This window comes from Plectropomus leopardus, chromosome 24 (genome assembly GCF_026936395.1).
Source record: "Plectropomus leopardus strain MGB_pleo_1.0 chromosome 24, ASM2693639v1, whole genome shotgun sequence".
NCBI classification, from domain to species: Eukaryota; Metazoa; Chordata; class Actinopteri; order Perciformes; family Serranidae; genus Plectropomus; species Plectropomus leopardus.
The window spans coordinates 9,658,459-10,180,000 of record NC_142199.1 but is presented as its reverse complement, the minus strand read 5'-3'; the positions used below and the strand labels follow the sequence as shown (position 1 = coordinate 10,180,000).

General features: G+C 38.5%; 25 protein-coding genes, 1 long non-coding RNA gene and 2 other non-coding genes across 53 annotated transcripts in view; 20 read left to right on the top strand and 8 right to left on the bottom strand.

The window, feature by feature from the left end:
* LOC121962797 (putative ribonuclease ZC3H12C) overlaps window positions 1-20,223 on the top strand; it is a 22,755-nt gene extending 2,532 nt beyond the window's left edge. Inside the window, exons 1-6 of one of the 2 annotated variants that reach the window (XM_088074619.1) lie at window positions 2,227-2,661; window positions 8,667-9,547; window positions 10,766-10,905; window positions 10,987-11,221; window positions 13,998-14,104; window positions 14,769-20,223. In XM_088074619.1, coding sequence (XP_087930745.1) covers window positions 8,736-9,547; window positions 10,766-10,905; window positions 10,987-11,221; window positions 13,998-14,104; window positions 14,769-16,360 — 2,886 coding nt within the window. In that variant the 5' untranslated portion in view covers window positions 2,227-2,661; window positions 8,667-8,735 and the 3' untranslated portion in view covers window positions 16,361-20,223. Of the gene's footprint in view, window positions 1-2,226; window positions 2,662-8,666; window positions 9,548-10,765; window positions 10,906-10,986; window positions 11,222-13,997; window positions 14,105-14,768 lie in introns of those variants that run through there. The other variant, XM_042513099.2, reaches the window with a different exon arrangement.
* Window positions 20,224-37,108: 16,885 nt separating this feature from the next.
* Window positions 37,109-48,781, top strand: LOC121962919 (sodium/potassium-transporting ATPase subunit beta-233-like). The gene is made up of 6 exons (XM_042513242.2): window positions 37,109-37,334; window positions 43,405-43,533; window positions 44,754-44,909; window positions 45,385-45,569; window positions 46,463-46,546; window positions 47,190-48,781. The coding sequence occupies exons 1-6, from the start codon at window positions 37,244-37,246 to the stop codon at window positions 47,448-47,450; spliced, it is 906 nt and encodes a 301-aa protein (XP_042369176.1). The 5' UTR covers window positions 37,109-37,243; the 3' UTR covers window positions 47,451-48,781.
* Window positions 48,782-55,451: 6,670 nt separating this feature from the next.
* LOC121962647 (radixin-like) lies at window positions 55,452-92,638 on the top strand. Its single transcript, XM_088074191.1, has 15 exons — window positions 55,452-55,670; window positions 59,271-59,357; window positions 71,572-71,655; window positions 73,057-73,152; window positions 74,649-74,771; window positions 74,896-75,047; window positions 76,161-76,244; window positions 76,597-76,743; window positions 79,324-79,420; window positions 79,533-79,696; window positions 82,919-83,049; window positions 84,175-84,335; window positions 84,545-84,637; window positions 85,492-85,728; window positions 88,374-92,638. Exons 2-15 carry the CDS (start codon window positions 59,346-59,348, stop codon window positions 88,536-88,538), a joined length of 1,746 nt encoding a protein of 581 aa, XP_087930317.1. The 5' UTR covers window positions 55,452-55,670; window positions 59,271-59,345; the 3' UTR covers window positions 88,539-92,638.
* Window positions 92,639-94,410: 1,772 nt separating this feature from the next.
* ddrgk1 (DDRGK domain containing 1) lies at window positions 94,411-99,144 on the top strand. The gene is made up of 8 exons (XM_042513209.2): window positions 94,411-94,623; window positions 95,707-95,856; window positions 96,461-96,579; window positions 97,117-97,218; window positions 97,305-97,427; window positions 97,522-97,560; window positions 97,942-98,047; window positions 98,608-99,144. Exons 1-8 carry the CDS (start codon window positions 94,536-94,538, stop codon window positions 98,766-98,768), a joined length of 888 nt encoding a protein of 295 aa, XP_042369143.2. The 5' UTR covers window positions 94,411-94,535; the 3' UTR covers window positions 98,769-99,144.
* Window positions 99,145-99,610: 466 nt separating this feature from the next.
* cars2 (cysteinyl-tRNA synthetase 2, mitochondrial) lies at window positions 99,611-107,576 on the bottom strand. Its single transcript, XM_042512841.2, has 15 exons — window positions 107,189-107,576; window positions 107,051-107,101; window positions 105,930-106,047; window positions 105,599-105,670; window positions 104,964-105,069; window positions 104,787-104,867; window positions 104,455-104,584; window positions 103,332-103,465; window positions 103,137-103,204; window positions 102,961-103,027; window positions 102,307-102,445; window positions 101,640-101,763; window positions 101,234-101,332; window positions 100,259-100,462; window positions 99,611-100,138 (listed from the first exon to the last, which is right to left on the bottom strand). The coding sequence occupies exons 1-15, from the start codon at window positions 107,407-107,409 to the stop codon at window positions 100,052-100,054; spliced, it is 1,701 nt and encodes a 566-aa protein (XP_042368775.2). The 5' UTR covers window positions 107,410-107,576; the 3' UTR covers window positions 99,611-100,051.
* A 799-nt stretch (window positions 107,577-108,375) lies between these two features.
* Window positions 108,376-117,409, top strand: atg3 (autophagy related 3). The gene is made up of 12 exons (XM_042513240.2): window positions 108,376-108,583; window positions 109,242-109,283; window positions 110,005-110,054; window positions 111,907-111,977; window positions 112,414-112,521; window positions 112,972-113,024; window positions 113,456-113,540; window positions 113,922-113,956; window positions 114,055-114,207; window positions 114,379-114,506; window positions 114,957-115,025; window positions 115,495-117,409. The coding sequence occupies exons 1-12, from the start codon at window positions 108,512-108,514 to the stop codon at window positions 115,574-115,576; spliced, it is 948 nt and encodes a 315-aa protein (XP_042369174.1). The 5' UTR covers window positions 108,376-108,511; the 3' UTR covers window positions 115,577-117,409.
* A 2,941-nt stretch (window positions 117,410-120,350) lies between these two features.
* slc19a2 (solute carrier family 19 member 2) lies at window positions 120,351-132,732 on the top strand. The gene is made up of 6 exons (XM_042513344.2): window positions 120,351-120,543; window positions 122,594-123,154; window positions 124,046-124,292; window positions 125,400-125,592; window positions 128,021-128,162; window positions 128,502-132,732. Exons 1-6 carry the CDS (start codon window positions 120,421-120,423, stop codon window positions 128,658-128,660), a joined length of 1,425 nt encoding a protein of 474 aa, XP_042369278.2. The 5' UTR covers window positions 120,351-120,420; the 3' UTR covers window positions 128,661-132,732.
* A 320-nt stretch (window positions 132,733-133,052) lies between these two features.
* On the bottom strand, window positions 133,053-136,234 carry arl6ip6 (ARF like GTPase 6 interacting protein 6). Its single transcript, XM_042513343.2, has 4 exons — window positions 135,818-136,234; window positions 134,637-134,690; window positions 133,953-134,085; window positions 133,053-133,793 (listed from the first exon to the last, which is right to left on the bottom strand). Exons 1-4 carry the CDS (start codon window positions 136,056-136,058, stop codon window positions 133,700-133,702), a joined length of 522 nt encoding a protein of 173 aa, XP_042369277.2. The 5' UTR covers window positions 136,059-136,234; the 3' UTR covers window positions 133,053-133,699.
* Window positions 136,235-136,599: 365 nt separating this feature from the next.
* On the top strand, window positions 136,600-157,482 carry arhgap1 (Rho GTPase activating protein 1). Its single transcript, XM_042513286.2, has 13 exons — window positions 136,600-136,745; window positions 142,410-142,646; window positions 144,774-144,872; window positions 145,712-145,799; window positions 146,619-146,750; window positions 148,029-148,115; window positions 148,210-148,308; window positions 149,087-149,194; window positions 149,474-149,550; window positions 149,735-149,812; window positions 150,292-150,420; window positions 151,982-152,085; window positions 152,174-157,482. The coding sequence occupies exons 2-13, from the start codon at window positions 142,523-142,525 to the stop codon at window positions 152,339-152,341; spliced, it is 1,293 nt and encodes a 430-aa protein (XP_042369220.1). The 5' UTR covers window positions 136,600-136,745; window positions 142,410-142,522; the 3' UTR covers window positions 152,342-157,482.
* Window positions 157,483-158,343: 861 nt separating this feature from the next.
* Window positions 158,344-170,594, top strand: LOC121962824 (RCC1 and BTB domain-containing protein 1). Of its 3 annotated transcripts, none has more exons than XM_042513132.2 (14): window positions 158,344-158,621; window positions 158,713-158,742; window positions 161,206-161,491; window positions 162,040-162,190; window positions 162,492-162,658; window positions 163,554-163,712; window positions 164,537-164,644; window positions 164,719-164,861; window positions 165,597-165,660; window positions 166,131-166,257; window positions 166,358-166,484; window positions 167,237-167,388; window positions 167,493-167,623; window positions 168,271-170,594. In XM_042513132.2, the coding sequence occupies exons 2-14, from the start codon at window positions 158,726-158,728 to the stop codon at window positions 168,409-168,411; spliced, it is 1,773 nt and encodes a 590-aa protein (XP_042369066.2). In that variant the 5' UTR covers window positions 158,344-158,621; window positions 158,713-158,725; the 3' UTR covers window positions 168,412-170,594. The 3 variants fall into 3 exon arrangements, 2 of the variants coding, with proteins under 2 accessions (XP_042369066.2, XP_042369067.1); XR_015775858.1 differs by lacking the exon at window positions 158,344-158,621 and having other exon boundaries at window positions 168,271-168,487; window positions 169,867-170,594; XM_042513133.2 differs by lacking the exon at window positions 158,713-158,742 and having other exon boundaries at window positions 158,352-158,621.
* Window positions 170,595-170,912: 318 nt separating this feature from the next.
* Window positions 170,913-181,788, top strand: cdadc1 (cytidine and dCMP deaminase domain containing 1). 2 transcript variants are annotated; one of them, XM_088074416.1, is made up of 12 exons: window positions 170,913-171,062; window positions 173,005-173,124; window positions 174,145-174,245; window positions 175,090-175,267; window positions 176,142-176,445; window positions 176,915-177,124; window positions 177,204-177,328; window positions 177,676-177,725; window positions 178,296-178,465; window positions 178,541-178,730; window positions 179,371-179,419; window positions 179,498-181,788. In XM_088074416.1, the coding sequence occupies exons 2-12, from the start codon at window positions 173,025-173,027 to the stop codon at window positions 179,596-179,598; spliced, it is 1,578 nt and encodes a 525-aa protein (XP_087930542.1). In that variant the 5' UTR covers window positions 170,913-171,062; window positions 173,005-173,024; the 3' UTR covers window positions 179,599-181,788. The 2 variants fall into 2 exon arrangements, with proteins under 2 accessions (XP_087930542.1, XP_042368981.2); XM_042513047.2 differs by lacking the exon at window positions 170,913-171,062 and having other exon boundaries at window positions 172,879-173,124.
* Window positions 181,789-182,395: 607 nt separating this feature from the next.
* ccdc14 (coiled-coil domain containing 14) lies at window positions 182,396-190,003 on the top strand. Of its 2 annotated transcripts, XM_042512957.2 has the most exons (13): window positions 182,396-182,644; window positions 183,833-183,891; window positions 184,017-184,092; window positions 184,437-184,509; window positions 184,777-184,878; window positions 185,109-185,480; window positions 185,572-185,704; window positions 186,200-186,285; window positions 186,550-186,693; window positions 187,123-187,225; window positions 187,432-187,959; window positions 189,622-189,699; window positions 189,864-190,003. In XM_042512957.2, exons 1-12 carry the CDS (start codon window positions 182,621-182,623, stop codon window positions 189,677-189,679), a joined length of 1,758 nt encoding a protein of 585 aa, XP_042368891.2. In that variant the 5' UTR covers window positions 182,396-182,620; the 3' UTR covers window positions 189,680-189,699; window positions 189,864-190,003. The 2 variants fall into 2 exon arrangements, with proteins under 2 accessions (XP_042368891.2, XP_042368892.2); XM_042512958.2 differs by lacking the exons at window positions 189,622-189,699; window positions 189,864-190,003 and having other exon boundaries at window positions 187,432-188,117.
* ankrd10a (ankyrin repeat domain 10a) lies at window positions 188,467-197,792 on the bottom strand. Its single transcript, XM_042512959.2, has 6 exons — window positions 197,595-197,792; window positions 195,695-195,847; window positions 195,209-195,300; window positions 190,668-190,888; window positions 190,346-190,414; window positions 188,467-190,245 (listed from the first exon to the last, which is right to left on the bottom strand). The coding sequence occupies exons 1-6, from the start codon at window positions 197,790-197,792 to the stop codon at window positions 189,878-189,880; spliced, it is 1,101 nt and encodes a 366-aa protein (XP_042368893.1). The 3' UTR covers window positions 188,467-189,877.
* On the top strand, window positions 197,746-205,728 carry hsf2bp (heat shock transcription factor 2 binding protein). Of its 4 annotated transcripts, XM_088074419.1 has the most exons (11): window positions 197,889-198,007; window positions 198,872-198,979; window positions 199,915-200,032; window positions 200,523-200,658; window positions 201,048-201,151; window positions 201,977-202,126; window positions 202,605-202,749; window positions 203,020-203,137; window positions 203,603-203,706; window positions 204,284-204,483; window positions 205,412-205,728. In XM_088074419.1, the coding sequence occupies exons 3-11, from the start codon at window positions 199,964-199,966 to the stop codon at window positions 205,445-205,447; spliced, it is 1,062 nt and encodes a 353-aa protein (XP_087930545.1). In that variant the 5' UTR covers window positions 197,889-198,007; window positions 198,872-198,979; window positions 199,915-199,963; the 3' UTR covers window positions 205,448-205,728. The 4 variants fall into 4 exon arrangements, with proteins under 4 accessions (XP_087930543.1, XP_087930546.1, XP_087930544.1 ...); XM_088074418.1 differs by lacking the exon at window positions 198,872-198,979 and having other exon boundaries at window positions 197,871-198,007; XM_088074420.1 differs by lacking the exons at window positions 198,872-198,979; window positions 199,915-200,032 and having other exon boundaries at window positions 197,870-198,007.
* An 816-nt stretch (window positions 205,729-206,544) lies between these two features.
* cryaa (crystallin, alpha A) lies at window positions 206,545-210,148 on the bottom strand. Its single transcript, XM_042513370.2, has 3 exons — window positions 209,794-210,148; window positions 209,269-209,391; window positions 206,545-207,334 (listed from the first exon to the last, which is right to left on the bottom strand). Exons 1-3 carry the CDS (start codon window positions 209,989-209,991, stop codon window positions 207,125-207,127), a joined length of 531 nt encoding a protein of 176 aa, XP_042369304.1. The 5' UTR covers window positions 209,992-210,148; the 3' UTR covers window positions 206,545-207,124.
* Window positions 210,149-213,908: 3,760 nt separating this feature from the next.
* Window positions 213,909-224,463, top strand: ddx4 (DEAD (Asp-Glu-Ala-Asp) box polypeptide 4). 4 transcript variants are annotated; one of them, XM_088074268.1, is made up of 22 exons: window positions 213,909-214,040; window positions 215,370-215,399; window positions 216,325-216,373; window positions 216,598-216,645; window positions 216,725-216,781; window positions 217,402-217,464; window positions 217,617-217,661; window positions 217,756-217,782; window positions 218,416-218,472; window positions 218,611-218,646; window positions 218,727-218,762; window positions 218,872-218,916; window positions 219,023-219,165; window positions 220,255-220,407; window positions 221,192-221,346; window positions 221,470-221,599; window positions 222,312-222,478; window positions 222,557-222,702; window positions 222,875-222,974; window positions 223,051-223,321; window positions 223,787-223,897; window positions 224,043-224,463. In XM_088074268.1, the coding sequence occupies exons 2-22, from the start codon at window positions 215,379-215,381 to the stop codon at window positions 224,103-224,105; spliced, it is 1,923 nt and encodes a 640-aa protein (XP_087930394.1). In that variant the 5' UTR covers window positions 213,909-214,040; window positions 215,370-215,378; the 3' UTR covers window positions 224,106-224,463. The 4 variants fall into 4 exon arrangements, with proteins under 4 accessions (XP_087930394.1, XP_042368859.2, XP_042368860.2 ...); XM_042512925.2 differs by having other exon boundaries at window positions 213,911-214,040; window positions 224,028-224,461; XM_042512926.2 differs by having other exon boundaries at window positions 213,920-214,045; window positions 224,028-224,462.
* A 1,456-nt stretch (window positions 224,464-225,919) lies between these two features.
* On the top strand, window positions 225,920-243,335 carry LOC121962628 (ubiquitin-protein ligase E3A). Its single transcript, XM_042512846.2, has 11 exons — window positions 225,920-226,261; window positions 226,924-226,968; window positions 229,449-229,753; window positions 229,912-231,164; window positions 231,253-231,397; window positions 234,173-234,378; window positions 234,597-234,761; window positions 235,203-235,358; window positions 235,455-235,528; window positions 235,698-235,841; window positions 237,677-243,335. The coding sequence occupies exons 1-11, from the start codon at window positions 226,185-226,187 to the stop codon at window positions 237,795-237,797; spliced, it is 2,691 nt and encodes an 896-aa protein (XP_042368780.2). The 5' UTR covers window positions 225,920-226,184; the 3' UTR covers window positions 237,798-243,335.
* A 1,969-nt stretch (window positions 243,336-245,304) lies between these two features.
* LOC121965560 (cyclic nucleotide-gated channel alpha-3-like) lies at window positions 245,305-253,234 on the bottom strand. 2 transcript variants are annotated; one of them, XM_088074448.1, is made up of 9 exons: window positions 253,134-253,234; window positions 251,977-252,089; window positions 250,866-250,919; window positions 250,334-250,420; window positions 249,161-249,217; window positions 248,015-248,176; window positions 247,757-247,858; window positions 247,568-247,674; window positions 245,305-247,471 (listed from the first exon to the last, which is right to left on the bottom strand). In XM_088074448.1, exons 3-9 carry the CDS (start codon window positions 250,913-250,915, stop codon window positions 246,117-246,119), a joined length of 1,920 nt encoding a protein of 639 aa, XP_087930574.1. In that variant the 5' UTR covers window positions 250,916-250,919; window positions 251,977-252,089; window positions 253,134-253,234; the 3' UTR covers window positions 245,305-246,116. The 2 variants fall into 2 exon arrangements, with proteins under 2 accessions (XP_087930574.1, XP_087930573.1); XM_088074447.1 differs by lacking the exon at window positions 253,134-253,234 and having other exon boundaries at window positions 251,977-252,227.
* A 7,847-nt stretch (window positions 253,235-261,081) lies between these two features.
* LOC121962863 (guanine nucleotide exchange factor DBS-like) lies at window positions 261,082-323,487 on the top strand. Of its 9 annotated transcripts, none has more exons than XM_088074443.1 (32): window positions 261,082-261,338; window positions 288,401-288,481; window positions 290,804-290,918; window positions 293,306-293,396; window positions 303,794-303,907; window positions 304,763-304,879; window positions 305,187-305,336; window positions 305,761-305,885; window positions 305,990-306,104; window positions 306,189-306,308; window positions 307,393-307,584; window positions 308,256-308,447; window positions 308,530-308,683; window positions 308,951-309,003; window positions 309,198-309,277; window positions 309,666-309,732; window positions 309,833-309,948; window positions 310,056-310,125; window positions 310,224-310,316; window positions 311,176-311,268; window positions 311,352-311,477; window positions 311,568-311,789; window positions 311,878-311,970; window positions 312,803-312,881; window positions 312,971-313,043; window positions 313,328-313,428; window positions 313,662-313,754; window positions 314,340-314,414; window positions 317,009-317,118; window positions 317,578-317,690; window positions 318,280-318,383; window positions 319,064-323,487. In XM_088074443.1, the coding sequence occupies exons 1-32, from the start codon at window positions 261,272-261,274 to the stop codon at window positions 319,141-319,143; spliced, it is 3,474 nt and encodes a 1,157-aa protein (XP_087930569.1). In that variant the 5' UTR covers window positions 261,082-261,271; the 3' UTR covers window positions 319,144-323,487. The 9 variants fall into 9 exon arrangements, with proteins under 9 accessions (XP_087930569.1, XP_087930566.1, XP_042369115.2 ...); XM_088074440.1 differs by lacking the exon at window positions 261,082-261,338 and adding an exon at window positions 263,146-263,377; XM_088074441.1 differs by lacking the exon at window positions 261,082-261,338 and adding an exon at window positions 264,600-264,779.
* A 2,124-nt stretch (window positions 323,488-325,611) lies between these two features.
* Window positions 325,612-339,362, top strand: cab39l (calcium binding protein 39 like). Its single transcript, XM_042512949.2, has 9 exons — window positions 325,612-325,845; window positions 331,890-332,016; window positions 332,481-332,645; window positions 332,772-332,890; window positions 332,995-333,163; window positions 333,958-334,017; window positions 334,794-334,859; window positions 335,553-335,696; window positions 335,833-339,362. Exons 2-9 carry the CDS (start codon window positions 331,915-331,917, stop codon window positions 336,010-336,012), a joined length of 1,005 nt encoding a protein of 334 aa, XP_042368883.1. The 5' UTR covers window positions 325,612-325,845; window positions 331,890-331,914; the 3' UTR covers window positions 336,013-339,362.
* An 861-nt stretch (window positions 339,363-340,223) lies between these two features.
* Window positions 340,224-344,308, top strand: nufip1 (nuclear FMR1 interacting protein 1). Of its 2 annotated transcripts, none has more exons than XM_088074545.1 (10): window positions 340,224-340,608; window positions 341,092-341,177; window positions 341,314-341,415; window positions 341,508-341,570; window positions 341,659-341,735; window positions 341,867-341,959; window positions 342,064-342,242; window positions 342,445-342,579; window positions 343,267-343,535; window positions 343,621-344,308. In XM_088074545.1, exons 1-10 carry the CDS (start codon window positions 340,377-340,379, stop codon window positions 344,083-344,085), a joined length of 1,701 nt encoding a protein of 566 aa, XP_087930671.1. In that variant the 5' UTR covers window positions 340,224-340,376; the 3' UTR covers window positions 344,086-344,308. The 2 variants fall into 2 exon arrangements, with proteins under 2 accessions (XP_087930671.1, XP_042368971.2); XM_042513037.2 differs by having other exon boundaries at window positions 340,225-340,608; window positions 341,311-341,415.
* LOC148185491 (uncharacterized) lies at window positions 342,292-343,722 on the bottom strand. Its single transcript, XR_015775883.1, has 3 exons — window positions 343,588-343,722; window positions 342,701-342,801; window positions 342,292-342,602 (listed from the first exon to the last, which is right to left on the bottom strand). It is a non-coding gene; the product is annotated as an uncharacterized LOC148185491 (long non-coding RNA).
* Window positions 344,309-344,352: 44 nt separating the features above from the next.
* Window positions 344,353-395,426, top strand: LOC121962749 (cilia- and flagella-associated protein 47-like). Of its 3 annotated transcripts, none has more exons than XM_088074544.1 (67): window positions 344,353-345,387; window positions 346,483-346,640; window positions 346,792-346,907; window positions 347,043-347,181; window positions 347,485-347,569; window positions 347,707-347,847; window positions 347,978-348,147; window positions 348,511-348,617; window positions 349,713-349,942; window positions 350,033-350,240; window positions 350,803-351,034; window positions 351,372-351,524; window positions 351,627-351,813; window positions 351,912-351,999; window positions 352,205-352,421; window positions 352,510-352,754; window positions 352,871-353,001; window positions 354,804-354,926; window positions 355,156-355,287; window positions 355,406-355,483; window positions 357,575-357,722; window positions 357,997-358,076; window positions 359,658-359,856; window positions 360,300-360,385; window positions 360,641-360,857; window positions 362,277-362,502; window positions 363,599-363,716; window positions 363,888-364,006; window positions 364,186-364,286; window positions 364,884-365,006; window positions 365,146-365,371; window positions 365,497-365,568; window positions 366,077-366,214; window positions 366,566-366,647; window positions 366,828-366,923; window positions 367,355-367,541; window positions 367,784-367,881; window positions 368,413-368,529; window positions 369,458-369,592; window positions 370,098-370,210; window positions 371,510-371,660; window positions 371,743-371,831; window positions 371,957-372,043; window positions 372,539-372,603; window positions 372,743-372,879; window positions 374,168-374,273; window positions 374,668-374,873; window positions 375,071-375,212; window positions 375,746-375,873; window positions 376,398-376,463; window positions 376,763-376,906; window positions 378,769-378,942; window positions 379,666-379,777; window positions 380,252-380,305; window positions 380,464-380,561; window positions 381,173-381,348; window positions 381,828-381,935; window positions 383,300-383,411; window positions 383,868-383,972; window positions 384,361-384,517; window positions 384,643-384,726; window positions 386,121-386,253; window positions 387,712-387,896; window positions 389,383-389,557; window positions 393,273-393,434; window positions 393,601-393,766; window positions 394,302-395,426. In XM_088074544.1, exons 1-67 carry the CDS (start codon window positions 345,241-345,243, stop codon window positions 394,491-394,493), a joined length of 9,282 nt encoding a protein of 3,093 aa, XP_087930670.1. In that variant the 5' UTR covers window positions 344,353-345,240; the 3' UTR covers window positions 394,494-395,426. The 3 variants fall into 3 exon arrangements, with proteins under 3 accessions (XP_087930670.1, XP_087930669.1, XP_042368970.2); XM_088074543.1 differs by having other exon boundaries at window positions 344,354-345,387; window positions 374,671-374,897; XM_042513036.2 differs by having other exon boundaries at window positions 344,354-345,387; window positions 374,668-374,897.
* On the bottom strand, window positions 348,367-348,438 carry trnad-guc (transfer RNA aspartic acid (anticodon GUC)). Its single transcript has one exon. It is a non-coding gene; the product is annotated as a tRNA-Asp (tRNA).
* trnag-gcc (transfer RNA glycine (anticodon GCC)) lies at window positions 378,214-378,284 on the bottom strand. Its single transcript has one exon. It is a non-coding gene; the product is annotated as a tRNA-Gly (tRNA).
* Window positions 395,427-411,128: 15,702 nt separating the features above from the next.
* Window positions 411,129-418,078, top strand: LOC148185490 (chondrolectin-like). Its single transcript, XM_088074907.1, has 6 exons — window positions 411,129-411,135; window positions 411,316-411,472; window positions 412,855-412,997; window positions 413,232-413,451; window positions 414,974-415,149; window positions 415,936-418,078. The coding sequence occupies exons 1-6, from the start codon at window positions 411,129-411,131 to the stop codon at window positions 416,004-416,006; spliced, it is 774 nt and encodes a 257-aa protein (XP_087931033.1). The 3' UTR covers window positions 416,007-418,078.
* Window positions 418,079-420,632: 2,554 nt separating this feature from the next.
* Window positions 420,633-448,536, top strand: LOC121963004 (transmembrane protein 47-like). 2 transcript variants are annotated; one of them, XM_088074414.1, is made up of 5 exons: window positions 420,633-420,770; window positions 420,850-421,085; window positions 438,089-438,127; window positions 438,297-438,437; window positions 441,665-448,536. In XM_088074414.1, the coding sequence occupies exons 2-5, from the start codon at window positions 420,857-420,859 to the stop codon at window positions 441,841-441,843; spliced, it is 588 nt and encodes a 195-aa protein (XP_087930540.1). In that variant the 5' UTR covers window positions 420,633-420,770; window positions 420,850-420,856; the 3' UTR covers window positions 441,844-448,536. The 2 variants fall into 2 exon arrangements, with proteins under 2 accessions (XP_087930540.1, XP_087930541.1); XM_088074415.1 differs by lacking the exon at window positions 438,089-438,127.
* A 4,230-nt stretch (window positions 448,537-452,766) lies between these two features.
* dmd (dystrophin) overlaps window positions 452,767-521,542 on the top strand; it is a 324,760-nt gene continuing 255,984 nt past the window's right edge. The window contains exons 1-4 of one of the 2 annotated variants that reach the window (XM_088074779.1): window positions 452,767-452,878; window positions 453,160-453,231; window positions 454,020-454,402; window positions 458,147-458,241. In XM_088074779.1, coding sequence (XP_087930905.1) covers window positions 458,160-458,241 — 82 coding nt within the window. In that variant the 5' untranslated portion in view covers window positions 452,767-452,878; window positions 453,160-453,231; window positions 454,020-454,402; window positions 458,147-458,159. The remainder of the gene's footprint in view (window positions 452,879-453,159; window positions 453,232-454,019; window positions 454,403-458,146; window positions 458,242-521,542) is intronic. The other variant, XM_042513262.2, reaches the window with a different exon arrangement.

Sequence of the window (521,542 nt, the reverse complement as noted above, 5' to 3'; positions counted from 1 at the left end):
GTGTGTGTGTGTGTGAGAGCGTGCAGTTGGTCCGCTGTTGTATCTCCGCTCTTTGCCCTTATCTCTCTGGGCGAACTGTCTCTGAACACATTCTTATTTAATCAGGCAGTTGCTTTCCTGTTGAGCCACTAAGCTCAAATGTTTTTTTTATTTTGCAATTGGACCAAGGACGCACACTGAAACACGCTGACTCCACCGACTGCTTTTTGTTGCTTTAGATTAAATACTAACGTCACACTGCCAAGATAAATTCTGCTTGATATTTGACCTTAACTCACTAAATTGATATATCTGTTGGCAGACACATTGCAGTCCGCTCTTATTTCAAACTTAGATGCCAAATCATACTGTAACCATTTAGATCAGTCACAGCAGCCCCGTACTTGTTGTAAGGGTTTCATACACTTCAAGACTTTTAGGACATTTCTTGGATTTCAAAACATTTCTCGGAGTTTAGTATGTTTTAGGATTTTAGGACATTATTGACTAGTTGGGGGGATCCTTCACTGGCTCTGTTTTAATGGTGTTTTGTGCACTCTGGGACCTTATCTATACTAAAAGTACAAAAACAATTCCCTGTGTGAAAGGGGGGGCAACTGACACCTTGGGCAGCTTGATTATGCATGATTATTTGACGGTTATTTTTATATTTATATGTGAGTACAGTGAGGGAAATGGCATAGTATCGTGTTATTTTTAGTGGGGATCATGTATCGATACACAAACATTAATTATAGATTTTTTTATTAAATGAATTAGGGCTGAGAGATATTAGGAAAATTGAATATCATGTTATTTTTTAAACAAATAACTTGATATTGATATTGCAACAATGTTTTAGGGTTGACTGTTTGTGCTTTCCCAAAATATTTACACAATGGGATTTTTTAATCGATAATCAGTAATACAAATATAATGACTGCCTGGTTAAGTGATAAATTCAGGAGATGACATCACTTTACTGTAATTCAGACTTTAAAACCAGGAAAAGATAACACTTATGATATCCAAAATATCTAGTCTATCATCATACAGATAAAACATTAATATATTGTCCAGCCCAAATATAAATGATTCACACTGAAAATGGAAAAAAAAGAAGTTTAGCCCACTAAACATAAGATCAATAGCTTTTATCAGTCCACTAGTTACATTTTGTAGGAAACATTTAATATCACAATTATGTATCATAACTCAAATATTGTGATGATTTCATATTGTGTGGCTTCTGGCGATTCCCACTTTTAATAGACATTCAGATGATCTTTTTTGTTAAAAAAAAACCTCTGTCTTGGATCCAGATTCCTTTGTTTTGACAAAGAAAAGGTCTTTGATTTATTCAGATAATTTTGTTATAGTTTTTACAAATTTCTTGCTAATTTTTGGGGTAATTTATTTTTGTATCTTGTCTTGTGCTGCTTTCAGATGCTTTTCACAATTATTTAAACCTCTGAACCCTAAGCAAATTGGTGAAATTTCTTTAAAAAACGTTAAGGTCATCAGGTAATTTTCTTATAGTTTTTAATAAGTTCTTGTTAGTTTTGGGGTCATTTCTTTTTTCATTGCTCAGTGCTGTCTTCCTGTGTTTTAAAAAGGAATCAAGAAAATGTTCCCAGGTTTCAAAGGGTCAGTATGTTTGTTTGCATCAATGACACTGCTGCAAATAAACATATTGTTTTATTACTTGTGGTTTCATTTTAATGACTTTGTGTTGAAATCATTCAAATTATGCACACGGGCTCTATAATCACACAAAAGACAGAAAAACAAAGATTGTGCTTCCGAGTCATCCGCCCGAAGTGTGCTGCAACAATGAGGAGCAGGTCCCCTCCTCATACTCATCAGGACATAAAACTTTTTGATGTCCCTCGCCCCCCACACTTGTCCTTTTTCCCTTTCAGCGCGGCCACACTCTCCTCTTTCCTCTTGCACTCTCTTAAAGACCAGGCCAGTCTTTCAGCCAGCCTTGGTCTTTTCTTTCTGCTTTGAACCCCCCTCCACAGAGCACCCCCAGCCCAAAACAAAGAGCGGAGAGTGACTGTGGTGCTCTGCAGCCAGGTGTTCTCCATTGCTGCCCCGGGCTGTAATAGCCCCAGCCCTCACCCTGCAGCTGCCCTCCCCAGCCTCCCATTGTGTGGCTCTATTGTTGAGCCGCCCACCCCTCGTTGATTCATCGGCCACACAGGGGAAGCCCTTTCAGACTGAGGACAGGAGTGTGTGTGTGCGCTGGTGCACTTTGAGTACGCGTGCCTTGGGGAAACTGGCTGTTGCAGGCATTCGCCCACAGCCACTCCCCTCCTCCTCCTCCTCCTCTTCCTCCTCCTCCTCCTTGTCTCTGCGCCTCATTGTATGGCCGCCGTGCTGCGATTGGTGGAGAAGCAGCCACTCTAAACGAGGGGATGGCAGACATTGTTGCTCCATCTGTTCTGCCACTCATTGTCCAACTTGCCTGGAAAAAAAACACAGCTCTGGAGGAGCAGTGAGGACAGAGGTGGCTGGAGTTGGATGCTGTGTTGTTCTTGCGTGCAGAGTCGAGCATCGGCAGTGGATGAAGCTGCTGTGGAAACTTTAGGACTTTGACTTTCACTTGCACCTGGTTTTCAAGGATTTAAATGTGTGGAAATGAGCTGATCTCTGTCTTCATTGTTTGTTGAAGGCCTGGTGAGTGTGAAATCTTGAGCTTCCCCTTTTGTGGTTGTTGTGATTTCTGTCTTAAAGAAGCAACTGTGACTTTTACTGCCCATGTCCAGAGGGCCACTGAGATGATGCAAAAGGCCAGAGCTGCACTGTGCTACCTGCTGCAGCATCACGAATCACTTTCATGCTGACCAGTGGTGGACCAAGTATTCAGTTCATTTACTCAGGTAAAAGTACTAGTAAAAGTACCTGATGCAAAAAAGACGAAAAACCCACAAATTAAATTGTAAATTATTGGAAAAAAATAGGGAAAAAACACAAAAAAAACTCTAAATGCTTGTCTTAAAAAAAAAAAAATCAAAAATAATAATAAAAGGGGAAAAAAACACCCCAAATGTGAAAATTCTTAAAAGGAAAAAAGACCCAAAAAGTCAAATTAAAAAAAAGAAAAAAGCTGTACTTGTATAAACTGTTTGGTAAATTATTTATAACAAAACATCATATTTTATAAACTCACTTAATGTAGTGAAGTAAAAAGTACAGTATTTCCCTCTGAAATGTAGTGGAGTATAAAATGGCATGAAAAGAAAGTAAAGCGCAAGTACCACAAATTCATAGTACAATACTTAGGTAAATGTACTTAGTTACATTCCAACGCTGATGCTGACCTGTCTAAATGCTTAAACTGACATGACCATAAGTGCTGGTTCTTTTGCTTAAGTAAAGTTCCCACTGATGGATTCAGAATAAACGGCAGAAGGTGCAGTCTGATGATGGTTCTGGATTTGCAGACAAGAGATGTTGATAATACTGGCACATCATTTATGGTCAGATAACGGCTTTAAAAAAAAAGTTTCTGCTGATATGGCATAATATGTTAATTCCACTACAGGAGAGACTTGACGTTCTTTGCAGTAGGTGGATAAACATGGGAATATATCAGTATTGGTGTCTGTAATTGGCCAAAATGAGTCTGAAAATATCAGCATATTGGATATCAGCAAGAATGCGATATCATGCATTTCTAGTGCAGACAAAAGATGAAGTCCTGATCTGATACTTGTATTTACCTGGATAATACAGCTGCAAAATGCACAGTTCATGTACTATAAAGTCATTGAAATAAGTTCAGTGTGTATGCAGTTATATAGCTCTGATGATTATGATGATTATGATTGTTGTTAGTTAATGAGACCAATAAGTGATATTTAAAACCAATATGCACTTATAATGAAAATAAAAACCCTTCTGTCAATATTTAGAATTTGGATTAAAACACTTACAAAGTAGAAGTCCCTCCCTTGCTGTGACTTTCTTTTTAATTAATTAATTTTATAATATAATGCCATACAGATAATCATTAAAATGCCAAATATAACAACCTGTAATGTCTCTTTAGAAACTGATCTCATATCCACTTAGTGCAAAGAAAGTACAGAACACCATAAATGAGTCACATAAACACAATTTCACTTCACTGTAGTTTTATAGGTAATCTTTAATATTCCCAGTTAAAAAATGTGTTGATCTGGCCCGATATTGTTCCTTTCAATCTGATCAGGACATCCTCAGTGAGAGCCACAGACCTTAAGTTCAACCACTGAATTACAGGGCCTGAGCCCTCACCCCGAGCTGGCCCAACCCCCCGAAACTTTGTATCATCCTGTCGCTGTGGTGCTTAAATCTCAAACAGTGTGATCTGTGTTGATGTGAAGCTCGATGGGGGGGATGGGCCGGTGTTGTGGAGTATTTTGGGGGGCGGCAACAGAAAGCAAGCTTCTTCTTATCTGGGTCATATGAGGCCGGAGGAAGCTAAAAGTGCGTTGGCTGAATATGTTTGCTTCAGAAAGTGTGTGTGCAGCTTGTGTGTGTGTGTGTGTGTGTGTGTGTGTGTGTGTGTGTGTGTGTGTAGCTTTCACATCTGACCATGTGTCCTCAGAGTGTGTGTGTGTGTGTGTGTGTGTGTGTGTGTGTGTGTGTGCAGCTTTTATGTGTGTGTGTTTTAGTCCTGCTGCGTCTTTATTTTCGCTCTATTGGCTGCGTGGAGACAGGGGTGTGTGTGGGGAGACACCAGTTGCGAGTCAGTAGACATCTGTTGCCCTGCTGCTGGCAGGGAAAGCCTAGCGCGCCATCTAGATACACACACACACACACACACACACACACACACACACACAGTATTCCCGGCTGATTATTCAGCCTGGGACAGCCTCTTTTTTTAACAATAACTTTTGCACAGTATCAGGCATGCAGCGATTATACCGCCAGACAGCCCCCTCCCAGACCCCCCTCCTTCACCCTGAACCCTTTACCCTCTCCCTCACCCGCTGCACACACAGTTTTTACACAAAGCTCCCACATACAAAGCTCTGTAAGGACTGTGTTACATATTCATTACTGCCTCCATCAAAGCCGGCGGGACTGCTGTGTGTGGGAGCCGGCCCGCTGATGTTTGAAAGATGCACCCACTCAGCCTGGAGGTCTGGAGATGGTGTGATGAGGTGGCCGCTGTGCCGTTGGTCCGTTAACACTGAGCCTGATTCTGGAATTCCACAATACAACTGAAAGCATAATTGTGTGGAGCTCGGACCACACGAGAAGACAGGGCAGGACAATATAGAGATAAATATCAGGATATTTTGACCAAATATTTCAATGTACATATTGCAGTGATAATGTAGAGTTGACAATTGATGCTTTCACATTCACACAATATTTACACAATAAAAAGTTTGCTAAATTATCATTAGTGACTAAGCGGGTAAAGGCAAATAATAGACCAGCTGAAACAGCCTGGAAAGTTCGGAAAATTACTTAACTTTACTGTAATGCGGCATTTTATATATTCACTACTGGAAAAGTAACATTTTGGGGTTTTTGTGTATTTGTTCATCCTGAAAGTTTCTTCATGTTGTCCTTGGGTTCTGTCTCTCCCTTCATGTTTACTCACTAGAAATGTCAAATCATTTTTAAGCACATTTAGCTTAAGGAAGGGCCTAAAAATTTAAACTGATGTATTTGTTATTTATTGATTTTTGAAGAAAACATGCATGTTTGTTTAGAAAATGTTGGCAATTTTTTTTTAAATGGCGATTTTTATTGAAACTGAAAGATAATGGGCAATTTATTTGTGATTTTTATAGAAAAATATTTTGATTTTTTTTTAAAGTGGTGTTTGAAGGCATGTTTTCTTTGAAAAGTTGTGGGTTTTTTGTCTTTAAAAAAAGAAGCTAATTTTCCTTCGTAAATAGGTATGAATCACATCATGGCCAGTAATCTGTTAAATGACTGACTTAATATGGTCAGTATCCGTATGATATCCAGCTTATACTATGTCCCAGTTCAAGTAAAATGTGTTTGCAATTGCAAAATGTGGACGAACTTTTAAGTAATTTAGTTGCACTTTTCTGTCACAAACCAGTTTGGATGCCTATGGTTTTTTTTTTGCATTATTGATCAGAGTCATTTGTGTCTATATGGCGTCTGAGGATGGTGATCTGTAGAGAAAATGGAAAGACAGTTTGGATGTGTCATTATCCACAGCAGTATGAGTCACTTTGTGAGGTAGATGTGTGTGTCTGTGTATTCATGTGTGTATGGTCACCATCAACGCCCCCAGACTGGGTGATGCCAAGGTCCCAGTCCTAATCACTCCTGCAGGGCTATTGTTGTCTTGGGTGGCGGGGATGGTTGCCAATGAGGCACACTTAAGCCCCCCACCCTCCCCCACACCAGATCTTTTTGTAACGTGTGTGTGTGTGTGTGTGTGTGTGTGTGTGTGTGTAAGGCGGGTCCCCGCAGCCTCTGTCTTGGCATTTGGAGGGGAGAATGCTTTCAACAGCTGTAGCTTAGCAACAGTAGCTCAGCTGCGTTGCTAGGCAGCCCTTTTTCATAAAATGCGCACTCACTCCACCCTGCCCCCCCACCCACCGCTCTTTAAGTCACTTCCCCTCCATCATCTGGTTTGTCCAGATAACAGGGGTTTGGGTTGATTTGGTGCCGACATCGAACTTCACATTTACATTTCTGGAATTTGCTCGTTTTTTTCCCTTCTGGAAAAACTGTAACACTTTGAAACCTGGGTAATTTGGCTTGATATCTTCAAAAACATGGAAGGACGGCAATGAGCAACTTGACTACAAAATGACCCCAAAATTACCACAAAAAAAGCTGTAAGAAAATTAGGTGAAAGTAGGAAAGAAAAAAAGAAAAGAAAATAACAAAAACAATAACTGAAAATAAAATAATATTTTTTTCTAATTTTGAACAGGTAGTTATAAATACAGATTTCTTGTTATTTATGTCTAGTTATTAGATAAATTTCTTTTGATCATTCTCTCTTTTTTAAAACAAATTTTCAGCTTTTTAAAGATACTTTTTGGGCCTTTTTTAAACTGAAGGTGTTCATGCCTTTCCTGTTTTATGAGCTGTCTGATGGAAAGGTTAAGTGATATAAAATACCCTCAACATTGTGTACTTTTAAACTAATGTAGATTTTTTGAAATTGGACTTTTTTTGGTGGCTAAAATATACTTTGTTGCTGGACCCTGTCTACAGCAGTACATTGCTTAGCTTCATGTATGACTGTTTTTTCCAAATTGGGGGCATCCTGACTGACATTCACTGTTTCTAATACACCAACTATAGACAAGCACCTCATGCAACCCCACTTCAAAAAATCCAAACTGTGCCTTTAACTCCTCTCAGCAAGCACAGGCACTGTAGTTTTGTTTCTAGAGAACAACATATAACTTTCCCCCGTGCTTCCTGTAATTTGTGTGCAGCCAAACCTCTGACACCATTCAGATTAGCCTCAGCAGATCCCATGTCCTCGGTGCTTGAATGCATAAATGCTGATTGGCTCTGTGGCCTCGCAGCCTCTCAGTGCCGTAATGAGTGACTCCACCACCCCAGTGGGCAGAAGCATATGGGCGTTAATTACCAGGTAGAATGAGAGGGGGAAGGGGCCATCGCTAACGGTTCGCTGTCTCTTTTTTCCAAAAACAGATCACCCTCTCCCCCCCTTAAATTAATGTGCTGTGGTGTGGCCCTGTAAAAACACACTGGGGCCAGACTGGAAAAAAACGCGCGAGTCCATTAATTAGGGTGAGAGGCCCCATCTGCCCTTTGTGTCAGCCAGTCTGGGCCTCAGCTGAGTCCCCAACTGCCCGACGCTCAGAGGCAGTGTAAATAACAGATCAGAGTCTTGGTGTAATGATAGCAAAGGCAGAAACTTTCCTGTAAAAATAAAGTCAGGGTTTCCTAAAATGATAGCCAGTGTTGACTTTCAATTATATTGTAACAATACAGCCTGAATGCAAATTCTCACTTAGCTCAGAATAGAGTGTCTTTATTGATATTGCATATTTGCTGCAGACCTCCATCAAACAGTCTATTATATTCTGTACATGCACACTCACAGCCGCACACTCACACACACACCATCCTTACAGATAAATTAGAAGTAGACTGGTTACATCTGTAGACAGACTTCACAGTCATGTTTTCATCCAAATATTAGTTCAGTATCTCTCTGCACTGCGTGGCCTGTGTACCCTGTGGGCATTGTTGTTTCAAAGTGTCATCCCAGCATGTTTGACAACAGATTTTTATTTGGTTAACAACGCTGTGATTGAAAATAAAGTCAGATATTAGGACGATATGTTACTTTCCTGGATTGACATTTGTTTTCTTTTGCTGCCTTCAAACACCTTTTCAAAAGTATTTGAAACCTTTGAAACATGAGCAAAGCTTTTTGTCAGAATCCTGGAGAAAATACGCAATCAGCATGAAATGTCCCGCAAAGTGCAAAAAAAATAAACCAAAACAGGAAAATGTGTTTTTAAAAAAATGTTTCAAAAAAGAAATATTTTTAGCAATCTATATTTATAATCATGTGTTTAAAATCAGGCTACAGGAAAAAAAATCTTGAATTTTAAAATTTTTCGGACTATCCCTTTAAAGTGATGTCAGTCAGGACACAGGAATTTCCATGAATCTCACACTCACTCCGTCCTCTGTTTCTTTAGGCACCAATGAGTCGAGATTTGTGAGAGGGCAGCAGTCAGCCGCGTGTGCTGGATGTCTGTGACAGATCCATGGGCCAGAAGGACCATGTGGAGGCAGGAGCAGGCCACATCCTCGACCTGGTGCTGGATTTGGAGTATCTCCACGTAGCAGGGGCTGACCGGCAGGCTGGCTGCGCTGACGGGCCCCCTGCTATGGAGGAGCAGGGGAAGCGCTCCGGCACCAGCAGCACCGCCAGTTCTCCTCCACCGGCTGCACTGGAGGAAAATGCCGGGTCTGATGCAGAGTGTGAGCTGGCGGTTTCTTCCAGCGCCACCCTCGCTGTCGTCCCCGACCCGGATGGAGGAGAGGGAGGGTTAACTCACAGTAAAAACACCCACCAGCCGCTTTGTCGGACCCAGTGTGTGGACTTAGGCACTGAGGGTCCCCCCGAGCTCCCGTCTGAACTCTCATTAGAGCTTGAACTCGATACTCCTGCGCAGTCCTCACCCAGCTCGCCGTGTAAACACCCACCTGAGCCTCCGTCCGAACCCTCCTCGTCGGAGCCCGAGGCCGGTGGGAAGGAGTACCAGGCCAAACTGGAGTTTGCCCTGAAGCTGGGCTACTCTGAGGAGACGGTGCGACTGGTGCTATCCAAGCTAGGCCCCGACACTCTCATCAATGACATACTGGGAGAGCTGGTCAAACTGGGCACCAAGTCAGACAGCGAGCAGCCGCCTGGATCATTAGCCTCTACCTCATCTTCTTCATCCTCCTCTTCCTCTTGCGGCTGTTCTGATTTGCTTGATAGCCAGCGGTCGGACTCGCCCTGTCCCTCAGACTCTCTGTGTGACCAGGACAACCTGCGGCCAATCGTGGTGGACGGCAGTAATGTGGCCATGAGGTGAGCAGTCAGTGGGCGACTTTCCATTAAAGATTTGTGCAAAACTTAAAATGTTGATAAAACACAATTGCGAGATGATGATGCTTCCATTGAGTGATGTTATGCAACTTCTCCAAAGTGACCAGAGCTGCTGGTCGTTTCTCCTCCTGTTATGAGCATTATCATCACTTATGCACTGCCATGAGGCATATTCATGGCACTATAGTGTCCAGTGTTTGCATACTCAAATTTTTCACTGAAAATAGTATCAAATTCACATACTATTGATATCTTACCAATTATAGTTGTGACATTAAAACTTTACAGAAGTCCTGACAAATTGTTTAAAGGCACAGCTTCTCAATATTTTGTGCATTTCTCCTTGAATTGAGCTTGTTGATCATAGACTGTATAAAAACCTCACATCTGGGACCTCACATCTTCACCTCCCCCTGCTGTTCAAAAATGAAGCCAAATTAAAGCTGCAAGTGGGATTTAAAGTGGTCCAAAGAGAACTGAATGCTTTCACCTTTTTGAATTGACAAGAAGCAAAACTCTTGATGTTCTTTAAAAATATTCATGGTGGTCATCACTATATACTGATGCTCTGCTGACTTTTATGAATCTACTTTCAGAAATATCTGATTTGGCTTATTACCTGTGAAAACATGTTTTATATGAATACATTCGTAAAGATTTTTTTTGGTATAAGATCTGTTATGCATCCCATGTATATTAATTCAAACACAAATTTGCTATTATATGAAATATGTCAAACATTATTGTGGAATATGCAAAGATTCAAACCACCTGCAAGATGCCAGAAGCAGGATTTGAGCTCTTAACCTTTGAAACAGAAGACAACCACTTTACCACGCAACAATAAACAAATCAGCTGATTATATTAGGTCATAGTAGGTTTTGACAGGATGAATTATGAACTGATTTAATTCATATTTTATACCTGAGCTGAATATATTGGATATTGGAAGTTTTTTTCACTAGAAATTGGCAGTTTTTGTTTTGAAATTATAAAGTAACACAGGACATGGCATGTCAACTTTTAAACCCCAAGAGTTCACAACAGATGGACAAAAACAGGAGATCTAGCAGGTGCAGGATCAACCCAACACACCAGCTCCAAGGCCAGGACGCAGACTCAGAAGAAGTTCACAGAAAAAATTTAAAACTTAACATATTAATTTGCTTTGACCTTCTCCTCTTAAATATGTCCTGTAGCCATGGCAACAAGGAAGTGTTTTCGTGTCAGGGCATCCAGCTGGCTGTGGATTGGTTCGTAGAGCGTGGCCATCACGACATCACAGTGTTTGTGCCTGCGTGGAGGAAAGAGCAGTCCCGCCCTGACGCCCCTATAACAGGTAAGTGCAAGAGGCTGATTGACACAGACACGCATTTTATAGCATTTTTCTCACCCTTACCATAACCCTGTTCTCACACAGATCAGGAGATTTTGCGTCGCCTTGAGAAGGAAAAGATCTTGGTCTTCACTCCTTCGCGGCGTGTCCAAGGTCGGCGCGTAGTTTGCTATGATGACCGTTTCATCGTCAAGCTGGCCTATGAGTCAGATGGCATCATCGTCTCCAATGATAACTACAGAGACCTGGCGAATGAGAAGCCTGAGTGGAAAAAGTTCATCGATGAGCGTCTGCTCATGTATTCCTTCGTCAATGACAAGTAAGTAGAGGAAGATTAATGAGGGACATATTTTGTCAAAATAATAGATCATGATGACTTTGTGTCAAAAGAATTGAGACATTTATAATTTATGTCTCTAATTTTGAACCCACATCTGTTTCCCAGCTATCACATCTGACATTTGGCTTAACAAATGCCACAGCTGCTGACATTTTCACTCGCTTTATTCAGGAGAGTTGCAGCGTATTTTCTCTTTTTACCTTTGCCCTGAAAATGAGAGATGTAGAATAAAGAACCAACTTAAAAGGTCCAGTATGTACAATTTATGGGGATATAATGGCAGAAATTGAATATAATATCATATGAGAACACAGTAATATGAACATCAATCCCATCCCATGAAACAACTGCAGTGGGGATGTGCTTGAAGTGTGAGGAAGCAGAATAGTTAAACACAATCTAGATGTTTGAACTAATGAGCTGGAGAAACTTGAGGTGACTTTAGATGGAAAAAAAGGGCGAAATTAACTCATATTATGGTATGTTGAGAAAAGAAATTGTGGAGCTGTGGATGAATGGTCAATTCATATTACTTTCACACTGCAGGTCAGGTTTGAGTCCCTTGTAAGGAAAATACATTTTTTCGACGACCTGCTCCTGATAGCAAGCTCCAGGAAGCTGGCTACCTCTCGTACACAGATTCTAGTCAGCCATCTTCAAAGTTTAGGGGTTTGTAGTGAACTGGGAAAAGAGCCCCTTGTCTCCCTCTCAGAACAGGGTCTAGAGTTGAATTCAGTGTCTATGCAGGCTCGCCTGACTCGAGAGAGATGAGTTAAAATCATCACAGCTACTCAGGCGATGTTGGAGGGACGCACAACCAACACACAGCGAATTATGGTTCTACTTGTTCTACATTGTTATTCTGGCTGAACCCCCTAAACCTTTCTGCGGGTGTTCCTATTACAGCAGGTGCTGGACAGGGTGAGAAAGGTAAAGGCACCAGTAATCCTGGTGGCCCCAAGCTGGCCAACACAAGCATGATTTGCGGACCTGAAGTATCTTGTGTTAGGGACACCATGGCTGTTGCCACTGCGCCCCGACCTGTTGACACAAGCAAGGGGAGAAATCTTCCATCAAGCTCCTCAAAAATGGAAGCTAGTTCCCTGAAGGGGCCAATCACAGCCTGTCACAACCATGTACAAGACTTGGTTGGGTGGAAAGGGCTATCGCTTTATTCAGTGGATGGTGTCTGAGACAGCAAAAGGCATTAGTACACACTCGAGTTCTCATTCGTAAAACCAGGGTTGTGGCACAACCCAAACATTTTGATCATTAAATTGACTGTACTGTATACCACATCCTACTTAAGGTTAAAGGTGTTCGTCTGTCACAGATATTGAAATATAAATATAGTATCATATAATCGTGTAATATAATAGTATAGCGTGTCATTAAAAAGAATTTCAAAAAGTCATAGTATTGCATACCATTTAAAGTAAAAAATAGTAAACGGTATTTATTAAAAAGGTAATTCAAAGTAGAATATGTCATGAAAAAAATCATAAAACAGTTTTTTTATAGGAGGATAGTATAGAATGCCATAATATTTTTAAGTCATAGGAAGATCTCCGTAAAAAGTCAAAGTCGTAGTATGTTGAAAAGACTGTTAAGTCATAGTATGGTATGTTCTGTTATTATATAGTACAATCCTCAGTTATAATAAAGCATGTTAAAAAAACTTACATTTTGTGGTATGTAACTGTTTAAAAAAGTCAGTATAGTATGTGTAAAGATTGTTAAAGTCATAGTATAGCATGCTGAAAAAGTCAAAGTGTTAATGAGAAAAACCTTTAAAAATGTCATATTATAGTTCACTGAAAAAACTTAAAAAGTCATGGCACAGTTAGACGAAAACACTGTAAAAAATAAGTCCTCGTATAGCATGATGTGGGGGGGGCATAACATGTCATTCACTAGAATCACAGCCTTGACGTTTTCGACATACTAGATTGTGGTGCTTTCTGCCATTTTTTCAACATGCTAAATTATGACATTTCTGGCCTTTTTCTCGACATTGTATACTATAACATGTCTCTACAAGATATATGTTGTTTTCAGGAATTTTTTTGCATATCAAAATTTGATGTTTTTTGAGAAACTATACTATGATGTTTTGGCCATTTTTTTCAACATGCTATTCTATGAATCGTTTCTACAAGCTACAATATGTTATTTTCAGCCAATTTTTTGACCTGTCAAAATTTGTCAAAACTTTAATGTGCGTCATCCTGCCATAATCTTTTTTAAGGCGCAATATGAGGAGAGGCCATGTGATTAGCTGGCATACAATTTGGTGAGAAAAATCAAGGTCATGGGTGCACCATTTCAGAATCTTTATCTCTTCAAACAAACCATTCTTATGAAAAATATTTAGCCATGTTTTGCGAGCTAAGTTAAATTCCGTTTAATTTTTTGCTATTTCTAAATTTTTTTCCTCAAACATCCCTGAATTTAAATAGCAGTGGATATATGCTCTTCAATTTCTTTCCATCTAGCCTGACAGTCACTATTACAGCAACAAACCAAAATCGTCTATTGGGCCAGTATATAATAGTCCTCCGAGCAGAGGAGTGCAAGTCTCCCCTTGTTCTTCACAAGTCTGAAACCTTATCTTTTTCCCCCCCTTGTCAAAAAAGTCATAGTGGCTTTTCTTTTGTTTTTTAACCCTTGCCAAATGCACCTCGATATTTGTTTATCCCATTCATTGAATAGTTATCTGTCCTTTCTAACTATCCTCCCTTCCTCTGTCTCTCAGATTTATGCCCCCAGATGATCCTCTAGGTCGTCATGGTCCCAGCTTGGACAACTTCCTGAGGAAAAGACCTGTCATGCCTGAGCAGAAAAAACAGCCTTGCCCATACGGTGAGACCACAGATGTGCACAGAATCCACCAAAACAAAAGATTTTGTTGTTTTCTTTCCAGAGTTGTTTGGGGTGTGTTTTTCTTCCCCTTTTCTAGTAATTTTGAGCTTGTTGGGTTCCTCTTTAGAAAAAAAAGTGTTTGTTTTAAAATAATTTTTAGGGGTTTTAGGGTGTTCGTTTTTTTAATAATTTTTTTTTTAAAAAAGTGTGTGTGTGGTGTGTGTGTGTGTGTGTGTGTGTGGTGTATGTGGTGTGTTGATAGTGATCTTCAGAAGGGGTCAACAGACTGGCGAATTATCTGCATTTTAGTTTAATGATCGCTGATAAAAATAATTAATTAAAAAGCGCAAAGAAAGTGTCACTGTTGGAGTAAACCTCAGGGAACTTTTTTTTTTAATTCATGTTTTATTTAAATGTTCACTTGACTTCATCAAAAAAGTTGTGGGGAACTTGCTGGGAGTTTGTTATATTCCAAATTCCAAAAATTGATAAAGACTTTCATATTTATGTCCTTTCTAAATATTGGGTATTGGTCTCATTAACTACTAACAATCGGTATCTGCCCTTAAAAAAAGACTGTGCAGGTCACATATTGACGTATGTGTCATAATGTCTGTCTGGATTTTCTGTATATTGGCTGTAATTAAACTTTTTTTTTGTCCAGGAAAGAAGTGCACTTATGGCCACAAGTGTAAATACTACCACCCAGAAAGAGGTGCTCAGCCTCAGCGTGCTGTGGCTGACGAGCTGCGTGCCAGTGCCAAAACCTGTGTCACCACAAAGAATCAGGGGGACACTGGGCTGGTGAAGAGCCACAGTGTTCCAGCTGGCAGCATTGAGGCGAAAAAAGGCGCCCCGAAAAGACAGTCTGACCCCAGCATCCGAGCTCTGTCGTACAGCGATGCTGAGGAGAAGCTGCTGGCAAAAGGGAGGGCGGAAAGCCAGAAAAGCAGCATGTGTGGCAGCAGCAGTAGCAGTGTGAGTATAAGCATGTCCTCGGCCCCAGGAGGCCCTCCATCCAGTTTTAACCTTTCCCAGGACCAGCAGTCCAGAGCAGCAACACCCCATAGTCTCCTAGCCCCCAGCCATGACCTCTACCCTCACTCTGAGTCTCCAGATTTGAGCTACTACTCAGTAACACGTGCCTACTCTGGCCTGAGCCTCTCCTCCAGACGGAGCCCAGACTGTCGCTTCCCCAATGACACAGACCTGCGGCTCGGCTCAGTGGGCTCAGCAGGATCAGAATGCGGCAGCGAAAGCAGCGTAAGTTGTGGTAGCAGCTGCGACTCGTACAGTGAGCGGCAATGTCCTGGATGCCCACCAGACACCCTACTGGAAGACAGCGTCCATTTTGCCAATCCCCACAGCCGGCTGTATCCCCATCATGCCGCATCAAACCATGACCTATGTGGCCTTCATCCTGCGGATTACACAAATATCCAGCACAGCCACGCGTCTAATACCGGAGTACACAGCTACCACTTGAGCGTGGCCCGCGGGCAGAGCTGTGCTCACAATCAGCCTCCACCAGAGGCGCCCCCAAAGCGCCCTCTCTACCCCCTGCCCCCTCACCTCCAGCATCATCCGCTGGCTGCACGCTCCAGCTGCCCAGGCGACTACCACTCCCTGACACAGTCCAACCCTCACCCCCCTGGCTCCCCTCTTGGCCGTTGCCTGGCCCCCACACGAGGAGAAAGTGTGTCAGACTCACATCTGTATGAACACCTCTCCACATCGCACCATCACCACCGCACAAAAGCTTTGCCCAGCTGGGACTCATACTACAGGCAGCCTCCGTTGCCGCCCTCCAGGTATGAGCCGTCGGCCTGCCAGAGCCTGCCAGACACACGCCAGTCATCCTGGCACACCCCTCCTTGGGCACAGGACGGCTACGCCCAGCACCACTCCTCCCACCCAGCTCTCCACCCATCCCCAACACATTACTTAAACCACCCTCCACCTCCTGCCCACTCTCCTCACCCGCCTCATCCATCAAGTACTCCTCTCACGCCGTACCCGCCTCACAGCGCTCACCTGACTGTGCCCTCCCACGCTCCTTCCTCCTACATGCAGCAGCACCCAGAATCCCCTGCGCAGAGCCGCTACGGGGACATGAGGGAGAAAGTGTACGTTAACCTGTGTAACATCTTCCCTTCGGAGCTGGTGAGCCGGGTGATGGCCAGGAGCCCTCACATCACAGACCCCCAGCAGCTGGCAGCCGCCATACTCGCAGAGAAAGCCCAAACTGGATACTAAAAGGACAATTTAGTCTCCCATCAGAAAACAATAGCAGTTATGTAGTCTGAGTAAAAATAGGAAAACACCAACGGTGGGTGGTTTGCATCAGCAAACTGGAATTTGCCTTTGCAACACTTGAAGCATGTTGGGTTTGTATTGTGGAATATGAAATACTGGAATGCTTTTGGATTGTCTGCAGGAAGAGCTTTGTCTTTTCTTATGGCATTAATGAGACAATGCATACGTTTCAAGGAAATAAATTGCTGAAGATAATTCAAATGAAGCTCTGGTCACCGCGCAGCGACGACTATATCAATTTAGTTGAGGGAGAGCAAGTCATTTGGCAAAATCTATGACTGACACAGAGTGTAACTTGTGGAGATTGTTCCAGAACTGCCCAGTTAGTCCTTTTTATTTATTTAGTAGCTTATTATGTGTCTTTTACATGCAGGGCTTGTTATGTATCAAATTAGGAAGGCACTTTTTGGTTTTACAGCCAAATCCAGTGAGCTGGTATCATATACAGACTGATACAAAGGATTATTTAAGCATTTTCATCACATTTTGGCCAGATTGTACACTGTACATACTGTCAGAGCTGAGTCAGTGTTATAAAATATTCTTTTCCTTCATGTATAAAGCACTACATGGATGGGATTTACTACTTTACCTTTTAAGACGTGGATCGACATCAGTTTTCTTGTCCTGCATTCATACGCCGCTCACGAGCATGTTCACTCCGAAAACCAAAGAAAATTGGTTTGATTTCTTTCAAAAACGCAGGAAAAAACATAATGAACAGCTTTGCAAGATATGTCCCATAAATTGAAGGGAAAAAAAAGGAAAAAACCCAACCCTATATATATTAAAATAAATAAGTAAAAGGTGTCAAGACATGATCTGAAAACTACCTGGATGGGATTATTAGATATAAATTAAAAAAGTTTCAATTATTATTATTTTTATATTTAATTATTAATATTGCACTATATATTTAAAGATATGTTACAGAAAATAGATACAAACATTGATTTTTTTTTTGTTTGTCACTTGTTTTTTGGGGTTTTTTTTTGCTTGTTTTTGTTTTTTTACTATTACATTCATTATTTTCATTTTCTTTTTGGCCATATCTTATAATGCTGCTGTATGTCCTCTTACCATGTTTTTGGAAGAGGACTTTTTTTGATTGTTTGTTTATCGCTGTCTTTTTTTTAATTTTTATTTTTTTACTTCCCTTTTTTTCTTATTATTTTCAGGTAATTCTCTTGTAACTTTTTCTAATTTCTTGCAAATTTTTGTGTCATAACTTTAGGTTACTCATCACCCTCTTCCTATATTTTTGGAAGAAATCAAGCCAATTTGCTCAGGTTTCAAAAGGTTAACTTTAAAGAAAATTGAGAGGTCAAATTTTTTTTAATCTGGTTCTCAGTCTTCAGCCTGATAGTTTCTCACTATTTGACAGCGGTCTGTGTATTATATTAATCTCTTTGTGTGTCGTGCAGCCATTTGTGGGGCTTTTTCCATGTTGGTAAAAATGGATGTCTGAAAGACAGTCGTCTTATTTGAGATGATGTCAGTATTTTGGTCAGAGTTGTAGCTGTAGAGATGGGTGACCCTGTCGTGTGTACCTTAGTTTTAGTAAGGGACATCTCTCTCTTTCTCTCTCTATCTCTCTCTCTATCTCTCTGGCCCTTTATTTTGGGTCAACTCTGGTATCTGCTACAGACAGACAACATCAGTGAATCCAAAATGTATGTATTGTAAATATATTTAACAGACTCCCTTGCTGTGCTTTTGGCGAACAGCGAACCTGTTGTCTGTAGCAGATCCCAGCTGAATCCATGCTAGACAGAGAAAAACCTTGTTTGATACAAATTGTATCATTAACTAAGTCGCTGATGTTATATACAGTACATGGACTTGTTGATCCGTATCTATCAAACACTCTTGACGTATTGCTATATGATGAAATGCATTGACAACAGTTATGTTCCAATCGAGATGTTCCAACTTTTAATCTTGTGGAAATTGCTTTGAGACAATTATTTCCGATATGTTATGAAACAAGAGGAGTTGTCTGCCTACTATGTTTAGGCAGAACAGCTTCTTTATCTGCGCTTTTGGGTTTAAAGCTGGCTTATTTTTTTATACAGGAGCTCCGATTAAATTATGTTAGAAATATGCTTCGGTTGGCTGGATAAATGCCCATTTGAAAACAGAAATGAATTAGCCTGGGTTTGTTTTTTTCCCAGGGTGAGGTTGGGGTCAATTCATTTTAAGCATTTTTTTCTTTTTAGCCTTTTTCGTAAATCAGAAAGTGGATTTCCTTAAAAGTAACACAAGACTTTATGCTTGAAATAATAGAGAATTGATGTGTTATCATTAACTAATCTATTGTTTCTATTAAATCATGAATTGCATGGACAGACCCCAACCATTTTTAATTAGTGAAGTTTGATATTTGAGTCAGTCTATTATCCTTTGGCGGCCATTCTGAATGTAATACAAGAAAGAAAAAAAGAAAGAAAATTAACCAATGTTTGCCCTTATCCGTCATAAAACCAGAAATTATTAATTTAGTACAAAATTCCTGTGACCAAACAACTAGTAACAGAATGTTAAATGAGCTATATATATATATATATGTAGTGTATTGCATGCAATCAAGGCCCAAAAGTTGAATTCGGACATGCACTTTGTGTTGCGTTTAGCTGGACATATATTCTGAATGCAGCTTTAGCATTTTTGCCTCTACAACTTAATAAATGGGGAAAGTTTGATATTTTAATGACAACAAAAGTTTCATCTTCCAGAACAGAAGAGGCTACCTGAGCACTTACTCAGCTTTCACATTTGACCTTTTCAGAATATGACCTGCCCATGGTATATTGCACGCTGTCATGGTCCAAAAATTAAAATCCAGGCATACATTGCCCCTTTTTAAGGCTGTACATATTCTGGATGCAGCATAAACCTTTCGTGACTGGCGTAGCAGTACTCGGACAAAATGTAAGTTCAAAATGGCCGCCAAGGAATTCAAACCTACAGAGTGAGCTCGTCATACAGTTCATCACAAGCCAGCTACTTAAAGCCCACTGGTTTCTTTCCTGTCCAACGTGTCACATTGTACAAATACTGACTAATTGTACAACAACACGTGCTGTTGATGAGAGAGAACCTTTGTGTGTATTGAAGAAGCGCCTTCTCTCCGGCCTCCTGGCACTGTGTGTCAGCGTGGCACCTGAGCGTGGGCCCAAAGTAATGCCTCTTCATGGCATTGTGCTTATGACACATCCAATACTCTGAACTATGTTCAGCTAACTGTTATGCATGTTTTGATTTTGTTTTAGTTTCTGCATGTTTCCTCGCGTTTAATTTGTGTACATAGCCGCGTTTCTGTCCTGGAGGCTTTGTCTTGCCGTTACTGTGACATGACTGTTGAAATGCTTCTAGGCTTACCTATACACAAAACTGGCTTGTTTTACTGCTCGTCAGTGTTTTATTTCATATATTAGGAAGTATTTCAATAAAACACCTCTCTTTGACATTCAATATGGAGTCAAAGAGGAATGATATTTCTTTTCAGTAATGCTTGACATTTACTCCAAAGGACCAGGAGGCATGTTTTGGAATGCATCCCACTTTTTTCCAACACTGTTTGTTTTGGAAGTGCACTCGGCCATAGATAGTGATAATGGAAACCATAATGATTGATGGAGTTCCATGCTGTAGATACAATGCTATACAGGCCTCTAATTCAAAGGAAATCCTCTGTTTTACATTATATTTACATTTTGCCAGTAGAATAACAGTGTAACTAATTGATTATCGTGACACTCAACTGTACCTGTGGTTGTTCATTAAAGAATACTGCTATAAAACGTGATGTCTCTTGGCATTGTGGTTTTAAGTGACTGTTTCTGATATCTCACTTTACTGAAATTACAGGCCAGCCTCAGCATGGATGGGGGTCAAACTCACCGTCTTTGTGTGCAATGTAATTAACACCCAAAAATAACTAAAATGAACTATATTTTTGCAATGTTATGAACTATTTCATGGCATACTATACTATGATATATGATATTTTGAAGACACTACATGGCATTTTTAATTACTTATCAAGCCATACTATACTATGATGTGTTTAATGGCATTTTAAGCCATACTATACTGTAACATTTTTAATGAATTTGTATGATTTATGAAGGCATATTATACTGCAACATTTTGTGATATAGTATGATTTTTTTCCAACATATTATATTATGACTTTTTTTAATGAAATATTTTATGGCATACTATATTACATACCTTTTTTAGAACATAGTATACAATGACTTTTTTTTATTTGCAACATCAGTATACTATGGAATTTTAATGACTTTTTTTTAAAGCACTCTTAAGAAAATGTTTTCAATGCAATGGAAAATATATGCAAAATGTACAGGACCTTAAACTGACAAAGTTCTGAGTAACATTTTTACTCCACATCAGCAAAAAAATGCCCACTCTGCTTATCTCGGAGCAAGCAGCACAGTTTGTCCTGCTTTCAGGTAGCATGCAGTGCAGTTGACAGACGCTGGATGGCAGACACACTGCCTCTGCAGGCTGCAGCACAACTGCTGACTCACTACATGTACTGTATGAGCATGCGAACAGCTTGTGTCACACTCACACACACACACACACACACGCACACACAAATCATCCATCAAGTCAGAGTGAAGGTCACACTGACAGTGCTGCACTGCTGTAATGAACGACACCATAGATTGTATTGAAGGTATCATTCACTACTCCATTGTGATTACACAACATGAAAATACTGAATCTTATGTAGTAATGCAAAAATGCACATATCACAAAAGTGCAGCCAAAAAAGCAAATATCACCATTGTTGCGGGGTCAGCTGAACACAGGACTGTACAACATTCAAAAACTGAAGTCATGAAAGTACTTGCTCTGCAGTAAATCACCCCCTGTGACTTGTGTACTTTTCCATGTGTCGTTATTAGGTCATTAATAGTGATGCATCAATCTGTGAGTGGGATTTTTACTGTAGCTGCTCAAGGTGGAGCTATTTTAACTACTTCATACACATTTAGACGGTTCAGTCCAGTTCTGGTTTTCTCTAATTTTCACATTTTGAAAAATAGAGTAAAGCCAGAAAAGCATCCAACATAATCAAATCATCATGTTCATATTTAAAAGTTTGGTTTCAGCTTTTCATTTTTTTCACATAAAATCTTAATTAGAAAAGTAATTAAAGCTGCCAAATGCAACATTTCCCTCTGAAATTTATTGAGGTAAAAATTTAAAGTGGCATTAATTAAAAATACTTCACTGACGTTCCTCAAAATTGTACTCAAGTATCATACTTGGGGATATGTATTAACCCTTTGGTGGTCAAAGGTCAAGGTCACTGTGACCTTGCATCAGTCTAATTCTCTTGAATGCTTTATCTCAAGAGGGCCTTCAGGGAATATCCTCAAATTTGGCACAGACATTCAGTTGGACTCAAGAATGAGCTGATTAAAATTTGAAGGTCAAAGGTCACTGTGGCCTCACAAAACATGTTTTTGGCCATAACTCAAAGATTCATTAACAAATTTTGACGAAATTTTACACAAATGTCGAATGGGATAAAGTGATGAAATGATGACATTTTATATGCAAAAGGTCAAAGGTCAACCTCACTGTGACATCACAATGTTCTACCAAAACACTTTTGACTGGTGCACAAAGGCATGCAACTGCGAGGCGGTAATTCTAGTTTTTTTGTTTTCTCATCTGTATCTCACTCTGTCATTATGAAAGTGCAACACTGAGTCACTCGACCCTTTTACTGGCAGTGCCCTCAATACAAAACCATGGAGTCACCTGTGTTCATTACAGTTTCGTGAAAATGATTAATGTGATGTTTGAGTGAAAAGAGACAAATGGTGCTGCTTTGTTTGACTAAAATGGTCCCTTGGCAGCCTGTGTGACCAAAAGAAATCATAAAAGTGCGAGAGTGCGATGAGTTCATCATGATTCGTGACGTCTGAATGTGGGCTCGTAAGCAGTGAACTCATTCTGCTCTCGTGCAGCAGGAGCCCAAAGAATGTCCCAGTCAGCAGTTTTTTAGAGAACAGCAGTAAGAAGAGGAGAGGAGAGAGCAAATGAAAGTGAGGACGAGCTAATCGTTTAATCCCCTCTCCCACAGAAGGATGTGAGGCTCCGTTGGGTGTGACGGTACTTTTCCGTCACCAGTGACATCTGGAGGACGCAGCTAGCCTCCTTCTCGAGCTCCCACTGCAATCTGATACTGTCTCTCTGTCTGTGTGTGTTCTGTCCTGTATGTGGAAATGTTTTGTTGCTACTAATAACAATGCTCATGCTGGTGAAAAGACCAGTGTGTGTGTGTGTGTGTGTGTGTGTGTGTGTGTGTGTGTGTGGTAGGATCTTTAATCCAGTGATTACAATGATGTGCAGTGTGCCTGAAACGTGTGATGAGAAACTGTGGAGAGATGTCAAAAAGATGGATGTCACTCATCTTCTCTTCTTCTGTTTTGTCCCAAAAGCAAATCTCAGCTCAGTGCTGTGTTTTACTAAGAGTTATAAATGGGTCTCAGCTTTACAGATAAGGATGATTATTATTATAATTCCCCCGTCAGAAGCTATTTCATGGTATGCAAAGAATTTATCCAGGCCAGAGACAGTCTAAAGTTGAAGGTGAGCATCTGAAGGACACTCCACTTGCCGCAGTCCTCATTTCCTGGTTCACCGCTCAGGTGATCTACGGAGGGGGCGGAGATTACTGCAGCTCCTCTAGAGGGATGGCCTTGCAGATGAAAACTGCAATATGAAGTAGAGAAGTAGTTGTGGAGAACGTGACGGATGTCCCCTTGTTTCTGTGTCAAACCTCCAGAGGTCAGTGTGGCCTCGGTCCCACGTGGAGGCTGCAGAGCCGGGATCAGCTCAGCCAGTCAGCAGACTGTGCAGGTGTAGTTGTTGTGGATGCAGTCATGCAGATAGAGAGAGGAAGTAGTAGTAAGGAGGGGGCTGGACAGCGAGGCAGGAAGAGGAAGACAGGAAGAGCTGCAATGTGCAGGGACAAGGTGACTCCTCTGCTGGACAGGTCTGCCCAAGTTTTGCCCAAAGAATATGCAATAGTTTTTGGTGCTGAACCGAAGGTAGAGCTGCAGCCTCTGAAAGGTTCAGCGGTTGAGAATTCAACCATCAACACTTCTGATCAATTTGCATTTACTGGAGAAGTTGATGTCACCAAGAATAAATGGCCAAATAAACAAATTTGGAACTGCTGTACATACAAGCTGTAACTGTTTCTGGATTCTGTTGGGTGTGTTTTTTGCATAAGTGGCCCCCAGGCAATGTTTTTTTCCCCTAGTATAATAATTTTAAGTTAGGGGGTTTCTTCTTCTTCTTCTTCTTCTTCTTCTTCTTCTTCTTCTTCTTCTTCTTCTTCTTCTTCTTCTTTTAATGCATCTTCTGCCATTTTTTATTATGAAGTTTTGGGTGTTTTTCTATTTTATTTTATGTTTTTATAATTTTTTCTTTTCAGATATTTTTTCTTCTTTTTTAATATTTTGATTTTCTTTTTTGGAGGGGGGGTTCTCTCTTTTTAGTTTTTTTTTTTAACTTTAAATACTTGGAGTACATTTTGCCTGATTATACTTACTTACTTTTACTTAAATAACATTATCAAAGCAGGACTTTAATATGTAACAGAGTATCTTCATAGGTTGATGTTAGTACTTCTACTAAAGTAAAGGATCTGAATACTTCATCCACTATTGATTATGGAGAACTATAGCAACCAGTATTTTTGGAGATTTCAGGCATTACACAATCTGTGTCCTGTGAGTCCTCAAACTTTGGAGTACACATACATGACGACTGATCTGTCCACATGCTGCCATTTTTTGCAGGGGACAGGTGAGAGCAGACAGGTGAAGGGCAGGCCAGAGGGAGATTGTCCTCCTCTAAAGACAGACTTTGTTGACACTATGTTTGACTGACTTATGATCCGTAACGATGACTTTGTTGTCGTCACAATAGGAGCTGATTACGCCCACTTTGCCACAACTCTTCTGCTGGTTAGACACATAAACCTCTGATACGCTTCATCATCGTCATCACGGTTGATGTAAAAGTTATTTCAGACATGACGACTTAAGTTCTGCTGCTTTTTAAAATAATCAATTCAAAATGTTTTTCATTGTAATAAACAACAAAGGATTGTATGCAAACGTGTACAGGATTCATTTTTACTGCTCTCTGATTTACAGCATAATATTCCCTTATCAGTCGACCAAAGTCTGTTAATGGTTGTGTTTTATATGACTGCAGGTTGTATCCGCTGTGACAGGGTGTGTAGGGTTACTTTCACCTTGTGCTTCAAGGGCATCATGGCTTCTGTTGGAACCACAGTGTTTCCTTTGTGTCTAATGTTCGGCCAAACACTCTGTTCTACCTTTCAGCAGGTGTTAATATGAGGACGCACTGCTGCTCCACGCCACCGTACGTCTGACATGGGTTCACTCTGAGAGAAAACTCAAAGCAATGTCATGAAGTCAAGGTTAGGACTCCACAACTTTCCCATCCCAAGTATAACCAATGAGATTATTTTTTCACTCAATTCCTTTAGACTATGGGATACCCAACTTGTCTGCTTGAGGGCCACTTTTGCAAAATGACAGGACAGTTGCAGCAGCCTCATACATATTTCTATGATTTTAGGATGTTTATAGGACTTAAGGATGTTTATAGGATTTAAGAATGTTAATAACATTTTAGGATGTTTCTAGAATTTCACAATATTTCAAGGATTTTAGGATATTTCTTGGTTTAGGATATTAGGGGCTTATCTAGGACCTCTGTCGATGGTGCAAGAGATCCTCCACCAGCACCTTTTGTTACAAACAAGCTCTATTTTTATGCTGTTTTATGCACTCTGGCTCTTTATGTATATGGGGCACCTGGCATCCTAACTTCATTCTAACAGCAGAAAATTGACCAGTTTTCCTTCATTTCCTTCATGAACAGATGTCCAATTAAAGCAAAATGGCACTTTTAATAATCTGCATAGAATATTCTCCGTAAAGTGAAATAAAAGGCAGTTAACATTGTACCTGTTCCATATGACATGTAAATATTGATCATTTTCTTAAGGAGGCATAAATTGACGCTGTCAGCTGCTCAGTACTACACTAATTTTAAAGATTGTTGTTTCCATTAGTGGCTTAGACACAAAAACATGGAAATATTAGGGTCCACGTTAAAAGATATTGAACTTATCCTTTGAGTGCAACTAATTATCCAACAAAATATCTTATCTCAAAATGTGCTTGGAGAGAAAAGCATTGAAAGGTAGAGAGAGTCTCAGAGCAGAGAAAGAGCTCAAACAACACTACTGTATGACGAATATTTTTGACATGCTGCATGAAAACAGTCATATCCAGCTGTTGTTGGTCAACAAATAGCTCTGATGCTCCCTAAAACCACAATCATCTGACTCTGGGTAAGACTGCAAACAAGCTCATTTTCCAACATGCTGAATATTCCCTCAACACAGAGAGTTTCCTCTTTTAAACACCAGGCATTTACCTCCAAAAGACAAGTTCCATAACATCTATAGAGTACCTGTTTCATGTTAAACTGCCCCTAGTTCAGACAGCTGGAGTCTAATTCTGTTATCTATGTGGCTCAAATATTAACCATCACATGAATTATTGGAAGAAATGAGTAGTAAACTTTGTACTGAGGTAAGCAGCGGCTAAATATGAGTGAGATGTGATTAATTTGTAACCAGCACAGTTTCGCAAGAGCATATATTTCAAAACAGCATCAGGAGGGAGGCCAGTCAGTGTGTGTGATCTGCATCCAACAGGTTTCGAGTACGCTGACAACTCAGACAAGAGGGAACAACAATGAAAGTTTAATAGGGGGTGTTTGTTTCACAATGGACACCAGCAGGTGGTTATATATACCTCCAGCTTTAGACTGTAAAGGTACAAGAAGCAGTTGACAGGTGACTTTTCAATGAAAGCTGAACTGTATAAGAAAGAAAAAACTTTGCCCCAGTTGAATGTTTTGTGGTTTATTGAAGTTTTAGCTATGTAATTAAGTACATCAACTCAAGTACTTAACTATGAATTTGAGGTAGCTGTACTTTACTTAAGTGTTTAATTTTTATGTCACTTCATACTTTTACCCCATTACATTTTAGATGGAAATATTGTACTTCTTACTTCACTATATTTATCTGACAGCTTTAGTTACTTTATGAATTAAGATTAAAAAAAAAACAGATAAGAGCTCATAAAACATAATGGTTTGCTATAAATTAAATTAAATACTTTTAATCAGGTACAGCTGCAACAATAAATCAGTAGATTAAAGAAATTAATTATAAAAATCAAAATAAAGCTTTTTCTGCATTGGGTACTTTACTTATGATGCTTTAAGTGTTTTCTTGATTATGCCTGCTTACTCAGTAACATTTATAATGCAGGACTTTTACTTGTAACCTTGTATTTTCACAAGGTTTGGTACTTTTACTTAAGTAAAGGCTCTGAATAATTTGTTTCCCACTGAGTTTTAGTCAAACTACACTTTACTCCACTTTACAATTTCCCAATTATTCCTCCACATCCCATTTACTTCCAGGTTTGTGTATTGATGGCAGTGAAGGACCTGATGAAATGTCAGCAGCCCGATCAGGTTCCCACCTTCACTCTGTCGTGACATCACAGCCTGCCTTCAGGGGATTGGGTAACAAAGTCCGCCAAAGAAAAACATTCACCTGACTGAGTGTATCAGCAGCAGAGCGACACAAATACAGGCAAATCAGTAATCCAGGAAGATCAAACATAATATGTGACTTACCCTACATGAGTCCAATTCAAAAATGATCACACTTGTGTACTTTGCTGTAAGCATCAATGTTTTTCTCTCTTTTTTGGTTGCCCCTCTGCATTTGTCATTTCCCCACAGGGTGATTTATGATAACCTTTTATTTAACATTCTCATCAGATCAAATGTTGACTTTTAACATTGTCTTCTGACTTTGACATTCAAAACTGTCCTATATGATTTAAGACACCCTCAATACTCTGCTCTTGGACACTGATTGGGTTTGTTTTACGTCTTGTTTGGCAGTCGTTGACAGATGATATCCAAGTTGCAGTTTGAACACACAGAAAGCTACACATTTGGACTTTAACCCTTAATTATCATTGTTGTTTTCATTGCTCACTAAAATCCCTGTTTTTTTTTCCTCTTCATTCTCCTCATTCATGAGTTGTTAGGTTGCAGTGGTTGTGAGTTGGGTTGAACAGCTTAAATGCAACCACAGATTCTTTTCACAACTCTTACACATTAACCAGTGCCTTTGAGAGAGGACATTTAAACTTTCCATAATGATCCTCTGTCAATTATTGACCTCTGGGGCATTATGGTGTGGCCTTGGGATGTGACTCACAGGAGGACTTCAGACATTCTATATGGCAACGTTAAAGAGAAGCACAGAGGGGCTTTACCATCGACTCTGCTCCCGTGTCTATCTTTAACGAGTTGTAGCGGGGAAAATATTACTACTGTTTCAGTACTGCGCTCAGGTGCGTCCTTTGCCCTCAGACTGAACTCACAGAGCACACAAAGAAAGAAAGCACTTGTCACTGACAGACTTTCAGACTGACAGACATCAGCAATGTAATGAAGAACATAATAAAAACATTTACTCAAGTACTGTATTTAAATACAAGTATTAAGGTAATTGTGCTTTATTTGTGTATTTCCTCTTCATGCCACTCTATACTTTTACCCCACTACATTTCAGAGGGAATTTTTTTGTTTTTTTGTTTTTTTGCCCACTCCATTAATCTGAACGCTTAAGTTACCGTACAAATTATGATTTTTGCATCAGAACATAACGAGTTTTCAAATTATGATGTTTTGTAATCAATTAAATTGTTTGTACAAAGGCAGCTGCAACAATAAGTTGATTAATCAATTCATAGATAATTAATTACCAACTGTTTTGATAAAACATTTAAGGTTTTTTATTTCATTTTTTAAAAATAATTTTCAGGTGGGGTGGTGGTGGGGGATAGCTTTATATTTCTGTCTTCTTTTTTTAATAATTAAGTTTTGGGGTAGAGTTTTTTTTAATAATTGTGAGGCTTTTGCGTTGTTATTTTTTTCTAATCAGTTTTTTTGTGTTTTCCAACTAAAAAATAAAAACCAATTTGGATATTTTTTAAAGTTATTTTTCTGTTTTATTTCTAATAGATCTAAGGTTTGGGTGTTTTGTTTGTTTATTTTAAAGATTTTTATGCATTGGGGATCTGAATACTGTGTCCACCACTGCAAAATTTGGATTTTTCTGTGAAACCTTTAAAATCCACCTGTTCATGCACACGCACGCATGTGCTCACACACACACACACACACACACACACACACACACACAAAGACCAACAGGAAGTTAAATTCCTGACTTAACTATTAGAGGACAAAGCACTCAAAGGAGGACACACATAAGGACTGTTTCTCCAATGAATAATATGATTTGGGTGTGACTGGTCTGGTCCAGTCTCAGCCAGCTGGTGTTAACAGTCTGCAGATAACATCATTTAGTGTGTGATATGTAAAGATTCCAGCCGTTCTAATAAAGATTTTTTTAAACATGTTGACCAACATTGGCAAACGATGACGTCAATTGTGTGTCAACCAAGAGAGACGTAACTTTAAATAAACAGCTTTACCTTCGTTTTACAAAGTTCAATCACCTCCAGTTCCCTCAGTGGGCTCTGCAGCAGGGACATGCTTTGCCTGGGGGCCACTTTTGCAAAATGACAGGAGGCCAGTGGCCAGATAAACAAACAAATTTATATTATTTTTCAGATAAGATGAAAAAACATACAAATTTAGTTGAAGCAGCACTGCATTGGTCACAAATTTGCTCCTATTGCCAGCCACCAACGTGTAATTGACCGACATTCAGAGTCAGAAAAATGTCTAATGCCAATGAATGCTGCAGATGAAGTTGATATTTTCTTGTTTTTAAGTTGTGTTGTTAAGTAAACAAAATACAACATCTTAATGTCTAATGCTAGCGTCATCTTCATGTAGAATAGAATCATAAGGTATGGAGAACAAAACCCAACATCTGCAAAATGTTTTAATGTTAACATCCACACAACGTGATTTAACTATTGCCAACCCAAACCAAAATTTAACATTTGTCCAATGTTCTGACGTGCATGTGGCCCACATTACTCTGCTTTGACTTATGCTTTAGTTTAAACTTAACCAATCCAAACAATGAATGCAAAGAGAACTAGCCGAACACAGGGAGAGTGGGCAAGTTATTCCTACGCTACCCCAGTGTACACAAGGGACTGAGGACTTTGGGGTCTTAGTCCAGACTTCTGCCAACTCGTGCAGGGGATTCTCCCCTTGCACTTTTTTAAAAAAATATACAAACTCTATTTTGGTGTGTTTTATGCACTCAGTACAAAAAAGCCAAATAATTTAACTTGGGGTTCCTATGATTATTTTTTCAAATTTTTATTGAGCATCAACAGCATAAAATGTGCATTAACAAGAAAAATGATAGATGTGTAATAACATTATTTTCAGTTCCATCATTTGAAGTCCAGATTGACGATAAAAGCAAATCAAAAATAATGTCAAGGTGTCGTGTATCTCACTCTTTCGAGCTCATGTTGGCTGAAAACAAACCACAGCTCCAACAGATTTAAACTCCTGCTAGAAAATCATGCACCAATATCCTGAAACACAATGTAATATGGCATTCCTTTATGTGTTTCACCCACAAACAGCTGCATTGTACACTGTGCCATCAGAGTGTACAGTATGGTCAAGGTCAGCTTTGTCTGTGAATACAGGCGGAAATGATGTCTGGAAGCCTGAAATATGATCCTATTGTATTCTGTCTATATTCTAAGCTGTGGCTATTTGACAATAAAATTTAAGATATAATTTATAGCTACAGGATTTTGTTAGCAGTCAGCAAAAGCTTGAATTTCACAGTATCAAATTTTCACTGAGAGTGCTGTTGTTCAATGCTAACAAAATCACCACAGTGCCCAAAATTCACACAGGTGCAGTTACAGTGTAATGAAGTGAAAATGGACAGAGCAGCTCTGAGTCACGCCCCTCTATTGAAACCCATAGGGTCCTATGTTCCCAAGGTGGTGGACAAAGTACACAACTCTCTTAACTGAGTCAAAGCATACACTCCTGGTTAAATATTACTCCAGTACAGGTAAAAGATGCTGAGTCAATTTATCATTTGAGTACTGGAGTACTTTTAAAAAATACTTAAGTATTCAAAAATCTTAATGCATTGTTGTATATTGCAGTGGCGGAATGTAACTAAGCACATCTACTCATGTACTTAACTTCAGCATCTAGTTGAGGTACTTTTACTTTACTTGAGTGTCACTTATGTCACTTTACACTTTTACTCCAATACATTGCAGAGGAAAATATTGTTCTTTTTTAATTCACTTCATTTATCTGAAGGCTTGGAGGCGGACACGTTAGGCCTCATCAGGCAGCTGGCTGACATGGGAGGCTCGTTAATTTGATTAAACTTACCTGGGCCGTCCCCGCTGTAAAAGCTGGCCCAGAAATTAACTCGTCCTCTCCTTTCTTCCAGCAGACATCCACCCTGCATTGTTGCGTTTTGGTTTTGTGTTTTCAACACCTCCACAGAGCACCTGACACACATCCATGCTTGGCTTTTTATTCCTGATCTAATCACTCCATTGTTCATTTAAGTTGCTCTTAGTTAAATAAATTATGACTGTTTTTACTAAATCCCCTTTGTGGACCCCCTCCTTGTCACATTTACTGAGCCAGTTTATGACAGATTTTTGCATTATAAAAACATAGGAAAGGTTTATTAAATATGATGTTTCATTATAAATCAAATTACCAAAGTTTATATAAGTACAGCTGCAGCAATTGTTGATTAATCAGACGATTTACAGAAAATTAATTGCCTATTATTTTGATAAACATTTAAGTTCTTTTTTGTCTCTTAAATAATTTTGAGTTCTGGGGGCTGTTGTTTTTAATTTGCATATAATTTTGAGGGTTTATTTAAGTTTTCTCACTTGTTTTTTAATAATTGCGGTGTTTTATTCCTTTTTTTAAATTGTGAAGTTCTGGGTGTTTTTATTACTTTTTTAATAATTTTGGCTTTTTTTTTTTTTTTTTTAAAGATTTTGTTGTTGTTGGTGTTTCTATTGGGTACTTTTAAAAAGTACATTTTCCTGATTGTACTTAGTTACATTTACATAAGTAACATTTTCAGTGCAGGACTTTTACTTTTAACAGAGTATTTTCACAAGGCGGTATTTGAACTTTAAATCAAGTAAAGGATCTGAATATTTTGTCCACCACTGACCATGAGCATATGTGTCTCTTGATTAGAACTAATATTCTAAGATATTGGAGAAGGTTGTGTTTGCAGTTCAAATTGCAGAAGACTTAGAATAATTACATTAAAGTAATGTAGAGACATCCTTGTCACTAACATAGTACATAATGAACTCACAGAAGCGACAATTGGCGTAAGCTCTTTCATTCTTTTGTAAAACTGGGAGGACGCCAACAGGAAATACAACATTATCATCCACAGCTCTTTGGTTAATTAGTAATTAACCTTTTTGACCTTGCCAGACACAGCAGTGGGTCAGTTTTAAAGCAACTTGTGTCAAGTTTCAAACACACCTATTTTACATTCTAGTGGATGTGGCAGTGCTTCAAACATGTTGGGCTGTAAATTTAGGAAATTAATGCACAAAGTGATGCACAAGAATTAGTAGTCGTGCAAATGGTGCTGGCCTTTTTAATTAACATTTTCCAGAATATTTTTTCATTGTAGCCACATGAGATGTACTACATGGGCCAAAACATGCAAAAACACCAGCATGGTCCATTAAAGTCAACTCATAGCCAAAGAGTGTCCAGTTGGGGAAGAAGACATCATTTCTATCACTCAGGTGAGACTGGTTAGTGTTGCATTTGGTTGCATTTATGCAGACTGGAGCATATCACCTGTGCAGGCCTCAAAAAGGAAGACTTTCACCTTGAGTCCTCCTCCCCCACACACCCTCATACAGTACACATGTTTATTGTGTACACAAGCTGACAAAAAGCAGCCTAGTCTGGGCGTGGTTGCTGTCAGACACCAGGCTATATCATTAGAGAAACGGCAGACTTTATCTCACTGGCTGCTCCACAAACCCTGCTTGTGTGATTGCATCCTGATGCCTACCTTCACGTGAGCTCTGGCATATAAACAAAGGAAATGAGCATTGTAGTCGTGCAAATTACGACCAATTTTGGATCAAGACAAGTATACAGTAGCAGCGGGGGGTTCTCAGCAATTATTAGAGCTTGTCTTGTCATGTTCAGAGCAGGAGATAAGTGGGATTCACCACTATAACTAGAACTGCAGAAAGTTTAAACATTCACATGAAATCACTTTAAACCAGTGTCATCTATTTTAATTAATCTATTCTAATGTCTTTAATTCATTTTTGATTCTATCTTGATGGTGTTTAATTCTCTTATTATTATTTTCATGTTTACTGCTTAAACTCTTAGAATTTATATTTACTTTTAATGGTATGGATTCTTATTGTTATTTTTGATTTTTAATTGTTTCTATCTCTATTTCTCATTCTCGTCTGTCTTCCGTGTGATAGGCTTTTGCCTCAGATCTTTTGTTTAATTCTACCTTAAATTGTGTCTTACCTTAGTCCAGCATTGTTGTTTGGCTCTTATAGTTATACTGCCTCTGCAGAAAAGCCCATTTTGCTTCTGCTTTGCTTTGTTTGTCAAAGTGTTTTGTTATTATTATTATTATTATTGTTGCTGTTGTTGATGATGTTATTTAATGTATTGATTTATTCTTTTTTTTTTTTTTTTCTATTTTTAGATCTAAATTACAATTTTTTTTTTTTTTTTGCCACTATTCCAGCAAGAGAAGCTGCAATGTCTCGGTAGAAAACAACCACTTTTCATACCACTACCTTGGCAATAGAATCAGTGATGTCTTGCATAAAACATATCTCTTCCTTACATGCCACTATTCCAGCAAGAACAGCAACAATGTCTCGGTAGAAAACTGACACTTTATGTGCCAATATCCTGGCAAGAAACACAGCAATAATTTTGTCAAAAACAATCAATTTTTGTGCCACTATTCCAGAAGAGATGGCAGTAATATCTAGGTTAAAAAAACCAAACAACTCTTTTGTGCCAATATTTAAGCAGAAAAAGTAGCAATGTCTCAGTCAAAAACAGCAACTTTTTATACCACTGCCTTCGTAATAAAAGCAGCAATATCTTGAAAAATAAAAAACCTCTTTATGGGCACTATTCCAGCAAGAAAAACAGTGATGTCTGGTAGAAAACAACCACTTTTCATGCTACTATCACAGCAGTGATGGTCAGTTAGGTCAGGGGAGTCTTCCCTTCATGATGGAGTTACACAGAGCTGCACCACATCAGTGATTTTACTCCTCTTGTCCTTGAGGAGACATTTAAAGGTCAGACCCCCATGTGTGTAATCCTGACCTGTCTCACCTACACACACATACAGTATTTACATCCAAACAAACGTACACAGCTCAAGGAACATAGATGGCAGCAAATTGCAGAGCGATTTCACACATGCATGCATGCATGAACACACACATTACGCACAGCTCACACAGCCAGACAAGAATGTGAAGGATGAACACGCGTCTGTATTGTCAGCATGCATGTAGATCTTGTCTTTTCTTCAAACGCTTTTGCAAATTCATTCAGATGAGGCTTTTGTTGCGTACTAGGTGACACAGTATGAATTAAAAGCCTCTCATTTGGAACTTGAAAATTGGGTCATCATGCGGCCCCTGGCACTCCTAGCAGAAATGGCCTTGGAGTCGGCTTTAGAGAGGGTCATAAGCAGGAGAAGGTAGGATATGAATACAGGTTTCAACTACTTGGCAATGCTGTGAAGCTCATTATCCCTGTGGTGACCAACAGCAGACACCTACCAAGTTAAACTGGGAACAGATAGAGGTGTGAGCCACTCACAGCTAAATGAACTCCAGGATGAAATGATTGTATTGTTTGTGCCATAATGAGAAGTTTCAGAGCAGCCGACTTCATTCACAATTGCAGGTTGGTGCACTGTAATCTGGCACTCTGCGTGTGCTAGTTGTAATTGTTGGCATGCAGTGACTCGACCCCAACAGTCATGCTGAATTACAAGTCTTTAGTTACAGCTTTCTCTTCTCAAACCGGCTTGGAGGAAGGTATTAAGGCTCAAGTCCAAGTGAATTCACGAGTTGGAGGTGTTAAAATCCCAATCAAGTCTTTCATTTTGTAGAATTCAGTCCAAAGTTATCAAATTGACTCGACTCCACTGTGACTCTTTCCAAACCAATGAGATGGATGCATGCATTGGAATATCTCCAGCTGGTGTCTTTGTACTCATCTCAGTCATGGACAAAGTATTCAGATACTTTACTTGAGTAAAGTACCAATACCACCCTATGAAAATACTATTTTATAAGTAAAAATCCTCAGTTGAAAATGTTACTCAAGTAAAAGTAATTAAGTATAATAAGGAAAATGTACTTAAAGTATTAAAAGTAAAAGAAACTAACGCAGAAAAATCTTTAAAAAAACAAAGCATGCCAAAACCTTAGAAATATTAGGAAAAAAATGGAAAAAAACCCCCCCAAAACAAAACAAAAAACAAAACGTAAAATGTTTTTGTAAAACACCCCAAAAAACAAAAAAAAAAATTAAAGAAAACTTTATTTATTACAAAACATAATATCTTTTAAATCCTTGTCATGTTTTTTATGCAAAAATCATAATTTGTAAATTAACTAAAGCTATCAGATAAATGTAGTGAAGTAAAAGTACAATATTTCCTTCTGAAATGTGGCAGACATATAAAGTGACATAAGAAGAAAATACTAAACGTACAAGTACCTCAGATTTGTACATAAGTACAGTATTTGAGTAAAGGTACTTTGTGGCTGATGGATGGTTGGATTGGGGTGCTGAAGGCTGGGAGTGAAGGGTGGCTCAGTGACGGGTGGGGGAGTAAATAATTCTGGGGCCCCAGAGCTGGATAAATATTTACTGAGTGAGAGCTGAGCATTTTTGTCAGGGCCCAACATTTTTTGCAGACAGTCTTGCCTGACACAACGATCCATGAGAGCTGTTGTATGGTCCTGGCCCCAGGTGCACTTTGAGTGATTTAGAGTTCATTATCTGCAATGTTTTAGGTATATATTCATTGCCGAGGGCATCATGGTGGCAGAAAAAGTGAGACTTTTGCATGACTTTACAAGGACCCATAAAAAAAGACTTTTTTTTGTCTTACCCCACTTGCCCAGCATTTTTAAAACATCAAATTCTAACTGAAACATAACTTCAACTACCTGGCATACAGGAATGGAAAGATGAAGCCTGGGGACAAAATGACAAAACATACATGATGGAACAAATGTGTGAACAGGGATACTCAGCTTGCTTTGCTTGGGGGCCACTTTTGCAAAATGACAGGAGTTAGGGGCCAGTTGCAGCAGCCTCATACATGTTAAGGATTTTAGAACATTTCATGGATTTTAGGACATTGCTAAGACTTCACCACATTTCTAGAACTTTAAGACATTTCTCAGATTTTAGGACATTGGGATTTTACCACATTTTTAGGACTTAAAGATGTTTCTCAGATTTTAAGACATTTCTAGGATTTCAGGATGTTTATAAGATTTTGGGACATTGCTAGGATTTTACCACATTTCAAGGGCTTTTAGACGTTTCTCTGGTTTTAGGACATTTGTAGGATTTTAGGACATTGGGGATTTTACCACATTTCTAGGACTTTAAGATGTTTCTCAGACCTCAAGACATTTCTCATAATTTAGGATGTTTCCAGGATTTCAGGACATTTCTCTGATTTTAGGACATTTCAAACTTTAAGGTAAGGAGTTTAGGATGTTTCTAGGATCTTCAGACGTTTCTCGGATTTTAGATCAGGATTTTAGGACGTTTTTAGGATTTCAGGACATTAAGTGCTTAGCCATGACCTCCGTCAGGGGGTGAAGGGGCTCCCCCACAGGCACTTATTTGATAATCTAACTCTATTTTGACATGGTTTTATGCACTCTTGTACCTTATGCATACTAAAAGTACAAAAACTATTTCCAATGTGAATCACTTTGTTTTTACTGTGAAATATAAAATGATTGGGGGGCCAGTGTGCATCCCATGGGGGGCTGTGGGCTGTTCAGTTGAGTATCACTGCCCTACAATCACTTTTGTGTATTACTGTATTTATGCATGCATGTATAGCCATATGGAGGCTATATACACGTGTGTACCTACACACAGGTGTAGAGGTATGTGACATGGACCAGTGGGCCCGTTTTTGGACCAGAGGACCAGTTTTTGTGGTGATTGATGACAGTGGAAATTCAGGGCTGACAGGGATAATACCTGAGACGATGGATAACCGGGTACCTGCACAGACTTACATTATCTGCAAAGCTGAGCCAAGATGTGTGTAGTGCTGGATGTCTGCATCTATAGGCTTTCTGTCCGTCTTCCTGACGTCACAGATACGCACAGCTCCTCCGCTCCCTAATTGGCCGCCGCCGCTCCGCCTGCTCCTAGGTAACTTGTTGAGAGTTTCGGGCGGAGTCGGAGAGAAACGGTTTATATTCGGGTGCCTTCCAGCGGACCGAGCTGGGTTCCTCTGACACGGGTCGGGTCTTGGTTACCGCACGGAGGGAGTCTGCAGACACCGACTAACGGGGCACGCACTCGGAATAATAAATCAAAATGCCTTCAAATAAAGACGATGGAGGATGGAAGAAGTTTCTGTGGGACTCGGAGAAAGGAGAGCTGCTCGGTCGTACCGGAGGCAGTTGGTGTGAGTATGGTCACAGACTGACCGGGTGTTCGTGGTGGGCGCGCGCTCCGTGCCGCCGGTTGCGCGCGCCGGTATCCTCGTGTTTCTTGCCACCTGTTTGATTTGCTGCTGCATTCAGGTGCAAAAATCAAAACTGCGCCACTGTGGCAAATATTTCTACAAAGTTTCTTTTAATTTAAATGTCCCCACTTTTTATCTGAACCCGAAAACACCTCATGTGACTTATTTATCATAAATTATTGAATATATTAATAACGGTAAAAGGAGGTCACGATATGTGTGGGTTTTGCTATTCAGAGAGCGTAGCCGCTGCGGTGCGCTCTGCGGTGCACACACAGCTAACGATTGGACCCCAGTCTTGTCCAGATTGGCTGTTTGTTGTTGGGGAAACGCCAAGTTGTATCTTTTTGGAGAGAGCCGTCAAAGGGTTAAAAATGCATCACGGTCCAAGGTGAGTCAAGGTGATAGCAAGTGGCCTGCTCGGAAACTAACAGCAGCCCATCGATCCGTGTCGGGTTCCCCTGTGATCAGATGTCACTGTAATCTAACGGAACAATACAACTGATTAACTTGGTCGACCTTTCTTCTCCTGTTTCTCCAGCAGCGCCAGTGCGCATGTCCTTGCTCCTTCTTCTCAATGTCACACAGTCCTGTCTAGACACTAACACCTGGGTAAAAATAATGCTACAGCAGTGAGATGATGTCTGCACGGCTTAGATCAGGAGCAGAGAGGCTGCTGCAGGAGCTCCAGCTGAGAGATGCATGTGTGTGTGTGTGTGTGTGTGTGTGTGTGTGTGTGTGTGTGTGTGTGTGTGTGTGTGTGTGTGAGGGGCTCAGGGGCTCATGTTTGTCCTTCTGAGGTCATCTGAAAAATGCTGATGCATTTGGGAAGAGTGCCATGCGCAGTGCTGTGCTGAAGGTTGTGATGACAGGCTGATATGGGACTACATTAGGTTACAATCACCAATTTTCTTATCTGTGCTGTGTAAATTGTCCTTATTCTGCAGCTAAGATCTGGTGCTATAGATGTGTAGGAATGTTACAGTTCCCAGAGGACACTGGCTCTGATCATATGTCCTTGCATTCCCAATTGATGTGTCATGTGTTAATTGCTTCCTGTGACCTTTTGACATTGCCTCATGCAGCAAAAGGACTGACTGTATCAATGCATAGCATGCTAACTGCAAGGTTACCCTCTGAAACCTGAGCAAATTGGCTTGATTTCTTTCAATCACATGCAAAGAAGACAACTTAAGGAGAAATGATCCAGAAATCAGCAAGAAATTAGTGAAAAATCCAAGAAAATTACCTGAAAATCAGCAGGAACAAAAGAGAAAAAGTTCTAAAAAACAAGTAAATTACCTGAAAAAACTATAATTCTATTCAGTGAAAATATTTTTAAATATGCAGCACAAAAAAAGTGTTGTCGATCTCAATTTCAAAGGGTTAACTCCAGTCGTGCTTTATTTATTGATTTGAATTGAATTGAAAATACCTTATTTCAAGCATTAAAAAAATAAATACAATACTATACACATAAAAAACAAATAAACACACATCAACTGATTTTCAATAAGTAACATTCATTTTACATTTCCTGTTTGATAAAGGAGTAGGAAGAAGCAAATGCATGTCTGGTCTTAGCCCAGTTTGCACTGCAGACAACAGATTGTAACACTCTGTTATCTGTAATTTTAAAGTATCTTCATGCTAAAAACTGATTAGCAGCCATCCAACAGTACCTCAGATAATTACTACCTTGTACTGTAAGCACAGGCTTCACAGTTAAATTCCTGTAAATCTGTAAAGACAATGGCTGCCACTGTGTGGACTGTTTTATAATGAATGCTGGCTTTGTAGTTCCCTACATCCATGGTGGAGACACGGGCTCTGTTAACATGTTGGTGTCTCACAGACAGCCCTCCATGAAACACGACTTGATGGTGAAGAAACTAGTACAAGAAGTAGAGGAAATGGACCAAGAATTAGCAAGAAATTAATATAAAGTACAAGAAAACTACCTGAAAATCAGATAAAAAAAAACAAACAACGAAAAGTACTTAAAAAATAATAATGCTGTAGCATAATTTCAAATATGTAATTATGATCATTATAGGAATAGTTTTCCCCAAGCTTAGATATTTTTCCCGAAGTTTAAAAAAATATTTTCTATATCTACTTATATATTGCAATTTGTAGGAAATTTCTGTCCAAGTTCCAAGGTTTAAATACTTTTGAAAGGCGTCTGAAAGCAGCACAAGAAATGTGATGTCACTCAGGTTTCAAAAAGTGTTGTTTTGGTGTCGTTGCAAAATCGTTAAGCCTAAAATCTCAACATGTTTAAGTGCAGAATGTTTTATTTCAAAAGTTTTTACCCTTTAAAAAGTTAGTTTTCAGCAGACGCCTCATCAGCCGCAGATATAACCTTGAGTCAGCTTTTCTCATCTGCACACTGCAGTTTTCCTCCATTTTTCTCTGCGTGACTACTCGAGCTCTGTTGAGTTGCACGGGGACTGTGAGTGGACATTGTGGTTTTCAAGTCTTGCACACAGACTGGACTGGATTCAGGTCTGGGTTCCTACTTGGTCAGTTCTGGTGTTGACTTTGCGGAAGCTGTTACTTTGTGCACTGTAAAAAGAAACAAACTGTTTTAACTCTTTGAAACCTGAATTTCAAAAAACAGGGAAGAGGGTGATGAGCAACTTAACAAGAAATGGCCTAAAAAAAGAAGCAAGAAATTAGTTGTTTTTTTAAAAAGTTACAAGAAAAATACTTTAAAATAAGGGAGAAAAAAGGAAAAAAAACTGAAATGAAGGACTGCTAAAAACATTAAAAATGTATATGGTTTCTTTTTCTTGTAGCATAAATTTCAATGTATAACCAAAAGCATTATAAAAATACACATATGATCATATCATATGATCATATCATATATTAAATTTAATTTCCTTGCAACCTTTTACATATTTTTTTCTTGCCAAGTTGCTCATGGTGTTCTTTTCAGTAGAAAACCAGTGTTATCAGGTTTCAGAGGATTAAAGGAGAGTGAAGGAAACTGATGCGGATTCAGGTTTTAAAGGGTTAACTTAAAAAAAAAGCTCCGGTCTATCTTAAAATTTTAGGTTGACTGAATTTGACAAGATGGGTTGAGTTAATTTTGTAACAATTCATCTCTCCTCTCAAATTCAGGCAACTTAAAAATTTAAGGCAGCCTAGACAAACATTTTTTTAAATTAAAAAAAAAATCTTTTTATAGTGTAGCTTTGGCTTCATGTTTGGGTTCGTCTGTATGTTTCTGCATTCTTTTGACCTTTTACCCTCACAAGCCGTCACCATGAAGGTGCAGCGTCTCCACAGCATGTTGCCGACACCAGCAGGTTTTTTGCTGTGGATGATGGGTTTCCTCTGATGTGCATGAATATATGAACAATCATAGCTTCTTGCTCAGTGGCCAGAAAGCTGCATTATTTTTATGACTCTGTGGTGGCGACAGCCGAGGCCAGAGGCATTATGTTTTTGGGTTGCTTGTACCTCCACCCAGTACAGTCTTGTGAACATTATATCTCAAGAACGCCTCAAGTGATTTTTTTCATATTTTACACAAATATTCACTTGGACTTTATGATGAGCTGATCAGATTTTGGTGGTCATAGGTTGAAGGTCCCCGTGACCTTGCCTAACTCATTTTTGTAAATGCAATATTCCAAGAAAATCATGAGGGAATTTATTCAAATTTGGTACAAACATTCACTTGGACTCAATGATGAGCTGATTTAGAATTTGGTTTTCAAAGGTCGTCACTGTGACCTCGAACCCGTTTCACTTTCGTGAGTGCAATATCTGAAGATGGTCGTGAGGGAGTTTCCTTAAATTTGGTACAAACACCCACTTGGACTCAAGAATGAACTGATTACAATTAATGATCGAAGGTCAGAGTCACAGTGACCTTATAAAACATGTTTTTGACAATGATTCAAGAACTTTGGTTGCCCTCCTTGAAACTGTGCTGATTATTTAGATCTGCTGTGTGTAAAGCGTCCAGATTTTCACAGACATGGATGTAAACTGTAAGTGCAACTTGACTGGTTTGTGGAAGCATACAATCATGTGGCGGTATATCTAATTGGTTTATCATGTTATTGTTTCATGAGACCATAAAACCCTCTACCACTGAGATGTCATGTTAGGCTTTTATTTTCGGCAGTAGCTTTCTCTTTGGCCACTTGCCGTACACCTGTAATCGTGAAACACGTAACAATCACGATATACATCCGTCCTTCTCCCGCCTCACCCATGAAACCCTGCATCTTGCTGTCTTGACTTGCTCATGCTTTTCACATTGAGAACGTTTTGAAGCTGCTTTCACACCGCCATGCGCCAACCACTCTGACAACCGCCTACCTGCACAAGCGTTCTCCCAAAATGCAAAGTGTTTTTCAAAGTGACTGCTGCTACGATCCAGGGAGAACATCACTGGGGGATGTGCGGGATAGCTTGTAACTGTAGACTCTAGCAAGACAATGTAAATCACTGAAGTCACGAAAGATTTCTGCATATTTGGACAATTTACCAGTCATCTGAATTTTGGTGGAAATATTACCACAGGCCCAGTTTTTGTCAGCTCATCTTGTCTTGTTTTTGCTTCTGCAATTTAAAGATTTTCTGCTTTTCTCTGTTTTATATCATATTGAATCATAGAGTCAGCAGATATATTGGTTGGTAGATAAAACTGGTCAATACTGGCCTATCACAGATGCTTATGGTAATTATAGTCATGAAATCCCCAGTGAAGTGTACTGTTTCAGTGCACCGATGACATTTTTTTTAACAGTAGATTTTTTTTGTTAATTTCGTGCCACCATTACATATCTTTGTTTGATAATAATTTTTGAGGGATAACTGCACATTTAGTGACCTTTAGTGACATTTAGTGATCACCCTGGAGAAACTAGAATAGACATTTTTTTTCACTATTTTCTGACACTTTATTGACCAAATGAATAGTCAGTTAATTTAGAACATAATCACCCATAATGAAAATAATCATTAGTTGCAGCCCTGGTAGGCAGTCAGGAATGTTTGACATTTGTAAAAGTCCAAGGTAGTGAATACCATTTATAGCCCGTGTCACCTCCGCAGTTGTGTAACTGTTTTTATCAGTCGTCATGTTGTTGCTCAATAGTAATGTTGGTCTTGTAAAGTTTACCTGTTGCAGAATACCTCAGTCTTAGTTACTTTACATTTTGACCGCTTACAGTGGGAAACAGTGATTCATGCAGTGCAAACTGTAGAGATAATTGTACCGGGTGGTAATGTTATGTGTGTTTTTATATTGTTGACAGAATAAGTTGTATATTTAACGATTCTTAGCTAACTAAAAAGACACCCAAAAAACAAAATTATTTAAAAAGGAAGAGAAGAAAAAAATCCTCCCTAACCCCAAATTATTGAAATATAGAAAATACTTTAAGACTATTACAAAAGAGAAAAAAAAACACCCAAAACTTAAAATCATTAAAAAGAAGACATTTTTAAAAAAATCCAAAAACTGACTACAAAAAAAGAAGAAAAACTTTTTTTTTTTAACTCAAAATGAAAATAACATCTCCCAAAACTGAAAATTGTTTTTTTTAAAAAAAGGAAAATATTATAATCTTTATTAAATTTAGGTGTGAAAATTAGCTGTTTTCCAGCAGTCCTTCTTCCTCGCTTTGCTGTTGCGGGGACGACCTGCATACAGTCTTGTTCTCTTCAACACCTGTGGTCAGCTCAGCTGCCTGTTGCACCACACTGACCTCAGGTGGCCATTATTCGCATAGCATGCACAACATCCGCATTACAGACTCTCAAGTATGACGTTAATAGAAAGCTAAGGGCTCCATATTTTTTATTTTTTTGACGTGATCTGTAAATACCCTGATATATTGTTATAACTTGATAGCGCCCATGCCTTATCCACATGTGATTTTTGTACACTACTAGATACTGACGTCAACCCTGCAGCCTAATTTCCTTAATTTTCTCACACACTTTTTGTACTGACACTTTCTTTCTTTTTTCTCCTCCGCAGTCAAAATCCTATTGTTTTATGTCATTTTCTACGGCTGCCTGGCGGGAATCTTCATTGGAACCATCCAAGCCTTGCTGCTCACCCTGAGTAACTACAAGCCCACCTGGCAGGACAGAGTCGCCCCCCCTGGTAAGAAGTTGCACTCAATTCTCAACTCAATTTTATCAGGATGCTAGCATGCAGATTTGACTCAGAGGTGAAGGTCATCTATACAGGGTTCCCACAGTCATGGGAAATTGGGAAAGTCATGGAATTCCACAATCGCATTTTCCAGGCCTGGAAGAGACATGGAATTAGTAAAAATTATTGAAAGTTTTGGGAAAATGATGGAAATTTGTTGTGTGTAATAAATTAAGTGACATTAGTGTCACATAAATCTTTTTAAGAAAAGGGGTTTTGAAGGCTGTTTTTTCTTTAAAAAACAGAAAGAAAGTTCCACATTAAACAGGACACTGTGTGTGAATCATGCAGCAAAACAACCATTCTGCAATTTTAAAAGAAAGCTGCTAATTTGCTTTTTTAACCTTGAGTCACATGAAATTTAATTCTGTCATCGGAGTCCAGTACTGACACACTGCAGGTCCAGACCATATTCAGCCTATTCAGCTTATCTTAGCACAAGGACTGGAAGCAGGAGGAAACAGTATCTGTATGATGGACGCACAGACATGACATTAATATTGATCATTTCATCTGAATCTGCAGAAGTTGGCAAAAAGCTGTATATCTCACACAGTCAGTGTTCCTGAATGTGTCGCAATAACTCCTAACATTTAAACTCATGGACTTTGTAAATAGCAATTTCCATGCCTGAAAAACAGTTTTGGAAAACTAAATCTACCCTTAAAGTTATGAAAAAGTCATTGATATCTGTTTCATGAACCTGTATAATAACACATGATGTGTCCAAAGACTGTTGGAAATGTGAAAATCCAACTGGTGATAAATGGTGTAATTTTATTTACTTTTAAAAAACAGCCAACATTTCTCTTCAAAAAAAGCCAAATAAATAAATTGCGAAAATGTTTTCTTTAAAAGAATCTCGATTTTTTTAAAAATCCAAACCCAGGGCCCGTGACTGTTAAATAAATACAAAATAAAAGTTGTATGCCCCTCCCCTAAGCCAAAATTAAAAACAGAAGTCCCTCCCCAGTACTTGAAACATTATTTGACCCCAAACATTTTTTACATCAGCACCCAACCCCACCCATAAATAATGGACAGTCATGAAAATCATGGAAAAGTTCTGGAAATGTATTGGTAAAAATGTGTATGAACTCTCAGGTGGACAGAAATCATGGCTAAAGTAGTATTACTATCGATACGAGTGCGATCTGTTGTCCCTGCAGGCCTTACACACACCCCACGATCAGACAAAGCTGAAGTGAGCTTCAATCTCAATGACGTGGAGACCTACCTGCCTTACACCAAGGCCTTGAGGGACTTCCTGGCCAAGTACGACGACGAATCCCAGAGGGACCAGATGAAATACGAGGACTGTGGAGGTGGGATTAACACCGATGTCCTATTGCCTCTTCTTACATCCCTTACAGAATAGAGCAAAAGAGATTATGAAAAAATTCAGAATTTGATACATGTCATTTAAACAGAATATTAAGTTTGGATAATCCAAATTAGGCCCTATTCCGAATTTAGCATTTTCAGATTAAGACGTGGAATATGTCGGTATTATTTAGGTTTTCGTTCTTTGGGCATATATACAGGGCAGTCAGAATATACGTCTCAGCGGGGGTTTTTGCGCAGTTTGCGACACACAGCCTCTTGCCCTGTTCCCAGTCAACTCTGTGTTTGGCATGAGCCAACTCGCCAACATTTGCAATGTTGGAGTAAAGATGCCAAAAGGAAAAGCCCATATTTGTGTGGGGAGGGAGAAACACAGTGACATACTTTTTCCAAATGTTGCCGGGATAAACTGATCTTCAGATAAGTGGACATAACTTCACTCCCTCTTCCCTCCAGACGAGCCTGGAGAGTACAAGAACAGGGGCGACTTGGAGAGTGATGTTGGCATCAGGAAGGCTTGCCGTTTCTCCAGGAGCCTGCTGGGACCATGCTCCGGCATTGAGGACCGCGAGTTTGGTTTCAAGGAGGGCAAACCCTGCCTCATTGTAAAGCTCAACAGGATTGTCAACTTCCGTCCAAAGGTAATTTTAAAATAAGTCTGTTTGCAAATGGAGTCGTGTTTTGTTGGAGACAGAAAGTCCAAATTTCAGGCTCCCCACGGACTTGGAAAACCTGGAAAAGTCATTGAATTTCACAGTCACATTTTCCAGGCCTAAAGAAGTCATGGAATTAGTTTACATCATTCAAAGTTTTGAAAAAAATCATTCGAATGTGTTATGTGTAGTGAAGTAATAAAAAAATCACCAAATGGTGATTTTTATTGATTTTTTTAATCTTATTATTCTCTAATTTTATTTTTTTTAAAAACTTTATTTAAATACTATTTATTAGCAATTATTGTCAAATTATTGTTTGCTGCAAGAAATTAAGCACCAGACTGAATGTTTCTTTAGCACTATTAGTTCAGAAGTTCTTTAAGACTATTAGCAGTGCTGATTAGACTCGCTGTCATTAATGATGTAAGCAATTGATCTAGTTTCAAACTCGTCTAGCTCCGAGGAGAGTTACTCACTCCTACAACGTAATCTGATGCAGTGCGTGCTTCCAGTTACACCTGATATTTATCTGCCAACTCTGAGCTGATTAGAACTGGTGGTCAAAGGTCACTGTGACCTCACACAGCATGTTTTGTGGCCATAACTCAGAAATGCATAAACTTATTATGACCAAATTTCACACAAATGTTTAATCACATAAAATGATGAAGTGATTGCATTTCGTCTCCAAAATGTTAAAGGTCCACTTCACTACGACATAACGCTCTGCAAAAACACTGCTCTGGCCATTATTAACACCGTAACTCAGGAACTAAATTGGTGACACTAAACTTTAGCTTGTCTAAGCTGTAGTCTCTATGGATTTATGCTGAAGCATTTAGGTAAAGGCCTCCTCCTAACTTATCTTTTTTGTTCAGCCTCCTACCTCTAATGAGAGCATCCCCGAGGAGGCTCAACCAAAGGTGCAGCCCAATGTCATCCCTCTCTTCTGCACCAACAAGGTACTAACTTTTTTTTCTGCAGTTTATTATCTCACTATAATATATGTGATTTCCGTTTGTATCATTTTTTATTTAAAAAAAAAGAAGAATTCTACATATTTACAAATTTAATTTAACTTGTACTTTAGAGTATTTTCTCTTCATGCCACTTCATTCTTTTTATAGTACCCACTACTTGTTAGAGGGAAATACTGTACTTTTTACTTTTGTGCATTTATCTGAACGCTTTTGTTACTTTGAAAATTCAGAGTTTTGTATAAAAGCATAAAAAAATAATGGAATAGTTTAAATGAACAAGCACTTCACTATTATAATTTTGGGGGTGTTTTATTTCACAAATATTGAGCTTTTTATAGGTGTGGGTTGTTTTTTTTTATCATTTTGAATTTATTGGGTGTTTTTGTTGTTTTTAAAGGATTTTCTACATTGGCTGATTTTACTTTTAATACTTTTAGTATATTTTTCCTGATCTTTACTTACTTACTTACTGTTACTTAAGTAACATTTTCAATGCAGGACCTTTACTTGTAATACTATACTTTTACAGTGTGGTATTGGTACATTTAAGTAAAGAACCTGCATACTTCTTCCCCCACTACATGTAACAAATCTGTCCCATACATTTGTCTCTTCTTCCCTACAGAAAGAAGAGGATGCCGGAAAAATCGGGGAGATTAAGTACTATGGTATCGGCAGCGGCTTCCCCCTGCAGTATTACCCATACTACGGCAAGCTGCTGCACCCTCAATACCTGCAGCCGCTGGTGGCTCTGCAGTTCACCAACCTGACCATGAACACTGAACTGCGCGTCGAGTGCAAAGTGTACGGAGACAACATCAACTATAGCGACAAGGACCGTTACCAGGGACGCTTTGACATCAAGATCCAGGTGAACAGTTTATGACCGCCATCAGGACCATAGCACTTTCCCTGGCCGCCCCTCCCCCCTCCACCACCCTCTGTCCTTCAATAAATCCAAATGTAATGTAGGAGATAATAAATGAGGGGGGCAGGCTGTAGCGGTTAAGTCAATCACAAATAGTCTTGAATGAATAAATGAAAGAAAATCCATGATAGGGGACTGATGTGTAATCTCGTCTGCTCTCATCACTAGCTTCTACACTTCTGTCTAGCGTTAGAATGTAATTTAGAGGAAAAGTAGCAATAGGCCTAATAAAAATATTTATTCTGCCGGAAATTAGACTTTTCCACAAGCCATGGGACATCGTTCATTGATGACTGTAAAGTTTAATCCATCTCTGACGCGTAGCGAGCCGTGTTCGTCCCCTCTGCATATCGCTGCCTCATGTGGTTTCAGTAGATATTTTCGGAGTGTGTGTTAGTAGCTATATCTGGTCCTCGATGTTCCTCATTTTCTGTGAGCAAGCTTTAGCAGGTGTGTCAGACACAAGCACACAATTCTACTTAATGATTAAAATGGTACCCTCTTCTGATCTGTGTAAGGAAAAGGCTGCACTCCAGGGAACTTCTTTCCTCTTTTTATTCGTCTTTTACATCTGATCACGGGAGACTCTTTTTTACTTTCTTTCTTTTATTGCTTTGTTTAAATCACTGAAATGTGTGTCGGGGTTTTATTACTTTGGTTTCATGCCTTTTACTTTTGATTTTGCCTTGAATGTAGAGTTTTGTGTCCAGCCTGTTAGACACTTGGGCCTGCTGTACAGGCAACGGTGCTAACGCCAGTTTTTAAGATTTTATTTTTGCTGGATTCATCACAGCATTGTGGTGCAACTCTCTGAATGTTTTAGCCATTTAAACATGGTGGAAGAATTTTATATTTATGCAGTTGTACATTTTGTTTCTTTGCAGAATATTGTAATGTATAAATGCAATACCAAAGTGACGAGTTGAAGAGAGTCTTTATCAGAAGCAATGCAGTACTCGTTTTTAGGATCTCATCATGTTAAGTGCTAAAGTCAATGTCTCGCCTTGCAAACCTCCGTGGTTAACTCTTGATTTGTTTTGGCCATGAATGTAGTTAGAATGAACAGGTAACGAGCTGTTCCACAATGACCTGATTTCATGCATTAAAAAAAACACGAGTTCTTCCAGAGCTCAGTGGCTTTAGATGATTAATGATGTTGGCTTTAATATTCCATAAGATCTCATGTTGATGTAAAACACTCGACTTTAACATCAGTCAACTTTCCATCAGTTCATCCAGCTTTGTCATTTAATCAAAGATAGAAAGAAATAAAATCATAATGGACCTTTCTCCTGTGTTTTGTTTTACTGGTTATTGATTGATTGATTGACTGATATGTGTTAAAACAAGAATAAGAAAGAAGTAAATGTGTGTGTGTGTGTGTGTGTTACTTTTAATAACATTATTTCAAAAAACTCTAAATCATATTTTAAACCCCTAAAATACAAACAACTACTTTTTTTAATAAAAAAAACCCCAACTTTAACAACCCTCAAAATTACTTTTAACCACCCCAACAAAAACAGACTAGAAAAAAAGGTAGAAAAACACACCCCAAAAAACTAACTCGGGGGAAAAAAAACCCGCTTCTCTCATGCATGTATATAAATCTAGATAACCGTATGTTTCTCATGCAAAAAGTGACATGAAAAGAAAATACCCAAGTACAGATATCTCAAATTTGTTGCCTATTTAAGTATAGAACTTAAGTAAATGTACTCTTCTGACAGTGATTGGTTGTGTTTTGGTAAGATGACTAAAGATGCAACTTGGGTTGTTCATAAATCATAAAATCATATTTTATTGCAGAAATCACAGAGCCAGGACTCAGATAATTATGATAGGATGATGGGGCTTCTTTAGCTTGAAACTATCGGCAGGTGTCCATCTATCAAACCATATGAATCTCACACCTCAAAAATAGAAAAAAAGATTTTTTTTTTTTAAAGTGATCTTTTGATTGGCAAAAGGGAACCATGACAACATAAAATCCTGAACACTTGTGTCTGAGCACAGTACTGAACAATGCATCCCTTATTGCTCAATATAGTGTTTCAGAACTGTCTCCTTTTCTGTCTGTGACAGAATTTAACCCTTCATCCCTCCTCCTGTTTAACCTCACAGATGAATGATTCATTATTCTCCATACAGCTCAATACACTTTTTCAAAAGTATGTCCTCTTCTCTGTCTGTGTGACAGAATTTAACCCTTCACCCCTCATCCTGTTGACTTCCCAGATGAATGAATGAACTGTTGTTGGAGGAGGAACAGAGTAACTGGAAGATTTCTGTACCCATTCACTTGTTGAGCTCTCTGTGCAGTCAGGAGGCGGCTGCTGGATCGGGTGCAGACACATGGCTCTGTAATTACAGGAGGGAGCTGCTGTGTAGTAGCCAACAGAGGGATGTTGTTTCAGACACCAGCAGCAAACAGGTATTAAGTCACCAGGAACTATAGGGGCCAATGAGGCCAGCCAAACAGGGCGACAGCCGTCCATTCAGCAGCTGCTTAAAGGGACAGCTCACCCCAAAATTAAAAAGACATATTTTTTCTCTCACCTGTTGTGGCATTTATCAGTCTAGATAGTTTTGGTGTGAGTTGCCGAGTGTTGGCTGTAGAGATTTCTGTCATCTCTCCAATGTAATTGAACTACATGATGCTCAGCTTCAGCAAATCACTGAGGGAACTCTAAACCACAAATCGTACAGTTTAAATAATGGACTTTATACATTACAATAACAAAACAATCACATGAATGTACTGAATGCACGTGTTATCCTGTCAGGACGTGTTTGATATCAGCAGGGTCACACTCTATAATCTGATGAGATGGAGGAAAGCAGTATCTGACCTCCATCTCATTCACACACTGTCGACCATCACAAGACTATCTTTACTGATAACACTGTCATCTTCCTCACAGAGGCTGTGTGGTTGGCTCACAGTGGAGGGACCGAGCGTTACTGGAGATGTCCCTGTGTCATCTGACCTCTGTTAACTTTGTTCCTATCACACTCTGATATCACACCTATGATTAACCGCTGCCCGTGGGAACGCACTCGACCAAATCACAATCACACGTTGTTTTACTGACACATGCACTTTTCTTCTTATTTTTTTAAAATGAATTATTTTCTGATCTAATTATTTGACATTGCTTATTATTTGAATATTCTTTTCTTATAATTTAACATTTCTGTCAAATTAAAATGTCCTCAAGGAATCCATTTTAGGGCCTTTCCTTTTCATACTGTGCTTTAACAATTTTGTGTTAAAAAAATACAGAATGCCCCAAAACTTTAAATTATCAAAAAACACAAGAAGAAGTCACAATTTTTATCACATTGTGTCTTTATTTGACAGGACAGAGTGTAAACAAGAAAGAAAAATGGAATGGCATGCAGCACAGGGTCACAAGCTGGAATTGAACCTACAGCTCCTGCAGCAAGGACATGTATTTTATAAACAGGACACCTGCTTTATCCATTGAGCTACCATGGATCCAACAGTAATATGTCCATCAATTGACTGAACTGGGGAAGTGAGACCAGGTGTGTAGACTGCAGGACCAGTGAGGAAGGGGTGGAACTAATCAAACAGACAATCACAAGGACAGAGAAAAATTAACCCTTTTATTCCTGGATCAGTTGTTTTTTTCTGTGTTCAGACACCGTCCACAAATAATTTGACTGTTTGAAACCTCAGCAAATTGGTTTGATGTCTGTTAAAAATTGTGAGAAAGGCAATGATCAATTGGGCAGGAAATGTACCACAAAACTTTACTGATAATTATAATAAGTAGTTCAATTTGAATAAGTCATGTGGCACACTAACAGAAGGGACACAGTGACATCTTGTGGTAGAAAAAAATAAGTGCAGAAAATGACCTGAATCCACAGACTTTAAATTATCAAAAAACAAACAAACAAACAAACAAAAAATCAAACAAAAAAAATTGTTTTCACATTTTGTCTTTATTTGACAGGACGGATTGTAAATGAGAAAGAGAATGACATGCAGCAAGGAATAACAAGCAGCTCCTGCAGCAAGGACATTGATTTTATTGATTTTATTTATGCATGGAACACCTGCTCTATACACTGAGCTATCAGGGATCCAGACAATAAAATGTTCATCAATTGACTGAATTGAAAGGATTGATTAATTAACTAATCTTTGCAGTTGTCCTAAATCATGCAGATGAAGGCAGGTAATATAACTAGCAAAGAGGGGGAAAAAAAACATGACTGTGCAGAAATGAGGAGGGAGATGCTAATTGGGGAAATGAGAACAGGTGTGTAGACTGCAGGACCAGTGAGGGACAGGTGGAACTAATAATAACAGGTGGACCCAATACCCACTACTAGGGTAGTGGGTATTGGGTCCCACTTTTCCCTTGTTTTATTTGTTATTAATGATTAACTATTCAAACTTAGTTCTGTGGCAATTGTTTTAGAAACAGTTCACAAACCAGATGTCTTGAAAGATGAGTCACTCATGCATTTTGCTTACTTCTGTAACAAACTTTCAGCAAGTGCATTAATGCTAAATTAACTACTTCCAGAGCAGGCCAATGCAGTCTGCAAGAAATCCACAGGATGGCGCTCTAAGACCACTTTTTGTGAAACGATGCCCTGTCTGATATTCTTCACTCCCCATGTCTCCACTTCTCAGCTGCAGACAGCCATATTGAACATCTCCACCGTTAGCTGAGTCAAGTTTACGTCAAGAACAGAAAACAAGACCGGAAATACATTCTTTTAAAATCCAAAGTAAATATGAAAATTAAATGTGAATGACGGCGAGAGACGTTATTTGGAAGTGAAGAAAAAGTCTTGCACCTTTACGTGGATGATTAGGATGCAAAGTGAAACAGCTGCTTCAAAGATGTTATTTTCTTAGGGGCTGTACGTCATTTATGAGAGGGGGAGAGTGTGCTACAAAGATAATTTTTTTAGCACTGTGGAGGAACAAATGTGTTTTATTTTGTCCTTTGGAAGAGGTATGCAACTTTAAATAGCTGTATTTTGTATTTATTTTTCCCCTCTGATTAGTAATAATGATAATAATAAACTTTGTTTTTATAGCACCTTTCATATAAGAAGTGCAGCCCAAGGTGCTTTACAACAAAGAAATTAATTACATTCATCAAGTGCTTCAAATGAAAAGACACAGAAGACATAATAAACCTTGCATGCAAAAATAAGATCAGATATAAGAATAACAATAGAATGCACAGAATGCATAACATAAGATAAAATAAAACCAATTGAGGTAATATTGACAATAATACATCTAAAGATCGAGTGTATAAAATTATTTTATATAGGTGCGGCAGTAAAAGTGTACCTTTAGCAATAAAAAACCCAATACTGTCTGTCTCTGAAGGATATTGAACATTATATGAAACTACTCAATCATTTGGCAACCAAAAAGGACAGTGCATTTAACATTTATTTATCTTATTTTCTTTCTTTATTTATTTATTTAATAGGGACCACTTTTCCCTTGTTTTATTGGTTATTAATGATTAACTATTCAAACTTAGTTCTGTGGTAATTGTTTTAGAAACAGTTCACAAACCAGATGTCTTGAAAGATGAGTCACTCATGCATTTTGCTTACTTCTGTAACAAACTTTCAGCAAGTGCATTAATGCTAAATTAACTACTTCCAGAGCAGGCCAATGCAGTCTGCAGGAAATCCACAGGATGGCGCTCTAAGACCACTTTTTGTGAAACGATGCCCTGTCTGATATTCTTCACTCCCCATGTCTCCACTTCTCAGCTGCAGACAGCCATATTGAACATCTCCACCGTTAGCTGAGTCAAGTTTACGTCAAGAACAGAAAACAAGACCGGAAATACATTCTTTTAAAATCCAAAGTAAATATGAAAATTAAATGTGAATGACGGCGAGAGACGTTATTTGGAAGTGAAGAAAAAGTCTTGCACCTTTACGTGGATGATTAGGATGCAAAGTGAAACAGCTGCTTCAAAGATGTTATTTTCTTAGGGGCTGTACGTCATTTATGAGAGGGGGAGAGTGTGCTACAAAGATATTTTTTAGCACTGTGGAGGAACAAATGTGTTTTATTTTGTCCTTTGGAAGAGGTATGCAACTTTAAATAGCTGTATTTTGTATTTATTTATTCCCCTCTGATTAGTAATAATGATAATAATAAACTTTGTTTTTATAGCACCTTTCATATAAGAAGTGCAGCCCAAGGTGCTTTACAACAAAGAAATTAATTACATTCATCAAGTGCTTCAAATGAAAAGACACAGAAGACATAATAAACCTTGCATGCAAAAATAAGATCAGATATAAGAATAACAATAGAATGCACAGAATGCAAAACATAAGATAAAATAAAACCAATTGAGGTAATACTGACAATAATACATCTAAAGATCGAGTGTAGAAAATTATTTTATATAGGTGCGGCAGTAAAAGTGTACCTTTAGCAATAAAAAACCCAATACTGTCTGTCTCTGAAGGATATTGAACATTATATGAAACTACTCAATCATTTGGCAACCAAAAAGGACAGGGCATTTAACATTTATTTATCTTATTTTCTTTATTTATTTATTTATTTAATAGGGACCACTTTTCCCTTGTTTTATTGGTTATTAATGATTAACTATTCAAACTTAGTTCTGTGGTAATTGTTTTAGAAACAGTTCACAAACCAGATGTCTTGAAAGATGAGTCACTCATGCATTTTGCTTACTTCTGTAACAAACTTTCAGCAAGTGCATTAATGCTAAATTAACTACTTCCAGAGCAGGCCAATGCAGTCTGCAAGAAATCCACAGGGTGGCGCTCTAAGACCACTTTTTGTGAAACGATGCCCTGTCTGATATTCTTCACTCCCCATGTCTCCACTTCTCAGCTGCAGACAGCCATATTGAACATCTCCACCGTTAGCTGAGTCAAGTTTACGTCAAGAACAGAAAACAAGACCGGAAATACATTCTTTTAAAATCCAAAGTAAATATGAAAATTAAATGTGAATGACGGCGAGAGACGTTATTTGGAAGTGAAGAAAAAGTCTTGCACCTTTATGTGGATGATTAGGATGCAAAGTGAAACAGCTGCTTCAAAGATGTTATTTTCTTAGGGGCTGTACGTCATTTATGAGAGGGGGGGAGTGTGCTACAAAGATAATTTTTAGCACTGTGGAGGAACAAATGTGTTTTATTTTGTCCTTTGGAAGGGGTATGCAACTTTAAATAGCTGTATTTTGTATTTATTTTATCCCCTCTGATTAGTAATAATGATAATAATAAACTTTGTTTTTATAGCACCTTTCATATAAGAAGTGCAGCCCAAGGTGCTTTACAACAAAGAAATTAATTACATTCATCAAGTACTTCAAATGAAAAGACACAGAAAACATAATAAACCTTGCATGCAAAAATAAGATCAGATATAAGAATAACAATAGAATGCACAGAATGCAAAACATAAGATAAAATAAAACCAATTGAGGTAATATTGACAATAATACATCTAAAGATCGAGTGTATAAAATTATTTTATATAGGTGCGGCAGTAAAAATGTACCTTTAGCAATAAAAAACCCAATACTGTCTGTCTCTGAAGGATATTGAACATTATATGAAACTACTCACTCATTTGGCAACCAAAAAGGACAGTGCATTTAACATTTATTTATCTTATTTTCTTTCTTTCTTTATTTATTTAATAGGGACACAGCATTTAAATGATCAGTGTAAAATACAAATGCAAATATGCCGGAGTTAGTACAACTGCTAATTTACATCCTAAGGGACTACCCTTAGTGGGCAACAGTTAAAAGAAAGAGGGAGGGAAAGACAAGAAATAAAATTAAAATTAATTTAATACCCCTCTGGCTTTTTGTTATTGTTTTGTTTGTAAACTTCCTCTCATGCTTCCACTGTGATACTTTTATTTTTAAAGTTGAAACCGGAAGCCGCGGTATCTTGTTCCGGCTGGCTCGACACTAGCACCCCAAATCGCCTTATGGTTAAGACTTCAACGGTTTTTCTATGTCTGCGGGAATTTGTTTCCTCAAAAACACCAAGAGAGAAGAAACGAGAACCAGAGAGAATTTTCCATCGTTGGTATTTTGTCGTATTTGAAGATACCAGGCTTTCCCATCGTTTCAAAGACACACTTCGTCCCCCGGTGAGTTGCCTCTCCCTAAAAGATGAGCTTCTCTTCAAGTTTGATGCAAAAGCGGATATCCTCGTGTTCATATTTTTGTACGACACGATAGAAATGACGATTTTTACGAAGTTGGGCCCCTTAAAGTGCCTGCAGCTTGCCTTACGTAGTCACAATTTCCCGTGTGTTTCTTTATTTTGGTGGGAAACGTGGTGAAATGGTGATGGCCGAACATTTTAAGGCTTTAAAACTTGTAAGTTGTGTGTGTGAGCGAGGCAAACCTTGTCTCGTTAGGTAGGCTATACCCACAAACTAGCATGAAAATGTCAGCCACAGCTTCACTTCATGAGGAGTATTTTGGCTCACATTTATGTGTTAGCGAATAAAACTTTGAAAATAAGCATTTTCACGTGTCAAATGTAGCGTTAGGCTGTGTGTTTTCTTGTTTTTCTACGTCATGTCATACTGTTGTAGCCAAGGTTTTGCCTTCAGTGTAACATTTGTTCACCATTTGGTTAAATTGTGTTAAATTACAGAGTAACGGAAGCCAACTCTCGGCGGGTAAATAACGCTAGCTAATCTCTCGCGAGCTACAAGTGGGTATGTCTTCATGTGGAGTATAACCGCGACAGCTATTCAGTGGGCTTTCTTACGCAAATTTCTTAAACAAAGCCAGTTTGTGTCACACTGATATTGCGTTGGATCACAATAATGCTCTCTTAGAGTTTTATAGTCACTTACAGCCCGTGTGATGGTTATTATTTGTTTGAATGAAAGAAATTATAAGCAAACAAATTTCCTTTTTTTTGCTAGTATGAACGATTTGTTCTTATTTTGTTGATATCCGTTGGGTTTTTGGGACTCACCTTCTTATTTTTGCTCTATTTTTAGGTAGGTTTAGGTTTTTAGGTAAGAAAACATTATATGAGTGGTTGAGCACTCACAAAGATAAGAAATAAACATAAACGAATTGTTACCCAACTCAAAGTTTCACATTGGAAAATACATGAATGTCATATAATCAGATAATAATAATGATAATGTTTTACAGTTTCATAATGACGAGATTTTTAATTTTCAGGGCTTGTATCAATCCCATGTAGTTTCAGTTACTGAGTCCTTCCTTTGACCAGAATGTAACTAAGTACATTTATTTAAGTACTGTACTAATGTACAAATCTGAGAAACTTTTACTTTAACTATTTTACTATTTCAATCTTATGCCACTTTTCATTTCTACTCCACTTCACTTCAGTTTATGTGAAACGTTATGCTTTTTACTCGACTTTGTAATCCACTACTATCATACAATAACTACTGTTACTTGTTAAAAGTATACAAGTGCAGCAAAAACAAGTTAAAATGGTTTTTTTTGTAATGATGGAAGTCATTTCTGTGCTAAAAACATTTATTTTTTACTTTTAATACTTAAATACAGTACCCTGAAATTACATTTACTTTACGTTTAGGCCTACATCAGTTTCACTACTGCTAAAGTTCTCTCTGCAGCTTTTGCATTGCAGAATGTTGCTGCATGAGGCCCGCTGTTTTGTTTTTTTTTAAGTTACCAGAATGGATTTGGCTCCCTTTGATGGTCTTGTGTAGTTTCTGGACATAAAAAGTATTCTGAGCAGTAAGACAGATTACCCCTGGTATTAATTTCAAGATAAAGTAGGATTAATTCAGTTGCCAACTTGCCACTGTGGTACCAGAACTGTGTGCTACTTTAACCCTTTAAAACCTGAGCCAGTTGGCTTGATTTCCTTCAAAAAGATAGGAAGAAGGCGATGAGCTACGAAAGAAGAAATTACCAAAAAAAATGTGCAAGAAATAAATAAAAATTTTATGAAAAATTATATGAATGGTGTGCCCAGTAGCTTAGCCGGTAGAGCAGTGTATTATGAAAGCATGTAATGTAATTGCAATGACAAGTAAAGGATGTCCCCAACAGTCATCAAAACTGGTTTCTAGACCCAGTAACAGGAAACATACCATGTACAGAAACGTCCTGCTTAGCAAGACAGCCAGTGTCAAAAAATTATGTTGTTCAGTCAGGTTATGGTGTATTTATCAGGGGTATTGGAACAACACGATACAATGTAGCATCACAATATTAGATGCCAAGTATCTTTTTTTAATGATAAAAAGTGTTAACATTGTGAATACAAATTGAAGTGTTTGTAGCATACTAGAATAATAATATCAATTGCTTTTCAGTCCAGTAGATACATTTTGCTGAATTAAATATGATTGTAGTTAAATAAATGCACAGATATAATACCATCAGACCATATACTGAAGCATCCAGATCTGATTGATGTGACATGCTCACATAACAAAAACTCTTGTTTTTCCTGCATCATTTTGGTATCATATGGCAGTTCAGCCCAGGTCATTACCTGATGTGCAGGCTTGTGTTTCAACTAGAGTGTACCTAGACTGACATGTATAGCATGCAATGATGAATGAGATGCACAGTGACATAGATGCTTTTAAAAAAAGTGTAGTCCCAGTATCTTCATTTGTATCAGATAGGTCTTTTATTTTGATAAAATATAACTGATAATTTTACAGTGGTCACAAGTCAGCATAATGCCTTGACTATGTTTTAGTTTCTTTTGCCTGAGAATTGTCAACTTGTTGGTCTGTCAGTCAAATCGAACTTGGTGGAGTGGGCGGATTCAAAGGTCTGGACCCAGGCAATTAGTTTGTTCTTCCACAGTAATTATGATAAAATAGTTTTCAGCCATAAAAGCTTGCAATAGTTACCATATGTGCACTACTGCACTGTGTACAACAACACAAGTGCATGTTGAGATTCTATGCAAAACCACTTTTCTTTATGTCTTGTTGTTTGAGGTTTTGGGTTTTTAATTTTTTTTTTCATTTCTGTCCATTTTTTTGTGTTTTTTTTTCTGCTGTAACTCAGTTCAAAAATACCACTTTTCCACCAAAATGGAACAGGTTTCGCTCTGGTTCTCACACCTGATTTTGATCCGTTTAGAACATTTCAACCAAAATGAATTGGTTCAGAACCTTAAAACTTGGTTCTTTGCAGGAACCAAAAAAGATAAGGTTTTCCTTGACCTGAGTGTGCATGGTGTCATTAATAATTTGTTCGTGCTTATTTTTTGTGTAAAAACAAATAACTGAAATAACAGAACAAACATTTGCACATAATCTGTGATTTTGATACTACTGTTTGCTTCCATTGTGGAATATGTAACACCCATTGTTGATAACACATCTTTGATTACAGTGGGTCCTCGTAAAACTGGTGGAAAGGCGGGTCGGTTCACTACATGAAACTTTGGGTTTATGGGTTTATGTGTGTTATTTCCCCTCTCCTTAAACTTTATGTTTTGTTATTTTGTATATGCATTGTATTGTCCTCCCCTCTGAATTCAGGACTTGACCGATAGATCTTAAGATAAACAAATGACAACTTCGAAGAAGGAATGTGTGCTAACTTTAAGCATTAATCATTGCAATGTAATGTATTGCTTTTTGCCAAATCTTTTATTTACAGAGAGAAAACAAAAAAACACTAAACCAATAAATAATGTTGTAACTTTTCATGTTGTTTCATCCATGAATGAAAATTGCATCTTTCACTTTCAGGTCCTGTCATATTGGTGTTGTTGCCTTCCTGTAACGGATTTCAGCTGTTGGGTGTAAGGAGGAGTGGAGGCAAAGATGCCGAAACCGGTAAGAGACTGAAAGAAGTCACATTAAAGTGGGCATTCAAATGTCTGCAGCTTGGACCATGTTCTTGATAGGTCAACAGAAAGGCAGCACTAAAGGTAATCGATTCAGATTGATGTAAAAAAAAATTTAAAAAAATTAAAAAGTACTTGCAACATTAGAACACATTAAACCATAGCCCATGTAGCTCAGGATATTTGATTTTTGTTCCTGTCTAGTCTGTTTGTATAAATTGATTCTCTCCAGTTGTCACATTAGCCGGCATGCACTGCTGCCGTAAGCTACATTTGTCCATTCTGGGAAGTGGCAGGATCATCCCCATGGCTGCTCCCACTCTTCATCCTCCTCTTCCAAGTAAACAACAGCCAGAGTGTGAAATTAACTGCCCAGCCCACAGATTTGCAGCTGCAACACTGCTGCCATTGTTGCTTAAAGGGTGGGGAGAATGCCAGTCCTAGGACGTGAACAACGCCAAAACAAAACTAATTTGATGCAGTCTCTTCATGGCTGTCCCACTGCTGTTATGCTCCTTTATAATAAATGCAGGGTTAATACGTCACGAAAAAAACTGTAAAGGCCTTCTACAGTTTCTGGTTGTGATAAATGGTTGTAAACCTGAGCCTGCAGATTTGGAAGCAGACTTTTTCTTATTTAAAAATCACCAGAATAAAAAAACAAAACTTTTCTTTAAAAATCAACCCAAAAAAGAAGAAAAAACCTTGCCAAAAAATTGTCATTTTTTTAAAATTAAAAAAAAGCATTTTTTCTTTATAAATCACCAAAAATCTGAAAAAAGACATAATTTCTTTCTTTAAAACATTGCCAAAAAATGTATAGAATAAAAAAAAAATATATATATTTTTAAAAAAAAAAACATCAATGACAAAGAACTGATAAAGAGTATTGACGGCCGTTTCAAAGAATGTATGGTCATTAAAATTTGCCTCAGATAGAAAAAAGTCAGAGAAATTTAGTGGTAAAAATGTGTAGGAATCCTGTAAACAGGCTTTAGTAAAGCTCCCGCATGTGTCTGGGGATGTCGCATGTTGAGCCATTAGTTTCACTACACTAAGAGATTGTCAAAGTATGAAGTTGTCTTGGCCACTCTTAGCTATCAAACTATGACACAGCAATATTTAGTGTTTGACTTTTTACTTGACAAATTCTGATCTTCTTGATAGTTTTTCAAGCAGAGATAATATGTTTGATTTAGAACTTGATTCATGGAAAGATTTCAAGGTCAGTTTGCAAAAACTTCCCTTGTAACACAGAACAACAGGCTTCAGGAGAGAGATAGTGGGTGTTTGTGGGTGTGAAGCTGCAGAAGAGGAACAAACTAAGCACTGATGTCATCCTCCTCTTCCCCCTCTTGTCCCCTGAGTCACCAGGGCACCATCCCAAAACAGTTTGGACAGTGGAGGCCCGGCCGCTCAGCTCAGAGCGACGTCTCTGTCACAGACAATAACCAACTGAAAGAGAAAGTACAGCTTGTCGCGGAGAGGCACAGGCTTGGTAAATAGAGGAAGCAAGAACAGGGTTCATCAGACATGACCTTCTCTGGGATTGGTGCCAGACATCAAAACATTGTTTTGGATTAGACCTCTCATGTCTCAGAGTCAGCATTCAACTGTAACCTAAGAATAAAAACAATTGCAAGGTTGAGTAGCATAAGAGTTTGGCACTTGCTGTGAAGTCTGAGCACGTCTTGTTACTCCAGTTTGGAGATACAGTTAAAACAGTTTTGATTTTTTGTCCTCTGTGGTTGTGTAAGAGGCTGAATGGTTCAGGTTTTGGTAATATTACTGTTGAAGTTAGTTGTCCGAAAACGCAAATAGATTAAACTATTGACTGCGGTGAGATGAATTTTGCTGTTTTTACATCAAACTACACAATTGCAGCAAAGCTTTTAGAATTGCATGCATTACATTTCATTGTAACTAAGCAAGATTCAGGTACAATTTTTCCAAAACTTAAATGCATATTTAAAGTTAAAATAATTGCACTCAAGAGGCAGCATAGCAGCATAAGATAAGGCATCATCTGTATGTTAAAAGAGCTGTTTAACAGCTAAGGTTTACAGCAACTCATACACTATCCAAAATCTTGACAGTGGATCACAGGCTCGATTAATTAATGGATTAATCAGTAGAATACCTCATCACAAAAATAACCTAGAGCTGCATTGTGAAATCTTAAAATAATTGGTAACATGTATTGTCGTTTTTTAAGTATATATTTTCAGAATACCTCTGGCAAAAATGTCACCAGATCAGGATGATCAGAGCAGAGGAGCCACTGTCCTCTAGTTAGCTGTCACTATATTCTGGACAGCATGGGAAACTGCATATTCTATAAAAAAAATGTCTGTTTAACTAAAAAATTGCAGCATGCCTGAAACAGGGTCAATTTTGGTTATTGTAAAATTAGTCTTAAATTTTATTTCGAGTGGCATTAAAACATTAATTAAACTTGCTTTAAGCTGTAGGAACCCTGAATGTGAACATAGCGATAGCTTTAGTAGTTTTTAGGTTGTGAGCACATATATACAGATTTTTATTGTGAGACAAGCTCCTTAAAATCGATTTGAACCAGAGTCTGTGAAGGTGCTTGTGCTCTGTTGCGCATTGCTGACTGTGACATTGCTGACGTAAGGAATGTGTCTACGCTTGTGTTCCAGCAGTCTGGGATTTCCACGCTGGAGCTTTGCTGAGTTTTTCTGTCTTGAGTTTTGACAGAATGTGTCTAAACACATTGTTTTCATGATGAGTCATTGGTCATGAATTAGATTCGCTGATAGTATCAGCGTCAGTGTGGATAAAGCCTAAACGGTCTGTGTCAGGGATGAACATATTTTACAGTTTTGTGAATATACATTAATTTGCTGTTTGTCATATCCCACCACTTGTGTTTGTTGCTTTTTGTGGGCTGGGGGTCAGAGCCTAAGGTGATAGCACCCCACAGGAAGAGAGAGTCTTTGCTGGCTTCCTAGCTTGTGGCTGTTTTCCCGTTTGCTGTAGAAGGGGCCCGCTGTGTACATCGGGGGCCCAGTCTGTGTCAACATCCTGTCTCTGTGGAAGTGCAGAAGCAAGGTGAAGAGAAAGGTTTATCACCAGACCACTGAGGGACTCCCTCAGAGCAGGAACAAGTCAAATGGATGAACATTAAGATTTAGAAGTAAAGAGGTGGAGAGCGAGAAGGAGAGGTGCTGGGCAACATTAGAACTCTTTGACTGTTGTGTTTGATCCTAAACCTCATTAACAGTACAGAAGTTAGATTCAATCTTGGGGTCGACCGATATTGGTTTTCCAGGGCCAATACAAATACAGATTATTAGTAGTTAACGAGGCCAAAAAACAATATATGGAATCAATACGCATTTACAATGAAAATCTTTGTCAGTATTTAGAATTTGGAATATAACAAACTCCAACAAAAACAAAAAAAAGTTAAATAAAAACCTGAAACTTTCAACGTCAAATACAGCAAGTTCACATAAACTTTTTTTTTATCAAATCAAGTGGAAACTTAAATAGAAAAATAAAAAGATAAAATTAGCTCCCTGAGGTTTTACAAAGTAATAAGAATTCTTCCCCTGCTGACACTTTCTTTGCACTTTTTAATTAAAACAGTACGATTATAGTATTGTGGCAAACGCTGATACAGATAGTTCGCAAAATGCTTAATATCAGCCCCAATAATTGGCCGGGGCGATAAGTAAAGCACTCTTTTTTTCCTCTATATTATCCCTCTCGTGCATCTTGTAAAATCACTGGAAGCTTTTCAGATCCTGTCTACAGCACTTGACCGGACATGGATGAGTAGATTTTGTTTTGTCCTCTTGTGAAAGGGATGCTTCACACAGCATTCATCTTCCCTTCCCCCAAAAGATGAATGTTTGTGTTTGTAGGTAGCAGTGATTCCTTTTACGCTCTCACTCCTCCTTCCTCTCCTCCTCCCCTAAAAAAGCCTGTCTCACTCTGCAGGGGGGTTAATCAGAGGGACAGACAGCTGCTCAGAGCCCAGCAGGCCAGCTTAGCAATTCGATGGATTGTAGTATGTGTGTGTGCGTCTCTGAAGGCCTCTCAAAGCAAAGCTCCTCTAAACAGCTTACAGTAACTTAACAGCTGCACATTTAACAAGGGGCCCGTCTGAGTGAGAACTCGTCTTCGCAATTGAAATGGAGAGGGGGATTTAGCGACATCCTTTAAGGGCACATAGAAAGAAAAAATGTAAATGAAGCAGCCACTGGTTTTGAGACCCACTGAGGACACATCCACAAACACATGTTGTCACTTTGAGCTCTGTTTAAAAAAGTAATCTGTCCATACTAACAAGCCTGGAAATGCATATCTCATGCCCATTCTTGCATGTGCATGCAGATGTAAACAGGAAGCAGATTGTCCACTCTGATTTGTTGCTCAGTTACAGAAAATACTACAAAGATGGAGGTCAAGGCTGTGGAAAAAACAGATTGAGAGTCGTGCAAAAACGATGAGGAAACGGAAGAGCAGGTCCTCCACTAGTCAGAAGGTTGGCGGTTTGACCCTCGGCTCCTCCAGTTTTCATGTGTCCTTGGGCAAGAGACTGAATCCCAAATTTCTCCCAATGGCTGTTCCATCAGTGTGTGGGGTAATGGCTGCTCTGGTTTGACACATAGATTGTACTATAAGTCCCCCCTTTATACCGCCCCAGCATTTCTACTCACAACCGACCAAGGGCAGCATCATGCTGCTCCAGTGTGTGATTATACACTGCGTTGCGGTATCCTGGCATCAGAAGAGCCATGATAGACCTGATGTTGAACACATGAGTGTACGCCTTATGTCACACTAAATGTAGATGCTGGTGTTAAACTTCACGCCCGTCATGCCTCCTCTGATTGCATGATGCAGTGTATAATCACACACAGGAGTGCAAAGATGCTGCTGTTGTTTGATTGTGTGTAAAAGTGCAGGGGCGGTATAAAGACAGGACTTAGTTCTGGTCCTATAGTACAATCTCTGTGTAAAAGCGGCTCAAGTCGATGGTCGGCTGTGGTCAAATTTGGGCCATTTGTTAGCGTCCCTGGCCCTTGATGATGCAGTGTGTCTCAGCCCATCAGTGAATGAAATCATTCTGATTGGCTGTTCAGCTTACAAGAAGACAAACAAGGGAAAAATGTCAAAAAAACCAAGCTAAAGGTCGAAACAAAGTTGTTATATGAGGTTAGATTGTTTTTCTTTAGCAATTGAGAAGCCTTTGGCAGAAATGCTTTCTGATGGTTTGTGTTGTTGTTCACTGTCGTGCGGTAAACATACCTTGTTCTTTTAACATTAGATTGTGTTGTTAATGTGCTAACTGGCTAACTCGTGTCATATGGTCGTCCCGTTTCCCTTTCGGAATGATCAATACAGATGGCTGTCGCCTGCTGGTAATGAGATGTGTTTTCTCTTATGAAGGCGCAGAACGCACGTGCTGGTCGGTATTCAGTTTGGTGTTTTCAACTTTTTGCCGCGACACAGCGACATGAGGCAGCACAGCTGGGGGCTTTTGTCACCGCTAGTTATCTGATGACAGTTTGGTGTGTCTGTGTCTGGGACTTTAAATGGAATCTTTGAAAGATGTCGGTTTTAGGGGTGCCAAAACCCCTGATTAGTGTACCCACTAAGCGTAAATGTAGCAAGAGTTGTGTGTTTTTAAACAAAGAGCTAATTAGTGTGGATGTAGCTTGAGTTTGTAATTGGCCTTTAATCTTTGGTGGCCTCATTTGTTATCTTGCTTGTCAAGTCAGTGCTTTAGTGCAGTCTTAAACTATACTTACTGCAACTGGAGGTCTGTTTAGTGACACTGCACATGAAGGAGGGAGGGCAAATTATAGTCTTAGGTACAACATAGGAGGAGACTCAGAGTCAAACTTAAAATAGGGAGGGGAAGGTGGAAAATAATAAAATAAAGAAAACAAATCCTTAAAAACATAGAAAATGCAAAAATGTACTATTTTGGCAAAAGACTTGTCATAACCATTACTTGCCACTCGCTAACTTTTGATTTGATTTGATTTATAATGATGCATTTCAGCAGCAGTGAGAGGAAGGGAAGAAAAATATAGAAAAAAAAGGAGACTTAGTGCAGCTGTTTTTTTTTCCTGCAGATACAAGATGCTGTGAGATAGTGCTGCACTGAATAATACAACCGTGAAGAATCTTTTGTTACATCTAAATGAGCTGCAAATGTGTTTTCAGTATGCTAGCAAACATGAAAAATGTCAGAAAAGAAACTAAAATTGGTAAAAATGGAAATGCGAAAGAACTGCCATGTTTAGACATTCTGCTTATGAAATACTTTGAACATGGAAAATGACTCAGCCACGTGGACATCAGGTGTTAAGCTAATTTTAAGGTTTATCGCTTTCTTGTAGGAAGTTTTAAGGCATTTTTTCATGAGTCATGACTTACAGGCTCTTTCATATGGTGTTGTGGCATTGAACAAACACCATAATTTGCAGGTAGTGTACATTAATACCAGCAAAAATTGGGCAAATCTTATAACTTGTTAAATGTGTCTTTTTTTGGAGTTTACTGCTTGTCTAAAGCTTACCTCTAACTGATCTTACTCTCTATTTATAGACAGTAATTTGGCCCTTTTAAGAACTGTCATGTTGCCCAATCAGTGTGTCTAGTATCACCAGACAGACTGTCGTATAAGGGCAGGCTTACAAAAGTCGCTCCTTGGAGACTTCTCAGTTGTCGGACTGTGTGATTAGCTGTGTTAGTGCCTCGGCATGTTGTTGTCCGTCCCCTCCTCCCCCTCTCTCTCTGCAGGAGGGATTGGATTAACTGACCGTCTGGTCCATACAGGATTCCACCTCTCTCTGCTCTGTGGGTTGGCTGTGTTTTGGCGCACACACATGCAGCACAAAGGCTGGCTCTTTCTCAGCTGATTGCTGATGGCAGGCGGGCCCCACACAAATACAGGGGAGGGACATTCAAGGCCAGTCACTTGGAAACCCCAGTTCAGCACAACACTCCATCATGACTACTATCTGAGAAAGTCAAGAAGGCAGCATAAAGCCAACACAGTTTTTATTCACTTGTCAGTTAACCATGAACAGGTATTTTGCCAATGTGTGTTTTCAGGGACTTGTTTTGTGCACTTGCATGAATTGATTGAGATGCTGCCCTAGTTGAAAGTTTTGCCTTAAGGTGGGTTTCCATTTACCCTCAAATTGCACAAATTGAAATTGTAAATATAAAATATGTCTAATGGAAACAAGTCAGTTTTGAAAAAACTCCTATTTATTGCAAAAAAGTTTTTATGCTCGCATGAGGTGGTATTTCAGGCAATTCAAAAAAGCCATATTTAGCAAAACTGGGCTTTTATAAATCACATGATGCTATGGCTATGTGCGTGTTGGTGGGAACTGGCTCCCTCAGGCATGATGCAGCAGACGCTGCAAGAGGTGTTATTGCATCACATAACTCTTCAAAAGTTGACCAGATCATCCGGAAGTTTTGAATCCATGTTTCCTCTTGGAGCACAAGTTTGTTGTGTTTTAGTTGAATTGAACATCCATTGCCATGTTTCTTGGAATGTTATCGTGAGAGCAGAAGTTGCATAACATCACTCACTCATGTTTCATTTCGAAATATTGCTTAATTTTTGCACAAATCTGTAGTGGAAACCTACCTTTAGTTGGTTTCACTTAGTGTGATGGAATTTGTTGCAGATTTTCTCCCCACAAAAGATATCAGCACCTGGATCAACTGCAAGTCTATTTCCAAAACTTTGGTAACAAAAGTCTAGGGATTAGTTATGATGCCTTTTCAGATCTCAAATGATGGAGATTGAGATCATTTGAGAAATGAAAAGGCATCAAATGATCTCAATCTCCATCATTTGATGCCTTTTCAGATCTCAAATGACGGAGATTGAGATCATTTGATTCTCCTTGATCAGAAACTGGCATGAAGAGTACAAGAGGTGTAGCAGGTCTCCATCTTGCGCATAACATCAAGCCTTTGCTTGTCCTGTAGCAGCTGAAACTTCAGATGAATCATCAGGTTTTTTTTTTAACAGAAGAAGAGCAAAGGGCCACAATCAGTTTCAAGAAAAATGAGACTGTTTTGTATAATGTAATCATTGCCAAAGCTTAATTATTGTTATATTGTGTGTGCAGGAAATATATCGCATGTACAGAGAGGGGCGGAGCTGTTAACACTTTGCACCTCTGTTAGCTGCTTTCCTGAGAAATAGTTCCTCTTGTTCGAGAGTAGTTTCATGTTTCGTGTAAAGGCTGGCTGCAGTAGGACTATGACATAGAAAGCAGAGGCCTTGTTGCTTTAGAAGAGCTTCTGATTAACTTTTGCAAATGTAATTGTTTGCCTCTTGTTGAATGCTTTTTTACATTTGTTTCGTTTAGTTGATTGGTTATAATTGTATTCCTATTAATTCATAATCCGTTGTTTGTATTTAGGTATCTTCATTAAAGCAAAACTGACCAGAATCAAGAGGTGGTTTCAACTAAAGCCTCATTCCCACTGCGCAAAAAAATGCCAACACTTGCCAACATCTGGCTTTTAAATGCAATGGGAATGTGTACAATTGGCATTCACACCCAAGACTTTTTTTTTCGCCTCTGGCTCCAATAGGCATTGATGACGACACAACACCCAGGTGAATGCGGTAATTTCAGCTCCTTACCTGGCGAGATGCAGTGACACACCATCACTATTTACTGTCTTTCTCCACCTAAGCAGTGCCAGAACATTATTCGAAGTTAGTTTGCACTGAGTTTGAAAGAGAGGCTGAATAAGTAAGGAAAAAGAGACTATGTAAGAAAGAGAGGAAACCCCAAAAGGAGGGGTAGACTGATAATGTTTTTTCAGCACCGGCATCCATTATTAGTGCTTAATGAGACCGACAAAAGATATTTGGAACAGACATGCATTTACAATGAAAATGAAAATCTTTTTGTCAAAATTTACAATTTGAAATAAAGCAAACTCCAACACAAAACTTTGCTTAAATGCCTTTGGCAAATTTTTAATCAAAAGAATTAAAAACAGCTCCTCCCATGGCAACACTTTCTTTGCAGGTATTGCAGACTGTTGTTCCTGGTGTTGATTGTAGTGTAATTCACACACTTTTTTATTAATTAATTTTATCGGCAGAGATGGCACAGCAGAACATCAGGAGCATTGACAGTTAAACTTGACTGTTCATTCTGCTGGGTCTAAGAGTTTACTTTCACCTACAAACTGCCCCTCTTATCCATGTGATCTGATCAGCTGTGAAAAGATTGACAGATAATTATCCATACCGCTGTGACAAACTTGCATTTTAATTGTAAGTTGTCGCCTTTGCAGAGCGGGCAATTTTTTATCAAATCAGCCGGAATCAGTCGTACCCAATATAAAAACACCCTTAGAACTCAAATGTCAGTGTTATGAATGAAACTTCAAACTGTTCAGTACAGCCCTATCCATTTCTTTTTCCTTCACTGCAAATAACTGGCACATAATTACAGTATGGGTTGATTCCCAGACATGGATTAGTCTCTAGTCTTGATGTGGATGAAAAATAAAGTGCCTCTGTGTGGAATCTTTATTGAAAGACACATTGGCAGCAAGCGGAGAGGTTTGGTTTCAAAGAGCACAAAACACAGCAACTGAGTCAGTTGAAAATTGAGCCTGACTGAAGGCACAATATTATTTAGCCATTTAAGACAGCTTAATTTTTTCCCGGGAAGGTCTCCACAGTTTCCAACCGAACAAGCTTTGCCTTAAGGTTAGATTATGTCCATGTGGGATACAGTTTAGTCCCTTAAACAAATGTTATATAAATGGACAGTCAGTTGCACATTACAGTGATAGTTTGGGCTGTGCAGGAGTGTTCATGCAGGATGTCTATAGTGTGGAGAAAGTGCTGCAGCTTTACATGGGTAATTAATGAGAGGGAGACAGAGGCAGATACATTGTGGCGTGAGCTCCATGTGGCGTAGGGGAATCCAGCTCTGTGCTATATAGACACACGTTTCATGGATTATTCATTGCAGGGTTAGTGAGAGGGATGGAGGCAAGAGAGACAGTGAAGAAATATTGAGAGGAGAGAAATGCAGAGTAAGCCTTCCTGAGGTTTTGCATATAATTGTTTAAAGGAAAAGGAAGATTCTTCTCCTCAGTTTCTCATTTGTGTCCCTTTCTTCCCCTCCTTTTTTGTACAATTGGCTCATCTACAGTAACCTTGCTGTAACTTAATCTTAAAGGGAGTACACCGCAGATCATCTCTCTTGCTTCCTGTTACGCTCGATCTCCCCTGCTTTTTAAAATTCTTGCTAAACTTTTTGCTTTTGCACTGAAGCGCTTCTCTCTGTCTCTCACTGTGTGTTGTAAACCACTACTGAGCCATATGTGTGTGTGTGTGTGGGAGGACGGATGTGAGATGCCTCGGAGGTCAGGCCCATCTCTGTTCAGTGCCGTCAGCTGCTGCTAGGCCTACTGCCAGTGCCGTTTACTGGCAGCCAATGGCTGAGCTTTTTCCCCTGCTCCACCTCAAGAGGCCCTTGAGTAGTAGGCTGCCTTGAAAGGTGGAGCTTGCCCACCCTGGCAGTGTAGGATGGAATGAGGGAATAAGTTTACACAAGTCTCTAACTACCTGGGTTGAAGGAAATTGACACAGTGCGTGCATACTGAGGGAACATGCTTCATCTCTGTTCTGCAGGAATTCTGTTCTTTCCGGGAAGATTGTTTCTTGACTTTGCAGAATTTTGACAGCAGCGAAAACAACTGCGTTGTCAGTTGTGCTGTTGCATGTGGTACATGTCTTTTGCCACATCCTAAAGTATATGTCAAGTTCAACTTTTGTTACATGACAACAGGGTGATTCATGTCAGAGTTCAGCAGAGACAACAATCATTTCTATCTCAGATCTGAAAGTATAAATAGTCCTGATCAGGGTTCCTGCAGTTCTTAGAAAGTCTTTAAAGGCATTTGTTAATCTAAAAATAGGCCATAATTGGTATTTAAATGTGTTAATTCAGTCCTTCAGGAGTCTTAAAAATGATAAGACAAGACACGGGCAAAAGGATTTTATTAACCTTTTTTTTCTTCTTAAGAGACATTTTAATTTTTAAATAAGAAAATTATTTACTGTATGCTTCTCGCATTAAGATTACACTTAATTGATCTTAAACTGTATTCTGAGTGGCCTTAAAAAGTCTTAAATCTAACTTTCCTTAAGCTGTAGGACCCCTAGTCCCGATATTAGTGTTTTAAGATTTTTTGATTCATTATCATTGTTTGTTTGAAAGAAGTGATACAAACAGGAAATGTATAACATGCATCAAATGTTCTCTATTTGAATTGAACAACAGACTTTGCGATCATGTGCTGCAACCGACGTGCCAGGGTTATGGAAAACCTGGTCAAGTCATGGAATTTCACAATTTAATTTTACAGGCCTTGAAAAGTCATAGAATCAGAAAAAATACTTAAAGTTTTGAAAAGGTTATGGAATTTTGTTGTTGTTGTTGTTGTTGTTGTTGTTTTGTTTGTTTTTCCTTGAGTAATAAAATGATGACAGTAGTCTTATGTAGATAACCTTCAACATAATGTAGTATAACAGCAAATATATTTTTTTGGAGCTGTCGAACGTAGCTTTCATATGTGTAGATGACTGTGACACTTAGTTTACCATCATGTATGTGTCTTCATTTCTCCTCAAGTTCTGTCTCTCCTTCCATGTATGCCTGCTAACTGAAATTATATTTGAATACAGAAAATACAAAAAAAAGAAAAAGTTATGTTTCCTTGAAAAGTCACAGAAAGGTTTTGAAATGTTTGCCCGTGAACATGTGTATGAAGTTTCTTCTATTCTTCTTTTTTATAAGAAACTGACAAATTTTTAAAATCAGTACATTAAAGGAGGAGACGCATGACAATGACACGTTGGTGTGGCGGCTTTATATCTATAAAGCACATTGGTGACTTTTATTTCTCCTTCCAACCCAAAAGTGGTGTGGTCACAGTCATGTGGTGTTCAGAGCTTTACTCTACCCTGTTGCTAAGTGAGACACTGTTGTGTGTAGCCTTTTATTTAATTGCACCGCTGTGGGGTTTCTTCTGTTCCCATTCCTTTTCTGCAACATTCAAAAACGTGCTGTATCTAAAGTCTGAATGTAAAATCTTTGCCTATGAAATATGGCAAACAAAGTGAATTTCTTGTCGTCTTTGTTTTTGAGATCAACGTCCGTGTGACGACCATGGATGCAGAGCTGGAGTTTGCCATCCAACCGAATACCACGGGGAAACAGCTCTTTGACCAGGTGAGCATGCCTGCTGGTATGTTAGAAATTGAAACCAGGTACCTACTACCATTTTTACCTTGTTGTATGAATGCACAATTTTTTTTGTTCAGGAAATATTGGATTAAAATGGAAATTTTGGCCATGGCCACTTGGATTTTGTGTTGTCATGACACTGTAATATTCAAGTCAGATCCGATAACTTGAAAACTATTAATACAACAGAAAGCAGGATGTAAACACGGAGTCTCCGTGCTTTGAAGCAGAGTGAGCCAAGATGCAGACTCTTTGTCATTTATCAAACTTTCACAGCAGGACGTTACACGCTCTCTGTTGTTTACATTCTTACCATGTAACTTTATACCTTTGCTCAATGATCTTTGAGCCCTTCAGGTTCTTATTTTTTCTGTCTCTGTATAGAACTGAAGCTGAGTGGCGCTCCGTGTGTCCACAGACAGCAACATTGTTTATTCTTCATTTCTGGATGTCAGAAATTCGTCAGACAATCGATCAATAACTAGATCTTAATCCTGATCTGCTCTTGCAATACAGCATCACACAAAATTCTCGCTCAAGTTGAAAAAAATTTCAACTTGTGCGATTAGGGGAAAGACACACACAATTCACATCTATTTGCATCTTTGCAATGACTTCAAATGTAAACTCGCTGTGCAAAATGCTCGCATCGCATTTGGTGTGAACACACCATAAGAGGGAGTGAGAAAGCGCAGCTCATACAGGTGTATCAATACTGCGAAAGTAGGTATCGAAGCGGTTTCAAATATTCAAAATCAATGTGTATTGACAAATCAATCAATTTACAACACTGCTTGGGTTTCACCTTTGCAGTTTGCTGTCCATAAGAGAAGCAGGAAGATTTTGCCGTTTTCCCCTTATTTAGGTATTTTTAGGGAGAGAGAGAAATTGCCTGGATGTTTCCAGGCAATTTCTCTGAAGTCAGTAAAATTTGAAGTCATGCAAATTTCATTGAAGTCAGTTTAAAGGGACCATTAACCCCCAAATCAAAAAGAACCATTTTTCCTCTTAACTGTACTGCTATTTATGAATCTTGATAAATACTAGTGCTATTGATCAACGTTAATAATTGTGCTACCGGTTAGGGGAAAAAATGTCTTTTGATGTTTGGGTCAACTGTCTCTTTCAGAGTCTTCTTCAACAACATGTTCAGATTTTAAAGCATTTCTAAGAATTGAGTATATTGTCCATCTGCCACAAGACAATTTTCTTTCAGTTTTTAGGCTGGGGACCTTTGTAGCATGTCACTTCATTGTCTCCCCCCACCTATTTCCAGTCTGTCTACACTGTCCAGTATCAATAAAAGCAAAACCACCATAAACCAATTGGAAATCTGTTGCTTGTACCATCTGTAAGAAACCAGATTTCAATTTATTTTCTTGTCAGGTGGTGAAGACAGTGGGACTACGAGAGGTCTGGTTCTTTGGTCTTCAGTATGTGGACAGCAAAGGTTACATCACTTGGCTCAAACTCAATAAGAAGGTCAGTCTTCCATCAAAACACACTGTTTTCTAATTTACACACTTTTATTGTCTTCTTCCTTTGACTGTCTTTCTGCCTCCTTTTTTAAAGAAAAAATATATATTAGTGCCTTTCTCTTTAGCCTTCCTTCACACATAATCAGTTTGTGTCTTATCTTATTTGACTGGGATTTTCCCAGAAGCTCCGCTCTGGTCTGTCATGTCAGATGTGCTGTTTACCATGCTTCCTCTCTCACTCAGGCTGCCTCACCCTCCAGTTCAGACACCCCGGCTATTAAAGTGTGTCTGTGTGTTTATGAGTATACACGGCAGAAAACCCCCCCTCACACTCTACAAGTGTATGTGTGACAGAGAGGGGTGGAGGGTACAGGAAAATGTGGTGAAAAACTCCCCTTATATTCTGTGACTTTAAGCGGGGCTCCAATAGCAACTATTTTATATTTCTGACCTACAGTAACTAGATTACACAAGTGTTATGTTATGTATATGCTTATTTTTCTCACTTGAATCCAAATTATTATCTTTTTCCTAAAATGTCAGTGCTGTTTGGCTCAGAGCCCTGCAGGCAAACTTCTCCCAGCAGCCATCAAACATGATCACTAAACAAAAGTATGAAATTCGGCTCCATAATAGCTGTTAGGTTTATAGACAAAACAGCCGTCTTCTGCAAGTCATTTTTCCCCCTCCTATACAGTGGCATCCCACTGCATTTTACATTGCATAAATTAGCTTAGCCGATAGCAGACTTTTCCTCTACTCATAGCCCAGCAATTTACGTATAACTTTGTCTTGCTCACCGCTGGTTTAAGTCACTGCATCTCCTGAAAGAACAGCATGGTTGAGTTTCGGCCTGCATGCAAGTTTTTTTTTAGCCTGATATTGTTCAAACTGAGCAGCTGTGTTGCTGTTTGAAACAAATGTGTTATATTTAGGAAGATTTTTTTTTTGGCAGTGAGCTCTTTAGCAGAAATGTTTTGTAACTGTGTTTTTTTCTTTAGTGCAAAGTAAATATAATTTGTTCTCTCAGCATTAGGTTGTGCTGTTAATGTGCTAAGTGGCTAAATAGCAACTTGAATCCATCCTGTTGTTCCTCGAGTTTCTCTTTTGAAAAATGAAAACAGACTACCTCTGCCTGCTGGTATGGAGAGTTATTTCCTTTCACATAGGTGCAAAGTATATGTGCTACTTGGCCGTTGGCTTTAGTCTTTGTGGTATGTTGAAGTGCAACGTTAGCAATGCAACACCCGTCACTCAATTAGTTTGGTGTGTCTGGACTTTAACACACACGTCACACTTTTTACACAGATGTTAATTCGGTGCTGTTAATACCTCCACTGCTGACAAGACAACTCTGTCCCCCTGTTTGTGATTGTACCTTTTTATACAGAACAGAGAAACGGAATAACGGTGCAACCTGTCCCTCATTGAACAAACTGTGTAAGAGGGACTGAAGTTATGAGCTGCCAGTTGGATTATGATGTTGTCTCTATTGTCCAGGTGACCCAGCAGGATGTGAAGAAAGAGAACCCCCTGCAGTTTAAGTTCAGAGCCAAATTCTTCCCTGAGGACGTCTCAGAGGAGCTAATCCAGGAGATTACCCAGAGACTTTTCTTCCTGCAGGTAACAAGTCAAGTTATCATCCAAATGTAGTGCAAACATTGGGGGGACGTTTGGGGGAAAAGCAGTGTTGAATACATTAAATCAGTTTCATTTGTTAACTCGTCACTCCCTCCTGCTCCACCAGGTGAAGGAGGCCATCCTGAATGATGAAAACTACTGTCCTCCAGAGACAGCTGTGCTGCTGGCATCATACTCTGTCCAGGCTAAGTATGGAGACTACAACAAAGATGTCCACAAGCCTGGGTACCTTACCCATGACAGACTGCTGCCTCAAAGGTAATCATCACACAGTATGTTACATCTTAAATGGCTCTGCTGTTCAGATTCTGATTCAGACAACTTTATTCACCCCAGAGGGGCAATTCAGTGGGGCTGTACCCGACTCAGAATCACTCCAGTCAAATCAGATTCTGTAGTTCAATACGAATATTCGGGGGCTTGTTTTTTTGTTGTTTTTTTCCATATAAAGTTTTACAGCTCTGCGGGACGTTCAGTGGGACAGCATGCATTCATGTGATTTAGTAAACAAGCTAACAGAGCTAACAATATATTGCAATTCTGCAGCTTTTTTTTTTTGCTGACACTAAATATAAAACAAAAGTCAGAACCTGTGACATTTTAAGTTGCCATGTAAACTGTTAATTTTGTAATACAGTTTACATGGCAACACACCAGTTAACAAAAGCATTTAGGGCAGCTGAAGTGTTTTCATACACAGTCCAGACTGTTGAAACCTGAAATGTGCTTGTTCAGTGTTCCTCCGGATTCTTAAAACATCTTAAAAAGTATTTAATTCAAGAATCTAAAAATAAAGTCTTAATTGGTATTAAAATGACTTAAAGTAATCTTGCAAAAGTCTTAAAAACGCTCAGACATGCGAAGGAGGACTTTATGAATTGTTTTCTCTAACGTTGTGTTGTAAAATCTCAAAGAATTGTAACATCTTTTTTTTGCGGTATTTGTTAAATAATTTCAGAAATTCCACTTTTTAAACTCATCATCCGAGCAGTTGAGCTTCGCATGCACATTGAAAAACACAATTTGTGTTTCACTCCAAAAAAAGTGTTGTGTTTTTTTTTAATTTAAAAATTTGATTCCGATAATCAAACTGTTTCACTGGATTAAAAAAAAGTATTATTTATGTCATAACAAACATTTGGACAAAATTGTCTTCCTCTAAGTTAAAAAAATGTATATTAAAAAAAAGTCTTAAACTTCATTCCAAATGGCATGCAAAGCCTTTAAAATCTTAAATCTAACGTGGTTTAAGCTGCAGGAACCCTGCTGGTTCCTTGCTTGAATTTTCAATGATTTCCTTTGGAGGAAGCAATTATATGCTGTTCAACATCCCCTCAGGTGAAGTCACTGTTTTTATGTTTGTGTACACAGAGTCCTGGAGCAGCACAAGCTGACCAAAGAGCAATGGGAGGACAGGATACAGACTTGGCACGAGGAACACAGAGGAATGCTCAGGTATGTGTCACGTTTTTCCCCGAAACCCACTGACAGAGATAAAGAAAACTTTAGTCTGAGTGTACATGTTTCGGCTTGTTCCTGTGTTATGTGTGGACGTCATTGTCTGTGCAGTTACTTATTGTAGAGGGCTGAAAAATGCCAAAAGTTACCACAGTTTAGGTGTGATTGTTGACCTAAATTTATTGAATGTGTGTTTTGATTGTATTGTTTTGTGTGCATTTGCTTTAGAAAATGAAAAACAAAATGAACACAGATTACATTCTGTTCTGCTGATATTAATGTGGGCCTTTTCTGACAATAAGACATATATAATAAAATCTTCTAACTCGTGCTTTTCCTTCTCTGACAGAGAGGACTCTATGATGGAATATCTGAAAATCGCCCAGGACCTGGAGATGTACGGTGTCAACTACTTTGAGATCAAAAACAAGAAGGGGACACAGCTGTGGCTGGGTGTGGATGCCCTCGGTCTCAACATCTACGAACATGAAGACAAGTAAAGGACACACACAAACACACACTAACAGATTCAATGAGTTTATTTACAAAATACGGGATGTCTATTTTTTAAATCAATGTTTTTTAAATAAATCTTTCAGTGGTCTTAAAATAATAATATATAGAAAGTAGGATTTTAATTATATTTCTAAATTTTGCACTGTAAGATCTGCAAAAATTGGTAAACTTGACCCTTTGAAACCTGGAGCGACATCACCTTCCTTATGCTGCTTCCAGATGCCTTTTGCTAGTATTTGAGCACTTAAACCCTGAACAAATTGTTGCGATTTCTTTCAGAAATGTGGGACAAAAAGCAATGAGCAACTTGATAATAAAAAAATTTAAATCTATGGAAAAATGTCTGGAATAAAAAAAGCTAGGGAAAAAACTTTATTTCTAAAAATCATAAATGACATGTTTGAAATTTTTTACAGAAATATTATCATTTTTAAGCACTTTTTCCAAGTCTTCTTTGCCTTTGTTCGATTCTGTTTTTTCATTTTTGTTTTTGTTTTTTAATTAATTTTTTTAAACTCATTTTCAGGTATGTTTCTTGTACTCTACTGATTTCTTGCAAGTGTTTGAGTCATGTCTTCTATCATTGCTTCCCATGTTTTTGAAAGATATCAAGCATATTTACTCAGGTTTCAAAGGGTTAAAGAAATGTGACTGACTGACCATTTTTTTTCTTTAACCTTTGAAATCTGTGCAAAATAGCCTGATTTCTGTTAAAAACAACGGGAAGTTATGAGTTAAAAAAATTACCTGAAATGCAACAAAAAAGGGTGAAAAAAACATGTTAATTTTTAAATTAATCATTTTCTTGTCAACTTTTCCTGATTCCTTGCAGATTCTTCAGCATTTCTGTATTGCATTTTTTTATTTTTTAAATCAGACTAGTTAACTCTGCTAATTTCTCACAGAGGCTCGATGCCAGCATGAGATGCACAATGTACCACAAGTTTAGTGGAAACAAAGATATATTTAGAGGTGAAAACTGAGGGAGAGGTGGAGAAAGGAAGACTGTGTATGTCCATTGTAGGAGAGTCTTTCCTGTCCCCTCTTTGTGGAAGAAAGGATAGATTTAATCACAACTCTTGTCGCATTTCCTCTCACTGCTTTCCCCTTCCTGTCTGTTATCTGAGGTCATCAAAACTGCCATCCTCATTCTCTTGTCCAGGTGAGGAAGGGAAAAAATTAGGGATAGTCTCTTTGTCTGTCCTTGGACAGCAACATCCTCATTTTCTCTTCATCCATTTCTTTTCTTTTCTTTTCTTTTCTTTTCTTTTCTTTTCTTTTCTTTTCTTTTCTTTTCTTTTCTTTTCTTTTCTTTTCTTTTCTTTTCTTTTCTTTTCTTTTCTTTTCTTTTCTTTTTTAATCAGCAAACACTTCCATCATTTTATTTCTTGGCACAGAGTAATATTTTGACTTTCATCCACCTGTTTGTCTTTCCTGTCACTATTCTTAACCACTTGAGTGAAAAATCAAATTGAAGATGCAAACTGTGAGGTCTCCTGATTTGGTTTGTGGTGGTTTGTTCATCTTTGGCACCATCTGCTGGCTGAATGTTATAAAACTCAAACCAACTGTTTGACACTGTTATGCATTAAGGCTGTAAAGTGATTTTCTCCCAGCTTCTTACACTGCTGATTCCTCTTGTTATGCCTTGAAGAAGGTTTCTTTCCAAAAGCTTGCACAGTAAACATGATTTTTGTATGGATTTAAGTGTGCTGATGAGCTGTTTTTTTTTTTTTTTACTGTTTATAATGATTCAGCTTCAGCACCTCAGTCTAAGTCCAAATACTGGGTGAGGAGTTTTTTTTCCAAGTTACAACCAACAGTATAACAGCCTCTACTGAATATTACAGGGTTCCCATGGTCATGGGAAACCTGGAAAAGTACTGGAATTTGACAATATAATTTCCCAGGCCAGTAAATGGACTTAGTAAAACATTCAAACAGCAAAGTTTTGGAAAAGTTATGGAGTTTTGGTGCTTGTAATGAAGTTAGTAATCACAGTAATTTTTTTTCAATAGTTTACAGAATTGTAGTGCTGCCAAGCCAAAAAACACTGATCAGTACTAGAAAATAATGTGAAAAATTTCTTGTTAAAACTATATTTTCATGTTATGTCCTAAAAACATATCATTGTAATTTTGTTTTCTAACCTTTGTATATATCTACCCTCTACCTACTTCTACCTTCGTTTACAATGTGTTATCACATTTTAACATGAAATATTTTAAGTTATGAGATAAAGGATGTCTTGCTCTAACAAGAAAAGTTTGGCTTTATAGTGTGATAAGTTTGTATGATGTGATAACATAACAATATGACAGTAAAATGTGAAAAACATCTTTTCACGTTATTAGCTGAAACTGATTAGAGTTTTCGTTTTTGTATAGTTTTTTTTTTGACGTGACAGCAAAACACTCTTAATAATAATATTGATTAACATTTGGGGAAACATTTACTGTACAGTTCTGTTTTGAACGGTCGTTACATTTTGTTACTGATATTAGCGTGTGAGTGGGACACAAGTAGAAGTGTTTAACCACTTTTCCATTTAATTTTCCAGGTTGACACCAAAGATCGGTTTCCCCTGGAGTGAGATTCGAAATATCTCTTTTAATGACAAGAAGTTTGTCATCAAACCCATTGACAAGAAAGCGCCTGTGAGTCTTGGATTCATTAAAACTTTAAAAGAAAAAGTTTACTTTCTGCTAACGTCTCCTGCTTCATCTCAAATGATACATTTTCTCTTCTCTCTCTTTGTCAAACACGAAGGACTTTGTGTTTTATGCTCCGCGACTCCGCATCAACAAGCGTATCTTGGCGTTGTGTATGGGTAACCATGAGTTGTACATGAGGAGGAGAAAGCCCGATACCATCGAGGTGCAGCAGATGAAGGCTCAGGCCCGGGAGGAGAAGCACCACAAACAGATGGAGAGGTACTGCACAGGGATACTCACAACCATGGCGTCATTTTTTGTTTGTTCTTAAAGTCATAGAAAAGTCATCTGGAAAACAAATTCACATATTACATGTGTCTTTTGGAATGATGCACATGTCTGTCCAAAGTTTGCAGATCATATAGAAATTATTAGGTACTGAACTTAAATGTTTTGTATTTTTTCTGTTTGAAATGTTTGAAGTTATGGGTCAGGCATCTCCAAAGTCCATTCGGGGGGCTTTTTGTAGCCTCAGGCAGTAAAGATCCGTCTGTGGCTTGTCGTTTGGAGTGTCTTCTATGTGACCCACAAAAAAATATTGGGCAATCAAGCAAGTTAACTTTGCATTTTTTCTGTATCTCACTACGGCAGGACAGTCATACAGTTTGTAGACATGCACCAAGTAGGAACCCTGCAGCAGGAACTAACATGTTTTCATAAGCAGACTGGAAATGAACGGTTACCTAGCAACATGCATTTCCTGTTAGGTATCAGACAAGGTCACAACAAAGAAGCATAAAGTCAACAGCGAGGGCAGTCACTTCCAGGAGCAGGGGAAAGTTGCATACTTTTTCACACAAAGAAGAAACAGTTGCGTCTGTTTGTGTGTGATTTTATTTAATTTGAATAACACGAAAAAACAGGCGACACCCAAGTTTGGAAACATCTGATGTATAAGGCACTAGATTAGTTTTGCAGAAAGATGTAGATAGATATAAAGATTACGAAATTATTAAGTATTGAATTTTTTAAGCAATCTAGTTTTTGAGCAATATCTTGACTTGTAATATGTGCACTGGGCTAAAATAAGACTTGTTAACCCTTTGAAACTTGGACACATTGGCTTGATTTCGATCAAACTCACGGCAAGAAGGCAATGAGGAACTAAAAACTAAAAAAAAAAAAAAAGACCCAGAAATTAACAAGAAATAAGTAGAAAGTACAGTAAAATTACCTGAATTTGCAAAAACAACAACAAAAAGCAAACAAACAAAAGCAGGAAAGTTGAGAGAATGACAGGGAAATGACCTGAAAAAATGCTTAAAATGTAATTATTGTATGAAATTATTCTAAATACATAGGTATAATAATTCAAACTGTTGTTACTTTTATTTTCTAAATCTGCTTATTTCTGGCAATTTACTGGACATTTCTCGCCAAGTTGCCTTTTGCCTTTATTTCCCCATATTTTTTTGAAAGAAATCAAACCAATTTGCTCAGTGCTGAAATGTTTATACACATGTGAAAGGCATCTTAATGAAGCACAAGAAAAGTGATGTCAATCCAGGTTTCAAAGGGTTAAGACCTGATACTAAACGTCTAAAGTTAACTTTTGCTCATCACTGGCAATGAATTATTAGGAATATCGCCCAGCACTTCTTTGACGTTTGACAACACATTTATATTTTTCCAATCATCTCCACTAGAGTATTTAACCCTTTAAAAACTGGATGGACACCAGTTTTCTTGTGCTACAGTAAGATACCTTTTACAAGCTATTTATAACCCTTTGAAGAAAGTGGGAAAATGTCCAGAAAAATATATGCATATTTCTTTAAGGTTCATTTTATTTTTTCTTTTATTAATTTTTCAGGTAATTTTTTTGTTAATTTTTGGGCCATGTCTTGTTAAGCTTCTCATTGCCTTCTTTCAGGCGAAATAAGAAGAAATGTATTTTACGGCTCCTCCACTAGAGGACAGTCTTGCCTCTTTTATGCGCACCATCTGAGGCTGAAGGAGAGCTTGAGTGCCTTGCTCAGTTAAAAAAGAACTGAGCCTATGTTCAGAATTGATCCATTTTATTCCTGTGGTCAAAGACAGTTCAAAAATATCAGTAAACTTAAACAACTCTCCCCCAAATTCAATTAGTAGAATGCTAAATCTCAAATTTGTGTTGTTCCAGGGTATAAAGCCTGTAGTGGCTCCATAGACATTAGGCTTGTTTGAGCCGAACTGTGCCTCACCTGGACAGCGGATGAAAGCAGGCGGCCACAGCAGGAGGCAGAGACAAAAAGCTGCGATTAAGGATAAGGATCGGATAGTTTTCAGACTTTTTTCCAGCAGCCTTCAGTTTGTACGGGAAGTCACAGAAGTACCCACATCCTGTTAGATTTCATTCCAATTCATTAAAATCTTATCAGGTCCGTATATCACTTTGTTGACAGTCTTCAACTATTGTGGTTATGACATAATAACCTCGTAGCGTGCCTGGCACCCTCAAACTACATAAACGAAAAATATCAGCCTAATAGTCAAACACACAGCAGCTTTCAGTGCAGATCAGTCAGACATGCTACAGGCAGGGCTTCACATCTGCACACATGTTATTTAAAGAATCCTCACATCCCACTCAGGCTACTGACTACAAGTCTTTGTGCTGTTAAATTGGCCTACTTAAAATAATTAAAACTGTCTAGTGTTAATATACAATATACTCTGTATAGTTCATGAATGTATTTAGTGTCTGAGTGCAAAATGTCACCATCAGCCACAACATGTACTCTGTCAACAGAAAAAAACTTCAAATAAGACAAATAAATTCCAAATCTCAAATTCAACAAAAATAAAACAATTATATGGAGTGTCATATTGCTGAGTCAACCTCTAAACTGATGAGCTGAGAGCCAGGTGTTTCCCATCATGCCCTGGGCCGTGTAGGCAATTTTGGGAGATTATCACCATACAGCATGTATTGCACGTTGATTGCCGGTGATCAGTTCTGTGCAGGAATGGCTCGGCTTGAACAAGCCTAATGAATGCTAAAAGATGTTATAGATGACACTGAGAGCAGACGGGGGAATATTCTGAGTATATGAATACATTTTCAGTCTCATAACTGAGAACACTGCAGCAGAATAAAGCTCATTTATGTAATTAAAAAAAGGAAACAACCCTTCTGTGGGTCCATAGAGACAGTCTCACATTCACTGTCTGTGGAGCAGCTCCAGACTTTATACCCGTCTTCCTTCTCTGGATCCTGGCTTTGAGAGCGAGTGTTCATAAGTATTGGTTAACCTTTCTTTGGCCATGGAAATAACATACTGGAATTCTTGACTTAGGTATCGCTCCCCTTCAAAGGTGCTGCAGCTTTTATTCAGCTCAGGATAAGACTGCTTCATTTGCTGCATGTCTCTGTATATGTTTTTGTGATACAGTAAAACTGAAGTTTCGCCCTCCTAAAAACTTAAGTATAATGAAATATGTAATAACAAAACTTCTCAGGGCTCAGCTGGAGAATGAGAAGAAGAAGCGAGAGTATGCAGAGAAAGAGAAGGAGAGGATAGAGCGCGAGAAAGAGGAGCTCATGGAGAGGCTGAGACAGATTGAAGAGCAGACGATGAAAGCTCAGAAAGGTACCCACTTTCCTTTTTTTATCCATCCATCTGTTCACTGCCACCCTCGTCTCCCTTCCTTATGTCTGTCAATTTAAAGAATTTCTCCCGAGCTGCGAGTCAAGGCAAATCATGTCTATTCATCATGCTCGCATTATCTCCAGGCTGCCCACAGTCGTAGAAAACCTGGAAAGGTCATGGAATTTCACAATCACATTTTCCATGCCTGGAGAAGTCATGGAACTGTGTTGTGTGTCATGTATTGAATTACTTAAATGTAACATAACGTTAAAATTATTTTCTGTAGCTTAACATAGCTTTAATATGTGTCAACATGTGACAGCTTTTAGATTGTTTTTGTTTTAGTTGTTCATCATGTATGTTTCTTGATTTTCTCCCTGCATTCAGTCTCTCCCTTCATGTCTGCCCACTAGGCATGTCAAATGACTTTTAAGCACTTTGGGCTTTATTTTACCGCTGACTTCTAAAATAAACAAAACCCTATACCCTCCAAACCCTTTTAAAAATTATTGTTGAACTTAAAAAAAAAAATCTTCTTTTTTTCCCCCCTTTTTGAGTCTTGGTGATTTTTACAGGTTTAAGAAAGTGTTTGGAAGGCATGTTTCTTTGAAAAAGCTTTTCCGATTTTATTTTATTTTTAAAAAAGTTTTTTTCTTCATAATTTTTCAGTGAAGTTTTATAGAAAGTGTAAATAGATTTTTATTTGTTCTTTTTTCTTCTTCTTTTAAAAGCATGCATTTTTTAATTATTTTTTTAAAGCCAAAATTCCACCATTAACCACAAACTGTAATAACAAAAATTATTATTGGATTTTCAAATTTCTGAACAAATCATGACGAATGCTGAAATTGTGTTTGAATAAAGTATGCATCCTATATGTGTGAAAAAAACTGGGCAAGTGGGGCAAGAAAAAAATACTTTGTGTCCTTGAAAAGTCATGAAAAAGTTTTAGTTTTGTCCATGCCAATGTGTGGGGACCCTGGATCTTTCTTTCATTCCTCTGTTTGTATTTATTCTGAAAAACCTGTAGAGATCATAATAAAATATGACTTTGAAATGCATAGAAGACTAAATTAAAGAAGCCATAATAAAAATGGAACTTGCTTCATGCCTGCCCTTCCACAGAGTTGGAGGAACAGACTCGCGTGGCCATGAAGCTCGAGCAAGAGAGGACGAGAGCGAAGGAGGAAGCAGAGAGGCTGGAGAGAGAAAGGCATATGGCTGAGGAGGCCAAAGCAGAGCTGGCCAAACAGGCTGCAGACCAGCAGAAGAACCAGGAACAACTGGTGTGTGTGTGTGTGTGTGTGTGTGTGTGTGTGTGTGTGTGTGTGTGTGTGTGTGTGTGTGTGTGTGTGTGTGTGTGTGTGTGTGTGTGCGTACGTGTACGTGTACGCAATTACGTTTCTCTCAGCCGACCGTTGTTACAGGCTGGCTTACGTGAATATTTAGAAGTGTGTACAGTATGTTTTACAGCAGGGTCTCTGTTTGATTCCAGGCTGCTGAACTGGCTGAATTTACAGCCAAGATTGCTTTACTGGAAGAAGCCAAACGAAAGAAAGACGATGAGGCAATTGAATGGCAGCACAAGGTACAAGACCCATCTCCCCCAGTACTATATCAGCTAACATGAACATCACATGGTTTTGTACCAGTTATTGCAAGCCAGGCAGCCTGCTGGACCTAAGCATCTTGGATCTTTTTTTGTTTTGTTTTTCATGTATTTTAAACAGGGTCCTTAAAAGGCATTGAATTCAGTAATCTGAAATGAAGGACTTAATTGTATTAAGATGACTTAAATTAAACATTGAAACATCTTAAAAATGATAAAACATGGGAAGAAGGATTTCATGAATCTTTCTTTTCGGGTGTTACGTTGTGTAACCATAAAAGAATTAGTAACATCTATTGTTGTGAAATAATTTAATTCATCATGTCATGAAGGATGCCAAGTGGTGGAATTTCACATGCAGAGTGAGATATTTTCTGCATCTTTCTCTGCAAAGTGTACAGAATTGCAACCCCAAAAAGCAAAGAACCATGCCTTGTATTGTGTATACTCTTACACTGAGGTATGTGCCATACTGGATTTTTTGGCGATATCACATACACAATTATATAACAACTTACATTCTCTGATAACTATGCTGATATCGACAACTTTTTTCTCCACCTAAATTAAGTGATCATAAGTCTCCTCTGTCATGGAATTTACATCATATTATGCACTCTTATCATGATGACGATAGAGACAGAAAAATAAATACTTTTCTGTACTTCATTGTCTAAAATAAGAAAAATACTCCAATGTAATATAATGTATAACTTGTATGGGTGCTTTCACTCAGCCCCTGATGGCACCAGTTATTTCACTGTCACCTCCCTGGTGTGAAACCATCATGTGTCTCTGTCCTCCACTCTCCCTGTCCATGTCCCTCTCTGCAGGCTCTGTCAGCCCAGGAGGACCTGGAGAAGACCAAGGAAGAGCTTAAGACCGCAATGACTGTGGTTTCAGAACCTTCTGGTGGCCAAGCTGAGAACGAGCACGATGAGCAGGATGAGAACCACGCGGAGGCCAGTGCTGAGCTGTCCAACGAGGGCGTCAGCCAGCTCGACCTCCGCAGTGAGGAGGCACGCATCACTGAAGCGCAGAAGAATGAGAGGGTGAAGAAACAGCTGCAGGTAAGAGTCAGAGGAGAAAACCTGAAAGGTTTAATCAAAATTGTTGACATAACACAAAAATACAGTTCCCTCACCCTGGGGACTTATTTTCGTAAGGTCAGAGGAACCTTTACATCAAAGACACAATTAATTTAGAGCCTAAAAATCAAAATCGCACATAGAAATTGATACTCCCATGGAGAGAGCGGTTTAAAACTTTCCTATAGAGATATATTTGTCTTAATATTATTTGTGTGAACAGATCTGCAGGCTCTGGGTTAATGTGAAATCTGGAAGTATAAAATACCTTACACAAATTAAAAAAAATTATAAAACGTGTAACATGATACACGGGTCTTTGTTTAGACTGACGGAAAGTTTATCTTCAATCCAGAAATGTAGAACTGAGATCCACAAACGTCTTTTTGATTCCCAAATAGAAACTGGATTTGCAAACACCTCTTTGAAAGTTTTAAATGTTTGAAAAATATAAATGCTTTTTTTATTTTGTAAATTGTGTGTATTCACAGATATATTTGGGGATTTTGTTTATGTATTGGCAGATTCTTTTATATTTGCAAGATATTTTTGAATTTGGAAATGTTTTGTATTTGTTTAAGATGTTTCATATTCACAGATATTCCATTAACACAGGGATTATCAATCTTTAAAAAAAAAAATATTGAGACAAATATATCTCTGCACTTACCGTAAGAATAAAACACCTCGAGTAAAACTACCTTCCTTATAAAACCAGGTCTATTTCTTTTAACAAAAAATTCTGTTCCTCAGTTTTATTTAACCAAAAGAGATGTGCGTAAAAACAAATAACAACCAAATTATATTATTTTCTAACAGCAGTTTTGTTGCAAAGAAGAAACACCAGCCAAACGATGGCAAATCAGGGTAAGGTGAGCCATACTTCTCTGTCCATTCTCCTCCTGTCTTTAACAGGAGCACATGTTCAGGCTTAGACAGTAGCCTGGCTTTACAGCAGATCTGCTGGTAATTAATCAATCAAAGTTCATCAAATCTTGAAATATCTCTCCTATAGATCAAAGCTGGGCTACTGCATAAGCCAGAATGTGTACTGAAGCTATGGCAAGAAGAATTCAAACAGCAACCATATGGTTTCATTGACATAAAAAATTATAAAAACATATAAAAACAAAAACAGAAATTAACACAGACTGTAAGCCTGCCTTGGGCTCCCGATTAATGGAACACCTTGGCCAGATGTACGTGTCCGCTACCCCCTGCTTCAGGGTTTAAAGGAAGTCTAACTATTGCATGTCATTGGAGGTTTTCTTCGGCCAGAAGTTGCTCTGCGTAAATCCAACATATTCTCACTCCGAACTCGTCACATGGTGCTGCTCTGTCAGGACGTTACGCATCAACCTGTGATGTTTCAGGTATCCTTCAGCTCCAGGATGCTGTCACGGTGATGTCAACAAATGCACGTGGTGGGATGACGCACCATGGTTTCCATGTTTTCACAACAGCACGGACTGTCACGATGGTTGGGATTAGGCAGAAAAGTCAGTTGGCACGCAGTAAGGTGTATAAAAACAAACAGTTGTTAAAGTACAGTTGCGCTCCTTATATTGTGTCATCGTTACTGACTGACGCTGTCCTACGGCGTTTCAGGCACACGCAAGCAGTTTCTTCTGGCCGCATTGTCAAGTGACACCACTCGTGCATGGTCGCGCCCCTGCCGTCCACCAGCCTATTATAACATGGCCAAAGGTTCTGTCCAGCCGTGTTATCCTCTGATGCGTCCGGGCGTGTTGCATGTGGATGCAGGAAGTGGCTTTTGGTGTCACACCCGTACGCAGAACACAATGACAGAGTGGTGCTTTTTGACGAGTTTGGAATCAGAACGGGTTGGTTAATCAGATGTTAACTGGGGCTGACAGTTTTAACGCGTTAATCTCAATGCAATTTAGGTTCTGAACGTAACGCGTTTGTTTTTTGTTTTTTTAATGAAACGTTAATTACATGCTATTTTGTCTGTTCGACACACCCTCGCCAATCTGTCACAGTGATGGAAAATAACGACACCACTGTGCTTTTGAACGTCTCCTTTCACATCAGAAAACTCCCAGACAGCTCTCTCAACAAGTCAAAAGTAATGTGCACCTTTTGTTAAACGGAATTGAAATATCACTGAAATACTTTGAGTTTGAGCTCCCACCAAGGTGTTGAGCACACAGCTGCAGCTAATAAGACTGATGCCAGCAGGCAGCTGCATCGCCAAAGACGGCAAAGCACTGTCTTTAAGTGCAAATCTCCGCAACTGTGGATTAAACAAAATCAAAGAAGTTAACTACAGCGCTGCTAAATATCAACTAACTGCAGACCAGTCAACTCCATGGAAGACTTGGGTCTAAGTGACGTCCTCAGGTTGGCATATTGTGACCAGTCACGTCTTACCATCGCAGCTACTAAACTGGAACTCCTGAAAAGTGGAATGGTGTTTCACTAATCCTTTGAAAACTGGAGCGATGTTTTTGCTCTCCTGCATTTGTGGCCTGTTTCTTTTTTTTCACATTACTCTGCAAACTCTTTGCCCCTTCATCGCCCCTCTGCTTTACTTTCTTTGTCTTTGCGTCTTTTCCTCATCTTTTTCCTTTCTCCCTCTCATCCTTTCTTCTTTTATCTCTCAGACATTAAGCTCAGAGTTGGCCGAGGCCAGAGACGAAACCAAGAAGACACAGAACGATGTGCTACATGCCGAGAACGTGAAAGCGGGCCGAGACAAATACAAAACGCTGCGCCAGATCCGACAGGGCAACACAAAGCAGCGCATCGACGAGTTTGAGTCCATGTGAGAGCATCACCTCTTTTCCCGAACTTTCCCCTCAGCGGCTGCTCGATTTTCATGGACAACAGATGCTGCCGTCCTTATAGTCCCACCAAGGCAATCTTGAGAAATCACCTTGTCAAACTTTGCCAAAGTCCTGCCCGTCATCTCCACTCTGAAAGTTCCGGATATCTCTCTCATATAGAGCTGCCTACACGCCACTCTGAACAAAATATCATCGCACTGCAGAGGTCACCTGTATCCTTAATCGCAGGGGAAAAGAGAAACTGTAAAACCAAAATGGAAGCAATTTGATTTTTTATTTTTTGACAAATAAGGCCATAGAAAGCTATTTTATTTGTTTTTGCTTGACATCTTGTATGCAAAGGTTTAGTATGTCTTCAGTTAAAGATCTCTTTGTTTTCTCCTCTCCCTGTTTTTATGTTGTTTCCCTGCTTTTGTTTGACTCGTTTTATCGATGGTGCCCTTCTTTTTAGTTGTCTGTCCAACAAACGAATGCAGGCTTTACTCTCTATGAAAAAGGGTGGGTGTTTGGGGATAAATTAGGTCAATATTTTCACTCAGCGTCCAATCATCATATCAAAACATTGCACAATAGTTTGCACAGTCTCTGGTAGTCATTAGAGAGCAAAATTTTAAGTTGTTTCACTCTATTTAGTCAATTCACAATGGATGAGGGAAGAAATTGTTAGATTTTGACAAAGTCATTATATAACAAGGATGAAGTTGTAATTTCAAGAAAAAGATGTAATACTATGAGGAATAGTCTTGTAAATTTACACAATTTAAGTTGTAATATTAGAATATTAAAATCGTACATTTACATGAAAAAAATTGCAATAAAGTCAAAGATTAAACTGGAGAGTTTAGTAATATGGTACAATCTCTGGTCCATAATTTCTGCTTTTTATCTAATATTTTCAGCATTGTATCCTTTAATTTTGACCATTTATTCATAACTTTTTTTAATCACTTTTTATACCATCTTATCCAACTCTCCAGTCTTACTCTGTGAAATTGCGACCTAATTCTTATAATCTTATGACTTTATTCTCAGAATCTAAGGGGTTTTTTTCCATTAACATGGCCCTTATCTTCCATGGTAGAATGTTACATTCATATAAAAATACTGCAGTATTTTAATAGTTACCTTTCAGGCTGGAGATCAAGAATAGCAACAAGTAAATGACTCGTAGGGAATAGAGCCATCCAACTTGTCTGATGGCAGGTTTAGATGAACGAATGTAGCGAAGGTAACAAAGGGAAAGTGTTGTTTTACACGCATTGGTCATAGAATAGCATGTAACGAGCTTGTGCCACTGAGCTGTCGCCCTCGAGTTTAAAAGTGTTATGAACATAAGCTAATTGGTAGTTGTGTAGCTTTGTGTGCTTGTGTTTTCCAGTTGCATCCGAGTGTTTCATTCCCAGTCACCATAGATGGTTTTCTCTGCCTACCAGCTCACAGAGGAAGCCAGGCGGTTAAGTGGGCAGACAGAGAAACGGAGAGATGATGTCCACGCTGCTTGTCTGTCTGTCCAAACGTTTTGAGTGTATCTGCGTGAGTGTGTGAAAGTGAATGCAAATGTGTTAAACCTGAGACCTGACTCCTCTCTGGCTGGGGAGCTTATGAAAACATCAGTCCTGGATGCAGGACAAATCTCTACCTCAGTCATGTTAGCAGTGGTGACCGACAGTCAAATACTCGGGGCGCCCCGCCTCTCTCCCTTTCCAAAAAACAAAAAGTAAGGTCATGGTTTTACTCAGTTGCTGTTACAATCTTGGGTGGTACTCCTGGGCAGGCTGCGTGTTGTCAGTTGCTTTGTGGCTCTACATTGGGTTATTGATTTAAATAGAACATTAAAGGGATAGGTCAGATTTTTTGAAGTGCATATATCACATACAGTTTGGAGAAGCAGGCTGGAGTCCAATTCAGAGGCTAAGCAATGCACTGCTGTGGATGGGGGCCAGCAACAAAACATATTGTAGCCACCTATAAAAAGTTCCACCTAAGTGGAAAAAATTTTCAGATCCTTAAGGAGCCCCTGTCTGTAGCTCCTTAAGGATCTTTTTTCAATTTTACAAATATAAGGCCTGAAAAGTAATTAATTTGTCCAAAAATCAGTCTTGTATCTGGTTAATAATTATCTTGAAAAGGTCTTAAAAAGCATTAGATTTAGGTGTCTGAGACCTGTGGACACCCTCACTCACCAACAGTCGTGAAAAATGTGGAAAAGTCATTGAACAAGTAAAAATCTTTGAAAGTTTTAGAAAAATCATTGAAATGTGTTGTCTTTTTTCTATCCTTTTTTTGCAATTTTTTTTGAAAACTTAAGCATGTATTTTTTTTTAAGAAAACAGGTTTGGAAGGCATGTTTTCTTTAAAAAGTGTTGGTCTTTCAAATCTGTCCTACATTAAAGGCATGAAAAGCCCCCCCTCCCAAAAAAGTGTTGGTGATTTTTTTTCTTTAAAAAAAGTAATACATTGTTGAATTTTTTTCTTTAACAAATTTTGAAATGCATGTTTTCTCTACAAATCACCAAAATGACGTCATTTATCATATCTAGAATCTGTAAAGACAGAAATTATTATTATTATTATTATTATTATTATTATTGTATCGGAACAAGCTGTCTGATGGAAAGCAGTGAAAATACTCCCAATACAGCGTACACTTTAACTGATTAATTTTTTTTAGGTGGCTAAAATGTTTTGTAGCCAGCCCCCATCCACAGCAGTATAATGCACAGCTTTCATATCAGTCTCCAGACTGCCTGTCTAAACTGGGGGCTCGCAGACTGAAATCTGCTGTATGTAACACACTGATTTTGGATGACTGCCCCATGCAACCACACTTCCAACTCCAAACTATTCCTTTAAAGGTCTATGTAAATCATACTGCCCAGGTGAGATCTAGGTTGGGTTTAGTGTTTTTTCTTACGTTAGTTTCACACAGTGTTCTCGTTATGTTCCAGATGTTTTGGCTCATTCTCATTATTGTCCTGAAAAAAAAACTCAAACAATGATGAAGTTGATATGAATAATGTGTATATCAGAGTTTAGTTGTACTGTGTGGTATACAGATCATTTCTTGAAGAGGTGAGGCCGTTTTGACATTTCTGGACAGGGTCTTATTTTGGTGGTGACAGACTTAGACCTGCAGAGCCTGGACTTAAAATCTCATTTAAAATAAGTCTCTCCTGTAAAATTGTAAATTGCCTCCAATGTTTGTCGAACTTGTTGTAGAACTTTGTCTACTCTGTTTCAGTTTTACTTTGAGGAGACAGTTTGCAAATCTGCAATGGATTCATGGGACTGAGAGACTTGTGAATGCTTTATTAGTCAATGTGAAGAGACCTTGCTCTTGTGCAAATCTCTCCAGACTCAAATGGAGAGCAGGCCAATTTCTTCCCCTAAAAATCTCATAAATTCTCATCAGACAACAAACTGACTCCATCGGCTGTTAGGTGGAAAATATTAACAGGGTGCATTTTTGAAATGAGTGAGCATAAAGTTTTCCTTTTTTTTATATTAACAATATGATGAAAATGTTTATGGTATTATTTGTTACTTCTTTCGTGACAGCTGGTGTGGGTTCATATGGTTTTTTTTTTTGGTTTTTTTTAAACAGTCCAAGTTTTAAAGTTAAAGCACTTCTATGAAACAAGACACTGAAGCCTGCCTTTTGTGTTAACTTCACAGTGTCCATTGTTAGTGTTGTGTTTGCCATAGCAGGTGAAAAAATGATCCTGTGCTTCCAACTCAATTTTGTATTGTGTTAAAAGACCCTAAACCAGACGTGCGCATCGCTATACTAGACAGCTTCATTGGAGGGGAAAACTCTAGCTGATACATCCACACTATAAAACCCCACACATTCAGGCTGTAAGGCTTTAGTTAGACACCGTTTTTCTTCTCAGCAGAATGTTATCGGCCTGCCTGTCCCCTCCAGTGAAGACAGTGTCTGTGATGATGCCTGCTCTGGTACCAGCTGTCACGTTTGGTCGTTTGTTTTTTTCCTTATGTTCATGTTAGTTTTCTTTACGATAGAAGGCACGGATGGATTGCAGTCCAGTTCATTGGTTCACAAATAAAAGTTTTAAATTTTGGTCTTGGGTTTCGACCCATTTGTGTCTCTTGATGTTTCAGATGGTGCTTTGTGTTGCGTGTATTAAGGCTTTTTTTTCCTTCATTTCACTATTTTTACATTCAAAGTTCTTACTTTTGTTCCTCCTTTATTGGATGTGAACAGAACTTGATGATGAACTGCTGGATGTCTCAGAGTTTAATCAGAATAGCTCCAAAAGTAAGTCATTACCAATTTCCCTTTTGATTAATTGTAGCCTTTTTTTCTTTTAAAATTTTTAGCCAGTCTTGTGCATTTATAGTATGTTTGTGTAAGAAAAACTGCATAATATACTATGCAATTAAATGATTTATAAAAAATGTTATCAAGTGTGTCCCCCTTTAAAAAAAAAGTACAATATATATTATAGTGTGGCTTAAAAAATTAAGAAATGTCATAGTATAATATGCTATAAGAAATGTTATAGTATGGTGTGAAATATTTCATTAAAAAAAGTCATAGTGTAGTATATAGCAAAAAAAATGTCACAGTATAGTATGGCTTAAAAAGTCTTAAAAAATACTGTAGTATGGTATATTGTAAAAAAATAGTTCAGTAATGTGATATATTACGGTTTAAAATATTTCATCTAAAACTTAATAGTATAGTATAGCATAAAAACATTAAAATAGATTAGAAAAGTATAAAAGTAATAATGTCAGTATAGTATGGCTTTAGAAGAATAGTATGATGAAAAAAAATTGTATGGTAATTGTATGGCCATAAAATGTTTAAAGAACTTCATAGAATACTATGCCATGAAATATTTCATACCATACTTTGTGTTAATGAAAGGCCATAGTGTAGTATGTTGCAAAAAAAACCCTCATTGTATAGTATGTTACTAAATGTTATAGTATAGTATGCCTTAAAAAATCATTAAAACTTTTACAGTATGGCTTAAAATATCATTAAAAATGTCAGTATAGTATGGCTTAAATGCTCATTAAATATGCTATGATATAGCTTGGCTCTAAAGAATTATTAAAAATGTCATAGTTTAGTACGTCACAAAATATGTCATTGTATAGGATGTTGCAAAAAAATAAATATGCCATAAAAGTTTCATAAAGATCTTCATTGTATAGTACATTTTAAAGGGTTATAACATGATTTTTGAAGAAGTAAAATTTTTCTTCAGAGAAGATGGAAAGTCTGCATCATCACACGTAAAATATGTGCAGAATTAAAAATGCAAATATTTCAGAATAAAACAATTTCAACAGGTTAAAGCTCTGAGTATTTAGTGTGTACCTCACATGTCTTAAACTCTCTTGGGCAGACAATATGAAATTAACAATACTAATCGTCTGGTATATTTACATCAGGCTGTATTTAGGACATATCTAAAGCTCAGTATCGATTATTTGAGCTTCCCTTTTGTTATGTTGTATGGCTGATCTTTATTCCTTTTTTTGTTGAGCATTTCATACACAATTTGTGAAAGTTAAACTCACTGAAAGCTGGCCACCTCTGTACAAATTTCCAAAATCCAAAGTTTTGATTTTATTCAGTACTACTAAGCAATATATAAGTATGATTATTATAACCTTTCTTGACCTGTAAATTTAAAATTTAGGTAATGAATGACTGTATGTAATATGTGTATGATTTTTTTTTTCTGTGAACTGCTGTGGAAATAAAATATTTTTGTTCATGCTAATAAAGCTATTTGAATTTGGAACAAATTATACTCCCATACAGCAGGTGGCGGTGTTCACCTGGTGAGCACTTTTTACGATGATCTGCGATCCACAAATAAACACAGAAGAAGAAGAGAGACCGTCCTCCTCAGTCAACACTGCTGTAATGAGCTGGAGACAGAAATAAACGTGGACTATAATATATATATTTAGTGAAAGTTAATTTTAAGAGCAGCTATGGATATCGCGCTGTACCTGATAGCAGCTGCTATCCTCATTGTCCTCATTGTGTTTGCGGTGAAAGTGCGAAGCAGAACACAGGAAGGTAAGGAGCCTCGGAGCTAATGCTAACTGTTAGCATTAACCAGCTGTTGATTGTAATGTTGATGTTTTCAATACGGTGTCATATTTTTGACAGTGTAATAAATACTTAAGTAGTCAAATGAAACAAGCTTTAACTTTCTCCACTGTAGTTACTTTTTTGCCGTTTTAGGCAACGTCAGCAAACAGCTGTCAAACTGTGATAAACTACGGAGTCCGCGGTGGGCCAGATGAACCTGATTTATTAAAACTCTAACTAACACTAAAACATTTTGACACTAAAGTAATTCAATCTTGTTTGATGATAATCTGCCTCTTTGCTTATATTGCCAAGACATTCAACTGTATATTTGTTGGTTGAATTGGTTGTACAGCGAGTAAATACAAATTAAACTGCACAAATGACAATGTACCATTGCTGGGATGAAACTAAGTACATTACTCAAGTACTTTACTTAAGTATGAATTTAAGGTACTTGTCTTTAACTTGAGTATGTTCTTTTCATGTCAGTATATACTGACATACTTTTTACTTCACTTCATTCATCTGACAGCTTTAGTTACTTAACAATTTAAGATTTTTGCTTAACAAACATAAGAGTTTCTAAAACATGATGTTTTATTATAAATTAGACAACAAAAGAGTTCTTAAAATTACAGCTGCAACAGCTGTTGATTTATCAATTGGTTGATTCACAGAAAATGTATTGCTAATTATTTAGATAAACATTTAAGTCATTTTTTAAAATAATTTTGATTGTTGGGGTGTTTTTTCCTAAAATAATTTTGAGTTTGGAGTGTTTTTTCTGTCTTTCTAAAAAATAGTTTGTTTTTTTTTCGATATTTTTTCAAAAACATTTTTTAAAATAATTTTTTTTCTAGTTTTTTTTTTTTTGAAGACAACATGCTTTGCAAACTGGGTTGCACCAATTGCAGTAACTAACCTTAGATTGACAAATGCCTTTTTTATGTGACAGTAGTACTTTTTTCCTTTTTTTTATATTTGATATTTTTGCTGTCTTAGCGTTATGCAATGTGTTTTGCATAGACAGTGCGATGACATGTTGTGTTTTCGCTCCATTCTCAGCTGATGAGGAGCACCAGAGGGATGTTATCCGAGCAGCAGGGCCCCCACAGCGAGCAGCAGAGGAGCGAGGAGCCGGCATGCCTCGCAGGAGGAGGAACCTGGCCTCGGTGATGGCTAACAGGCGACCACAGAGAGAAGCTGTAGAACAAGGTAAACGCTGTCAGTTAGAGCGTTGGTTACTTTTATAATGCAGCTGTTCATGCAGCGGAATGAAAACATGTAATCACGTGAACTTTAACACGTGTGACCATACGTCCCATCTCAACATATGCAAGTCTTGTGATACATGTAATGTGTGGTGTGAACAGGGTTCCCACAGTCATAGAAAACCCCTGAAAAAGTCATGAAATTTCACATTCACAGTTTTCAGGCCTGGAAAAGTCATGGAATTAGTAAAAAAAAAATCAAAAGTTTTGGGAAAATCATTGAAATGTGTTGTGTGTAATAAATGACATTAATTTAGCATTATGGTTAATTTCTTTTCTGTAGCCGACAATGTAACATAGTTTCAATGTGTGTTGACGTGTGACAGTGTTTTGGTTGTTTTTGATTATATGTTCATCAAAAATGTCTTCATTTTTTTCCCTGTGGTCTGTCTCTCCCTTCATGTATGCCCACTAGGCATGTCAAATAATTTTTGTAAGCACTTTGGTACTTTTTGCTGCTGCTGTTTGTTTTTTTTTTTCACTAAAAAGGACCCCCAGCTTTTTTGCCTTTTTTTTTATTTCTTTTCTTTTTTCTTATTTGTTTCCAGAGGAGGAACATGTGGAGGATGAAGATGTGGAGCAGCAGAGCTTCCAGCCGCAAGCAAAAGTTGGAGCAAAGAAGCAGAGGAAGCTGGAGGAGAAACAGGCCAAGAAAGCCCAGCGAGAGGTGAGGGCTCTATACTGCACACTGATTGAATGCATTAATATTTTTTATTTCGGTTACAAACATCATGACAAACAAAGATTTTTTCACACAAATTTTGTTAGACAAAAAACAAAAAAGGAATAGGCTGAATTCAAGGCTTTTTTTTTGCCTATTCTATGTTAACTAAAGGATAACCCAGAATTAAAACAGTACCATAAAAAGAAGAAAATTACATGAATTATTTAAAAAAACAACAACTTTTAACTATAATCCTCAACTATTTTACACTGCTATCAGTCCTGAGTTATTTTACACTGGGTTTGGTGATGGCGATTTTTGTTTAAACAAAAAGTCTTACTCGTAAAAACAAAAAGATCTGTCTCTGCTTGGATCCTTTTCTATAATATCGGAGAGTTTAAAATATTGTGTTTAAAAATATTGAAGTTACCCGTTGAATATTTAGTTACAAGATCACCATAGAGGTTTTTAAACTCCCCTGTGAATTGGCCAGAGTTAAGTTTGCAGTATTGTATGTATTGTGTTGTGTCATATTTTCAGGCTGAGATGGAGGAGAGGGAGGAGAGGAAGAGGATGCAGGAGCTCAGAGAGCAGGAGAGACGCCAGGAGGACGAGAGAGAACGAAAGCTGGAACAGAAACAGGTGACACTCTGTCCGTCCAACAGCACTGTCTCTCACTATGTGTTCAAACGAGGAGATACTAGATCTCTGTGCTGGTGTTTTTTCAGGAGGAGGAGGCGCGTCGAGCCAAAGAGGAGCAAGAAAAACGGGAGGAAGAGGAATACTTACGACTCAAAGCCTCCTTCATCATAGAGGACCAGGGAGAGGAGGAGCAGCTTACAGAGGACCAGGTCTCCAATCTCCTCAGCTCATGTTGACATTTCATGTTCTCTCTCTTTTGTCTTTAATATATTTAAAACAAGTGTTTGTGTTCTTGACTTTCAGTCTCGCAACCTGCTGCAAGACTTCATCAACTACATCGAGGTGAGAGCTGACAGACTCTTCAGACTCCGGCCGGTGACAAGTATCTGTATATAGTCTATCATACAGCACTGGGTCCAGATTTCTCCTCAGTCATTATTTCAAGAGAGCTTACCACATATTCAGTTTTATTTCACAAACTGTCAATAACACATGGGCTTAAAACAGAATTAAATAAAATATATTGCAAGATTAAAGTGCAATTAGTGAAGACCAGGGGGGTTCTATGATTGGACATTTAGGGTGTAGCCTGGACCTCTGTAGGGAAAAAAAGGGTAAAAAAAAATTTGGGGGGATTTTAAAAGAAGTGGGCTTTTTTTCCCTTTTGGATCACGACCCACCAGTTTGGAACCACTGTTTTACTGTGTCTCCTCTGTCCCCCAGACCTCTAAGGTGGTTCTCCTTGAGGACTTGGCTTCTCATTTTGGGATGAGGACACAGGACGCGATTGCCAGACTGCAGGACTTGTTAGCTGACGGCTCCCTCACAGGTGAGTGTTACGTGGGCAGGTGTGTATGAAGCTGCTCAGTGACTCTTCTCTTCACTCTTTGCATCTCTGAAGTTTGAAATGAACTGTGACTGCCTTTTTCATCTGACAGGGTTCCCACAGATCCTTAAAAAGTGTTAAATTCATTCATCAGTTCATCTGAAAATAAGGCCTTAATTGTGGGTGTTTTTTTTTTCCTTTGTGTGTTTTATTGGGTTTTTGTTTTTTCAATTTTGCTGCTATTTTTTAGTGCTTAGGATTTTTACTTTTTTCTAACAATAATTTTGAGTTATTGGGGTGTTTTTTTCTACTTTTTAAAAAAATGTATTTGTTTTACAAATTTGAGTTGTGTTTTTTTCTGTTTATTTTTGATTTTTTCTGCATTTGGTACCTATATGTTTAATACTTTAGGTACTTTTTCCTGAATATAATTTTACTTCAGTAAAATTTCAATGCAGGACTTTAAATTGTAACAGAATATTCTTACAATGTGGTATTAGTACTATTATTGAAGTAAAACATCTGAATACCTCTCCCACCACTATGTTATATGTTTTGTGCAGGAGTGATCGATGACAGAGGGAAGTTTATCTCCATCACTCCAGAGGAGCTGGACTCAGTGGCTAACTTCATGAGACAGAGAGGCAGAGTGTCCATCACAGAGCTGGCTCAGGCCAGTAACTCTCTCATCAACCTGATGCCTGAAAGCCGCAGCACCGCCTGATGGACACCGTCTACTGCAGGACACCTGAATGACACCCTTCATGAGACCGCTGATGTGGAATATAATCTGTGGGATGATTGCACCCCCGGCCAGTGAAGAGCACATACTGGACTGTGATCTGCTAAGTGATGTCAGGTGATGTTATTATCTGCTGTGCTTTATCGTGACATCCTGGCTCAGTGGCCTTTATTCACCAGTAGGTGTCACACTTATACAGATTAGGACATGTGCCTGATTCACCTAAAATTTGAACATTCAGTAACTGCTGAGTATGATATTAAATTAACAAGCCTACCAACATGAAAAACTGTGCAACTAAGCATTGGAAAAAAGTAAAAATGTAAAATTTGGGGAAAGAAATACATTTTAAGATTAACATTTTTGTCAGATCTTTTTTGCGTTTGGTCTTGTTTGCTGTGACATGATGGTTATGGTGATCGTTTCCTGTAAAAATTGCCAAACATATGGAGAAAAAAAAAAAAACATGACTTCCAAAACAGTTTTCTTTAAAAATAAATTTTAAGGGAAAAAAAAAGAATTGCCTTTTTATTTCGTTTTTCTATAAAAATTGCATGAATTTGAAAGTTAAAGAAATGCCAAAATGTTAGGTTTCTATAAAATCACCAAAAAACATAAAGAAAAAGAAATTGTCAAAAAATTTTAAAGGAAAAAAAAACTTTAAAAAAAACCCCTCCACCAATCACAAGTAAAATACATACAAAATACTTCCAGTTAAAGTTGTATGCTCCTTCCCTAAAGCCAAAAATATTTGAAAAATGATTTAACATGCCTTGTGGGCATACATGAAAGGAGAGACAGACTCAGTGAGAAAATCAAGAACCTTTCATGATGAAAAAACTTTCAATTATTTTTATTAGATCCATTACTTTTCCAGGCCTCTAAAATGTGACTGTGGAATTCCATGACTTTCCAGGTTTTTCATGACTGTGGGTACCCTGTAAAGCTGAGTGGAGGAAAACACTGGTTCAGCCAACTGGCTTCTCTGAGGCCTTCCCTTAAAGACAGACACAAGGTGAAGAAACACCACTCAACCTTCATTTTACATCCCAAAAACAGTCACACAAAATGTATACCGCCACCTAAACTGGCTTCCTGATTTATGAAGCAATGAATGTGAGAGTTCATACACTGATGACAGGCACAGTAGGCATTGAAGCTGAAATCAGGATGGTTTGGTCTCTAGTTTTCATGAAGTCCTTCACATGATGAAGTTCAATTGAGTCCATGACCCAAAAATAAAGAGTCTCAGAGGCAGAGTGATCTCAGCTGGATGTCTCTTGGTCCTTCTCCTGGACACTCTCACTTCTTTTTCCCTGAGTTAGCTCCCATGTCGAAGTCGCTCCTCTGTCCTAAGAAATAAGAACAACACAACGGTCCAATTTCCCAGATATCAGTGTGCATGTTGTACATTTTCTGAAGTCAAACTGTGTAAAGTACCATTTTTTTCAATGCAAGCCAACCAAGCATACCTTTATCAGCACACCCAGGGGTGCCAGGTCATTTCTGAGGCTATCACAGGCTTTGAGGAGGGGGATTCTCTCGGGGTGAAGTCCACGTTTGTTGCTTGGACCATCCTGACGAGCAAGTGCGAATGCTCGAACGTCACTTCTGAAGCGAGTCAGCTGCTCCACGACGCCCTCCAGATTTCCAGCACTACTGATCACATCAGCCTCCTGCACAGGACGGCCCAACAGCACAGGTGAGGAAATGTGTGAGAAACAACTGTTTTGCAAGGAAGGTCCACAGACCCCATATGCAGAGCCAAACCATGTATCCTATGAAGTATTGTGCTTCAGAGCCTGATGTATCTTCTTCGTCTGTTCCATAAAGCTCCGCTGTCAACCACTTTTTACACTTGAGTAAAAGTGAGTAAATAGGATCAGGAAAATGTACTTAAAGTAATAAAAGTAAAAGTACCAAAATGCAGGAAAAGTTTGAAACAACCCCCCCCACCACACACACACACACACACACACACACAAAAATAATAAATTCTTAAAATTACAAAAACAATGAACTTAAAAAAAAAAAAATTTTTAATGAAACATGATGGAATATAAAAAATAATTTTTAAAAAATCAAGAAAAGAAGAAATACATATAAATAAAAGGGGGAAAATCACCCCCTAAAACCCTCAAAATGATTATTATTTTAGTTAATTTTCTGTTTATTAATCAACTAATTGTTGCAGCTTTACTTGTATAAACTGTTTGGTAATTGAATTTATTACAAAACATTTTTTAAACTCTTATGTTCTGATGCAGAAATCTTTGTAAAGTAATGAAAGCTATCAGACAAATTTAGTGGAGTAAAAAGCACAACATTTACCTCTGAATGGAGTAAGTATAAAGTGGCATGAAAAGAAAATACTCAAGTAAAGTACAAGAAACTCAAACTGGTACTTAAGTACAGTACTTGAGTAGTTACATTGCACTGCTGCTGACCTTACTGTGCAGCAGATCCACCCCGAACACATCCAGGGCATCTCTGATGTAGCTGACCATCGCTCCGAACACTGCAGGGCTCCGAGCCCCTCCCTCTGACTGAACAGAAACACAAACACACACACACACACACACAAACACACACCTGGACTCAGTATTTTAGCTCACTGTCAGTGCTTTAAACTGAGCATTTAAATCTTGGCTTTCAGCCTGTCGCAACTTTAATGTCAACTTTTGCATAATGACTCCATCAGCTTTCTTCTACCGACACAGGACAAGAATTGCTTTGGTTCAGCTGCTGGTGAGGCTTGTGGTAAACAACACTGATTGACGAGCAGACTGAGCAGAACTGTCTGTTGGTGTAATTCCAGGAGAGTCCAATGTTCAGTCACCCACAGTGAGTTACCTGAGAAACAGGCTGGAGTTGGCAGTTTCCATGGTAAACCAGATTCATCACAGCGTTGATGGCTCTCGGGGTGTCAAAGTCATCTGCCAGAGCTTTCATCACGCTGGATTTAGTCTCAGCCAGCCTGAAACACAAGAAAACAACTTCTCAGCTCAAACAGAACTAAAATAAGGAATAATCATTTGATGTTTAGATTATTTTTGAGCGGGAGGGTTTCCTTTAGAGAGTAACTATGAACATTTACTCAAGCACTGAACTTAAGAACAATTTTGAGGTACTTGAACTTTACTTGAGTATTTCCATCTAGTACAAAGAAACTTGAAATAAAGGCTTGTCCTCCCAACCCTGACCCCTCACACACAGAACAGAAAATATGAGATACAAATACAATAAATGCAGTCAACACACATTTTAAAGGACATCAATTCAAAACTTTTCCATGACTTTAAAATGTCTCCAAATATGTTTTTCAAATGTTTAAGATTTAAACATAATTTCAGCATCCCCAGTGATGTGGTCAAGGACCACCTGAAATTTGAAAATCCAACAACAGTCTCTGTTTTTACAATCTGGCTATGATAAGGGGTGTAACTTTGGCTATTTGGCTGTTTTTAAAGATGACATGCCTTCTAATCCTAATGAATCACGCTGTGGAGGAAGTTCGTACCTCTCCCAGAGAACAGCTTCCTGTACGGATGAACACTGCAGCTGACCCTTCATGTAGGCCTGAGCGTCATTCATGAAGGTGGAGATGATTCCCAGAGAGCTCCGAGCCTCCATCATGCTACTTTCGCTGTAGTCTATGGCTGTGGAGACACCACAACAAATCATCAATGTTCATTCAACACTGAAAACTAAACATGTCACTAAATCCGTGTCAAATACGGCACATCTAAATCCTGCTCCAGCACTGTGAGGGAAACAGAGGCTATATTACGGCAACTGGAAATTAACCTTTGACCTTTTAGATATAAAATTTCATCACCTTATCAATATGTCCTCTTAGACATTTGTGTGAAATTTTGTTATAATTAGCATATGAATTCTTTAAGAGCTCCAACTGTTGTCAAAAAACTATTTAACTAAATCTCCAAACCACTTTTTCAGTTGAAAAGCAATATATATATACATACATATATATATATATATATATATATATATATACATATATATATATATATATATATATATATACACATATATACATATATATATATATAGGTACTTAATGAATTGATTTTGCTCTTTTAATTACAAAAATACAGTATTTGTTAAAACCAATAGAGTTAAATGTGCTAATACTTAGATTTTTTTTACCTACCTGATCTGTATTTGCTCAAAAGACAAAACATCCGGAACTCATTGGCAGAGTAAGACTGCAGGAAATCCTGACCCAAGATTAAAAACAAAAATAAAATTAATATAGTTTCACAAACTGCAGAAGAAACAGGGATTTATTCTGTTACTCAAAAAGGGATGAATGATTTATCACTTTACCTTGATGGTGATGTAGTTTTTTAAAGATTTGGACATTTTCTCTGCACTGCCTTTTAGGTGTAAGTGCCCTAAAAAAAACAACAACAACCAATAAGGTGCACATCATAAAACAGAAACTCTGAGCGTGGCAATCTTAAGAGAGGAAGAGAGTTGACTTGACTTTTAGAAAACAAACTGTGTGGATTTGTTATTCACCTGAGTGGAGGAAGTAGTTTGCCCATTGTTCACACTGGTGATAGGCTTCACTCTGAGCCACCTCGTTCTCGTGGTGAGGAAAGGCCAGATCAATACCTCCAGAGTGGATATCCAGCTGACTCCCAAACACAGAGCTGAAATCACCATGGAAACAACCACACTGTAGACTGTCTGACGGACGTGCAATATCATTACACAGCAATCTTTTTAATACTTCCATCATCATTTTACAGAATTTGAAACGCTCCAGATCTCTACAGGGGCAAATTTTGTCTAACCATCAACAAAAGAAAAATATTAATTGTACAATGATATCAAATAGAAAAAATTACCTACCTTATATAAGTTAAATAAAACCCTAAATTTGAATTTGACAATTAAAATCTTTAACAGTACATCCTTGAGTCCAAGTGGATGTTTGTAGCAAATTCAAGGAAATTCCTTCAAGGTCCTCTTGAGATATCATGTTCACTTGAGTAGGATTGACGCAAACTCACTGTGACCTTAGACCACCAAAATCTAATCAGTTCATCCTTAACACCAAGTAGATGTTTATGCCAAATCTGCAACTCTTTTACACCAGTAAGACTAGTCTGAATATTAGAAAAAACATCTCTCAGCATTACACAATACGATCTAAAAGCAGCACAAACTGCAGCCTCCAAAATAAGAGCACATTTAAATCAACATTTCTACAAAAACTGAACAATAGCACCTTCATGGAGTATTTACTGCAGAGCTGCTGGATTAGACTACATGAGTTTAAACCAGCAACTGAGTTTAAGTTCCCAGTACGAGCATCCCTGACTGGATGCTCTAAAACACAGGGCTTCAAAGTTTTTGTAGTATTAACAATACAGAAAATTTACAGTTGCATAATAATTGTCCTAAAATCCTTTGATATTACCTTCATTTGTTCAGTAACCCTCAACAATTTTAAAAAAGGAAGCATTAACTCATTGTCATTTATTAACTCAACATTTCAGTCACATTGATCTTAATCAAGAATTCTTATTTCAAACCTTTTCTTTATGTACTGATGGCATGCATCCTGAGAAAGTCCCCAGAATCTCACACACAATAAAAGACATAATGAGGCAGAAGGGTTATCGTAAATCCAAACCTAGAGATGGTAGAGCATTCAATATGCCAGCCAGGTCGTCCTCTGCCCCACGGAGATTCCCAGTATGGTTCCTGAGGTTTGGACGGTTTCCAGAGAGCAAAATCCCTCGCGTCTCGTTTATTTGCGCTACCTGGAGAAGTTTAAAGTTTGTTGTCCATTAGCAAAACTCACATATTTTACTTTACTTTGTAAAGTAACTAAAGCTGTCAGATAAATGCAGTGAAGTAAAAGTATAAAGTGACATGAAAATAAAACATCTCAATTCACACTGAAGTACAGTGTTTGAGTAAATGTACTTAGGTACAGTAACTGAATCAGGCAGAAACACTCACCAGGTTCTCCCTGAGAGTCCACAGCTGCCATGAACTTGCCATAACGATCACCAATGGACCCGATGTCAAAATACACATCGCCTACAACCAAAGCATTTCACAAATGTTGACCCGTGTGTTGTGCAGATACAGCTGCTATTTAATATAAGAAATTACACTAATTCCTAAAGTTCCTACCTTCTTTTGTGGCATAAGCGTGTCCATTTTTGATGATCCCCTCAATAAACGTGACAATATGATGCACATTCTCAGTGACTCTTAAATAAACTGCAGGAGGAATCACCTAAAAGTTTACAGATAAACACACTTCTTGTTATAAAAACAACAAAGTTTCTTTCTTCTTCTTCATATAAATATCTTAAAAACGTGCAAAATATCTTGGTTTATCAAGCAAAGTTTCCTGTTATGAAATGAAAAAATCTTGTTACATTGTAACATTAAAAAAAATTATCTTGTAAAAATGTGAAAAATATGTTGTTACAAGAAAAGTTTCTCTCTGTAACATTAAAATATCTTAGAAGGTGAAAAAGTCTTGTTAAAAAGTGAAAATATCTTATAACATGATGAAAATATCTTGTTGAAACATGAAAAAAATACCTTGTTAAAACACAAACACATCTTGTTAGAATATGATGAAAATACCTTGTTAAAAAGTGAAAAATATCTTATATAATAAGATAACAAAAACCTTTTCATGTTATGTGGCTCACACAGTTTAACTAAAAAAAAAAGGAAAAAAAAAAAGATTTAACTATTTATTTCAGCCAGGAAGTGAATCACACAAACACACAAGCTTTGACCTAATAACACACCTTTAATGAAAGCATATCCCTCTTGAATTCCTCCTCATACATTCTGGCAATGACAGTCGGGGAAACATTTTCCTGTAAAACAAAGAAAACAAATATTCTCAATAAACATACTTTTCAAAAGGGTGATAAAAACAATAGAATCAATCAAAGTTATAGGTGCATAAATGCAAATGATCGGCTCTAGAGCCAGTGTTTGATTTGTTGTTCACAAAAATTCTTATTTTCAGGTGATTATACACTAATGAAAACATACTTAATACATTATATTCAATTTCTGCCAATATATGCCCCTAATTCATACACACCGGACCTGAAAGTCTTGTGATCTTACCTCCCAACTTCTTTTGATAATCTTGTCATCGATGTCAGTGATGACCATCGCGTGGATGACAGTGATTCCAAACATCCTGGACAGAATCCGCTGCAGGATATCAAACCTGACATATGAGCTGTGACGAGACAGACGCAAAACAATTTTGGCTTAGACATTAAATTTGTGGGACATTTGTTGGCAAGTTGCTAATTGCCTTTTTCCCTTGAAAGAAATCAAACCAATTTGCTCAAATGATTAAAATTGTAATTTTATCACACTTTATTCTGTGTTATTTCCAATTTTGTCAAAAAATAAACTGTTAGCATGAACTAACTAGCAAGCATGGCAAAAAGTGAAAAAGTTATTGTAAAAAAAAAAAAAGACAAAAAGTCCCACCCTAGGCAGTCCCCTTCTGATGCACAAATAGTGGTGAACAGTATTCAGATCCTTCATTTAAGTAAAAGTACTATTACCACCCCAGTGAAAATACTTACAGGTAATTACAGGTAAATGTCCTGCATTGAAAAAGTTGCTAAAATAAAAGTAAGTAAGCATAATCGGGAAAATGTACCGAAATAATTAAAAGTAACAGTACCCAATGCAGAAAAATGTTATTATTATATTTTATTATTATTATCATTAAAAACCACACACAAATACAATAACAATATAATAACCCCCCCCCCACTACAATTATTAAAAGAGGGAAAAAATAAACTGTTAAAAAACAAACCTCAAAATCATAAAAATATATATACATATATATATATATATATATATATATAATAAAATACTTACTTGTCAAAATAATAATTGGCAATTAATTTTCTGTGAATCACTTGATTGATAAATCAACACAACTGCACTAGTATTCACTGTTGGGTACTTTAAAACAAAATATATTTTATAAACTTTTCTTATGTTTTTTTATGTAAAATTAATTTATAAGGTAACTAAAGCTGTCACATTTATGTAGTGAATTAAAAAGTACTATATTTTCCTTTGAAATTCAGTGGAATATAAGTATAAAGTGGCTTGGAAAAAAAAGTACTTCAAATTCATACTGAAGCACAGTATTTGAGTAAATGTACTCAGTTACACCCCATCACTGTAAATAAAGAACAGTCCCTTATCATTACCATGCATGTCCCAAGTGGGCGTGGTCGTACACGGTGGGTCCACAGCTATACCTGCAACACATGTGCAATACTGAGTAAGGTCATAATGCATATTGTGCATATTCATCATATAATAATAATATCAATTACAATCCGTACCAGGTTGCTACTCCCTCTCTTGCCAGGATGAGAGGCTCTTTTTGTTTGGTGAGGCTGTTGAAAGTCTTTAAACCCGTGTCAAACCCGCTGGGTCTCAGCCATGTCCTCCCTGTCACACTGCTGCTGCTGCAGGCTCCAGTAGATGTGAATCTGACAGCTGACTGAGCTGCAGTCAAAATATTTGACTTCCGTAACACCGCGCACACTGAAAACCTCCACATGGTGAACGACTGTGAGGCAGCATGCGCACTGTGAGCTTAGCTTAGCTACACGACTCACATTGGACTCATAAATTAATAATTAATACAGGAAAAGTCATCATGTTAGCTACTGTAGCTACAGTTCAGCTATAATAGTTCCTTCTCTTCTTCTTCGGTGCGTTTTTGGGGGAATGCAATACTAGATTTTAGGTGCACAGCGCCACCTACTTTACCGGAGTGTTGAAAAAAACAGGATTTTTTAAAAATATGATTTTTATTACATTTTTATTACATATACATTTTTTTACTTGAACATTTTCAAAATTTACAATCAAACATAGCAACATGTAATTCATGTCTCCAGCGTAAGCATACAGGTGTTGTCAAAGGGAACAGCACTTGATAAAATAGAAATAAATAACCAGTTTATGCAAGTGCAATTGAAACATTTTTCTGATTAATAACTTAGCTGATTGACTGAACTTTATTTGCTAACTGTTTTGATTAACATTTATGTAGATCATTTTTTGTATTAAAAAAATTGGGTTCTGTTTTTTTCATTATGATTACATTTTTTAAGTACCTGGATGTATGTCTGAAAGAATTTAATTTGTATTTTGAATTGTGAAATTTTAAATTGTATTTCAATAGATGAATTAGAAACAGTATGTCAGAATATTTTTTTGAAATTCAATTTTATAATATGCTATTCAGATTCAGTTTTCAGCTATACAATATAACACAAGACGATTATTAAGATAAAAGTACAAATTATATGATGAATTTAAAATTATTTTTCTTAAACTCAATTTCAAATTATGTGATTCGAATACATTTTATTAAAATGAATTTCCAACTAAAGCAATTAAAATTTAATTTTTCCTTATTCAATTTCAAAATATGTTTTAAAAAAACAAACAAAACAAATCCTCAACTACAGAAGAAGAAGACTGTTGTCACTTCCACCACTTCTCGCGAGAGTCGGATACCGGAAGTGTCCAAACGTATCATGTGACTTGCTCTTGCTGACACTCTGCTTGAGTAGCTATGTCAAAATAATCACATTTTCACAGGACGGTTTCTTAAATAACCTCCCGTTTTTATCTCGAAGGAACTGTACAAGATGCAGAACGTGATAAACACGGTGAAAGGGACGGCTCTCGGTGTGGCTGAGTTTCTGACTCCAGTGCTGAAGGTAAACTTAACGTTACAGGAGCTAGCTTGTAAATAAGTGGTGGCTGCTACACTGTGAGATACCAAACACACCTTAACGCTGCTATCCAGTCGCTAACAGTAACATGCGACTTTATCATCTTTTTAGTATTATCTAAGGCACTGATTACATACAAGCTAATAGCTCTAATAGAATATTTAACGACGTGTAACACTGTTGTTGTCTGTCTCTCTCTCTGTATATATATTTGTTGAATTTTTCTATTATTTCTGCTATTTCATATATTCTATTTTTACATTATCATGGTGAATATAAGTATTTTTCCGAATAGTTTTATTCTGTATCATACAGTGCAATTTCCTACTGTGCAATATCTTAACACTTAATGTGCAACAGTACTTATACAGTAAATATACCACACATCATGTGTGTAGTTCAGGTATCCTGTGCAACTGTCAATTATGAGCAAACAGTATCTGTATAAGTAAAAGGTGTATATGTGCTTTATATTATGTTAATTTTATTTTTTTTAATCTAAATTGTATCCTGTGATATTTTATCCTTTTTTGCTCTTAAATTAGTTTTTTTTTGCATTTTACTGTGTTTGCACAGTTGTTGTTAAAGTGTAGCACTTGTGTTGACAGCTGCAGGTTAATGCCACATCTGTCTTTACTCGCAGGAATCAAAATTCAAAGAGACTGGAGTCATTACACCAGAAGAGGTGAGAACATAACATTCTTGTTAAGGCCCATCGTCTAAGTAGAATTATGTCATATATTGCATTTAAAAAAAGGTATAAAATTTAAGGAGTGTTTGTTATTTATTGTACTTGATAAGGGGAGACACATTACATTTATGTGAGATACCCTCAGAGCCAAAGGCATGTGTACTTAAAAAAAAAAAAAGAAATATCTAGAATCACAAGATTTATTATAGTCAGAATCTGTGAAATTTGGTTATTTATGCTGGAGGGACAATCATGTATTTTCTCTGAGACACACAGGACAGTGTCATGACATTCGTCTATCTATCTATGCACAGTGGTGTAGTGTAGCAAAGTAATAATACTCATACTTAAGTGTGAAGTGTTTTTTTTAAAATTCTTATTTCTTACAACTTTCACTTTGACTCCACGACATTTCCCCGAAGAAGTTTAGAGAAGGAACTCAAAGAGGGAAGAGTGGACCGACAGACTAATGAAGAAATGCGAGGGAAAGAAAAACTGGATTTTCTTCTTTAAATCCTTTAAGTTGTAAAAAAAAGACTTAAAGACTTTTACTTAAGTAATATTATGATAAGTCTTTTTCTGAAAAAAAAAATCTGTACTTTTACTCTTGTATAGCTTTTAGGTACTTTATTCTCTATATATGTATAAATATATATGTCACATCCCAGCCACCAAATGAAGTACAGTCCCTTAACCCTTTGTTTTTCTGTTGTAGTTTGTTGCAGCAGGAGATCACCTGGTTCATCATTGCCCCACGTGGAAATGGTGAGTTTTACAGATGTATGAATCCCTTACACTGAGATCCCCTTAAATATGTGTAAAATATGATTATGAGTTCTTGGAGGCATGATTGATGTTTCAGATTTCATGCTACTGTGTACCTCTTCTCCACTACATTTCAGAGGAAATATTGTTCTTTTTACATCTCTACATTTATCTGACACCTGTAGTTACTTTACAAATTAATATAAAAATCCTAAGAAGAGCTTATTAAACATGACGTTTTTTTTTAAATTAAATTACTCAACAGTTTCTACATGTACAACTGCAAGGATTAGATGATTAATTGATTCAGAGAGAGACAACTGCCAACTATTTTAATAATTTTGAGTATGGAGTGTATTTTTTATGATTTAGTTGTTGTTGGATGTTTTCTTTTCTTCTTTTTTTTCTAATAATTTTGAGAAGAAGACCTAAATGCTAATCAAAATAATAGGCTTAGTTTTCTGTGAATCAACTGATTAATCAACTGATTTTTGCAGCCGTACTTGTATAAACTGTTTGGTATTTTATAAGACCTTCTTATGTTTTTTATACAAAAATCTTAAATTTTGTAAAGTACCAAAAGCATTCAGAAAAAATGAAAAAAAAAAAGTATTTTATAACTCTACATTTTTGTAGATTTAGTAAAAATAGTCAGAATTGATATAGCTAAGAGCAACTTAAGTGAAGAAGGAGTGTGGAGGTCAGCAGTCAGGGATGACAGCCACGCGTGGATGTGTGTCAGTGAGCATAATCAAGCTAAGGAAGTCTCTGTGAGGGTCTACGGACAGAGGGATGTTGTATGCTGTGAAGCCCTCTGAAGCAAACTGTGATTTGTGATGATGGGCTTCATACATAAAATTAAAAACTGAAAATGACCAGCTGCCTGATGAGGTCGGCCGTGTCGGCCTCCACGACAGCGTGAGGAGCTTCACTAATCTTAATTTGAAGAGTAACTCAAGCTGACAGATAAATGTAGTGAAGTAAAAACTCGAATACTTCCCTCTGAAATCGAGAGGGGTAAAGTTTTAAAGCAGCCTGAAAATAAAATACTCAAGTAAAGTACAAGTACCCTTAAATTCATAATTAAGTACAGCACTTGAGTAAAGGTACTTAGTTACATTCCACTACTACTAATTGATTTACAAATTGTATTTTGTGGGTAAAGTATTCCTTTAATACTGTGCTCAGTAATATCTGACCTCTGGTTGGTCCTGAGCGTACTTATACTGCTCACTTCTCTGTTGGTCTTGTTGAATTTCACAGTGTAATGCAATATTCCTCTTGAAAAAACCCAAGTTGCATCACACCCTTTAATTACTGCCATGGCACATTATCAAAAACAGAGTAACAAATGAATTAAATACTTCAAAAAAATAAAATTGATGTGAATTCACTTGTGTTTTTTTTGTTAAGAGTTTAATCAAATGTGTAATTTAATTGATCAGTTGATATATACGCAATATTTTACTGTGAGCTTTAATTGTACATATCTTTATTATTATACATATATTTATTTTACTCTATTTTATTCTATGTTAAGTGCCTTTGTATACATATATTTGCATTATTTTGACCTTTTTAACAAATATTTCATTCAGCTGCTGCTCTCTCATTTGCTGCTGTATCAAAACCATTTCCCTCAAGGAATTAATGAAGTATTTCTATTCTATTCTAATTGAGGAATAAATACATTCAGTATTATTTGAAATAGGCAGTTTGTATGTGTCTTTTCAAATCCTGATTAATCTATTAATTGATTGCTAATTTTACAAACAATTAATTATTGAAAGTGCTTACGATTTGCAACCCTGTAAGGACACCTGTCCATGTCTGTGGTTTTGTCTCCATTCAGGGCCTCTGGGGAAGAAGTCAAGGTGAAGCCATATTTGCCGCAGGATAAGCAGTTCCTCCTGACACGCAATGGTAAGAAGTGTGTGGAGCCATTGTTGTCGCAGAACTGTTTGCAAATTGTGTGTGGAGTTGTGTAACTGCATCTCAGGCCGTGTGTTTGTAATGAGATTTGTGATTGTGTCAAAGAATTTCTTAATGTGTACTGAGATTTGTTAATGTGTACAGGCATCTGCAAATATGTTTTCAGAGTTTGTTTGTGCGTAATCAGATTAATAAAGGTAAATGTTTAAAAAAAAAACTCTAAATCTGTATTTAAGCAATATTTCACTTGAGGGTGTGCGTTAACATCAGCTGTGGCACAACAGTGATGTGGGTCAGGATCGAGGTGTTTGTTGGCTAAATTCGACCAGTGACATTGAGAGCTGGACTTTTTTTCATTTCCTGTGCTTTGTGTTTAAACCTCTCTGTGTGTTGTCTCGTGTCTCGTGTCTCATGTCTCGTGTCCCAGTTCCCTGTTACAAGCGCTGTAAACAGATGGAGTATTCAGACGAGCTGGAGGCCATCATAGAGGAAGATGACGGAGACGGGGGCTGGGTGGACACTTACCACAACTCAAGTAGGACACCGTCTGTCATTAACATCCGTGTCCGTGCATCCAGAGCATGGTTTCATCTGATTTATTTATGTCAGAAACTCTGTGTGTTGGACTTATATGCAGGAGGGGTGACAGCAAATTGAATATATTAACATTTCTATTTCCTCTCAAAAAAATACAGTATGAAAAGTCAAACCCAAATCACATCAGAGACCCACAGAGGACCACTTATCCACAAATACACTGAGTTATCAAACTCTGATTCATGGGATATTATAGATACACTAACTAATTTAATATGTGCTTGTCATTAATGTTAAACACTGTGCTTAAAGCAGGTCTCACTTCTAATTAATTACCATTTAGCTTTGACAGATCCTGAAACAAACTGCTTATCAGTTCCAGTTGTTATGAAATCCTGGTTCAGATTAAAATAAAGGAAGATTTTCTGACTCTGCTGTGTTTCGTCAGGTGTGTTAGGAGTCACAGACGCCGTACGAGAAATTTCACTGGACAATAACAAGGTATGTCTCATGTATTCTGATGGCTTTTGTTGGCAATTCTTGTCTTTTTTTAACAAATAGAAAAAGGACAGCAAAAATTTCATTCCAAAATATATTCTGCAAAATATTTTTTGCATTAGTGGTATTTAGATATTGCTGTTAGAGTCAGAACTGGAACCTGACAACCTTACATGTTACAGTGCTGAAGTGCAGTGGTGTCTTTACTCACACACACACACACACACACACACACACACACACACACAGAGAAAAGTTTGACTAAGTTGGCATGCACATTGATTCAACTGACAAAAAAACAGATAAAGCTGATAGAAAGACAAAAGGTACATTTGTGAAGTCTTGGGGGGTAAACGCGGTCACCGCAGATCGTTAAAAAGTCTTAAAAGGCATTGAAATCATTCATCTAAAAATAAGGCTTTGACTTCCTCTAGGACAAGAATATGAACGCCACATCTGCAGCATGTTGTGACGATGATGACGATGATGATGAAGACGGAGAAGCAGCAGATATGGAAGGTACTCATATCCCTCCAGTAATGAAGGAGGCTTTTTATTGTTATTAGAATTATGTTTTTGGGCTGTCCATCTGTCCGTCCCATTCTCGTAAACCTGATGTCTCAAGGTCAAATTTTGCACAAATGTGTACTTGGACTCATCAAGAAAAAAACCCACAAACGTCCACTTGGACTCGTCGATGGAAGTGATCAGAATTTAATGGTCAAAGGTTACGGTGACTTTGTGTCTATGTCATTCTCTTCAACATTTAATCAAGAATTAAGCTACTTATGACAAAGTTTCACACGAATGTTTCACAAATAGTATAAAATGATGATAATTCTAGTTTCTTTCAGACAGCCTGTACTTTAACTCACGTTGTCCTTCGTGCTGTCTTTGCAGAGTACGAGGAAAGCGGCCTGTTGGAAACAGATGAGGTAAACGTCTCAAAGGGTCGCAGCACGTCATTTATTTTCAACCTAATACCAATTATCATCAATCCAAGCACCACTTGACACTTCTCTGCTCTGTCTAGGCGACCTTGGACACCAGTAAAATGGTTGAAACCAAAGCCAAAGCAGAGCCGGGGAGTGAGGACGCCATCCTTCAGACTAGAACATACGACCTGTACATCACATATGATAAATACTACCAGACCCCTCGACTCTGGCTGTTTGGATATGATGAAGTATGTACCTGGGCGAAAGTCTTGGATTTTCACAACCATTTTCTTGGCCTTGAAAAGTCATGGAACTAGTAAAATTAATTGAAAGTTTTTGAGAAATCATGAAAATGTGTTGTGCTGAGAAAGACTCCAAACCAAACTCACACATACTCATCAGTCTGCTGTGTCTCGCAGGATCGGCAACCGCTGACTGTAGAGCAGATGTACGAGGACATCAGCCAGGACCACGTGAAGAAGACGGTCACCATCGAGAACCACCCTCACCTTCCTCCGCCTGCCATGTGCTCTGTCCACCCTTGCCGGTGAGAAAGACAAAACATCACCTTTCTGCATAAAGCTTAAAGCTTTAGACTTTTTTCTTCTAAAACATGGCAAATTTTATAGCAAACATAGACTTTTTTAAAATTTATTTATTTATTTATTTTTATTAAAGGCATGCTTTCTTTAAAAATTGCCCAAATGACACCATTTAACACAGCCAGAAACTGTAAAAACAGAAATTATTGTTGGATTTTCACATTTTTGACGGTCCTTGAACACACTGAAATTATGTTTCAGAAGAGTTTGAATCTTCTATGTTTGAACAAAGCTGGGCAAGTGGGGTGACGAAAAAACAAAAGCAATTTGGGGTCCTTCACAAGTCATGGAAAAGTTTGGAAATTTGGTCAATTTAAATGTGTGGGAACCCTGTAAAAATGTTGTTTTCTCACAGATACTTTGATACTTTGGCTGCTCCAACTTTTTTCTTTCAGACATGCTGAAGTGATGAAAAAGATCATTGAGACTGTGGCAGAAGGCGGAGGAGAGCTTGGAGTGCATATGTATCCTTTTAATGGTGATAATCGGTTTAACGTCTGCTTCTTTCAAATAAGCAACAATTCTGGTTGACTGTTACTAAGATGCTATGGACACATGGGAGGATATTTAAGGTTTTGTGGCCTTTTTTCAGCACTTATTAAAGGACCATTGAGCCACTGCTTTTATCTCAGGAGACTCAATATCTCATGAAATATGTATTTTAGGGCATTCTTGTTTGGAGGTGCAGAGTACGGGAAGAGAGAATGGAAACTTATGCAGTTACGCAAAACAGAGTGAGAGAGAAATGCAAATTAAAAGATGCATCGCAAAGTTACTTTTGCAAAGTTGACAAGACGGCAGCATCAGCATGCCTCTTATGGTGCGTGCCCATTACACACGACTGCACGCGACCAGAGCACCAACATTATGTCACATGTTATGTTATAGCTTCCCTTCATGTTCTTGTGTGTTCTCCTTAACTGAGACTTACAGGTATCTTTTGATTTTCCTCAAGTTTGTCCAGGCGGTCATTCCCACAATAGAATACGACTACACAAGACACTTCACCATGTAGCTTCATGAATCTGCCTCTGCTAATGCGACATCTGTCCATGGGAAAGATCCGCTCTCCTGCCTCTGTGTTGAGATTACATCTGAGGTGCGTCCAGCACAGATAGAAATGTGTTCCAACTTTTGCTGGCCTCGCTATAGCATGAAAAGGACACCTTTCATCAAAGTCATAGCTGTCTTATTTCTTATGTTGTATCATTTTATTTTACTCATGAAAAACTAGAAATGTGAAAACAACAAACTGGCTAGTATTATCGGCCAACTTCCAAGTCTTTGTTCTAAGTAAGGCTAACCATCCTGAACACAAATCTGTACTGGACACACAGAAACAGATATCCATCTTTTCATCTGACTCCAGGTACAGACGAGGCTTCAGACTGTACCTCCGATGTTTCTCTACAGGTTTTAATGTTGTGACCACAATGTGGTGAGCTCTCACAAAGTTCCCGTTAAGGAGATTGTGATGCTGTTACTAAAACTCACCCCATTCCACACTGCTCCGCTGCTTGAAACGTCTATTTTCAGATAATAAGTCGCTCCCCGGACGCGCAAATTGTCAGCTTCTTGAGTTATTAAAGATCCGACAGCTTACAGCAGAAAAGCAGGTGGCTGATGATGCTGGAGAACAGTAAGATTGAACAAAAACATTACGTTTGTGGGCCATAAAACCTGCTAGTTTCCCAGCAGAACATTTCATTTTAACAGAACAATCCACGCTATTCACTTCACTAGCCAGTGGTTTTAAAGGTGTAGTTCAGATTTCTTCAAAGTGGGGTTTTATGAGGTACTTGTCCATAGTTGATGTATTACATACAGTACGTGGTGGACTGATAGAGGTAATGTTAGACCAGCGGCTCCTGTGTTCAGTGATGTCAAATCAGTGTTTTTCTCAATGGAGTCTGGCTTTGAAGAAAGCCATAAAATGTCCTTAATAACACTTTGAAAATACTGTGTGATGGAGAGGTAAAGCGATGTAAATACTCTCAACATGCCATACATTTAAAGTAATATTAATAGTTTTAGGTGGGACTGTTTTAAGGTGGCTAATATACATTTTATTGTGGACCCAAATCACAGCAGTACATTACTTAGTTTTCATGTAAGCACTCCGACCTTGTTTCTTCAAACTGGGAGCTTACTCATGGCCATTTACAGTGTGTAAAACACTGTCTGTGTTTAAGTACCTCATACAACCCCACTTCCAAAAAATCTGAACTATCCCCTTAATTTTTCAGCTCATTGGTGTAGACCTACAACTAGCTTCCAATTAATATCAGAAAGTATTTAATATCTGGATTTAGACCTGGACAGCTATTTAATGTCTCTGTACCTGACAGCAGCATTGATAGAAACCTCTTGACTATAAACACTATAGCTTCCACTCTGCCGAAGACATGACTCAGTCCCATTATGCCAGTTTGTCTTAATACTTCATTTCTGAATGTGTTAATGGCCAGGCCTTTTCATTATCCCATGATTCTCCCTGTTGATCCGTCTGTTTATCTTTTCCTTCAACTTTGGACAACTTTCCCTCCTCTGCAGCTTGTGTCAAAAACCTTGAAGCTTTTTTATTTCAGTCTGTGTTGCTTCTACAAACGTGATGTGTCACTATCTATTGTGTCTAAGAGCTGTGTGAAAGTTGGCTCTATCTATTGTGCAGCATTTTTCACAAAGCAAAATTCACAAGCCTCTCTGTGTATTGAAAAGAAAAATTTGATGAATTTCTGCTCTCTTTTATTTTTTGCTGATTTTGTGAATTATGAACTATACTGGTCTCATTGCAGTAACATGTGTCTGACAGTACTTACAGGAATAAATAAAACACCGGCTTCAGTAATCCACGCTTGACTTTCCTTTTTTATTTGGATAAAATATTCACTCTGTAGGCCTACTACCTGTCGGTCCGGTCTTCAGATGTGACTCGGTCAGTGGTAACACTTGAACATTTTAAGTTAATGTACATAAATCAATCAATCATAAATCAATCAGTTTCCCAAATGCCATTTTGCCACACCTATATCAGAAACCACCAAAAAATGAAAATTTTCCCAGGCCAGATGTGTGTACCAAGTTTCATAGTTTTTGAGCATGTTGCAACCTCCAAAAATGCCATTCATTTGGCAGGAAAAATTATAATTCTTTGCATTCCAAGAGGGTCCTTGCAACATTTGGTGCTCGGCGCTTTCATTATAATAATATAATAAAAAATATTATTTGCTTGACTTTGCATATTCTATTTTATTTATTCATTTATTTGCTCATTTTCAAGCAATCTACATATTTTCTTCTGTTGTTGCTCATTGCCTTGACCAGTCAACTTTTTGGTCTTTTGACAAATCCTTTACCACTGAGCCAACTAATCAGACACAGTTTATATGTTGTTTTTTCCCCCCTTTTCTTTTTTGTAATATCTGACTTCTTCTTTTGTGGTGTTAGATGTAAGAAATTTAAAGAGGGTTAATGTGAATGTTGTAAGAGTGGCACCTGCATGTAATGCAAACATTTAGACATGTCTACACACTTAGAGGGAAAAGTAAATGAATTAAACCATAAATAAAGAAATCTAAATAAAGTGCACCACACAAGACTTGAACCTGACACTCTCAGATCCATGAAACCAGAAGTTAACCCACTGGGCTATTTTGACCACAGCAGAAGTGGTTTGAGTTAGATTTTGATGTGTTGGCTGTGGGTATAAGACCTGAAAATGATAAATCATTCATAAGGTCTGAACGCCAAACCTTCAGGCTTAAAAAGCTTCACTTTGCTCTTTGTACTGTTTAGCCATGTTTGAGCAGTGATTTGGACACACATCACTGCATTCATCTATAGCTGACTAAATAGAAACATCCATAAACAACTACATTTAAATGTAAGGGTTAATAATTGAATTTCTGAGCCCTGATTTGTTGGTCAAACACTTGCCACACTGATCTAACCAGCTTGACAAATTGTAAAACTGTTTATCCAGATATTAGTCTTCTTGATTTTGGGTGTGAGCCTCCCAAATAATATTACCTTCATTAGGGTTGATCTCACAACCTTTGTTATTTAAAACTTTAAATCAATCCTCTGAGTTATATATTTATACAAACTTACAACTAGTTTTGTAGAAGTTTTGAATAATATAAACAGGCAAATCTAAAATAGTTGCCACTCCTGAGATTTGAACTTCTGATCTTTGGTCTGGTGAACACAGACTTACCATACTGAGCTAAGGAGCTTGTTCAGTTTCTGAACTGTATGTCTATATATTAGTCTTCTTCAAATTAAAACGCAATAATTCATTTCCTAATGACTGAAATATGACTGAAAGTGACAGTAAAACCAGTTCTGTTCAAAACATATTGTCGCCTGGTCTTTCCACCAAATAATACCAAAGTACAGACAGTGTTATCGATAAGGACTCGGATCATTCAGGAGTCTCAATATTAATAAAAAAGCACCATCCCTACTAATTCTAAGTATCTACTTTTGTATTTTGTTGACTTACTTTTACTTAGGTTACTTAGTCATTATTTGATTTATTTTTAGTTATTTTGTTAATTCATTATTTGGGCTATCTGTAGTTTTTTGTTTATTTATTATTTGGCCTATTTTTAGTTCCTATGTTTATTGCCTATTTTGTATATATACTTAAGGTATATATTTCTAATTTAGTTAGGGATGGGTGCACCAACACCAGTGCGAAGTGAGTCTTGAACCCGACACAGGCGCCTTTGTGTCACGAAAAAGCCCCACTGCGCCACCAATGCAGATGCTGCTCAGAGGTGTTGGTTTGTGGTATTTGACTTGTTGGTTGTGAGTTTTGGACCTGAAAATGAAGCGTAACTCATAAGATTTGAACCTCCAACCGTGTGGGTCTGTGAGCAGCAGTTTACCACTCTGTATTAATTGAACCAACACACTTTGCAATGGTCTGTTTGCATGTTTGACTGGCTGATTTGGGTGTTGATTTTAGGAGAAAATGAATGTAGCTTGTGAGGTTTGAAGTGTCAAGTCTGTGTTTTTTAGATTAGAGCTCTATCACTCTGAACCAGCCAGTTAGCCACAAGTTAATAGTTAATTTTACATATTTGGCTTCTTTATTTGGGTGTTGACTTTGAATAATAAAAGTCAGAGTAACAAGTGAACTTTGAACTTTCAACCTTCTGGTCTTTTGACAAATGCTTTATCACTTTCTACAAACTTACAGCTAAGATTTGAATAAATACATACTTTTTTTTTTTTTTTTAAGTCCTAATCTGTGACAAAAATTACAAGTAAAATCTCATTATATTATGACTTCTTTTCCTGTAAAATTTTAAATAAAACCTCCTAACAAACAAACTATCTTCAAACCCCTTGTGGGATTCTCTACATTTAAAACAGGCTGCAAAGCATCAAGTGTAGACTATGGCATTTTACCTATGGCAAATTTATTCTGCAGTGCTGAGCTTGAAGTGAATTTCCAACCTCTTGCTCCATATGTGCCTGATAATTTCCATTTTGCACCCATATTGTTGCTCTGGAAAAGTAAACAAAAACATGATTTAAAGTATGAGTCATGAAAATAATGGTGGTTTTGATTTCCAGAGTTTGCATGTTTTCTTTATTTTTTAAGATATTTTAGCATTGGGTACTTTTCCCTGATTAGAGTTATTTGCTTTACATAAGTTGAATGAATACTTTTTAGATAATTTTAATTTGTTATCCTGTCCTCTGCAGTTCCACTATCAGTCCAGCAGGTGGCGGTAGTGTATCTGAGTCTGTCCATTCACCACCAGCTATCAGCATTCACACCACCAGAGAAGAAGCAGTCGGCTGTCAGTCTGAGCGGCGTGTGGAGGTCATGCTTGTGGGTCCAACATGGCTTTTCTGGACCCGACTCTCCTGCTCTGTGTGTACGGCTTCTTCTCCAGCCTCCGGCCGTCGGAGCCTTTCCTCACCGCCTACATGATGGGACCGGACAAGAACCTGACGGAGACTCAGGTGAGTTAGCTCGCGGGGCTAAAGGCTAATGCCTGAGGGACTGCTTTCAGCACCTTGCATCACATTTGTACCTGACACATAATTTACATTTCAATGCTGGTGCAATGTAACTATGTACATTTACTCAAGTACTGCATTTTAGTATGAAACTGAAGCACTTGAATTGTACTTGAGTATTTTCTTTTCATGCCTCTTTGTACTTTTACTCCATTACATTTCAGAGGGAAATATTGTACTTTTTGCTAAACTACATTGACCGGGCAGCTGTAGTTACTTTACAGATTAATATTTTTGCATAAAAAAACATAAGAAAGGGTCATAAAATATGATGTTTTGCCATAAATTAAATGACCAAAAAATGAACATAATAACAGCTGCAACCGTTGTTGATTATTCAGTCAGTTCACAGAAAATTAATTGCCAGTTATTTTGATATTTATTTTTCTGTTTTTAATATTTGACTTTTTGGTAAGGATTATTGGTGTTGTTTTAAGTTCTGTTTATAATTTTGAGGGTTTATTCATGTTTTCTTCCCATTTTCTTTTTTGATTATTTCTATATTGACATATATAAGTATATAATTTTGGATATGTTTTTTCTTTTTTCTTTAAAAATAATTTTGGGTGTTTTTGTCCCCTTCTTTTTCTAATATTTTTGAGGGGTTTTGATGTTTTTATTTATTTATTTTTAGTCATTTTCAGTTGTTATGTGTTTTATATGTGATTTAGATATACATACAGACACACATACATATATATATAATTTTGGATGTCTTTAGGTATGTTATTTTTTATTTATTTATTTTTACATGGATGTTAACTTTAATTGCAACTTTGCTGGTTTGTGGAGGAATACAACCACATGGCAGTTATTCTAGTTCCTTGTTACACCTCTACAAAAGCTGATTGTGTCAGAGCAGCAGCGCATTGAAACACATTCCTCATGCTCAATAAGTTTCCTCATTATTGGCCCCACCTCTGTCCTGCTAGCTGACACAAAGCTGATGCTGATTGGATAACATGCAGTGGGTTATACTGAGGTTTTGTGACAGTTTAAATCTATTTTACATTTGAATGAACAACTAACCCAAATTCACATTGAGATCCATATTTCTGCTCTTCCAGCAGCCACCCCTAAACTGTTAATGTGTTAAGGTTTGCTAAAATATCCAACTAGATGTGTTCGAATGGTTCAGTCTTTTCGTTTTATCAGGCTAGTAACGACCAAACCCAGACACACTTGGCCCAGACGGGATTATCCCTCAGGAAAAAATGTCAGATTCTTTTGTTGCAGCTTAATCCTGAAATAATTACCTCCGTCAAGCTATAGGCTGGCCCAAAAAATGCAATGATAAATTGTTTTTTGCCCCAAATGACGTTATCATGGCTAGACCTTAAGTCGCAAATTACCGCCATTTTTTGGCTATAGACCTTACTATGAGTCAGAGCAGGAAATGCAGGAAATGCAGGAAATTTTTGAAGATAAGACTAATGAAGTTATTGGATTTTGGTGATAAAAGGTCGATAACTGTGACCTCATGTCTCTCTCATGCTTGTAAATTCGATATTTCAAGTAGGCTTTGAGGGAATTTCTTCAAATTTGGCACAAATTTCCCCAAAGGTCACTGTGTGACCGTGCATCCGTCTCAATCTCCTGAACTCAACTCATAACTCAAGTATGAACGGGTTGAAAATGTGTGTGAAGCATCTCTGTTTCATACCTGATTCATCAACTAATTGTTGCAGCTGTGCTTGTATAACTGTAGGGTAGTTTGATTTATTACAAAATAGCATGTTTTTTAATCTTCTCTTATGTTTTTTATGCAAAAATCAATAATATTAAGGTAACTAAAGCTGTCAGATAAATGTAGTGAAGTAAAAAAGTACAATATTTCCCTCTGAAATACAGTGGAGCAAAAGTGTAAAGTGGCATACAAAGAAAATACTAAAATAAAGTACAAGTACCTCATATTCATACAGTGCTTGAGAAAATGTACTTAGTTACATTCCACTGCTGCTTATTTCTGAACATCTCCATCTCTTATCTGCAGGTTGTCAATGAAATCTATCCAGTTTGGACATATTCCTACCTGGCGTTGCTGTTCCCCGTCTTCCTGATCACTGACTACCTCTGTTATAAGCCCGTGTTGCTGCTGCAGGCCACCAGTTTAGTAGTTACGTATATAATGTTATGGAAGGCGCAGGGCATGGTGGCCATGCAGCTCCTAGAGTTTTTCTTTGGACTGGCCACGGCCTCGGAGGTGGCCTACTACGCCTACATCTACAGTGTGGTGGAGCCGGCACACTACCAGAGAGTGACGGGCTACTGCCGCAGCATCACGCTGTTTGGCTCCGCTGCTGGATCTCTGATGGGACAGCTCCTGCTCTCCTTGGCCAAAGTTCAGCTGGTCCACCTCGTCATCATCACACTGGCGTCGGCCTCGGCGGCCTTCGTTGCTCCCTGGTTTCTGCCGATGCCCAAGAGGAGCTTGTTCTTCCACAAGGGTCTAGAAGGAGCGGAGGAGAGGCCACGCACCAGCAGCACGGCCCTGCTGGAGAAGGCGGAGGATTCATCAGGCAGGTTGCCTTTGAACGGCCATGACGCCCGCACAGTGAGTGACAGTCTGCGTGTTCAGGTCACACCAAGGGCATGATGGGATTTCCTCTGTTAAAATGCAGTGGTGTAACTAAGTACATTCTTTTCAGGCCACTTTATCTTTTTAACCAACTACATTTCACAGGAAAATATTGTGCTTTTTACTTAACTACAGTTATCTGAACGCTTTAGTTACTTTACAAATGACCATTTTTAAAAATGATCTTTTGTAATAAACTGAATTACCAAACAGTCTGTACAAGTACAGCTGCAGCGATTAGTTGATTAATCAGTCGATTGACAGAAAATTATGGCTGACTGAGTCTTTTGTTTTTTCGTTGTTTTTTTTGGATAATTTAAATCAAAGTTATTTTTCTACATTTATTTTCTTCTATTTTATAAAATTCAAAATATTGATGTGGGAGTTTTTGAGTGTTTTTTCTATTAAATTTTAATGTTGGCATTTCCATTATAATGTAGAGCTTTTTCTGGGTTTTTATGTTCTCTTCTTATAATTTTAGGTTTTGCGGATGTTTTTTTTATTTTCTCTAATAATTTTGAGGTTTCTAGATGTTTCTTAAAATGTATTTATTTTTTTTAAGTCATTTATAGTTTAAATGTTTTTTTTTTCCTAATCTGAAGGTTTTGGCATTTATTGTTTGTTTTTAAAGTTTTTTCTGCATTGGATACTTTACTTAAAATACTTTAAGTATATTTTCCTGATTAAAATTACTTCCCTTAAGTAACATTTTCAATACTGGACTTTTACAGAGTACTTTCATGGGGTGGTATTAGTACCTTTACTGAAGTAAAGGATCTGAATATAATACAGGACTGTTAAAATGTGAGAAACTGTATTTGTATGAAGAGACTTTGTCATGTTTGGCCTCCTTCACTCTCCCTGCAGATATGCAGCACCCCTGAGACAAGAAAGCATAGCAGCGGTCTTGTGGAGGTGTTAAAGATTTTGTTTGATGACTTCCTGAAGTGCTACAGATGTCAGTCCCTCCTGGCCTGGTCGCTGTGGTGGGCGCTGGCCACCTGCGGCTACTTCCAGGTCATCAACTACGCTCAGGCACTGTGGGAGAACATTCGTCCATCCCAGGAATATGAAATCTACAACGGCTACGTGGAGACACTGGCCACACTGCTAGGTAAGAGCTGCCACTTTGTCAGATTTTTATTTTTGTTTTTTTAGATGTAGACTTTTTTTCCAAATATGTTAATATACCCTGTCAGATGGATTTAACTGTGGCATGAAAGTAGACTGACAAAATAATCCAAAGTCATCAGTATCATGAGTTATATTTTTCCCTCAGCAGCAGTCTGAGGTGCTTCAGTCGGGGGCTGAATGATTGATCAGTTTATGCAGTCAAAGCTGATCACATCGAATCGATTGAATGTAGGCCATATTTAACATGAGACGCATATTGTATATATTCATATTGTTATTCTTACTTATGTATATCTCTGTTGTTCATTGTAGCATTGCACACATTTATATTTTTATATTTTGAACTTACATACTAGTTTTATACATTGCATAGCATAAGGCACAGCTTTATATTTTACACTCTCAGCAGATTATCCAAATTATAATTTCAGTATTTACATATTAGTGCTAATTGTCTATCATTGTATTTCTTGGCATGTTTATTTTTACACACATACATACTTATTAGTGCTAATCATTTACTATTGCTGTATTTCTGTTTTTATGTTATATATACTTGTGATGGTTCTTATTTCTACTTGCGATAATTCTCTATGCTGGCATCAGAGCGACTGTAACAAACCACAATTTCCCCCCGAGGATCAATAAAGCATCTGATTCTGATTGTGAGAAGAGAGGCTGCTGCAGAGTGAGTGAAAGCAAACTTTTAGACTCAGCACAATAAACGCTTAAGTTTCAGTTTCACTGCGCCCGACGTCCTGCTGGTCCGCTTGTGCTAAGAGTACGCTCTGCACCCCTTGAAATAGGTGTAATAAAGAACTGAATGATGCATATATTTCAGCAGCGCTATTAATGAACAGTCCAGCTTGAAAAATAGAAAATGTATTTGTGGTGGTAGATGTGATCATGGTGGGATGCCACAAATAAATGAATGTGTGGGAAACCCTGTCATACACTATGGATTGTACAAATAGGACCCAAAGTTCCTCTCCCTGTTAATGTAAACCCTTCAGGCTTCAGACCTGCGTACAGACGTCACTGAGGTATGACGAACAGTGTTTCTAACAGTTTTTGTGCTGGTCCGCAGGAGCTCTGGCGGCTCTGCTGGTGGGTTATCTGCCTGTGTGCTGGGCTGTGTGGGGGGAGCTGGCTCTGTTTCTCCTCTCCCTCCTGATGGCTGCGTGTGTGTTTGTTATGGACACAGTGAGGAACATCTGGCTGTGTTACAGCTCATACATCCTCTTCAGAGCCATATACATGCTGCTCATCACCGTGGCTACGTAAGTACAAAGAGGCGGCTTTTTAAAAAAGTCACTCGGTGTTAATTTAGATTAATGTCTGACTGAAACTGTATCACAGCTTGTAGGAAATGTTCATTTCTCTTATTTGAAAGGCTTTTGTAGGAATGAATTGTGAATAGTTGCTCACTGAAATTTAAAGTCCACTTAGACTCAAGAATGAACTGATTTGGTGCTCAAAGGTCAACGTCACTGCAAACTCAAAAAATATGTTTCTAACCATAACTCAAGAATTCATACACTAATTATGATACAATTTCACACAAATTTCTAACAGCATAAATCAAGGAAGTGATGGCATTTTATATCCAAAAGATCAAGGGATAACTTAACCCTTTGAAACCCAGAGCAATGTCACTTCTCTTGGGCTGTTTTCTGATGCCTTTCAAAAGTAATTAAACCTTTGAACTCTGAGAAAATTAGTGCAATTTCTTTCAAAAACATGGGAAAAGGGCAATGAGTCTCTTGGTAAGAAATGTTCCACAAATTGCAAAAAAAATTGCTAAAAACAATTTTTAGAAAGCTATGGAAAAATGTCTAAGTAAAAAAGAAAAAAAAAGCTAGGGAAAAAACTATACTTATATTTATCATAATGATATTTTAAACATATGTCACAAAGTAATTACAATTTTTAAGCACTTATCTGGGTCATTTCTTTGCTTGTTTTTTTCTTTTTTCTTTTCTTTTTTGTTTTTAACTAATTTTAAGGTAATATTCTTGTAATTTTCACTTATTTCTTGCTAAATTTTGGGTCATTTCTTTTGTTGCTCATCGTCTTCTTTCCATGGTTTTGAAAGAAATCAAACCAGTTTGCTCAGGTTTTAAAGGGTTAAAGGTTTAAAGGGATTTTCTTCAAACTTGGCATAAACGTTCACTTGGACACAAGGATGAACTGATTAGATTTTGGTTGTCAAAAGTCACTGTGACCTTGCATCTGTCTTGTTCTTGTGAACGCGACATTTGGTCAGATACTGAAGAGATGACACTCTTGGGTATCATCACAGTGCAGATGGAGCCGCACTATAACTAATTTTCATTTGATTGATAGCGACAGGATGACTCAACCGTTGCTTTTATTTGTTGCAATTATGAAATAGTTATTTGTATAAATGTGAAACAGTTTCTGTCATATTACAAAAGTGATAGAAGGAATGTCAGTGCTTTGAAAGGAGGTGAGTATTTAGTATGGATCAGTGTTTGTTGTTATCAGACATATTCAGCCCCCTGTAAGTGAGACAATAATGTCTTTCTGAAGAAAATCATATTGTTTCTTCATCAATATGAACAGACGGCTTTAAAGAGAAAAGGGAAATGGAAAACTTGTGTAACTGTGGGTCAGATTGCAGCAGCTGTCGACAGTAAAGTCTAAACATTAGACTTGAGGTTTACAGTTATGAGCACGTTCTCTCTCCTGGTGTTCTGGGTGGAAAAGTGTGGGAACAATACGGATTCATCATCCCAACAAAAACCAAACATGAGCTTAAACAAGCAGCACGGCTGCCAGCTCATGAGGGATTACCGTGTTTTCATCTGCTGTTCTTTCTTACTGGATCTCAACATGCTGTTTCTTCTTTAGAGGGGGCTGTCGGTTAAGGGGGGATTTGGATGTCTCTCAAGTTTAATTACTGTCTTATTTCAGCTTTTGTATATACAGGGTTCCCACACTCATGAAAAACCTGGAAAAGTCATGGAAAGTCATTATTGTAACATCATGGGGTATTTATTTTCTGTAGCTGATGATACAATGTAGCTTTAATATGTGTCAACGTGTGACAGGTTTATGGTTATATTTTTGTATATTAATGCATCATGAAAGTTTCTTCATTTTCTCCCTGCGTTCCATCTCTCCCTAAATGTATGCTCACTAGGCATGTCAATAATGGCTGTATTTTGTATTTATTCACTGCCGATTGAGTTCTTATTATTTTTATTTTGGGTGATTTTTTGGGGGCAGTTTTTATAGAAAACTTTTTTTAAAAAATGGCTTTTTTTTAATTCCTTAAATTTTATTTAAGAGGGGAAGGCATGTTTTCTTGAAAGAAAATCCTGCTTTTTTAAAAAAAATGTTTGGAAGTTTTTATAGAAAACTTAATAAAATATGTCTTTGCTTTTTTAAGAAAACAACCTTAGAAGACATGTTTTCTTTAAAAATTGGCAAAATTGCACCACTTATCATCACCAGAAACCATGAAAACAAATTTGTGTTCTTGAACACATCAGTGGGGATGCTGAGATTATGTTTGATTCTTACATTTTTAAAAAATGTTGGGCAAGTGTGGCAAGGAAAAAAAAATATTTTGGCTCCTTGAAAAGTCATGGAAAGTTTAAATAATATAATATAAAAAATTATGGAGACACTGCTGTAAACTTTCCTCATGTCATGATGTTTTCTTGTCATCTGGCCCATTAGATATCAGATCGCAGCCAGTCTCAACATGCAGCGCTATGCCTTAGTGTTTGGAGTGAACACCTTCATTGCCTTAATGCTGCAGTCTGTCCTCACCGTGGTGGTGGTGGACACAGCTGGTCTTGGCCTCGATGTCTTCACTCAGGTGAGGAGCTACAACAATACAGGCATTTTGTTAGCATTTCACCATTCAGGAACATACTGTGTCACAGAGAGTTATTAGAATAAAATTAAAAAAAAAAAAAAAAACACACCAAAACTTTGAGGTAAAAATAGAATAAAACTACCAACCACATTTTAAAGAAGAGGGAAAAAAATCTGTTGAAATTCTAAACAAAATTGGAAAAAAAAACATCTTCCAAACTCAAAATCATTTAAAATATAGAGAAAGGTTTAAATGTTTGTCAAAATTATTGGCAATAAATTTTCTGTTCTCCTCCTGCAGTGTAGATTTGATTGATAATGTCTTGTTTCTTTCCCGTAGTTCCTCATCTATGGTGGCTACTTTGCTGTCATTTCTGGGATCTTCCTCTTTGCTGGGATTTTCAAACTGGCCTCCAGGAGGCGCTCCAAGCAGCAGGAGGAGGAGGAAGAGGAGGAGGAAGAGGAGCAGGCCGACAGCCCGGCAAAAAGGACACCATGATAGATTTTGATTAGCTTCTCACATACTAATGAGGTGAGTGAGCGCAGTGGCAGTGGCTTTGGCTACATTTATTTTAACACTATATTATGGTCACTATGTGGCTGGAGAGCAGGCTGACAGGTACGCAGCCCGACATATTGTCATCATTTTGTTATTATGACAAATATGTTAGATAAATGGGCAGGTGGTGTACATCGGGTTTATGACAGTTTGTTTGGTAAAAGCGGCTACCTGCTGCAGCTGGTAACTTCTTTTATGACTGAAACCCCTGATGAGAGCACTGAGACCAACACTACAGAAAATGTGCACTTTGAATAATCGGTGAGCGTAAAGAGCTGCACAGTGAAGTGAAAAGTCTTCATAGGGTCCCTTTGAAAACTGGACTGACACCACTTTTCTTGTGCTGCTTTCTGATGCCTTTCACAAGTATTTAAACCTTTGAACCCTGAGCAGATTGGTATGATTTCTTTCAAAAACATGGGGGAAAAGGCAATGAGCAACTTGCTAAGAACTGTTCCACAAATTACGAGAAATTATTAGATTTGGAAAATAATGTTTGAAAAAGTTAGTGAGAAAGAAAAAAGTAGGGAAAACTATATTTGTAATTGTCATAATTACACTTTTTTTGTGTTAATTATGTTATAGAACTATTACTTGTTCATTTACTTGTTTGGTTTTAGCATTTTCCGTAAAATGTTGTGATTTCTTGCTAATTTTGTGGTGGTTCGTTGCCTTCCTCTCATGTTTTTGACAGAAATCAAGTGAAATTACTCAGGTTTCAAAGGGTTAACTTAAAATATAGTCATACAAAATGTATGTAGAACAGTGAGCTTTAAAAAAAAATCTTTGCTCCATAAGATATATAATGTCAGAATTTCTTTCCTGTGCATTTCCCAGCTTACTAAAGTTAGTGCCTTCGGCTTTATGTAAAAAGGCATTAGTATGATGCCTTAATAGCACTGCTTTGTCTGTGTTACATCTGACACCAGCCAAAAAGAGATGTTTGTATTTTTATATTTATTATTTACTCTAGCTGCATAGATTATGTAGTGCACTCAGGGCTTTACTGAATAGTTGAAGCTTCGTAGCTTCGTCATAACGTTGACATTCGAATTCTCAATCAACATTCAAACGCTGCACGCTTTTGTTTTTTGTTTGTTTTATACTTGCACATGTCTTTTCTTTCTATTGAAACACAGTATTTCTGCACATTTGTAGATAAACATTTAGGTTACACTAATATAATTATCGAATTAGAGTCCAGCGATTGTTTCCGACTCGTACGTTTCAAACGTTTAAATTAACTCTAGAGCATTTTTAAGTCTAAAAGTCAAAGTTTATTGAGAAAAAGATAGATGTAATAATTTCCAAAATTATTGATATGTTTTGATTTGAAAAAATATTCTGCTTTAATCCATTTTTGTTGGTGTTTAGCCTTTTAAAAACAACAGTTTTGCTGTGATCAAAAAAAAGCTGTCTACTCTCCCGCTTGCTGCACATAAAGGGAGGTATGCAGCTGCAGGGCTGTCTAGCATCAATCTAACAGCTCCATAAATTACATTTATTTGAATAGCTGAAAAAATGTTCACAAAAAGAAGACCAAAATGTTATTTCTCCTCTAAACATGATGATATAATAGATAAAACAAGTAAAAAATATTTGACAGACATTAAAAGCTTCATCTAAAAATGTCAGTCGAAGCTTTCAACGTTAAAAAAAAAAAAAGTATTGAGGATTTTGTTTTATAATTTTAATTTGGCTTAGTAACAGGGTTTAGCACACATTCATTTATTTGTAGCAGCCCACCATGATCAAAACATCTGCTTCCATGTATTTATTTTCTACTTTTGGAGCTGGAGCGTTCATTAGGAGTGCAATTGAATATATACACTGTTCAATTACTGATTTGCACTGCACTCACAGAGCCCAGAGCGTACTCTGCGCACAGACAAAGCAGCAGAATGTTTAAAGCGAAAATTAAACGTTTGTTAATAGCAGCAGCTGCTCCTCTGATGCATCGATCTGATCAGCTGTTACCAGATCGAAGGATCAATTATCCACCCTGACTCAAAACCATGAAAAGTGCAGCTGAGGGAAAGAAGACCTCAATGACATCTTCCCTCCCATGCTGACACTTTCTTTGCATGAATTGCAGACTATCTTCCCTTATGTCGGTTGAGTGTAATACGCACACCTTTTCGTTAATTAATTTTATTGGCGATCATTAAAATAAAACGCAGATACAGGTAATCTGCAAAATGTCAAATATTGGTCCTGATATTCGGCCCCTAATTCGAAACTTCGAAACTAAGAAAAAAGAAGTATTGGTACTGATGAGTGTTGGTATCAGATTTATTAAAAATGTATCTTAAATGATTGAAAATGAAACACTGCTGTTGAAGTTTGAAATAATGAATGTTTAGCTGTTTACCTGCATCAAATGTTTGACAGAGTTAGGCTGCAGTGGAGAAACGTGTCACTCAGTGTAATGGTGGGTCTTATTGATGACATTTATGGACCACAGAAGCTTTATGGCACAGAGAAGAAGATACACAAGGCTGTAGATCAACACACAGTACTTGTTAGTGGGTACATTCATTGCTGATTTGTCTCAATGAGACAGTCATAGAAAATAAGTTATTCTTTAAGTTATTGTCTGACATCAAGCAAATGTATTTAGAAGAACTATGGAAAATATGGTCACATATAAACTGCAAATACCTGTAGGCAAAAATATGTCTTCCACACACACACTTACAATCATATACAAAGATAGCTCATGTGTTGCTTAATATAGATACAAGCTCTTCATAACAGTGTTGAATTAGTAGCTGTAGAACTTGTATAACAAATAGTTGAAATATTTGTTATGTAGTTCAGTGACAAATGGGTGCCTCATGTTCATGTTTTGCAGTTAAATATGTTTTCAAATGCCTTTTCCTATCAACAAACAAATATCTTGAATGATCATAAAACATTTTCACATGTTAGGTGATCTGCACAGATTTTATAGACTGTAAAACTGTATTAACAAAACCTCACATATATTTTTAGATATCTACCTATATGTACAACAGACATTTATCTCTGTGAAAAAGCACTTCCTCTTTGTATGATGGTTTCTGTGTATTAAAGGTCCAGTGTGTAGGATTTAGTGCCATTAAGCGGCAGAGGTTGCAGAACTGAAATTTCTTCTGCGTGCCCAGCGTGTAGAATAATGGCAGTTGATGCAAAAACAAAGTATTAAGACCCAGTGTTTGGTTTGTCTGTCTTGTTCTGGGCTGCTGTAGAAACAAAAAACGGCGATTTTTTCTTCTTCTTCTTCTTTTGAATTTATCTTTTGGCATTTTTTCATTAATGTTTTGTGTTTTGTTTCTTTACATTTTTTGTGATCATTAATTGTCATTTATTTTCCTTAAAATTTAGTTTTAAAAAAACAATGGGTTTGGAAGGCATGTTTTTGTTTTAATTCCAGTAATTTATTTCTTTTTTTAAAAAAAAATAATATAGAATTTAAGAAAACAGGTTTGAAAAGCATGTTTTCTTTAAAAATCACCAAAAATGACACCATTTACTACAGCCAGAAACTGTAGAAACAGAAATTATTGTAGGTTTTCAAATTCCTGACAGTCCTTAAACACATCATGTGGGGTGCTGAAATTATGTTTGAACTGAGTTTGAATCTTGTATGTTTAAAAAATTTTGAAATTGTGTCCATGACAATGTGTAAAAACCCATTATTATATTTAATATCTGCCAACAGATGTCCATAAGTCTTACACACTGGACCTTTAAATGTATTCTTTTGACACTGGTGGAGGCGGTCACCTCATCAAAACTTCTCGTAAATCTCACCTGTGGTTTTTTACATTCCAGATTTCTGTTAAATTCTTTGTTACGTTTTTAGAATTGATCATAAATTCAGTCCTGTGTGTGTGTGTGTGTGTGTGTATTTTTTTATTTTCCTGGAAGGTGTGTTGTGATTATACTGTGAACATGATGAATGGATTTATATTTTGACTGTTACTTTTTTTGTTTATTATGTCTTTAAATAAACATAAATAACATCTAATATCCAAAGTTTTCTTGCATTATTGTCAGGATGTTTATATTATTACTGTGAACATGGTCAAATGCTGACATTAGCTACACACAAAGTACAACCGAGGCTGATGGGAATATCATATGTGTGTCCCCTTATCTACACTGGGGCCGGATAATTGATTTGAGTGTTTTCCTTTTTTGGAAAAATTGTGAGTGTTTTGGCTGTTTGTTTGTTTGTTTTGTAATCTTTTAAATTTTTTTTGTTTGTTTGAGCTAATCTGCTTTACTTAACCATAACATTTAAATTCACATTAAACACACAGTACAGAATAAATACAATATAAACTATTATGATACCAGTATAACTTTATTTACACATAAAATGTTCCCTTTTAACATAGCAGACTAAAACAATTTAACCAAAAAATTTGGCCACATTTAATCCTTTGAATCCTGAGCAAATTTAATTGATTTCTTCCAAGAACGAGAAGAAAGCAATGAGCAGCTTAAAAAAACATGGTCCAAAAATGAGCAAAGTATTACCAAAAAAAGTTATGAGAAAATTACCCAAAATTAAGCAAGAAAAGAAGTAAAAGACAAAAACAAACAAGAAAATGTCCTTTTAAAAAACACTATTTTTTTAAGTGTATGTATAAATATATTTTTCAGTGCTTTATTAAAGGACATTTTCTTGTTTGTTTTTCTTTTCTACTTGCTTTTTTATTTTTATTTATTTATTTATTTATTTATTTATTTATTTTTTTTTTTTTTTTTTTTTTTTACAAATTTTTGTGCCACGTCTTTGTAAGCTGGTCTGCGAGGGAAGGCTCACCCTCCCGCACTTTTGAAAACCCCTGCCCTAAACACATCACGTCTAAATTTCCATTACAAACTTTTATTTTAATGTCATAGTGGTGCACTTCTCGGATGTCTTTCCCCAGCATCAGATACATGTGTGTGCACCTGAGCACTTCTCCTGAGGGTGTGTTTGAGTGTCAGGTGAGGCTCCAGACGACAGTGAGCATGGCCATGATGCCATTAAGGACAGCAACTCCATAACCAATGTGGAAACCATGGCCAGATACACCTCTAAAAGAAAAAAAAAAAACCCACACACACACACCTGTTTTTAACATGTTGAATTCTTCACTTGCTGCCTGTTTGTGAGGTTAAATCACACTGACTGGATGATATGTCTCATGTTTACTGTCAGGTAGTGTGATGTACAGGTGTAAGGTGGTGTGTTACCTGAGGTGAGCCAGTGTCAGAGGTGTTTCCAACGCCATGCCAGGCTGGTACGAGTCAAGGAAGGTGAGAGTCCACGAGAGCACACAGCAGATACATCCTGCTAACACTGACAGCACAAGGATACTCCAGAAACCTACACACACACACACACACACACTTGCATAAACTTTCGACATTTTTTTCTGGCAAAACATCGCATTTTATAAACTTCTCTTGTGTTTTTTATGCAAAAAAAAAAAATCTTTTTCAAAGTAACTAAAGCTGTCAGATAAATGAAGTAAAGTATAAAGTATAATAATGAAATGGCGTGGAGTAAAAGCACAGCATGAGAAGAAAAAATTAAAGTACAAATACCTCAAATTCATACTTAAGTACAGTACTTGAGAACATGTACTTAGCTTCATTCAAGCACTGATCGCTGCTTATACTGACTGATGTCGATACTAATAATGCAATTTTTATTATGTGAGCATTCCATACCTACATAAGAGCTTTAGTCATTGAGTGCAAAATAAACATTTTGGTTAAACCAACAACGCTGTCAGTAGAAGGACAGGACTTCAGCTGTTTCTTACCTGTCAGAGACAACATGTTTTGTCCATGCATGGAACCACATCTAAAGGTCAAACTGGACATGAAGATGACAAAAACAGATTGTGGAGGTAAACACATATTGCTACTCACCCAGCATCCTCTGCTCAGTCCCATCCTCTCCTCTCACTCTCTCTGCCCGCAGCTCTGAAACAGTCGTTATCAATCAGAATCACGACGGACAAGAATAGCAGCATGACATCTTTGGTTAATGCAAATATCAAACTGATCAGTGTTTGTCAAATCAAATCAATCAGTAAAGATGGATTTAACTACGTTAAGTGGTTTGTTTCTGATATAAGAATTGTTTTGGGGGTTAGTGTTGTTTCATTATTTAGTTTGACATTATGATCTTTACCCAGGGTCCACTTACTATCCTTCTCTGGATCTGTATTCATAAGACATGCAGTATGTTTTAAATGATACAGTAAGTGGACCTTGAGTAAACATTATTTTGTTAAACTATTCTTTTAAATGTCAAAGTGAATGTTCACTTTTTTGCACAGTGTTTAGATCCAGTTCATGAACCCTTTTAATCTGATGATTGTCTTTTTCCTGTTTTGTTCAATGTAACAGTGTTATAGGCCACAGAGACACAAAAATGTGGTCAAACTGACTTGACTCACTGTTAGTTGAGGAACACTTTCTTTGTCATTCAGGTAATAGCTAAAGGGGTCCTTTCAAATGGTATTTTACACAATAATGCCACCATTATACTTTAACTCCACTACATTTAGGAGGAAAATATTGTGCTTTTTACTTCACTACATTTAACTGACAGATTTTAATTACTTTAAAAATGAAGATTTTGCATTAAAAAATATAAGAGTTTATAAAATATGATGTTTGTTAAATAAGAATAGGAGTAAGAATAGAATTGAGTTTTGTGGTGTTTTTTTAATATTAATTTGTGTTTTTAATTTTTAATTAATTATTAATTTATTGTCTTATTATATTTGTCTTACATTATTTATCTATTTATTTTATTTGGATATTATATATAATTAGTTTTTTTTAAATGTATTTTTTATTTATACTTTTGACTTTTTGACCCCCTGCCCCCTCCTTTTATATATTTATAATATAGTATTATGTTTTTAATATATTTTTCTATTATTTTCTAATATTTTTAATTTTGGGGGATGTGTATGTTCTGCATTGGTATTTTACTTTTATTCAGAGTATTTTCACAGGGTGGTATCAATACTTTTACTTAAGTAAAGGACCTGAGTACTTGGTCCACCACTGGTGGCACGCGACTCGCACGCGCTTACCTTTGAGTATCGGGTAGATGAGGGCGCAGACACAACTGACAGCGGCCACAGCGACGGCGGAGCCCAATACCGACAGCACGACCACCGTCCACGGTTTGGGGCCGTTCCGATGGGTGCACTGCCGTCCCGCAGTCTCACCGGGCGTCACGGGATGAGCCGATGTCTGCTCCATGTCCTCTGACCGATCCGGGCGACCGAAACCTTCTCCTAAAAAGTCTCTGTCTGTGGCACTCCGCTGCATTCCGATGCACTTTTTAATATTAACTTTCCGTCCCGTAACATTTGACAACTTGTCTATTTACACATATTTCTTTAAATAGTTTAGCATAGTTTAAACTGACCGTTTTAGCGCTGCATCAGGAACTATTGGTTTCTTCTTTCGTCTCACTCCAGTCGCACAGTCGCACTTCCGCACATAATCTTGTCCCTCGGGATGTGCCGTCAGTGTAGTTTTATTTTTTCCTGTGCCACACATTAAGCTGTCCGACTTAAAGTATGAACAGTAAAAGTATATATTGCAAATCTTTAAAAAACAAAGAAAACATGACAAAATCTTAAACTTATTTAAAAATAAATAAATAAATAAAATAACAGATGTTTTAAAAAAAACACCAAAAAACTCCAAATCATTAAAAAAAAAATCACCCCAAAAGTCATAATAATAAAAATAAAAAAACACATTTTCTTAAGGATCTGAATACGTTTGTAATTGTAGTTTCACATAAAAGACCACGAGGTGGCGCGTGCATCTCATAGCGCTTTTATTGTGACAGGTACAGTGCAGCATAAACAGAAAATTATTTTGAAAATCAAAAACCGGAAGAGGTGTTGACGCAGAGCGTTGCTGTCAACAACGCAGATCAAGTCAACAGCGACTTCAGACGCCACAAAGCCCACTGGGTTATATCAAAGCTACTACACAATTACGGTATTTATTATTTCATTGTTTTGTGTATTTTATTGTGTTTTACATAAAATTAAACGATAAAGGCGGAAGCGCACTGGTCGCGTGAGCCTTTCGCGGTCGTGTGCAGTCGCACAGTATCATGAAGCTAACGTTAATTTGTGGTGGGAATGGTAACATTGATTTGTTATACTGCGGTGTTTTGGTTTAGCTAAATCTTATTTCAGTGTTTCTCTTTAGGAGTGAATTGTCACACAGAAAGGGAACCGTTTATGCCAAATGTTTGCGTCTGAATATGCATACATACCGCGAAATGAACCTCTCTAATGCAGTTTGTGTTTTAGCTTTTTCAACATTTGACAGCAATGGTGGCTAAGTTAGCCCGTTTAGCTTTTCTAAAGCATCAGCCAAGATATTCAAATGTTTTTCTTTAGCTGACTTTGTGGCTGAAAGAAAAGCAACTCGGCTACCTGACTGCTCACTTGTTGCTTTTATCAGCAGACATATCTAAAGCTAACGTCATATTGTTAGCTCCAAAACTGCCTCTTTTACAGTGCCAAACTCCATGCAGATATCTGCTGTTTTAATGTGTGCGTGCTTCCCTGTCTTTTGCACATATTTTCAGACATAATTGATTAAATGCTGTTATTCAGAAGGTACCAGCTGACATGTCGGCATACATGAAAACCTCTCCTGCTGTAACGTTACACCTCGATGCTTTCTTGTCTTATCAATTGTGTTGGAATGTAACTGAGTACATTTACGCAAGTACTGTACTAAGTATGAATTTGAGGTATTTGTACTTTACTTGAGTATCTTCTTTCCATGTCACTTCATAATTTTATTCCACTACATATCAGAGGAAAATATAGTACTTTTTAATTCATTACATCTATCTGACAGCTGTAGTTACTTTTCAGATTGAGCTTTTTGCATTAAAAACGTGGAAAGAGTTTATAAAATCTAATGTTTTGGTAGAAATGAAGGACCAGAAAGTTTTGCAAGTTTGCAAGTTTATGCAGAAAAAAGAGTTTATTAATCAATTAGCTTTTTGACTGAAAATCATTAGCTAACTATTTTGATCAACATTTATTTGAGTGATTTTTTTCATTCCTTTTTTTAAATGATGGGATTTTTCATATTTTTACATTGTGAGGTTTGTGGAGGTATTTTCTCTCTCTATTTTTTAGTAATAAGTTTTTTCTTAAAAAACAATTTTGAGTTTGGGGAGTGTTTTCTTTTTTGTTTTTTCATAAATGTGAGTTAAGTAGGTTTTTTTCTATTTCTTTTTGATAATTTTGTGTTTTGTTGTTGTTTGTCTTTGTTTCTTTCTAGATTTTTCTGTATTAGGTACTTTTACTTTTACCACTTTAAGTACATGTTCCTGATTATACTTACTTACTGTTACTTAAGTAACATTTTTAATGCAGGACTTTAACTTGTAACAGTATTTTTCACAGGGTAGTATTAGTACTTTTACTTAAGTAAAGGATCTTAATACTTCTTCCACCACTGCTTATCAATTCTCATGATATCATTTTACAGCCTGGTGGTGAAGTTAGTTTAAGTTGGATATTCTGACAGCACTCTGGTCTCAGCAGTGTCTTCTTTCAAGGGACCGTTCAGTATTTATCAGAATAGGGGTGAAGTCTATGTTGACCCTCCGTGGAGTTACAAAGTTTGAGCTTCCCTGAGTGACAGGGTTAAAATACATGGCTCTTCCTCCATTTATAACCATATAGGCCTGTTTTTTTTATTATTTATACCAAATGTATTTCGTGTTTCCCATAGAATTTGAGTGTAAAAATAGTTTTTCCTGATAATGCTTGTGTATGTTTGTATCCCCTCCTACATTTTGGGGAGCTGTCATGTTGTCCATCTTTATTTACAGTCTGTGGATTCAAATAACGCACCAAAAACACACAAGACATGACTTAACAGCAATAACATTTCACAAATAAAACAATTTTCTTTTGCTAGACATGTTTTCCCACATATACAATATGCTAATGTTATTAGCATACTCATGGACTTTTTCTCTACTTTCCTCTACTCACCTGGGATAATCATACACAAGACTTTATTGTTTCTTATCTAGGAAATAAAAGTATATAAAAGCTTGGATTCCACTACAGGAAATAGTTTTAACTTTACAAAAATAAATAGGTGGTCATCGGGAGGTTAACTGAGGACGCCTGTAAATATGTATATTTGTATGACTCTTCTCTGCCACATTACAAATGCCGTCAGATGGCAGGAAATTCACGGAAAGACATTTCCACAAACATTGGTGTGTGGACGTCACTAAAGGCACAAAAATTTGGAAGAACTTGAAGGACTCACACATACACTTTCAAAGACTCAGTTCAAGGGAAAAAAAGTGTTTTGGAGGTGTAATTGCAGTGAGTCAGATACAGCGGTGCACAAGTGTAAATGCTCACAGTGGCATATACCATTTATGCAGGTTACAGTGGCCAATCAGTGAATCTCAGTAAGAAGATGCTGGAATTAATGTCTGTCAAATATCCAAATCCAACTAACTTCACTGCGATCAATTACTCAGCTTTATGTTTGACTCTGTGTAGCTACTTAACTATAAAACAGGGCTGCTGGTTAGAAAGTGGCTTTTTTTATTGAGAAAAATGCTTTGTGTAACATGTGTTGAAGCTTTTACAGCTCCAGTCAGACATCTGTCAGTACGCTTTCATTTGTGTGTGCAGTGGGCATGAGACTACATTTGCGAATGGTGCCATCAAACTCACAAAGAAATAAATGCATAAATACAAATTGTGACCAGAAACCTTTCATAACAGTGAGCCAGTGGCTACCTAAAGGTCACAGAAGCAGGCTTAGACTGGATGGTGCCCTTGAGCAAGGCCCTCAACTGTTGACCCCAAATAGCTCTGGTGGAGGTGTTCACTGGCCAACAGTTCAGACTGTGGTTATACTGAGCAGCATCCAGATGTGAAGGCAAAAAGAGAACGCTGCTTTTTATTTACCCTAGTTAAATAAAGGATTATAAAATAAATCCCTTTCCATAAGTCCATGTGTTCCCTTGTTACTTTAAAATGATCAGTTTACAACATCAGCATGGTTACAAACAGCTGAAACTTCAGAATATGTCTGCTCTAATTGTATTTTTATTCTTTGCAATTTTTCAAAATGTATACCAATGAAATGCTAGGTCTTTTTAGGTTTGAAAATTAAATAAGTGATGAAGCTTAAATCAGTCCGGACTGTGGCCCTTTGCTGCGTGTCGTTTCCCCTTCTCTGTCCCACCTTTCCTGTCTCTCTCAAACTGTCCTTTAAATAAAGAGAAAATGCCCCCAAAAAATAATCTTTAAAAAAAAAAGCCTTGAGTTTACATTTTCAAAACAGGAAATCGGTGTCAAATGTAAGTGACATGTTAACCTACTGAAAACTCTAAGAGTAATTTAAATTTTGTGTACCTGCACACATAACATTTCAGAGTAAAAAAAACATATTTTTTATTACATAATCAGTTTTGAAAAAAACTGACCCATCAGAAAGATTTTATTATATTGTTGGTAAAAATGATGTTATAGCATCAGTCAGGATATTTAATTTCAATATTCAGGATTCCTACAGTTATGGAAAATCTGGAATTAAATATCGTGTAATTGAACTTCACAGTCCCATTGTCTGGGCCTGGAAAAGTCACGGAACTAATAAAAAATCATTGACATTTTTGGAAAAATCATGGAAATGTTTTTGTGTATAAGAAATTAAAGTGACAGGTTTGGAAGGCATTTTTTTCTTTAAAAATTTTGCCTTTTTTTCCTTCTTTTTAAAAAGATTTTTGTAGATTTATAGACAGAAGATTAATTCATGCACTGTGCTAAAAAATATTTAAAGGCTCTGCTCCCTTTTTCACCTCACACCATCCTGCCTATTGAAGCAGCAAGACATGAAGGAAGAAGAGAGCAATGATTAGTGATAACAGCTGTGCATTTCTCCTGCTGGTTTTTATCTCTGTGTTATAGGGGAACATAATAATTCTGAGGGATTTTGTCTCCAAGCCTTTTTTTCGGGGAACCACTTCCCAACCCCCTGCTCTCCTCTGCTGCTCTGCTGCACTGTGATAAGGAGGAGGGATAAAGGAGGCAGGGTGCTGCTACTGCTGGATCCTCCTGCTCATATGTACACTCAGTGATAGTGTGTGTGTATGTGTATGTGTGTGTGTGTGTGTGTGTGTGTGTGTGTGTGTGTGTGTGTGTGTGTGTGTGTGTGTGTGTGTGTGTGTGTGCGTGCGTGCACGCGCAGGGCTTTATTGTAACAGGATGCTCAAACATTGACACCTGCAGACAGGTGTTGTGGCAAGACAGGGAAGAGCGCAGTATGCTACACTGTTCTACTGCTGTAAATCCTGGAGGGAACAAACAGACTGTTTCACCGTCTGACTGATGAGCTGACTGCATGTTTTGTTGTTGACAGGGCTGTAAGTGTTAATTTGGATATCTGGAAGTGGTTTGATTGCAACCAGTAGTGGACGAAGTATTCAGATCCTTTACTTAAGTAAAAGTACTAATCCCACACTGTGAAAATACTCTGTTACAAGCAAAGGTTCTGTATTTAAAATGTTACTCAAGTAAAAGTAAATAAATAGTATCAGGAACATGTACTAAACTACTACATCATGATTATCACGATATTCATTTTTCTCATGATATTACAAATTATACTGGTATTATCATGGCTGATATATGTCACAACTCTATCTGCAAGTGTCCACATCACTCAAAATCCTTATCTCTTTGTCCCCCTGTCACTGAGAAACAGGCCAGCTGTGTTCTAATAGTTGTTTTTCACTATCGTGTGTGTGTGTGTGTGTGTGTGTGTGTGTGTGTGTTGGGGGGGGGTTGGTCAGCAGCAGTAGGCTGACTGTGTCTGTTGGTTAGTAGCGATATTTATTTAAAGCAACATGCTGTCAGCCAGCATAACATCATGTAGTAGAGGGAGAGCAGAGGTTGTGTGTGTGTGTTTGTGCGTGTGCGTGTGTGTGTGTGTGTGGAGAGAGAGAGAGAGAGGCAGAGGGAGAGAAAGCAGGGTTAATAATTGGGGGTTGGGAGATAAAAGAGGAAGTGTGAGTGTAGAAAACAGAAGAGAAAGAGGGATGCAATCATTAATTTGAAGCAGTTACATTATGCTGCTGTCGCAGCCTCGCTGAGTTTTACAGTGTGTTGCTGGATCTGCTGGAGGCAGTATTTCATTGTCCTCTCAGCAGCCCACACTGCAGAGGAGAGCTACAGCAGAGAGGGCTGTATTAACGTCCCTCACTCAGATGTTTTACTAAGCCTGCACAGCTAAAATCTGCTGTCAGCAAAGACCACAAGTACTTGTAAGAAGACATCGACATAACAAAGGTCCAACACCAGCCTGATACTGAGAGTGTAGTTTTCCTGGAGTAAGTTGAATTAATAGAATTGTTTGGAGGATAAATTTGTTGATGTTTTCACAGTAGTTTTTGAAGTAGTTTTCAATCAAATATGTTTTATGTTGTCAAAGTTGTTTCATAAATGTGTAAGACTGAGTTTGTGTTGCCTTACAACCGTATTATTTACCTGACATCTACATTTTCAGATCAAATTATTGACAGCATATTTATAATTTCAGCAGTAGTTGAAATGTCTTCAAACCCAGCTGACCTGAGGTCTCTGTCTCTTGCAGGACTCTGGCTGCTGCTCTGTGAAAGTCCCAGCTTTGTGTGTGTGGTACAGTAGAGACATCACTGTGCAGTGTGTGAGTGGGTGCGTGTCGCGCCGTCCTGCAGTGTGTGTGTGATGTCTTCAGAGCTGCTGGTAGATCTGGGTGAAGACCCTGCGACTGCACAGTTGGGACAACTGAAGCTAACAACGATAGAGGACCAGCAGTGGCCCGCTGATGAGTCAACTTTCAGCAAGTCGGGTGAGAAAAATACAAACTCTTTTACTTATCTCACTGTCACAAGACATTCCCTGAGGATAACCTTTTTTTTTTCCAAGTTTTATTTGCAGTAACAAAGCCACAGGGATGACATACAGACAGGGGGGTAAGGGTGGCTACCGGTTGATTACAAATAGAAAGTAAAAATAGGGAGATTAATTGTAGTCGTGCATGGTCAGGATTTGAATGATTTTTGTAGAAAAGCCTTTTTGTGGAGAAAATTTGGGCGAAAAATATTTTAGTCATTATTAACATTTGTGGTATTGGTAATAATGTTAATGAACAAGAGGGCAGTCAGTAATACCTACATGTATACACACACACATGCAAATAATAACAGATATTTAAAAAAGGGTTTTTTTGAGAAAAAGAAAGGGAAAAAAAGGGAAAAAAGTCAGTAAACAAAACTAGACATACAAAACCCTAGGGCTAACCTAAACCTTTGAACCAAGTCTCAACCCACAGTCCTCACTCCTATTACAAAAATGAGCATTGCCTTAAATACGTGCACTCACATATACAAAACCAAACAAAACATGCTGACTTGCTTCACACAAGTTTGGTTAAACAAAAAATATAAAACAGGATGTACTCTGTCATGCAGTCCTTGCATAATAACCACTTTGTTAACAGCTAAACACAAAATACTGTTTAACCAAACATGCAGGTGTCCCTGTTTGAATAGGTTCTGTGTAGAAGATGATTATAATAATTTTATTTACAACATCTCAACCTCATGCATGAAGTCAACTCCAGATACACCAAACGTTCTTAACCATCCAAATCTGCTCTTACCCGGGTGTGCTAATTGATGAATCCCATTTGATCAAAAGTCATTTATTAGCACAGGAAACGCCCCCTAGACACTATTAAAGGGCAGATTTTGTGCCGTGTGCAAAGACTCCAAACAAAGACTGAAGAGATTACACCAAAAAAGGCAGCATGAAGAAGAAGAACTTCTACAGCTGTAAAATCAACATACTGTTAAATAAACTTAAATCTGATTTTTCAGAGTGTCAGCACTGGTGTTACAGGACAATCAAAAACCCAGCAATGGCAAAACATTTCTCAGCAGTGTGGAAGAAATATTTAGATACTCATAAGTAAAAGTACTATACCACACTGTACTCAATGCAGAGTTTAAATAAATTTAATAAATTAAAAAGAATTAAAATGACAGAGAGGAACAGTTGCAAGTCCTCATAGATATATTTTAGAAGCTGGAACCATAAAATGCTTTTTCATGAAAAATTATGTCAACAAAGACATTTTTATGTCAAAAAACTTTGTTTCAGCTGTACTGGTATACTTTCATATGGTTTGTGTGCAAAAATCTTAATTTCTAAAGTAAATGGTAAGTTATGTAGTGGAGTAAAAGGTAAAATATTTCTATCGAAAGTTTGGTGGAATAGAAGGAGAAAGTGGGATGACATTAAATACTCAAGTAACCCAAAAGTTCCTTAGATTTGTACCTCATTACAGTACTCAAGTAAATGTATTTAGTTACATTCCACTACTGGTCAGCCGAGTAGTACGCACAGTAACTGAAATTACAGTAATTGGCCTCAATGGACCAAGTATAATATATTTTTTTAGCCCTGAAATTTAATAATCAAATTACTTTAATTACTCTAAGACATCATTAAAGTTTAATTATATGATATTTATGCATTTTCTTTAAATGCATGAACATCACAATTATGAGCACAAATATAAAACTTGTTTTCCCACTTTTGACCATGATTTGTGGCCTGTAAAAATGAGATGTTCTTTTCTTATTTTCGTAAGAGTGCTCTTAACCACTTGTAGAAGGTTCTCTTACCTAAGAGAAGAGCAAAAATAAGAAAACATCGGGGAATCCCAAAATTCAGTGGGTACCAACAAAATAAGAACAAATCATGGATACATACAAAAATAACAGAAAATTTGTCTGTATATTGTTTCTTGCATGAGGCCCATTGTCTTTGTAGAACAATTAGATTTGGAAATTTTGCTTGTAGAGCCAGGGTTCCCTGAAATAGCCTCTCCCACTTTATGACTCTACTACTTACTGTAATACTGTTACTGTAATATTTAACATTTTCTAACATAAATTTCTTCTCACTTCAGAGACAGATCTCTCACAATGCTTCGATGCCGGCTCTCCTCACCTGCCCTGGGACCATCCCTTCTATGACATCGCCAGACATCAGATCATTGAAGTGGCAGGTCAGTCCTCCAGTCACCAACCTCCGTTTGTTTTCTTTCTTTTTTCTCATCTCCACTCTGACATTAACAATTGAGTTTGTCTTTTGCTTTTATCTTTGCCAACTAACCAAAAAAAGGATGGTCATTTGCAGGATTTGGACTGTTTGTTTGTTGTTGTTTTTTTAACAGTAGGAACAGTATTCAGGGTTCCCACGGTCATGGAAAATTTGGAAAAGTCATGAAATTTCTCAATAATGTTTTCCAGGCCTGGAAAAGTCATGGAACTAGTAAAAATCTCTAAAGGTTTTGGAAAAATCATGGAAATGTGTGTCATTTGAAATTTTTCAAATTTTGGGCAATTTTTTTGGGTTGTGTTTTTTTACTCCTCATTTTTTTATTTGTTTATTTTAAACGCATGTTTTGGTGGGGTTTTTTTTTAAAACTTATTTAATTAATTTTTAAAAAGTTTTGTAAGCTTTAAAATTTAGGGCGATTTCTTTTCTTTACTTTCTTCTTAAATTTTTGAAAGGCATGTTTTATGTTTTTTTTAATGATCAAAATAACACCATTTAGCATAGCCAGAAACTGAAAAACAGAAGTTATTCTGGTATTTTCACATTTCTGACAGTCCTTAAGCACATCATGTCTAAAACTGAGTAGCGTTTGAATGTTATGTATTTGAAAACCGCTGGGCAAGTGGGGCAAGAAAAAAAAGTACTTTGGGTCCTTAAAAAGTCATGGAAAAGTTTTGAAATTGTGTGCATGTCAGTGTGTGGGAACCCTGGATATTATACCATGAAAACACTCTAATTTAATGTAAGCAATGTTGAATTCCTGTCTGCTTTTCTTTGTGCCTGTAGGTGATGATAACTTTGGCAGGAAGGTGATAGTATTTAATGCCTGCAGGATGCCTCCACAGCACCAGCTGGACCATCACAAGCTGCTGATGTAAGAACCCATGTAAACCTAACTTCGACATGTTTTTTTTTAGACTTGTAGTTTTATTTGTTAGCGTCCCGCACACATCCAGTTGTAATTTAACATAGAACTGGAATCAAATTTAGGCCACCAAATAATGTTTGTTTATGTTTGTCACAGCAACAAAATTCTTATGGCCATCTCTCATCTTTCATACATTATGACTATTATTCAGCTTTGAAAGCAATTTATTCAGCTCAGTTTCAGCTTTTCAAGGAATCTTAAAATATTCCACGTTATTCATACAGTACAGGCTTTATTCAACCTTTAAAACCGGCAGCCCAGTTTAGCTTCCGCTTTTCAACATCCAGCATTTACGCTGCAATTTCTTTGGAATTACCTTTTCTTCTTTTACTTTCTCACTTTTTCTGCAACTCTGCTTTTTCCACTAAGTCACTTCTTCATGTATCAGCTGTTTGACTGTAGAGTGACAGGATATTTGAGCAGAAGAAGAGGTCATATGCAGTAATGGTCTGTGGTTTGAATCAAACCAGGGTTTTTATGCTTAGTCCACGTCTTTACTGCTGGCTCACCAGGACACATCATTATGCCCCATTATGAAGCAACATGACATGTTTCTCAGAAGTCCTCTGAAGAAACTGTCTGAATCACTTCTGTGAAGGCAAACATGATAATGTGTTTTCTGCCATATGGCGTCTTTAACAGGCTGTAAAGTAAGATGGTTAGTGAAAGTGTGGTTCTTTTGTAAACCTGAACCAGGGTATAGAGCGCAGTTGAGATACACACTTAACCATTTAAATTACAACGAATGTCTTTTATTTTTTGCAGGTATCTTAAAGGAACCCTGGATCAGTATGTCGAAAGTGACTACACTCTGATCTATTTCCACCATGGGCTGACCAGTGAAAACAAACCTTCTCTCGGCTGGCTACGAGATGCATACAGGGAGTTTGACAGAAAGTAAGTAAATTTGCATGCTCCTGTCTGCACCCAATCATAACCAGTGAAGTTATTACTGAGTGCAGACAGAAGCCTCGGTCACCACAGTGTTTACCTTCGGTTGACTGCTTTGGTCTGGCAGAAGTGCTGCCGGAAGTGGCTCACCCACCAAACCTACTGCACCAAATTCCGTTTTCAAATGTAATACTTTTAAGTTCCTTTAAATATTTAACAGCCTACTTTTCAAAATATTTGTCAACTGCTTTTTGAAATCCACATAAACCACTCTCCACATCAGCATTAAAAAGATCCATAGAGAATATGTCACTTGGAACCTGGTTTACCTGTTTCTGCCTCTACTATTGTCTTCCTACAGAGCAGGCAAGCAAGCAAAAAATGAATTAATTATTTTAGATTAATAAATTAATACCACTGCTACCACTATCACTACTACTTCTAATAATAATAATTATTATAAATAAAAAAAGGATGTCAGAGATGTCACTGCAGGTGTGCTTGGAGACTGCAATACTCTCTATGCATTCAAGACAATGTTTTGCACTTGTTGTTTAATTAAGACACAAATAGACATGAATTCACACTGGGCAACAAGTAATGCAAATGACACGACACAAATGAAGCTAAATTTGTGCTATTTAAATATTTGTTGTGTTGAAAGTTTTCAACTTAAGCAAGAAATTTGCTCAAGTTGCAGGATACTGTTTTGCAAAAGCTTATTAGTGTTGAAATCTAGTAGCAATTCTCCTGATGTTACCATGATGAAGGACAAATATCGTGGCCGTCTGTGCACCCGGAGCTCAGCACTGACTCACTGAGCATATGGGAGGGAAGGGGAAACCTTCTAGAAGAGTTCACGTGAAATAGAGGACATCATATGCACAGTCATGTGTCCCAATATGAATGAATTATTGAAATCAGATTAATATATATATATGTGTATATATATCCCCATCATTTGCTCTGGCTTTGATGGTCTTGTCCTTTGCATCGTCCCTAAAGAAATGTTTATCATCATTACAAAATGACTTAAGAAAAAAACAGAACACGCTATTTGTTACTGACACTACAGTCTCTGTACTCATGTTTTAGATCACTACAAATGTATAGAGATTACACAGCAGCAAAATTGACCCAGAAATTAAAAGCAGACTGTCAGTGGTTTAAGTGTAAAGAAGATTTTCTTCTAAAGTAAAAGTGAAAAACACTGCATGCGGCACACTTTATCCTTATAACCTGTTTAGTACATTTTGTCAAACTGTCGTCTGTTTGTGTTTTCAGGTATAAGAAGAACATCAAGGCTCTGTACATCGTCCATCCCACCATGTTCATCAAGACTCTGCTGATCCTCTTCAAACCAATCATCAGGTACTTTTTACGCCTCTGCACCGGTGAAAGCTGAGGCCAGAGGAATAACACTAAAGTGGGATTTCCAAATCTGATTTTGTCTCTGTCTTTGCAGTTTCAAGTTTGGCAGGAAGATTAACTATGTTAGCTATCTGAGTGAGCTGGAGGATGTGGTGAAGTGTGAGCAGCTGCTCATTCCTGCACGTGTCAAAGAGTAAGAAGTGATCACTCTCCACATTCTGTTTCACAGATCCACTCTGAGATTATGCACAGTCAATCTTTGCATTTTGCCCCCCCTGCTGGCATTTTAATAGATCCTGAGAGTACAGTTTCTGGTTGGATTACAGTCACTTTTGCTATTTTTTCAGTGGTGGAATGTAACAAAGTTAATTTACTCAAATACTGTGCGTAAGTACAAATTTTAGGTACTTGTAATTTACTTAAGTGTTTTCTTTTCATGTCACTAAATACTTTTACTAACAGGAGTTTATGAAATCTGAGGTTTTATTATCAATTAATTTATGGAACAGTTTGTTCAAGTATAGCTGATATGAGTCGTTGATTATCTGATTGTCAGAACATTAGTTGACTAATGGGGTGGTTTTTTTTCAACGTTCATTTTAATTTTAACGTTTGGGGTATTTTTTCTAATTAAGAATTAATAATTTTCATTTTTTTGGATGCTTTTAAACTTTGGCTGCTTTGAGTACATTTTCCAGATTATACATACATACTTTTACTTAAGTAACATTTTCAATACAGTACTTTAATTTGCGACAGAGTATTTTCCCACTGTGGTATTATTACTTCTACTTAAGTAAAGGAACTGAATACTTAGTCCAACGCTGCTATTTTCTTTCCTGTACTCCACCCAGTAACAATTTAAACCTACACATATTTACTTTCTGTCAGGCACCATCATTACACAACTCTGTTAACTTTTTAAATCTTTAAAAATCTTGAGTATGTGATACTCTTTGTATCTGTGTCAGGTATGACAACAAGTTAAGAGCATCCCTGAAACCAAGCGCCCAGCCTCCCATGTCTCCTCCTCACAGCCCTCCACTCCCCGACCAGGTGTTTGGGGTGCCACTGGCACTGTAAGTCAGTCTCTGCTCATCTGTTTGTTGGATTCTGCTGTGGCAGATTTTACTCAGACCATTTGTTCTATATGTTAAATGCACAAAGGTTTTAGATGGTACTGTAATAACACTGGGCCAGACTTCTTATCTTAACCACGGTGTGTGTGTGTGTTTGTGTGTGTGTGTGTGTGTGTGTGTGTGTGTATGTATGTATGTGTATGTATGTATGTGTGTGTATGTGTGTGTATGTATGTGTGTGTGTGTGTGTGTGTGTGTGTGTGTGTGTGTGTGTGTCAGGCTAAGACAGCGGAGTTCAGATGGTGATCCAGTTCCTGTAGTGATGAGAGACACAATCAGCTTCCTTTTAGAGTCAGGTAACTCTTTCCTTGTGATGGTAGAAACACTAACACAATGCACTAATGAACTGTAACTGTAGATCAGTCAATGAGAACTGCATTGTTCTTCATTGTATGTGTGTGTGTGTGTGTGTGTGTGTGTGTGTGTGTGTGTGTGTGTGTGTGTGTGTGTGTGTGTCCGCGTGCATTGCGTGTGTGTCAGGTATGGAGATTGAGGGAATCTTCAGACGGTCTGCTAATGTGACTCTTGTGAAGGACGTTCAGGTCAGATACAACTCAGGTAGGAACAACAGACTGAGTCACACACGTTCTCATATTACAGCTAAAATACTTTTTTTTAAAAATATCCGAGGTGAGAAAAAGGTAATGCACTAAGAGAATCTGGATCATATTTGATCAGTGCTGCCTCGTTTAACAGGTAAACCCTTTAAACGTGGGCAAATTGGCCTGATTTCTTTCAAAAGCATGTTTTTTGACACACTATTTTTGTAATTTGGTTTTTTTTATGTGTTCTTTTCCCCAATAATTTTAAGTGCTTTTTTAATGTTTTGTTTGTTTTCTAAGATTTTTCTGCATTGGGTAGTTTTACACTAAATACTTTAAGTATATTTTTACTTGCTTATTTTTACACAATTAACATTTTCAATTCAGGACTTTTAAATATAACAGTATCTTTACTGTGTTGTATTGGCACTTTTACTTAAGTAAAGGATATGAATACTTAGTCCAACACTGTGTGTGCATTTGTGTGTTTGTTAGGTACAACAGTGGATTTCAGAGAGATGGAGGATGTCCACTTGGCTGCTGTGATTCTGAAGACATTCCTGAGGGAATTACCTGAGCCTCTGCTGACCTTCCAGCTCTACAACGACATTGTCAACTTCACCTGTACGTTCAAACAGTCACTTTTGTTTTTATTTTCACTATCAAAATTCCTAGAAATCCCATTATTCCCTAGAGGGGAATTATATGGGAACTACTACTGGCAGAGAATCATGGCCTCAGATTTGGAGGTTCACACTCAGCTGCAAACAGCCCCGGTGCATGCTGGAGGTCACGGTGTGATGAAGCTAACAGAACCACATTATCTGCAAAAAGCAAAGATGCGATTCTGAGGTCCCCAAACTGGACCCTTTCCTTCCCACAGTTGCGCCTTGAGACCCCGTCCATGAATATCACAAACAGAATCGGTTTCAAGGGATGACCCTGGAGAAAACACACCCACTGGAAACGTAGAAAAACAGGAAGGAACCAAAAAAGAAAACGGCTTTTATTTTATAGGCAGGTTCTCAAGGTAGAAAATGATTAAAAACTATTACTTCTTCGATGCATTTGAGCATCCAGCTTTCTTCGGGAAGTTAAGAAGGCTGAAGTCCAAAACAAGTGATAATTTTCAATCATGTTCTACCTGTAGAAACTGACAATATAATATAGACCCTTCACTTTTTTCCTAAAGACAAGTGGTTCCCTCCAGTTTTTCTAGATTTGTTATTCCCTTCACCAAAGAGCATCATCTTTTTTGTACTATTACTACTTTCAAGAAGCTCTTCTGGCTTTTTACCCACTGGAAATGTGTTTGACTTTACGCCAAATATGCAGACACAGCTCTCATTTTGGTCATACAGGCACCAGATAGCTCATAGCTAAGACCCCAATAAAGTGTTTTTTAAGCACCTATCCAGACTTTTAAAGTTTTCAGTGTAAAGAGGCTTAGAACATTATGATGAAGGTATATGATGTTCCTTCTCATGCCCAGTTGTATCTCAGAAGTTGTTGCAGCAATTTTTTGGGTTGACATAAGATTTTCTGCACTGTTATGGAGCCAAATGGCTTTGTTGACTTCTGTTCTCAAAACTGCTGAGAAACAGTGTTTTTGTTGATATACATATAAAAGCTATCCATCCTCTGACTGCCCAAAGTCTGTGGTTTGTGGCTGTAAAGTTTAAAGAGGCAGTGATAATCCTAGAGGTCACAATAGATCATTATGCCTCTGCGCCGGCAATTGCCATGGCCTGATACATTTTCAGGTTGGCTGCCCATCCCATTCTCATGAATAAGATATCTCAAGCCTTTTCATCAAATTTAGCACAAATGTCCACTTGGACTCAAGGGTGAAATAATTAGAATTTGGTGGGCAAAGGTCAGTGTCAGCTGCATTTATCTCATTCTTTTACATTTATCAACTCAAGAACAACTTGAGGGCTTTTCATTATATTTGGCACAAAAGTTCACTTTGACTCAGTAATGAAGTGATTAGAATTTGAACACAGTCTGAAGATGGTCTTTAGGGAATTTCATCAAATCCGGCACAAACATCCATGTGGAGTCAGAAGTAAAGCGATTAGAATTTGGTAATATTGTGCACGTCAATGCACAGATTAACTACGACATCCACATCATCTACATCCTAAAGGAGCTCTAATTCTCAGTGGTGTTTGTTGTGTTCCAGCTGTATCCAGTGATAACCAGGTGGAGCTCATGAAGACACTGGTGGAGTCGCTGCCAGAGGAAAACTATGCATCACTCCGATACCTCATCACATTCCTGGCACAGGTACAGCTTATGGACTACACTACCCACCACAACCATCCAAAAATGTTTTATCAGTTGCTCTGTTACCAGCAGTATTCTGTCTGTTTAGGTATCAGCCAACAGTGAAGTGAATAAGATGACCAACAGTAACCTGGCTGTGGTGTTTGGTCCCAACCTGCTCTGGGGGCGAGACGCTGCCATGTCACTCAGCGCCATTGGGCCGATTAACAACTTCACCAGAACCCTGCTGGACCAGCAGCATCTGGTTTTTACCTAAAGCCCTTCCAACCGTCAGTCTCTCTTCTGGTCAGAAACCCCGTTTCCCACTAAAACACTATACACTTAAAAAGATCCTGTGGACCAATCACATTTCATTTTACCTTCCAGCAGTCTTTACGTTCTGATTGGCCCTTAGCACAGTCTAAATGCTAAATCAAGAGGTGACGACTGCTTACAGCTTCTGGCCGGTATTTCCATTTTCATGTGACTCCAGGCATTTGGATGGAAATGGCCCAACATTATCCTGCAGCCAAATAACCCTCAATAAAAAACGAATAGCACAAAATCCAGCACTCATTCACGCTGGGTCACTTTGGCCAGACTTTGGAGGTCTAGGCAGTCATGCATTTTGCTGCTTAGTTGTTGTTTTTTATGGTTTTGACTAGTCCGCAGTCTGCAATCATGAAACTGAAAGATACACTCTGACTTCATTACAGCATTTCATCAAATAGTCACCAAAATCTAGCATTTCTCTTCCACACACTATATGTTGCAAAACTGTCCAGAAACAGGTAAGTGGTGACTTGCTGGAAACTACGATTGGTCAAATTTGCTAAAGAGTTGCAGTGATTAGACAAAATTGCAAAATCATGAAGAATTCACATGGATTCGTTGAATTTGCATTACTTGTGGCAACATCCTGGAGAGGCGGGCGAGTTCACGTTAAAGTGTAGTGACAAAAACAGGGAGTGTATCTTTCAGGATTAAATGATTATGTTGGTTCCCGTGTGAATGCATGCACACTCCCTGGCTGCAGTAAACGCCACCCGCAGTTCTGTCACATAGAACATTTCTGACTCCTCCACCACCTCCTTGCACCAAACCAACCCTTTCAAACTGTCAGTCCTAAGTGCATGTGTTTCTAGTATTCAGGTGTCTCAGGCCGACCTGAGCACACTCTGGCTATCATCTTTTATCTCTTTAGGGAGATTAATAGCAGTTGGACTTAGACGTCCCCAGTCTGTCTCTGTGTACCTGTGCTGTGCTGTGTTCAGTCTGCTGTTCTCTATGTAGTGCCAAAAAACAAAACCGGCCTCCAGCTTTCACAGAAAGAGCAGGGTGTTAAATCATTATGAATAATAATAACATATAGTGAAGCAATGCAGTTACCAAAAGTCCCCCTTTAGGATTATGATCCCAAACTTTAAGAGAGAAGAGATGAAGAGAATGGAGGTGTGAGTTTCCGTCTCCATGAAAGACTCAGGTTAGAAACGGTGATCTTGGTACCAAACGTAGTGGACAATCTTTAAAATGCTGTAATTATAGTAAAAAAGGAGCTGTATGATTCTACCTGTAGATCACAAAGTGTTTAAAAATAGCTGTGCATGTATGAAAGAGTGCTGGACCTGGTCTGGTTTCAGACTGAGGACTCGCTGCTCTGTAATATACTCTGTAATATCCTCATAGTGAATTGACTGATCTGTGATTCTTTATGGCTCTCTACTTTCTATATTTGACTTTAACATTGTAGTAATAATATCCTCTTGGGATTTTCACACGTTTTTCCTGCCCAACATTAGAAGAAGTAGCTGTAGTTCATGAAAAAAAAAACACTGAAATAACTGTTAAAAAACAAACATTTTTTTCAATGGTATGGGATATTAGTTGTAGTAAAAGTACACCCAACTCCAGTGAGGCTTAATATTCAGAGTGCAGCAACAGAGCTACAAATGTTCATGCTAAACTGTTTTTTTCTTTCATTTATCATTTACTTATGTTCTTTCATTTATTAATTGTGTGCACTTCCCAGGCCAAATAGTATTTCTGCACTTATCATTGTCTGTATTCTGTGGTTTGTCTTCAAGCTTTATTTTGATCTTCATTCAGTTCCCAAAGCCTTAATTTTCAGAACCATTTCTCATTTTCTACCATTTGTCTTCAAATTCAGCTTCCCTAAAGCACTGAATTTAAGTAAAATGAAAAGAAAAGATTTCTGACTGTCAGTTACTACGTCACGCGTGCTCTGATGAAGGTCTGATAGACCGAAAGCTCAAACAATAGTATGCAGAAATCTTTTTTTTATCAGGTTGGACTCATTGATGCTTCCAGCACCTTTGCCAAGATTGAGCGGGGTGGAGATGTGGTCGTCCAGCAGTTATCGATGTAAAATTAACCCCGAAAAGTCTTTGTCACTGAAAAGTCTTCAGTAACCTCAAAAAGTCTTTAATGATACTAATAAGTCTTAAATAATCCAGAAAAGCCTTTAATAACTTTGAAAAGTCTTAAATATCCCCTCAAAAATCTTTAATAATGCAATGTATCCCTAAAAGTCTGTCATAACCATGAAAAGTTTTTAATATTTATGAAAAGTCTTCATGAAAAGTCTTTAATACACCCCCCACACACACACACACACACACAATTTTAATAACCTTGAAAACACTTCAGTATCCTCAAAAGGTATTTAATAACCCCTCAGAAATATTTAATAACAAAAAGTCTTTAATATTTCTGAAAAGTCTTGTTTTATTGTCCATAAAAAGTCTTTCTTGTCTGCGAGGACTCTGCTTTTTAAAGCCTTTGTAGAATTATTCATGAATTTTCTGGAATTCTGAAGAATTGTCGGGGTTGTTAAGGACTTTTTGTGGATATTGAAAACTTTTCAGGGAATTTCAAAGACTTTTCGTGGATATTAATGACTTCAGGGATATTAATCGGGGATATTAAAGACTTTTTGGGAATGTTAAAGACTCTTTGGGGATATTAAAAACTTTTCGATAATATTAAGGACTTTTTGTTGTTTTTAAAAACTTTTCAGGGGTTTAAAGACTTTTCTGGAATTTTTAAGACTGATTGGGGTTTTAAAAACTCTTCACAGTTATTAGATACGTTTCGGGGTTATTGAAAACTTTCCAGGGTTATTTAAGACATTTTCAGGGCTATAAAAGACCTTTTCTGCAGTTTTCAGGGTGATTTCAGAGTTTTTGGGTTTAAAACAAAAATGATTATTTTGAGTTGAGCAGCTCAGTGTACTTTTGACATATAGTTGTTAACAGGTCTGATATGTTATATTGTATTTGGCTGGAGGTCACACGAACAAAACAGGGTTAGCTGTTTGACCTTTGTGACCATGATGTCTCCTTACTGTAGTTGTGCAGTTTGTGTAAAAACTCCTGGCCAAACTATACTATTGAATCAGTTGTCTTTTATTTTGTCAATGGCCAAAATACTATTAGTGGATGAATATTAGTGTTGTTACGTTGCTATGGTACTTCATATGATGTGACTGAAAAGCACCAAAAGATCGGAGATTTAGTTTGACTGAAGCTGAAAGCAAAAAAAAAAAATCTCAGATGTTTACCTGTCGTAACTCCCAGTCATGTCAATACTGTGCTTATTGACATGCCATTGGTGTCTATTTGGGTGTGTCTGTGCAGGTGTGTGTTTGTGTGTACATGCTAATTTGGACCCAGCACACTTGGATAGTCAAAATATTTCTGACTGCTGGGGTTTAAATATGTAGTAGTATAACTAGGGCTCCTGTCATTTGAGGTGTGTGTGTTTGTGTGTATGTGCATGTGTGAATGCGTGCATGTGTGCGTGTGTGTGCGTATGCTTGAGCCTTATTTGTTTCCCCAAAGTAATCATGTGATTAGCCATCAAAGTGCCAGTGTGCCCATTCTGCCATAGATTAAAAATACAGGGTGCGTTCAACAAAGCTGTAGTGTCTGTATGTTAGATAATGTTAAAAACAGCATGTTAACAGGCTGAAGGTGCCTTGAACAGAAAACACAAAGGGGGTCAAAAGAGCTCCTGTGCAAACTCTTGGCTTGTTGAGCGCAGTGTGGACTGTAATGGATGATCACAGACTTGAGAATTATAACCACATAAACATGAAATCCATAACTCCTGAAGAGGATTAAAACTTTATTTCACCCTTTGAAACCTGGATCACTTTTCTGGTTGTATTTGAACTTCTGAACGCTGAGCAAATTGGTGATATTTCTTTCAAAAACATGGGGAAAAAAGGCAAGTTGTCTAAGAAATGTCCAAGAAATTGCAAGAAATTAGTAGCTTGAAAAAATTATTTTTTTAAAAGGTAGGAAACATTTCCAGAGAGTGATATTTAAAATGGTCAAAATCTGATATTTAAAATTATTTTTATAGAATTATTATTATTTCTCAGCATTTTTTTCAGGTCATATCTATGTTCTGTGTTGTTGTTTTGTCCTTTTTTGGTTTTTGTGTGTGTGCATGTGTTTTGTTTGTTTGTTTTTTTACTTTTCTGATAAATAGTTGGATTTACTTTTTTTTGGCCAATGTTCAGGTAGTTTTCTTGTACTTTTTACAATTTCTTCCTAATTTCTGGGACATTTCTTCTTAATTTGCTCATCGCCGCTTCTTCCATGATTTTGAAATATATCAAGCCAGTCTGCCCAAGTTTTAAAGGGTTAAACTTGATCAGTTGTTAAATAAATATATATAAATAGTTCTGAAATTACATACAAAATCAGAATTTTTGAATGAGGATTAAAGTCAGATTTCTTTTTCTTTAATCCTTGATTTGAAAACTGGTCTTACAATAATATTGTTTTTTGAAGGGTTTCCTCCCTCAGTACACTATAATTTACCTTTTTTTTCTTATTGCTTTTTTAGGGGCTTTTTTTCTGAATATCTACAATATCCAGTCAACCAAATAATTATTTATAATTAACAAATATTTTCAAATTATTATCATTATTGTACAACTCGGACCAGATGTTGTTTCAAATGTACAAAAATGTTGCACAACCAAATTGACTCTATACTTTTTCTTTATTTTTACAGTAATAGTAAACAAGTACAATTTTGGTTGATTTAAGTTTATTGTATTGTTTCTCCTCGACTCTGCTGATCAGTTACAGCCCTGTCCGATTCAAGGAAACTAAAAAGTTGCAATGTTTTTAGTTTCCTTGGTCCAATCTATGGATCTTTGTACTGTAACTGTTGTCATGGTGACAGTGAACAATATTTCTTTGCTGGAGAAATAATTTAGTTTCTTGGCTGAATTATTGATACTTAGTGATCTTATTTTCTTAACTTTTTGTTTCATCAATTACTTTTGATATGTTGTGGATCTTAGTCTTATATATGTATGACTATAATGCTAATATGCTGTAATATCAATGTGTGCAAACAATAAACAAATGGTGAATGAAAGCTCAGGTTTTAGTGTTGTTAAAATATGACTGTGCATAGTTTTCCTATATTTTTATACACAGGTTTTAACCCAAACCCCCTTATCGGGGTAAATTCTTGACAAAATAGATTCTTAAATTTTATGACATCAAATAATTGTTATCGTTTATAAATCAAGTAAAATGCAGACACTCAAAATCTGTACTTAAGTACAGTACTTAAGTAAATGTACTTTAATTTACTGACCACTAGTGGTAAAAGCACTCATACCACCGTGTGAAAATACTCTTTTACAGGTGAACTGAAAATGTGACTTAAGTAAAAGTAAGAAAGTACAATCAGAAAAATGTACTCTAAGTGTAAGAAGTAAAAGTATCCAAATGCATAAATCTTAAAAAACAAACACATACACCAAAACCTTAAAATTATATATTTTTTAAAGGTGAAAGACAAAAACACCCAAAACTTGAAAATTATTTTAATAAAACACACCCATAAACTCTTTAAAAAATATATTTTTAATGACCCCAAATGCCTCAAAATAAAAGAACCTCAGCCAAAACTCTAAATTATAAAAAAAAGACAACAATAAAAAATAGAAAAAAGCATCACTCGAAAATTGTTAATGATCAAAAAGAAGAAACGATTAAAATGATTAAAAAAAAGGGGGAAAAAACACCTCCGGACATCTCAAAAATATTATTATTATTATTTTAAAAAGAACAACAACATTGAATGTTTTTCATTTGGAAATTCATTTTCTATCCATTGACAGATTAATCAACCAATCATTACAGCTGTACTTGTATAAACTGTGAAGTTTTTTGTTTTTTTTTTACAAAACATAATATTTTTACTCTTGTTATGCTCTGATGCAAATTATTTTTTTTCCTCTGAAATGTAGTGGGGTAAAAGTATAAGTGGGATGAAAATAAAACACTCAAGTAAAGTACAACTACCTCAAATTCATACTCAAGTACAGTTCTTGAGTAAATGTACATGTAAATGTACACCAGCTGTTCAACCAGTGGCCGGAGGGGGCAGCAATACGCCAATGCGTAGTCTGCTCTGCCGGAAATACTGCAGACGAAGAAGAAGAATTCAGACAGACTTCTATGAGGCAGCTTTTCTGTCAACACCGGGAAAACGATCTCAGTCCGGTAACTTTGTATCTTACTTTACATTTTGTTGACGAGGGTGTCCTTTCTGGTAGCGACATTGTAACGAATGTCTTTGTCTGTCTTTTCTCAGTTGACTTGTTGTCATGGAGCGATGCTTTAGGTAGGAAGAGCCCAGGAAAGCGCCTTATTTAGCCACTAGCTTCTTTTGTTTACCACACAGTAGCTTCAGTACCAGTTAGTTTACGACGCTGAAGTTAGCTTTCGATTCAGCAGGAGGCTTTCTTCTTTTCAGTAAAATGTTACTGTTTTGCATTTTCTCAAATAGAACAAAAGGTTTTAAAAAATTGAAACTGTGTTTTAAAAATATTCAGCCTCTCTGGAATAATCTATTTGATCTGTGTTAGAATAGAGTTGAAGACAGAGACCAGGTTTAGTGTTTTTGGTTGAAAAAAAATGCGGTGAAATCCACCCTTTTTGCGTTTTAACAAGTAAAATAAAGGTTTCACAAATCTGATATTGTCTTTTACAAACGCTTAAGCCGTTCTAGGATAATCTAGTTCAGATCTGACCTGTCAAAATGTAGTGGTTTTTGACAGAGAAATACAGTGCAGGTTGATCTACCTTTTAAGAAAGTTACCTTTTTTCCGCCTTTTCGCAAATAAAGTAAAGATTTCACACATCTGGAACAGTGTTTTAAATAATATTCAGGCTTTCTGGGACAATCTAGTCCAGATTTGACCTGTCGAGGTATAGTGGACTTTGATCTTGACTTGGTCTAATGTAGTTTTCGTACAAATAAAAAACAGCGAAACCTTTCCTTTTTGCGTTTTCACAAATAAAATAAACTTTCACATCATCTGAAACCGTGTTTTAAATAATATTCAGCCTCTGTAGGATAATCTTGTCCAGATCTGGCCTGTTTAGGTTTAGTGGATTTTTAATCTGATGTGTTGTAATGTGGTCTAGTCTTTAAATGAACAGTGGAATATTCCTTTCTTTTTTTGCTAATTCACAAATAAAAAACAGTATATTAAATAATATTTATCATCTCTATGATAATCTACTCTAGGTTTGACTTGTCTAGGTATAGTGGGTTTTTTTCTCTTTTTTTTTTTATCTGGACCAGGTCTAATGTAGACTATTATTTAAGCAGTGAATTTCTTTTTGCATTTTCACAAATAAAATAAAGGTTTCACAACTCTAAAAAACGTTTTAAATAATATTTTTGCCTCTCTGTGATAATCTAGTCCAGGTTTGACTTGTCTAGTTAGAGTGGTTTTTATTCTGGACCTGGTCTAATGTAGTCAACATGAGCAAACAAGCAGTGTAATCGTCCTCTTTTTGCTTTTTCACAAATATAATAAAGGTTTTAAAATGTGGAGGTGGGTTTCAGACAGCGTTGAGGCTTTACTTTAACTGTCTAACATGCTTTTACAACAGTAACAGATACAAAATGCAGAGGATTTGTCGATAATCAATGCAAGTTACTTTTCCTGTAAGGCTCCCCTTAACTGCTGAATCTGAAGCTGCGAATCGGAAGCGAACTTCGGCGTCGTACAGTAGCTTCAGCACCAGTTAGCTCACTGCTGTGCCTTGACAAATGGCTAAAATGATTTTTTTTTGTATAAATAGCCGAGTATGATAAGATTGAGCTACCTAAGGTAGTTTTATCTCGCTGTCAGTGCTCTGTGGTGTGTTTTGGCCAGCTTTTATAGAGTAAACGCATTGCCGAGCTCCAATCAAAAATTTAGCAATTTTAAAGTTTCCCTGCTTGTAAGCTACAAGCTAGCATATCTAATATATGACTCATTTGCTTTTCTTAATCCTTGTGAGCCACGTTAATACGTCTGGTAGCGTTTTGTTATAATTTAAACACACAACAAAACTGTAAATGTGCTCAGCACTTTCTGATACGTATACTCTACAGTTAGGTCTGTCATAGGGAAGTCTATGACCCTAAATCACTATAGGTGACATGTGAAGACATGTTATATATGCCGAATTTAAGGGTGGCTTTGGTTAAGCAAAGTAATGAGTCATGGCTGCTGAACAAGTTACCTAACATTGGCCTTGAAGCAAGAATAATTTAAACTGATAGATTTTTCTGTTGAATCTTGTCTTTTTTAAATGCAGACAGGTATAAGAAGCATAAAGCTTTGCTAGTATAGATTTCTTGTGTTGCTTTGACTGCATGTCATGATTCATTTTCATGAGCTTAAACCAGGCATTAGGGCTGCACGATATGAGAAAAAATGCAATATGCGATAACACTGAATGTCGCAATAACGATATTACCTGCACTTAATGAACAGATATTGTTATAAGTGTGATAGTGATGCCTTTTTGCTGTGTTTAGTGTATTGTTAAAATACAACAAACTGCTATTTGAAATCAGAAATGAAAGAAAAACTATTTACAGGATTATTTTATTAAAAAAATGTAACATTGAACTGACCACAAGAGCCAGCAATACAAAAATGTTTTTATCTGTGAAATAAGTCTTCTACTAGTTAATAAAGCCTCGTCTGTTAGTAGAATTTTTTTCATGTGTTATTTCTGTGAGTTGACACTTTTAAATAGAGAGTGGTTTCATGTCTCATCTCTCATCTTGTCCTCTCTGAAGTGTCAGCAGGGATGGTTCTAGTCCTTGCTCCCCACCTCCTCCAGCATCACCTCCTCACGCCCTCCCTTCTCCTCGTCAACCCCCTCCTATTCCTCCCTCCTCACCCCCGTCAGCCCTGACCGCTCCTCCTCGACAAGGAAGGCTTAGTTTTGTGGGCGCCATGGTGGACGTCAGTAAGTGGCCTCTGTTCTCTCTGCTGAGCGCTGAGGAACTGGCCACAATCCGACAGGCCTGTGTTTTTGGGACGTCCGCTAATGAAGCCATCTACATTACACATGCCAGTGAGGTGAGGAGTGTGTGAGGCATCAGTGTCTCCTGCCTCTTTGGAAAGTCTTCATCTGTCTCACATTTAAAGCTTTTAAAACAAATCAAATCTCTGCCATAAAACACTGCAGGAAACATTGTTTTTATTCTCCATTCCTGACTGGGATGTAGGCACAAAACTTATCAGTACACCACTATAACACCATGTAATCACAAGTTACACAAGTCATGTGTCACACTTCATTGTGGTACGTGCACAGTAGTGCAGTAAGTCTTAGGCCATTTTAAACTTAGTTATTTTAGCAAGGTTATACTGATCATACATATTTATTTCTCACTCGTCTCTTTCGTAAAATATCACCAGAACATACAGAAAATACAACTTTGCTAAGACAACAAATCTATGATGGCCTAAGACTTGTGCACAGCACCTGCACATTTGTATGTAGTTTGTATCACATTGCATTATCAGATTTCTCTGTCCCTTCTTTTGCCTGTTTGTTGTAAAGTTACTGGGAAAAAGAATACCTTTTGTGTGTTAAGATGTGTGTGTTTGTGTGTGTGATACAGGTATTTGGGTTTGGATTGAACAGCAGTAGCTGCCTCGGTACAGGAGACAGTCTGAGCACCATTGTGCCGAAGAAACTGGACATTTTGCGGGGGAAGAAGGTAGTGAGCCTGAGCTATGGAAGTGGGCCTCATGTCCTGTTGGCTACAGAGGGTAGGTACTAATTTATGCACACTGTAATAATCATTTAGTCTGTAAATCATCTGCTCATACCATGTTTTTCCTCTCACCTTTAACTTTCTCAAAGATAAGTGCTCCTATCAGATATAAATCAAAGGCATTGTATAATATTAAGGGTAAAACTGAATGCTGTTCTTTTAAGATAAGCAAGTAAATATGAATGACTAGTGCTTATTATACAGTTCAGCGTCCACAGTTCTTTATCTTAGAGTCTGGACTCACAAACCCTTCTGATTGAGACTTGTTGTGCAATCTTTGTGTTTGATTCTTGCAGATGGACAGTTGTATGCTTGGGGACACAATGGCTACAGTCAGCTGGGGAATGGGACGACTAACCAGGGACTGTCCCCGCTGCTGGTGAACACCAGCCCACAGAACAAGAGGGTGAAAGAAGTGGCGTGTGGCTCGCACCACTCCATGGCTCTGACTCAGGATGGAGAGGTAGTTGTTGTTTTCATAACTCTACAACATTCACCAGCATGTTGATGTCGAGCTAAAATTACTTTTCTTGTCAATGGGGTCTGGTGGCTGTGAAGAGAGCGTAGATCGGAAGCTAAAGCGAAATTAACGGCTTCCCCGTCAAAATGGCAGTCTTGCAGAAAGGTTAAGCACTAAAAACACTCTCAATATAGCGTACATTTAAACTAATATTGATGTTTTTAGGGGAGACTTTTTTAGGAGGCTAAAATACATTCTGTTGCAGTATGTTGCTTAGTTTCTGTGTTGGACTAGGTTTGGCCGTGCACACTGTCATCTACTGTATGTGACACACAGAACCTCATACAACCACACTTCAGAGAAACTAAACTATCCCTTAAAACATTTGTATGGGTTTGTGATAGATGTTGGCATTCCCATGTGAGTTTTAGTACAGCATAGTTGGCCACATAATTTAATTAAAGAAAAGCTATATTTTTTTTCATAAAGCAGGGACAGCACATTTACAGGTATTGATATGTTTGTATTTAATGTTCAGGTACAGATAGGTCACTTGAACACCTTGACGTAGCCACCTCCAGCTCTGCTAGTGTCACACTAAGCAGCTTATTTTTAACCCCAGGGCCTTAAACCTAATTAAGCCGTGTGTTTGGCAAGCTGGAAAGGCGGTTGCAAGTTAAATAATATCAGCTGTAAAGAAGGGTTTCACAGTGTTATGTATATGTTAATCATGTATGTGAAATTGTCTTGTCTCGTTGAAAGTACTTAAATCCAAAATCCATGCATGCATGTTTAAACATGACATAATAATTGTGAAACAGAGGAATTCGTCTTCCCTAAACTTTACCATTACATGTTTTTGTATCCCTGGTCCTGATCTGCCTCCCCGCCCCCCCAGGTCTTTGCATGGGGTTACAATAACTGTGGCCAGATTGGCTCAGGCTCCACAGCCAACCAGCCCTACCCCAGGAAGGTGACTGGGTGCCTGCAGAGCAAGACTGTGGTGGGAATCACATGTGGACAGACCTCCTCGATGGCTCTGATCGACAATGGAGAGGTGGAGTTGGCATGTTATCTTAAAGTCTGGGTCAAGTAAAAACAAATGTGTAATGAGTCTAACCACCCAGCCAAATTTGGAGTGTTAAAAAATAGGTTTGGAAGACATGTTTTCTTGAAAAGAATTTTGGCAGGTTTTTTTTAATTATTTTGGTGCTTTTTCAAAAGGTAGCTTTTTTATTTTATTTTTAAATTTTAATTTTTAAATTTGTTTTTCTTTTTCTCTAAAAGTTTTGGCAATTTTTTTTTTCTCTAAAACTTTTTGGTGATTTATTTTTCTTCTTAAAAGTTTGGTGATCTTTTTTTCATTTAAACATTTTGGTGACTTTTTTTTTTCTTTTTTTTTTTAAGATACATGCCTTCCAAAACTGCGGGTTTGCCAAAATTTGGAAAGGCATGTTTTCTTCAAAAATTGTCAGAATGACACCATTTATCTTAGTCAGAAACTGTAAAAACATAAATTATTGCATTTTTAAGTTTCCAAGGGCTCTTCAACACATCATGTGGGACAAACGCTCCATGCACTTTCACCGAGTCATTCAGGGAGGCTCAAGGGTAAACATCTCTCGCTCTAGGGAGGGTAAAAAAAAAACAGCAACACCCCTCCATTGATAAACAAAGAACAGTCCCTTAGGTCTAACCAAAAAGCTAACCTAAAAGCTCTGTGCTGCAAATTCACTGCACTTAGAAATAAAGCGTGTCTCACAAGCTTAACATGGCAACAAGTCACTTGCGGTCCATTCAGAATAGACTTGTTACCCGCTTGTGGGCCGTGACCCACACGTTTGGAACCACTTTGTAATTGTATTGTTTCTGTTCATCCAGGTTTATGGCTGGGGCTACAACGGTAACGGGCAGCTTGGTATAGGAAACAATGGAAACCAGCTGACACCCTGCCGCCTTGCTGCACTCCAAGGGCTGTGTATTCAACAGGTAAGACAACAAGCCAGGCCAGGGTTGGTCCTCGTCTCTCTGCGTGACTCACTCATGACTCAGGTGTTTTTCAGATCGTAGCGGGCTACAGTCACTGCCTGGCTCTGACAGATGAAGGGCTGCTGTACGCCTGGGGAGCAAACACCTACGGTCAGCTGGGAACCGGCAACAAGAGCAACCACCTCAGCCCAGTGCAGATCATGGCTGACAAAGAGAGGTAAGGGGAGAAGGAGGGTCTGATATCTTGTGTTTGGAGAATCGATGGGGACATTCTTCCCATCCTGTTAAGACTTCCGCTTCCTGAACTCATTTCCAGCCTCTGTACCTCAACTTCCTGCTGGCATGCATCCCAAATCTCTTAAATTGCATCAACATTTCCCTCACTTAAGTCTTGTCCTTGTGTCAAGTCAAGTCAGTTTTATTTATAAAGCCCATTAAGTCATTGAACTTTATCATTGAAAGTTTTGGAAGAAATCATGAAAATGTGCTGTGTGTAATGAATTAGATTACATTAATGTAACATAATGTTGAATATATTTTCTGTAGCTGACGATGCATCGTAGCTTGTGCATGTGCCTTCCAAATCCACAGACTCATGGGTTTGAAAGGCATGTTGTCTCTAAAGAAACTTGGCAATTATTTTTTTCTTTAAATCATTTTGGGATTTTTTTTCTGTAAATTTTTTGTTTATTTCTTTATAGAAAACTTTTTTAAAAATCGTTCTGCTTTTTATAGAAAATGGAAAAAAAAATGCAGGTTTTTTTTCTCTTTTCTTAAAAATTAAAAATGTATTTTTAAAGAAACCAGTGGGTTTGAAAAGCATGTTTTTTTTTCTTCTTAAAAAAAGGTGGTCGTTCTTATTTTTTGGGATGCATCTGAGGTCTAATGTAGTTGTAAGTACATTTTTAAAAATGAAAATATGCACATTTGTTAACATATTTCTTGTTAACAGGATTGTAGAGGTTGCAGCATGCCATTCAACACACACTTCAGCCGCCAAGACCCAAAGTGGGCAGGTGGGTGAACATGTAGTTCATCTTGTCTTCAGTGTCATCACTGTTTTTCTGATGTTGACCTGGGACTTTCATCAAGTCAGTGCTATTAATTTCTGATTTTTTTCTTACAAATTTTGGGTGTTTTATTTTCATATGTTTTTAAAACACATGTTTTCTTTAGAAATTGTCAAAATTACCAGGAACAAAGTGATCATAGCCAGAAACTGTAAAAGCAGAAATTATCATTGGATTTGTAATTTTACGAGGGTCCTTGAAAACATCAGTGGATGTTAATATTTTGTTTGCATAGAGTTTGAATCTCATATTTTGAAAAACTCCAGGCAAGTGGGGCAAGAGCAAAAAATATTTTGGGTCCTTGAGAAGTTAAAGAAAGTTTTAAAATGTTGTCCATGACAGTGTGTGGGAACCCTGATCTCAGTAATCCATGATATCGACACAGAATTGCCTCTGAATTATTGTTTGTCCTCAAGGTGTACATGTGGGGTCAGTGTCGAGGCCAATCCATCGTCATGCCACACCTCACGCACTTCATGAACACGGATGATGTCTTCGCATGCTTCGCCACGCCATCCGTCATGTGGAGGCTCATGTCTATGGGTGAGAGCAAATCAGAGAAGATGCTATCCTCAACCTTTTTTTGGTAAACTTTTAAATCTGTTTTTTAAATCATAATTACTGTATTCTGCTTTATTTCTAGAACATGATGACTTCCTGACTGTTGCCGAGGCTCTGAGGAAAGAGTTTGACAGTCCAGAGACGGCTGACCTTAAATTCAGCGTCGACGGCAAATGCATCCACGTTCACAAAGCTGTGCTGAAGATCAGGTGCGTCTGTCCATGTGCATGTAAAGCAAAGATATTACAAAAATGCAATAATCAGGGTTCGTACGGTCATGAAAAACCCGGAAAGGTTATGAAAATTAACAAACAAATTTTCAAGGCATGCAAAAGTCATGGAATAAGTAAAAAAAATAATTTAAAATTTGGGGAGTCATTGAATTTTTAACCCTTTGAAACCTGAGTAAACTGGGTCGATTTTTTTCAAAAATGGGAAAAAGGCAACAAGCAACTTATGAGAGGAAAAATCCCCAAAAAATGCCACTAGTTAGTAAAAAGTAAGAAAATCACTCAGCGCTCAAAACATCTGTAAGAGTCTGAACGCAGCACAAGACAATCGATGTCGTTCCAGCTTTTAAAGGATCAAAAATCATGAAAATTTTGTTTTGTGTAATGAAATTTGTAAAGTAATCCTCTGTTGATAATCTTCCATGTAATGTAACATGATGGAAATGATGTGCAGTGATATGGCGTTTTGTTCACCGTCACGTACATTTCTCCATTTGCTCCCCGTGTCCCGTCTGTCCTTGTATGTTATCATGTATGTCAGCTAACTTAAAGTAAGTCTGAATCCGATATGCTTGGAAAACACCTGTCAAGTGGGGCAATAAAAAATTGTCATGGGTCCTTGAAAAGCTATGGAAAAGTTTTGAAATGTTGTCCCTGAAAATGTGTGGGAACCCTGAGTCATGCTAAATTATTGAACGTTAACAATTGATGGTGTTTTGTTCTTTGAGTAGGTGTGAGCACTTCCGCTCCATGTTTCGCTCCCAGTGGACGGAGGATCAGCAGGATGTGATCGAGATTGGCCAGTTCTCATACCCCGTCTACAGATCCTTTCTGCAGTTTCTCTACACAGACACTGTCGACCTGCCGCCTGAGGATGCCATCGGTTAGCACACATACAGTGGTCAAATACTACGTTTTCTCAGTTGTCTAGTTTGTAATTGGATCTATTTCTCCCTTCCCCTATATGTGTTTGTGTGTTGGCTGCAGGTCTGTTGGACTTGGCCACGTCTTACTGTGAAAACCGCCTGAAACGTCTGTGTCAGCAGATCATCAAGAGAGGAATCACGGTAGAAAACGCCTTCACCCTGCTGTCTGCAGCCATACGATATGATGCAGAGGTACAGTATACTCAGCAGACTGCAACACTGTGCCACCACGTAAAGGTGTAATAGTTCATTTTATGTGTTTCCAGGTGTTTAGTGTAATTTTTCCTTGATTGCTGGTAACAGCAGTTCTCTCCGGTGTCTCTGACGATTATTTGGGGATGTGTTTGTGTAATCCTCGTCAGAGAAATGTTCAGTGCAAAGGCAGAGTTGTCTCAGTCTTGCAGGTGAAGTGTTGTGTTGTGTGTTGATGTCTATATTTAGTGTAACTGGCCACAGCAGTTTTCATTTCTTTCTTTGAAAAGCCCAGAAAAACACAAGCATGTGAAATGTTTAGAAACGTGAAGTTTTGTTTACTAATTTTGAGTTTTGGTTGGGTTTTTTTTTTTTTAATCATTTTCGTTTTTTCTTTTTTTTTTATGTTTTGTACTAGGATGTTTTTTGCCTTTAAAAAAATAATTTGGGTGTTATGGTGTTTTTAGTTTTATTAGATTTGTTTGTTTTGTTCTTTTGAACTTTTTTTTTGGGTAGGACTTGCAGGACTTTTATTTGTAACAGGGTGCTATTAGTACTTTTACTAAAGTAAAGGATCTGAATACTTCTACCACTGTAAATTACATTTTGCATATTCTTATCCTACCTCATATCATTTCTTTTTCTAGGACCTCGAAGTATTTTGTTTTCGGTTTTGTGTAAACCATCTGACTCAGGTGACTCAGACTGGAGCCTTCTGGCAGGTGGACGGGGCGATGCTCAAGGAGTTTATCAGCAGAGCAAGCCGCTGCGGAGCCTTCAAGAACTGAGCGGGACTCTTACAATTTATAAAATCTATTTGGACCAAGTGGATATGCCTGTGTGACTCTGCTGCAAAAGCTTCAGGTTGGATCACATTCCTTAGATAAAGCTTTATGTTGATTTACATAGGCTGAGGCACTTGTTGGCATATTTGCAGCACATGGACTTTTTTTTTAAGCAGCGTTATCGGTGATCTGAAGTTTGGCCAATTCCTGTGGAAGTCATTCGACAAAGTCATGGCGCCTTTTTCTGTCACACTGCGTTGTAGTCTTTACATGCTGAATGTATACTTGAATTTTTGTTTCTTATTTGAGCCAGTGCTGACAGGTTCTGACGGGTCCTCCTTTACTGCTGGAAAAGTTCATATGGGAGACCAGAAACCTGGAGGGAGTCAGAAACTAGTTTAGATGTCTGAGTCTTTGGGGGCCTGAAAGAGATTTTTATTTGGAAAGCTTTGATAACTGAGTTGCACTGGCCAGCACATAAGTACCCTTGTACTTAAACACATCTGTGAGTTAGATCTGCTTTCCATTTCTTTGTGTTCTGGCAATAGAAGCTCCTGGATGTGTTTAACCTCATTGTTCTCTTAGCTGATATTCTGCACATCAGTGATACTCAACTTACAGCCCACACACCAAAACTGGCACCTGATAGGGTGCCGGGTGCCCCCCCCCAACCATTTTTTAATTCACTATGATAATAAAGTGATCACAGTAGGGATTGTTTTTTTAGTGTTACATCAGGTGCCAGAATGCTTAAAACAGCATCAAAAAAGAGTTTTTTTTATCAAGAAAGGGACCAGTGGAGGATCCCCTGCAAGCCCCTAATGTCCTAAAACTCAAGTCCTCAAATCATAGAAATGTCTTAAAGTCCAATAAGTTTCCTGAATTCGTACAAACGTCCCAGAATCCAAGAAACTTTTTAAACTCCCAGAACCCTCCTACAATGTTAAAATCATCCTAAAATCCTAGAAATGTCCTAAAATCCTAGAAAGACTAATGGGTCTGCTGTGTCTGTCCCCTGGCCTGCTGTTATTTTACAAAAGCGTCCCCTATAGTAAAGCAAGTTGAGTATCACTGATGTCCATTTTTGAAGTTCAAAGTTATTGTGGGATTTTTTTTTTTACTCAAGTTTGTTTTCTTTTGTATGTTCATTCTTCTTGACTTAAATTCTCACTCTGTTGCACCTTAAGAAATGTTAGTTGCTAATTAAACAGTATTTGTTCAGATTATTTCAACGCTTTGGAAGGGAAGACTATAAAAAAACTAAGCTAGCGACAGTTAACATTTTAGGCACTGTTACATCTCTAGCAGCTCTTTTACCTCCCTTTGCAAGTGTAAAAGTTGCATAATGTATCTGAGGCAGGTGGTAAGACTCTTTATGTAAACTTATATATCTTATTACACTGGGACCTTCAACATACTGACCCAAGGTAACTGTCCATCTGTTTGCTAATGTTATAGGGGCAAAGAAACAAACTGGCTACGCAGCAAACTCGGTAAGACCAAAATTACTCTTTTAATATTACAGTGGGAATTTATCACACTTTCTGATGGAGAAAACGCACAAGGCACTGCAAGCTAAAGCAGTATGAACACTGTTCATGTTTTTTATACTCTGTTATCGTTGGCCTGTGATGACCAAAAACTGCCTGCAGTTCCTTGTTATTTTATTATGCATCACGGGGTGTTGTGGAGAGACAACTGTTATTGAGTAGGTCGTCTGGCAGCCGGTCAGTTTCTGTTTCCTCTGTTAGCTTTCTATTTCTTGATGCTTGATGGAACCATTTTAGTTTCTTTTTATTATCAATGCAGCTTCATTCGGGTTAGAAAACCATGACAGATTCACTGAGGTAGGTTTCTGTGGAAGATAATGTTTTATTGAACTGAGGAGAAGGTTTACAGTCTTGTTTCATAGGCAAAGCAAACTAGAAAATATAGTTTTTTGCATCCTGTATTACGACAAAAGTATAATTTTATTGTGCTTTGTTTTACTTTGGTTTGCAAAGGACAGCTTTTTAAAACTGGTAATTTGGTTTAAATTCAGTTCCTCGCACAATTTTGAGGTGATCAGCATTAAAATATTAGGAATTATATAGCTGTTTTTTCTGCTGTTACATAACTGACATGTTTTTTTATATTTAGTAATGGAATTACATGTTTATGTGAAAAAATAAATAACTCAAAAATCAGCTTTGTTTCCCTAAAATGGATATTTTGCACTAAGGTAGACATACATACTCCTCGCCATGAAATTAGACTTGAAACATTAATGTTAAAATCATGTCATGTTTCTTGTTAGAGACATTTCTTGCAAGCCTTTTTTAATTTCCCTTTTTTGGGGGCATCACTTGAATGCATCACCTGCCCTGGCATGTTAGGATCCCCTCATTAAAGGCAGGTGTGTGAAAAGAGTCAGAGGGGAAGACACTGAAGAGGATACAGTGTTCAACTGTCATGTTTTTCATCAAATCTCAGTTTTATTGTTTGATAAATATGTTTTTTTCTCCCTTATTTATTTAAACTTTGTTTTAAAAAGGCTTGTTTTATTTTAGGGTCATTTAATTTTGTTTCAATGTGATAAATCAGCTCAGCATAACAGCAACTCTCCTAACATCCTACAGTTGATCAACAGGACTCAAGATTATCAAACAAAAACGGTGAGTAACCAAATACGAAGAGTTGGTCATATCTCATCCGTAACATTGCTATTGTTCGTGTTTGTAGTCATTGTATTTATAATCAACTGTTGTTATATATATATTCAAGTTTATTTTTCTTTTCTTTTTTTTGAAATAGTTTTTAGTTTTTATGTGGGCTGTTTTTCTACAGTTTATCATTATTTCTGATTTTTTTTAATTGACAAAATGAACTTGTGAAAAACATCATGTACATGATAATAGCGTAACAGCAAGTCTTTATGAAATAAGCATGTATGAAGAATATAAATGACAAAAACTAAAACAGATAAAAAGACAAAATGAATAGATAAAAACTTAATTTGAAAAAATAGTTTATGATTTGTAGTAAATTAAATTACTCAACAGTTTATAAATGCACAACAGCAATGATTAGCTGATTAATCAATGGACTGAAAAAAAATAGCTTTGAGGGTAATTTTTATTTCTTCTTTTTTAATTAATTTTGTGTTAATTTTCATATTTTAAGGTTTTTTTGGGGGGTATTCTTTTCTGTTTTTTTCCAATTAAATTTTTATATGTTTGTTATTATTATTATTGCTGTTGTTATTTATTTTAAACAACTTTGAGGGTTTTATCTGTTTTTATAATTTAGGTTTATGTTTTTTTCTGTTTTTTCATACTTAAGAGTTTTTGGGTGTGCTTTTGGGGTTTTTTATAATTGGGGGGTGCTTTTTAAAGATTTTTTTTTGCATTGGGTACTTTTAATACTCTAAGTATATTTTTCTGGTTATACTGTCTTTTTTTATAATTTAAGTAACATTTTCTTTGACTTTTACTTTTAGCAGAGCCTTTTCACAGGGTGGTGTTTGTAGTTTTAAGGGATCTGGATGATAATCAAAGTAGTTTACAGCCATCTACTGGAAGCATTGGGCATTTAACAAATATACGCGTTATTGCGGAAGTGACCCGGAACTCTGTCAAGCAACCGATCAGAAGTAAAGTCAAGCTTCCTGCAGGTTTCATTGAATAGGAAACTCTTATACAATCACAACTTAACACCGGATAATACACTTATATATAATAATATATATGTTACAGTTCAAAACAAATAATTGTACAAGAACTGGATGGATAAAGGAATTTGGTCAATGTCATATGAGAATTTCTGTCTTATATTTAATTTAATCGGCACCTGCAACATTCTCAAAGCTATGTTGTTTGTACATTAAGTTTAAATAATAATAATAATAATAATAATAATAATAATAATAATGATAGCAATCATCAAATTTATTTGAAGAGCACTTTTCAAATGAAAGAGCAAAGCTCTGTCTAAGACAAGGAGAATAGAAACTTAAAGCAATAATAGTAAAACATATGCATATACCTACTTATACACATAAAACCGAAGTATATGTATCCATATAAGCCAATAAAATTTATTTTCCTTTGAAAATGTAGAAAATAACATAAACCCATAAATTTTACTTAGCATAAGTCTAGCAATCTAAAGTATTATGCGTTTTGATTATGTTGAGCACATTCTATAAATATTCATATAAAAAGTATATGAATAGGTAATTTTAGAAGAAACCCGTGTATATATTTTTCTTTTAATAATGTTAAAATAAACAAAAATCTATTTAATTAATTAATGTAAGTAATTATTTATATAATCAATAAGTAATTAATTGATTATTTTACTAATTTTAATTTATATAATTATTCTTTTATTATTTATTCATTAATGTATTCATTAAATAATAATTAGCGATGTTCTGTCCTTAGCGGAATTCAATACCTAATTTGGGTCTCCTTTCAGGCTTTTATTTCGAAAGCAGTAGCCGGATATAGTATTTACACATTCTACAGTTTAGCCTGATGCGGTAAACCAGGTCAGTATCAATACCGGGTGAACTCGTCTCCACTTGCTAGTTGTTGTTGTCATTCTGGGAACCAGGGCGAAATATTATCGGTTGAATGGAAGAAAACGAGTTAAGAAACCGTGCCGTTCCGGGCCAGTCCACGCCAGGTCGACATATGAGAGACAGCTGCAGTCAGAGTGACAGCAGACTACAAGGTGAGTTCCTGTTGTGATGGTTTAGCTTACATAGGCTTCCGTTATTGTATGCCATAAATCAAATGATTATCGGTAGCGGAGGAGCCGAATACAGCTTAATATGGTACTTATGTATTATATAGAAAATACTTATGGTAGCAGTATGTCAAAAATCATCATGGTTATCTCAGAAAAGTAACTGTCTTACGTGGTAATATCCTAAATTAATTTCCTACCCCCACTGGTATGGAGAGAGATTGTGTCAGTCTGGGTTCCCACTGTCATGGAATTTCACAATCACATTTTCCAGGCCTGGAAAAGTCATAGAATTAATTTTTTTTTAAAAAATTAAAAAAAAAAGAATATATATATATGTAAAGGTTGGATTTTGTTTATATTTTATGGCTGATATTTAAAGAAAACATGACTTCCAAACTTGTGGGCCCATTGGTTTTTGAAACTTAGTTTTTGGCTTTTTTTTTTGTTGTTGTTGTTTGTTTGTTTTTTCATTAGAATTTTTTTTTTTTTTGGCAATTTCTTTTTCTTTACATTTTGAGGGTTGTTTTTCTATTTTTGTGTTCTTTTCTATTTTTTTTTTCTTTTTGAATTGTATATTTTAATTTGTTTTTGAATTATTTGCGGTTTTTTCTCTTTCCTGACAACTAAAGAGTTTTTTAATAAGGTTTTTGGGGGGGTGGGGTGATAGTTTTGTTATTTTTTTTGTTGTCCTAATAATTTTAAGGTTTTGTTTGATTAAGATTTCTCTGTGTCCGGTACTCTACTTTCAGTACTCTAAGTATATTATCCTGATCATACTTACTTTAATTTCAAAAACATTCAATTAAGGTAAGTGACAGAAATAGCCTAATGCAGCTTTACATAGCACCTTTGTATTGTCTAAGAATGTGTATGGTAGCACTCAGAAAAGTTAGCGTCAGTCTACACTCACACGTCGGCCACAGTAATTACACCTTTGCACAAAGAAGGCATGTTGGCAGCAAAGCATGGATAACATGATCTTATTTTTTGACCCTCCTCCAGGTCATGGCCCCAGGCTGTCAAAGGTAAACCTGTTTACATTGTTGAGCTTGTGGATGGAGCTGTTCCCGCAGGGGCAACCTGAAGAGGATGACTGTAGTGAGGTTAGTGCACAAGAGATGTAAATCGTAAAGCATGAAATGCACAAATTTTTGGGTAAGATTTCCAGTTCATTTCCAGCAGTGGTGGAAGAAGTACGCAGATCTTTTACATGAGTAAAAGTACGAGCAGCACCCTTTAAAAACACTCTGTTAAAATTAGAAATCCTGCACTAATAATGGTACTTAAGTAAAAGTAAGTACAATTAGGAAATTGTACTTAAAGGTCGTAAAGTAAAAGTACCCAATGCAGAAAAATCTTTTAAAAAAACAACCCCAAAAAACATACTTCCAAAAACTCAAAATTATTTTAAAAATAATAATAAAAAAAAAAACATTTAACCCCCCCCCCAAATTTTAGAACGTGGAAACACACGTTACACTTCGAAAATAAAAAAAAATTAAAACACACCCAAAATTACCTAAAAATGGAAGAAAAGGCTCAAAATTATGAACAAAATCGAAAAGTAACACCCCGCCCAAAACTCAAATTATATAAAAGAAATAAAATTAAAGCTTATCATCATAATTGGCGGCTGTACTTGTATAAACTGTTTGATCATTTAATTTATAACAACCATCATATTTTATGATCCTGCTCATGTTTTTATGCAAAAATCTTAATTCATAAAGTCACTAAAGCTCACAGATAAATGTAGTTAAGTAAAATTTACAATATTGTCTATGAAGTGTAGTGAAGTAAAAGTATAAAGTAGCATGAAAAAATAGTACAAGTACATTGAATTCATAAAGTACAGTATTTGAGTAAATGTATTTAGTTCGATTCCACAACTGATCTCCAGCACTCGGGCGTTCTTGCTGCTAAGTAATAAAATCTGCTGTATTCCAGATCCGCAGGACGGGTCTGGTGGTGGTACGAGACAGTAAGGTGGTGGGACTCCACTGTTCAGGACCTGAACTCCACGCAGGACAGGCAGCCATCATCCAACACGGCGCCTCCTTGGCGGACTGTCAGCTGTACTTCTCCAGGAGACCCTGCGCCACCTGCCTCAAGATGATCATCAACGGTGAGGAGAGGCGCAGCGACTTCAGATAAATGACAGAGACATTAGATAGCGCAAAGAGGTTGAGAAGTTAAAAGGGAAACATAGTTTTGAAGCCCAGCCTTTTTTTACAGATTTAGGTTTTGGAAAGCTTCCAGACATCTGAATCAACGCCCAGATCTCCAGTTTGCTTAGCAGTTTAAAATGGTAACGTGATCTCATATTGTATGAATAAAAACAAAAGCAGTTCAGTGTGATTGTCAGGCTAAGTTAGCCCTTAATACAAATACATATTTTTACAGGAAAGCATGAGCAGTAATACAATAAAAAATCTAACCATAAAAATACTGAAAAAGCATTTGTTACCCATGATGACATGGCGGATTCCTTACTGTAAAATGACTCCATCCCTTTCCCCATTTTGAGATTTTTGGTTATGAGTTTCACATATTGATTCTTGAACAGAAAAAGATGTCAGTGCTCGATATATATATATATATATATATATATATATATATATTATAGTCAGAGATTAAAGACATGCCCAGACACTTCGCTCGGCCATGCATGAAACTGATTGCACTGAGGTGAGGTTTTTGCAAAAATGCACTTTTGCCTTTTTTGATTCTCTGTTCATCATGTAGGCATGCCATAAAAACATTTTCTCTAAGGTCTAATTTTTTAAGATTGCAGTTAATCACAGAATTTCAGTAGATATTGTAAAAAATTGTAAAAAAAAAATGCTCACATATCTGATTTTGCTTCAGCCAACATTTAACACTTTTGTGAAAAATCTTAATATTGTGTTAATTTTACTTTGTTCTACTGTCAATATTTGTCAGTGTGTAAGTTAACAACAACTGGTCACATACTGATGATGCTGCTCGCTCCTCTCTAGCTGGAGTCAGTCAGATCTCCTTCTGGCCCGGAGACCCCGAGGTCAGCATGCTGAGGTCCACCTCTGCAAACCATTCAAACTCCCAATCCCACAATCTACCTGAAGGCATCCCGGAGGAGGCTGCACTGGACGCCGTGGCAACAGAGAGGCTGAAATCCAACAGCCGTCCTCACATCTGCGTGCTGCTGCAGCCGCTGGCTCCTGGCCTGGCGCAGTTTGTTTATGAGACATCCAGAGAGTGTGACTTTATGGAGAGAGTGAGTGATGATGAACCCGGGCTGAACAAAGAGGAACTCTTTAACAGGTATCACTCTCTGCTGACTCTGTTAAACCTACAACTCTGATTCTAAACTAGATATATCACCACACATTTGTATGCCTCTGCACACCAGTGCTGCACTTCCAATTTATATCCATGTGGATCGACATCGGTTTTCTTTTGCAGCGTTCAGACGCCTTTAACAAGCATTTAAACCTCTGAGAATCCTGTTTTGATTTCTTTCAAAAACACTGAAATAAACCATAATGAACAACCTGGCAAGAAATGGCCTAAAAATTGCAAAAAAATCTGTAAATAGTGACAAAAAATGGCATCAAAATATTATCAAAGACTATTAAGCATTAAAGTTGATTTTGTTTTTTGTTATTTTTTAGTATTTATTTGGTCATTTCCACTCATTTCTCATTAATGTTTTTTTAGCTTATTTTTAGGTAATTTTCATTTAACTTTTCAATAATTTCTTGCTAATGTGTTTTGTCTTCCTGCGTTCCAGTGGGCGGATGAGACACCTGAAAGATTTCTCCAGACAGCTCTTGGTCAGGACTTCCCAGCTGCACCAGCAGATTTTGACCCACATGGGTCTGGAGAACTTCTGTGCGGACCCGTACTTTTCTATGCTGAGAAACAATATGAGGGAGCTGGTGGAGGTTCTGGCTGCAGTGGCTGCCGGGGTGCCAGAGGGGCAACACTACGGCTTCTACAGGTCAGAGACTCTCACAGTTCTTCATGCGTTTGCCATCACATCTGTTATTTGATGCTGATGTGTCGTACCTTTGACCCAGGGAACAGCGTCCAGTCTCTGAACCATCAGCAGCCAAGTCCTCACTGCCTCCACATCAAGAGGGATTGTCTCAAGAAGTGGCTCGCCATTGCATCATCCAGGCCAGGTTGCTGGCTTATAGAACAGGTCTGAGTGGTTTTACTGTAAGTCAAAGTAACAATTATCTTGATGGGCGTTCACCATACCACTGCAAAGATCCTGTTTTAAAGCCTGTCTGAACAGAAAGAGTTAAAACACTGTAAGCTGCAAAAAAATCTGTGAAAAATAAGAATAATGCCAATTAACACTTAATTATCCAACAATACAATCGAAAGAGAAGTTTTCAAGAAACTAAAGTCACCTTAAAATTCCCGCCTTTAAAGTCAACAGATGCCTCTCCTGAATGACAGGTTTAAAGTTCTCATGTTAAACAGCGTCGTTGTCATTTTTTCACCAGCTTCTAACATGGAAAACTGTTTTTTTTTTTATTCCAGAGGACCCTAAAGTGGGTGTGGGTGCTGTCATCTGGGCTAAAGGACTGTCGGTGAGCTTACCTCTCTTTCTGCCTTTGCTTAGCTTTGGCTTTTTTTCATCCCAGGTGCCAGATTACATTGTTTCTGTCTACTGTGTTGATCAGAAGTTGACACAAAGCAGCAGTTTTGGACAAAGTATTCAGATTCTTTGCTTTAGTAAAAGTAGCAGAAAACCTAAACATTTGGGGTGATATATCTTTCTTAAATTTTTGGAGGCATGTTTAAAAATCACCAAAATTACACCATTTATCAGAGTCAGAAACTTTAAAAACAGGACCAAGGATTTTAAAATTTGGACAGTCCTTGAACACATCATGTGGAATGTTGAAATTATGTTTGAACAGAGTTTGAATTTATATATTTAAAAATCACCGGGCAAGAAAAAACTTTTTTGGGGTCCTTTAGAAGTCACAGAAAAGTTTTAAAATTTTGTCCATGAAAGTGTGTGGGAATCCTGCTCAGTAAACCAGCAACAGATGGTTAAGTGACCCCTAGTGGCAGAAATTGAATACTATGCATTTATTACAAATAACATGATTATTCATGTTATTAATTGAATTTGCACTGCCATGTTGTTCCAGGCTGGCAATGATGGAACCGGGTGTCTGTGCCTGGTAGGTTGCGGGTACAATGCCTACCCAGCAGGCTCACAGTACGCAGAATACCCGCAGATGGACAACAAACAAGAGGACCGACAGAGACGCAAATACAGATACATTGTCCACGCAGAGCAGAACGCCCTCACCTTCAGGTCAGGACATTTACACAGCAGAAGATGAACAAAGATCTCTGTGTACTCGTCTTTACGCACTTCTGATGCTTTTAGGACTCGACAAATCAAACTGGAGGAGACCACCATGCTGTTTGTTACGAAATGTCCGTGTGACGAGTGTGTCCCTCTGATCAGAGGAGCTGGCATCACACACATCTACACCACCGACCAGGACAAGGACAAGGACAAGATAGACATCTCCTACCTGAGGTTTGGCAGTCTGAAGAACATCAACAAATTTATAGTGAGTACATTAGAGGCTGAGCAGACTGTAAGTATATTTACTCAAGTACTGTACTTCAGTACAAATTTGAGGTACTTGTACTTTACTCGAGTACTTTCTTTTCATGCTACTTTATGCTTTTACTCCACTACATTTCAGAGGGAAATATTGTATTTTTACTACATTTATCTGACAACTTTAGTTACTTCATAAAACACAAGAGGAGCCTAAAAGATAATTAAATTACCAAACAGTTTGTACAAGTACAGCTGCAATGATTAGGTGATTAATCAGTCTATTGACAGAAAATTGCTAACTATTGAGATTAAAATGTCAGGGTTTAAAATATATATAATATATTTATATATATATATATATATATATATATATATGTGTGTGTGTAATTTTTAGGGTGTTGTTAAAAGTGTTTTTGTTTGTTTTTGTTTTCACAGTTTGTAAAAAAAAAAAAAAATCTTTTTGATAGTTGACATTTTTGTCAGTATATTTCCTTATCACGCTTACTTTTACTTAAGTAACATTTTTAATGCAGGCCTTTTACTTTTAAGAGAGTATTTTCCGCTTGTGGTATTAATACTTGTACCTAAGCAAAGGATCTGAATACTAGACAGGAGGAGGATGTGATATTCTTCTGTCTTCACAGTGGCAGAGGAGCCCCTCAGTTTGCTCAGCATCCTCTCCTCACCACACCAGTAAGTTCCACCTCGTTATCTTAAACATCTTGTGCCTCGTATTGTCTCGTATAGTAACGGCAGCGTCTTTTGTCCCAGACGGTTATGTTGGGAAGCACAGCAGGCAGACTGAGCAGGAGAGCCACAGCACCAAGAAGCTGTGCACCAACAGATCCCACGACTCACCTTCCGTCCGCTGAACGTCAGCTGCAGGCCGATGGTAGGGCAGATAATGGACAAACCAAAAACTACAAAAAAAGGTTTTTAGCTGTCACGCCACAGATTTGATATTTCTTTGCTACATCCACACAACTACAACTGGGGGAAATCCGAAGATCAAATCTGTTGCACACATAATTTTATGCTTTTTGTTTGCTCCTTCATGAAGAACTTTGATTGGTTTTATGACTCAGGGGTCACTCTGTATGTTATGTAATCAGGACGTAGACATTTACACCCTTCCTGTGTCTCCTCGGTACGCTGTTAAACCTGCTGCTGCACGTTTATGTGCTACATCAGCCGGCAGCTGCAGTTTTCAGTTGGAGAGTGGTAAAAATTGAAATCACTACAAAGCTGAATTTGAATTACCAGAGGCTGCTTTAGATCGGTGGTGTTGGTGGTGGGTGACTGGGGGACGTGGTTTTGGCAGCAGGTTCCAAAGATGAGAAAAAGCTGAAAACCAGACAACATGCTGACCCCAAAGGTTAACCACTAAGAAGGGACGGACGGACGGACGGATGGACGACAGATGGACAGATGAACAAAGGGATGTATGGATGGATAGATGGATGGATTAAAGCAGGGAATGACAGAGGGATGGATGTGTGGATAGACGGACAGACAAATGGACACATGGAGGGATGGACAGGTGGAGGAAAGCAAGTACGGGGATGGAGGAACAGATGGATGGATGTATGATTGGATGAAAGCATAGATGAACGGTTGGGTGAATGAATGGATGGATGGATAATCAATCAGTCAAATTTTATTTATATAGCACTTTTCAACATGGATATGCAATCACAATAAAGGCATTCATATTTATATTAAATAAGCAAAAATGGAAAACAGAGTAATTAAAACCAGAAAAACATAAAATAGTAAGACGCTACATAAAAGCCAGATAGGTTTTTAGTTGACGTTTAAAAATATAAATATTTGTAGCTCCTCTCAGATCCTCTGGCAGGCTGTTCCAGCATTTTGGAGCGTAGTGGCTAAAAGCAGAATCACCAAAGATTTTGTTTTGACTCTGTGGAACAGCTACCAAAGGAGTCGGAGGATCTGAGGGGCCTATCTGGTTCATAAACTAAAAGCAAAAACAAAATCAGAAACATATATCATCCCTAGATTTCTTGCTTCTTGGCTCAGGTTTAGTCCAAGTATGTTTAGTTTGGAGGTCAGTTTCTCTCTCTGAGCCTTTGATCCAGTGACTAATGTGCAAATCAGTTAGCTTCTCCTGCAGTTGTTTGATTTTGTTATATTTGGTGCAGATAAAGTTGTCCATAAAATCACCCTCATTGATGATTAAAAACATGTCACAAAAAAACTTCACAATTTTGTATGTCTAGAAAAATCACAGAAAAAGCCATACTATAGTATCAAGATCTGTACAATTCAATTGCCGTCTTTTTCTTTTGTCTTTATGGTCTCATAACTATTTTTACATTCAGGTGACATCACTGCAGCCTAAATATTCTCATAGCTCAGGTTGTCCTAAAAAAAAAAAAGATATATATAACTTCATTGTGCATTGAGAGACTAAGGTTTTCAGTGCATTATTACACAAAAAGTCCAGGCGAACCAAAACTAGGTAAAAATGACTTAGGGTTCAGAGGGTTAGACACTGATTTTATGACATACTTTACAACTACTTATATAATTGTCTCTTCATGCTAATTGAAATGTGCCATCCCCAGTGTTTGATTGGTTGACTACAGGAAGAGCCAATCAAACACGGGGATCAGTCTATAATCTGTGTGCATCATTTAGAAGTGTTTTAACTCTGCAGAGTTAAGATTAGTTTATCAAAGAAGTGGAGAGGGAGTTTATTACTCACAGTATGGAGCGGCATTACAGTGACAAAGGTGAAGAAATTAAGTGAACTACTGATTTCCTGCTAGCTAACGTTAAATATAAGCCGGGAAATGTCACGTTAGCTACAGTGCTGTTGGTTAACTTTAGGTTATCTTTCTGCACTCTCTTTTAGAAATTTTATAATTGCCAAGTTAACTCTCCATGAAAAGTGATGAAATTAATATCAAATAAATATATTGAAGTAGAAAGTAAAATGTTCCCAATGAAATTGAGTAGTCTAGTGGAATTACCCAAGTAAAGCTACCTCAAATTGTACCTAACGAGCTATATTATCTGAATAAATATTGATAATGTTAGCCGTAGCACAATTTATATGTATCTCTATGCTAATTTGAATGTGCCATCCCCCGTGTTTAATTGGCTCATTTTCAGAAGGCGTGGTCAATTACTAAAATATAAGTGTCTCTTTATGCAAATTTTAATGTGCCACTCCCCTTGTTTGATTGGCTGACTACAGGAGGAGCCAATTAAACACGGCGGTTGGCACATATCAATTAGCATATGAGGGACATATAAATTAGTATGGATCACAACACCTTCCGAGGTTGAGCCAATCAAACACGAGAGATTGCATATTCAAATTAGCATAAATAAACACTTATATTTTATTTTTGAAGGGGTCTGATCCCGCTCACCTCCCCGTGTTTTCTGCGTCTGCCACTTTTCTGCCCTGTGACCTTTCTATAATACAATCATGGTAGCACATGGCAACTGTGATAATTATTATAGTTGGACAAATGAAGGTACCGGGGAAAGCGAAAGTGATCGATGTAAAGTAATTTAGTTTTAACACAGCGTGTAAATCTGTATATTGTAAAAATAAAATCCACAATGTTTTCCTGAGCCTGTAGCCCCGCCCACTACCGGAAGGTCGCTCTCTGATTGGTCAAATGTGCGTTTCAAACTTTTGTTTCAACCGGAAGTTTTGGAAATCAAATCGAGGAGGAAGGGGAACAAATCGACCAAATGAAGCCATGCATGGAAAAAATTAACCAAACTTAACAGCTTTGGTCTATTTATAGAATATTGAATAGTCAGTAACATATCTACTCGACTTGACAGCACTGAAAAATCAGTTTTAACCCGGCAGGCTGAATAATCGAGCTCAGTGCGGTAACTATCGCCACTATGAAAGGAGCAGCTAAGAGCAAGGTAAGACAAACTACAGACACACCTGATGTTACTGGCAGCTGGAAAAAGACACGAGGACAGACTATTTTGGACGACAGTTGCTGTCTTTGTGGATACATGAGACACTTCATAGCTTGGATGTAATTTGTCAGTGAGATAACAAACTTTATACAGTGGTGAAATGTAAATAAGTACGTTTACTCAAAAACTGCACCATGTCACTTTATACTTTTACTCCACTAAATTTCAGATGGCAATTCACTTTTCACTTCACTTCATTTTTCTGATAGCTATAGTTACTTTACAAATCAAGATTTTTGCATAAAAATATTTGAAGAAATAAAAAAGTTATGCTGTTTGTAATAAATTACACGAGTTTATACATGTAAAGCTGCAATGATTATTTGATTAATCAGTCCACTGGCAGAAAATCAATTACCAGCTTTTTTAATAAACGTATGCTTTTGGTGTCGTTTTTTTTAGAAATATTTTTGTTTTTCCTCTTTTTATAATTTTAATTATTTTCTCTTTATTATGTTTTGTTATGTTGGGTTTGGGGGGGTTGTTTTTTCTCTAAATTTTGTTGTTTTTTTTATTTTGTGGTGTTTTCATTTTTTTCTATTTTTTTTTATATTTTCATAATTTTGAGGGGGTTTTTCTTATATTTAAGGTTTTTCTGCATTGTGTACTTTTAATTTTCATACTTTAATTATATTATCTATTATTATTCTAACTTACTTTAACCCAGTTAACATTTTCAATGCAGAAGTTTCACTTAACACAGAGTATTTTCACTGTGTGCTTTTAATACTTTTACTTACGTTAAGGATCTGAATACTTTATCCAACACTGACTCCATGACATTGCTTTAAACTTGATGCTAATGATCTATTGGAGTTACTCTTCCCACTGATATTTCTAAATAATCTCTAGCGTTCCATCGTAAAAATGTTTTGTGCTTCAGCTTATATGATGATTTACCCAAGCATTAACAATTTGAAATGTGTATTTGTAAAAGGTGATCATTCCTAGTCATAGCAGTCATCACACTTTAAAAGTGTTGAAGGTTTGATGTCTGCGGTTCTTAGTAGCTCAGGTAGCTTGCATATTGATGGACATGTGGACATAATTGCCTCGCAGAAAAGATCTACGAATGTTCAGATGCTTCAGTATTACAGCTGTTTGAAATGTAGGGGGTTTTTTTGGCAGGTGGTGACATCAGGGAGGCTGACGGGAGCAGCAGGCAAAGTGCAGCCGACCAGGAGACGGTCAGCGCCCTCGCCCCATTTACTTATTACTTTTTATTGTAAACACTTCTTCTGTATACTGTATGTTCCCGTCTGCACTCCCTCATTCTCATGCTGTTCTCTGCTCCTCTCACTTGTGTTGTTAGAGTGACTCCAAATCCAGGAGCAGCAGCCCACCCTGAGCCAGCCTACTCTCTGTACTCCACTGACTCTGAAGACCAGGTAATGAAGACAGCTGACTTACAGTCAGTACTTAACGCACGAGAGGACGGTTTGAACAGGATAATGACGTGGATTAGCATGTAGGCAGTACACAAGGAAGTGACATGAATCAAAGTGTCATTTAGCAGAAAACTGAAAATTTGTCTAAAAACAACTTTATGGAAAATTTATGACTTGTGAAGCTCCATGATTTATCCAGATTTTCCACATAGCTGTCAATCATGTAAATCACTGCTTGCAGATCAAATATGAATCAAGATTCTGTCGCTGCACTGCCTGTTTCTTATCTGAAATGTTTCAGAAACATATTTTAGTGTCTCACAGCTATGCTCTGTGTTCTTCAGGTCACTTCTCTCCATAAGGGTCTGGACCGCTGCGCTGCACTGCTCAGTGACATCCTGCAGGCTGACAGGGCAGGTCAGATGAGTCTCCTCACATAATGGCCGCTTTATATCTGTTTTATATTATTATATTTCCAGGGTTCAGACTGTTGGTTGGACAAACAGACATTTATTTTCAACTCCAGTTTCAAGCCAGCTTCCATTTTTATAGTGACTGTCTGGTATGATTTATTTATGAAAAAAAAATTCTACTCTATCATACTGATGTACACGTGTGTGTGTGTGTGTGTGTGTGTGTGTGTGTGTGTGTGTGTGTGTGTGTGTGTGTGTGTGTATGTAAAAGCCTCACCAGTCCTTCCCAAAGCAGTGAAGGGTGGAGCAGCTAAATCAACACCATCTGCTCCACTGAGGAGGAAGAGTATAAAGAAACTAACTCCAAAGATAGGTAAGTGTGTGTTTGTGAGTGTGTATATGTGAGTTTTATGTGCATTTGTTTGATAATGGGCCTCGATGCAAGAAATGATATACCATCAAATCTTCTCTTATTTTTACTCATATGCAGAATTATCTCTTATTTTGTTCGTACGGGAGCACACTTAGCAAATAAGAGAAAAACCTCTCATTTTCACAAGCTACAAATTGATGCAATAACAACTCATCAATCTCGTGTTGCAGCTGCACACTCAGGAGTGAAGCTCCAATCACCTCGGAAACAACCGGCCACCCTGCGACAGGCTCGCCTCTCTCCGTCACCCCGCCAAACACTGCGGCACCTCCCCCCAAACACTCCCCCACCCCAAACTGTCGTCTCTCAACCTCAACCTACCCCTGACTCCCTCCAGCTGCCCGTCCCTCTGACTGAGTGCCAGGCTGCTCCCGACGCTCCACACACACACGGCCAGGCAGAGGAGAAGTTTGTTCCTGTCAGAGACATCAGTGTCCAAAACACTGCCGCAGACACACACTGCGGTGTCGAATCAGAGGACGTCAAAGTGGAGACAGTTCAGTATCTGCTAGGAGAACTCAAGTCTCTCATTACTGGACAAGGTAACCGCATAGAAAAAACCTTTTTTTGCAGTTTTCATTATCTTTTATATTAACCCATTGTGCGTGTGTGTGTGTGTGTGTGCGTGTGCAGGCAGTGTAGCAGAGAGGTTACTCAGTCGTTTGGAGCACACTCTGTCGTCACCACAGATGAATGTTGGTATTTCAAACATTCAGACTGAACCCGAACTATCATCACTACAGAGCCAGAACACTCAGCTCCGCAGGTAACACACACACACACACACACGCACAAACACATGCACACACACACACACACATGCACGGTACTTTACTGAACTCTCACTTCATCTGTGGGATTATGACTGAATGCCTCTGAGTCAGAATCCCACAGAGATGTAACAATACCATAGCCGATCTTTGGTTGGCCCCGGATAACCGGCCCCGGATAACCGGCCTCGGACGGTGAGCAGAGCCATTCATGACGAGGCTCGGTTGATTAAAAGTCAAACAGTTTGTGCAAAGCAACATTATATGACCATTTTTGTTGATATTCCCACAATTTTTTTAGCTGCAGCACTCTTATCTCCAAAACACATAACCTCCTGCTCACCATGGAGACCCAGAGGAGGACAGACAATACAAACATACAAAAAGCTCAAGCACATCAGTCAGAGAGTGTGTGTGTGTGTGTGTGTGCGTGCGTGCGTGCGTGCGTGCGTGCGTGCGTGCGTGCGCGCGCGCGTGTGTGTGCGTCCCAGGCGTGTGCGGACTCTGAATCAGCAGTTGAAGGAGAGGGAGAAAGCAGAGAGGCAACAGAACATGGAGACGCTCTGTAACTCACAAGGTAAACCCTTTTTCGATTGTGTGTTTATATTCTGTCGTTCACATTCAGGACTAAAGGGATGTGTGAAGTGGTGGACTGTAAGTATTTGAAAACTAAAGTATTTTTAACAGCTAATACTCTAGTACTTTAACTCAAGTAATAATTTGACTGAGGAACTTTTACTTGAATAGGAGTAATATTTAACCAGGAGAATCTATACTTTGACCCAAGTAATCGAGTTGTGTACTGTAATGGGAATAGTTTGATGTCTATCTCGCTCTCCAGTGTTGACTCTGCAGGAGGAGCTCACTACCGCTCAGTCCCGACTGCAGGAGCTCCAAGATGACCTCACAGAGCTACGGAAAGCCCTGAAGGACACACGGAGCCAGCTGACAGACAGAGAGGCGGAGAATACGCTCATCAGAGCAGGTTCGGACTCACTGACATCTGTGATCAACTGTTTGATCCCACAAGATATGATACATGTGGTGTTTTTGTGCTGATGGTATGAGCTGGCTATTGTATCATTCTGGCTCCATGGTAGCTTTAGACTAGTGTTTCTCAACGGGGGTACAGAGGACGTTGGCGTTGAGGTGTGGGCTCTTTGGGTACCCATGACTCTTTATTTTACAGACATGCCCACTTTATGCTAGTCCCACGCAGTTTTTACATTTGCTTTCTAATCAACACAATCTGGTAGGAATTGCTTTACGTTTTCATAATGGATTTAATAATTTTGTAATGTCAAATAATGGAATTGAAAATGTGATTAAAAGATGCAATTAATCATGATTAAATATGTGTGTGTGTGTGTGTGTGTGTGTGTGTGTGTGTGTGTGTGTGTGTCTCTGTGTGTAGATCTGGAGGCCACCAGAACCAGGTTGCTGGACAGTGAGCGAGAAAAGAGTGAGTTGGCCTCACTCGCCCAGCAAAGATTGGAAGAGATTGGAAAACTTAATAGGTAGGCCTGTGGGTGTGTTTCCATGTAAATGTGTGTGTGTGTGTGTGTGTGTGTGTGTGTGTGTGTGTGTGTGTGTGTGTGTGTGTGTGTGTGTGTGTGTGTGCGTGTGTGTGTGCGTGAGGGAGGTTGTTCTCTGCAGTTCTTTATCAGAATGAGAGTGCTAAAGCTTTAATAGCCCCATTTCCGTCCCTCTCCGTCTGTTTCAGGATTCTCCAGAGTCAGGATTCCTCAGGTTGTCCCACCATGATTGACAGCTCAGTGTCAGACCAACTGCCAACAAAACAGCAGCAGCAGAGACAGGATGCGGCAGAGCCCCCCACTGAGCGCATCGCCCACTTCCTCCTGTCTCTGGGTCAGCTGGAACAAACACACATCGAGCATGTGCGTGTGGCTGCAGAGAGAGAGGGACACACACCAGAGCAGGAGACCTCAGTCCAGCTGAGAGACACATTATTACCACCTGATGTCACATCTCAGCGAGGGGACAAGACGTCAGCCTGTCTCCAAAATTCTCATCTCAACCAGGTCCAGTTGCTGAGGCAGGAGACGGAGCGCAGGCGTCTCTTGAACTCCTCAGTGTCCCAGTGTGATGTGGAGTCTGTGTTGTCTGACTGGAGCATGAGGTCAGGGTCGACCTTTGACACCAGAGACGAGGAGGCGTTCAGAGACGGCCTCGCAGCTTTGGACGCCAGCATAGCCAGTCTGCAGAAGACTATTAAGCTTGATCTGGGGAGGTGAGACATACACGCCTCGCTTCACTTTTCAGTTTTGATGTTTTTATGAAATGTGTTGTATTGTAAACCCTTCACTGTATTCTGCAGTTTGCCATTTTTGATCATTTTAATAAGTGAAATAACAGATTGGAAATAAAGTTATGTTATGTTATAAGTTATGTTTAGTAACAGGCTGGTTTGTTCCCACTTTAAATCTTTAACTCAAAACTTTAAATCCTCTTTTTATGCCTCTGTGCAGGCAAACAGCCAAAGACCGAGACCTTATTCATTTTGAGCATATATATATATATTTATTTATTGAAATGTAAAAAAAACCAACCCAAAACTATGTTACTAGGCTATATTTATAGGAAAATAACTCAACCTGAGTTACTAGTCCATGATGAATATCTATCAATACAGCTTTAAAAGGATTTTTTTTAACTCAACATACTAAAATTAAAACATACTCATATTTCAACTAATAAAAAAACTGATGAAAAAAAAATCACTCATCCCACTGCAACATTTTTATGAAACTGCAAAACATTTTTTATTAGCAAAAAGAGGCAAAACCAGACCAAGTATAAAAAACAGCTGTCAGAAGCTGCAGCTGAAATAGTGTTTATAAAAACAGGCATCAGAATGCTGTTTACATGTTTACAGTAACCCCAAAGATTCCCCAACACTATAAAATTACAGTACAGCTCTGGATAAACACATTCATCTGCTCTACAAGATAAATACACGATTTCAAGTGAAAAGCAACAAAAACGCTATCAACTACAAACATTTTCCCTTTGGTATTCAAGGCCAGCAAGGAGTGTGTGTGCAGTTGTTCCTTGCCGCTGAAGGACGGCAGATCAGGCCACATCCAGAGAGGACCGACACAGACACACAAAACACCACATCATCCAACCAGACAGCCCTTAACAGTGCAAACCAGCCAGAAGGAGCAGACAGAAAGATCTATGCTGTAAATGCAGGAAAACACTGGAGGAAATGTGGGTTCTTTAGGTGGGCGACACAGTTCAGAACAGTAAAAGTTAGGCAAAAGGACAAGAAAACAGTTTCTCCATCACGGAGACATGATGGAGGCTGCTGAGTGAAGAATTCAGTCAGGCCAGAAAACCTGTTAAAAGCACCAGAGCCAGTCAGTCACAAATATCAGGTTTCCCACACTTTTTCACGCACAAAACATTCCCATGACTTTTCAAGGACCCCCATTTTTTTCTTACCCCATTTGCCTGGCATTTTTCAAACGTGTAAGATTCAAACTTAAACCTAATTTCAGCATGCCCAATAATGTGTTTGTGGACTGTCAAAAATTGGAAAATCCAACGCTCATTTCTGCGTATACATTTTCTAGCTGTGATAAATGGTGTCATATTTGGTGATATTTATAGAAAACATGCCTTCCAAACCCGTTTTCTTGAAGTGTTCGATTTCTTTTCTCCAGTTTTTGATAAAAAAAAAAAGCCAAATATATTTTTAAAAAAGAAAAAATTGCTCAAATTTTAAAAAAAGAAAACACGCTTGTCAAACCCTTCTTAAAAACAATAAATTAATTAATCTAAGCTGTGGGAACCCTGCTGATAATATTGGAATACAATATGTTAATTAGACTAGTTAAACTTTGAGTTGTTTGGGCACAGATTTCTTTCTCTTTTTGTGCTTTGCCAGGGGCCGCTGTACACTGACAGGAGGCCTGCTCCATCCACTGATGAAGACCAAGCACTAAAAAAACGATGAAAAATGCTAGTAAGTGGGCATTGAGTCAGGAATATTTAGGTTAGATGTGTCCTGTGTCTGTAGTAGTGACTCTGGTATTGGTGGCAAATGATTATTTCTAAAAATGTGAGAGCATTCTCTAATGTATGTGGAGAAAGCAGCTGTAACCTGTCTCCGGGACGCTGTCTGTGCAGGCGGACCCGTGTCTTCATGAGTGGTGGTACAGCTGGATCTTGTATCTGTGCTCAGCCTGGATGCTGCTGCTGTGGTCGAGGCTGCTGCTGTCACACAGCTCCTCCGCCGTGTCTCCGAAGCCGTGGTAGTGTCCGTAATGCAAGAAGTCCCCGCAGTCCGCTCCCATCAGCCCCCACCAGGCCGGCCGGTGGGACACACAGCTGCTGGGACTGCCCGTCAGGTGCAGGGAGCCGCACATGTCAGAGGAAGAGGGCCGAGCTGCCTGCTGATTGGCTGGAGAGGTCAGAGGTGAGGGGACAGTTTTTGGTGGCTCGGGGTCATCGTGGTCTGTGTAAGGCAGAGTGTGATGATGGCCATTGGTGACGGCTTTGGTGTCCTCATCTTTAATATAAAAAACAAGGTCTCTTCAGTTCATGCAACTTAATTATTTAATAATATTTGTTAAATCAGAAAATAATCTACATCACAATCACAGTCCCACCTGAGTTGAGCTCCACGTTCATGTTCTCCAGCTCCTCACCTTCGCTGCTCTGCATCTGCACCAGCACACCTGCAGCAGGACACGGTGACGGCAGAGAGGAGAGCGGACGTCAGCTTGTCGTGCATGTTTTAATCACATTTGTGTTCACGATTTGAACTGTGGTCCGCTGCTTAAAGTTTTGTATAGATTTAAATACTAAACAAAGTTCAGGTTTCGATCTTGAAATATAAAAAAACCAAAAACATTTTCAAAATAAAAGATTATTTTCAATTTAAATATCATTTTGATTTAAACATGCTTCGAGAAAGCCAACATGTCTTACCATCAGCTCCCCTGGCTCTCTTCATGTGTCCAGCGTCCACGGCTGTCAGCAGCCTCTTTCTGCTGAGCAGGCTCTGGCCACACGGGACACTGTCTCCGTTCACATGGAGCCCACCGAGCTGCTGCAGGTGCTTCTTGGTTTTGGAGATGAAGTAGAAACAGTCGAGGAAGCCGTGAGCGTGAGCCAGGTCCGCTGCTGTCTGTCCACTGGCGTTCCTTAAACTGAGCAAGAAGAGGGACATGTGAGACACACTCCTTCCTGTTGGACATTACAGAGTATCACCTCTGACAGGCTGACTGCGTCCTGCACTCATCACTGACTAGCTGAGCTTTAAATATGAATCTAGTCGTAAGAAGACTTTGCAGGGAGAGATAATCATGACCCATCAACAGGCGTCAGAACAGCTGACAAAACCTCTACTTTTCCAAAATGTGTCCTCAGGGTTCCTGCAGCTCAAAATAAAATAGATATGACACTTTTAAAGACTTTTTAATGCCACTTGGATTTAAGTTTAAGACCAATTTTCTAATAACCAAAATTGGAATACAATGTTATTAGCCCAAATGTTTATTGATACACAAAACATGTTTTTTTGTCCAGTGAAAAATACTGGACAATAATTTACTTAATATGCTGAAAAACAACTCTTTTTAGAGGTTATCACATGAAAGGTAATGAACATATTATATTATAATTAAAGTATACTGGGCTTACCAACAGAAGTGGGAAACATTAGTTTTCTTGGCGATTTTGTGTTTTCTCACTCTGCGTGTGAGATTCCTACACTTGGATTCCCATGATGACAAATGTAAGAAGAAGAATTTATCAAATAATGTCACAAAAAATAATTTATTTTAAGATTATACAAAGCAGCATCAGACAAGAACATACTTCCCATGTCTGAGCATTTTTAGGACATTTAAATGTTCAATTTAAGTAATTTTAATACCAATCAAGGACTTAGTTTTAGATTACTGAATTCAATGCCTTATAAGACTTTTTAAGGACCTGCAGGAACTCTGGTTTTGGTTTTGACAATCTCTCCCTGCAACACATTCATTCTGCTTAATGAAACAAGATTATTGTTCAGCTGTTAAAATTATATGTTAAAGAATGAGGCCAGATTTGTGTCAAGATTACACTAAATGTTACAATTTCAAATAAAAATAAATTGATTAAGGAAAAACGATAAAACAGGACAGCTATCCTCTGGTACAAAACATGAACAATAAAGCACTTTTGAGATGAATCTACAGTTTAAACAACACAGTCCTGTTAACTAAAATGTTAGTGGATGAATCCTGGCTCTACCTTATTCAGATAAAATGAAATGTCTCCTTATTAGGTTCTGAAATAATTCAAGTGATATATTATTTATCTTACTCAATACCAGACAACAAAGTTTTATTTGAATGAAATCTTCCAAGTTTTAATTACTTATTGAGCATCACAGGCCAACTGTTAGAGGATTTTTTTTACTGCCACTTAGAATTTAGTTTAAGACTAATTTTCAAATAACCAAAATTGAAGAATTTGATTTTACAATTTATATTTGATGTTACAAATTATTTTGAGATTTTACAATGCAATGTTAGAAAAAAAGAATTCAGAAAATACTACTCCCCATGAATGAGCACTTTTAAGACTCTTCAGAGATTAATGTAAGTCATTTAAGACCTATTGAGGCCTTATTTTTAGATTAGTGAATTCAATGCCGAAGACTTTTCAGTGTGATTCGCTCCATATAACGTGACCACCTGATCCAGCTCAGACTGTGAGATGAGGATGAAAGCAAAGAAAAGCTCGTAAGTGGACCTTTGAGTTAAGATTATTTTTTACACTCGCCAAACAAAGTATGTTTTAATGTTTAACGTTTTAATGATTAGATGGATGGTAATGAACCTATCAAAAGAGGCATTTCATTTTAATCTTTTCATGACGCTCTTTGACTTTTCACACGTCATCGTCTACTCTGCTTCTTTCCCTCCACTACGGCACAATAATCCTCCAGCTTCCTGTCATTTCTACACTATCTCATGAGGCGTGTCCAATAAGCTCACAGTTTGTTAGCACAGTAAGCATGCAGGTCAAGACATGTCTATTATCATCAGTGCTTTCTGAAACTTGAAACCAATCACTGCAGGAAATACCTCGCCAGTTTGCCAGCAGCAGAAAGTGTAGGAAGCGAACAACTGTAAGATTCTCGCTGACGCACATGTGGCAGATTCTGCAGTGCCTATTTGGATTGCTCCCTCTTTACTCAAGAAAATCGTGTTCAAATTCAATCGCTGTAAAACATCAGAACGTGCAGGGTGTTTGCAGTTTGAAAATGAAGCTCATGGTTATCCTTTCTTTACATCATAAAGCAAATGATCCAAAAAGCAAATCTAAATATTTATATCAAAATGTTAACATGTTAGGACAAATCAAACAGTTTAAAAATTAAAACGTATTAAAAGGTATGATGAGTTTCTAACCACCTTCCTCAATGAAACTACAATTCCCTGAGGCTGAAAAGCTCATGATGCCTATTAACTGACACTGATTCCATGTTTAAATCAACCACAAATTATTTGATTTCTCTTGAAGTCAGATCCAACACAGATTGTATGCCGTAACTAAATATTAAAGCTGCAATCACTGATTCTCTGGCCTCTTGGTGGCAGCAGAAAACCGTACCAACTTATATGCAAGGTTCCTACAGCTTAAGTTAAGTTAGGTTTCAGATTTTTTAAGACATTTATATACCGATACTGACGGAAGAAACACATGATCTGACAAAATTACCCAAGGATTTGGGACAATTGTGCCCAAATGTTTATAAAAGCATAAAAAAGATTACCTTTTTATTCAAGTTAAAAAGTTAAAAAGTTAAATGACCGACTTCAAATAATATTAAAAGTGGAGCACATGGAAAAACATATTATATTCCTATGAAAGAAAAACTAGTTAGTTTGTCATTTGTGTAGCTGTGGTAAATGTACAGGACTGTTGTTGGTTCGTCCATTCTGATGTGTGACATTAATGCGCGAGGCTTCTGCTAAATTACTAGATATATATATATTAAATTATTATATTATTAAATTATATTATTATTATTAAATTATTTTTGAGATTTTGCAATGCACCATAAGAAAAAAATACATTCATAATATCCTATGTCCCATGTCTTAGCATTTAAGACTTTCAAAAGATTGATTTAAGACATTTTAATGCCAATTACTGCCTTATTTTTAGATCAATTAATTCAATGCCTTTTAAGACTTTTTAAGGTTCCACGGGAACCCTGTATAAAGAGGTTGATATGGTGAAAGTTGTATATTTACACATTCAGTAGACACAGAGCAAAATTAGCATTCATCTGTAGTCTTGTTTGTATTCACCTTATGAATTTAACTCCAATATTGTGTTTTTTTTAACTCTGTTTTAGTCTCCACCTGCTTCTGTGGAAAATATCTGTCTCTTTAGCAGCTACATTTTTCACTGTTCACCAGCTAGTCAAAAGCTGTGTCCATGGTTCAGCTGTAGTCATAAAATGTTTGTTCAACCAAATCAAGTAAAATTTAAAATATTTATCAAGATCCTATTACTGCATTTTCCTATTTCTTGCCCCAAATGTTTTTAAAAACCTATTTAGGTGAACTGTTTAGCTGTTAAATGAGAAAGTTGGTGAGGAGCCACAGATCTCACATTCACTGGTATTTACTTTTACTATATTTTTAACAGCTGTACAAGGGCTCCAAATAAAAACACATACATTACACATTAATATGTCTTGTTTTCTAATTTTAAATACTTGAGAAATTACTTAACAAACCACTTTTTTAATATAAAATTGCACAAAATAATCAGACACAGAACTGATGTCAGTCTCACCCTCTCAGTTTCCATGACATAATGCATGTTAAAGATTAAGGTGAAACATTATGCGGCATACATAAATCATAAAATGCAATAAATTTCCATATTTGTCCTATAGTGGAAACAATGAAGGGTTTTGGTCAGTGTGCTATAAATAGAGACACATGAGCTTTTCTGCTTCCTGTACGACCAACATTCTCATTTTCTGTCTCTATCATAAAACATATGAGTTCATTTTACTTATGCAGCTGTTGAAGAAAATACAACACACACAAATAACATTATCACTTCACTTTAAATCAGCTGGTTTGGAAGGGAAGGGCCAATGAAAAATGAAATATCTCGCTGTGTGACTGAGATTATTAATTTCAGTATTTATTTTTGTACAAGTTCTGTCAGTGTGGTGAGACAGTTCGATGATTAAAGCTACATTTGTATAATGACCGACATACATTCCTTACTGATGACTGTAAGAGAGATTAAATTAAACCACTGTTTTCAGTTCCCTCCCAAACAGCTGATGTGACGTTAGCAAAACACTGAAAACAGAGAATACACAGGTGTACATTCAGCAGGTGTTGTCCTTCTCACAAAAACGTATTCAGTGTATCTCTAAACAGTAAATGTGAGGTGTGTAGCTGCTTCTGTGCTGCCCAGAGGTCAGACTGCAGAGTACTTACTGTGGTTTAGCACCTGCTATCAACAGGACCTGGATACACTCCAAGCTACCTGATCGAGCCGCCTTGTGGAGTGGAGCCTCACCTACAAAATCCTGAAGATACAATGTCAAACTCTGGGGGTATCCATTTAAACACAGGTAATAATGAAGTCTACTACAAAAACAATATATGTGAACACATTACGTTACATGTCACTACACCGTCACTGCCAGACGTGGAAAGTAACAAAGTACGCATTGAGCACAAGTGTAAGATTGCACTGCAACTTTGATGAAGTTTCTCAGATAACCGTACACTCTTATTTAAAATAAAGGGAACAGAATACAAGGAGAAAGAGAGAACAGGCATGCTTTTTGTGATGGTATTATATAGATGATCCAATGTTATATACGTGACTAATCCATTCACATTTATATGATGTATTCAATAACCAGGAACAATATTCCATGTGGTTTCAGTGCTGCTGGATGGTGTCGGGACACTGACCTGTCTGTTGACGTCGGCTCCAGCCTGAGTCAACCACACAACACACTGAGGATGTCCTCCAAACGCCGCGGTGTGTGTCGGCGTCTGGTTGAAGCGGCTGGTCACTGCGTTAACCTCACAACCTATCTGCACCAGGCGCACCACACACTCCAGCTGTGTGATCAGAAACACAGTAAGTTTGAGATTTTGCTTTTGCATGATTTAAAATACACCGAGATGTCATGAGAGGTGGAGTCACTGAGGGGAGAAGCATTCCCTCCCAGTGGTGTATATATATATATGTGTGTGTGTGTGTGTGTGTGTGTGCCAATATTATTAATCATCACTAAGAAGAAAAAAAGAAGAAAAAATGTGACTGTGTAATGTTAATAACAATGTATGTGTACGCGTGCGAGTAAGCGCAGTAATGGGAGTATTGAAAATATCTGTTGGTACACAAAGAAAAAAAGTCAATCATCACACAGTGGGGGCTCATGTCGATGAACTGTTGTTGAATGATACTGAAAGGAGCCTCCTGCTGTGCACTGAGCCACTTTCATTGTAAAAAATCTCCCACAGCTCATTTGAATATCCAGTGAGCCTGTATGGGGTCGAGCCCCGGGGGTGAGAGATGCTGGTGTAAAAAAAGCACGAGACGGCTTCTTCAGTGTTATGTGAACGTAACAAAACACTAATGTAACGTGAGGAATTTTTGATTTCTTTTTCTTGCTTCATCAAAGTCACAAATAATGAGAAAAATGACTTTAATGTTCAAAAAAAGTGACTTAACGCACTAACAACCAAATGCAAAGCCACGGATGCCATGAATAGGAAAATACAGAGGTCAGTTAAGTCACTGGGCAAAAAAAAGGAAAAAAAAGAGGTCGATACTTGCTGGGCGTTCCTGTCCTATGTTAATCAATAATCTACATGATCGTTCCTGTCAGGCTGAAAATGCGTCACCGCAGCTGCATTAAGACTCCACTGAACAAAAATCACTGAAAATGCATGTAGGCAACTTTACTACATTTTATGACTTATGAGGATATATATCCATATTCATATAAATATATATATAGATAGATATAGATAGATAGATAGATTCTCTTTGTGTGTGTGTGTTTCTAATTCTTTAAACTTTATTGGCATGGTGAATACATGTACATTTAATATTTTCAAAATAAACACAACAAATAAATAAATACATAAATAATACAAATATAAATAAAAACCTTCAGGTTAAAGAAAAATACCCTCCTTTTTGACTTCTAGAGATATTAAATATACTTATAACAATTACTAATTTAAAACTCATTAATTTTGAATCGGGAAAAAACGATTAGATCATTTGGCCATTTCAGTTTAATTCCCTTCCTGTAGCAAAAAAAAAGACAACATAGACTGTAAATAAAGATATCATTATTGATTAACTAATTAATCATATGTATTTATATATTATGAAAAAAAAAGTCTATGGTAAGTTTCCTGTTCTTTTCCGGAGCTGTTTTGGCGCCTGATCATTCATTGGCTGCACTGGAGCCAATGAAGATGAAGCACGCCGTTACGTTATTTATTTATTTTTTCGCCTGACACAACTTTATTGTACAGTTACAGTCAGACACAACTGAATCATGGCAGTAAACACTCATTTTAGAAAAACGGCGGGTGCCTCGGGTTGTTTCCATTGAATATCATCGTTTAAAAACGACTCGCCGCCACGTTATGGATGAAAAAATAGAATTAAAACAATTAAATTCAAGTTGCACTTAAGTTAAATTAACTAACTACTGTAGGGTATATCCTAACTATTCAGTTAGACAGGATGAATGTCTATAACATACTGAACATTACAGCTTTGCCCTAAATGAAGACTTATTTCGCTGTTAATGCGGCTAACCTAGTCCCTTGTCGTTAACAGTACCTGTCCATAGTGAGCAGCCCAGTGTAAGGGGGTCCATCCGTAGCAGGAGTCCTCAGCGGTCAGAGGAGTCCGGTCTGAGAGCTGCTGTAGCAGGGACACCAGAGCTCCCACATCTCCATCCCGGCAGGCTCTGTGGACCGGGAACCGGCTGATGAACACCTCATCGCTGGACAAGTCCGCTGCTAGTCTCTCAGACATTAGTAGGCTATGGGAGTGGAGGACAGACGCGGTTTTTGTTGATGGTCCCCGTCCCACAGAGAAGACTAAAAACGGTTCAAATCACAAAGGAAGAGTAGATAAGCTCCTCAGAGCGGCTGGAGGGTCACAAAACCCGGACTGGAGTCAGTCTGCTCTGAGAGGACGCGGAGCCACGCCAGGACCCGCTGAAGTTCGCTTCCGATTCAGCAGTTCAGGTCAGCTGTTTTTAAATTTAACTTTATTTATCTGTCGACTATTTATTTATACATTTTAGTGTGTTTCACACTTTTACTACTCCCTCTATCGTTTTATTATTTAAAATATTTTGTATTTTAATATTAAGTAGTTACTTGCACTGTTAACCTTTCATTTAACTCTTATTTACAGTTTGAGTATTTTACTTATTTATTTCTGATTATTACGATTGCAATTTTTATTTATCTGTTTATTTATTCACTTATTTTTATCTTTCTATTTATCAGTTTTTAAGGTGTGAATGTGTACGTATATGTGAGTGTATGTTTGTATGTATGATGGTGTGTGTGTGTGTGTGTGTGTGTGTGTGTGTGTGTGTGTGTGTGTGTGTTTATGTATGCATACGTGTGTGTGTGTGTGTGTGTGTGTGTGTGTGTGTGTGTGAATGTATATGTACGTTTATGTATATTTAAAAATTGGAAAAAGGGGGTAGGATTTGATAAGTATTTACTTACTCCTTACCCCTTTTCAGACATGACACTTTCTGCATTTTTACACATAGAAAAAGGTTTCACAAATCTGAAATTGTGTTTTCAATAATATTTAGCCTCTCTGAAATAATCTAGCTCAGATTTGACAAGTCTAAGTCTAGTGTTTTTTAACCAGGACCTGGTTCAGTGTGGTCGTCAAGTGAAAACCACACTGAAATCTCCCTTTGTTGCATTTTCACAATTAGAATAAATGTTTTACAAATGTGAAAGTGGGTTTCAGACAACGCTGAGGCTTTACTTAAAAACGTCTAACACGCTTTCCCCACAGTGAGCGGTGGAAAGAGTTGCGAATCGGTGGTTAAATAACGCAAATTACATTTCCCTTAACTGCAGAATTGGAACAACGAGTCGTAAACCAACTTCAGCGTCGTGCGGTCTGGCTTCAAAACCGGACACTTTATGACCTACAGGCCTGAGGAAAACTTTTATTTATACTCACGAGTAAGGGATATTATTTATATAATTATCACTGAAAATATTCTTTATGGGCTAAACAACTCTGGGCTATTTTCCTGCATAAAACTTGTGATAACTAACTGTGTTATAATGCCCCAATATTGGGTCAGGATGTACCCCAGCTGAAAACCAGCTCTCTAGCTAATTGAAAAAACTAAAATCCCAAATTTGAGCCACTAATGGATTATTCAGAAGATTTAAAGAGTGTGCTGCAGGGTAATTGTTTTAATTCTGGATATCTTTCTCCTGCAAGCTTGCAAAAATGTTTAAAAAATGTCTAATTCTAGCTAGCTAGCAATGCTAATGATTGCCAGCTAGTTAGCTAAGACGTTAGCAAGATGTTGAAACTACAATATTGTACAACTACAATATGTATACAAGCTATAAAAAGACACATTTGACTATAAAGTAACTAATCTAACAAAATTATGTTTTTGAGGCAGGGTGTTGGAGGGGGTCACCAAACCCAAGGGGTTGGACTAAGGGTCTAATTTTAGTGTTGACAATAGTGCAGTATAATAAAAAATGGCAAAAAAACTACCAAAACAACACAGACTGTCTGTATATATATATATATATATATATATATATATATAGAGAGAGAGAGAGAGAGAGAGAGAGAGAGAGAGAGAAACAGTGCATACCTGTGTTTTTTAAAATGTCAGTTTCTTGTTTTTACTTTGTTTTTATTTTTCTTAATTTTAGTTTTTTAATCACTATTTTCTATTGACAGTTTTAGTGGAATAAATCTGACGTAGCAATTTAGAATAAATGTCACAATTCACTAAAGCATGGCCACTCGATACATGTGTGTAGAGTAGATTTAGTGCCATATGTTGGTTGGGAGGGGGGATTAAGGAGGTGGGGTCTTCTTACCATCTCACCCCTTAATGCTACCAACAATATTAACACTCTCACAGGTTAAGCAGACCGAAGTCAAAGAGGACATCAGAAGCACCGCCACCAAAGATGTCAGTGTCATTAGACAAGATATCTCTGTCTCTGAGTTATGGTGCAAAAATAACAGCAAGGCAACAGGTAACTTTACTCAACACGACCAATCACTATTCCAGAAATCTGTGGTTCACCCTTTATACCATACTGCCGTCAAGGTCAAAATACTTGGATTCTTATGCATTTTCTATTCTTTTGTCTCTTCTCCAACACCTACCAGTTTAAATCCTGCCACTCAAGCAGGCCAGCCATTAGGAATTATTCTCAGGGGGTGAAAGTTTTCCAAAGTGGGCCCCTTATCCAAGTATTTAAACTACAGATGTAAATGTAATTCATCAACAGTGAAGCACAACTGCTGATGTGTTACAGCTTCACTGTTGTAAATTTAAGTATAAATTGTAGTCCAAACGATTCTTGAATTCTTTTCACTTGTGTTTGGATTCCTGAAAATTTGAAAAACCAGATGATCTGTCACGTCATGTTCACCCTGTGCTGTGTGCTGATCATTTATTTTGTAGCAGATATCTCAGCATCTTTTCAGACCCATGCATTAAGGTTTGTCTTTGTCTCTCAGGATGGTTTTGTCAGAGTGAGAAAAAGAGATTTGGAGAAGCTGACAACAGAAGTGATGCAGCTGAGGGAGTTCCTGCCCAGAGTGCTGAAGGGGGACCTGATAGAAATGCTGCATAAAGCTCAAGCAGCTCAGACAAGTACGCTTCCATTAAACCTAACCCTGAGGCAGAAAATACTTTAATATCAGGGTTCCCACAGTCATGAAAAACCTAGAAAAGTAATGGAATTTCACAATTGGGCCTTTTTCCCCCTATTTTATAGAAAACTCAAACAACTTTGGCGATTTTTTTGTAACTATTTTGAGGAAAAAAGTTTGTAATACTTGAAAATTGAAAATGAATTTTTTTGGCATTTATAATTTAATATTTTTATTTATTTATTTTAAAGAAAACAAAAAATATTGTTGGATTTTCTAATTTCTGACACATCATGTGGGATGCTGAAATCATGTTTGAATAGAGTTTCAATCTTATTTGTTTCAAAAATGTGTGTGTGTGTGTGTGTGTGTGTGTGTGTGTGTGTGTAGTGAAGGAGCAGTTTGTGCAGGAGCAGGCGCAGTTAGGACAGGAGTGTCTCCACCTTCAGTCCCGACTGGATGCAGTGCAGACTGAATGTCAGAAAGAGAGAGAGGTGAGCAACATAATATCTGTACAACAGGGTTCCTGCAGATCCTTAAAAAGTCTTAAAAGGCATTTAATTCATTACCCCAAAAATAGGGCCTAAATAGGTATTTAAATGTCAGAAATCAATCGTTGAAAAGTCTGCTCAGACATTGGAAATAGGATTGAACTGTTTGGGTGGGTTTCTCAAAACGTGGTTACACCTATTTTTCCTAAATAATTTACCAGATGCTCTGAATGTCACACAGATCAGTATAGTGGAACCAACAACAGTCATATTTTGTTTCTATTTGGGATGCACAGAGCAGAGGATCCACTGTCTGCTGGCTAATTGTTGGCTGTTTCACCAAAATTTTGCTGAAGGGCAGTACAAAGCTCAGAGTATTTTATGCAAATAATGCCATATGGAAAAGGAAGTGGGATAACACAAAATCACAAAGAAAACTAGCCAATAAACAGCATTTATTTTTCAGTTCTGTTCTTCCCTCGTCTCCGCCAAAAAACAAAACAGTCATGTTTTTTGTTATAGATAACATTTGGGCAATATTTTCCTTAACTCACAAAACTGATGTTCATGTTTTTTCTTTAATTTTGATTACAACAGCAAACTGTCTTTTTGTTCTTTATTTTAAATACGTGTCCCTTTGTATTATTCTGTGTTGTCTCTCTTATTTGGGAAGTTTGGAAAGAAAACATGGCTCTATGTTTTCTCTAAAAATTGGCATCAAAATAAATACAATGCTCTCTGTACATGGTGTTTTCTGGCTTTACCTTATCCATTATTTTGTTAAATCAAGACAGTTTGTTGTGTGTTACCAATTTTGTGTGTGTGTAGGAAAAGTTGCTGTTACGTGAGCAGCTGTGGAAGAGCGGAGCAGAGCTGCAGCAGCAGGCAGACTTCTGCTCTGGTCTGGGATCTGCAGCCTGCAGTCTGCTGTGGAGCTGCTCTGCCAGTGAGGACACGGTCACACGCTGGCTGGCTGATGTGAGTCCTTACCACAGTCTGTGTTTGTGCGTGTGTGTGTCATAACCATCTATATATATATATATATATATATATATATAGCATATATGTGCTTTTTTAAATATCAAGTTCTTGTTTGTTTTACTTTTTACTTGCTCTTATTTTTCTTAAATTTATGTATTTCAGGTATTATGTTTTAATGCTGTTTTTTTCCAGTCCATTTTCTTGGGTTTTTTTTGTTGTTGTTGCAAATTTTTAGGTAATCTTCTTGAAACTGTTGACTAATTTCTTGCTAATTTTTGGACCATATCTTGTTAAGTTGCTTGTTGTCTCATTTTCAGGTTTTTGAGAGGAATCAAGGCAGTGTGCTCTGGTTTCACAGGGTTAACAGCTGAGATAAATGTATATCTGACAGCAAAGTGTGTGTGTGTGTGTGTGTTTGTGTGTGTGTGTGTGTGTGTGTGTGTGTTTGTGTGTGTGTGTGTGTGTGTGTGTGTAGGGGAAGCTGCAGTCCTTCCTGGCTGTAGCTGCACAGACTCTGGAGAGTTTCGTCAGGTCTCTGGATGAGGAGACCAAAACTCAAACTGAGGACCACAACTCCCAGGAGCACCAGTTTGTGCTGGCTTTGGCTGGAACCATAACCAGTGAGTTCACAGCTTCTGTACTCCAACACTGGTGTATACACACACAGTTCAGATGAATATTTTGCACCACTTTTCTTTTGGTCATGTGAGAATATACTCTGCACATCAGTAGGTTTTATAGCACTGAGCTCTACTTTAAGACATTGTCGTCAGTTGTGAAATTCCTCCGGCAGGACCTGAATGCAATGTAAACTGAAAATGTGTCACAGTGACTCCAGAGCAGGTACCCTCCCCCAGTCACCTGCCTTGTCTTTATTTCCCACGTATCAGACATAGCAGCAGTAACCTGTGGCCGGAACTTCCTGTCCAGCTCGGCTCACGTCCTACTGGACACTCTGATGAAGCTTTTGGAGCTGATGAAGCCCGGTGTCTTCCCCAAACTCAAAGTGTATGTGGAGCTGTGGTAGAGTACATAGCACATTGTTGATAATGTTCTCCATCGTATAATTCCTACTTTGCCATAGAGCAAAGAACAGTTCAGCTGAAGTTAGTATGAGGTTTCAAATCAAGTGAGTGTCTCCCAGAATTACAGGCTTTTCAATACAAAATTAGGTGGCCGAAACACATTTTGTTATTGACCCCTGTCCACAGCAGTACATTGCTTCACCTCCGAGGTGGTACTCGAGCACTCACATTTGAGTGTCTCACCAGGCTTTTACTTTACTGAATGGCCTGACTGCTTTAAGTTCAAACTTCACAGCAAAAGCTCATCACAGAAACACAGCCCCTTTTTGAACTACATAGTGACCAGCCACCATTTATGTGCACATTGACGAGACATTAACATGCCTGACTCAATCTACAAGGTCAGTAGGTGTCAGTGCTGCGCTTCAGTTGTCGTGTTCTGCTGCAGGTTGATGTTGATGGCGCTGTATAACGTGAGCATCAGTGTTAAAGGACTGAAGTGCATCAGTGAGAACCCAGGACTCCTGCCTCTTATCTGGACCCTGCTGGACGGTAAGTGGACACACCTGTCTCACTCCTGTTAAAAATTGGTCATCTTGTGATTTTTTTTCGAAAACAAATAATTTTGGCAATTTTTTTTTCTTTTTTGAAGAAGAAGAAAATGGGTTTTGAAGTCATGTTTTCTTTAAAAATATAATGGTGATTTATTTTCTTTTTTTTTAAGGGGGGGCGATATTTAATTTAAGATTTTTTTGGCCTGCTTTCATCAAAAACTTAATTTTTTGGCTTTTTTTAAAATTAAGTATTGTTATTATTATTATTAACAGGTTTGGAAGTCATGTTTTCTTTAAAAATCACCAAAATTACATCATTTATCACAGCCAGAAATTGTAAAAACAGAAATTATTGTTGGATTTTTTAAATTTCCACCAGTCTGGGTGGGAACCCTGTAAACAGGATGTGCAGCCCAGAAAAAGGAACAGTGCAAAGCTGATAAGTGCAGTTGTGGCAAAAAGTGCTAATACACTTTTTTTTTACCTCAACTGACATTATTATGAATGGGAACTTCACAGACTTTGCCCCTGTCCAGGTGTCGGCCTCACCTCTACCTCTGATGTCTGTCTGACAGATGGAGACTGGGAGGTGTGTCTCCACTCTTTGCGTCTCCTGCAGTCTTTGTTGTTGGAGGAGGAGGTGTTGCTCCCGTTGGGCTCCTCTCTGCTGGATCCAGACCTCCAGGCTCGTGTCAGTCGCCTCACCTCCAGTGTGCAGCCCAGCCTGAGAGTGGCAGCTCAGCAGACCCTGGAAGACCTGCAGACCCTCCAACAGGTGACACACTCACAACTGCGTTGAGATTGGCATCTAAATACAGACATTTACAAACTAAGCTATGATGAAACACTTGTCTTGCAGGACAGGTTAGATTATCAGTTACTAAAATAGACAGAGGACAAAAAGAAGCACCAAAACCAATGAAAAACTGGTGTCTCAATTTTCAAAAATCAGCATTGATAGTGGAGTAACAACATCACATGACATGGGAGCTATTGAAAAAATATGCAGAAATTTTACTAAAAATATTAACATAAAATACAAAAAGCACTGAAATCAATTGAAAAGAGGTGTTTGTCATTCATCCGGTGTCTTAAACAATTTGCCATTGGTTTGGAGTCACTGGGTCACATGACATAGAAGCTATTGAATAAAAAAGTGACTATTGCATCAAGTAAACGATAAATTAATGATAGTATCTAAATCAGCTTCCAGCGATTTAATGTGAGGATCTGGAAGGCGATCTAATCATTCACCTACAACAATGTGTAAAACAGCGTAAAGAAGATGCCGCTACATAATGTTATATAATGTTAAAAACTTATCTTGAATGCTCCAATTAACCAAACTGAGGAAATTCATTTGTTAAAATGAGCAAAACAAAAGCATGTATTGAACCAGAACAAGGTAATTTCATCAATATGAGGGGATGAAAGGTATTTCGAGGCCATGCAATATCTTCTTGAGCGCTCAATTTAGTAAAATGTGCCCTCATTTTATTTATTTTTTCTCTAAATGTCACCTCTGTACTTACACTATCAATGGGCTATTGACAATTTGGGACTGTCTAACCGCTAATTTTGCGAGAATATCCAGATGGCCAGTCAGAGAGTGGTGGAGGGGGACTTTATCAGTTTATTGTGAATGTTTTCGACAGCAAATTATGGGAGCGATGATGAAACGAAGCGTGTCTGTGTGTTTCTAGGGTCGAGGATGTAAAACAGAGCAGCCTCTAATGTGAATTCAGTATCCTCACTCCAGTCGCCCTTCTGTGTTTATTTCGCCTGTCTGTGTTTGTCTAAAGTGAGGAGAAAATATAGAGGTGACAGGTTCTCATCAGAGTTATGAATTATGAGTTATGAACAGCTGTTTATATCCATAGTTAAATTGTTAAATAGCTTTTTTATGCGCACTGGTCACTGTTGGACCTTCAGCTTTGTTCTCATTTTATGTTAGTGTTTGTTACCAACTTAGTGTGAATACACTTTAGTACAGACAAATTAAAAAAAAAAAGTTTGTACACTTCCAGAGCACTGCTTCTTCATTTTCATACAAAGATCCTAACACAGTTTTTTAAAATTTAAACAACATTTGCGTGATATTTATGTTGTGCATCTGTAATCCATTATTTCTTTATGATCCATGTGGAGCTCTTTTTCCTCCATGCTCTTGAAAACACCAAACTAATCAATTCTGGTATATATGTTTTATAGCCATGTTTTTTGTTTTTACCAAATGAGACAATTGCCACCACTCTTCTGCCTTTAAAGTTAGATTTAGTTAATTGGTTTAATGGTTTCGGTTAGGAGATTTATGATTTGTGGTTGTCTGTCTGACCTTTTCTCATGAATGCAAAATTTCACTGAGGGAATTTTATTCAGATTTGGCACAGACATCCTCAACTTATCAATGAGTTGAATGAGAAATGAACTGATTAGATTTTGGTGGTTTTGCAATTCCATTACTTTTCCAGGTTTTCCATGACCTTGGGAACCCTGTGATTAGAATTTGGTGGTGAAAGGTCATTGTGAAAATACATCCATTTCATTCTCATGAAGGCAATATCTCAAGAAGGCATTTTGGGAGTTTCCTCAAATTTTGCCCAAAGAATGAGCTGATTAGAATCTGGAGGTCATAGTTCTTAAAATCCAGACGAAACATTTAAAGGGCATCTAGCTACAGTATTTTGGAGTGAAACAGGAGTTTGGGATATAAGGTTATTTGATGTGATCATTGAACCTCTCATCTAATAGTTGCACAGAATCCAGATCAGTTCACAAATAGCTTGATTGAATTGAAGTCTGATAAAAAAGAGTGAAGAATGAATCCACACAAGAGTTGCTTTTTGTTAATTATACAGCTTTATTGTGTGTTCCTTTAGTATGGACTTGTCAGTAATGAGCAGGTATCCATGTATAAGGCCTAGACTACAGTACAGGAAATCTTTCAGACGAGAGAGGAAGGGTTCAAAGAGTCAGCACAAGAATGGAAGCAACTAGGGCCTCAGAGAACTTCAATGATGGAAAATGGACATGTGGGACATTTACCTCCAAGCTTAACCCGAACCATGTGTATCATCAGAGGGCTCGCTCTGACACAGATCCACAACAATCAGCAGAATGAAGCGCCAGGTCATGTGAATGTCTCGTCCTTACATGAGTTTTCTCCTTCAAACTCCCGCCGCCCCTCACTTAACCATCCTCATGGGGATATTTTTGTTAAGCTCAAAACAATGATACTAATAATACTGTAAGAGTGTGCCAAGAAGAATCAACAGAGGAAGAAGTGAGGAGGAGGACACATATCCTCGAAGGGAAAGGGAGAAGAAGAAGCCAAGGGGTGGAGGGTAGAGATTCTGTGGTCGTCCATCCCAGTCGAGCCCCTCCATCACCCCTGGTCAACCCCCACCACTTGGCCTCTAGGAGGACGCAGCGGCGTTGGGCTTGTCGTCATGGGTGACGGGGATGCTGCGCTCGCTGCGGCCAGATTCACTCCCTCCGCTGACCTTTGGCCCGGTCAGAGTCAGCAGACCATCAGCAGACAGGGTGCAGGTGATTGCTGACTGGTCAACAGTGGAGGGGAGGCGGTAGCGGCGGTGGAACTCACGAGAGATGTAACCGTGGTCATCCTGGAAGACAAGGTCATCGCCACAGAGACAGGGTGAGTCCAACGAAATACTTGCTTGTTCTTATTCTCAGATTGTCAAATACTAATGCTTTGTCATCTCCTTAATGTGTGACATCGTCACCAAAGGCACCCTTTAATGTCTTTATAAGACGCACCAGGCTTTCACCTAACTCCGGTTACCATTGTATTAACATAACACTGCATAACTTACATGCTTACATCTCGTGTTAAACCAAAAGTCAGCAGTGTTTTAATGCAAAGCTACTTACATAACTATATCCCATATAAAACTAAAAATCACTGTTTTAATGTAACATCACTTACATGCCTATATCCCATGTGAAACCAGAAGTCACCATTGGCTCCATTTTTCAGCCATTGAGGTTGCCACTTTGGAGCAACAACAGCAAAACTATGTCAAAATAACCGTTTGAAACTCTCACACAACTCGTGCAGTGTAATCCAAGGCTGATTTAAACACATGCACTTAAAACATATTTAAACCTGAAATGAAGCATTCTTCATAGCCAGACTCCAAAATGTTTTAGTGAAAATGCATGTGTTTGAGCATTTGACTAGATAAATGAGACTTGAATTATACTGCATAAGGTGTGTTAGGGTTTGTAAACAGATGTTTTTTATATGTTTTTGCTATTGTAACACATAGAAAAAAAATATGTTTGCCATTTTACGAAGAGGTATGCAAGAAAAGCAAAGCTTTCGTCACAAATTAAAGCAAACACGGCATGCAGCTCATAACACATAATAAAATGCTTGAGGTGTATGTAGAAGCTTAAAACTAGTCGACTTCTAACCATGTGACTTTCACCATCTTTTCAGCTAATATACATGTATTTCAGCATTTATAATGACTGAAGTAGAGCTCACTGTGACCCTCCAGCAGATAGTTTGGTGTGAATTTTCTGACATGTATATGCACAATGTTTCAACTACAGAGCCCCCTTTATAACTTTGCAACTTTTCAGTAAATGTGTTCCAAAATACAGTACTTTTGGATCAAGGTTGCACCTTGAAAGAGGCAAAATAATGGACCCAGTCCCTTATTTGTTGTCTCTGTTGGATATTGAGGATGACCCAAGTAATAATCAGTAACGCACAGACAGGTTAGTGGAGCAGTGTGAGAGGAATTCGCTCATTATTTATCTAGAGAAGACACAAATGGTAATTTCTGGTCTTCCAGTGGGCTTGTATCGTCCACCAGTTACTGTCCATAACACACAGATTGTTCAAGTTACTTCATTTAAATATTTGGGCATCTGCTGCTCTGTCCTGGAGTGCACATATAAATTATATTTATAGTAAGGTACAACGACGCATTTATTTTCTTAGGAGACATTAGGAGCCAGCAAACAGATCTTGTTGTCGTTTTTCCAATCTATAATACAGAGCATTAAGCAGTATGGAATCAGTGCATGGTGCTGTCGTCTCTCTGTTCAGCTTACAGCCAGATTGGCTAGACTGCTGCATATCTGCTCAAATATTGAGGGTGAAGCGCTTGAGTCAAGTTTCCAAACTGTGTTTAATAAAAGAATATTGTCTTTGGCTGGTAATAATACATGGGATCCCTCTCACACGTTATTTAAAGAATCGGCTTTTGCCGTCACACAGGAGATTTGTAGTTGGGTTGAGAAATTGTTTTGTTCATCTGTCTGTCAGCCTGTTAAATCAAAATATGGCTTCTAAGTCGTCTCAGTGTACCTGAGATGAACACTGAGTGGAATAGGGAATGAGAAGTATGCTGTACTGCATCCACTTTTCATCATGTCTGTGGTGATTTTTAGCATTAATTGTATATTTGGTTAAGTGTTGTTTGTGTTTTTGTATTTATATTCATGTGAAACAGTTGATCGTCAGCCATCTTACTGACTGTTGTGAAAGGTGATAAATGTATGAGTGAGAGCACTGGAGCACTACCTGTCTTTCTCCATGCTTGCCCTGGATCTCCACGTAGTCGTCAGTGATCTTCACATTGAGCTCATCAGGAGAGAAGTGCTTGACGTCCAGGTAGACTGTGTACTTATCCCTGTCGGACCTCACCTGTGGGACACACACAAGCACAGAGATCGTATCATGACATTTTAAAGAGCCTGAACCTCTCAAAAGTTAAAATTCTTAACTTTCAGAAAAGCAGCGGCTTCACTTTAAGTTTTGTTGAGCACACTTTAGATGGAGATGAACTAAATTGAAGACTGTTGCTGGAACAAACCAAGAGAATCATCAAAAATACAAAGAAATGCAATAACTAAACCAAGATCAGGACAGTTAAAACTAGTTTGAAGGGGAAAAAACACATTTACTGCCATTTTAAATGTAATTTTACAAGGATTATGAGCTTAGATCTTATCTTAAAATTACTCAAAATTGTCTTGTTTGGAGTCAGATGAACATAGTCCTTCTTTCTTTATTTCTGCTGCCCCATAAATATCTGGATCTGGTTACCTCAGAGGTGCCGGAGTTGGAAGAATCCAAAAAGTTGCGGAACAGTGACTGTCTGTAATAGGGGCTAATGGTGGAGGTGGTGTAGGGGAAGAAGTCGTAGTCAAAAATGCCCTCTCCAAAGAACTGGTCAAAGAGTCGGGCAGGGTAGACGGAGCCCAGGGCGCGTCTGAACCAAGGGTGCTGAATGGCAATATCCATAGTGACTGGAGACAGTTTAGCTCGGCGTGGCGTGGCTCAGGGTGGCAGACGGACCTGCTCAGCTCGGAGTCCAGCAGGTGGAGGAAGGGAAGTGAGGCGAGATAAAGAGAGTGTTGATGAGAAGCAATGAGTGAAGAATGTTCCCAGAGTGCTTTGTCCCCTGCACCACGGCTGCCTCCTCTTTATATACCTGAGAGCCAGAAAGAGAGGCTTTAGCCACGATCCCTCTGGAATGGCATTATCTCATGGTGGGTTGGGCCCCGTCAGCAGAATTGAGCATGGGGGGGGCACCGCTTGGTCCAGACCCTGGTGCGACCCAGTGCCACCCACAAACCGGACACCCAGGACTGCCAAAACAAACGCTGCTGGGCTGAGAGGAGGGAGGAGGAGGGCAGCACAGAGACAATGAGGTCAGGAAGCAAACTAAAGACACAAGGGATTTTACCTGAGTGATAATGCATCAAACACATACACACACGTCTGTTCTGTCAGTCCGTCAGTGACATAATGCTGCTGTATTGTTTGGCCTGTGTGGACGGACGGAGGGCAGATTTGGACACAATGCTGCCCAGGGTCAATGGAGCAACAGCAACAGAGACATGAGAACTCATGGTGTAGGGTGCAAACATATTACCTACATGTATATGTTGAAACAATAGGGAGAAAAGCTGTTATAGAAATTGTTATTACTTCTTGCAACACTTTGACTCAATCATCTTTATATCTACATGGATCAGGACTTTTCTCTCTGTATTTCAGTCCTGTATTTCTGTATTTACTCTGTTTACACCAAACCTGGCTACAGTGGATGATATGTACTGTTACGAGCTTGTGTTACGATGGTTACGATGAACCTTGTTGAGTTACCGGTAACTCTCCTCCTGGATGTGTGAGTATGTCTAGGTCAGTGTGTGTTAGTGTGTGTGACTGTACTTTTAAGTTTTTGTGTCTTGATTAATGTGTGTTCGAGGTCCTCACAACTTAAAATAAAAAATATATATATTTTTAAAAAAAATTATTACTATTTTAACTGGCAAAAACTGAAATATTTTTGAATTTGTCCAATTAAAGGGTGTGTCCCACAGATAACATTTTTCTGTAGACTGACCAGGTCTTGTACATTTCTTCAAACCATGTTAAATTGTTATATTTCTTTACGTTTCAGTTTTTAATTTTATGATGTGACAACCCCGTTTAGGCATAAAAACACTGGTTTAGGGTGAGGAAAGCATCGTGTTTTGGCTTAACCCCTCTGTCGTTTTAGGGGTCAAAAATGACCGCCGCTATGTTTAACAGCATAAACCACACCTGAAATGATTTTTTTTTTCAACTTGAACTTTGATTATAATCTGTGCCAATACATCACCCAGCGGTTCCATCAAAGTGGGCTCAGAAATGTATGTTGTAAATGTTTGTTTGCTGCAGAGCTTATTTGCTGCAAGTTCCTGAAATCCAGTGGTTCATTTTCAGTGAACTAGTTTTGATATAAAGCCGTAATAAGCAGAACTGTGACTGTTTTTTACTTGATGTGACAAGGAATGTTAAAGTTCAGCTCCAAAACTACTTTAAAGTAGATTTAGGATGATATTACTCATTTCTAGTGTTCTGTACGGCACTACATCACAGTGCTGCACTAAGTGGCTTTTGAGAGCAATTTCTGAAGACACAAGTTTGTTTACTTTGTAATTTTGTTGAAAAAACAAATGCTGCACTAAGTGGATTTGTGTCATATAAAAAATATTTTAGTTTATTTACTTTGTTATTTTGTAATTATAAAATAAAAATCCCTCAAAGAACTGTTTGGATGCAGATATGTTTTGCTTGTATTGCATTGCAGAGCTTTTGAACTGTTGAGCACACACACTGGATTGATTTTAATGATTTTCAAGTACTCAAAGTGTGCAATGTGCAGCTGTATCATCCAGGTAAATACAAGTATTGGACTGGGACTTGGGACTTGACTCTGCAGATGTCAAACGACTTTGATCAGGGGCTAAAAAACTTGATCAGGACATCCCTAATGCAGCTCAACCTGCAACACAGATATCTACATCACATAGATGCATGAACACATGAAATTCTCATGCACAAACGGGCCAGAATATGAAGCTAACAGTGAATTCTAACGTAAAGTTAAGGGACACTTCCCATGCCTGTTGTTTCACCCCCAGTGGCTTCCCGCCACCTGCATTAGTCTAATCCCACAGGGCTTTGGCCGGCCAGCACAGAGGCTTAGCCGCTCCATGCACCCACAAGCCAAGAGCAACTGGGCCGAGCAGTCGGGGCAGGGGCCGGGGCTGGTGTAGGGGCAGTTTGGGGACGTTGTCGGGGTTTGTGGTTACGAGCTGCTGCACACCGGACTTAGATGCTGTTAGACTGGCTGCAGTTCAGCAGAGTCAGCATTCTGAGTTTTTATCAATGGGGCAGACAATGCCTGGGTGCTCTGTGTTTCCACAGCCCTGAAAAGCTGTTTTGGCTGACAACCTGGCAACCTGGCGGGGTGGACACGCTCAGATTCATTCATAGATTTTTGCTCTTTATAAAAGGCTAGAAAAGTTCAAAAGGACAAACATGTAGACATGGAAAAAGAAAGCTGGAAATCTTTAAAAACCAACACTATGTTATTTGAATATCACATATTAAAGTTAAACTTTTAAACTTGACACAAACAGTCACTTGGACTCAAGGATTAACTGATTTGATTTTGGTTGCCATTGGTAAAAGGTCAAGGTCACTGAGACCTCGTCCGTCTGACTCTTGTGAACATGATATCTCAAGAACACCTTGAGGCAATTCACTGTGAGAGAAACATCCACTTGGATTCAACAATGAGCTGATTAGATTTTGGAGGTCAAAGGTCACTATGACCTCACAAAAAAATGTTTTTGCTATAACTCAAGAATTCATACAGTAATTATGACAAAATTTCACACAAATGACTATTCAGAAAAAAATATGACATTTTATAACCAAAAGGTCAACTTTGTTATGGCATCATAATGTTCTGCAAAAACACTTGTCTGGACATTATTGTCATACGTCACCATAGCCTTATTCGTTGGGCGAATGGACTTTTTTCTCCCAATACATGCAATAAAATTGCATTTGGAGGAGACTTCCCGCACAGTTAGTATTTACATGATTTAGCAGCATTATATTGTTTACAGTCATGCAATTAAAGCCATCTGATTCAAAAATTATAAAAGGTTTGAAAGAAAAGCAGTCTTTTTTTATTATTTTCTCAGCTTCAGAGGTGCAAGAAGAAAATTCAGTGTGCTGGACACAAGATATAATACATTTATATAAAACTGACAGTGAATACGGAGGTTTACTTATTTATTTATGTGGTGTGTCTATTAAATATATGTATTTGGACTGTATATGCCATTACTCCTGCTCTTTGAGAGATCCTCTCCACAGTCGCTTCACTTTCAGGGAGGCTGACTTGTACTGCCCCCTGTTGGACTGACATAATATCACCTTCCTCACCTTGGAACAACAAAGATGAACTCTTTATAAAAATTCTAAATTATACCAAAGATGTAATTTTTCTTTCAGTGCGTGCAATAGCAGAAAAAACACAGTTTATTATTATTTATAAAGAGTACAGTTCAACAAAGAATTCAGAGAACATGTACAATGCAATAAAACACCAAAAAAGTAACAAAATAATTATAGTAATACTGTATTTCTAAGGCACTGGGTCACACTAAATACATGGCAACTGTAACCTGTTGAAGACGTGCGTTTTTAATATTGTATACACATTTCCTGTCTGTTCTGGTTATGCAAAGAGACTACTGAGAAATGCATATGTATGTGATCATTATAATGTTGCTAAAAGTTCAAGGTGGCCTGAGACGTTTGCACAGCACCGTAAAATAATATTTGGTTGTTTTTTGTTTTTCAAAGTAGTCCAGTTAGGCGGGAAAACAGCAGAACTGGCAACCTCAGCTCGCTGGTCACTGTGCACACGGTACTACCGGAAAAAACCTGACTGAGCGGAGCGACGCCACGAGGGAGACCAGCATCAATTTAAAAAGGATTTGGTAAAGTATAGCTACGTAATTCAGCTATAACAATACACCGCCACCATTTCGTAACCATTTTAAAGAGTAGAAGTGATATTTTGGGAGGAAAAAGGTATTCTACTTCAATATAAATGCGGCGTTAGCTAGTTTTAGCTAGCGCCACACCCTGCACCCTCTGCGTTGAGTTCAGTGTTTGCGCGTCACTTTCAAAAGCAAATACAAGGTCACGCTATCTTGTCAACCGTTATTCTACAAAATTATAGATTATATTTGGGGTGATTAGGTTGTGTGACTATGTTGGAGCATCATTGGGCCGCCCCGCTTTTACCCCAGTGGAGTCGGTTGGCTTAGCTAAAGTTAGCTGTAGGTAGCCTGTTTTGCACGTTACTAGCTAAAGGACGGTTAGCAGTGATGCTAGCTAATGTTAGAAGTCTTCCTTGATAAAGTTTATTGTTAAAGGTTTATCTACAACTCGGTGTGTAATATATATGGTATAAATTTCGATCGTGTTCCAGTTGGTTTGGACACAAATTATATGTATTAAGGTAGCGTTTGCATTGACATCAGTTGACGTTTTAGCTCAGGTCAGCTTTGACATTTAGCCTGTCGCGAGAAGCACGAGGCCGTTGGCTAACATCAGTTGGTGCAACAATTTAACCACGAGCGAAAATGATGTTTCTTAAAACCCATGAAACCCCGAGAAAATTGGTTCACTTTCTTTCAAAAACAGGAAAAAAACCTATAAGCAACTGAACAAGAAATGTCCTGCAAACTGCTTCAACTTGTTAAAAGGTGACCAGGAAATAATTAAAAAGAAAAGATCTAGGGGGGATTATTAAATGTCAAAAACGAGTGGAAAATGAACAGAAAATAATTTACAATTATTTTAAGTATATATTCCAAATTAATTTACAAAACAAATAAAGAAAAATATTAAATTTTTAGCACTCTCTCAAGGCCGTTTTCTTTATTTGTATGTTTTACTTTTTTTCCTGTCTCATATCATGAGGAAATTTTCTTGTAACTTTTTACCGATTTCTTGCTAATTTTGGGCCATTTTTTTGTTTAGTTGCTTGTCAGCCTCTTACAGTGTGTTTGAAAGAAATAAAGCTTATTTACTGAGGTTTCAAAGGCTTAACAGATAAACTTTTAAGAAAAAATATCACATTAGATTTTAACGTAAGTCATGCTGAACATAACATGCGTATAAATTCCAGTCCTCAGGTAGGTGTCCTGTAACTACGTTGTCCCGTTATATGTAAAGTTGGTTGTAAATCTAAAGTAACTGTAATGTAGTTGTAGCATCTGAATGTTGACTTTGATTATTTTTTTACTTTTTTTCTATAGGTAAACAAAATGGACGAGTGGGATGAAGAGGTTAGTGGCAACAAACATGAATAATCCGCTGATAGTTTCACAGAAGACATTTTTGACTTGTCACAGTAGGAAAAGTGCAGGTATGAGCAATCAGAGCAAGAGTGGCCAAGCTTTTTTAATTGTGGGTCACATGTATTAAAAAAAAAAGGCGTATATAAATAAATCCATAGTTTTCATTCAAATAAACCACTATTTCTAGAGTAGAAGAACCCATTTGCCACAGAAAATGTATTTTCTATCAAAATTATTATGTAGCATTATTTTTGTCATTACAGTAGTTTTTTGGTGTGCCAACATATTACAAAAATTATATTTTCAAAACTTTATTGAATATATTCAACACATGTACTTTCAATATTTTCATTGTACATTATGTTAAAAAAAAGTCATAAGGAAATTAGTTAAAGTACGTGATAAGTGTAAGGAAAATGAAGAAACAAAATTACCGGAAATTTTAGGGTCTGCTAAACAGGTGAAATGATGCTGAGATGTCTGAATAATCTAATATTTATAGCCAATTACAATTTTGAGTAATAAAGTTAATTATGTACTTTTCACCAACAGAGAAATTGGATATTTAAAAATGAGTTAATCCATCTTTGCTAGTGGGAAATACAAAAGTATTGCTATGTCTTCTGTATTTTCAGGTCCTCTGCCAGGTTTACTGAGGTACATGGTTTTGTAAGCTAGTAATCAAATCATCGTAGGTGAAGTAGTGACTTCCAGCGTTCAAATTAAGAAGTACATCGGCATTTTGGCCACTCCTGATCAGAGCATCAGGGGCTGAATTGCAGTTTTTAGAGTTATAAGTTATACCTGTGCATTTCTAACTATGACACATCAAAAGGCCTATTTGTCCAGCTTTGTTGTTTCTGATCTGGAGCCAGATGGCCTGCACCTGACCTAAATTAACTCATCTTTACAGGAAACTACCACTACTACTGATATACTGACCAGCCTCAACTCAAGTGAAGGTATTATTACTGTTTTACTCAAAATAATCTATGATTATTTGCCATTACACTTTAAGCTTTAAGAGTGTGTTCATTGTCTTTTTATGTGTAAAATTGGCTGTCTTGCCCAGCAGCATCTGCCTAAAACATTTCTTGTTCAGTTCAATAAAGCGAACAAGCAATTAGAATAAGTAGTTGAATATTTTAAGTAACTATGATGCATTATTGGACATAATCACCCTTAGGCACACAAGGAGACTCCTGGAAGACTGGTGCTGGAGAGTCTGGAAGGGGTAAGTGTAGAAAGGACCAACATGGACCATTAACATGCCCAAGAGTACAGTGATGAAGACTGTTTCTCTTTCTCTCCAGGTCGTGGTGGAAGAGGCAGAGGCAGACAAGGAGGATTTCAAAGCTCATTCTCCACAGGTTTCCAAGCATCTCACACATTATTTAACAATTATTAAATGCTGAAATTTGGTTTGAATTTGATATTTTTGAAAAATGCTGCAAGTGGGTTAAAGAAAAAAAAATTGTGTCCCTGAAAAGTCATGGAAAAATTTAAAATCTTGATATTGCTCCCAGCTGGTACTGCTGTGATATATCACAGTATTTGCTTTGTATTAACTCCCAAACTGTTTCTCACCGCCCTTTACTCCTCTCTTGTACTATTATGTTCAGTAACAGTTCTGCCTCATCTTCAGTCCACACAAAGAAATCTCTGGTCTTTTTGCTGTGTCCTTAGTATTTTTGGTAACCTAGCAACCAACCACATAGGGATCAATCAGCTTCCTGTTCAGTGTATGTGAATGGTGATGTGATATGAATTCCCAGCACGTTGGTATGGATGACAATGTATTGGTGTGGATGAAGCCTAATACTTAATGGTAATAAGTCAAACTCCATAACAGGAGAAGGAATCTAATTTCGGTTTACTGATGTTTTCTTTTGTAGGTCCTGATGGGAATGGAAAGCACTGAGCGGTATAACACAAACAGCTTTCAGCAGATGCTCCTTGGTGCTAATGTTCTTTCAATTTTTCTTTTCAGATGGGGACAGCTTGAACAGTACAGGAGGGGAGAGAGGTGGTTTCAGAGGCCGAGGAGGCAGAGGTGAGACACCAACGCTAATAAACAACGCAGACTGATACGTACTGTATTCTATTAGAGAAGTATTTTGTGGTCAGTTGGCAGTTTTTTCATCAAATTGTATACTTTGAATTGTATTGATGAAAGTGTATCCTAACAGCTTGTTTCTTCTACAGGGCGTGGCAGAGGATTTGGCAGGACGGATCTCAGTGAATTCAATGGTAATGCTTATATGTTTGGTGTTTGACTCGTGGAAACAGATCTTGTCTCAGTACAGCTGACGTAAAGATAAAGATTTTTCATTTTGTTTTACAGGAGACGAAAATGGAGGGTGTGAAAGTGGTAGGTGTTTTTTAGGGCTGGACCCGACCCATAATTAAATCAGTTGAACTGGATTTGGCAGTTCAATACGAATATTCAACAATTTGTTTTGTTTTCCATATGAATTTTTGAAGTCTTAGTGTGACAGCAGCATTCACTTAACATAGTGAACAAGGTAATGATGGATCGTAAATGTGCAAAAATATTTCCGACGCTAGATATCAAACAGAAGCCAGAGATTATTGTGTTAACTTGCAGTGAACTGTAAATTCACCACTTCTAAGCAGAAGAGCGGCCTCTCTGTCCCTTTGTGCCGAGTACCTCCACCTTGCTGCAGTTTCTGTAATCAAAGAGGAGCGAGAAAGTCAAGAGAACTCACTCTGCAGCTAATTTTGGAGACCCAAACGTCCCAAGAAGTGCACGGCACACAGACGAGCAAATAAACAAAAAAAAAAGAGTACTCGACTTGAAGCAATCTCAGTGACTGGGGGGTCTCTGACTGACGATTGGAATCTTTGACTTTCAAGGGGCACCCCTCGGCTTTTTTTGCCACAACTGACTGACTAAATGTGAAGTTGTAGTTTTCCACTAAGGAATACATTTTAATTAACTACATGTGAATCTTTGTATTTCAATGCTGTCTGTTGTGAACAGGGTTCAGAGGTGGAAGCCGAGGAAGAAGAGGCAGCAGAGGAGGAGATTTCAGACAAGGTATCTCTTAAACTCAGTCCTGTGTTCGTGAAGCAGGAAAGCTTTTTACTCAGACTTTCCTAAAATGCAGAGAAATGAATTGTAAATTAAGTAGCCCAGTCTTGAAGCAGATGGTTAATGCTTGGTAATGTGTTGAAGGTGGAGACCAGGGTGGCAGAGGAGGCTTTGGAGGAGGTAAATGAACAATCACCATAATCTTTTAGAAAAGTCATTATTGCATGTTGTTTAAATAGCAAGTGTCTTCATCATTGCAGGGTACCGTGGGAAAGGCGAGGAGATTTTTGACAAAGGTTGTACTCTTTTTTTTGTATTTTTTTTTTTAATGATAAACTAATTGCAGCCGTTAAGCTGGCATTTGAAACCTTTCAGTGATGTGACTGACATCTGTGTGTTATACAGGGGAAGATAAAAACGAAGAAAAGAAAGATCCAAGTAATGGTGAAAGTAAGTTAATAAAAACTGTTCAGTGTAATCATATTATCTGTAGTCTGCAGGATGATTATGCTTGTTCCAGTAGTGAACCTCACAGAGTTTGTGTTCTGACCTGCAGGACCGAGGGTCACGTATATTCCACCATCCCTGCCTGAGGATGAAGACTCAATTTTTTCCCACTATGAGTCAGGCATCAACTTTGACAAGTATGATGACATCATGGTGGACGTCAGTGGAACCAACCCACCGCATGCCATTTTGGTAAGAAGTACACTAAAAAAAATAAAGAATTCATGGATTATTTGTTAAATAGTTGCTGGTTACACTTGTCACAGATTTCCTCCTGTTTCTAAATTAAAAATAAGCAATTAAAGATGCTTTGGTATGTGATCATGAATGAGTATTTCACATTTTATAGAGCTGATTGATTGACCAATAAAATAATTCTAACTTACAATCATGATGGTAAGTTGCCTGCATGTCTATGCATGCAGTAAGGTTCCTGCGGATCCTCGTAGTCTGAAAAGGTGTTGAATTCATTAATTAAAAAATAAGGTCTTAATTGGTGTTACAGTCTTAAAAAATGTTAAGACACGTGCGATGAGATTTTATTAATTTTTTTTGTTTTGTTTTTATTGAAATTGCTGAAAATCAAACTGAAAATCATCTATGCAAATTATTTGCATCCAAGCCTTGTTTAATCCAAACAACTATGCACAGTGTAACATGTTTCACAAGGACGATTATAATTGTGGCTGGTGACATGGGGTGTGAAGGCTGAAGAATGAATATTTCGGTAAATCCGATTGTGGCAATTTTCTACATGGTCACCTCTAATGTTTCTCTCCAAATTATTCCTAACCCTTCATAATTGTTTGTTCAGTTATATCTTTTCTCCAATCTTGGTTATTGTAAAGTTGGTCTTAAATTGTGGCACAAAAAAGTCTTTAAAGTCTTTGAATCTAACTTATTTTAAGTTGTAGGAACCCTGTAAAATTCAAATAAATGTCTTTTTCACTGAGCCTGACAGCTCGCAGACAAAAATGAGAAGCAACAAGTTAACTACAGCAAAAACACAGCTGAAAATCATCAACCACAACAGAAAACAATTAGATTGTTAGTTTTTCTCCCAGGACTCTCTATCATGGCTGAAGACATTTGCATGTCATGTCTCTAAAAATAAAATCTGTAGATGTACGTTGCGTCACTGCCTTAACTGGAGAGTAACATTATAATAGAGTAACTTATGGCAACAAATGTGAACTGTCCCTTGAAGCTTGTGCATGTTTCATCTGTCGTATAAGAGATGGATAGTCTGCTCAATCAACAGTTCCAACCTTTTTCCTTCAGACTTTTGATGAGGCAGCATTGTGCGAGAGCCTGAAAAAAAACGTCCAGAAGTCTGGTTATGTGAAGCCGACCCCCGTGCAGAAGCACGGCATCCCAATCATCTCTGCTGGCAGAGATCTCATGGCTTGTGCCCAGACTGGATCTGGTAAAACGGTAAGACAAGAAAGAATAAACACTCAACCTGCAAGTTTGTTTGTGCAGTTTGATGCAGTAAAAACCACAGGTTCACATGGTCATGGAAAACCTGGAAAGACAGAGAATTTTAAAACAACCTTTTCCAGACCCAGAGAAGTCATGGAATTAGTCAAAATTATCAAAGGTTTTGGAAAAATCATGGAAATGTGTTGTGTGTAATAAACTACATAAAGTTAACATAATGGTTAATTTATTGTCTGTAGGTGATGTTGAATGTAGCTTAAATATGTCAACATGTGACAATGATTTTGTTTAGTTGTAGTAGTGTTGGATGTATTTTGTATGAATAATGCATGCATGTTTTCTACTGTCTTGAAAATAGCTGTTCTTTTTTTTTCTTTAAAATTTTGGAAGATTTTTTTCTCTTTAAATGGTTTTGCTGAGTTTATAGAAAACAACTTTTTTTAACATAGTTTTTTTTTTTTGCAGTTTTCTGTTTTCGCTTTATTTTTAAAGAGAACCACAGATTTGAAAGGCATGTTTTCTTTAAAGAAATCCAGAAATTAAAACCATTTTCACAGCCAGTGCAAAAGATAGAAATGAATGTTAGATTTTCTAATTTTTGACTGTCAGGAGCACATTATTAAGGATGCTGAGCATATGTTCAGAGTTTGAATCCTGTGTCTAAACACTAGGCAAGTAGTGCAAGAAAAAAAAAATCCTTGAGATGTCGTGGAAAAGTGTTGAAATTTTGTCCCTGAAAATGTGTGGGCATCCAGAGACGAATCTCTCCCTCTTCTAGGCTGCGTTCCTGCTCCCTATCCTGCAGCAGCTGATGGCAGATGGTGTGGCGGCCAGCAGCTTCAGTGAGTTACAGGAGCCTGAAGCCGTCATCGTGGCCCCGACCAGGGAGCTCATCAACCAGATTTTCCTGGAAGCCAGGAAGTTTGCCTTTGGGTATGTTTAAACTAAAATGTCATTTAACCCCCAAATCACCCAGTAAGATATTAAATACTTCCCATAAATTAACGGCACGCACATTTCTCCTGGCTTCTGATCTGAGTTCTCTGACTGTTGTAGGACGTGTGTGCGTCCAGTAGTGGTTTATGGTGGAGTCAGCACTGCACACCAGATTAGAGAAATCTGCAGGGGGTGCAACGTGGTGTGTGGAACACCGGGGAGACTGTTGGATATGATTGGAAGAGGAAAGGTAAATTAATTTAGGATTTTAAGTCATTTAATTAAGTAAAGTTATACTCTTCAGTTGAGGGCTAAAACTCAGGGTTACTGAGGTAATGAATAAAATTATGGAAAGTTAGAATCACATTTTCCAGGCCTGGAAAAGTCATGGAATAAGTAAAAATAATATAAAGTTTTGGAAAAGTCATTGAACGTTTAACCCTTGGAAACCTGAGTTAATTACATTGATTTCTTTCAAAAATGAGAAAAAGGCAACTCACAAGAAGAAAGATAAGAAATTACCAAAAAGTTTTCAACAAATTATTAAAAAGTACAAGAACGTTTTAAAAAAGGAAAGTTTAAAAAAAAAACTAACAAGGAAATAACCTGAAAAAAGTGCTGAAAAATAATAAATCTGTAACACAACTCTAAATATATAATTGTAACAATTATAAATATAGTTCTCAGTATTTCCCCTGGCTTTTTGAATATAATTTCCTAAAACCACTGAAGTCTTGCAGTTTGCAGGACATTTCTTGATAAGGTGCTTGTTGCCTTTTTTCCAGTTTTCAAAAGAAATCAAAAAAATACGCTTGGCGCCCAACACACGTGAAAGGCTTCTAAACGTAGCACAAGAGAATCTATGTCGACCCAGCTTTCGAAGGATTGAAAAACATTTTCAGTTTCGGAAAAGCCATGGAAAAGTTTTAGAATTATCTGTAACCGATGGTGTCTGTGCTCAGATTGGTTTGAGTAAGCTGCGGTACTTGGTGCTGGATGAGGCTGACCGGATGTTGGACATGGGTTTTGAGCCTGACATGCGTCGCCTGGTGGGCTCCCCTGGAATGCCGTCCAAAGAGAACCGTCAGACTCTGATGTTCAGCGCCACCTACCCCGAGGACATCCAGAGGTTTGCTCCCTGATCAGCCACATCTTTAACTGGAGAAGTGAGCTGAGCAGGTATGATTATGGAAGTGTGTTTTTGCAGGATGGCGGCTGACTTTCTCAAGACAGACTACTTGTTCTTGGCTGTGGGTATTGTGGGTGGAGCCTGCAGTGATGTGGAGCAGACTTTAATCCAAGTCACCAAGTTCTGCAAGAGAGATCAGCTCCTTGACATCCTCAAAACCACTGGTATGTCTTTTTTTTCTATTTTTAATCATTCATTATGAGGGACCAAGGATAGAGGGATGTTGTGTGCTGTAAAGCCCTTAGAGGCAAATTGTGATTTGAGATATTGAGCTATATAAGCAAAATTGGTTGAACTTAATTTGCAGTGTTGATTGATGACTGGTGTTGGTTGCAGGAATGGAGCGCACCATGGTGTTTGTGGAGACCAAGAGGCAGGCTGATTTCCTCGCCGCTTGCTTGTGCCAGGAGAAGGTACCGACTACCAGCATTCACGGGTAAGTGATGCCTCCAGAAAGCTGGATGTCCACTTTAGTCTGCGTGCAGATGGTCATGTGTTGTGTTGTGTGTCAGTGACCGTGAGCAGCCGGAGAGAGAGAAGGCTCTGGCAGATTTTCGCTCTGGCAAATGTCCCGTCCTGGTGGCGACCTCCGTAGCTGCCCGCGGCCTGGATATTCCAGATGTGCAGCACGTGGTGAACTTTGACCTCCCTAACAACATTGATGAATATGTTCACCGCATTGGAAGAACTGGCCGCTGTGGGAACATTGGGAGGGCGGTGTCGTTCTTTGACCCAGATAATGACGGTCAGCTGGCCCGCGCCCTCATCACAATGCTGTCCAAGGTAAGACAGCTCCTCTGTGCTTACTTTTATAAATTATTATCATTACTTATTTTAAATGCCTGACCTGTCTTGCGGCACCCCTTCCTCCCTCATAAATAAAGAACAGGTCCTGTCCCTAACCACCGAGGTAGGCTGGCACAGTGACTAGGAGCGTGCAAGCCCAGTTCAGGTCTGACTGAGCTGTATATGTGACCTGACACGACGGCGAAGCTCGATTTTCAATTGCATCAGTCCAACTTTGAAAAAAATTGTTGGGTATGATTTCAGTCAGACTAACATGTTTATATGTAGTCCAGTTTAGTCGGACTAACACAATAATTTGACTTTCTCTAACGTGAACATACTAAGTAATAAGCAGTTGTGAGTTATTTCCCCTTGGAAAACGATTCAGCAATTTACAGGTGAGGAATTATTCATCTCTAGGCACAGTCAGTGTCGTCCTTCATTGTTTCTGTGTGTTGACAGGCCCAGCAGGAAGTGCCCTCCTGGCTTGAGGAGTCTGCGTTCAGTGGCCCCGGCGGAGCCACGGGCTTCAGCGGCCCTAGGAAGACCTTTGCCTCCACAGACTCCAGGAAGGTAACTGGATTCACTTTTCTGTCTTCTACGCTCTTGTGGTTTTCTCTCTGGATTCGTTTTGATACTAGAGTGGCTGTCTGTCCTCACTCTGTGTCCCTGTCCTCTCTGTGTCCTCCCCCTGGGTCCTCAGGGAGGATCTTTCCAGGACAACGGTGTGAAGAGCCAGCCGGCTGTTCAGGCTGCAAATGATGAAGAGTTGTGGGAATAGAGAGAGGATTAGAGCCACACTCACACAGCGTTGAGTTATTTTTCTTTTCAGGTGTTCAGCTTGTTGTTGTATTATCAAAGTATTTTTGTTAGAAGGAAAAATGTTTCTCAGGGCAGAAATGGTTAAAAAATGAATAAAAAATGTCCATTGAGATGTTAAACAGGGAAGCAGGTCTTTTGTATAATGAGACAGCTTTCTCAGTCTTCACTGGCCAGCAGTTTGTGTAAACTTAATTTTGTTTTTTAAATCATAACCAACATTTAACGTGGTTAATAAGGAACAGTGTGTCTGACCTTGAGACAAAACTTCAGGATGTAATATTTCAACTGTTTTGTTTCTTACTACAATAAGGATGACAAATAAATAATTATTTGTTCAATGCAAAGCCTACATTTGTCATATTTAATAGACATAAAGCAGTCATTAGTGCATGGTAAATGTATTTCCAGAAGTATTTACATAGGTAAAAAAAAAACAGAGAAAAACATCTTTCTATTTTTGTCTGTCTGGCCCTTTTTTTTCTTTTTTGGCACTTTTTATAGAAAATTGTAAGAAATTGATTTTGTTTTTTAAATAACTTTGGCTGTGTTTATGTATATGGCATACATTTTTGGCAATGTTATGTGTTTTTGTTTAATCCTTGAATTTTCAGCTCAGCTCCTAAAGTAAGTCTAAATGCACCGTGCAAACAAAATTGTTAAATTCATTCTGGTAAGTGCAAGAAATGTGTCGTGGAACCAGTTTTTACTGCAATTTTTGATCCCACAGCCATCAGAGTATAAAACATGTATTGTTACTGGCTGTCATTCTGGGCTTTTGCCTTGGAATTTTTCCATTTTCCACCTGATGTCTTTTTTTCCATATTTGGCTTATGGAGAAAATACTATTAAATACTAATTCTACTAGTTGCACTGCCACAATCAGTGTTGCAGCTAACCATTGACATATCCCAAAAAAAACCAAAAACTTTGCATGTAGTATACTGAAAATAATTCTTTTTTTTTTGTTTTGTTCATCTAAAAACATAGTAGCATTATGAGAAAGTAATTGCTTAAAAAATAATCTAATAAGCAGAAAATCATATTAATGTATAACCTTTTTCTTGAGCTTGATTTTGAAAAGTGCTTTTTGTGTGCACAGTGGTGTCAGTGTGAGTATTTAACACTGCACAAAAATGTGTGTATAATAATGTTGTGATGTATGTAATGATGTATAATAATGTTTAAAAATCCATGTTACTGTCAGTCATTGACATATTATCCGGACTCCAATAATTGAAAAAAAAACACTAACTTTGCATGTATTGTATTGAAAATAATTATTTTTTTATCATCTAAAAACATAGTATCATTATGACAAAAACCTGGCATTTAAAGGGTTAGAATTTGCAAAATTAGTGTATATTTGATATTTATGATTGTGTTAAAAGAATAAACTCAAAGTTGAAAATCATATTAATTTTTGATCTTTTCTATAACAGTTTTTAAAGCGCCTTTTGTGCGCAGCGGTTTGAGTGTAAGTATTTAACACTGCACAAAAAATAATTTATAAAAATCAACGTTACTGCTAATCATTGACATATTTCTCAGACTGCGACATTTTTTTAAATAAAAAAACAACTTTGCATGTAGTGTATTGAAAATATTTTTTTTTCATCTAAAAACATAAGGTCACCATGACAAAAACCTGGCATTTAAAGGGTTAAAATTCTACAAATTAATTAAAATTTGATATTTAATTTATTTGTTCTTTTAATTGTTTTTATTTGTGTTAAAAAAGAGTTGATGTCACGAGTCCAGCTCCTTGCAGCATTATGATCCACTCCGGCAGCTCGTGCAGCTACACCGCAGTGAATTCTGGGCCGTGGGTTGATGGTGAAGTCAAGATGGCGGTGAACCCCAGGCAGCGGAAAGAGCCTGCTGTAGGAAGGCCGTGAATGAAGTTTTTAACACAAAATCCGTCTTCGCTGCCCGTTTAGACCCAACCCAGCGTGCTGTTGAAGTTGTACTCAACCTGCGGAGGACTTGATACATTCACAGACAGCAACAGGATAACAAACAACTGAGGATAAAGTCTCGTATGAATTCCGACGAGAAGGAGGACTGTGAGTGTGCGCCACCACAGGCCGAGACTAGCCCCGCAGAAGGACCATACAGGTGGGCACGGCGGCAGGAAAGAGTCGGGGATGCCGGGGATGCTAGGAGGAGCACTGGAAGTCATAGCTAGCTAGGTGTCGCTGGTAGCTGTGTGGGTGCAATTGCTTTGTTGTTTGTATCGGTATAATTAGGCAAAATTTATAACAAGCAATTGTTGAATAATGGGTGAAATTTGTTTCTGATTTTGAAACGTCACTTCTGCACGAATAATAGTTGAAATAAGGCCTCCGGCTAACTAGATTTTGCTATATTAGCCTGCTAAGTCAGCGTCAGGAGGTCCCTGACATTTCTGCCATTTGTGTAGACCTGTCGCCCCTTAAAAATTCTAATATATGAATTTTAAATGCTTTTTTTTTTTTTTTTTTTTTTACAATAAATAACAGCATATTCACTAACGTTATGGCTACATGTTTAGCAGAATACACTGACTGTGACCCCCTGTAAAGCTAACCTGCTTCTGCAAGGCACCGGCTGCAATATTGCTTTTTGGCTAGCATGTTATCTTCTCATCGTTCAGAAGGCACATGCATGTTGTAAATTAAAATATGTCATAATGTAATTGTCCCTCTCAAGAAACAGAGAGGCTGTAGTATTTGTTGCAATCATCATGTCAGTGCAGCGCAGCTTGACCTCTGCTGTAACGTTGTCTGTTGTTCAATTAGAGAATACGAGGAGCCTGAAATAGAAAACCCAGAAGCAAGCCGAATGTAAGTCACACTCATTTTTTACTAGTACATATGTGTGCCTGTGAGCATGTGTTCAAAACTGCACTCTTGCACCAGAAACTCAGATCACCCTTGTTTTTGTCTGTTCTCACTTCTTCTTTTCTTGACTGTTGTTGTTACAACAGTGTTACAGATCTGTCCAAGTCAACGTTAATTATCTTCATGAGTTCCTCTGCGTGCTGAAAAGAAAACTATAAAAGATTATATTATAGTATAGTTTCCTTGGAAGCTGTCAGGAAGTAAACAGAGACCAAAACTGTCACCCTAGCATCAGATTAGCAATTATAATGTCTATATGTTGGGATGCACAATAATACCAACATGTCATCTGTATTGACTGATACTGGCTTTAAAATTTGCAGTTGGCCAACGTGCTGATTTGTGCTGATATGACAAACCAATATGTATTTATTAATTGACAAAGTGAACATGTACAAAATATCAACCTTAAATTGAATATTTTTTCTTATTTTGCACAATGAATGAGTATTACATACATTGAAAAGTATTGCATTTTTTGTCTCCGTATAACGGTGGGCCATCGTGAGTATGCATGACATGATGTTAATTCCACTACAGAAGAGACTTGATGATCACTAAAATTAAGTGGACAAAAACAGTGTTTAAACAGCTATCAGCCAAATGAAATGTTATATATCAGCATATTGGATATCGGCAAAAAATCCAATATCATGCATCCCTCTCTGTGTGTATACAGTGCAATTATATGGACGTGAATAACCCGTTTATGAGGCTTATCCCAGTTATGATTATGTTTGGGATATAGTGTTTACATGAAAACAGAGAAATCAAATTATTCATGTTCCCTGAATACATCTCGATTACTTTCAGAGTACTCCAGCTAGCATGTTCACGTTTCTCATAAACAGAATATGGGGTTCACATGCTCAAACATGTAAACCAGATACTCCAAAAACCTGATCTTAAATGGGTTTTTCATGTCCATGTAGATACACTGTTTGGTGAACCAAGTGACAGAAATTTGCAAGAAAAAATGTGCTAATGTTTCCTTTTAAGTTGTCCCTGCTGCAGCAATTAACACCAAGTAGCAACATGCATTGTTTATTTTAAACAGTTTGAAGATCATTTGATTTATTCAAGATTCATTTTTCTGACAACAAATGGTCTATACCAGCAGTGAAGAAGACTAATAGATATGGTAAAAAGCTTTGGATGTAGCTATGGACTTTGAGTTGAAATTGCTTTGTCAGTCTATTTAAAAAGCCAAGAACAAAAACTTTGTCAAAAATAACATCTGTGCACTAAACAATAAAATTACTTGGGACTTTGATCAGTCTAAATTACTCAAAGCATCTCTTTGTGCATCATTCTCCAGTACAAATAAACGTTTTATATTGGTGCACATCAGACAACATGTATGCCAATACTGATATCTGTGATGGTCCAGAATTGCCAGATGAAATTAGCTGATAGTATGTCGGTCGGGCTTTAGTGATCACCATGTTTTGACTTGTAAATAATGTTCATGGAGTGTTTGCCACAGAATTCTAATTTAAGTGTCGCGGTCGCAGACAATAGGCCATCCAAAAGCCTTCCTTTTTAAAAAAAAAAAAAAAAAAATCTTGTGTGGGTATCCTTGTTTTATCATTTTGTGTCCCCTCTCTGAATTTTTACATTTTTGTGGGTCTGTGATTGCAGTGCTGGCAGAGCTCTAATTGAGGCTTTTTTTCCCTAAGCAGCAGTTTGAGTTGCAGGGTTGATAATTTATGGTCAGAGCTGATCAGATCTGATCGATAGGTGAGAGGAGCTGTAGCTGCAGAGGCAGTTAATACAAACTTTCAGGCCCAGCGCAATCAACAATTAAGTTTCACTTTCACTGCACCTGACGTTCTGCTGCTGCGTGTGTGTTCAGAGTTCACTGCGCTTTGAGAGTGAGGTGCAGTCAGTAACTGAATGGTATATACAGTATGTTTCAGTAGCCCTCCTAATAAACAGTTCAGCTCCAAAAACGTAAAATCAGCACGTGATGGCAGATATTTTTATTGTGGCAGGTCGCCGCAAATAAATGGGAAACTCATGTCAACAGTGCTGGCAAGACTCTGATTTTTCTGGAAAAGCCAGTGTATCTGACATAGTGCTTAATAAAAAGTACATACATGCAGTGCCTGAAAAGGTAAAGTGTGGATCCCTTTCGTCAGCCAGCCCAAGTCCATCATTTCGAAAATATTAAACCCAATTTTAATTGCCGTGATGATATGTTTATTAATGCACTGTGGGCTATTTTTAACATTCACATGACCCAAACTGTAGTCACACAGCTGTCTTCATTTGTCAGGTCAAATGAAAACTCTGTGATTACTAACTTGTAAACGTGTGATTTATTCTTATCTCTGCCATCCATCCCATATTGTGCTAACTGCTTTAAATGATGAAAAATTCGATTCACACAGTAACCTGCTGTTTCGTACCTTTGAATACAGGAAGCGAGCAGCTGCCAAGCATCTAATAGAGCGCTATTACCACCAGTTAACGGAGGGCTGTGGGAATGAGTCATGCTCCAACTCATGGTGTGCCTCGTCACTGGGCTTCAACCGCATGGATAACAACGCAGCAGCGGTCAAAGCCCTGGAACTCTACAAGGTCAACGCTAAGCTATGTGACCCCCACCCCTCGAAGAAAGGCACGGCCTCAGCCTACCTGGAGAGCAGCGCTCACAGCAACTCGGCCTGCAGCAACAGGAAGTTGAACCACAAAGATGTCCTCTCTGTACGAGATAATTTCAAAGGTGAGTTGATTTGTAGACATAAGGGAAAGTTTTGGGAAATTAATTTTTAAAAATTTTGTGGGAACCCTGGAATATGCCTTTAAATTGATATAGTTTGGGACTTTGAAGAGTTTATTCAGTTTTATTTTTAACCATGTAATGTTTGATTCTGTTTGTAGATGTAAATTACCTGACAGAGGAGAAGGTGTATGAGATCTTGGACATCTGTGGGGAGAAAGAAGATTACTCGCCTCTGATCAGAGTAATAGGTCGGGTGTTTTCCAGTGCTGAGGGCCTGGTGCAGAGCTTTCGGAGGTCAAAACCTCACACTAAAGAGGAGCTCAAGTCCCTCCAAGGCAAGGATGAGGACAAGGATGAGGATGAGAAAGAGGCAGCTGCCTGCTCTGCTACAGCTATGGAGGAGGACTCCCCCGCCTCCTCGTCATCATCGAGGCTCGGAGAGGGCTCCTCAGGGGAAAACGATGTCCAAAAGCTGGCCCCTGATGAGGTGTCGGTGGACATCGAAGCCGTGCGGCGGGTCTACGAGCGCTTGCTGTCCAATGAGAAGATAGAAGCAGCCTTCCTGAATGCACTGGTCTACCTCTCACCCAACGTAGAGTGCGATCTGACGTACCACAACGTGTATTCACGAGATCCAAACTACCTGAACCTGTTTGTTATAGTGATGGAAAACAGCAACCTCCACAGTCCAGAGTACCTGGAGATCGCCCTCCCACAGTTCTGCAAGGCCATGAGTAAACTCCCGCTGGCAGCTCAGGCCAAGCTTGCACGCTTATGGTCGCACTACAGCGCCGAGCAGATCCGGCGTATGGTGGAGACCTTCCAGCAGCTCATTACCTACAAGGTGATCAGTAACGAGTTCAACAGCCGCAACCTGGTCAACGACGATGACGCAGTGGTGGCGGCCACCAAGTGCTTGAAGATCGTCTACTATGCAAACGTGCTGGGCGGCGACCTCGACATGGAGCACAACGAAGAAGAGGACGAGGAGCCCATCCCGGAGTCTAGCGAGCTCACCCTGCAGGAGCTGCTGGGTGAGGAGCGGCGGAACAAGAAGGGCCCGCGGGTGGACCCGCTGGAGACGGAGTTGGGGATCCGCACCAATGATTGCCGACGGCCGCTTATCGCCTTTGAGGAGTTTGTCAATGAGCCTCTGAACGAGGTGCTGGAGATGGACAAGGACTACACTTTCTTTAAGGTTGAGACTGAAAACAAGTTCTCCTTTATGACATGCCCCTTCATCCTCAACGCCGTCACCAAGAACCTGGGCCTGTACTACGACAACCGCATCCGCATGTACAGTGAGCGGCGTATAACTGTGCTCTACAGTTTGGTGCAGGGTCAGCAGCTCAATCCCTACCTGAGGCTCAAAGTGCGGCGAGACCACATCATCGACGATGCTCTGGTCCGGGTATGTGTGCGCCAGCTCCATTCAATTTAATGACCATTTTTAAATTTGTTTCGATTGAAACTGATGTGTGTTTCCTGTGTCTCTGTAGCTGGAAATGATAGCAATGGAAAATCCTGCAGACTTGAAGAAGCAGCTCTATGTGGAGTTTGAAGGAGAACAAGGTGTAGATGAAGGAGGTGTTTCCAAAGAGTTCTTCCAGCTGGTGGTGGAGGAGATCTTCAACCCAGATATTGGTAAGAAAACACACAACTAGCATCTATGTTGCGAATCTAATAAGATGGGAGACACATTTTATGTCTCATACCCTTTTTTCCACCAAGGTTAGCATGTGGATGCCAGTTTTTTAATCACTGCTTTCCCATTGAAGGGTTCCCTCACATCCTTAAAAAGCTTTAAAATCATTAATCCAAAAACTAAGGCCCTAGTTGGTATCAAAAATTTCTTAAAAAATATTTTTCAGAAGTCTTCAAAATGCAATTACAGGTCCCTGAAAAGCCACATAAAAGTTTTGAAATTTTGTCCATGACATCGTGTGGGAACCCTGTATATAAGGCTGATGTAGCACATGCATAGCTTGTGGGCTGTAGTAATTCCTGTAAGGCATGATGCTGTTTTACTAATCAACTCCATTGTTAAGATATGTGTCAGCAGGGGAACTATTTTCAACAGATTTGGTGGCATTGTTCGGCTGGTTTAATCAAATGATCCTAGCCGCTTATTGAGGAGTGAACATGATGGCTACACCTGAAATGTCTTGTACAGTTACACTACATATGTGTACAGCTAGAGTGATTAGGTCAAATGTGGATGGGAAGTAACTCTAAATATGTAATGGAAATTTTCATAGGACTGTCATAATGTTCACCTCGAGCGTGTCCTTTCATTTTCAGTTTGAGTGGAACAAAACTGCACTGTAGGGGACTTTTTAGACACAATGTCACTTCCGCTATTTCTACAAGCTTTCTTTTCAGGGTCATATTTCATCTGAAATTAAAACGTAATTAGATAAATTAATTATTTCTCTGATTTTAGGGAGGGGGGCATTTTTATGCTTATTCAGTCACATACAGTCCAGATGAAGACAGCATCTGTGTGGAGGGAGAGAGGGTTAATATGCAACAAAGGTAACTGTCACTGTCAGACACACAGGTACTGCGTCCTTTCATCAGACGAGAAAAGTTATAACTCATTTTATTCCAAGAGACTGAAACTTAATTTTGGAAGCTCCAGCTGGTGCTTAACTGCTGCATTTTTCTTCTGATATTATTAACAAAAGGTTTTGAAAAGATCGAAAAGATATGGACAGAGCCAGTGAGGGTGCTCACTGCTGAGTTCATGCAGGGTTTTCCATTAGCACCAGGTGTTGGACAGTTAGCCAGATACTAAAACATTTCCAGCAGACTGTGTTCTTGTTATTTTAAGATACATTAATATTGTTTGTTAGATCTTCAGAGAAACAAGCTGAGCTAACATAGTGGTATCATGGCTCATAGCCCCCCTCGAACCCTCCAGTTTCAACTGAACAGCCTCAGAGAGACACTGATTTGTAATGCAAAATGGCTTTTTTCAGTGTTTTTACCCTTCTAACTGTATGGGTCTGTTTGTTTTGGAGAGGAAGAGACCTCTGCAGATTATTTTGCTCCTTGTAAAAAAAAAAAAAAAAACCTTGTTAAGGATGAACACTTAAGGAATCCAGTCTAAAAAAAAAACAAGCTGAGCTAATGTTAGTGGACTCTCAGCTAGCAGCTTTTCCTGCACTTTGCAAACATGCAGCAAAAAACAAACTCTCTCCATACTCCATTAATTCCTAATAATGCAGCATAAAGCCAGACAAGGCAAAAGTGCAGGTACTCAAACCTTTTTGGACTTCAGCTGTGCAACGGACTGTCAGGTGGTTAATCGTATGGGTGAAACATGATATGTTGGTGACTTCGATAGAAATATGAGTCAAGTAACACATCAAATACAAAAAAACAGAACAACAGAAATTGCGACCCTCGAGGAGTTTACTATCATGTCAGTGCTTGGATAAAGGCAGAAAACGTGACAGCGGCGGTGGTACATAAGGTCTCTGAATCAAGCCAGTGGGGAGTTCGTGTTTCTCTGTCTCTCGTGCTGTGTTTACTCTGTCACATCCACTCTGCCTCTATACACTGCCCCTGATGTTTATATACACACTGCATTTTGCATGCACAACGGGTTAATTTTTTAGGATGCACACAGCCGACACGCCGAACCGACGCGCAGGGGACTCTTGGCAGCCATCATGCATACGGGTAGTTAACAGCAACTGTAGCTCCGGCCTAACTCATTTAAAAAGCCATATTTGTAGCAGATTTATTCACAGTTAAAAAAAAAAGACGTAATGCTGGTCACCCAGAATTAACCCCACCTGTGTATAGTGATGTGACATTGCTAGAAGTCATGCTGGAGAAGTCTGTCTTGCCCCAAATGTGTTGAGTGCAGTAACTCTATAAAATCAAATTGGAGGACTGTGTTAGTCTTTCTATTTCATTCACAGTTCAGAGCCCTCGCTATAAAAAGTGCAAATATTTAACACTGCCTTTTGAACAGGTTCTATTCTACTGTAATTTTGACTAATATTTCACCAAGTCAGAATTTTATTGTTTGTGCTTTGCATTCCTGCTTTCTCTTTTTGTGTGTGTTTTTTTTTAAATCAAGAATGTATGACATTTTCCAGATAAGAATCGTGTTGTAGTTCTGTACCTCTGATCATGTCTGTGATATTGTAAAAGTGTCACAGTGATCATAGTTTAGTAATTCAACCGAAAGCTCTGTAGAGCGTCTCTCCTGACTGGCTGCTGACATCTCTGTCAGGCAGAGCGCTGACACTGCATGGCAGCAGAGGAAGCGCCGTCAGCGTGTGCGTCATGAGAAGTTTAGTCAAGCTCTCTAATTAACATTTCGAGGACTGCCCTGCATATATTATTTATATATATTATTATATGTATTAATTAACACCTTTGTCCTGTCGTCTCCTTCTGCAGGCATGTTCACATACGACGAGGGCACCAAACTGTTTTGGTTCAACCCGTCGTCATTCGAAAATGAGGGCCAGTACACTCTGATCGGCATCGTTCTGGGTCTGGCCATCTATAACAACTGTATCCTGGACGTCCACTTCCCCATGGTGGTCTACAGGAAGCTCATGGGCAAGAAAGGAACGTTCAGGGACTTAGCTGATGCCAACCCGGTAAGAACTAATATCAGTGTTCCCACAGTCATGGAAAACCTGGAAAAGTCATGGAATTTCACAAAAACATTTTGAAGTTAAATCATTTTTCAAGGACTTTTGCCTCTTCAGCTCGATCATTCATGTTGCTTTGGAGCAAATCCACAAACTGTTAATATTGCCAGATTTTGGTGCTAAATATGATGTGATATGTGACTTTGCTGCACTGTGTTGTAAAGGTTCTATATCAGAGTCTGAAGGAGCTGCTGGAGTACGAGGGCAGTGTGGAGGAGGACATGATGATCACTTTCCAGATCTCCCAGACAGACCTGTTTGGGAACCCGCTCATGTATGATTTAAGGGAAAATGGGGACAAGATTCCAGTCACAAATGAAAACAGAAAGGTGAGCCAAACAAAACATAAAGCATTAAAAATGTTATTAAAATTAAGGCTGTCAATTTTATTTTTTTTTTATTGCGATTAATCACTGAATTTCAATAGTTAACAGTCACAGTTTTTAATCACTTGTTGACATGTTCCCTTATTTTGCATTTCAGAACAGTTTTTGAGTATGATATTGACAAGGTAAAGCAAGTCTTAAGACTGTGTTGATTGACAGTGAAATGACGGCATGTGTTGACTGAACTGCAGTCAGATTCCTCCTTGCACCACTAGTAGGAGCTCACATACTAGCGGTGGTGTGTGGACTGTCGTTTGAGAATCCCCGCATTGGTCGATACACAAATAATGTCAAAAAAACAAGGCTAGATGCCACGAGGCTAAGTGGGAAGGCTGCAGTGCTGAAGATTTTGACATTATTGTTCCCGTTGATGTGTGTGTGCAGGAGTTTGTTGCGCAGTATGCAGAGTACATGCTGAACAAAAGTGTGGAGAAGCAGTTCAAAGCTTTCAGGAGAGGCTTCCACATGGTCACCAACGAGTCTCCGCTCAAATACCTGTTCAGACCAGAGGAGATCGAGCTCCTCATCTGTGGAAGCAGGGTGAGATTTGTTGCCAGACATTTGAATTAGTAAATCATTCAAATTTACTTAAATTTTTAACTTCTCCCCTTGATTTGTCATTGTCACATCCTGCAGAACCTGGACTTCCTAGCACTTGAAGAAACAACAGAATATGATGGAGGTTACAACAGAGATTCACGAATCATAAAGTAAGAAAGTGCTTGTGGATACTTTGTATGCACTCACAAGTTTTGAATGTGGTTTGATTGTACACCCAATGTGAAAGACGCTACTAATCTTCCAGTGGGTCTTTTCTAGTTTTACATGTTAACACTGCACTCATTCATAATGTCTGGGATGTTGTTTTTTGCATGGCAGGGAGTTTTGGGAGACATTGCACTCATTTGGTGAGGAGCAGAAGCGCCTCTTCCTGCAGTTCACCACCGGCACTGACAGAGCACCTGTGGGTGGGCTGGGCAAGCTCAAGATGATCATTGCCAAGAACGGCCCTGACACTGACAGGTGAGTCACATCTATCCTTTGTTCTTCCTCCTGCAGCCGCGCCACTGAGCTAGCTAACATTACAGCTCAGCCGAGGAGGACGCCGTTTACGCTGTCATGAGCACAAGCCTCTCGTTCATGAGTGGATGCATCTTTCTGCGCAGTGATGTGGTTGGCAGGTGTAGTTCAGAAGAAAGACAGTAGTTCCTCCACGAAACTGCTCACAACAAGGTCTGTAGATTATCTTGAATAACTGGGTCAGGATTAGTAGAAAGAGACTTGAGTTTTTCAAATGTATTTTTTGAAGTTTTGAGCTCCACGAGCCATCTAGCTCCATTATACTGGAGAAAAGGCAGACATCTGTACTGCTGGGATGGCCCTTTGGATGTGTCGCATGTGGTCAGTCTGCTTGCTACAGTATGCTTTAGGACAGTGGTTCCCAACTGGTGGGTCACGGACCAAAAGTGGGTCACAGGTCCATTCTGAATGTTTATGAAAAATACACTTTATTGTGAAGAACAGTGAATTTTCAGTACAGCTTTTATTTTGAAGTGAGATTTCCTGCTGTAAAGAGAGAGCTTCGTTTTTTTGTTTTTTTTCTATTTCATTGCCCTGTTCTTGGTATCACATGGCCTGTTTTTGTTTTGTTTTGTTTTTTCAAAAACTAGGGACTGCTTTTTACTTATCAGAGTAGGGGGTGGCTGTTTTTGGGGTTGGTTTGTTCTTTTAGTGAATGCTGCTGAGACTGCTGATGTGCTGCATTGTGTTTTAGTTGTTGCACTCACTGTAGAAAATTCCCAGGCAGGTTATTCTGTCCACTTTCTCTCCATCTTCTTTGTCATCGTCATCGTCTTCCTCTTGTTCCTCATCGTCCTGTTAATCCTCTAGCTTTGCCTTGGTCTTCTCACCCTTCAGCTCTTTTGGATCTTTTTTCTTCTCGATCTCAGTTTCTTTTCCAGGAGTTGCAGGAGTCGTTTCTGCCACACCGTTCACAGGAGCACCTGGTCTCTTCTCAACTCCATTCACGTTAGCTTTCTGAACTTCTTTTCCATTCACAGGGACACTTTAAGGTTTCTCTTATCCATTCACATCATGTTTGCCAGGGGACCAGTACACCAGCTATTGAGTCTTTCAGCAGCTGCAGACCAGATTTCACTGCGCATGTGTTGTACCCCAATGGTGTGATGCAGTTTGAGACTGTGACTTCTCCTCTTTTGACCCTCCTTTGGTGTCTGTGGTAATTAAATATGCCCATTAAACTGGAGAGGCAGACAGCCATGGTAGTGCAGCCATTTTTCTCTATTGACTATCAAATTTCAAGGGCTGCCCCTTGAAAGTCTGAGATTCGAATCATCAGTCCTTAATCAACTGAGATTACTACAAGTCGTGCAGTGGCTTTGTTTTTTGCTCATCAGTGTGCTGTGCAGTGTAATCTGGGGAAATTTTGGCCTCCAGATTTTGCTGCGGAGTGGCTTTCATGCTGCTCTTTGATAAAAGCAAAGAGAAGGAGATACTTGGCGCTGAGGGAGAGAAAGACTGCTCTTCTGCACAAAAGTGGTGAGATTACAGCTCCCAGCAAGTTCATACGCTGCAGTGTCTAGCTTTTCTTTGCTATCTTGCGTCTCTCTTATTTGAATTTAAATTAGAATTTTGATGATTCGTTGACAGCCCTAGTTCTTTTTCTGACTTTATGAATGCTGTAAAGTTCAGTTGAATTCAAACTATTTCAAATTGACTTTGATACAGTTACCTAATCACCATTTTCCACGCACGTTTCTTAAAGGCTTCCTGTTTGATGAGGGCAGACAGTGATTCAGAGGAAAGCTGACCAGCTGTGTGTTGTTTTGTCCCGGCAGGTTACCGACGTCTCACACTTGCTTTAACGTGCTGCTGCTGCCCGAATACAGCAGCAAGGAGAAGCTGAGGGAGAGACTGCTGAAAGCCATCACCTATGCCAAAGGGTTTGGCATGCTCTGAGCCCCTGCTCCAAACACACAGCGAAACGGACTCCTTCTCAGAAAGCCCATCAAACCCTGCCCTTCCTTTATCAGACACAATCGAAAGGTGACAAAAGAACAGAGTATGTTTGAGGAAAAGTCAATAATGAAAGAGGAGAGATGGTTCCGATAGAGCGCTCCAGTAGATCTTTACTGTGCCTGCATCATCCCGCATCAGTCAGTGTAAGCACAGAGACCTCCTGATCAAAGTACCCACCCCCACATCCACAGTATGTGAATGTGCAGCAGCATCCCCGTCTTTTTCTTTTCTATGTACAGAGAGGATCATTTTCCTTATTATTTATTTTAAGGTTCAAATGGGTTATTTTTCATGCCTGCCTGTTGTGATAGCTTCCCTACGTGGGGAAAGGGGAGGGTTAATATTAAAAAATGTAAATTTGGGACAATGCATTAACATTATAAACCCCATTTAACTGAACAAAGCTGTTAAAGTATAGACTCTTGTTCACAGACCGCTGACAGAGCAAATCTAGTTTTAGAGTAGTTTTATGACAAAATCTTGTATTCCCCACAGAAGAACGACCATTCCACTCAAAGCAATCGGTTATTGTTGTTTCTACCGAGTCCATTTTTGATCAAGGTAAGCATTTAGGCTGTCATTTGGTCCAAAATGGCACATTACAAAATAGCTGTTTTTTTTTGTTTTTGGGCCTCTTTTCCTTTCTCGGGGGTGGGGTGGGGGGCACCGCAGGTTAGACTAAAATCTTGTCAGAGCTGTGTAAGTGCACTTAGACATTTTCAGAATGTTTGTTTTTTGGCCACAGGTTGCCATGATTGTTTGAAGCATTTTATTTCCATGTCTTCCTGTGTTGACGATTCTAAATAAAAACAGTATTTATATATCAGTGCGGTTGGAGCTGCGATACCGTATTGTGCACGTTTCGGAGGATGTACACATGTAGACCAGTCACTGATGATGTTCTCAGATACAGACATAGAGCTCTTCTTGTGCCAACCTATACAGTCAGTTGATAGGTGCAAACCCAGTAAGCACTTTGTGTTGTCGGATTCTTGCTTAACTCTCACACTGGAGAGTCTCCGTTCATCTGGACTTGTAGAGACAAGAAGGCTGGCAAAGCTTTGGTACCTTGTGATCTTAAGTGTGATCTTTAGTCTCTGGCTGTGGTTACACCTGTCATTTTGATATAAAATGACACATGACCTGATGGGTTTAAGTGTTTGAATTCGTAATGCCATGCCAGTCCCCAGCGTGGACAGGCAGTGATCAGACACTGTGGAAGTGAGGACAGTAAATCCTGGAGCCATTGAATCTCACATAAGTCCCTATAGGTTCTTACCTTGTTGTTGGACCCACAATAGAAAATAATGTCAGTGTACATTTGCGGTGCAATCTGACTTTAAAGGGATAGTTCAGAATTTTAGAGGTGGAGTTGTATGTGGTAGACAGTATATTGCATACAGTAGATGTGAGTCTGCACGCCCCCCAGTTTGGAGAAGCAGGCTGGAGTCCGACACGAAAGCTCAGCGATGTACTGCTGTGGATGGGGGACAGCAACAAAACATATTTAAGCCACCTAAAAAAGTCCCAAAATACACTTTGTCGCTGACCCCCACCTGCAGCAGTACAGTCATAGCTTCCATGTCAGACTCCAGCCTGCTTCTCCAAACCGACTGACATTTACTGTATGTAGCACTCCATGTATGGATAAGTACCCCGAATAACCCCATTTAATAAAACCTGAACTATCCCTTTTACTGTAATCTTGTTCGCACCCAGTTGAGCAAAGACTGGCAGCAAGTAGAAACAATTAACCTGGCTTTGTAAAACCAACAAATCCACCTTCTCTATAGCTCTAACATTGTATCTTTTTGTTAAACATATGTAGCGTTGCGAGGCTAACTGTGTTCTCCTGCTTTCGGTCTTTGTTCTAAGCTGGGCTGAACATGTCCCGGACCTACGCGCCTCTGTACTGACCTGATACTGACCGTGTTCTCTGACTCTGGAGGAGACGGTACTGTGTGCTCACGTCACTGTGATCAGATTTATATTTGGATCTGTCACATTCAGTGCAAACAGGTGTAACCACTGTCTACGAGAAGGCGAACAGGAAGTGTTGTTATAGCACTTTTTCAACGTTAATTGGAATATCAACTGTGAAATCATCCTCCCACAGCACAGGCTGATCTTTTTTTTTTTGTTCAGTTGAATAGGCTGTATCTGTAAAGAACTTGTCTGCATGATGTTCTTGCACACAGACTTTATACTTTGACACTGTCAGCAGAATGCATTAAGGCAAGCAGCATCAGAACTTAAACCCATCTACAGTTTAACCAAATTATTTAAACCACTTATTTGAAAGTGAAAATAAAAAGGACATGCTTGAAATGTCACTTTGGCAGTTTGTTGCACTGTGCACATCCAGTAACTATGGTAAGTGTGGTACACATACTACCAGTGCTTTTATACACACACACACGCATAACACCAAGGGATGGGACTACACACAATTTTATTGCAGATTGCGATTAAATAAAATGAGTTGATCATGATGAATTTCCATTATTGAGATAATCATGAACACTGTGTCACAAAGAGACTGCTGGGTAACCAAAAATAAAGAACAAAGTCAGGCTTCATACACTCCAACATAAAAAAGTATCGGCATATTTCAGTATAGTATTCATATTTAAAGATATGACGCTGTTTCAAAAAGCCAAGCTTTTAAATATTATTTTGTTTGTTTTTCAATCTTGTCTGATATGAAATTAAACTCTGTTTCTTAAATAATGTGAGGTGAAGGATTCCAGTATCTTTTAGTGCCATTTTATAAGGTTTTAGGCATATTTTGATGATAATTGAGATAATATTATGAACTGCAATAATTTTAGCCAGGATAATCATGATTCAAAATTTTCATTATGTCCCATGCCTAATTTGCAAACTATGCACTGTGTTTAAGAGATTTAGATTATTTCTACCATCCCATGCACTATGAAATATGAAAATACACAATGAAAATCAAATAGCAGACCCTTGAAATTGTGGTAACACAGTCACAGTAAACTTCATTATTATTCTGAGATAGTGCGGTGTTGAATTTGGGGAAATTGTGAATTTTGAACAAATGTTGAAATGTTAGATTTATTGTCAAAATAAATGTTTTCAGAGGTAACAACTATGGCAAAACATGTAATTTTTTAATCTTCAATATATAAGTACCCTATGAACAAAATATTTAGTCCCAAAATATTATGGAGAGAGATTTTTTTGGGGACTAAATAACATGTTGAAATTATATTTTACCTGTATACAAGCAGCTTTTACAACTTTGGTTCTACAAATTTGGTTTGTTCTGAGCAGTAAAATAAATGTTTTGATCATTTTAACCTCTGAAACCATTGATTTTTCACAATAAATTTTAGTTTTAATAATCATTTCACCAACATTTTGATACAAATTCCCAATTTTCCAGCACTGGAAAGTTTGGGATCTCTAATATTATTCAAAATGAGGTCATATGGATTTGAACATTTAGCCGAAACACAGGAGCCAGTGATTGGTCCAGCAGACTTTTAAGAGGTTAAACTTCACTACCAAACAAAGACATTTAACACTGATGACACACAATTGATGTTCATTGGGATGGATTACAAACCAAGCACATTTCAAGAGCCTGCTGATATATTTTTATACAGAAATGAATGGAACGTAATGGCGACCTTGAATAGTGTGAAAAACACACCCAAAATCCCACACTTCAGCAAACATGTGAACACTGTCACCCAAAATATAAAGTATACACTCAACTTTCAAACATGGTGGTCCTTTCAAATTATTTTTGTTTTACTTCCAAATAAGTGGTTGAGATAATTTAGGTAAACTATATAAAAACTTTTTTAACAACTCATGGCTAACCACAGAATTGCCATAAGGTATGTCAACATCGTCTCATCGCCCTTATCAGTAAATGTGGCTGGCTCAGGTGTCATCACATGACGCACACGTGGATCTTAAATCACAGGATACCAAGTAGGGGTTTGAAACACCAGAGGCCCTATGATACCTCGGTCATGATCCAATGTTATTGCGATTTTAAATGTTTTGCGATAGGTATTATGATAACAAATCATGATATATATATAATTTAACTTGCCCCTAGTCTATGAACGCCAGACCAGAACCATTTGCAGCATCCAGGTCAAAGGTCATTGACCAGGAGTCAGTGGACAGCCAATGAAAAATCCTATCTATTTTCTTTGTTTAATAATTTAACCAATTTTTTGCTTAACCTTGTCATGATGGGAATTGAACCAGTGGAATCTCACATGCAGAGTGACAAACACAAAATTGCCCATAAAACCAGCTGGATATGGCAGGTATTTCCCTCTTCTGTTGGTAAACCAAATAGATACTTTTCTGATTATATAATGTGCTCATTGTCTTCCATGTCCACTCTTAAAAGGTTGCTTTTTCAACATTTGACGCAGTTAATCCAAGTTTTTTAATGGACAAAAGAAAGTAAACTTTTATGTTACAATAAACATTTTGGCAAAATAAAATTCTTTAATTTCGGTCAGTAGAAAATTGGTCTTAAACTAAGTCTTAAATCTACCTTAAGCTGTAGGAACCCTGGGTTACACCTGAGCCAGCTTCATGACAACTGAGCAAACTCCAACCACGGAAAAAGTTCCGGAAAACTAGTATTTGGACACTGAGTTTAGATTTTCACAAGACCAAGATCATTAAAAGAACAGTTTTCATATATCCAAAGCTGGCCGGGGACTACAACAGTGTGCAGATGATCATTGACGAGTTGTTGAGATCAGATGGGTGTTCTGTTGTTATTGTCTTTTTAGTTATGTTTTTTCAGATTCCTGCTGTTCTAATGATGTGTCTGCAAGAGGACTATTTTTTTTTTAATGCTGCTCAGCCTGTGAACGCGACGGTGCCCACAACATGCCACTGAACCACAGTGCTCAGACCACAGCAGTACACAACAACCCTGAGCCATCCTTTCTGTTCTTTTACGCTCTCATCGTCATGGTTTCAGCCAGACCTGGGTGAAATTATGTTGGAGAAAACTCACTCCTTGTTATTAGCCTTCATTGGAGTCACTTTGGACAGTAAAAGGAGTGCCTGGAAAAGTGGACAAACTGTGGACTGTGTTGGAGAGTTTGTGGAAATAACAGCTGCATTGTTACACGGCAGTAACCTCAATCATGTGGAACGGGAGGTTAAAACAAATGTTAAGAGTCAATTACAATTGTTTTTGAGCCCAGGTCTGGTTTCTGCTGTTTTAACATTACTCTGTACCTCCGTTTTGTAACGCTGAAGGTGCTGCTCATGTGGAGATGTAAAAGGGCTCTAGAGCCTGTTGAAGGTAAAAGGTGAAACCTGATCTTGGAAAGGGAAGCGGTTTTAATCGATTGGTTTGACTTAACAGTTACATTCTAAAGATACAAACTGATGAACGGCTACAAGTATTCAGTGTTGTGAAAACATGCTAAATAAAGATGACAGCTTTTTTCCAACTTGTATTGTCTTATAATCCTGATTTGAGTCCGTAGGTCCTTTGGTGTCATTACAATGAATCCAGTGATGGAATGTAACTAAGTACATATATTGTAAGTTTTCTATTTTTAAATAATTTGGATTTTTTCATGATGTTTTTATTCTCTCTTTTTTTAAATTTTAATTTTAATTTTGACTTTTGGGATTTTGCTAGTTTTTTCTTGAATTTGGAGTGTTGTTTTTTTATTTGAATTTTTGGGTGCTTTTTCCCACTATTTCTCCATAATATTGAGGGTTTTTTTTTTTTATGTTTTACCTTCTAGAAAGGTTTTTTTCTGCATTGAGTAGTTCATTAAGTAAGACTCCTCATCGACCACACCTGGGTAATAGCAGATTTGGAAGGTCAAGAACATTTGGTGCATCTGGAGTTGACTTTTTAGGTTTTTCTCTTGCCAGGAAAGTTAATTGAAAATAAAATAAAAAAACTTAGGAGAATATAACTGCATGAAGCCCATAGTTCCAAAAAGGTTGTCACCTGCAAGAAATAACTGAAATAAAGATTTCATTTGGGATATAAACTCTAAAACTTGCAATTATAAAGTAAACTATAACAAAACTACATATATTATAACAACCATGGATAAACTATTATATCAAATGAATATTTTTTTTATTTTCTTTGTTACATATTTCATATACAAAGACTGCAAATAAAGATATACAGTTATTTATGTATTTTGAAGTTTTGGGTATTTTCTCTATTTCTTTTCGTAATTTTAACTTTTTGGGATAATTTTGAGTACTTTGGGCGTTTTTTCTATTTTTTGAAAAAGTGTGTGTGTGTGTGTGTGTGTGTGTGTATGTGTAGAATTTCAAATTTACAAATATTGCCTCCATAGAAAATACTGTGTAGTACTTATGGTACTTCATTTTTATCATCTTTCTTGTCATCTTCCTTCTCCTCTTTCTTATCTTTCTTTGCAGTTCTTCTTTCATGTCCTGTAAAAGTCTAGAAACAGGCAGGTGAGGTCAACATTTTGATCCTTGTCATTCAGTATTTTCAGAGGACCTGAGAGTGGCGCTCTAACACAAGACATTCACACAGTTGCAGTGCTCTGAGCTGTGTGTGCATCAATCAGTGACTTACACTGAGATCACCTGTGTGAGCAGGAGGGGCTGCTGTGTGAGGAATGTGACAGCTTTTAGTGAAGTCAAATCACCTGAAAAGAGTCCTCTCTGTAGCCAGTGAAGAGAAGGGCTCATTATTTATGCTGTTTGATAAGTGTTGGTTGTTCATTTCTGATCAAAACAATAGGCAAAACAAAAACAAATGAATAGATATTAAAGTGTTTAAATGTTGTCAAAGTGGTACTGTGACAACTGACTATTGCACATTCCTTTCAGTGGGACTATTTGAGAGAGATAACAAAGTTACATCTGATTACATAATCAGGGCTATTTTTCTCCAGAGCCACAGCAGACATTATACAAGTTTACAAGTTTTTTTTTACCTGTAACAGAGTATTTTCACTGGGTGGTATAGTACTCTTTTCTAAAGTAAAGGACCTGAATACTGGCTGTGCCGCTGTTTCATAGGCTGTTATTATCAGGTTGCAGCCGAGCACTTGTTTCACTTGTTTGTGGATGTGGTGTCGTTTGTTGGTAAGTATTGCATCTATCCTCTCGTTTATTTACTATTAACTCTTTCCTCTATGTCGAACAGGAGTGTTGTTGTGAGTTGTGAGGTTGTTGCACTAAAAATGCCCGATGAAGTCCATGATCATTTTAGCAGGACAGTTAAATGGACAGCTCCTCTTCCATCAGGTGCTTGTTGTCAAGTTTAAGAAGTTTGAAAATCCATACATACTTTATAGATGTAATCGACATTTGATCCTTTCCTATATTAATAGTCCCGTAATGTTAACTTACATGTTACGTCCTAAATTGACTCACTGTTGGTCTGTTTCTGTTTCAGATGAACATAAACGCAGACTGACTTCAAATCAGTTTATTTCAAACAGTTCTTGAAAAACAGACACAGGAAACAGAACTTCTGGTAATGCTACAAATTTCACAACTGAAAATGAAAAAGGATAGTATTTTTAAATAACATTCTTATTAAAATTGGGGGGGGGCTGCGTAGGAGAAACTGCATTTTACTTAAGATCTAGGCAAAGTTACAATAGTATTATATGTAAAGTTGTGGATCGCTTTGAATAGATACCTTTGTAATTGATTATAAAAGGGAATTGCTCAGGCTGGGCATCAGTCAAATATCTTAATGACACATGCAAATATTACATAAATTTGCTCTCAGACCCCCTTTGTACATTTTTATGCCTTTTGTTACTCATTACATTCATTTAAAAAACTTAACACAATAAGCCAAATTTCTCAATTGCAGCATACAAACATTTGTAGTGGAACTTTGCTTAATCTATCAGTACAAAATAATCTAAATGATCAGACAGTGTCCGTTTAACGGATGTAAACAAGAATATGAAGTATTCTGTGCCCTTTTGTGGTACCAGACAATTTTTTGATACTCAGTCGGAACACATTTCAGTTAGTGCTTATAAAGTATTGAGTTACTTAGCCCTTTAATATCTGTGTTTATGAGGTCAACTTTCAAGGCAACCTTTCTCTTTGACCACATATGAGATAATGAATGGAGGCATCCACTGTCCAGCTGCTAGTCATATGTCATTTGGTGAAGAGTCCTATGACACCGTGGGATTACCTCAGAAGGAATGTCCTTAAGTGGAAAAGTTCCTACGACCCGCAGTAGTCGTGCCAAGCCAAGATCTACTCATCTACTCTGAGGGTTCGGACTTGGTTCGACATATTAGTGAGCCTTTGCTTGAGTTTGCGCTGAGAAGATTCAAACTGTTCTGCCAGCTTTCGAAATTTGATAGCCATGACATCCAAACTGGCTTCAATGACGTCGACTTTGTTCTCCAAGTCTTTGGCATCTATGGCAGTCATCAGCGACTCGTCTATGAGATTATCTTTCATCAGGATTGCCTTTCCCTTCTCTTCCAGCAAAGTTTTAGCATCAGGATACTCGACGAGTACCTCCATTAGATCATCTTTGGACAGGGCAAACAGATCAGAGTAGCCCACACTTCGGATGTTGGCTGTTCTTCGGTTTCCTGCCTTACTTCCCTTGATACCAAGGATGCTGATTTCTCCAAAGTATGCCCCATCACTGAGGACCACAAACTGGGTGACCCCATCATCTGCTACTACAGCCAGCTTTCCCTCTTTGATGATATACATTTCCCTGCCGATGTCCCCCTTCTTACAGATGTAGTCACCAGGACTGAAAACTTGAGGCTGAAGTTTGAGGACCAGCTCAACCAGCAAACCCGCTTCACAGTCTTGAAAGATGCGCACTTTACTTAGAGTCTCCAGATGGACATTGATGGCGATCTCAGCCTTTAGCTTGTCTGGCAGGTTCTTCAGCACCAGCTTCTCATCACAGGTTTTCTCCTCTGTCCACAGGTAGTCAAACCACTTCACTACCCTTACCTCCAGGTCTTTGGTGACCTTTCGAAATTGCATGTACTGCTTGATAGAGTCAATCTTTGCCTGGAACTCTACACGTGCAGCACCCATGTTGGAAATCATGGCACCAACATTGCCGACAATTGTGGCAAAGATCAGAACCCCAGTGAGGAAGTCAGCTACCACAAAAAAGTATTCAAAGTCTCGAACTGGGGGTGGTGTCTCTCCAATGGTGGTCAGAGTAAGAGTGGACCAGTAAAAGCAGTAGATGTACTGCCTGGCCAGGCGAGCATACTCACGATTCTTCAGGTCTGGATAAACCCAGGTGTCTGAGCCAAAGCCAAGCACCTTGGAGATGGCAAAGTAGAGGCAACCGTTCCAGTGGATAATGATGATGATGTAAAGTACTAGATTACCAATTCGGAAGATGTTGGGGAAATTTGTTCGAGTTTCTGTCCGGTCAAAGAACTCAAAGAGTCGGGCTAACCTGAAAAGACGGTTGAACCTCCACTCTGGGTTGTCAACTCCAATTTGGAGGAATATAATATCTGTAGGAAGTATTGATATGATGTCTGCCTTGAACTGGAATGTCTTCATGTACTTTTCTTTCAGCATCTTCTCGTCCTTTATAAGAAGACCTTGTTCCAGAAAACCTATTGACAGATAAGAAGACGTAGTTCCATTAGCATTTTTATATGCTCAAAGCTCCCCTTACTCTTCACATATTTAGCAAAGTTCCAGTCACTTACCTGTCCTGGCTCTCACAAAGGTGTCAATGAAGTAGAGAGTATCGGAAATGTAGTCCAAAACCATCCATGTGCTTGTATTTGCATACTGCAGTTCATTAAAACAAGCCCTGCCGGGAAGGAAACCCATATCAATCACCTATAAAGCAACAGTAAATTAAAAAGGAAACTGAAAATGACATAAATTCAGACCTGGCAACCAGGAACATTAGGTTGTAGAACACTGGGATGGATATTGTGCACAGCCAGTAATAGTACAAATCGGTGGCAGGGTCCATGATCCACACCTCCTTTCTATATGAGAAAAGGGGTATAGGGAGATATATAATATATAATACTTGTGAAGTTGTCTGAACGCAGCACAAGGAAAGTGATGTCAATTGGTAGCAGTATTGAAGAATTTCAGCCTAAAAAAAATAGCATCCAAAGGAAATATTATCTAGTACTTACGGTTCTTCCTTTTTATCATCTTTTTTATCATCCTTTTTGTCATCTTTCTTGTCGTCTTTCTTGTCATCTTTCTTCTCATCTTTCTTCTCGTCTTTTTTCTCGTCTTTTTTCTCGTCTTTCTTGTCATCCTTTTTGGGTTCCTCTTTCTTGTCATCTTTTTTCCTGTAAAAGTCCAGAAACAGGCAGGTGAGGTCAACATTTTGATCCTTGTCATTCAGTATTTTCAGAGGACCTGAGAGTGGCGCTCTAACACAAGACATTCACACAGTCGCAGCGCTCTGAGCTGTGTGTGCATCAATCAGTGACTTAAACTGAGATCACCTGTGTGAGCAGGAGGGGCTGCTGTGTGAGGAATGTGACAGCTTTTAGTGAAGTCAAATCACCTGAAAAGAGTCCTCTTTGTAGCCAGTGAAGAGAAGGGCTCATAATTTATGCTGTTTGATAAGTATGACTTGTTCATTTTTGATCAAAGTAACAGGCAAGATATAATTTAAAACAAATGAATAAATATTAAAGTGTTTAAATGTTGTCAAAGTGGTACTGTGACAACTGACTGTTGCATTTCCATACAGTAGGAAGATTTGCAAGAGAGAGATAACAAAGTTACACCTGATTGCATAATCAGGGCTATTTTCAGAGCCACAGCAGACATTATACAACTGTTGTAAATGAGCTCAAAATTAGTGGATTGCAGCTGCCCAGTAGCTCAGTTGGTCGAGCAGGCGCCTCATGTACAGAGGTTGCGTTCTTGCTGCAGTGGCTGTGGGTTCAGTTTCAGTCTTTGCTGCATGTTATTACCTCTTTCACACTTAAACTGAAAAAGCCTTTTTTCTTTAATATTTAAAAAAAAATCAGTGGATTGCTCCATTAGTTTGATTTTTGGAATTTGAATGCACTGGTTTTAAAGTTAGCTCTTAAATTAGCTTGAATCTGGCCTGAAATTACTGTTTCAGGCCGATTGATGGTACGTCTCTGAAACACACAAATATGTTTCATTTGCAAGTTTCATACATATCATATCAATATTTATAAAGTGACATAATATACGAGCTGACTGTCATGTACACAAATAGTACACTAACTCTATTTTAATGTAGTCAGGTACAGGGATTAGGAGTGTGTGAGGGGATCCATATATAATCCTACCCATCATTGTTGTTGGAGTTGTTCATGTTTTGTGCAGCCAGGGCCCCGCGACCATCACTGGAAGACAAACACATAATGTCAGGTATTTGTAACTAATGCATGCAGCAACTCAGTATCAGAGGAATGTAACAAAACACACCAAAGCGGAGAGGACACATCCTCAGTGTGTAGAGCAGGTGTCCTTTATACAGAAGCTATGTCCTCTGTGCACTTGCCACAGGTTCATATCCAGCTGTGGCCCTTTGCTGCATGTCATTCCCTCTCTTGGCTGACAGCAGCAAAGTTAGCATGAAAATACAATATACCAAATAACAGTAATCCTCTCTGTTAAATACAACCCAGGGACACTAATAGAAAAATAAATATGAGCTTTGGAGCATTAAAACTACAGCTGGTGACTTTATAGCAAACATGACAATTTCTTTTTAGAACTGTCACGATATCCTGACAGTAGTACATGAGGCACATAATCTGTGTAAAAAATCATGCTTCTCCTAAAGGCATTTGCAGAAATCATGAAAACAGCCAATCAGAGCTGAGTGTTGAGGAGCTCTTGCATTGCAGGTGAACTGTCAAACTAGGCATAACTGTTCGAATATGAATCCAGATTATGTTACTGCATTGTCTATTTCTCACCTCAAATGTTTTTAGAAACATAGTTTAGTGCCCTGTTCAGTTGTACAATGAGAAGATTCGCTCCAGATGGTGGGTGGAGCTTTATTTCAGCTTTTCAACATGGCAGCCAGGTCAAAAACTTTCTTACAGAATTACAAAATGCTTAAAGTTTATCATGGGATTTTTTCCCAAATGACACCAAAACTAAAGTTGTTAGTTTTCTGACAGTTTTCTCTTCAGCTATTTAGACACATATATAGTTTTGAATACAGTTTGGTGTCCTTCCTCTGACCTGCAGATTTGTGTCTCTGTCTCTGTCTCTGTCTCTGTCTCTGTCTCTGTCTCTGCGTCTGTTTTGGATTGTCTCCAGACTCTAGGATGCTCTGAGCTGAAAAGCTGAGTGAAGCTTCAGCTAAATCTTTATTGGTAAACACAATAACAGGCTGGGTGTGTGAGTTTTGTGTGCGAGTATGGACTGAAGATGAAGAAGCACTGAAGTCTGGGTCAAATACTTCAGCTGTGTTGTCCTCCAGGGACTGAGACATGCTTGTAGCTCACCTGGTCCTCATGTTCTCCTCTGTCCTCTGGTTGCTGGATTCTGCAGGGCCGACACTGCTTCTCCCAAAGTGCATCATGTGCGACAGCCTTGGAAAAGAGTTCAGAATGACCTCAATTATCAGCAGGTTCACGCAAAAATATGATATATTATGTTGTTTTGCTTTGTAATTTTGTAAAAATACAACTAAAACCCTTAAGGAACTGTTTGGATGCAGACATTTTTTCTTGTATTGCTTTGCAGTGCTACTAAGCTGTCAAGCATATACGCTGGATTTATTCTAATAACTTTAAAGTACTTAAAGTGTGCATCGTGCAGCTGTATTATCCAGGTAAATACAAGTATCAGATCAGGATTGGAGGCAAAAAAACTTGATGGGGACATCCCTAATATCAATGGTTTATTAAAATAAAAGGACTTGGGTGTATCATTATAATATCAGTTCTCATCACTATTTACATTATCTGCATTTAATTGAAACTTTCTCTGACGGGAAGTGTAAATAGTACAAACACAAAATCATTAATGACTCACCTGGACAGCAGTCCTGTCCCCACCACAGATGTCCGATCCTGGGTGTCCATCAGCCTGGGACAACAACAACAACAACAACAACAGGTGTTAAGCATGATATGTTGATCTGTACCCATCAGGTTTGGGTCTGTAGTTTAATTATTTTAATGGAAAAATTTCTTATTTGTCACCTAAATTACTTTTAAAAAGTTGACTTCAACATTTTTTGCACAGTTCATTTGTTGTTGGTTTTTCTAAAATTATCATTTGGTCGTTTCCTTAGAGGCACAAGTGTTTCAAAACTTATGGATTTTAAAACTCATCATGTTGGCTCTTGACAGATTACAGTGGTGGAATGTAACTAAGTACATTTACTCAAATCTACATATTTTTCGTTTCAGGCCTAACCAGTCAGAGGCAGAGTCAGAACCACTCAAATAGGTGAGTACAAGTGTCTTTTTCGGGGTATCTTTAGGGGATTTTGGGGTATCTGTTGGACTGCTGTGCCCCGCAATAAGTATGAATTTGAGGTACTTGTTCTTTACTTGGGCATTTTCTTTTCTTTTCATGCCACTTTATATTTTTACTCCACTACTTTTCAGAGGCAAATATTGTATTTTTTTTTACTTCACTACATTTATCTGACAGCTTTAGTTACTTTACAAATTAAGACTTTTGCATAAAAGTCATAAGAATAGTTGATAAAATAGGATGTTTTGTTTTAAGTTAAATTACCCAAAAGTTTATACAAGTACAAATGCGTGGAGAAGTCAATTATTCAGTCAGTCGATCTCCGCAATCTCCATAATCACATACTGCACATACAGATTGCACACAGACACTTCAGAGTGGGCCCACATTCATACCAGTCAAATGAAGGAGTCAGTATTATTCCTACTTGTTATATATACAGCAGACTGTGATGAAGTGACAGCTAACTGTTTGTATTTAGTCCCATTAGCTCATCACGTTTCTCAGCACTGTTAACTCAAATCCTCTCCCAGATTACATCAGCTAAAATTAGATTTCCTGGTGTGACTTGTTAAGCTCACAACTTCAGAGTAGTTTCTTTTCTGGTGACCACACTCGGACATTAAAAACAATCAATTTCTGCTGGTTAAATGCAGTTTACCTCAGTGTGAGTGATGATGATGAGCAGCGGAGACAGTCAGAAGTCAGTGGGAGCTCAGATTGAATCCCATGTTGCTCCTTGTTTGTTCTTTCACCTTCACATCAAACATGAGACTGGCAGGAGAGCAGAGGAGTCATATTCAGCTGTAGATCCCACTGTCAAGGAGTTAATATCTATCCTTTAATACAAGTCACAGAAGCAAACAACACCCATGCTTTACTATGGTGAAGATCTTCCTCTGCTGTGAAGAGTTCCCTCTGTTCATCCACTCTGCACCTCCTCCCAACAGAGGATGAAGGGGGAGGGAGGAGGAGGAGGAGGAGGAGGAGAGAGGAATCATTTTCTGCCCTCTGCCATTAAACTTAAGTAGGGAAGACTGGGGCTAGATGTAAAATTTGTGACATATCTGAATGTACTGTACTGTGCAAAAGTCTTAGACCGCCTTTGCTAATTTAGTTAAAATGATCAAACATATTTATTCTCTGTAGTCTATTTACTAAAATACAATCAGACTATTTAGGAAATATGTATGTAGTATTAAAAATGCAAATATTTCAGAATACAACAGCTTCAGTAGGCTAAAGTTGCAAGTATTCAGTGTGATCTTGGTTTCCACTTAGCATGTCTTGAACTCTCTTGGCCAGACAATATGAGATTTGTAATACTAATATTCTGGTGTATTTACACCAAGTTGCATTCAAGACATTTTCATTTTTATTCATTTAGTTATTTTTTCCACCAACTGGCTCAGATATGTATTGTAACTGTCTGACAACGTCATGAAAGGATTCCTACAAAGAAGAGTGAGATTCTTTTTATTTATCAAAAACAGCCCAAAAATCACCATTTGCAAATCCACCAGACTCCACTAACCCGACAGATAGACAACAGAAACTAAATAAAACTTATAAAAAATTGGATTTCACTGTTTCAACAATCTCCAACTCTGGTTTGGTTGAAGTAAACCCTTAATTCACCCATGTAGATGTGAAAATATTTTGGCTCTTTGCACACTTAAATGACTGTTTGTTCAAATGGTGCAGCCTATTTAAATTTGGTTACATTGCAGTCTTATTCGCTGTTTACAAGACCAGCTTGAAGACAGAAAAAAAAATTTATGATAGCATATTCTTCTTCTATTGAAAAACAGGACTTACTTGAGTTGGAGCCTCCATTTTATTTATATCCTTCCTAGTCTTAGTCAATCCTCTTAGTGTGTGGACAGCTAAAGTGAGACGTCAGACTCCACCTCCAGGTCTCAGAGAGGAGCTGGACAATCCCTCCAGCAGCCTAATTTCACCCCCACTGCTTCCCTCTGAGCTCAGTGTGCTGGGAAAGTGAGAGCAGGTGATCAGTTAGAAGCAGTGGTGGATGAAGTATTCAGGTCCTTAACTTAAGTAAAAGTACTAATACCACACTGTGAAAATACTCTGTTACATTAAAAGTCCTGCATTGACAATATTATGTAAACATTATCAGGAAAATGTACTTAAAATGTTAATGTAAAAGTATCTAATCCAGGGCACCCCATGGCTCAGTGGATGAGCGGGTGCCCCATGTACAGAGGTTATGTCCTCATGTGTCATTCAGGGAAAACATCAACATCTTTGTAATATATATACATCTATAAGTTAATATGATTAAGTAATTATGCTGAATTGTTTGCTTCCCTGTGGACAGTGTGTAACCTGTCTCAGTGTGTGTCGGTGAGGTTGGACAGCAGCCAAACAGCTGACTCAGATTAGCTGCTGTAAATGAGATTAGAGTTAATCTGTTGATGCTTCTTGGTGAGCAGACAGAGAGAAGAAGTGATGGATCATATTTCCCACCGATCAAAACTCAGTGATGTGGCTGGTGGAGAGGGAAATGTGTTAGTGTTCACTCAGCAAAACGCCCTTTTAATGACATTTAGAGGAGATGGAAAAACTCTGGAGCCTAATGGCAGGACTGAGCTTTGTCAGGGAGAACGTTTTGTGATGTTTTGTGGCTTCGTTCTCAAATTGTTCTCAGACCACATGAAAATGTTCATCCATCACTTGATATTTGGAAAAAGTAAACAGTACGTAAACACCCCATATGGCCAGTTGCAATGCCTTAGACACATTTGTGATGTAGCAACAGATTTCCAAACTGTTTTTAACAGAGAATCTTTAAAATCCTTCTTTGTTGTTGCCTACAGCGTGCATACATATCGTAATATCATCCACCACACTCAGTAACAGCAAAACTAACAGCACAATCTGCGTGATAACGCAACAACTTTTCTTTTCTAGCAAGAAACTTTTCTTGTTCGACAAGGTATTTTCTTGTTCTAGCAAGAAGCTTTTCTGAACAAGACGTATCTTTTTTCTCCCCTTTCCTCTTTTTGAGTTATACTTACTGTGACTTCTATTCACTCTCTTTCTGCTCGTATATGACTGTAAACACGGTGTGTGAAACTGTGTAGATAATGTGTGTGTATGTATGTATATGTATATGTATATATATATATGTGTGTGTGTGTGTGTGTATGTGTGTGTGTGTGTGTGTATGTATGTATATGTATGTATATATATATATATATATGTGTGTGTGTGTGTGTGTGTGTGTGTGTGTGTATGTATGTATGTGTAGGTGTATTTACATTTACTGTATATCAATCTGTTCTTAATCACACAATAATCACTGTTCATCTTGATCTCACACAACCACAACCACACACGTGTGCGCGCGCACACACACACACACACACACACACACACACACACACACACACACACACACTGCTTCACCTTTAATTCTATCTTATCCTGCATATCCATCAAGCTAATCCATCACTTCTTTTATCCTTTTTTGTTTAATTCTGTTTAATTTGTGTTTAACTTTCTAATTTCAATGCTCTACTGTGCCTTCACTTTTATTTTATGTCTTTGTGTCACTTCTTATAATCTCTTTTGTCTGTTTACATGTCCCTGCATTTGCCCTCACTTATTCTGTTATCAGGGCATTTCACAATGAAGGAAGTAAAAAAAAAATCTTGTTCTAATGCAACTTTTCTTGTTCAAACAGGTTTTTTTCTCAAACAAGATACTGTTTGTTTTTTTGGGGGTTTTTTTGCAGCAGTAAGCTTCATTACACCCTTCTGCTCCACCACTGCAAAGTTTTTTAAATTATAATGAAAAGTAAAAGTCAGACACGTCTCTCCTGCAGCCATCAGATCTGTTGTTTCTGGTCTCCAGGCTGCAGCGCTCATTTCACACCATTGGACGCCGCCATAGATAATCACCAGCCCCGTGTGCATTTCTAATTGCTTAGCTGCTCTGGGTTCAGCTTGTTGTCTCCAGTGTCTCCCAGGATGCACTGCTCACTGAATCACCCTGCTGTCAGGATATTATCACTGTATGATTTATTTTGAACCATGAGACCTAAACATGGCTCTAATAGCATAGTACATAACTGCCCATATGACTGCACCATCCTTTGATTTGGAAAAAAAAAAGAAAAGTGAAACACGTCTGGGTTTTAATAAAAACTGCAACCTCTGGGGAACATTTTAAGACCAGAAGGGAAGTCAGGTACTTTGGCACATCTGATAAAATGGGATAAATTAGGTTTTACATCTTTGGCCCTTAACATACTGTACAAGCAGCCGGTCAGCAAACATGTTCTTGAGTTGTTGCTACAAACATACTTTACATCAAAGAATCATTTTAAATTGATTTGAGATAACTATTATGGGCTGGGGCAAAGAGTCAAGAGTTGAATTTCTCATTTTGGTAGAAAGAGCTCTGCAGCTAAAATGATAAGGGTATAACAACAGAAATGGTTGCTTTTTATCAACTGTTTGACCTATTATCAAAATATTTTCTCAATACAGTTTACTTTTTATTAGAGATGGTTTTCAGTGAGTACTTAATGCATTCAGGTAATATAGGACAAAAAATGGTGTGCCATATTTCAGACATTTTTAGTATTTTTGTCACTTAAAAAAATATTAATTGTGATTCTGTGAGTCCGTGTCAGCAACAATAGACCAGCATTAGCCATAATTCGTACACACACAAACATGTCAGTTATAGACAACATGGCACCAAGTAAACAGGCAGCGAGAGAACAGTCAATCACAGCAGAAATTGGACAATCATTTTAATAAATAGCCACAGGTTACATTATGATTCAGTGAAGGATTGACTAAATTAATTGATTTAACCATTCAAAAAACACAAACTTGGGTTGCCTGGTGGTTCAGTGGATACAGTGGGCGCCCCATATATAAAAGCAATGTCCTTGTCACAGCATGTGGCCCTTTGCTGCATGCCATCCCCTCTCTATTCCTCCTTTCACGCTCATTTCCTTTCCTATCAAACAAAGGCAAAATGCCAAAAAAATATATAAATTATTTTACTTACTTACATACTTTCTAAATAGAAATACAGCAGAGAACCATAACAAGTTCTAGAAGAAACACTGAAGGTATCCTGCAGAGTTTTAGGTGGTTTTCTTGTCAATCTACCAAAAAGTGCCTCAAATTTTCTGATTTTGCCTAAAGGCTGGTGTGATGTGCGAACAGAATCAGCTGTCATATAAAACTAAGATCCCGACTTACTACTGGAGCAAACTGTGACATTACGGCCATCATCAATTCCCCGTGCTGCTGATGTGTTAACAAGCTGCTGACAGTCATCTCACCAATTAAAATCATTACAGCCTCAGCTGTGTCTGTCTCCCCACAGGACCGATGTGTCACGGCGGTTCCTGCGTCACATCTACTCTGAAATGGTCGAGAAATTCAACAGATGAAGCACCCTTCTTCTTAAAAACAACAGCCAGGAGCTGTGATATGGTCAGTGGTGAAATGTAGAAAAGTACATTTACTCATGTATTGTACTTAAGTACAAATTTGAGGTACTTGTACTTTATTTGAGTATTTTCTTTTCATGCCACTTTATACTTTTACTCCACTACAGTTCAGAGAGAAATACTATACTTTTTGCTTGACTACATTTATGTGACAGCTTAAGTTACTTTAAAAATCAAGATTTTTGCATAAAAACATAAGAAGGGTTTGAAAATATGCTGATTTGTAATAAATTAAATTACCTTAAAAAAAACTTTTAAGTCAGATGCAGTGGTAGAATGCAACGACTGGCTTTTGGATGTGTGTTTTTTTTCTATTTTTTGTCTAATAACTGAGTTTTTGGGATTTGTAGTATTTTCTTTTTGTAGATTTTTTTGAGCTGTATATTATTACTTTTTATACTTTAAGTACATTTTCCTGATTATACTTAACTTTACTTAAGTAACATTTTCAGTGCAGGACCTGTAATATAGATATTTTCACAGGGTGGTATTAGTACTCTCAGTGAAGTAGAGGATCAGAATACTTTGTCCATCACTGTAAATGTCGTCCTTTTTTTTTGCACTTATTTTGTTCTACCATTGGGTGTCACTGTATCCCTTCTGTTGGTGTCCTTATTAAAACTTCTCCATTTGTTGGTTCTCAACATTAGGTTTAAATATGCATGTTTTTTATTTGTCAAAGGTGTGTTTTGTGTCACATTACCCTGACACGTCAAACAGTACAATACACCCCACATTAGTGAGGAAACTATCACCTTTGCAGCAGCTCTACTCTACTTTTTTTTTTTTTTTTTAAATTCAGACTCTTAGAAGTTGAAGTTAACCTGATAACGTAATAGAAAGACAAAAGGGACTTCTGGACATAGCCTGTCCAAATAGACTAACCTGAATATCATCCTACAGGACGAGGAAAACAAGGCAGGAGAAAGAGGAAGAGGAGACTACACTGAAAGCTAATTGGCTGGGCGGAGCTGCTGGCTGACGTGCAGGTAAGGACATGCTGGCGAGCTAAAAACACACAACATTCAATAAAATATGTGCACAGTAAATCTCAGCAAACTCGTCATTGACTTTGGGTGCAGTACTAATGCCATTTCCGAAAAAGGACGTACGCAGGCAGAGCAGCAGTGTCGCTTCCATGCTTATTAACCATTAGCCTACTGAAGGTTTCTCATGAAGACGTTAGCACGCCAAACCCCATGATTAATAATGCAAATCAAGTAATGACAGAGTGAAAAAGCAAAAATATTCAACAAGCTTTGGGCATTTAAATTACTGCATCCAGGCAGACAATTCGGCATATAATTAGTTCATCTATTATGACAAAATATTGAACAAATTTGAGTACAACTCTCCCTGGAAGTGCCCTGTTTTGGTAGTCGACCAGATAAATAATATTCAGATTTTGGATCGAGGTTTGGAGGTGATGAAGGACATTGACAATATGTTTGTTTCATTAATCAAACGGGCTGCGATAAGATCACAAATTCATTTTTTTAAAAAACATGTACTGTCTTTCACTGGTACCCAGAACATCCAGGTATTTAACCCTTTGAAACCCGAGCAAAGCAATGTGAGCAAATAAAGAGTGACCCAATAACTAACACTAACATAACAAAAATGATAAAAACAAGGACATTTAAAGGAAAAGGTGCTTAAAAATATGTAATAATTCCATAGCATAATTTCAAGTGTGTAGTTTGACAACTATGAATATAGATTTCCCTTCCTTTTTTTCTTTTTTTGTTCGACAGTTGTTTCCTAGCCTTTTGACAACATTTCTCTCAATCTACTAATTTCTTGGAAAGTTTTGGAACATTTCAGAGAAATTGCACCAATTTGCTCAGGCTTCAAAAGTTTCGATACTTGTGAAAGGCGTCTGAAAGCAGCACAAGGGAAGTGATGTCGCTTCAGGTTTCAGAGGGTTTATACAGTACTATGAGCCTATCTGCTGCTGTCACATTTCAAACAGGGTGTTTTTTACTTTGGCAAATTGGTGTCACTGACAAAATTTTATTTTTAATTCGTGTCAAATAAGAACGAAATAGTTATGCATCATTCTCATTGTTGAGCCTCTAACATTCTGCACACCCATTGATCATTTTTTAAGTGCATATGTAAACTCAAATGAAAATGCTTTCTGTATTGCTAATTCAAATATTCTAATTTGGAGCTGCTTTCATGTGTTTTGTGCTTGCGAGTCTTTGCATTCAGACGTACAGTTTGTTCTGGAGCCAAACATGAAGTTGAAACTGACAGCAAGTTTCTGTGTTTTCCTCGGAAAACACCTAAGCGCTTTAAAAAACTGTTGACTCCTTTATTTCCATGTGCTCTTGATGACATCCCCGAGGCCACGTCTGTGAAGCTGGCCGTTAGAAGTGTCACATTGTGTTGCATGTGGAGCCAGCCTCAGTCTTTATTTAGCTTGGCATATCACCACGTCACAAGATCACTGTCCATATGACTCAGGGTGTGCTGCTCTATTGTCGAAGAAATGAAAGCAGCCACTGTCGGAGAAGTGGTAATTGAACAGGGACTTGGATAAATTTGCTTTGATTGTTTACCAGAAGTCATCAGATGTGTGTGTGAGAGTCTGTTTTTAAAGTCCAGATCAGATATTGATGCGCATGCCAGAAAACATCTTAAAATAGTGAACTCAGACACCATGTGGATCAGATTTCGACTTGATTTTAGCGAAATGGATTGTATGAAACTACTCAACATTTGGTTTTAAAAATCTGTTGATTGGACTTTTTACTTGGATTAATCTGCCAGCGGTGCCCTCAAATGTTTTTCAAAGGGGTGGCCAGATGGGGCCACTGAAAATCTTGGGGCAAAACAACAAAACCAAAAGTCAGAACTGAATTTCAGTAACTCTATTAGGGCCTGTGTCCACATAGCATTTTTCTTCTCTCAATTGTTTCCAATAAGGAGAGAGCAAATGTGGCCGTCCAGAGAAAAGGTGCCTTTTTTCAGGGATTTTTTTGTGCAGCCGCTCTAAACAATTTCTGACTAAAACTGGAGGAGCTGAACTGCTAAGTCAAGGGGAACACCTGATAAAATTCTGTTAACTGGTCCGGTACGGTGTTTGGCTTAATATCAAACAGGTTTAAAGCCTTATATATATTTCAACAGCACTCCTGATGAATGTGTGGGAAACCCATGTGTGGGAAATTGCATGGGTTTTGCCAAAAACTGCATGGGACCAGAAGAAAGTGTGTATGTCTGTAAAGGGGAGACTAGTGGATGCCCATAAACTTAATTTTCATCCAGGCATCTTGAAGTAAAAGGTCAAAGGACTCCTTTGAAAACAGCCATGCCACTTTGCAGCATTATTTAACCGTCTTCCCAACAAGTTAGTGTGACACGACTGGTATGAATGGCTGCCTTAGATTGAATTCACATGCAGCACATATTCTTCACATTGCGTTACTTGCGTGTAAACTGCCACTGTAGTATTTTTGGAGCATTTTGTGACTCGCAAGTATTTGCCCTGAACAGCTGTGCTAATGCTCGGCAGGCTGACGCAATCACAACATCTGCTCACATAAATAGATTTTCTATGATCTGGTGTGTTCATTAGGAGCCCTGTTGAAATATATGTACAGTTCAATGATGCATTGCACCACAGTCCGATCTGATCAAATATCCACCCTGCGAGTCCCAAACTGCTGCTGTGGGAAAAAACATGCAGAGAGCTCCACCTGCACCGCGTTCATAGCCCCGTAAAAACCTCTGAATATAGAGAGGGGACACAGAATGACAGGCACACATACATTTAAAAAGATAGAAAAGCAAAGTTTCCTCAAGTTGAGAAATATCAACAGGGGACAGGGCAGCAATTAGCCATGAATCGTTTTGCCTGGTAGAATCTGTTTAAGCTATTTTGTATATTGAATGCTAAAACTGCAGGAGGTGGTGCTCCAGAATTGTGTTATGTATGGTCACAGGCCGATAGGTTGACCTTTGTTGACCACACAGGTCCAAATGTTAAAATAAAATGCTGCACAGCTCAACTGAATGTAAAGATAAAATTAGCATCAGTAATGTTGTTAACGCCACTAAGGACAGACGTGTGTGTTTGGTACGCAGAGGCATGGATGTTGTTATGTGTTACGCAAGTGCAAAAGTACCCGCTGTGTCCTGTGTGTGTGTGTGTGTGTGTGTGTGTGTGTGTGTGTGTGTGTGTGTGTGCGTGTGTGTGTGCGCGTTCATGTGTGTGTGTCTCTTCCTTCCTCCCTCCCTCTCTGTATACTGCTGACCAAATTAAATGGACATCAGTCTCTTTCTGTTCTCATTATTCCTTCTGTTTTCTTTCACCTGAAGGACTGCTCAAGCATGGTCCTAGTTCAGTAATTTTTTTCTGTTATAGTTTAATAACATTTGGTATCTTTTAGGAGCCGAGAAGTACATGTAAGAAGGGAAGTCTGCTGAGTTTTGGTGTCCCGGGACCAGGATGGGAGAGCAGCTGTCAGTTCCAGACGACTTGGACCAAACGCCAGAGGTGCTGTCGACAGTCAGCGGTAGGATCCATCCGTTTATCACTCTAGTGCTGCCGGGAGGTTGTCTTGGTCATGTATTAATGCCACACACATAGATTAGATAATTAAAAAAAACAGCGTCCCATTCCACTAATGACTGAGTTCTACACACTGGTGGAATCTAACAAATTATATTTACTTAAGCGCTGTAGTTAAGTACAAATTTGAGGTAACTGTTCTTTACTTGAGTATTTTCTTTTCATGTCACTTTAGGCTTTTACTCCACTACATTTCAGAGGGAAATTTTATACTTTTTACTTCACTACATTTCTTTGAAAGCTTAAGTTATTTTACAAATTAAGATTTTTGCATAGAACACAAGGGTTTAATAAATATTGCGTTTTGTAATAAATTACCAAACTGTTTATGTAGGTACAGCTTCAATTAATAGTTGGTTTATCAGTTGATTGATTAAAAAAAAGTCAACTGTTTATCTCAAGAATTAGGTTTTTGTTTTGAGTGCTTGGGTGGCTATTTTTGTCCTATTTTTTAAAAAAAAATAATTTTAGTTGTTTTCTTTTTTTTCAATAATTGTAAGTTTTTGGGGGTGTTTTTTAATTTTCAATTATTTGATTTTATTTGATATTTTCTTTTTTGATAATTTAGAGTTTTTTTTAAAAAATAATTCTTTGGTGCTTTGGGGTGTTTTTATATTTCTTTTTTCTTTTCATTTTTTCTGGTGTTTTTTTATGTTTTCTAATAATTCTGAGTTGTTTTTTTTATAACAATTTTGTTTTGTTTTTGTCTTTTAAAAAAAACAACAACAACGATTTTAAGGTTTAGCTGTGTTTTGTTTATTTTTAAAGATCTTCCTGCATTGGGTACTTTTTCTTTTAATACGTTAAGTACATTTTCCTGATTTTACTTATTTCATTTCAATCTAGGACTTTTACTTGTAACAGAGTATTTTTAGAGGGTGGCAGTAGTACTTTTACTTAAGCAAAGGATCTGAATACTTTGTGCACCACTGGTTTTATAGGGGCCGTCATATGTTCATGCATGGGTCGCAAGTATGATGTGTGTTTTATTTGTTTAGATAAATACGTCAAAATGAATGAAAAGGAACAGCAAGGAATGATTTAACCCAGCCAAACTTCTTATGCCCTGTACAAATACGTTGTATTAGTATTAAATAATACAACCAGTACAAACCAGAATAAGCCATGCTAAAATCTCCAAATGGGCCACTGAATTGGGCTTTACCAACAACAAGCCAGAATAATTGGGTTTGTAGTCAGTGTGATTGATTTTGAAGCCGTTTCAGAGAAGGAGAGCAGGTTCTGATCTTTTAGACTGGGACTCTTCGACTTAATAAATCAAATTAATGCCATAAAATGAAAAGTGCATGACCATAAAGCATCTGAACACTTCTTCCACCACTGTTTATTAGTTTCTAGGATTATAATTGTCTGGTCTTGGTGTAAAATCTAATTATTCATGATAATAAAACACAGTCTTGTGCAACATTTGGCATCATGTGTTTTTATGAGAAATGTGTTTTCTCATGAGTACACAGTTGGTAGCTGTTGTTTGTAAGATGATGTGGGATAGTTCACACTTTTTTCTAACTTCTATAAAAACACATATTGTTTGACTTCAGACACCTGATTGTATATGTTTAAGGGCTTTTCAGTTGGAAGTAAAACCACAAAATAAGACGATTGTACATGTTTTTAATGTACTTTTTGTACCCTGGTAAACAGTCCAAAACACAAACACATATTTGCTCGTATAATTAGCTGTAGGGGGGTTTCTGTCATCCCTCCACCCCTCTCTTCCTGTGATAAACACAGAGCAGACATGAAGTGAGATAAACAGTCACACATTCACGGAGCAGAGAGGAGCAGAGGCCAGCAGCTTGAGCTCATAGACATAGCATGAAACCCACAGTGATGTGACGATGTCTCTTTTGGAGTTAATACAAGAGGGTGGAGAGGTGTTGAGTGGACTGCTTCACAACGTGTCTGCATCTATCAGTCTGTTGACGCGACACACACACGGCAGGAGCTGTAGACCAACAGGTCAGTGTTAGTTTGAGTGTGTGCTGACTGTAAAGGTTCGGTCGATGTTCAAAGACTGTTCTGGTGTGTTGTGTCTGTTATTTAAATCGGTGTGACAGGACGACAGGACAGGATTTCCTATCACCACGGAGACATTCCCCCCGCTGTGTTTCCCCCTCATTATTCAAACATAATAGAAGAACCTGACTATTTAGCTTCCTGCTGAAGCTACAGAACAGCGTTTCTGTGGTAGTTTGGGCGACTTGAAATATGACTGTAGGAACTAGAGATGGAAACAAACTTCAAATACTTTTTTTGCATGTACTTCTCTTTTGAGATAGTATTGACGCATGATATTTGAACTTATGTGGTTAATTGTGGTTTACAGTAATTGTAGATATTTTTAGGTGCAAATTTAGGCATATAGCCCCCAAACAATTTCCAGGTTTTGCTTCAGCATTCATGATTTCCCTCTAATCTAGGGCCAGGCATCATTCGAAAAATATAATACCAGTACCCTTAAAACCCTTATAAAGTGGCATGAAAAGAAAATACTCAAGTAAAGTACAAGTACCTAAAATTAATACTGAAGTAAATGCACATAGTTACATTTCACCACTGCTAATAAAATATATAATATATAAGATTTTTTAGAAAAATAGAAAAAAAATCCCAAAACTTTAAATTATCAAAAAAGAAGGACATTTTTAAATTATAAAAACTAGGAAAAAACACACACACCCAAAACTCAAAATTATTTTCAAAAAATGGAAAACATAAATGTTTATCAAAACAGTTGGCAATTATATTCCATCAATCGACTGATAAATCAGCTAATCATTGCAGCTGTTATTGCATAAACTGTTTGGTAATTTATTATTTTTTTTACAAAACATCATATTTTTTAAACCTTTGTTATGTACTGATTCAAGTGTGACATGAAAAAATACTCAAGTAAAGAAAAAGTGCCTCAGATTTGTACTTAAATGCAGTACTTGAGCACATGTAATTAGTTATGTTCCACCACTGTTGTTGTATTTCTTTAAGTGCAGACTCAGTAGACGAGGAGGGGCATTAGCAGTCACTCCATTCAGATTCTCCACCTTGGAGTGTAATTGTATTTCTCTGGTGTTTGACCTTTGTAACTGATTACCTGATATAGCACTTGTGAGTGGCTAATTGATAACTTACCCCGTGTCTCAATACACCGGCAGCAGAAATGTCTCCTCACTAGTTGGATGGTTAAGGGACAGATAAGACAGATAAACAGGCAGACAAACTGAAAGTCGAAGAAACTGATTAGAAAGACGAGCAGACTGGTGGACTGGTGTGTGTGTGTCCATCATGTCTGTTAAATTTTTCTGTGGCCGTCAGTCAGCAGAGAGGAAACAGAATCATAAGTGCATGCAGACTAACAGACGAGGTGAGTGTTGTCTTAATGTAGGAAATGTTATTATCCTGCCTCTGGGAAACAGGCACATTTTTGCTGGTTGCACTTTGCATGGGATTAAGTACAGAAGGTTAAACTGCATTGATTGTTAAAAATCCACGCGCTCCAGTGGCATAGCCTAATCAATATTTCTCTACCAGAATAATTTTCCCACAAGGCCAGAAACCAGACAGACAGAGGATTAATCTTAGTTTATAGACACTAGATGGGAGGTTGATTTGTGTTGAAGCTTTTCCATTCAAACACACATTAATCCTCTTTGGCTCTTTATGTGTTGTAAAGACATCTGACTTGCAGCATGTTCCTGATTTTTATGTGCCGCCACCAATCATACTGAGAACTTTAGCTGTGCCTGAGATTCAGATGTCTGATAAAAAACATGCAAACAAGCATGGGTCAAGATAACTGTTGTCACAATACTTGCAATATCAGTGTTACCAAGAATACTATCGACCATGAGTGTTTGTGTAATTGTGTTTACGCTGTTGGCAGTTGAAGGCAGGAAGTTCGAGTCACTGACAGTCAGGTCATGGCTGGACTATGAACTCTTAAATTGATGTAACTTTTATGTCCGTCATGAGCGCTGGTTTTAAAATCTAACCTTCATATTGAAGGGATTTTGCAGAATTCCTGATATATTTTCACATCCAGGTTGACACCATAGTTAAAGGAAAGGTTATTTTGAAGCGCTACATGAAATTATTTGCGAACTGTAAATATTTGCATGCGTGTGTTTGGTGGAATCTGCAGCAAGACATGCAGAATGCTAGACAAGTGATTATTTAAACAGGGGACCTAATAAGCTTTAAATTGTGTCATTTTTATTTAAACAAATTATTTTATTTTTTATTTAATTTAGCATTATTATTATTATTTCATTTTTAAAATGTATTTTATTTTATAAATTAAATTTTTTATTTTAGTTTTTAAACATGTTTTCTAAAATTTTCTGAAAGAGAATTACAAGAGTTGTTTCACCTAAGACATTTCTTTTACTTTATTGCAGTTTGTCAGTAGCCTGGAAGAGTTTACAACTTTTTTGTTGGTGTTTAGACTGCACAGATGCAGAATAATGCATTTGGTATTCATTCTATTTACATGCGCTTATATACTGTGACCATATGAGGAACTTTCAGGGATTTATTGTGGGATGATGTTTATAATGATAAATGATAATATTTATTATGTTTTGACTTGTCAGGTTACGTGTAGCTTTATTTTAGGTTTATTGTGATTTATTGTAAAAAAGAAGAAAGAAAAATTAACTCTATTGTCTGGCTGATGATGCAAATTCCTAGTATACACATCTGCATATATTCTCAGTATCTTGGTCAGATGTAGGTGTGCAGATTTCCACAGTAGCAGGGAGGGGCGCAGGAAGGAGGAGTGGTGTAATCGTTCAAGAAACTTTGACAGGTGTGTGTGTGTGTGTGTGAGAGTGTGCGTGTGTGTGCAATAGAGAGACAGACAGGGAGGGTTTGTAAATACAAATTAGATCAGGATGACGCAGGCAGCACTCTTCCCTCTACATGTGGAGATGAAGACAGTGAGGGAGGAAGAGGAGAACAGACAGAGGGACAGGATGAAGGAATGCACCGGCAGACAGGAATATGGAGGAGAGAGATTAGTGCGTATCTCACTGGAGGAGATGGAGAGCTACTACAGATGCACTCAGTGCTGTCAGCGGCTGCATAGTGAGTTTTTTGTGTGGTGCGTGAGGTGTGTCTGTGCATGTAAAGGCTCAAGTTCAGAGACGAAAGTCTAGAGTAAAAATTTTGAGGATTTTTATAAGCAATGCGCATGATCTGCAGATGCTTTTTTCATAGCTGTGGTTGTTTGCCACATGATGATCACAGGTCTCTGATCCAGTTTGGCCCCTGGTTGTGAGATGTGTTCACTCTCCCATTTCTCTAAACTCTAATGAAAAGTCCTGCATGTTTTTGCAACTGGTGCAACTGTAACATATGACCTAAAATCATTCAGAAAGTTCCTTTTACCCTTTAAATCCTGGAGCAACATCACTTATCTTGTGCTGCTCAGACCCCTTTCACAAGTATTTAAAACTCTGAACCCTTAGCAAATTGGTGTGATTTCTTTCAAAAACATAAAAAAAGGTAATGTAGCTCATTACCTTTTTTTATGTTTTTGATAACAAATGTATAGATTTAGAAAAAATATTTTGTTAAAAAGCTTGGGAAAGAATGTCTGGGGAAAGAAGAAAAAAGCAAGAGGAAAACAATATTAGAAATGTTACAGAATTATTATAATTGCAAGCACTTTTTCCTGGTCATTTCCCTGTTGTTTTTTTTTTTCAGGTAATTGTCTTGTACTTTTTTTGGTCATTTTTTCTTTCGTTGCTCATTGCCTTCTTCTCATGCTTTTCAAAGATATCGAGCCAATTTGCTAAAGTTTCACAGGGTTAAATGCTGTCATGACTGCTCTTCTCTCATGCAGAGAAAGTGTTCATCACAATCACAAAGTAGTAATTCTAGTCATATTCAAAACGAAATAAAAATGGTATTTTAACTCACGTTCACTGGCCTTAGAAGTCATGTGCTTGCAAGGTCAGCAGGTAACTACAGTACAGAAACGAAGCATGGTGAAATTGCGTTCAGCCTTCAAGGCGCTTTCACACGCTTCTCTTCTATCTCTTGAGCACACTTCATAACCGCGGGCCTCTGTGATTATCAAAGCCAAAAATTCCAAGGAAACATACTCACTTTTTGTCTGATAAATGTCTCCGGTGGCCCATCACTGGAGACCAAAGTACATGTGGGAAAAGAGCAATATAATATACTGCTACATCCTATTTACTCAAGGTGGTTCAATACAAGGTGGCATAATTATGTGACAGCCTGTGTGTGTGCGTGTGTACCAGAGTATTTGTACACCGTCGATCACACAGACTCCCAGGTGTCTATGTGCATGTGAGGACTGTGCAGTCAGTGTGTGTGTGATGACTTTAGATCTCGTTGCCTGTCTGTGATGGTTCACGTCTATTCTGGTCCATTTCCTGTGGGCTTTGGTCTGTATTTAGAGATGATTTGTGTATTTTTAGCAGGAGCTATTCTAGAAATGCTGTGTCATAGAGACAGGTGCTGCGTTTTTGATCTTGATCGTGTTTTCCTTCTTACTGTTGCTTTCCAACGCCTCATATTCCTGTTATTAGTTTGTTAAAATTTTGCTGCAAAGCCAGGATGTGAGATATTTTTTGTAGATATTTCTTTTTGATCTTAAAAGCCTTCTGTCATAACATTTCTGAAGTTTGATGGGTTTACACTCGGTTTTAACGTGCAGAATTTAATTTTATCATGCATATCATCAGTTTTCACAGACATAAATGTGAAGTGTTAGTGCAGCTTGACTGGTTTGCAGAGGCATTCAGTAATGTAGCTTCTGCTGGAATAATGCTGTTGTCATCCACTGTTTGAATCTCACACTAAAAACCAAAGTGACTGTAGCTGTTAAAGTGTAATAATTAATCAAAAAGAATATGTGCTCAAACATCGCTTTCATTTTTTAAATTTGATGATTTTATAACGGTCAGCTGTTGTGACTTCCTCTGGTGTTTCCCTAAATGATGATCCCTCATGATAGCCTTCCCCACATGTGGCAAAACTTCCTCTTTCTTGGGTGTTCTCGTGATTTTGCATTCTTACACTCTTTGTTTCTCGGACTTGTTTGCCGTCTGCCGACCTTTCAAGATAAAATCCCTGGTCATCTGATGAGTTGTTGTTGAGTGACCCTGACCTCTTCCACCCACTTAATGTTCACTGACCTCATCCTGATCAGGGATTTATTGGAGGGCCGTGAGCCGGATTTAAGCCGTCATTGTTGCACAGTAGAGACACACGTTTATCACCTGTTTTAATGCAGATCTGTGATGTCATCAGAGTAACCGAGCAGTATTGAACTTGTTTTTTTGGGTTTTATTAGAACATTAATGACTGACTGTCAGTAAGTATTGACTGGATGAGGGTGTTTCTTGTAAAACAATAACAAAAAACTCATATAAGGCATGAGTTTAAATGTGATTATTGTTTGACTGACTGTAATTTCTTATGGATATTGAGTTTCCTTCTCCAAATCAGAAAGCCAGAGTTGGTGGTAATTACCAAGCAGCATCCTCCACAGCTGAAAAAGACGCTAATGCTGAAGTGCCAGAAACTGCAGTAACTGAAATGTCCACTTGAGGCTGGCTCCAAGAGTCAATCCCCATAGACTGCCATGTTAAAATGCCCAATTTTACAGCAGAAATAAACAAGTTTACAGCCTGATACAAAAAAATAGTTAAGATTATTTGCTCCACTTGTTCACACCTTGTTTTGCCACCCTCACCCCCCCCACCTACCCTCTGCTGCTTGTCTCGGCCTGTGAGTCACTTCCCAATTGGTATCTTCCTGTTTACGCTTCAGCCGACCAATAGTGTTTGATCCTAAAGCGGAAGAAGTCAATAGTGTTTCGTCTGTGCTGACAGATGTGCAGGGGGAAAGTCTCAAATAAATAATTCAGCTGGGAGTTATTCTAGCTGTAGTCTGCACCACATCCCTCATTCAAACACACAGAGGTCTCCTTTACATCCCGTATACACACACACTGAAGTCTGCTCTGCATCCCATGCATCCCAAACACACACAGATGCAAAGCCACACGTCATTAAATATTTTTAACTCAAAGTTGATTTTAGCGGCTGTGCATGTGTCATATTTACTTATGCTTACACCTGTTTACAGTGTTGGACAAGGTATTCAGATCCTTTATTTAAGTAAAAGTACTAATACCACATGGTGAAAATACTGTGTTACATGTAAAAGTCTTGCATTGAAAATATTACTTAATTAAAGTGAGTATAATCATGAAAATACACAGAAAGTATTAAAAGTGAAAGTACCCAATGCAAAAAAATCTTAAAAAACCCCAAAACAAAACAAAAAAACATGCCAAATCGTTAAAATTATTAGAAGAAACCGAATAACGCGATCTAAAAATATTCAGTCATTTAATAAATCCCCCCAAAAATCTAAGAAATGTTAGGAAAAAAAACATCCCCACCATACCCTCAAAATTATAAAAAAAAATCCCCACCTAAAATCCTAAACTATCAAAAAAGACCCACCCCCCCACCATAAAAAAAACCAACTATAAGTTATTAAAGAAGGGAAAAAAACATATCCCTGATTTGAAAAAAAAAGCCTCTTAAAATAATTATAAAAGAATTAAAAAACACCCTCCAAATATTTGAAATAATTAAATATAGTAAAAACACCTCTAGATTTATTTATATTTTATTTAATTTATAAAAATATTTCAAAGAAATTAAGAAAAAAAACTGAAATGTTTATCAAAACAGCTGGCTATTAATTTCCTGTCAATCACTTGGTTAATCAGCTAATTGTTGCAGCTAAATTTGTATAAACTAAACTCTGATTTATTACAAAACAGCATATTTCTAAACTCTTGTCATGTAAGTTAAGTTAGTATGTAAAAAGTATGATATACCCTCTGAAACGTAGTGCAGTAAAAAGTGGCATGAAAAGAAAATACTCAATTAAAGTACAAGTAGCTCTGTTTTTCTTTCTATAACTGAGATCTGGGAACACATGTGAGTGTTCAGAGTGGAACTGTAAATCAGCCACCCATGGGTGAAACTGGTTCCCGTCAGAGCTGCTGGAGAATAAATCTGCAGAGACAGGAAATGAGCCATTATCAACCGTCTGCCTTTTCCTGTCCCACAGCCAACATGCTCTATCATCTAAATCTGACAGCAGCCAGACACACACAGAGTCCTGCATTTTGACACAGCTCTGTGACACCAGTCAGACTGACCTCTATTGTTGCGTTCAGATTTTTTAAAATCCTGTTGGCTCAAACTCTGTTCATCCCTTCATTTATTGATAATCTTATCTCAGACTAGACGCAGAGATTCATCCGTAATCTAACTCTTAATCTCACACATCCATTGTTTTTCATTTCCTCGCACCTAATCTCAGTCTGTCTGTAATTTCTACCTCCATAACCTGGTGACACTACTATTTATTTCAATCCATGTACATGACTACCACTGATGATGAGAAAATCATTTTTTTGTGTGTGTGCAGAGAAACAACCAGAATTAAACATGTCTTATTTGATCATTATTCTGATTTGCTGTAGTTAATTGTTGATGTGCACTTGATTTAATTGAGCTAGCACTTAATTATCTTTATAAGTACAACCTCTGTGCAAGTTGATAAACTCTGTTGTGTTTTGTTAAGACTGAAAAAATTAGATTAAGTAAGGGGTTTCTCTGAATGCATGTATCCATTGTGGGTGCAGATTATCCCCTTTGTGCCAGTCAGCAGGTCATAGAAGAGATCTGAAGATGAATGTGATTCTCCTTGATCTGATCAGCTTCAGCCTCCGTCTCAGCTGTCTAACTATAATAAAACCAATATTGCTGTGCAGGAAAGACAGCTATATATTGCACTGTTAATGCACAGTTCCAGACTATCAGTGTGTTACATACAACGAAGTTTTGTGGACTCAAATCTTTATATTTTCTCATAAAACAGAAAAACACCAAAAGAGGACAGGAAATGGTAGACAAGAGGTTCATAGGAAGTGCGTTCTTAAAGGGCTATTCCAGCAGTTTAGTGTCCTTTTGAAATGTGGAGGGACTCAATCAGTGTTGGACAAAGTACTCATATCCTTTACATAAGTAAAAGTAATAATACCCCACCAGGAAAATATACTTTAAGTATTCAAAGAAAAAGTATTAAAAAAACCAGCCCAAATTCAAAATTATTCGAATGTTTGTTTACCACAGAGTGTATTTTCTGCTATAAAACAAAATGTGATGTTAGCTTCTGGGTTGGCCCTCAGAAAAACATCATCCCTGGGAGACTCTGGGGATTTACTTGCCTTTGGAGCCAGCTGCAAGTGGCTATTAGAGAAATTGCAGTTTTTGGCACTCCCTTGTTGACTTCATTTTTGAGCACTGGAAGTTGCTGCATGGACCCTACACTTCCCATAATGCAATTTATTAGCCTGTGTTGCCACACCAACCTGGCAATGTGTTTTTGCTCCAGACTCCATCCTTTGAGATGAACCTGTCTGGTACATCTTTCTATATTTAAAAGGCAACACATTGTGTGTTTTCACTTTTTGTGACATGTACCAGTGAAAACAGTAAAATGAGAGATGCACTGACAAAGATTTGAGCAGGATGAAAGGATACAAATTCTTATTGTCATCATTGGCTTATATAAAGAAAACTGATGGCTTGAGGAAATTTAATGTGAGGAGATTCTGTATTCCTTGTTTATGTGAAGGAGAGCGAGTGACAGTTTAGAAATGTGTGTTTTCCTCAGCAGGGCGGCATCTTATGAATTAAGCTCCTGAGGGGTCTATTCACATTTTCACCAGTCCGACTTCTCACAGTGTCTGTGTGTGGCACACTGGGTCCCCCTGCTGTCTCCGTTAGCGTTGTGTGTGTGTGTGTGTGTGTGTGTGTGTGTGTGTGTGTGTGTGTGTGTGTGCTTGTGTGTGTTTTGTGTCCTTGAGAGTGTGAGAAAAGCAGAGAGAAAGAGGCTCTCCTCCCTCTGGCATCAACACAAGTCTATTTGAATCGTGTACAGTACACACATAAATCATGTTTACTTTATATTAGCCTAATTTGGAACTTTTATACAACTACTCTGCCAGCTTGGTGTGTTAAAATGTGTGATCAGACAGTGTTGGAAAAAGCATTTAGATCCTTGTAAGTACTGGTACCACACAGTGAAAATACTCTGTTACAAGTAAAAGTGCTGCATTTGAAATGTTATATAAGTAAAGTAAGAATTAAAGTTAAAGTATCCAATGCAGAAAAATCTTTTTTAAAAAAAACAACAAAACACAATCAAACTTTAAAATGATTACAATTAAAAAAAAAACACCCAAAAGCTCAAAATTATTAAAAACCCAGACAAAAACACTCGTAACCCCTTCAAAAAAAACCTAAAAAAATGAATAATAAAACTAATAAATAAAAAAGAAAAGAATAAGAAAATGAACAGTCAAAATTATAAAAAAAACAAAACACACAAAACACAAGATTATAAAAAAGAAACACTCAACACTCAAATATCAAAATTATAGGGAAAAAAGGTCCCTGAGACACCTCAAAATATTTTAAAACATAAATGTTTATATTATCAAAAGAGAAAAAATAAATAAGATGATTAAAAATAGTAAAAAAAAAACACCCCTCAAAACCTAAATCTTATTATTTAAAAAAAAAAATGTTTTTGTCAAAACAGTTGGCAATTAATTTTCTGCTAATTGACGGTTATCAAGTAATTGTTGCAGCTGTGCTTGTATTAACTGTTGGGCAATTTAATTTCTTACAAAGCAACATATTTTTAATACTTCAGTAGTAAAAAGTAAAAAGTACAAGTACCTCAAATTTGAAAAAGCAGAGATAGGAACGGTTCGGTAGATTGGTAATCTATTGACACACACAAAATGGTGAGGTATGCTGGTAGATTACTGAGAAAAATTTAATTTGTCTAAATCTACAGGGGTCTTTCTTCCATTTCTGCCATGATCAGGGTGGAAACTTCATACGGTAGTACTGAAAATTTATTTTTTAATTTTACTTAAACATGTCATGCATTCACGTTTTTACTAAACTAATTTTGTATCCCAGATAGGAGTTGGTTGCTATAAAGCTTTGTTAACTTGGGCATATTTAAAAATATATTGTCACTTCAACTTCATTCTGTTTGGCTCATTTTAAACGCAGGGAAAAGGTACCAAAACAATAAAATATGAACTAAATGAGAGGGGACAGACAGAGAGAGAGAGAGAGAGATACACCACAGAAATATAAACAGCATAAACAGATTAGTATCGACAAAAAGATCCTTTGGTCTCAGCTCATTTATACCATATTTCATACATCTTAATATTCAAAAGAAGAAATGTAATAACAGTTATCTAGTTTATCAACTAAATTTAATCACATGATGAATTACCTACTGTTACTGTTATGTATCAGCAGTTGTCATTTTAACTATCTCAGTCTGTAAGTTTTTTTCAGTTAGTTTTTGGGTGTAAATATTGGAAGTATTCACAACCTTTGTTCTTCTGCTGCCACATTTTTGATACTTAAAGGGGTAGATCTAATCCTTGAATTCACAGTCAGTTGATCACAAACAGTAGATGTCAGTCAGCAGGCTGGAGTCTGACATGGAAGCCAATCAATCTCCTGCTGTGGATGGAGGTCAGCAACAAAACATATTTTAGCCACCTAAAAGAAGTCCCACCTAATAAAAATCAAACTCAGTTTAGGTGTATACCGTATTGAGAGTTTTTTCATAGATAAACCTTTCCGTCAGACCTCCTGTTTCTCCTGATAACAACTTCAGTTCTCCGTCTAAGCTCCATTGAGAAAAACAGTAATTTTAGCTCTCTTATCACTGGAGCTGCTGGTCTACTGCTGGTTAGTTTGTGTTATTTTTATTATTATGTTTATGGTTAAGTACCCCATACATCAGTTTAACTCCTTCCACCTTTTTTAACACAGAAACTTAAAACATCAAAACATTCAGCTCAGTTATGGGCTTTTATTGTTATCAGTCATATGTTTTTTGCTCTCAGAAATATTCCACATATTCTCAGAAAAGATTGTTCAAATAAATGAAAAAAAAGTCAGAACTTTATTTGCACCTTTTTCCATGCATATCTACTCATGCATACTTTCAATTCGAAATTCCACTCAAACTTAAAAATACCTCACATCTTCCATACATTATGGGTATTAATGACTTACCTTTTTCTTACACATTTAAGCCAGCAACGTAGTGCAGCTTCAGCTATTCAATAAAACCTCAAATATTTCACTGTTATTATTGCATTATTCAACTTTTTAATGACATACTTACTAATTAAACCCATTGCCACTTTTCCAAGTATTCCTACTTTCGATTCTTCTGACATATTTAAGTAAGCAATTCACACCACACTTTCTACAGAATATGTCTCCTCTAGTTTGGTTTATTGTTCAGGTTTTTAGAGACTTCCACATTCTGTCACATCCAGTTTCCCTCTATCTCTCACTGAAAACAGTGTGACATGTGAAACTGGGGGTGGACCAAGTGAAACTCCGCCTCACTGGCTGGTAGAGATGGGGAGGGGGGAAGTGAGTGTGTGTGTGTGTGTGTGTATGCGTGTGTGTGTGTGCGGGCTGCACTGTGCAGTGACAGCTCAGTAAGCGGCTGAAGTCTTCGGCTGCAGCAGAATGGACTGCCTGAACTTCAACCATGACGTGCTCTGACAGAATATACGGCTTTGTGTGAATGTGTTTTAACAGTGTATATATGTGTGTGTGTGTGTGTCAGGGGGCATACATGTACCAGCAAAACAATGGCTCTAAACCGAATGTCTCAACTCTGCCACGATATCACCAGGCTGTGGCTGCAACTCAAGATGATGACAGGTAGAGTGTCTGAGTGACTGAGTATCTGTTTGCATGAGGTTTATGTATAGATACAGGAAGACTGTAAGAATTCTGCAGGTGCTTGAGAGTGTGGTGCTTTATGTGTGTGTGTGTGTGTGTGTGTGTGTGTGTGTGTGTGTGTGTGTGCGTGCGTGCGTGCGTGCGTGCGCATGTGCGTGCACCCATGCATGCAGTGCACACACTGACTTAAAAAATAGTACTCTGCAGTTCTAATAGGGTTTTGTGTGCATGTGTTTTGTGCATTTTTGCTGTTATTATGTATAGTAGCAGATTTCAGTGTTTGTTATCAAAGGTAGAGCAGGTGTTAAGTAGTTGTTGTAGAATGGCCACAGTCATGGCCACTTGACAGTCTTGATTTGGATTAAATGGAAGGTGTTTATTCACCTGATGCAGATGGTTGAGTTGTTCCCGGTCACCACGTCATCCATAACAATCATGAAATGTACAACTTGCTGGATATTGTTGTATTATACCGTTTATAGAATACTTTATTGTTTTATTATCCTGCACTTGACTCTGTATAATGGAACCTTCTATCAGAGAGAACTGAGAAGTCTTTTTTTTCAATTGTAAAATGTCCAATGCGTCATCATCTTCTTTCATCATCATCTAGGGACCATGAAATCCAAAGAAAATTGCAGTCTGGCCTCTCTTTGTTAAGACAGGGTTCCCATAGTCATGGACAACCAAGAAAAGTCATGGAATTTCACGATCAAATTTTCCAGCTCTGGAAAATTCATAGAAAGAAAAAGCATGTAAATGTTTTTTTTGTAATAAATTAAAATATTGTAACATGGAGGAGGATTTAAAAAAAAAAAAGACTATTTAATTTTTTTTTTTTTAATGTTGGCAATTGTTATAGAAAACCAAAAAAAGGAGGATTTTCTTTTTGGTGATTTTTATAGAAACATTTCTAGATTAAAGAGTAAATTTCTTTTTTCAAAGAAAACTGGTTTGGAGGTTATGCTTTCTTTCAAAAAAAGCATTCTCATTTTCTTGCCGATTTTTACAGAAAACTCAAAAATTTAGGGCAAATGTTTTTGTTTTGTTTTGTTGTTTAATTTTTCTAAAGGAACGTGCTCTTCAAAAATTGCCGAAATGGGACCATTTATCACAGCCAGAAACTGTAAAAACAGAAATTATCATAGGTTTTCTAATTTCCAAAAGTCCTTAAACACATCATGTGCGATGCTGAAATTATGTTTGAATCTTATATGTTTTGAAACATTGTCAATGATATTGTGTGGGAACTCTGTGAAGAGACAGTGTACAGGTCTAAGTGTTGGACACACTAACAAAACTCTTCAAAAACACGTGTCATAACACACACATACACACACACACACACACACACACACACACACACACACACACACACACACACACACAAAGTCATCACCACTGCATAACAAATCTCTTATAAGCATTTTATAAATGGATGTAAGTATGACTGAGCTAAATAAGTGACCTGCCTTTGTTATCCACATTGATTTTGTCTCATTTCCCAAACATGCTTTTCCTGCTGAAGGCATTACTATCCATCACACAGTTACATAAGCCAATCTAAAGTGCTCCTCGGGCCCTGGCTGTGTGTCGAGCTGTATGCTAACGTGAGGTTTGTCCATCCTCAGTACAGTACACAGCGGAGCACACTGACAGCATGTTAATCACATCGGTCCCATTAACACAGTGTGTTTCCTCCTGTCAGTTTGGAGCAGTGCTGGGACAAAACCCTTTTGAGAGTTTGAATGTCAACATCTCCTCCCCCTTATTTCCACTCTCAGTTGTGTGCGTGTGTTCATTGGTCAACTTCATCCTGTTGATTCAGTTTTTGTTTGCTCTGATGTGTGTCGATGGCAAACCTGTGAAGCACAGTGTTGATAATAATCCATACAGATCTCGTTTTGCTTTTTTTGGCCCTCTGCAGGCTTGTTCAGGTGTGTGTGCAGTGAGGTGTGTTTTGCGTTGCTGTGCAGAGAGAGTGTTTGCTCTACTGACAGATGGGCTGACGTTATCTCGTGAGCCTAAGCAGCCTGCTCACACACACACATCCACACACAGACACTTTGTGCCAAGGTATCAACCTATCCTATCTCTGCTTTTTGCCAAATCAAGATTAGAAGTTAGCAAGTCTCAGCTAAGCTCCCAAAATGCAACCTGGGATGTGGATCCTTGTGGTGTTGCTTTAAAGTGACCTGTTTGCATTGGATTTAGCAGCAGATGTTATTATGTATCTGTTAGCCAATTGACTTCAGTGCTACTTCAGTTACAAAACAAGTGAACAAAAACAAGAGAACACAATCAATAAAACTCAGTAGATAGTTAGATTAAGTGCATAGGATGGATCTGAGGAGGAATAGGATGATTGCACAACAAATCAAACATATTGATTTTCAGTGGTAGAATGTAACTCAGTACATGTACTCAAGTACTGTACCTAACTACAAATTTGAGGTACTTGTACTTTACTTGAGTATTTTCTTTCCATGTCACTTAATACTATACTTTTTCTCCATAACATTGCAGAGGAAAAATATTGTACTTTTATTTCACCACATTAATCTGACAGCTTTAGTTACTTTTCAGATAATCAGATAAAGGTTTTTGCATAAAAAACATAAGAGTTTATAAAATACAATATGAATTGTTTAATTTACCAGAGTTTATACAAGTACAGCTGCAATGAATAGTTGATTAATTGGTCAATTGACAGATAATAATTTGCCAGATATTTTAATAAACATTTTGTAATTGTTTATTTTATGTAGATTTTCTTTTTAATTTTTTTTGTCTTTCCCCCCACTTTTCTCATAATTTTGAGTTTTATGATTTTTTTAGAATTCATTTTTAGTTTTTTGATACATTGGGTACTTCTAATTTAAATACTTGAAGTACTTCTTCCTGAATATGCTAAGTTTTACTTAGGTAAGATTTTCAATGCAGGATTTTAACTTGTAAAAGAGTACTTTTACAGGGTGGTATTAGTACTTTTAATTAAGAGAAGGACCTGAAGTCTTTTGTCCATGATGACCACCACTAAAATTAACTTGAACAATAAAATTAGTGAAATGCCCCTTTAACATTGGTTTCTGCATTCTGTGCATCATGCAAACCTGCTTTTCTAGGTCACAAAAGATGAAAACAACCTTTATTATTTAGTTGAAATGAACTAAAATGGTCTATGTGAAGCAGTAGGTCAGACCCGGGGGCAGTGTGCGCAGTTCAGATCTTCTTTTCATCGTGTCCTGTATGTACGCTTTGTAGAGAAGGATCACTTTCTGTTCAGGATTGTTGACCTTTTGATTATGACCTACTCAACTTCAGCACACATACAATTTCATGGATTAAGATCAAGTTTCTGTGCTATAAGACCAGACCAGTGTTCTCTTCTGCATGAATATTAGAATTGAGGTGGTTTTGTCAAAACTTTGTCTCACAGACTTGATGTAATAAATCCTTCTACCCCCAAAACATCCCAAAGTGAATCCAGCACGCCCTCAGTGACCTTAAAAGACAATTATAGAAGATAAGTCTTGCTTCCAGTGAATGATGTCATTGTGTAAAAGAGTTGTGTCAGGTTTTTCCTACAGCTGCAAGTTTCTTTCAGGGCAAGTAAAAACACAGACCTCCTGGATTCTTTACTTATGTGCTGCTTCCTTCTTATTCTCTTTGTCATTTTCCTCTTTCTTCCCCTTCTCTGTCTTCCTTAGTTTTCATGTTTTTCTTTGTTCTGTGTAGCGTAATGACTGGTAGCTATGGCCAGAGGCAGCTAAAAAAAGCTGCTGTTCCTATCCGCTGGTTTTACTCTCAGCTGAGCTTTTACAGTTTTTTACTCTAATGGTGGGGAGAGAGGAAGGGAGGAGGACCTGGGTTTAAACCCACAAGATTGCAAGTACATGCTTTGTAGTTGGAGTGAGTTGCACCACAGATCCCTCAACAACTCGCAGTGTTTAGGAGGTACTTGATTCATGAATTTCCATGAGACCACATGCATGCACACGATGGGCACGAAAATGTTGGCAATGCATATTTCTACAAACCATGGATAAGTTACATTTGTATGTTATTACATGATGGATATGTTAAAACTTTACGTTTCAACTGTTAATGTAGTTAAGCTTAGGCACAAATCCACTTTGTAATAGTTTGGAGATGATCATGTTTTGGCTTAAAATACCCACTTTTCTTGGTGCTGTCCCAGCAGAAAAAGCAGTACTGTCTTGGTAAAAAACAACAGCTTTTCATGGTGCTGTCCTGGCAGGAAACACTGTGATATCGTGGTACAAGCAACAGCTTTTTGTGGCATCACGGAAGAAAAAGCATGCAGCGATACCTTGGAAACACTGATATCTCACAGCGATACACAGCGATATCTCACGGTGAAACACGGCGATATCTCAGTTAAAAAAACAGTGCTTTTTGTTGCACTATCCTGGCAAGAAACACAGTGATATATCGGGAAAAACAACCACTTTTAGTGGCACTATCCCAGAAGAAAAAGCAGTGATGTCTTCGGAAAAACAACAGCTTTTTGTGGTGCTATCCTGGCAGGAAACACAGCAATGTCTCAGTTAAAAAACACTGCTTTTTATGTCACTATCCTTGCAGCAAACACAGTGATATCTTTGTAAAAACGACAGCTTTTTGTGGCATTTTGTGGCAAGAAACACGGCAATCATTCAGTAAAAACGACAGCCTTTTGTAGCACTATCCTGGCAAAACTCACAACTGTGTGGTTAAAAAACAACAGCAGGAAATGCAGCAATGTCTTGTTAAAAAATGCTTTTTGTGCCACTATTCTGACACGAAAAACAGCGATGCTTTGGTAAAAAGCAACAGCTCTTCATGGCACTATCCCTGGTCAAGAACATCAATGTGTCGGGACAAAATCACAGCCTCCAAGCGTTTGCATGTCTGTGTGTGTTGTGACGGCAGCGCAGACTGCAGACAGTGGGACAGTGGGACAGTGGGACAGTGGGACAGTAGTGTGTTGTTTTGCTGAGATGATGATGCCACTGTCTATTCAGGAGATCAGGGCACAGTGCCAGTGACGGAGTCAGGCCCGATGCCATTGTTCTGGATTTGTAACCGTTGTTGGACGGAGGAAGATCACTTTTAGCTTCCTGGTGTAATACCTGGAGACATGAGCTTCTGCAATATAGATTTCAATTGTAAATACTGCAGAAAACTCAATTCACCATGATTAAAATTAGCTTTAATTTCACCAAGTCTCATTATTCTCTCCTGTTAATAAATTTCCCAAAAAAGTTCACTAAAATAAAAAAAAATAAAAATCATCTTTCAGTGACCTCTCGGTGTCCCCCGATTGCATGCTGAATCACGTGACCATCAGTAATATTATGTTTGTCTGACTGCTGTTTCTCCTGATCCACACCAATTCAACACACACACACACACACACACACACACACACACACACACACACACACACTCCACTGTTGGTCCTGTGACCCAGTTTATTTTTCGGCATGGTGTATGTGTATTACCCTTTCCTGTGTGTGTGTGTGTGTGTGTGTGTGTGTGTGTGTGTGTGTGTGTGTGTGTGTGTACGTGTGCGTGTGTGTGTCTGTTAGATACCCCACACAGCAGTGACAGATGGGACTTTGGTAAACCCTGACTATAATGCCAGATAATAGAGCTCAGATTCCCCCACACAAGTGCACGTGCGCACACGCACACATACACACACATACACAGCTGCACCGAGCGGCTTGCAAATCCTTGCTTCATGCAAATACAGGCATCACAGCTGACCATCTCTCTGCTGACATTTGATGCCAGCAACTTTTAACCCCGCTGCCACACCCTCACCACACTCACACTCTCAAACCTCATTTTTCCAACCCAGTGCCCTTCAGTCTGCATTCTGAGTCTTTCCATGTGGTGCATACCAGAGCTGCAGATGGAGGGCTGAAGGTCTCAGTGACGCCGCAGTGCTGGACGTCTGTCTTATGAATGTCTCAATCACCTACTTTTTTAATGGCATGTTATTAGGCAGGGTCGATATTGAAGCTCAGAGGACAACCTATATACTCCTATGGCCCTCACAGCTTAAAAAATGGGGATGCATGCCTCTCTTTGCATGCATAGAAATATTTTATTATTTTGTCTCTGAAACAACTGCTTGATTTTAGCTGAGAAGGTTCTGAAATTTGGTTGGAGTTTTGAAGCTACAGCATCCACAACATGTTACCTTGAAGTTTATAAATATACTGCATCTTTCAAAATTCTACAAATTTGTGAGATAACTACTTTAACTAATAATCACTGTGATCTCTATCTCTATCTATCTCTTGAATGTGATATCTAAAGAGCACCTTGAGGGAATTACTTTAGATTTCACACAAATGTCTTTGGTGGTCAAAGGTCAAGGTAACTGTGACCTTGCGCCTGTTTTAATTTTTGTCAGGGTGAAATCTCAAGAATACCTTGTGGATATTTCTTCAAATTTGGCACAAATGTCCACTTTGGTTTTGGTATGAACTCATTAGAATTTGCTAGTCATCGATCATGTACTTGTGCTTGTATTTGTACATACAAATGATGTCTAAAGATAATTTCATACACCAAGAAGTAGCACTGTATCTTGTCATCAGTAATTTCTCCATCAATTAAATTTGTGGCTCTGCAACCTCAGTTTATGCACCAAAGCTTAAGGTGACCTGATGCCTCAGACATTTATCAGTGGACTCTGATGCTGCTGCTTTGTGTGCATATGTCTGTATCTATGTGTTTGTACACCTCAGTGCCCAACCATGTCATACTTTTTTTTGTTTGCACAGTCCTCAGTCAGGGTCCTGCGTCTGAGTGCTTGTGTGTTTGAGTCAACATTAGACAGCTTCCTGCGGCTTTGAACTTTGACCAGCAGCACCAGCGCTGGCAGCCATCAACCAGCAGAGAACAGCTGGCTGCCATCTTTGAACTGACAATGTGTGTTTAGCAGTGAGAACCTGTAGGAACATGACTGCAGAACAAAGGGAGAAGAGGGGGTGTTGTGAGTGAGACAGTCACAGAAAATGCTTTGTGTAGGTGTAATGGACTGAACCTTTATGGGGCTTAATAGGACTGTTGCCCATCTTTCAGCTCAGAGGACTGGCCTAACCAAAGTGTATTTCACAAATCGAATTTTTTAACATATTATTGTAAAGGAGTGATAGTTGTAAACAAATCCAAAAACACACGTATAGTAAGTGCAGTGTCAGGGGCAAACTCCTGGTGGCTGAGCGGCTGACCTCCGCTGGCCGAATGGCTAACATCCGAAATAGTGCTCCGCTCACTTGAGTTTAAGATAAAATTAATTAATCATGCAGCACTTTTAGACTATATATTACTTATATATTTAGGCTGTATGTTATTGGGCTGAGTGGATCAAATCCTGATATTCAAACAACCCTTGGCAACATGAGTGCATTGGCTTGATTTCTCTCAAAAACATAACAAGATGGCAATGTGCAACAAAAGAAGTAATGACCCAAAAATTAGCAGGAAATTTGAAAAAATTACCAGAAAATAAACTGACATTTTGTTTTAAAAAAGTAAGAACAAAAGTAAATGACCTGGAAAAGGGGCTTAAGAATTACAATAATTTTGTGACATAATTTTAAATATGTTAATTTGACATTCCCTAGACATTTTCTCTAGCTTTTAAAAAGACTTTCTTTTGAAACTACTGATTTCTTGCAATTTGTTGGACATTTCTTACCAAGTTGCCTTTTTCCCATGTATTTGAAAGAAATAGCAAGGTTAATAGGTATAAATACTTGTGAAAGGCATCAGGCACCAAAGAAAACTTGTCCAAAAAAATTGCATGCTCCTTTTTTATGCAAGTATGTTGCATTAAATTCGACATGCACAAAATAAAATTTAAAAAAAGCTCAGAAATACCCTCACAAAGATGGTGGTTGCATTCATACCTATGAACAGAACAAGAAAGTGAAGTTGACATGCCTGTTTTAATTTCCATCAGCCCAAGGTGATGTCCTTAGATCACTTGTTTTCTTTTCAACCAGCAGTCCAAGGATCTTCGGTTACTCTCATATCTCACAAATAAAAGCATTGAATGTTCACATTTGACAATGTGAATATTGACAAATAGATAAAACGACTCATTGTTGTAGCTCTAAAACAGCAGAGATGTCAGCTTTTCTTAAAACAGTCAATCAAAATTGAAAGAAAAGAGATAAAAAAAGAAGCAGGCCACTTTTATATGATGTAGGTTTGGTGGCGTGTGTTTTATAGTACAGTGTTAGACGGCTGTTGACCCCCTACCACAGAGAAAACACATCCACAGTATCAACTAGCACCAGGCCAACACATTAAATATGTAGGCATGTGTAAAGAAACCCTGTCCTCCATTTCATCCTTTCGAGACGAGAGCACCTCTGGGCTCTTTTTTTTTCCGACTGCTTCATTCTCCTCCTTCCCCTCCTCCTCTTCACTATCTTTTCACCTCTCTAAGTCCTCTCTCACAGAATCACACAAACAGGCATTCAGTGGGAGACACTCGAGAATCAGTGTAATTTAGTCGGCTTTAACTTGTTATGGAGTTTTTCTCGTATTTATGTAATGAAACATTTGTTGTATCGTCAGTAACAACTTTGACTTTGAAGTAAATGTAACTGCTAAAGATGGAGTGACCCAGATTAAACGGAGCTGAATGGTGTTATATTTAGTTTTAATGGGCAGAGCATTGAGTTATGTATCAGTTTGCCCCTCAGCTAAGCCCCCGAAAAAAAGGATGAATGAAATAGTGAAGGGGTGTCAGGGCTTGGGGGAAGGGTACAAGGAGGCGGAGGGACATTCTTTCTAGGCCCCCCATAATCACTATTTGTGTTTAGCTGCATTGCCCCACTTCCAGTGAGAGAGAGTGTGTGTGTGTGTGTGTGTGTGTGTGTGTGTGTGTGTGTGTGTGTGTGTGTGTGTGTATGTGTGTGTGTGTGTGTGTGTGTGCTGTTTGGTGGGTAAAGGGGTTCACTTGCAGCCTTGCCGCTATAGTTTAATTTCATTCATTCGGCTGAAGACAAAGCTGGGAGCTTTCGAGTTTGAGCAGCAGCGAAAAGCAGCCTGACGCCTGAATGTCTGATCTGTGTGCACTATTTACCCCTGTAGGCATGTATGGTTCGTTTCAACTTGAAGAAAGCGTGTTAATTTTCTATAAAATCTCTTTGAATGACTTATTGGATTTTTACAATAAAAGGCATTATTTAGAAATAACCACATGATTTAAGAAACTGGATAGAGGAACAAATAATAACATGTTGAAAAGCTGACACTAAACTGCTAGCAGCGATAGGCAGATTGATTCTTTTCACAGGATCAGTGCCTTCAAGACAATACATGTAAATGTCAGAGTCAGAATACCTTTAATGTCATTGTACAGGTATATATAACGAAATAAGGTTGCACTACCTGAGCAGAGCTAAAAAAAAGAAAGGAAGAATTAAAGACTAAAATAAATAGTGAAAGGTTAAAAGCCATGTAGTTTTAAAAACACTCACAGCATTTTAAACATGCATGCTCAGTACCTACATATGCTAAGACATGAAAGACTATATGCACTAAATCGATACATAAATATAAGTGAGAAAATTGCATCAGTCATCAGTCATTCCTCTTGCGCCACAGGTACAGATACATAATGACGTCATCATCTGCGTACAACATGATGAAACGGAAGACTTAAACCTCTGCTTTCTACTGCAAAAAGTATGAATGTTCTAGCTACTATTGTTTTTTTTAGATCGATATATACAGGATTATGGAAAAAACAATCTCCTGTGGCTGTCCATGGGAAATTCTGGGGAAATTCAGCGGTAATTACAGCGAAAAACTACTTTTGCATTGCATGTAAGATAAGTTGACATGAGGTCATGGCATGATGTTTGGATTGACAGAGTTCTTACCTTTCTGCTGAGAAAAGAATGAATGCTTAAGCTGTTATGGTTTTTATTTTAAATATATTTAAACAGGATTATGCAAACAACGAGGTCCGTTTTTAAAGGGTGAATGAAGACTCAAAGGCTGGACATCATGGGAGAGTGTTGTGATAGTTACAGATACAGAGGCCTGCCACCAGGCATGACTACTGGGTCAAAGTCTTTGAGGTCAAAGACACACACACACACACACACACACACACACACACACACACACACACACACACACACACACACACACACACGCAGATACAGTAGAGTCAGTGCACATGTCTGGCTCCCCTCCAGACTTTGGGTCTTAACCCGAGCTTACTGCCAGACACACTGAACTGACAGCTGGCCTGGCAACACACTGAAACACACACCGAAACACACACCCTGACAGATGACAGCGCATTTGCTCACACACAGTCTGAACATCTGAGCATTTCTAACACAGAATCTTGACTCTTTTGGGCTTATACATTGTATTTTTAAAGAGTTATTAACATAACATAAGTACGCCCTCCCTTCCCTTCTTGTAGAGCCACTGTCATTATGGCAGAGTTGTTGTTTTGGGTAAATTACAGGCTGGTGAACTTTGCTGGAAGCTCTGTGGTCAGTTAAAATCTATTAAAGTGGACCTGCGTTAATGACACGTCAACCATCTCTCTAAACTGTGTCCTGCTCAGCTTCTTGTAACCCACAAGGATCCTTGAAATCCTTGAAAATTTTTTGAATTTGAGAAAGTAACAAACACCCTGAAAGCTTTTGAAAATAGACGAACAAGGGTGATTGAAAGTGCTTTATTTCTGTACTTTGTGCAAGAATAAAAATTGAAGGTCTTTTGATATTTTGTATTTGAAGTTAGTGATAAGGCTGTTTGATTGTTGTCTGTGAGCTTCAATCAAGCCTTCTTGTTCTCATTATAACAATTCTCAGTGTTCTCTGAATTCACGTTGATCCTTGTCTCAAACTAAGCTCTCATCCAGATCCTTCACTCCGTTGCAAGTAAAAGTCCTGCATTGAAAATGTTAAAGTAAAAGTAAGTATAATCAGGAAAATATACTAAAAGTATTAAAAGAAAAAGTACCCAATGCAAAGAAATCTTAAAAAACAAACAAAACACTCTAAACTTTAAGATTATTAGAAAAGAAATGAAAGCAAAAATTTTTAAAAAAAATAAAAATATAAAGAACACCTCAAAACTAAAAAGTATTTTTTAAAAAAAACACCCCAAAAGCTCAAAATTACTTGAAAAAAAAGGCATCTTAAAAACTTTAAATTATCTAAAAAGAAAAACAAATGTTCATCACAACAGTTGGCAATTAATTTTCTGCCAGACAACTTACTGATTATTTAGCAAATTGTTGCAGCTGTACTTAGATAAACTGTTTTGTAATTTAATTTATTATGAAACATCATCTTTTAAAATCTCAATTTGTCTAGTAACTGAAGCGTTTAAATAAATGAAATAAAAAGTAATGTCAAGTAAAGTACCTTTTAAATTTATACTTGAGTACAGAACAAGAGTAAATGTACTTAGTTACATTCCACCACTGTTCCTGAGTCACTGCTCTGTCATCTTAATGTAATCCCCAGAAATCAGGAGCCATACCCAGTGCCTTACTGGCATCATTATTACTGTGTGTGTGTGTGTGTGTGTGTGTGTGTGTGCGTGCGTGCGTGTGTGTGCGTGTGTGCCAGTCAGTGCTGTACACATCTAGTATAACAGATTCCTTCCTGACCACAGCTACATGTGTTGCATGTTTTATCGTTGTAAACAGCTGCCTCACACATGCTGTGGACTACACAGGAGACATGAGAGCTACACTTTGTGCTGTGAGTCACTGTCTAGCCAACGGTGCGCTGACACACTCTCCACAGCATTACCGAGGATCTAAGCTCTTAATCTGACGGGTGTGTTCATCATATAGATCTGCTGCAGAAAACAATAGTGTCCTCAGATCACAGCTTTTAAAGATCAATGAAATAACTGACGAACAAACATCAGAATGGGCAGTTAGACTCTGCAGCAAACTCTGCATCTGCACATTGAAGCCCAAACATCCAAGTGAAGTCACAATAAGAAAACGTATTTTTGAGATGCATTTAAAGCAAGCATGCTGTCGGTAGGCCTTTAAACCTGAGCAAATTTGCTCACTCTCTCTAAAAAAACATGGCAAGAAGGCAATGAGTAAAAGATGACCCAAAGATTAGCAAGACATTTGTAAAAAAGTGCAAGAAAATTACCTAAAATTAGTGTAAAAATAAAAACAAAGTTTAAAAAAACAAAAACAAAGAAATTGCCTGGAAAAAGTGCTTAAAAATGATAATAATTGTGCAACATAATTTAACATGTGTCATAATAATTATGAATATAATTTTTTTCCCTAGCTTTTTTTTACACCGTCTGAAGCAGTTCAAGAAAAGTAATGTCGCTCCAGGTTTCAGAGAAATCTGCCCTTAAAATTGGAAGCTAGAATCAGTCCGTAAAGCTGCCCCTGTGGGGGGATTTCTAAAATATGAACAGTTTGCTCAGTTTGCACTTAGATGGTAATGATTGCCTGTCCTTGCCAGTCCGACCATACTGCCTTGGAAACCTTTCCACACTCCCCTCACACCGCTCTCAGTGCCAGCCTTTGTCTGTACTCCCAAACACACACATGCACTTCACAGTGATGCTCCTTTCCACACACTAACATGACAGAAGCATGACAGTTTTCATTCACACATGCACACATGCTTGTACACAATTAACAGTTCTCCCTCTTGTGTTTGGCATACATGGGTCACACATGGCAAACAGGGGATGGAGGGGATTTTTTTTTTTTTTTTATGTCTCTATATTTCTCTGTCTCTTCATGTCTCTGAGGGTTTGATGAGATAACTGAAGAGAGGAGGAAATCCAAATGCTGTAAACCTCATGTTCTCCGCTCTCCTCCCTTTCTCCTCTTTAGAAGTTTCCCTTTTATTTTATTTTTTATTCTCATCTTTTCTCCTTTCTTCCCCTTTCCGGGCCTCCTCCTGCGTTTGCAGCGGTCGTCTGACCTTGTCAGCCTTAATTGCAAAGATTGACTAACTTCCAACACGTTTGCCTGCTCTACAGTGTGATAATAAGGATGTGTTTTGTATGTGGAGACATTAGCATCTAATAAATATATCTGTGTTCTCCTCAGATGACATCCTGCAAAGGGATGGTCCTCTTTGTGCAGCAGAAATTGGCTCTGAACTCCAGAAGCAGTTTGCCATCCTGCCAGGTTGGTTTGACTTCTGTTATTTCTGACCATCACACACACCGAGGACATGCTGCACTCCATGAACCATTTTTACAGTCAGCCAGTTCAAATATAACTCTGTTTTCTTGTTAAAATGTACAGTAGGAATGTTTAGTTTACAAGAGATGCTCAATTTAAGCAAATTAAGCAAATAAACTGCAGCTCCTAAGAAAGAAAAACCCAACATTTCAAACAAGCTTAACAAATCCAATTACATGAAACATTGTAATACTGTTACACTATTAGACCTGCAGTGAAGTGGTCAAGTTCAGAATGAACTTGTAACCCCAGATGGATCTTGATTTTAAATGAGCACCATGGATTAAATTAGATTGGAGGATTTGTTTATTGGTGTGAAATCACATTCATGTAAGCCAAAGAAGTATTTCATGTAAGAATAGGACAAATTGTGCTTACCTATATTTAAATATGTTAATTTATGTGTGTTGCATTATAGATATTTGTAGCATAGTCTCAGGTGTGACCTCAGTTTATCATTTTTTGTTTCTACACAGCTTCGTTTGACTATTTTTGTAGATTTGTCAAAAGCTTACAGTCCACACTTTGGTTGCTTTATTTTTGTCAAACAGCGACAACATTGTAGCTGAAATCAGAGGAAGCGTGTGCCTCTGAGAGCAGTAGATTGCTCATACAGATGTGAGAAACAGTTTAATTTCTACTCTGCAGACTTTAAAGTATCACTTGAAAAATTATTCTGGAAATGAGACAATTATCTCCATTTATATGTGTGTTAGTTTAAACTTTCTATATATTTTAGTGAGGTGTATTAGAGGTCCTGCCTTCTGTGCGATAGCTTTAAAATAAGCAGCAATCTGTGGGGCCCTATAGACCCCCATATAAAAATACCCAAATTAACAGCAGAAATAAACGCGTTTACATCCTAAGCACATTAACTCAAGTACTGTACTTAAGTAAGAATATATAGTACTTGTACTATACCTTAGTATTTTCTCTTCGTGTCACTTTATACTTTTACTCCAAAACATTTCAAATGGAAATATTATACTTTTTACTTTCCTGCATTTACCCGACAGCTTTAATTATTTTACAAGTTTGCAAGTTTTTTTGCATAAAAAAACATATGAGTTTATGAAATATGATGTTTTGTTATAAATTAAATTACAAAATGTGTTTGGTTGTGCTAAAAGACCCTCTAGGGAGCCAAATAGTCTTTTTTTTAAATCAGGAACTATGGTAGTTTTTTAAAAATGTTTTTAAGAATTTAAGTTGTTTGCTTGCTAAAACTAATATTATCACGCAAATGCACCGTGCTAACCAAGCTAGCAGCTAGCTTTAGGGTTAGTTCCACCCTCTTGTCCGAATATGGTCGCCCTTGGCTCCAAAAATCCAAGATGGCAATAGCCAAAATTTCAAAGGCTTCACCATGTGACGTCACCATGGCTACGTCCATTATTTTACAGGGAATGCTTTAGAAGCATCAACTTAATTAACCTGTTGCTGTGTAGACAGCATTGCATTGTCCATTCATGTACATTACACTTCTGATTCAGAGGCTTACTTCCCTTTAGAAATAAAAACAATTTTAATGTTGTAAATTTAAGATAGACGAGCACACACATTTTGCCCTTGATAAAGTTCTTCATTCGTCAACTTGTCTTGAAAGTAAAGATCTCATGAAAAGTTTGACATTTTATTAAACTTAACACAAAAAACATCTCACACAGAAATGTAATGCAACATAAAGAAAAAAAAAACATATGCACACTGATGCACACAGACACACACACTTAGGGCCCAGTTTGTCGTTACCATGACGATAATGCCTGCCCAGTGTCAGCATGTGAATAATTCATTATAATGAAGAACGGCTTTGCAACTTGACCCACCAACGAAAGAGAAGGCCTAGTGTGTGTGTGTGTGTGTGTGTGTGTGTGTGTGTGTGTGTGTGTGTGTGTGTGTGTGTGTGTGTGTGTGTGTGTGTGTGTGACAGAGAGAGAGAGAGAGAATAATAACAGCAACAACAACAATTAATTAGACAAGAAATGTATTAATCTCACCTTTAAAAGATAAGCAAGGCAGAATTCAGGAAGTAAAGGTAAAGTTAAAACAAGAGGACAAAAAATGCAAAATGCAAGACCCAAATTGTCAATATGAGTAAATACAAATAAAAAGACCAAAACAATAAAGATAATAAAAGTAATGTCCCTCTGCTCAAATGCATGTATTTTCCCATGTCAATAACATGCCAAGCGTCAGGTTGACATTGTCTGGTTGTCACTCTAAGCTGTTCTGTTTTTGTCTCCTGGACCTGTGCATCTCAAGGGGGCCGCGGGATGAACGGCAGCCCCATCATCGTCTTCCCAGAGTTCCCAGAATTCAGCGAGCTGGAGGAAGAGGAGGTCCAAAATGTCCTCAGTTACCTCAGCAGCATCCCCAGGTTAGCAGTGCACACACACACACACACACACACACACACACACACACCCACAGACACACACACACACAGACACAGTCGGCAGCTTCATTTGGTCTGACAACTGTAAAGGGAATCTAGCCAATTTGTGGATGTGTAATACCGTCTGTAACCAACAGATAGCAGCACAACACCAAAGGCCTGCCACAGGGACAGAGCCATAAAAGAAGACATAAAGACATAGATTTGAAATAGCAGGAAATATATATTTTGGGATATAAAATAAATTATAAAATGTATGAACTGCAGAAAGACAAGACTTCCCATTTAAAATGGACTGATTTTAATCTTCAGAATTTATAGAATATTCATAATAAAAGAGCCACAATAAACCTGATGCTTTAAGAAAGATTTCTGGTGTGACTTCAAGGTTAAATGAAACAGCATTAGTTTTGCTAATTGAATTCAAATTAAATCATACCATACACCTCTTTTCTCCTCTCTGTCCTTTCTCCTCCTTTACTCCCTCCTCCCTCTCTCTGCTCCTCCTCCCTCTCACCTCCCCTCCCTTTCTTTCACCTTTGCTTTACTGCTGAGCGCTGCACTCCCATCACACACACACTCAAGCGTACACACTTATAATTAAGGAGAGGAGAAGAAAGGAGATGTATGCATGTATATGTACACATATGTGTGTGTGTGTGTCATGGCGGCCTTTTTTTGTGGCTCATCACCTTTCATATCCCCCTCTGAGCCCCCTCCCTTTCTCCCCACTAGCTATGTGCACCCAGCTGCCAATCGGCTGCTTTCTGCGCTCTGATTGGCTGTGGGGGAACAGCAAGACGCGGGGCTTGGTTTTGATTGGCCGAGGGCGAGAGGCAGGTGGTGGAGGAGCAGAGAGAGAAGGGAGAGGAGGAGGGAGATGCTCTTTAAGGATGTGATCGGTCACCTCTTTCCATCCGCGGGCTGCAAACAGATGATTGTTGATGCAAGAATTAGACACTGACAACAACAGACTACAAAAACATTAAGGAGGACTGGATTATTGCTGGATGATAACAATGGGATTTTAAGAATTTGTGGGGTTTTTTTTGGTGTGGAATTGCAAATAGTCTCCCCAGATTTTCAGTCGGCTTCATTCATGGGGTTGGAATATTTTTTTCCGGTAGAAATGGATTGAGGATTTGATGTTGCAGCATTCACCGGGTAGTGTGTACATTTTCTCAATATGTCTGTGTGTGATGATAAAAATTGGCTAATAATTATGCCCAGATGGACCAGCTCAGCAGTTGTTGGCCCCACAGTGTGTGTATGTGTGTTGTGTCTTAATCCGTTTTGTGTTAAGGTGTAAGTAAGCGTGTGTCCAGCAGAAATCTTTGCAGGAAATACTGCATTCACACACACTCACTGCATTCACACACACATTAGCTTAATGAGGTTGCTACATATGGCACTGCCTGTGGAATGAATGGCAGGATCTTCACGTACACACACACATTAATGCAGAGCCAAGGTTGCCATGGTAATCACAAGGGTCCCTCATTATCATCACTGATGACAGATGATTACTACAGACGGTTGTTGCAAAGGTTTAACCTTTCCTCGCATTGCTTTTTTATCCCCGAAAAATATTTGTGAAGACCAACAAAGGTCACTGAGGTTCTGCCTGTCTTTTCTTATTATTATTATTATTTATTTTTCAACAACAGTTTATGTTACAGAACATACCATCATATATGTGCATAAAAAGTGCCTATTTGCACATATGTGTCAAATCAAGATTTTTGGGAATCCTTTTATTGCCAAAGACTTTCTTGAGAAGTTCATTTTTATCATTTCTATTTCAAAAGACAGCATGTTGTCTTTAACCTTTTAGCACTGCCAAAAAGTATGTCTGACAGAGGGACAGAAACCACTTCCAGGTTAGCTGCAGTATTACACTGTAAACTTACACTGCTGTAGAATACTGCAGTAAATTTAACAGTAATACCCATCTGTATGATAATACACAAAATAGCTGGCAAAAATGTATATACTAACAGCATTGCACAGTTGTTCCAAAATACAGTAAAATACCGTAAATATTGATGCTTTTTGGAGCCAAAAGAGTTAACATAAACAGTAGACTGCTGTATGATTTTATGGCATCATACAGAATAAAAGGGGCTGGAGCCTCATTTACATAGCTACACTACAAACACTGCTGACTTAGCAGCTACAAGCAAAGAAGAGAAGACCCAAAAATACTCGTAGAATTATCTCAAGTTCAAATCACATTTATACAATCTATATAGAAGGGGATCCTGGGCCTGAAAAAGGTTGAGACCCCTGCTCTAGACATCTGCTTTACAACACATTCTCATATAAAAAGGTGTTTTCCTTCACTAACAGCATATGCTTCTTTCCTGCAGCGTTGCAGCATCAGGAGTGGGTTTCATCCTGGTCATCGACAGACGACTGGACCGATGGGCCGCCGTCAGGGCTACCCTGCTCCGCATCGCAGTAAGACCCTGAGTGCTTGTGTGTCTATGTGTTTGTGAGATTGTGGATCAGTTTGTTTGTGTGCATCATGTGCTGATGATGTACCTCTGACGACTACAAATGGCTGTTTTGGACTGCGTGCATTACTCTCCTCGTGGTAATGGTTGTTTGAACACCGGTCTGTGGGTGCAGTTGCTGATGTCAGCTGTGTTTGTGTATAATTTGGTTTGTCACCACTTAGAGTAATGGTCGTTTTGGTTTTTGGTATGTGTTTTCTAACCTGTAAAAACTATGCATTAAGTGTGTTTTAGTTTAAGTTTGTTTTAGTTTTTAGTTTAAGTTTTCAGTCATTAGCCAGGGCTCATACAGTCATGAAAAAAAAACAGGAAAAGTCATTGAATTTGTATATAGCAATTTCCAGGCTATACCCTGAAAAGTCATGGAATCGTGTTTAAAAAATCAGTATAATAACACATGATATGTTCAAGAACCATGGGGAATTTGAAAATTCAGTGATAATTAGAAAGAAACTGTTTTTGCAGTTTCTGTTTTTGTTTGTGAGTTTTGAAGACAAAAAAAATAACAAAGACTTTTTCATTAAATTCTTTTTCATTTAAAAATCACCAAAAATATGCAAGGAAAAAAAACTCCCAAAATTTTCAAAAGGGAAAAAACACTGACGTTTTTTTCTTTAAGAAAAATCACCAACATTTTTTAAAGAAAATAAATGTGCCTTTTTTGTCTTTAAAAATCGCCACAAATGACCAGGCAGCAAAATAAGTACAATATACAGCCATTTAAAGGTCTTTGCCCTTTCCTAAGCCAAAATACAAAACATAAGTCCCTCCCCTGTGCTTAAAAAATTATTTGACATGCCTCCCCCTTTTTGCACCACCCACTCCCTTCTCATAAATATCGTACAGCCCCCAAGTTATACTTAAATATTCAGTTTTAATCCTGCTCTTTTTGAATAATAAATATTTAGGAAAAGCATATATCGTAATGAAGAAAAACCAATAAGGAGTATCTATGGTCATTTCAGAAAATGTATGATATTAAACATTTGCCTCAAAGTCATGGAAAAATCATGGAAATCTTTTGGTAAAAATGTGTAGAAATGTATATTAGCTGTGTATGGGAAAGACATGTACCTGCAATTAGGCCTGTGAGGACAGTTTTTTTTTCTTCCTAGATAAAACGAAGCAGGAGGGGAGTTAAAAATAGCGTGTTATGCTGGAGTGGGTGGTGGATGCTCATAACGTGTGAACAGTGTGTGTGTGTGTGTGTGTGTGTGTGTGTGTGTGTGTGTGTGTGTGTGTGTGTGTGTGTGTGTGTGTTCGATGAGATATTGTCCTGAAAGAAAATCCAAACTGTGTGAGCCATTAGTCTGGTTTTGTAATTGTGCCATTGGCCCACTAGCCTACTTCTTGGATGGTGTAAAACTTTCACTCCTCTCTGAGATGATGAAGTGAAGAGGCAGTACAAGAGTGAAAGAGAAGGGATACCGGGAAATGCTTAAAAAGGGAAAGTTGGGAATGATGAGATGAGAGGAAAGAGAACCGTGAACAGCAGAGAAGCAGAGGATTTACATCAGACAGACTTGAGAATCAAAGTTACTGATCGCTGCTCTCTGAGGCCCTTTGTTATGAAAAATGAAAAAAGTAGAGAAGGAAACTGCTCTATCTGAAAGAAATATGTGGTTAGGACGATGTTTCCAGACACTAACGCTGCCTTGACAGCTTCCTTTGTGATCTATTTTACTTTAACCCTTTGAAACATGGATCAACAGCACTTTTCTTTTGCTGCATTCACATGCCTTTCACGAGCATTTAAACCTTTCAATTGTGAGCGTATTGGTTTGACTTCCCTGGAAAACATGGAGGAAAAGGCAATCAGAGATTGTGCATGAAATGTTCTGCAAATAGCAAGAAATTGATAAAAGATGACAGGAATATAAGCTGAAAATTAGCTAAAAAAGGGAGGGAGAGATAATTAATAGAAAATTATCAAAAAAATATATTTACAATTATTAGAACTATATATTTAAATTTTAATACATACGATGTTTTTATTATTAGCTGTACTTATTATTTCATCTTAACATTTTTTAGGCCATTTCCTATAAATTACTAATTTTTACTAACTTTTTTGTTGCAAATTGTGTTTCTTAAAGTCCTAACTTTTTTGCTTATTTTTCTGTCATTTCTTGTGAGGGAGCTTGTTGCCTTATTTCCAGGTGTTTTTAAGGTGTCCACTTTGGCAGCTTCACCTCTGAATCCTGATTAACCTGCTCTGCCACCACACCCAACACATCTGTTGTTAGATGCTCATCCTGTATTACACCGTTTAGCGTGTCCAATATATGCAGATGTATGTTAATGTATGCTAATTGGACAATGATTATAATCAAACCCAATGGTCTTTCCATGATATTTCGAAGAAACCATCCCCACTGTGAGAATAAGTCATAATGAAGCTCATTGCTTCATAATGACTCCAGGAAGTCACTTTAACCTGTACACAATAACATCTGCACACTCAGACACCCCCCACCCCCCACTCAGTCATAATGGACCATTCCAGGTTTGTTATCTTATTCCAGTCCATTGGCCCAGTCTGTGTCCTTGAAGGGGACATTGGCGGACTGTGGGTTGTGCTGATAGCAGGGAACCAATCATTTTTTCTGTATTTATCGGTGTTGCTGTATATTCATGTGGATGAAAAACAAACTAAGACACATGGAAACAGTTTTTCGGGCAAAGTATAAATGTTGAGAATAAATTAATATTAATTCAGAAAACTTCACCAAACACTAACATACTTTTTTGAATTTTATTTTATGTTTTTTATCAGTTACTGTTGACTTAACAAACTACATCTAATAATCTCTTGGCCAGACTTTGTTGTTTTCTTAAACCAGGACCCTGTTTTTCCATGTTTTGTGTTTAATGAGAAAATTTCTTTCTAAATTGGTCCAGTATTGAGAGAGGGTGCTGCAGATGATAATTGCTAAACAGGTCCTGTCAGTGTGTGTGCACCAAAAATGCTTGTTTTTTTTTTGTTTTTTTGTACCACTAACAGAACCAGAACCAGGAAGCATATCTTACTCTCATCTAAAAGAAATGTAATTGTCATGTCACCTCTCACATGATATCAGAACAAGACATCTTGTTAGTAGGACTTGGACACGAAACAAACCAGAACATCTTGCGACCAATTTAAAAAAAATACTGTTCTCATTCATCGGTTAGACAAAAAATAGGGATAAATGGTCCTGGTACAAAACAAAAAAAGCAAAAACATATTAAATGTTGTTTGTTTTATTATTGTAATTTTTCTCTCATTGATAGAACTAAAACTAGGGGAAAGAATCAATAATAAAGCTAAGATATAATGAGTCCTGGACCATATCATACTCAGTCTTTAACCCTGTGATGTCGAGAGGAAGGTGGGCGTTTATCAGCATGGTAGCACAAGCTTCTCTGCAGGACTTCCTCTTCTCCTGCTGATCGCCGCTCTCTCTCTCTCTCTCTCTTCTCTTTGTCATCCATTACTTCACTTCTTTTGTCTGCTTTTGTGTTTCTGCCGTCTCTTTGCTCCTTGGAGTCGTCTTCCACATCCCTCCCACACAGCACTTTATACAGTAACATTTAAAACAACTGGGAACACAGTGTTTTTACTGTCAGCTATATTCGTCGAAATGTTTATTCTTTGATATCAGGCTATTGTGAAAAAAACTGCTATCGTAGTCTGACAGAAGTAAACAAAGAAAATCGTTGAGACTACAGTTTGTCTTTTCCATTTTGGGATATCAGGTTGGAAGGAATCTCACACTGTAAAGTAATTCAACGGATCAAGCTGGTTCAAGGCTGAAAATGTTGTTGATGATTCCTTTTGTTGACAGTACTAGTATCTTAAAGTTATTGCAGTATTAACCCTTTGAATCCAAGAGCGACATCACTTTTCTTGTGCTGCTTTCAGATAACCCCTTGGACCCTAAGCAATGTTTTGCTGTATTATTTCTTCCAAAAACACTGAAAAAAAGGCAATGAGCTACTGTGTAAGAAATGGTCCACAACTTGCAAAAATTAGTAGATTGAGAAAATTGTTTTTAAAAAGGCTAGGGAAAATGTGTCGGGGGGAAAAAGAAAAGAGCTGGGGAAAAATTACACTTCTAATAATCATAATGAAATACTGTATATTGAATTATATCACAGAATTATTTTAATTTTTAACTACTTTTCCAAAGTAATTTCCTTTGATTATTTTTTTTAAACTTGTTTTTTCCTTGATTTTATTTTTTCAGGTAATTTTCTTGTACTTTTAATTAAATTTTTGAGTCATTTCTTCTTTTCTTTTCTTGCTCTATGCCACCTCATCAGTTTGCTCGGCTTTCAGAGGTTTAATGCCAAGATGCTTCATAAAATATGTGGCACAAAGTTGACATAAGCAGAATAATATATTTTCAAAAAATGTGAAACAGCTAGAGTAATATTTGTGAATCTGAGATCCAAAAACCTTATCCCACTGTGTTAAACAGCAGATTCTGATGACAGAAGCCTCTTAAATTTAGACTTTCATCAGGCTCTAAGAAGTCTCAAAAGATCCTCGAATATAAGTCCCTTTCAAAAAGATTCACCAGTTGTTTTCGTTTTAAATCCTTTGCAGTTTTCATGTTGAGGAAGCAGAGTTGTGTATGAAGAAGAAGTCCATGTTTGAAGCAAGCAGCATTAAAACTTAACCTGCAGGCACGGAGAGCAGGTGGTGAGAACAGTGTCTCCTCCTCAGTCCCCTGCGGTAGATGTCCGTCTTGGGCAACGCCTGCTTTGTCAACCAGCCAATGACACACATTCTTACTGGAGAATGAAGGTCGTCCATCTTCCCATGAGGCGCTCTGTTCATCAATGCCGTTCAAGGTCGCCTGCTGCCATTTGCTGGTTCTCCTGCCTGATAGAAAAAAAAATATGAGCGGGCAGTATTGTCATGTAAAGCCAGAGATTAGTGTATGTGACCAGATGCTCACAGACGGCTGCGCTGGCTCGCTCTCCAGTAGATTTTAGTCTCATGTACAGTGATGGATGATGAGCTTTGACCTTTAGTTGATAATCACCATGAAATGAGCAACAACTGCTGCTCACAAAGTTACAAGTCGAGCCTAAAATAATGAATTCTTCCTGCACTGCTAAAATGAATTATATTAAAGGGTTATTTCTGTATTTTTCTATTCTGGACCCTTTTTTTACCATGTTATTATGTCCAGTGACAAATAGAAAAACAATAATTGAAATTGTTCCAGTGTTGAGTAAGCTCAAACAGGCTGCATTATAACATTAATGAGTAACTGTGCACCCTCAGTGTGAGTCCACTAAAGTGGCTATTTTCATCACTGACAGGCTCAGATTATTATTATAATAATTGTCTGACAGACATTATGGAAAGGATCCCTACAGAGAGAGACCTTTTGTTGCTGTTGTTTTTGTTAAACCTGAAACAGACTCAAATTCATGGTGGTTAAATCAGCCGAACTCCATTTAACTCTTTGAAACCTGAGCAAAGAAAGAAATGGCCCAAAGTTAAGCAAGAAATTAATAAAATGTTATATAAAAAAATACCTACAAATAACCAAAAAGGGGCGAGGGGGTATAAAACAAAATAAATTTACTTAAGAAATTATATAAATATACATTTCTTGACATTTTCCCCTAGTTTTATGATAATATCTAAAAGAATACCCCCAACCAATTTTCAAGTCATTTCTTTGTCACCTTTTGCCAAAACAAATTGTAATTTGCAGGATATTTCTGGTCAAGTTGCTTGTTATGTTTTTTTCCTCATGTTGTTGGAAGAGATCAAGCTTATTTTTTCTTAGGTGTTAGAGATTTAAATGCTTGTGAAAAGTGTCTTAACGCATCACAAGAAAACTGATGTCAATCCAGGAAAAGGGTTATAAACCGTGATTTTATCATTGTAAAACATACTACATTTAAAGTCCACAGAAGCAAAATAAAACTCACAAAACTGTCTTAGTCTGTCTGTTGACTGTTCCAACAATCACCAACTCGCCTAATAAAATGTGAAAATATGCTGGCTCTATACACGCTGAAGTGACTGTGTATTTAAATGGAGTCTGGTAGGCTTGGCGATGGCAATTTTCACGCTGTTTCCGGTTAAACAAAAAGGATCTTACTCTTAAACAAAAAGTTCTATCTCTGTAGTGATCATTTCTATAATTTTATTAGACCCTTAGAATAACAACTGTAGCCTGTCAGTGACAAAAATAAGCACCTTTAGTGGACGGACGTTGATGGTGCTCAGTTGCCTACAGGGATTTAATTGCAGCTGACCTCGCCTCTTTAATTCAATACCAGACCAATTAAAAATTGTTGTTTCCATGAGTCACTTGCACACAAAAACATGAAAAATAAGGTCTATGTTGAAAATATTGAAGTGCCTCTTTAAGCCCCTTGGATCATTTGTTTACAACGTTTACCCACTTATTTGCGCACTACAATTGAGTTACTGTTAAGGGACATTCTCATATTTTATAACCATTATCAGCCTCAATAAATGGCTTTGGACCGCATAAATCATATAGGTCCATTAGTGAGTATTGGTCCAATTTTATTACAGAGAGTTTCTGTATCCTTTCTGGATACTTTCACACAGATTTCTATTTAATCATTGACAATCTTACTGTAGGTCCACTGTCCAAATACCAGGATTTAATGAGGGTAAACAGGGTGAATCCACATGCCTTTGCAGTCAAATGATGATGGCACATCGTCATTGCTGTTGCAGCCCATCTTTGTGATTTAGACTGATAAATATACAGTCACTGAAGCATACGGGAACATTGCTGCAGGGTTCAGACACACAGCTCTGTCAAAGAAGAAGCTTGAATCTGATACATTTTTAACTAACCAGCTAAAAAGCTGGAACAGTACAGCAGCCTCTGTCAATCTCTTTGTTATAATTTGGACACTTGCCATGTCCAAAAGCGGTGATGCAGTCAGTGGGGGTCTGAGCATGTGGAGGGAGGAGATTTAATATGAGGGCTGTCCAACTCCCATGAGGACAATGTGGATGTCATTAGAGGACAAGACTGGAGTGGTTTTCCTCCCAGAAAGAATATAAATCACCCTGGTCAACAGACAATGATATTCTAATCCTAATCATTTATTTATGTGTGCTTTTTATCTGCGGGAAGTGTGCACGTGTGTGCGCATCACTTTAATGTATAAGTGTGTATCCAGGGGTAACGCATTAGCATGTGTGTGTTCATGTGTCAGGGGGACGCACCGAGCAGATTGTGTTATTATCATGTTAATGCAGAGGTACAAATTAAAGCAAGACCTCTCACGGCTTATTGAATTTAATAGGTTCTAATTACAGATGTATTGCTTGCTGTGTTTTGTATCGTGAGTTATTGGAAGGAGAATAATTTGCTCAGCTCCAGAAAATAATTTGGATAACACAATGTGTATATAATATATATTTTAGCAGGCTAAACAACAGTTGGTTTTTTTTGTTGTTTTTTTAAAAATGTTTTTGGGTTGTCATTCATCCCATTCTCGTGACCACAATATCTTATGAACACTTTGGGGGAATTTCTTCAAATTCGGCACAAACGTCCACTTCAAATGTTCAAATGTTCAGAATTTAGTGGTCAAAGATTAGAAGTCAAGGTCAGCGGCATTTCTGTGTGTCAAAAAGTCTGCAGAAGAGCAGGAGGAGAAAAATTTGGACACGGTCGTGGTTGGGGAAAACAAGACAACTTGGTGAGCTCGATTTATTGTCATCTACAAAATTCATCCCAAATTTCTGGTACTGTCGGGATTTTATCCCAGACTGTCTTTGATCGCATGATTGTGACATCCTTGAACCTCTCGCTGTGCGACGTGGGACTACCGTTTTAGAGCCATGACTAAAGATATCGCCACGTTTCTTTCATGTTGGTCATCTTTTGTATGCAACAGTCCCAAATCACACAGTGTATACCAGGCCTAAGCCTCACTTTCGTCTCATTCTCATGAATTTAATAACATTTGGAGGGAATTTTTGTCAAAGGTCAAGACATTTGATCAGTTACAGAACTGGTGACACTAATCTAAGATGTCCACCTTGAAACCGTGCTGACTGGATACAGATCTTCTGTGCCGTCTGTGTGTGTGAAGCATTCATGTTTTGGCAGATGTGGATGTAAACTGTAAGTGCAACTTGTCAGGGCGCGGGAGCAGACAATGACAACACAGTAATTTTATTAATACGTTCCTGTAGTTTTTATCTGCAGATGTGATTTGCTGAAATTAGAGCAGTAAGCGCTGTAAGGGAGCGCGTGGTGTTATTTAAAATATGCTGTCAGTTTGGGAGGAAATTGGATAAGATGTAGAACGAGCGCTGAATTTGCCAACCTGGCTCTTTCATCAGCATCACAGCAGGTGGTGTGTTCCTGTGTGTGTGTGTGTGTGTGTGTGTGTGTGTGTGTGTGTGTGTGTGTGTGTGTGAGCCAAAAATAAATGAGTGCAGCACCATCAGCTCGACATCGACTTATAAGACACGTCGATACAGACAGACATCTCTCTCCCTTCATTTGTTACACACACACACACACACACACACACACACACACACACACACTCTGCTTGTCTTGTATCATCACTCTCGCTCGCATTCCGTCATGCACTCTCCATCTCACCCCTTGCGTTTTCCAAGGAGACTGGTTTCCATGGTAACCAGCATTGCATGACTATGATGTATGTGTGCTGCGGTGTGAGTGCAGGTTTCCTTGCAGACTAAATTAAAGCTGTACAGGCTTTTTTTTTAAACGGATTCTATCAAATCTCTTGTGTTTTTAAGGGACGTTCTCTGTGATTCAGATGAATATCAGCTCTGTGGGGACGGTAATGGATGCAGGGAGTGCGTGGCACCATTTTGTTACAATATTGTTTCCTCACATATGCAGTGTTATGGTTAAGTGGTTAAAGAAAGAAAATATTCCCAGATAATCTAAAATATCTCTCCTTTTATTCCACTTTATTTAAGGTAACGCTTAAGATTTAATAAGCTTGTCAAACATCTTTCAGCTTGCCTCCAGCCCTTTGCATGTGTGTGTGTCTGTGTGTGTGTGTGCGTGAACATGTCACCCTACATCGATTTATGATGCCTAACAGGGTGGAGTAAATCACCCAGGGTTTTAGAGGCAGCCATAACCAATATAGGCTTTCAGCTGAGTAGCCTCTTGGGCTGCTGTCTGTGTGTAAAGGCAATTTTACACTTTTAACCTGTTAGTGTGGAGGTGCAGAGACTCCCAGAGCCACAGGACTAATTTACCTTGTAGTCACAGATTTCTAGACAGGCGTTGTGACAAGGGAGCAACTGTGAGGATTTGTAGGAGGATTGGTTGATAAAAAATCTCAGTAAAACCTCTTAATGGTTCAGGAGGGACAGACAGGGGAAGTGGGCTCCGTCCAGCTTCACACCTCTGCAGCAGGAGCCTCAACCTTAGTATTAAAGAAGAATTAATGCATGGAGGTGAAGAAACAGCTATATCAGTTTTTTTGTGTTTATCAAATGGGGCATCTGACTTCTTCAGGGTTAGGAGATAGAAGCATGTTTCCCATGGCCATGGAAAACCTGGAAAAGTCATGGAATTCCACAATCACATTTTCCAGGCCTTGAAAAATCATGGAACTAGTAAAAATCATTGAACATTTTTAGAAAAGTCCTAGAAATTTGTTGTGTTTAATAAATTAAATGACAGTAATGTAACAAAATGGTGAATTTATTATCTGTAGGTGACAACATAAAGGCACTCTAATATTTATCATTTTGGTTGTTTTTGTTTATTTGTTCATGACAAAAGTTTCTTCATTTTCTCCCTGCATTCTGTCTCTCTCTTCATGTTTTCCCAGGCATGTCAGATTATTTCTGAAGGACTTTTGGTTTATTGGGAGGGGCATACTTTAAATGTCTGTATTTTCTTACATTTTTGAAAGGCATATTTACTTAAAAAGAATGAAATGTTTATGAAACTGTAAAAACAGAAATTATTGTTGGATTTTCAAAGTTTCTGACAGTCCTTGAACACAACATATGGGATGCTGAAATTATGTTTGAACAGAGTTTGAATCTGAAATGTTGAAACCGCCAGGCAAGTGGGGCAAAAAATAATATATATTTTGGCTCCTTAAAAGTTATGGAATAGTTTTGAAAGTTTATCCATGACAATGTGTGGGCACCCTGTAGGAGTTTTGGTTACTCTTCTTTCAACCTCACAACAAAAACAAGGATTTAAGGCCTGAATTTCAAAACATAAATTGAAGCATGACAATTTCCACACTTGATTTCTATTAAAACTGAATGATACACATGTTAACAGATGACTAAAAACCTTTCTACCCTCTTTTTTCCTCTTTCAGGGTTCATTTCCAGGGAACTTACACTTGGTTCTGGTGTTGCGTCCCACTACTTTGCTCCAGCGGACTCTGTCAGACTTCCTGTTCAAGTACAACAAGGATGAGTTCAAAATGAAGGTATGACTTGTGCATTGTATGTGCCTGTAATTTTTTTTTTTTTTGGTTTTGTTGTCATTATTATTTTCATTTCATTCATTTAAACAATCTGCAGTGCATGGTATGAAGTGTATGGCGCAAGCATATTTAGGGCATGTCCGGCTCCGCTTTTCTTCATTAGATGCCACAAAGTAAGGTGCATGGAGCAAATGGGTTGTATTTAGTTACTTAATTAATCAAAGGTGTGTTTTAGGCTTAAAATAAATTCAGCCAATCAGTGTATCATCTCCCATTCCATTTAAAAGTCAGGCACATATCACACATCTGACGTCTTACTATCTACATGCCGGTTTTAGCAAAGTGAAGAAGTTTTCTGCTGAGAATATCACAGTAAAAGCAGTTAGGTCACTTCTGCAAACATTGTGGGACATTTGAACTGCAAAACTAAAAACTCAAGTCAGAAACTTGAGAAACAGAACAAAAGGTTTTGCCTTTGAAATAACAAAGTTACGCTGCTTGCCATTTGTGAATGTGCACAGCGTCTCTAATATGGAGTCTGACAGCAGCAATGCATTTGCGCTGCACTGTGTGCTGCTTTACACTGGGTGTAAGATGTGGCCCAATATTTTTTTTTAATTATTTGGGGTTTCCTTTTAAACAGGAATGCACGATATTGGATTTTTGGCCATATCTCATATGTTGTTATTTTCTAACTTGGATTATGTCATATCAGCACAAATGTTTATTTCAGACCACCACCAATTCTTCATACTGAAACCCTTTTCAATATTCATGACATGCAGGTAATATTGTGAATCCCTGCTTTTTTAACAAATAATGCTTCATATAATCAGTTGATGGATTGTGTTGTATCAGGTGGTGATGCTGAGTTCGGTGACTGAGCTCCATGCCTATATCGACCCAGGACAGCTGACCACAGAGCTTGGAGGCACGCAGGAATACTGCCATGACAGCTGGATCTCACACCGCACTGTATGGACACACACACACACACACACACACACACACACACACACACACACACACAGTTTCCTTTTTTGCATATGGGATGGTATACCATCACAGAAAAACTTTTTTATAAAAATACATACAGTACTATGCAAAAGTATTCTTTGTATCTTAATAAAGAGACTGAGAAATACAAAAAAATAAACATTAAAAAACAAAACTTTTGCACAGTACTATAATTTAAGAAAACGTGTGTTTACTTGCATGCAATTTTTTTGCATCATTTGACCAGTCTGACCGGTCTTGGATGACCTGAATGTCTCCCCCACAGGCAATCGAGGCATTCGCCCTCATGGTGAAGACCACGGCTCAGACCCTGCAGGCATTTGGCACGGAGCTCGCAGAGACAGAATTACCAAACGATGCAGAAGCCACCACCAACCTGCTGCATACACACACCATAAAGAAGGAAAAAATGAAGGTCAGATTTATGTATATATGAACCAACAATATGTCCCTCTGTGGTTTCCTTATCTCTCTGAGATTTTGTAAAAAGTTATCAGGAAGGTATATTAGGGGTGACGTTCTATGTTGCCTAAAGCAATGGTTCCCTACTGGTCCAGCCACTGGGTCCAGATTTCTTCTTAGTCATACTTCTAGGTCCACACAGCAGAGAAACTACCACATATTAAAACAGAATAAAATAAAGCATATTGCAAGAATAAAATGCAATTAGTTAAAACCAGGTGCGTTTCTAGGATCTGAGGACATAGGGGGCTAAGGCCGTACCTCTGTAGAAAAAAAACAATTGCCAACATTTTTCAAAGAAAACAGACACTTTTTTTTTTTAATTGGCAAAAACAACCTTTCAATCTTTTAAAGAAAATTGTTTGTTCATTTTTCAGGAGGATCTGCAGGTGGCGCTGTCTCAAGGTGGACGCCTGTTGGAGTGTATCAATGAGCCTCTTCAGACGGACCCTGAATACAGCATGACCTACGATGAAGTGGAGAACTTAGCGACTGTACAGAGGTAGAGGAGGCGATGAATGGAAAAATAAATGCATGAGGAAGTTGTCTCTGAACGCACAAATAAATTCTCTCTCCTCACTTCTCATCTCTCCTCGTCCCTCTCAGACTCCTGGGTCAGCTTGACGAAACAGAGACAGCATTCGATGATTTCTGGGAGCGTCACCGCACCAAACTAGAACAATGTTTACAGCTCCGACATTTTGAACAGCACTTCCGTGAAGTGAGTTGAATCATGGGAAATAAGGTTTTGGACACACATTTAATGCGTGCTCATAAACAACACTAACAATGTGTGTGTTCGTAGGTGCGCGCCCAGCTTGACGTGACATCAGAGAGGTTGTCAGGTTTCTCTGAGGTCAGCGTAAGCCCCGCCCACGCTGAGCATGTCCTCCGAGAGCTCGGCGGTCATGAGGAGAAGGCCTGCGTAAGACACACACACACAATTCTGATTCATGCTGTCGCTCACGTGGAAGAGAAAACACACACTCAACACTTTGACCTTTGATGCGTCCTCGAAGCCATATAGCTAATGATATAATCAATGTGATGTCCTGTTCCACCCCCCACTCACTGGGAATGAGCGTGAATAGATGTTAGAGTGAGAGGCAGAGAGAGCACCAGTGTGTAGATATGGACCATTATATAATCACACATAAGCTGATAATAGCATAATATTTAAGTTAGATCTGGTTTTAGACTCCGCTATGATGGATTACAATTAGGTTTTAGCATCTTGATCTAAATGTTCTTACACACTGGACTTTTTTATGAGGAAATTCTAAAATTAATAAAGATGCTGCACTGCGTTTTGGCACAGGGTACAAGCTTCAAATGTAAAAATTAGGGTTGCAGCGGGATGAAAATTCCCAGTAATTGTACCGTGTACATTTGCTCATCTGCAATGTTGGAAAAAAAACAAAGAAACCAAACTACCAGACAGAGAACTGCGCATCTCCTTTATTCCTTAACTGCATGTCTGACTTTTTTACACATACTTTTTTTTTTAATTGTTTCCATTAGGGCTATCAGCATAAACACATTAATTGTTAAGATCTGTACGTAATCCGTTATTTTTCGACAATGTTTTGACAAAGTGTGTCTTTGACGATGACAATTTTGGCAGCTGTTTCTGGTTAAACAAAAATAATCTTACTTTTTGACAAAAGATTTATATCTGTAGGGCTTCTTTCCATAATGTTGTCAGGCACTTTGAATAACAATCTAAGCCTTTCAGTGGCAAAAATAAGAACTTTATTTGATGTAAATTGACAGTGCCGTCTTGCCACAAGACAAAAGACACAAAAACAAAATAGGATCCAGATTAGAGGACACCGAAGCCCTCTTTATGTATTGAGCGCTCCACTTTTCTCAGAGAGAGAGAGGACAAGAGGAGGTTGTTTTATCGTCTATGATTGATTGATGACGTATCCACCGCTGTTAACTGACAAGCCAGAGTTCTCTGTGCATCAAGTGTATTAAAATCAGACTCCTTCAATGTGTTTCAATAGGACGCACTGGACCGTGCCCTGTCCCTGGCTGGTGATGGTGACAGGCTGATAGAAAATTCCCACTATGCTGAGGACTCCATCAGGCCAAAGTGCAGCGAGCTGAGAGCAGTGTGTGAGGAGATCAACTCCACTCTGAGGAGCAAGAAGAGTCTCCTGCTCAGGGCCATGGAGCTCCACCACGCTCTGGAGAAGGTACAAGTTTGGTCAGGTTGTATGTGTATCATTTAAGTAATGTGCCTAATAGACAGTGATGGAAGAAGTATTTACTTAAGTAAATGTACTGATACCACCCCTGTGAAAATACTCCGTCATAAGTAAAAGTCCTGCATTAAAAATGTTACTTAAGTAAAAGTAACAAAGTATAATCAGGAACATGGCCTTAAAGTATTAAAAGTAAATGTATCCAATGCAGAAAAATCTTTAAAAAAAAAAAAAAAAACACGCCCCACACACACACACACACACACACACAAAAGGAAAAATACCCCCCACAACCTTAAATAATTAAAAAAAAAAAAATCTCAAAACCTCAAAAATATTATAAGGAAAAAATCACCCAAATAAATGTTTTTTAAAATAATGCATGATAATAATGCATACATTTTCAGCCTTTTTCGGCTAATTGATTTATCAACTAATTGTTTCAGTTGAACTTGCATAAACTATTTGGTCATATATTTATAACAGAAAAATAATATTTTCTCTCTTCTTCAATTTTTTTATGCAAAACTCCTAATTTGTAAATGATCCAAAGCTGTAAGATAAATGTAGTGAAGTTTTATTTCCCTCTGAAATGTAGTGGAGTAAAAGCATACCATGAAAAAAAAACATTAAACACTACAAGTATCTTAAATTTCTCCCAGGCGTCACGGTGGTGTGAGGAGGGCATCTTCCTGTTAGCCAGCCAGCCGGTGGACCGCTGTCAGTCTCAGGATGGAGCTGAAGCAGCTCTGCAGGAACTGGAGCGTTACCTGGACACAGCACCGCTGCACACCCTCGCCGACCGCAGCGCCATCTGCTGCCAGTTTGAGGCGGTGCTCACTACTCAACTCAGGGTCAGTCAGAAGAAGATCTAACAGATGAAATTAGATTTACCTTTTGGTGTACTGCAATAACTCTGCGTTTGCCCCCCATCAGGACCAGGTAGAGAAGGTTTTCCAGAAGCAAAGCTCCGTACAGGAGATGTTTGAGAAGAGACGCGTCAGCCTGAAGAAACTTGCCGCTAAACAGACCAGACCGGTTCAGCCAGTAGCACCAAGACCCGAAGTGAAGTCTCCTCTCTCCTCTCCCAGTAAGCCTGGATCAGAAGATGAAATGATTTAAATGAGCTATTTGTAATTTCCAGCAACCAATTCCAACCAAATGGCTTTATTACTCAGGAGACCTTTTACAAGCACAAACATGCTACACAAAACAATAAGAAAAGGAAAAAACCCAAAAAGCATAACATGGACCCCTTTAATGAAAGAGAGCTGCACTACACTTGATCTCGAACCAGGACTCATCTCACCTGGTTGGTATAAAGGGATGAAAATGATGTGTTCTGTCTGTCCTTCAGATCAACAGAGAAAGGAAAGAAGATACTCTGCAGATAATGCCATCTGCAAAAAGGTAAATAAATGACCAATGATCCGTTGTCCGGCAATGGATTTTGTCAAATGCAAGAAACACTCAAAAAACTTTTAAGATTATGTTGAGTTTTTTTCTGATTTTTTTTAAATCATCAGTTAGTAATCATTCCTTAAAAAGGTCGAGGGATGTTCTGTCAAAGCAAATACTGTAAATGAATGTGTGTGTGTGTCCAGGTAGAGTCTCCCGTACATAATGGTGGCACCAGACATGCTTCTCTCTCAGAAGAAGAAGAAAACCTGGCAGTACTTAGACGGTAAGGGGGTCAAAGGTCATCCTCAGAGCCATAGATAAGAAAGCAGTAAGTGGACAGTGATACTATGCTCACTTTTCTTTGTAACAAATTGTATAACCAGGAGTTTAGTGCTAGTATCTGTTCTGTTTTGTTTGGGGAGTGTTTTTTTCTATTTTTTCTAAATTTTTGTTTTGTTTGAGTGTTTATTTAAAATTTTTTAAATCATTTTTTTTTCTGTTTTGTTTTTTTTGGTGCGTTGTTCCGGTGCACTCGAACAGTACAACACCTATGATTCAAACAAAATAACCAAAAGATCTTCCACCCATGTCCCTCATCTAAAATGTTAAAGAGATATTCAGCACTTGACGCTACAGAAACTGAGTTCTTATTTCATTTTTCTGTGTTTCAGCCATGTGATGAATGAACTGCTGGAGACAGAGAGAGCGTATGTGGAGGAGTTACTGTGTGTGTTGGAGGTGAGTGTTTGTCGGGTCATATTTCAGGTGCCTCTGAAAGTTAATTCAGTTTCTATATCAGCAAATCTGTTGATGCATTGCATGTCATATAAATTTCCAGGGTTATGCAGCTGAGATGGACAACCCTGCCATGGCTCACCTCATCCCCAGCACCCTGCTGAGCAAGAAGGTCGTCTTGTTCGGCAACATGTCTGAAATCTACCAGTTTCATAAGAGGTACGATTTAATAGATGTACACATTTTTTCATTTATCTCTGGTGAACAAGGTAAAAAATACTTTTTGACTTCATGCTCGAAATCTTTGTCATGTCGTTTGTCTCCAGGACATTTCTAAAGGAGCTGGAAGCATACACTGACTGCCCAGAATTAGTGGGCCGCTGCTTCTTAGAGAGGGTAAGCACTTACTTCCTGCTCTCTACTCTGGACTTTTGAAAAGCCAATAAAAACATGTTCATCTTAAAAAATTAAATCAATTCAATTTCTCTCTGTAGATGAAGGACCTGCAGATCTACGAAGCATACTGCCAGAATAAACCTCGCTCTGAGAGCTTGTGGAGACAGTGCTCCGACTGTGCCTTCTTCCAGGTTTCACTTTTCTCCATAAACTGTAGCATCTAGGCATGGGTATTGTTTTGTTTTTTTCTGCTGCCAAAACAATACTTTAAAAACGGTATGGTACATTAACAGTGCCTGAACTGATATTTTTATTCAAAACAAAGCACAAAATGACAGTCAATGACATGAAGGAATGGCTTTTTTATTACAAAGGCCATTTTGAACAGGAAATTGAATATATTACCTCATAGCAATTAAATTACACTGATATATAATTATGCATTAATACAAAACACAAGTTTTGTTCAAGGTCACTGTAACCTTGTCTGTCTCATTCTTGTCAAAGCAATATCTCAATAACACCTTGAAGGAATGACTTTAGATTATACTGTAAGTATAATTGACTGTAAGTATAATTGAGTGATGCACAGAGGCACACAACCCCTTAGCAGGAAATGTCGTGTGTGTTTTTTCCCCAGACATTTTCCCCCAGCTTTTTGAAAGTGGTTTTCTAAATCTACTAATTTCTTGCAATTTTTGGAACATTTCTCACCAAGTCTTCTTTGCATCACCAATCTGCACAGGGGTCAAAGGTTTAAATACTTGTAAAAGGTATCTAAAAGCAGCACAATAAAAATGTGATGTGGCTCCAGATTTCAAAGGGTCAACCTAACTCAATCTAATGACCATATTCCTACATAAAAGCTCTCTCTGTATCCAACTATTTATGTACTTCTTACCTCAATACTTACCTGCAATGAGTCAATAAGAAAAATGTGTCCAAAAATCCACCTTTAATTTGGTTAATTATTATCTTGAAAAGGTCTTAAAAAGCATGTAATTTAAGTGTGTGCTACTTGTAAACACCATGCTCCGTTTGATGAACCAGGAGTGCCAGAAGAAGCTGGAACATAAACTTGGTTTGGACTCCTACCTCCTTAAACCCGTCCAGAGAATCACCAAGTACCAGCTACTGCTGAAGGTGAGCTGTGTCCGAGTACTACATTAACTGTGTGTGTGATTATATCAAACTCAGTGTATTCTCCACTTTATGTGTGTTTGCAGGAGTTGTTGAAGTACAGTAAAGGCTGTGATGGCTGCGATGACCTACAGGAAGCTCTTTCCTCCATCCTGGGGATCCTGAAAGCTGTTAATGACTCCATGCACCTCATCGCCATCACAGGATACGAGGTTAGACAAATAACGCCGTTGAAGAGTGATTTAACTGGTTGACTTTTGCTCGAGTGGATCATAAAAACATGCCTGTCATCCCTTTTTCAGGGTAATCTGTCAGAGCTGGGTCGCCTGCTGATGCAAGGCTCCTTCAGTGTGTGGACGGAGCATAAAAAAGGTCACGCCAAGGTCAAGGACCTGGCTCGGTTTAAGCCCATGCAGAGGCACTTGTTCCTGCACGAGAAGGCTCTGCTGTTCTGTAAGAAGAGGGAGGAGAACGGGGAGGGCTATGAGAAAGCTCCATCTTACAGCTTCAAACACTCCCTCAGTGTAAGCTCACACTGATTTGAGTTCACAGTTGTGCAAAGTCGCCGGAGTTAAAGATCGGGGCTGACTTGTGCTTTCGTTGTTTTCTCAGATGAGCGCAGTGGGCATCACAGAGAATGCTAAAGGAGACAACAAGAAGTTTGAGATCTGGTGCAACTCCAGAGATGAAGTTTTTATAGTGCAGGTAAGATCGCTCAGCTTCACTGCTTTGACAAAAAGAAAGGAAACCCCATTACTGTTAATGCTGTATAACCCTTAAAAACCTGAGCAAATTGGTTTAATTTCTTTCAAAAACATGGGAAGAAGGCAAGGAGCAACAAAAGAAGAAATGACTGAAAAATTAATAAATAATTAGTATAAAAAAAAGTACAAGAAAATTACCTGAAAATTAGTTTTAATAAAAAGAAATGTTTTTTTTAATTGTTTAATTTAAGAAATTACCTGGAAAAACTGCTTAAAAATCTATAAGAAATCTATAACATAATTTTAAATGTCTTAAAGTATCTGATATTAATAAGTATAAAGTATAAAAAAGTAATTGCATTATATTAAATGTAATTAAGCATCAAAAGTAAATTTACAAGTAAATGCTGTTAATAAAATAAGGGTTTTGAATATTATAAAGATTTTTTTGTAACTTACACAACATTAAAATGGAGTGTACATTATACTTGAAGAAAAACTAGGTCTTCTTCACATATTAAAGAATTTAAAGAACAAAATACATTTTTTCTTTCCCTCGTATTTAATTAGTCTGTCTGTCTCCTGCTCCATTCCTCTTTTCCTTTGTTATTTTTTCGTAAGTAGCTAAAATGCTGAGGTGAAATGTAGCGGATAAAAATAAACGTTTTATTTAGGAAATGTAGTGGATTAAAAGTTGACAAATATATAAAAACTCATGTATAGTACAGATACTTCCGAAAAAATACTTAAACATTGTGACAAAGTATCATTACTTTGTTACGCCACACCACTGATTTTAAAGAAGAGATTACTTTCATCGTTGTCCTATCTAGGCTTCAACACCAGAGGTTAAAACAGCATGGGTGAACGAGATACGCAAAGTCCTGACCCAGCAGCTCAAAGCCTGCAGAGGTATCGTGAACATGCAGAGCCACACAAACTTGTTCGCATTTCTTCTTCTCTGTCTTTTTCCATAAAGTTTCTGCTTTCACCCGTTTCAGATGCCAGTCAGCAGAAGAGCTCAGACTCTGTTTCCCCGAGTCCTACCAGCAACAACATGTCCATCTCCCTCAGGTAGGCGTCTAGCCTTAAATACTGTACTTAAAACCGACAGTTTGGATTTTTTGAAGTGGGGTTGTGTGAGGTACTTATCCATAATCAGTATATTACATACAGGAAATGTCAGCTGGTGAAGCAGAAAAAAAGCTGTAAGTAATGTACTGCTGTGGATAGAGGCCAGACAAAATGTATTTTAGCCCCCTGACCAATCAGTATCAGTTTAAGAGTACGCCATATTGAGAGTATTTTCACTGCATTGCTTTTGTGATAGACAGCCCATTTCAATTTCTTTTTCCCAGTCCCTTTCGTAGCAGCAGTCAGAAAAACCAGAAGAAGCAAGAGGAGAAGAAGGCGGAGATGAGCACGATGTCTGACTCCTCTTCGTCACCCAAACACAAAGGTGAATGCTGGATGCTGCATCCTCACGTGCAGAAATACAGTTAGTTAGCCAACTATGGCTGAAAGCTGCAGCATAAACTCACTGATCTTCTTTTCTTCATCACCTTCATCTTCATGGTTCTTCTTTCTGTCTACCTCTGTATTATTTTCTTATTGGGGCTTTATTCATTTTTCCTTGATTGCAACACTCTCTTTTTTTCCCTCCTGCTTTTCATTTCAAACCATCATTTTCAGATGAACCAGTGACCAGCCCGACCACTGACAGGTCTTCAGTGGCTAAAAAGCGTTTTACTTTGCAGGGCTTCAGCAATCTCAAGAGTCCGAAAGGTAACATTAGCAGACCTAAGGAGGTTTTTAAAACAGGCATACAGTGGGTCTCACAGTGGGTCTTAATTTTCTGGTAAGAGGAAATATAAGTGCAGTCAACTCCAGATTCACCAAATGTTCTTAAACATCCAAATCTGCTCTTACACAGGTGTGATAAATGATGAATCCCACTTGATCATAAGTCACCTATTAGCAGAGGTAACGCCCCCTGAACACTATATAAGGACAGTTTGTGCAGTGTGCAAAGACTCTGGCATATAACAATGACTGGAGAGATGACACCAAAAAAACGTAAGGGTTAAAAAATTCTCAGAAAATTCTTAAAAACATGACATTTTCTAAGAATTTCCCCTTAAAGTTAAGACTAGTTACTGGTAAAGATCAAAGTTATTCACAAAGCATCTTAGCCCTTAAGAGAGCTCCTCAGGTGAAAAACTGGAGAGGAGAACTTTGACGAGGCTTAAGGGAAGCATATCAAGCAAGAGAAGCATTTAATGAAAGTGTTAAATCTCCGAGGCTGCTCTCCTTCTCATCTTTCTCTTCTTCTTCTTCCCTCTCTTCGCTGTTTTCTGCCTGTGTGGCCAGGCTCAGCCCTGAGCCCCGAGCACAGCTCCAAACGCCATTTGGTCAAGAGTGACCCCACACCGTTTGGGTTCAAAGGTATATTGTTGTCCCATAATATTGGACCCATCTAATTCTGGAGGCCATCATTCATCATCCAGTCCCTTACCACTAAAGTGTACTCCAGTCTTGTGTGTTGTCATTATGTAGATTTCACCAGTGTCTCATGAAGAATGACATATCTCAAAACGTTGTTAAACCAAATGCTGATCCATCAGTAGAAGCTGTTTTTCATACTGTCATCCTCCATTTGCCATGACAGCATTGTACATGTGTGGAGACAGAAATGTGTTGTGCTCACACAGACTATCTGCAGGTTTTAAAAAAAAGTAGTACTATAAAGTTTTTCAATATTTTTAAAACACCTAAACCCAGATAGATGTGTTTCTATCATGAAAGATTTCCTTCAGTACAATTTGAAGCCAGTTTTGATACATTTCCACCAATTAAATGTTTCCAAACGTCAGAAACATGCAGATACTCTGTCATATATGTACTTTTCCCAGAACGCTTGTCAGCACTAGTCAACAGACGGCACTTGTAGTGAATCCCAGTCCAGACAATGGTTGAGTGCACTAATGGTTTTAAACAGTTTTGATTTTCTTAAATCGTCACTAATTTTCTTTTGGCAGTTTAAATGAAATGGCATTTAAAGTCAATCACAACAACCTGAATATCATGTGAGAAACGGTTGCTTTCACATAAGATTACATATTCTGTAAAGTACCAGGGGCAAATAAGAATAACTTGAATATCATATGAAAAAGCATCTTTTTTTTTCTTTAAATATACTGACTGAGCAGCTAACTGACTGCAGGACCAGTTGGCTGTCCCACTGACTTGCTGGCTGTTTCTCCCCGTCTAGAGCCGGCTCCCCATGTCACTCTGAGCAGAGTCAGATGGATGAGTACCTCTAGTCTGTTACAGAGCAAGCGGCAAGGTACAGAGCCGCTCTGAGGATCAGCCGCTGTGGGTTTGGCTGTGGTTTGTGGTGGTCATGATTGATTTGACCTGAGGTAAAGTGTAGCTAAATATCCACTTCCTTGTCATTTAGCCTTGTATTGAGTATCATTGTCTTTTTGTCCATTTGGCATGAGATTAGTTAAGATATTTCTACTGTGTTTACTTGTAATTTAAGACTTTAAGTCTCAGTTCAAGGCTAAATGACAATGTTTTTGTAAGGTACCTGCTCTATATCAACTCAATCACTCTCTTCTCCTACTTTTGGGTGTTTTGGGTCAGTGGCGTGGCATATAATGAAAATCAGAACTTATATTTCAGTGCTGGCAGTCAGAGCAGCCTTGAAATGAATCCAGGTGATTCACATCTCTACGTTCTTTGATCTTGAAACCTCGATTTACTTTGGTTTGTGTGTTTTTACTGGGATCTGTCTGCTGTCATTGATCTTCTGTGGGATTTTGAAGGAGTTTGGTTTGACTTTTGACTGTGTGTGTGTGTGTGTGTGTGTGTGTGTGTGTGTGTGTGTGTGTGTGTGTGTGTGTGTGTGTATGTATGTATCATTTTGTCAGTCAAACATGTTTTGACAGAATAGATCTTTTGATGGTTTTGTGCTCCTGATGGGAGATTTATGTGTAACTGGAACTCTATTTCCAAGTGGCATTCAGTTGGCTCCTGGTAAAATTCACATTCACGAACATGTCACTTATTTTGTGTGATGTGTATAAAATTGACAGAAATCATCTATCTCACATATATTCCAATAACAGTGGTGGAATATAACTTCATACATTTACTCAAGTATTGTACTTAAAAATGAGTTTGAGATACTTTACTTTACTTGAATATTTTCTTTTCATGTTACATTATACTTCTACCCCTCTACATTTTAGAGGGAAATATTGTACTTTTTAACTTTCCCTTTAGTAACTTTACAAAGTAAGATTTTTTGCATAAAAAACCTAAGAAGAGTTTATAAAATATGTTTTTTTGTTATAAATTAAATTACCGTTTTATACAAGTGCAGCTGCATCCATTATTGATTATTATTATTAGTCAATTCCCAGAAAATTAATTGCCAATTATAAGTCTGTTTTTCTATTTTCTAAATGATTTTGAGTTTTGGGGGGGTGTTATTTTCAATTTTGTTTAGAATTTTAGTTTTTTTTTAATGATTTTTTAAAATAATTTGTAGTTTGGGGGGTTATATTTTTATTTTCTGTTCTCATTTTTATATTTGTTTTTCTTTTTGCCATCTGTTTTTGTTTGTTTTTTTCTTCCTATTTTTCAAATAATTTTGAGTTTTTGGGATGTGTGTGGGTTTTTTGTTTTTTTGGGGTTTTTTTTTTTTGTTTTTTTGCATTGTGTACTTTTAATACTTTGAATAAATGTTCCTGATTATACTGAATTACTTTTACATAAGTTAAGGATCATCCACCACTGTCCAATTATGAATATCCCAACTATCCACTCAGAGAAGCACAGTCACCATGTCTGCATCATTGTTACAGGTAATGGGTTGTCTAATTATTGACCCAGGGAGCATTTTAATGCCACGTGGAACTGGAAAGTGTGATACAGATTCCTCATGTCATTTCCACATCTGTCCTTTACCTCTGAATCTCCTCACCTGTCTTCCCTTCTGTCCTTTCTGCCCCACCACCGCCTACCTACAGGCTGGAACAAGGTTTCCCTCTCGGTGGACGCCTCAGAAGAGAATGATGACTACTCCAGCGGCGAGGACCCCATGAACTCTGACCCTGAGGATGAAGTAGGGAGGAAGCTGGTGAGCCTAAACTTCACGACCTTTACATAGAGTATATTGTTCCCCATCAGAATCCTTTTATGCCTCTGCGTTGGGTACAGCCGTGGCCAGAGGCATTATTTTCGGGTTGATTTTCCATTCATCCATTCGTCTATCCATCCTATTCTTATGAATGTGTTATCTCAAGAACGCTACGAGAGATTTTCTTCAAATTTGGCAAACGCTCACTTGAAACCACTGATGAGCTGATTATAATTAAGCAATCAAAGGTCAAGGTCACTGTGACCTTGCATTTGTTTCATTCTTAAGAAAACTTGAGGGAATTTCCTCAAATTTGGCAGATGTCCACTTGAACTCAAGAAAGAACAGAATAGTGTGGCATAAAACAACAAAGCTGCAATTCTATTTTTTCTTTATTTTGCTATTTGATTTTTGCCACTTTTAACTGATCATCTTTCTGACGAACCTTTGGCCTTTTAGGCTCCGGGAAGGTATACGGTGGTAGCGGACTGCGAGAAGGCAGGACCTCAAGAGCTGTCTGTGAAGAGCGGAGACATGGTCCAGCTAATCAGAGAAGGAGAGGACGGGCAGTGGTAAACTTCATGAGTTCTCCAGTCAAAAGAATTCAAATTCAATTTATTTATACCTGATTTTTTTTTATTTACAAATCATGTCAGGCCAAACCTTGTATCTCCACATATTGTTTTTTTCATAAATTAATTCTGTTGGTCACCCTCTACATCATTGGGTTTGACCATTTCTTAATCTTCATAACATGAGTTTTTTGCCAAGTGTATTCAAGAAAAAGGTAAAAGTGAGCACACACCAGCTATAAAGTTTGCAACCTGTAAGATGATAACGTTTCAGCGTGTTTTATAATTCCTGAAAAATAGCAGTTTTGGAGATGGGAGGTTTGTGCCTGACAGCAGCGACATATAAGTAAATTAGTGGGAGCTTTTAAAACAGTGTGCAGACCTTCTGTTTGATTCTTGCCTTAGTTCGATTATGTTATCCAACATCTGTATAAATTTTATTGATGTGCATACCCTCCACTTGCTTGTTGCTGAATATATAGTTAAAATTTGGACAAAAAAATACCCAAATCTTTTGATAATTATGTTAAGTAATGCCAACTTATGAAGCATTTCTGGATAAAGTCACAGTTTGTTTCATCCTCTGTAGGTTTGTGAAGAACCTTCGCAGCAGTAAGGAGGGCTGGGTGGCAGCAGCAAACCTCCTCAGCCTCATCTCAGAGTCCAAGTCATCCCAGTCGCTCAGCAGCTCAGGTATTTTTCCATTTATACTACAAGAGGCCTATTGGTACCTATTCTTCAACACTTGTCAGTGGTAGTGTGTTCCTCCACTTGAAACACTGACACATCTCAGATTTTTCAGTCGTTGATTGGTAAGGACAGAATAACTCCTAATAACTCCTGTCAAAAAGAAAACACGTTATGCCTACAATACACTAAAGACTTATAACAAACAAATGTGAGGAAATGTGTGTTCGACTCTATACAAGCACAGCTGCTGTCTGTCAGGAGAGAGCAGAGTGTACATCGGATCCAAAAAATCAGGCCTGACCCTACATGAACCTGCACAGTTTCTGTACAAGCCCATCTCGAGCCCGATCCACGGCAGCAGTTTTGGGCCTGAGCCTGTTTGAAAAAACAGAATTTTACTGTAAAATTAGGCCTATAATATATTGTATTTTATATGTAATATTTGTCAATATTGAAACATGTATTACAAACTAAAACTCCTGCCAAAGTGCCATTTAAGCATGAAAAAGTCCACAACAGTTTCCCCAAAAAATAAATTAACGCTAATTTGACGAATCTCGACACTATTCAAGCCCAGGGGAATAGTGAGAAATTACAGCCCGGCCCCAATCGGGTTCGGGCAGAAAATCTGAGCTCTAGGAGAGAATAAAGCCAACACTGTTGTTTGTGTGTTTTACCTGCAGATGGCAGCGTCTCGGGGAACCTCAGCACTTCCTCCAGCTGCAGCGAGACCTACACCAGCTTCTCCGACATCAAACCCTGACCTGCCATCACTGTCTAAGGCTCCATCCTTAACCTGAAACCATTTCCATGTGGAATTACAAAACCTGAAAGCTCACCCTGACAGGAGGACAGAGTCAAAGTGATTCATCACACTGACCATCCACGTCACAGTTTGTTGGATCCAACCAAAAATGAAAACCATCACTGTATCTGCGAATGTTTTCTGAGTATTTACAGCCACCTGTCAGTCTCACTTTTACCTTCCAAGTTATCATGTTGGTTGAATTTTCAGTATTTTCACAGTTCAATCCAGAAAATTCAGATAACATCAGGGAAAAATAGTTCCTCGACATACATGTTCTCGTCATGTGATGTATCACTCCTGTCAGGCCTTATTTAAAGATCATAGTGTCTGTACTCAGAGAAAATGTCTTCAGTCTTATATTTAATCCTTCATATGTAGCATTAATGTGGACACAGTTATAGAATATCTGCACTAAGTGTGAGCTCTCAGCAGCCCCTTCAAGTGGATAACATCACAGCATAGCGACAGATTCTTTGTGTGAAACATCGACAGGTACAGATACTATCAGACCGGTATTTCACATGATGCTTTAGTGTCAGACATTAATCGTACACTGTGAAAACTGGCAGCTGGCTGCAACAAGAAAAACGCTTTGGGTGCATCTTGGAGCATCTCTGAGCAGGTCAGATTTTCAGGCGTGTTACTGTAAGTCTCGTCACCTTTTTGTACATGGGACACATACTGGGTGAGGTGTGTTGAATCCCTTGTAGTTTCTGGCGGGCCAGTTGTTTCAAAGTAGTCTCCTCATTCAAGAATGCTGTATTCCTGTCTTGTTGATATTAGCCTCCTGTTCCCTGGTTTCACGGTTTATAGGAAACAGCGTGTGAATGTCACCAACAGCCCTACCTGGTGGTCAGATGTCATGCACGTCTCCTGCTACACGTACAAATCACTTACATAGAAAGCGGCAGCTTGAAACAACTTTTCAACCTCTTTTTTCGTTTTTTTCCCCCCCAAGAGCGATTGTCTGACTCGCCTCTGAACTGCTCTGGATTTACCTCTCAGGAAGCCCAAGAAGTTGCGTGGGCAGGCAGGTGTGACTGCATACCTGCTTGTGTTGACTAAGTGTCTTTGTGTGAGGGCATTCTTGCACACGTTTGTGCTTCAGAACAAATCCCAACAAGTCACAAAACTCCAGACTGGCCATTTGGCCACAGACAGCAGCTGGGTCAGAGTTGCACACAAGTTCTTATTTAAGGACATTGTAGCGAAATTAGTCATGCATTTAGCTGCTGGATTAATTTTCTAGTCAGGTAAAGTTAATGGGAGAGTTCAATTTTTTTGAAGTGGGTTTATATGAGATACTCTATACAGTAGATGTCAGTCAACAAGCCCCAGTTAGGAGAAGCAGACTGGAGTCCGGCATGGAAGCTAAGCAATGTACTGAAGTGGAAGGGGTTCAGCAACAAAATGTATTTTAGCCACCTAAATAGTGTCCAGCAGAAAAAAAATCAACAACAGTTTAAGTGTACGCTATATTTAGAATACTTCCATTGCTTTACTTTAATGTCAAACAGTGATTCCCAACTGAAAAAAGACACTGTTAAATTGCTCTCCCCAGTGCCAGACTCCATTGAGAAAAACAGTGATTTAACATCGCTGAATACAGGAACTGCTGGTCTGCTGCTGCCTCAAACACTTACATTGTTTTTGTTATTGTGTGAGTTTGGTGTTGAAAATGATTAGTTTAGATTCACCAAACTTATTCAGTAACACAAAACTAGCTAACTAATCAAAGCAACAGTAGACCAGCAGCTTCTGTATTCACTGAGCTAAAATTACTGTTTTTCTCTATGGAGTCTGGTGGCTGTGACAAGAACATAGATGGGAAACGTGAGCTGTTAACGGGTTCCCTAGTCGTAATGGGCTGTCTGGTGGAAAGGTAAAGCAGGGAAAATACTTTAGATATAGTCTGCATTTAAACTGATATGGATTTTTTTGCAGGGGGTGGCACATTTTTAGGTGGTTAAAATACATTTTGTGTTAACCCTTTGTAAAACAAAACATTGCTGAGCTTTCATTGTCTAACTCCAGTCTGCCTCTCCATACTGGGGATGTGCTGACTTGACTGACATCAAATATATGTAATACACTGTCTATGGATAAGCACCCCACAAAATCCCACTTCAAAAAATCTGAACTATCCCTTTAGTTAATGAGTTGTTTAGCAACCCTATGGTCAGATAAACAGGAAACAGACACTCTCAATACTCTACACATAAATCCAGTTTCAGCATCATGGCTGCTGCACTCACCTATATTTGGTTTGCACTACATCAACAAAAGCTGGCTTTGTCCCCTCCCTGTGCTCCCAGCCCCACTAAGGCATGTGACAGCAGCCACGTCTATACGAGCAGGGCTAACCAGGCCCAGACTTTTCTTGACATGTTTGCACCACCAGCCCGACAGCAATATTTGTTTACTTACCATCATGTAGCTGAGTAATTGAATAACACGGTGCAAATGAATAATGACAAAAGTCTGACTCGTGGTGTGAATTACACAGCAGGGGACGGTGAGTTAGATTAGTTGGCCCTGTAGTGCAAACCAGGATGTTGGTAAAGGTTGATAGCACATCTCTGACAACCAGCTGCTGTAACACACACACACACACACACACACACACACAAATGGACCCTGTGCTTCTCAGAACACTGAATGACACTTTTTTCTTACCTTGCTTTTCAAGGGTGAACTTGTTTTTATACCCTGTGATTTCTACTGTATCCACACTGTAAAACAATCTCTTCCTATTTCCATCTTTGATATTGAATGTGCGACTCTGTTGTTGAAAGAGAAAAAGTGCTGCATGCTATTACACTCAAACCAGCCCAACATGCTTTATTACTGAAAATCCACTTCTCCATTGTTTAACATTAGTGTGATTTTGTTAAAAGGATAGTTCAGATTTTTTAAGTGGGGTTGTATGGGGTACTTATCCATAGACAGTGTATTAAACACAGTAGATGTCAGTAAAAACACCCCCATTTTGGAGAAGCAGGCTGAAGTCCGGCACAGAAGCTAAGCAATGTTGTGTTTTTGACAGTGGTCAGCAACAAAACGCATTTTAGCCACCTAAAAGTAGTCCCACCTAAAAATTATAATTGATAATATATTAATTGTCATTGTGAGATTGGTGTTTAAATGGGTTAGTTCAGATTCACCAAAGTCACACAGTAACACAAACTACTTAACTAACTGAAGCAGCAGTAGACCAGCAGGTTCTGTGTTCAGTGAGCTAAAATTACTGTTTTTGTCAATGGATTTTGTTGCTTTGACGAGAACATAGATCATAAAACAGGCTGTCTGATGTAATGGTAAAGCAGTGAAAATACTGTCAATATAATGTACACTTAAATTGATATTGATGTTAATTTAGGTTAGACATTTTTAGGTGGCTAAAAGTACATTTTGTAGCTGACCCTCATCCACGGCAGCACATTGCTTAGCTTCTGTGTCAGACTCCAGCCCAATTCTCCAAACTCACAACTGCTGTATTATACACTCAATATGGTGAAGGACCCCATATAGTCCCACTTAGAAAAAGAATCAGAACTATTCCTTTAAATTTGCCCCCAAACTATGATTAATGCTCATGATTGTTTTCTGGAGCTCTTTTCGCTGAGAACCACTTTATTCTGTGACAACACGCGTGTCCTTCTTATGAAAGGAAAGCTTCTTCTCCAGAAAGAGGAAGGCCTTTCTGTCAAACTGTGAGCTAAACCAGAGAGTAAACTGTGGCCGGCATTATGTGTCGATCCATGTAAGTTATGTAAGACTGAGAAATGTATGTTACACTTGTACAAATGTGTCCTCTATACCTCACATTGTTTTCCTCGAGAGCATGTACATCGTGATGAGGATCATGGTGTTTGTGAGTCTCCTTGTCTCTCTGTATATCATCTCTCTTTGTCGCATGTTCTTCATACACCTCTCATGTCAAAGTATTTTTAACAGGCACTGTTGTATTTTGTGAGAAATTATTTTCTGCCCTCCTGAAAGCCGAAACGGGCGCTAAACTTTTCAGTGTTCTATCGTGATCACACAATGAAGCTTATTGAATAATTTGTACTTTTGACTCGGAGGCTGGAGAATTGAGAGAAGGGTTCTATTTTTTAGTTTTATGCAGCACATTGCAGCAACCACTGTCTTTATTTTCCTATCGTATCTGCTAAGTATGGTGTTGATATAAAGATATTATAATAATGAGACATATTTGTGTATATTTGTAAATATGTAATTCTGAATTGTATGTAAAATTAAAAGCAGCTTTAATAAAGTCTGAGATGGTTTCCTCTATGGGATTTATGTTTTTTTTTTTAATGGGGAAGTTGTGTTTATTTAAATAGTTTATTAATAGGAGTTAATTAATAAGAGAGAGGAAAATTCAAAATTACAGAAACAATGGCCGAAAAACAAACACCAACAATGAAAATTCAGCATATTCCTTTTCTGCCAGCAGCTTGGAAGGCTAACCTGCGCTGAAAGGACTCAAAACAGTGGTGAGTTAACTTTATTTCTGCTTTACAGCGAAATAATGTTTTCTTTAATTCACTGTAACACTGTAGGCTGTGTGATGTGTTACTGTGGAGCTAGTTTTAGCGTGTTTCCAATGCTAAGGCTGGTTAACATTTATTTATTGCAGAGTGGCTAAAATTATCTCTGTGAAGTTGTCAGTCTTGTCAGTTTGGGTTTATTACTGATATTTATGCATGCTCTCATAGTAAAATGTTGTCATTACTGTTCTACTTAGCTAGCCCTGTTTACCACAGTTTTTGTTATCAAACACCTGCATCGCAAAAAGCGCATGACAAAGTGTTTTTGTGCCTGTCACAGCTATAGTTGTGGTACCGTCACCGTCACGTAGTTAGATGAAAAAATACATCTGGTGGTGAAAAAACTGTTAGATCATACATCTAAATATTTCTGCTCTTTCCAAAGGCCCAACGTCACCAACGAGAGAGGCTGGCCTTTGCATTAGGTATGAAATCTTCCAGAATTTTTTAAAACGTATTCTTATCTTATTTTAACAAATTACAGTACACTTTGTAGCAAGATGCACATATTTGTAAATAATCTCACTTTTCTATTTCACATATTTTTTTATGGTAGTATAATGTACATATTTTGAATACTTTTTATTTTTTTTAAATTGAATATCCTCTTAATATTTCTTGATTTGTGCAAGTAGAAACAAGTCACTTGATTATTAAATAGTAAAGTTGCATACATTTTAAAATGATGTAAAAGCTGGTTAAAAAACAATATATTTACAGTATATCATCAGCACTCAAAGTATTTGTATGTGGATTATTTTTGTACTTATATAGTTTAAAAACATTTTTGTGTGCATCCAAAATACATTTGTGAATCTAATGCATTTGTGATTGGGTTCATTTTTAATGAATATATATGTAGATTGATTTTTTTTTTTTTTTTACATTTATATAGAACAAAACTATTTGTGCATGCATTAGAAATACATTTGTGAATTTTATTAATTTATATGCGTATTTTTATGGCATTTATATAAAACAAAAGCATTTGTTTGCATCAGAAATACATTTGTGACCCTTATTAATTTATATGTGGTTTTTTTGCATTTATATAGAACAAATAAATACATTTTGTATTATTATTATTATTAATAATGATAATAATATGCTTATATTTTATCATATTATATATATAATAATATTATTATTATATTTTTGTGTAAAGACTAATTTACATATAAATCCCCAAACGATAACTTGCCATTGTTATAAATTATGTATCCTGATCCGGAAGTGTAATTTAAACCACGTGGAATCTGACCTCCAATGGGCTTTTTCCAGTTTAGACTATCATGGTTTGGTCTGGGATGCGCTCCAATATGTACACCATCCAACCTTCAGTCTCTTTTCTCATTTAATTATTTCTCTCACGGGTCTGAATATATATTAAATTTCAAAATCGTGATTAAAGTTATACATTTGTTGGTTTAAATGTGATACATGATGATAATATGTGAGGGTAAGGTGGGAAGGAGGACTTGATGTGAGAGGATGTGAACGAGACTCTCAGCGTCTGGAAAGATACAGATGTATCAATGTCGTACGCGGGAGCCAGACTACTGCCGGAAGTGACGCGATTTGCTCAATAAAGCAAATTTGTCCGCAAACTAGCTGTTTTAATTTCAACCTTTTTTATTTATTTATTTTTTTTAACGTTTTTATCGACAGTAAAACAACACAGTCGGTGGTCATTACTAAAATTTTGCATAAATGAATAGCTGTATTACATATTTTTAAGTGTGACATAATAATATATGTATAGAATTTATTAATATTAATATTATAATAATTATTATTAAGTATTTTAATGTATATTTAAATACAGTGCTTGCGCTGTTTTTATTCTGAAATTTTATACCGGAAGTCAAACCATTTGTTGACGCCAGCTTGTCAGACGACTGGAAAGCGACCAGATGGGAATCAGCACTGGCTTCTTAACAGATTCCTCACATTTTAAATTGTATCGGACACATTTTCAGCGGACTTTGCTGCTGACAAACAGACCTGGCGTGACTGCGGAAGCCGTTTTGGGAGGCTCGGCTGCGCTGTGAACCAGGACAGAAGCGGTCAAGACATTTAAAGATCCAAACATCTTCCCACTGTACGTATCATTTCTATCCCCCTCCCTGTCGAGGAGCAATAGCTCCCAGTCATCTTAATGGAGAGATATTTCTGCCCTTGACTGTCTAAGGAACTTCAGGCGGGGTTGAAATGTGTGTTTTGTTGACAAGTGAGACCTCTGTGATGTCCTTTGTGGTACTTGTTTCTGAAACGATGCAGATAACTGTGATTAGCTTTGGAAATCGCTCAAACAAAAAGGGGAGTTTAGCCCGGAGGCGAGAGGGGTGTAGCCTTGTTAAATCACATTGTCCGGGACTGTTTATGCGGCCTTATGTGTTATTTACTGCCGTCTGCGTTACAAGCTCTTGTTCCTCTAAACAGTGCCGTTCACGGGGTTTTTAACTCCTCAGCAGCACAAATGCAGCGTGTGTTTTTTGTGTTTGTGTGTTTCCTCCTTGCTATGTTACTTTAGACGACCCGCGTCATGCTAGCAAGAATGAAAACAATGCAGCCTCCGGTCACATATTTCAGAGTAAAACCTGTCTGACGGTTATCCAGTGCTGTAACTATGAGCAGTGGAGGACAGTAACTAAGTACATTTACTCCAAAATCGTACCGTAGTAGAAATTTGACGTACTTTTACGATACTTAAGTATTTTCTCTTCATGTCACTTTATGCTTTTAACTCAATACATTTCAGAGGGAAATATTGCACTTATTTTCCCACTACTATTACGTTTGCATAAAAAACACAAGTATATGACATATGATGTTTTGTTTAAAATAAAAGTCCAAAGAGTTTATGCAAGGACAATAGATCAGATAGCTGACTGAAAATGATAAGCAAACTATTTTGATAGACATATATATATATTAGTTTTGGGGGTGTTTTCTATTATTATCATCATCATTATTATTGTTATTGTTAATATTTAAACTATCAAGCATATACACTGGATTGATTTTATTAGCTTTAACGTATTTGAAGTGTGCATTGTGCAGCTGTATTATCCAAGTAAATAAAAAAAACTTGATTGGGACATCCCTTGTCTGTATTAATATTGTGTTGTGCTTGCTCAGGGACATTTGTGGCAGTAATCAAATTATTTTGTTTTTAATTCAAAGATAAAGAGTAAAAGCATTTTTTTCACATAAATTACAATTAGTATGGACTTGATAATGTAATGTTTAGGTTGCCTGAGAGAGGACAGTTTCCTTGTGATTGTCTGCAAAGAGATCGTTCTTTGTAGTTTGAGACTGGGCCGTGGTGCCGTTCAAACAATTAGATCCTCATTTCTGTCTTTGGGAGCTGGCTCTGTAGGGCAGAGAACTTTATCAAGATAAAATAAATTTGGCACAAACCAGGTTGTTTTAGAAGCCTTGAGAGGGTTTTTAATTTGTATATCCAGATTGAAAGCCTTTAAAATGTTGCAAAGTCCAGTCTTGACTTTGATTTAAAAAGTTTTCAAAATTTATATTTTTTCTCAGTCAGAAATAAGATGTTTTATCAACTTGTATTTAATCAAAACCTCTTTGTGTTATTGAAGCAGAGGGTTAAATCTCCTCCCTGCTCCTCCTTGAATACTTTCATTCCAGTCGCGTCATGAATGGCGGCCTCTGCATTCCACGACAGCAGAGAGGAAGTGTCGTCAAATTTCTTCTTTCCTGTAAGGTGATACATTCATCACATTGTTGAATTCATTCAATACATAATTAAGTAGTTTTCCATCATTTATGAACATAATCTTTTACTAATTTGGCTTTTTTCCATTTGATTTTCACATGTTTTAATGTGATTATTGAGACCTATGCAGAGAAGTCCTTGTGCGGTTTGATGTGAAACCTGTTTTTAGCGCGAGCCATTAAATGTCCCACTTGTATTCACTACCAGAGTGGTAGACTGACATGTGGGTGTGACGGATAACTACCTTGCAACACTGGAATGACTTTGATTAGTCAAAGTGTTGCTGCAGAGTACAGCTGTACTGTTTGATTATTGATCTATAGAAGCAAAATGATTTTCATGTGTTTTCATGTGTTCAAGACAAGACAGGTTGTTATTGTATTATTCAAGGTTTGGATGTAGCAGATTTTCGTGGAACAGTCAGTAGACTGACCCTTTAAACCTGGATCGACATTAGTTTGCTTGTGCTGTGTTCACCTGCGACACCTTTCATTGGCTATTCAACACTTTGAAACTGGAGCAAGGTGATTTGTCAAAGGTGACGAGAAAACAATGTGAAAATTAGTTTTGAAATATGGAAAGATGTCCAGAAAGAAAAAAACTTAACTACTATAATTTTATATTCAAAAGTGTTATACAGGGAAAAAAGTATTTTCAGTGCTTTTTCAAGTCATTTTCTTATTTTCAGGCAATTTTCTTGTAATGTTTGTACTATTGTTTTGCTATTTTTGGGCCATGTCTTGTTAAGTTGCACACTTCCCTCTTGCAGTGTTTTTGAAAGAAACCGAGCTGATGTGCTCTGGGTTAATCAACCAGGTAATCAACATAAAATAATTAAAGGTAAAGTGAATTCAGAGATTTCTTTCAAAACACATTCTAAATGTTGGAAACTGAAAACATGTTACAAAGACCCTTTACTATATAGTACTGAATTGTGGAGTTAGACAATATTTTTTCACCATTTTCCTGTTTTAATATTTTTTGGGGGGGGTCTAAAACCGTAGCTCAATGATGCAATGGAGCTATACTCAGCATAACCCCGCCCCTGACAATTTAGCAGAATAAAAACAAGAAGTATTATTCGCATAGTCCGCGATTGGGCGTCGCCTTTGCTCCTCCAGTGGACACGCCCCCAAAGTTTCACATCAGAAAATACGGTGCATTTTTTCATGATTTTGAGACCTTCTTTTACATACTTGCCAATTTTTTTGTTCATTCAAATTTGATCAGGTATTTAATTACACATGTTTCTATGATGTGACACATGAAACACATTTTAATAATCACTTTACCTGGACTTAAACTTATTTTTCAAGTGGAAAACCAGTCATTAACCTAGTTCAGGGCTCTCAGTTGTGTAGCATTGCTTTTTTTTTCTTATGTGGCAATGAATTGAATATCTTTGGATTTTGGACAGTTGGTCAGAAAAACAAGCAATTTAAGGATGTCACCTTTGGCTTCAGGTCATCGCTGAATTTTGTTAAGTTGTACTATATTTGGTCTCTCCTAATTACAGCTAAAAAATAACATGTGGGTCAATGTGGCGCCTTTCTCTGTTAGCTTCTACTTAAACAGAGCAGCGAGCTGTGTGTGTTTGAGCCCAGTGGGCACCAGATTAATTCCATTACATAACATTTATCCAGTCTTAAGCAGGCTTCAAGTGAAAGTGAAGGCTGCACCCTCAAACTTAAGCTTTTCAGGATTCAAAGAGGTGTATAAGGTGATTAAATGAGCCCTTTAAGTATTCTTTGAATAATCAGAAATATTCAGACGGCAGAGTGAAAACACTAGACTTCTGACACAGTAGTTTACAATGTGATTGGATTAGAAAGCAGGCGTTTGTTAACTACTTCCTCATTGCCTGCTTATCCTTTGACAAATATTGACCTGGCTGAAGCTGTGGTGAGACGTAATGTGATAATAAAGTGGATTATTGCAAATGAAGGCATCATATTAAAGGGTATTTCCTGTTTTCATATTTGCCTCCTTGAGTTCAAATTGACCACATACTGACTAAAATATTTGGTGCATTTAGCAGTTTATGGACAAAGTATTTCTGCATTTCCCTGACGTTATGAGGCCTTTTGTTCCATGTGATTGTATTTGTCAAACATGAATCAGCAGTCTGCAGTCTTGACCGACGCCATTGTCTCTCGCCATAACATTAGGAAGAAGATCCGAGCTGAGGGTATTATCATTAAAACCTTTAAGTCAGTTGTTTCTGCAAAAACGAAAAGCCTGAACACTGCTAGTCGGTGTTGACAGAAGTGAAAACACTCAGCGGAGGTTTTGTCTTTGTCAGGTGAAAACCTTGTGATTCCCATTTGAGCAGTTTTTTTGTTTTTGCTGACATTGACGAACCCTCTCCGTGCCTCCTTTAGGAAGCCTGTTGTTAACATTTATTGAGCATCATGTTGTGCTTCATGTGTTTCAATGTGATATTTCTAGTGGAGCAAAATTGATGTAATAAATCAAATTGTTCATCACTTTGTTTTAGCGTTGTTAGGGGAAATCTAAAGGTCTCTCCACAGTCATAATCCCTAAAGGGATAGTTTGAAGCTTTCAAAGTGTGGTTGTATGGGATATTTATCCACAGGCATTATATCACAGTATATAACAGACAGTAGATGTCGGTGTTGGTTTGTCTCTAATGAATCTGGCTTAGAAGAGAGAAATATAACGGCTTAATTTTCTCATCAAAATCACTGTATGACATTAGGATAAAGCAGCAAATGTATTCTCAATACAGTGTACACTTGATCTGATATTGATTTTTTTAGGTGGGACATTTTTGATGCCTAAATACTTTTTGTTGCTGGTCCCCATCCACAGCAGTACATTGTTTAAAATCCAGTCTGCTTCTCCAAACTGGAGGCATGCCGACTGACATCTGCTGCGTGTAATAGACTGACTATGGAGAGATGTCTATGTTTTTGTGTGTGTTTGTTTTCTGTTCTGCGTAACATTATTTTTACTGATTAGTAAGCACAAAAAAGTGGAGGAGCAGGTTACAGCTGTACTGTAAGCAGTGGTGGACAAACCATTCAGATCCTTAAGTAAAGTGCTAATACCATCCTGTAAAAAAACACCCAAACTTCAACATAAAAAAAAAATGAGTAAAACACCACAGACTTAATATTATTTAAAAAAACAAACAAACAGAAGCCCTCAAAATTACAAACAAAATTGAAAATACATTTTAAAAAAATAGAAAAAGTAATTGGCAATTAATTTGTTGCAGCTATACCTTTATAAACTCTTTGGTGATTTAATTTATAACAAAACATCATATCTTATAAGCTCTTCTCGTGTTTTTTATGCAAAAATCTAAAGTAACTAAAGCTGTCTGATAAACGTAGTGAAGTAAATAGTGGAGAAAAAGTGTAAAGTGACATGAAAATAAAATACCCAGCGATTACATCTGTCTAACCGCGGCTGTACCCTTGTGGATACGTAGTTCTTAACATTTTTATCAAGGCTCCCTGGAAGCTGGTGAGTGAACAGTTTTACCAGAGAGCTTGTGTACAAACCAAGATGTGTATGGCAGAAATGGAGCTTGAACGATGGAGCGTAGGGAGGAATGGTAGCAGGATTTCAGAGGGAGGGTAATGCCCTTTTACATTCCCAGATGAGGATTAGCAGTCACAAGTTCTCTGCCTGTTCCTGACCCGGCCTGGATTGTGAAGGCCACTGCTGCCGCCTGGATCCTTGAAATTCTCACACTTGAGTCATGGACTTGACCAAATTCTCTTCCTGCACACATAGGAATTGCATTTTATTTTATTTATGTCTTGTATGACTGAATGATGTGCGTCCGCTGGCTTCACAAAGCATTCAAGTGCCCTTGACTTTTACGTGATTGTGTTAGAGATTTAATTTGAATTAAAGCAGCGAGCAGCATTTATCAGGGTCCAAGCAGATTGCAGATTGCATTTGAATAAATGTATTTTTTAACTAACAAGGAGGGGAACATTAGATGTGGCTTATGACCTAAAATGAAAATGTGTTATGCAGGGTTCCCACGGTCATTGAAAACATGAATTTCAGAGCCCACATCTGTAAGATCTTTATCACAAATTCATCCTGGATCCTGATAAAAAAAAGTGTGCTGATATATTGTCATATTTTCTAAAAAAAAAAAAAATATCGATGCCTTAAAAATCTGAGAATTGGTTGGGCTTTTATCTATTATTCTGTATCCCAGAAAAACTGGTGAGCTCCTAAATGTCAGTGAAATGTTATGAAGCAGTTGTGCACTTGTTCAAGCTTAGCCAAGTTTCTCTGGTTTAGGAAGAAAGCCTGTCATGCACTGACTACATAAGTGACTCCACACTGTTGTGGTTGCATCCAGCTTGTTATTAACAGCTCATTTATGTGCCCTGCATGTGTGTGTTGCCCAGGTCCCAAGGCGACTGTGTGTCCATCATGCCGTTATTTGGTAAATCCCACAAGGCTCCCGCGGACATTGTCAAGACTCTAAAGGAAAACCTAAAAATCGCGGCCACACAAGATAAGAAGACAGACAAGGTAGAAAAATACAGTGTGTTTCTCTTTGTGTGTGTGTGTGTGTGTGTGTGTGTGTGTGTGTGTGTGTGTGTGTGTGTGTGTGTAAATGCCTGGGTGTCCAGGGGCCCAAGGGTGACAGTCCTCCGTGAAATTGAACCATGGAACAGCCTGGCCCTGTCATCTCATGACACTTCACTGTCAAGACAGTTTTCACTCTCTCTTACACACACACACACACACACACACACACACACACACAAACAACATCAGACTCAAGTCACTATTAGATTTCACTCAATCTGTAATGTTTAAGTCTATATTGTGTGCAGCAGTAGATGCAGATTTTTTGGGCAATAAGTATTGCCACGCCTGCCCGGCGCCTCTCACCAGTGTCAACTCCACAGGGGAAGAGAGTCCAACCCCTCTCAATAAGACACACAGAGGCACTTGCTTACCATCTTCTTCTCTCCCTCTCTCCTTTCGAGGCGTCTGAGGAGGTGTCCAAGTGTTTGGTGTCCATGAAGGAGATTCTGTACGGTAGCAATGATAAGGAGCCTCACACCGAGACAGTGGCCCAGCTGGCCCAGGAGCTGTACAACAGCGGCCTGCTGCTGTCCCTGGTAGAAAACCTGCAGGTCATAGACTTTGAGGTAAGGAGGGGGGGAGTCATGACATCAGTCCACATGTTCTCAGTTTTTTCTGTTACTCTCATCAAAGCGCTCTACCATAAATCAGACCTAAGTGCTTGATTGTCTCATTCTGTGTTTGTGTTTTAGGGGAAGAAGGATGTGTGTCAGATCTTCAACAACATCCTGAGGAGGCAGATTGGGACGAGGTGCCCCACCGTCGAGTATTTCTGCTCCCACCAAGAGGTCCTCTTTATACTGCTGAAAGGGTAACACACACACACACACACACACACACACATACACAGTCCGTACTGTACACAGTGTAATTGCTTCAAAAGAGCTGTCGCAAACACTCTCTCTGTGTTTGAAGGTACGAGACACCCCAGGTAGCACTGAATTGTGGGATCATGCTGAGAGAGTGCATCCGCCATGAACCGCTCGCCAAGATAGTTCTTCGTTCAGATCAGTTTCACAGTTTCTTCAACTACGTGGAAATGTCCACCTTCGACATCGCCTCTGACGCCTTCGCGACCTTCAAGGTACTCTCCTTGTTTTCCTGTTGGAGCCTGTAAGATAAGACTGTCATGGAATACCAGAAACTATAGAACATTTGACTTTTGTTACATGTGCTTGTAGGACCATTTTGTTTTTTAAGTTTGAAAATAGGATTTTACTGAAGCCAAGAACAGCTGTGCTCGCTTACAGTTTCAATACTGTTATTACAAGTAAATTATTTTGTTTTCTAGCAATAACAAAGCTCATTTTCTTGTTGTCGTGGGTTCATGTATGTGGAGAGAGCAGAAGGCTGATTTCTCAAGATAGTAAGACAGTTTAGAACTAGAAACCAACTTTGGCTTTCTTGAGATCGTGGGATATATGAATGGCTGTCAAGTATTGAAGCAAAAGATGTGGACCACACTGCCACAAAATATCGTCAGACTTGATGCAAAACTCTGCGAAGCCGAGAACAAACGTACACGCAATTATATTTTTAACCTCATTATATATGTTGATGAAGTGAGTTGTCGTTTCTAATTATCCCGCAATCTTGTGAAAGCAAAAGTCATTTTTCATAATAAATTATTTCATCATCACAAGATCACGGAGTAATTAGAAATGACAGCTGAGTTGACCAACATATAATTATCCCATGATCTTCAGAAAACTTGTGTAACTTGTGATCTTTAGATAGAAAAAATCAATTTGCTCAGGTTTCAAAGGGTGAAAGAGCTTGTGAAAGGCATCTGAAGGCAGCAAAAATGCTGTTGATTAAGGTTTCAAAGGGTTAAACTCTTTATTCTGATATGATATATTTTCCCTGCTTTATTCACAGGATCTTTTGACAAGACACAAAGTGCTTGTGGCTGAATTCCTGGAACAGAAATACGATGCTGTGAGTGATTTTTAGTATTAGCCTGCTGAGAACTAGCTTGGAAAACGTTTGATGCATGTAACCGCTACCAAGCATGTTAATGCAAGTTTGCCCTGTTATTTCAAACCAGCGATGCCAGGTGGAACTTTTTTATTTTCTAAATGGCGTCACACCTCCCCTTCCGTCCCTGACCACATCCATGCAACACACACCCGCCTCCTCCATAGGTCACGCAACATCAGCTGCTGAGCACTATTTGGAAGCATAAACATAAATACTGTCCGCAGCTCTTAACTGCCTGACGAGGAAAGGAAGGAAAGGTGCTTGTGTCATGACTCAAAGGTTGTGTGATTGAATCTTACCAAGGACACGTGAATATTATGACACTTACGACATACCGTTCAATAACTGTTGATAATTATGTATGATTTTTATTGAAAGAAAAATCCACTGAAACTGAAATTTCACTCAGAAATGTGGAGGGCACAGGACGTAAGTGTGGTTGAACGCAGCAGAAAGAAAGAAAACATGATGGGTCGACAGTAAGACAGATGTCGAACAAGACGAAACACTTGACAGTAAGACAGACAACAATGACGACATACCACATTATGAGGTTTTGGCCCGTTTATTTCCGACATTGTATACAATGACGTGTCTCTACAAGCTATGTCATTTTCAGCCTCAGCACGTGAACAAATATCCAAAACACAGACAACTAGAAAAACTAGAACCCCAAAGTTTCAAATTCCATATCATAATAACTTAAATAACAGGCGTTTCTTATGTAATTGCAGGTGTTTTCCAATTATGAGAAGCTGCTGCACTCTGAGAACTACGTCACCAAGAGGCAGTCGCTAAAGGTTTGAATTTACGAGCAATATATACAATGGTGGAATGTAACTTGATATTTGTAATTTACTTGAGTATTTTATTTTTATATCACTTAATACTTTTACTTTACCACATTTAAGGAGTAAATATTGCACTTTTCAGCCTCACTACATTTATCTGATACCTTCAGTTATTTTACAAATTAAGATTTTTTTTACAAAAAAACATGAAAGTTTAGAAAATATGTTTTGTTAAAAATAAATGAGGAAAACATTTATACAAGTAAAAATGAAATAATTACTTGATTAATCAGTTGGTTTATTGACCGAAAGTTACATGTTAACTATTTTTATCTCAATAAGTTTGAGGTTTTTATTATTGTTAATTCTATTGGGTTTTAGGTTTGTTTGTTTTTTTTTAATTTTTGTTCTCTTTCTTTTTCAAAATCAATATTTGATTAGTTTTTTCGTTTTTAAATGTTTTTTTTCAGTGTCTTTTTTGTATTTTGTGTTTTTATTTAATTCAATCTTTTTTTTTTTAAAGATTTTTCTGCATTGGGTATTTTTACTTTTAACACTTGAAGTACATGTTCCGTGTTCTTCCATTACTACATATATACATTATTTGACATCTAATGTACTCTATTTACATACTCAAACATTTATTCTCTCTCATATTTATTTTTGTTTTCAGCTTGTTTTTTTATTCTGTCTCTCATTCAGCTTCTGGGTGAGCTGTTATTGGACAGACATAACTTCACGGTGATGACACACTACATCAGCAAGCCTGAGAATCTCAAGCTGATGATGAATCTGCTACGAGACAAGAGCCCCAACATCCAGTTTGAAGCCTTCCATGTCTTCAAGGTAAAAACGAAAAATGAAGCAATTATAGATTAATTCAAATAATGTTTGACTGTCCTCTCTTGAGACGCAGATTCTTTCTGCTAGTATCTGTTGTTGTATGGAAAAAAGTCTATTTTCTGCTGCCACTGCCCTCCAGGTTTTTGTAGCAAACCCCAACAAGACGCAGCCCATCGTTGACATTCTGCTCAAGAACCAGACCAAACTAATCGACTTCTTGAGCAACTTCCAGAAGGATCGCACAGATGACGAGCAGTTCAACGACGAGAAGACCTACCTAATCAAACAGATCAGGGATCTGAAGAAACCGGCCTCCTAGAGAAGCATCCCCTCCTGCCCTCTATCTTCAACTTTTTATCAATAGGAAAACATACAGTAGAAAAAAAAACACATTAACAATAATTCTGTTTCAAAGAAACTCCAAGACATCTTTTTTCTCTTGTCAGTTAGGTTTAAACTAGTGCAGAGTAGTTCTCAATCACTGATGTTTCTTTTGTAAATTTTTCTCATGTTTTTTTTTTTTCCATCTGTAGCATGTAGTGCCGCAACCTAAATTGTTGGAGGCAGCTGATTTGCTTTGTTGGGAGAACCAGTGGTTAAAAAGCTTCTGCCAAAATGGTTGTACCAAACAGACATGACCGTTATTGTAGTGCCATCACAGTCACCAGTTGCAGGTGTTTTGTTAGTGGCTGTGCACAATTTAATTTCTTAACTGTTTTAATGAAGTAGCTGCAAAATTACGAATGAGAGTTTGAGCTTTTCCTCCCCCCTTTTTTTTGGCAGGTGAACGTGTCTCATCAGAATCAGGCATTGTCAGTCATTGCTAAAATCTTTGTCAGCCAAATGGCAGCAGAAATTTTCAGTTGCCCTTTTTGTTATTGTACTGCCGTTTTTTTCCCTCTAAAACTGAAATGAAAAGCATCATCACAACAAAATATTCACAGTAATTGACATTGCCATTTCAGCAAGGTCAATGTCAGAGGTGTAAAAGGCAAAAGACTAATCTAAAAAAAAATTATATTGACATTTGTGACTTGTTTAGGACTCAAAGCTCAAAGTTTTGGACTTTGAATTTGTCAGTCTTGACTTGGGACTGGACTTTGGCCTTGTCAGTCTTGAGACTTGCCCATCTTGATTTGGGACTTGACTCTGGACTTTCTTCTCTGGATTTAGATAGATAGTTGACTTTATTAATCCCAGAAGGGAAAATAGTTTAACTAGTTTTGACAGCAGCCAAATACACTAAAATATATCAAAACATTAAAACACAATCCAAATAATTTTAGATCTGATCTGGGACTTGGTTGCAAAGACTTGAGACAAAACAGTGACTTGTTCCCACCTCTGGTAAAGGCTGAAGCAGTTGTCTGAAATTGAACAAAAGTCACTGTTTTTTAGTCACTGTTGACCAAAACTTGCCAAGAAAAAAATAGAAATTGTAGGAATATATTAAGAAATAAAAGGCCTTTGTGCTATCAGTACAGTAAGCTTCAATCATTTTTGATCACTGGTTCTCTTTGCTGGTGGCTGATAGCACTTTCTGTATGATAAAAATAATGTTTGTTTTTGTTAATCTTAAGCTGATCACTGTTTTCACACTGCTTGGGGTTAATTATATATGCCGTTTCTGGTTGTACACCTGAAGTGAGTGCCATTTTGAGTGAGAACGTTAACAGAAGGCACTTTGCTGTGAGGAGGAGAGGAGAGCAGCTGTTTGTGTTTTTGTTTCACTCCTTTTCTTTCTGGACTGTAAACAAGTGTTTTTGCTCTGATTTTGATCTGGTGTTGAATAGAAGCAGGTGAGAAAATTCAGAGGTGCCTTTTTCTTTTGGTGTGTTTTCTCCTCTTATTTTTGTATTTTCAGTATCTTTCCAGGGGGAGCTTAATTATTCTGTTAATGAAAATATGCTCTAGATAGAACATATTTGTTGTGATTAAGCAGTGAACCTCTTAACTCACTATATTTGAGTTACACTGTCAAAGAAACATTTTAAACTTTTTTGCAGCTGATTGGTTGCTATCGTGTACAGACCAGGGTCACAGTTTCACTTTGATTTTGTCACCAAAGTGTTGCTGATTGAATATGTGAACAACAATGTGTGTCTGGAGACTTGTCGCAGAGTGAGGCCAAAGTTGTAACGGGATTTGATGGTGAAATGTAACTGTGAAAAATCCAAATGTAGGTAACTCTTTGAAACTGGAGCAAATAGGCTTGATTATATAAAAGGCAAAAACATGAAAAGGCGGGAATGATTAATCAAAGAAGGAAATGACCCAAAAATTAGAAAGAAATTTGTAAAAAGTATTTGTATTTAAAAAATACAAACACAAAAAAGTGAATTAGAAACGAGAAATGAGACAGAAATTAGTAATGCAAGAAAATCTCCCTAAAAATTAGTTTTAAAAAAGGAATTATGAAAAGGAAATAACCTGGAAAAAGTGCTTCAAAGTGTATTAATTCCATAAAATAATTTTAAATGTGATAATTATATACACAGTTTTCCCTATTTTTTTGTTCATTGTTATTTAAAAATAAAGCACAGCACTTTGTTCAGAGTTTAAATATTTAAATACTTGTGAAAGGGGTCTAAAAGCAGCGAAATGATGTCACTCCAGGCTTCAGGGGTTAAAGGCCCACGAAATGTGCAAAATCATTGAAGTTCAAACACTACTTGGTTTTATATTTGACTAAAAAGAGAAGAAATTATTTCTACGTTTTCAAAAAAATAACACTGGCAATTATGTCCGTAAAATTTCTGAATTTATTTAGCCATTGATATTTAATCCTGTGAAACCTGGAGCAACATCCCTTTTCTTGTGCTGCTTACAGTTTGAACCCTGAGCAAACCGGAGCGATTTCTTTCAAAAAATATTGGGTAAAAAGGCAATGAACAACTTGTTAAGAATTGTTGCACAAATTGTATGAAATTTTTGAATTTATATAACTTAAAAAAATAGAAGAAAAAAGCTTGGGAAAATATCTTGGGGGGAAAAAAGAAAAAACTAGGGAAAACAGACAAAATAATCTTTTTTTAAAGCACTTTAATTTAATTTGGTTTTATTTTTTAATAACTTCACGTTAATTTTCTTGTATTTTTTACTAAGTCCTTGCTATTTTTTGGGTCATTTCTTCATTTGTTGCTCACTACCTCAAAGGGTTAATTCAAGTTAGGCTTTAGGGTTAGGACACCCTAAATTGTTTCAAAATAAATTTGAAGTCTAACATCTTGCTGTTACTTAAATACCACCAATCTATAGCTCAAGAAAGGCAGTAGAGGAGTACAGCTGAGTGACAGAAACTATCATAAACCTGTGAATTTCCATTCCTTTATTTCCATCTGGTGTTATGGAAAAATAGTTCTCAATGTTTTTTCTTAGTAAAAAAATAAAAACACCAACTTGTTTTGATGTTCTAAGCTGTGATATGTCATACATCAGAATATAACATGAGATGGAAAAGAAAACCAACCAGCTTTACATCACACTTGAGCCAAACTCCTCCATGTTTTTGCTTCTTTTTTGTAATCCCCAGACTAAAATAACAAGCAACTTTGGTTCCACCGCAACTCCACATTATCTTCCCAGTGTCCTCTCTGTCTGAGAGCAGCCATCTTATCTTCCACATTGATATTGTACCACATTCACGACAAATAAAAGGATGAGAATGAATGCTTTGAGTGTGCTCATTTCTCACTCATGCAAAGACAGACAGTATGCCGATTAACCCTCTGAGCCCGGCGTAGTCGCTGAAGTAAACTGCACTGTGATTGGTGTAATCCTGCTGTATCTATCGCTCTGTTATTGACAGTGCCTCCTGCGTCAGAATAAATGCCTATAATAACAATAATAATAACAATAATGAGACCAGGGTAAATCAGGAGACAGTGTAACAAGCAGCAGGGCCTCAAATGGATGTAAACTCTGTGTTGACTGCAAGCAGAGCAGGCAGGAGGATCGGGGCCCTCTCTGTGTGTCAGGAGCGTGATGTGGCCCTCTGCAGCAGCACAGAGAGGAGCTGCTGTGCAGAATGGCACAGATAATGGGACACACAAACAACTGCAAAACAAAAAACAATGGGACTCTTTTGGGAAAAGTGTTTCCATTTTTTGAACTATAATAGTTTTAAAAAACATAAAAGGAGGGTAATCTTTACAGTCAAATCATTGTATACCTATAATGTTTCTTGATAGACATGCAAAAAAGTTTAAAGCCAGAGGATTTTTTTCTAGATAAATAAATCTAAAAAGGAGTGCAAGTCATCAGTTTTAGCAGCACGGTACTTTATTCATTTTAACACAAGTATCTGTGGTGGCACAACCGAAACCATAATACCCTGCTAAATATATGGAAAAATACATAAATACAATAAATACAATAAATACAAATGCAGCAACATCCATGTTTCAACGGGCTAACGGGAAGAATTTGGAAAATATGGTTTATGGTGTTAATGTTACACAGTCTTGGACACTAGGTGGCGGTATATACATTTGAGCTGTTTGCAATCCGTCAATAAAGCAAACGAAGAATGAGGAGGAAGCGGGAGGAAGCACAGGAGGAAGTGGCGACCACGTGAGCAAACCATAGCAAAACATGCACACGTGAGAGCTGCATGGTGAGAAATACGCATATATTTCAAATAGACATTATTGTAGACGTGAAGGAAGACTTTGGGCGTGCAGTATGGGTGAACCGGGACTCTATCCTTCGCCGGACTTCGGCTGTCCCCCTCCTAACTCCATTCAGCAGCAGCAGCCCCGCTCCAGCAACTTCCATCCCAGTATGTGGAGCTGGAGCGAGACTCCCACCGAGCCCACCTGGGACTACAGCGGCCAGGCGGGGTGGCATCACGGGGCAGCGTCTGGGTCTGGATTTCCATCAGGACGTGGAAACTATGGACATAAACGTCCATACGGTGAGTAAAACCCATACAGTCCTTAAATTGCTACCTTAAAATTACTTTACATACAGTCAGAAAATCATCATCATTTATTTGTCACATAGAAATAATTTAAAACTTCATTTAATAGCCCGGATTATTATTTGCTCAAATCATTGAACTTAATAGGCTTATATTTGGGACACGCATGTATATGGGACGGGCTTTTGATTTCTTTCACACAAAACTGTTGCTCAGCAAAGCTGGGAAATACAATCAAATTGGTTATTTAATTATTTTCAACCGTGGCAAATTTGCTTTGTTCAAATATTTATTCAACATGTACTTTGAAAGAAACTGGGATCCAGGATGTGAATAATCCTGTTTCTCATGTAAACACCATATCCTAATTATGGTCAAAGCTCCTCCTGAGCCACAGGAGATATTAAAAACCTGTGGTCACAGGCTGAGTCTGCATTATGTTTACTGTCAAGTCTTTAACTTGAATCTTGTTTTCAGGTCAAAATTATGGTCGTGACTGGGGTCAAGGTGGACATCAAGGTGGAAGACACACTTATGGAGGCCCCAACAATCATGGCAAAAAGGTAACTTATCTGTTGGAGCACTATATTATAACAAAAAGGAAATTACTCTTAAACCAAAAGGTCGGCCTCTGCAGGGATCCTCTGCATATGGTTTCAGACACTTATGGTGAACCAATCTGTCTATAACCCACAGCAGAAGAATAAGAAAGAACCAGAGTTTTCCCATTTTTGTGACACCTGTGACCGGGGTTTCAAAAACCAGGAAAAGTATGATGAACATATTTCTCAACATGTCAAGGTAATCTCAAGTATATTTTTGCTTGATTTCATGTCATTTATGGAAATCAGAATTCAAAATTCACCGACCGCCTCCATCAAATCTCTTCATAGTGTTCTGTGCCTGACTGCAGCTTCATGGCTCATGAAAAAATAGTCAGCATCCACTGGAAAAATGTGAGTAAAATATCTCGTTGTGGATCTGAAAGTCATTCTCTTAGTATTTTCATTTTCGAATATTAGACTTGTTATATCCCAAATGCAGAACCATGCACCAGGAGCGAAGAGGATCAAGCTGGACACACCAGAGGAGATCGCAAAATGGAGAGAGGAGAGGCGCAGGTCAGTATTCACAAATAGATGTTTGAAACTATGGCAACCATGATTATTAATGATGTTTTTCTGTGTTGTACATACACAGATTTTTGCCTATGATGTCTATTTCCAATCAGCAAAATGTATTGTCTTTACAGAAACTATCCAACACTTAAGAATATCGACAAGAAGAAAAAAGTGATGGAGGCGCGGGAGGAGACGGGAGCCGTTCTAGAGACAGCTCAGTTTGGGTAAATGCACAGATTTCATGTGTAAATGATGTATTTTGCACTGCCCTTTTTTATTTTTTGGTTTTATTGCAAACACAGTCTTAAATATAATATTTTATTGACAGACGGATGAGAGGAAGAGGCCGAGGAGGATGGGGTCGAGGTCGGGGTAACAGAGGCTTCCATGGACGACACCATCGGGGCCCTCGTCCATCAGACAACAGTGGTACAGAGAGAGCTCCATCCCTGACCCAGACCCCCAAAGACAGGGATCCACTGGGAGCGCTGGCCAGCAGTGACCATGGTAACTGACTCATCTGACATGGACTCAGTCAAACAAGCCAAAATATCTTATGGTACCTTTTATTGTCACACCCAAATCTGTTGTTTAGGCATCGTTGACATCAAATTCAAATTGCTGTTGATGCGATATTGCCGACAACAATGATGGTACAATAACTGTAACAGTAACTGATAAATATTGCATGTGTTTGTCGTGTTTCCAGATTCGGACCGAGAGGATCTCGCTCCAGAGTCCAGGACTGGCGGTCTGGTTGTGGCTCCGAAACAGATGAGCTCGGCGCTGGGCTCCCTGCTGGCCAACTACGGCTCCATGAGCGAAAGTGATGAGGAACCAGAGTGTGAGTTAGACACCATCTTCAACCTGCAACAGAACAGATTGTGTTTTGGATATACTGTGTCTATATCAGTGGCATAATGTCAAAAAGAACGGGTTTTCACACGAAGAAAAGAGCGGTATACCATCAGCCACTTTTCAATCTTCGCACTGCTGGCTGCATTTCTGAGGCGTATTGTTGAATTTGTTTTGGTGATGTTTCATATGTGAGGTTGGTTCGTGCAGGCTGTAAGTGAAGAGGTGTTTGTTTAATTTTAACAAATCAAATTATTTATTTAAGAAGAAAAAAACTGAAATGCCTAATCCAGTCACAAATCTTGTAGTTTAATTTCTTAGATGATTAAAGCTCTAGTGTGTAGAATTTAGTATGCCAAGCGTGTTGGAGCAGAACAGTGGCTGACGCAAAACAGTGAATGACCGATACAGAGCAAGTTTTGGTGTGTGTGCTCCGAGCTGTTGTAGAAACAACATGCATCCTCTGTGGGGGAAGACAAGGTCCTTATGTAGACTTAAACAGCTTGTTTTGATGCAACAAAAAACATGATTCTCAGATTCAGGCGATTATGCAGTGCTGAAATAGTACTTACAGGGGTTATATACATTCATAGACAAAAAACGCATTGGGAAAGTAGCATGCCACAGGGAGAAAAAAAACCTAAATGTATAAATATTCTCCTTGCTTGTGTTTCAGCCACTCCTATTCAGAGAGCCAAAGACCTTGTGCAAGAAAACCAGGCTCTCCTAAGCACAATACCAACAAACTCTCAGGACAGAGGAGCATCTACAGCCTCGACCACCTCCTCACAGGTCAAAGAGGCTCAAAAAGACGCCCACCCTAACTGTGCCCTCCACACACCTAATAACAGAAGAGGACGAGGGAGAAGAGGAAGAGGAGGACGGGGTGGCAGAGGAGGACACCATGATACACCGCAGACTCGTCGTCCTACTCTACTTGAAATGGTAAGATTGTGCAAGCGTTTTTCACAGTTTTGAATTGAGAAAATGACCTTACATTTGCATTTTTATTTTCTTTCTCTGTGTTTAGTTACTGGCCCCAGATATCCGCCATGAGAGGAACGTCCTCTTGCAATGTGTGCGCTTTATTGTCCGAAACAACTTCTTTGGCCTGGAGAACCAGCAGGGGACAAAGGACAAGGTCTCACCAGCTATGTCAAATGGAGCGCATGAAGGGAGGCAGGTGAAGCCATTAGAGGAAGCCAAGCATGCGCCTTGTTCTTCCTTTCAGGTTAATGGAGAGAAAAGTTCAGCAGAAGTTATTAATCAGGAGGATTTAGAAACAAGTAAAGCAGTTGTCAATGACCAGCACTTGCGTTCATGCTCAGAACCCTCCACAGACCCTCCTGTGGACTCAGGCGCAGGGGATTTCAGCCAAAATGCAGAAGAGACAACTGTGAAAGACTGCCTCAATTTGATGGGCACAGATAAAATCAGATCTACCTCTAATATTTATGATGATGAAATATGGGAGAGCCCTGATGCTGTTATGTGAAGTAGCACATTACTAAAATCGATTGATCTTATTTTTTTCTTAAGCATAAAAGTGAGACAGAGTCTCTCTCCTTGAAATTGATATTTTTCAAGGACTTTATTATTTTTTATGTGATGTGATGTTAGTTTGACTAACAACATCCAGTTATATTTTTGTATCATGCTGTAATGAAAATCTTTTTTTTTCTTGTGAATTAAAAAAACTAATTGTATTGATCATTTAACATTTTTTTTGTTTTATTCTAAGTTTGAATTATGGATTTATGATTATGATTTACTGTTTCGTTCAACATGCAGTTAAGTGAAAAAGTGATGAGAAATGTTATTTATTTTTTTTAATATGACCCTCCTCAGAGCTACAGTATTTTTCCTTCTTCCTTTCCTTCTTCTTTTCACCATAAATAACCATATTTTGCAGGTTTTAGGCATGATAAATGGCGTGATTTCGGAGATTAAAAAAAAAAAACTCCTGTACTACAAAAATGATCTGAATTGCACCACCCTCCCTTTCACAACTAACAAACAGTAAGTTATTACTTAAATTTTTATTTTAAATAGCTATTTTTGCATCGTATTTATAGTAACATAAATATTATAAGCCGTATAAAGACAAACATTCACTTCCGATTAGGCCGGAAGATGAGATTATTAATTGATTTGATTTATCCGGGTAGCATATTTTTCCGTTACACCTCTAATGTTATACCAAAGATGTAAAAATGCTGCGACTGAGAGAAGCGGAGATAACTGAGAAATCACTTAAAAAAAAAAAAAAAAGCATAGGCCTTCCTTTATAGTCATGATTTGTATTGAAATTTATGTTGTCAAGAACATCAATTTACTTAAATAAACAAGATGTTTTGGTTGCATATGGAGGTTTTCTGTTCAGTGTCAGCAGCTGCACCGCCCATCTAGACTGCCTAGGGTTGTAAAAACGAGCGCACCTACGGGACTCTGAGCCGTCGCCTGGAAACTACCTGAGCTGACAACGGTTGTTGAGTCTAACATTTGGCTAGCAACAGTGAGTTTAACTATCGGTATGCGAGTCTGCAAGACGACAAAACTTCGCGATAATTATTTAACACGCAAGTTAACGAAATGAATAGTACATTTCGAGAGTCTTTAAGTAAGTAACTTAGTAATTATAAAGTCATTTATGATGGCTGGAAGGTGCGTTCGAGTTGACCCACCGTTAGTCGAGTTCAACGATGTCAAAGTCGGGAAGGTTTACAGAGCTACAGTCACGGCAACTAATGTGGGGAAAGCTTCGACGAAAATATTGATTGAAAAGCCCACTTTAAAGGTAAAGTAAGCTCATGACTGTTTTTAATTGATTGAGAAGCTATTTGAAATTTCAAAAATAAAAATGACGCTTCGCAACATTAGCCAATCAAGAATATGGCGTCAACTCTAGCTAAATTGTTTGCTAACTCTACTAGCTAACACCTGGTGCGAGAAATTACGAAAGCTAGGTAGCTAACTTAAATTACTGTAAATAAAGACTGTGTTGTTCTATCTATCTGTCTATCTATCTATCGTTACCTCATATTTTTAAGAAAGTTGTCAGTGTTGAAAGTCTCAGTGTGCCCTTTCAAGTATGCTAGTATATGCGTATACTATATTAGCATTCAACTTGTATGATGCATATGTTTGTCTCTTGAAATGTGTGTCTCTAAAGTGTTGTGTAGTGTTGGGGAGTAACTATTTAGACGTAACCAGTTACAGTAATTAAATTACAGAAAAAAGTAACAAGCTATATGAAATTAAAACAATAAAAATTACGCAACATTAGGTAATTAAGAATGTGGCGTCAATGCTAGCTAAACGTCTTGCTACGTTACCTAACACCTGGTGTGAATCTAGGAAAGCTAGCCAGCTGAATTAAATTACTATAGATGTGGACAGTGTTGGTTTTGTGCGATGTCCAATAATACCAATTAATTTTATCTATCAGCTTTTTAATCAACGGCTGTGTTCAAAGTTAACTGAAAATTGCTTATATATGTATATCTTTACTTCTCCTTTGAGTATATTAGTATTTTAGTAGTAAGAAACGTGTCTCTAAATGCTAACCAGTCTTGGTGAGTAACTAGTGACATGTAAACCGTAACAGTGATTAAATTATAAAGTAAAAGTAATTGTAATCAGTTATGGTTACAGAGGAAAAATATGTAATTCAACTACTAATCAAAATGTTGGTGATTACAAAGGGGCTACATATGGGAAAAAACAATCATTAAAAAGTTTATATATTGAATAAAACGTTCTTTCAGTTGCTTTACATCCTTTTGCCATGCATGAATCGATTCTGTATCGATTTTCTCCCCTGTCTCTAGTTCTTTTCTGTACATTTGATAGATGCAGTTTCTGTCTTCTTCTTCATTTCTTTTTCGTGTAGTTGTTCAAGTTATCGGCATCAAGCTCACCCAAAGTTGTGGCTCCTGGTCTGTCTGTGAGTGGTTTGCTGGAGTTTACTCCAGAGGAAGAGGAGGAGGTCAGAGATTGCCTTCTGGTTCATGTAGATGATGTAGAGACCATCAAAATCAGACTGCTGGGGTAAGCAGACTAGATCTATCATGTATATTGACATATTACAGTGTGTTAAAGATATTTAGGACCAAGCACACTGCCTGGGACATTTGTAGATGTCCATACACACACCTTTTCAAATATTGTGGTATTTTAACTTTCTTATGTGCCCCTCCAGGTTTCCCAGGGCTTGTTCCTTTTTAATTGACCCAGTGCTAGACTTTGGGTGTATTACTGCAAGCAGTCAGATTATCAGCAAACACCACCAAATAACCAATCAGGGGTCTGCACCAGGTAAATCAAGTGTGTATTTCTTGTTCACTCATATGGACATGTTTCTTTTCTGTATAACAGGATTGTATAAAGTAGCGACTATTTACTAAATTCACTCCATGGTAATACCTTTATGTGTTTGTGTGTGCAATGAAGGTTTGTTTCAGGTGCAGTATAATGGAGACCCCTCAGTCAGACTCTCACCCTGCAGTGGAGTCATAGCAGCTGGTGCCACCCAGTGGCTAAAAGTGGAACTGTGCACAGACAGGCCTAGGCAGATTGAGGAAAAGGCTCTGTAAGGAAGATTTTACAACACCAGTGAATTTGCACTGACAGCATATGTTAAACGGATTTGTCACGAAACAGTCAGTCAAATATTGTAGGATATTGGAATTTTATTGAGGCTCACAAATTTAGCTCATTATGTTTTGACATGAGGAACATATTGTAACCGAGTGTAATGCAGGTGTTATGGGTGAAAGAATGACATAATTTTATGATGGAAAATTTGCATCTAAATAGAAAACAAACCATTAAAGTATTGTTTTTGAGTGCACACTTCCATTGTACCTGAACCTTCACCCTCCCTTTGTCTCAGATTAAAAGTCCAGAATCACCCTGCTGCAGTTCTCAGTATACGGGCTAAGGTGGTGGACCAGCGCCTAGAGCTTTTTGACTTGCAGGTAATTCAGTGGTCCCAGTTGAAATCATGTAGTACTTAATGGTGAAACTTTGTCCTTATCCCTCTGACTGATGTTTATGTAAAGATGTTTGTGCTTATTTCTGTAGCTGAACCAAACATAACTGTGCTGTTTTACAGGGGGCTCCACTGTCCTGTCTGTGGTTTGGACCTGCATACTTTGGTACCTCCCGTGTGGAGAATGTAGTTCTGAGAAACAATGCACCCAAGCCATGTGACTGGGTCTGCCTGCTCCAGGACAGTGCTGCTGGGACTGAAGTGGTGAGTGATGCCATCAGGGAAAGTAGGTGTAGCTGCCAGCTGCACAGCTGCAATGCAAATAGCTATGGTCGGGGGTTGAGGGCCAGTTGTGTTGAACTGAAAATTAAACAAGACTGTGATGGCCGTGCAGGGAATAGACCTCCAGAAGAGCACAGATGCCGCTCTGCTGGAGAGAATGAAGAGGTGCAGCCCAGCCAGGACAGACGTCTCTCAGGTCCTGGATTGTGTTCCCAAACAAGGTCGACTTGGGCCGTATGACAAAACCACTGTGGCAGTGTGCTTCAGTCCCATCTGCAAGAGGTAAATTGTCTGTGAATGTCTAAAATGTGTAAAATTGCTTCTCTGATTTTTATGCCAATGAGTGCTGCATACCCAAACATTAAAATAAAAATTAAAAAATGTATTGTATGGTTAAGTGTAGTGTCCTATAGAAACAATATAATGCTAAATGTTTTAGGCAGTTAGGTGGCTAACAAGGTAAACATTTAACTACTAAAAGGAAGGGGGAGAAAAGTGCTACTCCCCGTCGGGGAATCGAACCCCGGTCTCCCGCGTGACAGGCGGGGATACTCACCACTATACTAACGAGGAGCTGGTTGTGAGGAAAGGGGTGTGGCCTCATTTTCACTTTACTACTACAGGATGACGCTGTGTCTCTTTCAGTACAAGTGAAGAGAAGAAGCGTGAACACTCAGCCAGCCGGCAAGACTACTGCCTTTTCCTGCTGTTTGAGTCAGTGGGAAGCAGATATGGCTTCACTCACCATAATGGTACACACACACACACACACACACACACACACACACACACACACACACACACACTCACTCACTCACTCACTCACTCATGTCATATTGCTTAATTCAATCCAATCCAATGAAAGTGCTCAGAAGACTGTTTTTAGCCAGCAGTATTTTTAACTAAATGAGCAGATTATTAATTTATTAATAAATGAATAATATCTATATATAATAATATATAATATCTATCTTTAAATAATTAAAGATAGATAACACTGGCTGTGGTTACATGCACACCAATATTCCCATATTATTTAATATGACAGTATTTGTAATTTAATGTGGGACATAAAAACAGCATATTCTGTTTAAATGTTCCAAATCAAGCAGTTTTCCGACTTCACACAGCCAGTCAGTCATGTTTGTCTCAACTGGGGTTTTCACTGAAGTTTGCGACACGCTGCCTCTTGTTTGCATACGAGTAGTGTCATGAGTTGTCATGGATATTTTGTACACAAACCAACTTGGCAAAAGTTACCAAAGCTACAGAGTAGATAAGCATGCAAAAGAAAATCCCACATTTCTTGTCGGATGGGGAAACATGGTACCAGTTAAACTTGAATACAACTTCACTCCCGGTTTGGAAAACGGTTGTAAATCCGTTAAAAGTACTTCCTCCGTTACATGGGGCCTCGGTGGTGCGCGGCGGGTACAAATAAGTTAGTAAAAATGTGGCTACAACTATTTACAGTGCAACTTTTCTTCTATCTTTTCGGCCCTAAAGTAAATTAAAGTAAATTAAAGACTTCTATATCAACAGGTCTTTGAATATGTCTAAATATCGCAGCACCAACCTTTTCAAAGCAAAATGACAAGCTGCTCCAGCTGTTCTACTTCATCACGTTTTGACGTGATGAAGACATGTTAGGATATATTAATCAGATTGTGCACGGATGCTTGTAAACTAGGAGTGTTTGTGGAATATTCGTTTTCATTAGACATACAGTACCAACAGTGTAGCAGGAATATTGCATTTTTTGGAATAAGGGCAAAAACTGGACATTGTACATGTAAACACACACACTGATATTTTGGCTAAAACAGTCTTCTTCTTCGTTACATTAGGTAACAGCAGTGTGGAGCTGGCAGTGACAGGCTCTGGACTCCCTGTGTCTCTGTTGATGAGTCCCTCTCAAAGATTTGATTTCCTCACCTGCGTGACAGGCCAACGTGTGGACTTGCTGTGTGTGCTGCAGAACCTCTGCCCTCAACTTCCTGTTGACTTCTGCTTCCGCAAGGTGGCACACTTCACCACCAAGCCCTCCACTGGCACAATTGCCCCTGGGCAATGTCAGGTAAGAATGGTGATTAATTCACTTTATTTGGTTTTAACCTCAAGCAGAGCGGCAAATGTGAAAACTTTTTTTCTCCTTTGAATTCCTCAGGATGTCATTTTGTCTTTTACTGCACGGCAGCAAGGCAGCTTCAATGTGCGTCAGAAACTAGATGTCTTAGGTTATGCTATTAAGAGGGGTGGCAAGACCACTGAAGATGTTACTGGACTTGAGCTTTGCAGCTTCCACACCATCACTCTACACCTGTCTGCTGTCTGCCGCAGTGAAACCACGCACCCCATGCCCAAACTAAATCCTGGTAAATATTGAAGGATGAAAAGACAAAAACCAACAATGTGTCTGTCTCTCAATACTTTGACTTTTGCACTGTCTTTGTCTCTCAGCCCCAGAATGGTTTCTGCTGCAGACAAAGCTTTAATTTCCCAAAACAGCCTACTGCTGTAATTTTTATCAAATGCTGCTCAAACACGAGGAAATAAAGAGACTATTGTCAGCAGTAGTCTCATCCACATTTGGTGCTCTTTTGTACATATATGAAAGCAGGATGGCGTGTGTGGGCCTGAGGCAGAAAAATACTGCAGCGTACGTGTTCATGGTAATCAAGGAACGTGTCGGCCTGGCTCACTGATGTGTTTTTAATAGTTTTTGCACAACAATGGAGCTCTGTGGCACAGAGTAATAAGGTATATCAGGTTTTGGTTACACACAATTCCAGTCCTTGTCAGTAGGATACATTTAATGTGGGCTTTGGGCTTTTCATGGGATTTGTTGACAATTAGAAGAATATTGAACATCATTAGACTTTTAATTAGATGATTGTGATACACATACCTGTCCTGGTCTAATTGGCTGTTTCACAGGCCTAACTCCAGCAGTGACCAACCCAACAGGATCACAGCCCCACGTTCAATCCAGTGAACTGGCTCGCTGTTGTGGGATGGCGCGGGCTGCTGTCCTCAATGCAGACAAAACGCGACTCCACCTACATCACAGGGAGAGGAGTCAGAGCAAAGATGGGGAAGAGGAGTTCTTGGCTTTTCCTAATGATCGAGCTAGAAGCATCAGGCCTGCCTCTGCACACAGACAGTACAGGTAGAGTTTAAAGCAACACTTTTTCACAGGTTCAGTGCAGATTGACAGACAATTCATCAACTGAAATGTGTTTTAACAATCAGACAACAAAGTAAAATCTCCCCAAAAGTATAAAATAGACATAATTCATTTAGAAGCACTTAATTGTAACATCACAAATGAAACAATATTTTGCTTCTATTAACAGACTGATATGTTTAAATGTTGTCTATGTGCTTTCTAAAACTTGATTTTATAAAGGCTAATTGATACATCAACAATTTTCAATTTAGTTGTTAATGATTCTAGTTAAAAGATTTTACAGCTACTGAAGGCTTCCTGTCTTTTTTGTGCTTAGGACTATCTTCACTGGTATACGCCGCTATCGCTACATGGACACCGATTATGCTTTCACAGAGGAAGAGAAGGAGCAGAGACGGCGCCATCGACAGATTTACACAGACTTCATTGAACAGCTCAGACAAACACGCCTGCAGAAGATCAAGGAGAGGTCGGCCTTCTTTTTCTGATTGTTCCATCTCAAACTTTTTTGTAACACAGTAAACATTTTGTCTGTGAATAGTGAAATTAGACCTTTGTTTTTTATTTTTAGACAGCAGGAAAAGGTTGACGATGATGTGGATATTGGGATTGTTCCTTTTCATGGTCTTGTGCCACCTAAACTCCACATCAGTGACCTGGAGAGCAGTAAGAGCTCAGATGCCAAGCCGAACTACAGCTATGCTTCCCCAGTAACCAAACGTAGTTGCCCCCAAGACGTGATATCAATCACCCGACAGGTCAGCAGTCAGGTCATTACACAAAGTGGAATCTCAGTGCAAAAATCAGGGAAAGTTTTTTTTCTCTCAGCTTTCTCTGTTGCTTGCATTCACTCTAGGTTATGAAAGCAGTTCCCTCTAGCAGCCAGGAGGTGGCAGACTGCAACCGGAGTCTGACGGCTCAGGAGCTCTACCAAGTTGTTATAGGTAAGAGATTCAATTCAGAACAGTTACTGTCTCTAATAATAACATGTGTACTATCTGTATAATAAGTAGTAGCATTGTGTTGTGTGTTTTCCTTGATAGTCATCTTATCAAATCATTTGTAAGCTGCTGAGAAATACCAAAGTGAAGAGGAATTGTTTTTAGTCATGAAAAGACTAAAAAAATTCTCACTATCTCTCCCCATTAGGTCCATTGTTCATAGACTTTGGCGTGGTGTGTGTGCAGTCAGTGTGTGTTCAGAATCTGGAGCTGATCAATCATCTGTCAGTATTCGTGTGGGTGCAGGTGGAGGTGGACTGCCCTGAGCTGCAGGGCTCGTCACCCCTCTCCCACGTCCTGCCACCCCACTCCCTCACCAGCCTACCACTGACATTTCAAAGCACCAAGCTGGGTGACTTCTGCAGGTTAGTGGAGGAGGCAGCTTGACACATTTTTAATTATTTATCAGTTATTGCACTTTAACTGCAATATAAAGATACTTATTTCCTCTAGACCTGTATCCTACACTGTGAACCAGCAACACCCTGGTCAGATACTGGTCCAGGCCCAAGTTGTCCCATTGGCTCTGGAGCTGTCCACCACAATGTTGGTGCTCCGCCCCAACCACACTCTGCTTGCCCAGTCAGGATACAGAAGCTCAGTTACCCTTCGAAACCAGCGTAACCTCGCTGCAGAATTCACATGGAAACCAGTAGTGACAGAGAGTGGCATCTTGTTCTCTATTCGACCGGCTACAGGTGCACCTCAGTTTTAGTGTCCCAGGGTTTGAGTACATGGGTCAGCATTTTCAAAGCCTTGATTTCAAGAATGTCTCTTTGCATCTAATACAACAAATCTACCCCCCCCTCCCCAGGTACAGTGGAGCCATACAAGCAGTTAGACTGTGAGGTGGTGTGGCATCCGTCCTTCTCCTCCCCTTCAGAGGGAGACTTTGACCTCTGTGTCCATGAGGGCAACACACAACGCCTGCACTGTGTGGCTAAGGTCTGACTCTAGAACAGGGAAGATTACTTTTATGAACTATATACATATTTATGTATTGGATTTAGATCATACTGCTACTGCATGCCAGCAATGTTTGCAGCAACCACTGTTACTATCTGCCTGTATTCTAAATTTAGACAAATCAAGTGATTGCAGGTCAAGATTTGGTCTTGTCTGCAGTGCTTATGCAATTGGTTGACATGTTAACTTGGAAAATGCTGGATTACATTTTCATAAAGTTGGACAAACACAAATACCTAAATGCTGTTTAAGTGTCAAAAAGGAAAATGTGAGTTTGTAAAGAAAGTAATATTTTATTTATTTTATTTTATTTTATTTTAAAGCTTGGTATATTCCTTGGTCATTTGGTGATATATTTGCTATCATAAATGTGTCAGACAGAGGTGTTGGAACAGAAAGCATGCCTGTTTGGGCAAGCCAGAGGGAGGAAGTGTGTGCATATAAAGACAGAGGGAGTGAAGTGTGGAACTAAAACTTTTCTTAGAAGTAGCTTAATCTAATTTAGAAGCTTAATTATTGCTGATTTTTATAATATACTTAAAGAGGAGAATGAAAACCAAAATTAAATCTGCCAATTCATGAGATACTTGTGCCTGTTTCTTCCCAATTAACCTGTCTTAGCATGGCGTAATAGAAGGCAGCAACAGATGGGAGATTGTCTTTTTTTTGTCAGTTTCTTCTGATATCCAGTCTCTTGGCTTATTTAGTGTTTTGTGGCTGACAGAACGTGAGGTTTTCACACTTGACATAGAATGCAAATTGAAGTGCTCTGTGATTCCTAAATTCTTAAATCATCAGACCTTGTGCTTGTTTTTTTGTTCTGTCGGGATGTTAGCAGTTGGGAAGGAGGGAAACTTGATCAATGACGTCCATTCTCATCACATTACATCTTTGCTGTCTGATAGCCAACACCGGCGGTATTAGGTTGCAGCCTAATTGTTGAAAATCATTGATTTATAGGCTCTGTTTGTTCCCAAGATGTTTTTACCAAGATGTAAACAAATTATCAGAGAGAACATTAGAGAACCGCTTTGTCTTAGCTATCTCACAAGAGTCCAAAATTTAACATCTGAGTATCAAATGTACAATCAAACCTTCTGGAATACTCAGGGAAAATGATTATTAGCTGGGATTTATGGGGACTTATAAGTACTGAGGTATCGAAACAACTATAGAAACTTTTCACTTCAGTCATGCAACATTGTTTAAAATCTAGCACAACAGCTATGATTAAGGTTAATAGCAAAATATTTTCAACAATCTAAAACATGAGTGATAAATTAAATGAAATAAATTCTCAAGTAGAAAGACCGTTTATGTAGAGTCTTTTATTAAACCAATGTTCAACAATCATATGAGGCCAGATCCATCATTGACGCAGATATCGATTTCTCGTCTGACAGCAGCCTCAGTAGACCAGAACACAAATTCAGCAGCAAGAAGTGTTGTGTTTTAAGTACCGTAAGGCTTGTGACTTTTATGCTTTTTTCAATGTAAAAAACTCCCACTCATGCTCGCTGTTCAGTCATCATCATTACTATCGCTCTCCTGACTGAGTTGTACACATGCTCCAAATACATGCACTCTGGGGGCTGTCGAAAGTCACTCTGTAAAATGCGGGAAATCAGTGACTAGAGCAGAATAAGACAAGGCAGGTTAAGGGAGAGTGGGTGAACTACAAATGTAGAATACATCACTATGGATTTAATATCACAGAACAGTGATAGATAACTCTTTCTCTCTCTCTGTCTCTCTGTCTCTCTGTCTCTATGTTGTCTCAGGTCGGGTCCACCAGTGTCCAGCTGGCAGACAAACAGGTCACATTTGGATCAGTGCCTCTAAACATTCCCTCTATCAGAACTGCAGTCTTGCACAACACTGGACATAACCATGCCTACTACCAGGTGCGCCCCACCACACGCACGCACGCACGCACGCACGCACGCACGCACACACTCACGCATGCACGCACACACACTCACACACACACACACACACACACACACACACACACACACACACACACACACACACACACTCACACACACACACACACACACACTTACTTACTTACTTACCAAACAAGAAAAATAGCCAGCCTCTCTGCTCTCTGTCTCTGTTTGTTTGTGACAGGTGCTAGATGTGTGTCCTCTGCCAGGTATGGTGGTGAGTCCATCTGAGGGCGTTGTGCCAAGTGGGGGACAGGCTGCACTCAAAATCCACTTCAACCCTGACTCTGTTATCAAGTTTGACACCAGAGTGGAGGTGAGAGAGCTAGAGAAAGAAGAGCTCTTAAGTTTCATATCAAGATGATTTGTTTGTGTGTGTGTGTGGGCAATTCAGAGAGGAACTGAGGTATACTAAGCATGCGTGTGTGTTACAGATCGCTCTGAGGAACATGAAGTCCATTGAGCTCAGAGTGGGCGGATCAGTGGAGCCTCCAAATGTAGACATCAGTATGGTGAGTTCCTAGTCTTAAATTGCCGGACTAATTCACAAATGCAAATTAGTCCTCAACTTCCCAGTTTATTTTCAGTTTCCAAGGGGCATTATCAACAGTCGTAAACCCAAATGCCTCTGGATGCAAGTGATTAGACCTAAAACCAGAGGTATCAAAGGAGAAGCCAGGTGTAGCTACGTATTGGTATTTTCAAATAAAGTTTTGCGTTTTACTGTCACTTACTTTTGTCAGAGGTGGTAATCAGGAACAAGGTTTATCTAACATCAGCAACACATTATTAGCTGTTTGATGATGCAGTCAGGAAGGCTCATGTTACTGTGTGCAAGCAGAGGTTTGTTTGTTTGATGAGCAGAGTTGAAGGTATGCGAGTACCTTCAAGCTGAGCTGCAGGCAGGGTGAGGCAAATTTACATATTCATTGATCTGTGCTTGCTAAATTAGGCAAAGGTGTAGAGTTTACATCTCAGCTATTTCAATACATGAAGGGATTTTTTTTATATTTTATTGCAATATTTCTTTCAGCATCTCACAAATATGTCATGCAATTCATTACTTCAAATCCATTGCATAATTTTATGCTTTCTATGTAAATTAAAGCTCCATACGTAGAAGCAAGCAATCAAACACAAATACATAAATAAAGAAAGGATTAAGTGCAAGAACACAAAAACTGTTATCACCCTCATCTTTTTAATTAATAATAACAAAAACAACAACAATAATAGTTCTTCATCTTTCATTTTGATGAAAAGAAGTGAGGTTTTGGGTTCTACACCCACATACATCTACCACATTATTTTTTGATGAATTTTGAATGGTTTTTTTGTCTTGTCAAAAAATAGAATATGTCTGAAAACACACCTTATCGTGAGTCCAGCATATTTTGCCTTTTGCAACAACTGATCTTTATAAAAGAGGAGTTTCTTCCATCACCTACCTGAAAAGCAAATACAGGTCAAAACTGCAGCCAGAGGCTGATATGGCCTTCTGTTTATCAGCCTCCATTCAGTTTAATATGCTGTGGAATTTTATACTACATATGTAGTTGGGGGTCTCTACTTTTAAAGCTAAGGGGTCATTGGCCTGACAAACATTGAAGATCCCTGATATAGATATGTGTATAGAGGAAAAGAGAGGGAAGGGGACTTTGTAATTACTAAAATGTAATGGATGGTTTTATTTCTAATACATAACTATTATTACCTCCCATTTACACCTCCAGTAAACTTAGTATTTGTATTAATGTCACTACAACATATTATCAGTGTTGGAGTGTAATACCATTGTGTCTCGATGTTGGGTTTTATCTTTCAAAAGTAAATAAATCAAATCAAATCACTTAAACATTCGAGATTCATATTTCACAGGAACATGCACAGTTTTATATTTTTGTTGATAGATCCTGGGGCGCTCCAGTTTGAAATGGACTCCTGAATAATACTCATGGTTTTTATAATTACTAATCTCCACAGAGGTGATAACACCATGACTCATAGACGTGGAAAGTAAAAGAATAAGGGGGAAGTGATGGTGTGAGACAGAAGAAAATTCATCAGACTTTGTGTTTGTATGCATGTGCATGTGTGTGTGTGTGTGTGTTTCTGTGGAAATGGCAGGTGTTGCACCTTTGAAAGAAATGAAGTGACGGATATTCTGCTTTTGTGCGGCTCCAGTTGTTTAAAGCAGAAAATTATTTTTTCGCTTTCATTTTTGTTTGCTGTAGCTGTGGAGGTGCTGCAACAGTGTTTCCTTGACAGGGCATGATTCTTAAGTTGCTCTCTGAAACTTCAACAGTGCAGTTTGTAGAGCTCAGTCACTCAAATTTAATAGATAACAGAAAAAAAGACATTTTTCAATCAACTTAAATTTCTCTCAAAGCACAATAAAGGACCAATTTCCCCCTTTCATTATGACATGTGTATTGTTGTTTCTGCTGAAATGCTAAAATAGACAACTGGAATAACATTTATTGATTTCATTCATCCAGATTTTCAGACAGTGCTGGTTTCAGGCTTTGTAATTAACGCATTTTTTCAGGTTTTGATATATCCACATCTTATCTACTTGTGTTAATTTCCGTCCCTCTTTCCAGTCAAATTTCCAGTTTTACGGAGTTTATGCTGGTTCTCAGCGAGCGATACAATTCGCTCTGACAAACCACTCATCAGCCACAGCCCGGGTTACCTTCGACTTGGCAGAACACACAGACTTCTCTTTACGCCTCCCTCAGCCCTCAGCGAGTACGTATTCACACACTAGTCAAGCATATTCTGTATAGTATATTATATAGTACTATGTCCTCAGAGGAAAAAAGGAAAGAAAAACATGTAGTGTTTTTGAATTACTGTCTGTGTGGGGTTTGGTGACATATAAGATTGGACAATGCAAGATGGAAGTGTTTATACAATTTAAATACACAGCACATTGTCCTGTGTTGTCTTTAGTTTTGCTCTGTGTGTACGTATTTTATGTTGTTTTATTCTAATTGATTCTTTTTTTTTTTTTTACAAACAGTGAAGGAGCCAGGTGTGAGTGTTGTGGAGGTCCAGGGCGACCAGACAGTGGACTGTTCTCTTGTCTTCCTCCCAACCCAAGTGAGATTTTGCCAAGAATCACCAAATAGATACAATATCATGATATCACTGACTGTTCTCTAAACTCTTCTTCTGAAAAGCAACAGTCCAATCATAGCTTAGGTCTATCAAGCTTTGAATTTCTTCCCATGCTGATGTAGTATGTATGAGAGGTGTTGCTGGGACAGATACTCAATATACATATAAGAACTTTTATGATTGCGTCTTTTTCTTTTAGCCATTTGCCTTAGCCAAGTCAAAAAGAAAAGTTCAAGGGTTAAAGTGTAAGGAAAATATAGTGTGTTTGTCCTAAAATGTTAGCTATGATAGTTAGCACGACCAGGTAATGGAGAGTTACTTCTAAGGCAAAGGAGCATATCATTAACTGCATTTAAAAATGACATTTTCATCTGTGCAGTGTGTCACCACTGTGCAGAACCCACAAGTTTCAAGATGCATTAGTGGCTCTGTCCTGCCCTTTTTTGGATTCGGGGAAATGAACAGTTAATATACCCTTGCTGTTTCGATAGTATTCACCCTAAAAACCTTTTTCTTTGTTTTAAAAATATGAATGAGGTAAGCAGATAAACAGGGTTATGTTACAGCAATGTTAGCTTACATTTTTTCCTTATTATACATGTGCATATTTAAGCCTAGCATTAGCTTAATTAAATTTTATATCATTAAAGACAATTTGCATTAATCAACATTTAGGTAAATTGTCCAGTGTTAGCCAGCTGTTGCAGACTCTGTCTCCACATGCATTTATAATTTTTCTATTTATAAAAGAGCAATGCCTAGAAAGCCTTTGTACAGGACTTGTTTCCTACTTATAAGTCTACTGCCAGTGATCAGCAGCTCACTATACACCAGTCTACTTTTCTATACTACTTATATCATTTCCAGCTGCAGTCATCTACTTCGATGTTTTTAAGCTGAAAACATTAAGTGAATTAGCTTGCTAGCTACAGCGGATAAAAGACTGCTAGAAATGAGAAGCCTGATTTTGTCTATCTCTGTCTGAATTCCATGACCCAAAGGTTCATGCTGCCACCCATTGCACTGTGGTGTGTAACATCATGACTTTGTGTATACTCTGGGTACCAAACCAACACAGCTAAAGGCAGTGCAGGTGGCACAAGAGGCCACAAATATGACCTTGACTTTCCAGCAGATGATAATCAAACAGCAGCAGGTTGTTGAGATGCTGGAGTAAACTTTTTCTTATTTTCACAGCTTGTAAATGTTGGCAGAGACAGCACAAAGAATTTTGCATTTAGATTCAGCCATAATAAGCTCCGTGAAATATGTGTTTTTTTTCCATCTGTGTTGTTTTCTGTTGCTGGTATACGTGGTGTTTTGTTAAGAGCAATTTGATTTAAGATGGCATAATGTGCTGTTAAGCATGCAGAATAAAAATGGAGTGGAAATCATGCCAAACTGGTATAAAAGCCAGTCAGGCATAGCAGCTGTAACTATGGGGGGCAGGGCTTAGTGAATGGTCAATATCATGTCTGATCTCTTTCATCTTAAATCTTAAAAGTGTTTGTATGTAAAAGTGATTAATTAAGATCTCAAAAAGAAGGGAATGTCTTCCTGCAGGTGGCCAGTTACGACTTCAACCTGCTGCTGATGGTCAATGGAGTGAGATGGCCCGCTCCTTCTCTGCTTCCTTTCCGCACTCCATCCTCTTCTTCCATGTCGTCCTCTCTGTCAGCTGTCAGCAGGAAGCATGTCGTCAAACCTCTTCACCAGTCTGTCACCATGGCGACACAACGGTCACAGCGCGTACAGGCCACAGGTGGGGTCATTAATGTGGAGCTAGAGCCATATTTGTGTGTTAGTGAGTGATATCTATAATTTAAATTCTATTCACTATTTTTCTTGTGAAACTTAACCCTTTAAAAACCATGCAACAACATTCCTTTTCTTGTGCTGCATTCAGACGCCTTTTACATGCATGTAAACTTTTGAAATTTGAGCAGATTGATTTGACTTATTTTGAAAACATAGCTAAAAAAGCATTGAACAACTTAACAAGAGGTGTCCCACAAATTGCAAGAAAGTAGGGAAGAGAAAATGACATGAAAATCGTTTTTTAAAAAGAGAGAAATTATTAGATGTTTCAAAGGGTTAAATGACAGCTGAAATACTGTCACATTGCATGTGTACAGAACAAATGGAACTAGTTTCACATAGTTAAATGTAAAGTTTTTCTTTCTCTTGTTTTTAAATTGTTTTCAGTGCTGTGCGCTCCACTGGAAATGTTCCCCTCAAGCTTACAGTTCCAGGTGGAACTTCTGGCACCACTGTCTGATGCTTATAATAAGGTATAAAGGTTCTGACTGCAACTTTTCCCGCCTCCCACAGTTCCCACATTTTCCCTCTATTCTTCAATTTTTCGAGCCTTTCTTAAACTTTGTTTTTAGATCTCCTCATTTTCACTTGTCATCCTTCAGCTCGTAATGTCCTACTGATAGCACTGCCTGACAACTAAAATGATTGCTTGTCTTCTTTTTTATCTTCTGTGCCTCTGCTGTCTGTTCTTTTAGTCTCATTCGGTCTCTCACTCCTTTCTCCTGCAGACAGTGGAGCTGAAAGCAATGAATGAAGAAAGTGCGTTTTGGCGTCAGGGTGTCAGGAAACATGTAAACTGGTGGTTTGACTGCAGAGCAATTGCAGTACCAACAGAGCACAGAAGAGAGGGGGAGCTGTGTATTGTGTCTCCACCATCAGGGAGCCTGGGGCCTGGCCAGTCCATCTGCTTGACGGTCAGTGTCATCCCTGAGGCCATCACTACAGGTGAGAAATAATTGGAAACACAGACACACACACAGACACACAATGATGATGGATTACTTTATTTCTTACTGCCTTCTCTTCTTTCTCAGACACACATTCCTATCATTGTAAATGTATAGTATTATTTTTCTTAGAAACATACTCAGATCACACCATCACAATTTATTGCAATTGACCCCATTCTCCCTCCACGCACACAAACACATAGCTTTAATAAAATGTAACATACCTCAAAATAAAATTTCAGATGGGTAAAACTACTATAAAGTGAAACATAACTTAAAGTTAAAATGATACACAAAATAATGTTCTCATGCAGCTTAGACCATTACCCATGGGGCCTTAATAATCTTTAGTGACGGACCATGAATAAGGAATTATGTTTTGCCCTGAGAGCCACCCTTTAAGGAAATACTTAATTTCAACAACATGATAACCAGCAGAAAAAGGCTGGTGGTTCTTTTTCATTTTGGTCCAGTAGTTTTAGAAAGAATGCTGTACTTTTTCAACCTAAACACAAGTATAACCATTTAGACTATCTTTGTGAAGCCTCATAAAACATAAAATTTCCCTCTGGCATGAAAGAACCTTAAATGGTATCTTTTGGTTACCATGTAATAACATATATACTGACAGAACTTAGTAGACTTGTATGTTATATATCGTTTTGCATAAATCTGTATGGACACACTCATTCTTGGCATCAAAATTGCTGTGTGCTACTGGGTTTCTTTTGCCACACCCTCTACCACACGTCTCCTTCCATTGTGGGGCATCCTGAGTCACCAAGATACCAAACGGGCACAGTGGAGGAAATAACCTCAGTCTGTCACAGGAAAATCACAAGTCACAGTAGCCACATTTAGGGGTTGTATGCCAGGATCAAATATTTCAGAGGTTTCCTTCAAAAAATAAATTTAACTCATGAACTGTAGAAGCTGATATAGTGATTGAGTACCCATTGGCAGCGCCACCACAACACTAGTCGCAAGTATCATATGTGATCAGACTATATAGTGTTTGGGTCTTTTCATTATTTCTTTGATATTGAGCAATGTTGGGATATCCTCATACTTGCAGAACTGGATTTACATCCAGGTAACCTAAACTACTCTACTTATGTTCTTTTATGCACTGTGATAGAGAATGGCGATCAAGGTGAAAAGAGCTTTTTCACTGGTGATAGTTTTGTTAGAAGTTTGTTACTGAAAATTAGAAATTTCCAATTCTTTCTTTAACATGCTTAAAGTTGTTTCCACTATCAACAACCTCCATTGGCATTGGAAATTTGTTGAAGAAAACACAAGCAGCCCAAGCTGTCAATGCTCTAGCCTTGAGGTGAAGTGGTGTTTTTTGTGCTTGATGCACAATTTTAAATTCACCTTTAGTCTCCACTGATGTGTATTTGTTTTCCTCTAGGGTCTGGCAGAGTCACCAAATTGTCCCTTCCTCTTTACCTGGGATACGAGGAAGGGGAGGGGATGGCAGGAGAGGAGGGACATCAACCTTACAGAGAGCTGTCCATCACTATTAGCCTCAAGCTTCCCTGTATCACCATCTACCCCCCTCAAATCCTACTTACACCAGTACCACTGGAAAGCAATGCAACTGCCACACTCACCCTGCTGGCCTCAGGATATCCTAGGTGGGTTTATGTACACCAACAGACACAGTGTTTTCTATTCACCCCAGGCCAAAACCTGCTCTAGTAACTGTTACATTTTATGAATGCCTCATATTTGATTTTTTGGATCGTGACACATGGACAGCTGCTCTGTGATCACAGTTGTAGTCGTCAGCTTTTTGGGTAAGCTGAACAATAACACTGATGGATTTTTATTTTATTTACATTTTTGTAGCTTGTGGCAATTTACCAGCTGTGTTGAGCCATTGGAGCTAAATGGATGCAGAGGAAACACTGCCACACACATAAACTGAGGACATTATTCATTTCAGTGGGATTTTTATCATTCAAGCCAGGACTCATTAACTGGCAGGTCTGCAGTCATGTTGGATTTTGCTTATATTGTAAGCCAACTAGCTAATCCACATTCCTCTGTGGTTTATGTTGTTGTTCAGATTTCAGAGTGGACAGCAATCTGGCTGCACTATTACAGCTCTGGCAGTATTTTCAGACCCAAATCCCTGTGACTGACTTAACTGAGCAACATGGTGCATCTCCTCAAGAAAACATATCTTGAGCACTGTTTACACAATATAATGTCTACGTAAATCAGTAGAAAAAGGACTACTCGGTCTCCATTTCCTTGACCTGTATAAAAATTAAGCTTAAGTATCTCATTTGCACACAGCTGTCAGTCATGATGTCCGGCCCTTTTTATAGCATCAAATAACTGATTAAAGCCAAGCTTATCAGTAAAATGCACACTTTACCGTACATCAGCGAGATAAGAACCACCTAAAATGATAGAAACCATCTCTGAGAAAAAATTATTTGATAGTACTTTGAGTTTTTAGTTTGGCCCATGTCCCATCTGCTAAAATGGAATGGTTGGGGATTATGACCTATACTGCAGCAAGCCACCTGGGGGTGATCGAAATGTTATGGCTTCACTTATGGGGAGCTATTGTACCTTACATCTTTATAATACAGTCTATGCTCTGTGCCCTCAAGCAATGTTGAGAAGGTTGCTCATAATATTGCATGTGGGGGAATGGTTGAATTTTGTATCTATATGGGATGTTCTTTTTCTACATATCCACTGTGTTCACCTTTGCAGTGGAACCATGGTATCAGCCGAAGTGGATGAGGTGGAACTGGAGGATGGGACAAAGATACAGCCTGTCTCTGTCGTCTTTCCTGAGGGTAACAACATCCCTGCACAAAACCAGGATCAGGTACATAGCTCGTGATAGGTGTCTGAAGGCAGCACAGAAAAACTGATGTCTATCCAGGTTTCAAAGGGTTAATGTTACAAATCTAACTGATTTTCCTGGCTTGCGCTTCAGCAGAGATACTACCAAGTCCTGTGAAATTATCCCTCTTTCCCACTTCATCTACAACCACAGAGACATCCAGTAGGCATTAAGAAGCAGGAGGCCTCTCTAATCTGCAGTGTGTCCTTCAGCTCCACCATCCCTCTGTCCCTCGGCACAACCATCACCTTCACTGACCATCTCCACAACAGGTAATAAGTTACTGCAAAACACCAAGTCTAACATCTCTTTTTCTTGTATCTTTTCCATTTGGGCTACTCTCTACTTAATCCAAAAATAGAGAATAGAAGCAGTATTATCCTTGAAACCCATAAATTTTAAGATGATTAATCTGATAACTTGACTTTCTTCTCTTTCTCTCTGCCACCAGGTTTAAGGTTAACTTGTCTGCTATTGCTGACAACTGTTTGTTGACAGTTTGGCCTTACATGGCCCTGCACCGCTCCGAGCAACAGATAGTCCTCAAGACTGGTACTGGCATTGTATACTAACACAAACACACATCCATGACACCATGTACCTCGTCTAGACCTCATTAATGTTTTGAAAAACTGTTTGTTATTGGTGGATGGGAGGGACAGTATCTGGTGAATTGTTGGTGAGGGCTAAAGCTGTAAAGCAAAGCATTGTTGCCAAATGAATAATTTTACATGCAACACGAGCAGCTTCAAAATAGAAAAAATGAAACCATTCATTTTCATTTCATATCTCCAAACTTGTCACCTTTCTGCAAAATTAAGATAAGGTAAGATATGCCTTTATTGATCCCCAGAGGGGAAATTAAACTGTTGCAACAGCTCAAAGACAGATCTAAGTACAGATAAATAGGGAGGTAAAAAAGTAAAACAAAAATAATAATGACTGAATATATAATAATGAATGAAAATAAGAGCTATATCCAACTAGTATGGCACAGTGTGGTTAATAGCTTTAAATTAGCTGTTTTGAATTTAAAAAACAAAATGGCGAATACCATCACCTTTTCCTACCCACTTGAGTTTACAGCTTTAATTATTTACTCAATAATTTTGTCCTTGCATCTGATTGGTGAATATTAATGCAATTTAGGGGCTACAGCTGTTGAGGCAATCCTTCAGCGCTATCACACACCAAGTCCTGCCTCTGGTCAGACTTCATCGTCCTCTTCATTGTTTGATCACAACAGCTCATCAAACAAGAACTCAGGCTCAGGTCAGAACATGAAATGTTCAATGCAACTTGGTTTTATTTAGACTTGCTCGAGTCAGTCTCTTTATTTTGTTTGTGTGTCTGTCTCAGCAGGAGTGTGTTTACATGTGCGGTACTGTGTGTGTATATCTGTTCTCGTCAGACTGTTTTCCAGACAGCGACAGTATGAGTGGTCAGGCCAGCAGGGATACAGACGTCTCTCCTAACAGAGACACCCCAATCAATCTTGGTGCCCCAGAATTCCCTGCTGCCAACTCAGAGGAAGGACTGTATTACCATAATGTATTATTGGCTGTGGAGAGGTGGTTCAGCCTCTTTGGGTGGCCAAATAAACCACACCCTATCTCTGTGCCACACACTCTCAGAAGGTATATGCAAGAGATTTCCCAATAGTTTAGCTTAGGAACCCCATTTTTAGACTGTTTGTTTGTTAGATAACTTTCATTTTTAGGGTATTCTTCTGTTAAAGTACATGTCTCCTCTCTCCCTTCAGGGTTGTGTCAAAAATTCAAACGAATCATTCCAGTGGAAGGACTTATCGAGTGAGTCAAACCAGAGACTCCAGGTGTGTATACAGTCTGAGTGATGGATTCTCTGTCCAAACCATTTCATTAGATAGATGAAAGTGTTTTGTTGTTTAGTGCCTCAAAAAGACTCAAATGAGTCATCCTCATGCTAAAAAGAAGTGAAGGACGACATAGCTAACATCGTGACAAGATCACACAGAATTGGATGTTTAAATCTCGTCAACAACCATGATGAAACTAGACAACTGAAAGGGATCGAAAGTGTGCAGTTTGAGAGCAGGTTCTGCCTAATGAATACTGCTTTTAAAATAGAGATCTTTAGAATAAACAGAGGCACTTGTGTGCAAATAAACTGTCTATAAAGTATGTCTGTTTTTTAAATTGCGGTTGCAGTCTAATTTGGCTTGCCGTCTCTTGATAATTTTGAGACTTAAAATGGGAAAATAGTAGATGATACTGAATTTTAAGCTCTGTTCTAATTTCCTATGAGTGGGTATAACTTTGCTGGCCATGCAGAGGACAAAACTATTGTGTCATTGTGTCCAGGTCTGTAGTAGACATGCTCCATCACCTGACCGGCCAACAGATTCCTGGTATTCCTCGCTGTCAGACGTTCTCCAGTGATATAGAAAAGCGCACTAATCAGCTGCTACAACAGCATGAGGCTATGCTTGCTTTCCTCAGGTAGGCCTGACACATGTATTCGTGGGCCAGCTTTAGTTTTGATTTAGTTTAGTTTTTGATTGTGTCATGTTGTTAATTGCAGCTGGCTTGGTTCAAAGTTGGTGAGGTGGGCCATGAAAGTCAAATATTTCGCGAGCATTGTGTCTCTTTCCCTTAATGCCCCATAATGCCTGAATGAAACTAAAAGAAACATTTGTGTAATGGGTAGGTATTGTATGTCTGAGTGGAAAAATGCATTATTTTAACAGAAAGATGAAGCCAGGGATGTTATATTTTCCACTTTGACAAGGGTTAAGTGACATTTTGGAAATGTTCTGTTAATTTTTCTGTTTATTGTAATTCTGTGTTCAGGGTTCAGGGAGCCTGCCTTTGTCACATCAGACCAGAGTACTTGCTCGACATACAAGAGTTCAAACACAGGTGCTCCCTGCAGGTACAGATTAACACTCACAAACAACAATTGGCTCTGAAACGTACACCATGGAAAAATAATTGCCTGCTAAGTAAAAAAAAAAAAACCCATCCTGTTCTCACTCACAGTCTGTCCTTTACTCACACACATCATATTTCGAGCTTTTTGTGCCATTTCCTTACATATGTGTTTTTCTCTCAGTCAAAGGAGGGAGAATGTGGTCTGGACTACAGCAGTGTTGACTATGAGTCTCTAAGCAAACGATCCTGGACTGATGTGCTGCTGCAGATATACAAGGTGAAAAACTCATTTTGGCAGTCTGTCTGTTTGTCTGCATCCACTCACTAGATCTCGTCAGAATATATTATGCATATTATATTTGTGTTAAATTATATAATGTTTTAATTGACACTGTGATCTCACTGAAGGGGAGCTGCAATTTTCCTCTGCCAAAGCCCTGTGCTTTATGTACTTTATTTCTCTCTGTCTGTCTCTCTCTTCCAAGCAGTGGTTGTAAGAAATCATTGCTTATTATTGATGATTGATTATTGATGGTTAAATAAAGGTTTAATCAAAGGTTTAATAAAAACACTTTGACTTTACAAATGTTTTAACTCGTAACAGCTTAATGGGAGCCTGAGAACCTTTCTGTGTGAAGTAGAGTAGTGCTGGAAAACAGTCATATCCCATTAAATATCAGTATTAAATATTCCTCTGCATATGTTCAGGTGCTGGTTTTGTGTCGTGTGTCAGAGAACGGTTTGAACACAACACTGAACCATGACAACGTAGATGGACTCCTCCCTGTCGGCTTACAGCCAGTGGCCAGTAACATCTATTCATCCTGCGAGCTACGGTTGCTCTCATGGCTCAACATGCATTACCAGACCATGAGGAACACTGTGTGGGGAACAGGTAGCACACACATTTTACTGTTTTATCCACTTAAGCCTGCTAGTGTTGCAAAACTGCTCTCCCCATTCGACTGCTGGGTTCAGTGCAGTATTTTGCAGAAAATTAAAAGCTTTGACAACAGTATGAAACCGACTTTTGAAATATATGGTCATTGAATGCAGTTTGTGTCAACGCAATTAAAAAAGGTGTGAAAAGGAATTTTGTCAGTACCTATTTGATGCCTTGATGGTAATGGTTGGCAGGTGGTGTCCCATCAGCACGCTGGATAGTGAATTTTGACCTGGACTTGACAGATGGACTGGTGCTAGCTGCTCTGCTTGCTGCCTATTGCCCTTACCTGGTATGTGTGTATGTGCATGTGTCTCTGAGTGGGTCTGTTAATTTTGTGCAAACACTCTTCAGTGTTTGTGAGGCAATGAGGGATGGCGGTTAATGTCTTTAAGTGGCACTCTGATTGATGTTATGAGGATGCAATTAGTCCTGAATAAGATTACAGGAGCCTCTTATCATGCTAAGCACCATTTTCAGCATGTGTGAACATTAGTGTTTGTTTGTGAGTGTGTGTGTGTGTGAGTAAGAGAGAGAGAGAGAGAGAGAGAGAGCAGCTCACTCTGTATTTTAGTGGTGGTGTTTTGCCTGCAAAAGAAAATGAGAAATTTGACTAAATTCCTAAAACATCTGTCAAAACCAAAACTTTTTTTATGCCAAGATGCAATTTAAAATTCTGATTTACTGAGCCCGTATTGTTACTGAGCAATGGGTTACAGGCAGCCAAGTGGCAGATTAAGTACAGATTCAATTGAAACAGGTGGGTACAGATAAACCTTGTCATAGTTTTTAATTTCCTTATATCTGCTGTGTTCCTAATTAGATCTGCAGCCACTTCCAGAGGATGTATACTACAACTGGCAGCCTGGAACAGATCCTTCACAACAACATAATATTGGTTCAAGCCTTAACTGCACTTTGTCTCAACCTAGATGTACAGGTAAATTTCAGAGGTGACCAAGGAGGTGTTTTTCACAGCAAGATTACCAGTAGACTAGGCTTTGTCAGGTTAGTCTTCAGGTATAACTTCACCAGTGTTACAATCGATAAGCTAGACCAGCTGCTTGGCTGCTGACATCTTTTAACTCTGCTTTCATTTTGATCTCACTTACAGCCTAGTTTTGTGAATGCATCTTGCATAGTTGTAGCTCTGTCAACAGACAGACTGACCAACAGACATATAAACATCGGTCAAAGTAGTCAAAACAATTTTAGTGTTAGTTCCTGCGACAATAGGTGTTTATAGGTGTTTTATTAAATTCCTTCAAAGTCTTCACTACATACATGAGTCTAGACAGATACTGATATAAACCATGACTTGACTGGTTGGTGGAAGCATGCTAACATGAGGTGCCATTCTTGTAAAATGTATGTGTTCTTCACATCATGTTTAATATGTGCATCCTCTCTATAAATAGATGTGATCTGTGTTTGATGTCTCGGGTCTGTGTTTCCAAGTCACAACTGACAATTCTTAGACCAGACTTGAATGAGTCTGATCTCATTAGTGCAGTCACATTTATGAAACATCCCCCTGACGTTTTGTAACTCCATGCAAATGCTGTAACAGGCCTAAAAGAGGCTTCCTCTCAAACCAAGGATGGACAAGTAGAAAGCATTTAATATGATGTATAAGTACAGTGTGTGCAGATTAATATACTAAACTGTATATAGATTGACTTGGTCTGAAGTCATACAGACTAAATCTTAAACAGACAGAGAAAATTTGCAATGTCCGCAGGCTTAATTAGTGACCTGTTAAGCATAACTGGAGATGTTTAATATATCCTGATGATCTTATTAGAGATTAGACAGCACTTCCTTTGTCCCTGTGTGTCCCTGTATTTGAATGTGTGTGGTGTGGTTAGCCCACAGACTTGTCAGACCCCAATCCAGTGCTGATGTTAATGCTGTGTGTTCACCTGTATGAGAGGCTGCCTCAGTATCTGCCAGTGCGCACCATCACTCTGTCAGGAGCCCTGCACAGCACTTTCAGTAAACAGGTGAAACACACACATACACACACACACGGCACCGATTTTGTTTTAGGAGACACCTAAATAAAAATGTAACTGCATGCCTTGTAAATCAAATAAATGAGCTTTGTGAGACTGACAAAGGCTGGGATAATAAGCTCCTGGACAGATAATGACACGTACACAGACACACTTTAACAGGATTATAGACACACATACATTAATAGGATTATAGGCACACCCACGCACACACTAAAAGGATTACAAACACAGACAAATATACATTTGGGTAATGATCCACATTGTCAGGTTAAACCACATTACAAGCTTAACAAAAATAGATGTCAGTTTATCTGTGCTGTTAAGGAAGATGGATTTCATTGTTGTATTGTTTTTCTGGCAGTGGCATTTGTCTGTGTGTTTGTGGATGTGCTCATACAAAAATGTGGCTATCGCTATGTGTTTCTATTTGTGTGTTTGTGTGTGTGTGTGTCTGTCTGTCTGTCTGTCTGTCTGTCTGTGTGTGCTGTAGGTGCGCCTGAAAAGCCCATCCTCTAAGCCAATCAAATACAAGGCCTTACTTGTAGGAGAAGATGCCCATCTCTTCTCCCTCCCTGATGGATCTACTGTCACCATTACTCCAAAGTAGGTTTTTTTTACCAAGAAAATTAAAGTCACTGTACAAAATACAAAATACCAACGTATGGCATACCTAGCAAAGACATGTAAGGACTTTGGTAAATGCCTGTAAATAAAGGTTTAAAGGGCTAAGATACCATGAAATTAGCAGACTGTAAGCATAAGTCACTACAGACAGGTAGCCTAAATTATTTTTTGCTTTTGCTCTGAGACCGCCATTAGTGTCTCTGGTCTTAACTTAGTTCCCATGAGTGCTGTTGTCTTCAAACCATTTAATGGTCTTTAGAGAGACTTTCAGAACTCTTGCACTTTGTCTTAAAGATTGACCTTCTTAGGAAGGTAATTATCCTTTTGTTCTATACTTTACTCCCTTAGATTCAAGAATGATTAACATGTCTGTACAGGACTTATTGTCAACTTGCAGCTCGGTAGCCACATACAACCTGCCTAAGCTTCTGCTCCGGCCTGCAAAATATTAACAAATTGAGAAAATGTGAGGAGGAAATGCTTAGTAGTTTTTAGGTTATCTAACTTTTTTTTTCCTTTATTAAAGAAATCCCAATAACATTTAAACTCACAATCCATTGGAAAGTGTATTAAAAAGTGACTAATTTTCCAGAGTAAGTTATGAATAACCTCAAGAAACATTGCGTGCAATACTCCACCTTCCTTTCCCCTCTCTGTAACTCTCTTTCAAACACACACATGGACCACGGTGTGTGTGTTAGTGTGCTCTAAATGCGTACCAAGAACAATCTGCTCAGGAGTGATATATATAACAAAGTGTTAACAGGCATTTTTTGAAGGTGAAGGCATAAATAATCTTGGGAAAAATATCCTGTGCAATGAAATTGTAATTATGAAACATTGGTGCATGCCTTTGTAGTGTACATCAAGAATAAATACATGACTGAAACTGGATTCTTTAGTGAAGAAGTGCTGTCTTTGCATCTGTACTTCTAAAATAACCTTGTTTTGGGCAGACCTGAGCCCTGCAAAGGAAAGGGAAAATCCTCCTTAAGTTATTCAGCTCAGAGTCCAAGTTGAGTAAAATTGGTTTTGCCTTGAGACTGTAGCTCATTAAAATGTACCAGTTTTTCCTCTCAAGTGAGGCTTCGCCATAAAAATAGCCCATGTCCCATTTTGAATCCCAAGCTTTACTCTCAGAAATGCTGTTTTTAAGGACAATGCCATTATGCAGAAACATAGTGTTAAAATTCTGCTGATTCGTTACTGACATAACTTGAAAATGGGAGGTTGTAGAATTATCAGATAATTTGTTGTTGGCTGTGGTGATTTTCACAGAACAAGCACTGAACTGACTGTCCAGTTCAGCTGCTCAAACATGCAGCCCATGAAGGCAGTGCTCCTTCTCAACTCCAAGTCTCCTTTTGGTCCCTGCGGCTCTACTCTTACCTTCAATCTGAAGACCCATGTCAGTCACATCACACCCACAGTGAGTATAATGAATTAAGGGGTGGACTGACTGCTATGCTACAATTACAGGTGACAAACTCCTTCCTGTTGTCTCTTCTCAGAACACTGTCAAGTGCAAGTCTCCATGTTACCAGCCAAAAGTTATCGAAGTGCCCATAATGAACCCTTTCAATAAAGATGCTAAGTTCAGGTAAGTGTCTGTGTTCAAATGCATTTGTGACGGTTAAAAGTCCCCGTTCGACATAAAGATGAAAATTTTATTTTCTATGTTGTAGTGGTGAATAAAACCTCTGCTGTATGTGTATGTGTGATTAGGGTGGTGCTGGTGGAGTCTCCGCTCAACCCACTGGAGCCCGAAAAGAATAAAGACAGCCTCGTTCAAGAGGCATCTTCCGAAGCCAAGTAACACATACACTATCCGCACACAATGAAAGATAAATACTGTATAGCAAACATCAGATTGTTTCAGTGTTTTCAAACGAAGATGGATAAATCACTACATTTTTTACAATAAAAAAAAATCAATAATGATAATAATGTTATTGTCAGAAATACATAAAACACCTAACATCTAACCTCTTCAAAAGAGCTTATTTGGTAAAAAAGACAGGGTGTTCCTCCTGCTAGTTACTACTTCAGAAGGTAGGAAGGTGAAGAATGATAAAGTATGAGGCTGATCCTCAAGAGAGTATGGGGTTGTCATTAAGAAAAGCTGGTTAGTATGCATCTTTCACCACCTGGGACATCTTCAAAGCCAGTCATTCCAGTTACTCCTCCTAATCAGGAATTGACTATGAGGATTTTAAGTGGGACCGAGTTCATCTGAGGTGCAGCTGATTCAGGCTGTGTAGTCTGACATCCATTTACTATGAATGATTTTGATTTCCTCCTCTTTAGTATGAAGAAAATGACTTCACACAAGAGCTATGGGGAGGAGATTGAAGGGAAATGCTCAGATGTCAGTAAGTACAAACACACAAATACACACACACGCTGTGTTCTCTGTGCTGCCTCGATTACTGCTTATGCTCATGTGTGAGTATACTACCTTTATTCAGGTGTGCTCGGTTGTATTCTATATAAGTTTGTGTGTGTGCCCAGATGGTGAAGGCAGCGAGTTCATGAGTACAGCGAGGAGTGTTTGTCTGAAGGCAGGCCAAGCAGACACTCTGAACATCCACTACCTGCCCTTCTGCCCAGGTACCAAGTACTGCTCTGTGCTGCTGGTCTGCCCGCAGGTCAGTGTGTTTATTTGTGTGTGAGTTATCTCAGTTCCCTGAAACAGATTTTATTTTTTAATAACTGACAATTTACTTGCATTTTTTAAACTGCAGACAGCTACAAACACTTAGTGCAGAGAAGTTTCTCATTTGTGAGGCTGTAGATAAAATACACAGTGCTTCTAAGTTAGATAGGAATAAATGGAATGAAATCTTTATCCTAAAAAGTGTGTTTTTGTGTATGCAAGTGTATATGATAATTGTTTGCATGTCAGTGTACTTTAATTTTTACAAGACAGGACTGTGGTTTCATTACAGAGCAGTGCAAAATGGGAAATGCTTTGAACCAAAACCTAATTTAGTACAGACACAGACTGTAATAACTAAAGTTGATATTCGTATCACATTATCACTTTTTGTCAAGAATCAGATAACTATATGAACAGATGGAATTTAAATACAACACCTGTGCACCCAATTATATGTTGTAATTAGATGTTTCCATGGCAGTGTCTTCACATCAGAATCAGGGCTATGCCTGTCATATCTTTAATGACAATGCTGTATAAATACTATGTGATATTAAAAATATAGCAATGTGTTGACATATTTACACCGTGACTATGTGCAGCAGCAATACATGACTTTGATAATGCGGAAGTGGTTTGAGAACATCAACCATTAGAGAAAAGGAGCAGAGGCCCATCTTACAGGTTTGACAGCAGACTTTCCACCTAGGTATGAGAAAACTTTGCACAACTTCAGATTTGCGATGAAGACCAGTAGACTGTATGAATAAAATGACGTGAATCATTCAAGACAGTTTTTTGCTACGTTAACTAGAAATTTGTCCATGTTAGCAGGCAAGATAATATTTGCTAATATTAGCCAGCTAAAACCACAGAGTCATGATATATTTCATATGTCAGTGCTTCCTTTAATGTTGCGATTTCTTTTCATTACAGAGGGGCACTGAAATTATTAAATGAAGTACTGAATTTGATAGATTTACTATTGATTAGAGAAAAAAGAAACAAGAATTAATGAGCTTACTACTCTTTTGGCAACATAACAGCTCATGTTTTGGGCCAAGATAAACACCAACTAAAGATATTATTAGCTGCCAGCAAGAAAGCTGTAACACGAAAATGGTTATAGGTTGAACCTCTAACAAAGACTGACTGGATAGATATTGCTAATACTGTTCAAAGCATATGTCATTATATGGGATGTCCAAACATTATCACCCAGTGTGGCAAGTGACCATCATTTCTTCATGACCATGTCTGTCTGTGTGTCCCTCTAGGTGGGAGATATGGTCTACATGGTTAAGGCCACAGCGGAATTGCCTCTTCCTTCCCCTCTCACTGCAAGGCCCAGTTCTAACTTACTCTCCATCCCCAGCAACTCTGGTAGGAAACCTGTCTCCCAAATGTTGCTTGTAAAGTATTTAAAGGGCATCATAGCACAATCTGAGACTAAAACTGCAGCTGTTATTCTATTAACCTACTGTTGTGAACATCACTCATTATTGCAGCATTACAGCATCATCATTTATCTTTTAATCATTAAATATTTGAATGCAAATATGTTTAAAATGCATGTTTTTTTGTTGATAGATGTTAGATGTTCTTTAAGATGTTAGATGGTTGATATTGTTATCATATTTGGTGGCAAAATAGATTAGAGCATATTCACATTTTTCAGTGTGTGTGTTTTTTTTCTTTGGCCATATCACTCAAATATCAAGTATTTATTTTGAATAGCAAATCAAATATATTTAATACTGATGTTTTTCTCCTCCAGTAGACCCAGCTGTGTGTGTAAAATTACTAAGCCTGCACTGCAAGGTGGGGCAGGTTTGTGAGGAGTTGCTGCGTGTGCCTCTGATCAATATGGCCCGGGAGCAAGCTCTGGCCTTCTGGGGTCAGTGCAGCATGAGTGCCGATGAACACAGGAGACGGATTCTTACACACACTTTGCATAGCAGCACCGTGAGGGCAACCACAGCTGTACGCAAGCTTTTCAGGCAACAGGTGCACACACACATACTCACTATGGAAAGCTGACATTCGGCTTTTCAGTAGGAAGCTGTGTGGTTGGTTGGTAGGTGGGCAGACAGGCAGGGGGGATTCCACATCAGTATTGTGAAATGTTTTCTCTGTTGTCCATATTTAACTTCAAGTCCTCTTCTCTTGACTCTTGTTAGGCACAACTTCTAAGAGGTTCTCACCACAGTAAAGAGATAGAGTACAGTGTGGAGGTTTCTTTGCCACAATACTTTGCTTTACCAAGCACTGTTACAATACCTCTAAAGGACGACACCAACATACCATGGGAAAATCCCGCAGGTACACACACACACACACACACACACACACACACACACACACACACACACACACACACACACACTCACATAAATGTCTGAAGTCTTTACTTGTGCATGAACGATGTGTGGGTAGATGAAGTAAATGAATGAAAAGAGACATGCACAGGTAGGAGACTGAAAACTCCCAGAACACCTGTCACACAATGAAACATTCAGCAAAGCAAGTTTTATTTCTCCTGTTCACTCGCTTACTTCTATTTCTCATTCACTCACTACCTCAGACAACCTCCTCTCCTGCCCTCTGTCTTTCTTCTTTCTCGTGCTCACAGCTTGTTTACACACACAATCTCTCCATCTCTCTCTCTCTCTCTCTCTCTCTCTCTCTCTTTCTTTCTTTCTTTCTTTCTTTCTTTCTTTCTTTCTTTCTTTCTCTTTCTGTTTATCTAGCCAGGAAGAGACAACATGTTTGTAACCTGACCTAACTTTCAATACTCCTCTTTTGATTATGCACCTCCTCCGATAAGCGAACATCCTCTTCCCTCTGCTCAACAGACTGTGGTTGTGTGGACATCCCACTACAGTTCCAGGCTGACTCTGTGGGGCAATTTACATGTCAGGTGGTCCTGAGGTCCTGGTGTGATACCAGGGTCTATGTGCTAGAGGCATTTGTTACATCACAGGTAGATACTCGCTGATATCAGAGTTTAATAAACCTGGTTAGGGTATATGGCTGCAACTAACAATTATTTTCATGATCTATTAATCTATCAATTATTTTATTAATAAATCTATCAATTGTTTTGTCTATAGAATGTCAAACAATTGTGGAAATTGTCCATCTCAGTTTTTTTTATAAATCCAAGGTGATGGATTTAATGTTCTTGTTTTGTCAATTCAAAGCCAAATTGTATATTACATTTAATCTGATATCAAACTGGAAAAAGGAGGAAATATTTAAGATGCTAAAAATTACATTTTTTTTCTATTAAATCAATTGTACGTTTAATCAGTCATCATAATAGTTGGTGATTATTTTTTGTCAATCAGCCAATTGATTTTTTTAACTTATCATTGCAGCTTTAAAATGGAATATGAAATGTAGAGTACTACTAGTAGAGTAATTTTTTAAGTATATGTTGGAATGCTTGTTGGGTCATGTGGTTTGTGGTTAATGTTAATAAAATTATCTCGTTTGTGACCACAGGGAGGATCGGTCCATTTGAACTTCAGTTCACCGGCACACCGCTCAGTCACACAAGACTTACCACTGGTGAGGGGCAAGAGGGAATACATTAATCAGTCTGCATGTGTGTGTGCGCCTTTTTTTAAAAGCTATCCTAAAAGCATTTGATTAATTATGAATCGTTATAGATATTACTTTCATAATGAGAAACTGCTTTCATTGAGGAGAGTGGTAATCCTGAATATACATTGTGGTTATATGTATCTTTGACTAATTGTATCACTTGACTGAAACTAACCTATTAAAAGTTTTAGCTTAGAGAAGTAAATTATGTTATGATGGTAGTTTAAAAAATGCTTTTTAATGTGCCTCTGTTCCTCTCACAGCACAATGAGACCCACCAAGACTGGAAAATGCAAGCTGATGTGAATGGTGAAGGATTTTCCGGCCCGAAGGTTTTGAATGTGCCAGCAGGGACAAGAGCCTGCTACCCCCTCACCTTTCACCCCTCTTCACCATGCATTGTCACGGTAAAACTCTCTTTTGTTGTGGTGCCATTGCATCTTTCTTTCTTTCTTTCTTGTGTTTTGCTTGTTTTCTGTCGTCACATTCTAGCTTTTTAACTTCCGTGCTTAATATACACACCATGAAATCTTTACAGCGTGGTGGCCTTTACTTTTGTGTGTTCAGAATAACTCAAGCAGCACTTAGGAAAAACCCCACTTTGAAATCCCCTGCCACCAATGCTCATCCACCAAGCCCTCATATTTGGCCTTTCTTCTCATTAGCCTCCTCTGTTCCATCCTCTCAGGGAACAGTCAGCTCAAGTACGAACACTTATCTCGAAGCCTCAAACAGCAGCACACTGTCTGGCCTGTGTGGCTGTTAAGATGATATCTGGAAATTTAAGCTTCTTCTGTGGCCAGCTTCATCTTCTAGTGCTTTTCTAAAAATGGGACAGAATTTTCTTTTACTGTAACAAAGTTTTCCCTCTTTGAGAAACAGTGTTTTGATAAGTGTTCTGCCATTAAGAATGTTAGTTGATTCCTTGCAGTGATGAATGAAAACCTCACTACTTCTGTCACATATAGAGACTGAAGCAGTTGAAAAATGACTTTCTTTTCAGCATGATTAATTTATGTAATCATCAGAGGACTTAAAGTTCTAAATTATTCTGTATTTCAAGAGTGAGAAGTTAAAAAGGAAAAAGGAATATATATATATATATACATATATACTGTGTATATATATAATCCATTGTATTATAGATGTGTAGATTATTGAATTTCCCCTATTTTTTCCCAACACATCTGTATTGCCATAACAGAAATGTAGGTTTCAACTGGAGATGCGAAAAATTAAAAAGCATCTAATCATCAGTGCATTAATACTTATATGAATATCCAAAAAAAAGAAAAATATAACATAGACTGTATATACATTTACAGATATATGGATAATAACAGTTAAACGATGACTGATTAATCAGTTGTTAAGAATTGAATTGATAACTTAATAGTCTATACATTGTTGTCAATGTATATGCATGATGTTGCTGTGAGCTTTGATTGAGGAAAAAACACATTAGGTATTTTTAGGAAAAAGCAAGTCTTTATGGTTTTTCAAATAATGATTAATCAAATAATTAATTGTTAATGTCACCTATAATCGATTAAGGAGAGTGCTTAAATTTGCAAACCTAATACACACATATACTGTCTACATGTACAGTTGTGGTGGAAAAGTGTATTGTTTTGGCCTGGGAATAAAAAACTGCACCCCTGTGTAGCACATAGGAATTATTGTATGCACCTGTGGGCATGGGGGAAAAGTGTATTGCATTGGCCGGGAATCGAACCCGGGCCTCCCGCGTGGCAGGCGAGAATTCTACCACTGAACCACCAATGCATTTCTGATAGAGAAGGGGGGGGTAGAGCTTAAGAAGAAGACATGCTGCTGCAGGCTGTCACTATGCTGTTTGTCTCATATTGCTTTGTTTGCCTGTCACACCTAGTTTTTTGTGAATTAAAACATAAAGACGCTCACTAAATGCAGACAGTTCATAGAATGGATCAAATGATGAATTTGTGTATATTTTGTGCACCCAATCCTTGGTGTAAGACACATTTTTGTGCAGGGAATAACATCCTGTTCTTCCAATGCTTTATGTGTGTGTGCGCATGTGTGCGTGCATGCGTGCGAAACTCAAATGAAAAAACATTTTTGTCCTGTAGTTACTTGTCCAGAGCTCTGTAATCAGCCCCGTTCATGTGTCAGTGTGAGAACGCTTGACTACAGCTAAGCGTCAGCTTGGCGTTTATCCTTTGTATGCACACTGAACACCCGTTTGTGCGTGTGTTTGACTGCCTGGACTTTATCCCTACCCCCACAGGGCAAGCTGTCCTTACATAATGACTGCGACGGAACTGAGCACGTGTTTAACCTCAGAGGAGTGGGAGAGCGCCCCCTGCCTGTGGACCATGTGGTATTACAGTGCTCTGTAGGTCAAACCACTTACACAAAGATCGATGTCCCTAACTACAGCCAGAAAAAACTAACTCTCAAGGTATGAACACATGCAAATGATATTCACACATACTGCTGTTACTTGCTGACAAATGTTCACTCTTGTGCAAAATGAATATCTTTTGGGTTATGGACTGTTAAAGTAAAATAAACAAGTTCATATGGAGTCAGATCAGTTTTAATATTAATGAATGATTTACAGTTTTTTTTTGTTATAAAACGAGAAATTAAATAATTCCTTTTTTAGTCCCTGGAGGGGAAATACCTTTTTCGCTATGCTTTTTGTTTATTTATTTTTTCAAATTACACACGCACTGGCACATCTCAAGCTACCAGACCAAACTCTGTGTTTGGTCTATACGAGGACTTGAACCTGCGACCCTCTGGATTTTCAAAATATTGGCAACATTGAATATTGACATGATGATGGCAAAAGTTGAAAACTCAGAATCAAAAAAGTTTTTGTCCAAAGAGGGACAAGACTCTAATGGCAATTCATCCTATAGATCAATGAAAAGTAAAGGTATCACCAAAGACATGAGGATACATCATCTCATTAAATAGAGTGGAAGAAGAATGAATTTCCGTATGGTTTCTCAGTCTCATAGACAGTGTTGTTCTCATTGTATATGTTTGCATCTGTGTGCATTTTGACTCATTTATAAGTTGGTGTCTATTTGAGTATGTGCGTGTTCTAGAGCATGCATTTCCTTTCTCCTTTGTGTTTCTGCATTTGTGTACTTGCATACTTTCATACACTCAGGTGGTGACAGACCTATCCTTTGTGAGTGGCCCCCCCTCTCTGGAGATTAAACCTGGTCGCAGCGCTCCATACACCCTGACTGTGTCATCACTGAAACGAGGAAAAGAGACAGGTGATTCTTTTTTTCCCTCCTGCTGCATGTTTATGATTGGTCACTATGTGATGTGGAAGGCAGCTGCGCTCAAATGTTGGCTTACTTTGTTTATCAAATTCTATTACATTCACTGAAACAGATGCACGAAAACCCAATTTTTTTCATTTATCAAATGTTTGCTTTTATGCAGATGACAGTGTTATTTACTGCCAAGCTCCTACACAGTGTCAGGCTATTTGTCAGTTACAAGAGGCCTCTGATATTGAACAAAATACTTTACATGAGTTGTAGTTGATTTTGAATCTTGTAGAAACAAAACTCAAACAAAAGGCCATTAAGCTTGTTTGAGTTTGTATCGTCATTGATATTTAGGATTTTTAATTGATTCTTTGATTTGCTCTCTTTTAAGCCTCACATTCAGCAACATTCAGCAAAAAGTTGAAGCTGAAAAATGAAATAAACTGGACACTTAATCCACTACGTTTCTTGCAGGCTGTGTTTCATTTCTCGAAATTAATAACAAGCAGGATGCAGACAAGCACAAAGGTAAGCTTAGTGTTGTACCATACTGTACGTGAACCATTTAGAGCTCAGAGAGCTTCAATAACACATCACTTTGAGTTTTGTTTAGCGCAAGACTTTATTGAAATGCTAAGTGTGTGTACACGAGTGTTTGCATTTATACCTGTGCACCTTTCATTCAGGAGATGTACTGGGATGCTACGAGGTGCATTTCTCTCTAGAGATAATTTGTGAGCCAGCAGCGCCCATCAAGGTCATAGATGTACAGTGTGCTGCTCAGGTAAGTACTGCAAACACACTTGCACTCATAATTAGATATTCACTAACCATGTCTCAAATTACCTTCAGGGGTAAAAAAAAATTAGCATCACCATATTTTTTCAGTTCAGGAGAGTATTTACTAAGATATAAATTTACTCAGATGTAAAAAAGCAAAGCCACAGTTCATAGGATTTAAAGTTTCCTGCTGCTTACTTTGAAATACTGGTTGAAGAGAAGACACACACTTTTGGAGTTGTAAAAGTGTGTACATCACATGGAAGTTATATGTGAGAAAATATATGATCTAATGGTACCAACCTAACAGAAAGATCAGTAATTGAATGAGTCATTGAACTATAATTGTACTCAGTTTATACTTAGCTAAAAGAGCAATGTTTTGTAGCTGGCAATTTTATTTTTATTTAATTAAAGTAAAAAAAATAGGGAGTAAATTCAGTTTAGGATTATTATTGTTCCATTTCTGACTCATAGGTTCTGATGTAGTGTTTCTGCCGCTGGCCACCGTTACAGGAAAACTTAATCTTCCTTCTTCACTTAGATCAAAAGACTATCAAAACATCACAGGGAAGAAAAGAAATAGGTGACATCTTTGAAATGCTATGTTCCCAGAGCTCAGTTGCCATAGAGATCCCTGTCAAAAACCCTCGAGGAGAGCAGCTGATGCTGGATGTGTACCTGGAAGGAGACGACCTGAGTGGGGCCAACTGGGTTTCTATTCCCCCAGGGGGGACTCTTGCCTACAAAGTTACGTTCTCCCCTGGCAAAGTAGGAAAGAGCACAGGCAGGTAAGCGTCACTGCACTCTTGCTGACCCGACCTCCTTTAAAGGCGGAGGTAAAAAAAGGAGAGAGATTCTCTGCACAATTTATGGTTTAAAGCGAATATCTGTGTTCATTAAATGTTTAGTTCAATCCATCTAGAAACACATATTTATCCTGAATTCAAGACAGGTTTGCAAACATGACCAACCATAGTTTGAAATACTATATACTCAACACCTTGATGCAAGCTTGGTAATGGAATATACCTTTTTTATCCCACAATGTTTTTATTTAGATTTTCCATTCTGAAAAATATAGCTTTGTGCAGTCATGTAACACATAACATATAATTACTATCGTAATACAGTATAAAAGAGAATGAATAAATAAATATCTATAAAAATACGATGAATAAATCAAAATGATGTTTATCATATGTTAATAAATAGCATAACATGGTGCACCTATAGTACTTGCATAGGTTTGGTGTCTGTTTTCTGCCAGTGTGGTGTTCCAGTCAGAGCTGTTGGGGGAGTTCTGGTATCAGCTGGAGCTTTATGCTCTTCCTCCTCCAGTCATCATGCTACCACAGACCTGCTGTCAGCTGGGCAAGTAGGTACACTCACATCAAGACACACAATATCTCACTGCAGGATTATTGGCTAGGAATGCTTGCACATATGCTATACAGTACACAGAAATACTGTGGGCTGAGTACTGTAATACATCCCACAAAAACCTTTAAAGCAGAATGCCTGCTTAATTGTATTTGCTGGAGAAAAAAAACATAATAGTTAATTATTCATATAGTTTTGATCGCATTTACATTAGCTCGAGCCTATAGCTATCCCCAACAAACATAGCCATTTGAGTGTTAGGTGTGCCATCACATCCTCCAGCCAGCGTTTATGAGATGACATACAGTATTTATTCAGTTTAAGGAGAACCTGTCATCAGACAAGCAGTGCAGAGAAAATACCAACTATAGCAGGGATACCAGTGATCTTCCCAGATATGGTCGTCAGAGGGTCAAAATCAGTAATTGTGCCACATACATTAGAAAGGATGTCAAAAATCCTCCATCTGCTGACAGGATGCAAAAACATGCCTGTTTGTGTTCTAGTATCACGTCTGCATCTTAAACAATTCTTAAGCTTTCCAGAAAAAAAACATTGCCAATTTACTGCTTGTCAGATTGACTCTTTGAAACACGCCAAATTATTGCAATTTATAAAGGAGCTATTTAATACTTGTTCTAGTTTCTACTTAAAAGTGTCATTTCATATATTTACTGCTGGAGTGGACATTTTCAAAACTGCATGATATAAATGCTGTTTGTACAGATACAGATGTGTACATTTCCATGTCAGCAAACCTCGTCTAACAGAACAAGTGACAAGATTTAGTTCGTCCATTAACTTGATAAAACAACAATCTTTGTCTGTAACTGGTATCGCAAAGCTGGCTCACATTTAACTGCTGCACACTACCATGGTAACCTGTGCCTTAATAGCCTACTGCTAGAGAGCAGGCTTAGGTCAGACAATTGTTGCGTAAACAGGAGCAACACCCCCATTGTCGCCTCCTCCACGCATTTAAATTACACACTGCGCTTGCATCATAAAACCAGCCAGCCTGCTTTTTAGTTTATTTTTTCTGCATCAGCAGTATTTATAAGAAAATATTATATCTGTACTTTTGGTGTGTTTTTTCCATCCCAAGTTTGGTCTGTTATTCCATATAAAGTGGTATTCATATGGTCTTAATATAACTTGGTTGTATCTGTTGCAGACACATAATAGTTTGTTCATCATAAGACAACTGAACACCTATATTACACCTATATAAAGTGGATTGGATTGTCTGACTACTAACTTTTTACCACAGCTTCTAAATCTTTTCCTCTTAAAGTGTAATGTTTTCTATTTTCACTGAATAAGAATTAATTTGTGTGTATGTGTGTTTGTGTGTGTCAGATGGACCCGCCAGACCATTCCCATGGTTAACCCAACGGCTGAGCCTCTGGAGCTGATTGTAGCCAACAGCAACCCTAGAAATTACACACTGGAAATGGAATCAGGAAGTACTGTTAGTACACACACTCAGCTTTGTGCCTCATCCTTACTTTTATCAGCTCAGTATTCCATTATTTCCGAATTAAACTTTGTTTGTCACAGCATACATCAGAGGTTACTTGCTTCTGCCCCTGGGGAAATTGATTTACCATTATGTTTGATGTTCTTTATAGTTCAATGGATGTATGATTGTATTTGTTTCGGATTTCATCTCATAAAAGAACCATACCGTATACTAAGACACTTGATAACGCTGTTGTTGTCTCTTTACACATTCCCCAAAACAAACAAGTCACTGCTGTCAGTTGAAAAGGAATACTTGCTGTATATCTGTGAGGAAAGCTGTGGGTTGCCGAGCAGTGTGATTTAAAGGATTTGTTTCTTTGAGCATGAGTGTGTTTATCCTCCTTTACTGTCCCCATGAAAGCTTTTTCCTCTTCTTGTGTGCATGTGTGTGTGTGTGTTTCAGCTTGTTGTGGAGCCCCACTCCTCCACCCAGCTTGGTGTCCGTTTTAGTCCCTCATCCATCGGAGAGGGGAACCACATGGCAAAGATCACTTTCACTTGCCCTCAGGTGTATACACAAACACACACACACACACCAACACAGAGAGAAAATGGATTACATAAATCACTGTCCCCTGCCTTAACATATGCAAACACACATACACACACACACACAAGAAAACATAGGGACTGACATAGGTGCAGGGATAGTTCACTTGTCTTCCTACTTCAGTTGGTACTGCCTTATCACTCCCAATCATCCACATGAATCTTAAAATTTTTATAGTGAAGAGAAAACTCACACTGCCTTTTTTTCCCTCTGAGTTTCATCTGTGCACCACACCTTCACTTTGTCTTCTCTCCTCGGTATTCTCTTCATGCTTTCTCATTTTTTACTTTATTTCTTTCCCACTGGCCACTTCTGTGTGTGTTAATCCATCTCTGTCTTTCTTTAGTTGCAGGAATGGTGTGTGTTGTTGAGTGGGCGTGGCCTCATTCCAGACAGCGAGGAGCCTCTGAACGTCTCATCCTTGGTTGGCTCCAACTCCTCCGTCATCATTCCCTTCACAAATCCTACTGAGCTCGAGGTCGTGCTAAATATCACACTCACAGGTCACAGGCACTTCTTGTCTTTCTCTAACAGCTACTTTGTCACTCCTTTGTTCTTGCTGCATTCATGTCACACATGCAGACATGTTCATAATACTGTGTGTTCTTGGTATTTCTTCATGTCTCAGATGAGGATCCGAATGGGGCCCCAAGCTACCATCGAGTCACTACAGACAATAAGGTCTTCTCTATCCCTCTGAGCCATACTGAAGGTATACTAATTGATACTATTTTCACCACATTCCGATAAAATGTCCAGTAAACTAATTTATTTATTATAAAACATAGCCATGTACTCAAACAGGGAGATGTTTGTGCTTTGAAAGGCTTTGCAATCTTATTATCAGTGTATATGTGATCTTGAACTGCACTCCTTAGACCTATTTTGTTTAGTCTGTTGCCTGTTCTTGTTCGTTCTGAAACTCAGTGAAAATAAAGTGAAAAGAAGTAGCTGTGATAAATGTCCTTGTATCTAAGGCTTCACAAACTGTCAGTAGGAATGTGGAGAGCTTTTAGTCTTCATCAGCCTCTAAAGAAATCCATTTGAGAGTTCACTCCAGGAAAGATAGTTTTCTTTGTTGACAATTGAAGTTTGTTTCTTATCTAACTAAAATGGAAGGAGTTTGTACCCCCTGTCACACATGTGCTACAAACCTGAAATTATATAGATGTTACTGGAGGTGAAGTATGTGAAAATGTAAATGTCTGAATCATTTCATTTTTAAAAAAAAACACACCTGCCCATACCAGAAATGTTCGTTACCAGAACCAACCCGTTACCTGTTATTATGTCTAAATCAAAGCTTCACTCACCCACACCTGCTAAGAAAAGTCCTGCGACCTGACCTACACCCATGATTAAACACACACAGGCTACAGTCACTCGCATTAGGATAAATGTTGCATTTATACACCCCTGGTTCTTACTCACTGTGCTGACATTTAGGCTAATGTCCTTTACACTGAAGGTTGCTGTGCAGAAAAAGTATATTATCCATAGTCCCTGTTTTAAGCCTGGTTTCCCCTTCTTGAATTACAAATTCAGCTGAGGAAAAGTCTCTTTCACCAGCTGCACTAGATGGCAAAAACATTCTGCGTAAACACTGCCAGATTAGAAAACGTTTTAGCATGCTCCTTCCACCACAGTCAAACCACAAAAAGATCCTTCTTGGGTGTCTTTAACTTGATGCAGGCTGCCACCTCATCCTCGGGCTGCAAAGTTTCATCACTGGAGGCCTCCATGTTGGTCAAATCACCAGCTGTTGGTCCATGATGGGGTGTCTTCTCTGGTGGGCCTGCCGAGTTTTGAGCAGGTCGCAGGGGGCTTTCACTGCTGACAGATGGGTGACAAATGTGACGATGGGGTCAACGGAACTCTTCTGAGACGGACATTCTCCTGTTGGTGTGCGACACTTGATAAGGAGAAACTGCACTAGCAGTTTGAAATCAACCCCAATATTTTTTTTAGTGTCCAAATGCAAACCATTGAAATGTATTTTAAATAGGTTTTTACAGTTAATGCTTGTATTTTTCATTTGGTTACTGGTCAGAAAACTTAAATGAAAAATTATGATTATTGTGTTTCTGTCTTCTATCTTGGCTGCAGGTATACAGATCCATGAAGGGGCCAGTTTTAATGTGCCTGTCGTGTTTGCACCGACCTCTATGGAGCTACAACAGGCCTGGCTATGCATCACTATGAAGCCCTGCAGCAGCAAAAACTGTACAAATAACGTGAGGTGTGTGTGTTTCTTATTGTCTGCAAAAGAGGCTATATCCAAATCTATGCCTGGTCTCAGACAATTTTCTACATTCAGTAAAGCTCATTAGCTTCTGCTGTTGGTACATCCAGGCAGGTTCTGGCATAGCCTGTCACTGTAAACAAAATGAAGAAGTGTTAAGTCAGCTTTACTTGTCAGCAAAACAGGGATGTTTTGAAAGCACTCAGTTCAGTATTTGAGCTCATTAAAGATGCTCTATTCCATACATAGTATCTGTACTGTGTGAGGGTATGATAACTTAGTGGGAGCAGTATAATGTAGCTAGAATGTACTATCCATTTCCATGAGTCACACTCTTTGATCCTACGGGAGTGTGTGGTATGACACATGCGCAGTGTAACTGGAGCTGCGATATTGGAGGGTTACAGCAGACTGCGCTATAAAATAAAGGGATGATTTCCACTCAGGTGCTCTTTAGGTGCGCTATTGTTGGTGCGCTTGGTCTGACAAAACTTTTAAGTACACTCAAATTGATGGTGGCAGATAGACAATAGGGCATCTGCATATAGACAGTGTTTGTTTATGGTGATAATGTGCCAGTTATCAAGCCTCTGGGTAGCTGCAGACCCGATTTCACTGCGCATATGCTGTACCTCAACTGTGTGACGTAATTTGAAACTATGACATCTCTTTCCATCCACCTTGAGGCTTGACAGGTTGTCTATCACAGGACTCAAACATTGACAAACACATTCAGGTGAACTGACTCTGAGAGATTCTGAGGCCAAAAGGAGTACAGCATTTTGTGTTGACGGTTTTGCCATTGAAACCATTGTGAAAACTGAGCCAAAGCAGATAAGGTTTCTTTTTTTAAAATCGTTTTTTTGTTGATTTTATAACTAGATGGATATAAACAAGCAGTCAAAAATAGATCAATAAAATTATTATTATTATTATTATTATTATTAATAAGAAGAATATTACGTTAAGAAAGGTGTCCAAATACTCTCAAAAAGACCACCATTACCCTTCACTCGTGACATTAGTCTTTCTAAGGACAAGACATTGCGCGTTTCATGATGCCACTGGGATGTTTGCCATTAATCCACTGCTGTAAGATACATCTAGCAATGAGTAGGAGTTTGTCACATTGTCTGATATAAAGGATTTTGATTTACTTGACATAATTTTTATAATAATTTGATTCTGTTGTGACTAATACAAAAAAATGTTGGCTGTTCAATTCATTTAATCCTTGGTTTAATAGATGTAGATGCTAGTTTCCTTGGCTCTGTGAAAAAGCAAAAATAAAACCTGATTCTGACGTGCTGTACACAGTTGTTGGTCTGGTATTAGATTTTGGCCTGTCACAGGTATCCTACATTAGTTAGATGCCTGGCACAATTTCAGATCCAGTACTTGCTAATCCCAAATACTGTGTAAAAAATGCACTCAATATCAAACTCAATATTGCAGGTCAGAGCAGGAGTTGTCAACCATCTGTTGGATTTACCCTATCTGTGGGATTCCCATGGAGGTGCCTGTTGAGAACTCTCCACTTGGCTTGGTCCACTGTGAAGCCGGCTGCCAGCTGGAAAGGGAAGTGGACGTACTGCTCACTGGATGTGTGCCGGGGAATCAAGACCGGAAAGGACACAAGGGTGTGTGCCAGTTTGTTTTTTTCACTCTTTTTGGAGTCCAAGTGGTCTTGTGATATCAGAAACACTTTTGAGAATTATTTAAAATCTTGTTTTAATCAAGGGACATTTTGAGTCTGACATTGTGTAGTTGTTGGGAATTCAAACACAGTCATGGGGAGTGACTAGTAGCACTCCGAAAGAAGGAAGAGGAATACTCTTTAACCCCAGAAATTATGATGACTTGAAAATTGCATAAACCCACATCTCTAATCTAAAACTCTTATCACTTTCTATAGACCTTTTGAGACATTTGATTAAGATCACAGTGTGAAGGGATAGACCGAGATAAAGGGTGTCCACATATTTGGATGCATCCATTTGTTATTTTCTCTTCCAGTAGCACTTCTGAGTACCAAACCGACACTAGTGCTCTATTTTCCTCATATTTAAACCGTGTATTACGCCTCCTTGAAGCATCAAATTAATTGGGATCATTCTTATGTGAGTCAACATGAGGCTGTAAAAATGAGCAATGACACTACATCACACAGCAAAGACTTTGTATTCATTAATGATGAGATAGTTCAGTCACCTAGTAGCTTTACAGATATAACGAGATTGGATTTGTCAGGATATGTCTGATTCAACTCAGCAGGTGATTGATTGATGTTCACGCTGAATGCTCAGTAATTAATCAGAGCAGCACATTGCAATTGGAAACAAAGAACATTTTGAATTTATTTAAGTTGAGGAAATGCAAGACAGTAGGCCAACTATAGGTGGGAATGTGAGAGAACATTACATGACATGACAGGTTGTTTTTTTTAACTAATGACGTTGGCATGGAGTTGAAATTAGTTCATGTTGACCTGCTCGACTTGTATTGTCATTGTCATAATACAGCCTTATTTTAAAAAATACCTTTATCCCAAAGTGAGGGTGAAAACACAGTCATATTTAACTTTGTTGCTGCAAGTTGCTGCTGCATTGGGCCATGTGCGGTGGCGCAGCCCACAGAGAGAGCAGCCCTCTATCAGTATATTGTGAGTGATTCAAGATTTCAGAAGCACGCCCTTGTTCATTTAGGTATATTTATGTGTTTACGAGACAGTACTCTATACTGTAGCTAGTATAGGCCCAAAATCAGTCTCTGTGAGCTGAGCACATCTGCAAGCTGAGTGAGCAGTCATGTTTTTTCAAACATAAACGTGGCAGTAAGAAAAGTCGTAGGTGTGTGAGTGAGTGCTTCATAACTGGTAATTAGTGTGCACCACAATTATAACGGTGTATATTTGGCCCATCATAACTATCTTAAGCTACTGGATACATCCCTATCTGTACCAGCAAACTGCAGAGCCCTACTTTATGACTAACTAACATTGTAGACTGTTTTTTTTTTGTCAAAGCAGTTACTCGTATCTTATCAAGTACAGCAACTTAGTTTTCTTTTTCTGGTGGTCCTCGCACCTACTTAATCACCTTCCTCCCACTGCTGACTTCTGGACAGGTTCCCAGGTGATGGTAGAAGACTTCCTGTGCACAGTTCGTTCAGACAGCGAAACAGAGCGCTCAGGGGCGGAGGACTGCCTTTCTGCCTCCGCCGTGGCAGCGAGGAGAGACCCTGAAACTGGCATCATAACTCTCACCCTTAATCTTGTCTACACTCCCCTCAGGCCATGCAGGTACAGTGCTACACATGCATACACACACACACACACACAGGCAAACCTGCTCAAAGAAAATGTGACACTCATTGAGAAGTACGCTGGAAAATGAAATACACACCGAGGACTGAGTCTTTTTGTTGCAGAGTTTCAGTAGCTTTTGAGTTCAATCCTGTTGTTCCCCTATTAAACCACTCTACTAGTTGTGTTATGAGCTAAAGCAAACAAACACATCACACACACAGAAATCATTATACACACAAATGCACACAGGTAAAAAGAAACCATACAGGCACTTTTTTCAGTCACACAAACCACAGACACACACTGAATTAAAAGCCTAAAGACCAGACACTGAGGCACAGAGAGAGATGCAGAAGCACACAAACACTTATTACCAGGGAGAACTAAACACACAAACAGACTCTTAGAGTATTATGCAGACTCAGAGAGAGGCACACAAACATATCAAAAGTTGAAAAGCACACACACACACACACACACAAAGAAAAAACACAAAATTGTACACACTCAGAGAAACAAATATGCACACCTCCTCTGTGCAGGAAAAAAACAAAAGGATGCTAATAATAAGTTGGAAAAACAAAACAAGCACATACAGTACCAGCACATTCTCACACACACAAACACACAACAGGAAGGAAGGCATGCAAACACAGTTTGCTGCTCACACTCTCTCTCTCTTTGCAGATAACACACTTGCATTGTGAGTAAACACTGCATTCATTTATCTCTTGTCCTTCTCCCTCTTCAGTAGTCTCTTCTTCCAATATCTCACTCTTTCTCCATCTTCTCTCTCTCTCTCTCCCTCTCTCTCTCTCAGGTGGGTGTGGCCTCTGCATTCATTTATTACTAACTGTCTACATGTGCTGAGTCTTAATCTTTGTAGCTAAAGGATGCTGTGCTCTCTTAGAGGTAAAGGCGGAGGCAAGCTTATTAGCTTCCTTTGCTTTAACAGTACTTGCAATGTTCTGTCTGATCCTTATAGACAACACATTAACTTTGGCGTGACCTAAAAGAACATTTGATACTTTTTTAAGTTTAAAGCACCAGAGATTCTACTCCTGCTTTTTAATCAAACCACAAAGGACTTTTTGAAAATCACTTAAAATGCCAGTCAGTGAGAAAAGTATTTGGATATTCTTTTGACTTGAGCTTCTTAGGTTTGAATTGTCAAACATTCACACACGCATACTTAATCCTAGACACTTTGATGAGCTGATTTTAAGTTGTTGAGGCTTCTCATGTCAGACAAGTCTTTAAAAAATATTTTCTCTTTGCAGTGTGAGTAAAAAACAGTGAAGGTCGGCAGTAAAAGGGACATGGTATAATGCCTTCAAATCATGCCATACCACTTGGGATTATGTTTATATTTTTGGTTCTGATTTGCTGAAGTCTGCTTCACACTGCCCATACATAACAGCTAATAGGTCTGTTGGTATTTATAAGAGATAATTTTCAATTAGTGAAATTAATTTTACTGTGATTTATCCAAAAAACTAAAGCTATTTATACGTCTCCTTCGTTAGGCTACGGGACAGTGTCGGATCTCAATATAAGTTCTTAATTATAATGTTTAAATCTCCTGAATCAAGTTTAAAGTTTCAGAGTTGCAGAATAAGCAGTTAACCTGCTAGAAATAACAGGGTGATAAAATAAATGGGTTATATTAGCTTGTGCATTCACACAAGTAGTATGTTTCTGCTATTAATTGAAGCAACAGTGTTGCTTTTTACTGTAATACTTTTAAATATTCTTTAAGAGCTGAAGTAGACGACATGTGATCGATCATTTTTAAGTGTCAAATGCCGCACTGGACGCCTCATTTGACTTGTTAAATATGAATTGAGTTAATAGAGACTGTTGATAACTCCCTTTGTTGTACTTGTTGTCTCTGACAGAGGCTTTAGGGTTTGTCGAGCCAGCTCAGTCAAAGAGAGCCTGGCTCTGTTGAACTTGCTTCGTGGTACAACCCCCTGAGTTTGGTTTCAGTTTAATGATCTGCTCAGTTCCACTACAGTTTTAAGATGGCTGGTGTGTGTTCTTGTAAACAAAAGTTTGTTATTCACCAGAACACAATGTGTGCATCCTTGAGGTCCAGTGAAAGTGTTGAATACATTTCCTTCCTCATAAAACATTTACAAAGCTGAATTTTAGTGAATTTAACTCTGCATTGTTTAAATGCATATTTTCTTGCTTGCAGTTGTCTTCTTCCCTGCCTTTACTGGTGCAATGCTGTGTTACTGTCACATTACCATGACCTCACAATAGTCATAGTTATAATAAAACGACGGGTAGGAATGCAGAATGCCAACAACACTCAAAATAAAACTGCTTCACAGTGCTACTAGAAGTCAAAAACTCCATAGGTTACCTTTTTTGACATTGTTAGATCCACCGTTCTTGCTACAGTTACTTAAAAATGAACAATTCTGACGTATCTAAGGGAAATGTACTATATGATCTCACTGTTACATGTCACAGTTTACCTTTTTTCTGCTGTCCTCCTTACTGTACATCGCATGTGACATCCTGCTGAGTGAAGAGCGCATTCATTTATCAGCTCCCGTCTTCATCTGTAGAGTCCATTAATGAGGCGTGCCCTAGTAGAATCAATACCTCTGAGAGCTAATGAGTTCTCCATGAGGAAATGACGGGGGGTGTGGTGTCACTAATAGGCTCTTCCATTATCTACATGTTATTTCTCTGCCGTGGGTAGTGAGATGAGAAGACCAAGTATCATAAGCTGAAAGCAGGAATATTAAAGACCGGTTTAGTGAATCATGTTTCTATAGATAAATAGGAATGCTCAAATAACACTTTTCAAGATGAATTAGAGTGGAAGAATGACAAGCGAAAAACAGACTAACTCAGAGGTTTTCATCTGAGTGCCAATGAGGGCCAACTGTACTCAGGTTTTTAATTCCAGTTAGAGCCTAATTCAGCTCATTTTACAGATTAGTTCCTGTTTACTTCATGAAGGTAATTAGTAAAATCAGATGGTGCACTCACTGGTTGAAGTATAAACCTGCATACATTTTACCCTTCATTACATATACAGTATCCCTGGGCCACTTGATGTTTTTGTCCAGCCAAAGTACCAAATTAATGCAGAATTTACTACTATTTCATTTTTACTACTGTTTCATACCATTTATATGTTTCAAGTCTGTACTAGTTGTTTAGAGTAAAAAATGTCTTGAGACCAGTAGATTAAAGAATATCACCCAACAAGATCAAATTCTATTCTGTAATAACAGTCTGCTGTTTAAGAAAATTTGGCTAGGCAGCATGTTTTAAGTAATCTTCTTGAGATAATATACCATAGCTATGATAATATACTTTTTTTTTTTTTTTTGCATATCCTACTATAAAATGAAGAAAGGTCCGTCTGTCTATCTACATCCATTTTTCTACTCGATGGGTCGCGCAATCAATCTGAAGTTGCACATGGCCATTGACAATTGCCCTGGAAAGAGACTGATGAAGCCCTTTGTCTCATTTACCCACTGCCCGTGCCCGTTTTGTATAAAAATACTTAATAAATAATGTGTTAAATAAATTTTGTGGCAAGACAATGAAAAGTGAAGCACAGTTAAGTCCACATTAACTTCTGTTGGGCATATTCTGTGAACAGTTTGGCAAAAAATGAACTCAATATTCAGAAGTCATTGTTAAAAAAACTATAATGTGTGTGTGTGTGTGTGTCCAGGTGCTCAGCGGTCTTAGCTGTGCAGTGTGTGTCTGGCGGGATCTGGGAGTTTCCCGTCACTCTCACTGCCACAGAGCCTAAAGTGGATGATGTCATTTTCACCAAAGCCACTGAGTTGGGCAAGACTTCAGCTGTGGGCTTCCGTCTGACCAGCACCACCAGGTTTGTGTGTGTGTGTGTGTGTGTATGTTTTTGTGTGTGTGTGTGTGTGTGTGTGTGTGTGTGTGTGTGTGTGTGTGTGGAAGGGGGGGGGGGTTTACTTGACTCCTATTGCTTTTTTTTCATTTGCTCTTATTCCTTGGTTGTAAATTTGAAGTGTTTGTTCCAGGAGGTCAGAGCCGTTCACAGCAGCGTTCTCACCAGGCAGCAGCAGTGAGTTCACAGTGACTCCAGTGTCGGGTATGTTACCTCCTGTTGGCTCGACTGGAGCCCTCATCACTGTGTCCTTCACACCCATCACAAACAACGAGCACAGAGCAAGACTAACCGTCCAGGTATTTCAGTGATTTACTCTATGATCATTTTGCTGAGTTTGTGTCTGTTTGTAGTTTAATGGTGATACAATTAGGATAAATTGAATTTTAAAATAAAAATGTTCTTGGTGAGAACAGGGGTTATAACTAAAGAGAAAACTTCAATCTGAAACAATTTTTGCATGCACAAATCTTTAAAGTATGTGTATATCTATTTGTGGTGTGCTTTTGTGAAATGGACTGATGGAAGAAATCAAACTAAGTAAGAATAACTGACGGTTAAATAAAAACGTCTTCCTACTCCTTTTCAGGAATAACATATTTATAAGCTGTCTTTTTATTTTTTAAGAGGACAACAGTAAAACAGCATTTACAGTCACATTGTTTAGACACCTTTTTGCTGTCCCAGGATAAGAATGATAATATGTTATATATGGTCACAAATATTTTTGTTTGTGTTTTTTATGTGAATAGTATTTTATTCATTAAAGGTTCGAAATAAAGTATATTCATGTCAAATTAAATTTGTAGTGACTTACTAGCGGTCTTGTTGCAGGCAGCAGACATGCAGTGGACCTACCAGGTGAGAGGGAAAACCCTTCATAACTCCCCACCCATCTGTACCACATCCACCAATGGCAGCTCTTCTGTGCTCCGTCCAGCCAATGAACGGCAGCGCAACTTTGTGACTCGGAACCTACGGCTTCCTGCCCTGGCTAACTCGTCCCCTCTCAAAGCCCGCAGATAAAGGACATCCTCACTCCCTCATACAAGCTAAGGATCGTCATTTTAAAAAAAAATTATGTTTAAATTATATCCATGCTTGCTTTTTCATCCAGCAACATGCACAACACAATGTCACATTCAAAGAGATACCTCTATATTTTGTAAATTAGCTGTTTGGCCAGGCACATTGCCATACGGTGGTGATGGGTCTCACCTTTCGTCCTTTCTCTGATAATAGCTCATTAGTCGTCTTAGCGTTTTCATTAGCAGTCCCAATGAGCTTTTTTTTTGCCAATACAAGATGTTTTTTGTCTCCCTTGTGAAGGAAATTTTTGTCAAATACAAATGAACATCAATTTTTGAAAACTCTTGAAAAAAAAATGTGCCCAGTCCTCTTTACTTGATTTTAAATCAGCGTTCATCACTGCTAATAGATCTTTTATTGTAATTAACCTTAAAGCAATGCCTTAATTTGAATTATACCAAAGTCAGCGTCATACACGCTGTAAAACATTACATTTCATGTTATACTGCAGTTGGCAAAAAAACTCCATGTAACTGCTGTTCCTTATCTCCTTATCCTACATTATGATCAGTATAGATTAAAGAGGTGAAATCAATAAGGAATAATGGCGTTTCCTTGGTTCACCTCATCAGTGTATTCATGAAAAGAGCCCTCATCTAATAAGTTTTTACACATTCAGCAGGTATCAGATGTATGATGAGCAATAAATGGTAGTAATGGTTATGAATTCCCTATTATGCCTTAGAATCTATTTCAGACAGAATGTTACCAGCTTCGTTTTATTCATCCCCTCTCTTATGATCCTCTGTTAGACTGATATTGCCACCCCAACATCATATTACACTAACCAGCACAACCTTGAAATATGCTGCAACCTTTCTGAAAATCTCAGTATCTTCCATTTAATAAATCAAACCACATGAGCCTTAAGAGGTTGTCCAGTGTGTGGGCCTGCACGCATACAAATGCATCCCACACAGCAGCACACGGCTGTTACACTCGACTGGAAATCCTTGTATCTGTAGCTGCATTTTCAGCCAAGAGTTTTAGTAAGTCTCAATGGATTACTTCAAATTGCCTCGATATTTAATAATAATATACATTTTCTGCAAAAAAGTTTTCACCCTCCTGAAAAAAAGTAGATTTAATCTGACTTTGAATAACAGAAAAATATCCTTCAATTAAAAAAAAAAAAAACCCAGAACTCACCCAACTGATGTAAATTGATTACAAATATAACACTGCCTTTCTAGAAACCTTTTTAAAACGTATACTAACACTATCCTAATATTTTGTTTAACGTGATTTCCCCACAAAAGAGTTTAAAAAGAAGTCCGAAAAGGGCCTGGAAGCAGATATACCCTTTCTCCCTCACTGACATCGGAATCGGATGAGGAGCCTGGTATGTGCAGTTTGCGTCTTATAGTTACGTTTTTGTTTGCTTGTTAGCTTCTAGACTAATTGGCAGTGGCTGACACCAAGTTAGTGTTTGTGAAACATAGAGTAATATCTGCCACGGTGGGGTTTTGGTTGATAATTAAAGGAAGCTCCAGCGTTCGATTCACTGCACACTGTGCTGTGTTTGCTGTCACAACTTTCACGATGAATGCAAACTCTGCTCCCTGTACTGACACGTCTGCTCACAGCTGGAGGTTACAGGTTTCTTTGCCAGTGTTTTGTCAAAGTCTGTTCCCCTGTTGATATGTGTTTCCCGTATTAGACGGTGATTGGCTTTTGTATTCGTGACATACCTAATCTCACCTGGCGTAGTTTGATTGCCAGATTTTAGGAAAGACCTCAGACATTCTCCCCTTCAGTATGGGAACGTGATAACAGCGTTTTAGTGACAAACTTTGCACAGATACAAGATCTAAGGTTCAACTTTTGCTGAGAGACAAGTGGAGGCCACTAAGGGATGTGTGGCAACTCTGAGGGAGTTCCAAGCTTGAGGCTCAGATTAGAGAGACTGTGTGCACAACAACAAGTTAGGTGAATGTTTTACCAGTAGCAACTTTGTGGGAGATTGGCAGAAAAGAAAGCCACTTTCACAGCATGTGGCAGATTTGGAGTCAGCTGAGGGAGGCCTCAATGGTGTGACAAGAGCAAATTGAGCTTTTGGGCCACCAGACTTAACACCACGTTACACCGCACATCATCATGAAGCATGGTGGTGGCAGCATCATGCTCTGGAAGATGCTTCTCTGCAGAAGGCTTGTGAGGGTAGAGGGTAAAAATGAATGTAGTGAAATACAGTGAGAGCCTGGAGGAAATCCTGATGCAGTCTGAAAGAAACCTGCCGCTGGGGAGAAGATTTGTTTTCCAGCATGACACTGAGCCTCATGCAAGAACATGTTCATATTCCTATACTAGAACTGTGTTACTTTTTTGAGGCGCTGCAAGTTGGATTCACAAAACTCATGACAAAAAGATAAGTTAAACAGTGTCAGTGGTGCTAGAGGGCCAAAAACAATTAGAGAATATTAATAATACAGCTGCAAATGATGCTGCATTGAAGAAAAGCTGTACTGTGACAGTCTCAGACATAAAAGACAATGGGACACTAAGAATGTCTTCTTAAAGCAAAGGGGTCCATAACTAATATGAGAGGAAGTCAAGGGGAAATGACAATCACAAATATATTAGACAAATTTATAATTTGTGGGATATGTTAGAGGGTTTCATTTTGTAGTTTGTGTGTGTTTTTGTGTGAGTGCCTACCTTTCTGTGTCCACATATGGAGCTGTCCTATGGCTCACCTTGTGCCTGTGGAATTATTCACGAGGCAGTTACGCTCAGTTATGCGTCCATTAAGCACCATCTGCAGCCTACTGGGGCAAGGATGGGGGGAGAGAGAGAGGAAAGATTGAGAAAGGATGCAAAAGATGGACGATGGAGAGAGAGAGAGAGAGAGAGAGAGAGAGGAATAAAGGACAGGAGGGAGAGAAGGCAGCAGATATGGTTGAAGTATGAGATGATGGAGGGAGCAAAAAGGGGAGGGAGAGCAAGAAAAGATGAGAGCAGCAGATAAACTGGGCAGTAAAAGGCAGGTGTTAGTTCGAGGATGAAGGGAAGACACTCTGCATGTTTTGCATATTGTCTTTGAGAGAAAGGGTGTGTGTGTGGCTGTTGATTTCAGTCCATAGATTACCTGCGGAAATGAGCTCGCCTTTTCGCCTTCCTCTGCGGATACGTTGCCCCAGCAACAGACAACAGTAATTGGTGGAGGGCCTGTTATGTTGCCTGCAGTAACAAGAGATCACATTGAAGTCAGACGCACAATAATGAAATCATGATGATAGGCCGCCAAGTGCTGACACACCAAACTAGATCAAAGCAGACCCACTGACCTCTGTGCACAACAAGACACTCAAAGTCTAACTTAACTTCACAGAAAACTTTAAGGCTTTAATTTGTCTGTACCTGGCCACATGCTCCGAAGAGATAGCTGCAGCATTTCATCGGTCCTGTACTGGGTTTATACAATCATCCATCACAGTACAAGCCCCATCAAAGCCAGATGTCAACACCGCTGAATATTTTTTGGTCTGGTTTGTGTTGTCATTAGTTGCGCTGAAGGTAGGCTTCGCAAAAATAACCAATGTCAGATATCAGCAGTTTAAAAGTAAGATTGCGAGTTTGGCATCAAACCTCTTGTCTTTACTCGCTGAGGACTGTCTGCAGTGGTGGAAAGCCACAGCAATGTTTACTGCTAGCTAAGTCTTGTTTTGCTTCTTTTTTTTCTTTTCTTTTACTCAAGGCCTTTTTATTTATTAGCATTTAGAATTGTGCGATACAGTTTTTCCACAAATGTAATTTGAAAAAAAAAAACAAGTGCCCCCCCACACCCAATGTGTCTGCTCCATCAGAGCCCCCCACCCACTGTACCATTCAGCAAACAGAGTAACATCAGTCACACAGGCAAGTACAAGTACTTATTAAACTAATTGAATTTGACAATGACAGCAGGTGAGACACAAAATAAAACAAATCAGATTTACAAATTTGACAAAAAACAACATAGAAATAACAAAGAAATTACAAGAAATTACAAAAAAATAAATGAAGAGATAAATAAGTTTAAACTATACATGATATATAGTAGGGGTCAGTAGTACAAGACTGCAGTATCTTGTTTTGCTTCATTTTATATCACTTCTTTTCTTTGGCGCTGATGTGGTTTCTTGCCGGGAGTGTGTGGTTAGTGTGGTTACAAAGGTCACTTGCCAAGAGCTTCAGGTCATCTTTGTTTGATAGAGTATTAGTTTTGAGGTGGCCTTTGTGTTTCCCACAGACTACAACTTTAGTGTAATTGACAAGCCCTCAGCGCAGCTCTACTTCATCCTCTCATGTTGGACTGAAGGTCAGGGTTCGCAAAAATTATGAAACAAATAGACATAGTTAGGGATATAGATAGATAGACGCAGTAGACAGATTTTTTCAGGCAAAGCTATTTGCATAGTAAGCTCTAAGTAAATTGTGGTTCATAAAATAAATGCACATGCATTAGTGAAATTATCCATGTCATCCCTCAAATTATGTTACAGTGCCTCTAATAGTGCTGCACCTTGCATTTATTTTGCAGTATTGCAAGCACAGCAAAGTAAAACCTCTGTGGACAGTTGAGCACCCTTTACATGGAGAATATGGAATCCTCCCTGCCACTGTTTAACCCTTTGAAACATGGATCAGCACCACTTTTCTTGTGCTGCATTTAGACAGCTTTCACAAGTATTTTAAACCTTTGAAACACGAGCAAATTGGTTTGATTTCTCTCAAAAACATGGGAAAAAAAGGCAATGAACAAACTTTACAAGACATTTTGTGCAATTTGCAAGAAATTATTAATTTAGAAAATTAGTTTGAAAAGCTAGGAGAACACTTCTTAAACACTTCTTATTATCCTAATTTTATATTTAAAATATTTTTAGATAAAAAACATTTCAGATCATTTGCTTTTTTCCTTTATACTTTTTTGTTTTTTGTTTGTTTGTCTGTTTTTTGGGTGGGTTAATTTTCAGGTAACTTTTCTGTAGTTTTCAAAATTTTTCTTGCAAATTTTTGTGCCATTTCCTCTTAAATTGCCATGTTTTTCAAATAAATCAAGCCTATTTGCCCAGGTTTCAAAGGGTTAATTTCCCTTTCAGTGACACTACTTGTTAAGTTATGTACAAGAGGAGTCCAGTAGCTTACCTGGTAGATCTGTGTCCTTGCCGCAGTGGCCGCATTTTTGACTCTAACTTGCAGCCCTTTGCTGCATGTCGCTCTCTCTCTCTCTCTCTCTCTCTCTCTCTCTCTCTCTCTCTCTCTCTCTCTCTCTCTCTCTCTCTCTCTCCCTTCCTTCCCCTTTCATGCTTAAGCTGTCCTACGCAAACGAAGGTCAAAAGCCAAAAATATAAATGAAAATCTTGAAGTTATCAGTTATCATCCTCACCAGGGGGAAGAATTCTTTGCAATTTACAGGACATTTCTTGCCAAGTTGCTCATCGCCTTTTCCCCATGTCCAAAAATTCAACCAGTTTTCTTAGGTTCCAGGGGTACATTAATGCTTGTGAAAAGCTGTCTGAATGCAGCACAACAAAACCAATGTCGATCCAGGTTCTAAAGGGTTAAACTAAATAAAGGAGTGTCAGCACACATTAAGAAAGAGTGGACCAACTCTATAATAGTATCCAAGATTTTATCTGTAAATCAAGGTCCTGCTCCCCTACTGTTTTGACAAGTTCAAACCCTGGCTCCTTGCTTGCCTACACACAGCCATTACTGTCGAAATGGTTGGTTTTGACAGAGCCAAATCATCACATTTAGGAAACTGCTTTTTCTCGTGTTGTTAAAGGTTGCAGAGAGAGTGTGTGCTGCACAAGGTCACTCATAAAATGTTTTTTAGGCAAACTGTAACATTTAGGAGCCTTGTTTTCATTGTTTAATTCTTTTACCTAGCAGTTTAGGACTCACCTGCATATTGGAGATGAAACTGTTTTACTCCTTGTCCAAATGTGCATCACTGTGGACATTTTTGGCCAGTTAGGACCAGTTGGGAGATGTGTGATGAATACGTAATGGATTAGGTAACTAGGTAAATACTAATGCAAACACTGTCAAAAGATGGATCACAGTGAGTCAGAATGATCTCTTTGTCATTGCAGTTTGTTGTTGTCCCACTGTTATCTGAGCAGATGATACTGAGCTTTTTGAAGAGTCAGTTGTTTCTTTTTGCATTGAAAAGTCACACTAAAAAGTGCTGTTTAACACTCCTCTGCTAACAAACACTACTAATTGGGATTCAGCTGTATATGACTCACCTTTCAAGCACTGTCTGCAACTGTGATTAAGACCCTTCAGGGTAAGGCTCATCTTTAATGAGATGTTTACAGTTAAAGCCATTCATCCAACAACAGTAAGTCAGGCACAATCGACTGACAGTATGTTCTGATCTGCCCAGGGCAGGTTTGTTTAGTTTGTCAGAGATTTAAGAATTCTGGTAAAAACATTTTTTTAAAGAGAGCAAGAGGGAGAATGAAAACATTTTAGATTTCAAACAACTTTGATGTCTTCTGACAGGCGAGCCATATGGCGCTGCATTAACTAATCCTTCTTGTTTCCCAGACATTCCTAAATGGATTATCTACTTGGCTGCTTAATACTATTTCATTTTCATTCTGTCACAGAGTCCGATCCCCATACATCACTCATGCTGGGATTCAATTAGCATGGCAGTAATTAAGCAGGGGCTGTTTCTCCCTGAAATGCACACAAAATTATTTGACAGCCTGCCAGTGGAAGGGAGAATTGCGTGTGTGAGTGTGTGTCATCTTGACAGAGCGATGGAGTAGGTGATGAAAGAATGTAAGAGGAGGATTCAGATCCATCAAGTATTGTCAGTTTGTCTGATATCATTCTCGCTTGTCATTACACAACGTATTTGTGTCAACCAACATACGCGCACGCACACACACACACACACACACACACACACAGAGAGCTATAGTTTGCTGTAATAACAGTAAAATTATAAAAACTTTGTAGATATCACTTTGTTATATCTCCGCTTCATGTCAGTCAAAACCTTAATGCACATACACATAAACAGAGCACAACTGGAAGAGGCACTCTAGCAATTTAGTACGGCACTTCCTGTAAGCGTTGTGACGCTGTCTATTTTGTTTCTGCCTGGTTAAATCCCATGACTTTTTTCAGCAGCACCCTGATTAAAACGTGCCTGATGGTATGCCACTTTTGTTTTAGCGGCATATGCCTATTTTGAGAGGCATGTTACTGTTGATTTTTAGGATGTTTTTGCCGTTATACTGGCTTATAGCTCTCACAGTATAAACAGTATGCCACTCCTCTACAGATACCACTTTTCTCCAGCATAAAGGTTGCCAATTCTCATCGATACTGTACACGCCACTGATTCTGATATATCGCTGCTATTTGCCCGACTGAGTCACCAGAAAAAATGTTGGCATTGTACATTTCTGCAAATCTGCGAAATGTCACATTTGTACGTTATTGTGTAGCTGATAGGTTGAAACTTGCGATTCTTTAAGTTTCAACAACGCTGTTATTAAAATGAGGTTACATTTTGCACAAAAACACTTTGGATTTTTTTTTTGGAAAAGATCATGTTTTGGCATTAAATACTCATTTTTGGTGGGACTATCCCAACAGGAAACGAGGCAATGTCTTGTTAAAAAAAAATGCCCCTGCCCCTAATTCTTTCTCCCGACAAATGGGCTGTGTGTGCCACTTGTTCCACTGACAGGTACCACTTTCAGTGGCGTATACTGATGATGCGCCTTTATGGTCAAATTTTGTCTAAGGCTATGCTTTTTATGATTTTTGTACAGAGTTCATTATGTAGCTATGGCTAGCCCTGCAAGCTAAGCTAGGATAAAATAGTGTTTGTCACATTTGTTTGTTCAGTGGAACATGAGCATTTTTATGTGGCACACAGTATCAGCATTCCAGTAATCAGCAGTGGCATATACCAGTAATTTAGTCATAAGCCAGTGCGGCGTGGTTCACCTCAGTGGAACAGGTCTTACATACTGATTTCATGTGACTTTTGTCAGTAAAACAACAGCAACTCAGTACCTCTTTTCAAGACATATGATCATGAAACAACAGTAACATACTGTTTGTATATGATGGTAAAGTGCTTTATTTGTAGTTCACAGCAGCAGCGCAAGAATCAGTACATGTATATGCGTGTGAGAAGTGGCAGTGGAATATGACTGCTATTCTCGAAAGTACAATAATCAATTCCAGTAGCAGCAACATACCAAACCTCAACAGTGACATGCCATTCAGAATGGATAGAGGCCACTGAAACAAGAGAGTCATATCATCAGTCTTGACTCTACATCTTAGTGCAGATGTCCTCCTAGCTCTTAATCATGACTCCTTGTTTTTACCTGCATGCTTAGTTTGATGTTAAAGTGACGGTTAATATTTCTACTAGTGGAGCAAATTACTGTGAACTTAGTTGTCCGTCAAATACACACTCACACACATACACACAGGGAAGCTGCAGCCCATCCCGCAGTATTAACAGAGGAGAGTGGTCCGGTATATTGGAGCACCCACAGTCCCTCACCTGCTAGTTTGAGTAGCCAATCATGCATCAGCCCCATCTCCCACCGAAACAACTGCATGGCTCTTTGAAGTGAAATCTAATTATTGCTGCGGCACTTCTCTACGAACACTGCATGCGTGTGTCTACATTTATGCCTCTGTGTGTGTGTGTATGTGTCTGTGTGTGTGTGCGTGTGTGTGTGTGTGTGTGTGTGTGTGTGTGTGCGTACACCTATCAAAACTCCCCCTGGTGAACATGACAGAAGAGACGGAGAGAAAGAACAAGCTGCTCAACCCTGCTTTCATCTTCTTCCCCTTTTTTACTGCCTGAAAACTCAGCTCTGACACATAAAAAATCATCACGTCTGTGTGTGTATGTGTGTGTGAGACATTGTTACATATTTCATGCTGCTGACGATTGTAGGAGTTATCATTCTGTTTGCACGCGGGTGTTTGACAAAGCAGCACTTGTGTGTGAAGGACAGCTGGCATGTGTTTGTCTGGTTTGGTTGAATGCTGTGTGACACATTTGGAAGCAGCTTTGATGAGTTGACACATTGTATGACATGCTGGCGCGTCTGCTTTCATTTAAATGTGTTACTGCAATGTTTGAAGCTCTTACACTGACTGATGGTTGTGTCTTGGTGAGTGATGAGCCAGCATTGTTTGTATGTTCATCTCAGTGTGCGTTGTGTTCTCATGAAGCTGTCCTCGGCGAGCATCCGGCACCTGTGTCTTGTCTCCGTCGCTGATGGAGACAGATAGAGAGCTGAAAACGCTCAGCAGCAGAATATGAAATATGCTAATGAACAGACATAATAATATCCCATCATCGCATACACACAGCTGAAAGAAAATGAAAGACTTTGCAAAGGATTTTGTCTTATTCTAAACGTGTTGCGAGACAAAATTGAAATGATCTTATCCTCACCAGGGGGAAGATTTTCTGGTTTTGAGGGAAAGTACTTACATCAGGACAGTCCAAGCTGCATTAAGAAAACATTCATATGGGAAACAAAGTAATTTCTTTTTGTTTAAGGCTACATACCAAACAGTATGGATTACTTACAGAGTCTAACAACTACATTAACATTTCCAAAACTGTTTATTTCCTGCAGTACACGCATTAAGCAAGTATAAAAGCCACCATGTCCTACACACAATATGAAAACATGCTATGACACATTTCTTCCAGTGTTATGTCCCGCCTGCCTATCCTGTTTCACTCAGAAATACGTCACGATACTGAAGCCAGATGCTCTCAAAATACTTTCATCGGGTTGATTCACAAAGCTTCCTAGTGTAAATGGTTACTCCTTGTGACAAAATTCTAAGAAAATTCTTAGAAATATGACGTTTTCTATGAATTTCCCCTTACATTTGAGACTAGATTCTGGTAAAGATCAAAATTATCTGAAGGTTTTGTAAGGTGTAAAACTGTTAGGAGGAGGGAGGAGGAATCTTAAGGGTTTGTGAAGCAGAAGAGAAAATGGTGGATAGTCACAGTGGTCGGAGAAATGCTCTCCAAACACTGACTGACAGGGAGTTAATGAAACGCTACAGATTAGATGGTGCAGGGATGTTTGTGGTTGATCTCATAAGAGATTCACTTGCATCTCCCACCCAACACAATAATGCTTTAACACCAGAAATGAAAGCGATCGAAGATATTTGGCTGGTAACAGAGAAAATGCAACAGTGCAGCAGGGATGGCTTGGGTCTGTCACATTGTTCCATCAGCAGAGTGATCAGACAATTACAGTGCTTTCCCAGTCTCATATTGTGACACAGTTCATTTCATTTCCATGTCACAGTGCATGCTCACTATACACAGCCAATTTGCATAAACTCGCATCCGCCTTGCCCCACCGGCCGCTTGTGACTGCAGCTTGATTGGCTGTCTTGGTGTAAGCACCGTTTGAATTTTTCGAAATGTCACACCCCCTCGTCACATCACCAGCTTGGTCCGCATCACAGCTATCCCGGTGCAGCGATCCTGTCGCTTCCAATGCACAATGAATCGGGGAGAATTTCTGGTTGCATATAATGTGGCTGCACGGTGGGAGCTCTCTGAGACTATTCTCAGTTTGTGAATAGGGGCCTGGAGTTTAAGGCCCTTCTCCAAACGTCTTTATAATCAAATGAAAACAGAAAATGGAAGCCTATTGAAACTGTCTTCATTCCTTGCTGGAGAAAAACAAATAGCATCACGTCAGTACTACTAGCAGCCTGTGCTCATTTGAATAACGAATACTCAATGGGACAGATTTGTTTTTGTACACTTTATAAAAATATTTACATATCACAAAACCACTGTAATCAAACTCTGAAAAATGAAGACATCCATATACCGTGCACCCTTTCATCATGTTAACTCAGATAGCAAATGAAATTAGGAGGACTTTATTCCAAGAGATTCATTTAGTTGAAGACCCTCAGAGAGCCATTTCTCTTTTGAAGAGGAGTCATTATTGATGCTCACCAGGAGCTGTGTTTATAAACCATAGTGCTCTTTCATCAACTAATTGCAAATAATATCTAATTAAAAATAACTCAGAGTAGAATTTTGATAAACAAACAAAACAAAAAGAAAGCCTCACACTAGCTCCATTTTGTATCTGTATTATGTTTAGAACTAGTGTCAGAATTTGTTCATTTCTTGATAATTTCACATAAGTGTAATTTACAATAAGCTGGTAAAGAGTTTTACATTGCACCAATCAGCATTGCTTTTCTCAGTTAGGAGGGAGATTAAACAGGCGCAATTCCCAAAGAACAACAGTGATAGAAAGTAAATTTCAAAATAATTACTCCATTCTTCTATTTCACCACATTTCAGGGGAAATATAGTACTTCTTCCTTTACTACATTTATTTGTTTGAGTTACTGGTTACTTCGTAGATAAAGATTTTATATTAAAGAAAAATGATTAGCTCATAAAATACATACGATATTAAAGATTTACTTATGGTTAACACCAGTTAGTCTTTTATTATATTATAACCATAAACTGTATGAAAGTAATGGACGCAACCACTATGTTGTCATTTATTGTTTTTGAGATTCACATTTTGAAGCCTCAAGTTTGGCATTTTGTTCATTGCTGTTTTGGGGGTTTTTTTGGAGCCAGAAATGACCATTTTTGGATGAGCTTGTGGTGCTATGGTGGAGGGAGGGGTGGATCAGAGTACTGGACAGTGAAAACCTCGCAGAAATCCTGTCACTCAAAGTGGCCATGCCTTTAATTATGCAGAACTTTGAGCCTTAATAACATATAAACAGACTTTTATAAAGATTCGCCACATGTTCAGTTTTCATGAATGTCAAAATTGGCTTTACAGACAGAAAAACATGTCCCAGGCTGTAATCATGTTCATTTCTGCTGAGAAGTTGAGCATTTTAACATGGGGGTTCTACAGGGAGTGGCTCGCTTTTTGAGCCCCAGAGGTTGCTGCTTAATGATAACCTTTGACCTGCTGATGGAATATTTGTTTACAAGTAAAAAAGAGGCTGCTTTGCGTGACAGGTGTTCAAGAGACATGGAGAAGTTGGGAGTCCCCCTGAGAGACAAGGATGCTTATACCTTGAGGAAGCCTTTGATTTGTAAATGAGTTCATTCTGATGTTTGGCATCCCACATGCAAATCATTTGAGGTGATTTTCATACCCCATGCACTGCATCTGTCATGAAATAGCCAGACCAGGGACAGAAAACGATTAATCATTGAGGTTTCTGATGCTGGAAGCATGCTGAGGCCAGTGACCTTCAAAGATGTTTCCTGTGAGTATTGCCTTTGAATTGTATGAAAGCTAAAGGAGATCACATTACTTCACAAAAATTTAGGTATTTAATTAGACTGAATGTGCCAATCTCATGATATTTACTGACTGCAGTTACCTGTGTGAAGCATTTGATTTGTTTACTGTTCAAGACTATTAATCCAACAATTTGCCTGAAGTTTAAGCATTGTTAATTTATTCATAGGATTCGATTTAATCAACATTGACATTTAATAACATCAGTGTTAATGTGTGTACTGAGCACCTGCTGTTGTTCCAACACAGCAAAGCCACTTCCTGTTTCCCTGTGTGTGTGTGTGTGTGTGTGTGTGTGTGTGTGTGTGTGTGTGTGTGTTCCTTTTTTTTTTAAACCATTCTTTGCTCACTCTCTAAATTAGTACATTTTCGTCAGTCTGTGAACACAAGGCAGGCAAAACTCATTGTGGGTTGTTTTTATCTCACAGCAGCAGTGTAAGTCACAGTGTGCATAATTGATAAGTTAAGTGAATGCAAACTTTTAGACCCAGCACACTGAACGGTCAAGTTTCACTTTTACTGCATCTGGCTGCTCTGTCTGTGACAATAGTACGCTCTGCTGTGCAATAAACGCACTGTATATATATTTCAGTTGCACCAGAAAATGTAATTGTGGTGGCCTAGATACAGGGTGTTGTAAGTATATTCAGATTTGAGACAAAAAATGTAATTTCCCTGATTTGATTAGATTTTCATCTTTTATTTTTGTATATTTCAGAAATCCTGTGGACTCAGTCTGTTGAGGAAATTGTGTAGAAATATTTTAAAAAGTACACTACAATTACCCATAATGTGCATGAGTTTATCCGACAAAAAATCTCCTTAAAAAAAAAAACTTTTTTTTTTAATTTAGGAAACATGCAGTAACAGTATTTTAAAAAGTGCCAGAAATAAACAGTGACACGCACACTATTTCGGTTTAGGCCAAACAGATCTGTATACATGTAATGTCTCAATGCATCATCATTTACAAAGGACACAGGCGTTAAAAAAACACCAGCTTCATCGCTGATGGATTGGCTTAATTTAATTGCATTTGAATTATCAGCCATGCATCCATTATCAAGTCAGACTTGCTTGGTATAAAATAACAAATTTATAGAAATGAATATAAAGTAAATAAGTAAGAAGTGGACAGAAAAGTGAACCTGTGCAGCTGGTGGGAGTTGATTTGCAGATTTACATGTATCTGCATACATAGGATTTAGAGTATTTGACTAATTTGAATATGACCACTAAACTCATCCATATGTTGACCTGGGAATGAGACTTAACATTTAACTATCTTATTCCAGAGTTACATACTGCCTTTGAAACGTAGCAAATCTCACGTTTTACCTTCTACTGCAACACTGTGTGTCTGTTCATGTTTGACTATGACGCTGGAATACATAAAATGTAAACTGAGAACTTCAGCTTAATTTTTTAAAGACTGTGTCACACCTTTAAATCAGCTTCTAACCACAGAGACATGAAGTTTTGCCTGTTGATTCTCTTTTTGTTGCTTTTAGTCCTCTTCACAGAGTAACCTGACTGCTTGTATTGTGATGCAACCTTCAAGGTGCACCATTTTTCATCTGTAGTGTGATTCAGTCTGTCCTTGAGAGGTGCATCAAAAGCTCCTAATTCAACTAGATTTCTTCTGTCTCTTTTCAGCCTTACTTTCCTTAATACCTCAGCACACATGAAGCGATTTGTCTGCAGCTTCGGTACATGGGTAGAGCAATATATTGAAGTGATATAAACTAACATTGGGTTAGATTTGTTTTCATGCTGGTAAAAATGGAGGAGTGGTTGTTTTGTGTCTCTTTGTATTTATCTTGAGTCTCTTTCATGTCTTTTTGTGTGTCATCGAAGTTATTTTGTGTCCTGCTTGGTCGTTATCTGTCTCTTTGTTGTCATTTTGTGCATGTTTGTGGTCATTTAGGTCTCGTTGTGGTCATTTTGTTTGTCTTTGTGGTCATTTTGTGCCTCTTTGTAATCATTTGTCTCTCTTTTTTGTTATTTTGTGTCTCTTTGTGGTTATTTTGTGTCTCTTAAGATATTTTATGTCTCGTAGTTATTTTGTGTCTCTTTGTGGTTGTTTTGTAATTATTTTATGTCTTTTTTCAGTTCTTTACATCGTCAGAGTCAAGGCAACAGATATGGTATTTATTAGTGAATGTATCATTGAAGGGATGACATGAAACATATGTGCATTTGTTTCAGACTGAGCATTCTTTATAATTTTATTTCGTTTATTAGGGCCCGAGCACCTAGCGGTGCGAGGACTCTCTTGGAATGCAAGGAATTATTATGTTTCTTCCCAATGAATCACTTGTTTGGTCTCAACATGCCCAAAAAACTCATGAAACTTCGTACGCATGTCAGGCCTGGTGAAAAATTTCTTATTTTGGTGGTTTCGGAAACAGGCATGGCAAAATGGCTCTACAGCGCGCCCTAACGTGTAGCCCCAGTGGCGAGTTTCACCTAAAATTATGAAATTCTCACACTCACGTATCAAGCTCACGCAGGTGACTTCTGAAGGCTGCTGTCTTAGCACAGAGCTAAAGCGAATGTTGAAAACATGCAGTATTGGGAGGTTTGGCTCAGTTTGTACATCAGGCAGTTAGTGTTCCTGAGTTTGCTGTTTTAAGTCTTATCTGGGACAGATGACTTTTGACTTTTATGGTGTAAATAAAATATCAGCTGATATATCTCACTGCTCTGCTGATATAATCATCGATGATGTAACTTACAACAAACAGAACAGTTAAAAAACACACAATTGTCTCCTTGTCTCCTGAATTTTCAAATGCTGAATACTGAATTTTCCCTGCCAAGAACTTAGTTGATTATCAGCCTGACTCATATATCAGTCGAGTTTTCGACAGACGTCACTGCAGCTACTGAATTTTCAGTTTCAACACTGTGTGACCCTTACATCAGCAGAGCAGAGAGATATATCAGCCAATATTTTATTTTATTTATGCTATAGAATATGATTTAGCTGTAGATACATACAGTTTAGACACTAAAGGAATATCAGTAAAGAAATGTCAAAGTAAAATCTGAGGTAATTTAGAAACTGTGATGTAATAACATACTTAGAGAGTACTGACATGTTTCAGTACTCAGGTGTATGGTACTTTGTTATTTTGTTATTCAGTTATCTCCATGTCTTGTATAGGTATAGTTTTTTGCCAATTCTGGCATTATCCTGTGAAATTTCAGCCATGGATTTTGAACTGTTGCATAACAGTTTCACTTGTGAGGCTCAAACTGCCAAACTAGGAGACTCCAACCGGCAGTCTTTTCCCTGAGCCACACTTTCGTCATTGATGTTGTTTTAGACGTTCCCTTTACCTTTGACATTTTGACAACAATCATTAAAAGTCACCTGTGCCAAATGAGGCTCAATGCCACAACCTCAGAGACACCAGCCAGCAGTCAAACCCACTGAGCCAAACCTCCTGACACTTTAACTCTTTTCAATGTTCTCTTTCATCGCTGCTTGCACCATTAATTTATTTTGATTTCTTTGCAATAATTAAGACATAGGAATGACATGAAGACAGGGAGGGCTGGACACAGGTAAACAGTATATAGAATATTGATAAAAAGAGAGATATAGTGCAGATGTGCATATATTTGTAGCAGCCATGCATTTAAATATGCACAAATATTTGATACATTAATCATAATTGTGGCAGCAAAATAAATAAATAGGAATGAATTAGGGAAGAACAAAATTTCAGTAATCTTTTTTTCATTTGAAAGGTGTTTTCTTCCAGTTATGGCTCCTCTCTGGTTTCACAGGTAAGATCCAGTTGATTCATTTCATGTTCTAAATATGTTATATGTTAATATATACTGATGAGCTTTTTTTAAAAAAAAAAATTAATACTCATCCTTTTAGGGGATGTCATTAAATGTATTACAGTTAAATGTTTGAAACCAGATCCTCAATAATACAGTATGGGAATACACAAACACTCTTTTTATTTATTATAATCTATTATTTATTTATTTATTATATTGATTTATTTTCCTTTTTAGGTCTCTGTGTACATTGCATTTTGTTCCCTTGATTTAGTATTGTCATGTACATTTTTTTATGGATAGGATTCATTTAAAATTTTAGGATAAATGTCAAGGCAGCTGGGATATGGACAAAGAAAAATGTACATGTTAAATTGTAAAATTGTTTTAAAATGGTACAAGCAGCTGAAGATAAAGTGAATAGAAATGAAAATAGTTGAAGATGGATGGTATGTAAAGACTAATCAAGTTTTGTGTCTCCTTTTGTTACCACCAAGCTGCCAAAATAAAAAATGTGGCACCCAGTGGAGTAGCATCTCAGTCAACAACATACCTTGGTGCTATAGCTTCAAGAGCAATTGATGGGAACAAAAACCCAGAGTTCTTTGCTAAATCCTGCACTCATACAGCATTTGGAGGGAGCCAGTGGTGGAGTTTGCTCCTGCCAGATGTGTACAGGATCACATCTGTTAGCATCACCAACAGAAATGTTGAATCTCACAGGCTCAATGATGCCAAGATCCTGATTGGTAATTCCCGAGACAACAATGGCAACAACAACCCAAGGTAACCCTGGACAAAAGTATTTTTAAAAAATAATGAATTCCTAAACTTTGCTCAGGTTTCAAAGAGTCCTTCCCCTATATGTGTCCCCCGAAGTGTTGAAAAGAAAACTACAACCCTGGTCAATAATGGAGCTGTTAATATATTCTAAATAACTTGTTTATTTTTGTAGCTCTGTCCATCATTCCAAGCTGTAATAATTAGATTGAAGTTGACAAAATAATCTCACCACAGGGTCCCATGAGTAACTGTTTTGAAGCTTTCAGTTGTATATTAAGGTCTCCCTCAGCAGATGGAGTTTCCCCAGTTGTCATGAAAAACTAGGAGATGAGATTGCTGAGATCTAAAAATGCAGCATCATCAGTTGAGCTGCTTTTTAATTAATTGGCTAAAAATGGTTTCGAGCAGGTTGTGAGCTATTCAGCTACATAAAATGTACTGTATATGACAAGCTGTATTTCCCCAGAGTCTCGAGAGGACAGCAGCCAGACTGTCTTCACTGGGCAGAATTATGTTATATATTTTAGAGACAGACATGTTTTTCAAATAGGCCCCATGGGGAGGAAAGAGGAAGAAAATAATGTTGTTTTTATTTATTTTTTACATCATTTTCTCTCCCACCATGGTGGGCAGGGGGAAATATGCCTATAGTGAAGTCAGCAAATAAGAGACTTGATAAATCAATATACATTTGCAGATTATGAGACAAGGGGCCCTTTGGCACATATATGCTAAGGCCCCACCACCTCTCAGGAGTGAGACACAAAGACTTTGTCGTTTTTTTGTCTTTTTTTTAAATAATTGTTGTTTTACATCTTGTTGTAGTGGGAATGCATCTATTTTTGGAATTTGTCTGTGGTCATTTCATTTCTCCTTGAGGTTGTTTTCTCTTTGTACAGTCATCAATTTTTATCTCTTTAAGGTCATTTTGTGTCTTTTTGTTGTTGCTTCATGTCTCTTTGTATTTCTTTTGTGTCTCTTTGAGGTCTGTTTGTACATCCTTGTGGTTGTTTTCTGTCTCTTTGTAATGGTGTAATTTTGTGTCTTGTTTGTCTTTTGTTTGTTTTAATTTGTGTCTGTTGTCATTTTGTTTCTCTGGGGTCATGTTAATTTGAAAGACAATTTTGCAGGGGAAGGCCATGGGGGCCTCTGATACTTTGGATCCTGGGGCCTGTGCCCAGTCAGCCCGTTCAGTAATCCCTTCATCTCATATAGGCAGTGTTAATAAATCCACACCTTCTCCAAAAAAAGTGGTCTGAATATTCTGTCTGTTTGCAGTCAATCTTCTGATGACTCCTGTATCTTGCCCCATCAGACTTTTTACATGTACCAAACATGTTGTTATAAACCAGAATTTTCTTTCAATTTCTGTCTCTTTTTCTCAGTTGTGCTGTTATTCCATCCATCCCAGCTGGAGGTACCCGCACCTTCAACTGTACTGGGATGATAGGTCAGTTGGTCAATGTGATTATTAATGGAAACAACCCTGCAGGTGCACTGACATTGTGTGAAGTGGAAGTGTATGGTGGTAAGTCAATCAAAGCGTTACTAAAAAGAATCTAAATATAAGAATCTAAAAATATTTTCTCAACAGAGGATAATATGTGGTTTTTTTAATGTTAATGCAGAATTTAAAAAATTGCCAACTCTCATCAGAAACTGGAAACTGTCAGAGAAAAATATGTCTGCTCTGTTAAAAATGATTAGCCTGCCTTTGCTGCAGTATCTCCAAACCAGATGTAATGTTGTTGGCATTTTTCAGAACTGGCTAGTCTTCTGCCCTTCTTCGGTGCGGTTGTGATGGGTACGCACATAGCCGTGGTGGAGAAGAAGCTGTGCTGGTCGGATGCCCTGTTGTATTGCAGAGACTACTACTGGGACCTGCTCAGCATACGCAGTGAGGAGGAGCAGAGGGAGGTGGAACAAATGCTGGGAAACGTCTCTTTCCCTCTCACAGAACATGTTTGGTTGGGATTGCGCAGGTACTCTTTCTTATTACAAGGTCCGTTTTTGTCTCTGTCTCTGCTGCTCCTGGAAAAACTAGGCCAGACACCAAAACTATCACTGCAGATTGCGAGTTGAGCAAGGAGCTTGGAAACAGCGTAATAGTCTAACATGGTTGTCAAAAGGTTGTGGGCAGGCCCTTAGCCCCAGGCGAACAGCTCACTTAGCCTGGGGTGACAGAAAGTTTCAGTTTTGCGGAAACACTGCAAGCATTTTTAGCCCATACACAGAGTTTGTTAAGTGCTTAAAGTGACTTTCGGCATCCAGAAAAACTACAAAACTCTGTGAGACAAGGATGATACCAGTGAGGTTACAGCAGTAAGACTGATCACTGCAGCTTACGTCAAGACTGTATACGCTTGCAACCCTGTATTAGTTTGCTCAGTAACAAAGCATAATTCATGTATTGCGAACAGTGTATGACGTTTGGATTTTTACAACAGTTCTTTTATTAATGTCCTATTTGTGCTCTTTGCCTCTGCCATGATGTTCATATTTTTCACCAACTTTATTACACGTTTACAACACTGATGCTAGGAGCAGGATGACTAAAATTTGTATAAAGTGGATAAAATCAAAATAGCATCGTCTTACAGTGAGCTGGTGGTGGTTTGTTAAGTTAAAAAAGTTGCTTTAACTTGAACATTTTGCACTCTTCACCATTAATGCAGTCCTGGAACACTATTCTAAGATACATTCAGAGGAACAGCATCAGGCAGGACTGCACAGTTAATAGTGCAGTGTTGTTTTTCCACCTTTATTGATCCAGGGAAGATTCACTGAGCAGCTTGTCCCGTTTAAGCAGCTCCTTGTCTTGACTTACAATCACACAGTGACATGCATTCACACTTGGACACTGCCAGGTGTAACAACAATCTGCCACTGTTTCCCTCTGAGCACCTTCACTGCCGGGTGTACAAGAGTACAAGGGAAGTAGTTGTTAGAGGAGTTGGTGAGTGCTGTATTTAGTTTCCCTGCTTATGTTTTCACATCTGTTCCAGAGGTTTGAACACCTCAACTATGGTTTCTTTATGACACCGTCTGTGGTTAATAAAATTTTAAATGTTAATTTGATAATGGAAAAAAAGCAATCAGATCATTTTGTTTGGGACAGATGAACAAACATTATTATTATTCCCAAACCCAATTATGATTATTCATCTCCCAAAGATGATTCACTCTCATTAGTTTTAAACCAGGGCCATTTGAAACACCACTGCACCACCAGACAACCATCTGGTACGTTAACAACAGGTCGTTAAAGGAGCAATAATAATCAAACAAAAGTCACAGTCAATAAGATCAGATTGTGACAAAGTGCCTTATTAATAGAAAGGACCCACCTCTACAAGGGAACAGCTGCTGTGTTTTACAGTTTCTACTGTTTGGCCTCTGCATTTCACATCCAAAGGCCTTTTTTGTTCCAGCCGCTGCCATTCTGGACACTCAGCCTAGCTGAGTTGATGTCATACTTCACTTAAAATTTCAAATCCTTTTTAGGTACCTGATGGGTGACACATGGTTTTGGATGTCTGGTGCTTCTTTGGACTACAACTACTTGGAGACAAATTCAGTCTGGCAAAACACCAGCCCCTGTGGTGGCATTGACACCAGCCAACACTTCCGCTGGAGGGATCTTCAGTGTAAAGATCACCTTCACTTTATCTGTTCAATAGGTGAGAACTTTTAAAGTAGTGATCCTATAGATTTCAGTTCAGGTTGATAGCAGCAAGTGTAGTTTAATACTACATAATTCTGGCGGCAGCAAACACCGTTTCACTGTAAAATGAGAATGTTTTTCCCGGCTGGGGGGTGGATTTGTTTTGGTTCGACTATTTCCAACATGACGGCCCAAACAATCTCAAACGTTCTCATTTTACAGCTAAAAAGCATACTGAAAAATGTTTCTAAAAACATTTGAGGCAAGAGACAGTAAACACAATAACATAATCTTGATTCATATTTGATAAGCACGACACCTTGGCTCTGATGGTTTATTTTGTTCACCAGCAGTGGAGTCTTCCAGATGTTGTTTGACGAACAACATGGAGAGATTATTTCAATTATCTATCTCATGTGGATTCAGTGACAGTTTCAGCAAATATGACAAAGTGTTTTTTTTCAAAGCGTACTCCTCTGATTTAGCATTGGACTCCTAAATCATTGTCATACACACAATGGACTTCTTTGTTTTTTATAAAAAAGGATCAAAACTACTGCAGCAGAACCAGAGATGTTGTCTTTTTCTATTCCACACATTCTTTCTTCTTGTTATAGGAGTTTGAGAGCGTGTATTTTTTACACAGCTCTGTGTGGACGATGTCGCTCTGATGGTTATGTATTAAATACAAAAGAGGACAGGTGTTACAGAAGTCTGTTTTTTCTGACACCAAAAAATGATCTGCAATCTTAACAGTTCATTCAACTAATCTTCCACCTCTTCTTCCACTGTGTCTTCACAGGTTCTCAGACAAACGATACAGGAGTGGAGTTCTCCAGTAGCACCAGACCAAAAAGACAGCGATTACCATGAAGAGAAACTCAGGTCTCACACAGTTCACTTGCCTTCAGTTCCCAGTCTGTATCGTGCGCCTTATAAATGTACACTGGAATTGCATCTTTGGGGCTTTAATAATACATCACATCAGCGGACCGTTTCTTGACTGCTGTAATTTGAAGCATATCACAGAGCAGCTGTGAAAGCGCATATTTTAGCACCTAACCTTCTCTGAATCTCAAGAAAAGTTGCAGTTTGGTATAAAAAATGTGAACATTTATCTCATAACAAAGAGAAAAGGCTTTGCTGTCACTGTTCAAAGAATTCTCTACCTTACAACTGAGCTGAGTGAGATGGTGAGAAACACTGATGAAATACCATGTTTTATTGATTGGATATTTAAGTGAGTCTTGTGATTTCAAGTTGGCAAAAAGGTAACTATGGTTTTAAAATTCTAGAAAAAAATTATCTATTCTATAAAGAAATCCATGTCACCTCCTCCTTCTTCCTTCTTTTTTCTTAAAAATCCAACAAGTCATGCTAAATGAGATTTAAGCCCTTTCAGTCAGGATAACATTTACATATTTAGGTGTGTCTATGGCTAATAATTAGAAATAGATATATACAGTAATTTTAAGATAGCTCCTGATAAAGCCAAACTATACCAATATTTATACCAAAGTAATTTTTCAAGGAGTTAAATAAACATACAGCTATTTACGTGGAACAAAAAACAGTGTCTTTTTTAATTATCTGATGTAATGTATGCTGTTAATGTGTAACTAATTTATTACCAACAGTGGTAAGTTTTTCTTAGTCTTGAAGCTCTCTGGCAGGCACATGATGGCAGCGCGCATTAATGCAGCAACTTGGTGCAACCCAGCCACAAGAATAAATGTTAGTATTGTACATTTCTGCAAACCACGGATATGTTACATTTGTACGTTAATGTAGCTGATATATTTAAACATTCTTTGCGTTTTAACTGTAATGTATGTGTGGTTGGGTTTCGGCACAACCCACTTGCTTATGGTTAGGAAAAATACCCACCTTCAGTGGCGCAATCTAAAGAACAACCACTTTTCATGGTACTATCTTGGCAAGAAACAGCAATGTCTTGATTAAAAAAAAACAACCGCTCTTTGTGGCACTATGGCCACTGGAAACGCAGCAAAGGTGTGTTGGTCTGACTCCGAGAAATTCGATTCAGTACGATTTCAGTAGAACTAACATGTTTACTTGTAATTTAAAAGTCCAGTTTTTGTTGGACTAACATGATGATTATTAATTTTTCTAACAGCATGTGAACGTACTGACTGACTCATTAATCAAAAAACAAAGAAAACAAAAAAACATGCTTTTGTTGTTTGTTGGTTTTGAACAGTGTTCTGCATGCTCGACATGCCACCTACCATCACCTCCACCTGCAGATGAAAGTCAGCTCATACTCTATGGCACCTTAGAAACACTGATGTGATACGTATGAAACATACAAATGTAACCTATCTGTGTTTTGCAGAAAAACAAATCTCGCACTTTCTTCATGTAACTGGACTGCTTGATGCTCCTGAAAAATACTTTGCATCTTGTGTTGCTGCTAGATTTCATGCCCCTAATTGTTTATTTGCACACTCGACAGCACTTTGTGTACTGACCCTATTTTGACTTCTTTTTTTTCCCATGTTTTTAACACGAGGGAGTGCCGTTACGCTTTCGTTGAGTTGAAACCTATATAAGTATTTTAAACTAAAAGAAAATGGAAAGTAAAAACTAGAGAATAACGTATGTAGGGTCTAAGTTTTCTCTCTTTTGATTTCTGGTTTGAGGTAATTGTCTTCCCTACTGTGCAATCTCCCCTCAAAAAATCAAGGTAAGCACTTTCTGTAGCTTGAGGACTTGACACATTTAGGGTGAAAATTCGAATGAAAATTCCACTGAACATCTTTGACTGTCCCTGGAGTTTTACATCCAGCTACAATCAGCAGAAGATCATACTGTATGCACGTCCCATGAGCCTGCATAAACTGAATCTGTCCGCTCATAGGTACAATTTGTGAAGTACCTTCATTATTCTTCTACTGAATGTCAATAAAGGACTGAAAATGAAATGCCCTTGATTAGGTTGCGTTATGTTTAGCTTTTAGTTCACTGAGGAGGAGAGAGAATTACCTCACTTAGATAACAGTTACTGAGTCGCTATTGAATTTAACTTAAATGGTGGGTCTTGTAATACAACAAACAAAGTAGATATCTCTCTCCTTCATTGGCTTTTACAGGTCTAGCAACAAAACATTCCTTCATTATTCAGTAATATACCACCACTTCACACCATTTAACGACTCTTTATTTGATAAAAACAAATAGGTAGATGATGTTTTTGTGTGAGGGGTGCTGTGTCTCGAAGATAAAACAGTGCCAGGGGGTATTTTCTTATTAAGCTCTGAATAACTGATGTGGATCAACAGTAAGTCCATTCATTAAGACCTCTATTTATCAATCCTCTGTCTTTATTCCTCCATCCCTCCATCTCTTTCACCTCTATCTCTTGCCCTCTCTTCTCCTCTGCTCTTCGCTCTGCTCCCCTGCCTCCTTCTGTCTCTCCCTCATCATCGCTCATTATTGTCCTGATGGGGAGTAAACAAGGCCATCTTTTCCTCCCATCAGTCTCTCCATCCCTCCTCTCTCTCCGCTCGAATAAACATATGGATGGCTCTGCCTCCCTAAACCTGCTCACCTCTGCTTTCTTGGCCTCCCCCCTCCTGTGTCTCTCTGTCTCTTCTGTCTCATCTCCAGCTTTGTCATTAGTATGCAGAAGAAACAATTATATTCCTTCATGTGCCTCCCACTTTCTCTGGCTCCATCACCGTGTCTGCTCTCCTTTTTTCTTCTGCTTCTTTAATATTTAATCCAACAATGAATCCCAAATCTAACCCTTGCTGTTTTCCAAGTGATCATTTGGTTGCTCTATTTCAACATGAGACACACTTGAATGAAACAAGTGGAAGTAAAAGTAAGAATATGTACATTTTGATGAAGAAATAACACATTTTATTTTTCATCTTACAAACAAGGTGTCACCCTCAAATGTCTTGTCTGGACAACAGTCCAAAACTCAAAGATAGCCGATTCATTTTAAATTGAAGACTAATAAAAGCAGCAAATATTGACATTTGTGAAGCTAATGGACATTTGCATTTAACTAATGAGCTATAATGGATATTTTCAAAGTAACAAGAATCAAACTTAATGGTGGCGGTTAATAGTGTTGCTATCTTAACAAATACACAAGTCTAATTCTGATATATTTTGAGAGTAGATCAGGACTGTAGCCATGGAGTCAACATTTGGGGGGCTGGAGGGTCTCAGGTACCCACCACCCCCCAGAAAAATAAAAACTGAAATCTCATTTTCGACCATATTTTATTATTTGTCAGAAGCAAGTACAGATATATAGCATAAAATGCAGTAATTTAAGCCACATGCTGTGCAAAATCCATCATCATCATCATCATCTGTTGACCTGAAAGTAGATTTTACCTGTGTAAGTATATATAAATATTAATCTTGATTTATTTTTACTTTAAATCTAATTGTTAAGTTTACTTTACTGTGCTGTATGTATGTGTGTGTATATATATTTATGTATATGTGTGTATGTATATATGTATATGTGTATTTAGTGATAGAATACTATAGTCAATCATATTTATATTTTCTTAAACATGTTGACAAAACAGAATTGACGGATCTCCCAGCTTCATCATTGGCAAAATCCTTTTGTCATGACCAAGTTAAGTCAGACTAACTTTGTTTACTGAAGATGAAACTCACTCCGAAAAATCAAGGTAATTTCACTTGTCATTATGTTGCAACAACTTCACTAAATTAAGTAAACACAGCTAAATTTCAATTAGACGGACACTAAAGCAAACATGAATTAAGATTTATATTTGTACTACTACTTTCCTTTTTAAAAGCAATTGGTTTCTTAGATTATTTTAAGATAAAACAGGACGTTTTTAGGATTTTAGAACCTTCTTGGATTTTTCAGTTCCAGTTTTTTAGGCCATTTCTAGGATTTTAGGATGTTTCTATGTAGAATGTTTCTAGGATTTAAAAACATTGGGGGCTTAGTTAGGACCTCTGTCGATGATGCAGGGGATCCTCCTCTGGCACTTTTTTGGGATAAACAAGCTCTGTTTTAATGCTGTTTATGTACTCTGGCACCTTATGCATACTAAAAGTACAAAAAACAATTCTAAACTTTTATTTGTTTTATTGACAGTTAGAAAATGTCTTCATATAGAAGACTAGAATTAGCCCGCAGTCCTTATGTTGAGTATCACAGAACTAGGCCTATACAATAACAAAAACTAAAAAAGTTGGAGGAAAAACATGCTTTTCCACTAGATTACATGCTATAAAGTAGGGTGATAAAATTTATAGAAATATGGCTAATTCAACTGCAATGAACAGGACAAGGTTTTTGTAATCGCTGACAAAATTGTACAGAGTTTGGTTTGTGTTGGGTCAAAATGTGTGTAGATTTGGGCTGGGACCTCTGTATTGTTCACATCCTGAAGCAGCGCTCCTTTCTTTTCTCTTCTTTCTCTTTAGGACCCTGTAGCACCTGCTGATCCCTCGGAGCCTTGACGTCAGCGCTGTAAACGGTGGAGATCTCCGGTGCGCGGCGGCAGCGGTGCCCACAGGTCCGTGCAGCGCGCAACGCAGGCGGCTGCGGCGGCACCAGCAGCAGCAACACTCCCCGCCCGACTTTCGCAGACATCCACACACCGTCCGGTAGGAATACATCCACTCAGACACATCGGCACCCTCCCCGGGTTTTGAACCGGTTTCCCCTCATCTTCCTCCTCTCCAGCCGCGCCATGTCGTCTGCTGTCACCGAGACGGAGGAGTCGGCGCGCAGCTCCCCGCTGACGCCGCTGAAGCTGGTCGGGCTGGTGTGCGTGTTCCTGGCGCTCTGCTTGGATGTGGGAGCCGTGATGAGCCCCGCGTGGGTGACTGCCGACGACCAGTACTACCTGTCTCTGTGGGAGTCCTGCTGGAAGCCGGCGAGCACCGAGAACTGGCAGTGCAGCAGCACGCTGGGTTCAGGTAAGAAGAGGAAGTCACACACTATATGCGTTTATAAAATCAGCCGCTTCATCTGTTCGTCCCAGGCGCACCGGACAGGATAGTAGTTACCATGTGCCTTCTGTTAGGCGTTAAGAGGAGGTTTTTAGAACAAAGAGTTGGTCTGAATGACTTGATGATGATGAGGGATGCTTCCTCGCGCTTCAGAAGGGCATACCTAGAGCAAAATAATCTATTGACTCCACAAACCCAGGCAGGTATTGTCCTGGGCAGCATTGTCCCCCCCCACTGTCTCTATCTCATCATAATAAAGTCTCATAGTGACAGTGCTTGTCAACCTGTGACTCCACTGGGATAACCACATTGATTATTGTGGAGGTGAAATGAAGGAATTTTTCCAGGCTGGAGTGCACTTCAAAAAGAATTACACTCATTGTTTTTTAAATTTCTACTTTGAGAGCTGAAGGAAAAAGGTATCATATCTAAAAAGGTTTCCAGTTTTTTATACCTGCACCACACTGACATTCTTTCTCAGCCCTCCTCTTCTCCTACTCAAAAGGCTGCAGATGTGACATTTGGAAAACACACAAACGTGTGGTAAATACTAACCCTGATTTTAATGGGCGCACACGTGGCTGACTGCCACAGGTCATTCAGGTAGCCTTTCTGAGAGGAAATGGAGCTGGATGAGCAACGAGGAAGAGGTGAGCTACCACCAGTGGGCTGCGAGCAGTTTATTTATGAATGCATTAAAGCTAAAATGACAAGTTGATCATTTAGAGTTAAAAACATTGTTTTGGGGGTTTTTTGGGGTTTTTTTTAAATAAAAAATGCCAAAAAATGCAGTAGTTGCTAGCTTTGGTTGCTTCTACAACATAAATATTGCCTGATTTTCTTCCTCTTCTGTGATATTAAAATAATTTCTTTGAGTTTTGGACCATTGGTTAACTCTTTAAAAGACATGGCCCAACAATAACAGTAAAAATGACCTGAAAATAATAATGAAAGGTTTTAATTATTATACATAAAGTGTTCTGGACATTTTCCCGTGAAGTTTTAAATTTTCCTCTTTTTTTTAAACTAATTGTTAGGTCTTTTTCTTGTCGCCTTTTACTAATTGCTAACTATCTTGCCAAGTTGCTTGTTGCCTTTTTATTACTACACGTTTTCAAAAGAAATTAAGTTGAAAAAGGATAGTGATATGCACATAGCATAGGCGCAAGGCTATAAAAAACAACTTTTCTTAGGAAAAAGGTACATCTGCACACTAAATCCATACCACTGATGTTTATTGAAGTCAACATTTGGATCTTGCCTAGATCTTCATCAGGTCGTCGGCAGGTGCTTTAAAAATAAATCAAACCAATTTGCTTAGGTTTCAAGGGTTAAATAGCATTTGAAAGGCACCTCAACACAGAACAAGATAACTGATGTCCAAGTTTCAAGGGGTTAAACAGAACACGTCCTTTTAATATGCAAATTTGTGCTGGAAAATATGAGGCAGATTATATTCAAAATGAAAATAATGAAAAATTAAATTGCAGCACCAAAATAAAAAAAAATCTGTTTAATTGTGACGGTGAAAAACATCACTCTATTTTAATGTCTGATGGAGCTGCTGGGCCACTCTGTGGAGAAAAACATGATTGCTGCTCAGGAACAATAACATGCATATTCAGCCTGTTTTTGCCATTTCATAATGATCACTGTCTAGATTATTAACGCAGCAAAACTGCCACCACCTGTATGGTAAAGAACATCACCCTCCTGGGTGTTGCCACCTACCTGCACCTAATTAATTCATTAGTCAAAACAGGAGAAGGAAGAGAGGGAAATAAAGGCTCAATATAGAGCTCACCCTGCCTGTTTTATTTTTTTATTTTTCTCCCCCCGCCTTTTGTTGTCTAGAAAATGGCCTTGTCGTCGCACCCAGGAGAGGTCTTGCCGTTTTAGGTGGTGGTGGTGGTGGGGGGGTAATCTTGGATGTTGGATTGGTTTCCAGGGAAACAAGAGTTCACAAGCGTTACTTTAATTGAGGTGAAAGTGGCTTTCTTTACTACCACTGTGACACTGGGAGCTGACTGGTGCTAATTACACTTGGGTGCTTTAAAAAGGAATCAGTTAAAAGGTCTTTAAACTGTCAGCCACTGTGACAGACACCATCTATCTATCTATCTATCTGTCTATCTGTCTATCTATCTATCTATCTATCTATCTATCTATCTATCAATGTCTATCTATGTCTATATATGTCTGTCTATCTATCTGTCTATCTATCTATCTATCTATCTATCTATCTATCTATCTGTCCATCTAGTCTCTGCTGCACTCTCTGTGGGTGGGATGGCATCATGATTGTGTGTATTTGTTGCAGCTGCGCAGTATGTGTGTCTATATGCAAGTGAATGTCTGTGTGTTTGTGTGTGCATGAGATAGAGAGAGACAGAAGGGGAGACGGGGAGTCTGTATGTCAGTGTGTGAAATGGTGTGTGTGTGTGTGTGTGTGTGTGTGTGTGTGTGTGTGTGTGTGTGTGTGTGTGTGTGTGTGTGTATGTATGTGTGTGTGCCAATAAGAGGCTACTGCGATGAGCTGACCTATTTCTGGACAGTCTCCTCTGAAGCCCAGCTGAATATTTCATGTCACACTCTGATTTCTCTGTTGTTGCATCTCCGCACCTCCCCTCTTAGGACCTCTTCACACACACACACACACACACACACACACACACACACACACACACACACACACACAGACACACAGACAGACACACACAGACACACACACACACTGACACACTTTGTGACCACAACTTTCAGCAGCTCCTCTCTTTCTTTCTTTCCTTCACACACACATACATTGCATACACATCCAGACTTCAGACCAGGACTACCTAATTAGATGTCTTGGCGCGACAGGTGTGTGAGCCTTAACACACACACACATTGATCTTAAAAATACATCTCTGCTTGTGCCGGCTTGCTTTACACGTCTCTGCACCTGAACCAGACCAAAGCAGCAGTTTCTGTTAATTTAGCTCTTCCTTTTCGTTCATTGTGATTCTCTTTTTGTGGTAATGTGAAAGTGAATTGATCGCCGCAGGAAAATCATCTTTTCAGTTTCCCCGCTCTAGAAAGCAGGGCTACTATTGCAGAGCCCTTGCTGAAGTTGGCAGTTATTCATTGGCTTGCAATTGGTACTAAAAAATAGGGCTTTTTGAACCTTGTGGGCCCCCTATAGATTGCAGTAGTGGAAGAAGTTTTTCAGTCTTTTACTTAGGTAAAGGTACTAATACCACACAGTGAAAATACACTGTTACAAGTTAAAGTCCTGCATTGAAAATGTTACTTAAGTAAAAGTAGGTAAGTATTATCAGGAAAATGTACTTAAAGTATCAAAAGTCAAAGTACCCAATGCAGAAAAAAACACAACCCAAATTATTATTATTAAAAATAAATAAATAAATAGAACCCCCCCCAAACTAAAAATTATCTTTAAAAAACACCAAAAAACACAAAATTCTTAAAAATGAAGAAACATCCAAAAACTATTTAACTTTTTAAATTATTTTAAAAAGGAAAAAAAATCCCCAACACTCAAAATTTTATATATATATATATATATATATATATAAAAACAACAGGAAAACTTTATTTTTTTTTAATAGAGAAAGACTTAAATGTTCATTAAAGTAAGTGGTAATTATGTTTTTGTGAATCAACTGACTGATAAATCAACTAATTATTGCAGCTGTATTTGCAAAAATGTCAGGTAATTTAACAAAACTTCATATTTTATAAACTTTTCTTGTGTTTTAATGCAAAAATCTTTATTTAACGTAACTAAAGGTGTCAGACAAATGTATTAAAATGAAAAGTACAAAATTTCACTCTAAAGTGTAGTGGAGTAAAAGTATAAAGTCGCATGAAAAGAAAATACTCAAATAAAGTACAGTACTTGACTAAACATACTTAGTTACATTCCACCAAGTGACATATGTTATTGTGAAATAATGTTGTTATTCTTTATATTTACGTACATTTAACCTACCTGCCATTTTATTTCAGTGTTCAAACATGAATACCCATTACCAAGCTACCATGCCATGAAAAAAATGACCTATCTACATACATTGGATCTTTAAATACACTATTGATTTCAGAGACAGAGAACATTAAAAAAAATGTTTATTTTTTTCCCATTTTGACATCACAAAAGGGATTTTTGAGGGCTTAATTGAGTGAAATGAAGAGAGTTGTAATATGGTTTCAAGCCCCTGAAGACCCACACTATACAAGGCAACCCCCACTGACCCCACACAAATGCCTCGCCCCCAACAACAAGCAAAATGCGTTAATGTATGCAAAGACAGATCATGCAACTCTTCAATCAGAGTGAGAAATCTTTAGTTCACAATATGCGCAGCAAAGCTTCTAATTAATTATAGAGATGGAAAAACAAAGGCGTGAAGGAAGGATCTCACTTTGCAGAAGAAAACAGAACTATTGCTGTGGTAATTAGAATATTAGTATCTAGTTAACTGATACAGGTCCAGTTATAGTGTGTATTGTTGTAATTATCTGAAGCCCTTTTCAGACATGTACCTATATTCATGATGGCAGACATCACAACAGTAATCTTACTAAGTTACACACAACATGGGGCATTTTATGCCTCTTCATAGATTTGTCTGTAGAGAGATGACAGAGAGGAGAAAGAGGGGGAAAACATGCAACAAAGATCTCCATCTTGATGTAAATAACACATTCATATCATGTGGAAAAGATGCACTAGTGTCATGTGAGGGTTACATTAAATCTAATTACACTGAACATCAAGTTTGGCTGACACCAGACATGCATCTGTGTCCGTTATTAAGTGCATTGTCTGATTGTTTGGAGCTTTTGCAGAAATCGAGTTTTCCAATTACAATTTGGATGTGACATGAATGCTATTTGGCAGAATGGATAACTACAATATGGCAAGAGCATGGCATAAACCCTCGACCACCAGGGTGCCTTTATTTTAGGCTGGAGTTTTTTGGATATGTCACATGAGATTATAATTACATAAAAAGAATGACAAAATACATTCAGACTCCCTCCCATTATTTTTTATGTATGTCAGCTGCATGTATAGAATTTTAAATATAAGGCATAAACAAATTGGAATTTAATGTGTCAACTTCAAGCTCCTATAATCATTTTTTAACATATCTTTATTATTAGTTGTACATCTATTATGTCAATTTTTCACCTATGTTCATATTTTCATTTTTCAACTCCCCTCCACACCAACATCCCAAATCCCTCTGAACCCTCCCCTCCCCTAACATAGGTCCTGCAAAATGTGTACACGTCACACAGCACAGTCTTAGGTCACAAGCATGGTGCGCTATCATGAAAGAAACAAAGATAGACAATATTTCTATATTATCAATGGTTCAATGTTTATTGTGAAAGATGTCACTTGGAGTGACGAATTCACAGAGAATCATTCACCTACTCTGAAGCTCCTCGCAGCTCTACACTGTATCTGTCAGACATTAGAAAAGGAATTGCCCAAAAAAATAATGAAACCATGAGAAGAGGTGGCTTGCATCCCTCACACTCATGTTAGTCATTAATCAAGGCTTCAACAACAAAATTAGTTAGAAAATCCATCAGTGATGCAGCGTGTGGGAGATCAGAAGACTTTCCTTTCCTCACCACTTCTCTCCCTAAGTGCCATTAGGCATACATTGCGGCTCTTTTCATAAATTCCCTGTGATGCCATAAAACATGTGTATAAGAATGACGAAAGGAGATCACTTTAACAAACTGATGAAGCAATGTTACATATTAGATTGCATATTTAATACTGATGTCAAAAACTTCAATAGTTGTCCATCAGCCAGTGTTTGAGACCAAGTCAGTTCCACACTGAAATCCTGGAGTTGAATTCCCTCATGTTTGGCAGATGGGGCACGGCGTCAGATAAAAAATCTTGCAGTGTGCATGTGCAGCGTGATCTCATTCCTACCCGTCATGTTTTACAGCTTGGGCAGAATCCTTGTTGTTACTATAATGATGCTGGGGGCAGCCTTTTGCTTTATATCTTCACGCAGAAGTGGTTGAAGGGTCAAGTTTACTTAGTTATGGTTAAAAAAAGATTGTGGGTGTCACTAAAAATCACCCGGCTTTTGTGGCACAAACACAGCTGAATAAGCAGCGGTGTTTTGCTAAAAATCAGCCAGTATGTGTCCATAGGGGCATCTTTAGACTCAAGGGGAAACACTGCTTCCCAGCATGGGAAGCATGATGGGCATGAGATTAGACAAGGTGGCTGTCTGCTCCAGGATCTCAAATCAGACCAACATTGCAGCTCTTTTGGCAGCTTTGTTTTATATTACCAAAGTAGTTCACTGAAATGTATTTCTGAAAACATCTGAGGCAGGCAATAAGCCCAGCAGTTGCTTCATATTTGCTCGACAACTGTTATTTCAAATGTTTTTCAGGAATTTCCAGAAGCAGCATGTCATGCCAACCACCCTAGATTTGCATTAACTTGCCTAGATTCAATCTGCAAATAAAGAGCGGACATCCTGTCTCTCAAAAGGCAATGTGGAGCTACCAGAATGCATTAGGGTTGTCAAGATATTAGAATTTCTAACTCTGTGCTGATACCCAAAAAAACTCAATACCATCTGTCATTGGTTACCACGGGGGAAAAAATGACGAAAAAATTAAGAGGCACAAAAATGTTTTTAACGAAGATAAAAACAATACAAACAATAACATCAATGACAATGTTTTTTTTTATGTTGCCTTAGATAGTGCAAAAAAAACAGCAAGCTTATTGTAAGATATCAGTGACAACAGTATTTTTAGGTTGTCTGAGGTAGTGCAAACGAACAAAAAAACAGCAACAGTGACATGTGTATGCACTCCACTACAACCCTGTTTATTTTCTGTGCTTCTGGTGACTTGGCACCATATTTTTGTTGTTCATCAGACAGACTTGGTAGGTTAGGCTGTAAGTGTTTCTGTCAAGTTCCTGGTCAACTTTTCTCATCTTCAATCTGGGACGTTAAGAGAAACATAACACTTTTCAGAAACAACTAATTGTGTTAACTTGTGAGATTAATGCTGATTAAGGTTACAGACAGGTAGGACTGAAAGCGTTGGCTGCCAGGCTCGCTCATGAATGTTAGTCATTTTATAGCGTAACAGCAGGCTAATGTGGCTGTCTAATGCTGGCTAATGGATAATAATAATAATAGTAATAACAATAATGATAATGGCTAACATTAATGTGTGCTGCCGGTCAGGTTAATGTTTATGATAAATGTTTAATATTGCAATGATGTTGAAACAGGAGCTTTTCTAACCTCTTGAAATTCCCCGTAAAGACCTGCTGTCAGCTGGCAAAACAGCCGGACTGACGGTGTCATGCACAACAGCTACAGCAGGGCTTTGTGTGTAGTTGTGTTTCAGTGAGGAGGTGAAGAAAGCGCTGTTGGTATTGATATTGTTGTAAATGAGTATTCAATTCTAGTTTTTACAATCGATTAGTATCTGAGTATCAATTTTTTTGACACCTCTAGAATGCGTTGCCCAGCTTTTTACATAGACAGTGGATGGGAAGTGTAGAAATGGTTGGTCCCATGGAAATGTTCCTTTTGGGTTGCACAACTGCATCAACTGATGTTTTTTATTGGTCTAAAACACCAGTCTCCTGGGTCAAAGTTCTGTGCTTGTTGCACCAGTCCTCTAACGTGGACTTTTGCACTTTAAAACCGTTGTCTGTTGCTCTGAGCGTCAAATAATGGGGCAAAGTTTCTGATAAGCTTCACAGAGACGCTAAAGGCCTCCCAAGGGACGTAAGTTGATGCCCTGAGATGAGACATGACTGGCATGTGACACATACATCTGGCTCAACCGCCTCCTCCTCTACTCTCTCCCGTATTTCTTCTTCCTTTTCTCATCTGCTCTCCCTCAACCCCACCCTTTTTCCCATTCCTGTCTTCCTTTGTTTTCTTACAACTCTGACTTCACGTTTAATCTAGCAAACAGACATATTTGTTTCAGATAAAAAATGCAACACCAACAGCTTCAAATGAAACAAAAGCACAATAAATTACTGAGAACAAAAGATGTGCTGTTGCTACCAATAGGTCTGTCATTCACCTGACCTTGACAGAAGACTCCCCAGCTCGCTGTTTGATTTGGTTGCAGCCCGAGAAACTCTCTCTAAAAGTGCTGAAATCAAATTGTTTTTTGTTTTCTAAAACTATTTGTCTCTGTTTAGAATTATGAAAAGATATGATGAGCTTTTTTAGCTTATTTGTCGATTTTGCATGTGATATATTCACAGATTTGAGAATAAATCCAAAAAGATGTTATCAAGTTTGAAGACAGGCGTGATTCTAAACTCATTTATCATTTTCAACCCACGTTTACCCGTCTTTGTTGTCACAGATTTAAGCTCAAAAGACCTAAAAACCTCCATGAATGCTGCCTCCTCGCTCTCTGCCCTTCTCATCTTTCTCTATCAGTCTATTGATCCATTCATCGCCTTAACTCCCCTGGCCTTTTTCATCTGTACTCTTAAATGAATTGTCTTTTTCTCAATACTCACCCTCCTCCCATTTATTTTTCATATCTCCTTTTTGTTTGCTCCTCATTCCCTTTCTTCCTCTCCTCCCTCCTCCCCGTCCCTCTCTTCTCCCCGAAGGCTTCATTGTTACATTTCTAATGTTAATCATTTTCCCTTTGTAATTTCGCCATCCTCCTTCTCTTCATCCTCCTCCATCTCAATGTCCCCTTTCTATTTTCTCCAGGGTCAAGTCTCTCCCCCTCTGCCTCCTCTCCCTCTTCTCCTCCTCTCTTACCCCCCTCCTCTCCTCTGACTCCATCTCTCCTCACAGTGAGCTCAGCCCCCAGAGATGCCCGTTCTATTTGTAGCGGCTGAACGAGGAATGGGAAATGATGTGGCATTCAGTTCTGTGGCAGACAGACAGACAGACAGGGGAATAGCCAGGAACCTACAGCTCCCCACTTGCCATCCCCAAAACACACACACACACACACACACACTGTGGGCATGATGAGGAAAGGGATGTGCATGTGCCCAAATACACATAATCCTTTTGGTGGATGCAAATCAACTTTTCTTCAAAGCATTTACAGTAGTACAGCAGCAGCATGTGGCAGCACATAAAAGCCTGTAAAAGTCTTAAAATATACTAATTCAAAAGAACAAAATGTTTTTAAATACAATTATATTCCTCTGGTGACAACTTGCAAATATTATGTATGCAAAAAAGCTTCTTTTAGGAAACAACAGTTGAAAAAAATTGGTATTGTAGACTTCTGCAACACACATATGTTACTTATTTGTTTTTATGAAGCAGAGATGTTGAAAGTTCACGTTTCTTTATTATTGCAACAATACTTTAGTTAAAGGGTGGTTAGGTTTAGGTACGAAAACCTTTTTATCATCGTAAGGAACAATCATGTTTTGGCTTAAAATTCACGGTTCTGGTAGAACAATCCTAGTTGGTAACAAAACTACATTTCTGTAAAAAATGATTGCTTTTTGTGGCACTTTACCTCCCATCCACCTCCCACTGACCAAGTCACCTCATATACTACCTCACTTTAAAAACACTAATGTCATATGTATGAAAACTGCAAATGTAATTTACCCGTGTTTTGCAGGAACATACCAACATTTTCTTCTGGCAACTGAGCTATTTTCTGCCATGTTCACATGAAGAGTCTAATTTTTAATTTTTTAAAAAATTTTTCATAATTTGACAGTTAAAATGTTCCTTGGCCATTTTAAATCCACTGTAAAATACACAGAGTTATTATTTTTGATTTTTTTTTATGTTGGAGCTTAAACAGTATGTTGACTTCTTCATCAAGATTTGGAAATATTGTAAAGTTTTTAACTTGATTTTGGACTGTAGGTTTGACAAAATAAGACTTTTTAAGACATCACTTCGGTCTCTGGGAAACCGTTTACTAAAGCTATATTTCACATTTTATTGCCTAAACAATTGTTGCTCAAAGTGCAGCCTGCAGGCCATGTTGTGCTGTCCCTGAACAAGACTTGGATTGCATGCATTATATTTTAATCATAAGCGGCCCATTTCATTACTTTAACTTTCAATAGCTTACATTTAATACTCTACTCGGCTCCCCTAACAAGCATCTGTCAGGGTCGGACTTAGAACTTGTAGAAAGCGACTGGTTGCATGGAAACTAGTGGCACCTCACGAGTGTAGCTGTAATTACCTTTTGTCATCAATGTGAGCGCTGTTAGCTATAGTTAGCGATTTTGGTGGATAACTGGCAGCTGCATTCTTCCTGTGTGGCCCTCAATCACATGCTGGTCCCCTCCTTTGCTCTCAGTCATTTAAACTTTGAGAACCACTGGACTAAGCGATTTATTTTGTAATCAGAAAAACAACTGCCTGATTTGATAATGATCATTAGCTGCTGTAATTAAAGAAGATAATGTATTGGCTTCTTGAAAGGTGATAAGCATCACAGGAAATGTGACTAACAGTAAACCCCCGGGGAGCTAATGAAAGGGTCTGCAATCCCCTGAATGCTCAGAGGCCACTGCAATCTACATATATATCTTCTTTTTTTATCATTTATGTATCTCTCGTGGCTGTCGAAATGTTACAGTGATAGCAGCACTGTATGTGTGCACTCTTGAATTTTACATTTGCAGCTACAGGACTGGTGGCTTCTGTTTTGGAGACAGGAACCCAAAGTGCTACAGCAGCTAATCAGCGTGACAGCTTGGGGTGGCTTTACAGTAAAGAAAAAAGTGACAGTGCAGCACAGTAATCCTGTCACATGGCAAACAGTCACATTACAGCGAGAGGTATTTCTCTGCGTGTGAGAAGGAGAAAGAGAGGTTCACAGAGCAGCATAGTGTGGGTCTCTGTGAGAAACTGGTTCAAGCGCTAATTAGCATGTTACATACACCAATGAGTGTGTATATGTGCGAGACAGAGATAGGATTGATATGGTACATACGGCAAGTTCTATGGTTGTCTTTGTGTGTCTTTAAAAATTTGAATCAGCCTTGTGTGCATGAGAGAGACAGAGAATAAGGCTTAGCATATTGTATGTGTATGAAAGATAAAAAAAGCACAAAGAGTTTTACAGTTAAAGCCATTTCCTCTCTCTGTGTGTGTGTGTGTGTGTGTGAGAGAGTGAATGAAATCGAAGAACAAGGGGGCGAGGTATTTGCACTTGCAGTGTCTGTAAATCTGTGAATGTGACACTGTGAGAGAGAGTGCAAGTTGCTCTAGATGTGTCATATACTGTAGTATTAACTCCAAAACAAAAATGTAAATGCTGCAAGTGATAAAAAAGAGCAACATTCTATTCAAAATGCTCTTGGTTCATACTGACAAGCTAAATCAGTCATTTATTAAATCAATTTTAAGAATGAGAGCCACAATCAGAGACGTCGTACGGGCATTCCCATTTTAATCAACATAACACATTTTTATGTGTACCATTGGCGTCCACCATTGTACGATAAGAAACCTTGCATACTGTTGCATTGCAATATAAAATAAACCGGATGCGCACCACCGTTAACTTGTATGAAAGGTGCTCAGTGGTGCATGAAGTCAAAAAATGTAATTTACAGCATATAAAATTACTCAGATGATCAGCTCTGCATCAATAATGTGTGGCCCACGGAGCACCCAAATAAACTACTCCCTGTTTTGCACTAAGCTAATGTAAATAAGGGTATAATTATTAAATCGTGCAGTAGACTTTCCAAATGTTACACTTCCTTGCGTATAAACTTCTGTATTAACAAACCGACTGATGGAAAGTCGCAAACTCACTGAGGTTAGTTTTGCTGCAATGATCAAACAAGCAGTGAGGTAATAGTATGAAACACGGAAAAGGGCGTCTTCTGTTCCCTGTCTCTGCTGCTGGAGAGGAAATGATTATTTCTGGATTTACGTTACAGCGTTACTTACTGAGAAACGTATGATTACCTTTAGTTGAGAGAGTTATTTGAGCAGATTTCACTACCTTCGTATGTACCTAAAAAAATCAACTACATAAACTCAGAAAAAAGTAAATAGTGTCACAACTATGTTTCTTATCAAACAGAGAAACACAAACATACACTAATCCAAGTTTCTCATTCTTTCAATGAACTAAAACTGTCTTAATTACTCTGTTAACTCACTGTAAATCATACTTTATTCAAACATATATTAAAACTCACCAAAAGCAGCTACAGTTACATTACATCATGCTTCAACAAACATGCAGTTAATGGCAACAAAAGAAACACTATAATATTTTAAAAGTAACAGATTGCTTTTTGATAAATGAAACAAAATACAGGTTACTTAAATGGCAAAACTAATGAGTTACGTTATTCAAGACAGAAAAAAAGTTTTTGTTTGATGCACATCTGTCCATCCTGAAACGGGGACCCCTGCTCAGTTGCTCTTCTTGAGCTTTCTAATAATTTTCCCAGTTTAAGGGTTTTCTTTGGAGTTTCTCCTTATTCACTGTGAAGGTCCAAGGACAGATGGATGTCGTATGCTATAGAGTTCTCTGAGGCAAATTCTCATTTGTGATATTGAGCTTTATAAATATAATTGAATTGAATTGAATTGAATTGAATTAGCACTTTGCAACAACCCCACCCAATTATTAATACAACTACTCACTTTGCAAAGATGTCAGGACATTTGATCACTGAAAACTCAGCAGCAGGCTGAAATGGGGTCCTTAGACTGGCGAGTGTGACACAGTTTGCTGCCCCACTGATGTGTATTATCACCATAACAACTAACTACTGTTGGCATTTCCTGTTGAACTTGTTTAATGACCACAGAAAACAGCTGAATGTGCCTTCTGTTCATTTGATTTCTGTAGCCATAACTCTCAGCTGCGGTGGTTGCCTCATTGTGGTTGCTGTTGTTGACCTGATTTAAGTGAAATCCAGCCTCAAGTGCTTCACCTATGAAGCAAAAAGATGCAAACATGAGCAGGGTCAAAGCCTAAAAAAATATAAATGAGAATATAGGACCACCTTGTTGCCAGTAAAGCAAAATAGGTGTTTGTCCAGAAAATGATCTAATCAGCAGCGTCGTTCACACTGAAAATTTTCTTGCATTTGTAATACAAGATGCTTCAGATTGTACTCTTTTTATCTCTCCTCTCTGCTTTCTGCTCTCTATCCCTTTCTATCGTCTCTCCTTCCCACTTTCTCCTCTCTCATCTTTAATTTCCTCCTTCCCTCCCTGCCTCCCACTATCCACCTCTGCATCTCATCTTTCACCTCTATCTCTCTCCCTCCCTCCCTCTGCCTCTAAATCGCTCATTTTTCCTTATCTCTGCCCTCCGCCATCCATCTTTCATAAGCTTTTTTACCACGCCAGAGCAGTAAATTTAGGCATTGCCTGTATTGACATCACTTAAATAGCTGTAAAATAAAAAATACATTCACTTTAATAGCCCTGCAGTATACCGTTGATGCCAACTACTGTGCACTGGCTTTGCATCTGCACTGACAGCTACATATCTGTGCGCTTCACTGATGTTTTATCCAGATCTTTCAGTTTGAAGTTTGCCTTTTAAGAGCTACTGTATGTCTCCAAAGAGTACAGATGAGTTTATTTATTTATATATTTTGTGATATAGCACTTTCTGGTTTAGCTGTGTTGTACAGAAATAGGTTTTTACAGCAGCTTACATGAGCCTGGCCAATTTGACAGCATCCCATCTGATCACAGTGTGAAGGCAGACAGGTGGAATAAAGGGTTAGAGAAATGGTCAAATCTCTTTTCTCCCCCTGAGCCCAGATGGATTAGATGTTGACGTGTGTGTGTGTGTGTGTGTGTGTGTGTGTGTGTGTGTGTGTGTGTGTGTGTGTGTGTGTGTGTGTGTGTGTGTGTGTGTGTGTGTGTGTGTGTGTGTGTGTGTGTGTGTGTGTGTGTGTGTGTGTGTGTTTGTGTGTCCAGCCCCTAAATGCTCAGTCACACCACCATATGAAATAGAGAATTTTCATGGTTAAATCAATCCATTCCAAGTGATCTGCAGGAGTGTTTTGCAGCAAATTCAAGTGAACTTTGGCACAGTGATTTGGGCAGTTGACCAAAATTGTCTTGACAGTGCTAACCATTGAGGAAACAGAGCCAGAGAGTCTAAAATGGAGGTAGCTGTTGTAACTTTTACCTGAAATGAACAACTTTTATTTAAAGTGAGTCACCACAAGTGGATATTAGCAGGATAATAGCACAAGTATTATGCCATGCCAAAAAACCAATGATACATCTATTATTGACCCACCTAGGTTTAAAGTGTTGTGGTGTGAAAACACTAACCTCAAAACTGCCAGATGGCAGCAGAGTGAACAGACTGCCTTACTATAAGTTGAAAAAAATAGCCCACTATCTGTGTTTATGTTCACCTCTCCCACTGGAATAAAATAGACTCGGTGGTCTTTTAAAGGGGCAGGGCAGTGGCAAAATCCACATGACGCAGATGACTGCTTGTTCCGGTTAGCTTACCAGTGAGCCCTGAAAGTAGTCACCACACCATCAAGCTTCTAAAACCACGTATTTCATGAGGACTCAGATTAATTTTACTATGACACTCGAGTGTGACAAGGCCTTAAAAGTGTGTTCAAACAGTTAGTGCGGTCCATGTTTATTTGTCCCAAACTGCCAAACTCCCAGGAAAAGCGCCATGCTATGAGGCCAATATAACATAGTGGCCAAATCATGTGATTACAATTCCTCTGACATGTGATACCATTTGGGCCCAAAATACTTTTTCCCATAGACTTATGTTGTCAGAGTGACTTCTGTAATTCATTTTGAGCATTGCAAGGCCTAAAAATGACAAACAAATGTGAAACTATCTGGTTGGTCTGGTCATCCTCATTCCAGTTTGCAAAGGGCTTAACTGGAAGTCATCCACGTGGAAGATCCAGGTAGTTTTATACCCAAGTTATCGAACTTCTTTTGGCTTCATGCGCCAGTGAGCTACTTTCGTAGGAACTGGAGGAGTCCTATCCCCAAAGCTGTGTCCAGTTCTCGTATACATCAGTGTCTGTTTTCCCACTGCGCCGATATTAGCTTTAAGCAAGCGAGTTTTATACAGATCATGTGTCTATAGAACACTTACAAATCTTGAGATTGATATGGCGAAGGTAACAAGTTTGGTGTGTGTGTGTGTGTGTGTGTGTGTGTGTGTGGTCTATTTCAGTGTGCATCAAGCCACAGTGCTCCCTATATATAAATGCGGACAGATTTTTGATAACTTGCCAGTAAAGCTTTTTAGCCAAGGCTTTTTGTCAGATCAGGTATACTAAGTGCTCTCTCTCTCTCTCTTCATTACTTTCACTCATCGCTGCTCTGTCCCCAGCCCCTTTACGCCCTCCTCACCTCCTTTTCCCCCCTCCTCCCCACTCTCCTCCTCTACCTTCACCGCCACCCTCCTCCTCCTCTTCTCCTTCTTTTGGCATTTATTTTCATCCTGCCCTCTCTCTGTCCTTGTAACATTATGCTGGTGCGTCTCCACTTGCATGTTTCTCCTCTTTTATCGCCCATCAGCGTCTCAGAGACGCTCACCACCTCGTCGCCACCAAACCTCTCTTCATCTCACTTTAACTTGTCTTGTTTTTTTTCCCTCGGTTCTCCTTTGTACCTTGATTCCCTTTGTTTTTTTGCGGTTCGTGCACGCTCATTTGTTCCTCCTTTGCTCTGTCATGTCTTCCCTATTTCCCCTCTCTCCTGTATTCATTTACCTTTCATCCTTTACTCCTTTTCTTTTAGCGTTAGTTTTTCTTTTCATACCCCCTTTTCTACTCTTTCCTTTTCCCATCTCTTTTGTTTTTTGCTCCTTTAACCCTTTGAAACCTGGATTGACCGTAGTTCTCTTGTATTGCGTTCTGACACCCTTCACAAGCATTTAAACTTTTAAACCCAGGAAAATTTGCTTGCTTTATATTGTTAAGATGGGAAGAAAGCAATGAGCAACTTGGTAAGAAGTGTCCCAGACATTGCTCGAAATTATTAAAAGGTGACAAGAAAAATGACCCAAAAATGAAAAGAGAGAGAACATTATTAGAAAATTAACAAAAAACAAGAAAGGAAAAGAAAATCCCAGAAAACCGTGTTTGTAATTATTATAATTATGTATTTAAAATGTTGTAGAAAAAATATTCAGACCTTGTTCTCGGGTAATTTTCTTGTTTATTATTGGTTCAGTCAATTTTCTTGTAATTTTAACTAATTTTGTGGCAATATTTTGTGTAATTTCTGGGAAAGTTAATGGATTTCTGCCTTTTATGTTCCTGAAAGAAATCAGAACAATTTGTTGATGTTTCAAAGGGTTAATCTTTTCTGCTTCATCAATTACATCACTTTTCCTCCCCTTTCTGTCTCCTTTCTTCACGTCTTTTCCCTTTATTTTTCCTTTTTTGCTTTCCGGTATTTTTCTATTCTATCTTTCTTTCTATCTTATCTTTCTATCTATCTTTCTATTGTCTTTATTTTCTACCTTCTCAACCCATTCCTTTCTGTCTCTTTCTTAGTGTCCATCCTAACTTCTCCTGATTGTCTTGTAATTTCTCTGATTCAGCCTTTCCTCCTCTTTCACCATCCATTCTTTTTCTGATTTTTTTTTCCTTTTCTTCAGGTTTCTTGTTTTTCCTTCACTTTCTTTTACGTTCATGCTTTCTTTATTTCACCACTGTTCCTCTCCATTGTGTTTTTCCTGCCCTTTACTGTCTTTGTTTTCCTCCTCATCCCTGTTATTTCTTCTACGTCCCCTCTTTCACTCCACTGTCCATCTTGTCTTTCTTCTATGTATGTATTTTGTCATTTTTTCACCATCTTTGACACTATTGTCTTTTCTCCTTTGTTTTCCATTGTTCACTCCGTTCTTACGTCCTTCCAGTGAAGTGAAGCCAGTAATATAAGATGTCAAATAAAATAATATGTCTCTTGTGGCTCTGTCTCTCCTCCCAGGCCACCCGCAAGGTCTTGTGCATTTCATTTTTGAGTCTGGTATGCATTCACTATATTGCATTTATTCACGAATGTTCTCTGAATGTTAGTTTTATTATGCAACATGTTGCTTCCTCGTGCGCACTTACCTTTGTCTTCTCTTTACCGCTCTCTTTCTCCCATTACCTCCCTCATCTCATCCTTTTCTTCCTCCCACCTTCCTTTCCAGACTGGCAGGTTGCGACTCTGGCCCTGTTGCTAGGGGGTGGAGCCCTAGTGCTGATGTCATTCCTGGTTGCTCTGGTTGCCGTGTGCATCGGCACGAGACGGCGATTCTACGCGCCTGTCGCTTTCATGCTCTTTGCCGCAGGTCAGCTCGCACACAATAAACTGTCGTCCGTACACAATCACACAAGTCCTGGGTCGAAGGCCACACACTCATTATGTGCTAAAATACACACAGCTAATTACACACACACACACACACACACACACACACACACACACACACATAGTCACACACTTAATTAGCCAATTTAGACAAGGTAACTGGAAGGTTGCGGGGTAATCACATTGAAAACTGACGTGCATTTAAATGGTAATCCTTACTCATTAAATAGACCCACAGACTGCACACACACACATTCACACACACACATTCACACACAATTCTTTTCTCCCTCAAACTCATTTAGAGAAAATCCTATTTTTATGAGTCAGGCCCAGCAGGGTCAGAGCAGAGTGTCACGCCTGTCCTTTTAATTTCCCCAGTCAGCCCCAATCTCAAGTTGGACAACTGTCAAGTTTCCACATTTCCCCCTTTCCAACCTCCCGGAATAATTGGAAAATTTATTTATTTTCAGGCGTGAAATGTTTCATTCTCAAAGCTGGATGTGTTTGCCTTCTCAATCATACTGTGCAAACCACAGAAGTGAGATACAGCCCTAAAGAGGAAATCTTATTTTAAGGGATGGTGCAGAGATTTACAGAAGCTGTGTGATTTTTCATGGACTTCTTATCCTAAAAAATACTTTCAAAGCATGTATGAGAACTGAAAATGCATAAACGGATTGGAATTAAATCTCCTTATTATGTTTGGATTGACATTTGACTGCTCATTCAAATAGAATATTTTGCATGCTGTGATCATTTTGAAGCTTTTTCTGTCTGTAGCCTCAGCAAAGCAAACAGACAGTGTGACATTTCCAGCTTGTGTTGACAGACAGGCAGAGGTAAGAAGTGAGAATATCTCCTGGTCCCAGAAGTACCTTAAAGTCTTGAGCAGAGAGACACCTGTGTCTCCTGGACAATGTAAATGATGTAAAAATGCTATCAGTTTAAATTATTTCACTTGGATTGATTTCTGATTCGTCATGTTTTACCATGAGGTTTGGCATGGTTGCTTAACCTGTAAAAACATTGGGTTGATTTCTTTCAAAAACATGGGAACAAAGCAGTGAGTAACAAAAGAAGAAATGACCCTCCAAAAAATAGCAAGAAATTAGTAAAAAGTGCAAGAAAATTACCTGAAAATTAGTTTTTGAATTAAAATAATACTTAAAAATTCTTAAAAAGAGGAAAAGGGATTAAAAAAATCAAATAAAATAACAACAAGGAAGAAAAAAGAATAATAAAGCTACTGAGGGGACCACAGTGCACTAATGCCAAATTTCAGTGGGATTGCCCACATTTCCATCTCAGAATGCAGGAATCAAGTGAGACGATCAAATAATGACAGCGAGTTTAAAATATTACCAATGCAAGTGGCTGTAAAAGGCTGACCAAACCATAGAGAAGTTTTTAAAACTGGATTGGAAGCCAAACAAAATGGGCCCATACACATTAAACCTGAGAGAAGCATTTTACTTTGCAAAAAAGTCAAAACACATTGCTTTGATTCAATAATAATCAACACTTCAAGCTCAAATAATTGTATAATTTATCACTTGAGAGTTTTGAATACAGAGATCAGGAATCTATGAATACTTAACATGCAAACAAACAAGTGCTAGTTATCAGAATGTAGTTGTTTTTGCCGCATGGAGACACAAACAACCTCTCTAAACAATGTCTTAAAAAGAGCACAGCGGCAAAGTGTGTTCAGATGGACTATAAAGGGACCCCTCAGTGAAAGATAGATCACATACAAACTTCTCTAACTAGCTCTTTAAGGCTGCTTTTTCACACCATCTGTGTTAATATTTGCATGTTTTAGATATTATGTATTCTGTGTTTTGCTTTTTTTCATGCAGGAAGGTGCCAGAGCTTGTTTATGTTCCCATAAGATGAATTCCCTTTGAAGAATTAACGATTGATGTGTTCCCCTTTGTTCCACTGCCATCTATCTCTCTCCTCCCTCCCTTTTTAAACATCTCTCTGTCCATCCCCCTTTCCCCCCATCCCTCCATCCATACCCAAACTCATCTTGTTTATTTGACCCCTCAGTCCACCTCTGTTCCTCCACTGTCTCATTCCTCCATCCCCTTTCTCCACCATCATCACCTCCCCTCGCCTCTTGCCTGATCATATTTGATTTATTTTGTTTTTCTAAAACGTGCTAAATGAACTAAACAGAACTAAATGACATCCCCTCCGGGCTTGCGTCTCCCTTCACGACCCAGTCGAAGCTAATTTCTGCTATTTTTCTAGTATTTCTAAACTGTTTTTGTACGTGACTGCTATATAAATGTAAAAGAAAAAATCTGTCTGACCAAATCCCATGAACCCAATCTCATTAATCTTTACAGCAGACTCATTTTACACAACAGCAAGTTTGTTCAGAATGTTCTTCTGATTCAATAACTAATAATTAATAGAATTTTTAAATACTGACCCCCTGCTGTGTAATATACCATTTTGAAGCTTTGAGCACAAGCATCTTTCTCCCATGTTGACTTGCATATTTGAGCGATTGTACAGCTGTTGTTTTAGAATTGAGAAATTACACAGTTCATAAATATTTTTAACGTTTACAACCCTTCTGTCTCTTCCAGCTGGCACACAGGCTGCTATCTTGCTGTAGCAGCTATACTAAATATAGATACTTATCACACTATTTTCTTTTTTTTCCTTCATTCCTCATCATCTAGTTAATTCCCTGCATGATCTATAAATGCAAGTTTTGATGGTGACAATAACATATTGCCTTACAATCCTGGATGTGCAGCAGAAGGGTGTTAAGCACAGTGCCCCAGTTTCATGAATGCATGTATGAACTGCATGGACTGCTAATCAATCAATCATGATTTATTTGTCATGTAGAATTAAATAACATACAACTAAAGTGAAATGCTCACCATCAGCTCCTTAACTTGTGCTCTGCAATTTAATCCTTTATCCGTAAAAACTCAGGTGATCACCAAAATCACTGCATCATCAGGGGACCCTTGATGTCTTTAAAATATATAACGTGGGTTATCCATCCAATAGTTGTTGAGATTCAGTCAGGATGATAGTGGTGGACTGAAAAAAGCAGCTTAATGTGAAGTCTCAGAGTGAAACTTAAGGTCTGCAGCAAACTAATTCATTAGTTGTTACAGCTGTTGTTTTAAGAAATGATTTTATGCTTTGTCCTTATCATCTTCATGTCCCCTCCAGTTGTCCTCCAGGCCTGCAGCTTGGTCCTCTACCCCATCAAGTTCATCGAGAGCATTAACCTGAGGATCTACCACGAGTTCAACTGGGGCTACGGCCTGGCCTGGGGGGGAACCATCTTCTCTTTCGGCGGGGGAATCCTCTACTGTCTCAACCCCAAGAACTACGAGGAGTACTACTAGCTGCGATTCAAGCTGGCAAACCTACATGCTTGGAGAGGTATTCAAGGGGCGAGCATGGGATTTATTATTTTCTTTAATGGCTCAATTAAAAGAACTATAAGGAATATTGTACGCTGTATTTGAGCCAATAACTGTATCGCAACGAGCCTCCTTCCTGGCGGAAATTCAGAGAGTGAAGCTGGCGTTTGAGGGATTTATTTTCCTGCCTCAGTCAACAGAGGAGTGAGCACTGAGGCTGCATATTTGAACTTACAGCCAACATCACTAGGTTGGTCTCGGGGAGGGATCGGGGGTGGGAAGGAGTCTTACTACTTTATTCCTAGGACTTGCGACACACCTGGGAGAATTGACAACCCTGCAGTAACAAAGGATGGAGGTTTATGGGGGACGATCTGTCCTTTCTTCCCTGTGAACTAAATTGCAAGTCACCAACTTATTGACTCTGTTACTTAGGACACAGGATGTCAGACTGGGAGGCTTGTAACGCACGTTTACGCACGCATGCACTTGCAAAGGCACGTGTATCTTCACCTGTCAACATCAAGTCCTCGGGCCGGGCTTCAAAAATCTGCCCCCCAGACTCCTGCTCCATCCGTGCGTCATTATCAGTGCTTAGTTAGGAGTTGTAGCATTTTGTTTTTCAGAGTCCTCTGGAGTGCTTAAACTTTCACAAGGACATGGAAGAGGATCAGACGCTACAGTTGCGCTTCATAACTTTCATAAGACAGATAGATTCCTCCTGGGGTGGGAGGTAAGAAGGGAGAACACAATAAAGACACCCGCTCAATATTCTGTTATCGACCCACTTGTCTGTTACCGCGGCAACCCACAGGGTGTGCACATGCAGCTGTCATGATTGATTAGCCATGGTCAGAGGTGTTAGACGGGACTGCGCTGAGCTGCCTCCAAGGGTCTGCTAAATTTCGATTCCCAATGAGCCGAGTTTCTCCGTACCGTGACGTTCGGAGCATCCTTCCTCTTCCTGTCCAGCTCCTTTGCATCCCGCTTGTCGATGGGAGTGTCCGCTACAAACACCACAGGCAGAAACGGCCTCTCAGTGGGCATGTTTGCATGCACATCAATAGTTTATGAAAGTTAGGAAGTTAGTAAGCAGGCCTGACACCTTCTGGTTGGTTGGTTGATTCGTTGGTAGATATGCTCTTGACTAAATTGCCATTGGTTGGATCACTGGTCTTTGTGTCTGGTTACTATGATACAGAATATCTGTGGAAGTAAAGATGTAATGACAAGATAGTGTTCTTGTTGTGGATGAAGAGAAGGCAGAAGCAAACAGAGAGAAAGGACGGACTCGCCGCTCTGTGTGACCTGCAGTATTAATTTGTCTTTCATTGTTGTTGTTCATTACTGGGTATTTGTCCTTCACTTTCATTGGGTGGCAAGGTGAAAAGTGACAGCGATGAGCACAGCGTTTTACCAAAAACTGAATATTTTTCAACTCTGGGCAACCAGAAAAAAAAAAGAAAAAAGCTAAATGTGCATAAAAGATGCTTAAAGCTTTTAATCATGGGTTCCATTTATGGAGACATTTATGGTACTTTATTACTGATAATGTAGTGAAGAACAGGAGCATCAAGATGCAAAACTTGATCTTTAATATTCAGTGCATTATAGTTAAAGCAACATTTTAGTCAAAAATCACTTAATAATCTAAAAGGTACTGAACTGGTGATAACAGGATTACTGTCAAGGACACACGTAATAACTCCCAGTGTAAGGAATCTATGCATTATTATGTGCATGTAAACATAACCACTGGAGCCTACTATTTATAAACAGGATCAGTGTATCTGCGGATCAGTTCAGGTCACGCTTCATTAACACTAGACTGCTGTCTCCTTGTCTACAGTAAATGTCAGGGGACGTCCCTGCACCCAGTGTGTGCAGACTTTGGTGGAAAACAAGCCTGGCATGCATCTGCTGGCACGGGAGAAGCAAAAGTCAATATCAGCCAGTGTCAAATGTCAGCATTATTAGATATTAGATGGACGCTGGAATTTCTATAGACAAAGGTAGACAAATAGCAGGACTGAATCTTACATCAAAGCATCAGCAACTTGCAGAAAATAACTGATAATACTTTAATGTTCCAGCAGGCTGCTTCAAATTGAAACAGTGTTCATGTCATTGTCCCTGTTTCCCTAGCCTTCAGGGTTTGGCTCTGATCAGCAGTAGTTTGGGTGGTAGCCATGGGTCCAGTACCATTTTTGGGTGCAAATATGGATGAAAAAGCAAATATTGTGACTTCTATACAGATTTTATTGGTCAATAAAGCTATTTTGCTTCCATTGCACAAAATCCTATTCATGTTTTCTCTTAGCTGAAGTTTAAACTCACCTTCCCCTGTGCGCTGAATTACTTTCCTAACCCCCCGACCTCCATTCTCTCTTCAAAACACATTCTGTAATTTCAAAGCGGACAGATAGTCGAATGTAAAACAAGAATTCTCCAGATGACATTTTGCAGATACAAGCAGCGCCTTGTCTGCAGCTCTCCATTGTCACATATTTACCATGGAGCTGTCATACAACCGTCACCCAAAAATAGGATCCAGGCTGCCTCCCTCGCCACCTTAACAAATGTGGGACTGTGCAGCCGTCACGCGATTCATGCAGCTGACTGAAGTCCATTTATTTTATATAAACTGACACTATGATGTTTAGCAGAGACAGAATAATTTCCTCTGTTGTCACGACAATGGCTTCAAAAATCAGCTCATTCAAGTTCATTAATGACTGAGATCTAATGTGACTAGAAGAAGATTTATGTAATGCGTTAGATTACAGCCTGCAAGTTACAGTATAAAGATAACAAGATAAATACATATTAAATACGGAAGAAGGAAAGAATTTGAAGGATTCGGGGATAAAAGTTTGGCTTTAAGTGAGACTTTGAGGGCATTTTTAATATTTCATGATGACGGAGTAAATTGTCAACCTTTTCCCCTGAGTTTTCAGTCTTCATGGTAAGATAAGATAATCTGTTTAGCTGTAGCTTTATACTTAGTGTTCAAACATGAGAAATAATCACGTCATCTAACCTCCATGTCCATGTCTGATCTTTTCATATGCCTTTAATTATTTATGCCTGGGAACAAAACATTAAGCCCAGGAAGACAGACATACCAATGTACCTATGTACAAAATAATTATGTGTGTTTTTAAATTATTAAATACTGAGTAAAGAGGTGCCTGGTGGCTCAGTGGATAGAGCGGGCGCCCTGTGTTTAGAGGCTGTGTTTCCTCACTGCAGCGGCTGCGGTTTCGATTCCAGCCTTTGCTGCATGTCATCCCCTCTCTCTCTCCCCTGTTCGCACTCATGCTGTCCTATCAACTAAAGGCAAAAACACCCTAAAAAATATCTTAAAATATATATATATATTGAGGAACAATAATGTAGTTTTGGGATTCAACGTAGGATTTATCTAACAAAGAAAATGATGTTAGAGAAGAACCTAGACAAGCTTCTAGGTAACCCCTAACCACATATTTCATTATATTCATATTGTCATTAGTGCCCTGCATGTACAAAACATTGACACTGTAATTTGTAGGCTGTAATGTAAAGCGTTACTGAAAAATAAACTTGTGGGCAGGATATGGTGGAGAGCAAAGCCACATTAACCTCATGCTGTAAATTCACATTGTATATTACAGTCAGTAGTATTGATCTGATGGATGTCACATGGAAGTAGGGTCTTCTGAGGGGGGGAAAATGCTTTTATGTCATTGTTTTTTTTTTCTTTTTTAGTGACTGGATTTTGCAGTTAAACCATCTTTTTATTTGGCACTGAGTGAAAACAGAAACAGCACTCACAGTTACAGCTATTATTCCATTAGTCATACCAGCTATATGGGTCAGCGGGTGCTTTTCAGCACGTGACCTGGCTCTTTGGTATTTTATCAGTTTGAAAGATGTCACAGCCTCACCGTGTTCAGTGACGGGGCTCCGGTGTTAAGTTTGTTGGGTCACCGGATTTTCTGACGGGTCGTGGATGAAGCACTTTGTATCACGGGACTCGGTGCGTTACTCTGTGCGGGCAGAGCGGAACAAAAATCTGACACAATGAGAATGAGCTGTAATGGAGATCATCGCCATCAGTATGATATTTGATATGGCCGCCCGCTTCTGTATTTAATACTGTATTATCACAGTTTAGTGAGGGTGTTTTTGCTACCTAGAAACGTCTCTGTGCTTTGGTGGTGTAGAGGAGCCTTAGGCACTAACACTGTAACAGACCTGGGTTAAAACAGACAGGAGTCATTCCCAATATCCCACATATATTAACTTTTGAAACCTGGGTTGACATCAGTTTACTTTTGCTGCGCTCAGACACCTATCACTATTTAAATGCTTAAAAGCTGAGCAAATTGGTTTGATTTATTTGAAAAAAAAAGAAAACAGAAAAAAAGGTAATGAGCAGCTTGGTAAGAAGTGTCCCACAAATAAAAAAAAACTGTAAAAGTTGAGAAATGAGCTCAACATCATCAGGAAAAAAACGGAGAAGGGTAGAAAATAAAACAAAAACAAAAAAAAAGAAAAGAAAGAAAGGGAAAAATGTCCAGAAAACAATATTTATAACTACTATCATTTTAATTTAGAAATGATGTTAAATAAAAAAATAAATATCAGCATTTATTTGGATCATTTTCTTTTTTTGTTTTTACATATTTTTTGCTCATTTTCAAGTAATTTTCTTGTAACCTTTTTACTAATTTGTTATTCTTTTTTATATCGTGTCATGTTCGTTTGTTTTTTGCCTTCTCCCCATGATTTTGAAAAAAAAAAATTAAACCAATTTGCTCAGGTTTCAAAGTGTTAAAGGGAAACTCTGGTGTTTTTCAGCTTGGACTCTACTGCACAATGTTTGTGTGTCTGGTGGGAACAACAGCTTTTGAAACTGGTGCAGTATCGAGCGAGAGAGCTGCAGCTGGCAGCTGCACCCCATCAATTTACTTCCATTTAAAGCGTTTGTTTTCACCGCTGACAGGCTCAAATTGTTATTCTGAGTATCTGACAACATTATGAAAAGGGTCTTATAGATAACTTAATGTACCAGAGACATTTTATGTACCTTCCGCTTGTTCCACTCTGTTCTGTGTCCAAGTCTCACTAACAAGAAGACTTGTCCCGAAATCAAGCAACCTTTTTCACATCGTCACAATCAGCTAAATATTCAGCCTTGAATTTGAAAAATCTTATTGGAGTTTGGAAAAAAGCCCAGGACATTACTGTAAATTTGGCTGTATTTTTACAGCAGTTAGTTACATTGTAGGATTCCTACTGTTGTGTTTTAACATACTCATAATAACAATGTGAGCCTTTCAGTGGCAGAGATGCAGGAAAGGCAAACCAGGCCAAAGAAATTAACCAAAAAAAGAAAAATGTGAAAAAGGAGTCCCTGATGGCCACTCATAAGGGCACAACTATTAAACCCCTTAAACCTCTCATAAAGGCCGCTCCCTGACCCAAATTATCCTAAGTGGAGCTATCAGACAGAGAGAGATAGAGGGAGGATTCGAGCATCAGTGACAAATGCACAAAAAAATGTTGTTCCCATGAGTCACTTAAATGCAAAAACGTGGGAAAACAGGGTTCAGGTTGAAAAATACAGCAGTTCCCCTTTAATATTTGGAATAAATAATATTTTAATACTTACAAAATCAATAACTAACACTATTTTGTATGTGTTTTGTGCAGAATATTTGTCAGCAGCAACTCTTAAACTTGTGTTTGATGCACTGAAATGCTGTTGATTTACAGTCTGGCATTATTCTGTATTTACCTGCCAGACACAGAAACACTCGCAGGGCGATAAATCCCTTGACAGATTGTTTCAGATCAAAGACTTACAGGTAGTTTAACGTTATGCAGCCGCTGTTATTAGAACATCGTTTATCCAAGATTCAAAGTGACACTGCTACATACCTAAAACAAACATACCCTAACTTCTCGTAGCCGCTACCTTCAGGAGCGAGCAGAAGCAGTTAAAGTCGCTGCGTGTTTTGATTTCTTAATTGGGAGCAGAAATCAATGTCACGTCAGTTGTAATTACGAGTCTCTGATTCTAAATGACAATGTAAATATGTTTGCACCAGTTCCAGAAATGACCTACATGCTTTGATTTTTAATGAAGCTTCAGTGTGGTTCTGGGTAAATAGCACTGTTTGTGTTTGGCCCCTCAGTGTAATTTCTTTGGGGGAGCTACATGAGCTTGCTACAAAAAAAAAACCAAACCCCTACCCTTTAATATGTTATACCTATTATTTGTGGTCTGACCCCACGCTGGTTCCTTGTGTGTTTTGGCCCAGGTCTGACTCGTAGTTATTAGCATTTGTTTGGTTATTAATTTACTGATGAAAAGTAGAGGCTCGCAAACAGAGACAGCTCTGTTTTATGCATCATCTCCCAGTAGACTGGAGAGAAACACTGTCTAATGATGTGCATAGGGATTTAGTAAGTGTGTGTGAATGTGTGTGTGTGTGTGTGTGAATGACAGAGGAAAAGAGTGTTTGACAGAGAGAGTGAGTGCGTGCGTGCGTGTGCGTGCGTGTGTGTGTGTGTGTGTGTGTGTGTGTGTGCATGTGTGTTGGCATGTTTTAGATGCCATTGTAGAGATGTCAGTAATCAGCATTTATCTCTTTGTACGTTGGCACATTAAAGCACTGAACAGAACGTCTCCGTCTCGGTCTTATTTTGTTGTCACGTCCTCCATCTTTTGCCATCTTTATTCCGCTCTGAAATGACTACTGTCACACTTATTTCACTCTCAGTATTATCTTACAGAAGCAGAGATGCTGTTCACTAAATTTGGTCCAACACAGACGACAGTAATGCTCTGTCGTCTCCAGGTGAGTTTACCTTGTCAGTGCAGGAGCGTCCTGAGAGAGGAAAGCTACCACTATAGTAGAATTAATCAGGTGCACCCAGGGGACTAACTAAGACTTTAAAAAATATATCTAGGTCAAGATTCTGGTTGGGGTGTTTATTTTAAGATAGGGTGTATTCTTATTAATATGGTAATGTAATTCATTCATTTTGAGGTGTAATTGCTGTATGTATGCTCTTCGTCGCAACTGGAAATCCAATTAATGCAGTAGAGCTTAATACTTCTTAAAGGGTAAGGTGGTATTTTCCAATCTGGATCCTATTTTCCGATGTTTTGTGTAAAATGGGAACAACAGTTTTTAGAAACTGATCTAGTTTTGAGAGAGAGCACTGCAGACAGCAGCAGCCAAACGAAGGGGCAGTGTTATCTCTTGGGGCAAATATGCACCGTAAATGTATGTCAAAGTGTTTGTTTTTGCCTCCGACAGGCTCAGAAACAGGCTGAAAACACTATTGCTGCTATTGCTATTTTACGTTTTTTCTTATGGTGTATGGTTTTGTACTGTGAAGCACTTTGTAACTCTAGTTTAGAAAAGAGTTAGAGAAATAAAGTTTATCATCATTATTGCAAAACCAGACTCCATCCACATAAAAAGTATTTTAGCATGTATAAAGCCAGCATATTTTCACATGTAACTGAGTGAATTAATGGTTTACTTCAGTCAAAGCAGAGATCTGATTGTTGGAACAGTGGAAATGTGAACCAGGACAGTTTTGTGGGTTTTACTTTGCATCTTTCATATTTGAATGAGGTGTGTTTTATGATGATAAAATTGGTGTTTATTTATATGGAGTCTGGTAGGTTTGGTGAAAATCTTTTTTAGTGTTTTTTTTTGTTTTGTTTTTTTTTTAAAAAGGGATCTTAGTCTTTGACAAAAAGAACTGTCTATGTCGAGAACATTTCCATAAATTGTCAGACTCCTATATCAATCTGAGCCTGGATGAATTTCAAAAAAAGTTGGCCAGGGTCCAGGTTAAAATATAAATGTAAATACAAACTTACCCTTTAAGTTTGTATTTACATTTTGTGGCATTATTCTACAAAACTCATGTTGAACACATTATCCAAAACCTAAAAATTGTTATTACAGAACAGAACTGTTCCTCCTTTTATAACAGAAGTGTCACTACACAATCCAATATACTTAAACTAGATTATAAACACATTATGTATGTATGTGCTGCTACCACAACTCTAAAATATTATTTACCACAGATATTTAAAGAATAACTGAACACTGAGTATCACAGTCAGTCAGGTTTCCAGCCACATGTATATTTTCTCTTTTAAAAATATTCTGACTGAAAAAAATTCACTCCTTCTCTCCAAATTTCCAGAGTTTCGGCACCAGTGTTTTAACACAATTGACAGTGTGCATGAAAACAGGTGGTTGGAAATGTCGTGTAGCGTCCTGAAACGCCCTGGTGTTCACCTGACCATCACTGCATCAAGGTAAGACTTCAAGCCACTAGAGGGCAGCAAATACTAAACTTTCAAGGGGTGTTAAGTTTCTCACAAACATCTTTAGTTGAATTCAAATGATGTAAACTACTGTGACATGAGATCACAGGTTAAGTTAACTTCCAACTCTGAACTGAGTCACACTGATTACCAGTAACATGCACCTATATACTGGAAAAACTGTGAATCAGCCTTAAATCAGAGGCACTCTTTCCTCCGAGGGACTTTAAAGTTCCACTTAGAGAAATCTTTAGTGATATTTATCAGTGTTTGTCATTTGTTCTTAGGTCTTTCATCTTAATGAAACTTTCTGAATAAAAATAACTTAAATAATTGAGTAGTTTCAGTTTCCCCAGTGGTAGCTCTTGCTATGAATAGTCTTAAATAACTAAATAAAAGCTTCATTCCTGATATCAGTACATCAAAGGTTAATTCAGAGGTGCCCAGACTCCTCCTGGAACAGGACTACTTTTCCCTAATTAGCTAAATGAACATATTAGCAATTATTTCTACTGCCATTTTTTTTCTCTCACTAGTTTGCTCTCATGGCCACCTCTTAACGAACACTCCTCCTGCCAATTAAAGGAGCTCAAGTGCCAATTACCAACATAAGGAAAAGGCTCTCAGTCGGAGCAAACACTCGACTGTAGAAACAGTTAAAAAAATATACAATTTTAACATTTAGCTCACAAAGGCATAGATTTTGTGTTTCTGTCAACAACTTGTCAGTGAAAAAGTGGTGTGAAAGAGGTGTTGTTGGAAGTGAAGTGGCTTCTGATTGCTGCTGTGACAGACACACTTCGCTGCAGGGAGCTCATCAACAACTGCAAGAAAAAACATCTTGCAAAGTTGCAAAACAGTTGGTGTTAGTGCAGCAGTTCCCTGGAGCAGGAGTGTGTAATGTCATAGTTGGTCTTAATATACTGCTAGTGTCACCTACAAATGAGATTTTGAAATAGCAGTGACTGCTTACTGTGTTAAAAATCACCTATTTGCCTCTTAAATGTAGAAACAGAGACACCTGCCCTTATTGCATATTCGCAGATTCCCATGAAAAAGTAGATACAGCACAATTACTGAGTCGAGTAAGATCTACTTTTATAGCACAGCTGATGTAAGTGGAAACTCCAGCCGTGAAATGATTTCTCTGCCACCCCGACTGCTGCCAAAAACCTGCAGGAGAGTCAGAGGTTGGTTGAGGAGAGGCACACCTTCTTTGCCTTTATTTAATCTCACCAGAACAGTGAGTACACTTCACGTCTGCCACACTCAACATCTGTCAGTTACCAACAAACTCACAATTGGGGGTCTGTCCGAATGATCTGACGATAACATACAATATAACACTACACTGGATCATTTCTACCTCTTGCTCCATTTAGTTTTCTACATCAACTACAGCTCCTTTGTTGTTTACTCAGCCCTGAGGGAGACATCTTCAAAAAGCATCTTTCCAAGACTCACTGGCCTAGTTTACTGTAGACATTAACACTGTACTGCCTCACCTGTGCTTATAGTGCCCCCTGCTGTCCTCATTCTGACATGACTACACACATCGACACTACATACTGACTCTCGTGAGGCTTTCAGTATGTAGTGTGTTTGATCACAAAATTATGAATATTAAAAAAGGCAGCATATGGGCACTTTTTTTAAAAAAAAAGAAAAAAAGATAAGTTTTTTAAAAAATGAAATAAAATTTAAAAAAAATAATAACAAGGCCATCAAAACTGAAAATTGCTTTTAAAAATATAATAATTCTGTAACATAATTTTAAATATGGAATTATGATCATTATAAATATGATTTTTTCCCCCCTTGGCTTTGTAAACATAATTTCTAAATCTACTAATTTCTTGCTAATTTCAAAAAAATCTTGCTAAGTTGCTTAATACCTTATTTCCCATGTTTTTGAAAGAAATCACACCAGTTTTGAAAGTTTTGACTATGGAATAATTAGACGTGTGCACATTTGACTGGAAAAAAAGAAGAATGTTGCTGGATGATCAGTAAGCAATGTTCTTGTTTCAAGAGTCAAACACTTAACTCACCCTGGTGATTTTTTAATCACCAAGCTTAGCCTTTTATGCATTAATTTAGGTTGTAAATGTCTTTATTTTAGTCAAAATAAAAGTCCTCTGCTATTTTTATTTTTTATTGGGGGTGGGTGCACACGTTTTACATTCTGTGGGGGGCGTGCATGTGATTTCTTTGCTTTCTATTGATATCAATATTGTTTTTGTACTCGATACTTTAACCAAAATACGTCACATTACGTAATAACTTTTAGGACTCAGGATTTTGAGGGGAAAAAAACTTTTAACTTGTACTTTGGCTGTAAATTCACAAAACAGAGCCGTTTGGCTTTTTAAACTGGAAGCGCGTGCTGTGATTTACGGCTTGTCCCGGCGTAAAAACACACTCACAAAGAAACGCTGCCGGTAAGTTATTTTGTAGCCAACGAGGTGACTTAAACAAGCATACCCAAACCACAAGTGGGCGAGACAAGACCTGCGTCAGCTCTGGAAGCGGACTCCACTCCATATTCATAACTTGAATTAATCTTTTTTCATGAAAAACTTTAATTTTTGGTGGACAGTACGGAGTAAAATAATCCAAAAATATCGAGGAATGGATACATATTCGGACTTTATGACCGCCTCAAAGGTAGGAAGTTAGCACTGTTTCCGTCTCTCCTGACAGGTGCTGATAGTTTCCCTTAATGAAACTGAACTCGTGAATTATGGAGAATTTTTGAACAAAATGTCCATATTGACCAGTTTAAACATTTGAAACAATATTTCGAAGCGCCATTTAAGCCGGTTAGAACTCAGGTAACCTGAATCTAGTTTTTTGAAAGTTAAGACTTTGTTTATTTGAAATTTGAAGAGACCCTTCCAGAACCTGTCTTTCTACAGTAACTTTAAGTCTTTTATTCGTAATTTCAGGGAGACTAACAGGGAGAGAGGCACAGAGCTGGACCAGAGTGCGCCTGACAGGTGTTCAGAGTCATGTCAAAGGTATGTAAATGTCCTTCATAACTATCGAGGACGTATTGTATTCAGTGGTACAGCGAGACTAATCTGAAAGAGAGTTTTGAGGGGAAAATTGGGGCTTTTGGTCTTATATGCTGCATGAAATATGATCTTTTCAATGCAATGCCACTGTAACAAATTTCCCCTTAAAATTAGCAGCTGTGGTTGCCAGCATCCTGACATCATTTTTGCGTTACTTCCGAAAAGTGTAGTTGCCAGTCGTTTACTGTAATTGTACAGTGTAACTACTTTAACCCCTTGAGCCTTAAGCCGTTTTTACCTAGTGTTTGGTTCGCCTGGACTTAAATCTCAGTCTCTCAATGCACAATGAAGATATAAACATCGTTTTTTTCAGAACAGCCTGGGCTATCAAAATATTTAGGCTGCAGTGATGTCACTTGAATGTACAAATAGTTATGAGACCATAAAGACAAAAGAAAAAACAAGACGGAAATTGAATTGTACAGATCTTTATTGATAAATCACCCAAAAGTATTATGCACAAGCTTTTTTGCTGTAGAAAACGTTTCTCCCAAGTGTTGGGAATAAGAAAGTGAAAAAATAATATTTAAAACTATTAGAGTTAAAAAAAAATGGACACATTTGCAGTGCTGCTGCAGAGGGCCACATCACGCTCCTGACACACAGAGAGGGCCCCGATCCTCCTGCCTGCTCTGCCTGCAGTCAACACAGAGTTTACATCCATATGAGGCCCTGCTGTCTCCTGATTTACCCTGGTCTCATTATTGTTATTATTATTATTTTTATTATAGGCGTTTATTCTGATGCAGGAGGCGCTGCCAAACACACAGTGCAGTTTGCTCCAGATGACGTGGCATAAAAGCGGAAACAAAGAGTCGGACGATCTTCCGATTGGACGAAAAGACCAAAACAAACCTCCGACCTCTCCAAAGGAACTATGGGAAACCAATATGGCGTCTCGCATCGACGTGAATATACTCTTATCACCGAAATATGATAAAAAATATGGACTAAAGACACCCAATATCGGATTTATCATCACGGATTTAACGAGCAACGTGCCGTAAAAACACCCGGTTTCCAGGGCTGAGCAGAGAGGCTGCTGAAGGAGCTACGACGCGTCGGAGAAATCCCCGTGAAAGGCGCAGCCGGGAGCCAAACACCGCCGAAGAAAGTAAGACGATCCGACCTGCGGCCGCAGAGTTAGGACACTTTCCAGAGAGAGGAGCGCACTTTAGTCGCCGGCGACTACGCCGAGGGTTTAAAGTACTTCAGAAGTATATTAACATTATATTATTACAGAAGGCCTATTCTGCTGTAGGATTTGAGGTTGACAGTGTAATACTGGCTCCAAAATACATCAAAATGTACAGTGTTTTACTGTATTTTCCCAAAAGCTGTACACATCTGTGAGAAGTTGATTTATTTGACAGCATTTTGTTACAGTGTGGGTAAGCTTCATATGAAACAAAAACATGAAAAATATTCCCAGGATGTACACTGATATGCAAAATTAGTGGTACAACTTTGCAACCAAAACCTTTTTTCTGTTAAAAGTTTAAAAATGCATAGAATTGCAATCCTATAGGGATGCTACCAGCACCGCAAACCACATACGTACCACTGTTGCAGGGTGTTATCAGTGAGTAAAATAAGCAATGAGTAGCATAAATGCTCCTGTTTGTAGTGTAGCATTTTTAGCCAGGATTATCTGAATGTGTCTATATATTACTATGTATTTCTGGTATTGGAAACATGGAAAATATGTTTGTTCATGTATAGGCCCCATCACATAATCACATAAGCTTTAAAATCTGAAATATTTACATATTATATACCACTGCATAACGCTCATTTCAATTTATTCTGTCAGTTTCACTAAATACACTGTGCAAGTTCAGTTTGAGGCAAAGGAGGAGGAGGAAGAGGGCTATTTATTTATGTATGCATTGTGGTTTAATAGTTTCAGAAGAACAGAAAAAAATACTTTAAAAGTTACTTATTAACACCCTCGAAAATCTATTTTTATTGATCTCCACCCTGCTGCAGTGATGGGTAGCACTAACCATTTACTCCGGTACATACTGGAAACATGGTGTTTTCAGTGTTGTTGATGGGCTATGGATTATCTTGGAAGAGCTTTGCATAATACAAAAACATGAAAAACATCCTCAGGAGATTACAGAAGTACGCCGAGACACAAAATGAGTGGTCAAAACAACAACATTTCTGCATTAAAAAACAAACAATAGGCTAAAAATGCATTAAACATCAGTCCTTCAGGGAGGCTGCCAGCAAACTGCATATGTATCATTGCAATATTGTATACACACATACCAATAATTACAGCATATTAACGTTAATAAAATAAGCGCAGAAAACCACGAATGCGCACTGTATAAATATATATTATACTTTTAGCCAGGATAACCCTTACAAAATTTGAATACGTTTATTGGAATTTCTCATATTGAACAAATGGAAAATGTACATGTTCCTGCTTCGCACCCAGAACATATAAAATATTTACTTATGAAGTTAATTTCAGTGGTAATGGTAATTTCCATTTATTCTGTCAACTTCAAATATGCATGCTGAGATTGTACCAAAGGGTAGAACGAAGCTACCGCTTTCCTGTATATTTGGGTTTAATAAGTTCAGAGGAAAAGTATAATCTATCCTTCTGAGACCCAGTGGAAAAACAAAGGTTTTATTATTTAGATTTTTTATACATAATTTAAGTAATTAAGGTGTAAGATACAAATTACAAAGTTTTTTTTATCACTAAAATGTTATTTATGAATGTTTTATAATGTGCCCCTTATAGTGGACATCAAGTCAGTTTCTTCCAAATTAAATTTACATTTAATAACAGTAAATTACATTATACGATTAAATTCACCTTTATGAAATGTAACATTAAAGTTATTGTGCATGCTGTTGTGTGTGCTTATGCATTTGTGAAAGTGAAAAATAAGTTTACACTTCCTTGAATGTGTCCAATAGCTAAAATTTAAGAATCCTAGTTTACAGGTGCTGGATGTCAATAATGTTTCCCTCAGGCTCCTCTTCAGCTGATCTGCCCTCCAAGCATTAAAACTCTGCTCTGCTCCCGGCCTCTAAAGTTTTTCCTCTTCCCTGAAGTTTGGAAAATGGTTGAAAATGAGAAGAAGCAAGTCAGTCTCCCCCATAAAGGACATGTGTTAAAAATACTGTACACGTCAAAAATCTTAATATAATATTGTTAAGACTCACAGAGCAGAAACTTTCTCTGTAACTTTGATCATTTATCTCCCAGAAAGGACAACATAAATTGCTTGGTCTCAGGAGGCTACATAGTTAGATAATACCTACACCTCTGAATATGATTTTTGTTTCTGTCCTCCACCCTGCTGAGGGACACCGTGACCTCAGTGTTGGATGTGGCACTTACTGTGGTTTTGTCCAAAGGTAGAAAAATGATGGACTCATGTCATTGATGTTTTACAGATATGAATAAATGTTCACGTAACTTAAGGCCCTGCTGTATGTATACTTGGAAATATGGTGAGCAGTTCACAGTCAAGTCAAACAACGCATTATTGCTTTAGCTTTTTTTTGTCTGTAAAGAGGACAATACTCATGGACTGGAAACTTGGAAACAGGACTGCTGTAACAAACATACAACAGCTGTTTCTGTTGTTTCTGTATGTCCTGTGGATTGTTGCTGTCATTGTCTTTCCTGTTGTGGAAAATATAAAAAAAATCAAAGGAAAAAAACTGTTGGTGTGGTCACAGGTGCAACAGAGGCCAGTGAAAATCACAAATGAGAAAGTAAAGCCAGTGTCAACAAACTTAACGAGTTTACTTCATCTCCGCGTCACCAAGTGGAGCAGCTGAAAGACATAAGTTACCTCCACCCTCCTCTCCAGCAGCCCACCCACACACACCCACACACACCTCCCCGTCCAGACAGCAGTACAGTACACACCGTCCAGCCGGCGGCTGCTTGGGATGCCAGTCAGTGCCGAGGTTTCTGTTTTTGGACCACCTCATTCACTTACAGCACCCCCCGCAGGCTTGTGAGTAGCTGGTAGTCTGGATCCATCACACCATCTCATCTAATAATAGCAACTCTCAGGCTCATAAATGCGTACCGCGCCGTGCGTAATGGAGCCATTACAGTAACCAAGTCCTACTTCTGAATAGCCAGGCAGTCCAAAGTGGGTGTATCAGTTTCTCAGCAGATTCAATTTTAGTAAATGTGTAAGGGCGCTGTCATCTAGCAATGCGCTTCCCCATCGGAGAGGAACCGCAAACAACTTGTCTGCAACACAGTAAATCCGATTTTAACTTATTCCTCAAGTTGTAGCTCAGATTTTATTAATCTCTGTGCCCCAAATCCACGAGAATGAAACTGACCTACTAAACCAATTTTGGGTTATGGGGGAATTGCTTGACTATAAATGTATTCATATTGGTTTTGGCCTGTCACGTGACCACCACCTCCACCCATCGGAGGTCAAAGTTGGTTCCATGTTTGACTCCCCTTAATATTTTTCTACTACCTCATCGCTCCAGTGCGGAAATACGCGTTCACTGATGCGTCCGCCTGGTGTCGGGTTTTACGCATGGCGTCCGCCAAACGGGACTGTGGCCCGCGGAGACCACCTCCTCGCATCCTACTATTTAGAGGTGGGAATGCTCCGACACCCCCCCACCCCCCCTGCACACCTGCTCCGCTCCGTCTGTCCCTGTCTGACAGTCCGGCCGGTCCTCCTCCTGCCTTCGTCCTCCCCTTCTTCACCGGAGTTCGGTTCTTGTGTCCACACCGTGCGCTCTACCGTGTTTTGGATTGATACTTTGGGTCTCCTCTCCCCTCGTGGAGGATCTAACCTGTCTGTTTAGTCACCCCACACATATTTTTGTTTACACCCAGTGCCCTGTTATCGATGGCGGAGGGTGTGCGCCCCGAGGACTACTGCGACGAGCCGGTGGAGGACGAGTTTGGGGAGATCATCAAGTGTCGATCCGGTAGGAGATCAAAGCTTCCCTATTTGTGTGTGTGTGTGTGTGTGTGTGTGTGTGTGTGTGTGTGTGCGCGCGCGTGCGCGCGTGTGTTGGTCCGCGCACGCAAGAGAGACCATATGCTTATGTATATTATATTAAAGTCCGTGCTGAGGATGCTCAGTGCCACTGACAACACCTCAAACATAATCAGAAACTTTTCCATTAACCCTTTAACACCTGGATCGATATTAGTTTTCTTGTGCTGTATTCAGACGCCTTTCACAAGCGTTTAAACCTATAAAAAATCGTTGTGATTTCTTTCAAAAACATGGGGAAAAATATTAAGAGCAACTTGGCAAGAAATGTTGTCCAAAATGCTAAAAATTAATAAAATGTGACATGTATGATCTGAAAATATTATTAGATATTATATAATAAAAAAACTAGAGAAAAATGTCCAAAAACACGATATTTATAATTTTTTAAGTAGTAATTTGATTATTTTTGCACTTTCCCAAGGTCATTTTTTCTTTTTTTTTTCTTCTTCTTCTTTTTGATTTTTTTAAACTTATTTTCAGGTAAATTTCTTGAAACCATTACCAATTTCTGGTTAATGTCTTTTGCTTATTTTCAGGTAATTCTGTTGTTTTTTTTCTGTCTCTAATTTCTGGGCCATTTCTTGATAAGTTGCTTGTTGCCATTGTTCAGGTTTTAAAGGGTTAACACATCACCCCAGGGGCACATAAAGCTTTAAAATGAAGAATTATTTAGTTTATGTGTTTATCTGAAATGGTCTGTTTTTGGCTCCATGTAGGCTTTTGATGGGTGCAGTTGTGATGGAACATTACGTGATCTGTATGTGACTGATGTCATGATGAGGTGTGAGACTGAGACATAGTTTGATCCTGATTTGACATATTTTTAATGTAGTTTTGGAGACTGTTAAAGACACTAAGTGCAGGTACGTGTGTAACTTTGCTGTATGCAGTGTGACTGTGGCTTAGACTCTTCCAAACATCTGTTGTATTTGTTGTCAGTGCTTGTGAAAATGTGATCTATTTCCTATGAGCACTATTTCTCCCTTTTGCAAAGAGGATGTTGACACATAGCATTATCAGATCTAAAAACAGCTGATGCCCATGACCTTGTCGAGAAGGTTTTTCTTGAGTTGCTGCTTGTCGAAGTGAAGAGTGCTTGCTGTAAAAGATGCACCAGATGTCAATTATGAGGAATTAAGACAAAGAGCTGCATTGCATCATCTATGCTATATACGGTTCTGTGGTGCTGTTTGCGCAGTAGATCTGAGGGATTTCGAAGACGTGTTAATTACCCTCTGATTAAAATTAAAATACAGACTGATTAAAATTCAAATGGCAAGTAAAGTTTGAGGAACTCAAGCAAGTAAAGTTTTTACATTTCTGATATCGAACCAACAAATCTATACTTAGGTGTGTGTGTACAGGGGTTCTTAACGACATACTATACTATGATGTTTTTATCATATTTTTACTTCAGTTTATGAATTTTATGACATTTTCATGATGTTTTTGACGACATACTAAATGATTATGTTTTCATGACATTATGATATTATATATCATAATATGATATATATGACATATATACTGTGACTTTTTTAATCATATTTTTAATGACATACTACAGAGTGACATTTTTATCATATTTTTAATATCATTCTATGCTATGACTTTTTCACAACGTTTTAACGACATACTATACTATGACGTTTCATAAAAATTTAACAATATACTATACTATGACTTTTTTCATATTTTTGACGCTACACTTTCATAGAGTTGGCAGAAAATCAAGAGCTATATCAGAGAGAGACAGATTAAAAAAGAATGGTCAAAATTAAAGCAGCGGAGGTCGAGATGTCTGTGTGTGACTGAATGCCTCTCCACCAATCACATTGCTTGGTCAGAACTATCTGTTGTGTAAGTGTAATTATGCTAACGCTGCATTATCTGAACATTGTATAAAGCCAGGTTCAATATTCTTACTTCATTTTTTTTTTTTACATATTATAGTCAAAAGTTTCTACAAAGGGAATCTTCTCATCACTCCATAATTTAGAAAAATACTGTCGACAGCCCTTAAAAAAATCCATTTTTGCCAAGGTTTTCGCAACAAAATGTTGAAAAATCAGGTGATGAATGATACATGAACAAGCCCCTCTGTAAAATGTAAGGATGAAATTGGAAAGATTGCTGTGTGTAAGTGCTACTGAAGTGGAGATATCTGGCTCAGAGTGTGAGGAAAAAATCTCATTCTGAGAAAATGGCCTTTAAAGATATCAATTGTAAAATTCAGGCAAATAGGAAAAAAGTTTTATCTGCTAGATATCGCCATTAATCTTTCACAGTTATTTATGGCAATCATTTTTTATATCACATTTTTTTTATATTGTATGTTTAGAGTATGCAAAGATGCATTCTCTAATTCAATGTGCAATAATTTGCCCATGAAACTTTAGCCCTTTTAACCCCTGACTATCATGTTAGTTTAGCCCAGGCCTCACCTTGCTGTATTTAAGCTCAACAGTTCAATCACATACTGTATCAAACTAAATCTGGACTAAGTTGTTTCCGGGCTAACTTGCCTACAAGCCCATCCCAGGGCTAAAAAAGATCTGGATGAAAGTGTTGTTTGTGTGGTGTGTGACCATGACACTGAACGTCTCGCAGCATACTGGGATGAGTCGGAGGCCGCCGAGGTTTGATTTCCAGTTATAGCTCTTGTAAATAGTGGATGACCTGGAATGGTCCACTGGGCGGTGAGACAGAGTCTAACAGACTAACTGAGACAGACAGATGGACAGTAAGGTCAAGTTTTTTGATATAAATGGGGACTGGGACAGGTAATCTCCCCCCTCTGCTTTCTCAGGAGGTAAATTTCCTCCCGGCTGTCTGTCTGTGTAAATAACTTTTTTCCTTGAGTGACCTACCTGCTTAGATAACGCTTCAATGAATAAATAACACCCATACTCTCTCTCTCACTTTCTCTCGTCTCCGTACGTCTCTCGCCCACTCCCCCACAGTACAGCTGGTGGGTCATCTCACGCTGGAAATAGCGGTCAGCTGGCCTGACGGTCGGCTGTTGTTCGGTGTCAGATAGCATAGCTTGGGAGGTTGCCATGCTCCCGCCGTCTCTCTATCTTTCTTTCCATCTCGCACTCCCTCTTTCCAACCTCCCATTTTCCTCCTTCATTGCTTTCGACTTTTCCACACCCTCTTTCCATCTTCCAGTCTATTTACATTTTCCTCTTCCTCTGTTTGCTTACATTTTGCTCCCTTTTCTGCATTTTTTCTCAGGGAAACTGAGACATCTTTATCATTTGGGGGCTTTCTGACTATTTTTATGTGACATATTTGACCACCCAAGTTTTTGCTTACTGTATGATTGTAGTTGCCCCACTAACAAACTTTTGAATATTTGGGATTTGTGCTTGCTGATAATTTTTTACCTCTGCCAAGGCAATTATGTGTTTGGTTCGGTTCTTTGTAAAAACTAGCCCGATTATCATGAATTTCAGTTGAAGCATGTAGCTTGGGCTGAGAGAGAAGCAAATCTGAATCACCAACTGATAAACATTTTTTTTTTTACTTTTGTTGATATTGCACAGAACTGGCCGTGGACTTTTTGAGGCCCTAAGCCGGTTTTATTTGGGGACCCTGTTTATTATAATCTGATGTCACTTCACACGCACTGAACCAACTTGTGTATTATTAGTTTAAGTGCACTATCTTACACTATCTTTAAATTGACTACAGTAAACACAGTATTTGTGTATTAACTCCCATGAGTGATACTTCTCACGGCCTCTGGTTAAAGTGTGATGCATATTTTGGTGTTATGGTCTCACTGGAAAGGGCTGAATCTCAGCTTTCTTCATGTGTGACATGTGGAGATGAAGATATTACACCAAAAAGATATGATGCATACGGCATGCATTTATATCAATCTGTGATAATATTGTGCAAAAGTGTGGTATAGTGATCAAATGATAACAAAACACAAAGCATAATGTTTCAGCAAAAATGCATGTGTTTGGGAAATACTGGGCAACTGAAGTAAGGAGACTTAGAATATACTGCATGAGTTGTGTTAGAGTTCATATAGTGATGTTTTGATTTAGTTTTGCTGTTGTTAAACGTGGCTTCAGTTTAAATTCATGAAAAATGCTCACTTGCTTTTTTCTATCCATTAAGGCATGCAAAGTACAAAGTTTTATTTACAAATTTAAGGTAATAAATGGTAAAGAATTGATATGCAAATGGTAATTTTTCAGCTGAAGTATTCCTTGAAATGCAAAACTACTATTTGATTAATGAATTAATCGTTTCAGCTTTAGATCGTGTTTTTACATTGTTAATGCCCCTCAACAATGCAGCGAAAACAATGAAATGGATTTCTCAAAATACATTTAAAGCCCCAAAAATCTTCAGTGTTTTTCTGTAACATTAAATGTTCTTGTCTGAACAACTTTGTTAATTTATGTTTGTCTGTAAGTATTATTTATTAAGGATCTAACCCTTGGGGCATCGATGGCTCAGTGGATCGAGCATGCGGTCGCAGGTTCGACCTCAGCCTCGGCCCTTTGCTGCATGTCGTCCCCTCTCTCTCCCTCTTTCACACTTACTCTCTGTCCCATCCAATACAGGCCAAAAAAGGCCCAAAAAATATCTTTAAAAAAAAAGAGTTTAACCCTCAACTCTGTTCATGGAGTTCATGAGGATCGCACTGCTAAAACACTGACAGAGGAAACAGGCTCCTTAAAAGTTTCTGTCAGCATTAAATTCACTGAGAAGTGCTGACTGTGTGCAGGAGGTCACTACCTTCTGTTGCATGACTTCATTCTCCTCTGCACCTGTCTGCTTGTTGTGATTTCTAGCATTCACTCCACAACGAGTCTTAATATTTTCTCAATGCATTAGCAACACAACAGAAAACGTAGATTTGATTTCCCCAAAATACGCTGGAAATATATTTTAAATAATTATGAACGTCTATGAAATTGCTTTTTTGCTGCAGAAGTGTAGCTGTAATTTTGCCCTAATTGTTACCTTCTAAGCAATTTATACACAATAGATGGATAGATAGAGACAGTGTTTCCTTAGCTTTGCATTTTTCTAGTGTGATTGGCAATTTGGTGTAATATGCCACCTCCAGCAGCACAAAAGTATGCAGCCAATGACATGTGGCCCACTTGATTTATCCCTTCTCCAGGCTGTGTGTGTGCCCGCGCGTGTGCATGGATGTGAGTGTGTGTGAGGGTGTGATGCCGTGGGAGGGTCTGTGTACTTGTAGATTGGTTTTAAAATTGTAGAATTTATCAACATTGACAACCTTTCATCGGGTGCGGGGGACTGGGAATGTGTGTGTGTGTGTGTGTGTGTGTGTGTGTGTGTGTGTGTGTGTGTGTGTGTGTGTGTGTGTGTGTGTGTGTGTGTGTGTGTGTGTGTGTGTGTAGAGGCATCTACGTGCATGTGTTCTTACATGTGTAGCCATGTTATTATCACACCCTGCAGGTCCATAACCACTTTGCTATTACCCATCATTCCTTGCCTAGGCACAGATCTGTGTGCGTTAATCCTGATTGGAGCAGGCAAGTAAATTCAGGCGTTACTGTGGACAACCACACCCTAAGGACCCCTGTGTAACATGCAAGACAGTGGGGATACCCAGATATACCAGGATACCTCAGAGGGCCTGCGATAGAAAACTTATCCAAACAAATCTCTTGACATTGCTTCTCTTCGCTTTTCTTATGTGACTTGACTTCTCTACATTTGACTTGGTCCCACTTCTCCTTCAACTCATACCCTGAATAAATGTCAGCATTGTATGTCTCTGCAAACCACGAATATGTAATGTTTGTAAGATGAGATAAGATAATAAGATATACTTTTTTTTGTCTCTATAGGGAAATTAGCTTTGGACTCTTTCCTGCTACAGTGCAACATAAAAGCCATACATAAACATGCACATTCAGTCGCGACACACATGCATCAAGTAAACCAATTAACATAATTATTGAATATCCTAGAATAAATATTGCACTTGTGGAGTAATTGCACATTTGCCAGTGTTGCATTTTAAAGTTTTGCATATGTTAAATAATTGCACTAAAATATATTGGGGAGAAGAAAAAAAAGGTGGGTGGGTTCCTAATGCTGTGTGTGTGTGTGTGTGTGTGTGTGTGTGTGTGTGTGTGTGTGTGTGTGTGTGTGTGTGTGTGTGTGTGTGTGTGTTGAGCCTGATGGGGGTGGGCACAAATTACTTCTTATAGCGATTAAGTCTGAGCTTAGGCACCCTATATCTTGCTGATGGTAAAAACTGTACTTTATTATATTGTGGATGCGTTTCAACAATGCTGTGGTCAACATGTGTTCATGTGTAGGCATCAAAACCACCTCATTATGGACAGGAAAAGGATATTTTAGCTTAAAATACCTGCTTTTGGTGGCACTATCAACTAAAAAACACAAAGCCATCAATTAACAGTCTAGGATAAACGTTGTCCCACAGTGCTTTTTAAATCTTAGCCTTATCTGTCAGCAGCACTGGGGGAGTTACAGATCTCCGTAGAGCCATGGTGTCTGGGGACAATTTAGTGCAACACCACTTAGAGCTCCCTACTTTCAGTTTATATCAGCCTCCACTTTGCATTTACAAAACAGCCATTTTGCACATAGTGTGGGAAGAGAAAAAGACATATTTCATTATAAATCAAACTTTGTTTCACCCTCCTGTGTGCACACCGTCAACAATCAAGGACAAAAAATACAAACCTAAACAAATGAATGAAACTAACTAACGAAAGTAGCAAACTAACCAAAAAGACAGTTAACCAATTGAACAAATAAACAACGAAACAAACCCCGACCCGAACAAACAACATGATGTGTTGCAAGCTGACAGGAGAACAGCTGTACGGTGTTGATTCCAGCTCAGTGAAATGATGAGAATGAAACATTACTAATTTTTCAAGCCTGACTGAGGAACGCCATTCGGGAAATTAAATTCTGAAGTTGGTAGAATGCTTGATATAATAGGAACAGGCTTTACAGGAATGATAATGTAACCAAAAGTTGTACCAAACACTCAAAAAAACAAACAAAAAAACAAAAAACAAAAAGAGAATACAGAATCTTGCATGAAGGATTTTGTAAATATATAAATATTTATGCAAAATGCTGAATATTTTCAGCAAGTATGAACATTTCCAATCTATGTGTCGACTAATAGAATGGAAACAGCATAAAACCAGTTCAAATTGGCAATACAGCTATGTGTTTTTTATACGGGCAGATCATTAAAAAACAAAAACATACGAGCAAACGTTTAAGAAAATGATTAAACAGTGCATTTATCTACAGTAGCAGTCTAACTTGCTTTTTTGCTTCAGTAAAAAAAGAATACTTTGCCTAATTTCAACCACCTTTGTATCAAAACAATGTGGATAGTATTTTTCCATGCACTGTTGTAAACGTCTCTCTATCTAACCAGTGGCTCGTCTCTGCTCCCCCCTCGGTGAAACATTATTTGTGATTTGCTGGCTCTTGAGCTGTTGCGTGAATTACAGGCTATACCTCTGCATTTTCATATTGAATGCTACAAATGCCGCCACCACAGACAGACCCGCCCTTCTCTCGCTGTCTCTCTCTCACGCTCTGGCTCTCAAACTCAGACCAAAAAATCTGATCAAACAGTAAAACTAGGCAGTGCTGATAGAATCTAAATCAAGATTATGTCACTGCACTGCCTATTTCTCCCCTAAAATGTTTTTGAAAAAAAAGTAATGCTCTTGTAATCTGTAATGGTGAGAGTTTGTGAACAGGAAGTGGGCACTATACTGCTTCCTGCACAGTGAAAACGAACGCTGAAAAAACTGAGGTCAAAAGGTAAAACTCAGCAGCGCTGATCAAATAAAAACCAAGATTCTGTTAGTCAGCTGCATATTATTCAGTGAGTTGCATATTTCTCAGCTTACATGTTGTCAGTAACATGTCTCAGCTCACTATTTAACTGTAATTAAAGATTGTTTGTTAGCAGCCGGCCGCCAAAGTGTCAAACAGACAAGTTCACACCAGCGGGAGCGTTTATTATTCTGGTACAGTGAGGTGCATCCTGGCAGATGTAGGTTTTCTACCTCTTGAGTAAAAGCGAATGCCATAGCCCTTTTTCTCAATTTTCTCAGGTCATGTGGCACCAAGTTCAAAAATATTTGTGTTTTTCTACTGCAGAGACAGCCTACTTCTATGTGAGGGCCCTCAGTTTTTCCGTGAAATACTACTTTAATGTGACATTATTTTGTGTGTTGTTCCAATTCAGGATGAAAAGTCTAGAAAGACACAATTTACTCTTAAAAACCGCAAGCCTAAAACTCAAAGTTGAACTCCCAGCTCTGAGTCAGTGGCTCTGTATGATCAGGTAGTGACATTTGTGGGCAGAAGATGGCAGCAGAGGCAGCTGGTGTCTTTGTAACCGTCCTCAGAGAGACTGAGTGAGATTCTGGCAATGAAGATGAATGTGTGGGGACAGATCTGCCTGTTCTTGGGAGATTTGAGTCTGGCTCTGTATGAGAGGGAGACAGGTTGGGTTGATGCAGAGAGAGAGGATGGAGGGGGAAAACAAACGCAAAACAAGAAAGATGGTGGAGAAGAATGGCAGCTGCTATTTTCTGGAGGGCATGGGCGGTGAAATAAATGACTGAGTAGTGACGGATATTAACACACACTCTGTCTCTGCGTCAGGATGGAGTGGAGGGTTCAGTGTATGATCTGACCCACATGGAGTTTCTGGGTCACTACAGGCCAGCGGAGGCTGCGTGTGTGTGTGTGGATGTTGTAATGAGTCTGGCAGTCGAGGATCCCACAGGAACCCCCTCCCTGCTCAATCAGACGCACGCACACGTCTGAGCATACAAAAACCCTTTTCTGGGTTAGGAGGAGTCACGCCAGGAAAAGTGGGTTTTTCAGAATCAGGTTGCACCCCATTCTCATGGAAGTGGGCCAACAGCTCGCAGCGGGGTGCGCACCGATCAATCATCTCGGTGGAAGAGTCACGCTGGGCTGAAGTCAACCACAAAAAGTGATTCTCCTTGCACCGATTATGGTGCCTCATTGATGTGTCAAGCCTCCATTATAGCCATCACTCTCAGACAGCCGGTGTTGTGTCATTAGAGGACACCACTTTGCGTGATTTGTTCTCTGTCAAAAGCAGGATCAGGTGATTGGTGGGTGTGAGCCTCGGTGAAAATATTACCACTCACATCAAGTTCAGGTTCAGCATCCCCCGATTTAAGCAAGTAGGGATTTTCAACTTGTCAAAGTGTGGCTCAGTAGTTTTGGTTAACTTTTAGACAGATAATAAAGGTGGCAGAAGTGAAGTATTTTAACCCCTGGGCTATAAGCAAATTAGTTTGATTTCTTTCAAAACCATGGAAAAAAAGGCAGTAAGCAACTTGGCAAGAAACATCCTGTAAATTTCAAGAAATCTATATTTAGACATTTATTAAAAATAAGCTAGGGAAAATGTCTAGAAAATGTAGTTATTATTATTCATTTAATAATGTTAATTATATATTGAAAATTATGTTACAAAATTATAATAATTATTGTTTTTTAAACACCTTTTACAAGTAATTTCTTTGTTTTCTTTGTTTCTTTATTTCTTTTTTGTGGTAAATTTCATATCATTTCTTTTGTAATTTTTACAGTTTGTTGCTAATTTTTGAGTCATTTCTTCTTAAGTTACTCTTCGCATGTTTTTAAAAGAAATCAAGCCAGTTTGCTCAGGTTTTAAAGAGTTAATCACTCTTATCAGCAACTCAGCTCAGCAGATGAGAAGTGAACGGTTGTGAGGCAAACAAAAACTAAAGTTAAGTTTTGCCATTAAGATCTTTAGCAGAAATGGTTTGTAATTGTTTGTGTTGTTGTTCACTAATGCACAGAAAATATCGTGTGTTACGTCAACATCAGGTTGTGTTGTTAATGTGCTAACCGGCTAACTAGCGTCTCAAATCTGTCCATTCGATCTTCTGGTTCTCTGGTTCTCTCCACTGTCACCTGCTGGGATCGAGAGCTGTTTTCCTTTCAGAAAGGTGCAGAACATACATGCTAGTTGGCCGTTGGTTTTGTATGCTTTGCGATGTGTTCAAGTGCAAGTTTTTGGCCGAGACACAGGCAACATGAGGTGATGCAACAGTTGGCCTTCATTGCCTCTCGCTCTTTGATGTCAGTTTTGTGTGTCTGGGCCTTTCACCATCATAACTAAATGTCTAACTCTTACCCTAACCTAAACCTCATTACAACCGGAGCCTTAAAACCAAATCTTAACCCTCAAATAGGCCTTTGAAGATGTGAGGACCGACAAAAATGTCCCCACAACTTCCAAAAATGTCCTCATTCTGTTGGTAAAAAGTATGCACACACACACACACACACACACACACACACACACACACACACACACACACACACAGATAGATAGACTCACAAGGCTAGCACCATCAAACGCAGATGACGGAGAAATAAGATCAGCTCCACTTTGATCCTCTCTGCTGTATCAGTATCAGACACTCTCTGTGTATGTGTGTGTGCTCTTTTACATCTATCTTTGTGGGGACCAGTTTGAGTTTTGAACCGTGGAATGAGGACATTTTGGCCGATCTGCGTCTTGGGACAAACCATCAAAGGGCTGTTTGCCTGATGGCTTGAGGAATGAACCGCACCTTCCCCAGTCTGACAGGGGACCTTGATTGCATGTCGATCACTATCGCTCCCTCCCGTCATTTCCTGTCATCTCTCTACAGGGTACAGTCTACTAGAAGGCATAAGTTGCCCCAAAAGGTTGTGCTGTTTGAGGGTTAAGACTTGGGTTTTCTTAAGCAGTATCATACTGAATATGAAATATTATCACAAAAAACAGATAGTGACATTGCCAACAGGAGTAAAGGTCAAAATGAAAATAAATGCTACCAAAAATATCAACAAGAGAGAGAAATTATAGGTGCTAAATTCAGGTGCTCTGTATGTAATAAGAGACATTACATGTGTTTGTGGTGGTGGTAGAAAGAGGTAGAAAGCCTTGAAGTAATATACCTTGCTTCTGAGATTATTCACTTCAGACTGTGTACCCTGCATGAAAATAACAAGCTAAGTTATATAAATGATATAAATGGAGGGAGACAGGAAATATGCGGAAAAGAGGGACAAGTTTAATTTAAAAGAGTGATATCACCTTCCATCTGCACTCCTGCTGCGTCTTCCTTTTCCAAGTGCATCCTTCAACACTTGACTCAAAACCTGCAGTGATTTCTTTCCAAGAATTTAAAATGCCTTGGCATCTTACAGAATATTTTTAGGTGTATATGTGTGTATGTGTTGGCCCTTGTGCAAAAAAAAAGAACATATGTGAGCTCTTCAGTAACACCTCCTTCTTCTCAGTGAATTTTACATTGGAAAAGGAGAGCTGGTGCTTATGCATATACGCTCACCTGATAATTCCACGTGCTTTTCATCCATTCGTCAGTTGCAGAAAACGTCAGTGTATACAGGCCGTATTTTTAGGCCGTATTTTCAGGCAATGAGATAGCCTGGGCTGCAGCTGATGAGTATTTTCATTGTCAGCTTATGCATAAAATGACAGAACACAGAGAAAAATGCTCATTACAGTTCCTTACATTTGAAAAGCTTCAACCAAACATTTGGCCTCATGCAAAAAACAAAGAAATTTGTTCTCATGTCACACTTTCTAGTGATTTAAGAGAACTTGCGGCCTTCAGCACTTTTCTTGTTATTTCTCTCAGGTACAAACTAAAATTCACGAGTGGTCTAGACCTGTCGAGTAACAAGGGGAAAAAACACTTGTTTGTATTAAGACACATAAGGGCTTGATCTGAATGAATTTTGAGTTTAAATATGTTACCAAAGTGGAGATAGAGAAAAATATTGGTATTTTGGCTCCATAACACAGTTCAGTTGTAAACAAGCTGTTTTAGAGAGTTTGTCAAATCTTCCTTGGAAGATTCGTGCATTTTTGAAAATCTTCCCATGTAAAGTTGAATAGGACATTGCTACAATTTAAGCTTCCAATAATTAAAATGCTCTCACAATTTTCACAACCTTCATGGCCCATTCCAGTACAGATTACAGAATATACAAGGTGGACTTGAATGCACCGTAGCCTGTGCCCACAGGCTTTGCTGTACAAAGAAATATTGTTTTCAGAGTGAACGAGGTGCACCTGAATGCATCACAAAGTCCCTGATGCTGTGAGTGTCAACTCATCTCTGACAGGAGCAGCGCGACTGGAAATGACACCAAAACGCAGAGACTCTCAGCATATTATTTTTATTGCGTACCTAGATTGGTAAAAACATTTTCCCACCAGTGTGGCAGACAGCCCTCTGAGATTTACTCGCCAACAGAAAATTTACCCACGTTTGGCTCTTGGTGGGTGTTAATTCTGTTTATATCGTTTATGCATAAATGATATCACTCAACTTTGTGTGTGCGTGTAACAAGCAGAGTGTATGCACATTGTTAACTCATTTATGTAGGCACATATTACTTTCTGAATATTATGCACTTTCAAAAGCAGCAAACTACTGCTACGCATTGCTAACAAAAAATATTGGTGAGAGCAGCTTTGATTTTAATGGCCTGAAACAATGAAGTGTTGCCTGACTCCAGCTGTGTAGCAGCTGCCCCTGTATGCATGCATGACAGCGCCTGTCATTAGACTGTGAGGTAACAGGACTGCATGGGGATCTCCAGTTGCAAATGGCCCTCTGTGCCGCTTCACTGCTTTTCAGCACGCATGTGTATGCGAGTCGATGTGTACGTATAGCTCAGTGAGTACAGTTCTTTCCGTGTGTGCGCTTGTAGCTCAGCAGGTCATAGATCCACAGTTGCCCTGATTCAGTTTCTGTCCAGTACTTTTTAATCTGGCCTTTGCTCTCTCCTCTATTTGCTCCCTTCTCACTTGTTTGATCTCTCACTCCTTCTTTCTCTCTCAGCATCTCTGTTTTTCTACTCTGTATTCTCTCCTCTTCAGTAGCTGTCTGTCTCCACATTGTTTTTGATTTTCATTTCCATTTTGTTGTTTCATTCTCACTTATTTGCTCACAATGTCTCTGCTTTTTGACTCTTTTCTATTCCCCACGACTTGTTCTCTTTTTCTCATTTTTTTTTAGAAAACCGTAGTCAGCAATGTTCTTTTCATTTTTGCTCCCTAAAATGATGTCACAAGGTTGTGGAAAGGAAAGATGGAAAGGGGGGGATGATTTAGAAAATACAGATGAGGAAAGAGAGAGTGAAAGAAAAACTCTGAGAAATGGAGACAGATGGCTGGAGGGCAGATGGGGCCACTTAGGTTGAAAGGTTGAATGGATGATATGGAGGAGGGAAAGATGGAGGAATGGGGAGGCGTAAAAAATAAAAAACAGAGAAAAAGCCTTCCAGGAGCCCAGAGGTTTAGGAGGGCAAGTCGCAGGAGGGTTTTAGGTGAAGGATATTCTGAGGGATGGAGTAGAGAAGGTTGAAAGAGCAGAAAGGAGAGCTGCACACAAGTTTTTCTCGAAGCTGTTTGGATTGAGCGGGTCAGAGCTTGAGAAGCAGGAGGCCATGGGGTAGATGATACCAGATGGAAGAAGAGGATAGTGAGAAAGATGGAGGAATAGAGGGGAGAAGAAAATGATGACACTTTTAAAGGTCTTGAGAACGGTGCACCCGAGGAGCTGATGGAGAAATTTGGAGTTTTGAGAGTTGTGCTTCTTAATATGAGAACCGGTGAGGGTCTGTGGGATGGTTTGCAGGTTTCTGAGCAGGTTAGCAGGCAGTCTGAGTCACCAGATGTGGACCGCTGTGAGAGGCGTCCCGCTGGCCAAATACTCTTGTCTTTTTTCTCCATTCTGTTCTCCCTATGTTGCCACTTTCAAAGTCTGTAAAAGCAAAAACTGTGAGTGCTACATACTAATGATGGAAAAATCTTTGACGAGACATTGAAGATGCAGCTTTAAAGCAGGGCTGCCTGGCTCGTTAAAATAATGCTTTTGAAACATACGAATATACTCAATGGTTATCAGCACATGGTATATGTACTATAAATACCATGAAAGCCATTTTTAGAAATAAAATAACATGCTGAAAACCAGTGAAATGATTGTTTAGAGGTAAATTTTAATTTTTTTTTTTTTACCACATGCCGCACTTTATTAGACATCTGTTTCCTTTCGCTAGCTAACATGATACATAACACTTTAATGAGTAACACTAATTAAAGGAATACTTCATCCCTTAAATGACCATTCGTCTGTCAGTTACTTAGATTATGTTGAATTTGTGAAGAAAACTTTGGTGAACAAAGAATCCACAAATAGAGAAAATCCTCAATGAAGTCATAGGGGTCCACATTTAACCACAGCAAACTGTACCAAAACATCACTTTACAAACTCTCATACAACTTGCACATAACATGCGTAAGTCTCAGTCATCCAGTTGTATGCTTGTATGCTCACCTCCAAAAAACTTTAGCTTAAACTTATTTATTAATTCTTTCAAACTGAGCTGAGAGTGAAACCTGTCTATGCTCTCTTCAAAGCCAGACTCCACTGATATTAAAACAGAATTTTTGTTAAACACAGGAGTTGCTGGTCTGTCACTGCCTCGATTTGTAATTTATTTGTGTTATTGTGTGACTTTTGTGAATCTGAAATAAAAATTACTCACACAATGACACAAAGAAAGAAACTGATTGAGACAGCATTAGACCAGCAGCTTCTGTGCTCAGCACAGATCATTTTCACTTTCTGTTCAATTTATAAAGTAAAGTTTTAGCAAAATGTATGTGATTGGGAAGCACTGAGCGCATAAAAGAATAATCAAGCTTTGTAAGGTTTGTGTAGTTTTGCTGTTGTTAAACAGCTTTAATTTATCGTGATTACTCTACATTTTTGGATTTTTTATTCACCATGGAGCCATGCAAGAAAAAACAAGTTTTCTTTATTAATTTAACATAACACTGAGTGAGTAATTGACACACAAATCAGTTTCATTAATTTAGTGTCAATTCATTAAAAAGATAGGATTTAAGAATACATTAATTGCAGTACAAGAACAGAGAGGCATAATTTCAGGAAAGTAACATTAGCACTCATTAGATAAATGGCCTTTGCTGCATGAAATGGCACTTCTGCTCTTTTCCTTCTTAGTTCATAAAAGTGTATTTCTTTAATGATGTGGTGGAGGTGCTTATTGTTTTTGGCAAGGTGGCCCACCTCCACTATAAAGCTGTCAAAATAATTTTATTATCATTGTAGCAAACAAACAAACCTATTACACGATCATAAGAAAATAAAACAGCAGACATTATTACATGCATGTGTTTTACAGCCTGCCAGAGCTGATTTTATTTGACAAGAATTTAATTAGCCGTGTGCAAAATATTCCAGTGCATCAGTAGACCCAGGACCCTTTCGGCCAGCACTTGGTTAAGGAAATTTAATCAACCAAACCTTTTTTCACCTGTACTGGTCTGAAGTTCTGCCAGACCCTGTGAAAAGTCACAGTCTTCGCAGGTTGAGATGGTCTGAGGAGCAGAATGGTACATTTTGTGACAAGGTGATTACAAGCAGAAATATTACCACTAACAGAACTGAGAGAACTGCAATTAGACTTTTGATATCTGAGCTCAGTGAGATTATCCTTTCTAAGTAACTATAGCGAGGTAATTAGAAGAAACTGTTGCACATCAAAGTCAGAGCCAAGTCGGTCTTAATTAATGCCTCTGATGTGTTAATGTTTCGTTAGACAGTAGCTAGATCACGGGCACTGTTAAGACTAGTGTACTTAACTTATGTGTGCAATTTTGAGTGTGCATATCAGTATTTTTTTGCGAGCTTAGCTGAATATTGTGCTGAAATCTCTTTTAAATGCGGACCTCTTCTTAATGCCGTTTGTTGTTGGTTTTGCACTTGCCATGACCAACACTTCCCCCAAGCATGGGCTTAATGTTGCTGAGTTTCATTAAAGGGCTGCAGGGCGTCTTGGTGGATAAATGCTGCAACTGTGCCTTCAGTTTCAACATCCACAGCACGCCCCAACCCTCTCACTCCCTGTATCTTGTTGTTTTTCCCTGTCACTGTAATTTTTATTTACATTCTCTGTAATGTAACCAGAGAAACTGACTGATTGTTACAGCAGAATAAGTTTCTTTCTGAATAAGCAGAGGCTGTTACTTTAGATGTCTCTTAAAAAGATTCATCTTTAGCCCACAGTCGTGTTCACAGCAGAAATTAAATTTTGCAGCGATTTCAGATATTTCCAATGGAAATGCTGTGAGCCTGTTTATACCTTGTGTTAACATGCGTCTTAGGTAATCCAATCATAAGTGGACAGCACTAAATACAAGTGTAAACTACCAATAAGTTACAATAGGCCTAAATCACTAATGTCTTTTTTTTCTTATTTTTTTTTCTTAAAGGTCCTATAAGTCCATTAGATTCAAGATGTGTTTATGGCAGAATTGTTTTCGCGCCTGTGTTCTTATAATGATGAATTTTGTTGTCCTTTTAAATTGAAAACATGCTAGTTAATCCACAGTAGCACAGCTAAAGGAGACCATACGTTTTGCTCCGAAATGAACAATATTGGTAAACGAGTCATGCATTTTACTTAAGGCAAAAACTTCATGGGCTAACAAACTGTCTAAAAATCACAGTGGACATACAGACAGAGATGAACAGTGCAGAGTTAAAAATAAAAGCCTTTAATATTCCAATACACTAATGTTACAGTGTCAAAGGAAAAAGCCCGCTCAGATCAGTTAAATTCACATAACTGCAGTTAAGAAATTAGGCTTGGCCCGAATCTCTTTTTTCATACCTTCACACCTACCTGACATCTCACCAGGGAGTACTTTAGGGATACTCAACTTGATTTGCTTGGTGGCCACTTTTGCAAAACAACAGGGGGCCAGGGGCCAGTCGCAGCTGCTAAATACATGTTTCTAGTATATTAGGACATTTCTAGGATTTAAGGACATCAGGGGCTTCTCTAGGACCTCTGTCACGGGGTGCGGGAGAGCCTCCACTGGCATTGTTTTTTATAAACAAGCTCTATTTTGCTGTTGTTTTATGCACCCTGGCACCTTATGTATTAAAAATGGCTGAATCAGTTTATTTTTGTTGTGGATTAAAAAATGGTTGGGGAGCCACCCGCAACCCATCAGGGGCCAGATTTGGTCTGCGGGCTGTAAGCTGAGTATCGTTGGTATACGGTATATGATAGTATTTGTGTGCAGCGCTTAAAGTTTTTCTCGTTAGTGTCAATGTTTTCCTAGCTAGTGTCTAAGAGCCAAAGGACCAACTAAACTGCAGCCGTAACATGATATGTGTGCGCTGAAGAAAAGATACAGAGTGAAATATAAAATATCAGGGGATCTCTTTAAGAATAATCCAGACAAAAACAAGTGAAAGGGCTGACATGCAGATGAAAGAGTATGGGATGAGACACAGGGAGAAACGGTGGGAGGGCTGGGGAGGAGAGGGACAGGGCTCTGATTGCAGCTAATTGCTGTTCACATTCAGGGCGGGTCTAATCACTCAGAGGCTCTGTGCATGTGTGCATTTGTGTGTGTGTGTGTGCAGACTATGCTAATTCTTCCCCCAGCCTCTGGGTATAGCCCTGAGCTCAGCGGAGCGGCGGCTTGGTCGTGCTTTAGCCTTGGTTTATAATTAGCAAATAGATTATATTCCAGAACCTCCGCTGCACCCTCCACGCCTCCGAATCAGACAGGGACCCTTTTTCAACTTACATAAGACTGAGAGGAGGAACAGGGAGCCAGGACCGTAGATAACACCATATAAATAACTTTTCTGCCTCTCCTTACTTTTATGTGCCTGTGTGATATCTTTGTCCCCTCTACAACCTATTTATTCTCTGTGTTGTTGCTCAGGGAGAATCTGTTTTACGGTGTTGAAGTCAGCAGTCTGGTGCTGACTTCAAACAACACCTGCTCTGACAGTTTATGTCTTGAGATTAAAATCACTAAATGCATTTTTTTTTATTTACAAAATCAAATGCAGTTTGGTAGGCTCCTTGATCTGGTGCCCCCTGAAAGTTTTGTGCTAAATAACTTTTTTCAGTTACTAAAATGATGAATCAGTTATTAAAGCTGATGTCAATTCACTTTTTGTCAATTGACAAATTGTCAATTATCTAGAGACTAGAGCCACATAAATCCATCAATAGGCTGATATTATCAGATGATATTAACTATTTGCTTACAGCTACAGTGTGTTATGAGAAGTTTAGTTCGTGTTAATATTGTGCGAATAAATGACAAATGGGGATATGTTACTTGATGCACAATAATTATTTAAAATGATTTCAATTTTAACAGATTTCCTGTTCAAAATGTACTATTTTGTTATATTTGCTATTACTGTGATCTCTCATATGGCAGCTGTGGCTGAGCAGGTGAAGTGTTCAAAGTGTCCTGGACCAATACACTAAACCAAACTGAACAGAATTAAATGGCTGCATTAGCTGGTTGGTTGTGATTGGTGTGTGAGTTCAAGTACATATCTAAAGTGAGTAGTAGGGGGCACCTCGTATGGTAACATTGGGCACCAGTTTGTGAATGTATGTGTGTGAATGGGTGACTATGACTTTGTAGTATAGAAGTGCTTGGAGTGGTTGGAAGACTAGCAAGGCAAATCACTTTCCTTAGTTAAATGATAATACAGTAAAGATAAACATGAAGTAAAGGTTATTCTCTTACTAACCTGTTTACATGGCTAATGAAAATGAATTTTCCACTTATATAACTGTTTACATGCAGTCATGTGTACCCTAATTATCATGCCCTAACATGTTGTTTATTGCATCAAAATATAGAAAAGTGGAACGACTGGAGCCTCTTTGGCCAGTTTGCCTCTCTGTGTAAAGATAGGAATTTTTTTCAGTTTTCCACTGGTGGCGGACTTGTTATTCTGTGCGATCACAGCCTCCCACTTTCATTCCTTTAACCAAATTCTTGGAAAGGTTGGCGATATTTGCACATATTCAGAAAACTGTTGATATCCAAGTCTTTTATAATTTTCAAAAGTAAGCGTGTTTCTCCTTTCAGGCAGAAATGTGGCCTTTTCTTTTGGGCATGCATCTCTGCACCAGCCTTGCAGACTGTTGGCAAGTTGGTTTGTATGCAAACGATGCACAGACATGACCATAAACAGGCAAGAGGCCACGTGTCACAAACTGCAGTAAAAACCCAAACTGAGATGCATAAATATTCTGTACACATGACCAAAGAGTGCCCCTGAAACCAGAATAAGAATGTCATATTTCACGTCTTAATTGGAAAATGCTTCATTCAAAAAAAAGGCCTAATTCTGAATATCCAAGCAGAGTATGTTGTATCAAATTATAAATATAGTCATATTCAGAATAATAGGAGAATATAAGCGTGCTTGACTTCATAAATCCAGCATTAGTCAGGCCCCAGTTTTAGAAATAGAGCCAACAGTTGATGAGTCTTTCCCTTACCTCTTGCAAAACCTTACAATGACTTTTTAATGGACCTTGAAGTCACTGATGTACCTAAACCATAAACTAAACCAATAAAAATGAAACATTGGGAGACAGAGATTTACTTAAGGGTTGTATTGTCACAGATACATGGTGAGGGCTGTTGCCATTATGGGCACATTTCCAAAAACAGGCCAAGGCCATGGTCTCTTAAGGGTCCTGACTTACAGTTTAGGAAATGCAGCGTGAGAGTGATCGAACTCTTATGGCTTTGTGAAAACTGAGCAGCGTCGCCCTCCCTCTGACACACTCACCATCTGTTGTCTTCTGTCAATTGATTTAAATAACGTTTATGAGCTGGATGAAACTTAAGAGGAGGCCTTAGAAAGGAAACTGAATAGGGGCCTCACTCATTATTATTTAGCTTTTTCCATCAACCACCATTCTAAGCCCAATTATCAAAATCATCAAGCACAGTTTGGTGCAAATGTTTTTCTATTATTGATTATTTACACAACTCTGCAGGAAAGTTTGAGCTTAATTAGACACTGTCCGATCCAACTGTGGTGGTTGTCTTGCTCAGTTTAGTCCATTAGATGTAATTTGACCCGGGCAGAAGTGCAGATCAATCAGAATTTAGTCTTAATGAGCCAGTCTCACTTGGCTGGTCAGTTTTCTAGCCGCAGGGCCTGGTACTCTGTTAGTTGACTTGTTTACACACCCTTAAGCTACAATTAAATTCATTAAAAGGCCTGGACTTGATGCTACAGTTGCTCAAGCAGTCAGTATGAGTGGTTATGTATGTTGTTTTTGGACACAAGGATGCACAGGAGGAGGAAAAAAGGAGCATTTTGTTGTCAAACACCTTTTCAACAGAATTTATAGACCAGCAGTGGAATCCAGGTGTTTTTAAATCATTTTTTAATGGAAATTACTGCATGCGGCACTAAGCAACAAGTGGTCAACAGATGCTTTGTCAGCTTGCAATTGTTGGCTTTATTCCAGGGATCAAGAGATCAGTATTGTGTAGTTTGCCAGAGGCACAGGAATTTGCTGTGGGGATTTGGCTGCTAGGACTGACTCACAAGTTACAGTGGCACATAACTCAGCAAACCAGAGCGTACTGTGGTCTGAAAAAAGTCTAAATGCAATGTTCATACCTACAGCTACAGTTGGTTACTTTTATAAAAATAACTTTTTGTCATATTTGCTGACACTGTCACTATTAGAGCTGTAATCGTCCAAAAATAATTTTGGTCCACTGAAATTCTACCTGCTCTTTAACCACTGGATTGGTCTATAGGGAAAAACCATCTGCATGTTACCTTCAGGTTCAGTTAATCAACCACAGCACAAAGTGCTCTCCACCTGGTGGTATTGTGTGTCCACCAAAACATTTCTTTTCCTGTCACAGAGCTCAATTTTAACAATTGCCCAGGGCATGTAATCTGTGTCCAGGCAAGTGGAGTGCCTCTAGTGAAAAATAAATGCGATCTCTAATGTATTACCTGAAATATAAACTGCACATTGTAACACGTTTGTGCGTGCACAAGTCTGTCCCACCAGAAAGCGAACGGGACTGATGAGAAAAATCTGACTGCTGGACACTCGAGTCACCTCTGGGGGTTTGATTATGTCATATACAACATAACGTCACTGATGTTCTCTGTAACGACGCATGTGAGGGAGAGATTATTTTTAGCTCAGAGGCTAACGTTTGCTATCCTGCTGTTCAGACAAGGGCTTTGATGTGATTGTATCGCTTTCAGAAGCTTTGTAATCCAGTCTTGAACTGCGGTGTCTTTTTTAGAGAGTTAGTAAAATGAATCTGTAGGGATAAATCTGACACATCTTCCCTGGTAATTTATCAGTTTTTAGATTTAAAATGAGTTAAAAATATTCAATCTTGGGTAAAACACTGAACTTGTCACTGTCACCAGCCGTCCAATCACAGTGGAGAAGTGGCTACACAAATACCACATAGACCAACTGTCACAGAGGCCAAATACAAGTGCCGACCGATGAGGATCTGGTCAGACAAGAGCATATCGTATAACTTGTTTTGTTGTTCAGGTGTGGTAGATTCTTTTAATTGCAACTAGGAGCACCATGAGAAGGAGGAGGAGCATGTTTTTTTTCCACAGATTACCTGTCTGATGTACTGCTGTGTGAATGTGGTGACACTGTCATCAAATATGACAAAAACTTATGTTTACAAAGTTACAAATTACAGCTTTAACAGACTATTATGAGTGTGGTCTGAATCTTCCCATCCAACTCTTGGCAAGGGAGTGAATAAGCTTATCCTCCAAATGTTCAGCTATTCCTTGAAATTATCCATATTTCTTTAGCTTTACTATAGTTACTTTTTCAAATGGTTTTCATTCTTTACATGTTTTCCAGCTGTGATAGACGTTCTCTTGCTGTCGTGTCCCAGATGAAAGCCAACTTTAAGTCCTGCTGCTTAATCAACCATTGTGGCAGGCACATTTCAGAGGATACATGTAAGACAGGCTAAACAATTTTATTAGCCCTCTGGTTGTTTGAATCCATTGTGTGCTTTTGTAATATAATTCAAAACCACTTTGAGAGTTGTGTCTTTGATCAACAAGAAAAGAGAGGAAAAAAGTCCTTGAAGTTTTGTCTTTGGTAGAGAGTGTTGGAAGATGTTTGTTCTAAAATAAGATCATCCCAGTTTGACAAAAGAGATACTCGCTGTTACAAAATGATTAGTAGCGCAAAATTAAAACAACTGTACATTTGAATGGACTTTATTCATTTAAAATGTGGGTTGGTAAACTATCCTCAAGGGCTTTTACGGTTTAATAGAAGACTTGTTAAAACACATTAGCTGACAATAGCAGCATGAACAAAAGCCCTGTTTGTCCTATTGAATCCTGTCATTTTTAAGAATGGCAGAAATTGCCTGTGCCATTAACTGCCTCACTCTGTTTCATTGTTGTGGTAATAGTGGATTTCTTTTGGTGGTCTTTAAACCCAACTCCTGAAATAGCAGTCTGCTTGATTTGCCGGGGTTTATCTGTCTTCTCCTGTATGTCTGTCTCTGCACCATCATAGCAGCTGATTGAGTTAAGTGGTGCACACTAATTAAACGTTAATAAAACACAGTTTGCACGTCTTTGTGTTTTGAGTTACTTGTGTTAGTAGTTTTCAATATTTAACCAAGACTATGATCAAGGGCCTAAACATAGCCATTAAAAAGTTTAAAATGTCTGTTTAAGTAAAGTTTACAGACATTGGATCTAAATGCCTAATAGTGAAATGCATCCTCTAGAAATTTCAAAATATCCCTCAGTAAACTTCAAGCACAGAAAATCTTTAATTTCTGTGAGTGTAATTCAACAGATATTCCAGGTACATGCTAATTAAACTAATTAAATCACAGAGGAAGATTGCTGGTGGTTGGTTTCTTCAAATAATAATAATAATTCCAATTATCACTCTGATACAGAGGAGTGAGCTAATGTTTTCAAATGATCCCTGAGACAGACATACAATAGTGAGGAAGTTATTACAGTGCAGTTGGCTTGACTTGAGGCTGTCACACAGGTTAATTGCTTGCTCAACAGGGGAAGCTGGGCCGGCATGTTTTGGTGTGAAAATGCTCCTAATAAGTAAACAATTGAATTACCCAAAGGATTATTTCACTCAGGGCTGGTTTGTGAAAGTCTTTAATAAGTAAATAAATGAAACGATTGGATCGGCTCACAGGTCGTGTGACTTGGGGTGGTCGTATGATTCAAACAGGCTTTGAGTGTGTTTGGTTGATCAGCTTGGGAACGTTTGAGAGCTGACTTGATCTAAACTCCCTGGATTGTTAGTTTAATCAAACATCAGGGGAGTGGATTACTGAAGCCTTACAGTGCCTCTACAGTAATCTCTGCCTGTATTCTTCTTTCTGTCCTGCACACACACATCAACTCACAGCAGGACAACACACACATCAAGGGCACAAAGGATCAAACACAAACAGGAGCATAAAAAGACAAACGTTCTAGTTGACTAACTGTTTATCATACTGCCAGGAGTAAAGAGGTAATTACAACAGTGAGTATTTTTAGATGTGTGTATCTGCAGGTCTGTCTACGCACACTTGACTGTGTGTATTTTTCCACGTGATTTTGTGTGTCTTTGTGTGTGTCATTGGAGCAGTGCTCGTTTAGCTAATGACTCCGCCCTCCGCGGGATCGCTCTCTGCGGGAAACATGCATACATTTATCGCTGCTGGCAGCGCAACAATACAGATGCCATAGCAACTGTAGCCGGGATACAATACAGTACGAGCTGAGGTCCTTGGCAACCCAGGCACTTCCTCAAAAACTCCCTGTGAGCCTGAAGGCAGCTGGAGCTGACACATGGCTACAGTGGTATACACACGTCCTGCAAGCCCTGTGTGTGTGTATGTGTGTGTGTGTGTGTGTTTGTATGTGTGTAAGGAGAGCATCAGATTCCGGCTCCCTGTATCTGCCCCCACTGTTGAGCCACTGTATCTTACAAACCCCATTTAGGGCTTTTATGATTGAAATTGCAGCTGAACGTTTGCCTGCAGCATCTTTTTGTTTGCTGCAGTTTCTGTTAATACAGAGAATTTAAGGCTGAGCAAAGAAGCTTGTAGAGCAGCATCAGTGTCAGTGGAAACAGTAATACTGATGAAAAGTGGACAGGGAGTCAAAATGTTTCAGTGGGAAACATTAAGAATTAATGGAAGAATGGAGTTTTAAAAATATGACTATCAACCTGAGGGTGAGCACGTGTGTTACCATGCTTCCCAGTTCAGTTCCTGTTCCTGATCAGCACATCAATTTAATAAAATATAGCATTTGAATTCATGTTACAATCATATTTCTTTTCCCAAATTCCAGTGGTATAAACTTGAACGAATGAGACATTTTTATTTTTATTATACACAGGCACAATGAAATTTCACAAGGCTTCCCTTAGTGTAGTTTAAATAGAAACAGGAACAGGAGCATAAAAAATGTGTAAGGACAACTTAAAGAAGAAAAAAGTAAAATCAAGTTTTAAAAAAAAGGTTAAATAAAATGTCAGAACCAATTAAAAAAAAAGTTCAACTTCAGTCAGCAGTCAGTTGGGTTTATAGCACAAGAACACTGAAGGAGCAGTGTGCAAGATTCAGGGAGATGTGAAATCTCACAGTGAGGACTGCAGATCGTAACCAACAGCATGTGTTCATTATTTTTACTGGTAGCTGAATTATCCACCGAGATCTCCTACTTCCCAAAACAAATGCACCAGGGTATTGAAACTGGTAAAAACACTGAATGAAGCACTTTCACATTACAAATCAGTGTTTGTCCCATGATAACCCAGCAACCAGCAATGTGTTCTCACCTAATATCTGATCCAGATTTTCAGGTTTTTACTAGGAGCTGAATTGTTGACAGAAGTCTCCTTCTTTCCAAAAACAAATGGACCTGGTGATTTAAACCAGTTAAAAAATCAAATAAGGCAGCTGATGCAAAAATTCTGGCTTTATCTTTAGCCAGTGTTTGGTTTGTCCCTCCTGGGCTGCTGTAGAAACATGGTGGTGCATCATGGCAGTCTCAGTAGACGAGGACCGGCTCCCTATTTAGATACAAACAGCTTATTCTGAGGTAACGGAAACCAGACAGTTCTTACTTCCTGGTGATTATACACTCAAATTTTTTTTTTATCATATTATTTTCCATTTCTGCCAAAATACTCCCCTAAATCTGACACACTGAACCTTCAGTTCAGCTGCTGGTCAACATGTATATTATATATATATTATGTGTATGCAGACAGTATGTCAGTAACATCAGTTAGCAGCATACAGGTCCATATCGTGAAATACAATTTCCCAGATGACAGCAGACTTTATGAGTCAAAGTCTGAGTACTCCATTACAGAAATGACTGGTGCACAATGAATTGTGGGATATACCTACTGAATGGGACAGGCTTGTTTGCCCACTGCAATGAATTTGGTCCAGAAATGTGGACTTTGGAGGATCTAGTGGCTGAACTTGAAGAATGTGGGGTTTTTGAAGTCATTCTTGGCCTATCAGATAATACTGTGGGCATGTCTTGATTTAACATCTGTAAACCGGGGAAGGTATGGGAAAGGAGTGCAGAGTCTTGTACCTTTCTACTTCTACTGCAGCCAAGTCTGTGATATCTCTGCCCCTACAGGAGTCCTGTTTAATGATACCAATAAAGAAAGGCTTGAGTTTGGGGGGTAGCGGTGTGCAATGCTGGGCATTTTTAAATTCTACACATAGTCGCTGTAAATATGTTTTGTTTTTTGTTTTTAAGTTGAACCAAGAGCAGCCCGACTACCATATGTACATATGTATGTGTGTGTGTGTGTAATGCACACAATACTATTTTCTTCATGATCTCTTTGATGCCCTCTTACTGATATGTCTGTTGTGATGCCTTGTTTGACTCACCATTTGTTTTGATGTGATGTGAATGAATATTCCTATATTGATCACGTCAAAACCAAAAAATGGCCAAAATGGAGTTTTTGATCAGTTGCTTTGATCAAAACATTAAAGCAAGCATTGCACTTAGAAATCTTATCAGGTAAGACGTCATCTATACAAGCGCGGTGGATTAAAGAAATGTGGTTCACGTAAAACAAGCCTTACAAAAATGCCACTGAATATGATAGAGGTGATATAAGATAAAGCATGTGAAAAGGTCTGAGTAATTGCTAAACCTCTCTCTGGAGCGGTGAATGTGTAATCATAGCTTAGAAACATATACAACAAAGATATCTAGTTTTGGATTTCTCTATATGCCCAAGCTGGTTGCATGGGATTTTGGTGAGAGTGATGCTTGATATGGAAAGAGTTGGATGACGTGTGTTTTTATTACTTTTTCAAAACCAAAAATAAGAGCAGCAGCATGTTGGTTTATAATCAGCTGACTACAGTATTTTGCTGAACATATAAGTTAATCCTCATCCTTTTTTATCTGTTAACTTAACATCCAGATGTTTAGAAGGTTTTTAGCAGGAGCGGGATTGTCCAAAACAAATTGTGCTTGTTTTCCAAATCGGTAAATACACTGAAATAAGCAGTTCAATGTTAAAAATCAGTGATTTTCCAGCGCTGTTTGACTGATCGCAGAAGACAGGAAAAGCCAGTCGTAAATGAACATATAGCATTGAAGTTTGCCAGTTTGGGCTAATTCTAAGGTAACAAAAATGACAACTCTTTTTTCAGGTAATTTTGTACTAAAGAAAACATACTTATTATACTCTGCCAATATGAATCCTACATACTGAACCTTTGTGGTGTGTTTTTATAGAAGATAAGCATCCAACATGTTTACATTAGAGCAAAAATAACATTTTGATTTAACTGATTTCATAACACTGCACTATAATACCAGGGCTAATTAGCTACTCTGCATGTGATTATCTTCGGCACTCGCCCTGCGGCCTTGTGCCTGCGACCAAATCACAGCAGTGCTCATATTCAGTACAGCAGCACTCCCTCTTGTGTGATTCTGCCTAAATATTTCTGTAACCCCAAGGTAGTCACGCTTATTCCAAGTAAAGTGTTTATTCACTAACTGGAATTGTTATTGGTGATTAAAACATGGTGTGTTTTAGACTCCAAATCTGGTGATTAAAAGGCTAAGAGACCACCTGATGGCGTACTTTAATATTTCCCAAAATGAATTACCTCACAGTATGGCTTAATCAAGAAAGCTTGTGATTAAGAGCCCGTTTGGTGTGCATGCACACATGGGTACACACACACACACACACACACACACACACACACACACACACACACACACACATACACACACACACACACACAGGTGCTTGTATTAACACACACATGCTGTACACACACACACACACACACACACACACACACACCTAGACACATTCCTATACGTACACTCGAGAGAGCAGTCTCCTTAATGGCCCTGCTCTCAAGTCCCCAACTGCGATAAGTGAATTTTAATTAAGAGAATATTGAGAATTGTAATAAATTATTTTAATGACCTGCAAATGGTTTTGCTTCGCTACAGAGAGAGGGAGAAAGAGAGAGGACACACACCAGTGGTTTCACCGGGGGAAGGAAGGGAAGTGTGTGTTGCTACTGTTAGAGCCAAATTACACAAATCAGTCTGTTTCCTTTTTAGTGACTGTCAGTCAGTGCTATATGTTCATTTACGACCAGCCATTCTGAATAATATTAACGTCACATGATTTAAATGTGATTAAATAATCATTTTTTTCCAACTGATACTTTTCATTTTTGACTTCTATTCTTTTCAGTTTTGTCTCATTTCAAGCACTTAATTGGCACTCTTTGTGTATAATGTGCAGTGAATAATTGAATGTACTTAAGTCTTTAGCTAATGTATGTGTGCATTGTGTGTGTACGTGAGTGCACAAACTTGTGTGTGCGTGTGTGTGTGTACTTGTGCCAGCTAAACTAGGCAGCAGATTGCGGTGATTTTCAGCCAGCTGGTCCGGCTGTGTTCCTATCTGTCACCCCCGCCAATTCACACACACACACACACCCTTTCACACACGCTGACACACAAAGGGAGGTCATCGTCAAACCAATCAAAACCCCTTAAAGAGGTTCCCCAGCCAATGAGCAGGCGGGATCTCTTCCATTTCCTTTGCTGGCTGACTAATGGTTGCGCTTAATGACGCTCGTGATCGCTGTAAATAAAGGCATATGTTTGCGAGCCGAGGACGCGCCAATTTGAGGGTTGTGTGTCATGTAGGCAGACTTGCTCAGCTGCTGGGGATAATGCACTGTGTTGTAGGATTTTGTTTTGCCCTTACAGGTTTGGCAAGCGTGAAGCTGGCAAAAGGAAGCAAACCCAGAATAGAATTATGATATTCCCAGGTCCGCTGAGGGATAATGAGAGTACAGTCAGGGAAAAACACTTCAGCCCGGCAGCAACTACAATACTAAAATACTTCACCGAAATACAGAGTGTCCTTAACGTCACCGGACACAGAATTTGGTATTGAAAGCATCTCAGCAGGCTAGATAAATCCACACATAGCCATGAACACACGGCAGGCTCATCAAAGGCTGCAGTGAGCAGGGTCTGCAGCATCCTTGGAGCAATTTGGGGCTCAGCGCTTCGCTCCAGGGCTGTTCAGCAGTCACGGTGGGCACGGGGAGATGAAAAACCAGAGGCTCTCCAGTCCCCAGATCACAGCTGGATATACAACCTTCAGGCAGTGCCAAAGATCAGTCCAGCTGCCCTCCGGTTATTGGTAATCCTCTCCACCTCAGGGGTTGACCTGTCTCCTGGAGGACCTTAAAACAAAACTCGGCATGCTTTTCAGCCTGGGTCCTGTTTCCCGTCACTTTGCATCATGCAGCCAATTGCTTCACTGCTGAGCTACAGGACACATGCAATGAGAATATGAATGAGAGCCATGCTCCCTGGATTTTATGAAGCAATCAATTATATTCTGGTTAGAAATAATCCGTACGTTGAAACATGATGAAAAGATACATTCCCAGTCAAAAGTTAAAAGAGTTACATTAGAGCTGAGTTAACTTGTAGATTTGCCATTTCTGTCCGGTGTATGAGCTTTAACTGGTTTGATTTTATGGAAACTGGCTGAACCGGCATTTGTTATTATTTAAAAGTAGCCTACATTAGCAACCTGTGCCAATGGCATCACAGCACTAAATCTTACTCACTGGCAATGTGATTAATATAATATTATGTTTATAAACGGACTAATCAAGCGTCTGACAGACGGTGTGCAATTTACTGCCAAGCCAAGCACCAGCAATATGAAGAAGATCACATTTTAGCAGAGGGGGTAAGGGTGTGGATTTACTGCTTTATGTTTCCTAATGTTCATGTTTTTGTTTTGGGTGGTGAGAGAACACAATAAGTCAATCAAAAAAACTAAACCTGCACCAATATGGCATCATTTTGGATTTGAAGCTGATGGAGGAGGTGTCCGCACTGGCTGCAAGTGCCGCTTTTATGCTCTGTCCCTAATTATTCCTGTCGCAGACTTCAAAAGTGCTGCAATGGACAGGGAATGGCTGATTTAAGAAGCTGAAATTAGGACTTATCTGTACAATACCTTACTATTTCAATGCATAAACCTACAAAAATCATTCTTAGGTGGCAGCTGGCAAGAGTGAGACCGTGAAGATGAAAGTTTCTGGGAAATGACCATTGCTAATAACAAGCTAGGCTGTTTTCTATTGGCTATATTGTCATTTCCAAATGTGTTTTCTGTTTAAAAAGAAACATTACAAATATAGGAAGATACCAAGTAGGTTACTCACCCCAGTCTTTTAAGTGCTAATGTCCCCAGTATGATTTCGATGCAGCTACATGGTTAGTTTACATGGCGCAACAAAGGTGTATAATGGATTTGGTGGGGAAGAAGAATCATCAAATATTTAAAGTTACAAGATGCAACGCAATAATTTGATGCTTGTTTGGGACTGGGACACTGTGGCATTTTGTTTCACTCAGTAGCAGCTTCCGAGTCAACTGCAATACTTGTAAAATTCAGTATACTAAACCTCTGGTCCTGTGCTTAACATCATATCAAATTGTTTTGAAAATTGCCACACTGGCCCAACTGTAGTGGTCACTGACTAGAAAGGAGAAGTCTAATGCTTTCTAAATTTGTCTGAAAGAACCCATTAATTAAAAGAAGTACTGAGAATTAAGAGTGGTAAATGTGCGGCTGATGTAACTGCAAATACATTATGTGTGATAATGTAAGTTTTACAGACATAGCGAACAAGAGGCAGGTTTACATGACTGAACTTCTCATTCTTCATCAAAATAACCTGTTTTTTTTTCCGGAAAAACTCAAACCGTAACACCATGAGGAGATAAAAAATGGATTACTTGTTGCTAAATAAGGATCTGTTCAGAGTCCAGCTTGTTGCTGTCTTGCTAGTCTCTAAACAACATTTTTCCTTCTTTACTGAAGTTGTGAGTTTATTCCTTTTATAATTAGCCTTCAGTTTCTGACACTGCACTCGAATCTCTCACTTGAGCAGACCTGCCAGCTTTATTTTTGAGTAGCACTTCAGTGGGTAAGAACTCCAAACACCGAACAGAATATATAGCAACAAGTCAATCAGCAAAGAAGTACATGCTTTACAACACAGGCGGTCCAGTAGATTTCACTGTAACAGAATATATTTGTCTTCATCTTCATCCTTGATTTATTGACTAAAAAGGCTTAAATCACACTGGGTAGACAGGTGTCTGCTATTTGCAAACTACTTTCACTTCAGCTTTTCTCTGTCTTTCAGCCTTTTTGTCTGTCTTTTGTTGTGTTTGCTTTGTATCTCACTTGAGGACTGTGAAATTGGCACTCTGTCAGAGAAGCTGATTGATGCAGGCTCTCTCTTTTCAAAGTATGGTCCAGCTCTGGATTGTTTCTCATTTAAAGTGATACCTGTCGAAGAAACTCAAATGATTTATTATGTCACAAATATCCCCAGACTTTGAACAGGTTTTTGTTTGGTGTTTTTTTGGTCAATAATAAAAGGGTTGGTGATTCAATTTATCATCCAAGTAATGTAATGTGGAGGACATCTTGTGTTTGGTAGAGTGATGAAAATGTGAAGCTGACATTCTTGACCTTATTTCTCACAGTAGGAAAGTGTTGGAAAAATTGTTTCATAACTTTGGTGCATTGAAGACATTTTAGGAATTTAAGGCTGCGGGAAAAACTCTGAGAATGTGCTACAGCAAAGATGTAAAATCTCGACTTAATAAGTGCAGTTAGGGGGGGAGGTGGGTTTCCATCAGTGTCGTTTCCATATCTTCTACTGTATATATGAATGTATATGAGCAAACATTTTCACATTAACACCTGTGCAGTAGTTCCCTCTGTTCCCGCACTAATAATTGCCACCCTGGAGAGTCTCTGTCAGTCCTGTCAGTTTGCTAATCTGGTAATGAAATCTTAACTTCAGTTTTTAACAGCTAATTCCACCAGTTTTGAACCACTGTGTCCCTGTGGGGATTATTAAAGTGCAACCTCTCTTTCTTTCTCGCTATTTCTTTCTATTTCATTAAAACACAGCTGAATGCCTGAAGTCCTGAATGTTTCCGGTGGCAACAGATCAAGCAGAAGTCTTGGATGCTGAAATAGTCTAGATTTTTTTTATAGGTCCCTGTGATTGTAACTATAAATCTGAAAAAGTGGCAGTTGGTTGCATTAGAGCAGAGTTGAAAGAAGTATTCAACTTCTTCATGTACGTGAAGGGGCTGAGTTGTTCTGTTAGCAGTCATAGTTCTTCATTAAAAACTACTTGAAGCTGCACAACACAGTTTTTATATAGACAATAAATGAGTCTGAGTAATATGAAAGTTTGCTGTTACAAACCCACAGAGACTTACCACCCGACTTTGTAATTCCTCTCAGCTCCAAAGAGCATTTTAGCACCTTTCCTCTCGTTGTTTTGGTTTTCTGTCCTGCCCTTTTTTTCAAATTTAGTTTACTCTCAATGTTCTCATCATTGTCTTCTCCAGATATAGGCAGCTGTTTTCAACAAAAATAACTCACATAAACCCACTTTACACAACCTGCCCAGCACCAAACATAAGACACACGTAACATAAATACCAACATAGTGCAGCAATTAGCAACTAAAAAGACTTTTTAGGAGTTTTCAGGAGTTGGTGAAGACCAAAACAGAGCTTAAAAAATAGCAAACTTTGGGCTCTTATTAATATCAAAATGAACAAAACTGTGAGTTAGGCAAATGTTGTGTATCTGTCGGACATATAAATAAGCATAATGCTAAGACATTTACCATAACAAAGTGTTCATGTTGTGTTTTCATCAGTTGATGTAACATTAAATTAAAATATCAACGTTTTAGTGGCAACATAACCTTAAAAAGGGGGGGGGGGGGTATACAGGCAAAAATAGGATATAATATTCATAATCTGTTGTTTCATTAGCGTACAATCACCTAAAACTTAAGAATAATTGTGTTTCTGTTACCTTCAACTGAGCCGTTTAGATCTACATCCAAAGTGCGTCCTCTTTAATGGACTCCACCATGTGGTTTCTGCAGAAACCCAGAAAGGATAAACCAGTCGCTATAGCGCCAATTGTCTTTTTGCTTTTTAAAGTTGACTACCATAGTTCTACTACACTCTTGCACAGTATATATTATAATAATCGATCTTTTACATGGATACATTAGTTTGTACACAGCAATTTAATCTTATAGGCTCATCAAATAATATATATACAAACTGTATGTGTGTACATGTAAAAAAGTAAATCTACAAAGTGAATGGTAACTACAGATACATGTGTAAAAAGGAAAATATTACAATAAATGCAGGGAAGTAAATGAAAAAATGGAAATACTTAAGAAAATTGTATTTAATTGCAGTTCTTGACAAAATGTTCTTTTGTTTTTTTCACCGATGGGATAGATTAGTGAGCTTATGAATTGACTATTGTCAGTTCCAATTAGCTGGAAACATTTGGGTCGTAACAGTGCAGGAGTGGCTTAATTTAGAGGCCAGTAGAATAACACTGTGGTTATGCTGGGCTTCTCTCAGATGTGAGTGTGTGCACGTAACCTTCTTTCTCCTTGTGACTGCTGTAAACAAAACCACATTCTCATCAGAAGTATGGAGTCTTTCTAACTTTGGCTCCAATTTTTTTGATGATGTCTAACTCGCCGGGGACATTCGCTGTCACGCACAGTCCGCTGCACTCAGACCAGTCAGTGCATTATCCTGTCAGGAGCATTTAATGTTGAATAGATAAGGCTGCACTTGACAGAACTAGTTTTATATGACGGATCACTTTATTCCCATTGCAGACAAAAGGCTTCAGCATCCTGGCCTTCATCACTGGCTGTGAATAATGGCCGCTTCTCCTGTTCGAATACTGGATTCTCATTAACACTTATTCTGCTGTTATCACCTTAGGAGGAATTCTCAATAAGCATCATGCAAATGCATTCATTTAATATTCATCCAGTGTTGAATGCATAATGTTCATATGTGTAAGCAGGAGAAGATGCACATCAAAGAATTAACCTCATAATGCTGAAATTTTTCACTGTAATCTTTTTTCCCCTGCAACATTATATTTATTTACATCAGGTGTATGTTTGATCTGTATTCCACTCCACTGTTTTTTAGAGATGGGAATATTACCAATTTATGCGTTACTGATTTATTGATAGTTGCCTTTATGATTTGAAACATGGCTATCTCACTTCAGGTGCGTTGTGCAAGTGGGAAAACACACAACCACAAGGATAATGCACAAAATGAATGACGATAGGAGTCAGAGGGATTTTTTAAGGAAAAGGAACTGCGCAGCAATCACGCTTCCACCTTTGACTGTAATATGATTCTAAATTAAAAGCAAAGAAAACTAATAAAGAAATACAAGTAGGGTTTTTTTTGTATTTTAATGGTTTCCTAATGGTCCCTTTTTTATTTCCTCTTGTTAATACTGCCAAATGAAAAAAGTAAATGAGACTGCCTTACTGTTTTAATTATAAAGAGTCTTGCAGTGCAATTTAAAACAATGATTAACTACACAGTTGGCAGCACAAATCTTAAACTGTAGAGTAGCTTTTAACTGCTTAACCTCAAAAGCCCAATAACTTGCAATATTTGTTAAATGTAAAAAGTACTAGCTGTTTTTGGAATGTGAATAATAACGTAATGTCACTTATTACCAAGTCTTTCATCAAATGCAGTGCCATTGGTAGACACAATGCTTCTGCCTGAGCTGAATGCCTGAAGTGTGGCTGTGATCTCGCTGTAAAATTACAGCGATTTCATTGCATGCTGATTTGATTGTTAACTTTGAGAACACACTCATAACAAGACGTGAGCTTTAAAGAAAGCCCGTCAAAACATGTCACACAATTGTTCTCCACTTTTCAGCAGTCTGGGGCTGACTTGAGCGGGGCTGTACTCGACTGAGCATTATGCCAGTTGAATCGGATTTGTCAGTGCGAATATTTGATGATTTTATTTTTTCCATGTAAAGTTTGAAAGTTTGAACAAGCTCAAAGGGACGTTCAGTGTGATAGCGACATTTATATAATACAACATGTAATCGTTTTTGCTAGAAAAAATAGAAGTAAGACAAATCCAGACATGTAGTGTGTTTTTAAGTTGCTGCAAGCTGTTGATTCTCCACTTCTCAGCAGAAGAGAGAAGATAAAGGTGTCTCAGAGCCCCACGATGCATAGCTCTCCCCCTCATGTTTCCACTGCCTGAATGTCCGCAGCTCCCTATACCAAAGAGTAACGTGAAAGTCAAATGTGCTCACGCTGCAGCAAAATCTGGGAACCAAAACATCCCCATAAGTACTTAGCACAACACACTAACTAACCAAATCAGCATCCAAATATCAGGATAGGAATGAGTCAGGAGACATGTACCTCAGCCTTTTTAATGACAGGCCATTACTCACTGACATTTTTAAGTGATCAGCTGTCAAAAATGAAAATATCTTATTTTGTAGACATGTTTTTTGATGAATGATTGCTGTCAGCGCTAACCACCGAGACAAAGACATTGTGTCTCCTGTGATTTTGCACAGGGTGTTTCTTCAGTAGAACTGTGTTTCATATGGGAGGTCGCAACAGTAAGAAATGTTGAATGAGCATTTAACAGTAACCTAATGCAGCTGTGATACAGCTGTAGCATAATGAACAGTTAACAGATACGCTGATATCAATGAGATCAAATTACAAACAACAATCTGGATTAGCTCCATGATGAACTGTTTCCTGTGAAGGAATAATAACTAAAACTGCTGCATAGAGACAAAATAACAGAATGCAAATTAATTGAATGGTTATTTCTTAAAAGTGCTGACTTTATCAGCAACATCATTTTAGACATGGAAATCTTACGGATTTTAATTTTAAGAAATTTAGAAATAGCTGTGTATCTGTAGATTGACTGTGGAATGAGTTAGATTTCTCAATAAATTTGGAGGATATGGAAAGAGTACAGCGTTTGCTGCTTTGTATTAAAAAATTAACATTCAAGCTTTTTACCCACTGATAGCTAACTGATTATATAGATTGTATTTGCTGCAGAATTTTTTTTTCAATGTTTATATTTAATACCTTACAATGTCTTAACACGCAAACGGTCCTCTTTTTTGCCCTCTCCCTGGATACGAAGGTTGGATGTGTTCAGTATGCTTCCAGCCCTTTAGCCAATTACCCAAGCAGCAGATGACCCAGGAAATGAGCTGATATTCTATTCATGAGAAGAAAAATACACTTTGCAAAGCCGAGCGGAGATCAAGTCACCCCAGTGCAGATCCTCACACTCGATAATTGTTCCTCATTTAAGTTTTATCTCATTTGGATATTCTAAAATCAAACTCCGTTTTGTAGAATTTTCCAGGGCTACAACTGTTGGGTTTGATGAATGTTTCAGAGCGCAGAAAAGCTGCGGGGCTTCTCACAGAGGCAGTCCGACGTGGTTAAAAGTCAATAGACAACAGTAAACGCATAAATCAGAAATCTAGCGAGGGAGGGACGTCTGTGAAAATAACAGCTTGCATTTGACCGGCTGCAATTTGTTCCCCGCTTCTAATAAAATGAAGGACTTGACTTTAAAATGAGACATTCATCTTTCGAAAACATGTACACCCACTCTCACAGAATGATTGTGAACAAGAAACTATAGCTAACTGTGGCTGATTATTAAAGCCATTAGCTGCATGAAGACGATTATTTACAAAATACAACACTTTAGGTAATGTAATCATCAATATTTTGGAAATGCTAAGAAATTAACACCATCCATCATGACACCAAGCCACCTAACAACCACGTAAGCATTCAACTAACCAAAATGGATAGGGAGAAACAGGAAATAATTTAATTTTTCATTAAAGTTAATGCATCATCAGTCAAACTGATGGGCTGTGTTTGGAGTGTTTTCACTCTGAAATGCGTTTGATATCAAATCCTGTCCAAAAAAAGCCCATAAGGCTGATTGATGAAGCATTAACTTTGGGGAGAAATGAGACTGTTTCTGGATTCTCACTATAGAGGGGAAACTCTGGCCCATGTCCTCTGCTCTTACCCGTGCTCACAATCTTCTACTTCAGAAAGATGTTAGGAAGTTATATGAACAATTGTTTTTAAAGCATAACTGGTATTTGTTCCCAGTATGTGGTAGTTATCTTATGGTTTTCTGCTACTTTATGAAGAAACTATTGTCCACTTTCCCTCTAAAGTTATCTGATGGCTTCGAGTACCGCCACTTAAGTACTCGGGCAGTTCATCAATGTTCACCCGAGTCGCCAAAAGAAAATGTTCGCGTTTTACATTTGCATGTGTTTCATATCAACATTTCTAAAGTGACGTAGTTTGTGAAGTGGCTTTATCATTAGCAGGTGAAGGGGATGATGAATGATGTGACACCATTGGCGAGATGCCTGCCAAGGTGTACAACATTGTTAGAGACCAACAAAAGCTGGTATTTTATTGAGAGTTAAGGACAGTTTCAGGTGTGTTTGTAGCAGCAAAGGTAGATATTTTTAACAGGATTTATGGATCATTTCAGGTGTGTTTGTATTGAGAAAAGTGGATATTTTTAAAAGGATTTTTGGACATGTCCAGGTGTGTTTGTAGTGACAAAAGTGGATATTTCTAACAAGTTTGGGACAATTCTTGATATGTATATAGCAACAAAAGTGGATATTTTTTAGTAAGACTTTGGGACATTTCTTGTTGTGTTTGTAGTGACAAAAGTGGATATTTTTTAACATGACTTTGTGACATTTCTTGTGTTTGTAGCAACATATGGGTATTCCTTTAATAAGAGTTTTAGACATTTCTGGTTTTTGTAGCGTCAAAAGTGGATATTTATAATAAGAGTTTGTGATGATCAAGTTGAGTCAGACTAACTAACGGAAGTTGATAACATTAAAAAAGAACACGATAATTTCACCTGTCATATTTAAGTTGCATCAATTTCACAAAAGTCAATACAACATTTACTTTCACTTTTCAAGGCAGTCAGTCTCCAAGATCATTTTAGATCAACCTGTCAGATTTTACAGTGTAGGTAACTATGCATGACTTATCTCAGGTGAATCTAGGGGATAAAAAGGAAATTTCAGGTGAACTTTGGATTCTTGGCCTCAGTATTTCTAAAATTCTGGTGAAGACCTGCAACTGCTGGAACTTTAAGAAAAGGAAAATTTGAATACAGGGCTTGTATGATTCTTCTTTTACCATTGCAGTTTACGCACATTTCATCACATCACTGCCAGGTACTAGTGGGGTGTCAGACTCACCTTACTAAACTCTCAGTTTGTCAGCCAGTGAGGACCTCAGAGAGGAGGATAAAGGAGGAGAGACGGAAAGAGAGTGTGAGAGAGAGCAACAGACACACACACACAAACACACACACACACGAGAGAGAGAGAGAGAGAGAGAGAGAGAGAGACTTTGCTTGTTGTACACCGGACCTGCACGCCAGACGGTAAGAGCGCTGCCGTCGGAGGAGGAGTCTCGGCCGCTCTGTAAGCGGCACCGGGAGGCTCTCAAACACCGGGACATCACCGGGACTATTTGTGATTGACAGCGAGCGGAGAAACGGACGGAGCACTCTGACACACTTCAGTGTAGCCCCCCATCCCCCTTGTCCGGCTTTTACACTAAGACGCACACACGCACCTACATCAGCCGTGATTGCGCGTTCACCTGGATAAGCAGAGGGTCGGTTACGCACGGTTTGGTGAATTTGGAGAACACCTCCGGCATTCACCTGTTCAGCTGCGCCGAGCTGCAGAGCGGCTCAGCCCGGCTCGGCTCGGCAGGATTAAAGGCAGCTGAGATGGCAAGCGGCTAGAATGGCACGTTTTCAGGTAAGAGCCTGGGAAGCAGGCTGGGACGACTGTGGAGAGAATGCGCACCACACACTTTAAGACATCTCATCCGCTGGCGTTTTCCTGCGGCTTGGGTGCAATTTATTTCAGTCAAACAAGTCCAGCTGACGCGCCTGTCATGAGAACAGCTGCACGCGACTGTCAGCTCATTTTGACAGGACGCAGGAATATTAGTCCTGCGGTGAGTTTGGCGAATTCTGGCTTATTAGCTTCATGTTGTTTTGGAATAAACTCTGTGTGACAACAGGCACGCAGGGCGGTGTTTTGTAAGGAGAGATATGACATTCCTCAGCATTTAGCGCGTGCGTCCGTGTGTGTGCGTGTTTGCGAGCTATTCTTGCAAGTCATCTGTTAATGCTCTAATAGAACATACATTGATCCTGTATCGGTTTATTGACAACACATGTTCTCTCATTAAGTGTCATTACATTTAAAGAGGGGGCCTTAGCAACTGAGGATATCCAGACTGTGCGTGCGCGTGTGTGCGCGTGTTGTGCGTGTCCTGTCTCGCCCACACTATCAACGTCTACTCCCCCTTTTTTTTATCTTGTTTTGTTTACCCTTTACACGAGGTAATGACAGCTCACTCTGAGCCAGCTCCCCACTATGAATAAAGGTTGAACTGGATTTAATAAACTCTTCAACAAAAGAGCTCCGTTTCCATATCATGAAATACTAATTACGAGCAGCTTGATTTTGTATAGAAATGATTTTCTAAATCTCAGAACTGGACTGACAACCAATTAAAACAGGCTATTATATAGCAGCTTAAGTATGAAGGGATACTGAAAATACACAGCAATGCAATGTTTAGCGGGAATATTAGGGTGATCCTGGAGGAGATGAAAATAGCACAAAGGATACTCGATCACAAAGTCACTGTAGACCAGCACATATTTACTATAACTCTCACACCGGGATAAAAGTCATAATAGGCCTATATATCAAAGCAGATGAAAATACTTGAGTACCATAAGGCTACTATAAACCCAGCACTGAGCATCGCTGTTAGTCCCTTAAAGCATAGTGATGCCACACAGAGCGAGATAGAAATATTAAAAAGTGAAATCAGGTAACTATAAACCATTGTGCAAAAAATGTGTTTAAAGTGCTCTACTGAAACATAAACACACTGTAAATGGAAACTGTTAGGAGATAAACATACGTCCAGATGTTTTTAAGACCCCACTCCAGCTATGTTTTAAGACAGACAATACAAATTGACATGTAAAAATGATTCAAAATAAGGTTTAAACACGTCTTTGTGTCTTGTTCTTTTATGCAAAAAAGTTTAATTTCTTTATCAAAAATTCTTAAAGTTATGTGTTGTCCTTATCCTAATTAAAAAAACGATAATTTCTAAATATGTTAATATTGTTATTTTCAAAATTATAAAGGTGTATTGTGCAGAAATTATTGCTGACGGGGCTCTCAAATCAGGTTCGGCTGGAGTGCACTTGACCCAAAAGTCCAGTTTGTTTGATTAATGTAAACACTGTAAACCACAGCTAGGCACAGCCCGCCGACCCATGCCATGAGTTTTTAACCATTTATGAAACAGTCTCAATTTACTACTCACTGCTTCGCTGAAAACAGTCCCGGGTGGTGTTTGTCTGTGGTGCTGCTTTCTTAACTGTAGCACAAAAAAATGTCATGTAGATGGTGCCGCAAGTGTACTTGTGAACGCTACAAATCAATTGTACCTATTATACGAATATTCCCTCACTGTTTGTAGACACAACATTCAAACTTGTGCTCACAGTGCTCGCCACGGAGGTCGAAAGCTAACCCCAGTTTTGTTCTTACTTTGGAACAATCTTTGTCTGCTTTGCATATGGCCTTGCCATATTTGCGTTTTTATGAGCTGTGTCACAATTTTCAGAACTTCCTCTGTTGCTTATGGTCCAGTCGTTACTTTTTTATGAATCCTGACGTCACAAAAATCCTGCACTATATACCTTTAACAGCTGGACACACGATGGCTCGTACGTCACTGTTAAGTCCATAGTAAGTGTATGTGACCTGATGTTGTCAAGGTTTCTCATCAAACTTGTATTAGTTTCATACTGGACCACGAGTGACTGTTTGTGATGTCACAAATCCTGAAGGTTCGTTTATGTGTTAAACTGAGATTTAAAGTAAGCTCAGAGAAATTCGCCCTCCAGCGGATGAATGTAGAAACAGAGGGCATTCACATCATCCTGCACAACGAAGCTCAAACATCACAGTGAAGGAACAAGAAGCCGAACACATTTTTGACTGGAGGGGGCTTTAAAATAACGGCAGTAAAATCCCGAGACTTTTTTTAAACAGGACAAATCATGTATAAAGTCGAAAACAAATTACTGCTTGAAAGTATCTGAGAGTTGTTTAAAATGAGAGGAAGCCAATATGACTTGAGTTTTATGAATGGTAAAGAAATAAATGGTGAGGAGGGCTAGAAAAAAATCGTTCCATTTCAGTAAAAGAGATAAATTTATGGAACGGTTATAGAGAGGAAATGAAAAATATGTAGCTCTCTTTTAAAAAGATGTATTCCAATGTATTAGTATGCAGGAAAGGTGTTACTTTTTGTTGTTGAAAGGGTAGTGTACTGTGGAAAAGGGTAAGCTGGGTAGCTTTTATAGTCTTGTTTTGTACTGTACTGTTTTGGAATGAGTCATTGCAACATTTCTTTCTTTTATCCCAAATTGTAAATGACAGAGTCCTGCATTTATCCGGCTTCTTCTCCGCAGCAGACGGAGATGTTCACTTAAAGTCCTTATTGCAGTATCATAGTCGTATCACAGTAATGTTTCCATTAGGGACTGACGAAGCCAGCCAGCAACTCGGTTCACCCCGGCTTGTGTGCTTGGCTGTCGGGGCAGCTGAGACTCTCTGTCGGTAGCCCCGTGGCTGTGAGCCAACCATGACTAGTAAACAAACAACACACACTTCCTGTCTGTTTGTGGCCCTCTCCCCGGGCTGTCAGTGTAAATGCACCACAGATCACTGGAGGGTTTGGTGACACTACAGCGCCAGCTGAGCCTGGCCGTTTTAGGTGAGGCTTATTAGCGTTCAGGTCGTCTGTGCGTGGCTGAGAGATCCTTTTCACGCTACTATGATAACATCCAGGAGTGATGTTGGATGATGGATCAAGCGTCTTGTGATAAAAGGGACAGAAGGGAGAAACTGGGCGCAGGCAGAGTGTGTGAGAGTGAGTGTGAGACTCGTCTGAAAGTGGTGTGTCCGCAATAAAGGGACATCAACGTATTTTACACCTAAATACAAAAAATGTACAAGTGAACATTGAGTAAGAAAGGGAAGTATTTAAGGTCCAGTAATGTGTGTGTGTGTGTGTGTATGTGTGTGTGTGTGTATGTGTTTTCCACCACAAAGATGTTGCTTGTGTGTATGAAAAAGAGATCCTTAAATCCAGTTCATTAACTGATGAACTCTCTGTGATTTTGTTGCATGAAATGTATTTATTTGTACATGATAACAGCAACCCAATCACCAGAATAAATGTTGGCATTGTATGTGTCTGCAAACTACAGATATGTAATGTTTATGTGCGGTTAGGTTTTGAGACAAAAACTCTGTGGTAATGGTTAGAAAAGATTAACTTCTGGCTGTAATTGCCTAGTTTTGAGGGCACAATCCTGGCTGGAAATGCAGTGATGTCTTGGTAAAAACAAAGTAGCTGCCTGTTATGGCCTGTATCCCTGGTGAAAACTCGTTTGGTGGTTAAAAAGATGCTGCTGGTTTGTTGGTACAGTGGTCTTCAGCTTGGCATGAGTCCCGCCATTCACCAGCCCCTCCACCTCCATATGGCAAAATCAGCTCAAATATTACGTCACTTAAGAAATGTTGATGTGATACATATGAAACATGAAACAAACGTAATGTGTCCATTGTTTACAGAAGTGTGCTGTAGAATGCCAGTCTCTTCTTCTGAGGACTGGGCTTGACACAGTGTATGCAAGTGTCTTTTTTGTTTGTGTGGAATCACTTCCGACTCTCCTCAGCCTCAAATTATGATGCTTGTCACATGCGTCAAGTGCCTTTGCAAGACTCACAGGAAACATAGGATTCAACACCTACACTACTGAAGATTTAGTCAACAAAACTACTTGAATAGGCCCAGGAAATGGTCATGGCTTGGGTTAAAACCACATCGACCTTTGGTTTCACATTTGGCACAAACAGCAATCTCCTGGGTGGCCTCCTCCCTAAACTAACTTTTTTGCTCTTTACGCAATTTCAGTTGCTCTCAACGTCTAATGTTACTGTGGATAAGTTTACATTGGAGTCAGTTAACTGGCAGTTATTCTGCACTTATCCCATTAAAATAAATGTGGCATTTCTGCTCAGTTTACGACAGCTGGGAAGAAGCAGCTATTATGAAGGCCGTATTTTGACTTTATTCTCATTGACCTGTGTGTGTGTGTGTGTGTGTGTGTGTGTGTGTGTGTGTATGTGTTTATTGGCTATTTATGAGAGCTTTGACTAGAAATGCAAATGTTTTGCTTCAAGCCATACCTCTTGTTGAAACTTTTGAAATACTGAAGAATAAATGTGTTTTTTGTTCAGTTAGTTTTGTTCGGCTGTAGTTCAAATGTGCATTACAAATAGCAGTTATGGCAAAAATTTCCAAAAAAAGCAGCTGAGTTCAGACTGTTTACTTGCAATATAGCCACTTTACAGAAAACTGAGCCTCCTGCCTGCTTGTCGAGCTAACAGCCATCACTGCAACCAACAAACTCCACAAATGCATTCAACAGCTTCACCGTCCACAGTCTGACAGACGGCTGCTTACTTACTGCTGAATAACAACTCAAAACTAGCACTAATGGCTCACACTGCCCTGGTGTAAGTGTTTTGCAGGTTCGCGAAACATCCTGGTGCAATTTAAAAGTATTTACTAACCCATTAGTGCTCCGATCTCATACCACTCATACAGCTCAATAGCTCAATGATAACAGTTTAGTCCTGTCACGTCAGCAAAACAAAACATATATTTCGTTATAGTTTTTGATATCAGAGATGTATTTTTAGCTTAGCAGAGTCTAGTCACTGACAAAAAAGGTCACTGACAACATTTTTTTGTCACAGTTTTCGTTCAGGAAATTAACAATGTCCTAAACATGACACAAGCTGATAACGGCAGCACCTAAGTCATTGATTAAATCCCTCCAGTCTCCATGAGCGCCCCCAAAGTGCAGCATTACTTTAACAGTCAGAAAAGCACAGTCCTCACAAGTATAGTCATACAAATGTGTGTCAGGCTGTGCTTTTGTCCTGTGCGATGCTTCCCAGGCACCAGGTGCACACTGGGATTTGCCACACTGGGTCAGCTCAGCTCCACTCACCTCATTATCCTCTTTGGACAAGGACGGACATAATCTCCTTCTCTGTTTCTCTCTCCCCCCTCTCCCTCTCCTCCTTCTTCCCTCCCTCTGTCTCACTCTTGCATCATCTTCCTCTCTCCTCTTTTTTACCTTTCTGTCTACCTGAATCTTGTTCTATTTCTGTCCTGTCTCTTTTGCTATTTTTTCCTCTTCCACCCCTCACCCTCTTCCTGTGTCTCCCACTGTGTTGCGTAGTCTCTATCATGTCTCTCTGCATGCTGTTGTCGGGTGACAGAGCCCACTCGTTGCATTTGGTTTTGTGCGTTGGATAGCTCACGGTAACATGGAGTGGGGTGGTGGGGATGGTGGGATCGGGGCGCTGTTGAAAGGAAAACATTGCCATCCGGCCATCCGTTAAACTGCGGCGCATGATTCTTGTTCTGTCACCCTTGGCGGTCTACCTCTCACCGCCTAATATGCCCCTGTCACGTCCTGGGGGACCCGTCGTGACTGAGCAAGCAATGCTTAAAAGTGTGTGTGTGTGTGTGTGTGTGTGTGTGTGTGTGTGTGTGTTAAAAGACAGAGAGACAGAGGAGGGTGATGAAACAAAGAGAAGAAAAGCTTTTTATTCAACTGAAGCAAATTTAAATCAAACTTATAGAGTGTCATGACAAAAAGAAGGTGGCAATAATCTTGTCAGTGTCATGTCCCTGTGGGCCAAACAGCAAGTAATTATCAGTGTGTAATCAGTATCATTTAAAATATGATGGAATAAAAGCAGAAAATCATCGAAATCCATTCAGTTCTTTGAAGCACATAGGGTATGTGAATGTGAGTGATTGATGCACTCATCATGAATGTATATGAAGTTTTATCAGGGAATTAATAAACTTGAAAAAATTAAAAACGAAATGAAAAAAAGTCACTATTTTAAAAATTGTACCCATTACCCAAATATAAATGGTCCTCAAAGAAATTTGACACTTTGACCAGACTGGACCCTTTGGTGGGCCAGTTCTTTGACAACCCTGTACTATGTAATATTATTCATGTTTGTTAATTAATTGGCCCCTGGCCTCCTGTCATTTTGGAAAAGTGGCCCCTGGGCAAAGCATGGTCTCGTGTTTCCACCTGGTTCCTGCAGGCCTCCTGTGCTCTCTCTCTTTGCGGGCGTGGCGTTATCCAGTGCACGAGAGGAAGCCTCGGAGGAGGCAGGAGTTCAAGTAGTTAATGCGTCTCTGCCTCACTCATATGTCTAGTGGCTAACTGGTTTTGGGTCTGGCATTGAATATTCCTTTTAGTTTAGAAACAGCCTCTTCTCCACTTTCTTCCACTCGTCCCATCACTTTGTCCACCTGCTGGTTATCTCAGAGGGGAGCTGTGTCAAAGCCCTGTTTGTCAGGGAGACCGTCCAACCTGCAGTTCACCGCTCTATTAGGTCCTCTCACACATACGAGCAACCATTTCATTTAAACTGCAACTAACCTTGATTAAAAGAGAAACAGAGAGAGAAAGCTGGCATTCCTTCAGTGTCAAACACTAGCACTATAAATTAGGTGTGGTGAAGCTGCTGTCTGCTGACTAGAAAACATGATTTGTTTACGTGCTTGTGCATCACTATAGTGATTACCAGACTATATAACATTGGAGGAGAAGAGCAGTCCGTTATCATGATATCACAGTCTGTTGCATTTGTTAGCGACAGTGTGTGCATCTGTGCAAAGTAGCGTTTCTTTTCTAAGATCAGTCTAGTGATACAACTGCATTTGTATGCGTGCGTGTGTGTGTTTGGAAATGAGGGATGAAAAGAATATGAAGGAAGAGTGTTTGAGAAGAAGAGATGGGAAAAGGGGTGAGAAGGGCAAAAGCGGAATACGGTAGAAAGTGAGAGGTTGAATTTTCCTGGTGTTTATCGTTGCTGGACGGTCTGACCAGCTGGCTGAATAGAGCAATGAAAAGCAGATGGGTGAAAGTGTGTGTGTGTCTGTCTAGCCAGCCGAATAGAGCTATGGAAAGAGATAGAGCCATGAATAGCTTAGCGGTTGACTGTGTGTGTGTGTGTGTGTGTGTGTGCTGGCAGAAGCCGTGATTGTATTGACAGCTAGCTTATTGTGGTGGCACTGAGGCCCTCGATAAATCACCTGGCCCCTCATCCTGTGAGACTGTTTATATGACATCACACACTCACATTAACCCCTCCAGCCCTCGTTTTCTGTGTGTGTGTGTTTGTGTGAAATGGACAGACGGAGTTGGCGAGAGGGTGAGAGAGAGGGATAATTAGAGGAGTAGGGCGTGAGGTGGAAAAATAAAGCTGGTGGAGAGAGGGTGACGGGGAGAAATATCCTATAATTCAGCTGCCTGGTCATCTTTTAAAGTAATAACCAGTAACAAACGCCATTTAGCCTCTCTCTTTCATCAGAAGTGCTGAGCAATATAATGAAATCATGTACATTCTTAAATTTACTGTTGTAAATATTAAATGTCTGCCAAATTGACTGAGTACACTGTGCTTGGAAAATATGGTGCAGTGACTAACCAGAAGGTATATATATATTCCAGTAGCGCTCCTAATAAATGGTCCTGAAATAGAAAGTAAACACCTGGTGGCAAATGTTGTAATTGTGGCAGGCCACTACAAATAAATGAATGTGTTGGAATTCCTGTCTTTAAATGCATCTTGTGGACCTTTTTGTCTGCTTCAGTCTGAAATTGCTTTTTCGTTTTCCAAAAATGTGATAATATTTCTTATAAGGAGAGTACTTCAACAGTTTTGGCTTTTTAGTTGTCTCTAACCTTGTTAGTTGTTGCGTGTTAGTTGTGTTAGCGTCTTTGCAAAAAACCAATTAGTTTGAGAAAAATAGATACTGTTTTTAAAAAAAATGTTTTTTCACAAATATTAAATGAAGAAACATGTACTTTGATTGATTTATTTTTCTGATACCTTTTCAAACTTTTAAATGAGTGGGTTTTTTTACTTTTAATTTCACTTAATTTTCACTTTTAATGGAGCCATATTTTACGGGAGTAACTTTTTACTTGAGTATAAATTTTCAGTGCTCTACTCACCACTTACTGCACTTACATGCAGTGGACATTGGGCAAGGCTTTGCTGATTCATCAGTATGTGTATTACATCAGTGCATTCCAGTTTGACTGCTTTATGACAGTTTAGTGTCCTGTAAGGGCTGCAAAACCGCATCAATCAGTGGTAAAGGTTAATAGAAAATACAAGGAAAAAGATGCAATAACACCACAGGGATGATCATGGCACATCGTCATCCTTTGCCTTCAACTGCAGTGGACACACTTTACTTTCAATGTTAATTCAGACCATTTTGACGTTTTCTCTCATATAAACTGCTGCCATTAACACCACAGTGATGGGCTACAGGGCTTTTGGACCTGGGTGCTTTTCAACAATTAGATGGCTGAGCCATTTCATTCATTATTGAGATGATGCACGATGAAAACTGAAGGCCAAGCGTGCCTAGATTGAGAACTGCCTTTGCACTGCATACGCTGCCTTTATACGGCATATTGTATTTTGCTCTCTTTGGGGATCTTAATCGATTTTACAGCATATGAGTTCATAATGTTTAGTCTATAAGGCTGCAATGTGGTCACAGAACGGGGTTCAGAAGCCTTCACAGTGTAAACTCAGTTGGCAAGAGGCATAAATTCAGCCACATAAAAAATCCTACCTGTACTGCGTGTGTGTGTGTGTGTGTGTGTGTGTGTGTGTGTGTGTGTGTGTGTGTGTGTGTGTGTGGGTTGGGTTAAAGCTTAACAATACCCTCATCCTGCATCTGCATTTCCTCTCTTCTGTTTTCCTCTCATCAAGGTCAGTGTGAATAGAGACTGGGCCACTGAACACAGGAGAGATCTCTTTGTGACTTGCTCTGTTATATAAAGGAGATACTTGCAGCAGACAAATCACTTAGTAGTTGCTAGGTAGGAGGAGAGGTGGTACAGTCACTGCCCGTCAAGGAGAGAAGACAAAATATGCTAAAATGATTTAAAACATATTAAACTGGCAACTCTTTGTCCATTCGTTCTTGGCCTTAAGCCTCCCTTTTAAACATGGGTGTTTTTTTTTTTGGTTACTTATTGCTCTTTTTTCAAGAGCTTTTCAGCCCTCAAACATTGTTTTTCTTTTCTTTTTTTAAAAAACAGATTTACCATTGTGTTTCCTGCAGCTTTTTAGCCCCCAAACCTGGCTGTTGTTTTAGCAACCCATCACTGATTTCAAGTGGGGACAATGCCTCAAAATGCAGCTGTGTTTTTGCTGAGACTTTGCTGCTTTCTAGCAGGGACAGTGTCTCACTTTTTTTAAATTTTTTTTTTTTTTTTTACATTTTTTTCTTTTCTTTTTCCTTATCTTTTTTGCCCTTTCACCTTTATTGGGTAGGACAGCTCCAGCCCGAAAGGGGGAAAGAGAGGGGATGACATGCAGCAAAGGGCCACAGGTTGAAATTTAACCTGCGGCCTTTTGCTGCAGCAAGGACATACCCTTTTATTAATGGGGCACCTGCTCTACAAGGTGAGCCACCGTGTACCCCCAAAAATAGGTTTTCTAAGCAAAACATGATCTCTTTTTAACCATAACCAAGTTGTTTTTGTGCCTAAACCTTACCACAGGCAAAGCATGTTTGCAGATCTGTGCTATGCCAACATTTTTCCCCTTGGCATTTTTTTCCTCAAGAGTCTATGTATGTAACATCAGAATAAATGTTTAAGGTGTTTGTTTAAGAAAGTTTTCATTTGCATTTCAATTCATACATATGACGAAGGAACTCTTCCCTGACTTTATAGATATTTCTGTGATTTTAAATGCATCCATATTGCTGCACCGTCACATTTGTCTCAGTGTCTCATGAGACGCCATGTATCAAATGTATGTCTGTCATTGTTCCTCACCAGGAATTCATAGTTTACAGTGGCAGAGGGAGTGGGGGAATAAAACTGTTTTCATACCACCATCCTCTATTACCCGAGGAGAATCATGCTTGATAGCGATCCCAGTGGAAGTGCTAGCTGCAAGCTAACCAGTTGCAAAGTGTTGCCTCATTTTTTATTTTTTAGGAGTGAAATTAGAATTTTTCCTCCCCCCGCCTCGTTTTATTCACGCTGTTACAGTGTAGAGGGATTGACTTTGTAATCCTTGTAGTTTTCTTCATTAAAACATCACATGGAGGTAGAGTTTCTGTCAGACATTTTAGTCCAGTCTTTTTGGCGAAATTAATATTTACGATAAGTCTGTAATGTCTGAAATCATAGTGCAGTGATTCCAAAATTGAGTTTGTTTACACAGCAACTCAGATTGGATTAGAGGAATGGTAATTTATCCAGTTGACAGGACAAATATAAACAAATCAATGCATGCAGGTATAAATAGACAGATGATTGGATGGAAGGATGAAAAGCGGGATGAGATACAAATCTATGCTCAGCCAATCAATAAACCGACTCAACAGATGGAGCCCTATCTGGCCTGTTATGAGTTGCTGTTGAATTGGCAGACATTTCTGTCGCCAGGAAAAGCTCCCGTCCCAACTTCCTGCCCAGGTTAGAGCAGAACAGAGAGGTAGATCCAGATGGGAGAAACAGGAGAGAGAAGTTGAAAGGCAGCCTGCCTGTTTGTGGTTATTTTTTAAAGAGGCTTTCCTTGTAGATCAAAGCGAAGGCTCCACAGAACAGCTCAGAAACGGTATTTTACATTTCTCTCAGTTTTTTGTGGGGAGTGTTTTGCTCTAAGGAGTTCCAGTGGAGTTGAATATGGTCCTATGATGTTGAATGGATTTTGGGGCCTGCCGTGGTACTCTATTTGGAGCTGTCTAAACTGGTTGTTGTGGACTGCCTAAGAAGGAAACATACCAACAGTGATGGGTTATAGGCCAGAAAAAAAAACACTTCAAAAATCTGACATGTTGCCAAAAGCCTAGTGTTTGTCATCTAAACAAACTGACCGCCCCCGGTTACATTACACGACACTTTATCATCCCTGTGAAGAATTCAGGTGCTCTAATGGAAGTTTTGATCGACGTTGAAAGACTCATCATGCTGCTGGAAGCGTTTAGAAGACGAACAGATCTTTTGAGCCAAATATGGCCTGCTGTCATTACTTTGGTGTCTCTCAGTGTGATCCAGGCGACCACATATTCTGTCCACTCTAGTGATGTCCATTAATGGTGTGAGAGCACTTTCTGGCTAATATTGGCTAACATTTGTGTAGGTGCATGTTTTTGTGTCCATGCACCTGTGTGCGTCAGGATGTCCACTTAAGGGTGTGTGTGTGTGCGTGTGTGTGTGTGTGTGTGTGTGTGTGTGGCACAAATGTAGCCCCGTCTGCATCACTCAGAACCATTCAAATTGCTTTTCCTATCAAAGATGACGCTTTTAGCCCCCCGGCCAGGGCTCGCAATGCTCCTTTGTGTCTGTAAGTGGCGGACCGTGGACAGAATTTTTAAGCGTCTCAGTGTGCATGCATCTGTGTGTATGGCGGACTGAGTGATAGAGATGGACCCTCAGAGAGACAGAGTGAGATAAAAAAAAGAAGGAGGAAATAGACAGAAAGGAGAGATGGACGAAGAGAGGAAGTGTCGGTGGGTGAAAGGGGGAGAGTGGAGGAGAAAGTCTGTGTCATGAACCCTGTGTTCAACAAAGTGCTTTAAAAGCAAAGTTTATCAAAGCGTATCCAGATACATGGTGAAGAGTAGAAGAGAAGGAAGGAGGGGAGAGCAAGTTGGATGTAAAGAGAAGAGCACAAAGAGAGGGATGTGGGGGGGGATATAAAACTTAAAATCTCTGCTGTCACAGGCTTCCCAAATTGCCTTGCATCCCCTGGAGACCCGAGATAGGATGACTTACCTCCTCTCTCTCTCTCTCTCTCTCTCTCTCTCTCTTGTCCTTTCTTTCTCTCTCTATTTCGTGCACACACGTAGAGTCTCGCCTCAGAGCTGACAGGCATCTTTCCTCGCCACTTAAAATAGTCATCTAAAGAAAAACCACACTCAAGTTGAAAAGACTGGTGAATAGTCTCCTGGTCTTTATCTCTGAATATTTAAGAAGAGAGTCTTATTATCACCATGATAGGTGTGGTTAGCATGAGGAGGACATCACTACAAAGGAAAATATGTTTTACAAGGGGGTCCTTTGAAATGGCCTGTCTGTATTTGATTTAGAGGGCAGCGTCTGTTTTAATCGGGAAATTCACCTTATAAAGACAGACGTCGGCTTTGCTTTTCCTGCAAGCTTATTGCCTGATTAATAACTGTGCTCAGTGCGGACCTCCCTCCCAACCGGCAAGTTCAATTTATTTTCAATCCAGTGTCTTTCACAGGCATGAAACTAAAGAACAATATTACAAGGACATCTCTAAAAATATCAAAAATCTTTGATTAAATCATTTCCCTTTTGTATGTGTGTATTCTCCAGATAGCAACTTTGAATGTACAATTTTAATTGAAGCAAATTAAAACAAGCTACAGAGCTAACAGATTACACTATAACTGTACACACTGTACACTGGATATCATCCTTTACATCTGATGGCTGTTTGTATTGAAATCTATGGAGCGCCAAAAGTCCCAAAAGTTGATACTTTTTGTAACTAGTGTGTACAAGATATTAACTTGATCCCACAAGAAAGTTAATTTGTTCCCACAGGATAATTATGTGATAAAATTACATCACCTGAGACTTTAGGGGCTCAATACAAAACCCAAAGTGCTCAGTATGAAAAAAAGACATGATGAAATAAATAATCACACAAATAAATGAAGAAAAATTTGTTTTTTAAACTTATCTCATTTTTATGAAATGTTAGGTCATTCTGTGTTTTTTATTTTGAAAAAAATATATTGTTTATTATATAAATTATATTATATTATATTATATAAATATATATATATAAATGTTGTCTGTCCAGGGAGAAGGATCCCTCCTCTGTTGTTAGTCCTGAGATTTTTTTCCTTTTTTCCTAGTTAAAGGTTTTTTCAGGGAAGATTTTCATATCCAAAGTGAGGGTCTAAAGACAGAGGGTGTTATATGCTGTAAAAATGGTAAATTTATTTGTGATACCAAATTGACTTGACTTGACTTGACATTCTGTCTATATTTATTTGTATGATTATTAATTTCATAATGTTATTTCTCAATATTGGACACTTTGGGCCTCCGCCTGACGTTTTAAACACCTTAAGAAGAACAGTAAAGAGTTGTTTAGAAAGTGTCAGAAAGTGCAATTACACTGCTATTCCTTTCAGAACATGTTTTTCAATATCCAAAAAATACCTGAACCTAAACCTAAACCCGGATTTGCATTCAGAAAACTAAATACATAGTTACATTTTTAGAAGCCCCCAGTCTTCCAAAGTAACAGTTAAATTTCCCCGTCTGTCTTTGCAGGTGACTTTTTTGTTCTTTTCTGTTGTCTCACACTGTGTGGATGACAACAACTGCCGTATAGTAAATGTACTGTAAATATGATGCCCTTCGCTCGCCGTTCAACAGAAACAGATGCAATCTAGAGATTACACCCGCCCACGGTTGCTCCTTCCTTATTTCATTCCCATGTTGTAGATTGAGCCTGGCCGGGGCTTGCCGTGACTCAGCGGCTTGGAACCAAAACCTCATTGCAAACAGATGCTATCCAGAGATTAGCCTGGGCCGCCTCACACACATTGTAGGGGAATTTCTAGACCAAATCTGCTTTGCCTCAGTTTGTGGTGAATAAAAAGCAAGATTATTCTGGAGTGATTGTCACTCAGTCTGATTGGGGTTCAGATATTACACAGAGCCTTCCTAATTCAATCTGATAGTGTATTGATTTCATGTCCACTGGTCGATTGACAAGGCTGAGGTTCACTGTCATTTAAGTCAGTTTGTGCTTGTTGTGATGGGTTTGTATTAGCATGTGTGCACGAGAGAGAGCAGGGAAGGAAGGGAGGCCGGAGGAGGGAAAAGAGAGTATGAGAGGAGTGGATCTGGTGTGTTGACAGGAGGACGGCTTTGAGTGGGGTGCATGTGTATAATCATGTTTTTGGCAATAGATGGGCCTTATCTTGCTGTGTCAATGCTTGCTTATGTCTATATCACTTCATTCTGATGTCTCCGTGCTGGCGATAGCCAAGGCTGGAGGCATGTTTTCGGGGTATCCGTCCGTCCGGCACATTCTTGTAAATGTGATATCTCAAGACCGTGAGGGAATTTCTTCAAAACTGGCATAAACATTCAAGTGGATTCAACGATGAGCTGATCAGATTTTGGAGATGAAAGGTCAAGGTAAAGCTGACCTTGCATTCGTCTTATTTTCAAGAAGGCTGAAGATGGCCTCGAGGGAGTTTCCTCAAATTCAGCACAAACGTCCACTTGGACTCAAAAATGAACTGAGTAGAATCTGGTGCTCAAATGTCAAAAGTCAGGTTCATGGTGACCTTATAAGTCATATTTTTGAGCGTAACTGAAGAACCTTGCGTGCTCACCTAAAAACTGGGCTGATTTTATAGATCTTCTGTTGGGGTAGATGTGTTTGTGGCATCCATATTTTCACAGACATGGATGTTTACTGTAATTGCAACTTGACGAGTGCGCAAAGGCATACAGCTACGTGACTGTATATTTAATTTGTATTTATTTATTGCTTTTTACCACTGCTGATGTCGTTCATCTTCTTCCTGTCCTCTGTCTCCTCCTGCACGTCAACTATTTCTCCCGTTCTACCTCCCATTCTTCCATTTATACTCCCTCTTGACTTTTATATTTCCCGCCTGCTGCTCACTTGCTTCCCCTTCTATTCTTTATGCAAAGTTGGGCGAACGGCAGTAGTAGTACGTACGCAGAGCACGTACTCCTCTTGTGAATACAAAGTGGAGGGTCAGTGTCCTCTCCTCCTCAGATAATATCGCCAAGAATTCGGCTTGATTTGCATTTATATGCAGCAAGGCCAATAATATGCAGGTCCAAGTGAGCTCATGCCACTTTCGCATATTTTTCTTCCAGTTATTGATTCAGTTTGACCGCTGCCTGTTTGAGGCGATTGAGGTGGGTTATATTGCCTTCAGCGATGACATTAAGTCAACGTTGTAATAAATTTAATAGAATGGCGCAGTGGCCCTTGACAAATTAATTAATCATCAAAAAAGACACCTGGTTACAGCTGCTGGCAGATTTTCAACAATGGATATTTCGACACATTAACTCTTGATAGTTTTCAGGGTTCAGTTGTCTGTATTTGCTGGTAGAACATAATATAAATATCTGCTCATATACGGCACTTAAAAGTCCTTCAGGTAAAAACCTCTATTAAACTGAACATTTAAATAGTCCTTCTGATGAAGGATTATTTGTATTATAGCAGCACACGCATCCCTTAGGTTTGAATTCTATTTAGGAGTCGTTTTGTTTAAAAAAACATACGACACAGATTAGGTCAGGCTTTCTGTTCACTTAGATAAAAAGAGCCAGAAGTAAGAAACCTCATTCAAAATCCCATTGACTACTGAGCTCAGTAGTATGTTTTGTCTGTTACTTTTAATGAACAATTATCTAATATTGTCAATTAATATCATCCTTGTTATTTCGCTTTATTACATTTTTGAGGTGCATGTGCTTTACATTATTTTTTACATTTATTCAACTGCATCTGTCTGCTTCAGAAGGAAACCCTGCTCAGATTTTCAGATTGAGATTTTACACATAGAAATATTAGATCCGTAAATATAATAGAATGCACTATTACAGATGAACCTATCCAGCAGTATGTTAAGAAGTTAAAATAGTGGTAGTGAGATTAGGGCATACTGGGTTGGCAAGCTAGATGTGTAAATAAATGATGGTATTTGAGACTGTACTCTACAAAGAGTTAATGATTCCTTGTGCAAAACTGAGCATAATACAATTCAAAGTTTAACTCACTTCACATCATTCACTTTCCAAAGCAAGACTAGCTAAATAATACAGGTGCAAGTTGTGACAGTTGTGTTGTTGTAATATCCCTGCCAACTGAAGCGATTTGTTTTTGGTATGTTGTGATAGCTGACTGGTCTGTGATTATTTTAAATTTTAGACTTTTGGAGGAACATAAAATTGATTGCCAACCTAAAGCAGCACCTATATTTGGCAGAGGAGATAGAAAACACTCTATAGTCATTGATTGATTTTATGGCAGTGCTTGCCCACAGAAGATTATTATTACATTAGATTCAACTGACGCATCTATGTCAGGGGTGTCCAAACTTTTTTTCAATGGGGGCCGGATTATATAATGTGAAAGAACCAGGGGGACAGCTGCTTCTCGTATCACGTGGGTTATTTGAGAAAAAAAAAATCTGTACTTGTCAACACTGTTAAATAAAAAAAGTTAAAAACAGACAAAAATTGTAAGTGGTAAATTGTAAGAAAGTCAAAGGTCAGCACTGATTTGGGAAAAGAAGCTGTTTGTAAACTCCCTCATCTTTGATGCCTTATCTGCTGGGCTGGGTGTGACTTTATTAAAACCCCACTTCCTGCCTCTTCAGTCACATGACCTTCCCCAGAGACACCGATAGGGCGATACACACCCCTTCTTATCCTGTCGTCTCCTGAGGAGCTTGATAGGCTGAAGCAGGTCTTCATTTCCTGTCCTTTGAGTGTCAGATCCCTTCCTGTAACAGAGCGATCTCCTGCCAGATAATGATCTGTGTGAGAGAGAGGGCAGATGACAGGAGGACAATGATGTTCCTGTGTCTTTGTGCACATCTGTCTGCTTGTTACTGTCATGTAGTTTGTGCGTGTGTGCCTGTATGTAGCTAATTTTAGACATGAAAGTGGCCATCAATCAGCCAGTCAATATCACCGATTACAAACATTTGCACAGAGGAAGGGATGGAGAGCAAATGAGAAGCAGTGAGGAGTAAAAATGAGATGAAGAAGAGATTATGATATCATATTGACACATTGGGAGCTCAGTTTCTTCTTGTACCATACTTCTTTTGAGAGTCATGCACACAGGTCTGTACTGCCAGTGCATACATGAGTGGACCGTACGTTTATCTTCATCCAGTGTTGTTAACTTGACCACGGCAACGGTTTATTTTCCTTGCGTGCAGATTGCTTGTTTGTGCTGCTGATGGTGGAGATAAACTCCCTTAATGTGTGTGTGTGTGTGTGTGTGTGTGTGTGTGTGTGTGTGTGTGTGTGTGTGTGTGTGTTTGAGTGTGTGAGCATCTCTGCCTTATTACAGTGTGTCTATATCAGTAATAGGGGTCTTGCTGCCAGGCTGTGGCTCTAAAAGAAAACCACTTAGAGATGTCCAGGGAATGCCTGGGACTTAGAGTGGCTGCCTCTGCTTGGCTCTAATGCATCTCTGCACACACACACACACACCAGACATGATCAGCACACACAGGCGCCACTGCAGCAGGAAACAACAACACTCACACAGACATGCATTAACAAATGTGTACATTGACATTGTCAAAGGCTAAAAGCTTACTTAGTATCATTTCAAAAGCACTTTAGTTTCACTTTTGTGTCTCCTGAATTAGCTTTACTTTAGTGTGCTTCAGTGCATTTCTGGTGATACTTTGTGAACTTTTCATAAAACTTGTATTAAAATGAGCTAAAAATATTGAGGTCTGAGGCGACCTCTAGCTTGCTGGGTAGAGTGTGCGGCCCATATGCCTCAGGCTTCTGCAGCGGCCCGGGTTTGAGTCTGGCTTATGGCCCTTTGCTGCATATCATTCCTTCTTCTCTGTCCCATCTTTCCTGTCTCTCTTGGACTGTCCTATAAATAAAGTGAAAAATGGCCCCAAAAAATAATATATATATATATATATATAAAAAAAAAAAATTAAGGTCCAACGCTTTTCAATAAACTGTGGTATCGAGTTTTGCTCCTCTCCTTCTGCCACTCCGAATATGTGTGTATTGTTTCTCCTGGAGCAGGACTCTTTGTTAGTTTTTGCTACAGGGCTCCTTGCTGGTCCATGCAGGTGGGGAGTGCCACGGTCGCCAGCAACACCCACCCCTCCACCTGCTCCACCCAGGCCTCCGCTTTTTCTGCTTGATCTAATGTCAGTGTCTGCATTCGGTTGCACTGTTGTTTATGAGGTCACAAATAAGGCAAGAGTTAGCGAGCTAAACACCCCACAGTTCTTCTGCGTGCCTCCTTCGGTTGGCAGCAGCTTGAATTTGGGTGGCATCAACTGCCAATTTTGGATTAGCAACTTTCTTTGCAGGATTCTTCACAACTGAATCAGGCTTTCATCTGAGTGAGGTGCGCTTGCATTTGCATTTGTAGGACAGCCAATGGGAACGCCCTCTCTCTGAATGACCTGTGATTGACTGAGGTCTCTCATTCGGAGCCAGACTTTCTAAAGCCTAAAACCGAGCCAAGAGAAGGTGCAGAAGTCTCATGTTCTCTTAGACTGCTTGAATTACAATATGCTCAAAGTTTATTGCAGTGCCAAAATATTTTATTTGTACTTTTATTTTTTTGTCATTTTAACAATTTATGACTTGATTTATATTTTCTATTATCAACATAAATCTGATAAGTAACTAGTAATTGCAGCTGACAAATGAAGTGGAGTGAAAAGTACAATATTTGGAAATTCCCAAGTAAAGTAGAAGTACTTTAAACATTTTACTTAAGTATAGTACTAAAGTAAATGTTACATTTCACCACTGTAAATCTGTACATAAAGGCTATACACTTCACCCCCAACTCACAGAAGTCCCATTAACCCACTTTAGTCACTGAACCACTTACCATTGCTTTCAAGCCAACAGGTGGTGAGTTGATTCTCAGTAGATTTTTGGTTGAGTATTGCTTAAACCGAGAAAATATTAGGAATATCTAAACTGACCTCTGATTCAGAGTACACCCCATACAGAAGGCAGGTTTATCAGAGTCAGGCTTTTCAGAGAGCCACAAAGATATTTGTTGAATGCTAACTTTGGAAGACCTTGAAATTAATACTGAATACACAGTGGCCAAACTTCACCACACCCTTGTCGCGCTGCAGTGATTAAAAGCTTATCTGCCGTGATCTGTGTGTGTTAAGGGGAAAACTGCATATGCATAACTAACACATAATACACACTTTAATCCTCTAATGGAAAAAATGCAAAGGTGGCATACAGTATGTGCACACACTTTTAATGAAGGATCTTACTTCAGGGGGACAATTGCATCCACAGAGTCACTACAAACATCCCAAAACACACACACATACACACACATTCACATGCGGAGCGCTCCATTGAGACTTTATTGGAGGAGTGGACTGTTAAAAGATTCAGAGCATGGAGTGCCTGGCAGATCATTACAGACCCAATGTGGGAATTTAGAGAGACACTGTGTGTGAGTGTCTGTGTGTGCGAGTGCATGAGTTTGCGTGGTGCAGCGTGGAAGATCATTATAAGGTCACGGCAGGGGTGTGAGAGAAAGGGAGCGGGCTGGAGGAGAGTTCAATCATAGGTTACCCAATGGAGATCGCCCCTGCAAAGTGTGTGTGTGTGTGTGTGTGTGTGTGTGAGAGAGAGAGAGAGCTGGGAGGTTCTGTATTTATGTGTGTGTGCTAGAGGAAGAGATGGAAAAAGAGAGCGTTCAATACCCGGTGTCCCGTTGGGAAACACCCCTGCAGTGTGTGTTTGTCTTTGTTTGTGAGACAGAACAAGTGGGAGGAAACAGGGGGAGAGAAAGTGAAAGAGAGAATGACAGGGACACTGTGATTGTGTGTGTGTGTGTGTGTGTGTGTGTGTGTGTGTGTGCATTTCATCAACACCTTCATATATAAACTCTCTCAGTATTCAACTCATCAAAGCCGTGATCATTGTCAGTCTCTTTGGTCATCTCTCTCTTTGTTCCTGGAGCGAACTTCCAATTCCAGCAATTCCTTAAATACTTAATATACAGTTTGTTCTTCAACAATCAAAACAAAGCAACCAAAAAAACAAAAAAAAAATCTGTCTTTGAAATCCTGCCTCACAGCTTCTGGAGTCGTAATACTAACAACAGAACAAAAATCCCCAAATGTAATTGCATTGGAGGGATTTTTCCATTCTATACAAGCTTAGTGTTATTCTGTGCATGCAATGGCTTTTCATGGGTAAATGCACTAATTAGTACACCAGAATGTGACCTGCTGTAAACTGCTACCGTGAAATCTACAGCCTCTTGTGAATTGTGGTGCATAAGTTCAATATTGTGATTATGTTTCATTCAGATGAATTGTGCAGCTTGGGAATGCAGAGGTCCTGGAGCTGCTGCAGAAGTCCCCCTGCTGTGTGTGCATATATTACGGAGCTCAGTGTTGTGTGGTGTTGGCAGCCTGAACTGGAAAAGATACAAAAAGTGTTAGATTCTCAAACTGACTTGTTTAAGAGAGAGGGGAAATCTATCTCTGGTGACCGCAACTCATGCAGAGCTTTACTGAACCTATCTTCTCTGGAGTCACCAAGAGCTCACAAAGAAATAATTTGCAGTATTATGAGCATTACTGATTCACACTGTGACTTTACCTCAAATGACACAAGAAATAACGAACAGACATATGACAAAAATAGCAGAAAGAGTCAAAAGGCTGCACTGGAACATTCACTATAGGCTTGTAGCTACAATATATGAGACCCAGCATTCACCTGTCGCACATCACTCACAGTGTGTTTGATTTGGATCACCTAGCTTCCTGGCATGCTGACAGTGGCCAATATAATGACTACGTACAATAAATTGATATATCTTTAAGCAAAATATAGATTTAGACAATAGCATTTATATCAATATAGGGTCAAGTTGTTTTACAGAACGCCGTTCTTCCAAAAAGCCCAGCACAGCTCTGCCCCACTCACTAACATGTAATGTCTAATCTTTCTGTACATTAGTCTGCAGTGCAGCTTTGGTCTATATGTTGCATGTGCTACGCTAAATCAGTCTATGAGATGAATGAAATGGCAGCAGTAGCACATGTGCAGTACAGCGCTGCGCTGCTTGATTGTGTCAGGCAAGCATTTGTTTGCTAGTTTGTGTGTGAGGTGGATCATTGCGCATCATTGTATAACAGTGTCAAGAGCGACAGTTGTTTTTTTTTTAAAAAAAAACCAGACATTTAATCTACAAGCCATATATAACATGTCTCTCCCTCCTTCCCTCCTTTAGCCCCTCTGTTGATGGTATGTGCATAAATAAGATTAATAGACTACATAAATATAAATATTCACATCATTCTTCCAAAAACAACATTTTTAATTGTTTCAAACTACAGTGGATTTGGGCTTAGCTGATACTTTAATACTCATGTTATAGTTTTGTGGCGTGTGCTGCAAACCGTCAAACTTCTCTAGCTCCACTACTATGTGCAAAAAGTTATTATACATTATTTAATTTTTCATTTATATGTTGTGAATCTGTATATTTTCAAACAGGGAAAAAATCCCTGTCTTTGCATTTTATTTTGATCAGAGCTTGTTTTTATAAAAGCACTTGTGACATCTCAAATGTGGCTTTGACTTGCAACTGTACATGGAGCCCATTTCGTAGAAAATACCAGGATATATATCATGTGATGCCTGAAAATACTGAGATGTGATTTTTTTGTCCATATTTCCCAGCCCTAGCTGCCCATAGTGCTCATTAGATTGAACTTTCATCAAGCTTCTTGAAAAGCACCACAAGCTACCGCAAAGTCCGTGGTTCTGTTCGCCCTGATGTGGGCTACATTATCAAATAGCGCTGCTGGTGACGAGGAAGAAAGTCTGCAGTTCCATTCAGCTGGGAGGGAGCCACATGGCAAATCTGTGCACAGTGTTTAGAGTGCATTTGTGTGTGATCCCAAACAATATCAGGCCTGCAACGAGGGTTATTGCACTTTGTTTTGATTAACTGTTTTCATTGCCGGCTTTTGTTTTTTGATTTCTTACTCCAGGGTTTGATATTTGATATTGTTGATATTGCATTTGGGCGATCAGGTGTTTCATTGCTAGATATCTGTGGCTGCAGCTTGTTTGAGAGGCTCATTGTAAACCCTCTATTATATTCTGAACAAGTTTAATAGGCTTTTGGGTGTTTGCCTTTCTAACCTGTGTTTCGCCCATTTACCACGGGGATACTGTAGAGCAAATTTACTGTATTTCAGATAAGCCTGTCTGGAGGTTACGATTCTATACTGAGTTACATATCCTGTGTGGTACGAACCAATTGCTATTGTGTTTGATGAAATGCTTTGTCTATGGTATTGAATAAGCAGGTTTGAAGTGTTTTTACATTTGTATCCATATGCTGTTATTTGCTGTTGTAAGGACTAAATGGATCCTTGGTGACTGATTTCTCACAGTATATTCTCTCCATTTTCCCCATAAATACTAACAATACACAGTGCACTCTGTTACTGTACACTGTTGAACAATCAATATGTTTCAATATAAGCATTAAAGTGCATTCTGCTGTTGAGGTCAGTGGAGACGTAGGTATTTCTACCTCTTAAACGATGGATCTCTCCCTGTATGTCTGCAGAATATCAGTTCTGAATGATTAATGTAGAAAGGAGCTGTGTGCTTTGATTCTTAAAGGCTGACAGCAAAACTTGACATTTGCTATTGATGTTTTAGATTGCTGAAAAATTGCTAAAAGTGCTATCAAACTCCATCGCTGTTCTGCTGTAAATATCTTGATGAAATGCGACATTTTCCACCACAGCAATAAGAAAAACATTCAACAAAACAATAAAATGGACTCTGGAAACTCAAGCTGCATCATCATGAGTTTCTCTCAGTGTAACTCATTTCCAAAAACACAGCAGCGATGCAGCAAGTGCACAATAAACAACTTCAGATAGTTCATCAAAGAGGATTGCGGTCGAACTGGATTCATTAGTGGGAAATTGACTTGACAAGCGTGACCAGGACTAGCAGGCTATTGATCAGCTGCTGTCATCAGTATAGGTGATTTGTGCTGGCAGGGACAACAATGAAAGGGAAGAGTGGGGAGAGGTAGGGCAGGAGGAGGTGGAGGAAAATGTACAAAATATCAGAACAACTTGTTGTAGGAGTGAAAGAGATTTAGCTTTACAGAAACTCAGAGTTCATCAAGAAGAGGTGTACAGTAAAATGAATAACAGTTGCATTTTTGATGTCATTATATTCAGTGGTGCCCCCAGAAATGTTTCACAAGGGTGGCCACCTTAACCAAAATCCAAAAGGTCAATTTCAGGGATTTGATAATTATTAGAGAGTTATGAAATCGCATTCTTATATACTTCAGTTTCGTATTTTAGATTTAAAACAACATATGTAGCTTTTATATCTTATAGTAGAAGTTTCAAAGTCAACTTTCAGCTGGATGACATCGAACTTACTCAGATTAAACAGTAATAAAACAGAGCTCATGGCTGTGGCCCCTAAGGCACCGCTCTTGAAAGTTGGAGCTCTCTTTCTGAGTGTGGACGGCTGCACCATCTGCTGTCCTCAAAGGTCCGCAGCCTGGGCTTCATATTGAATCCAGCCTCTCTTTCCAGTCCAACATAACATCACCAAATCTGCCTTTCTCTATCTACAAAACATATCCAGCCTCCAGCCATCAGTCTCAGACTCTGTGGCAGAGACCATTATCCATGCTTCCATCACCTCCCGTTTGGACTACTGCAATCAGAGTCCTGCCCAGGATATCCAGCAAAGTCCTGGACAGGCTCCAGTGCATCCAAAACTCACCCACCAGAGTCCTCACCCGTACTTAGCCCTGGCAGCACATCACCCCAACCCTCATCCACCTTCACTGGCTCCCAATTAAGGTCCCCGGTCAATACAAAATCCTCCGTCTCACCTACAAATCCCTGCATGGTCTTGCCCCCCGGTACCTGTCTGACCTCCTTCACCTATACACCCCTTTCCGGAGCCTCTCCACTTCCCAAACCAGACTGCAGACCTCTGGAGACAGAGCTTTAGTGTTACAGCCCCCACTCTCTGGAGTGCTCTCTGCTCACACCCATAACGCCAAATCACTGGACACGTTAAAAAAACTCCTCAATCCCCATCTGTTCATCATCATTTCAGTTATAATTCAGCTCAGTTTTTTACCTTGTATTTGTTTGTTTTGGTATGTTGTATGGTTTACTTCACTCTACTATGTGAAGCGGCCTTTGGTCTCTTAAAAGGAGCTTTACAAACCCAAGCTGTTAATATTGGTATTTATAATTATTAATGGTGTCTATCACGTATTCCCACACAGTCGCCTGCTTTCAGCGCTGTGTAACCTGGCCAGGGGGCCTATAGCTGTACAGCACAGCAATTTAGCCTGATGTTGGTGTGCCGCTATGATTGGTATCAGTGGATGCCTTACTTTGTTTACCTTCATGAAAACTTAAAAATGAGCATGTCAGAGTCTAACAGACAATAATGTTGACCTTCAGTCATGTTTGCCAGGAGGGGCCAGTGAGAGGACCATGCTTGACCTGAACCCTGTTTATTGGTGCCACAGATTGTATTTACTAGAAATATTTAAGCACAGGGGAAAAATTGATTGATTGATTGAGCATAGTAGT

Bases quoted from the DNA above. Each gene is read 5' to 3' on its own strand.
- LOC121962824 (XM_042513132.2), top strand. The intron at 164,645-164,718 runs GTAAGACAACAA...GGTGTTTTTCAG, and splicing joins AAGGGCTGTGTATTCAACAG to ATCGTAGCGGGCTACAGTCA. The intron at 165,661-166,130 runs GTGGGTGAACAT...TTTGTCCTCAAG, and splicing joins CCAAGACCCAAAGTGGGCAG to GTGTACATGTGGGGTCAGTG.
- LOC121962863 (XM_088074439.1), top strand. From the start codon at position 266,308: ATGACGCAGGCAGCACTCTTCCCTCTACATGTGGAGATGAAGACAGTG. The intron at 307,585-308,255 runs GTACAAGTTTGG...AATTTCTCCCAG, and splicing joins TCCACCACGCTCTGGAGAAG to GCGTCACGGTGGTGTGAGGA. The intron at 311,269-311,351 runs GTGAGCTGTGTC...GTGTGTTTGCAG, and splicing joins AGTACCAGCTACTGCTGAAG to GAGTTGTTGAAGTACAGTAA.
- arl6ip6 (XM_042513343.2), bottom strand. From the start codon at position 136,058: ATGCAGCGGAGTGCCACAGACAGAGACTTTTTAGGAGAAGGTTTCGGT. The intron at 134,086-134,636 runs GTGAGTAGCAAT...GTGTGTGTGTAG, and splicing joins GACTGAGCAGAGGATGCTGG to GTTTCTGGAGTATCCTTGTG. The intron at 133,794-133,952 runs GTAACACACCAC...TTTTTCTTTTAG, and splicing joins CTGACACTGGCTCACCTCAG to AGGTGTATCTGGCCATGGTT.
- cryaa (XM_042513370.2), bottom strand. From the start codon at position 209,991: ATGGATATTGCCATTCAGCACCCTTGGTTCAGACGCGCCCTGGGCTCC. The intron at 209,392-209,793 runs GTAACCAGATCC...TGTGTCCCACAG, and splicing joins CCAACTCCGGCACCTCTGAG to GTGAGGTCCGACAGGGATAA. The intron at 207,335-209,268 runs GTAGTGCTCCAG...CTTGTCTTCCAG, and splicing joins GCAAGCATGGAGAAAGACAG to GATGACCACGGTTACATCTC.
- LOC121965560 (XM_088074448.1), bottom strand. From the start codon at position 250,915: ATGGACACCCAGGATCGGACATCTGTGGTGGGGACAGGACTGCTGTCC. The intron at 250,421-250,865 runs GTGAGTCATTAA...CTCTTTTCCAAG, and splicing joins GGGACAGGACTGCTGTCCAG to GCTGTCGCACATGATGCACT. The intron at 247,675-247,756 runs GTCTGAATTTAT...CCTTCCCGGCAG, and splicing joins CTAATGTTCCTGGTTGCCAG to GGCTTGTTTTAATGAACTGC.
- nufip1 (XM_042513037.2), top strand. From the start codon at position 340,377: ATGGGTGAACCGGGACTCTATCCTTCGCCGGACTTCGGCTGTCCCCCT. The intron at 341,571-341,658 runs GTGAGTAAAATA...TCCCAAATGCAG, and splicing joins TCAGCATCCACTGGAAAAAT to AACCATGCACCAGGAGCGAA. The intron at 341,960-342,063 runs GTAAATGCACAG...TTTTATTGACAG, and splicing joins CTAGAGACAGCTCAGTTTGG to ACGGATGAGAGGAAGAGGCC.
- ankrd10a (XM_042512959.2), bottom strand. From the start codon at position 197,792: ATGTCTGAGAGACTAGCAGCGGACTTGTCCAGCGATGAGGTGTTCATC. The intron at 190,415-190,667 runs GTAAGACATGTT...GTCCTGCTGCAG, and splicing joins GAGAGCCAGGGGAGCTGATG to GTGTGCTGGTGCAGATGCAG. The intron at 190,246-190,345 runs GTGGGACTGTGA...TTTATATTAAAG, and splicing joins GAACGTGGAGCTCAACTCAG to ATGAGGACACCAAAGCCGTC.
- LOC121962647 (XM_088074191.1), top strand. The intron at 71,656-73,056 runs GTGAGCATGCCT...TTTTCTTGTCAG, and splicing joins GGAAACAGCTCTTTGACCAG to GTGGTGAAGACAGTGGGACT. The intron at 73,153-74,648 runs GTCAGTCTTCCA...TCTATTGTCCAG, and splicing joins GGCTCAAACTCAATAAGAAG to GTGACCCAGCAGGATGTGAA.
- cars2 (XM_042512841.2), bottom strand. From the start codon at position 107,409: ATGTGGAGGTTTTCAGTGTGCGCGGTGTTACGGAAGTCAAATATTTTG. The intron at 106,048-107,050 runs GTAATGATAAGG...GTCTCGTCACAG, and splicing joins GCCCACTTGGGACATGCATG to CTCATATGTCAGGTTTGATA. The intron at 103,028-103,136 runs GTAAAGTGATAA...ATCTTGGGTCAG, and splicing joins AAAACTACATCACCATCAAG to GATTTCCTGCAGTCTTACTC.
- LOC121963004 (XM_088074414.1), top strand. From the start codon at position 420,857: ATGTCGTCTGCTGTCACCGAGACGGAGGAGTCGGCGCGCAGCTCCCCG. The intron at 421,086-438,088 runs GTAAGAAGAGGA...CTCTCCTCCCAG, and splicing joins CAGCAGCACGCTGGGTTCAG to GCCACCCGCAAGGTCTTGTG. The intron at 438,438-441,664 runs GTCAGCTCGCAC...TGTCCCCTCCAG, and splicing joins TTTCATGCTCTTTGCCGCAG to TTGTCCTCCAGGCCTGCAGC.
- ccdc14 (XM_042512957.2), top strand. From the start codon at position 182,621: ATGAAAGGAGCAGCTAAGAGCAAG. The intron at 184,510-184,776 runs GTCAGATGAGTC...TGTATGTAAAAG, and splicing joins CCTGCAGGCTGACAGGGCAG to CCTCACCAGTCCTTCCCAAA. The intron at 184,879-185,108 runs GTAAGTGTGTGT...CTCGTGTTGCAG, and splicing joins GAAACTAACTCCAAAGATAG to CTGCACACTCAGGAGTGAAG.
- LOC121962628 (XM_042512846.2), top strand. From the start codon at position 226,185: ATGAATTCCGACGAGAAGGAGGACTGTGAGTGTGCGCCACCACAGGCC. The intron at 234,762-235,202 runs GTGAGCCAAACA...GTGTGTGTGCAG, and splicing joins TCACAAATGAAAACAGAAAG to GAGTTTGTTGCGCAGTATGC. The intron at 235,842-237,676 runs GTGAGTCACATC...TTGTCCCGGCAG, and splicing joins AACGGCCCTGACACTGACAG to GTTACCGACGTCTCACACTT.
- ddx4 (XM_042512926.2), top strand. From the start codon at position 215,379: ATGGACGAGTGGGATGAAGAG. The intron at 221,347-221,469 runs GTATGTTTAAAC...TGACTGTTGTAG, and splicing joins GCCAGGAAGTTTGCCTTTGG to GACGTGTGTGCGTCCAGTAG. The intron at 223,322-223,786 runs GTAAGACAGCTC...GTGTGTTGACAG, and splicing joins TCATCACAATGCTGTCCAAG to GCCCAGCAGGAAGTGCCCTC.
- cab39l (XM_042512949.2), top strand. From the start codon at position 331,915: ATGCCGTTATTTGGTAAATCCCACAAGGCTCCCGCGGACATTGTCAAG. The intron at 333,164-333,957 runs GTACTCTCCTTG...CTTTATTCACAG, and splicing joins ACGCCTTCGCGACCTTCAAG to GATCTTTTGACAAGACACAA. The intron at 335,697-335,832 runs GTAAAAACGAAA...ACTGCCCTCCAG, and splicing joins AAGCCTTCCATGTCTTCAAG to GTTTTTGTAGCAAACCCCAA.
- slc19a2 (XM_042513344.2), top strand. From the start codon at position 120,421: ATGGCTTTTCTGGACCCGACTCTCCTGCTCTGTGTGTACGGCTTCTTC. The intron at 120,544-122,593 runs GTGAGTTAGCTC...TCTTATCTGCAG, and splicing joins AGAACCTGACGGAGACTCAG to GTTGTCAATGAAATCTATCC. The intron at 124,293-125,399 runs GTAAGAGCTGCC...GCTGGTCCGCAG, and splicing joins GACACTGGCCACACTGCTAG to GAGCTCTGGCGGCTCTGCTG.
- LOC121962919 (XM_042513242.2), top strand. From the start codon at position 37,244: ATGCCTTCAAATAAAGACGATGGAGGATGGAAGAAGTTTCTGTGGGAC. The intron at 37,335-43,404 runs GTGAGTATGGTC...TCTCCTCCGCAG, and splicing joins TCGTACCGGAGGCAGTTGGT to TCAAAATCCTATTGTTTTAT. The intron at 45,570-46,462 runs GTAATTTTAAAA...TTTTTTGTTCAG, and splicing joins TTGTCAACTTCCGTCCAAAG to CCTCCTACCTCTAATGAGAG.
- ddrgk1 (XM_042513209.2), top strand. From the start codon at position 94,536: ATGGATATCGCGCTGTACCTGATAGCAGCTGCTATCCTCATTGTCCTC. The intron at 96,580-97,116 runs GTGAGGGCTCTA...TCATATTTTCAG, and splicing joins CCAAGAAAGCCCAGCGAGAG to GCTGAGATGGAGGAGAGGGA. The intron at 97,219-97,304 runs GTGACACTCTGT...GTGTTTTTTCAG, and splicing joins GAAAGCTGGAACAGAAACAG to GAGGAGGAGGCGCGTCGAGC.
- LOC148185490 (XM_088074907.1), top strand. The intron at 412,998-413,231 runs GTAAGTCAATCA...GGCATTTTTCAG, and splicing joins TGAAGTGGAAGTGTATGGTG to AACTGGCTAGTCTTCTGCCC. The intron at 413,452-414,973 runs GTACTCTTTCTT...AATCCTTTTTAG, and splicing joins GTTTGGTTGGGATTGCGCAG to GTACCTGATGGGTGACACAT.
- arhgap1 (XM_042513286.2), top strand. From the start codon at position 142,523: ATGTCTTCAGAGCTGCTGGTAGATCTGGGTGAAGACCCTGCGACTGCA. The intron at 146,751-148,028 runs GTAAGTAAATTT...TTGTGTTTTCAG, and splicing joins TACAGGGAGTTTGACAGAAA to GTATAAGAAGAACATCAAGG. The intron at 149,813-150,291 runs GTAGGAACAACA...TGTGTTTGTTAG, and splicing joins TCAGGTCAGATACAACTCAG to GTACAACAGTGGATTTCAGA.
- LOC121962749 (XM_042513036.2), top strand. From the start codon at position 345,241: ATGATGGCTGGAAGGTGCGTTCGAGTTGACCCACCGTTAGTCGAGTTC. The intron at 357,723-357,996 runs GTACGTATTCAC...TTTTACAAACAG, and splicing joins CCTCCCTCAGCCCTCAGCGA to TGAAGGAGCCAGGTGTGAGT. The intron at 360,858-362,276 runs GTGAGAAATAAT...GTTTTCCTCTAG, and splicing joins CCCTGAGGCCATCACTACAG to GGTCTGGCAGAGTCACCAAA.
- hsf2bp (XM_088074417.1), top strand. From the start codon at position 197,746: ATGAACACCTCATCGCTGGACAAGTCCGCTGCTAGTCTCTCAGACATT. The intron at 202,127-202,604 runs GTGAGTCCTTAC...GTGTGTGTGTAG, and splicing joins TCACACGCTGGCTGGCTGAT to GGGAAGCTGCAGTCCTTCCT. The intron at 204,484-205,411 runs GTGACACACTCA...GTGTGTTTCTAG, and splicing joins ACCTGCAGACCCTCCAACAG to GGTCGAGGATGTAAAACAGA.
- cdadc1 (XM_088074416.1), top strand. From the start codon at position 173,025: ATGGAAGAAAACGAGTTAAGAAACCGTGCCGTTCCGGGCCAGTCCACG. The intron at 175,268-176,141 runs GTGAGGAGAGGC...GCTCCTCTCTAG, and splicing joins CCTCAAGATGATCATCAACG to CTGGAGTCAGTCAGATCTCC. The intron at 178,731-179,370 runs GTGAGTACATTA...CTGTCTTCACAG, and splicing joins AGAACATCAACAAATTTATA to TGGCAGAGGAGCCCCTCAGT.
- atg3 (XM_042513240.2), top strand. From the start codon at position 108,512: ATGCAGAACGTGATAAACACGGTGAAAGGGACGGCTCTCGGTGTGGCT. The intron at 110,055-111,906 runs GTGAGTTTTACA...GTCTCCATTCAG, and splicing joins CATTGCCCCACGTGGAAATG to GGCCTCTGGGGAAGAAGTCA. The intron at 114,507-114,956 runs GTGAGAAAGACA...TTTTTCTTTCAG, and splicing joins TGCTCTGTCCACCCTTGCCG to ACATGCTGAAGTGATGAAAA.